General features: G+C 44.6%; 4 protein-coding genes across 11 annotated transcripts; 1 reads left to right on the forward strand and 3 right to left on the reverse strand.

Annotated features, from left to right (window-relative positions):
* Positions 1-401: 401 nt before the first annotated feature.
* On the reverse strand, positions 402-69997 carry KIF5B (kinesin family member 5B). The gene is made up of 26 exons (XM_069729659.1): positions 69653-69997; positions 31804-31891; positions 30547-30620; positions 30362-30466; positions 29902-29950; positions 26855-26910; positions 26679-26766; positions 25471-25595; positions 21670-21774; positions 19848-19993; positions 18104-18252; positions 17784-17965; positions 15330-15398; positions 14922-15128; positions 13434-13577; positions 11866-12054; positions 11364-11481; positions 10297-10358; positions 7541-7650; positions 6084-6185; positions 5350-5410; positions 5193-5264; positions 5014-5118; positions 4699-4915; positions 4279-4411; positions 402-3657 (listed from the first exon to the last, which is right to left on the reverse strand). Exons 1-26 carry the CDS (start codon positions 69776-69778, stop codon positions 3651-3653), a joined length of 2889 nt encoding a protein of 962 aa, XP_069585760.1. The 5' UTR covers positions 69779-69997; the 3' UTR covers positions 402-3650.
* A 48563-nt stretch (positions 69998-118560) lies between these two features.
* Positions 118561-337279, reverse strand: EPC1 (enhancer of polycomb homolog 1). Of its 6 annotated transcripts, none has more exons than XM_069729661.1 (15): positions 337227-337279; positions 243903-244117; positions 158450-158609; positions 158072-158217; positions 157773-157979; positions 156744-156892; positions 155385-155529; positions 154929-155099; positions 154073-154162; positions 153801-153949; positions 153270-153622; positions 125494-125609; positions 124305-124446; positions 123849-124221; positions 118561-120219 (listed from the first exon to the last, which is right to left on the reverse strand). In XM_069729661.1, exons 3-15 carry the CDS (start codon positions 158547-158549, stop codon positions 120147-120149), a joined length of 2214 nt encoding a protein of 737 aa, XP_069585762.1. In that variant the 5' UTR covers positions 158550-158609; positions 243903-244117; positions 337227-337279; the 3' UTR covers positions 118561-120146. The 6 variants fall into 6 exon arrangements, with proteins under 6 accessions (XP_069585762.1, XP_069585764.1, XP_069585765.1 ...); XM_069729663.1 differs by lacking the exon at positions 337227-337279 and adding an exon at positions 244718-244734; XM_069729664.1 differs by lacking the exon at positions 337227-337279 and adding an exon at positions 244703-244718.
* Positions 322302-375828, forward strand: CCDC7 (coiled-coil domain containing 7). 2 transcript variants are annotated; one of them, XM_069729666.1, is made up of 24 exons: positions 322302-322925; positions 326529-326597; positions 328184-328264; positions 328984-329004; positions 329128-329160; positions 330644-330765; positions 337046-337095; positions 337447-337512; positions 339020-339095; positions 341889-341919; positions 344567-344656; positions 345906-346000; positions 346532-346601; positions 353570-353688; positions 355330-355387; positions 356171-356707; positions 358044-358106; positions 360746-360808; positions 361965-362018; positions 364534-364600; positions 366900-366971; positions 368368-368532; positions 369690-369724; positions 375579-375828. In XM_069729666.1, exons 1-24 carry the CDS (start codon positions 322770-322772, stop codon positions 375672-375674), a joined length of 2289 nt encoding a protein of 762 aa, XP_069585767.1. In that variant the 5' UTR covers positions 322302-322769; the 3' UTR covers positions 375675-375828. The 2 variants fall into 2 exon arrangements, with proteins under 2 accessions (XP_069585767.1, XP_069585769.1); XM_069729668.1 differs by lacking the exon at positions 337447-337512 and having other exon boundaries at positions 322356-322925; positions 375579-375808.
* Positions 375829-388098: 12270 nt separating this feature from the next.
* On the reverse strand, positions 388099-428588 carry ITGB1 (integrin subunit beta 1). 2 transcript variants are annotated; one of them, XM_069729669.1, is made up of 17 exons: positions 428344-428588; positions 413119-413185; positions 411325-411410; positions 404644-404860; positions 404392-404562; positions 402452-402690; positions 401268-401423; positions 400001-400096; positions 399828-399917; positions 399588-399728; positions 399278-399480; positions 398291-398529; positions 397980-398202; positions 395862-396094; positions 395599-395765; positions 392092-392172; positions 388099-389378 (listed from the first exon to the last, which is right to left on the reverse strand). In XM_069729669.1, exons 2-16 carry the CDS (start codon positions 413183-413185, stop codon positions 392098-392100), a joined length of 2403 nt encoding a protein of 800 aa, XP_069585770.1. In that variant the 5' UTR covers positions 428344-428588; the 3' UTR covers positions 388099-389378; positions 392092-392097. The 2 variants fall into 2 exon arrangements, with proteins under 2 accessions (XP_069585770.1, XP_069585771.1); XM_069729670.1 differs by lacking the exon at positions 392092-392172.
* Positions 428589-518351: the final 89763 nt, after the last annotated feature.

Below are 518351 nucleotides of genomic sequence, written 5' to 3' on the forward strand. Positions count from 1 at the left end.
TCGGGTTTCGCGAAACCCGACTATCTCTAAAGTTGAGTCGAGTGAAATCGGCCGATTATGGCGAAAAATCGGGGATCGACCGAAACACGAAACCCAATGCAAAGTCAATGGGAATTTTTTATTTTTTTTCCTTAGGATAAAAGCCAAATCAGTATCTCAATCTGCCTGTGAATTGAGATACTGATTTGGCTTTTATCCCAAGTCATATTGCAAGACTCGCTAAAGGGTTGATTGTGACTTGTAGGATCGCTACTTCCAATAGGTGGCGCTATAGAGTTCAAGTCCTCTTTTTCCTGATGAGTCCATTTGCATAGCACCAGAAAGTCAGATGTGTCATGGTACCAGCCGCGCAGGTCCCGTTGTGCAGTGTATAAAAAAAAAATAAAACATGCAGGACAGTATTTTATTTCAAGTTTTTCTTTTTTTTTTATTTTAAACACAAATACATTTACAGCATGCAGAAAGACTGATGGAAATGGCAATTTACCCGTCCCAATATCAATGTGTATTATGTGCGGACCTCTTACTGGCCTGTCTTCTGTCACCAACGCTCATGTAAGTGTCACGGTATTAAATAATTAAAATAATTTAGCCGATCGCCATTAATAAATAGGTACACACTGTGCTCGCATCGCTGTACTATTCCCAATATATGCATGTGCCAGGAAGAGAACATGAAAACGAAAGACGAACCGAAAAGACTCAACAACAGGCCGTCTACTATAATCTAGAATCGTTTACCACAAACCATTATAATGGAAGCCTGAAGTAGGGGAAAGCGAGGAAACAAACTATTCATAGTGAAAACTTTCAGATAAGCTTTATTTTTTTTACCAGTTTGACAGAGCAAAAAAAACAAATCCTGATATCATAAAAAGGTAAAACATAGCAAAAAAAAAAGTAAAAAAAAAAAAAATTCAGACGACAGCGACGGAGGCACAAAAAGGAAAATATTCTGCTTCCCGTTTAGTGTGATGTGCACAGGTCTCCCCTAACATAATATACCTGCGGCTTCTGCACGATGGGTGCTGTCATTCTCCTGCATCATATTTCTCAAAGATGCGCTTGGATTAGACTGAAGAAGCCTGGGTGACATGTTGTAATCAAAGCCTTCATTCAGATGGCTGCAAGTCACAGCCTGAATGTGGGATTTATTACCCAAACTAATGGTATCATCAAGCTCGTTCACAAGGGTCAGTAGACTAGCACACTAACGTAGATGCTAAACTACGCCCGCATTACGGCTGTCTGAATGAGGCCTTACATATGTTGCACAAGTCCAGCTTTGTTGGTTTAAAGCCACAGGTACATATTAAACTCGGCAGACTGTGTGTGCACCATCCGAGGCCATGAGAAATCAGGAAAGGGACTAGTGTTAATCGATCAAGCGTTATATAAAACGTCAGTGTCAAGACCCCCTACAACTCAGGAGTGTATGTTATATAGCGGCACTTAATATAATTCAAAGCTGGCGGCTTCCAGTAGGGAATGATGCTCCTAAACTGATATGATCTGGGTCTAGCCTTACCAGTCTCCCCCAGTATATACTAGCCCACACGATTATGGCAAGTAACCGGACGGCTAGGACACAGGCTCCTCTAGTATTCCATCAGTAGTGTATACTGAAGCTACCATGTAAGAAAGGCTCCGCCGTCAGTAGAGCGGTTCTCAGAAGGTAAATCCTAGTGAGGAGAACTGGTTATAGCTATAGTTATCAGAAGCTTCGCTTTGGCGTCCAGAGGAACAAAAAAAAAAAAAAAGTCAAAAACTGAATGAATACAAAATAATCTACTGCATGAGAATAAACGTCAATTAAGGAGGTAGAGTGCAAAATCAATGACATCCTAAACAAAGAAAAATCCATCAAGTACAAGTCATTTTACACTCAAAAATCTTAATAATGTCCTACCTACAAATTTCCATCTTTCAAACAGCGGCGGTCCTATACTTGTACTTCCCATAAAGAGTATGCACTGTGACGATCCTCTATAAAAGGGGTTATCAGGGACTTGGCCCCATAGGAAAAAATAGGCAAAGAACTTTCTGGAGGGTAGTTAACTGCCTGCCTGCAACGATCTCTCCCGGCTCGGAGCGGTCACGGACTGCTCCTTCAGGCGAGTCTACAGCTTCCAACGACGCAACCTCGACAGAGAAGAATCTTCTTTTCGACTATGCTGAAGGGTGTCAATGCCGAATCCATGCCGACTGACAGCCGGATTCCTGCTGACTAGCTGAGGTGAGTCAGTCAGCATGATGGCAGCCATGACACGCCATTGACAGAGCAGACGGAAAGAAAAAAACTGCTCTGTCAACGTGACATCTCTGGAAGCAGGAGAATCGCCGGCTGAGTCTGAACAGATTGTCGCAGTACAGAACAGGCAGGTAGTTAGCAGCTACCAACTAGCAAGTTATCAGCCCCATACGAAAAAAAAATGATTAAAGTTTCAGATAACCCAGTATGCACTGGAAACTTGGCATTACCTTCATCAATTGATCAATTGTGTACGCACACAGTAAAACCCAGTTGCCATTTATTCATGCATTTCCAGTGGAAGTTACAGAGGAGCGGCACAATGCAGAATTCTATTAAAAGATGGGTCAGAATAAGGGAATACAAGCATTTACTCAGGGGGAGCCGATAGGTCCCCTAAACTTAACCCGCTCTTCTAAACCACATATTAGATACCGGGAATGGGACACCCAGTTACCTACAGAAACACTCGATGAGGGTACGCGACAGTCCTTTCTAAACATCGCTTTCTCCAGTGCATGTAAATACGTCCCCATTCCAAGAAAGCACCACTGCAAGGAATGTATGCAGACTAGAGACTACAATGGATAATCGAAAGTGGTATAAGGAGGAAATTAAATATACATTTCATAAAATCCCGTCCTACAGTAACGGGCCTCGATGATCCCATACACATTTATTAACAGGGTAAAGCAGAATGTTTTCACACATAACGCTAAGGAACAGCACAGTCTGGTATAGATACGTTTTCCTCCTGCCTCGTGTTACGACCACACGGCAGCAGGTTTTCCCACCACAGAACAGTAGAGCAGCCTCGAGTGTCCTGAAATCTGGAGATTATTTGGTAGTGAGGATTTCAGCCCAGCGGCAGGTATAATAAAGCACGCTTTAGTAGCTAGACACTGTACAATCTACAGTATTTTATTGTAGCACTGATGTTAGAGTCACTTCATCAGTCGCCGCCGGCCCCGATATAACGCAGCGGACTTTTACACGTATTGGAGAAGGTTAACCTGGAAGTGTATTAAACCGTTATAGTTTGTTCCATGTCCCTATGACGAAAGATATACAGAGACGTGACTAGGCTCTACTCGACCAGTGACGTACATTCAGACTTGGCACAGTGCAGACTAGATTAAGACATGGAGAACAAACTATGCAATAGATGGAGCTATTAAATTACATTTCATATGCAAATACATCGGAATTGCACTAAGTTTTCGTTGCAAATAAAAAAAGAATTTTTTTTTTTTTGCAAAAGAAAAAAAAAATTGGGAGAAAGGAAGAGCTGTACAGGCCGGATATAAATTACAATTTCAAAAACAATCCTACAATCCCCAAAAGTGAAGTGAACCCCAGTAATGATCACCACTTGACTGTCCTCGATGCGGTCGGTCCTTCAGCAGCTGAAATAAAAAAAAAATAAAAGTGAACTTCATAGCAGCAATTTGACTCCTCAGTGATTGACGATGCATGTAACGGAAGCCCCACAGATGACCACATCGAGATTGCTTCTATTTTAATGAATAGAGCAGCAAATAAGATTATAAATATTGTATAAGAATAGAGATGAGAGAATTGGTTCAAGGAAAATTGAATTCCCTTGAATTTAACACCAAAATTGTTTGTGATTCACTTTGTAAAATGCCGACCAGCCAACTGCTTCTTTGCAGATTTGTAAAATGGGGAGTGATTTAAGACAATTCTTTTCATTTATTTAAAAAAAAAAAAGCCGTTTGGGAAATAAATGGAGCGACCAAACTGCCTGGAATGGGCAACGACTCGTTTTGCTTTGCATAAGTCTGGGTACATCCCTCCTATTGACTCCTACTGGGTAACTGGTATTCTACAGGTCATATCGTTGTACAGTCTATCGAATGGGAAACACTATGGCGAATGCAATAGCTAATTTGTTAAGGTTTCAAGAAATCCCACCTTTATCTGATACCGAAACACATGAAAGTATAAACTCTCCCACCTATCCCAAAAAGAATACAAAAAAATAAATAAATGTATATACAACTTACATTTTGTCAGGCTTAGCAATTCCTCCACGGATAGAAACCGGCTGACTATTCTGAGGGAAAACAGCGCCGCCACGAATTGCATTTGGGTGTGTTGGTGAGGCAGCTGGGTGCTGACCGGGACGGATAGGTTTAGCTGAAACAAAAATTATATTTTGGTAGATTAATTGAACAGCCTAACAAAGGTTGCCTCATCAGGGACCTATGTACAGAATATGCTAGAACTGTATACATCTCCAGAAATGTGCTCAGCTCCTTTCAATGCTCCCACACAAATGAATGGAGAGAATTACACGTGCATGTCCAACTCTCCAACCTATGCGAGCACCACCAACGCGGCTACTGAACAGAGAATTCGGCCACTCAAAATGAAACCAATTTGTTTTAGGATGTAAATGTGCGCATAGAAGGCAGACTAGTTACCGATCTGTGCAGAGTGTCCCCTTCTTGCCATATTCTTGGATCTTACGGCCTCTTTAATGCGATCGACTTCCTGTTGATACCGTTTCCTATCGCGAGATGCATTTTCTTTGGCTTCTTTTAGAGCGGACTCCAAGGCTTTAACTCGTTCAGCTGTAGCTCTAAGTCGTTTTTCCAACTTTGGAAGCTCGCAACGCAGATCTGCATTATCACGTACCAGCTACATAATACAGAACAAAAAGTGTCAGATTATTTTTTTTTTTTGTTTTTTCACCTTACACAAAATGCACAAAACTGTTAAGGGGACTCAATACATACCTGTTTATGGACCTTGGTGAGCTGCTCAAGGTTATTTTCCAGAAAGGAGATCTTCTGCTTCTGTGCTGCGCTCCCTCCAGTATCATCAGAGTCCATTTCTGCACTCTGTATAGAGAGAAAACACGTTAATAGGAGAACCAGGCTGCACCAAAATAAATGAGGACCTGGAAATCAATTACCTTTTTCACTCTAGTTGTCAAATCCTGAACAAAAAGCTTCCTGAGATTATGCAGGGTCTGGAGTTCCTTAGCCTAGAATGCAGAAACTTAAGATCAATTCAAGGAGGATTACATGGCCAAACAATGGACGGTTACATATCCGTCACATTCTGCTTACCACCGTCTCTTCGAGTCCCTTCAGATCCTGCCGTGCTTGCTCTCTTCTGTCTTGTATAACCCTGAAGGAATATTGCAAAATGTTAACAAATCTGACAATGATAGCAATAAAGGTCTGAATACATATGAAAACAAATGTGTCCAGCATTAACCAAATGTGTACATTAACTAGGAGCCTTAGAGGGGCTGTACAGGATTGCAAAAACATGGCTGCTTTCTTCTAAAAACAGCACTGCATCTTTTCACAAGTGCCATAAGGTCTGGCAGCTCTGCCCATTCACTTTAATAAAACCAAGTTGCAGTCTAAAGCACAAAGCTTATGTAGCTGTTTTTAGAATAAAGCCAGTTTGGTTTTTTTTGGATAACAGACAACCCTCTCTGTCGAATTCCATACAGCAGAAGTTCTCCATGTAGTCTTTGTATACATTCCGCATTATCTTCAGGGGAACATTTAACTTTTTTTTTTTTTTTTGACTGAAACTGAAATGACAGTAGGTTTGTCTTCAATGGGGAAAGTTCCTTCTGAATGCAAATATTCCCTCCATGAAATACATGGAGGGTCCGGGCCTGTCAGAGCAGCTCTGCCCCATCTCATAAGGATAAGTGGGAGTTTCCCTGATGTCCATAAGGCCTAATACAGTATTTGAATGAGGTTCAGATTTATCAATTCTTTTTAAAGTCATAAGATTACATGCTCCCCAGCAAAACAATGATTACCGATCATTATGCACTTACGTGAGGTCATGCAACTTCTTGCTTTTCTCCTGATCTGCACCTTTCAATTTTTCATGCTCCACCCGCAGACGTTCTTGCTCGAGCATCATCTTCTGGTTTTGGCTGCAAAAATAAATTGTACCATTATATAAAACAAAAAGTAATATGACCACAGTGCCGGCTTTGTACCTAGGACTGCTTATTTAATCACGGCTTAATATCACAGACAGGGGTTGACAAGTTGTGACAACTTTAACCCCTTCACAACATTACTTATATTTATGTTTGTCGTGTCCCTGAGCTCGACACGGGCTCAGACGCTGAGCCTGCATCTTACCCCACATCTTACTCCACCCAAGGCTGCTGACCAGTTAAATTCCACTGTCAATCTGACAGCAGGATTAACACACTCTAGCTGGAAGTGCGTCATTCTGGTCCTCCATCAACGTCCGCCTAGTAATAACGGGGCAGTGATTGTCATGACAGCGGGCTCGTGGCCAACATTCATAGAAGATTTTGATTTCTGCTATACATAGCAGTGCTGAATCCCTGCTATGTATAGCACAGGCGACCAATCGCAGAGTCAAGTCTTTTAAGGAAACTATTGAGGGGGAAAAAAAAAAAAGTTTTAAAAAAGTAAAGTAAAACAAGTTTAAAACTATCTTTTGCCCCACTGAAAAGAAAAAAAAAAAAAAAAAAAACAATTGGTATATCAGCGATGTCCAATCAAAATATAAAATTAAACATATCACTAAACAACGCAACGAGAGAAAAAAATAAATCAAAATGCCAGTACTAAGTTTTTTGGCTGCCACAACGTTCAATAAAATGCGGTCAAAAGTATGCATCTATCTAAAAATGTCAGCTCAGGGCACAAAAAAATAAGCCATCACACCAGCTGCAGAGCCCAAAAATGGAAATTGCAAAAGTCTTGGAAAATGGCAACAGGTGCAAAAACTTTTTTTCACTAATTTTAGAATTGTTTTTTTTCACCTCAAAATATATAAAAAAAGAAAAAAAAATCTCTGCGTACTTGTACTGACCTGAGGAATCATACTGCCAGGTCAGGTTTACCATAGTGAACATTGTAAATTAAAATAAACAAAAAACAATTGTGGAATTTCACAGCATTTGGAATTTTTTCTCCATTTTCCAGAAGACTGTGGTAAAATTAATGGTGTCATTCAAAAGTACAACTCATACCACAAAAAACAAGCCCTGATACGGCTATATTGGCTATTGGCGAAAATATTAAGAAATAAAAAAGTTATGGCTCTTGAAAGGGGAGGAAAAAATATAAACATGGAAAATGGCCATGACATGAAGGGGTTATGAGCAGAGCTCCTTAAAAATGAACCTGAAATGGCCGATCAGCTCCATTTCCTATGGATAAATCTAGTTTTTATCTCAGTGTGACATTTGGATTAAAGCGTAGCAGTCTTGCTACATTATATTGTCAGGGACAATGAACGACTTACTCTTGGAGCTCGGTGATGATCTTCTCCTTCGTATCGATCTCGTCCCTCAGACTGCTCAGCTGTTTCTGATGAGTCTCCCGATGACTCTGAATCTGTTGTTCCACGGCGTGCTGAAAAACAAGATTACAATTTAGGTTCAGATCTGGAAAATTTTTACTATTAATACCAAAGAGGAATTTTTTTTATTCCACAGTTTAAAGGGGGGATAATTTACCAATTGCTGGCTGTCTGACTGCTGGGACGCCATCGATCCTGAGAACCAGGGCACTACAGAACCCCATGGGTACGGAGTAATGAGAGATCATGCACACTCTGCTGCTCCATTCAGGTTTTAAAACGGGACCGCTAAAGATGGCCGGGCCCATAAGAATTAATGGAGAGAGTAGGTGTGCATAATCAGTCAAACGAGCCTTCCACGCGGCTCTTTCAGCCCCCCAAAAATTGGTGGGAGTCCTAGCAATCAGGTCATTCTCCTCCATCTTTTGGATAGAAGAGGACTTCCTAACTTAAGAATACCTTTCTAAAAAGGTAATAGGGACCCTAAAATGTGGTTTAAAGGAAACCTGTCACTAGGCTTTCCCCAATATAAACTACGGCTAGCATCTTTAATGCCTCTTTTACAGCAAGCTATATACAAGCTATCTCCAAAACTATTTTATAATCCCCCATACGGTGCAGTCTGGTCAGATGGGTCTTGTCTTGCTTTGTTGCCTCCTCTCTCGCAGTAATCAAAGTCCTCATTCCCTGCTTCATGTGCGCGATGCGGCCAAGGTCTTCCACAGCGCGCCCCCAATCTCTTGCGCATGCGTATTTCACTCTAATGTACATGCTCCAGCTTTACCTCTGGGTTATCTGCACTCTCTGGCCTCTCCCGATGCATGTACATATAAGTATGCCGGCACATGAGAGAGTTTGGGGCTCTGTGTGGATGACATAGGACACGTCATCCACATGAAGCAAGGCAGGAGCATGGCGACTGCAGGGAAAGAGACAACAAAGCAAGACCAGCGGTGCCTATCTGACATGACCGCACCATATGGGTCACTATGAAATGTATTTTTAGGATCTGCAGAAGGAGTTAGGGACTTGTGCACGCAGGTTGCTAGATTGCTGTAAAAGTCATTAAAGGTGGGGCAGTAGTTTACAATGGGAAAACCTAGTGACAGCAATTGTCTAACCGTTCCCAATAGTTCTCCAAGGCTGTAGACAGGGAGCAAAGCACATGAGCCTTCATGAGCTGTTAAAGGAACAAACACTCCAGAAACTGAGCTTTTCTGATACAAAAGAGCTGGTGAAGACATCGAATCCTGGAAACAAAAGGTTTCACACGCAGTATGTGTTAATTGGAGGGAAACCATCACAATAGAAATGTTAGAAACAATATCCAACCCTGTTCCTGATACGTAAATTATGGAACAGATTGAGGCAGATTCGGGGGGTTACAGGGTTAACCAAATTTACACCAATATGGTCTAACAGTAATTTAAAGGAATTTGCGGCTCTGGGAGGTCTGATGGAGTGGCAGACTAAAGGAATTTGCTTTGTACACCAAATAGTCCAACAACGAGCGTTGAAGTCCTTTTCCCAATTGCAAGCAGAGTTTGGTCTGAGGCCCGCAGGAGAATATCAGTATGCACAGATGAGACATGCTTTTGGAGCTCAAAAAAAGAGTACTGACATTGGGATTCAGGAGGATATAGTATTGGAGTATGTATGTGGTGACGGGACTACAAAGGGAGTTATTTCCACCCTATATAAGGACCTTATGCACACGTATCTGTTAGATTTCCCCATAAAGGCAAGAGCTAAGTGGGAGAGGGACTTGGGCCCGGTGGAGAAGGAAACATGGGAATCGGTGCTGGAGTGGGTTCCGCGATTGTCATTGAGTGAGCCGTATAGGTTGTTGCAGCTCTATATTATACACAGTATATAAATCTCCGGAAGTGCTACATAAAGCGGGGTTGCGTGCTGATTCTGAGTGTCCGAGGTGTGGGTGTGAGAATGCAGGAATTTATCATATGATGTGGACGTGTCCTAGATTGGCCGCTTTTTGGGTGGTAGTTTTGAGTCGGGTGGAAGGAGCGTATAAATGTAGAGTCCTGAGAGATCCGATAATATGCTTGTTGGGATACGTGGATGAAATAGGAGTGGACAACACCTGGAAGATTGCAATCGCTAGGTTACTGTATATGGCTCGGAAAGTGATAGCACGGAACTGGATAAAGGCAGAACCACCTGCGAGGAGGGAATTTCTTTAATATGTACAACACGGTCTAAAGCTGGAAAAAGGGGTTTACAAGAGACGGGGGAAAATAGAGATGTTTAATAAAATGTGGTCTCCATGGCTTGAGTTGGGATGAGGAGTAATAGAAGTTGGGTACTATAGGCTTCAGATAGGTGAGAACTACTTGAGGCACTGGTGGCCTCAGGGGAGTTTAGACTTGGGATGAGCTGTCCTGTGGGGGGGTTGTTGTGGGTATGTTGGGGATTCTTAAATTAAGAAAAAATGTATGTAACATATTGAAATGTGGATGAGAGAATGATGTTTTCTCTTTTTCTGTTTATTGTTAATAAAAATCTATTTAAATAAAAAAAAAGAAATGTTAGAAACAAGGAGGGTCTAAAAAAACTTAAATGGAGACTAAAGACTGGAATTTAGTAAAATCGTACTAACTAAAGGAGTCCGGTAGAAAATGCAATAATCATTCCAGGCCTTTTATATTGCACAATAACAGATATTTCTAATAAGCACATACCTTAACTTCATTGGCAGTCTGCACTTTATTTAGGTGCTCCTTCTCCATTTCATGAACTTTTTCTACAATACAATAGATGACAAGGTATAAAACACAATTTTCAGCAAAACATCATGAAGGAATTGGTACTCATTTACAGAAAAGGGAGATCATCATTGAATTTGGACTGCCGTGCCAGTAGGAGCAGACACACGCCGAGGCTATTCCATCATAAGAGTAAGAACAGTGGTACAAATATACAGGCATCAAAGGAATAATTATTCGGACATCACATCGGACATTGTCGTTGGACTTGCTGAAGTTCACAAATCTTATGATAACTTTCTGGTATTTGTAAAATGAAGACTTATTAGAGCTTTTTATTAGAGCTACAATGTATAGTTTTGATTTTAAGGGGGTTGAAGGCACAACAGATGACCGGGTTACCATGTAAAGGACTACAAATCATGATTCTTTTCCCATCTCACAGGTGATTAACTATTGACAGGCTGCACATACAAAACAGAATGCTGCTGCACACATTGCTGTGCTGCTCCCCTATGCAAGACACTGCATGGTCAGCTGCCCAGCATGTGAAACACAATCCTACCCAAGATAGAGCCTGAGCATTGGAGAGGAGATACGTGCCGTGCAATATCCCATATACTCCAATAAAGGAGATAATCATGTGTTCAGCGTCCCTTACATCAGGAAAGCGGCAGGTAATAACCCGCAGCATGGTTGCTTGGCTGGGTCACAGACGTATTAGAACAATCTTCCTCTATAAAGCTTAAACTGTGGACTACATTATAAATATACACAATACAGAATTTAAAAAAAAAAAAAATTTTTTAGAAGGGCGTTTATTTCTTTCAGTAAATCATGGTACTGAACAAGGAAAAATATAATTATAAAGAATAGTGACGTCAGTACTAATCAAAGATTTCTCTCTATTTTGACTCTCCACTGCGGTCACTCCTCCCATTTTTCACAAAATACTTAGTAGGCTTTCTAGAATATCAGGTTTGTGTAGTCTGTAATAACTTTCAGAGAAGGAGTATAAAGCCCAAGACAGAAAGACGCCCCACCCTGTGCCCGCAGCTTGACAAGCTCCTCGTTCAGAGAATCCACAGACTCCTCCATCTGCCTCCTCTTCTGCTCCAGGTTCTGGACGTACTCGGTCAGTGACTTGATCTTTGCTTCATGCTTTAAAGAGAAACATAAAGGGATGATTGAGTGAACCCTCTTCTTAGGCAGACTGCCTTATCATCAGCTGATGGCTGGGGGTCCAGCTGTGGATTTTATTTTTACAGGGGCAAGTTTCAGCATGCACAGTGCCCTGAGTGACCATTTAAAGCATTAGTGCAGTAATGCCCCTCTCCCTCAAATCTATGAGATTATTAAAGGGCATATGGATAGAATGTATAATGATGGGACAAGTTTTTACAGTAAAAAAAAAAAAATTAAAATAACCTAAGCATTACAGTTCTGCCCTAATGCCTACTGTGGTACCTCCACTATATATTACGACAAGCTTTAGGGTTTCACATTGCACAGGTTTCCAGCTGTCACACATCCCGCAGCATCTACCTGAGAGATACGGAGCTGGCAGGCAGCAAGTTCCTTCTCGTTCTCCTCCATTTTCTTGTTGCTCTCGCTCTGAGTGCCCTCCAGCTGTTTGCAGCGTTTCACCATGGTCTTCACCTCAGACTTCATCTTGCTGATGTACAGCCGGGCCACGGTGAACTCCTCATCGATCATGCCGCTCACCTCTGGTTGCTATTGGGAAAGAGATCAATTGTTTTTATCGCGCCAAATGTGCAACTTCTGAAAGAATGGATTCATCATTCCAAGTTCTTGTGATTTGCATCTTCCCAACAAACACGATTAGGATCATCGAAAGCGGGGGAGGGGGGCAGGGAAGCTTCTCAACATTTAAGGGGGGAAGAGAAAAAAAAAAAAAAAAAAAGAGTTAAGCCCATACATCAGCCCACCATAGATGCCACAGCGCATTTGGCATTTTTTTTTAATGGACAGACATTATTAATTTTACAGATAAAAAGAAAACTTTCAGCTGTAACTAAGTATTCATGATACAGTACATTAGCCTCAATAGGGTGGTCGCTTCAACTCTCTCCAGGCAGGCAAGACTGACTTTTCGGGCCAGTGGCATGGGTGCAGTGCTGGTCAGGACTGTGCTCGGCCATGCTGCTGATATATGCAGCTAGGCCTTTGCAGCGTAGGAGAAGTGCAGGCTACAGTCCGCCTACTTCAGGGCAGCACCTGCAAGCTCTAAATCAGAGTATGCCAGCACCTCCACGTCTGGAGAGTTGGCCGGAGACCTGGGCAACAAACAAATTATAGAATTACGAATTCTTCAGGGAAAAAAAATTATTTTAAATTGCAAAGTTTCTCATTTTTACAAGCACTTTGCAAGTATACCTATTTATCAAGAGGAAACATTTCGTCACACTTTTCTTTTAAAACCAAAAAAGCACCACTCCAGAGTTTGTTTGTTTTTTAAATTTACCGCTGGAGTGGTGTCGCTAATCCACGTTCACCGACAGAGAAGTTAGATTGCTTGCACCTATTCAAGGCTGAAATAAAAAAAAAAAAATAAAAAAAAACCTCTGCCGGAGTAGCGCTTCAAAAAGGCTCGTCCAGGCTCTCTAGCTCAATCTGACATGGAGTATGGAACATACCGGCACGATGTGCTGAAGCAACCACCTGACAGCCAGATGGTATTGTGAACGGGTCCTACACTGACTAATGGGGCTGGAGAATGGCAAGCACAGGGCAGCAGGTGGCTGCCTACGGAGCTGTACAGTCCTTTGGCCACTGGCCTCTACATACCCCATGTCAGACTGACTGGGAGACAATGCCCAGATAACAAGCATGTCGTCATTTCATAAGAAAGAACTGTAAACAGAGAGGCCAAATAGCACCCCTAGGTGACACCCCCAGCCCCCCAATGGGAATGATCAAAGCTCAATCAGTCACAACGGCTGCAGACAGTCAGGGTAAGTAGATCACAGACATTTCCAGTACTGGCGCATTAGTTAAGAGTGGATGCATTACCACAATGTGCACAGAGGAACCAAGGCTGCATTATTAATGGCAAATATACTGATAAAGAACAAGCTATGTTGATGAATCACCTTGGAGTCATTGTTTCCTACTGCTATGCCAATCTCAGCAAGATCCTTCAGCAAGGAGGTCATCATCTCCGTAGCCCGCTTCTTCTGATGGTTCGTCATCTCTTTCAGTTTCTGGAGTTCAGAGTCTAAACTGGACAAAATTACCTAAAAACAAAAAAAGAAGAAAGGAATAGCATCACAAAACACAATGAAATTCTGGTCTCAAAATTCACAAGAATCGGAGTCCTTAACGGTAACACAACTAAGCCTTTCACTGCCAAATATATATTCTATTATGACTTTAAATATTTCACATGGCAAGTATAAAAAGGCCAAAGTTTAGATCTTGGCATCATAGTAAAGGCCAAAATCATAACAGACTTATTCAGGGCTACAGTTCTTGTGTTCGGGAAGCAGCACAATGTTTTTGTTTTTTACAGAGCCTCAAAACCAAATAAAACGAACAACTTAAAGAGAACCTATCAGCAAGATTTAGCATTATGTGAGGCCATGGCCATAAAGGCATTGTGATGCCAATTAATCTGATACATGTTGTAAAGGAATCCACTCAGTGGTTGTGGAGTCATCCTCTAAAGTTTTGAACTAATGTTTTCTGTGCATCGAGGCGGTCGAGGGTGCAGGCTCTTCTGCTTCTCTGCCCCTCTACCTGCTTCCTCGGTTTCTTTTATAGGTCACTGAATTTACTGACCTGACTGCCTGTTTTTGACATCATTGAAGTCTTTGATAAAATGTCACCGGTGGCGCAGCATCTGCAAATTGAGATTTCAGCTTAAATGAGGTCATTGAGCTGAAATCTTGATCTACGAATGCATAACCGCCATTTTACTGAACACCAGACGTAGAACCATGCTGCGTGCGCACACACCACCCTCCCCAATGATGGTGGCGACGGCACAGAATTTCAAAAAGGAGATGGGTCACTAAATAATCAGTAACCTGTCTAAGACAGAGTCCTACCACTATAAAAACTTGATACAGAACCAAGTCATGGCGGTCCGCATATGGATATTACTGTGGATTTGGCATTTTGCATTGCAAAAGGTGAAATTTACTGCATCCATTAAAACATCCGTACAATTTCTATACAGCGCGTTACATATCCACTGTACACTGTCGTGCATTTCAGCTGGAAAATTGGGACAGTTTTGCCACCTACACATAGGCTGGCAGTCAGAGCGCGTGACCGTTGGCTCCATGATCTAAGATCCCTGAGAGAGACTATTTTCCCTTTGATAAGGACTCTCGGAGAGAATACATTGTGGATTGGGTGGTGTATTTTCACTGTGGAAAATAGTGACTTCATACCGGACAGGCATTCTTTCCTTTGCATATTACATTTTGCTAGTGTTACTTGACAATAAGCGAACGACAAAGTACTTTGTTTATCCACCAAATCAACATAAAATGAGTTTTCTAATCTAGACACACTTTTTAAAGAACCACAGGACATTTCTAAGACTTATGGTACAGCCACCCTCCATGCCTCACCGATTTCTGGCTCAGCTCATCGCTCAGAATCTCGTACTCCTTAGCTTTGTCCTCCACTTCCTGCGACTTCTGATCATAATTGACAGCCAGTTCCTCCAAAGCTTGGAGCACTTCTTTCACTTCTTCTTTGGAGGCGTCATTTTCAGCCTGCAGACGGTTTAACTCCGCTTGCATATTGTCCTGGTCCCGTCTTGTGGAAGCCAAAAGCTGAAAGTTGTGGAAAAATATTATAGCAACTGCAGAAAGCCAAAAGCCATCAAGTGATTCCCCAAAAACTAGAACTGCGGATTAACAATTCCGTTATTAACTACCCACAAACTGAAGAGACATACATGAAGCATTGCAGCACTAAAGCCATGGAAATGAGCAATCAGGAATATCCACATCTGTAGTCTATGTGTAACTTACTTCTTCTTGATCCAACATTTGCTGCTTTAGTTTCTCCACCAGCTGACTCTGCTGATTGATCTCTTCATCCTGATAAAACAACAATAAATCTGTATTATACAGTATCTGTATAAAATATGAAAAGTGTGAGCAGTCTCCCCATCACTCCTGATAGGAACCATTAATTATCAAAACTGTTTGATAGTTAATGACCAAGTAATTATTTATCCTTGCCTTCAAAAAGCCGTAATTCTTATTCTCCCATCGTTACTGGTGTATGTGGATTAGTATTCTTTTGGGAGACGAGTTGCATTTATTACCATCACCATACAATTTGTGGATTAGCTTTTATTAATTTTGGCAGAAGAAATGTTAAAAAAAATAAATAAAAAAATTACCGTATATACTCAAGTATAAGCCGAGAATGTCAGCCCATTTTTTTAAGGCTGAAATTGCCCCTCTCGGCTTATACTCGAGTCATTCCCAGGGGTCGGCAGGGGAGGGGGAGCGGCAGCTGTCTAATAATACTCATCTGCTCCTGGTGCGGTGTCCCTGGTTCTCCAGCGCCGGCAGCTTCTTCCTGTAGTGAGCGGTCACATGGTACCGCTCATTACAGTAATGAATATGGACCAGACTCCACTCCCATAGGGGTGGAGCCACATATTCATTACTGTAATGAGCGGTACCATGTGACCGCTTAATAAAGGAAGAAGCTGTCGGCGCCCAGAGAACCAGGGACACCGCGCCAGGAGCAGGTGAGTATAACAAGGGCGTTGCGCTATATTCACCTTTCCGCATTCCACCGCCGGCGCCGCTGTGTCTTCCTCTGCAGTGACGCTCAGGTCAGAGGGTGCGATGAAGTGGTGGAACGAGGAAAGGTGACTATAGCAAGTGTCGGGGGCCTGAGCGAAGAGAGGCATGATTTTTTTTTTTCTTAATCGCAGCTACAGCATATGGGGCATAATAGTCTATGGAGCATCTTAAGGGGCCATAATCAGCATTTGTGCAGCATTATATGTTGGCATATTTTAATATGGAGCATCTTATGGGGCCACAATGAACTGTATGGAGCATTATATGGGGCTCCTGATTCAATATGTATATTCAAAAACACTTAACCTACTGATGTCTCAATTAATTTTACTTTTATTGGTACCTATTTTTATTTTTTACATTACCAGTAGCTGCTGCATTTTCCACCCTAGGCTAATACGAGTCATTAAGTTTTCCTAGATTTTTGGGCAAAAACAGGGGTCTCGGCTTATACTCTGGCCGACTTATACTCGAGTATATACGGCATTTGCCTTTTTCCGTTCATTAAAAATATCCAGGAAACATTATTCTAAGGGCTGCTATGAATGCAGCAGCACATAAACACTCTTTTATTCTCTTCATTTTTATATAATTAGTACAAGTTTTACAGGCAAGCTATTAGACCACCCCTCTAGTATGGTATAGCAGGCAGAACAATGGCAGACCTGGGAGCCATTGGAGGAGTCTGACTTCCATGGGAACCCATCGGCACGTCACAATCACATCGCAGGAAGGCAACGGGTAGATGGAAAGTGTCTCCTTTGTCACACACCTTAGATGTTATGGTTGATAATGTCCACAGCATTCAAGGAGTTAAACTGCTGTCAAATAGCATCCATTTACGTTGGATACATCAATCATAATTCACTGAGGGTGTGTGTCCACGTTCAGGATTGCATCAGGATTTGGTCAGGATTTTACGCAGGTAAAATCTGCACCCGAGGTCACTGGCAGGTCACCTGCGCTTTTCATGCATTGTTTGACGCGTCGCCGCATTGTAAGGACATGCTGCGTTCTGAAAAGACGCGATGCATGTCCGTTTACGCGGGTCTGCCACATGAGTCTTAACGCACAGTGGAGACAGGATTTCATTAAATCCCCTCCACTATGCTATAACATCTGGACGCTGCGTGTTTGACGCTGCAGCTCTACGCAGCGTCAAACACGCAGCATTTCCTGAACGTGGAAACAAACCCTGAGGGGTTAAACATGAGCAACCCGAGCCATAAATGCCATTTGTGACTACTCTGGATCTGCTCCCATGCACCTTTAATATGCTCTATTAATATGCTCCTATACACCTTTAATAAGTGCAGTCATCACCATCAAACAGGAGTCACAGACAATTTGGCCTTTTGAGAATTACACCTGAAAATTTCATTTAAAAAAAAGGGACATTGCCTTGTCTATGGAACTCAATCATCTGACACTTTTTATAAGTGAAACGTTTATATTTACAGGTTTCACAAATGCAACATAAATATACCCCAAGATCAAAAATCACAAAACCAATGGGGATGAAAAAAAGTGAGCAAAGTACTACCGGCATATTGTAGACCAGACTCGCAAGGACATAAGATTATGTGAAGAAAGGTAAATTGTTGTTAAAAGCAGCAAAGCTGCTACTAACCCTGAAGATCCCAAACAGACACACCATTTTACCTTATCATCCAGTTGTTTGTATAACTTAGTAACCTCATCTTCACATTTCCTCCTTTCGGCATCCGTAAAATTAGCGGAAAGAGTGACAGCAGGCTTGTCGTTGGCTACAACGTTATCCACTACAAATGCATCCAAGTTGGCCTTTTCCTTATCAAACTGCTCCTCAACTGGCACAGTTTCTCCTGCAATACACAGATGTAACATCTGCTGAGCTACTCTTAGTACCCCAATAACCAGAGGATGTAGCCACAATCTGGTCAATATAAAATACGCAACACAACTAAAAAGTGAGACTCAATGTCAAACGGTGATAAACGCACCTTTACGCCAACGAGCGAGCTCATTCTCAAGCCACTGCACGGTATTCCGCAAAGTCTTTGTTTTCTCCTTTTCTTTTTCATATTTCTTCTTCCATTGCTCAGCAGTAAGCTCTACATTAACACACACTGTATTCTTAATGGTCTTCGCTCTGACAAAAGAAAAAAAAAAAAAAAGGAATTAGAAACTAGAGCTGGCGTTGCCTGGTCCTGCAGCTCAGTACCCGCCGATAGGGCAATATGTAAACCGATCCGGTACCCCTTTAAGTGGCAAGCATGACTTCCAAAGAATATGACTCTATATATTGTGTACACAAGAGAAATTTGAGATGAGAAAAGGGACGGCAGGTGATCATGCATTAACTCTGAGGGACCAGACATCTTTTCTTTAGCGCCTGTTTTTTTTCCCTCTCCTTCCTCCAAGAACCACCACTAGATTGATTATACATATTTCCACCCACATAGCTGTACGAGGTCTTGTTTTTGTGCAAGAAGAGTCAAGACACCATTAATTTTACCATGTAATGTAAAGGAAACCGGGAAGGTGGGGGGGGGGGGGGGGATTACAAAACCCAGGTTAGATGGAAGGAAAAAAAAAAAAAAAAAAAAGGCAAAGTAACCAGTACCGTTTGCATTTTTGCAGTTAATTAAGCCGTGTGACGGATTGTTTTTAGCATGGCAACCTGATTTTTGCATCGATCGTATTTATGGGGCTGATGTGAAATTTTGATCTTATTGCATTTTTTGAGGCATTGTGGTAACCAAAAAAAACCCGCAACTCTGGAGTTTCAAGTTTTTTCTCTTGGCAGCGTTTACTGATCAGGTCAATTAATTAAATATTTTCATCAAACTTCTATGCACGCAGCAAGACCTTATGTGTATTATTATTTTTTTTTAACATTTTTATTTTAAATTGGGAACAGAGGGTTACCATAATTTGAATTACCCCCCTCAAATTTTTACTGCACGTGTTAGTCCCCTTGGGTGAGGTGAACTAGTGATCATCCGATAGCTTGTACTAAATACAATAATACCACAGTATTGCTGTATATAATACAAGTCACGGTCTCCTATGAATGCCGGCCAGAAGTTGGTGCTCACAGAACAATCATAGCAAGCACGGGGGTCTTCAGCAGATGGAGGTCTTCTCGGCTGTCATTGCAACCCACTGGCGTCTCGCTATAGCGTAACAAGGCTGCCGATGAGAGGTTAGAACAGCGCGCCCCCGGGACCGGCGTTGTAGTTGCAGTCATCACCAGCATTTACCAGGTTTACAGCGTTTGGTCATGATCCACTACAGGGCTGCTAGAGGTAGATGATAGCGGAATCACAAAGCCATCATCTGCAAGGACAGAGACAGACCCTTTCTCCATTTATCTTTGGCTTGGCCAGCGCCTTACATGTACGGTGCTGGTCTTTAAGGCAGAGGTGTCAAACTGCATTCCTCGAGGGCTGCAAACAGGTCATGTTTTCAGGATTTCCTTAGTAAGTATTGCACAGGTGATGGAATCATTCTGTGCAGGTGATTATATTATCACCTGTGCAACACAAGGAAATCCTGAAAACATGACCTGTTTGCAGCCCTCGAGGAATGCAGTTTGACACCCCTGCTTTAAGGGGTTCAAGGGATTCAAAACGGTTTTCCATATGATCCAAAAATAGCAGTAAAACGAGTAGATCCCAGTACGAGGATCTCGCTGTAGCACACCTGGCCGGTCACCAAGTATCTGAAACCGCCATTACTGACCTTTGTCCAAACAAAAGCGTAGATTTTGTCTCAGCTTCATTATAAGATGATGGGGAACAGCAAATGACAATAGTGGTTCTGCAATTTCCTCCTAGGGAATCTTGGAGGATTCTGGTCATTTTACTATCACGATATGGAATATAGACCTGTATGGGGGGAGAAAGTAACAATCCATTACATTATGAAACAGCTCTGCTCACCTAAACTTAGAAACTCTTGTTCTTCTCAAGCTCCAATTGAGAAAATGTAGAAATTGGCTTTTACCACAAAGCAACACGATTTTCATTATGATTCTTAGGTTTGTGCTTTTATTTTTGCTGGTAAAAAGCAGCTTTAATGGCAAACAGGGTGTGGACATTATAGAGACGGGAGCCGACGTACGCTCGGTGGTTGTGAGTTTCCAGGCAGCGCTGCGGTCATTGCTTGTGTCTGTGCCAGAATTCATACAGAATTCATGTTATACATAATCCCACATTACCCCTATAAAGAGAAGGGTCCTGCGTAAGAGTCACTTTTCCACTATTTGTCCAAGGGTATGGTCCTTGATTTACATGGGCACCATATAAAGTGGCTTTCCCATTAACAACAAATATACACATATCCTGTTAGGTGACGTATGGTCGCTGGGGCTCTGACTGTCAGGAGCACCAAGTATAGCAAGAACGGGGGCCCCTAAAGCATTGGCGAGCACGTAAGACCGCCACTCCATGACCGATCTACAGGAGTTAGTAACTTGGAGCATGTGCCACCACTGATTCATAAACTAGAGCTTCAGTCACACAGGGAACATAGAGGCCTCAATGCTTTCAAGAATGTCAATCTTAGTAGCTGGACCCCAAAGAGCATGCACTATTCATTTACCATGTGTATATGTGATTTATGGGACCAACTCTTCACTGTAGGTGGGATTCTCCCAAACATCACACCTCATCACTGGGAGTCCTAGCACCAAGGCTCCATGTGGAGCTGCGCCATTTGTCCAATTAATTTAGTTGAACCAATCAAATTAATGTTTCAGTGGTGCCGAATTCTAATTTTTTTTATTAGTCATGAAAACTTTTTTAGCTTTGCCCCTATAGGTGTGGCAAATATTGAGGCAAGAACTAAGTGGCGACAGTAGGGTCAGCGGAGGTGGCCGAGGAGAAGACTCGGTCACACACTTTGTTTGACCTTCAGATGCCATGAAAACCATCAACACCTGCAATAGAGGCATTAGGGTGCCAATAAAGTTAAAGGGGTGAGTACCCTCCCTCTCGCCTATCTGGACGCAGCAGTCACACTTGACATCACCTAGTGCAGTGTTCCCCAACTTCGGTCCTCAAGAGCCAACAGGTCATGCTTTCAGGATTTCCATATTATTGCAGAGGTGATAACTGCATCACCTGGAAAGGCAAGCATTCAATCACCTGTGCAATACTAAGGAAATCCTGAAAACATGACCTGTTGGTGGCTCTTGAGGACTGGAGTTGGGGGAACACTGACCTAGAGGGTTGACTGCCGGAATTGATCCTGTCTGTTGCTGCAGGAGTTTTGTGGTCAGTTAACCAAGCTCATATTGTGATCGGGCCTGTGCCCGCACGATCACCACGACATACTGGTATGTTTAATAATTGGGTTAATATCAAAGATTTTCGGGCTGTTCCCCTTCCAGGTCCTTGTCAAAGTAATGTTTTCATTCTCGCACACAGGCCAAAAAAACAACATTAATGTGGGTGAAAGAAAGGTTTAAATTTTAGGAGAAAATGTATTTAACAATGGCACATAAACTAGAGTCCAGGTATAATTGCACATAATGCCAGGAGCGTCACACTGCGGTACTCACATTGCCTTCTGCTAGGGCTGAGATGACATTGCCAAGAGATGACAAGGACTTATTAATGTTTTTAGCTTCATCCAGAACCGCACCTTCAGCTCCAGTTTTGCTAACCTAAGAAATAACGTGAAAAGAAAAATGAATTAAGCCGATTTAGTAATAGAAACAGGAAGAAGAATATTACTACTGATAGTGTGTGTCCTTCATATAAATGAATAAACATGGCCTAAAGTCAGCAATGAAGAAACTGAAGGGTCATACTGGGCGGCAAAGCTGCAGATGCAAAACGCAAGATGCCCAGACTGTCCAACTCATATGTCCTAGTCCAACAGGACCATGCACTCACCTTAGAAAATAGACCCCATGGCAGCGCTCCATGATCGAGGTCAGATCATAACCATATTACCATAAAACAAACTTTTACACTGAAAAGCAAACAAAGGGTTTGTAGCGACATGAGACATCACTGAGCATTTGTATAGATAGGTCATCTCCGGAGCTCCACTCTGCAGAGCCCCATATGTTGGGATTTGGGAGGGTCCCAGTGGTTGGATCAATGACAATTTGGGAGTGATCCCCTATCAAAACGTCAGACATTAAATCAGTCCATAACATTAGATTGAGGCTATAGATGTAAGTGGGACTGGCTGACAATCTAATGTGCACAGGGCAGCCCGGTAGTTACCAAATGGTACAAGCTACGGCAAATAAATATCAGGTTTCTTAGAAATGACACTACCGTTAGAAATTTCTGCCAGAGGTGACACTTGAGAAATAATCAAAGGGTAATGTTTCTCCTTATGGGGAGTGACATGCATGCCAGTGGGAGGAGGCTTATAGACTGTGCAATGCTCCCCTGGGAAATTATATGTAAATAGCCTCTTCAGGAAGTAAGAGGACCTCAACTCTAGCGCCACCCACTGGAAATAGCAATCCTTAAGTCAAGATCTACCCTTTAAACGAGCCTTGCCATATGACTTGGGATAAAAGTAAAACCAGAATTGTAACTTGCAGACACGTGTTTCGGGGGTGTTGTCCGGCCTCGTTGCAAAACACAAGATCTGATTTGACTGTATGAGAGGCCACTCATTGCATATTTAATTTACAAGAGGGGCACTCCGTAGCCAAAAAGCCTCCTTACCCTGGCATGTCACTCTCCATACGGAGAAACATTACTTTGCACTGAGGAGGCGCAACACCCCAAAACAAATGTGTGCATATTAAGATACTGGTTTGGATTTTATCCCAAGTTTTTCGGTAAGGCTTGTAAAAGGGTCGATATTGAGTTAGGACTGCTACTTCCAATAGGTGGTGCTAGAGCTCAAATCTTCTTCCTCTATGAAGAGGCAATTTTTATATTTTCTACATAAAACATGTCTCCGAGCAGAGGGTACATGTTTGTGGGGGCACTTGACCCAACACCTCACAGTGCAAAGGCCACCAAATTGCAATAAGTATCTGCATTACAAACCTCCATGATAGCACGTGTGGTGCGACATTCTTATACCTAGCAGTGCACACTATGCGACTTCCTTGCTGCACAGCTACTATCACGGGTCAAATTCAAAGTGTCTTGCTGCAGTTTTTTGTTAAGGGAAATCAATGGAAATCCATTGAGTAATATATTAAAGGGGTTGTCCACTACTCAGGACAACTCCTTTGTAATCCAATGTTTTCCCACCAGTAAAATAAGACTGATTCTCACCTTCGGTGCCGGTCCAACAGTCTCCCGAGGATCACTTGACATTATGTCACGTGATCTCTGCTGCCAATCAGCACTGGCTTCACTCTCCTTCGGGCAATTCAACACATCTGGAGGAAGTGTGAGCAGCGGCTGCCCTCATTTCCTCTGGATGTCAATTATTTCCTGAAGCCAGTGCTGATCGGCCTCAGGGATCACGTGACATAATGTCAAGTATTCCCAGGGAGAGCTGGTGCCGACACGGCAGGAACAGTGCTGTCATCGGACGGGAGTATAAGAGTTATTTTACTGGGGGAAACATGGGACAACGCCTTAAAAAGGTGGAGAAAATTGTGAAAGCCGAACCATTACCATAACGTATCTACAGCACAATGTGAATGCGTCCATAAGTGGACAACTACATTCCAACTCTTGGATCTTGGGAGTCCAGTTAGTGAATGCAGCTGTGCCCAGTAATAGAGAAATTTGGATTTAAAATTAAAAAAAAAAAAAAAACACCCAGGTGTGAAGAGGCTTATCCTTCAGGCAAAAGGCTTTGTTGTACAGAATAGCTGTAGAGGCGTCAGATAGAATTACAAAAGAAAAATGGTGTAAGGTTTCTGAGCCATTCAACTGCCTAGAAAAGTAACCCAAGAAGTAAATTACACCTTTTATGAGCCTTCACATTTCATCACACAGCACAAAACCTCAAAATAATACAGAAGTGAGCAACAATGCTGACTGTGGAATCCCCAAAAATGGTGTTATCCCCAAAAGCTCATACACCAAAGGGACATTCATAAACATGAGCTTTAGTAGTTAAAAAGGTCATCAAAGTTTGATCGGTAGGGGCCCGAACACAGCAATTTGTGCCCACTTCATCCCTTTTATGTAACACAATTAAAGGGAAGTGGTGGGAATATTAAAAAAAAAAAAAAGCAAAAAGTGGCTAATATTGACCTGACCTTTCTAAAGGGGTCATCCAGGATTCAGCAATATGAGATTGCTGGGGGTCTAACATTTGGCACCCCCACAGATCAGCGGATATCCGCTTCAGATGTGAGCAATGTGCAGAACACCCTGGAAGAGACCTGTTATTCGGGCAGGGAGCAGCTGCTGGGGACATAACAGACTAGTCACCGGCTCACATTTTAAAGTGTTTTCTCTGAAATGCTGCAGTCATCGACAGTGAAACATACAAGGCTGCGATGACAGTCTCTGATTCATTCTGTACATGGCTCAGGAAGCATGAATCAGCTGACATGTTCCCTTTAAGACAAATAAACCTATTAAGAAAAAAAAAAGTTCACACGTTGCGTCGGGTCCCTGCGGGTTTTCCCGCAGCGGATTTGATAAATCTGCAGGGCAAACCCGCTGCGGTTATCCCTGCAGATTTATCACATTTTGTCCTGCGGGTTCCGCTGCGGGATTTTACTCCTACTATTGATGCTGCATATGCAGCATCAATAGTAATGTTAAAAATAAAAAATAATGGTATACTCACCCTCTGACGTCCCGATCTCCTCGGCGCTGCAGGCGGCGGTCCGGTTCCAAAGATGCTGTGCGAGAAGGACCTTCGTGACGTCACGGTCATGTGACCACGACATCACCGCAGGTCCTGGTCGCATAGCAAACCTGAGACCGGACGACCGCGTGCAGCGCTGAGAGGTGAGTATAGCATTATTTTTTATTTTAATTCTTTTTTTAACCACAAATATGGTTCCCGGGGCCTGGAGGAGAGTCTCCTCTCCTCCACCCCGGATATAACCGCACATTATCCGCTTACTTCCCGCATGGTGGGCACAGCCCCATGCGGGAAGTAAGCGGATCAATGCATTTCTATGGGTGCAGAATCGCTGCGATTCTGCACAAAGAAGTGACATGCTGCGGGTTATAAACTGCTGCGTTTCTGCGCGTTTTTTCCCGCAGCATGTGCACAGCGGTTTGCGGTTTCCATAGGGTTTACAGGTTACTGTAAACACAATGGAAACTGCTGCGGACCCGCAGCATCAAAATCGCTGCGGTTCCGCGGTAAAAACCGCAACGTGTGCACATAGCCTTAAGGTTCCTGAAGCTCAATTTATAGAAAACCATGGAAAATCCTATCCGACACGTATAACACTGCTCACCTTTTCACTACCTGCCAAGTCCACCAGGTAAAGTTTACCGCTCAGCTTTTGCTCCGTTTGTGTATTTTCTTGCTTGACGTTTATTAAGAAAATGCTGTGACTTCTAGAACTGTGCTCATTCATGTCTGCGAGACAAAATAATACAATGAAGCCTCATTTAATTACTACAAACGAGATCTTACCGGGAAGCTGCATGTTGTATGCGGTCACTAATTTGTGGGATGCACGTTATACAGCAGAACCTGAGCAGACTGATTTTTAACATTTGTTGTCAACCTCTGAGGAAAATTTTTTTCTAACTTAAATGCAAATATTTGAGCCTAAAAATAATTTGGTTTTGCTAAAATGTTTGTAGACTTTGGCTTTTCCAGGCGCTTTGTTTCCCTGCACATTCAGCTTTAACCTGGTCTGTGGTCACAGACTCCCCCGCTAGATGATCAGAGTCGGCTCACCGACGGATTCTCAGTTAAAGGGAACCCGATTCTTACTTTCCACACCGAGGGCAGCACAAAACCTGAGCCTGGCTGCACTATTGCAACCAGGTATATATTTCCCCAAAAGCCATTATAGAGAGGGTGTACTTTAAAGATCCGGCTGGAGACCATAGCCTAGACTAGTCTAGCTTTGACCAAAGCCGGCTGTTCCCAGTGACGGACTAGGTGATTGACAGGTATCTCCCAAAACTTTACCATCCACCCAGTAAACAATGGCCATAACGTACACGCTGCAGAAGGCTACAACAATAGTGGGTTGGGAGAGTAATGTGTCCCTACTGAAAAAAAATTATGTCCTCTACCTCAAAGTAAAAAGGAAGAACAGTAAAACGGGAGTTGCCCATCAGCGCGGTAAACTATACTATATAATAACTTATGAGGCTAAACCAGCATGCACAATGGGTTAGTTTTTACATCTACAGGGAAAATGCAGTGACCGGCTAATTCTTGGCACCATTTTGAACATTTGCTGCAGAGGTGGTGAATGACACCGTGCCAGAGGCCCATTAATGCAGTTCTTATAGTGCAATCTGCAAATTGATTCCAATATATGACTTCCTGATGAGAATACAAGCAATTTACACAAAAGCTGCGAGGACACGATCCCAAGAATGGGAATGCCACCAGCTGAAGGGGAGCGTAGACAGTCACCCATCATATGCCAGGAATATCCAAGGTGGGATAATCACTACAAACTCCCAGACATAAACTTACTTGTCACAGCTACGTGTCTGTTGGACTTTCCTTCATCTATAGTATCCATAACTTCTTCTGGGCTACATACAAACCGTTCAGTACAACCCTTCGTATGGGAAAAAAAAAAAAAAAAAAAACACTTAGATGGACGAAGACAGAGCAGAAATAGTGAATCTACGGTAATCTGCACCCACCTTTACATACGGCACTCTATTTTTGTCTTCATGGACAGAAAGATTTATTTTTGACACTGAAATACATAAGGGGAGGATGTACTTATTATTCTCGGTAGTATGGCAGCAGCTCTCAGAAGACAGTTTTCGAGCAACGAGGAGAACGTGTACCACACAGACCATTACACTTCAGGAAAAGGCATGCATTGGATTAATAAAAGAACTAAAGAAAATCGCTGACATCCTGCTGGGTTATCCCTGGCACCAGGAATATGGATTTTAACCTTATGTTCTCTTTGCTAAGGCTAGGGTCACATTACGTTTTAGTGTGAGCGCTAACAGACAGCTTTGCACGGCGAAATTAACGCCATTCAACGCGCCCGTTAGCGCTCCCATAGCCCGCAATGTAACCAGCGCATTGCTAGCGCGTGTCCTTTTCGGCACGGGCTAGCGATGTGCCGGTCTTTTGCAGCGCGCCTCGGACACTGCTTGCAGCGTCCGCGGCGCGCCCGAGGTCCGTTCCCCGCTCTCGCAGATCGGGGATCTGCGAGAGCGGGGACGTTAACGCGACCCCCAAAATGCGGCCCCTTAAAAACATTGCGTTAGCGCAATCTGCTAGCGCTAGCGCTAAACGGATTGCCCTAACGCAATGTGACCCTAGCCTAATACTGGAGACGACATTTGCAGTTTTCACGCAGTCACACAGATGGGCATTTTTTAGTTCATGATTTATTTTTTTGCCTTGTCTGATTATCTGGAAAATTCTTAAGAGTAATAAGTACCGTAATCAGCAAATGAACTATTGGTTAAAAGGAACCTGTTCGATCCCCCATGCCCTCCAAGCCAGCAGCATATTGTTAATGAGGGATTTGACTAATCAATAGGGCGTTAGTTGCCCAAGACTAGTCAGCCCTCTTTCCATGTTATTACCCCCCTGTGGGTGTGATACAATTTGCACGAGCGGCGTCATGGAAATCAATCAATACCTTGCTTTCTCTCAATCATTGGGCAGGGCTGGTTGGCAGTGAATTTGGTGGTGCATAGGTGAATGGCCGCTAGGTTTCAGGGCATGGGGGAGCAGACAGGTTCCCTTGAAGTCAAGTATGAATGTTTTCAGTTTTCCCACATGAGGCCTCAGGTGCATCACCGTCCCGTTCCAGCTCAGCCAAACTGGAGTGAAAACAACCAAAACTGAGCTGCACAACAATTTGGCGACATTTCAAAGCCTTTTATGCTAAAAGTCTGGAGTAAAAGCTCTGATGAATCAAGACTATTTCCTGTTAAGTACACACTGAGGTTTTTCAGCAGCCTCATTGTCATCACAGACAGAACAATGAATGATAAATTCTACATACAGTAGAGAACACAGGATCCACCATTCACATTAGATGTTTGGAAAAGTTTACCTCCTCCTTTCACAGAGACCTTTGCCCAGATCAAAGAACGACTAGAAAATACTTCCATACAAGTCAATTGGGGTCAGAGCCAATTTATGGTACTCGTCCTCTCCACCAGTCTCTGTATTGTCTGTAACTGACCTCACATCAATGAGCTCAGCAGCAAAGGTGGGTCAACATCAGCAGGACCTCGGAGCCCAGGGGATCGGGAGGAGGCAAACTCTGTCTGTCCTTGATATTTTACATTGCAGTAATCTTTGGGGTCCGATTTCTAAAAGTGGAAACCCCTCTAAATGACCTTTGCTTGAGTATCATTACTATGAATGGCAGGGACAAGAAGAGCCACCATAGCCCAGACACAGCCATTACAAAAGCCATGTGCTGGGCAGCAATGCCATGTCCAAATGATCATATATTTTACCAACAAGATCACAGAAGGTAAATGATAACCATTTATCCGTCTTTTCCACACTGGCCAATTCACTGTTACCAAGGTTTTGCCCCTCGGACAATTTTGAGTGTTCCTGATAGATTTTTTGTCATGTTGATTTCAGAAATGACTTCAGATTTTTCCCATCACGTAAGGTTTTTGAGAAATGATACGAAACATTATAATTCTAAAAACTGTCCATCTATGTACAAGAATATAACTACTATAATACAGCCCCTATGTACAAGAATATAACTTATAATACTTCCCCTATGTACAAGAACTATAATATTATTTATATAGCGCCAACATATTTCGCAATGCTTTACATTATAGAGGGGACTTGTACAGACAATAGACATTACAGCATAACAATAAACACAGGTCAAAACAGATACCAGGAGGAATGAGGTCTACTATAATACTGCCCCTTATGTTCAAGAATATAACTACTATAATAATGATCCCACGTACAAGAATATAACTACTATAATACTGCTATAATGTTCAAAAATATAACTACAATAATACTGCCCCCAATATACAAGAATATAACTACGAAAATATTGCCTCTATGTGCAGGAATATAACTATTATAACACTGCGACTATGTACATGAATATAGCTACTATAATTCTGCTCCTATGTTCAACAATATAACTACTACAATACTAAATAACATTGTATGATTTTTACATCATTAATTTACACTTTATTTCATGAAATAAGTGATATAATAGAAAAACAGAACTTAATATTTAGTACAGGAACCTTTGCTTACAATTACAGAGGTCAGACATTTCCTGTAGTTCTTGACCTACTCCTCCATACAGAGCTTCTCCAGATCTCTCAGGTTTTGGGGCTTGAAATGCTTCTTACGGAGCCACTCCGAATAATGGATCCCATGTGGCGCTCCATACAGAATAATGGATGCATATAACGCTCATAGTGTAGACTATAAACTGTTGTCTCTTAAAAACCTTATGTGATACAGACTTTTGGAGCACATACTCGGGTTCAGCATATCAAAATCTCTTAAGACAAGAACTTCCCTGAAATTTGTTGCGCAGTTTTATCAATGTAATAGCTCAGCAATAATAACTGGGTAAATCGCCTGGAGATGCTAGTTAAAAATTTAGGAGGCTCAGTTTGGATGACACTGCATCTAGTAAGACCACAAAGCTGACAGGTAATGTAACATCTTGACCATTTTTGCTTATTTTGCAAAAGTTGTCACTTACCATCCAGTAAATCTCTTATTTTGTCCAAATAGATTTCAAAATACGACACCTAAATGCAATTAAAATAAAACTTCAGATTCTATAAAAGAACCAAACATAAATAAGTAAAAAAAAAAAAAAAAACAGATGTGAACAGCCCCAAAATGGGTATGTGCTCTATCCGTGAAAAACACAAGTACGTGAAAAATGTACACGTTCATTACATTTTCTGAGCTACAATACTGATCCCCAGAAGTGTATATTGACAAGTATGAACACTATGTCCCAAACTTAATATATAATTGGGTGTAATGCACACTAGAAACAGATTTCCAAAGTCTTCACAGTAAAGTCTGTTATTAGAATTATTATGGAACAGTATGGGCTGCTTACAGACTGGCGACATTAAGACCCATTATATAATAGGATGTAAAATAAACACGTATAACATGTACTTTATAGATGGTCACTCATGTAATACCTTTATATGAAATTCCAGGTTCTCATCCATGGAGTAAATGTAGTTAAATATATCCTGAACTATTCTGGGAATAATTCCCATTCCATCGGGATCATGCAGCTTCCCCTAAGGAGACAACGAGCAAGAATATTAGCATCGTCACCCATAACTATGGTCATTGTGGCAGTAAAAAGCGACAGACTTACCTCCATAGTGTGCGTCTTTCCCGAAGATGTCTGCCCATAAGCAAATATTGTACCGTTATAGCCTTCAAGTACATCTGGAGAAAAAAAAAAAAAAAATGATGTGTAAAATTAGTGAATGATGTATACTCCAAATTTCGGAGTATTTATTCCAGCCTGTTCTAGCGATAGTAAAAAGGATGCGACATGCAGAACATACATTAATAATTGAAGCTCAGAGAACTAATAACATATATTATACCACAAAAAAAGAATATGTGAGCGGGCACCACTGAAATAACGTCTATGATAGATGCCAGGTGCTACGTATGCGCCAATAAATACTTGTACAAAAAAAAGAGAGAAAAGAAGCGCAATAAATGTGCACACTCAGCTGTTATTTAGAAAATGTGAACAATGCTTTATTGAGGCCTCAATAAAGCATTGTTCACATTTTCTAAATAACAGCTGAGTGTGCACATTTATTGCGCTTCTTTTCTCTCTTTTTTTGTACATATATTATACCACCCCAATACTTCTGTAAGTGAATGTACCCCAAGACTGTATCCATGTTATAATCACAAGGTATTGCAATTTTTACAAAAGGATCAGTAAGCCAAAAATGGACATGCCAGATTTTTATCCACTTCAACATCATCTGTACACAGACTGCAGCTGAACCGGTTAACAGCGGGTTCCACCGAAATTAGTCTAAAGGTACCGTCACACATAACGATTTCTTTAACGATATCGTTGCTTTTTGTGATGTAGCAACGATATCGTTAACAAAATCGTTATGTGTGACAGCGACCAACGATCAGGCCCCTGCTGTGAGATCATTGGTCGCTGGGAGAGATCAGAACCTTTTTTTTGGTCGCTGATCACCCGCTGTCATCACTGAATCGGCGTGTGTGACGCCAATCCAGCGATGTGTTCACTGGTAACCAGGGTAAACATCGGGTTACTAAGCACAGGGCTGCGCTTAGTAACCCGATGTTTACCCTGGTTACCCGGGGACCTCGGCATCGTTGGTCGCTGGAGAGAGCTGTCTGTGTGACAGCTCTCCAGCGACCACATAACGACTTACCAACGATCACGGCCAGGTCGTATCGCTGGTCGTGATCGTTGGTAAATCGTTTAGTGTAATGGTACCTTTAAGTGTATGGGGGGCCTTAACAATAGCATCTGCGCAATCTCACAAGAGAGTCCACAGCTCATTGACAAAGATACTGCATGTAGCCCCGGTCACACACCACTAGTATAGGAATCGATCGTCTTTACCTTTAACAATAGCCTTTGCACACGCATTGTAAACTTGTTCTTGGGATGTGTTTGACTGGAACACACGGTCAAAGACATAAGGTTTGGACTGTGGGGAGAAACAGAAAAAAAAAAAAAACATTAATGGGTTTCTACAATGCACCTACAAGCTTACAAGATCTTATCACTATACAGAGCATTGAGAAAGTATTCGGCTCCCTGGAACTTTTCAACCTTTTCCCACATATCATGCTTCAAACAAAGATACCAAATGTAAATTTTTGGTGAAGAATCAACAAGTGGAATACAATTGTTAAGTTAAATGAAATTTATTGGTTATTTTAAATTTTTGTGGAAATTCAAAAACTGAAAAGTGGAGCGTACAATATTATTCGGCCCCTTTAACTTAATACTTTGTTGCGCCCCCTTTTGCTGCGACTACAGCTGCTAGTTGCTTGGGGTATGTCTATCAGCTTTGTACATCGTGAGACTTCGGCACTAACTTCAATGGAGCATGGTGACTCGCTCTACTGCGCATACGCCAGATTCCCAGCCCCGCAGTGTGAATACGTCATAACACTGCAGGGCGGCATCTGGGGCCACCGCTACACGAAGGCGCCAGTGACATCACGACAGAGGATCCCGGTGGGATGATGGACGGCTGCGAGGGGAGAAAACATACTTGCCTGACTCAAGAAAGGTATGGGAAATGCATAAGAGCCACCTTCACAGAATGCAGCCTCAGTGCTGCTGAAGGTAGCTCTTACTTTAATAGGCCCTGGGGGGGGGGGAATGACAGGTTCTCTTTAAAAAACATCGGGGGAAAATACAAAAATAAATAAATACAGAAAGTCATGTAGCGAGTTTTTCCTAGCAACAGGACTATAAATGGAACCAACTCATTTTCACCATAGACAAATGGTAAACTATAATTACACGTTCTCATTATAAAAAGCCCTGGCATGTGACAGATGCGACTCGGTCACGAGGAGCGATACTGCATCACACAAGATCCTCTGCACGATAATGGGATATTAACATATAATGTATTTTTAATAAAACGAGATACTTCAATTGCCTTTTTCAAACATGCTTATAATTGCACAATTTTTTTTCTCCATTATTATGGGGCGGTCATACTACCTGAGCGCTTTTTTTTTTTTACAGCATTTGGTGCACATTAATCGTGAACACTACTGTGGGATTTCACCTATATCCTTTAAAAATGGAATTCATATGAAAACCCCAACAAAGCCATTGAGTATAATGGTCCAAACCAAGTCACTTTCCGTTCAGGTGGTGTCAATCTTTTTAATCAGACAACGCAATTACCACTATTGTGTTTGCCCAAGAAAGTTTCTGTGCGGCGCGCGGCTGTGATAGAGTCTTGCAGGGACCTTGCCGTTATGTGATATTATACAGCACATGCGCATGGAGTTTTTACATCTTCTCAATAGGACCTGGCATTCCGTGACGCAGCTCATGTTTGTTTCGGCTTTACTTTCGGTCACTATAGTAATTCTGGCGCATGTGCACTCACACATCAACCTTTTCGGGAATTATTTCTGGTGTAATAGCGGTGCTGCTGATCAAGAACGCTTACTCCATGCGGTAAGCTCAACAGCTGTTGGATTTAATTATCTTTGTATATATAAGGATATTGGATTTACAAAACCTACTAGATCTCTTTCCACCCCTAATGAAGTCACAATAGTGACGATACACGTCGGGTACAGGAGGCGTCACCCTGGTCCACACCTGTGGATTGCACCATGTCCAGGTTGTTCTGTGAGCATGTCTAGCGGGCCCATAATTTTAAAGGGCAAAGTATTTTACAGGCTGGTTGGGTCCATCTGGATAAGTCTTATTTAATTTGGGTACACACTATTGTTACTAGAGGGCCTGATGTATTTGTCTAGGGCGTTTCTGGGCATGTTTTATACATATCAGTATAGCAATTATTGATGGTGATGTAATTGCATTTTTCTTTCCTGTATCTTCATGAACCTTCCATGTTGTATTTGGTGCCAACCCTGATTATTCCTAACAGAATAAGATATGCGATTTGCTCTTTGCAGAAATATGCACTTTCATACTCCCATTTCTGGGGTATTCTATTTTCATTAAGTGCTAAATCTTAGAATTTGAGAACCCCATATATTCTGTACTGGTGTTACCAGTTGTGATGCAGCCACTGTGTGTCTGGCTACTTGTTCTTTGTAACCATTCATGTATTTTAAATGCTTTTAAATAATTTTCCCCCTTTCCTGGTTTTGTATATATAATAATAATAATAATAATAATAATAATAATAATAATAATAATAATAATAAAGTTTGACTATTTAAATGGTGATCCCTGCTTTTTTTGCATGTTTTCTGGTTCTTGCTTGTTAGTGGTTTAAATTGGACATACTGCAGGAGGATCCCATTTATATTTACTTCTATGAGATGGTGCCCTCCGTTTTGTGTAATTTGCCCAAGAAAGGAAACCACCATCGGACAGGAACCCGAAGTGACATCTTTATTATTATTATTATTATTATACATTTTTATAGCGCCATATATTCCATGGCGCTTTACATGTGAATACGGGGCAAATATAGACAAATACATTAAACATCTGCCCTGTTATCCCGAATAGCTGTGCCTGCATTCCGCCTTTTGGGGCTTTAAGTAGTAACCCAAATTCAGTGCTCAGCAAAGAACGTTGTATAGATGTGAATGTGGTCTAAGGGTATGTGCACACGATGCAGATTTAGTGCAGAATTGGTGCAGAACTGCAGCAGATTTTTCTGCTGCAGAAACGCAGCAGAACTGCACTGTGATTTACAGTACAATGTAAATCAATGTGAAAAGAAAAAAGCTGTGCACATGGTGCAGAAAAATCTGCGCAGAAACGCTGCAGATTTCAAAGAAGTGCACGTCGCTTCTTTTGTGCAGTTCTGCAGCGTTTCTGCAGCAGATTTTTCTTCACCATGTGCACAGCTTTTTTCTTTTCACATTGATTTACATTGTACTGCACAGAAAGGTTATGTGCACACGTTGCAGATTTCCTGCAGAACTGCAGCTTTTTTTTCCGCCCAGAAACGCTGCAGATCTGCAAGTGATTTACAGTACAATGCAAATCAATGGCAAAAAAGAAATGCTGTGCTAATGGTGCGGAAAAATCTGCACGGAAAACGCAGCAGATTAAAAAAAGCAGCATGTCACTTCTTTTGTGCAGATCTGCTGCGTTTCTGCACCCATTCCATAATCGAAATCTGCAGGGGTAAAAAAAGGAAGAAATCTGCACAAAAATCCGCAACGTGTGCACATACCAAAAAAATTGCAGATTCTGACTTGTGTTTTCTGCCAAGAAATGCAGAATCTACACAGAAAATTCCACAGTCAAATCTGCAACGTGTGCACGTAGCCCAACTGCACAGAAACTGCACAGAAACTGCACAGAAACTGCACAGAAACTGCACAGAAACTGCACAGAAACTGCACAGAAACTGCACAGAAACTGCACAGAAACTGCACAGAAACTGCACAGAAACTGCACAGAAACTGCACCAAATCTGCAGATGCAGATTTAGTGCAGAAAATTCTGCACCACATTTCCTACGTGTGCACATAGCCTAAGGGTATGTGCACATGATGCAGATTTAGTGCAGAATTGGTGCAGAACTGCAGCAGATTTTTCTGCTGCAGAAACGCTGCAGAGCTGCACTGTGATTTACAGTACAATGTAAATCAATGTGAAAAGAAAAAAGCTGTGCACATGGTGCAGAAAAATCTGCGCAGAAACGCTGCAGATTTCAAAGAAGTGCACGTCACTTCTTTTGTGCAGTTCTGCAGCGTTTCTGCAGCAGATTTTTCTTCACCATGTGCACAGCTTTTTTCTTTTCACATTGATTTACATTGTACTGCACAGAAACTGCACAGAAACTGCACAGAAACTGCACAGAAACTGCACAGAAACTGCATCAAATCTGCAGATGCAGATTTAGTGCAGAAAATTCTGCACCACATTTCCTACGTGTGCACATAGCCTTAGAGATCTGCTTTACAGCAGCCCCATGAACCATACACAGGACAGCCTGACTTGACTCTGACCGCTATGGGAAAGTTGTATACCCTATAATCTGGCAAAGATCTATGTGAAGGGAGAGGAAGAGCTGTGATGTGACCCATTATGAATCAGGGACCCTGTATAAAAGGCGTTATCTGTCATTGTAATCATGTCTGTGATAATGAAACTTTCGAAAAGTCTGTTTACACTTGTACGGTAGTTTCTGCTTATTGAAAAGTAGCCATGACGCTTGGCTGGATTCATTGCTGGGTGGACTACACTTACTTACAAGGGGCATGTCATGTTCCACCATGGCTCAAGTCATTTTAATAGATCTCGTCAGAGCACCCGTTAAGATTTGACAGCAGTGTGAGCATAGCCCGACAGCAGAAAGATAACAAAAACTGTTCTATAAGCAAAGAGAAAAAGTGCTGCAGAACCAAAACTACAATAGAGGCCAATGCTGAGCAAAGTGGATCCTATAAAGCTAAATCAACTGGCAACTGCTCAGACTCGGTGAGGTAATTCAATATATATAGGGCAGCCTTTGTGCGGCAGATGAGAAAAGAATGCCTTCCAGGTGACCCCATGTTCTGCAGTAAGACGCCCTCCCAGCACCCAGGAGACGCAGCCTCGCAGAGCGAAGTTTCAAAGCTGAGCCTCATTCAGCAATTAACGTGTATGGGACAACCCTTCTGGATTATGTGCTTTACAGCTGGTCTGATAAGTGACACTGCAAGAAATATCAAGTACCCTACAGACGTGTATATCACACAGTAGAAAATGTGATGGACATGCAAGGCGGTTACCCCACCAGTGCTAGGGTGCCCAAAGACAACCAAAGCGAGAGCGATTAGCACTCCCAAACCCTGTACACCGAGTGGGGGAAGTAGCACTCATTACCGGGCAGCCGCTTATCTCTACAGAAAACAAGAGGTTTCAACAGGTAAAATCCAGCTGGGACTCTGCCCTCCTGCCCCCAGATATCACTGCTGAAATAGATTCATGGCGACTTCTGCGGAGGAGTATGGAGTAGAGTAATTCTACATGCATTTTAAGAGAATACTTCAGCCAGCGAGGAGCAGATCATTTGTAACAACAGTATTCAAACTGCATGTCCAAACTCTTGCCACCTCAAACTCAAAAATATTTCCAGAATCCGTCCCTTCCTCAGCTCTCAATCTAAAACTCTTGTGCATGCCCTCATCATCTCCCGCCTCGATTACTGCAACATCCTCCTCTGTGGCCTCCCCGCTACCTCTCTTGCACCACTCCAGTCTGTTCTCAACTGGCTAATCCACCTCTCCCCTCTGCAAATCCCTCCACTGGCTTCCAATTCCCCAAGGAATCCAGTTCAAACTACTAACACTGACATACAAAGCCATCCACAACCTGTCCCCTCCCTATATCTCTGAACTCATCTACCAATATCTTCCCTCACGTAATCTTCGATCCTCCCAAGACCTCCTAGTCTCCTCCACACTTAGGCTAAGTGCACACGTTGCAGAATTGCCGCAGCAATTCTGCAACTCCTGCCGCGGGTATAACGTGACCGCGACGTCATCCCAGGTCCTTCGCACAAAGCATCCCTGGGTACGGAAACCGCCACGTGCATCGCTGAGAGGCGGGAGGAGGTGAGTATATCACTATTTTATATTTTAATTTTTTTTAAAAAATTTTTTTAACCCCTTCCCAACCCATGACGCCACGTAGGCGTCATGAAAGTCGGTGCCAATCCGACCCATGACGCCTATGTGGCGTCATGGAAAGATCGCGTCCCTGCAGATCGGGTGAAAGGGTTAACTCCCATTTCACCCGATCTGCAGGGACAGGGGGAGTGGTAGTTTAGCCCAGGGGGGGTGGCTTCACCCCCCCCCCCCCCCGTGGCTACGATCGCCCTGATTGGCTGTTGAAAGTGAAACTGCCAATCAGAGCGATTTGTAATATTTCACCTATTAAAACTGGTGAAATATTACAATCCAGCCATGGCCGATGCTGCAATATCATCGGCCATGGCTCGAAACACTAATGTGCCCCCACCCCACCGATCGCCCCCACCAGCCCCCCGATCTGTCCGGTACACTGCTCCGGCTCCCCTCCGTCCTGTGCTCCGCTCCCCCCGTGCTCTTGTCCGCTCCCCCCGTGCTCCAATCACCCCCCCCCCCTGCACTCCGATCCACCCCCCCCGTGCTCCGTTCCAACCCCCCGTGCTCCGTTCCAACCCCCCGTGCTCCGTTCCAACCCCCCGTGCTCCGTTCCAACCCCCCGTGCTCCGTTCCAACCCCCCGTGCTCCGTTCCAACCCCCCGTGCTCCGTTCCACCCACCCCATCATACTTACCGATCCTGCCGGGGTCCGTCCGTCTTCTCCCTGGGCGCCGCCATCTTCCAAAATGGCGGGCGCATGCGCAGTGCGGCCGCCGAATCTGCCGGCCGGCAGATTCGTTCCAAAGTGCATTTTGATCACTGAGATATAATCTATCACAGTGATCAAAATAAAAAAAATAATAAATTACCCCCCCCCTTTGTCACCCCCATAGGTAGGGACAATAAAAAAAATAAAGAATTTTTTTTTCCACTAATGTTAGAATAGGGTTAGGGCTAGGGTTAGGGCTAGGGTTAGGGCTAGGGTTAGGGCTAGGGCTTCGGTATGTGCACATTCTGGTCCTCTGCGGATTTTTCCGCTGCGGATTTGATAAATCCGCAGTGCTAAACCGCTGTGGATTTATGGCGGATTTACCGCGTTTTCTCTGCGCATTTCACTGCGGTTTTACAACTGCGATTTTCTATTGGAGCAGTTGTAAAACCGCTGCGGAATCCGCAGAAAGAAGCGACATGCTGTGGAATGAAAACCGCTGCGTTTCCGTGCAGTTTTTCTGCAGCATGTGTACAGAGATTTTTGTTTCCCATAGGTTTACATTGAACTGTAAACTCATGGGAAACTCCTGCGGATCCGCAGCGTGTGCACATACCTTTAGAATTAGGCTATGTGCACAAGGTGCGGATTTGGCTGCGGATCCGCAGCGGATTGGCCGCTGCGGATTCGCAGCAGTGTTCCATCAGGTTTACAGTTCCATGTAAACATATGGAAAACCAAATCCGCTGTGCCCATGGTGCGGAAAATACCGCGCGGAAACGCTGCGTTGTATTTTCCGCAGCATGTCAATTCTTTGTGCGGATTCCGCAGCGTTTTACACCTGTTCCTCAATAGGAATCCGCAGGTGAAATCCGCACAAAAAACACTGGAAATCCGCGGAAAATCCACAGGTAAAACGCAGTGCCTTTTACCCGCGGATTTTTCAAAAATGATGCTGAAAAATCTCACACGAATCCGCAACGTGGGCACATAGCCTTAGGGTTAGGGTTGGAATTAGGGTTGTGGCTACAGTTTGGATTAGGGTTAGGGGTGTGGGGGGGTTGGTGTTGGAGGTAGAATTGAGGGGTTTCCACTGTTTAGGCACATCAGGGGTCTCCAAACGCAACATGGCGCCACCATTGATTCCAGCCAATCTTCTATTCAAAAAGTCAAATCGTGCTCCCTCAATTCCGAGCCCCGACGTGTGCCCAAACAGTGGTTTACCCCCACATATGGGGTATCAGTGTACTCAGGATAAACTGCGCAACAATTACTGGGGTCCAATTTCTCCTGTTACCCTTGAGAAAATAAAAAATTGCTTGCTAAAACATCATTTTTGAGGAAAGAAAAATGATTTTTTATTTTCACGGCTCTGCGTTGTAAACGTCTGTGAAGCACTTGGGGGTTCAAAGTGCTCACCACACATCTAGATAAGTTCCTTTCGGGATCTAGTTTCCAAAATGGGGTCACTTGTGGGGGGTTTCTACTGTTTAGCCACATCAGGGGCTCTGCAAACACAACGTGACGCCCACAGAGCATTCCATCAAAGTCTGCATTTCAAAACGTCACTACTTCACTTCCGAGCCAAACAGTGGTTTACCCCCACATATGGGGTATCAGCGTACTCAGGAGAAACTGGACAACAACTTTTGGGGTCAAATTTCTCCTGTTACCCTTGGGAAAATAAAAAATTGCAGGCTAAAAGATCATTTTTGAGAAAATAATTTTTTTTTTTTATTTTCATGGCTCTGCGTTATAAACTTCTGTGAAGCACTTGGGGGTTCAAAGTCCTCACCACACATCTAGATTAGTTCCTTTGGGGGTCTAGTTTCCAAAATGGGGTCATTTGTGGGGGATCTCCAATGTTTAGGCACACAGGGGCTCTCCAAACGTGACATGGTGTCCGCTAATGATTGGAGCTAATTTTCCATTTAAAAAGCCAAATGGCGTGCCTTCCCTTCCGAGCCCTGCCGTGCGCCCAAACAGTGGTTTACCCCCACATATGGGGTATCAGCTTACTCAGGACAAACTGGACAACAACAGTTGGGGTCCAATTTCTCCTATTACCCTTGGCAAAATAGGAAATTCCAGGCTAAAAAAATCATTTTTGAGGAAAGAAAAATTATTTTTTATTTTCATGGCTCTGCGTTATAAACTTCTGTGAAGCACCTGGGGGTTTAAAGTGCTCAATATGCATCTAGATAAGTTCCTTGGGGCGTCTAGTTTTCAAAATGGGGTCACTTGTGGGGGAGCTCCAATTTTTAGGCACGCGGGGGCTCTCCAAACGTGACATGGTGTCCGCTAAAGAGTGGAGCCAATTTTTCATTCAAAAAGTCAAATGGCGCTCCTTCCCTTCCAAGCCCTGCCGTGCGCCCAAACAGTGGTTTACCCCCACATATGAAGTATCAGCGTACTCAGGACAAATTGGACAACAACTTTTGTGGTTCAGTTTCTCCTTTTACCATTGGGAAAATAAAAAAATTGTTGCTAAAAGATAATTTTTGTGACTAAAAAGTTAAATGTTCATTTTTTCCTTCCATGTTGCTTCTGCTGCTGTGAAGTACCTGAAGGGTTAATAAACTTCTTGAATGTGGTTTTGAGTACCTTGAGGGGTGCATTTTTTAGAATGGTGTCACTTTTGGGTATTTTCAGCCATATAGACCCCTCAAACTGACTTCAAATGTGAGGTGGTCCCTAAAAAAAATGGTTTTGTAAATTTCGTTGTAAGAATGAGAAATCGCTGGTCAAATTTTAACCCTTATAACTTCCTAGCAAAAAAAAATTTTGTTTCCAAAATTGTGCTGATGTAAAGTATACATGTGGGAAATTTCCGTTTTTATCACAAATAAACGCAGAATTTATTGACCTAAATTTACCACTAACATGAAGCCCAATATGTCACGAAAAAACAATCTCAGAACCGCTAGGATCCGTTGAAGCGTTCCTGAGTTATTACCTCATAAAGGGACACTGGTCAGAATTGCAAAAAACGGCAAGGTCTTTAAGGTCAAAATAGGCTGGGTCATGAAGGGGTTAAACAATTGTGGTTCCCAGGGCCTGGAGGAGTGTCTCCTCTCCTCCACCCTGGGTACCAACCGTACATGATCCGCTTACTTCCCGCATGGTGGGCATAGCCCTATGCGGGAAGTAAGCGGATCAATGCATTCCTATGTGTGCGGAATCCCCGCAATTCTGCAAATTAATGAACATGCAGCTTTTTTTTTTTCCGGAATGCGTTTCCACTCCGGAAAAAAACGCAGCGCATGCATACAAAATGCAGATTGCATCTTATTAATAGGATGCTTAATGTGAGCGGTTTTTTTTTTCCCGCGGATTTATCGCGTTTTTTATAGTGAAAAAACACAAAATCCAGAATGTGTGCACACAGCCTTATTCGTTCCTCTCACAACCGCCTCCAAAATTTCTTCCGAATATCCCCCATCCTCTGGAATTCCACTCCTCAACACGTCCGATTATCCACCACCCTCGGATCCTTCAGACGGAACCTGAAAACCCATCTCTTCAGGAAAGACTACAGCCTGCAATAACCATTCTGCCGTTGTAAATTTGTGTACTGTAAACGATATCTATAACCCCTTCTCATGTACAGCACCATGGAATTATAATTATTAGATAAATAGTGGAGGAAAGTCTAGATACTTTCGAACATTGGCTTCTGGGCATTATGTGGGGAAATTACTAAAATCTTTGCAACCTTTCTATAAAAAAAAAAAAAAAGTAGAAATGTAAACATTGGCACATATCACGTCTGCTAATATCAACACCTTTCTGCTTCTCTAACCACTTTTGGGAAGTGTGTGTGTGTGTGTGTGTGTGGGGGGGGGGGGGGGTGGAAGCCTTAAGATTTGAAAAAAAATGTAAGCAGAAAATTGATGTAAACCAGACATGACAATAAACCCGATATCCGAGTCCGATGCCTATGCAAGATATTTTACACTTAAAATAAATAGGTCACATGACACTTTTGGGGTGCATTAAAAGAGGTCTGGATACACATGATGAGAGCATTATACTGCCTCTGTACAAATCCCTAGTTAGACCGCACATGGAGTACTGTGTCCAGTTTTGGGCACCGGTGCTCAGGAAGGATATAATGGAACTAGAGAGAGTACAAAGGAGGGCAACAAAATTAATAAAGGGGATGGGAGAACTACAATACCCAGATAGATTAGCGAAAGCATTAAGCTACTTACTGGTAGCGGCATTTTTCGGAGGCCCATGACAGCACTACGAGAGAGGGGATCCGCCCTTCAGGAACAGGAAACCTACAGATACAAAAGGGCGGTACCTCTCCCCATGCATCAGTTGTATATTAGAGCCTGAGAGGACTACCGCGGTTAGTAGCACACAAATATACATTATATACAGTTACTGTACAAAAATAACCAATCATAATGAACTATATACCACACGAGAGACGTGTCTATCTCATTATATACATTATAGGAAGTGCAACCCCCACGTGAATAGGGAGGGAACTAAGGGTGCTGTCATGGGCCTCCGAAAAATGCCGCTACCAGTAAGTAGCTTAATGCTTTATTCGGACTCCCATGACAGCACTACGAGAGAATTACAGAGATGTAAACTACCTTAGGGAGGGACTATAGCCTGTAGCACCCTTAACCCGAAGGTGAGATCAGAAGAGAACCCCAAGTCCAACCTATAGTGCTTGAAAAAGGTGGAAGGGGATGACCACGTAGCCGCCTTACATATCTGGTCGATGGAAACTCCAGATCTCTCAGCCCAGGATGCAGCCATGGCCCGAGTGGAATGTGCCCTCAGATTCTGCGGAACAGGACCTCCACCTGCAGTATAAGCCAGAGAGATAGCCTCCCTAATCCACTTCGCTAACGTGCACTTTGACACTCTAAGGGTACCGTCACACTATAACATTTCGATCGCTACGACGGTACGATTCGTGACGTTCCAGCGATATCGTTACGATATCGCTGTGTCTGACACGCAGCAGCGATCAGGGATCCTGCTGAGAATCGTACGTCGTAGCAGATCGTATGGAACTTTCTTTCATCGCTGGATCTCCCGCTGTCATCGCTAGATCGGTGTGTGTGACACCGATCTAGCGATGCGATCCAGCGATGCGTTCGCTTGTAACCAGGGTAAACATCGGGTAACTAAGCGCAGGACCGCGCTTAGTTACCCGATGTTTACCCTGGTTACAAGCGTTAAACTAAAAAAAAAACAAACAGCACATACTTACATTCTGGTGTCCGTCAGGTCCCTTGCAGTCTCTGCTTCCCGCACTGTGACTGCCGGCCGTAAAGTGAAAGCAGAGCACAGCGGCTGTGCTTTCACTTTCACTTTACGGCCGGCAGTCACTGAGTGCGGGAAGCAGACTGCAAGGGACCTGATGGACACCAGAATGTAAGTATGTGCGGTTTGTTTTTTTTAGTTTAACGCTTGTAACCAGGGTAAACATTGGGTAACTAAGCGCGGTCCTGCGCTTAGTTACCCGATGTTTACCCAGGTTACCCAGGGACCTCGGCATCGTTGGTCGCTGGAGAGCTGTCTGTGTGACAGCTCCCCAGCGACCACACTACGATTTACCTACGATCACGGCCAGGTCATATCGCTGGTCGTGATCGTAGGTAAATCGTATAGTGTGACGGTACCCTAAGACCTTTCCTGGGACATTGGAAGGATAGAAACAACGCCTCCTCTCTCTTCCAAGCATCAGTGACTGATATATATTATAAGAGACATCTCCTAACATCTAACGTATGGAGTAACTCCTCTTTGGAATTAGAAGGATTAGGGAGAAATGATGGTAGAACTATCTCCTGAGATCTATGAAAATCTGAGGCCACTTTAGGTAAATAAGCTGGATCTGGTCTGAGGACTACTCTGTCCTGTAGAAACTCTGTATAGGGGGAGAGCCTAGAAAGAGCCTGTATGTCTCCTACCCTACGAGCAGACGTAATTGCCACCAAAAATGCTGTTTTGAGGGATAGTAATTTAAGTGAGGCTGAATGTAAAGGCTCAAACGGTTCTTTAGTCAAGGCTGAGAGGACTAGGTTGAGATCCCAAGGCATTGACCTATTCCTGTGTATAGGTCTGGATCTACTAGCTGCTTTGATGAACCTTGATACCCAATAATTACCAGCAATGTTACAAGAAAATAGGGCCCCTAGGGCTGAGACTTGTACTTTTAGCGTACTCGTGGATAGATTTAGCTCTAGCCCCCTCTGCAGGAATTCTAGAATCTGGTTAATTGGTAAACCCTCTTCGATATTAAAATTTGAAGAGGCCAGAAACTTCCTCCAAGTTCTAGAGTAGATCTTAGTTGTTATGAGTTTTCTACTCTTCATAAGGGTATCAATGAGATTTGGAGAAAATCCTCTGTTTTTTAACAGTGAGCTCTCAAAGACCATGCCGTCAAATGGAGACCCTTCACTTGTGGATGGTTGATCGGACCTTGATGAAGTAGGTCCGGGATGTCCGGCAGTACCCAGGGGTCTTCCACTGACATGGTCCTGAGCCAGGAGAACCAAGCCCTTCGGGGCCAGAACGGAGCGATCAGTATGATTCTCGCTTGATCCTCCCTTATCTTTCTGACCACCAGAGGCAACAGGTTTAGCGGGGGAAACGCATAAGCCAACCGGAAATCCCATCTGATCAGGAAGGCATCCACTGCCAGCGGATATTCCCTGGGATTCAAGGAACAGAATTTTTTCGCTTTTCTGTTGTCCTTGTTGGCAAATAAGTCCACCTCTGGATGACCCCACCTGCGAACAATCTGGTTGAAGATTTTTGTGTTCAGAGACCATTCTCCTTGTCTTAAGGTGTTTCGACTTAGAAAGTCCGCCCTTAAATTTTCCTTCCCTTTTATATGTACTGCTGTTAAAGATAGAAAATGGTTTTCCGCTATCTGGAGCAGGCGGTCCGCTATTTCCATCAGGGACTCGGAGCGTGTTCCACCTTGGTGATTCACGTAGGCCACTGCCACCTGATTGTCGGAGAGGATTTTGACATGGTGACCCTGTAGATACACGAGGAGTTCCTTAATTGAGGATTCAATTGCCATCAACTCCTTCTGATTGGAAGAGGCTGATGTTTGGGGGTCCCATAGACCCTGGACTACAACGTCACCCATGTGTGCCCCCCACCCCGTGGGGCTGGCGTCTGTTGTGATTACCCGAGTCACCTGTGTCACCCAGGGAACTCCAGCTGACAGATTGTCTTCCTCTAGCCACCATCTAAGAGATGCAAGAACCCCTGAACTCAGTGTCATCTGACCCTGCAAGGAACCCTGTAAGACTCTATCATAATGTAGTACGTCAAACTGTAAAGGCCTGGAGTGGAATTGGGCCCAACGGACGGCGGGGATACAGGAAGTTAGGGAACCTAACAAAGACATAGCCTGTCTAAGGGTCATGGATGGTTTATTAATTGCTTTTAACACCTGTTGTTGGATATGAAGTAATTTATCAGGCGGAAGACAGCATTGTTGGGACTCGGAATTTAACAGCAGCCCTAGGAACCTCTGGGTCTTTAGGGGTTGCAAACGGGATTTATCGTAATTTATGATCCAGCCCAGATTTTCCAGTTTAAATATAGCGGTTTTAACCTGAGCTAGGCAATGGTCTACTGAGTTCCCCACTATTAGGAAATCATCCAGATACGGGACAATGAGGATATCGGATTCACGTAAGTGCGCCATAACCTCCGCAACTACTTTAGTAAATACCCGGGGAGACGCTGAGAGGCCGAAGGGAAGGGCTCTAAATTGAAAATGGCGAACAAAACCTCCCATAGACACCGCCACACGTAGAAACCTCTGGAAGTTTTCGTGGATAGGAACATGATAGTATGCATCCTTTAAGTCCACAACTACCATGAAGCAGTGTTTAAACAACATCTTTATTGCAGAACTGATTGACTCCATTTTAAACGTGGTATTAACCAGGTATTCATTAAGGGATTTAAGATTGATAACAGTCCTGAACGACTTGTCTGGTTTTTGAATCAGAAAAAGAGGAGAGTAGAATCCTCTTCCTCTCTCTGACTCCGGAACCTCAATCAGTACATTTTTACGGCATAAAGTCATGACCTCTGACTCTAGGGCCGTCTGCTCAATAGTGGAGGAACGCAAGGGGGTTAGCATAAACTTATCCCGAGGCCAGTGAACAAATTCCAATTTTAGACCTTCTGATATAATACCTCGGACCCAGTCACTATTCGTGATGTTAGTCCATGCGGAAGAGAAGGTTGACAATCGCCCTCCCACAGGGATCGCTAGTCATTGGTCTGGTTTCTTACGTTCTTTTGAGGAACGGCGAAACATGTAACCCGTACCTCTCCTGCGTCTATCCTCCCATCTAAAATTTTCTCTAGAGGGTGAGGACGCGCGCTTCCTTCCACGACCAAATCTCCTCCTGTTGAATGGACGCCGGTAAGAAGCTGATGACAAATTAGGGAATTTTTTCTTATCATCCCCAGCCTTTTCGAGCAGCTCATCCAAAGTTGGCCCAAAGAGATATTCCCCTTTACATGGGATAGCTCATAACTTGGATCTTGACTGGATATTCCCCGACCAACACTTCAACCATAAGGCTCTACGAGCCGCGTTGGAGAGTCCTGCTGCTCTGGCTGCCATTCTGACCGAGTCCACCGACGCATCCGACAGGAAAGCCGCAGCATCCTGAATCACTGGAAGCGCACCTAGAATAGAATTCCTGGAAGCGCCTTCTTTAAGCTGGGATTCCAACTGTTCCAGCCAGACCATTAGGGATCTGGCTGTACAAGTCGCAGCCACTGCTGGCCTCAAGGATCCGGCTGCCATCTCCCAGGTACCTTTAAGGAAGGTATCCGCCTTCCTGTCAAGGGGGTCTTTAAGGGAACCCATGTCCTCGAAAGGTAATGCTGCTTTCTTAGATGCCTTCGCCACCGCAGCATCTAATTTAGGGGCCTTGTCCCAGGTATCCACAGCCGCATCTTCAAAGGGATACCTGCGCTTTAAAGCCGGTGGCAAAGAACCTTTCTTCTCCGTTTTTTTCCATTCCCGGAGAATCAGGTCTTGAATTTTATCATTCACCGGGAAGGATCTGCGTTTCTTGTGTTCCAAGCCGCTGAACATTAGCTCCTGACGGGAAGGCTGAGTCTTAGGCTCTTCTAGGCCCATCGTACCTCTGACCGACTTGACTAGTTTATCCACCCGGTCTAGAGGCAGACAGAATCGGCCAGAGTCCTCTTCTGATGACGAGGAAGAGAGAATTGAGCCATAAGAACCCTCCTCTTTATCTTCCTCCGAAGAATCTGAGATCACCGAAGCTCTTTGTTTTGAACTTCCCGCCTGGGACAAAGACCGCAGGGATTCCTTAACTTCCATACGGATCATCTCCTTTAGACTAGCCGTAGAAGCAGATTCTTCCGCTACCTAGGGGAGGACAATAAGGGAGATACCATCTATCTAGCCTGATGTCACTCAACCCCTCCACTCCTGTAGACCTCACCGTCTGTTGTATACAGGAGGCACACAATTTTTTAGGGTAGGAATCTGGTAAAGGGACTTCACATAGGGCACACTCCTTATGTTTCGACTTTGTCATTCTAGGGGAAGAGAAGTGCAAAGTATAAGGGGCCCGCGTCACTGAGTGAACATTCACGTAGATCACTTACCAGTGTACGCCAAAGAAAAAGGTACCGGAACACGAGGGGGCTCCTTGCCAGTCGAAGCTCTAGATCCTTGCCTGGACGAGCTTTTACGGCTGGACTGGTCACTTCTGATATGCTCCTTTCCCACGGCTTCCTGCCGCACTTTATCCAGAAGCTGAGGCTGCTGCTCACCATCATCTGCCATGATGAGACTGTGGCCAAAAGCAGGGTTCTATCGCCAACACCTGCTTATATCCCCTGTATTCCGGTCAGCAGGCCACCTGGCGTGTTCCCCATTGGTTCCTGATGATCAGGCTGCAGCTGGGATGTTAGCGGTGGTAATACAGAAGAACCGGCGACCGGACCATGGGCGCCGCCATTTTGGAAAAGACCGCGCATGCGCAGCCCACCCGCAAACCGGAAGCGCCTGCCGGCTCCACCCCCCGGCGCCCCAGCGTTCCGGAAACGCTCAGTGAGCGATGCAGGACGCCGGGAATGCCCAGCAGTGCTCCGGACGGCGCTCCACTCCCGACGCCGCAACCGCACCTCACCGCCGCCGCCTGACCCAGGGGGGGGAAATGAAACATACCAACGCCGGCTTCCGGAGACAAGGAATCCTCCGGACCCTGCTCCCTGCTGCCAACGCCACTGACGTGCAGTCCAGCCTGGACCACCGTGGCGTCTCCAGGACTTTCCGCACCGGTCGAGGTAGGAGACCCCCCCCCGCTACCAGATTCGACCGGCCGGCCTGGGCTCCTTACGAGATGAAATCTGTAGGATCCTATCCCCTCCAGGAACAGGAAACCAACTGATGCATGGGGAGAGGTACCGCCCTTTTGTATCTGTAGGTTTCCTGTTCCTGAAGGGCGGATCCCCTCTCTCGTAGTGCTGTCATGGGAGTCCGAATAAATTAGGATTATTTAGTCTAGAAAAAAGACGACTGAGGGGCGATCTAATAACCATGTATAAGTATGTAAGGGGACAATACAAATATCTCGCTGAGGATCTGTTTATACCAAGGAAGGTGACGGGCACAAGGGGGCATTCTTTGCGTCTGGAGGAGAGAAGGTTTTTCCACCAACAAAGAAGAGGATTCTTTACTGTTAGGGCAGTGAGAATCTGGAATTGCTTGCCTGAGGAGGTGGTGATGGCGAACTCAGTCGAGGGGTTTAAGAGAGGCCTGGATGTCTTCCTGGAGCAGAACAATATTGTATCATACAATTATTAGGTTCTGTAGAAGGACGTAGATCTGGGGATTTATTATGATGGAATATAGGCTGAACTGGATGGACAAATGTCTTTTTTCGGCCTTACTATGTTACTATGTTACTTTTCAACCCACACGCTGGTGCTTAAATCAGGCGGCCAGTGCCCAGTAGAAGCGCTCATCACAAGAGGAACTGTCCTCTGCTGCTTCAGAACACCATGAAGGATGCATTTACACTCCGCGGGGCACAGCATCAAACAACCGCTGCCCATATTTGCCAGAGGGCAGTGGTGTAATGGCCAGTTTACACAGGCAGATAGACCGTGCTTCAGATGCACACTGAATGATCAGCAATAGAGCAGTGCACACAGACCACCATTTTTCTTGACAGCATAGATATTTGTTCTCGGCAGCACATCAGTCTCTGTAACATGACCTTTTAGGCAAATCAAAAAGTTTAACCGACAAACGATTTGCTCATTCATTGAGTGAATTGGCAGCCTGTTTAGACTGCACAATTGTCGGGACTGAGTCACAGCAATCATGCACTGTAGAAGGACCTTCACCCTCTGCACTCACACAGGCAGCCTAGACTGCATGAGAGGGCATAAAAAAAAAACACTGGAGCGTGCAGACAGAACAGCAGGTGCAGACAGAACAGCAGAGCCGAGCCAGTCTAGGGTACAGTCTATGCACCAAAACAGTTTATTTGCAGTCCTATGTAAAGCCACAAATGTGAAACCACCATGATAGCACAGTTCACCACCATCTGAGTTTACACAGGACTGCAGGTAACCTACTGCTACACCGAGATCTGCATGTCAAATGTATGTGAATCTACATATACTGTAAATTTAAAGTGTGCACAGACGTAGCAATGTTGAGTGTGTCAGTCCAGCTACAATATTTCTGGCTTTACCTAATACTGAAGGACAAGCTCAACTCTGCTACATCTGTGCACTGAGTTTACAATATTATCTGCGCTTTTGCATAGGACTGAGGCACAAACTATACTCTATATAAAACCACAGTTAATATTGTGAAGTCAAGAGTGCTCAGATGTAGCAGAGATGGATTTGTACTAGTTGAAACCACAAAAATCGTAAGCGTGTCAAGTTTGTCAACTGTTTACTATACTATGTGTTACGTTAGGATAAGGGAGTGGGGAATCCCTGCACACAGACACTCCTCCTTGGCTAAAAAGAATCCTCAAAAAAAGTTAAGAGCAATATTTTTACCCTGCTGAAAAATATGTAGTGCAAACTCAGCCATAGGCCGGGATCACACACAGCGAGAGACGGCCGAGTCTCGCAGGTTAAAACCAAGCTCTGGCACTGGCACTCTGGAGTGGAGCGTGCGGCCACATAGCAATACATGGAGCTGCACGCTCTGCTCCGGAGTGCTGGTGCCAGACCTTGGTTTTAACCTCCGAGACTCAGCCGTATCTCGCTGTAGTGTGACTCCTGCCTTACAGTGCAAGTCTTCACTAGTGATGAGCGAATATACTCGTTGCTCAAGATTTCCCGAGCACGCTCCGGGGTCCTCCGAGTATTTTTTAGTTCTCGGAGATTTAGTTTTTCTTGCTGCAGCTGAATGATTTACATCTGTTGGCCAGCATAAGTACATGTGGGGTTTGCCTGGTTGCTAGGGAATCTCCACATGTACTTATGCTGGCCAACAGATGTAAATCATTCAGCTGAGGCGATGAACACTAAGTCTCCGAGCACTAAAAAATACTCGGAGGACCCCGGAGCATGCTCGGGAAATATTGAGTAACGAGTATATTCGCTCATCACTAGTCTCCACCTATTCACGATCATGAGAAGCTTTCCATTTCCAGTTCAAATACAACCCAAAGATGGGCCACATTTATTACCAGAATCAACTCCATTATTTGGGGTCAGACTGTCAGAAGAAATGGCAGTCTTCGCAAAGCCCCCGTCTGCTAATTAACGGTGTAGTACACATGATTATATATTTATCAAAACAATCAACTGTGACTAATGAAAGGAAAAAGTACTGAAGAGATCCATTAAAATGAATTTTTATTGAAATATCAAGAATAAATAAAAACACTTAAAAAGCAGAATGTTCGACAGGGGGTGCCGAAAACACGCATCAGGGTGAGGAGACACGAGTGATGACCATCTAAATCTCAGGGCTTCCATCTGTGCCATCACATACAGGGATCTGACATTGGATTGTGTTCTGGGGAGATTACAGCAAGCTGATTGGGCTGTAATTTCTTATGTGCCCATTTACAGTATTTTACTTTATTTGACCAGTCTAAACGTTGGTCTAATACCGATTTGGGCTTATCCATATGTAAGTGCCACATAGGAATTACTAAACCCTTTGCTATTTGTAGTGGTATTATTGTTCTACTGCCCATACACCTGACACCTCGTCTCTATACATATGGGACTTTTCGATCAGGGATGTTCAAGTTTACATGTAGGATACCTGATGTGTGAGCCCTAACAAGGAAGGGTGCCTACAGTACCTGAAATGTTCTAATACCCCTTCCATTTATTTATATATATTTCCCGGTATTTGGATTACCGTATACATATTGAGTTGGTCACACCAGTGTCCCCCTGTTGGACATTCTGCTTTTTGAAGGTTTTTTAATTTATTCTTGATATTTCAATAAAAATTTGTTTTAATGTATCTGTTCGGTACTTGGCCTTTCATTAGTCCGAGTTGTTTGTTTTGAATCATATACAAAGTGCCATTTATAATTATATGTTGATATTCGTGAATAATTAGGATTATATATTTAGGCTGAAAGTCAGGGGACAATGTTCACATGTCAAGGAACGGCACAATGTCTGCATGCCAGGCCAAGTTCATGGCGTCAATTCATGAAAAGAGGGGAAAAAAAAACCCTTTGTTTATAGCAATCACAGCTTCATTGTTCAAGTGTTCTATAAGAAATCAAAGCAGCTCTATCATTGGTTGTGGTCAGACCATTTTATGAGCCTGACACCATATTTATGAAGTTGCAGGCTCATTTACTGGCATCTTACAGCACTATTTTAGGCCTAAATTACTTTAACCACAGACAAAATGTATCAGGCACTGGCTGCATGATTTCAGCTTAGTACTTTTAAAGGGAATCTGCAAGTGTGCGCTAACCTAGAGCCTAAAAGGGAACCTGTCAGTAAGATAAATGCGTCTTAAGCTACCGTCACACAACGATCCGTGACGTTGCAGCGTCCTGGATAGTGATATCGTTCAGTTTGACACGCAGCAGCGATCTGGATCCTGCTGTGACATCGTTGGTCGGCGCAGAAAGTCCAGAACTTTATTTAGACGTTGGACTCCCCTGCTGACATCGCTGAATCGGCGTGTGTAACGCCGATTCAGCAATGTCTTCACTGGTAACCAGGGTAAATATCGGGTTACTAAGCGCTTAGTAACCCGATGTTTACCCTGGTTACCAGCGTAAACGTAAAAAAAAACCCAAAACACTACATACTTACATTCCGGTGTCTGTCCTCTCCAGCGCTCTGCTTCTCTGCACTGTGTAAGCGCCGGCCGGAAAGCACAGCGGTGACGTCACCGCTGTGCTCTGCTTTCCGGCCGGTGCTTAGTGCAGGAAGCAGAGCGCCGGAGAGGACAGACACCGGAATATATGTAGTGTTTTTTGTTTTTTTTTTTACGTTTACGCTGGTAACCAGGGTAAACATCGGGTTACTAAGCGCGGTCCTGCGCTTAGTAACCCGATGTTTACCCTGGTTACCAGGGGACTTCGGCATCGTTGGTCGCTGGAGAGCTGTCTGTGTGACAGCTCTCCAGCAACCACACAGCGACGCTGCAGCGATCGGGATCGTTGTCTAGATCGCTGCAGCGTCGCTTAATGTGACGGTACCTTAACCCATTTATGTGGCCATAGGAGGTGGAATGAATTGATAAACTATCAAATTGCAGATATCAAGTTAATTAATGCTTTTTCATATGCAAATGATCTGTTAATGATCTGTGGGCCTGACATAGATCTCCCTGAGAATCTGCCTCCAGAGATTATTGTGAAAGGGGACATTACCAGTGTGTGACATGTAGATCAGGAGACCATACTGTCAGTCATTACATGTCTCACACTGATAACGCCCGCTTTCATTAAAAATAATTTCTGGAGGCAGATTCTCGGGGAGATGTATATCCAGCCCGAAGATCAACATTTTACAAATTATGAACAACATTGATTTCTCTGGAATATGACATCAGATCGCAGATACGATATTTTCTTCAGCTTTCAATAACCTATATGCCCATATAGACGGCATCGAACAGTTGATCCTACTGACAGATTCCCTTTAACACTATGCTGTGTTTCAGAGAAGAACACACTAACGTCTTCTGGGAATGAAGCCCCAACAGACTAGTTGGACAGGTAGATCCCTGCGACTTCACCCCGTCCCCTACCAATAACTGACAGGTCTCTCCTATACAAGTATGCAGGGCAAGACCTGTCACTCAAAAGAGCAGGCAAAGAAGCCGCCGGGGAGCTGCCCATCCAACTAATCCTGTGTGCGGCTCATTCCCTGTCAGCTATTAAACTCTTCTTCTCTGAAACGTTGCAGCGTTTGCGTGTTAAACATACATGTCAGAAATCATGCAGTGCTGTCAGGTTCCCTTTAACGGCTCATTTGGGGACACAACTTACAGCATATCTTGCACTAATTTTTTTTAGGTGTAGATAAAACAGGAACAAACGGCAAGTGTCACTTATTTGGGGGGGGGGGGGGGGAGGTTTACATTTTCACAGTTCTAATCCCGATCATAGGGGGAAAGGTCCCAACAGTCAGACCCCCTCCAGTTGATAAAGGCTTCAGGCTGAAATATCTATTAGTACTGATATTTTTTTTCCTTTTATTCAGGAAAAGTGTAAACTAAGAAAAGAGACACCCAGTGCAATTTTCAGACTATTAAAAGCGACAAAAAAAAAACAAACAAACAAAAAAAAAAAACAGACTGACCCCATTAAAGTCAATAGGGACCATCTGTTTTCAGTCTTGTGACGGTTCCATTACAGCAGTGTGTGGATCAGGCCTTACACAGTGGGAAGCTGCCGCAGCAGAGCTGTGACTGTGCCATGAAATAATCCATCGCTCTCCGCGTCCAACACTGTCACACTCAGACTTGCTTAGTCAGGATTTAGCTGACAATTGTAGGACACTCCCTGAAGAGAAATGCTATGACTAAAAAGGGGTAAAGTGACAACCTTGTACATTGGAAGGGAAAATAAACTGCCCACGAAAAAAAAAAAAATTCTAAAAGCAAAAGCCGATAAATATCTAATGGAGGAAGTAAACAGAGACATAGTGGCGGCAAACAGAGGACGAGCTATTCATGGAAATAGGCGGAGCGCTCTGGACTGGAGACGTAGCCCTCATAATACAGGTGAAAGGTTAAGGGGGCTGAGAAAGTCCAGGACAACACGGGACCTTTTGGAGAACTTGGTGGAGCGAGCACTTGTGAGTGAAGTGCAAAGTAGGTTTATACGTGTCATAGACAGCCATAAAACAGCCACCGATCAGCTGCATGCAAATATCATCTACCGCCGATTAATGGCCTGTGTACACCGGCCACACTTTCATCCACACAGAGCAAGTAGCTAATAGTTCTGTGCGCACATGACCCGTTTCCACAGCACAATGTTCTGCAGAGAACAATAATTTTTAATCTAGCTAAAAAATAAAAGAAAAGTCAAACCACCCTACTAATGACTGAATTGTTCAATCGCAAAGTGATTGCAGGCATGATGGGGAACAAGTGTTCCCCAGTTATCAGCCCATCTAAAAAGCAAAAATGATCATGGATCAACTAGAATATTGTCCATAGTAAATTTGTAAAGCATAAAGAAAAAATAAAATAAAATTAGTTGAGCAGAAATATAACAGCTTATTAGTTGTAACACTGCAAGGTCTGTGAACATGGGGTCCAACAAACTCAAAACAGCCTGCAGGTCCCATTCACTGCAGATTGACAGCCTCGTATGCAGACTCAGCACAAGCATGGAAGGTCCACAGGTCTCCAGACACGAATGATGGCCTCATCTATGCCCATGAGGCGGCCGAGCATGGGTCATGAGGCCCAAGGACAGTCCATACATTGCAGTCCGTCCTCAGCCTCGTATGCAGACTCAGCCCAAGCATGGAAGGTCCACAGGTCTCCAGACACGAATGATGGACTCATCTATGCCCATGAGGCGGCCGAGCATGGGTCATGAGGCCCAAGGACAGTCCATACATTGCAGTCCGTCCTCAGACGTCCGGGTCATGTACGGCTTCTGTGGTGTTCATATATCTAGTTCATTCCGGGGAGGACACTGTATTCAGGCAAGGTATTCTCATCCAAGTACAGGGAAATTGTGAACCGATCCTCACAGGATGCAACCTATCAATCAGCCGTTAATATACCTCACTGTGATTTTGCTCATTAGACCCTACGGGTTCTAAGTGTCACAATATTACCCATTCATTCAGAATCTTTATTTAGCATTCAGAAGAAAAATGCTTGGACGGCATCATTTCATGTAGTACAAGACAGTCAAGTTCTCAGAAAAGCCATCTACCAAAACATGTAAAGATCAGGCAGATCACACTTCTGAGAGATCAGTGAAGATCACCGCAGTTATTCGCTGACCTTCTTCTATCTACAGAGCTTTTTTGGTCAAGAAGGGACAGGACATTGTGGTCAAACTACTGCACAATAAAAGCTACATGTCCTCTGCCTAAAATACTGCAGCAGTTGGTAGCCGACCCGTCAGCATGGATGTGTCCTCTATTCCAGCTTGATAGATAGAGATATAGATATACATCTTTCCTAGATACAGAATAACTAATCTGTAATCCTGGGATTCAGGAGAAGGCCAGGTATTCACAGAACAATATGCTCTTTAACAAGTGACTGGCCAACGAGAAAAAACTAAAATTAATAACTTTCTGGTTGACAGGGAGAGGGGGCACATTCAACATTGTTGTTTTTCTCTAATATGTCCTATATTTCTAAACTGTAATATTCTCTTCACTGCACCAACAAGCAAGGCATCAGATTGTCCACGAGTTACATTGTTACACGTTCTATCACTTTTTTTTTTATATAGGTCACTGACCATTCAACAAACTTCAGAGAAACACTTGTCACATACAGTGGGGCAAAAAAGTATTTAGTCAGTCAGCAATAGTGCAAGTTCCACCACTTAAAAAGATGAGAGGCGTCTGTAATTTACATCATAGGTAGACCTCAACTATGGGAGACAAACTGAGAAAAAAAAATCCAGAAAATCACATTGTCTGTTTTTTTATCATTTTTTTGCATATTATGGTGGAAAATAAGTATTTGGTCAGAAACAAACAATCAAGATTTCTGGCTCTCACAGACCTGTAACTTCTTCTTTAAGAGTCTCCTCTTTCCTCCACTCATTACCTGTAGTAATGGCACCTGTTTAAACTTGTTATCAGTATAAAAAGACACCTGTGCACACCCTCAAACAGTCTGACTCCAAACTCCACTATGGTGAAGACCAAAGAGCTGTCAAAGGACACCAGAAACAAAATTGTAGCCCTGCACCAGGCTGGGAAGACTGAATCTGCAATAGCCAACCAGCTTGGAGTGAAGAAATCAACAGTGGAAGCAATAATTAGAAAATGGAAGACATACAAGACCACTGATAATCTCCCTCGATCTGGGGCTCCACGCAAAATCCCACCCCGTGGGGTCAGAATGATCACAAGAACGGTGAGCAAAAATCCCAGAACCACGCGGGGGGACCTAGTGAATGAACTGCAGAGAGCTGGGACCAATGTAACAAGGCCTACCATAAGTAACACACTACGCCACCATGGACTCAGATCCTGCAGTGCCAGACGGGTCCCACTGCTTAAGCCAGTACATGTCCGGGCCCGTCTGAAGTTTGCTAGAGAGCATTTGGATGATCCAGAGGAGTTTTGGGAGAATGTCCTATGGTCTGATGAAACCAAACTGGAACTGTTTGGTAGAAACACAACTTGTCGTGTTTGGAGGAAAAAGAATGCCGAGTTGCATCCATCAAACACCATACCTACTGTAAAGCATGGTGGTGGAAACATCATGCTTTGGGGCTGTTTCTCTGCAAAGGGGCCAGGACGACTGATCCGGGTACATGAAAGAATGAATGGGGCCATGTATCGTGAGATTTTGAGTGCAAACCTTCCATCAGCAAGGGCATTGAAGATGAAACGTGGCTGGGTCTTTCAACATGACAATGATCCAAAGCACACCGCCAGGGCAACGAAGGAGTGGCTTTGTAAGAAGCATTTCAAGGTCCTGGAGTGGCCTAGCCAGTCTCCAGATCTCAACCCTATAGAAAACCTTTGGAGGGAGTTGAAAGTCCGTGTTGCCAAGCGAAAAGCCAAAAACATCACTGCTCTAGAGGAGATCTGCATGTAGGAATGGGCCAACATACCAACAACAGTGTGTGGCAACCTTGTGAAGACTTACAGAAAACGTTTGACCTCTGTCATTGCCAACAAAGGATATATTACAAAGTATTGAGATGAAATTTTGTTTCTGACCAAATACTTATTTTCCACTATAATATGCAAATGAAATGTTAAAAAAACAGACAATGTGATTTTCTGGATGTTTTTTTCTCAGTTTGTCTCCCATAGGTGAGGTCTACCTATGATGTAAATTACAGACGCCTCTCATCTTTTTAAGTGGTGGAACTTGCACTATTGCTGACTGACTAAATACTTTTTTGCCCCACTTTATCTAAGAGGAAAGTGTCCCCGTCTCCTTTTATGAGCCACTTCTCCCCCGTTCCTCCTGAACTCATCTATCTCTAAATAAAACAGCTAAAATCAAACTTGCTCAGAACAAGACAGACTTCCACTAAACTAAGGGAGCAACTTAGGGTATGTGCACACGTCAGGATTTCTTGCAGAAATTTTCCTGACAAAAAAAAACAAAAACGGACATTTCTGCCAGAAATCCGCATGTGTTTTTTTCGCGTTTTTTTCATGCGTTTTTGGTGCGTTTTTTTCCAAATGCATAGAAGAGCGGAAAAAACGCAGAAAATCCGCAAAATTAATGAACATGCTGCTTTTTTTTTACCACGATGCGTTTTTTTCGAGGAAAAAAAAACGCATCATGTGCAAAAAACATGCAGAATGAATTCTAAATGATACGATGCATAATGTATGCATTTTTAATGAGTTTTTATAGCGTTTTTATCGCGAAAAAACAAAAAACACGAATAAACCTGAACGTGTGCACATAAGCCTTAAGGTACCGTCACACTCAGCGACGCTGCACCGATACCGACAACGATGTCGATCGCTGCAGCGTCGCTGCAGCGATCGGCATCGTTGTCGGTATCACTGCAGCGTCGCTGAGTGTGACGGTACCTTTACAGTTGTCTATTGAAGTCTATAGAATGGGCAGGAATGAGTTGCAAAAAGGAGCATAGTGACAGAGGGGGGGGGGGGCAAGGATGCAAATTATAATAGCGAGAAAGTGTCTTTTTAGCTACACTCACATTGCGAAAAGTCACCTGATATTACAGGTTGACACAGGGAAGATATACAGTATATCTTTGTACCGTGTTAGCCAGCAGATAGAAAATTATTTAGACGTGAGCGTCCTCAGTGGTTGATAGCCATTAAAAAGGTATCAACCACTGAGGACTCTGACATTAAATAATTTTCTGAAATTACAGGCACACTTTTAGAAGTTATAAAAGACACACCTAAATATTAAAACAGTATGATAAAATAAACCTGAAGGAGATCACAAGTACTTAGTAGAGACGTGTATAATCACAGCTGTTTAACAATCCAGCCCAGTTATATAATGATGTACAAGAGTTAAACTATCAGTGTAGTAAAAGAATGCATATAAAAAAAAAATGTTTTTGTTAAGGCTATTTTCACACTAGAGTTGTAGGACGCAATGCGTCGTGGCGACGTACCGACGCATGCTGTGACAGCGCAGCACAACGGGGGAGTGTATGCAGTTTTACAACGCATCCGCTGCCCCATTGTGAGCTCCGGGGAGGAGAGAACGGAGTTCCGGCCGCGCAAACGGTCGTAAATGGCGGACAACGCACCAAAAAACGTTACATGCAACTTTTTTTGGTGCCGACGGACCGTCACAACACAACCGTCGCACTACGGTTGCGACGTGTGGCAATGCGTCGCTAATACAAGCCTATGGAGAAAAAAACGCATCCTGCAAACAACTTTGCGACGTGCGTCGTACGACGCTAGTGTGAAAGTAGCCTAAAGGTGGAAATATTTTAAATAAAAATGGTCATCAAGTGAAAAGTATCAGCTTTCGCTCTTTTATTCCGGAAGCTCCCATGAGTATTCAGTTTGTTTGTTTTTTGTTTGTTTTTTAAATCTGCCATACATTTCCAGAGATATTTACCGTAGCTCTAATTTTCACGTGGTAACTCACAGCAGCCTAAAGACACCACAATAAAATCCCGTGAGCAGTGTACCCTTGGTAAAGACAAGGAAAATTGGTACTGAACAAAAAAGGTGTGCTGTGCTGCGCCAGCTTTCTGGAATGCACTTCCCCATCAGACGATCAGACTGATACCTAGCCCCAACCTATTCAAGCGCGCTTTAAATACCCATCTCTTCAAACAAGCCTGCACATCAGCTACTCAGTAAACTAACTTTGTCCTGTTCCCTCCTTCCAAATATTATCTGCATGTGAATCTGCACCCTACTATTCATCTGTCTCCACACCCTCCATGCACACGATAACTGCACTTGATACTTGACTATTGCACTTAAACACACGGGCTGATGACCGGATCATGCAGCTTTATATGAAAATCCCTATTTATTATAATTGCCAGACCTGAAATAAGCTCTTTTCACGTATTGTGTCCCCCCATTTCCTTGTAGATTGTAAGCTTGCGAGCAGGGACCTCACCCCTAATGTCACTGTGTAAAGTGTCTTAACTTGTACTGAATTTATTGTCTGTACATGTCCCCGCTTAATTGTAAAGTGCTGCGGAATTTGTTTGCACTAAATAATAATAATAATAATTTTTATTTATAATTATTATAAAGGTCCCCATGTGCAACCATATGGCAGATTAAAAAGAAAAAAAAAAACAAAACAAAACAAAAAAAAAAAAACACTCAGGGGGGCAGAAGGACCGCCACAAGAGTCCTCTTTAAATTTTGTAAAGAAAAAAAAGCTTAAATTCTGGGACGGATTCAGCATGTGAAAATCCTGCCAAACAGACCAATTCTAAAAAATATATCTCAGAGAATGAAGCCCGTTGCATACGTTTTACATATGTGTAGGGAGCTTTTCCCAAAGTATAAACCAAAGATAGTGCCCAGAGACTGACGGAAACCCATCACGGGGAGTTCAAAAGCTGCATGCTGATGTAAATTCAAATGCAAAAAAAAAAATATATATTACTCATGCAGCAGATTCTAGGGGAAATAAACCCACCTATTTACCAGTTTAAAATGGCATTTTGAAAAGTCTCATTAAATTGAAAGGGAAGTATCTTTTTATATGGAAAATCCACACCCTTTCCACAAGTAGGAGAATAATAAAGGAAGGCACACAATGCCAGACTTCTAAAGTGAGTGTAGAGTAGTTGGGTTGCTATAAAAAAAACAAACAAAAAAAAAACAATCAAGTTGCGTCTTGGCAGATCATTCTTCCATCTGGGATATTTCTCTATTCTCGTCACTCGTTACAGATGGATTTATACTTGTCAGTTTTGTTTTTTTAAACGATGAATAATAAATGCGCAAATCTCAAAAACAATTTTTCAAGAGGAAAACTACCTTGAAGATGATGGAAGGGTGAGTAAAGATTTATGTTTTATAAAACTTTGCTCAGAATTTGGTCAGAAGATAAAACCTTGCACTGCACTGCAGGGAAGGTGCATCCAGAGTACAAGTTTGTTTCGGCTGCTGGCCCAGCCATGATTACTGCAGGCGGTGATTAAATCCAGCCAGAGACAGGACACATCACTGCGAATGTCTATTGAGGAGCAATAGCTGTGACCAGACAGGAGGTTACTGCCGGGTAAACACCACCAGCACCAAAACAAGGCATGGGGCGAGAATTGTGACCGAGCCTATAGGTGGCACAGCACTTCCCTTCGCAAAACTTCTCATTAATCTTAAAGGGACTCTGTCACCTGAATTTGGAGGGAACAACCTTCAGCCATAGAGGCGGGGTTTTCGGGTTTTTGATTCACCCTTTCTTTACCCGCTGGCTGCATGCTGGCTGCAATATTGGATTGAAGTTCATTCTCTGTCCTCCGTAGTACATGCCTGCACAAGGCAAGATTGCATTGCGCAGGCGTGTACTACGGAGGCCATCGATACCGGAGAATCCCAATGACATGCGGGGTGCGTGCTGTGAGGATTCAGCGGTTTGAAGTCACATATAACGATTGCAGTGTTTTAGTAAAAGACCGGACAACCCCTTTAAAAGGGAATCTGTCATCTCATTTTTCACATATAAGCTGCGGCCACCGGCATCAGGGGCTTCTCTACAGAATTCTGTAATGCTGTAGATAAGCCCCCCAACCCCTCCACCGATGTTACCTGAAAGATAAGAAAAACAAGTTTGATTATACTCACCCAGGGGCGTCCGGGACCTCCCATCTTTATACGACGACGTCCTCTTCCTTGCTTCCTGCCACAGATCCGGCGCAGGCGTATTGATTTGCCCCGCTGAGGGCAGAGTAAAGTACTGCAGTGTGCTGGTGCCGGGCCTCTCTGACCTTTCCCGGCGCCTGCGCACTGCAGTACTTTGCTCTGCCCTCAACGGGGCAAATCAGTACACCTGCGCAGGAGACGCGGCAGGAAGCAAAGAGGACGACATTGTATAAAGATGGGAGGCGCCGAACCTGCGATGCCCATCGGACCGCGCAGGACCGCCCCTGGGCGAGTTTAATCTAACTTGTTTTTCTTATCTTTCAGGTTACATGGGGCTTATCTATAGCATTACAGAATGCTGTAGTTAGGCCATGTGCACACGTTCAGGTTTTTTCGCGTTTTTTTCACGTTAAAAACGCTATAAAAACTCATTAAAAACGCATACATTATGCATTCTACCATTCAAAATGCATTCTGCATGTTTTGTGCACATGGATGCGTTTTTTTCCGCGAAAAAAACGCATCGCGGTAAAAAAAATGAGCATGTTCATTATTTTTGCGGATTTTCTGCGTTTTTCCTGCAATTCTATGCATTTGGGAAAAAACGCACAAAAAAGCGTCAAAATCGCGGTAAAATCGCAGTAAAAACGCATGCGGATTTCTGGCAGAAATGTCCGGTTTTTGTCAGGAAAATTTCTGCAAGAAATCCTGACGTGTGCACATACCCTTAAAGGTACCGTTACACTAAACGATTTACCAACGATCACTACCAGCGATACGACCTGGCCGTGATCGTTGGTAAGTCGTTGTGTGGTCGCTGGAGAGCTGTCACACAGACAGCTCTCTCCAGCGACCAACGATCCGGGGAAAGACTTCGGCATCGTTGAAACTGTCTTCAACAATGCCGAAGTCCCCGGGTAACAAGGGTAAACATCGGGTTACTAAGTGCAGGGCCGCGCTTATTAACCCGATATTTACCCTGGTTACCATTGTAAAAGTGTAAAAAAAAAAAACCACTACATACTCACATTCTGGTCACGTCCTCCAGCGTCCGCTTCCCTGCACTGTGTAAGCGCCGGCCGTAAAGCAGAGCGGTGACGTCACCGCTGTGCTCTGCTTTACGGCCGGCCGGCGCTGACACAGTGCAGGGAAGCTGACGCCGAGGGACGTGACAGACATCGGAATGTAAGTATGTAGTGTTTTTTGTTTTTTTTTTTACTTTTACAATGGTAACCAGGGTAAATATTGGGTTACTAAGCGCGGCCCTGCACTTAGTAACCTGATGTTTACCCTGGTTACAGGTGAACACATCGCTGGATCAGCGTCACACACACCGATCTAGCGATGACAGCGGGGTGATCAGCGACCAAAAAAAAAGGTCCTGACCATTCCCCACGACCAACGATCTCCCAGCAGGGGCCTGATCGTTGGTCGCTGTCACACATAAAGATATCGTTAGCGGGATCGTTGCTACGTCACAAAAAAGCGTGACGTTGCAACGATATCGTTAACGATTAGTTATGTGTGAAGGTACCTTTAGTCCCTAAAGGCGGTAGCCGCAGCTTATAGGCGAATAATGGGGTGACAGATTCCCTGTAAGTGAGTATACATTAACATCTACATAACAGGACTCGTTCTCCAAGCAAACGCTGCCTCCAACGGCTGGTCCTATATTACATCTTCGTGCCACTTTCAAACCATGTATGTGATGCCTACTAGTGATGAGCGAATATACTCGCTACTCCAGATTTCCCGAGCACGCTCTGGTGTCCTCCGAATATTTTTTAGTGCTCGGAAATTTAGTTTTTATTGCCGCAGCTGAGTGATTTACATCTGTTAGCCAGCATAAGTACATGTGGGGGTTGCCTGGATGCTAGGGAATCCCCACATGTACTTATGCTAACAGATGTAAATCATTCAGCTGCGGCAATAAAAACTAAATTTCCGAGCACTAAAAAAAAAATACTCAGAAGACACCTGAGCGTGCTCGAGAAATCTCGTGTAACGTGTATATTCGCTCATCACTAATGCCTACACATTGAGCAATCCACATGATTCACTGGCCTGTGAAATGCAGCTACATTTGTAATGTTCAGGTGGCCACTGTATTCATTTACATAGTGGGCAGGGGTGAGCATTGGCACTGTGACCACTATTTGGCTATATGGTCCAAGTTTTGCTCCAAAGTTGCAAAGCTTGATAAATCCTTGACAAGTACTTCAGGGATTGTCTGGTACAGCTGACTACCACAGCATCAGAGAGGAACTGTGCTAATGCAACAGCGTCTACACCTCTGCCAGGACGTGTGCCCAATCATCAGCTAAGTGTCGATGTGTCTTCAGTGCCAATCACCTCCTGATGCCAGAAGTAATTATGGTAAGTTGTATTTAGCCGACTGATTCATAGTTTCATAATTTTTACGGTTGAAGGTAGACATAAATCCATCAACATTTTGATACAGAGGAAGGCAAAAAAAACCATGAGGCAGATGCTAATTAACCCATAATAAGGGAAAAAGTCCTTCCCAACAGCACATAAATAGGGCAGACTAGTTCCCTGGATCAATGTCCCAGCACAGAATCTAGTGCTCATAACGTTATATTTTTCAAGAAAGGCATCCAGGACTATTTAAACTTTTGCCGTGAATCAACCATTACAACATCATATAGCAGCGAGTTCCGTAATATGAAGAATCTGCCTCTGTGATTATGATTGAACCTTCCTTCCTGTAGATGTAGAGGATGCCCCCTTCTTATCATTACAGGCCTAGGTGTAAAATTATCATTATACGGGTCCCAGTACTGTCCCCTCTGTACATTGTAATAAGATCGACACTAATCCGTCGTTTCTCCAAACTGAATAACCCCAAGTCTGGTCACCTGTCTTGATATTGTAGTTCACCGATTCCCTTATTAACCTCGGTCGCTCTTCTCCGCTCCAGTTCAGCTATGTCCTTCTTATACACTGGAGCCCCAAACTGTGCCCAGTATCCAAGTGTGGCCGCACTGGTGACTTGTATAGAGGCAAAGCTATATTCTCGCCAGGAGCATTTATAACCCTATTTATGCGTCCCATGACTTTATTGTCCTTGGCAGCTGCTGCCTGGCACTGGTCACTTAAGTCTAGTTTTCCACCTACCCATATACCCATGTCTTGTTCAGTGACAATTTCACCATTTAGCACATAATGATGACTGTCTGGACTCTATACAACTGCAGCTGTGAGAAGCATTAGCCCTGCATTGTTTACACACAGAGGATGCTAACTTTCTATTCACAGACAGCAAAGATCACCAGACAGCAAGTAAGCTGCATTTATACAAGCCTGGTAAAGCCGTCTGCGCTGGCAGATCGCAGTATGTCATCCTTTAGGAGCAGTGACTCCACAATAATGATGAGATGAGAGAGATGACTAACGAGGACGAGCACACCCAGGTATTACAGCTTAGATATCTGCTTTCACAACTCCGCAGCAAAACAGGAGGGATCAAAAAAATCCCACAGGTGACCTCAGCTATTCACCACCGCCACTAACAATGCAGTGATACCTGGCAGGAGGCGTCATGTCTACCATCTGAGAAGGCATAGCACCAGGATGGCATAGAATGAAAGAAGCCTTCGATGTTGTAGCTGCATTTCACAGGCCAGACACAGGGCCGCAGCGTCGGATCATCAGTAACGAGAATGCACAGAGCCATAAGGCCTCTTTCACACTTCAGTTATTTGGCGTCAGTCTAAAACCGCCATTTTCCTCAAATAACGGATCCGTCATTTTTTTTGACGGATCCGTTATTTTCCCATAGACTTGCATTAGTGACGGATTGTGACGGATGGTCGTCCGTTCCATCCGCCATGCGACGGATCCGTCGACATTTGGCGGACGTTTTCTGAAAATAGATGGACATTGGAACGTTTTTTGTCAACGCCGAAATGGCGGATCGCGACGGATCCGTCGCGTCCGCCATTCCATAGAATGGGCGCCTATGGGCGACGGATCCGTCGCCCCAATCCGTTTTTTCAATTGCGCATGCTCCAAAAAGTAGATACTTCTCCCAGACAACCCCCAAGTAACGGATCCGTCAAAAAAACGGATCCGTCAAAAAAACGGATCCATTAGAACTGTTTTCGCAACAATTGTGACGGATCCGTCAATCCGTCACTATGTCGGTAGTGACTGACGCCAAAAGACTGAAGTGTGAAAGAGGGAACATCTGGGCTCGGCCGCCCGCTCTTTGCCAGATCAAGCACAATCTGTTCCTTAAGAGCAGACAATCTCCTTTGTGGCAAAAACCAGAAGATAAAGAATTTATCCAAATCTGCACGGCGTCTGCTGCCCGCAGAGTGACACTGACAAGACGAATACACCACCACTATAACACACGCATGGCACTGCCCACTAATTTATATAGCTTCCTGTACCGACCTTCTGTCTACATGGATAGCTATGACAAATGCAATGCTCCAACATTGGACAGCAGCTTCTAACTTTCCCTTCTAGACAGCTTGAATTGGCTCTCGAAATCTGCTACCCATGTGTTCACCCCCAGTATGTGCACTTTCTATAGAGGGAGACTGCAAGAAATCAGGATTTACCCTGAAACCAATAAATAGAATTTAAAATGAATCTGTAACTAGATTTTTTCTACAGGGCAGCACAGTGTAGGGGCAAAGTCCCGGATTCCAGCGATATGTCACTTACTGGCCTGCATGCTGCAGTTTTGATGAACATAAATGCAGATCTAGCAGGTCTGTAAATGCTAAGCTCTGTATATTCCCACCCCCACCACAGATTGGCAGCTTTCTGCCTATGCACAGTGTACACACAAAGCTGCCAATCAGCAATGGCAGCGGAGCTATACAGAGTTCATGGCAGTAGGGTTACTAGTCATCTAGGGATAATCTCCCGCTGATGACATCAGGGTCTCAGTCTCTACATTACACTACTCTCAGATTAGGTAGCAAAAACCTGCTGACAGATTCTCTTTAAAAGGACATTATAATTTTGATGGGTGATATGACCCCACCCATCTTGAGAATGAAAGGGCAGAGATACTTCTTGCCATTTTTTTCTGCACATCAGAACAGAACAAGTGAATAGTGATGAGGAGTTGTAGTATGGGTTGTCTGGGACTTGAAAACCTGCCAAAGGACATGAAATGTGGAATGGTTATTTTAATACACCCATTCAACCCCCTTTCCAGTGTCCTCTGGTCATACAGCAATGATGTCAGGACCATGTTTCATGACCACTGCTGTCGATCACTGTTCTCAGTTCTGATGCCAGCATGTACGGCACATGAAATGGAGCATGGGACGTCATCACTGCATGGAATAGATGCCCTTAGCAAGTCTTTGGAAATATCCCAGAAATCCCCTTTAAGAAACCACTAAATCAAATTTAAGGAAGTAACACTAATCGTAGTCGCATGTGAATGCAACATTGTACTAAAGGCAGATGTGCAAGATAAAAATCAGTGACTCCAGTAAGTGGAGGATCTCTGGTGATGTCACAAGTCACAACACAAGCAGCAAGACTAAAGTATGTAATCTGGGAAAATATTCTTTAGTAAATGACTAGAAATTTCTTCAGACAAGACTGGCAGCGGACTCTGTTGGTGCTCAGCATTCCTGAGTGATGGCAGCATAGAAGCAACAGGGAAAAAACCTCTGTCATGCTTGTCTGGCAGTGAGGGAATTTAGGGACCTGCCCAATAGTCACCCACCCATAATGACAGCGACACAAGTCACTGTCAGGACCACCCCAATCAGTGAGGGGCGGTGGTAACTAACACCACCAAGCGCAAGCACCCGCATGCCAATCTGAAGTGGCACAATACAAGAACTATGTACAACACATGAACATTAGTCTGTAGACTAGAAGGCGGGCACCGCATGGATGCCACCCATACAAGCTGCAAGGTTACCTGGAGGTAAGGGAACGTAGTGACAGGATGAACGGCTGCCAGTCAGGAGCACTGTGATGCCAGCCTGGAGGATGGGCACAGCCCACAGTAACAGCAGGAGACATCACAACAATGCCACAGAGATATTAGGCAGTGGGCACTACACGGATGTTACCCACATATAACCCCACCATAGGAACCAGGGGCAGGACTTCACCCCAGTCTGAGGGTGGCATCTACAGCGCCATCAGTGACAAGACAGCCAGCATATCGGAGGGGCCCTGGTCACGGCCCCTAACAACAGCCTCAGATCCCAGGACCATAGCCTCGGGGGGCACGGTCCCTGACAACAGCCTCACGTCCCCCGGACCACAGCCTCGGGGGGCAAAGCCCCCGACAACAGCGTCACGTCCCCCGGACCACAGCCTCGGGGGCACGGTCCCCGACGCCAACCTCAGGTCCCCGGACCACAGCCTCGGGGGGCACGGTCCCCGACGCCAGCCTCAGGTCCCCGGACCACAGCTTCGGGGGGCACGGTCCCCGACGCCAGCCTCAGGTCCCCGGACCACAGCCTCGGGGGGCACGGTCCCTGACGCCAGCCTCAGGTCCCCGGATCACAGCCTCGGGGGGCACGGTCCCTGACGCCAGCCTCAGGTCCCCGGACCACAGCCTCGGGGGGCACGGTCCCTGACGCCAGCCTCAGGTCCCCGGACCACAGCCTCGGGGGGCACGGTCCCTGACGCCAGCCTCAGGTCCCCGGACCACAGCCTCGGGGGGCACAGTCCCTGACGCCAGCCTCAGGTCCCCGGACCACAGCCTCGGGGGGCACGGTCCCTGACGCCAGCCTCAGGTCCCCGGACCACAGCCTCGGGGGGCACGGTCCCTGACGCCAGCCTCAGGTCCCCGGACCACAGCCTCGGGGGGCACGGTCCCTGACGCCAGCCTCAGGTCCCCGGACCACAGCCTCGGGGGGCACGGTCCCTGACGCCAGCCTCAGGTCCCCGGACCACAGCCTCGGGGGGCACGATCCCTGACGCCAGCCTCAGGTCCCCGGACCACAGCCTCGGGGGGCACGGTCCCTGACGCCAGCCTCAGGTCCCCGGACCACAGCCTCGGGGGGCACGGTCCCTGACGCCAGCCTCAGGTCCCCGGACCACAGCCTCGGGGGGCACGGTCCCTGACGCCAGCCTCAGGTCCCCGGACCACAGCCTCGGGGGGCACGGTCCCTGACGCCAGCCTCAGGTCCCCGGACCACAGCCTCGGTGGGCACGGTCCCTGACGCCAGCCTCAGGTCCCCGGACCACAGCCTCGGGGGCACGGTCCCTGACGCCAGCCTCAGGTCCCCGGACCACAGCCTCGGGGGGCACGGTCCCTGACGCCAGCCTCAGGTCCCCGGACCACAGCATCGGGGGGCACGGTCCCTGATGACAGCCTCAGGTCCCCGAACCACAGCATCGGGGGGCACGGTCCCTGATGACAGCCTCACGTCCCTGGACCACAGCCTCAGGGGGCACAGTCCCTGATGACAGCCTCAGGTCCCCGGACCACAGCCTCGGGGGGCACGGTCCCTGACGCCAGCCTCAGGTCCCCGGACCACAGCATCGGGGGGCACGGTCCCTGATGACAGCCTCAGGTCCCCGAACCACAGCATCGGGGGGCACGGTCCCTGATGACAGCCTCACGTCCCTGGACCACAGCCTCAGGGGGCACTGTCCCTGATGACAGCCTCAGGTCCCCGAACCACAGCCTCGGAGGGCACGGTCCCTGACGCCAGCCTCAGGTCCCCGGACCACAGCATCGGGGGGCACGGTCCCTGATGACAGCCTCAGGTCCCCGAACCACAGCCTCGGGGGGCACGGTCCCTGACGCCAGCCTCAGGTCCCCGGACCACAGCATCGGGGGGCACGGTCCCTGATGACAGCCTCAGGTCCCCGAACCACAGCATCGGGGGGCACGGTCCCTGATGACAGCCTCACGTCCCTGGACCACAGCCTCAGGGGGCACTGTCCCTGATGACAGCCTCAGGTCCCCGGACCACAGCCTCGGGCGGCATAGTGTTGTGTAAGGCGGCACTGCCACTCACCGCGATCACCACCGTGTCCTCTGTCTGGAACTTGGCCACGTACTTGTCGCCTCTCACCACCTCGGAGTCGTTCAGAGGCCTGAAGCGGCACATCACTTTGATGCTGCACTCTGCCGGGTCGGCCATCTTGTCCGCTGTCTCCTCCGCCTCACGCCCGGGGCGTGTGTCCGGCAACAAAAAATAGTCGGGCGTGGACCGGGTGATTCGTGCAAAACGACGAACAGGCTACAAGCACCGCAGCCTCTCCCCAGGCCCGGTCCGTGCGCCACCAAGCTCAGTGGGCGGAGGAATGAAGCTCCTCACTTCCCATCCAATATGGCAGCCATGGCGGAGGCCGGCGGTGACGCTCCCTGCTCCTCCTCTCCTGCCGGCGGTAACTGGGGATGACGTCATGTTCGCCCACACAGGGTTCGCCCTAAAGATTACTGCGCATGCGTTAAAGGAGTTTCCTGAGCGCTTAGACAGGGAGTGCGAGAATAGAGTCTGCGGGCGCTAGAGGCAGAGCCGAGGCTGTGGAAATGTCCCCGTCACACTCCGCATTGAGAGCGCGGCGGTCGCCATTTTCCTGTAGTGCAGTGTCGCTAATATTAATCGGAGACTATAATAATGTGTCTCTTGTGATGGAGACAAAAAAGGATAGAAATCTAATCGGTGAGAGACAGGAAGGACTGTTTTTTGACTCCCTATTCGGTGTATTGTTGTTTCTCTAGGTAGCGTGTGTCATATTTGTTTTGTTTTAACCTGTTATTGACCAGGCACATTTTTGTATGTGGTTTTAAGAACACTAAAAACTCTTCTCTTTCGGATAGTCAAATATTTTTCTCTCTTTTTTGGTGATATGTGGGGCCTAATTTTCATATCTCCTTTATGTTAGGATTTTTTTTTATAATATTGGTGGAAAATGTAAAAAAAAGTCATATGTTTTTGTTTATTATTGTTGCTTTTTATTTTTGTTTTATTTTCACAAAAGACGTTTTTAATTGTGTTCCCCTCTCCATGACAATAACTTTTATAAATTGACCACGTGTTGTATTTTTCAAGTCTCTTATTCATTTATTTATGACTTTATTGTCCATATTATTTCCTATAAGACCAATAGTGACCTCATGGAGGAGGTGTAAGTGTAGGTGTAACTCCCATAGAATGTAAGTCCGCAAGGACAGGGTCCTCTCCCCTCTGTACCAGTCTGTCATTGTAAACCTGTTTACTGTAATCGATATCTATAACCCTGTATGTAACCCCTTCTCATGTACAGCACCATGGAATTAATGGTGCTATATAAATAATAATAATAATAATAAAGGTGTATGTGGGAAGCGCCACCTTCATTGTAAAGCTACCCGATCCCCTGCTGGTGGGCACTTCCTGCGGCCGTGAGGACATCCTGACCCAGGTACATGTGACTGCTGCAGCCGATCACAGTCTCAGACCACACTTAGCGGTTGTTTAATTGTATTAAATGGGGCAAACTGCTTGTAAAAACAAGTAACTTTGCAATTTACCTCTTATTAAAAATCCTCTGCATCCTTAAGAACAGAGGGTTTCTTAATTCTGTAGTGTAATACTCATTGCCAGGGTTTCTGGCTGCCTTAGAGGTGGCCGGTCTCCAAGCCAAGGAGCTTGTCCTTGCGTGCTGTTTGTGCTGGCTCACAGGACCAGTAGCTCAACCATGCCGCATCCCCAAACTTTCAATCTTCAAGAATGCACAAGTCCCCTGGCAAGCAGGAAGATGGCAGGCAGACCATTCCACCCTTCAGTGTGACTGGGATGCAGTTACTGACAGCTCGGCCGTTCGATCTGGTACTCAAGCTGTCAGTACTTTGATTGACAGGTCAGTTTCCAGTCTGGAGCAGGGGTGTGCTGAGCTGTTAGTGTATTGATTGATAGCTCAGCAGTCCAATCTGAGACTGAGAAGTGCTGGGCTGTCTTCAGGTGTTCCTTGTCCCAGGTGATTGCACAGCTACTTAGCTGGGCTGTCAGTCCCAGATTTCTCCAAGATGCAGATTTCGCTCTGTTTCTCTGTGCCTTGTTTGTGGATCTTCTTGCTGCCTGACATTGGACCTCGCTCTGACAGTCCGTTTTGCCTATCCCCTTTGCTCTGATCCGTTATCCTCCTGGTATTCTGACCTCAGACCGTTACCTGACTAAGCCTTTGTCACCTCCCTATATTTATAATGTACCCTCCTGGCTCTTGAAATTGAACTCCTTGACTACCCAGCCTCATGCTTTGTCATCGAGAAGTGACTGAGCCTCACAGCAGGGAAGCGATGCGCTCCAGGAGATATAATCCTTAGACAACCCCTTTAATATATTCATGAGGAACCTGTCTGTTTTTATGGAAAGTGTTAGGATCCAAGGTAATGAGAATTGATTCCCATCTGTCAGATATTCAGGGCTCTATGGATATGTCATTGCACCTTTTAAAAAAAAAATAAATATTACCAATAATCAAATTTATTGTATATAGAAAAATGGCATTTGTAAACTTATCTTAATGTGACATTGATCTGAAATAACAGAATCATCTTCATCACAACAGAAGTGCTGATTATCGTACTGCTGCACGCAGCTTTGTCCTTAAAGGGGTTGACAGTAAGTGTTAGAATGTTCGAAAATAACAAAAGAAGCCATACTCCGCTGATCTCTACTGATAGCGGGGTCTGACAGTCAGCACCCACCAGACAGCTGTCATCACCTTTGAGACAGATGGATGTAAACAGTAAACTGATCTGATATTGATGACCTATCCTTATGACCCCATAAGACTAAACTAACGTCGGGTGAACCTGCCGATAAATAGACGGGTTCAAGCGATGGTCTGATGAGTATGGGGGCTTCAGCCAACTCATGGTCTGGAAAGATGTTGATCACGCAAGTCTGATTTTAGACTGTCGATCGCACTGTTCTCCCTGAGATAAGCCGCAGGCCGACGTATCAGTCGGTGGCTTCCTCATAGGGAACAGAGGAATATTCGGCCGAACGAGCTCCCGTGTATGGGAGGGTGGGCTGAGATGGTGTTAAGTCCTTCTCAGTCCCTGGCTTACTAGAGGTAGGGATCCTGAGTAAATGACACGCAAACAAGGTATTGTGTGATCATATACAGGGGAAGCCCAGGAGCACATCTCTCTCTCTGGGCTTTGCCCTTCCTTTATATAGAAAAGAATTATTCTTTTACAGACATGCGCACAAGCGCTCATATTTCACTATCTCTTACATAAACAATCTATACCAGTCTTTATCAGTAGAAAGTTACATCATCTGGAAGGTGAATGAAAGGCTGCTATTGAAAGAAGGAATGCACACATGATTACTTCCATAAAAGGAAATGTCAAGTCAGCAGAAATGTATCTTGTTGTAAGCGAGATTTCTCAGGAAGAAGACAAGATGGATTCCTTTAGTTCAGTCTGATCTCCACAATTCCCCCCTTTGACATTTTCTTTTATTTATTTTATTACCACAGGGCCAAAGACAAAGCCTTTATTTGGTATTACACATGTACATGCTTGTATTCAATAAGAGAATCAAATCTAGTATTAATTCTTCCGTTTAACTCTCGCAACCTTTTCTTTGTTTTGCAATAAGTACAGATATTACAAAGGGATAGCAAAATAAGCGCAATAATCAGTATTAGCAAAGGATAACATAAGAGAAGAAGGAAAAAAAACTTTATACTCTTGCATCTATTACACAAAGTTTATCTGTGCATACTGAGATACTCTTGAGCACAATCTGGAATAGTACGTATATGACTACAATAATCATAACTATATGTATTATGCTCTGCATAATCCCAGCAACCCACCCACCGATTCCTCTGAACCAGTTGGCTGGGTTAAGAAAAGAAAAGGTATCTGACCACCAGCTATCCTTATTCTGGTCATTGTCTTTGTCATACTGATCCCTGAGTCGTTGTACGTCCTTTAATTTAAATGTCATACTCATAGTACTATTCGGGTCTATATAATGACAGCAGGTGGGTCCGATGATTTGACACATACCCCCTTGTGAGGCAGTTAGGTAATCCAATACCAGGGTATGTTGGTTAGTGACTATTATAAGCTGATTCTGTACAGCTATACTAGTGTTTAGTATATCCAATATATCCCAGATCTGATCATCTAGATAATCCGTGGCTCTAACTAATTTATCCCACATCTGTGTTAACATAGGATAAATAAAAATGGTACTAGCAATTTTGTTAGGAATTCCCATTTGTACTATATGTGGCCTCCCCGAGGGACGTGGTGAGTTATCTGCAGCTCTTTTATACAGTGTGTGCTTGGGCACGGCTTGCATATTCACTTGTTTATTTGAAATTATGAATGTAGCCGGGGTTAGGCGTCCTAATGTACAAGTACCCTTTATACCTACGGGAAGCCATTTATATGCTCCTTCTCCGCATATCCAAAATGTACCTTCAGGCAGATCCCATAGAGCTGAGTGCTGCAATACCAATCTGTGAGCCAAGTCCACAAATCTAGATACATTCTGAAGCATACACCAAGAGGGTTTTTGTCCCAAGGGGCTACAGTACCCGGCTGCGGGATTCCCACATACAGGCATTCCTTTGATATACTCATCGGATTTATTACAAACCAGGTTCCCCGGCTTACTTGTACAACTGTTTGCATCACCTTGGGGGAACAATTTAGAATGTTTCCATTTTCTATTATGTATGTATCTTTCCAATACTACAGGTTTGAAAGCATCAGAGGGGGGGACGGTTGTACTGAAACTAAGCTGTAGATTTTCTGTGGGAACCTGTCCTAAATTAGTTAATCCAGTCTTATTTCTAGGTACCCATTTTCCTCCCCTAAATGCTAAATATTGTAGATGTGTGTTACTCCCTGAGAGATTACCCTGCCACCAAGGAAATTCTACCCATCCCACAATTGGTATGGCGATTGTAGTATTCCACAGCCTAGCATTACCAATTTGGTTGTTGGCCAGGTTGTCTGAACAATTAGGCCAAGCGAATATTTCTTCTGCTAATACGGGAACTGCTAGAAAAGGTATACTTGTGGCTGATACCAGCGAATGGGTACAGATCCAACAATCTGTCAGGGTTTGTGTATTGTTTAACAAGTCATGCACTAATTTTCTATGATGTTGTACGAATCTATTGTTCAAAGGGGCTAGAGAATTCAGTCTATCCCACGCCTCCGTTGAGGTTATCATTATTAACATCAATATCATGAGTTTATACTGCTTTTCTTGCAATGGCTTGCATGTATCCATGATGCCTTTCCTTCAAGCTTGACTGATGTAGGTGTTGTCAACAGGACTTGGAAGGGTCCTTGGTTCTAGAGCCTTTCTGGTGTGTCTTTTTACATAGACTTGATCACCTGGTTCCAACTTGTGACTTCCTTCTGTGTTGTCAGGATCTGGAAGGGAAGCAAAAACTTGTGCATGCACCTTAGTTAATTGTTTCTGAAGATTTTGCACATAAGAAGTCAATGACTCAATATTTAACACAAGTTGCTGTGGAAAATAACATCCTAAATTGGCAGTCCTGCCAAACAAAATTTCATATGGAGACAGTTTAGTCTTACCCCTTGGGGTATTGCGTATTGAGTAAAGGGCCAGTGGAAGGCATTCTGTCCAAGGCTTTCCTGTTTCAGCCATGGCTTTCTGTATTTTTAATTTTAAAGTTCCATTCATGCGTTCCACCTTACCAGAACTTTGAGGATGGTACGGAGTGTGTAACTGACTTTCAACACCCAACATTTTCAGTACATTTTGAAATATTTCTCCAGTGAAATGAGTACCCCTATCTGACTCGATCACTTCAGGGAGACCGTAACGGGGTATCAGTTCGGCAACTAGCTTTACAGCAGTGTTTTTAGCTGAAGCCTTCCGAACTGGATAGGCCTCTGGCCACCCCGAGAACATGTCCACACATACCAACACATACTCATACCCATTACTTTTTGGCAGCTGGATAAAGTCTATTTGTAATCGCTGAAACGGGTAGAGAGGTCGGACGTGGTGCTTCATAGGGGTCTTTGTTGTCTGTCCGGGATTATGTGCCAGGCATATAGCGCATGCAGCACAATAGTCTCTTGCATAGTTGCCAAAACCTGGAGCCAACCAGACTTGCTTTGCCAGTAGTGTCATTGCATTTGCAGACACATGAGTAGGGTGGTGCAGTCCACCAACTACAATCGGATACCAGGCTCTAGGTAGACATATTAGTCCATCTTTCTTCCAAATTCCCGCTTGTTCTTCTGCCCCTTCCTTTTTCCACCTGTCCCTCTCCTCTTCTCCTGCATCTTCCTGTGCTTGTCTCAGTCTATCTTCAGTATTTTCTGTGGGGTTTACAGTATGGACCTGTTGTAAGGGTTTGACTGCTGCTGCTTTGGCTGCTTTATCAGCCCTATCATTTCCCCTAGATTCCCTAGTGTCGAGTCTCACATGTGCAGCTACCTTGATTACTGCTACTTCTTTTGTTTCTTGTGCAGCCTCTAAGATCTGTTTGATCAGAGAAGCATGTTTTACAGGTTGTCCTGACGCTGTCATGTAACCTCTAGCTCTCCAGATTACTCCAAAATCAAACACAATACCATGTGCATACCTAGAATCAGTGTATATATTAGCTGTCTGGTTCTCAGCTATTTTAAGAGCTTCAATCAATGCTGTTAGTTCTGCTTCTTGTGCAGACTGTTTCGGTGGAAGTGGTTCTGCTTTGAGAGTTTCAGATTCTGACACAACTGCATACCCTGTATGGAAGTTACCTGTGTCATCTGCAAACCTACTACCATCTATAAACAGCTCTAAATCTGGATTTTGAAGTGGTGTTTCGGATACATTGGGTAAGCCTACCGTTTCTTGTAAAATGAGCTCTGTACAATCATGTGTGTCTGTAGGGAAAAAATTTGCGTGTGGATCAGTGTCCTTATTCCCCCCTTCAGACTCGAGAGGTAGCAGTGTAGCTATATTGAGAGTCTGAAGCCTAGCAAATGTGATAGTAGAGGGGAGCAACAAAGAACACTGTAGCCGCAAATGTCTGGCCATGGAAATGTGTTTTGGTTGGACCTGGTTTAATATCCCATAAACATCATGTGTAGTTTGAACTGTGAGTGGATGCTCTAGGACAATTTCTGATGCTTTGTCCAACAATAGTGAGACAGCAACAACTACACGTACACAGGTTGGCGCTGCTCTAGCTACGGGATCTAACCTTGCTGAAAGATATGCAATTGGTCTTTGTTTCCCTGCATGCTTCTGGGTAAGAACTCCTGTAGCATGGGAATCAACTTCTGCAGCCATAAGCTGAAATGGTTTGGTGTAGTCTGGTAGCCCTAACGCTGGAGCTGAAACAAGGGCATCTTTTAATTGTTGGAACGAAATCTGACCTTCTTTTGTCAACAAATAAGGTTCACTTTTTACACAGTCATACAGTGGTTGCATTAGTTGACTGGCATGTATAATCCATTGTCTACAATGAGACACTATTCCTAAAAATGCTCGTAGCTGTTTATGATTTCTAGGCTCATTCATCTGTCTTATTGCTTCAGTTCTTTGAGGTGTAAGATGCTTTTTACCTTGAGAAATGCAATGACCTAGAAAGACCACTTTGGTCTGACAAACTTGTAGCTTTTGTCTATTCACTTTACACCCTTCTTTTTCTAAAAAACATAGTAAACTCACAGTGGACCTTTCTGCAGTTTCTAGATCTGGGCAGCAAAGTAGTAGGTCATCCACATACTGCAAAATTACTACCTGTGGTTCGGGTTCAAACCTCTGAAGGACTGTTTGTAGGGCATTTGAATAAAGAGTAGGGGAGTGTATCATTCCCTGTGGAAGGCGTGTCCACGCCAACTGTTTGCCCTTAAATGTAAATGCAAACAAATGCCAACTATCTTGGTGTAAAGGAACCGAGAAAAATGCATTTGAAAGATCTATTACAGTAAATACTTGAGAACTGGCTGGTATCTGTGATAGTAACGTATGAGGATTGGGTACAACTGGGGTGATTGGATCTAGAACTTTGTTTATTTCTCTTAGATCATGTACCATACGATATTTGGGCATAGAACTCTTATCAAGAGTTCTCTTCTTGACTGGATACAGAGGAGTGTTAGCAGGTGATTGTATCTCTACCAAAACCCCTTTCTCTCTATATCCCTCTATCTGTTTTGTAATCGCTAGTTCCTGCTGGGCACTCACAGGGTATTGTCTGAGCTGTGGGAGAACAGTTCCTGGTTGCACAGATAGTTTTACAGGAGAGATATGCAATAGTCCCACATCAGTGTCACCCTGTGCCCACAGTGTTTCTGGGACCATTGAGAGGTCTAGATCTGTGGTGTACTCTTTTTCTTCAGCATAATCCTCAAAAGCCTGAATTCTAACATATTGTTCTAATGTTTCTGCATCATCAGGGATAGTCAGTATAACTGTGCCATCTTCCCTAAAATTGATGTTAGCTTCTAATTTCTTTAGGACATCAGTTCCTAACAAACATGTTGGGGCACCTCTGGCATACAAAAATCTGGATGCAAAACATTTAGGTCCTAATGAGACCTCTAGGGGCACAGTATATGGCAGTGTTCGAATTACCCCATCATAACCCTCAGCAAAAGTTGTTTGTTCTGAAATATCTTCCGGATTCGGAAGAAAATCTTGATTCAAAATTGAGGAAGTTGCACCTGTATCTATCAAAAATGGAATCTCTCTCCCCCCCACATTCACCTGTATCATAGGTCTTCTAGCTGGTAGGGAAGTTTGTAACACATCGAGTCAATCTGAATCTGGTATGGGACCATCTATGATGGTAGATTTCTGCTGGTTGTCCGTTTGGGGAGGGTTATTTCTGGGAACAAATTTGCCTGACTTTATATCTGCCAACTTCTTCCTGCACTCTCTTTGGAAATGACCTGGCTTTTTACAGTAGTGGCAAGGAAAGTTGTGTCTCACTCTTCCTCCTGTATTAGCTTGTGCTATTCTAACAGGCTTACGATTCTCTCTCATATCCATGACTATTCCTAAACATCGTTGTTTCACAATATTTGGTTGTTCAATTGTTCTCCAATCTGGAGTAGAGGATTTAAATTTTTCTCTGATTTTCGGATCTAGCCCCTCTATTAATTGTTTTGTAAAAAGTCTCCTTACTGAAGCATCAGTCAAATCCAATCCTTCATCCCTAAAGCTATTTTCTAATTCTTGACTATATTCTTCAATACTTTGCCCAAATTTCTGCATAATCACACCCGTAGATCCCCTTTCCCTCTGTTTTTCTCTCATGAAAATTATTAATGCCTCTGTGAACTGGGTACCTGATGCTTCTGTCTGTAAGGCACCCCCTTCTGCCACTGGTCTATTGGGCTGTAGGTGTGTCAATAATTCCTGAAAAAGTCCGGGGGACATTTTCATTCTACATAATTCTTCCCCGTCCGCCCAGACCCCAGCATGAGTCTGCATGATTTGTTGTATGTATTGTGCAAATCGGATGGGATATTGAGTGGGATCAGGCGCATTATGCAGGAGGGACATACCTTCAGCAGGGGACCAAGGAAAATACTGTCGGGTCTGGTGATATCTAGTTCCCATTACCCCGTCAGCACCAGGTTCCCTAAAGGGTCTTGGTACTACCCTAACAGGGGCAAGTACAGCGCCATGTCTAGGTGTACCACAGACTAGGCAATCATTTCTCCAATCTGGATTTTGTTGTCCACAGTGTGAACATACCCATCCTCCTACCCCACCAAGATTGGGATACAAGGCTGGAAATTGTTTTCCTCCTTCTGCTCCTCCAGATGGTACAAATGATTGGGCTTTTGGATCTAGGTAAGGTGGTGGGATTATGTCACAACTTTTTCCCTTCCCCATAATCCATTTGGAAGTGTCTGGATCATACTTCCAATTCTCCTCTTTAGCTGTTTTTGAGACCTCTATCATACAGTGTATGATTTCTTCCCACCCATTGTCTTTGATAATTCCACCTCGTTCTTTACTCAGTTTTTCCCATTCTGTACTGAACATAAGTGCTTCTGAAATTCCCAATTTTTCTCTTACCCTTCTAATCTGACTTCTGACTGTCTTCCCACATCTTTCCTGTATGATATCTGCTGCTTCCACTTGTCCTAAGACGGTTTTTGTCTGTTTATTTCCCATTTTTCTTTTTTTTTTTTTTCTTTTTTTTCAATATTAGCTATTTCTATCCCAGGTGACGTTTGGACAATCACTTATCCTAGGTGATGTCTCGTTGCCTTCTCTCCTAGGGAGCTAAAATATTGAAGGGCTGATCTGCTCCATTCTTTCTAATGTGCAGAATGTACTTAAGTGCTATTATGCACGCAAACAGACCCAGCAACACCATACAGATCACAAAACTTTCTGTGTCAGTTAGCATACTTGTCCCAGGCTCATGGACCCGCGTCCTGGGCTCATTCTATCAAACCTTATCCAGAAATGAAGGAGGTTAAGCACTTAAATGAGAGTCAAGCATGGGCGGAGGTCTCCCCGAAAGGACGCAACCACATGACCCAGTTAGGCTGACTTCCGTGTATAAGGCTTATACCCCAACTATTTCGGCTTATTTTTCTACGCACTTTTGCTCTTCTTTCACAACATACCACAACCTTCACACTGTTCACACACTGCCAGGGACAGGACTCATAAATCTATACAATATAGTAACCCGAGTTTTATAGGTATCTACTCACTACTAGACTAACCCAGCGTGACACGGCTCATAGAGATCTTTCGGATAATACAAGGCAGATAAAAGAGAACTAATAATGTCTCTTACCTGGCCAGGTTTTTCAGTTCATTTGCCGTCCATTATCCCAGATCTCCATTGTCCGTATCTGCAGGTGAATCTCGAGCAAATACTCTCATCTCGGGTCCCTGTTCGGTGCGCCAAAGAAATGTTAAGTCCTTCTCAGTCCCTGGCTTACTAGAGGTAGGGATCCTGAGTAAATGACACGCAAACAAGGTATTGTGTGATCATATACAGGGGAAGCCCAGGAGCACATCTCTCTCTCTGGGCTTTGCCCTTCCTTTATATAGAAAAGAATTATTCTTTTACAGACATGCGCACAAGCGCTCATATTTCACTATCTCTTACATAAACAATCTATACCAGTCTTTATCAGTAGAAAGTTACATCATCTGGAAGGTGAATGAAAGGCTGCTATTGAAAGAAGGAATGCACACATGATTACTTCCATAAAAGGAAATGTCAAGTCAGCAGAAATGTATCTTGTTGTAAGCGAGATTTCTCAGGAAGAAGACAAGATGGATTCCTTTAGTTCAGTCTGATCTCCACAATGGCTATAAAACGATCTGCCGAAGCATCGCTCAGCCAACAGCCATCTAATGTGTATGGCCAGATCAAGTCATCGATATAAATGTAGTGAACACCTTTCTAACGTAACACAAGATTTTGGCCATTTTCTTCAGTATCTTACAATGTGTCATCTAAACTAATTGAGATGGGAAACGTCTGATCTCCGTTGACTTTTCTTATTAGTTATATTTGGACAAGAATGCCATTCATCCCGGGCGTCCTTATGGTTGACCACACATGCCCATCTTGTCACTCAGCCCCGAACATCTGCTGCTCTGTGATATTGAGCGACATTCATGGTTATATTGCCTGCTTCCTGATTGTAGGTGGAAGTTTGTAATACAAAAAAAAAAACAAAGTGTGCACAAAAGATAGGAATCACCTATCTATCATTTGATTTAAATACTTTAAAAAAAAAAAAAAAGTAAAAAAAAAAAAAAAAACATTTAAAAAGCCCAAAGGCTAATAATGTGCTGGCCCTCCAGCCCACAATAAGGCTGTATGCTACCCTACCTGTCCACTACAGGAAAACAATCAATATGGTGCACGTGCTGTAACGTATTAATGGAAATAGGCAAAAGGTAAAGTGGCACACGTAAGTCAATATGCAATCACAAACCTAAATATAATACTAGATAATATGGTCTATGATAAAAAAAAATCAACATAGCACAGGCATATAACAATAAGTAAATAAATACCGTAGATTGATTATTACCAGCACAACCCAAGAGCTAGTCTCAAAAATAGGAATAATATGGTCCAAGGCATAGTCAGAGAAAACCTGTGTATGCGGTTATGTAAAAAGTAGGGAAGAGGCTTTTTTTTTCTGTTTTCCACCATGTTCTTTTGGTGTTACGGTTCCACCACTCAGGGTGTCTGGGATACAGTTAGTGACAGCTCAGCCGTCCAATCTGGTACAGGGGCATTCTGAAGCTGTCAGTACTTTGATTGACAGCTCTGTCATCCAGTCTGGTGCAGGGGCATGCTGAGCTGTCAGTGTATATTGATTGACAGCTCAGGCGTCCAATCTGAGGCTGGGAGGCACTCGCTGTCTCCAGGTGTTCATTATCCCAGGTGATTGCCAGGCTACTTAACTGAGCTGTTAGTCTCAGACTTCTGCCAGACGTACATTCAGCTAAGTGTGGTTTGTCTCCCTGGGTCTTGTGTTCTGTTTGTAGATCTTGCCTGACCTTGGATCTCATTATGACCATCCGTCTTTGGCTCTGATCAACTATACTTCTGTTATTCTGACCTTGGAATGTTACCTCACTATGATTTTGTCTCTTCATTTTGTTTGCTTCACTGTTTTTTGACCTTGGACATCTTTACCGTTCTGCTACACGGCTAGTTTATGAGTAGTGACTAGCGTCACATTTCGACACCGTATTACCAAGCAATTCTCTGCTAAAAACATCACCAGTTAGGGCTCATTCAGTCTTTGACGGTTGTGAGTGCTATCCGTGTTTTTCACAAATAGATCATGTACCCATTATAGATTATGGGGCTGTTGATATATTGCCCTCCTACGGCCCTCTCCACGTCTCCTGGTGTACTGGCCTGTGTCCTGGTATCTGCTCCATGCTCTGGACAGACACAGCTACCATTCCTGCCACAGCTCCCCTTGATGTGCCATCCTGGATGAGCTGCACTACTTGAGCAACTTCTGTGGGTTGTAGACACTGCCTCGTGCTACTGTACAGTACCTCTATGGGTAAGAGCAATGACAACTTTAAAAGTGACCAAAACAACAGCTGAAAAGGATGAGAACAGATAAATGGTCTGTGGTCACCCCCTATCAGTATGTCTTTTGATTGTGGGAGGAAACCGGAGAACCCGGAGGAAACCCACGCAAATACAGGGAGAACATACAAACTCCTTGCAGATGTCCTTGGTGGGATTTGATCCCAGGACCCCAGGGGTGCAAGTCTGTAGTGTTAACCACTGAGTCACTATGCTGTCCATCTCTATATGGTTGATGAAAGATTATCAAAATATAGGTGCCACTACAAGTAATCATTGTTATGATCGGGAATTTTCTATGAATTCTCCTTTTTAATAGGAATGAATAAAGTAGATTTTTTTAATTGGATGAAGACTTGTTGATGTTAGACAAAGGTTAAGAAACCTCCATCTTTTTGTTTTTCATCTCAGAAAAAAACGTTGAAACTCTGAAAATCTCTCATGAAACTGAAGCCGAGATGCAAACTCGGCTTTGGGAAAATGGCCGCCACGATGTCCATCTGCGCACGCGCGGCATCCCGCGGCCATTTTCCTGAAGCCCCGTGCAGCAGAGCACTCCATCTGCGCACGCGCGGCCCCAGGAAGATGGCCGCCCCCACCGATGACAGGGGTAATAGCGCAGATCGCGCGCTGTTTCTTAACGTGCGCGCAGTGGATTCGGAACTTGGACATGCGCACACCACTACGCCACCAACGGAAAGCTGGGGAAGAAAAGAGCGATGTCACCACGCCCACCTGACCTGACCAGCCTGATTGACAGGCGAAAACGGCGACTTTGGTAATGTATTTCGCAGCATAGGTGGGGAATCAGGGTACACTACATACACTATTGTAACACACAGCGCAGGCCCTATTTAACAGTATTTTTATCTCAATCTGAAAAAACGGGGTGACAGGTTCCCTTTAAGATACAATGCTGTGTCTTCACACCAACTTTAAAGAACTACCTGACCCCAGAATAGGTGATAACTTGTAGATCGGGTGGAGGGGATGTCCTATTATTGAGCAGATATTCAAATACCAAATTATGAATCAATGTAGTTAGGACCTATAGAAATAGTGAAATTCACCCATAAGAGTAAGATGAAAAACATATGGGGGAGGGGATGGAGTAGTCATATGACATGCAAACAAAGCGAAAAATTGAGTAACCATAATCCACCAATTAAAATAAAAGCCATATTTTTTTATTGAAATATATATATATATATATATATTTAGAACAAAAATCACAACAAATCTAGCAAAGTAACCAGACTGAGAGGGGCAAAGGCCCTGCTCTCTCCGTACGTACATGGATGAAACCAAAATAATCATAGGTGTACTACTCCTAAAGCATGTAACAAACTAGAGAACATGGAGTACAAAAAGCACCAACTGATTGTAAAAGTAAAACAATCATTTTATTAATACATTAAAAACATACAAAAGCAGCCCAATCTGAGGGCAAAATACCATAAAGAGGAAAAATAATATACATATGTATAGGGAACCTACTAATACAGCAGACTCAATGGACCAATACTACAATATATGTACGGGTGGGTACAGTTAATCCTGAGTATAGTGAGAAGGGGGGAGAGATACACTCTATATAGGTCTAACATCCAGACTCCATGTGTAACTAACATCCAGACAGGACCATGTGTAGGTCCTCCTGCTGACCCCTTAAGGGGTCAGCAGGAGGACCTAGGACACTTGTTATTATGGGTGAGTGATGGCATCCGATTTAGAGGTGTGGTGAATATGGGGACTTTGTAATTAAGGTAGCATCCGTATATAGTTACACATGGAGTCTGGATGTTAGACCTATATAGAGTGTATCTCTCCCCCCTTCTCACTATACTCAGGATTAACTGTACCCACCCGTACATATATTGTAGTATTGGTCCATTGAGTCTGCTGTATTAGTAGGTTCCCTATACATATGTATATTATTTTTCCTCTTTATGGTATTTTGCCCTCAGATTGGGCTGCTTTTGTATGTTTTTAATGTATTAATAAAATGATTGTTTTACTTTTACAATCAGTTGGTGCTTTTTGTACTCCATGTTCTCTAGTTTGTTATATATATATATATATATATATATATATAATTACATGACAATTACAAGTGAAATCTCTTACAGGAGGAACAAGAAAGGGGTGATCCATCCATATGTAATGTCACCCATGGGAACATAAGTAGTAGGGCACCATATGTCAAACAACATACACTGCGTGCAGAATTATTAGGCAAGTTGTATTTTAGAGGATTATTTTTATTATTCATCAACAACTATGTTCTCTGTTATGATCTGGTGGCCTAGGAGCAGCATGAGACGTACTCTGGAGAAGATGGTCCCTGTACTGACCGCAAACCCTGAACTTAGCAGCGCAACTAGAAGTAGCCGTGGGGGGTACCTAACACTCCCTAGACCCCTCGACACAGCCTAAGAACTAACTTCCCCTAAAGACAGAAACAGGAAACCTATCTTGCCTCAGAGAAAATCCCCAAAGGATAGACAGCCCCCCACAAATATTGACTGTGAGAGGAGAGGGAAATAACATATGCAGACATGAAATCAGGATTTAGCATAGGAGGCCATACTAGCTAAAAAGAAAGAATAGGACAGAGTACTATGCGGTCAGTATTAAAACACTAGAAAATATCCACCACAGAAAATACAAATCACCACATCTGACTAAAGACATGGAGGGTATATCTGCATCTCCAGAGACACAGCTAAGCTGCAAAAAATCCTTCACAGACAAAGCTGGACTAGACCAAACATGAAAATGCACAGAACTATAAGGTCCACAGCAGGTGGACAGCAAAAACAAAGCCAGAACTTATCTTTGTTGAAATGAACAGAACAGAAGAGACCAGGTATGGATGTGAATCCTCCAAAAACAATGGACAACTGGCACTGACTAAAGGCTAAAGCAGGACTAAATAGCCCAGCCCAAATTGCAAAAAATAGAAACACCTGATAAATGCTGCGATCCAACTACCGCAGCACTACCACTCTTAACCACCGGAGGGAGCCCAAGAGCAGAATTCACAACAGTTCTCAATCAACCCAAAAGACTCATGAGTCATGAATATTAAAGCTTAATATTTTTGGAAGTTGGAGTGTTTTTTTTTAGATTTGGCTGTCTTAGGAGGATATCTGTTTGTGCAGGTAACTATTACTGTGCAGAATTATTAGGCAACTTAATAAAAAAACAATATTCCAATCTCACTTGTTTATTTTCACCAGGTAAACCAATATCACTGCACAAAATTTAGAAATAAACATTTCTGATATGCAAAAACAAAACCCAAAATAATTAGTGACCAATATAGCCACCTTTCTTTATGAAGACACTCAACAGCCTTCCATCCATAGATTCTGTCGGTTGCTTGATCTGTTTGCGATCAACATTGCATGCAGCAGCCACCACAGCCTCCCAGACACTGTTCCGAGAGGTGGACTGTTTTCCCTCCCTGTAGATCTCACATTTTATGAGGGACCACAGGTTCTCTATGGGGTTCAGATCAGGTGAACAAGGGGGCCGTGTCATTATTTTTTCTTCTTTGAGACCTTTACTGGCCAGCCACGCTGTGGAGTAGTTGGAGGCATGTGATGGAGCATTGTCCTGCATGAAAATCATGTTTTTCTTGAACGATACCGACTTCTTCCTGTACCACTGCTTGAAGAAGTTGTCTTCCAGAAACTGGCAGTAGGTCTGGGAGTTGACCTTCACTCCATCCTCAGCCCGAAAAGGTCCCACAAGTTCATCTTTGATGATACCAGCCCATACCAGTACCCCACCTCCACCTTGCTGGCGTCGGAGTGGAGCTCTCTGACCTTTACTGATCCAGCCTCTGGCCCATCCATCTGGCCCATCAAGAGTTACTCTCATTTCATCAGTCCATGAAACCTTTGAAAAGTCAGTCTTAAGATATTTATTGGCCGAGTCTTGATGTTTTATCTTCTATTTCTTGTTCAAAGGTGGACGTTTTTCAGCCTTCCTTACCTTGGCCATGTCCCTGAGTATCGCACACCTTCTGCTTTTTGTTACTCCAGTAACGTTGCAGCTCTGAAATATGGCAAAACTGGTGGCAAATGGCATCTTGGCAGTTTCACGCTTGATTTTCCTCAATTCATGGGCAGTTATTTTGCGCCTTTTTTGCCCAACACGCTTCTTGCGACCCTGTTGGCTATTTGCCATGAACCACTTGATTGTTCGGTGATCACACTTCAAAAGTTTGGCAATTTCAAGACTGCTGCATCCCTCTGCAAGACATCTCACAATTTTGGATTTTTCAGAGCCCGTCAAATCTCTCTTCTGACCCATTTTTCCAAAGGAAAGGAAGTTGCCTAATAATTAAGCACACCTTACACTATATAGGGTTTTGATGTAATTAGACAACACCCCTCCTAATTACAGAGCTGCACATCACCTGATTTACTGAATTGGTAGTTGGCTCTCAAGCCTGAACAGCTTGGAGTAGGACAACATGTATAAAAAGTATCATGTGATCAAAATACAACTTGCCTAATAATTCTGCACGCAGTGTACATGGTATAATCAACAAATGCAATATAATAAATAGCAACAGTTTAGATGAATATGTGTCACCTCGATATCATAAATGATGCAAAATGAAGCAATTCAAGGATAGAGGAACACGTAGATATCACAAACAGTATCCATAATAATAATAATCCATGAATGGACCCATGCAGGTAAAAGTTAGGTGAAAGTTAAAACGCAATGCTGAACTTACCTATGATGTGTGTGATGGGAATGCCCCACTCTGCCCCGATGCGCGTTTCGGTTTCCTATGCAGAGGCGCCAACACTCCAATCATTCTCTAAGGGCCTGCTGAAGATACTTGAGTTCAGAGCTACGCTATCTCCGGCAGTCCCATACAAAGTGAATGGAGAGGTGTGATGCACATGTACAGTCACAGTTTGATTCCAAAAAGCCGCTTCAGAGCCCCCATTCTAGGGAGTAGTGGGATCCCAGCAATCACCTCCCCACAGATCCACTAGTTATCGCTTATACTTTTGATAAGTGAAAACTTTAAAAGTTGGTTATAACCTTTTAAGTTATTTCCAAGTATTTTTTTTTTGCATTTTTTTTCTATTATACTGTACATCAAGTACGGCAGGGGTGAAGTAGCTTCTACATATTTTTAGATAAGTTCTAGTCCCCTTATAAAACTATTGATCTGATACTAAAGCCAAACTATAAAGTAATCTCTGAAGCATCATATTTTCTGAAAGTGAGCTGCATGAATAATGAAAGAATGGCAGACAAATTCTATTCTAATGTGGTATATCATTTTGTTGTTGGCTAGATGCTAGATCTAATGTAGAGAGCAATAAGATACAATTTGGAGGATAGCCAGTGGTTTTCTAAAGACCTTTTTAAAAAGTATTATTTTAGGGCATAGCGGTTCCTCGTCTTCTTTCCCCTCAGGGTGCCAGTATGGCCGCCCTTTACCTTTTCTAGTGCTGAGGAGCTGAAACTCCCGCCTAGGACAATCTATTAATCTCATGTACTCAGTCCTGTGACCTTCAAGAGATATAAACTCTGGGCCTTTCTGCTAGGCGCCCTCTTCCAGGACCCTTCTCCGATTGATCAGTCTCTTAGTCACTTCTGCTGCGGCTCTCGCTATCTCTTCCTTCAGTCTCCTCTCATTTAGGGACACCCCATAATCCGGCTCTGCTTCCAATAGGCCTTAGGTCCTTTCTCTGTGCACTCTAGGTCCTAGCTGACTCCCTAACAGTAAATTGCCACTTTCCCTTCATTTCAGCCCCTCTCATTCTGGGCTAGTCCCAAACATTAACTCTTACTAGCCCAACTATCAAACTACAGACACTGTCAACATTATTAACATCTTTCACGCACATCACAATTCACATTACATATCATAACTCACATTGTCTATCACAGTTCACATGACATCGTATAACATTAAACTTGTTTCTTCAAGAGCGAAAAGTGGGCAATATGTCTATGTCCTTACAGGATCACACTGGGATCAAACTCTGATCAGAGTGCAATAGGCATAATCAGCCCTATTCTCCTGGATGAGGCAAAATACGGTCGTGTGACCCTTCTGAATAGCATTCCTGAAGTTATAAAGCCATTTTGATGCCATCACGTCTGCTATTAGCTAATGGTGCTGGTGTATGAAGTCTTGGAGCAGAAGCAGTGTATGGAGCAGGCTGTCTGCAAGCATTTGTCCCTGCAGCTGCACATATGAATGGTTGGGTGCGGGTTTACATCACAATGGAAGCTATGATTCATGGTAATAAATTCCGGTGGCTAAAACAGATGTAAGCCGGACTGTAAATAGCTCTGCCGACTCCAGTGGGCAATTACCGGGCCTTATACTGAGGGTGGAGATAATCAGAATGTAGCCTTATATAAGTATAACGTAGCTGGAAGCACATTGTGTAAGGGGTAATGTTATAATAATAATAATAATTTTTATTTATATAGCGCCAACATATTCCGCAGCGCTTTACAAATTATAGAGGGGACTTGTACATACAATAGACATTACAGCATAACAGGAATACAGTTCAAAACAGATACCAGGAGGAGTGAGGGCCCTGCTCGCAAGCTTACAGACTATGAGGAAAAGGGGAGACACGAGAGGTGGATGGTAACAATTGCTATAGTTATTCGGACCAACCATAGTGTAAGGCTTGGGTGTTCATGTAAAGCTGCATGAACCAGTTAATTAATTTTTTTTTTTTTTTTTTAATATAGGCCACACAGGGATCGTTAGGTTAATGCATTGAGGCGGTAGGCCAGTCTGAACAAATGAGTTTTTAGGGCACGCTTAAAACTGTGGGGATTGGGGATTAATCGTATTATCCTAGGTAGTGCATTCCAAAGAATCGGCGCAGCACGTGTAAAGTCTTGGAGACGGGAGTGGGAGGTTCTGATTATTGAGGATGCTAACCTGAGGTCATTAGCGGAGCGGAGGGCACGGGTAGGGTGGTAGACTGATACCAGGGAGGAGATGTAGGGTGGTGCTGAGCCATGGAGTGCTTTGTGGATGAGGGTAGTAGTTTTGTACTGGATTCTTGAGTGGATGGGTAACCAGTGTAATGACTGGCATAATGTTTTATTATAACACTACGTAGAACAGGGTCTCAAAAGGGATGTGTCATCAGAAATAAGTGCCCTATTTTTACGGACTGTCGCGGAATTTCTGGCTGGTTAGTAACCCGGATGGGAGATCTAATAGGGAATTATTCCAGTGGGAAGTTGGGATTTCTACTTACAGCTTTACAGATTGGTGTCCAAGGTACTAATATCTAGAAAAACACTGGACGCTGTGGGTCCGACCTCTGGGACCCCCAGTGATACAAAGAACAGGGCATACGCCCCTCTGCTCCATTTATGACATGAGTGTATATTTTCTCCTCTGAGAGAACGGTGCTGATGAGGCTAGTGATGCTCTGATCAGACGTGGATCCGAGTGTCAGCTTAGTAACATAACATTTTTCTCAGAAGAAAGAATCGGAGCGCACTGTGAGGAAAAGATGGAGAACACAATTTCTCCATCTTCTCCATTCTGTGAGTCCACGGAAAAGAGACTGCACTCAAAAAAAGCTTCACATAGCAATCATCCGATGTGAGCGAGCCCCAGGACTGTGCTCTTCCCGAGACCTGTTTTCAGGATCACTGGGGGTCTGAATACTGGGACTATAGATAAGGGGATAACTTGCTATTTTGGAAATAAATGTTTAAAATCCCAGTAACCACCTTAATGTTTTTTTTATTTTAAAACTGACGTCATCCCATATTTTCATATATTTTCTCTTTTCATGAAAATCTCTTTGATTACTAGATCCATACACCAATAATAAAAAATCAAGAGACTCAGTCTGTGAGCTGGGAGACATCTTATTATTACGTTTTGCTCAGCTGACAGCAAATTCGTGTAAGCTAATTCTTCAGTGACTCTGTCACAGGTCATTTTCTTCTCCTCCACCCTACTTCCCTACATTAGTTTAAAGGCTATGTTCATCTTTAAACAACATTTTTTTTATACACTTTCTAACTAGTCTGCATTAAAAAATGGTGTACCAATTTGCTGCTACAGAGTGACCATAAGTCTTTTTTTCTAGCTAAATGTTTTGCAAGAGTTGAAAATCCACGAGAGCTACTGTTCAGTTCAGATAGCTCTCTGTGGTCCCCCTTCCCTTTTCTCAGTGTTAGAGATAGCAGCAGAAAGGAGGAGGGTACTGCACACAGATCACAGCAAGGAGAGGGGAGAAAGTATCTACAGTCTCAGGGAGCACAGAGAAAACAGGATGTAGATAAGGAGGAAAAGAAAGGAAGAATAAATAAGTGGAAGATAGAAGCACTGCTGATATATAGCCAAAGAAGACAGCAGTACACTGCATACACATTCAGCCTATATACAGTGAGGAAAATAATTATTTGATACACTGCAAGTTTTTGCAAGTTTTCTCACCTATAAAGAATGGTGAGGCCTGTATTTTTTAATCATAGGTACAATTCAAAAGTGAAAAACAGAATCGAAACAAATATATAGATAATCACATTGTATGATTTTTACATAATTAATTTGCATTTCATTGCATGGAATAAGTATTTGATATTTTGTTGCCCTGACCCCTTTGAAGCACCTCTAAAGTATGTTTCCCCCCACCATGCCTCACGGTTGGGACTGTGTTTTTAGGGTTGTACTTATCCTACTTCTTCCAAACACGGCGAGTGAAGTTGATATCAAAAAGTTTTATTTTAGTTTCACCTGACCGCATGACCGTCTCCCATGCCTCCTCTGGATAATGTAGATGGTCATTGGTGAACTTCAAATGGGCCTGGACATGTGCTGGCAGAGCAGGGGAACCTTGCGTTCCCTACAGGATTTTTATCTATTATGTCATAGTGTGTTACTAACAGTAATGTTTGAGATTTTGGTCCCAGCTCTCTTCAGGTCACTGACCAGGTCCTCCCATGTAGTTCTGGGCTGTTTCCTGACCTTTCTCAGAATCATCCTTACCCCACGAGGTGAGATCTTGCATGGAGCCCCAGACCGAGGAAGATTGACAATCATTTTGTGTTTCTTCTATTTTCTAATAATTGTACCAATAGTTGTTCTCTTCTCACCAAGCTGCTTGCCTATTGTCCTCTAGCCCATCCCAACCTTGTGCAGGTCTACAATTTTGTCCTTGGTGTCCTTAGACAGCTCTTTCATCTTGGCCATGGTGGAGAGGTTGGAGTGTGATTGATTGATTGATTGAGTGTGTGAACAGGTGTTTTTCATACAGGTAATGAGTTCAAACAGGTGCAATTAATACAGCTAATGAGTGCGGAGTAGGAGGGCTTATTAAAGAAAAGCGAGCAGATCTGTGAAAGCCAGAAGTCTTGCTGGTTGGTAGGTGATCAAATACAAATTTCACGCCATAAAATGCAATTTAATTATGTAAAAATCATACAACGTGATTTTCTGTTGTTTTTTTTTTCATTTTAGATTCTGTCTCTCACAGTTGAAGTGTATCTATGATATTGATAACAATTACAGGTCTCTTCATTCTTTGTAGATGGGAAAACTATCAAATACTTATTTTCTCCACTGTAACTGGGAGAAACACTCCCACAAGAGAAAAAAATGAACCTTGGATCAGGCTGCAAACTGCATATCAGGGGGATCTGAAAATCAATGAATGAATGAAGATGGCAGACTGAAACTTAGTGCAATTTTATTAACTAAAAGTAAGCCACTAATATACAACACTTTACACATGTTTTAGGCAGGTGTTGAGAAATGCTGTAAAGTAAGAATGCTTTAAAAAAAATAAAAGTGTCAACAGTTTATTTTTATTAATGAACAAAATACTAAATATGTGAACAAAAGTGAAATCTAAACTAAATCAAACATTGGTGTGATTGATCACCCTTTGCCTTCATCATTTGTACTTGAAAACGGTTTTTGCAGGAACTCAGCATGGAAGTTTTTTGCCAAACATCTTGGAGAACTAACCACAAATCTTCTGTGGAGATCTCACTTGCGCAAATCCTTCTGTCTCTTCATGTAATCCGACACAGACTGGATGATGTTGAGATCAGGGCTCTGCGGGGCCGTATCATCACTTCTGGGACTCCTTGTTCTTCTTTACACTGAATATAGTCCTTAATTACATTGGCTGGATGTTATACAGGGCTCATGAATTTGGAGGAATACATGGCAGCAGAGTTGTCAACTTGTCTTTTTATTTTTTTGGATGGCTTATAAAAAAAAATCACAGACAGACAATATTTTTCTACATAATCATTAGGAAACCATAATAAATCATTATGATTATAAGAGATCCATGTCTACAGCACATAATTCTGATTTGAAGAGATCAGTTAAAGTCACAGTAAACTGTAAAATGATGAGAATTACAGTCAAAATAATCTGAAGAAGTTTCTTTAGTTTTTTTTTTTTAAATCACGGATGACTCACATTTTCTTTTAATTGATTGGTATCAAGTGCATTTTAGTTTCCTCTACAGTGAAGTGACTTGCCAGTGGTGAAAGGGTTAATACTTGGGCCCTGCATCAGTAATAGGCCCCTGTAGTAACCATGACAACTGTTATGAGGTTGCAAACACATGTCATAAAGAAGATTCCATAAAGGCCGCGCTGCCACGATCAGCACCATTACTGATGCGCCTGAGGATGTTGAGCTTGACCACCCCAGGTAATGTGCCGACCTTGGGGTAATTTGGAGGTTCTAACAGGGAAAGGGGTTGTTTGCTTTAGACACCCTCAGGGTATATGAAGGTGATAGAGAGGGGTCTCCGGTAGAGGATCCCTTTCTGTTACCCAGAGCAGAGAGACCCTCTACATAGAGCTGCTCTCTTTTGGGTGAACATGGACAGACCTATGACTTTCCTGGGTGCTGTGTTGGGAGGGCAAGGATGGGGGAGGGGGTATTTATCTTATTAGGGATCATCCATAATGAACAACCCCTGTACCGAGTGTCTAACTTCCTGAAACTTGGATGTGGATCTGTGAGAGAAGGTAGATCCACCTGGGAATCAGATCAACCAAATTGGGTCAATGTGGTGACAGATATTGCAGCCAGATCTCCCCCACATCCGGTTTATCACATTTATAGTCTATATTTGTTATGTCATTCTCTGTAAATCTGGTAAAATGTACAAATTGTAAAATTCTGCCATTCAATCTGTTATATTGGCACTAACTCTCTAAGCCCAAGGGAAGGATGATCCTCCAGCCATGGTTCCCTAGAGGTTTCCTCCACAGGGTTTTTTTCCTCTCCTGAATGCTGGGGGGGTGAATCTTCATGAGTTGGGGGTTGTGCTATTTTCGGTGTCATGTAAATTTAAATAAAGTTGAGAATGTTTGACACCTAATTGCAGTGCTCCGTGTATTCATTTTGTGTGCTTTAGTCTGATTCATTTTGTTTGGGAGTCGGGGTCCATCACATGTCACTGTGTCATACAGCTGGATATCTGCCGGACGCACAGGACCCTCTCCTATTGAGTAAGTACTGGAGGGGTTGCCCCTTGCTCTGGTGGTGATGATGGAGAAGAGGAGACGAGCATTACGGCACAACTCCTAGACGTGTGCTCTCATCATTGGAATCGAAAGGTTTATTATAAACAGGTTGTCCAGCTATTTCTGTGCCTTCTGTTGACTTCAAAGGAAAAGGCTGCATGCAAGATGGTAGGTGGGAACAGCGGTTACACAAAATTTTTCTCCCAATAGGTGAGGGCAGGTCATCTCCCATCCTAAGTGGCAGACTTAAAATCATTTTTACCTAAAGGGAATCTATCAGGTGATTTTTGTGTTCACTACTAATAGTATCCTGAAATAGGGCCTGGGCAAGCCTTTCAGGATATGTAACTTTTGTAGCTACAGATGGCCCCGCTGTGTTGCTGTAAGCCCCTGGAAAAATGCATTCTGTCTCTCTGGCAAGTGAGATGTGTGTTAATGCCAAATGAATATTCACCCTTTCCCCCACCCATAATCCTGTCCACCCCTCAGTGCCGGTGTCACTGATTCTGTCAGATTGGTAATCCTCGGACTGGCCGTCTGCTCTCCTGACCTGACAGTGACAGCTACATAGAAATACATGCTATCACTCTCAGGTCAGGAGAGCAGACGGCCAGTCCGAGGATTGCAATGCAATCATTGGGTAAGTAACATCAATCTGACTGAACCCAATCATGATGCCAGTGGAGAGGAGTAGGCGGGATTATGAGTGGGGAAAGGGGTGAATATTCATTTTGCATTTACATCCGCTCTGGCTAGCTGTTGTGAATTCTGTGGCAGAGCTCCCTCCTGTGGTCACAAGTGGTACTTCGGCTGATTCTCTCTGTGAGCTTCCGTTGGTGGAGGAAAGTGGTACTGCGGCTTCTGAGTTTCCTTCCTCAGGTGATGTGGTGAAGTCGTTAGGTGCTGCTCTATTTAACTCCACCTAGTGCTTTGATCCTGGCCTCCAGTCAATGTTCTAGTATTGGACCTGTTTCCTCCTGGATCGTTCCTGTGGCCTGCTGCTCTGCATAGCTAAGTTCCGCTTTGCTATTTTGTTTGCTGTTTTTTCTGTCCAGCTTGTCTATTTGTTTTTTTCCTGCTTGCTGGAAGCTCTGGGACGCAGAGGGTGTACCTCCGTGCCGTTAGTTCGGTACGGAGGGTCTTTTTGCCCCCTTTGCGTGGTTTTTGTAGGGTTTTGTGTTGACCGCAAAGTTACCTTTCCTATCCTCGCTCTGTTCAGAAAGTCGGGCCTCACTTTGCTAAATCTATTTCATCTCTACGTTTGTCTTTTCATCTTAACTCACAGTCATTATATGTGGGGGCTGCCTTTTCCTTTGGGGTATTTCTCTGAGGCAAGGTAGGCTTATTTTCTATCTTCAGGTTAGCTAGTTTCTCAGGCTGTGCCGAGTTGCATAGGGAGCGTTAGGTGCAATCCACGGCTGCCTCTAGTGTGGTTGGAGAGGATTAGGGATTGCGGTCAGCAGAGTTCCCACGTCTCAGAACTCGTTCTATGTTTTTGGGTTATTGTCAGGTCACTGTATCTGTTCTGACCTCTATGTCCATTGTGGTACTGAATTACCTTATCATAACAGTACTGGAGGCCCAAAGTACTAATGATTCTCAATAGAGGGAAAAAAGAAGTTCTGAGACCATTTTTTTTTCTCTGCACTGTGTTTTGCCTTTTTTTCCCCCTAGACATTTGGGTGGTTCAGGACACAGGTGTAGCGATGGACATTAAAGGTCTGTCTTCATGTGTGGATCAGCTCATGGCAAGAGTACAAAATATTCAAGACTTTGTGGTTCAGAATTCTATGTTAGAACCGAGAATTCCTATTCCTGATTTGTTTTTTGGAGATAGAACTAAATTTCTGAGTTTCAAAAATAATTGTAAACTATTTCTGGCTTTGAAACCTCGCTCCTCTGGTGACCCAGTTCAACAAGTTAGGATCATTATTTCTTTTTTACGTGGCGACCCTCAGGACTGGGCATTTTCTCTTGCATCAGGAGATCCTGCATTAAGTAATATCGATGCGTTTTTCCTGGCGCTCGGATTGCTGTACGATGAACCTAATTCATTGGATCAGGCAGAGAAAAATTTGCTGGCTCTGTGTCAGGGTCAGGATGAGATAGAGGTATATTGTCAGAAATTTAGGAAGTGGTCCGTACTCACTCAATGGAATGAAGGTGCGCTCGCAGCTATTTTCAGAAAAGGTCTCTCTGAAGCCCTTAAGGATGTCATGGTGGGATTTCCTATGCCTGCTGGTCTGAATGAGTCTATGTCTTTAGCCATTCAGATCGGTCGACGCTTGCGTGAGCGTAAATCTGGGCACCATTTGGCGGTATTACCTGAGCTTAAACCTGAGCCTATGCAGTGCGATAGGACTTTAACCAGAGTTGAACGGCAAGAACACAGACGTCTGAATGGGCTGTGTTTCTACTGTGGTGATTCCACTCATGCTATCTCTGATTGTCCTAAGCGCACTAAGCGGTTCGCTAGGTCTGCCACCATTGGTACGGTACAGTCAAAATTTCTTCTGTCCGTTACCTTGATCTGCTCTTTGTCATCGTATTCTGTCATGGCATTTGTGGATTCAGGCGCTGCCCTGAATTTGATGGACTTGGAGTATGCTAGGCGTTGTGGGTTTTTCTTGGAGCCCTTGCAGTGTCCTATTCCATTGAGAGGAATTGATGCTACGCCTTTGGCCAAGAATAAGCCTCAGTACTGGACCCAGCTGACCATGTGCATGGCTCCTGCACATCAGGAGGTTATTCGCTTTCTGGTGTTGCATAATCTGCATGATGTGGTCGTGTTGGGGTTGCCATGGCTACAAGTCCATAATCCAGTATTAGATTGGAAATCCATGTCTGTGTCCAGCTGGGGTTGTCAGGGGGTACATGGTGATGTCCCATTTCTGACTATTTCGTCATCCACCCCTTCTGAGGTTCCAGAGTTCTTGTCTGATTACCGGGATGTATTTGATGAGCCCAAGTCCGATACCCTACCTCTGCATAGGGATTGTGATTGTGCTATCGATTTGATTCCTGGTAGTAAATTCCCAAAAGGTCGACTGTTTAATTCATCTGTGCCTGAGCACGCCGCTATGCGGAGTTATGTGAAGGAGTCCTTGGAGAAGGGGCATATTCGCCCGTCATCGTCGCCATTAGGAGCAGGGTTCTTTTTTGTAGCCAAGAAGGATGGTTCACTGAGACTTTGTATAGATTACCGCCTTCTAAATAAGATCACGGTTAAATTTCAGTACCCCTTGCCGTTGTTATCTGATTTGTTTGCTCGGATTAAGGGGGCTAGTTGGTTCACCAAGATAGATCTTCGTGGTGCGTATAATCTTGTGCGTATTAAGCAAGGCGATGAATGGAAAACTGCATTTAATACGCCCGAGGGCCATTTTGAGTATCTAGTAATGCCATTCGGACTTGCCAATGCTCCATCAGTGTTTCAGTCCTGTATGCATGACATCTTCCGAGAGTACCTGGATAAATTCCTGATTGTGTACTTGGATGACATTTTGATCTTCTCGGATGATTGGGAGTCTCATGTGAAGCAGGTCAGAACGGTGTTTCAGGTCCTGCGTGCTCATTCTTTGTTTGTGAAGGGATCAAAGTGTCTCTTTGGTGTTCAGAAGGTTTCATTTTTGGGGTTCATCTTTTCCCCTTCTACTATCGAGATGGACCCTGTTAAGGTCCACGCCATCCATGATTGGACTCAGCCGACATCTCTGAAAAGTCTGCAAAAGTTCCTGGGCTTTGCTAATTTTTATCGTCGCTTCATCTGCAATTTTTCTAGTATTGCTAAACCATTGACCGATTTGGCCAAGAAGGGTGCTGATGTGGTCAATTGGTCTTCTGCTGCTGTGGAAGCTTTTCAAGAGTTGAAGCATCATTTTTCTTCTGCCCCTGTGTTGTGTCAACCAGATGTTTTGCTTCCGTTCCAGGTCGAGGTTGATGCTTCTGCGATTGGAGCAGGGGCTGTTTTGTCGCAGAGACGTTCTGATTGCTCGGTGATGAAACCATGCGCCTTCTTTTCCAGGAAGTTTTCGCCTGCTGAGCGAAATTATTATGTGGGCAATCGAGAGTTGCTGGCCATGAAGTGGGCATTCGAGGAGTGGCGTCATTGGCTTGAAGGAGCTAAGCATCGCGTGGTGGTCTTGACTGATCATAAGAACTTGACTTATCTCGAGTCTGCCAAGCGGTTGAATCCTAGACAGGCTCGTTGGTCGCTGTTTTTTGCCCATTTTGACTTTGTGATTTCGTACCTTCCGGGCTCTAAAAATGTGAAGGCGGATGCTCTGTCTAGGAGTTTTGTGCCCGACTCTCCGGGTTTATCTGAGCCGGCGGGTATCCTCAAAGAGGGAGTAATTGTGTCTGCCATCTCCCCTGATTTGCGGCGGGTGCTGCAAAAATTTCAGGCTAATAAACCTGATCGTTGCCCAGCGGAGAAACTGTTTGTCCCTGATAGGTGGACGAATAAAGTTATCTCTGAGGTTCATTGTTCGGTGTTGGCTGGTCATCCTGGAATCTTTGGTACCAGAGAGTTAGTGGCTAGATCCTTTTGGTGGCCATCTCTGTCGCGGGATGTGCGTACTTTTGTGCAGTCCTGTGGGATTTGTGCTCGGGCTAAGCCCTGCTGTTCTCGTGCCAGTGGGTTGCTTTTGCCCTTGCCGGTCCCGAAGAGGCCTTGGACACATATCTCTATGGATTTTATTTCAGATCTTCCCGTCTCTCAAAAGATGTCAGTCATTTGGGTGGTCTGTGATCGCTTCTCTAAGATGGTCCATTTGGTACCCTTGTCTAAATTACCTTCCTCCTCTGATTTGGTGCCATTGTTCTTCCAGCATGTGGTTCGTTTACATGGCATTCCAGAGAATATCGTTTCTGACAGAGGTTCCCAGTTTGTTTCGAGGTTTTGGCGAGCCTTTTGTGGTAGGATGGGCATTGACTTGTCTTTTTCCTCGGCTTTCCATCCTCAGACTAATGGCCAGACCGAACGAACCAATCAGACCTTGGAAACATATCTGAGATGCTTTGTTTCTGCTGATCAGGATGACTGGGTGTCCTTTTTGCCTTTGGCTGAGTTCGCCCTTAATAATCGGGCCAGCTCGGCTACCTTGGTTTCGCCGTTTTTCTGCAACTCTGGGTTCCATCCTCGTTTCTCTTCAGGGCAGGTTGAGTCTTCGGACTGTCCTGGTGTGGATACTGTGGTGGACAGGTTGCAGCAGATTTGGACTCATGTAGTGGACAATTTGACCTTGTCCCAGGAGAAGGCTCAACGTTTCGCTAATCGCAGACGCTGTGTGGGTCCCCGACTTCGTGTTGGGGATTTGGTTTGGTTATCTTCTCGTCATATTACTATGAAGGTTTCCTCTCCTAAGTTTAAACCTCGTTTCATTGGTCCGTATAGGATTTCTGAGGTTCTTAATCCTGTGTCTTTTCGTCTGACCCTTCCAGATTCTTTTTCCATACATAACGTATTCCATAGGTCATTGTTGCAGAGATACGTGGCACCTATGGTTCCATCTGTTGATCCTCCTGCCCCGGTTTTGGTGGAGGGGGAGTTGGAGTATATTGTGGAGAAGATTTTGGATTCTCGTGTTTCAAGACGGAAACTCCAGTATTTGGTTAAGTGGAAGGGTTATGCTCAGGAAGATAATTCCTGGGTCTTTGCCTCTGATGTCCATGCTTCCGATCTTGTTCGTGCCTTTCATATGGCTCATCCTGGTCATCCTGGGGGCTCTGGTGAGAGTTCGGTGACCCCTCCTCAAGGGGGGGGGGTACTGTTGTGAATTCTGTGGCAGAGCTCCCTCCTGTGGTCACAAGTGGTACTTCGGCTGATTCTCTCTGTGAGCTTCCGTTGGTGGAGGAAAGTGGTACTGCAGCTTCTGAGTTTCCTTCCTCAGGTGATGTGGTGAAGTCGTTAGGTGCTGCTCTATTTAACTCCACCTAGTGCTTTGATCCTGGCCTCCAGTCAATGTTCTAGTATTGGACCTGTTTCCTCCTGGATCGTTCCTGTGGCCTGCTGCTCTGCATAGCTAAGTTCCGCTTTGCTATTTTGTTTGCTGTTTTTTCTGTCCAGCTTGTCTATTTGTTTTTTCCTGCTTGCTGGAAGCTCTGGGACGCAGAGGGTGTACCTCCGTGCCGTTAGTTCGGTACGGAGGGTCTTTTTGCCCCCTTTGCGTGGTTTTTGTAGGGTTTTGTGTTGACCGCAAAGTTACCTTTCCTATCCTCGCTCTGTTCAGAAAGTCGGGCCTCACTTTGCTAAATCTATTTCATCTCTACGTTTGTCTTTTCATCTTAACTCACAGTCATTATATGTGGGGGCTGCCTTTTCCTTTGGGGTATTTCTCTGAGGCAAGGTAGGCTTATTTTCTATCTTCAGGTTAGCTAGTTTCTCAGGCTGTGCCGAGTTGCATAGGGAGCGTTAGGCGCAATCCAAGGCTGCCTCTAGTGTGGTTGGAGAGGATTAGGGATTGCGGTCAGCAGAGTTCCCACGTCTCAGAGCTCGTTCTATGTTTTTGGGTTATTGTCAGGTCACTGTATGTGTTCTGACCTCTATGTCCATTGTGGTACTGAATTACCTTTCACAACAGCTAGCTAAGCATATAAGCATATGTAAATGTGAAATTAATATTCACCCATTCCCACGCCCATAATCCCGCCCACCCTCTGCAACGGCGGCGTCACCAATTGGGTACAGTCAGATGGTCATATTACTCACCCAAGAATCCCATTGCATCAACTGGGTGCAGCAAGCTAATATCTTTTAAATTCTATGCTGGCTGCTCGGAGGAGGGCTTACTCCATAATGATTGCTATTTTGGCTCCATCCTCCAAGCAGCTACTGAGCTAAAATAATTTTAACTTAGTTCAGGTGTTCTGCGAGTATTTTGTAGTGCTCGGAGATTTAGTTTTCATTGCCTCAGCTGAATGATTTACAGCTTTTAGCCAGCTTGAGTACATGTGGGGGTTGCCTGGTTGCTAGGGAATCCACACATGTAATCAAGCTGGCTAGTAGCTGTAAATCATTCAGCTGCAGCGAAAAAAACTATATATCCGAGCACTAAAAAATACTCGGAGGACCCCCGAGCGTGCTCAGGAAATCTCGAGTAACGAGTATATTCGCTCATCACTAGTTGGCACTCTTGACTTCTGTTTGGTGCTCAAATATAGTAAATAAATCTGTGAAGACTATGAAATATAGAGACTCAGGCCACGAAGAAGGTGAAGGTGAATTTCTTCTCTTTAGCTGACCAAAGATTAATAAAATAATTTAAATTGCAATCTCCTGCTGTGGTCTTCTATCTGGGTGTAAGAGTATGACCAGTACGGTCATGTGCTTCTCACTTAATAAGGGGTATGGTAAGAAAACGGTTATAACTTGTGTATAGGAAAATGTGTTTCAATAAGCATAGAATCTTATAAGCACCGAGGTGCACGGTTAATATGTTGCAATGTAATAAGTGTAAAACCAGAACACATGAGCTGCGCGCACAGTGAACAAGCCCGTAGAGACATGTTCACACCACCAAGAGACTTGAAAACACAAAAAAGCACAGTAAAACCAAAAACACTCTGTTGCAAAAAAATCACAGTGGACAGCAAGTGCTAGTAAAAAGATGGAAAAAACAGGGTATTTGGTTGATACGTTTTTTGCAAAAAATGTATATTAAGCCGCTCTACCAAACGTCAAGGTATACCCGTATCAGAGCAGTCCTAGCTAATGTATGTAATCCCTATCTGATGTATTTAAAACCTGGTCATATGTACAATACCTGTATGAGCAGGATTCAGAAAAGGAATGTCCATGTGGACACGCTGGACAGAACGGCTCCTGTGCGCACAGCTCAAAAAAAGAGGGGTGGAGGCCTCCCCAGTCTTGTGGACACAAGAAAACAATAATGTAAAACCAGAACACATGAGCTGCGCGCACAGTGAACAAGCCCGTAGAGACATGTTCACACCACCAAGAGACTTGAAAACACAAAAAAGCACAGTAAAACCAAAAACACTCTGTTGCAAAAAAATCACAGTGGACAGCAAGTGCTAGTAAAAAGATGGAAAAAACAGGGTATTTGGTTGATACGTTTTTTGCAAAAAATGTATATTAAGCCGCTCTACCAAACGTCAAGGTATACCCGTATCAGAGTTTTATTGTTTTCTTGTGTCCACAAGACTGGGGAGGCCTCCACCCCTCTTTTTTTGAGCTGTGCGCACAGGAGCCGTTCTGTCCAGCGTGTCCACATGGACATTCCTTTTCTGAATCCTGCTCATACAGGTATTGTACATATGACCAGGTTTTAAATACATCAGATAGGGATTACATACATTAGCTAGGACTGCTCTGATACGGGTATACCTTGACGTTTGGTAGAGCGGCTTAATATACATTTTTTGCAAAAAACGTATCAACCAAATACCCTGTTTTTTCCATCTTTTTACTAGCACTTGCTGTCCACTGTGATTTTTTTGCAACAGAGTGTTTTTGGTTTTACTGTGCTTTTTTGTGTTTTCAATGTAATAAGTGTAGTATGTGTAATTCAGTAGAGTTTTATAAATATTGCGTCATGTAGAAGACTCAAATTTGTTTTGATGAAGATATAATGCACTTTTGTATTAGAAATATGGAAAGGATAAGGATTACGTATAGGGCATAGAAAAAGGGTTTAGTTTTAGATATAACATAGTTCTGGAAACAGTGCAGTAGTGGGCACAATATATTCAGGAAGCAGATAGGTATATTGTAGGAACAGTTAAAGTGTTTGGGAACAGCCCCAATTTGGGAGGGGCCGAGGTAGTTAAAAATAGGAACACTTCCTGCTCTAGAGTAGATGAGGAATTTAGATAAAAGTGTAGAGAGCAGAAGTTCAAGGCCAGAGGGCTGGAAAGCACAATAGATTATGAAAGGTGAGGGCAGCATGAGAATGGCCTCAATAAATTTCAGTGGGACGTCTGAGTCCTACACCCGAACTAGGCATGGAGGAGCTTGCCTTATTCTCTTCCCAGAACGGGAAGCCTGATAGGAAACCACTTATAAAAGTCAGGACGGAATTTTTGAGAGCTGCATAGCCGGGTGGAGTATCCCAGGAGCCAGAGATGTCAGCGAGGAGAGGGATAGCTCAGGCTGAAAGTACCATAACGATGACAATGTATTGTGCTGTAACAATTGAACTCGGACTTCTCATTAAAGTTAAACTGTTTGAAAAGGACAAAGTGTCTCCTGTGGACTGTGCAGCTGTTCCAGGAACCAGGATCATGGAGACAGCGAAGGCCTCCTGCTAAAATGTGATTCGCACAAAGCACAAGTGAAACGGGACACTATTTACTTGTGGGTGTTATGACCTGGTGGTCAGGACAATAATGGACATGGTGGTTAAGAGCACACGGAATGACCTGATAGTTACTGATAATAAAGGACGAGCTCTGGGACGTGGGAACTCTGCTGACCGCAATCCCTAATCCTATCAACCACACTAGAAATAGCCGTGGATTGCTCCTAACGCTCCCTATGCAACTCGGCACAGCCTAAGGAACTAGCTAGCCCTAAAGATAGAAAAATAAAGCCTACCTTGCCTCAGAGAAATTCCCCAAAGGAAAAGGCAGACCCCCACATATAATGACTGTGAGTAAAGATGAAAATACAAACACAGAGATGAAATAGATTTAGCAAAGTGAGGCCCGACTTACTGAACAGACTGAGGATAGGAAAGGTAGCTTTGCGGTCAGCACAAAAACCTACAAAAAGACCACGCAGAGGGCGCAAAAAGACCCTCCGCACCGACTCACGGTGCGGAGGCGCCCCTCTGCGTCCCAGAGCTTCCAGCAAGCAAGACAACAATCAAAATAGCAAGCTGGACAGAAAAATAGCAAACCAGAGAAAAACAAGCAGTCACTTAGCTTCTGCTGGGAAGACAGGTCACAAGAACGATCCAGGAGTGAACTAGACCAATACTGGAACATTGACAGGTGGCATGGAGCAAATATCTAAGTGGAGTTAAATAGAGCAGCCAGCTAACGAATTAACCTCGTCACCTGAGGAAGGAAACTCAGAAACACCCACAGCCACCAGAGAAAGTCCATGGACAGAACCAGCCGAAGTACCATTCATGACCACAGGAGGGAGCCCAACAACAGAATTCACAACATGTGGGTATGCCAAGGTGTGGGAATACAGCAGCCCATCGCCGATGACTACCACCCTGTGCACCATACATCTTGGTGTACTTCAGCATCCTCACCATAAAATTCAGCAACAGAAGTATGCAAAAAGAACCTCTAAACAAGCCTGAGGCATTTTGGAAACAAGTCCTGTGGACCGATGAGATTAAACTATCACTTTTTGGCCACAATTATCAAATGTATGTGTGGAGATAAAAGGGCACAGAATTTCAGGAAAAGAACAACTCGCTAACCATTAAGCATGGGGATGCATAATCATGCTTTTGGGTTGAGTTGTTACTAGGTACTAATCATGCAGGGTGCCCAAACTTTTGCATTGGAACATTTTCCTTTTTGTAATTTTCAAAATGTAAAAAATGACTTTTTTTTGCGGGGAGGAAGGCTAAGATAAAAAGAAAATGTGTAATTTTTAACTTTAGGCCTAAACTTTAGGCCATTTCATTTTCAACTTGATTAACTGTTCACAATAAGTCATTTTGACCAGGGGTTCCCAAACTTTTACATGACACTGTGGCATTTCAGGAGTATAAAGATCTCAATAAGAAATGTAAAAAATAAATCAAGCTAGCAAATTTATCTACTGAAACATAAATCTCCACATTTTTTATAAATACATCAATTCCAAAAAGAAAAAAATGGATGGTATCGACCCCTTAAAAGATGATAACAACAAGATAATTATAGGGGACAAACAGCAGGCTGAGATATTAAACAGGCACATTTCATCCGTGTTCACCAATGAAGTGAGGAAAAACAAAGGGGTTCCAGCATCTGCTTAATTATGTAGAATTAAAATGTGACTTTTAATTATGAAAAATGTTAGTTATAAGAGCAAAAACATGCCAAAAAGGTGGTAGAGAAGGGGAGGTAGACATAGGGAGGGGGGGGGAGGGGATATAAGAACACGGATCTATGCATTTCAAGCTGTAAAGCTCTTAGTCCTGAGAGGTCCAGATTTAATTTATTCTAATTAAAAGTTATGCTTTAGCTCTAATACGTCGGCACTTCAGCTCACTAAGCCGCTGCCGATTGCCGACATATTACGGTGGAGGAAAGAGGAGGAGGGAGATGGGGACGGGCGCAGAGATCCTCACTGCACAGACGCCAGATTCCCAGCCCCGCAGTGTGAATACATCATAACACTGGGGCTACCGCTACACGCAGGCGCGATATCATTACATCATCACCTGATGTAAGTTCATGGGCAGCGCGCACGGCACATGCCCGAGAAATGTTTGCAGAGCGCAGGCGCCAGTCACGTAATGAGGAAAAAAGGAGGCGGCGCACAGAGGCAAGTTGGGGATGATGGATGGCTGCGAGGCTGTTGACACGGGGAGAAAACAGACCTCCATGACGCAATAGAGGCATGGCGTGAAATTTATAAAAGTCTTTATTTCAGCGTTCCTAGGAATAATAAAGATAAGAGCCACCTTCACAGAATGCAGCCTCAGTGCTGCTGAAGGTGGCTCTTTTACTTAAAAAGGCCCTGGGGGTGGTGACAGGTTCCCTTTAACACAAGAAGTGTGCCTGTGTCTGAGCAAATTAAACATTGACAAATTCCCTGGCCCAGATGGCATTCATCCATGGATACTGAGGGAATTTAGCTCAATAATTGACAGACTGATGTATCTCATATTCTTAGGCTACTTTCACATATCAGGTTTTCGCCGTCAGGCACATTCTGGTGAATTTTGAAATAAACGGATTCGGCAAAATTTGACGCCGGATCAGTTTTTTCTCATAGACTTGTATTAGTGCCAGATTGCGACGGATGGCCTAACATTTCATCCGTTTTTTGCTGGATCCGTAGAAAATTAGTTTTCCGGCGGCCGAAGAAAACGTACAGAGGAACGTTTTTCCTGTCCAGCGAAAAAGTGCACGACGGATCCAGCAAAAAACGCATGAAACTTGAGGTGAAATGAGTGAATCCAGCTACCGATTCCTGTTTTTTGCATTGAGCATACCCCGTAGGTGCATTTTCCGTTCTGGAGAGTGTCTGTCTCTCTCTCTCTCTATACAAACCCTATCCCCAAGTTATTAAAAAAAAAAGCAAAAAAAAAAAAAAAAATGGATCCCGTAAAAAAACGGATTTGTCATATCAGTTTTTCACAACTTGCGCCTGATCCGTTTTTTTTTTAAATTCGCTGGATTCTGCCTGACGGCAAAAAACTAATGTGTGAAAGTAGCCTTATACTCTCTTGTACAGGGGTGGTGCCACAGGATTGGAGGGTGGCTGATGTGGTAGCGATATTTAGGAAAGACAAGAAAGTGGATCCAGGTAACTAGCGTCCGGTAAGTCTGACATCAGTAGTGGGCAACGTCTTTCAGGGCATTTTAAGAGAAAGAGATGACCCGCAGAGATATAATTGTCTAAGGGTCACTTCCGTCTGTTTGTCTGTCTGTCTGTCACGAAAATCCCAAGTCACTGATTGGTCGCGGCAAAACGGCCACTACCAATCAGCGACGGGCACAGTCCGGCGGCAAAATGGCCGCTCCCTACTCCCCTGCCGTCAGTGCCCGGCGCCCGCTCCATACTCCCCTCCAGTCAGCGCTCACACAGGGTTAATGGCAGAGTTAACGCTGCTTTTAACCCTGTGTGACCAAACTTTTTACTATTGATGCTGCCTATGCAGTATCAATAGTAAAAAGATCTAATGTGAAAAATAAGGAAAAAAAAAATCATTATATACTCACCTTCCGGCGCCTTTCCTGCTTATCGCGACGCTCCGGGCCTTGCATTGCGGTCTCGCGAGATGATGACATAGTGGTCTCGCGAGACCGCTAAGTCATCTGGGTAATTTCCAATGCATCGCTGGGAACGGAAGCTGGCGGCCGCATCGCGCGCATAGGGACAGCTTAGCTGGACACCGGAGGGTGGGTATATAACAATTTTTTATTTCATTTTTTTTTTTAACAGGGATATGGTGCACACAGTGCTATATAGTACTTGGGCTGTGTTATATACTGCGAGGCTGCTATATACTACGTGGGCAGTGTTATATACTGTGTGGCCTGTGTTATATACTGCGTGGGCAGTGTTATATACTACGTGGGCAATTTTATATACTACATGGGCAATGTTAAATACTACGTGGGCTGTGTTATATACTATGTGGCCTGTGTTATATACTACGTGGGCTGTGTTATATACTACGTGGGCTGTGTTATATACTGCGTGGGCTGTGTTATATACTGCGTGGGCTGTGTTATATACTACGTGGCTGTGTTATATACTACGTGGCTCCTATATACTACATGGCTGTGCTAGATACTATGTGGCTGTCTGTGTTACATGGCCTCTGCTAAATGCTATGTGGCTGCTATATATATATACATACATACATACATATTCTAGAACACCCGATGCGTTAGAATCGGGCCACCATCTAGTAATATGATAACTGACAACCAGCGCGGATTCATGAAAGATAATTTGTGTCTAGCTAACATGTTGGGCTTCAATGAGGAGGTGAGTGCAAATCTGGAAGTTGCAAAACGATCTGGATAACATGACTGGATGGGCAAACACTTAGCAAAAAAACAGCGTTTTAGGCTATGTGCACACGTTCAGGTTTTTTCGCGTTATCTTCACGTTTTTTCACGGTATAAACGCTATAAAAACTCATTAAAAATGCATACATTATGCATCCTATCATTTAGAATGCATTCTGCATGTTTTGTGCACATGATGCGTTTTTTTTCCGCGAAAAAAACGCATCGCGGTAAAAAAACAGCATGTTCATTAATTTTGCAGATTTTCTGCGTTTTTCCCGCTATTCTATGCATGTTGGAAAAAACGCACCAAAACCGCATGAAAAAACGCGAAAAAAACGCATGCGGATTTCTGGCAGAAATGTCCGGTTTTTGTCAGGAAAATTTCTGCAAGAAATCCTGACGTGTGCACATACCCTGTGGGCCCCTAGTCACATAATCCCAGACATCTAGGACAGCCGGCTGCAAAGTTCACTGGCTGCAGATAAATGCACCTGGAGGCAGCCGACATCATAAAGAACTGAGGAAGTGCTGATAAGGGTTAATGGCCGATTATAATGGCACTAATGTTATATAGGCAGACGGTAATAGCCAGGCACTGACCCCATGGCCTGCACCAGAAGGGTTCACTGACCACACTGACCCGCAGTGCATAGATGGTCGGTCTAAAGCCCTCCATACACACTAGATTTATTTCAATTGTTGGCGAATATGTTGATTCTATATAAATAAAATTCATATTAAAATTATTTTATCTGAACTAACTGATATCAGTGGGTTTGGGCGACAGTGTAAGTCTAAGTTCACATGTCCGGTAATGATCTGTTAGAACCGGATCCAGCAGAAATCCACTAGCAAAAAAAGTTGTGCAGATACAACTTTTTTTGTCTGGCTAAGAAACCGATTTTTAACTGGCTCTGGTTTTTTTTAGACATTGAAGTCTATGGATAAATTGCCATCCGTATTTCTTCCATTTGAAAAGGATCCATTTTTTTTGCTTACTGGATCCGTATCTAACAGATGATTGCTGTACGTGTGAACTGAGCCTAATGTGTGTGAGGGGAGCTAAGGATCCGGCAGGTGTGATTGTGGATTGTCGATCCTTTAAGGATCCGGCAGGTGTGATTGTGGATTGTCGATCCTTTAAGGATCCGGCAGGTGTGATTGTGGATTGTCGATCCTTTGTTCTCTAGAGATAAGCCTCTGGCAGAGATGTCTGGCTGCGGCTTTCTCGTAGAGAACACCGGCGCGCTCAGCCGAGTGACGACTCCTGTGTATGGGAGAGACGGGCAAAGATCGCTGCCGGCTGAACGACTGGCCAAACTACCGTTTTATGGGGAGGTTAAGGAGTTCACGATTTGACCTTGTTGACTACTATGTTGGGTCCATAGAGTAGTCATTGACTAGAGAAGCAATCTTAGAGATAACTAAACAAGCTGGGGACAATACCAAATATACTAGTAATCAGCGCAAACAAGTGCGCCAGATAGTATAGGGAATACAGGAGAGCCGGCGTAGGGAAAGGCAAAGGGGGGGCTTTACGTAGGACGCAGAGGCTTATGATGGGCTGCCGAGATCATCTTATGATTATTCTGGTGAACGACTACTTAGATTTGCCAGCACTGCCGTCAATCATGTTTTTTGGGCAGCGCAGAACACTATGAAGCCACCATCCAGCACCCGTGCCAGTAGCATTAAAAAGACTACAGCAGAAAATCAGCAGTGGAATGCAGTGAGGTGAGTTTTTGAAAAAGATTCCCAAAAGTCAGAAACTAAATGTCCTCGAAAAATGGTTACTACTGCGATTTGTTTCCTGTAGAGAGCCGTCATAGGGTTCCACACTCCACCACATTGGGTTGTAGCTCCTACAGTTTACAATATTACCGCCATCCCTGCCGTTATATTTTGTAGTGATCAGTTGTTAGGCTGACCTGGTGAGGTGGATCCTCTGAGGCTTAGGTCCAGGTGGGCACACGGGCCTCGATGCAGTAAGCAGGGAGGCACGTGGGCAGCGAGGAGTTGGCACACACAGGAATCTCCGGAGCAGCAGGATGGATGAAGTGGACCCGAGCAGTCATAAACGCTCACACAGAAAGCACAGATGGTGGAACACACCAAACATAGGACTAGAGTCTCAATCCCAAGTGTGTGCATTAATGGGCCTTAAATGGGTCTAGGGAGATGATGTCATTGATCCTCGGCACTCGCAGGCAACTTGTAAAACCCGACATGGAGCACAACAGAGGGCAGCGGACCCAGGGGAAGGAAACGGAGCTCGGGATACTCGGGACAAGTGTGTAACACCAGTTTTGCTTCCATGGCTACAGCAGGATAATCACTTCTCCAAGGACCGTTAACAGACTACAGGCTGTTTATCACTATCTAGCAGTGCTCAAAACAACCAGCAGTGACCCCCGCTTTATATATATTTCTCATCTGTCCCGGCTCCAGCACTGGGCTTTCTGTCTTCCTCCGTGGCTGCCAGCATGCATCTCCAAAGTCAAGCATTTGGGCTTTATAGGATGAAAAAAGCATAGTACAAGGCCAGCTATTATGTAGCTATAGTATTATGCCGTGGGCCCAGACACATACAGTATAATAATAATCTTTATTTGTATAGCGCCAACATATTCTGCAGCGTTTTAGTTTAACAGTTTGAAACGCAAATCGTAAGTATACAAACAGCACCGACACATAATGACCGTCCATTCCCCAGCTCCCGAGAGGCCTATATGGGTACATTCGTAGGTGCATCAATAGTGTTAGGCCCTATCCAATAAAGTTACACTGTTTCTGGTGGATGGCTTATATGTTTTCTCAAGCTTTTTTACATGTGTAGTAATGTCAGAATTAATTCATTTATTAACTGCAGCGTGTTGCATAGTGTTTGTACATAGGCAGGCTCAGGTGGTAGCACACCGCCTGAGTATTCAGGTAGTTGGTGTGCTCGCCGCTACTAGCACGCTACTGGACTCTGCTTCATTACTAAGTGACCTGGCCTACCCGGACCTGCTGAACTATAGGGGTCTGCTACATCTTTACTTCTGTAAGTTTCCCGACATACCCTCATAACTCTACTGTACCAATCTACTCTTCTGCAGCAACTTTCTGCCAGTGCCCGGAGTCCACAGCTGTCTCAACTCTGCTTCATCAGTTTCCCCGAGTCACCGACTTCCTACCAGTTTACTACCCTCTACCTTCCAAGTTGTCCTCCAGTCTGTACAACCTTCATGTTTCTACTGGCTCGTCCTGCTACACCAACATAAAAAGCAACAACAGGACTCCAATAGGGACTTGGAAATTCATTTTATCATAACTAAAGCCTTTCTAATAAAAAAAGTTAATAGTAATAATGCAATTCTATTTTTATTTTCCTTCTTTTTTATGTCTGCAGCACCTATGCAGAACTATGTGTCTCCATGTTAACAGACCACAACTGAAACCTATGTAGTCCTATCCAACATACTCTTTTTAATTTTTTAACTAGGTGGTCAACGTCAGCAGGTTGGAAAAAAAGCAGATTTCTTAATGCATCATGACAGTTTTATTAAATAGCTTCCCTGAAAATATTACCGTAAGTCTTGGCAGGAACTTACATTTCCCCCAAAGCATGATTTTTCCAGGACGTAACATTTTTCCTACATTATGCAATGAGAGTGACCTGCAAGTAAAGTTTTCCAACCTTGTGTTGTTTAGTACCGTAGGCATCAATAGTTTTTATTCTGCTTGGTTGATGAAGCAATTTACAAAAAAAAAAAAAAAATTGTCTTCACCTGTCGCGTTTTTGCAGTGGAATAAAAAAAGCAGCTTTTTATAACATCAGCAAAGTGATTTCTGCTTATTTTTAACCCCTTCATGACCGGGGGATTTTTCGTTTTTCCGTGTTCGTTTTTCGCTCCCCTCCTTCCCAGAGCCATAACTTTTGTATTTTTCTGTCAATACGGCCATGTGAGGGCTTATTTTTTGCGGGACGAGTTGTACTTTTGAACGTCATCATTGGTTTTAGCATGTCGTGTACTAGAAAACGGGAAAAAAATTCCAAGTGCGGTGAAATTGCAAAAAAAGTGCAATCCCACATTGGTTTTTTTTGTTTGGCTTTTTTGCTAGGTTCACTAAATGCTAAAACTGACCTGCCATTATCATGCTCTAGGTCATTACGAGTTCATAGACACCAAACATGACTAGGTTCTTTTTTATCTAAGTGGTGAAAAAAAATTCCAAACTTTGCTAAAAAAAAAAAAAAAAAATTGCGCCATTTTCCGATACTCGTAGCGTCTCCATTTTTCATCATCTGGGGTCGGTTGAGGGCTTATTTTTTGCGTGCCGAGATGACGTTTTTAATGATAGCATTTCGGTGCAGATACGTTCTTTTGATCGCCCGTTATTGCATTTTAATGCAATGTCGCGGCGACCAAAAAAACGAATTTTTTTCCCGCTACGCTGTTTAGCGATCAGGTTAATATTTTTTTAATTGATAGATCAGGCGATTCTGAGCGCGGCGATACCAAATATGCGTAGATTTGATATTTTTTTTATTGATTTATTTTGATTGGGGCGAAAGGGGGGTGATTTAAACTTTTATGTTTTTTTTTATTTTTTTCACATTTTTTTAAACTTTTTTTTAAACTTTTGCCATGCTTCAATAGCCTCCATGAGAGGCTAGAAGCAGGCACAGCACGATCGGCTCTGCTACATAGCAGCGATCTGCTGATCGCTGCTATGTAGCAGAATTGCACGTGTGCTGTGAGCGCCGACCACAGGGTGGCGCTCACAGCGACGGGCAATCAGTAACCATAGAGGTCTCAAGGACCTCTATGGTTACCATTCACAAGCATCGCCGACCCCCGATCATGTGACGGGGGTCGGCGATGACGTCATTTCCGGCCGCCCGGCCGGAAGCGGTAGTTAAATGCCGCTGTCTGCGTTTGACAGCGGCATTTAACTAGTTAATAGGTGCGGGCAGATCGCGATTCTGCCCGCGCCTATTACGGGCACATGTCAGCTGTTCAAAACAGCTGACATGTCCCGGCTTTGGTGCGGGCTCACCGCGGAGCCCTGCATCAAAGCAGGGGAGCCGGCATCGGACGGTATAGTACGTCCGATGCCGGTAAGGGGTTAAAGCACCACCCCAGCATTATTTTATTGCATTACTTGAGTGGAGTGGTGCTTTAAATCTAAGTCCCCTGCCCCCTGTGTGATACTCGCCTTCCAGCATTTTCATCCGTTTTTTTGCCGCTGCTTCCATCGGTCTCCAGCAAAAAGTGACCTGCCGACAGCTCCAGTGTTTTCATGTAGCGGCTCTGAGGTCACTTTCCAATACATTTCTAGGAGATGCTCGTTCTGGCTCATATTGAGAGCTTGTGATGGAGCTCCTGACTTCCGGCTAATCAGAAGCTGCGCTCACAAGATGGGACCAATGCAGCACTGAAAAAACAGTGAAGACGCTGGAGGGTCTGGTTTTTTTTTTTCAGTAGCTACAGATTATTCCGGATCAATACGGGGATCTTCCACATGGTGGCGCTGTTTACCATACACACTATATAATAAATGTATATACATATTCTCTCCGCTAAGGTCACATACAGCTCTGGCAAAAATTAAGAGACCACTGCAAAATGTTCAGTTTGTCTGATTTTTCTCTTTATAGGTATATTTTTGAGTAAAATGTAAATTGTTCTTCTATAAACTTCTGACAACATGTCTCCGAATTTCCAAGTAATAACTTTTGTTTTGTTTTTTTTTCTGATAAGGAAAAATGGTCAAAATTAAAAACAAAAACAAACCCCAATGCTTTCAGACCTCAAATAATGCAAAGAGAACAAGTTTATAATCATTTAGAAACAACAATACTAATGTTGTAACTCAGGAAGAGTTCAGAAATCAATATTTTGTGGAATAACCATGATTGTTAATCACAGCTTTCATGCGTCTTGGCATGCTTTCCACCAGTCTTTCACACGGCTTCTGGCGCAAAAATGTAAGCAGTTCTTCTTTGTTTGATGGCTTGTGACCTTCCATCATCCTCTTGATTACATTCCAGAGGTTTTCAATGGGGTTCAGGTCTGGAGATTGGGCAGCCCATTACAGGGTTTTGATGTGGTGGTCTCTTAATTTTTGCCAGAGCTGTACATGTAGTGAGATCTCTTGCAATAGAATAAGGTAAATGGTCTACTGCTAAAATCACAGCTGCAGCCAAACATTCAACTCACCGGCTCATGCCGACTACATTGGCTGAGCTCAGTGATTGGCTGCAGCGGTGATGTGAGCTGTAAATGCTGCAGCCATAACCCCAAGACTGGAGCAGCGGCCAAGAGCTTTCCCGAGTTCCCCAGAGGTTTGAGTGTTCGTGGATTCTAGTTTACGTTTCGGACCCCCTTCAAGTTAATATGTTGCGTATTTGCATGCAGAAAATGTGTAACATAATCCAGTACCATATAAGCAGAAGGCATATCATCAGATCAAATATTCACATTGCAGATATTTCTGTGCATAAAATGACGTGTGGGTGCAGATTTTTAAACCAACAGCGTGTCAGGTTTTTGTGTGGATTAACTGGAAATTTTCATTATGTGCAATTGAAAGGGTGAAATATGTATGAAATCTGCACAAAGTATGCAACGAGTGAACTTAGCCTAAGACATTTGGTTCTTATGTTGGGTCATTTTGATTTGCGTTCAATGCATCACTATAGTTACCAAGTGTTAAGCGAATGTGGTCGCATAAGATGTTATCTGAGCATGCTCGGGTGCTAACCATGTCTCACTGCTGTTCGACAGCCACAACATATGCAGGGATTGGCGGTTTGTTAGGCTATCCTTGCATGTGTTGTGTCAAAGAGCTTTGAGACATGAAGCTGGAGGGACACAAACATGTTATTCGAGAACTCCAAAATCATTGTTAGCACATGAGCATGCTCAGATAACACTTGATCCCAGCACAGGAAAGAAATATATCTTGGTACCGTGTTAGCCAGTAGATAGAAAAATATTTAGAATTGAGAGTCCTCAGTGGTTGATACCTTTTAATGGCTAACTGAAAAGATGGTAACAAATTGCAAGCTTCCGAGACTACATACGTCTCTTCATCAGGCAAAGACTAAAACAAATTCTGAAGAATCACATATTTATGCACAACATAGCATAGAAAAAAAAAAGAGGGGAAAACCATGGATAAGCCAGGTGGCATGAAGCAGAATTACCATGCGTGATAAACAGTTACGTCCATAAATATTGGTCCAGTTCTTAGATAAGGATTGTTTTATTGTCCTGTGATTAGGGTCTCTGTTGTGATGACCCCTCATAGTCTGAGGGGCAAGTTCCTTAGTTGATGTAAAAAGACACAAATCCGTGCGACACATTCATTTCTGCAGTGAGAGTGTCAAAGGTCGTCATCAGTTTATATTCCCAGACTCTCCTGTCTTTCTGCGATTTGAAGTTACCTTTTAGTACAAGTAATTTCATGTCCATAATGTTATGATTTGGGAGACAGAAATGTATTGCCACAGGTAGATCCATTCTTTTTTCTCTTATTGTATGGCAATGAGAATTCATCCTTGTTCTCAGCTTCTGCCCTGTCTCCCCCACATACAGACCCCCAGCTGGACATTTAGTACAAATAATTAGGTACACCACATTAGAAGTGACGCAGCTGAAAGTACCTGGGATCTTGTAGACCTGATGTGAATTGGGGATCTTTATCTTGTCCGTGGTCATTATAAATGGACAGGTTTTACATTTTTTCTGGTTGCAAGGAAAGGTTCCTGCAGCTGTTGGAGAGGACAGGGAGCTCTTGACAATGATGCTTCTTAGATTTGGGGGCTGCCTAAAACACAGTAGTGGGGGGTCTGGAAAAATGGATTGTAATCGGGCATCTTTTTGCAGTTAAGGTTGTAATTTCCGTGCAGCTCCCCTTAGCACCTCCAGATTTGGATTGTAGGTAACTACTAGAGGTACCCGGTTATTTTCTTCTTTAGTTTTGTAATGTAGCAGGTGATTCCTTGATATTCTGGTGGCTAATCACAGGACAATAAAACATTCCTTATCTAAGAATTGGCCCAATATTTATGGACGTAACTGTTTATGACCCATGGTAATTCTGCTTCATGCCACCTGGCTTATCCATGGTTTTTTCCCCCTTTTTTTTTCTATACTATGTTGTGCATAAATATGTGATTCTTCAGAATTTGTTTTAGTCTTTGCCTGATGAAGAGACGTATGTAGCCTCGAAAGCTTACACTTTGTTACTATCTTTTCAGTTAGCCATTAAAAGGTATCAACCACTGAGGACTCTCAATTCTAAATATTTTTCGATCCCAGCACATTCGCTCATCACTAGTTACCAACAAATTTGGCAGAAGGTTGTAATAAAAAAAAAAAAAAAGGGACAAATCCACTTAAGGTACCTTCTCACTTGCCTGGCCAGCCCAGTTTCAGGAGGCAGCCCACTACTGGTTCATTTGGTTGGTTTTGGGTCTTACCATGGCACAATGCGTTGGTAATGCAAACCTAAGAGCCTTGCTTCTACATTTTAAAATGAAGAGGGGTTGTAAAAGCACATGACCCCTTTAAAGAAGTAACCGCCATAAAAGATTTTTTTGAGGAATACACATTAGGTCATCAATGAGCGATTAAGTGGGATCAGACTCCAGATAATCAGTGAACTAAATGGGGCTTAGCTACACTGCCGCAGACACCGATGCACCACCAGATTCCAAGCTGCACTTACAAGCTGATAGGCAAGGAGAGCAGCACTTACAAGCTGATGAGCAAGGAGAGCAGCACTTACAAGCTGATGGGCAAGGAGAGCAGCACTTACAAGCACCTATCAGCTTGTAAGCGCTGCTCTCCTTGCCCAAGAGACCAGCCACTGATTACTGTAGCGTGAAGACACAAAAGAGAATGGTAAAACCAAAAACACACAGTTTGAAAAAATGTTTGCAGTAATCCGCAAGTGCTAGTAAAAGATGTAAATAACAGGGTATTTGGTTGATACGTTTTTTGCAAAAAATGTATACTAAGCTGCTCTACCAATCTTCACGGTATACCCATATCAGAGCAGTCCTAACTAATGTATGCAATCCCTATCTGATGTATTTAAAAACCTGATCATCTGTATATTACCTGTGTGAACAGGGTTCAGAGAGGAAAAATCCATGTGTGCATACAGGGCAGAACAGCTTTTGTGCAGCTAGCCCAAGAGGAGTGGTGGAACTCCCCAGTCTTGTAGACACAAGAGAACAATCATGGAAACAGGAACACATGGGCTACTTGCACAGTGAACAAGTCTGTAAGAACATGTTCACACACCACCAAGAAACCTGAAGACACAAAAGAGAATGGTAAAACCAAAAACACTCAGTTTGAAAAAATGTTTGCAGTAATCCGCAAGTGCTAGTAAAAGATGTAAATAACAGGGTATTTGGTTGATACGTTTTTTGCAAAAAATGTATACTAAGCTGCTCTACCAATCTTCACGGTATACCCATATCAGAGCAGTCCTAACTAATGTATGCAATCCCTATCTGATGTATTTAAAAACCTGATCATCTGTATATTACCTGTGTGAACAGGGTTCAGAGAGGAAAAATCCATGTGTGCATACAGGGCAGAACAGCTTTTGTGCAGCTAGCCCAAGAGGAGTGGTGGAACTCCCCAGTCTTGTAGACACAAGAGAACAATCATGGAAACAGGAACACATGGGCTACTTGCACAGTGAACAAGTCTGTAAGAACATGTTCACACACCACCAAGAAACCTGAAGACACAAAAGAGAATGGTAAAACCAAAAACACTCAGTTTGAAAAAATGTTTGCAGTAATCCGCAAGTGCTAGTAAAAGATGTAAATAACAGGGTATTTGGTTGATACGTTTTTTGCAAAAAATGTATACTAAGCTGCTCTACCAATCTTCACGGTATACCCTTATCAGAGCAGTCCTAACTAATGTATGCAATCCCTATCTGATGTATTTAAAAACCTGATCATCTGTATATTACCTGTGTGAACAGGGTTCAGAGAGGAAAAATCCATGTGTGCATACAGGGCAGAACAGCTTTTGTGCAGCTAGCCCAGCTAGCTTACTGCAGGTAACCTAGCAGTAAGAGAAAAAAAAAGCCCTGCATTCTGGACAATGCAGAATATTTATAACAAGTCAATTGGAAAATTGTTTAAATTTGAAAAGTGCTTGTGAAATCACATTTAATATAATGAAAAATAGCCGTCAATGGCCCCTTCTCAGACTAGGGTCACACGACAGATTATCTCATCTGAGAAAATAGGGCCGATTATGCTACACACCTGCTGATCAGTTTTTATCAAATTTTTTCAGATGTGGAGAATAAAGAATAATTCTCCATTTTGTCAGTCTTTGAAAATTGGTCTGTGGTCTGTTATCATCCGAATGAAGTCAGATTCTTTCTTTTTCGGACCCATAGACATGAATGGCTGAGAGCAAGGAGAAAAAAAAAAAAAGTGCGTGGCACCATAGAATAACATGGGGACGATTTTTACAGTCGTGTGCACGATGAATGTGACCAATATGGGTTCATTTTCACCCCTCCCATAAATCATATACCCGAGTGGAAACACTCACACGCAGCTTCATGTAGCACGGGAAGGCGAAATCCGTTCAATGTCCGAATACAAGAAAACCAACGCTGGAATCTAGAACCACGAGGAGCCAGATAATAGTTCATGTATTTTAATATTTCCTTAATTTAGTGGGAGCTTTTCTTTCCTTCCATTTAAGAAACAAGTGCAGAACATTGAATTGAAATTGACAATGTACTTTAGAGCGGAAATTAACACAGAAAAGAAAAAGAAGAAACATCACCACACATTTTCGTTTGTCAACATGTAATGCCCTGGGTTTATTTATTTAGTTTTTTTTTTTTTGTGAGGATTCATTCACAATGTATTTCCAGGTGGGATTTAAAAAAACCTCAAGGATAATGTTATGCCACCGGACTGGGCATTCAGACTTGGGTACTGACAAAGCGTTAGTAGTCTGTAAAGTACCATGCTCTTCACAGAAGAGAGCGCATATTTCCAAAGGAAGGCACCCGATAGTTGTGGTTCTGGCCCTGCAGCCTTCTGGAGAAAATATCCGAAAAATAAAAAGCTGGCTGTTCTAGAAACTGGAATGATGATACACGTACAGCAATTACTGCATTCTTCTCCCTTATGTCCTTGTGTTTTCTTAAGAACAAGTAAAGAATGAAGTCTTTTACAATTACACAATAAAAAAATACAATTTTTTAAAGTGTTTTTTTTTTCTATTTTTTTTTCTTAAAAAAAAAAAAAAAAAAAAGGGCAGACAACATAAAAAAAAAAAAAAACTCCAGTTGAATGGACTCCATTTGCATACTTGATTTAACACTTTTTTTTGGTGTAGGAGGAGGAAGAAATTGGGCAGGAGGGTCCGGAAAAGGGGGAGGTGGGGTTGTTTGTAAAGCAGCAACAAAACCTTAGTGCTTGAAGTACCAGAAACCACCTTACGTGACGCCGTACAGGTGAATGGGGAAGGGAAGATACAAGAGACTTCGTTATTATCTTGTCACTTCTGATTTTAGAACAGGAAGAGCTCCCATTAGTACATTCCCCGTTATTTAAAAAAATAATAATAATAATAAAAAAAAAAATATTATGCCTTTTTCTTAAGATTCTGTATGTATGTCACCATTTCTTCACATGATACAGAGAACTCAGGGACCCGGTGGGGAACCAAGTTATGTTATACCATTTACAAAATACCAAGGAGTCCACAGCTACCTAACACATTTACTACAGCACAGGAACCAATGAAGGTACAGTGTACAAAAAACTGTAAACACGGCACAATAAATAGATAAAACAGCAGGTTCCGCACCATGCACATGATGTGATGACACTTCCCATCTCTATACAATCTCACACTCTTACTTTGTTGCAGTATTTGTTTTTCCCGTTTTGTTTTTTTCCCCCCCCCCCCAGTGCAAAGCATCACAAATGAACAGTTCTGTATTCAAGTAACATATATACAAGGGTATTACAAATATGCAGTACTGTACAGATAATTGCTGTATTCATAATTTACAGATGTTTATTCTTTCCTATTAACAGTACGAAAAAAGAAAAGAAATCAAAGCATGAGAGATGTGCGTTGCTGTTGAGTCCCCACAGCTGCGGTGGAAATGCAGTGTGCTGCTTCCCATCATCCCGTGCATTCATAATGCTACTGATGCATAGCACCTAAACCAGTCCCCAAGGCTGCAGTCCCAGTCCTGCCAAAGCTACGTCACTTCCATCGCTACTGTGTTGTCTGCTATACTGTTCAATGCTGGCTTTTCTGTTTCATGGTTTTCCCTGTAAAAGAAAATAAAAGGCGTTAATGAAACGTAAAATAAGAAAGCTAAATAATACACGTAATAATAAAACCAGGCGCAATTATCTCCGCTTCTTCCTGTGGCATCACCCCTGCAGTACTACAAAAGGACTGCAAATGGCTCCAACATTACAAAATGTAAGTTCATTGTACGACCATAACTGGTACCATGCGCCAGTCACTGCCGACCCACTATACAAACATTTCTCACCCACAGTTCTGCACCTCCTGGCATCTCCTACCCAATCTCAATCTAGAACTACCCTTGCTCCATGTCTGAGACTGAAGGCGTTGTGATAGGTGATGACTTGTTGATTATTGGGGGGGTCCAACAGTTCAGAAGAAACCTTGTTTCTCCCTGTAGAATCAAGCAGAGGTGTCTCTGTGACCTGCACTCCCGTCATTCCCTATAGGGCTGCTGTGCTCTTTTCAGCAGCTCAGCGGGCAGGTGTCCGACCTCCTGTGTCTTTTGTAATATGGCTAAAAATATCCTATCTCTAGATAGGTGCTGGCTGCCAGAGGCGACGCATGCGCAATTGAGATCTAGGGAGATGAAATCTCACTGCAGAGGTCTCAATTTGCACATGCGCCACCTCCGGCAGCCATTTACCCCAGAGTCAACTGCATCAAAGAGTATAGAAACTGCGGGGCTCCTAGCTTTCACAAAATGTTGGCGGAGCCCTAGCACCCACAAACACCTCATTGTACCAGCCTAGGGCTCACAGCTATCACCGGACTCCTGCCTCTGCCAGAAGCTTCCTGCAGCAGCGACCCTGGGACCCCGCTCCACTGCAGTTGCAATTCAGATTATAAGACACAACCACCATTTCTCCAAGAATTTTTTGGGAAAAAAGTGTGACATATTCTGAAAAATACGGTAATACACAATTTACAGATTTATTTTTACAGTAGCTTGCAAAAGTATTCCCCCTTCCCTTTCAAACCACAATTTTTCGGATTTTGGTTTCCTCTGGTGAACAGCAATCTTCATCTCTGACCTCAGATTCTCAATTGGATTAAAGGGAACCTGTCACCTAAGTTTGGCAGGACCGGTTTGCGGTCATATGGGCAGGGTTTTCGGGTGTTTGATTCACCCTTTCCTTACCCGCTGGCTGCATGCTGGCCGCAATATTGGGTTGAAGTTCATGCTGTGTCCTCCGAAGTACATGCCTGCGCAACGCAATCTTGCGCCTTGCGCAGGTGTGTACATCGAAGAACACAGCATGAACTTCAACCCAATATTGCGGCCAGCATGCAGCCAGCGGGTAAGGAAAGGGTGAATCAAACACCCGAAAACCCTGCCCACATGACCGCAAACCGGTCCTGCCAAATTCAGGTGACAGGTTCCCTTTAAGGTCTGAGCTATCACTAGGCCACACCACAACATTTACACGTTTCCCCTTAAACCACTCGAGTGTTGCTTTAGCAGAATACTTTGGGTCATTGTCTTGTTGGAAGGTGAACCTGCGTCCCAGTCTCAAACCACTGACAAACAGGTTTTGCTCAAGTATCCCTGTATTTCTCACCATCTATCTTCCCCTCGACCATTTTCTCTGCCCCTGTTGCCGAAAAACATCCCCACAGCATGATGCTGCTACCACCATGTTTCACTGTGGGAATGTTGTTCTTGGGGTGATGAGCAGTGTTGGTTTGGCCCAAACATAGCATTTACCTTTATGGCCAAAAAGTAGAATTTTGGTCTCATCTGCCCACAGCACCATCCGCCATACATTTGGGGAGTCTCCCACGTCTTTGGGCAAACTCAAAATGAGCCTCAAAAGTTTTGTATTAGTAAAGGCTTTTATTTGCCCACTCTACCATAAAGGCCACCTCAATGGAGTGTACGGCTTATTGTGGTCGTATGGACAGATAATTCAGTATCTACTTGGGAACTCTGCAGCTCCTTCAGGGTTACCTCTGGTTTCTGTGCTACATCTCTGAATAATGCCCCCTTGCCCAGGCTGAAAGAGAGTTTTGGTGGGCGGTCCTCCGGGTATCATCAGAGATTGTGATATTTTAATGTTTTGTTGTTTTTTTTTAATAACCCAACCCTCACTTGTACTTCACAACCACTTTGTCCCTGACTTGTCTGGAGATGTCCTTGGTCTTCATGGTGTTTGGTTAGTGGTGCCTCTTGTTAATGGTGTTGCAGCCTCTGAGGCCTTTCAGGAAAGGTAAAGTGCATATACTGACCGACCATGGTGCACTTAGATTGCACACAGGTGGACGTCCTGACACTAAGCATAGGACTTATGAAGGTAATTGCTTGCACCAGAAATGTTGAAAGCTTTCATTGCAGAAAGAGGTGAATGTTAATACATATGCACAATACAATTTTTAATTATTTGTAGTGATGAGCGAGTATACTCGTTACTCGAGATTTCCAGAGCACGCTCGGGTCCTCCGAGTATTTTTTAGTGCTCGGAGATTTAGTTTTCATCGCCTCAGCTGAATGATTTACAGCTATTAGCCAGGCTGAGTACATGTGGGGGTTGCCTGGTTGCTAGGGAATCCCCACATGTACTTATGCTGGCCAGTAGCTGTAAATCATTCAGCTGAGGTGATGAAAACTAAATCTCCGAGCACTAAAAATAAATACTCGGAGGATACCTGAGCGTGCTCTGGAAATCTCAAGTAACGAGTATATTCGCTATTCGCTCATCACTAGTTATTTGATCCCATAAATTAAATTTATGCCTATATTTTTCTCACTTCACTTAGACTATTTAGTGCTGATGCATCACACACAAATTGGATTACAAAAATTAACACAGCTTGTAATGTAACTAAATGGGTAAAAAGCCAAGGGGGTAAAAACTTTTGCAAGCCACAGCAACTTATTAATTTCTGTTAGAATGAACGCCCTTACAAGCAGGGCCCTCACTAGTATTTTTTTTTTTACCTGCCAATTATTTTGTTGCTCTGTAAATTCTAGTTACTTAAGTATCCTACAAGTGTGAAACGAAACAGAATATGTTTGCGCCTTATAAAATTAATAATCACAAACATAAGCCAGAGGTCAGCAGACAAATAGATAAAATGATTGATAAGAGAAAGCAGTTAGGCGTTTGTATACATTTCTCAACGCGGCACCTAGAATTCACGGATTTCACGTCAGTGTCTGTGCTTACGATGGCTCACAGTCATATTACCAAAGCATCCCACTTCTTCATTGTGAAGAGATTGGAATACGTATCCTACAGGAACCATCTAAAGCGTGAACAAAAAAAAAAGCAAAAACAAAAAAACACCACAACAGGTGCTAGAATATGTCTGCCCCCTCCCTCCTCCTACAAGGTCATTTTTAAAGTCCTCGTAGCACCCATATGGGATTTTATATAGCAGGCTGCATTCTGAAGGAGGGGATGGCTTTAATGAGATTTGATCAAACATATTTATAAATCACATATTTAAAGTTCAAAATAGCGGTGTTACCGAGTGTAAGAGCACGAAAGAGAGCGGGAAAGAGCGAACTCGTGGAGGCAGCAAATAACTACTAGAAGGTCTACACACAGCATGAACCCATTGCCTTCTCCTCAAAAGCTCTTGGGATATGTAACATACAACACCACTGCTAATCATTTCCTGCGAGGTGTCAGTGGGGTCTTACCTTGGTACTCCATCCACAGAAGATGCTGCTGGAATCTTGGGTACCTGACAATTAGCTGCCGCTGCTGCAGCGAGCTTTAAGGCAGATGGGGGAACAGCACTTAAAGTCCTGGGTAAATGGCGTGCATTGAGGGGTAGAGAGTTTACAGTGGCAACGGACGAGGGTACAGTTAATCGGATGTTATTCCCAATCAGGACCTGAGTTGTTGCAGAATTGGCAGCAGTTACTTGGTGACTCAGAGCGCTGTGGGAACTCGCAGTCTGTGTTATATTGGAAGGCTGTAGCAAGGCTGAACCAGTTGATGTCGATGATGAACTTGTGTGTACGAGTGCTGCAGGCGTATTACTACTGAGGTGTAAGCCCTTGTATACTCCTGTAAAAAGAGACAAACCACATCAGCAGTGGGTCATTTAGGAAGCCATTCAACACATTCAGTCTTCGGGCATCATGGCATACCTGAGGCTTGAAGAATGCCATTCACTCCAATGCCAAGAACAACATCATCCTTCATCTTGATGGCCATCAGCTGTTCAGACGTTACCAAAGCTGTAACAGCAAACTGAGCACTGGCAGAGTCTAACGTCTTTGAAACAAAACCCTAAAGAAAAAAAAAAATATATAGATTAGGATCTGAATGGCTGAACATTTCCAGAAAGAGAAAACTGATCAATAAACCATAACTGGGCAGACATGCCGGGAATTACAGGAGCCTTTGTATTGTGCTTAGTGCTGTCGAAACATTACGATCTAACACTGCTGATGGCTCTTGGAAAGTCAGAAAATTGTCCGTGCAGGCAGCAGCTCACTTATTTGCGATTTTACCACACAAGGTCAAATTTTAGTGCCCACCTTTTTGCATTCATCTTTATTAGTGATGAGCGAATATACTCGTTACTCGAGCACGCTCAGGGGGACTATTTTTTAGTGCTCGGAGATTTAGTTTTTCTTGCTGCAGCTGAATGATTTACATCTGTTAGCCGGCATAAGTACATGTGGGGGTTGCCTGGTTGTTAGGGAATCCCCACATGTACTTATGCTGGCTAACAGATGTAAATCATTCAGCTGCAGCAATAAAAAGTAAAACTCCGAGCACTAAAAAAATACTCGGAGGACACCTGAGCGTGCTCGGGAAATCTCGAGTAAAGAGTATATTCGCTCATCACTAATTTTTATGCAGGAGATTTGGATCAAGAATTCTAGAAAGGGTTAACAATAACACATTAACATGTGGAGCTTAATGAATATGGTTATCACGATCCCGTTAATGATGGGTTATCTGCAGATATTTTACATTTTTCTGCACTGGAAAAAGAAAAATGTTGAACACTATAAAGATTCAGTAAGAAAGTAAATCGGCACCATTTGTGTCCCCCCCAATATAGGTGCCACACCACAACTTTGCATGGAGTGATAGATGAGGCAAAGCAATGGAACAGAAGCTTTGTGTACGGGTGAAGGGTAAGGATGGGATGATCTAGGCGTCCAGGGGATTGGTAAATCTGATGGAGGAGTGGCGTGTGCCCATGTAGAGGGTCAGCAATTCTGCGTTAGATTGGAGTACTTGTGTCAGTGATTGGAAACATCACATCACGCAGATTTTACAGGCTAGCAAACACATTCAGCATACTGAGAGCGCCATTATTACCTGTGAAGTGTTGGCGGATGAGTTATTTGCTTGCTGTTGATGGATTTGAGCAATTTGCTGTTTCTGCATTAGTGCCAGTTGTTGTTGATGTTGCTGGTATTGTTCGGCTGTAAATGCTGAAAATAAAAGTGGTATACATTATAAATGTGTTGACCACAAGAGGAAATGACGGCGCTCCGACCGGAGCCAGAAGTGCTGTCCTAACGACCTTGTCCCACAATACTGTGAGCTCAGCATGACCATGCTACAATTCCTGACAGACACCACTCGATTATCCTACCTGTGCAGTGAACCAATGGCTCTATGGCAGCATCTTCCATTAGGATGACAGTAATTAGTGCTCCGGCTTCTTTAAGGTTTCAAAGTTTTAACCCATGCAGAGGTGAGCAAAAAATCCTGTGGGGGCCACACAAATACCCCCTTCTATTTTTCTGACAGAGGTTATAAGGGCTTGTTTTTGATGGGTTGAGTTGTAGTTCTGAATGTCATCATTTATTTTACCATAGAATGTAATGAAACATGGATATGGCAGGACAATCCAAAGTGCGATAAAATTGTGAGGAGGTGGGTGCATATGCCGCCATTGTTTTTTTGGGGAGTTTGTGAACACAGTCTCTGCAAATTGAGATTTTGGCTTTTATCCGAAGTCATGTGACAAGGCTCGTTAGGGAGTCGATATTGACTTTTAGGATTGCTACTTCCTATAGGTGGCACTAAAGTTCTAGTCCTCTTCCTCTCCGAAGAGAATTTGCATATTTCCCAGAGGAGCATTGCGGCTTAAAAGTCTCCTCACTCTGGCGTGTCCGCAAGGAGAAATGTTACCCCCTTGGATTACTGAAGTCATTGAAACCTGGTTTCACATTCAGTGCTGTGTAGTGGGAGTTGTGGAGTCGGAATAAATTGGACAGACTCCTAGAATATATAATAAATTGGGTACAGTAGTACAATGCAGGACGTGCTGAATATTTTTTCTTTAGAATTTGGGAAAGTAATGAAATGTCCTATAAATGTCTGTTCTGTTCCTGATCTGAGGATCTCGGCTTTTAGTGGAGATGAATCTGTGCTGCACTTTATGTACATGCTCAGTAGTGAAGCTCCTCCTCTACAGATCAGAAGAAAAAGGCACTGGGAAGGAATGCCTGCACTCATCTCAGAACTGTTGTATTCCAATAAATATATGTTATGTTCTCTCTAAATAGCTTGATTATTGTATCATAATGGAGATTAAAAGCATAGTGTTACCATTTTACTACAGTAAATGTATCACTTTCATAAGGCATGTATGAGTGAGTCAGAGCCAGTGAATTTAAAGGGAACCTGTCACCAGGTTTGGCCGATAAGAGATACGGCCATCACCTTTCAGGGCTTATATACAGGGGGGCAGTGACATCTATGCAGAAGATATATTATCATTAGTTTGGTGCTACTCTGATTCAACAAATGAACAGTGCTTTTTTTCATAAGGAAGATAAGTAGCTACTCAAACGGATCATCAACAAGGAGTTGCACTGCTGTCACTCACCCTGCTTCTATCAACACCCACTAATGATGTCTCGTTTCACAGTAAGCAGCAGCAGGTGGGATATCAGTAGAGTGAAGGCCAATTGGTCACTCTGCTTCCATCAGCACCATGGAATCAGGAGATCCTCAGAGGGTGGGGATGAAAACCAGTTGTTAGTGAATGCAGCACTACCACCTGATGACGTCCTGTTCCAGGAGGGGAGATAAATGCTGCAAAGAAGTGAGTGCAGCCCCAGCCTGCTGTGGCAGCTCATTGGGGTATGTTTCCACGTGGCGTATTTGCTGTGGATTGGACGCTGCATACAGCCGCAGCATCCAGATGTTACAGCATAGTGGACGGGATTTTATGAAATCCCATATCCACTATGCGTACAAAGACGCAGGTGGCAAACCTGCGTATACGCACATATGGCGCGTCTTTATAGACCGCAGCATGTCCATTTATCTTGTGGAGACGCTCAGTCTCCAGCAAGATAAATAGCACCGTTCTATGTATAGGATGCGGTGATACCACATAATGCGGAATCACTGTGCGTACAAAAGCCGGCAGCGCTTTGAGCGGGGAGGGTGTCCGCTGTGTCCAAAGCGCTCGGAATACGCCACGTGGAAATATACCCTCAGACTCCTCTCAAACAAATCATCATAGGAAGTAAAGTGAAAAAAACAAAACAAAACACACACACATTTAGGAATTGACTTTATAGGAAGAAATGTAGAGAATTTTATAAAGAAGAAAACTACAAAACCTGTTAAGGTGTAAAAATAAATATTTATAAAAGGCCATTTTAGGTATCGGACTTCCTGTTTGAATTAAATGAAAATAATATGGTTACATTGCTAAAACTAAAGTAACTTCTAATGTAAATGTATTTTAGGCTTTCACTAAAATGGTTTAATGGAGAATAAAAAGACTATTATAATACACTAGATTGTGGCCCGATTCTAACGCATCGGGTATTCTAGAATATGCATGTCCCCGTAGTATATGGACAATGATGATTGCAGAATTCGCGACAGACTGTGCCCGTCGCTGATTGGTCGAGGCAACCTTTATGACATCATCGTCGCCATGGCAACCATTATGACATCTACGTCGATACTGTGCCCGTCGCTGATTCAATCAGACGCGGGATGTCTACGTCCTTTATGACATCATCGTCGCTGTGCCCGTCGCTGATTGATTGGTCGAGGCCGCCAGGCCTCGACCAGAGACGCGGGATTTCTACGTCGATACTATGCCCGCCGCTGATTGGTCGAGGCAACCTTTATGACATCATCATCGCCATGCTGTGCCCGTCTCTGATTGGTCGAGGCCTGGTGGCCTCGACCAATCAGAGACGCGGGATTTCCAGGACAGACAGACGGAAAAACCATTAGGCAATTTATATATATATATATATATATATATATATATATATATATATATATATATATATATATATATATAGAGATAGATAGATAGATAGATAGATCGATAGATAGATAGACTAGATGGTGGCCCGATTCTAACGCATCGGGTATTCTAGAATATGCATGTCCATGTAGTATATTGCACAGCCCATGTAGTATATTGCACAGCCCACGTAACAAAAGACTATCTATAATATAACGCTGGGAGCGTTACTCTGTCCGAAGCCTTTATAGACTGCACAAGCGCCGGCGCAGTCTGGACCCCACAGAGTGAAGCAGCCCAGGAGATCGCGGTATGCGTAAACACTGAACGCACACCGCGATCTCCAACGGAGAGGCAGGGACCGCCAGGAGGGTAAGTATCGGCTATATTCACCTGGCCCCGTTCCAGCGCTGCGTGCGGCTCCGTCTCCCGGTCCTCTGCCTGTGACGTTCAGTTCAGAGATCGTGATGACGCGCTTAATGCGTACCGCCCTCTGACTGACCAGTCACAGCCAGAGGAGCCGGAAGATGGCGGCGCGCAGCGGTGGAACGGGGCCAGGTGAATATAGCAAGTGTCGGGGGCCTGAGCTAGCGGCGATACCGGCACCTGACCCCCACAGCGCGCCGGTGTCCCCGCTTGCTCAGGCCCCCCCAGCACTCGGCGCCCAGCGACGATAGGCGAGTATGGTTTTTTTTATATATATATTGCAGCAGCATACGGGGCATATACTATGGAGCATCTTATTGGGCCATAAACCATAATGGAGCAGTGTACGGGGGCATATACCATGGAGCATCTTATGGGGGCCATAAACCATAATGGAGCAGTGTACGGGGGCATATACCATGGAGCATCTTATGGGGGCCATAAACCATAATGGAGCAGTGTACGAGGGCATATACCATGGAGCATCTTATGGGGGCCATAAACCATAATGGAGCAGTGTACGGGGGGCATATACCATGGAGCATCTTATGGGGGCCATAAACCTTTATGGAGCAGTGTACGGGGGCATATACCATGGAGCATCTTATGGGGGCCATAAACCATAATGGAGCAGTGTACGGGAGCATATACCATGGAGCATCTTATGGGGGCCATAAACCATAATGGAGCAGTGTACGGGGGCATATACCATGGAGCATCTTATGGGGGCCATAAACCATAATGGAGCAGTGTACGGGGGCATATACCATGGAGCATCTTATGGGGGCCATAAACCATAATGGAGCAGTGTACGGGGGCATATACCATGGAGCATCTTATGGGGGCCATAAACCATAATGGAGCAGTGTACGGAGGCATATACCGTGGAGCATCTTATGGGGGCCATAAACCTTTATGGAACAGCGTACGGGGCATACACTATGGAGCATCTTATGGGGCCATCAACCATAATGGAGCAGTGTACGAGGGCATATACTATGGAGCATCTTATGGGGGCCATAAACCTTTATGGAGCAGTGTACGGGGCATATACTATGGAGCATCTTATGGGGGCCATCAACCTTTATGGAGCAGCGTATGGGGCATATGGATGGGAGCAGCAAATTAAAGAATGGTGGCGCAGGATGGGAGCAGCACATGACAGAACGGGGGTGCAGGATGGTAGCAGCACATGACAGAACGGGGGCGCAGGATGGGAGCAGCACATGACAGAACGGGGGCGCAGGATGGGAGCAGCACATGTCAGAATGGAGGCGCAGGATGGGTGTAGCACATGTCAGAATGGAGGCGCAGGATGGGTGCAGCAAATGTCAGAATGGAGGCGCAGGATGGGTGCAGCACATGTCAGAATGGAGGCGCAGGATGGGTGTAGCACATGTCAGAATGGAGGCGCAGGATGGGTGCAGCAAATGTCAGAATGGAGGCGTAGGATGGGTGCAGCAAATGTCAGAATGGGGCGCAGGATGGGAGCAGCACATGACAGGATGGGGGCGCAGGATGGGTGCAGCACATGTCAGAATGGAGGCGCAGGATGGGTGTAGCACATGTCAGAATGGAGGCGCAGGATGGGTGCAGCACATGTCAGAATGGGGCGCAGGATGGGAGCAGCACATGACAGGATGGGGGCGCAGGATGGAGCAGCACATGACAGGATGGAGACCATCTATATATATATATATATAATCGTCTAAGGGTTTTTCCGTCTGTGTCTGTCTGTCTTTCTGTCTGTCTGTCCTGGAAATCCCGCGTCCCCGATTGGTCGAGGCCGCCAGGCCTCGACTAATCAGCGACGGGCACAGTATCGACGTAGAAATCCCGCGTCTGATTGGTCGAGGCCGGCATGCCTCGACCAATCAGCGACGGGCACAGCGACGATGATGTCGTAAAGGACGTAGACATCCCGCGTCTCTGATTGGTCGAGGCCGCCAGGCCTCGACCAATCAGCAACGGGCACAGCGACGATGATGTCATAATGGTTGCCATGGCGACGATGATGTCATAAAGGGTGCCTCGACCAATCAGCGACGGACACAGTCTGCCGCGAATTCTGGAATCATCATTGTCCATATACTACGGGGATATGCATATTCTAGAATACCCGATGCGTTAGAATCGGGCCACAATCTAGTACCAATATAAATGCTCGCCACCCGGGCGTAGAACGGGTTCAATAGCTAGTTATAATATATTGTTGTATAAGAATCATTTTCTGTTGGCTGCAGTTACACAGGAATCCCTACTAAGAATCTCCTCTGCTCATGTGATTATAAACAATTGTACGGCTAGTAAGGGTAAGTTCACACAGGGCGTTTTTGCTGTTTTTTTTTTCTGTAGCAAAACCTGATCTTCTTGGCAGGAAAGCTGCTTCAAAAACGCAGGTTTAGGTGTGCTTTTTGGTGCGGTTTTGATACTTTTTTTCTTTTTGTACATGCTAATGTCCTTGGATTTTCAGCAGCAAAAACGCAGCAAATAATTATACCTGAGTTTTTGCGGCGTTTTTTTTCTCCAACACCCATTCAAGTCAATGGGTAAAAAAAAAGCAGCAAAAACGCTGAAAGTAGTGAATGCTCTATGTCCAAAAAACACAGCAAGGCACATATACTGATCAAACAAAAAACTAATGTGTGTGCATGAGATTTCTGAAATCTCATAGGCTTTGCTGGTATTGTAAAAAGCAGCTGAAAATTAGCATAAAAAAGGCAGCAAAAACGCCCTGTGTGAACTTACCCTTACAGTATGTGGATCACACCGCTCATCTCAAAATCAACACACCTATGAAATTCGTCTAAACACAAGAATGACTAGCCAAAAATACTGAATCCAAGTTTCACTATTAGGCTACGTTCACATGTTGCGTTGTTGCAGCTTTTTTATGCACATTTTCAGCAATGCTTCACAACTTTGTTTTTGCCGAATGCAGCATGTCACTTCTTTTAGCGTTTCTGCAGCGTTTTAAATCCATTGGAAGCAATGGATAGTGCAAAAAAAATGCAGGTATATCAGATTTGCTGCGTTTTGGGGGCCAGAACCTGATGAAGTTAAATCATATTTTTGTTTAATGCACTAAACTTTATCAGCATGCATAAGAAACAAATGTACTCTGATAAAAACACAGTAAACAAAAAAAAAAAAATGCTGAAAAACTAAGCAAAACCCGCTTTTTGTAAGCAGCTTTAAACACCGCTTTAAATTAGCAGAAAAAAAATGCTGCAAAAACGCAAATTGTGAATACAGCCTTACACTGAATCTGATGACAATCAAAATGCCTAAGTTCAGCTTTATATGGAATACATCATCAGAGAAACCTATTGTTTTTATAATTGGATACATTACACATATTGAAGAATTTTGGGAGCTTTTAAATAAAAATATATCCCAATACTGAGCCTCATAATAGATCACGGGGATTATTACAATGCAAGGCGTTATCTATATATCGATATAGGTGACGCAGGATCCACTACTCACAATAGGTGCTGGTCAGAGCTCACCCCCTTCACTGCACGGAGCATGCCCATAACATTTTCCTATAGAAGTCAATGAACATCTCTAGTCTTGGTTCCTATTGTCTAAATTGCTGCGTTAACGCTAATAGCAGTGGAGGCTAAATGATTATCTTCATAATAAAAAGAATGGAATATGTAAAAAAAAAAAAAAACACGCTGTAGACCATAAAACTTAATGCAGATGTGAACAGAGCTTACACGACACTGCAGAACAAATCGTGACAAAATAAGTGGCGACATCTCCGGTGACAAAGTTTAAAGGGGTTAATTCACACATTGGCCATCTTTAGACCGTAAATTTAAATAGTAATAATATAAAACCAAGTCAAGCATTTTTTCTATTTCCCATTCTATCAAGTTACATTCTATGACCCTTTTTTTGACACTGAATAGTTGCAGTTCTGCAAAATAACCATCTTACAGTATCTCATGTTTGGAATGCAGCCATCAAAACATCATACATGACAAGGACACACTTGGCACATCATGGAATAGAGGCTGCAAAGTTAAGGAAAACAGATTTTTTTCTTTAAATTCTCTTTTCTGTTGAAGATATTGGCCTGTAAAGTTTAGGTTGCCATCTATAATTCTACAGGGTGTTAGCAGAGATTTGTCTTTGGGGCATGTACTTATTCCCTTGTATAAGGTTGAGCAATCATAAGCAGGAGGTGGCATACAGGGACGAAAAGAACACCCCAGACTCGGCTCGGAGTTCTCTCCCCTCTATACACATTGTTGTCATTTCTCTCAGCATTTTTCACCCATTGACTTAAATGAGTGGTGAAATAAAAGCACCAAAAACGCAGGTATCATGTTTTGCTGCGTTTTTTGTGTGTGCCAAAACCTGATTCTACGGTATAGGAATTTTTTTTTCCCCAAACACTACACTTTATCAGCATACACAACAGAAATCGAGCATGCCAAAACAGCTGCAAAAAAGGCATAAAAAACCCCAAGAATAACATGTTTTTTTTTCTGCAGCTTCTTTCCTGCCAAGAGATCAGGTTTTGCTGCAGAAAAAACACCTAGTGTGCACTAACCCTGAATCTCCACTCATAGTTGTAGCTGTGCTCTGTAATAAAACGTTGTCCTATTCAAGTGAATATATATTAAAATCTCAGAAAACCCCTTCAACACTTGGCTACTCTAAGAATTGGCATCATAGGAGATGATGAGGTCTACAACCATGTCAAAAACAACAGCAGCAATCTAGCACAAGGAAAGAAATATTTACATTTTGCATTTAAGAAGCGAAAGGAAAAAAAAAAGGCAGCACTTAGTGTAGATAGCTTCAAAATGAACATGGGGCCTTTATTTTTCATTTAGATATGAAAAAATCAATTTGTAATTTAGACTATTTTATGGTATTTGTTCAGAACCTTAATGATTTACAGTTTGCAAAATGTTAAATGGAACCTGTCACCCCGAAAATCGCGGGTGAGGTAAGCCCACCGGCATCAGGGGCTTATCTACAGCATTCTGTAATGCTGTAGATAAGCCCCCGATGTTACCTGAAAGAGGAGAAAAAAAGACGTTATATTATACTCACCCAGGGGCGGTCCCGCTGCTGGTCCGGTCGGATGGGTGTCTCTGGTCTGCTGCGGCGCCTCCCATCTTCATTCCAAGACGTCCTCTTCTGATCTTCAGCCACGGCTCCGGCGCAGGCATACTTTGTCTGCCCTATTGAGGGCAGAGCAAAGTACTGCAGTGCGCAGGCGCCGTGCCTCTCTGACCTTTCCGGCGCCTGCGCACTGCAGTACTTTGTTCTGCCCTCAACAGGGCAGACAAAGTACGCCTGCGCCGGAGCCGTGGCTGAAGATCAGAAGAGGACGTCTTGGAATGAAGATGGGAGGCGCCGCAGCGGACAAGAGACACCCATCCGACCTGACCAGCAGCGGACCGCCCCTGGGTGAGTATAATCTAACGTCTCTTTCTCCTCTTTCAGGTAACATCGGGGGCTTACCTCACCCGCGATTTTCGAGGTGACAGGTTCCCTTTAAGAGAAAAATGTATCAACGCAAAAAAAAAAAAACCTTCAAATTTTTGTACTATATAGCAACATGGGTTCTTAGGACCATGAGAGTGTCATTTTTATATTCAGCTGGAGCTCTGTTTTGTGAGTTTTGTTTGCATTACCATTAAGGTAAATGATAATTCTAGCTGCCATCAGCTGCCCTTTGGGTGGGGCTTAGGCGATGTGCACACGTAGGAAGAGGTGCAGAATTTTCTGCACAAAATCCGCATCTCCTGGCAGAATCCGCAGCTGACGATTTGCCGCAGTTTTTATGCGGATTTTGTGTGGAATTGATGTGGATTTTGTGCGGTTTTTGCCACTGCGGATTTTTATCATGGAGGGGTGCAGAAACACTGCAGATCCGCACAAAAGAAGTGACATGCACTTCTTTGAAATCCGCAGAAATTCCGCACTGATTTTTCCGCACAGCTTTGCTTTTATCCCATTGATTTACATTGTACTGTACATCACAGTGCGGATCTGCAGCGTTCTGCGCAGAAAAATCCGATGCGGATCCGCAGCAAATCCGCATCATGTGCACATAGCCTTACTCATCATTGAATTCCATGTACAACACAATACAGCCCATTAACACATTCACCCCCGAGGCCCTTTTCCATTTTTTGATCCCCTTTTGAACAACACCATTGGTTTTACCATATAGTGTACTCGAAAACGGGAAAAACAGGAAAAAAATTCCAAGTGCGGTGAAATTTAAAAAAAAAAAAAGTGCAATTCCTCAACTGTTTTTTGGATTTTTTTTTTTTACCATGTTCACCAAATGCTAAAACTGTCCTACCATTATGATTTTCCAGGTCATTACGAGTTTGTAGATACCAAACATGTATAGCTTGTTTTTTTTTTTATTTAAGAAATTTCAGAGTAAAAAAAGAAAAAAAAAATTGCTTCATTTTCCGAGACCAGTAGCATCTCCATTTTTTGCATGCTGAGCGGACATTTTTTAATACCATTTTGGTATGGATACGATCTTTTGATCGCCCTTTATTGCATTTTAATGCAATGTTGCAGCGACAAAAAAAACAAAACGCTTTTCTGGCTTTTTTTTTCTTGCTACGCTGATTAATTCTTGTTATAGCTTGTGCGATTCTGAACGCAGCGATGCAAAAATTTTTTTTATTGTTTTATTTTGATTGGAGCGAATGGGGGGGGGGGTGACTTGAACTTTTATTTTTTGTAATATTTTTAAAAACTTTTTTTTTTTAAACTTTCTGCACGCTTCAATAGTCTCCATGGGAGACTAGAAGCTGCAGTTGTCCGATTGCCTCTATTACACACAGGCGATCAGATTGCGTGTGTGTAGCAGAAATGCTCACTTGCTATAAGGGCCGACCGCTGGGCAACGCTCATAGCAATCTGCCAATGACAAACCACAGGGGTCTCTCCTGCAGACCCCGGGTTGTCATGCCGACCCGCGGTCATGTTACACGGGTGCCAATGGGCGTGATTAGTGACGCGTTTCTGGCGGAAATGCCGCTGTCAGAAATTGATAGCGGTAATTAACGAGTTAACAGTTGCGGGGTGGGTCACGATTCCACCGACAGCTGTTAGGGGCGCATGTCAGCTGTTCAAAACAGACGACATGTGCCGGGAAAGATGTGGGCTCAGTGCTGGAGCCCACATCAAAGGGAGGGACATGGCTAGCCCAGTACAAGTACTGCGCATATCGTGAAGGGGTTAATAGAGACCGAATTTAACTTTTTGGTGCCTAATGTTCAAGGTATTTGAATCTTTGCAACAATCACTATAAAAACAAAATGTACAACAGGCAGGTGAGGAAAAAAAGATGCAATTTAAAAATGCCTTCAAATGTAAAAGTGTTAATTGATAAAAAAATATAAACCATTAACAACATACAAACCCTGACTGTCTGGATCTGTAAGGGAGATCAGGGTACTGCGGGAGACAGATTTCCAGGATTCCTATTTTTTTGTGCTGAAAATAGGTTCTTAATAACATTAGCTGTAAGTTTGGGGTCATCGTCCTGCTACAGAATAAATTTAGAGTCAGACACCTCCCAGGTGCTATTTGATGATATGCAACATAAATTTCACAGTGTTGAGGACCGTAATTGCAGTGGTTGGCCAAGGAAAATTAGTGCAGTAGATGAAAAACATCATGCTTACTTCCCTTGAAAATCGGAAGATATCCAGCAGTGGCATCATCTCAGAACTGGCAGCAGCCCGTGGGACAGCTACATCCATCTGAGGAGTGCGGCAACCAAAAACCCATACTTTCAAGATGGATACAAGGCAAAGTGACTCAACTATTCAAAACACCAAAGGAACTGGGGTGCAAAACAATGGCCGCAGATGCGCTCTGGACAGAGGAGTCAAAATGAAATATCTGTCTGGAACAGAAGGCAGTTTGTGCATCGAAAGGTTGGAGAGTGGCACAATATTGGTGTGTGCAGGCAATGGAGGGTCCTTACAAGCTTGGGCTGTATTTCAGCAAATGAGTTGGGGATTTAGTAAAAAAAAAAAAAAAAAGGAATAGTGTCCTAAATGCCGAGAAACACAGGTAGATAATGATCATACAATAACAATAGGGAGACATCAAGCCAACATCCGCAGATCTGTGGTTAGTTCTCCAAGATATTTGGAACAACCTCTCTGCCAAGGTACGGTACTTCAAAAACTATGCAAGTGTATCTAGGAGAATTGATGTTCTATCTATCCCCTTCACAACCTTGGGTTTTTCACTTTTTGAGTTTTAGTTTTTTTGCTCCCCTTCTTCCCAGAGCCATAACTTTTTTATTTTTCTGCCAATATGGCCACGTGAGGGCTTATTTTTTGTGGGGCGAGTTGTAGTTTTGAACAAACACCAATGGTTTTGCCATATAGTGTACTGGAAAACGGGAAAAAAAATTCAAAGTGCTGTGAAATTGCAAAAAAAAAAAGTACAATTCCACAATTATTTATTTTTTTACCATGTTCATCAAATGCTAAAACTGACCTGCCACTGATTCTCCAGGTTATTACCAGTTCATAGATACCAAACATGTTTAAAGGTTCTTTTTTTATTTAAAGTGGTGAAAAAAAAACAACAAAAGTTTCTCAAAACAAACAAACAAAAAAAGGTGCCATTTTCCGAGACCTGTAGCATCTCCATTTTTCGGGATCTGGGCATGGGCTCATTTTTTGCGCACCGAGCTGACATTTTTATTGATAACATTTTGGTGTACATACGATCTTTTGATCGCCCATTGCATTTTAATTTTTTTTCTCAGTACGCCGTCTACCGATCGGATTAATTCTTTTATACATTGATAGGTAGGGTGATTCTGAACGCGTCGATACCAAATATGTGTATTTTTTATTATTCTTTTATTTTGAATGGGGCGAATAGGTAGGGTGGGGGAGATTTGAAATTTTTTTATTTTTAAATATTTAAAAATATATATTTTTCTTTACACTTATTTAAATAGTCTGCATGGGAGACTAGAAGCTATGATCATCCTATCGTCTGTGCTACACAGAACAGGGATTCAGCCAGTTATGTGTAGCAGAAATGCTTACTTGCTGTGAGTGCCGACTGCTGGGCGGCACTCATAGGTATCCGGCAATGACAACCACAGGGGTCTCCTGCAGACCACGCGTTGTCATTCCAAATCATCGACAACCCGCGGTCATGTGACACGAGCGCTGATGGGTGGGATTAGTTGCGCGCTTCGGGAGCGAGCATGTTAAATGCCTGCTGTCAGAGATTGACAGAGGCATCTAACATGTTAACAGCAGCGGGTGGATCGCGATTCCACCCGCGGCTGTTTGGGGCACGTCAGCTGAAATCAGCTGACGTGCTGGAAAAGTTGAGGGCTCATTGCTGGAGCCAGCAGTAAACAGGAGGAGCCAACCTTAGACATAACTATACGTGTAAGGTTGGAAAGGGGTTAATGGCATTATCAAAAAGATGGAAAAGTTTCAGTAAAACATTTTATTTATTGAAATTCCAGTGGGCGGTCCTATTCAGTGATTGACAGTCTTCTATGTATGACTGTGCCAGTAGATAGCTGCAAATCACTATGGGATTTCAATAAAATAGAAGTTATACTGAATCTTTTCTAACAAACTGATATTCTGCTCAGCTTCTCCATACCATCCTACCCTACAGATTGGATTCAACTTGACAAGATTCCGTTCAGACAACTAACAAAACTGTGTTTAAGGCCAAGATCACATTAGGCATTTTTTACGTAAATTTTTAGCCATTTTACAGTACCAGCAAAGTCTATAAGAGTTCAGAAATCTCATGCACACAGCTTTTTTTTTTTTCCCCCATACGGATTTTGTACTTTGCATGTTTTTTTGCACAATGGAGCATGTCACTTCTTTCAGAGTTTTTTCACCCATTAAAATGAATGCTTGGTGAAAAACTGCTTTAAAAAAAACGAAACTATCAGGTTTCCTGCTTTTTCTGTGCCAAAACCTGTTTCTATAGGACTTTTTTCAACACTAAATTTTATCTAGCTTGCCAAAACCGCCGCAGAAAAAAAACAACATGCTTTTTTCTAAAGTTTTTTTCCTGCCAAGAGATCAGTTTTAGTAGCAGAAAAAAAAATGCTGAAAAAAACCTAATGAAAACCTAATGTGAACTTACCCAAAGGATGGTGATTTATTGCCAATTAGCGTGAAGTGAATGTAGCAAAATCTAAAAACTGAAGTGTGTCTTTCAGGCATGTTGTAATTAATCAACTGAAATCTATGCTTTGTATTTAGAGCATTTGATACACAACAATCTAATCTTCTAATCGTGTCAAAGTCATACAAACACCGATGTGGCCGCTTTGCTGTTGCCCACTTTGATATAAACAGAACACTAATGTGCAGAAATATGACCATTTGTAAGGTAGGACATGACAGATCTATTGCACACCTTTCAAAGGAGACTCACGCCTGTACCAATACAACTTTTAGTGAAGTCGTGCAAGTGAACATTTCATCACATATTTCCTGGATAGATCTTTACAGAGCGCTGCACTCTGCTTTCTCCGGCAGTCCCATAGCTGATGAATGAAGCAGAGGTGCATGTGTAGCTACGCTCCATTCAAAATGGGGCTCTGCAGAGCTGCACTCCACTGGTGGTGCCAGCAGTTGAACCCCTAGTGATTCATAACATATCGCCTATCCAATGAATGGGGGAAAAATTACTATTGTGGGAATAAAACTAGTTGGGGAGCTCAAAGCTCAAACATTCCTGTTGCCAATGTAGAGAATGAACCAACAAAAAACAAAGTGATCACATGTCCTGCTGTAACTAAATAAGTAATAAAACAAAAGTGCATTTAAAGCGAACCTGTCGGCAGGATTTTGCCAAGTAAACTACAGCCATTGTCAGGTTGGCGCAGTTATACTGATTAAAATGATACCCGATTTGAAGAAATCCATCTTGTGGTTCTAGTGCAATCAGTGTTAGAAGTTTTCAGTTAGTGAGATACTCGTGCTCCAGGGCAGGACTGTAGGGAGAGTCTTACCTTCCTGCTCCAAGCCAGAAAAACCAAGGCAAGACCTGTCCACAGGCCGCCCCGAACCACAGTCTGTCTCTATGATGAGGAACATCTCTGTGCTTCGGGACGGACTGTGGGCAGGCATTTCCTTTGTCTCTTCTTGGTTTCTCTAACAAAAGACTCTGCCTACAGTCCCGCCACGAAGTATGGGCATCTCATTAAATGAAAACTTCTAAGGCTGCCGTCACACTAGCAGTATTTGGTCAGTATTTTACATTAGTATCTGTAAGCCAAAATCAGGAGAGGGTGATAAATGCAGAAGTGGTGAATATGTTTCTATTATACTTTTCCTCTAATTGTTCCACTCCTGGTTTTGGCTTACAAATACTGATGTAAAATACTGACCAACTACTGCTAGTGTGACCGCAGCCTAACACTGATTACACAAGATGGATTTCTTCACCTCCGGTATCATTATAATCAGTATAACAGCGGCAAATGACAATGCCTGTAGTTTACTTAGCAAAATTCTGCTGATAGGGTATACGTTTTTTTTTTTTATAAAAAAAAAAGCATAAAAGCCATCCCACCTTGGTAAGGGCAGACAAAGGACTGTAGGTTTGTTATTAGACAGTGTAGGACCATCCTGAACAGAGTCATCTTGCCGATGGTGGGATGGCATTTTATGCTTATTTTAAATCTAAAATATTGTTTACTAAGCGCCCAATGTTATTTAAATGCACTTTAGCTTTTTTTTTTTTTTTTTTTTAACTTACTGCATATACTCTAGTATAAGCCGAGAATTTCAGCCCATTTTTTTAGGCTGAACTTGCCCCCCTCGGCTTATACTCGAGTCATACCCAGGGGTCGGCAGGGGAGGGGGAGTGGCAGCTGTGTAATAATACTCACCTGCTCCTGGCGCGGTCCCTGGTTCTCCGGGTGCCGGCAGCTTCTTCCTGTAGTGAGCGGTCACATGGTACCGCTCATTACAGTAATGAATATGGACCCCACTCCACTTCCATAGGGGTGGAGCCGCATATTCATTACTGTAATGAGCGGTACCATGTGACCGCTCAACGCCGCAAGAAGGTGCCGGCGCTGGAGAACCAGGGACACCGCGCCAGGATACGGTGAGCATAACGCAGTGCGCAATATTCACCTGTTCCGTATTCCACCGACGGCCGCCGCTGTGTCTTCCCCCTCCTCTGCAGTGACGCTCAGGGCAGAGGCGCGGTGACGCGATTACTGTGCGCGCCGCCCTCTGCCTGAACGTCAGTGCAGAGGACGGGGAAGACACAGCGGCGCCAACGGTGGATTGCGGAGCAGGTGAATATAGCAAGTGCCGGGGGCCTGAGAGGTGAGTATTTTTTTTTTTTTTTTTTAAATCGCAGCAACAGCATACGGGGCAAATGTCTGTATGGACCATCTTATGGGGCGATGTGCAGCATTATATGGGGCAAATATCTGTATGAAGCCATGTGCAACAGTATATGGGGCAAATATCTGTATGGGGCCATGTGCAGCATTATATTGGGCAAATATCTCTATGGGCCATGTGCAGCATTATATGGGGCAAATATCTGTTTTGGGCCACGTACAGCATTATAATGGGGCAAATATCTGTATGGGGCCATGTGCAGCATTATATGGGGCAAATATCTCTATGAAGCATCTTATCTATACATATATATAATTGTCTAAGGGGTACTTCCGTCTTTCTGTCTGCAACTTCCGTAACGGAAATCCCGCGTCGCTGATTGGTCTCGCCAGCTGCCTGTCATGGCTGCCGCGACCAATCAGCGACGGGCACAGTCCGATTAGTCCCTCCCTACTCCCCTGCAGTCAGGTGCCCGCATACTCCCCTCCCAGTCACCGCTCACACAGGGTTAATGCCAGCGGTCACGGACCGCGTTATGCCGCGGGTAACGCACTCCGTTACCGCTGCTATTAACCCTGTGTGTCCCCAACTTTTTACTATTGTTGCTGCCTATGCAGCATCAAAAGTAAAAAGATGTAATGTTAAAAATAATAAAACAAAAAACCTGCTATACTCACCCTCCGTAGTCCGCCGAGCCGCGCGCGGCCTCCGCCATCTTCCATTCCCAGAGATGCATTGCGAAATTACCCAGAAGACTTCGCGGTCTCGCAAGACCGCTAAGTCATCTGAGTAATTTCACAATGCATCCTGGGAACGGAAGATGGCGGCAGCCGCGCGCTCATCGCCTGCGCTTTGCTGGATTGGATCCCGGCAGGTGAGTATAACACTATTTTTTATTTTAATTATTTATTTATTTTTTAACAGGGAAATGGTGCCCACACTGCTATATACTACATGGGCTGTGTAATATCCCTTGTGGCTGCTATATACTACCTGGCCAGTGTTAGATGCTATGTGGGCTGTGTTATGTACTGCGTGGGCTGTGCTATATATTACGTGGCCAGTGTTATATACTACGTGGGCTGTGTAATATACCGCGTGGCTACTATATACTACCTGGCCAGTGTTCTATACTGCGTGTGCTGTGCTATATATTACGTGGCCTGTGTTATATACTGTTTGGGCTGTGTTATATACTGTTTGGGCTGTGTTATATACTGCGTGGCTACTGTTATATATTGCGTGGCCTGTATTAACGCATCGGGTATTCTACAATATGTATGTACGTTTGTATATAGCAGCCACACAGTATATAGCACAGGCCACATCGTATTTGTCTGCTATATACTACATTGCTCCTATATACTACGTGGCCTGTGCTATATACTATGTGGCTGCTATACACATACATACATACATACATACATACATATTCTAGAATACCCGATGCGTTAGAATCGGGCCACCATCTAGTGGGGCCATAATCAGCATTTGTGGAGCATTATAAGGGGCAAATGTGTCTATGGAGCATCTTATGGGGCCATAATCAGCATTTGTGCAGCACTATATGGGGCAAATGTGTCTATGGAGCATCTTATGAGGCCATAATCAACATTTGTGCAGCATTATATGGGGCATATTTTAATCTGGAGCATCTTATGGGGCCCATCATAAACTGTATGGAGCATTATATGGGGCTCCCGATTCAATATGGATATTCAAAAATAGATACCAATAAAAGTAAAATTAATTATTTTTTAAAATTTACCAGTAGCTGCTGAATTTTCCACCCTAGGCTTATACTCAAGTCATTAAGGTTTCCCAGTTTTTTGTGACAAAATTAAGGGGGTCGGCTTATACTCGAGTATATACGGTAACTACAGCAGCGTTTATGATCATTTTGTTTCTTGTGGGTTTTGTCTGTTTAACAGCCAATGTGAACATGTGTTTATGTTGCTGCAGGTATTCCAATGTAGAGAATGGTTGAAGAAGATAACAGAAGAGAGTGAGTGTTAGGACTGATCTTGTGATGCTTTTTAGAAGTAGCAAGACGAGTAGTGTTATGACCGGCACTCCAGCTGTTATGACTGCTTCATTAGTTTCTGTTATGTCAAACTTCCAAACAAGTAGCTTCTGATGCTTTTCCTTGTGGCCGATCACAGCCACATGAAACTGGTACTGTAAAGGTACCTTCACACATAACGATATTGTTAACGATATCGTTGCTATTTGTGACGTAGCAACGATATCGTTAATGAAATCGTTATGTGTGACAGCGACCAACGATCAGGCCCCTGCTGGGAGATCGTTGGTCGCTGAATAAAGTCCAGAACTTTATTTCGTCGCTGGACTCCCTGAAGACATCGCTGGATCGGCGTGTGTGACACCGATCCAGCGATGTCTTCACTGGTAACCAGGGTAAACATCGGGTAACTAAGCGCAGGGCCGCGCTTAGTAACCCGATGTTTACCCTGGTTACCATGCTAAAAGTAAAAAAAAAAAAAACAAACACTAGATACTTACCTACAGCCGTCTGTCCTCCAGCGCTGTGCTCTGCACTCCTCCTGTACTGGCTGTGAGCCGGAAAGCAGAGCGGTGACGTCACCGCTCTGCTTTCCGGCTCACAGCCAGTACAGGAGGAGTGCAGAGAAGCAGAGCGCAGCGCTGGAGGACAGACGGCTGTAGGTAAGTATCTAGTGTTTGTTTTTTATTACTTTTAGCATGGTAACCAGGGTAAACATCGGGTTACTAAGCGCGGCCCTGCGCTTAGTTACCCGATGTTTACCCTGGTTACCGGCATTGTTGGTCGCTGGAGAGCGGTCTGTGTGACAGCTCTCCAGCGACCAAACAGCGACGCTGCAGCGATCCGGATCGTTGTCGGTATCGCTGCAGCGTCGCTAAGTGTGAAGGGGCCTTAACTAGAGCCAATGCAAACCCCTCTTTGTTTGAGCAGCCAGAAATCTACTACCAATCTCAGTACGTTTACCAGCCAAGACAGTGGCACGTGGTAATGTGTGCTGAAATCTATTCAATGGGCCCAGCAACAATCTCCAGAAAATGTATCTACACACAAAGCAGTAGTATGCTAGCAGTCACATCTTTAGGATCATAAGGTGGTTTATTGGAAAATAAACAACAATCCAATTGTGAACTAAGGCTTGTTTAATGACTAAGGCAACGGCTTCACTTACGGGTCTGTATCTATGGCACATGCAGCAGATTATGATACACAACACTCGACATCTACAGTCTGGCAAATCCTTCCTATAAAGTAAAACTATATTGGAGAGTTCACTGGTAAAGACTTTTTTTTCCTTCATAAAGACTCCAGCTAGCATTACAGCCGACACCAGTGACTGGCTGCAGAGACCAGTATGATGTATAAAATGACAATGCAGCAGCAAAGTAGAGAAAAATCAGGGGCCAGAAAATCACTGGTTCTGAGGGGTGGGAAGCAGGGATTTAACAAAAATTATGGCTAAATCCCAGGCAACCTTTTAGTTGACACCTTTCGAGCACTATTGCAGAATTTCACCCTGATGTCCCCCTCCCCCAGGTATTTTGGTAACTTATGTTCTTCAGGCTTATCAGACAAACTCCCAATGCAAAGCCAGCTTTTGCACACCAACATAATACAAATCAGGCAATTCCAAAAATGCAGTCTGAAACTTTAACGCACATATGGCAGTATCAAAGTTGCCATTTTTTATCATTTACTGGAAGTGCAATCATGAGCAGAAGCTTTGTAATGCAGCCAACAGAACAGAGCTGCTGCTTTATAAGACTGTATTCTGCCAATGCCACGGGTAACAATGTGTTCACTGCCACTTCCATGATGAGACCATTAATGACACTTTCTTATCCACAGCCCATTACTTTCATATCACAGCAATCCATTTTCCCTTGCCGATCACCTGCACAGTCATTGGGCTTTTTTTTTTTGTTTACATGCTGTAGAGTAATGGACATTTATTTTTATTCACCCACGTGAATCACGGCGATTTTGATGCTCCTCCAGGCCCTGGGAACCATATTTGTGGTAAAAAAAAAAGAAAGCATTAAAATAAAAAATAATGATATACTCACCTCTTCGCGCTGCACGCGGCCGTCCGGTCTCAGGGTTGCTATGCGAGCAGGGCCTGCGATGACGTCGCGGTCACATGACCGTGACGTCACGAAGGTCCTTCTCGCATAGCATCTTTGGAACCAGACCGCCGCGTGCAGCGCCGAGGAGATCAGGACGTCAGAGGGTGAGTATAACCATTTTTTTTTTTTTTTAAACATTACTATTGATGCTGCATATGCAGCATCAATAGTAAAACAAGTGCAGGAGTAAAACCCGCAGCGGAAACATCAAGACAAACCGTGATAAATCTGCAGGGATAACCACAGCGGTTTTGCCCTGCAGATTTATCAAATCCGCTGCAGGAGAACCCGCAGAGGACCGGCCTACGTGTGCACATGGCCTTATACTACAATCTGGGGTCAGGAATGATTGGCACTTTATGTGGCTGTTGTATGTATATTTATATTTTTTAGGTCTTAACTATAAGCTCTTGTGCATAGTATGAGCATATATCAATGACTGGGCTTTATTTGTACTTGGTTGCTTATACCTAGAACTTTTGAAGGTTGGTTTACTACTTAATTACTATATAATTAGCCTTTTTTTTTTAATTATACTTTTTATAGTCTTCCTTTTTACTCGAATTGTCTGATGTTCTTATTAATTGTCTAAATAAAGATTTTTTTTTCATAAGAATTTGGGAAAATTATGAAATTTCCTATAAATGTCTGTTTCTGATGTAAGGATCTGGACTTTTAGTACAGATGAATCTGTGCTGCACTGTATGTACATGCTCAGTAGTAAAATAGATGCCAACAGATGTATGCCTCTTCCTTTTGGAGGAGACACTAGTTTGGCCAACATACTGAGACATGCTTCAGAGCGCTAATCGGGTAGATGTCTCTTACAGGGGGCACTGGAGACAGATTTCATCCTTCTGGAATAGAACTAGTAGCGATATCTTTTAATCCCACCCCCACGAAAAACTGCTTGTAACACTTGAATTAACCCCTTGATGACTTTGGGATTTTCCATTTTTCAGTGTTCGTTTTTCGCTCCCCTCCTTCCCAGAGCCATAACTTTTTTATTTTTCTGTCAATATGGCCACGTGAGGGTTTATTTTTTGCGGAACGAGTTGTACTTTTGAACGAAACCATTGGTTTTTCCATGTTTTGTACTAGAAAATGGGGGGAACATTCCAAGTGCAGTGAAATTGCAAAAAAAAAAAAAGTGCAATCTCATGCGTGTTTTTTGTTTGTCTTTTTTGCTAGGTTCACTAAGGCTATGTGCACACGTTCAGGATTTCTTGCAGAAATTTCCTGAGCAAAACCGGACATTTTTTGCAAGAAATCCGCATGCGTTTTTGGCCCTTTTTTTTTCGCGTTTTTTTTCCAGAGCTTCCCAATGCATTAAATATGGGAAACACACGAAACATCCACAGAACTAATGAACATGATTTATTTGGCGCAGTGGTTAGCACAGCAGCCTTGCAGCGCTGGGGTCCTGGGTTCTAATCCCACCCTGGACAACATCTGCAAAGAGTTTGTATGTTCTCTCCGTGTTTTCGTGGGTTTCCTCCGGGTTCTCTGGTTTCCTCCCACATTCCAAAGACATACTGATAGGGATTCTAGATTGTGAGCCCCATCGGGGACAGTGATGATAATGTGTGCAAAACTGTAAAGCGCTGCGGAATATGTTTGCGCTATATAAAAATAAAGATTATTATTTTTTACCGCAATGCGGTTTTTTCTGCAGAAAAAAACGCATCATGTACACCAAAAATTGCGGAATGCATTCTAAATGATGGGATGCATAATGTACGGGTTTTGATGGCGTTTTTATAGCGAAAAAACGCGAAAAATCCACAACGTGTGCACAAAGCCTAAATCCTAAAACTGACCTGCCATTATGATTCTCCAGGTCATTACGAGTTCATATACAAAAAAGGGTTGCACTCTATCGTGCCAAAGCATGTCTAATATGAAATACATAAAATATGAATAGCAAAATGGCTTTTGAACATTAGGAAAAATATTTGAGAGACGCTTTGCACAGAATTTGGCCAAATAGTGTGAGCCCATCAACCATCATCAAGGTGGTTAATCCTTTTTTTAATTGATAGATCGGGCAATTCTGAACTCGGTGATACCAAATATATGTATATTTGATTTTATTTGTATTGTCTTGTTTTGAATGGAGCGAAAGGGGGGTGATTTAAACTTATATATATATATATATATATATATATATATATATATATATATATATATATATATATATATATATATATATATATATATATATATTTTTTTTTTTTTGTTGTTCATATTTTTTTTTTTTTTTACTTTTGCCATGCTTCATGGGAGGCTAGAAGCTGGCATAGCCTGATCGGCTCTGGTATATAGCAGCGATCTGATGATCGCTCCTATGTAGCTGAATTACAGGCTTGCTATGAACGCCGACCACAGGGTGGCGCTCACAGCAAGCCGGCGTCAGCAATCAGAGGTCTCAAGGAGACCTCTGGTTACTATGCCGACGCACTGCTGACCCCCGATCATGTGACGGGGTTGGCTATGCACTTATCACCGGCCGCGCGGCCGGAAGCGGTAGTTAAATGCCGCCGTCAGCGTTTGACAGCGGCTTTTAACTAGTTAATAGCAGCGTGTGGATCGCGATTCCACTCACAGCTATTGCGTGCACATGTCAGCTGTTCAAAACAGCTGACATGTCGCGGCTTTGATGTGGGCTCACCGCCGGAGCATACATCAAGTCAGGGGATCTGACCACGGACGTACTATCCCGTCCGAGGTAAGAAAGGGGTTAAACAACAACACCCCTCCACTAGGGTAAATGCCAAAAACTATAACCTCCAGAATTGTATTGGAAAATGTGATTATCTAGTACTATACAACACACCAACAGAAAGTCTTAGGCTATGTGCACACGCAGGAAATGTGGTGCAGAATTTTCTGCACTAAATCTGCATCTGCAGATTTGATGCAGTTTCTGTGCAGTTTCTGTGCAGTTCAATGTAAATCAATGTGAAAAGAAAAAAGCTGTGCACATGGTGCAGAAAAATCTGCGCAGAAACGCTGCAGAACTGCACAAAAGAAGCGACGTGCACTTCTTTGAAATCTGCAGCGTTTCTGCGCAGATTTTTCTGCACCATGTGCACAGCTTTTTTCTTTTCACATTGATTTACATTGTACTGTAAATCACAGTGCAGTTCTGCTGCGTTTCTGCAGCAGAAAAATCTGCTGCAGTTCTGCACTAAGGCTATGTTCACACCTTGCGTCGGGTCCCTGCGGGTTCTCCCGCAGCGGATTTGATAAATCTGCAGGGCAAAACAACTGCGGTTCTCCCTGCAGATTTATCGCGGTTTGTTCCGCTGCGGGTTTCCGCCTATACTATTGATGCTGCATATGCAGCAATATGCAGCATCAATAGTAATGTTAAAAATAATAAAAATTGGTTATACTCACCCTCTGATGTCCGGATCTCCTGGGCGCTGCACCCGGCGGTCCGGTTCCTAAGATGCTGTGGGAGAAGGACCCTTCGTGACGTCACGGTCATGTGACCGCGACGTCACCGCAGGTCCTGGTCGCACAGCAACTCTGACCGGACGGCCGCGTGCAGCGCCCAGGAGCTCCGGACATCAGAGGGTGAGTATAACCAGATTTTTTATTTTTTAACCCTAAATATGGTTCCCAGGGCCTGGAGGAGAGTCTCCTCTCCTCCACCCCGGGTACCACCCGCACATTATCCGCTTACTTCCCGCAATGTGGGCACAGCCCCATGCGGGAAGTAAGCGGTTCAATGTATTCCTATGGGTGCAGAATCGCAGCGATTCTGCACAAAGAATTGACATGCTGCGGGTTGTAAACCGCTGCGTTCCCGCGCGGTTTTTCCCGCAGCATGTGCACAGCGGTTTGCGGTTTCCATAGGGTTTACATGTTACTGTAAACGCTATGGAAACTGCTGCGGACCCGCAGCATCAAAATCGCGGCGGTTCCGCGGTAAAAACCGCTAAGTGTGAATATAGCCTAAATCTGCATCGTGTGCACATACCCTTAGGGTATGTTCACACGTTCCTGATTTCCATCCTTTTTTTTTCAGGACTGAAACCGCAGCTCTTTGCAGAAAACTCAGGTCTTTTTTTTGGTGCTTTTTTGGTGCGTTTTTTGATGCAGTTTTCTATGCAGAGTCTGTGTGTTTTCTAGGAAGTTTTTTAGGGTTAAAATGGCTGAAAATACCCTAACCCTACCCCTACCCCTATTCTAACCTTAGTGGGAAAAAAAAAAAAAAAAAATTCTTAATTTTTTTCATTGTCCCTACCTATGGGGGTGACAAAGGGGGGGGTGTCATTTACTATTTTTTTTTTATTTTGATCACTGAGATATAACCTATCTCAGTGATCAAAATGCACTTTGGAACGAATCTGCCGGCCGATTCGGCGGGCGCACTGCGCATGCGCACGCCATTTTGCAAGATGGCGGCGCCCAGGGAGAAGACGGCCGGACGGACACCGGGAGGCCGGGTAAATATAAGGGGGGGAGATTAGGGGGGGGGGGGGGGCATCGGAGCACGGAGGGGGGGGCATCGGAGCACGGGGGGGGGGGGGGGGGGCATCGGAGCACGGGGGGGGGGGGCATCGGAGCATGGGGGGGGGGCATCGGGGCAGCCACACTCCGCCCACGCACTTCCGCCCGCTTCCCCGCACTTCCTGCTGCAGCGGTTCGGCACCACAAACCGCAATAAAACCCGCAGATATATTTTTGATCTGCGGGTTTTACTGCGGGTTTGACCTCACAATGGAGGTCTATAGGTGCAGAACCGCTGCGGCTCCGAAAAAAGAAGTGACATGGTACTTCTTTTTTACCGCGGCTATTCAGCGCGGCTTTTTTTCCCGATTCCCGCATCATGTGCACAGCGGTTCCTGTTTTCCATAGGGTACATTGTACTGTACCCTGCATGGAAAACAGCTGCGGAACCGCAGCGGCAAAAACGCTGCGGTTCCGCAGAAAAAAACGCACTGTGCGAACATGGCCTTAGAATTATCATTATAAATATATATATTACATATATACACGTACATATATACATATACACACACACAACTTGCACTATTTGCAAAACGGACTTCACATCTTCTAGATATGAACAGTTCAATGTACAATCACATTTACTTTCTATCCCCCCACACACAAGTGGAAAAGGCTCAGCTATGCCAAGTCTCAAACAAAACAGAAAAAAAAAAAGTCAGGACACCTTCCTCCACTGTAGAAAACAGTCTTTTAATACTCTCACACTATGGCCCCGATTCGTCAAAGTTTTCACGACAAAATTCTGGCGTAAAAGCTTCAAAAAGTCTTAAAATTTAGGGACAACTCTGAGGAGTCAAAAATTAACAACTTTTGGCATTCTCACACCAGTTTCTCCAAGCTCCAACACAATGGATGGAACTGGGATGAGTTGTGGGGTCACCTACACCAGAAATCTCACTACAGTCCCCTTCTATAAAATGATATAATTATACTGTATACATAAACTTGTGCCAGAGCTGAGCAATCAATGGTTGTCTCCGCACAACACTACATAGGCGGGTGCTCAGGCCTCCTCAGCGGTATGCCCAAGTCCATAAAAGGAGAAAAAGGGCTTTTTTCAATATATTACACACACACACACAGGTGCTTCTCACAAAATTAGAATATCATCAAAAAGTTCATTTATTTCAGTTCTTCAATACAAAAAGTGAAACTCGCATATTATATAGAGTCATTACAAGCAGAGTGATTATTTCAAGTGTTTATTTCTGTTAATGTTGATGATTGTGGCTTACAGCTAATGAAAACCCAAAAGTCATTATCAAAGTAAATTAGAATACTTTATAACAGCTTGAAAAATGATTTTAAAATCCGAAATGTTGGCCTACTGAAATGTAAGATCAGTAAATGCACCCATTACGTGGTCGGGGCTCCTTTTGCATCAATTACTGCATAAATGCAGCGTGGCATGGAGGCGATCAGCCTGTGGCACTGCTGAGGTGTTATGGAAGCCCAGGTTGCTTTGATAGCAGCCTTCAGCTCGTCTGCATTGTTGGGTCTGGTGTCTCCTCTTCCTCTTGACTATAATCCATAGATTCTTTATGGGGTTAAGGTCAGACGAGTTTGCTGCCAATCAAGCACAGTGATACTGTTGCTTGTAAACCAGGTATTGGTACTTTTGGCCGTGTGGACAGGTGCAAAGTCCTGCTGGAGCATGAACTTTCCATCTCCAAAAATCTTGTCGGCAGAGGGAAGCATGAAGTGCTCTAAAATTTCCAGGTAGACGGTTGCGCTGACTTTGGTCTTGATAAAACACAGTGGAGCTACACCAGCAGATGACATGGCTCCCAAAACCATCACTGATTGTGGAAACTTCACACTAGACCTCCAGCAGCTTGGATTGTGGCCTCTCCACTCTTCCTCCAGACTGTGGGACCTTGATTTCCAAATGAAATGCAAAATTTACTTTCATCTGAAAACACCACCTTGGACCACTGAGTAACAGTCCAGTGCTTTTTCTCCTTGGCCCAGGTAAGACACTTCTGACGTTGTCTAGTGGTCAAGAGTGGCCTGACACAAGGAATGTGACACTTGTAGCCCATGTCCTGGATACATCTGTGTGTGGTGGCTCTTGAAGCAATGACTCCAGCAGCAGTCCACTCCTTGTAAATCTCCCCCAAATTTCTGTATGGCCTTTTCTTAACAATCATTTCAAGGCTGCGGTTATCCTGGTTGCTTGTGCATCTTTTTCTACCACACTTTTTCCTTCCACCCAACTTTCCATTAATATGCTTGGATACAGCACTCTTAACAGCCAGCTTTTTTAGCAATAGCTTTTTGTGGTTTATCCTCCTTGTGGAGTGTGTCAATGACTGACTTCTTGGCATCCATCAAGTCTGCAGTCTTCCCCATGATGGAGCCGAGTGAAACAGACTAAGGGACCTTTTTAAACACTTAGGAAGCCTTTACAGGTGTTTTTTGTTAATTATTCTATTTTACTGGAGATAATGACTTTTGGGTTTTCATTGGCTGTAAGTCATAATCAACATTAACGGAAATAAACACTTGAAATAGATACATACATACAAACACACACACGTACACTTTACAGTGGAACTATTGCTTTATAAAACTTCTGAGCACTGTAATTTCTCTAGCAAATTGGTCATTAGAGTATATCAGCGTTCGATCACTTTAGATTTCCCTTAGCAGATCCTGAGTGCTGGAGAGAGTTTTCTCTTTGTGTATTATGTTGCAGTGCAGGTTTCAATTGCTGGGACTGGGCAAAGTCAACGCAGGAAATAGCTCTCTGTCGATCACTTATGCCAAGTCAATTTAGTAGTTGGTGGGGTCTCAGAAATCAGATCTTCACTAATTGAAACTTATGACATGTCAAAAGTGTATAAAACAATAGGTGCCTTTTTAGGTTTAATAAATAAAACAAATCCAAATGGAGATCACAAAAGTTCTGACCATTAATAATATATCCATGAAATGACACATAGGCTAAAAATCTTAATCAAGAAATATCTTCAATGTATTGTGACCTTTAGGCTCTGATCCCATTTGCGTTTTTCAAAATTGCTGCAAAAAACTGCTTTTCTATTGCAATTGTAGCAGAAAACCACAAAGGGTGAACGCAGTCATAGAGGTTCCTATTCGACCCGCTTCCAAACCATCTTAAGCTCACTACACAAGATTACATCAACTATACTTTTAACAACCCAATTTAGCTAGACAATGACAGATCACTTAAAAGAGAATTGTTACTTCTTTAACTTCATGTGATTACTGTACACCATGCAATGCAGCATGAACAGAAACAGGTTTTGCAAATGGCCTAATATGAGTTTTATACAAACACCTACAATACACATGTTGCCATTCATTCCTGGAGAGGTATTCCCATGTAATCAAGAGAATAAACAAGGCAATGGACCACGTACCAAAGTGTGCTGAACCACTGCTACTTTTACTTGATGTCGAGGTACTGCAAGTCTGGGTCCCAGGTTGTGCTGTGCCTGTTCGTGTTATACCCTTGTGAAACGTTCTACAGGAAATGTCAACAATGTCACTGTCATGTAGGGATGTTGTCCGAGGCCTAAAATGGCGCCACCTACGTGATTTTATATTGACTAATATCTGGCTGAGGTCTTTAGAGAAACATTTATCCGAGGTATTCGTTTCTGAGGTATTGGCAAATAAGTTGATTGAAGTGTGTTCTGGAGAGGAAAGCATGTCAACATCCAATTGACGAAAAGCACTATTGTAGTCAGAATGCGCTCTGTCAAGAAGTACCCTGAAAAAGATGACGAGAAAAAAAATCCATTTAGAAAAGCAAAATAGAGCCAAATACAGAAACACACTTGAGTTAAAGCAGCTTCCAAGTTTTTGAATTTAAACTAACAGATACCAAAAGTGTCCGTAAGTAATTGCATTTAAAAAAAAAAAAAAAAATCTGAAACACAGCAACTCACCTTCCTCCACGCCCAACCCGTCTTCGTGCAAATCCAATGCACTTGCGCGGAACCGTGAGGGTAGTGAGGCAGTATCTATAGCGAATGTCTCCTAATCCTCCTTGCTCTGGACTACACCATGGCCAGTTGCCAGTTTGGTCCAAATGTGGCTAAAAATGACGAAAAGGAAAAAAAAATACATATATTTAGGACAAAGTAAAACATTTTTTTTTTTTTTATTAAAGCAAAAGACATTCATATATAAATAAACAAAGCTTAATCTTTTTACTTACAGCATAGTACTGACAGCCAGCTTTCCTACGGAAAGCAAAGGAACCATCTGGATCATTCTCTTCCTCGGCTTCTGATGAACCAGACATGACCTTACAAGACAGAAGGGCAGAAACATTAAAACTATGTTCAATTGGAAAACAAATGTAAATTCAGCCCTTGGCTTTCATACCTATACACCCATAATATGCTGTACCTTCATTTATAAACACATGTATTTTACATGATGACGAAACTGCATATCAGATTTAGGCTATGTGCACATGTTCAGGTTTTTTCGCGGTAAAAACGCTATAAAAACTCATTAAAAACGCATACATTATCCTGACGTGTGCACATACCCTTACAGTTACAAGAAGGATTTGGCACCTAAAGGGTATGTGCACACGTTGCGGTTTTTGTTTGACGCTGCGGATCCGCAGCAGTTTTCCATGCGGTGTACAGTACAATGTTACCCTATTGAAAACAATAACCGCAGTGCACATGCTGCAGAAAATTCCACGCGGAAACGCTTAGGGAAAAAAAGAAGTAGCATGTCACTTCTTTCTGCGGATTCCGCAGCGGTTTTCAACCTGCACCAATAGGAAAGTGCAGTTGAAAACCCGCAGAGGAATCCGCAGAAGAAACCGCGTGAAAATCCGCAGTGAAAACCGCAGTGATTTTGCACTGCCGATTTTCCAAATCCGCTGCGGAAAAATCCGCAGCAAAATCCGCAACGTGTGCACATACCCTTACTAGTAAAACACATGTATGAACCATTAACTTTGAACTATATGAAATACAGGGGTTCACTGTTACTAGCAGCCTGAATGACGTACAGCCGTTAACTAAACAAGTTTTCCAGTGATTCTAAGATACCTGTGAGAGGGGCTCATCATCAGAGCTTGGAAAGTCATACTGATTCAGATCTTTAGCATTGAACACTGGCAGTGCAGCAGGGCTTGTCTGTTGAGCAGCAGGAGATGAGGGTAAGACTTTGGGCTTCTTCTCATATTTACGCTTCGGTCGTACAACATCAGATTTCTCTGGCTAGAAGTCATTAAAGATGGGAAAAAAAACAAACTGATAGGTAAATCGTGAAAAACTGGAAACTATATGAACAACAGAAAAAAAAAGCAATAACAATTTAAATGAGGATACCCAAGACCCTGGTTAATAACTTTATCAGAAATAAAAAAGTTATCTGAATGCAACATGCAAGGTTACCATTGGAGGCTTTTCCTCCAGTTTGCTATAGCTGCATCCATCTACATGATGTTAAGATTTTTGCAGGACAAATAGGATGAGCAATATAACATAACGGATTGGTCTTACCTTGTTAATCTTAATTTCTATTGTATCCTGATGTTTAAACGGACTAGAAATAGGGATGATAGGGATGGCGTAGGTGGGTTTCAATGGCGGACGTTGTGCCATTACCTCTGACACGATTTCTCCATTATAATCACCTAGGTTATACCTGAAAATAAAACAATGAATGCAATAAATTATATTACAACATCAAAAAGGAGCAAGCACATCATTCATAAAATGAAAAACTTAAGAGCCTTCACATGCAGCAGCCTACGCAAAGCGAATGCTGGCCTAAGGAACATTGTCATCTGGAAGCCTTCTAAATACCCATTAATTAATGGGGCACTCCAGGGAGATGACATCTCCAGGGAGACTATATCCATATAATGGATATAGCTTTACACACTTTATGAAGACGACATCCATAGTGCTGTATCTAGTCATGACAGTACCGACTATTGAATTTGACGGTGGCTCATCTTCTCAGAGCTATTGCTCCCTTCTAACACACTATGTCACAGCTCAGGGGATGTGGCCACCCCATGCCAAGCTTCAGTCATCCTAACTGTGCCCTGTCTGCCCTCCTCCTCCCTTATGGATCCATGCCAGCTAGTTTAACAGTTTCTTTATTACAGTCAAAGCTCGTTCCATGCTCCTGGACATCTTACAAAGAAGCTGAAAATACAGGCTGTGATGTACTCCAGCACAAGCCATGAGAGTGCATGCATAATGTGACAATGTGTACTATCAAGTGTCAGGCAGGGAGTAGAGGCAGAGAGCCAATCAACACGTCAGTAAACATTCCTTTTTACCAGTTAATTACTTGGAGTTGCTAATGGTTACCTTTACAAACAGTGGGTTTTTAACTTTTTGATGAATTTACCTAGCTTTTAACTATCAAGCACTTAAAGGGACTCTGTCACCTGAATTTGGCGGGACTGGTTTTGGGTCATATGGGTGGAGTTTTCAGGTGTTTGATTCACCCTTTCCTTACCCGCTGGCTGCATGCTGTCTGCAATATTGGATTGAAGTTCATTCTCTGTCCTCCATAGTAAACGCCTGCGCAAAGCAATCTTGCCTTGTGCAGACGTGTACTATGGAGGACAGAGAATGAACTTCAATCCAATATTGCAGCCAGCATGCAGCCAGCGGGTAAGGAAAGGGTGAATCAAACACCCGAAAACTCCGCCCATATGACCCAAAACCAGTCCCGCCAAATTCAGGTGACAGGTTCCCTTTAATGGATTTGATGCTTCTAAATTAGAAGTCAGTGGAAAATCTCCAGGTGCACTACTGGCCACCTGCCTCCTGGCATTAGTCAAGCGGTGAACAAATATCCATAGCATCACTACTGTACCAAAACAAAAAAAAAATACAGACCTCTTCTCCATTATTTCCAGTGTTAGATGCAGTAATTCACGTTTGCTTTTTTCCCGCCGTTTTATCATTTCTAGTATCGTTACAGCTCGGCTAAGGTCACGACGTAGCTTCAGCATTTTCTCATAAGAAGATTCATCATTCTTTCGATTCTGTGTAAAATAAAGTTGAAATATTATTTTAAAAAAACATTTGGAAGAAATGCAGAACAAACTTATGCACAGAGTAGCACGGAGCTGAGAATGTATAAATATATTCTCCTAAATGTAAATTCAGGTTGAAAAATGCAATGATCAACGTTTTATAGAGGTATAATTGATCAACAATGTACTACCTAATACCAAAACATATTTTATATCACTTGTCTTTCACAAAAACCTTACAAATTCAGTATGTTGTTCAAATGGCATCATTTTTATTTTTAACCCCTTAACGACCTATTATCAATATGGCTAAAGTCGAGGTGGTGGTGGGAGTTACGAGTCTAGGTTGGAGGAAAAGAACAAAATAGCGCACAAAAAAAAAAAAAAGTCATTAAAGGGTTAATTCGTTGGGCTAGTTTTTATATCAATAATTTAATGTTTTTTTTTTATTTGGAGATTTACATTAAAATAATGACTCATTCAGATGTCTATTATGCAAAAAAATTGAATCAGATCAGGTCAGGGTGTCTCCCCGATTGCTGAGCTTTCATAAACCGGTGTCTCCGTGATAGTTTTGTTTTTGGCGTAGCTTGGTCAAATGAACAGCCCGATAGACTATAATAAGTGCATGTTATATCCATGAAAAACATGAACATTAAAAAAAAGCAAAAAACAAAAACAGTCATCTGAATGAGACCTAACTGTGTTCTCAATTGTGCTTCAGTCACCTACTTTTATAACATATTGATCACACAAGACTATAATTGGCTGCATTGACAGTTTTCTATAGGCAGTGCATTTGTGAGATAAAAAAATAATCTATACAATTTACTAGGAACTGAAAAAATATATATATTTCTTTTTTTCCTTTTTAAAACGTTTTTCTTACTTTCCGTGTCTGCATCTTCTCCGTACGTCTTCTGAAAGCAACGTAAGGATCACTGGTACTGGAGCCATCCCGCTTCTCCTGTTTCACTGCTGGTATAAGAGAGGAGCCGCGAGAGTTTTTCCTTTTCTTGATCCAATAGTCGTAAACCTCCGTGATCAAGTCATCGTCTTCCTTCAGCAACAGTTTGGCCTCTTGGAGATTAACTGGCTAAAGAAAAAAAAAACTCTCTTTACTTTTTAGGCGTTTATACAAAATCAAATCTTTTATCCCTGGAGAATGAAATCCATCAGATAACTTACCTGTTGACCACTGCCTTTCTCTAATCGATCAATCATCTCTTCAAACTGAAGAGGAGAAATCTCAATTTTCTTATTAAGTTTGTTTACAAAAATCTCATCTTCAGAATCCATGTCATAATCCGGCTGCTCGGCATCCAAACTAAAAGCTGAAAAAGAGTATACACACCAATGTAAGATAATCATTTTTCTGGATGATTAAAACATCTTATGCTTTTGTGATCACAAGCAATTCAGATAAAAATGAAAATTAGTCTAATAAAACAAGTGCTCTAAATATTAAACATTGAAATATCTTATAGTACAACGAATGAATAAATTTACAGCCAACTTATACACAACAGTAAGAAAGTCATTAGACGAAGAAAGCGGAGTACTTACGCTGTATGTGAATGAGCTGCTTTGGCATCTTAAATTCCCCTGGGTACACAGATTCATAATAAGCGATGTTACTTTCTGCCTCCGGTACTGGAATAACCATGTTATCCCGCTTCTCTCCATATACCTGCAGTGCTGAAATGGCTCGCTGGAGATGATGTTCCTAGGGACAGAACAGAGAATATTACATTCTAATTTGCCTTCTAGTACAATTTACAACAAGGAACAGGATTACAAATTAGTATATATGAAGCCATTTATACACTCACTGGGGCTCAGATAAAGAAAGTAAGAAGTTACAGTGCTTTAATAATTAAGCAGGGAATCGCTTTAGTAAAGCTTTGGAAATAAGAAGGGTATCACTATCATCAGTCAGAAGTCACTGCCACACTTCTTACTGCTGGGTGACAGATGCACAATCACATTGTGGAGATATAAAATTGTCGATTTAGAGATCCAGAAACACCAGCAGCAAAACAAGTACGGTTTTCAATTCATTCTGCTGACTCATGGGGAACCGAGAGGCAAGACACTACTAACCCCCACTTCAAAGCTAAACGTACACAGACCCTTGATGTAGTTGCATATAGGCCACCATCACTGATTTATCAAGCAGAAAAGGTGCCAAATTAAAGAGGGGTACACCTCTTAATTTGACCCATCTTACTTCAGCGTTCAATTCATGAAAGTTTTGGGCGCAAAATACCAGTCTTGTGTCGCAAGCACGTGCGCAGTGGGAGCCGGCATCCCGAGTGCAGGACTGAAATAAAATGGCGCACATGTAGATGGAGATTTTGGCTCAGTTCAGAGCCGAAATATTGGTCTGTGCATGCGCCACCTCCGGCGCCATTTTATTTAAGTCCTGTACACAGGACGCCAGCTCCCACTGCGCATGACCGCCCACAAGATGATGGCGTGGAATTTTAAGAAGGAGGCAGATCACTGAATAATCATTGACCTGCACAAGAAACAGAGGAGGTTGTGGAGGGGAACGAAAAGAAGATCCTGTCCCCACGCAGACAAGACATCATTTTCTGAAAACTTCATAAAGTGAGCATTCAGCAGCCATTGAGCGGATCCCTTCACATCAGGTGACATATTAATCAGCATTACAGTCACATTATAGTCATGCCTTTAGCGTACAGGGCTAAATCCTGCTGACAGGCTCTCTTTAAAGAAGCATTCCTCCTCCCATCAAAATTTTATCCTCTTAATATATATTGCAATCATATTATATAACACTGTACTTACAATTGCTCATTTTGCCTTTCTACCCAAATAATTTGCCTCTTTTCTCTGTTCTATGTAGAAACAGGAAGTCTCTTGTCCCAGCATTTATCATTCCCATGGGGTGCAACGTTAGTCCGCCTCCACATGGTGCACCCTGGGTAACGCTAAAGGACTAACAATCTTGATGACCAAACAATCAAATTACATCTAGATCTCTTGGTCAATATATTTTACATCATTTCGTCTCTGATTTATGTTCCTTTGTCCCCTTTCAATCACTGTTTATTGTTCTTTATTCATTCTTATCTGACGTTAAAATATATGTTCATACGATTAAATTTAAAATATTCACATATTCAACCCATGACCTATCTGCTACCCTCCTCTGCCAGGGACTTTTGCAGTGACTTGACTCATACAGGGCAAATATATCTCCTGATTCTACTTAGAGCTTAGAAGGTTTCAGCTAGTCAGTTTTTAATCACATGATGTCATAGACCAATTGGAAAAGAGAATTATCTTGGTAGAAAGACAAAATGAGCAATTGTAAACGCACAGTGCTATATATTAAAGAGGACATTTTTTTTTTTATGCGAAGAGTGCTTTAGCTTACGATGACCTATAGTTCAGCAGACTTTAAAGGGGTCTCCCAGGACGTTTTACTGATAGCTCTATCTTTAGACTTCAGTGGTCACATGCCAAACATGGAATCATCATCATGGATACCATCAACAGTAAAATGCTTGCAGAGCAAGTCATCTCTGTAAGTGAAGTTATTAAAGATTGCTGGAAATCTTAGAGATGAGTTATGGGAAATGTTATCAACTTTTTTTTTGCTGCTAAACGGAAACTACTTTAAGTCATAAAAATATTAGAACTCCACTGTCATAGAAGTGACACAAATGAACGTGTTTCTAAGATTACACATCAACAAAGTAACTAGTCTAAAAGTTGCAAGAACTCACAAGAGTTAGCACAGATGGCTGTAGCCCCAGCAGCAGCAGATGCTCTTGTAACAAATGCTAATCCTCACACTCTCAATAAACTGGGTGCAAATAGTAAAACAGCTTTGTTTTTTTGAGTAACTTGGGTCTTTATTGCATTTGCCCAGACACTAGCTGTAAACTCTCTAGAAGAAACTTCCCATTTTTACAGACTTTCTGAATTTACAGATGGAGGACAGCCTTTGAACCACATTATTTGATTTCGGTCTCACCACTGCCTGATATTGTAACTGGTACAGAACCTCAACTGTGAAGCAGGCAAGAGCCCTGTCCCAAAAATGTAAAATTAAATAGATTTAATCTGGAGAACTGTGAAAACACTGTCTCTAGCTCCAGTTTACTGAAATTAAATGCATGACTCAGGGGTGATCTTCTTGAAGCTAAAGTATTTGAGTATTTGGGAGCTTTGGATGTTGCAGATCTTCTGCATCTATTAGGTCACTTGTTTTACATACATTTTTGTGGCGTTTTTTGGTCTCTTTTTGGAAAATCATATTTTAACAAACAACTTTGCTTTTGCATGTGAATTCTTCCGCATCTACTGCAATTATATGGGTAAATCTGCAAGAGAAATTGACAAGTTGTAAATTTCAAAAAAGAACCGCAGGTCAGTTTACGTACTTAATGTGCAGAATGTTTAGGGCAGCCTATCACATTCACTAATGGAAGTCCTTTTAATATACAGCCCATTCACCATTTCTCTGAACATAATGCTCCATCAAACTCCAATGCACCCAGAAGCCCTACAAATGCTGGCTAGTGACTAGCTCATGCAGCCTTTATCTATCCCCCATTCCCTCAAGATGGCTGGACCATCATTGCAAATAAGCCCCTGTACTTAGTCTCCCCCACCTCATTGTAGATTGTAAGCTCTTACGAGCAGGGTCGCCATTATTTTCGCTTTACTGTATAATCTTTAACTATGTTATGACTTGCATATGAACCACTGCAGCATATGTTGGTGCTATATAAACATTATTATAGAACAAGATCTGATGTTTGCCTACTTATACCAAGGAGGATCCAATCCAGTTATTAGCCACACATGTGTGCAGTCTGAGTAAACTAGCCTCAGCTAACAATGGCTGCATTCAGAAGCTTTGTCAATATTAGCATCTCACAAAGATGGATCTCATAACTGATAGAATGCTTATCCAATATATGCAGCCACCCAGCCCAAGTCCTTTCTAGATTTTCGCCTTGGAGTAGCGGAGTAACATTTACGGTATACTGCAATTCATTTTTTGAGCCTTAGGACGGGGTCACACTTGAGCGTGCAATGCGAGTCTCTCCCATCAATACCCGGCACTGCCTCGGGCGATTCGGACCGGAGCGTTCAGCTGCATAGGAATACATGCAGCCGCATGTATCCCGAGTGCCGGGTATTGATGCACAAGTTTCTCGCATTGCACACACAAGTGGTAACACCGGCCTTAAAGGGAACCTGTCAGCAGGATTGTGCATAGTAAGCTACAGTGTCAGGTTGGCTCCGTTATACTGAATAAAATGATACCTGGTGATGAAATTCGTCTTGTGGTTGATTTTTAAGTTTTATTTTCAGTTTGTAGTTAATGAGGTTCTCGTGCCCTAAGGCGGGGTTGGTGTATGTGGTGCTCCGATTATATATTCATAATACAGACTGCTGACAGGTCACTGATCCCTCACTCGGTAAAGTAGATGAAAAGCACAGCCTGAGGGTGGAGGTGCCAAAGAAGTAGGTGCCCAGACCTTGAAGTGTAGTATAGGATATACTTGGCACACTCGTAAGGGTCTGATGCAAAAAGTGTTCATTATACATACAGTATTACACGATTCAAACGTTTCGGTCTACCAAGGACCTTCATCAGTGTGCTCTATAGAGAGCTGGAAAGGGTATACAGCATAGACCCGTAGGAGTAATATTACATCTATAGAGAGCTGGAAAGGCGGCCACCATTCAGCTCCTGTGACCTGCGGTGGATACTGCGTCCGTCTCCTCTCTCCAGAGCTTCCTTCAAGGCTCGATCGGCTGGTCTAAAGCCCTCTATCCTATTATTTTGATGAAATATTACTTTTAAGGGTCTATGCTTTATACCCTTTCCAGCTCTCTATAGATGTAATAACATTCCTAAGGGTCTATGCTGTATACCCTTTCCAGCTCTCTATAGAGCACACTGATGAAGGTCCTTGGTAGGCCGAAACGTTTGAATCATGTAATACTGTATGTATAATAAACACTTTTTGCATCAGACCCCTACGAGTGTGCCAAGTATATCCTATACTACTGATCCCTCACTGACCCGCCCCCTAGTTAGCATAAGGAACACCTAACATACTTAGGGTAAGTTCACACAGGGCGTTTTTGCTGCTTTTTTTTTTCTACAGCAAAACCTGATCTTCTTGGCAGGAAAGAAGCCGCGTCAAAAACGCAAATTTAGGTGCGTTTTTTGTTGCGTATTTGGTGGGGTGTTTTTTTTCCTCATTGTCCATGCTAATGTCGTTGGGATTTTCAGCAGCAAAAACGCAGCGAATAATGATACCTGCGTTTTTGCTGCATTTTTTTCGACACCCATTCAAGTCAATGGGCGAAAAACGCTGAAAAAAACGCAGCAAAAACGCTGAAAGTGACATGCTCTATATCCAAATAACGCAGCAAAGCACAAAATACTGATCATACAAAAAACCAATGTGTGTGCATGAGATTTCTGAAATCTCATAGGCTTTGCCGGTACTGTAAAAAGCAGCTGAAAATTAGCATAAAAAGGCAGCAAAAACGCCCTGTGTGAACTTAGGGTACCGTCACACAGTGCAATTTTGATCGCTACGAAGGAACGATTCGTGACGTTCGAGCGATATACTTACGATCTCGCTGTGTCTGACACGCTCCTGCGATCAGGGACCCCGCTGAGAATCGTACGTCGTAGCAGATCGTTTGAAACTTTCTTTCGTCGTCTAGTGTCCCGCTGTGGCGGCATGATCGCATGGTGTAACATATATCGTATACGATGTGCGCATAGTAACCAACGGCTTCTACATCGTACATATGTCATGAAATTATCGCTCCAGCGTCGTAGATTGCAAAGTGTGATAGCAGTCTACGACGCTGGAGCGATATTGTTACGATGCTGGAGCGTCACGGATCGTACCGTTGTAGCGATGAAAATTGCACTGTGTGACGGTACCCTTACTCTTAGTACGGTTTCTACACACAGTGAATTCTAGATAAGAGCAGCAAGAAATCTCAGTGAAGTGCTGACTGAGAAGCACATTGCTAAGGAGAGTAAAACTAATCCCAAACTGTTCTTCAACTATATCAATAGTAAAAGAATAAAAACTGAAAATGTAGGCCCCTTAAAAAATAGTGAGGAAAGAATGGTTGTAGATGACGAGGAAAAAGCTAACATATTAAACACCTTCTTCTCCACGGTATTCACGGTGGAAAATGAAATGCTAGGTGAAATCCCAAGAAACAATGAAAACCCTATATTAAGAGTCACCAATCTAACCCAAGAAGAGGTGCGAAACCGGCTAAATAAGATTAAAATAGATAAATCTCCGGGTCCGGATGGCATACACCCACGAGTACTAAGAGAACTAAGTAATGTAATAGATAAACCATTATTTCTTATTTTTAGTGACTCTATAGCGACAGGGTCTGTTCCGCAGGACTGGCGCATAGCAAATGTGGTGCCAATATTCAAAAAGGGCTCTAAAAGTGAACCTGGAAATTATAGGCCAGTAAGTCTAACCTCTATTGTTGGTAAAATATTTGAAGGGTTTCTGAGGGATGTTATTCTGGATTATCTCAATGAGAATAACTGTTTAACTCCATATCAGCATGGGTTTATGAGAAATCGCTCCTGTCAAACCAATCTAATCAGTTTTTATGAAGAGGTAAGCTATAGACTGGACCACGGTGAGTCATTGGACGTGGTATATCTCGATTTTTCCAAAGCGTTTGATACCGTGCCGCACAAGAGGTTGGTACACAAAATGAGAATGCTTGGTCTGGGGGAAAATGTGTGTAAATGGGTTAGTAACTGGCTTAGTGATAGAAAGCAGAGGGTGGTTATAAATGGTATAGTCTCTAACTGGGTCGCTGTGACCAGTGGGGTACCGCAGGGGTCAGTATTGGGACCTGTTCTCTTCAACATATTCATTAATGATCTGGTAGAAGGTTTACACAGTAAAATATCGATATTTGCAGATGATACAAAACTATGTAAAGCAGTTAATACAAGAGAAGATAGTATTCTGCTACAGATGGATCTGGATAAGTTGGAAACTTGGGCTGAAAGGTGGCAGATGAGGTTTAACAATGATAAATGTAAGGTTATACACATGGGAAGAGGGAATCAATATCACCATTACACACTGAACGGGAAACCACTGGGTAAATCTGACAGGGAGAAGGACTTGGGGATCCTAGTTAATGATAAACTTACCTGGAGCAGCCAGTGCCAGGCAGCAGCTGCCAAGGCAAACAGGATCATGGGGTGCATTAAAAGAGGTCTGGATACACATGATGAGAGCATTATACTGCCTCTGTACAAATCCCTAGTTAGACCGCACATGGAGTACTGTGTCTAGTTTTGGGCACCGGTGCTCAGGAAGGATATAATGGAACTAGAGAGAGTACAAAGGAGGGCAACAAAATTAATAAAGGGGATGGGAGAACTACAATACCCAGATAGATTAGCGAAATTAGGATTATTTAGTCTAGAAAAAAGACGACTGAGGGGCGATCTAATAACCATGTATAAGTATATAAGGGGACAATACAAATATCTCGCTGAGGATCTGTTTATACCAAGGAAGGTGACGGGCACAAGGGGGCATTCTTTGCGTCTGGAGGAGAGAAGGTTTTTCCACCAACATAGAAGAGGATTCTTTACTGTTAGGGCAGTGAGAATCTGGAATTGCTTGCCTGAGGAGGTGGTGATGGCGAACTCAGTCGAGGGGTTCAAGAGAGGCCTGGATGTCTTCCTGGAGCAGAACAATATTGTATCATACAATTATTAGGTTCTGTAGAAGGACGTAGATCTGGGGATTTATTATGATGGAATATAGGCTGAACTGGATGGACAAATGTCTTTTTTCGGCCTTACTAACTATGTTACTATGTTACTATGATAGATTCACACAATAAAAAAATTAAAAAACAAAACTTAATACTGAAATGTTGAGCAACAATTTTATTGTAGAACGTCTTTACAGAAGATAAACGAAGAAATAGAAAACTAATAGGAGACAACCTGTAAGGACAGGATTGTCCTTTAGCATTGTTAACATCACATTTTAGAAGTCTACATATATTATTTACAAGGAGACATGCACATTGACTCCTCATAGTGATACACAGCTGCTTGTACAGACAGGGATCTAATGGAGGTGGGGGGTTGCCGTAGTCAGTAAATCTGGTTACACAGGAAGGTTTTCCACAGTGAACCAAGAAAAACGTAGGAGTAATGTCAAGTTACAAGATGCATATTAGACGTAGTAAAGGGGGCCCTTTTGGGGGGGAAAGGTGGTATGGGAGCTGGAGTGTGTAAGCATTTACTGTCTTCTCAAGCTGGACAAGTGGCTCGGCTATTCGTGATGTAATGCAAGATTTGTGCACTGACTAATCCGAGGCTGTCCGCCTCCCTCTCACTGTTATGGTATATTCACACAAATTCAGCTCTAAACACCACATCAAAAACAGCTTTAAATGCTCAAAGATTTCAATTGGAAAACAAAATTTCTGTTTCTACATTGAGTATTAAAAAGAACAACCAGTAGGGTAAAAAAAAAAAAAACCCAATAAATATACAGTAAATAATGGAGCTTTCACGTGATATCTGTCCCAGACTTGACACTAAAGTTACTTCACAAAAAACATGCTTTAAGGCCTCACTTACACAATATTTTTATTTGTGACGGATGAGTGGGGACATTTCTGAACACCTATAAAAGGCCTTGCAGGCAAATAAAGGTGAACAACTGACTGCAGGTACTAGAGAAAGAAGCCACTTTTCCCTAACAACATCTTATTTTCAGGAGCAAAAAAAAAAAAAGCGATCACAATAGGTAAAAGTGGTGGCAGAAAATGATCACGTCATGATGGAAAGGCACAGAAATGGTGTAATTTGGATGGGTAATCCTTGTTTTGTTAGTAATGCAACAGTTGTCTTAGTAGTGTTGCCATTACATAACTGAATTGAGAGCACGGTCTTCTCTTTAGTCCAATTTTTTTTCCAGTTATGTGCGGTTATCTAAAAGGTAAGAATTGTTTACATGGCAAACAATGTAGCCTAAAGGTACCGTCACACTAAGCGACGCTGCAGCGATACCGACAACGATGTCGATCGCTGCAGCGTCGCTGTTTGGTTGCTGGAGAGCTGTCACACAGACAGCTCTCCAGCGACCAACGATCCTGAAGTCCCCGGGTAACCAGGGTAAACATCGGGTTACTAAGCGCAGGGCCGCGCTTAGTAACCCGATGTTTACCCTGGTTACCATTGTAAATGTAAAAAAACAAACACTACATACTTACATTCCCGGGGTCTGGTCAGGTCCCTCGCCTTCAGCTTCCAGCACTGACTGAGCGCCGGCCGTAAAGTACAGCGGTGACGTCACCGCTGTGCTGTGCTTTACGGCTGGCCGGCGCTCACAGTCAGTGCGGGAAGCTGAAGGCGGGGGACATGACCAGACACCGGGAATGTAAGTATGTAGTGTTTGTTTTTTTACATTTACAATGGTAACCAGGGTAAACATCGGGTTACTAAGCGCGGCCCTGCGCTTAGTAACCCGATGTTTACCCTGGTTACCAGTGACGAGATCGCTGAATCGGCGTCACACGCCGATTCAGCGATGTCAGCGGGAGATCCAGCGACAAAATAAAGTGCTGGACTTTCCCCAGCGACCAACGATCTCCCAGCAGGGGCCTGATCGTTGGTCGCTGTCACACAGAACGATTTAGTTAACAACATCGTTGCTACGTCACAAAAAGCAACGATATCGTTAACGATATCGTTCAGTATGACGGTACCTTAAGGCCCAGATTCACCATTGCCTTTGTACCTCTTTTCTCTCTTTTGTTCCTTTCTTTTATTGCTTGCACCAAATTCATTATTCTATTTGGGCCTTGTTTTAAGTCTATTGAATATGTGTTCACCCGATTTATTTTTCTTTTATGCTTTGTTGACGGAGTTTAGTAATTCCAGCTGTTTTCACCTTATCAATTGTGACTTTTTTTTTAAAAAAAAAGGTCACAAAATTCAGTGCAATTTTACTCCACCACCCCCTAGTGCATTTGCAATTAAGGCCAAAATTTGGTGACATTTTTGTCATCAAAATGTCTCAATTTTCATCCAGAAAAGAAAAACTCACAATTTTCATCTGTATGGCATCCGTTTTAATACATCAGCAATCATTAAAATTAACAAGACCACATGCAGTTTCCTATGTTATAGAATCACAATGTATTAATAAAAATTGGCTACTGTGTGGTTGATCCGTATGGAATCGAATTTATAGCACCCAGATTTTAACGGGCGAATCTCATTTGATATACGGAACAAACTAGTGCTTGCTGCAATTTTCAAGCAGGTAATTGGTCCATTGAAAAAAAAACAAAAACCCAGTAATCTGAACAGTCCCATTGATTAACATTGGTCCGAAAATGTGTGAAATAAGCCCGAGTGTGTGTAGGGAAAGACCCATCATTCTGGGGGAGCAGGGAAGGAAGAAGTCACTGGGAACCAGCCTCTTACGCTACTTTCACACTGGCGTTTTTTGCCAGACGTCGCAATGCGTCGTTTATGGCAAAAAACGCATCCTGCAAAGTTGTTTGCAGGATGCGTTTTTGCCCCATAGATTAACATTAGCGACGCATTGCGACGCTTTGCCACACGTCGCAACCGTCATGCGACGGTTGCGCCATGTTGTGGCGGACCGCCGGGAGCAAAAAACGTTACATGTAATGTTTTTTGCTCCTGACGGAACGCTTTTTCCGATCGCGCATGCGCGGCCGGAACTCCGCCCCCACCTCCCCGCACCTTACAATGGGGCAGCGGATGCGCCGGAGAAATGCATCCGCTGCACCCGTTGTGCAGTGCGTCAAACGCTAGCGTCGGAATCTCTGCCCGACGCATTGCGACGGGGAGATTCCGACGCTAGTGTGAAAGTAGCCTTACATTAGTCATCTGAGATGCATAATCCCTGGCCGACTTAAAACAACCTAGTTTCTGGAATACAACATTGTGTCAAAAGAAAATATAAAAGGCTTCAAAACTGCAGTCAGTCTGTGGGTCACGCTGCTTATAGCATGAATTTCCTGTCAGATTCACTTTAAAACACTGATCTAAAGGAGATGAATCAGTTTAAAATACACTGTATAGAGCGATGGAGTGCTACAAATTTAATTATTAATAAAGAGCTATAAGTTCACAAAATAAAAGTAGTACAAAGTTCCTAATAATAATGCACACATCATCAACACATTTATAGCTACATCTCTGTATGGCTAAAAAGCTGCAGGACTGTTCAAGATCTACAACCCCTGGCAAAATTATGGAATCACCGGCCTTGGAGGATGTTCATTCAGTTGTTTATTTATTTTCAAAAAAAGCAGATCACAGACATGGCACAAAACTTAAGTCATTTCAAATGACAACTTTCTGGCTTTAACCTCTTCCCGACCCATGACGCCACGTAGGCGTCATGAAAGTCGGTGCCAATCCGACCCATGACGCCTATGTGGCGTCATGGAAAGATCGCGTCCCTGCAGATCGGGCGAAAGGGTTAACTCCAATTTCCGATCTGCAGAGACAGGGGGAGTGGTACTTTAGCCCAGGGGGGGGTGGCTTTGCCCCCACGTGGCTACGATCGCTCTGATTGGCTGTTGAAAGCGAAACTGCCAATCAGAGCGATTTGTAATATTTCACCTAAAAAAACTGGTGAAATATTCCAATCCAGCCATGGCCGATGCTGCAATAACATCGGCCATGGCTGGAAACACTGATGTGCCCCCGCCCCCCCCGATCTGTGGTCCGCTCCCCTCCGTCCTGTGGTCCGCTTCCCCGTCCTCCTGTCCGCTCCCACCGTGCTCCTCTGCCCCCCCCCCCCGTGCTCCTCTGCCCCCCCCCCCCCCCCCCAATACTTACTGAGGCTCCCGGTGTCCGTCCGTCTTCTCCATGGGAGCCGCCATTTTCCAAAATGGCGGGCGCATGCGCAGTGCGCCCGCCGAATCTGCCAGCCGGCAGATTCGTTCCATGTACATTTTGACCACTGTGATAAAACCTATCACAGTGATCAAAATAAATAAATAAATAAAAAAAAAAAAGTAAATGACCCCCCCCCCCCTCATAGGTAGGAACAATAATAAAATAAAGAATTTTTTTTTTCCACTACAGTTAGAACTAGGGTTAGGGTATGTGCACACATATTCTGGTCCACTGCGGATTTTTCCGCAGCGGTTTTTATAAATCCGCAGTGCAAAACCGCTGTGGATTTATCGCGGTTTTTCTGCGGATTTCACTGCGGTTTTCTATTGGAGCAGTTGTAAAACTGCTGCGGAATCCGCAGAAAGAAGTGAAATGTGCGGAATGTAAACCGCTGCGTTTCCGCGCAGTTTTTTCTGCAGCATGTGCGCAGCGTTTTTTGTAAACTCATGGGAAACTGCTGCGGACCTGCAGCTGCGGAAACGCTGTGGATCCGCAGTGTTTTCACATACCCTTAGAATCAGGCTATGTGCACACGGTGCGGATTTGGCTGCGGATCCGCAGCGGATTTGGCTGCGGATCCGCAGCGGATTCGTAGCAGTTTTCCATCAGCTTTACAGTTCCATGTAAACCTATGGAAAACCAAATCCGCTGTGCCCATGGTGCGGAAAATACCGCGCGGGAACGCTGTGTTGTATTTTCCGCAGCATGTCAATTTTTGTGTGGATTCTGCAGCGTTTTACACCTGTATCTCAATAGGAATCCGCAGGTGAAATCTGCACAAAAAACGCTGGAAATCCACGGTAAATCCGCAGGTAAAACGCAGTGCCTTTTACCCGCGGATTTTTCAAAAATGGTGCGGAAAAATCTCGAATCCGCAACGTGGGCACATAGCCTTAGGGTTAGGGTTGGAATTAGGGCTAGGGTTGGAAATAGGGTTAAGATTAGGCTTGTGGTTAGGGTTGTGGTTAGGGTTTGGATTAGGGTTAGGGCTGTGTTGGGGTTAGGATTAGGGTTAGGGGTGTGTTGGGGTTAGGACTGTGGTTAGGGGTGTGTTGGGGTTAGTGTTGCGATTAGGGTTAGGGGTGTGTTGGGGTTAGTGTTGGGAGTTAGAATTGAGGGGTTTCCACTGTTTAGGCACATCAGGGGGTCTCCAAATGCAACGTGGCGCCACCATTGATTCCAGCCAATCTTGCGGTTTACAGTGGTTTACCCCCACATATGGGGTACCAGCATACTCGGGACAAACTGGGCAACAACTATTGGGGTCCAATTTCTCCTGCTATCCTTGTGAAAATAAAAAAAACTGCTTGCTAAAACATCATTTTTGAGGAAAGAAAAATTATTTTTTTATTTTCACGGCTCTGCGTTATAAACTTCTGTGAAGCACTTGGGGGTTCAAAGTGCTCACCACATATCTAGATAAGTTCCTTGGGGGGTCTAGTTTCCAAAATAGGGTTACTTGTGTGTGTGTGTGTGTGCGCAGAAGAGATCGCGGCGGCCATTTTCCCAAAGCCGAGAGAAAATGGCCGCCGCGATCTCTTCTGCGCACGCGCGGCATCCCGCGGCCATTTTCCTGAAGCCCCGTGCAGCAGAGCACTCCATCTGCGCACGCGCGGCCCCAGGAAGATGGCCGCCGCCACCGATGACAGGGGGTAATAGCGCAGATCGCGCACTGCTTCTTCACGTGCGCGCAGTGGAATCGTCACTTCGACAAGCGCACACCACTACGCCACCAACATAAAGCTGAGGAAGAAACAGCGCTGTGCCCACGCCCACCCGACCAGCCTGATTGACAGGCGAAAACGGCGACTTTGGTAAGTTATTTCGCAGCATAGGTGGGGAATCAGGGTACACTACATACACTATTGTAACGCACAGCGCAGGCCCTATTTAACAGTATTTTTATCTCAATCTGAAAAAACGGGGTGACAGGTTCCCTTTAACAAATAAACACAAAAATTATTGACTTAAATTTACCACTAACATGAAGCCCAATATGTCACGAAAAAACAATCTCAGAACCGCCAGGATTCGTTGAAGCGTTCCTGAGTTATTACCTCATAAAGGGACACTGGTCAGAATTGCAAAAAACGGCCAGGTCATTAAGGTCAAAATAGGCTGGGTCATGAAGGGGTTAAGAAACACTAAAAGAAATCAAGAACAAAAAATGTGGTAGTCAGTAATGGTTACGTTTTTAACCAAGCATAGGGGAAAAATGATGGGCTCACTCAATTCTGAGGAAAAAATTATGGAATCATGAAAAACGAAAACAAACAAAAAAAAACAAACAAAAAACACTCCAACACATCACTAATATTTTGTTGCACCACCTCTGGCTTTTATAACAGCTTGCAGTCTGAGGCCTGGACTTAATGAGTGTCACACAGGACTCGTCATCAATCTGGCTCCAACTTTCTCTGATTGCTGTTGCCAGATCAGCTTTGCAGGTTGGATTCTGGTCATGAAACATTTTCTTCAACTTCCACCAAAGATTTTCACTTGGATTGAGATCCGGACAATTTGCAGGCCAGGACATTGACCTTATGTGTCTTTTTCCAAGGAATGCTTTCACAGTTTTTGCTCTATGGCAGGATGCATTATCATCTTGAAAAATTATTTCATCATCCCAAACATCCTTGCAATTGATGGGATAAGAAAAGAGTCCAAAATATCAACATAAACCTGTGCATTTATTGAAGATGTAATGACAGCCATCTCCCCAGTGCCTTTACCTGACATGCAGCCCCATATCATCAATGACTGTGGAAATTTGCATGTTCTGTTCAGGCAGTCATCTTTATAAATCTCATTGGAACGGAACCAAACAAAAGATCCAGCATCATCACCTTGCCCAATGCAGATTCGTGATTCATCACTGAATATGACTTTCATCCAGTCATCCACAGTCCACGATTGCTTTTCCTTAGCCCATTGTAACCTTGTTTTTTCTGTTTAGGTGTTAATGATGGCTTTCGTTTAGCTTTTCTGTATGTAAATCCCATTTCCTTTAGGCGGTTTCTTACAGTTCGGTCACAGATGTTGACTCCAGTTTCCTCCCATTCGTTCCTCATTTGTTTTCTTGTGCATTTCCTGTTTTGGAGACACATTGCTTTAAGTTTCCGGTCTTAACTCTTTGATGTCTTCCTTGGTCTACCAGTATGTTTGCCTTTAACAACCTTCCCATATTTGTCTTTGGTCCAGATTTTAGACACAGCTGACTGAACAACCAACCATCTTTTGGAACATTACGTGATGATTTACCCTCTTTTAAGCGTTTGATAATACTCTCCTTCGTTTCAATTGACATCTCTCGTGTTGGAGCCATGATTCATGTCAGTCCACTTGGTGCAACAGCTCTCCAAGGTGTGATCACTCCTTTTTAGGCCGGAGTCACACTACAGCGAGATACGGCCGAGTCTCGCAATTTCAAAAGAAGCTCTGGCACCGGCACTCCGCAGCGGAGCGTGCGGCTCCATGTATTGCTATGCGGCCGCACGCTCCGCTCTGGAGTGCCGGTGCCAGAGCTTGGTTTTAACCTGCGAGACTCGGCCATATCTCTCTGTGTGTGATCCCGGCCTTAGATGCAGACTAACTAGCAGATCTAATTTGATGCAGGTGTTATTTTTGGGTATGAAAATTTACAGGGTGATTCTGTCACGATTCCCCTGACCGCTGTCACCACTGGGTCAGGATTCACACCGTGACCGTCACCCCTACGTCACGGATCAGGGTGACTTTAGGCCAACAGACGGCTATCACATGTGCAGGGGGGCTTATCTTAGTTATCCCTCCACTGCTAACAATGTGATGAAAAACCACACACAAGGCTATTGACCTCTTAGTTTACAGCAGGGGCTTATTCTAGGTATCCCACTGCTTTTCTATATACCACGAACTGCAGGGATTTATGTATATCCCGCTTACAGTTCCACTTAACACTTGCAGCTCTCTGGCGCCCCCTTACTCTCAGGTCAGATTAGGTACTGCACCCTGGGTAATTAGTCGCCAGAAAGGCTGCCTGCTATGTACTGGCTAGTGGGCACGCTGCAGCGACGCGATAACTACTCCCACACAGGCAGGAACAATAATTATCAAACCCGCAGTTGCTTCAGCATAATCCAACCGTCAGCACACTTTCGCTGCCACCAGCTTCGATTAAACGGGTCCGAAGCTAACCCAACACAACAGTAACAGTAGCGTATTTTCCCTTCAAGAGACTTAGGGTACGGTTTAGAACAGGAGAACGAACTAATATATAATAGTATATCCCATTCAAAATAACTAGGCAGTGCGTTATTAAAAATAGTTTATAAAGGTGTTATACATGAGACAATTGCAAATATGTACAAGGGTAATTATAACATAAAGGGAATAAATGAGAAAAGATAACACTCACATATTAAAAGCATTGCAGGCATCCAGGCTAGTGCAGTTTCCATACATCCCAGTCCATGGGATGTACCAGCTCTTCCAGGACAATAGGACAAAGCAGTCCAGAGGGAGAAATCAGCAAAAAGTGACTCCTCAGAGCCTGCCAGACACTTAAAACCTTAAGGCTGTGACATCACAGAAAGGCTGGCTTATCCAGACCCTCCTCTCTCTACATTCTGAGGAAACTTTAAACTATTTCCTCTGATTTCTATAACTTCACTACAAAACATGTCAGCGTCCTAACATACTTATAATTCATCTCGGATTAACGTGAGCATTCTAATGAGATCAAATATGTCCTATCTGGGATACATATTTACAGAGAAAACCCTACTTCTTTACCAGATGGAGTTAGAAACCCGAGTGTCATGAGATGTGTAGCTACACCGAGTGGGACTACGAATATATATTTTCATATTTCTAGCTTAAATCGTTTGCCTAATATCTAACAAAAACTAAACAAAGAATCTTTCATGGATTTTTGGAGCCATTTTTCCTGTTCTAGCTGGACAAGAGCTTACACAGGAAATGCCAGTCGTAAATTCCGTTCGGCCATAAAACTTCTAACCCCCACACTCTCTGAGAAGGAAAGCCAGGAATTTGCAGCTACAACTGTTACTCCAAGAAGGGGGGGCTTAGCCCACTCAGGCTAGCAAAAGAACTACTTATGATATTTCATACCATATCGTGACACCTCCCCCTTTTGGTGTGCGCTAGGGAGGCAGGACCTGATGGTTCTCCTCCATGCGCACCTCAGCAGGTTCACCCTGGTGGGCCAACCCATCACCATTGCCATGATCTGGCTCCATGGTGCCTTCGCCTACCCGGTTTCCCAGGTAGTGAACCTCCCTCATGCCCATCTGACACTTTCCCGGCTTGATAGTCAGTCCTGCTTGGTGAATTCGCCTGAGCACCTCCTCGAGATGCTGCAGGTGTTCCTTCCAGGAGGGACTGAAGATGGCAATGTCATCCAAGTACGCCACGGCGTACGTCTCCAGTCCCTGAAGCAGGAGGTTGACCATCCGCTGGAAAGTGGCAGGGGCATTCTTCATGCCGAAGGGCATGACCGTGGACTCGTACAGTCCAAAGGGTGTGATAAAGGCGGACTTTTCCTGCGCCTCGGGGCTCAGGGGAATCTGCCAGTATCCTCGACTCAGATCCATTATTGTTAGGTAATCGGCGCCAGCTAACTTCTCAAGCAGCTCCTCCATGCGCGGCATTGGGTGCGCATCCGAGGCTGTGATGGCGTTGAGCCCCCTGTAGTCCACGCAGAACCGGGTGGTCCGGTCCTTCTTTGGCACGAGAACTACAGGTGATGCCCACGCGCTCTTTGACCGCCGAATCACCCCCAGCTGTAACATCTCATCGATCTCTTGGCGCATAGTCTGCTGCACCTGGTCAGAGATTCGATAGGGTGTTCGCCGTAGTGGGGCGTGATTCCCGGTGTCCACCTCGTGGACGGCTAACTCAGTCCTCCCAGGTCGGTTGGAGAATACGACCCGGAAGGGTTCCAGTGTGGTTTGCAACTGCACCCGCTGGGGTTCAGTTAACGAGGCGCTTACCTCCACATCCTCGATGGACCCATTGGCCTTGGCTTGGGCCAGCAAGTCCAGGAGGGTGTCTTCCTCACCGTCTTCGGGCAAGCTGCAGACCGGTAGGACGAAAGGTTCACGTTCGTGATGAGCCTTCATCATGTTGACGTGAAAGGCCTTTTGCCTACCCCGAGCGTGGTCAAGCGTGACCACGTAAGTGACCGGGTTGAGCTGTTGGTGGACGACGTACGGGCCCTCCCAGGCTGCCTGAAGCTTATCCGTTGGTACGGGGACCAGCACCCACACCTTTTGACCCACGTGGTAGGTCCGCTCCCGGGCGTTCTGGTCGTACCAGTGCTTCTGATCAGCCTGAGCCTGCGTCATGTTGTCATGCACCAACTGCGTCAAGGTCTGCATCTTGTCACGGAAGTGCATGACATACTCCACTATGGACACTTCAGAAGGGTTCGGCTCCTCTTCCCAGGATTCTCTTACCAACCCAAGGGGTCCCCGAACTCGCCTGCCGTACAGGAGCTCGAAGGGGGAGAACCCCGTCGAGGCCTGCGGAACCTCTCGGTAAGCGAACAGCAGGTGTGGGAGGTACCGCTCCCAGTCGCGCCCTTGAGTCTCAACCAGCATGCGTAGCATCTGTTTGAGGGTACCATTGAAGCGTTCACACAAGCCATTGGTCTGTGGGTGATACGCACTCGATACCAGGTGCTTCACCTGCATTTTCTTACAGAGAGCCTCCATTAGGCGAGACATAAATTGGGTCCCTTGATCAGTAAGCATTTCCCTGGGAAATCCTACACGTGAAAAGATGGCCAACAGGGCATCCGCCACCTTATCTGCCCTAGTTGACGACAGAGCTACTGCCTCTGGGTACCGGGTAGCATAGTCTACCACAGTAAGGATGTATTGCTTTCCAGAGCTGCTGGGGACGGCCAGCGGGCCCACAATGTCCACCGCGATCCTCTGGAAAGGCTCTTCTATCACTGGCAAAGGGATCAGGGGAGCCTTAAGAGCAGGCCCCGCCTTCCCCACTCTTTGACAAGTGATACAGGAGCGGCAGTAGTTTGACACATCTGTCCCCATCTTAGGCCAATAGAAGTGTTGAGACAGCCGGGCCTTAGTTTTGCTGATCCCCAAGTGTCCAGCTAGCGGGATCTCATGGGCAATCCGCAACAACTCACCCCGGAATTGCTGTGGGACGACCAGCTGTCTTTCCCTCAACCACTCCTTTTGTGATTCTCCGGGTACTGTCTCCCGGTACAACCTACCTTGTTCCCAGAACACCTTTTCCTTATCAGTCTCGGAGATGGGCGTCTCGGCAAGTTGTCTCAAACTCTCTAGGCTCGCATCTGTGTGCAGAGCGGCCTGAAACTCCTGGCTAGGGGAAGCCAAAAGCGACGTCAGGGTCCCTTCCCCACGGGAACCCTCTTGGACCTGCTCTGGGTCCACCTCTGGTTCAGTCACAGTAGTGACTGAGGAGGGTCCGGAAGGCAGACAGTTATCTGCGTTCCGGGCACTCTGACTGCGGGTGACAGCAGCTACGTAGGCTGTCTCCCCGGGGATTTCTACAGGCCCATCAGCCGGCGCTGCTATGGGCTCTACCTCCCCATCCACCCCCAACACTCCAGGGGCTGGGCTACTTATGGGCCAGTTACCTTCCTCGGTGGCACTGGTCACTTTCATGGCGTCACCTTCCTCACGGTTCCCATGCATCTCCCCATTTCCTGTAGCACCGACACTTGCCCCTGTTAGGGGTTCCTCAGCCGTCTCACTCCGCAGAGCGACGTGGCTGGGCACACCTGTACCTATGGACACATTAACCTTCACAGAAAAATCATTATCAGGTTCAGCTGGCACAGGTACAACATTTTCACCATCAATCCTAGGGAAAAAATCATTAGTAGATGCATCAATACAAGATAAAGCATGGTCAGGTAACACATGCGATTTCCCATCATCATCATCATCAGGGTTAACTTTACCCTCATTAGTAGATTGGGGAGGGGTGTCAGGGACGTAGTATGCATACATCCTCCCCAAATCAGTCCCCAACAAAACATCAGTGGGCAAATTATCAGACAGCCCCACTTCCTTCACCCCGCTCCCAGCACCCCAATCAATAAAAACCCGGGCCATTGGTAAGGGACAGCTGATGCCCCCAATCCCAGTGACAGTTAGGGTTTTCCCCGGAATGATTTCTTCAGGGGCCGCCAGTTCGGGTCGGATGAGGGTTCGTTCAGCCCCGGTGTCCTTGAGGCCTGTAGCAACATGGCCTCCCACAGTGACGGGCTGTACGTTGTCACACACCCTCCCAACCACACCACCCACCAAAAGAACTGCTGCATTAGGCCCTGGGGCCTTGGCTGGGGGGTTCTTCGGCCTGTCTGGACAGAAGGTACTGATATGCCCAGGCCGCTTGCAGGTGTAACACGCGCGAGGTTCGGTGGTAGGTCTGGTGCTGTTGGCCACAGGGACAGGACCTCTGGTGTGTTGGCTGGCAGGGGTACTGGCGTTGGTTGCAGGCTTACCCCCTCTCCAGCTGGTGGTGACTGGCTTCCGCGCTTCCGATCTACGGTTGGCCTCATAGGCATCGGCAATCTGCGCTGCTTTCGTCACGTCTTTGGGTTCTCTGTCCATCACGAACTGTCGCACCTCAGCTGGGCAAAGATGAAAAAACTGGTCTTTGATCATCAGGTCTCGCAGCTGTGCAAAGGTGGTCACTGACAGTCCTTGGGTCCACTGGTCAAAGTGGGTCCCCAGTCCATGCACCACATCACTGTAACTGTCGTGTGGGCCACGTTGGAGGGTCCGGAACTTTCTACGGTACACCTCGGGTGTAAGCTGGTACTTGGCTATCAGAGCCTGCTTGATGGCCTCATAGTCTCCATCTTGTTCTTGAGGGAGGGCAGCAAACGCCTCCAGAGCTTTACCTTTCAGCCCTGGTGTCAGGTATCGGGCCCATTCATCTGTAGGCAGCCGGTACTGTCTGCAGGCTTTCTCAAAGGCCCGCAGAAAAGTGTCCAAGTCTCCGTCCTTCTCCATAACAGGGAAGTGATCGGGCCGGGGCTTAGGTATCTGAGCGCTGCTGGGCTCACGGTTGGTCTGAGACAACCCCTGCATTTGCAGTCGGGCTAACTGCAGCTGGTACTCCCGCTCAGCTTGCCGCTCGGCTCGCTGGGCCTGTGCCTCTCTCTCAGCTCGGGCCTCTCTCTCAGCTCGGGCCTCTCTCTCAGCTCGCTGGGCCTCCTGCCGGTATTGCTGAATCAGCTGCCGACGTCCCTCATGGTCGTCAATGGGGAATTCTTTCAAGGCCGCCTGCAGGTGGGGGTCCAATTCGCCCGGATTGCTAACAGGGCCAGCATTCAGTGGTTGGACCTCTGCTGCAGCACCATGTTCGCTTGTGCTGGCTTCTGCGGCCTCTGAGCTCTGAGATTGGTCTCGAGCGGCTTCCCATTGCACCAGATCTGCGACCAGTTGGGCTTTGTTTTTGCTTGCAGAGTCAATGTGCTGTGACTTGCATAAGGCGACAAGGGTGTCTCTGGTCTGCTGCTCATAGAAGGTTTCTCCCAGCACAACCATGGTTGCCAAATAAAAGATAGGATAGAAAAACGAAGAGAAAGGGAGGGGATAATTACCAGTACGCAATTGTCTCACAACTAAAAAGCACCGAGTTCGTTCTCCAAACTTATTTGCGCAGAGTCCTCGCAAGAACTTTCTGCAAGTTTTTAGTGAGAGGAATGATTACTCAAACCAAATCACTAATGCTCTAAGATATCCCACCGCCTTGCCACCAATTGTCACGATTCCCCTGACCGCTGTCACCACTGGGTCAGGATTCACACCGTGACCGTCACCCCTACGTCACGGATCAGGGTGACTTTAGGCCAACAGACGGCTATCACATGTGCAGGGGGGCTTATCTTAGTTATCCCTCCACTGCTAACAATGTGATGAAAAACCACACACAAGGCTATTGACCTCTTAGTTTACAGCAGGGGCTTATTCTAGGTATCCCACTGCTTTTCTATATACCACGAACTGCAGGGATTTATGTATATCCCGCTTACAGTTCCACTTAACACTTGCAGCTCTCTGGCGCCCCCTTACTCTCAGGTCAGATTAGGTACTGCACCCTGGGTAATTAGTCGCCAGAAAGGCTGCCTGCTATGTACTGGCTAGTGGGCACGCTGCAGCGACGCGATAACTACTCCCACACAGGCAGGAACAATAATTATCAAACCCGTAGTTGCTTCAGCATAATCCAACCGTCAGCACACTTTCGCTGCCACCAGCTTCGATTAAACGGGTCCGAAGCTAACCCAACACAACAGTAACAGTAGCGTATTTTCCCTTCAAGAGACTTAGGGTACGGTTTAGAACAGGAGAACGAACTAATATATAATAGTATATCCCATTCAAAATAACTAGGCAGTGCGTTATTAAAAATAGTTTATAAAGGTGTTATACATGAGACAATTGCAAATATGTACAAGGGTAATTATAACATAAAGGGAATAAATGAGAAAAGATAACACTCACATATTAAAAGCATTGCAGGCATCCAGGCTAGTGCAGTTTCCATACATCCCAGTCCATGGGATGTACCAGCTCTTCCAGGACAATAGGACAAAGCAGTCCAGAGGGAGAAATCAGCAAAAAGTGACTCCTCAGAGCCTGCCAGACACTTAAAACCTTAAGGCTGTGACATCACAGAAAGGCTGGCTTATCCAGACCCTCCTCTCTCTACATTCTGAGGAAACTTTAAACTATTTCCTCTGATTTCTATAACTTCACTACAAAACATGTCAGCGTCCTAACATACTTATAATTCATCTCGGATTAACGTGAGCATTCTAATGAGATCAAATATGTCCTATCTGGGATACATATTTACAGAGAAAACCCTACTTCTTTACCAGATGGAGTTAGAAACCCGAGTGTCATGAGATGTGTAGCTACACCGAGTGGGACTACGAATATATATTTTCATATTTCTAGCTTAAATCGTTTGCCTAATATCTAACAAAAACTAAACAAAGAATCTTTCATGGATTTTTGGGGCCATTTTTCCTGTTCTAGCTGGACAAGAGCTTACACAGGAAATGCCAGTCGTAAATTCCGTTCGGCCATAAAACTTCTAACCCCCACACTCTCTGAGAAGGAAAGCCAGGAATTTGCAGCTACAACTGTTACTCCAAGAAGGGGGGGCTTAGCCCACTCAGGCTAGCAAAAGAACTACTTATGATATTTCATACCATATCGTGACAGATTCCACAATTTTTTCCTCAGAATTGAGTGAATCCATAATTTTTCCACTGTGCTTGGTTAAAAAAAGTAACCATTACAGACTATCAAATTTTTTGTTCTTGATTTTTTTTTTAGTGTTTCTTAAAGCCAGAAAATTGTCATTTGAAATTACTTAGTTTTCTGCCATGTCTGTGATCTGCTTTTTTTTCTACAAAATTAAACAACTGAATGAACATCCTCCAAGGCCGGTGATTCCACAATTTTTCTTAAAGGGAATGTCCATGAATGCTACAACCCTTCTTAAATACTCTATTCTGTAGTGTAAAATAAAAACGACAGACACTCGCCTCCTGCACTGGCGACATTACAGTGAAGTTGGAGCTGGGTCTCCTGAAGCTCTCATGACATTGTCTGGCTGCAGCGCTCACGTGGAATAACAAAGGTCAAGAAAAAGGTAGGATAACCGGTACCAACATCACTGCAACTGTGCCGGATTGGGAGGGGGGGGGGGTAAATTAGCATATTAGCATACCTATTACCCTAATCTTCTGACTCAACTAATTAACTCTAAACACATGCAAAAGATACCTGAGGCTTTTATAAACTCCCTGCCTGGTTCCTTACTCAAAACCCCCATCATGGGTAAGACTAGCGACCTGACAGATGTCAAGAAGGCCATCATTGACACCCTCAAGCAAGAGGGTAAGACGCAGAAAGAAATTTCTCAACAAATAGGCTGTTCCCAGAGTGCTGTATCAAGGCACCTCAATGGTAAGTCTGTTGGAAGGAAACAATGTGGCAGAAAACGCTGTACAACGAGAAGAGGAGACCGGACCCTGAGGAAGATTGTGGAGAAGGACAGATTCCAGACCTTGGGGAACCTGAGGAAGCAGTGGACTGAGTCTGGTGTGGAAACATCCAGAGCCACCGTGCACAGGCGTGTGCAGGAAATGGGCTACAGGTGCCGCATTCCCCAGGTAAAGCCACTTTTGAACCATAAACAGCGGCAGAGGCGCCTGACCTGGGCTACAGAGAAGCAGCACTGGACTGTTGCTAAGTGGTCCCAAGTACTTTTTTCTGATGAAAGCAAATTTTGCATGTCATTCGGAAATCAAGGTGCCAGAGTCTGGAGGAAGACTGGGGAGAAGGAAATGCCAAAATGCCTGAAGTCCAGTGTCAAGTACCCACAGTCAGTGATGGTGTGGGGTGCCATGTCAGCTGCTGGTGTTGGTCCACTGTGTTTCATCAAGGGCAGGGTCAATGCAGCTAGCTATCAGGAGATTTTGGAGCACTTCATGCTTCCATCGGCTGAAATGCTTTATGGAGATGAAGATTTCATTTTTCAGCACGACCTGGCACCTGCTCACAGTGCCAAAACCACTGGTAAATGGTTTACTGACCATGGTATTACTGTGCTCAATTGGCCTGCCAACTCTCCTGACCTGAACCCCATAGAGAATCTGTGGGATATTGTGAAGAGAAAGTTGAGAGACGCAAGACCCAACACTCTGGATGAGCTTAAGACCGCTATTGAAGCATCCTGGGCCTCCATAACATCTCAGCAGTGTCACAGGCTGATTGCCTCCATGACACGCCGCATTGAAGCAGTCATTTCTGCCAAAGGATTCCCGACCAAGTATTGAGTGCATAACTGAACATTATTATTTGTTGGTTTTTTTGTTTGTTATTAAAAAACACTTTTATTTGATTGGATGGGTGAAATATGCTAATTTATTGAGACAGGTTTTTTGGGTTATCAGGAGTTGTATGCCAAAATCATCAGTATTAAAACAATAAAAGACCTGACAAATTTCAGTTGGTGGATAATGAATCTATAATATATGAAAGTTTAATTGTAATCATTACATTATGGTAAATAATGAAATTTAACACTATATGCTAATTTTTTGAGAAGGACCTGTATATGTTTCATACTTCTGCATCTCTACAGTGAAACTGGTCGAAATGTATGTACCGTATATACTCGAGTATAAGCCGAGATTTTCAGCCCAAATTTTTGGGCTGAAAGTGTCCCTCTCGGCTTATACTCGAGTCACGGTAGCGGTGGGGTCGGCGGGTGAGGGCGCTGAGGCATACTTACCTAGTCCCAGCGATCCTGACGCTCCCCCTGCCGTCCCACGGTCTTCTGTGCTGCAGCTTCTTCCCCTCTTCAGCGGTCACGTGGGACCGCTCATTAGAGAAATGAATAGGCGGCTCCACCTCCCATAGGGGTGGAGCCGCCTATTCATTTCTCTAATCAGCGGTGCCGGTGACCGCTGATAGAGGAAGAGGCTGCAGCACAGAAGATCGTGGGACGGCAGGGGGAGCGTCAGGATCGCTGAGTCTAGGTAAGTATGTCATATTTACCTGTCCCCGTTCCAGCCGCCGGGCGCCGCTCCATCTTCCCGGCGTCTATCTGCGCTCTGACTGTGCAGGTCAGAGGGCGCGATGACGCATATAGTGTGCGCGGCGCCCTCTGCCTGATCAGTCAGAGCGGAGAGACGCCGGGACCGGACGCCGGAACAAGACGCTGGGAGCTGCAATCAAGAGGCGAGTATGGCTTTTTTTTTTTTTTTTTAATTGCAGCAGCGGCACAGATTTATGTGGAGCATCTATAGGGAAATATGAACGGTGCAGAGCACTATATGGGGCACAGCTATGGGACAAAAATGAACGGTGCAGAGCATATATGGGGCACAGATATGGGGCAATATGAACGGTGCAGAGCATATATGGCACAGCTATGGGGCAATATGAACGGTGCAGAGCACTATATGGCAGAGCTATGGGGCAATATGAACGGTGCAGAGCATATATGGGGCACAGATATGGGGAAATATGAACGGTGCAGAGCACTATATGGCACAGCTATGGGGCAATATGAACGGTGCAGAGCACTATATGGGGCACAGATATGGGGCAATATGAACGGTGCAGAGCACTATATGGCAGAGCTATGGGGAAATATGAACGGTGCAGAGCACTACATGGGGCACAGATATGGAGCAATATGAACGGTGCAGAGCACTATATGGCAGAGCTATGGGGAAATATGAACGGTGCAGAGCACTATATGGGGCACAGATATGGGGCAATATGAACGGTGCAGAGCACTATATGGGGCACAGATATGGGGAAATATGAACGGTGCAGAGCACTATATGGCACAGCTATGGGGCAATATGAACGGTGCAGAGCACTATATGGGGCACAGATATGGGGCAATATGAACGGTGCAGAGCACTATATGGCACAGCTATGGGGCAATATGAACGGTGCAGAGCACTATATGGCACAGCTATGGGGCAATATGAACGGTGCAGAGCACTATATGGGGCACAGATATGGGGCAATATGAACGGTGCAGAGCACTATATGGCACAGCTATGGGGCAATATGAACGGTGCAGAGCACTATATGGCACAGCTATGGGGAAATATGAACGGTGCAGAGCACTATATGGGGCACAGATATGGGGAAATAATGAACGGTGCAGAGCACTATATGGCACAGCTATGGGGCAATATGAACGGTGCAGAGCACTATATGGCAGAGCTATGGGGAAATATGAACGGTGCAGAGCACTATATGGGGCACAGCTATGGGGAAATATGAACGTGCAGAGCACTATATGGCAGAGCTATGGGGAAATATGAACGGTGCAGAGCACTATATGGGGCACAGCTATGGGGAAATATGAACGGTGCAGAGCACTATATGGCAGAGCTATGGGGAAATATGAACGGTGCAGAGCACTATATGGGGCACAGATATGGGGCAATATGAACGGTGCAGAGCACTATATGGCAGAGCTATGGGGAAATATGAACGGTGCAGAGCACTATATGGGGCACAGATATGGAGCAATATGAACGGTGCAGAGCACTATATGGCAGAGCTATGGGGAAATATGAATGGTGCAGAGCACTATATGGGGCACAGATATGGGGCAATATGAACGGTGCAGAGCACTATATGGGGCACAGCTATGGGGAAATAAGAACGGTGCAGAGCACTATATGGCAGAGCTATGGGGAAATATGAACGGTGCAGAGCACTATATGGCAGAGCTATGGGGCAATATGAACGGTGCAGAGCACTATATGGCACAGCTATGGGGAAATAATGGTCTATTTTTATTTTTGAAATTCACCGGTAAATGCTGCATTTCCACCCTAGGCTTATACTCGAGTTAATAAGTTTTCCCAGTTTTTTTGTGGCAAAATTAGGGGGGGGTCGGCTTATACTCGAGTATATACGGTATTTGTAATCTCTCATTTTTGAATGTCCCAAGTGTATAAATTGTTATGGTATGCGCATTTTTGATAATTTTTTTTACAGCATAACCATACCTACACCACTACAGTGTGTAGAATGGTGAACAGGTTTCTAAGTTCATTAACTTCCAATGCAAGTTCACACAGACTTAAATTTTACTTTTTAAGATTTATTATTTTTTATTTAATTCAGAGTGTTGAGCAGAAGGCAGCATTTTCTTATTAAGGATGTTTATGTATTTTTTTGCATTAACCATACCCTCCACAATATGAAGCCTTCTAACACCATTGGCTGCCATACAGCCCCAGACCATTACTTTCATTGGATGTTTCACAGAGAAGCTTTGGCTTGTACTCTTCATGTGGGAACCTTCTCACACAAGACTTGCCATCATTTCCTAAAATGCAAAAAGTGCTTTCATCAGTAAATAGCACTTTTTCACACTCCTCCTTCCTCCATTTTAAATATTTCAATGCCCACAGTTTTCGCCTTTGTCTTTATATGGCATCAATGGCATCTTTCGGACCCTGCACCCCCTCAATCCTGCTTCCAAACATCTCTTCCCAACAGTTGAGGTTGCTACCTCAATATTGCACTTTTCTTGCCATTCTCGCAGAAGCTGAGGTGAGCTTTCGATTGGCAAGGGATGTTCTTATCAGTACTCTATCCTCCCTTTTAGTTGACTTTCTGGGCTGACCAGATCTGGGCCTGTCCTGGATAATTCCAAGCTGCTTATGTTTCTGCAAAATTCTTGCAACTGTACTCGGATTACAGCCGACCTTCCTTGCGATCTGGGGGCCAGTATAACCCTCTTCATGTAGCACCACAATTCTCACACAATCCTCCACTGACAAAAATCTGAAGGCTCCCATCATAAAACTGTACAGTATGATTCACTAGATAGACCAACAGATAAAACAAACAAACAAAGCAGCAGATGTGATGCAACGTAATGCAATGTGATTGGCTGCCATATCCCGGTTATGATTGATCACAAGAACCTCATCTGTGATTGGCTAATTTTGGATCTGAAGCTGTACAATATTTAGTTCTGCTTTCAATTCCCATATTGTTGCAATAATTTCAGGCAAAAACTGCTTCAAAAGCTAAAAATATTACAGGGAGAGAATGCAAAATTGTATTCTGAACAAAACCATATGTGTTATATTAACATCGAAGATATTCGACAGAAAACGTTTAAAACTTGAAAAAAATCAATTTATCCTATGCAGGACTTTTGAACACCACTGTAATTGAAGTCACCGCTGTGCTCTGCTTTACGGCCGGCGCTGACACAGTCAGTGCGGGAAGCTGACGTCGGGGGACGTGACAGACATCGGAATGTGAGTATGTACGTTTTTTTTTTTTTTACTTTTACAATGGTAACCAGGATAAATATCAGGTTACTACGCGCGGCCCTGCACTTAGTAACCCGATGTTTACCCTGGTTACCCGGGGACTTCGGCATCGTTGAAGACAGTTTCAACGATGCCGAAGTCGTTCCCCTGATCGTTGGTCGCTGGAGAGAGCTGTCTGTGTGACAGCTCCCCAGCGACCACACAATGACTTACCAACGATCACGGCCAGGTCGTATCGCTGGTCGTGATCGTTGTTAAGTCGTTTAGTGTAACGGTACCTTTACACTAGTTATACCATAAAGTTTTGGCAGCTGAGGGTCCTACCTATCAGGACGACCCTGATCTGTTCAATGAGCCTAGGTAGCCAGTGACAGCACATATAGGCAGATTTCAAAGATAGGCAAGCTCTCTACTGAAGTCTATGGGAGTTACAGAAATAGTCTATCCCTCACTCGCATACACTTTTGGACAACTATGACCTCAAAGATTTTTTGGAGGCTATGTTAATAATTCTGTATGTATCTGTTCAGATCGGTTTAAGGAGAGGGAAACACACATATGATAGTATTCGTATAATATTCAAGATTTCCATAAATATGTCAAAAGATACAGACCAAGACAAGAAGGGTCTTCATTTAATGTAGTACCTATTAAAAAATGATTGTCCCTTTAGCAGCAAGATTTTTGGGGGCTAGAACAGCCTGGCTAGACCTGTGGGGAAACCAAGTTGAATGTACCAGAAAGTCTTAGGCTGCCGTCACACTAGCAGTATTTGGTCAGTATTTTACATCAGTATTTGTAAGCCAAAACCATGAGTGGGTGATAAATGCAGAAGTGGTGCATATATTTGTATTATACTTTTCCTCTAATTGTTCCACTCCTGGTTTTGGCTTACAAATACTGATGTAAAATACTGACCAAATACTGCTAGTGTGGCGGCAGCCTTACACATTATCCCTGGAAAGGTTACGCAAGTTTATGTAATCAGCCGCTGAGCGCACATGGAAGGTAAAACTATGCCACTGTTTACAGACAAGGTATAACCAACAAGAAGAAAGTGAAACAAAATGGCATTGCTGCAGACATAAGGACAGGAGAGAGAAGTCCTCCTACATGTACATCACACTATACAGGTCCTTCTCAAAAAATTAGCATATAGTGTTAAATTTCATTATTTACCATAATGTAATGATTACAATTAAACTTTCATATATTATAGATTCATTATCCACCAACTGAAATTTGTCAGGTCTTTTATTGTTTTAATACTGATGATTTTGGCATACAACTCCTGATAACCCAAAAAACCTGTCTCAATAAATTAGCATATCAAGAAAAGGTTCTCTAAACGACCTATTACCCTAATCTTCTGAATCAACTAATTAACTCTAAACACATGCAAAAGATACCTGAGGCTTTTATAAACTCCCTGCCTGGTTCATTACTCAAAACCCCCATCATGGGTAAGACTAGCGACCTGACAGATGTCAAGAAGGCCATCATTGACACCCTCAAGCAAGAGGGTAAGACCCAGAAAGAAATTTCTCAACAAATAGGCTGTTCCCAGAGTCCTGTATCAAGGCACCTCAATGGTAAGTCTGTTGGAAGGAAACAATGTGGCAGAAAACGCTGTACAACGAGAAGAGGAGACCGGACCCTGAGGAAGATTGTGGAGAAGTGGAAACATCCAGAGCCACCGTGCACAAGCGTGTGCAGGAAATGGGCTACAGGTGCCGCATTCCCCAGGTAAAGCCACTTTTGAACCATAAACAGCGGCAGAGGCGCCTGACCTGGGCTACAGAGAAGCAGCACTGGACTGTTGCTAAGTGGTCCCAAGTACTTTTTTCTGATGAAAGCAAATTTTGCATGTCATTCGGAAATCAAGGTGCCAGAGTCTGGAGGAAGACTGGGGAGAAGGAAATGCCAAAATGCCTGAAGTCCAGTGTCAAGTACCCACAGTCAGTGATGGTGTGGGGTGCCATGTCAGCTGCTGGTGTTGGTCCACTGTGTTTCATCAAGGGCAGGGTCAATGCAGCTAGCTATCAGGAGATTTTGGAGCACTTCATGCTTCCATCGGCTGAAATGCTTTATGGAGATGAAGATTTCATTTTTCAGCGCGACCTGGCACCTGCTCACAGTGCCAAAACCACTGGTAAATGGTTTACTGACCATGGTATTACTGTGCTCAATTGGCCTGCCAACTCTCCTGACCTGAACCCCATAGAGAATCTGTGGGATATTGTGAAGAGAAAGTTGAGAGACGCAAGACCCAACGCTCTGGATGAGCTTAAGGCCGCTATTGAAGCATCCTGGGCCTCCATAACATCTCAGCAGTGTCACAGGCTGATTGCCTCCATGCCACGCCGCATTGAAGCAGTCATTTCTGCCAAAGGATTCCCGACCAAGTATTGAGTGCATAACTGAACATTATTATTTGTTGGTTTTTTTGTTTGTTATTAAAAAACACTTTTATTTGATTGGATGGGTGAAATATGCTAATTTATTGAGACAGGTTTTTTGGGTTATCAGGAGTTGTATGCCAAAATCATCAGTATTAAAACAATAAAAGACCTGACAAATTTCAGTTGGTGGATAATGAATCTATAATATATGAAAGTTTAATTGTAATCATTACATTATGGTAAATAATGAAATTTAACACTATATGCTAATTTTTTGAGAAGGACCTGTACACCACCATCACACCATACACATCAGGTGAAAGTCAACAGACCGGGATCATTTAAATGGGCGTTTGCTCCCCCCCAAAGGATCAGTTTGTTAGATTTTATAAAAAAAAAGTGTTTCCGCAGAAAACAGTAAGACTACTTTGCAGAAATTTCCTGAACAAAACCAGACTTTTTCCGCATATAATTTTTGTGCAGATTTTTCACCTTTTTTTCTGGAGCTTCCCAATGCATTAAATAGCGGGAAATCCGCAAAATGAACACGCTGCGTGTTTTTACCGTGATGCAGTTGTTTTTTTTTGCGGAAAAAAATGCAACATGTGCACAAAAATTGTGGATTGCATTCTATTAATAGGATGCGCTTTTTTCGCAAATTTTATAGCGAAAAAACACGAAAAAAACGTGAAAAACCCAGAACGTGTGCACATAGCCTAAAACCCACGTTTCTCCTGCATCGTGTTGTAATACAAATAAAATCAACTTTTATAACAACTACATAAAGTCTATATAACAACTATATAAAGACGTTGAGTGGGTCACTTTGCAAGCAGACAAGTAGTGATGAGCGAATATACTCGTTATTCGAGAATTCCCGAGCATGCTCAGTTGACCTCCAAGTATTTTTTAGTGCGCGAAGATTTAGTTTTTATTGCCGCAGCTGGATGATTTACATCTGTTAGCCAGCATAAGTACATGTGGGGGTTGCCTGGTTGTTAGGGAATCCCCACATGTACTTATGCTGGCTAACAGATGTAAATCATTCAGCTGCGGCAAGAAAAACTAAATCTCCGAGCACTAAAAATACTCGGAGGACCCCCAAGCGTGCTCGGGAAATCTCAAGTAATGAGTATATTCGCTCATCACTACAGACAACCCATTCATGTAGGTTCCTGATCATGAGTTGATCATGAGATGCCACAACGCTCCGACAGATCAATGTGAATAACACCAGGACTGGAGGTAGATGGAGTTTGTTAGTAGAAAGGCACAGACTAATCCATCAAAGTGAGAAGTATTATCAAAGGGGTTGTAAGGAAACAAAACAAATAGCAAAAGCCCTGGGAGTATATGAGAATCCTTCACCTGCACAGGTGGCTTTGGTGGACTGTTTCAGGAAAGGAAGCTATGGTGTCACATGAACACTCAGGTCTGTGATTAGTTGTAGTGGTCAGGTGACAAACAGCTCTGTTCCAGTCATCCGACTGCTGCAGCCCATCACAGGCATCAACAGGCAGATGACAGAATGGTAAAGTCATGGCTTCCGTTCTCTGAGACCATCAGACCTGTGCTGGATGTATGGGGGTGACAGCAGGTGAGGAAGATTCATTTAGCTACTTTTCTCCCAGCCATGCAGCTGGTTAGTTTGTATAGACTCCTGATGACCCCTTCAATGTCATAATTACTTTATTAGATGCATAGCTTGTCACTTTAGGAATGTTTGGAAATGTTAAGCACGTAAATACATACAATGTTCTAGAAATACAAGCCCCCAGTACTATAATAAACTAGTTATTACAAAATATACATGAGCCACTATGGAGTAAGCACTTATGGACCTACTGACTTATAACTGGGTCTTCTGCGTCTCACCAAGTGTGTAACAGGCTCCCTCCACCAACCTCTTATGTACATCCCATACTGGGCAGTGAGTAAATGACCTATAGTGAACATTGTTATGGATAATTGTTGCCATCGTGATTGTAAGGTTGAAAAGTCAGTTTTACATATACATGACACAGTGGAGATCCCACCAAGGTTACCACTGGGATAAGAAGGATCAGAATCGGCACATCCCCCCAACTGACCCTGTGGCCACTCATTACATGGACAGTGGTGACCACCGGTTACCACTTATTTAGCTTATTCACATAAATGTAAATCAAAGACATATATTGCCATCCGTCACGTCAGTCTGTGCCTGCAGAACGATGGGCGTATTGCATCAATTAAGAGGTCTATCAAAGGGGCAAAACTGGCAAACAAAAATTACAACTAATCAGTTACAAGGTCTCTAAAAATGGGCAGTACATGGAAGAAGCGGTCTGACTGCTTTCACTTAACTCCAAGGCCCAACAAGAAAAACACACACTTCATACTCAACTCCAAGACAGGTGCCACTCCTCCGATGTAGACACTGCGTCCCCCAGCAGTCATGTGGCATTACCGCTGCAGCCGTCAGTCTTCTGTCAAAGTAGAAGTTCGCTCATGGAATATTGATGATTGGAAGGGATCAGCAGTTGCCAATTGGCTGCAGCGGTCACATGACAGTGCCAACATCAGAGGAGGTATGAAATGTTTTTTATTTTATGTTGGGCAGTGCAGCAGTAATCTATGAGTAGAAGTGTTATAAATCAAAATGGTACATAGATGTTAAAAGGGAATCTGTCAGTAGGTTTTTGTACCTCATGTGAGAGTAGTGTAAGGTAGGCAAGGCTAAGCTGAATCCAGCGATATGTCACTTAGATTACTGGGTGCAGCAGTTCTCACACAATAAGAGCTTTTAGATTTAGCATTAAGTAGAGCTAAGGAAGGTAACCCATGCACAAAGTCCATAGACAGTGAGGTGCTTATCTCAGGAGGGGGCTTGCTGGACTAGTGTAGTTAATCTCTTAAGGTACCTTCACACTGAACGATATTGCTAGCGATCCGTGACGTTGCAGCGTCCTGGCTAGCGATATTGTTGAGTTTGACACGCAGCAGCGATCAGGATCCTGCTGTGATGTCGTTGGTCGCTGCAGAAAGAAGTCCAGAACTTTATTTCGTCGCTGGACTCCCTGCAGACATTGCTGAATCAGCGTGTGTGACGCCGATTCAGCGATGTTTTCACTGGTAACCAGGGTAAACATCGGGTTACTAAGCGCAGGGCCGCGCTTAGTAACCCGATGTTTACCCTGGTTACCAGCATAATAGTAAAAAAAAACAAACACTAAATACTTACCCTCCGCTGTCAGTCCCCGGCGCTCTGCTTCCCTGCACTGGCTGTGAGCGCCGGCCAGCCGGAAAGCAGAGCACAGCGGTGGCGTCACCGCTCTGCTTTCCGGCCGCTGTGCTCACAGTCAGTGCAGGAAAGCACAACGCCGGGGACAGACAGCGGAAGGTAAGTATGTAGTGTTTGTTTCTTTTACTTTTACGATGGTAACCAGGGTAAACATCGGGTTACTAAGCGCGGCCCTGCGCTTAGTAACCCGATGTTTACCCTGGTTACCGGCATCGTTGGTCGCTGGAGAGCTGTCTATGTGACAGCTCTCCAGCGACCAAACAGCGACGCTGCAGCGATCGACATCGTTGTCGGTATCGCTGCAGCGTCGCTGAGTGTGAAGGTACCTTTAGGCTAGGTTCACATTGCGTTAGCCTATGCGCTAAACGGATTGCCCTAACGGACTGCGCTAACGCAATGTCCCAAAAGGGATCGCGTTTGCCGATCCCGCTAGCGCAGATGCCCGATCTGCGCTAGCGAGGAACGGACCTCGAGGTCCGTCACTCAAATGACGGCACATCGGTAGCGCACGCCCATTCTGGGCGTGCACTAGCGATGCGTTCGCCATTGCAAGCAATGCCGGCGTTAACAGACTACGTTACACCACGATATGCCACGGTGTAACGTAGTCCGTTTAACGGGTTCACACAACGCAGTGTGAATCTAGCCTTAGTGATAAATCCCTCACAATTAGTATACAACAGCAGGTACTTTGACAAGTAACACATCCTTGAATTCTGTGTTATAACCCCTACCTCATGATGTCTTCAAATTACATAGCAAAAACCTGCTAACAAACACCCTTTAAATCTCCGACCAGCACGGAGGCCTGTGACTTGCTACAGAGGACACATGAATTATGTAGGGGGGTTCGGCAGGGATTACAGTTCCAGCTCTTAGTGCACATTTTCAGAATGTGGCCTAACTAATTTAAGGTAGGTTTCACACTTCGTAGGATCGCAATCTGACTACGGACCGAAATGTCTGGAACGGTCGCCGGCCTCCTGACCGGAGCTCACACTGAGAAGTTTCACATGGGGCTGGTGGGTTCAGGTCAGGAGGCCGCGGCTGGGCCACACATCGCAGTCGTACATGAGAGATCGACCTAATGGTTTTACCTCTGTAAGTATTCTTATCACCATATATTTATGGGACATCCTATGCCAGGGGTTTCCAAACTACATTCCTCAAGGGCCTCAAACCGTTCGTGTTTTCAAGATTTCCTTAGCATTGCACAAGGTACTGGAATCATTATCTGCAGGTGATTAAATTATCACCTGTGCAAGGAAATCCTGAAAACATGACCTGTTTTCAGCCCTCGAGGAATGCAGTTTGAGACCTCTGTCCTATGCCAAGGCAATAAATATAGATCCGTGTGGTCCTGAGCTCACCTGTCAGTGATGACACCAGGCTGGTCCATACAATACAACTTAACCACCTGATCACAGAAAAGCGGCTAATGCTAGAGTGAGGTGCCCTCGTATTACTCACTGCCTTTTCAAATCAATTGTATCTGATCAGTTTTTTGCCAGATATTAAACTTGTGCTCGAATGCATTGAGTGTCCATCAAAAACTCTGCATAAAACATTTATATTATGCTCCCAGTACTGGTGCGATTCTGGGAACAATGGATTAAAGGGGGTTGTTTGGAGAAAACAAGTCTTCGCCTATCTCCATTATGTGATAAGTGACTTACCATGGGAGTCTGACGCTGCGACCATCGGTTTTCTCCCCATTATAATGGAGCTGATGCCCGACCACAGCTTCATTCAATCGCATGGGGCTGGTGGAAATAGTTAAAAGCAGAACTTGGTAACCCCATAGGTGATAAATGGAGCTGTGGTCGGGCATATGACTGCCACGCTGTCAAGTTTTCTCAAGGGTGCGGGTCAGACCCCTACTGGTCAGTAAGATGTCACCTATCCTGTGGTTAAATGATTACCGTACTTGTTTTCACTGAACATCCCTTTAAGATCCAGCATCAGAAAACACACAACAGCTGATCAGATAAATGGCAATGAGAACGCCATGCACATACCAGGGTCCGGCTGACATTTAATGTATCTGGTGGAAGCATCAACCAGTCAGAGCCAGCCCATATAGTCTACGAGCCAGCCCATATAGTCTACACACCAGCCCATTGCCAGAGCTGCAGAGCAGCAGGAGGAAGCAGAGCTGTCAGCCTGAACAGCACAGGGAAGTATACACAGCTTCTATACAGGAGTGATCAGCAGGAGGCGGCTGAGCGGTCAGCAGCCTGTAGGTAGAGGGAACTGTACTCACAGATCCGATACAGCAGGAGGAGGAACAGCTGTCAGCCTGTACCGTACAGGGTAGAGTACCCCCAGCTCCCCATCCCGGGCCGGAAGCAGGAGGAGGCCGAGCTGTCAGCCTGTACAGCACAGGGCAGTGTATACACACAGCTCCCCATCCCCGGGCCGGCAGGAGGCCGAGCCGTCAGCCTATACGGTACAGGGCAGTGTACACACATCCCCGGGCTGGCAGGAGGAGGAGGCCGAGCTGTCAGCCTGTACAGCACAGGGCAGTGTATACACACAGCTCCCCATCCCCGGGCCGGCAGGAGGCCGAGCTGTCAGTCTGTACGGTACAGTGCATACACATCCCCGGGCCGGCAGGCGGAGGAGGCCGAGCTGTCAGCCTGTACAACACAGGACAGTGTACACACATCCCCGGGCCGGCAGGAGGAGGCCGTGCTGTCAGCCTGTATGGTAGTGTATACACACCCCAGGGCCGGCAGAAGGCCGAGCGGTCAGCCTGTACGGTACAGGGCAGTGTATACACACATCCCCGGGCCGGCAGTAGGAGGAGGCCGAGCTGTCAGCCTGTACGGTACAGTGTATACACACCCCCGGGCCGGCAGGAGGCCGAGCTGTCAGCCTGCACGGTGCAGTGTACACACACCCCCGGGCCGGCAGGAAGCCGAGCTGTCAGCCTGTACGGTACAGTGTATACACATCCCCAGGCCGGCAGGAGGAGGAGGCCGAGCTGTCAGCCTGTACGGTACAGGGCAGTGTACACACATCCCGGGCCGGCAGGAGGAGGCCGAGCTGTCAGCCTGTACGGTACAGGGCAGTGTATACACATCCCGGGCTGGCAGGAGGAGGCCGAGCTGTCCGCCTGTACGGTACAGGGCAGTGTATACACATCCCGGGCCGGCAGGAGGAGGAGGCCGAGCTGTCAGCCTGTACGGTACAGGGCAGTGTATACACATCCCCGGGCCGGCAGGAGGAGGAGGCTGAGCTGTCAGCCTGTACGGTACAGGGCAGTGTATACACATCCCGGGCCGGCAGTAGGAGGAGGCCGAGCTGTCAGCCTGTACGGTACAGTGTATACACATCCCCAGGCCGGCAGTAGGAGGCCGAGCTGTCAGCCTGTACGGTACAGGGCGGTGTATACACATCCCCGCGCCGGCAGGAGGCCGAGCTGTCAGCCTGTACGGTACAGGGCAGTGTATACACATCCCGGGCCGGCAGGAGGCCGAGCTGTCAGCCTGTATGGTACAGGGCAGAGTATACACATCCCCGGGCTGGCAGGAGGCCGAGCTGTCAGCCTGTACGGTACAGTGTATACACATCCCCGTGCCGGCAGGAGGAGGACGAGGCCGAGCTGTCAGCCTGTACGGTACAGTGTATACACACCCCCGGGCCGGCAGGAGGCCGAGTTGTCAGCCTGTACGGTACAGTGTATACACATCCCCGGGCCGGCAGGAGGAGGCAGAGTTGTCAGCCTGTACGGTACAGTGTATACACATCCCCGGGTCGGCAGGAGGAGGCCGAGTTGTCAGCCTGTACGGTACAGTGTATACACATCCCCGGGCCGGCAGGAGGAGGAGGAGGCAGAGTTGTCAGCCTGTACGGTACAGTGTATACACATCCCCGGGCCGGCAGGAGGAGGAGGAGGCCGAGCTGTCAGCCTGTACGGTACAGTGTATACACATCCCCGGGCCGGCAGGAGGAGGAGGAGGCCGAGCTGTCAGCCTGTACGGTACAGTGTATACACATCCCCGGGCCGGCAGGAGGAGGAGGAGGCCGAGCTGTCAGCCTGTACGGTACAGTGTATACACATCCCCGGGCCGGCAGGAGGAGGAGGAGGCCGAGCGGTCAGCCTGTACGGTACAGTGTATACACACCCCCGGGCCGGCAGGAGGCCGAGCTGTCAGCCTGTACGGTACAGTGTATACAAATCCCCGGGCCGGCAGGAGGCCGAGCTGTCAGCCTGTACGGTACAGTGTATACACCCCCCGGGCCGGCAGGAGGAGGCCGACAGTATGTACGGTACAGTGTATACACACCCCCGGGCCGGCAGGAGGAGGCCGAGCTGTCAGCCTGTACGGTACAGTGTATACACATCCCCGGGCCGGCAGGAGGAGGAGGAGGCCGAGTTGTCAGCCTGTACGGTACAGTGTATACACATCCCCGGGCCGGCAGGAGGAGGCCGAGTTGTCAGCCTGTACGGTACAGTGTATACACATCCCCGGGCCGGCAGGAGGAGGAGGAGGCCGAGCTGTCAGCCTGTACGGTACAGTGTATACACATCCCCGGGCCGGCAGGAGGAGGAGGAGGCCGAGCTGTCAGCCTGTACGGTACAGTGTATACACATCCCCGGGCCGGCAGGAGGAGGAGGAGGCCGAGCTGTCAGCCTGTACGGTACAGTGTATACACATCCCCGGGCCGGCAGGAGGAGGAGGAGGCCGAGCTGTCAGCCTGTACGGTACAGTGTATACACATCCCCGGGCCGGCAGGAGGAGGCCGAGCGGTCAGCCTGTACGGTACAGTGTATACACATGGCCGGCAGGAGGAGGCCGAGCTGTCAGCCTGTACGGTACAGTGTATACACACCCCCGGGCCGGCAGGAGGCCGAGCTGTCAGCCTGTACGGTACAGTGCATACACATCCCCGGGCCGGCAGGCGGAGGAGGCAGAGCTGTCAGCCTGTACAACACAGGACAGTGTACACACATCCCCGGGCCGGCAGGAGGAGGCCGTGCTGTCAGCCTGTATGGTAGTGTATACACACCCCGAGCGGTCAGCCTGTACGGTACAGGGCAGTGTATACACACATCCCCGGGCCGGCAGTAGGAGGAGGCCGAGCTGTCAGCCTGTACGGTACAGTGTATACACATCCCCGGCCCGGCAGGAGGCCGAGCTGTCAGCCTGTACGGTACAGTGTATACACCCCCCCGGGCCGGCTGGAGGAGGCCAACAGTATGTACGGTACAGTGTATACACACCCCCGGGCCGGCAGGAGGAGGCCGAGCTGTCAGCCTGTACGGTACAGTGTATACACCCCCCCGGGCCGGCAGGAGGAGGCCGGCAGTATGTACGGTACAGTGTATACACATCCCGGTGCCGGAAGGAGGAGGAGGCCGAGCTGTCAGCCTGTACGGTACAGTGTATACACCCCCCCGGGCCGGCAGGAGGAGGCCGGCAGTATGTACTGTACAGTGTATACACCCCCCCCCCGGGCCGGCAGGAGGCCGGCAGTATGTACGGTACAGTGTATACACCCCCCCCCCCCCGGGCCGGCAGTATGTACGGTACAGTGTATACACCCCCCCCGGGCCGGCAGGAGGAGGAGGCCGAGCTGTCAGCCTGTACGGTACAGTGTATACACCCCCCCGGGCCGGCAGTATGTACGGTACAGTGTATACACCCCCCCGGGCCGGCAGTATGTACGGTACAGTGTATACACCCCCCCGGGCCGGCAGGAGGAGGCCGGCAGTATGTACGGTACAGTGTATACACCCCCCCCCCCCGGGCCGGCAGGAGGAGGAGGCCGGCAGTATGTACGGTACAGTGTATACACCCCCCCCCCCCCCCGGGCCGGCAGTATGTACGGTACAGTGTATACACCCCCCCGGGCCGGCAGGAGGAGGCCGGCAGTATGTACGGTACAGTGTATACACCCCCCCCCCCGGGCCGGCAGGAGGAGGAGGCCGGCAGTATGTACGGTACAGTGTATACACCCCCCCCCCCCCCGGGCCGGCAGTATGTACGGTACAGTGTATACACACCCCCCCCCCCCCCCGGGCCGGCAGTATGTACGGTACAGTGTATACACCCCCCCCGGGCCGGCAGGAGGAGGCCGGCAGTATGTACGGTACAGTGTATACACCCCCCCGGGCCGGCAGTATGTACGGTACAGTGTATACACCCCCCCGGGCCGGCAGGAGGAGGCCGGCAGTATGTACGGTACAGTGTATACACCCCCCCCCCCCCCCCGGGCCGGCAGTATGTACGGTACAGTGTACACACCCCCCCGGGCCGGCAGGAGGAGGCCGGCAGTATGTACGGTACAGTGTATACACCCCCCCCCCCCCGGGCCGGCAGGAGGAGGAGGCCGGCAGTATGTACGGTACAGTGTATACACCCCCCCCCCCCCCCCGGGCCGGCAGTATGTACGGTACAGTGTATACACCCCCCGGGCCGGCAGGAGGAGGCCGGCAGTATGTACGGTACAGTGTATACACCCCCCCCGGGCCGGCAGGAGGAGGAGGCCGGCAGTATGTACGGTACAGTGTATACACCCCCCCCCCGGGCCGGCAGTATGTACGGTACAGTGTATACACCCCCCCGGGCCGGCAGGAGGAGGCCGGCAGTATGTACGGTACAGTGTATACACCCCCCCCCCCCCCCCCGGGCCGGCAGGAGGAGGAGGCCGGCAGTATGTACGGTACAGTGTATACACCCCCCCCCCCCCCCCGGGCCGGCAGGAGGAGGAGGCCGGCAGTATGTACGGTACAGTGTATACACCCCCCCCCCCCGGGCCGGCAGGAGGAGGAGGCCGGCAGTATGTACGGTACAGTGTATACACCCCCCCCCCCCCCGGGCCGGCAGTATGTACGGTACAGTGTATACACCCCCCCCCCCCCCCGGGCCGGCAGTATGTACGGTACAGTGTATACACCCCCCCCCGGGCCGGCAGGAGGAGGCCGGCAGTATGTACGGTACAGTGTATACACCCCCCCGGGCCGGCAGTATGTACGGTACAGTGTATACACCCCCCCGGGCCGGCAGGAGGAGGCCGGCAGTATGTACGGTACAGTGTATACACCCCCCCCCCCCGGGCCGGCAGTATGTACGGTACAGTGTATACACCCCCCCGGGCCGGCAGGAGGAGGCCGGCAGTATGTACGGTACAGTGTATACACCCCCCCCCCCCGGGCCGGCAGGAGGAGGAGGCCGGCAGTATGTACGGTACAGTGTATACACCCCCCCCCCCGGGCCGGCAGTATGTACGGTACAGTGTATACACCCCCCCGGGCCTGCAGGAGGAGGCCGGCAGTATGTACGGTACAGTGTATACACACCCCCCCGGCCGGCAGGAGGAGGAGGCCGGCAGTATGTACGGTACAGTGTATACACCCCCCCCCCGGGCCGGCAGTATGTACGGTACAGTGTATACACCCCCCCGGGCCGGCAGGAGGAGGCCGGCAGTATGTACGGTACAGTGTATACACCCCCCCCCCGGGCCGGCAGGAGGAGGAGGCCGGCAGTATGTACGGTACAGTGTATACACCCCCCCCCCCGGGCCGGCAGTATGTACGGTACAGTGTATACACCCCCCGGGCCGGCAGGAGGAGGCCGGCAGTATGTACGGTACAGTGTATACACCCCCCCCCCCCCGGGCCGGCAGGAGGAGGAGGCCGGCAGTATGTACGGTACAGTGTATACACCCCCCCCCCGGGCCGGCAGTATGTACGGTACAGTGTATACCCCCCCCCCCCGGGCCGGCAGTATGTACGGTACAGTGTATACACCCCCCCCGGGCCGGCAGGAGGAGGCCGGCAGTATGTACGGTACAGTGTATACACCCCCCCCGGGCCGGCAGTATGTACGGTACAGTGTATACACCCCCCCGGGCCGGCAGGAGGAGGCCGGCAGTATGTACGGTACAGTGTATACACCCCCCCCCGGGCCGGCAGTATGTACGGTACAGTGTATACACCCCCCCCGGGCCGGCAGGAGGAGGCCGGCAGTATGTACGGTACAGTGTATACACCCCCCCCCGGGCCGGCAGGAGGAGGAGGCCGGCAGTATGTACGGTACAGTGTATACACCCCCCCCCCCCGGGCCGGCAGTATGTACGGTACAGTGTACACACCCCCCCGGGCCGGCAGGAGGAGGAGGCCGGCAGTATGTACGGTACAGTGTATACACCCCCCCCCCCCCCGGGCCGGCAGTATGTACGGTACAGTGTATACACCCCCCCGGGCCGGCAGGAGGAGGCCGGCAGTATGTACGGTACAGTGTATACACCCCCCCCCCCCCCCCCGGGCCGGCAGGAGGAGGAGGCCGGCAGTATGTACGGTACAGTGTATACACCCCCCCCCGGGCCGGCAGTATGTACGGTACAGTGTACACCCCCCCCCGGGCCGGCAGGAGGAGGCCGGCAGTATGTACGGTACAGTGTATACACCCCCCCCCCCCCGGGCCGGCAGTATGTACGGTACAGTGTATACACCCCCCCCCCCCCCCCCCCCGGGCCGGCAGTATGTACGGTACAGTGTATACACCCCCCCCGGGCCGGCAGGAGGAGGCCGGCAGTATGTACGGTACAGTGTATACACCCCCCCCGGGTCGGCAGTATGTACGGTACAGTGTATACACCCCCCCCCCCCCCCCCCCCGGGCCGGCAGGAGGAGGAGGCCGGCAGTATGTACGGTACAGTGTATACACCCCCCCCCCGGGCCGGCAGTATGTACGGTACAGTGTACACACCCCCCCGGGCCGGCAGGAGGAGGCCGGCAGTATGTACGGTACAGTGTATACACCCCCCCCCCCCCCCCCCGGGCCGGCAGGAGGAGGAGGCCGGCAGTATGTACGGTACAGTGTATACACCCCCCCCCGGGCCGGCAGGAGGAGGAGGCCGGCAGTATGTACGGTACAGTGTATACACCCCCCCCCCCCCCCGGGCCGGCAGTATGTACGGTACAGTGTATACACCCCCCCCCCCCCCGGGCCGGCAGTATGTACGGTACAGTGTATACACCCCCCCCGGGCCGGCAGGAGGAGGCCGGCAGTATGTACGGTACAGCGTATACACCCCCCCGGGCCGGCAGTATGTACGGTACAGTGTATACACCCCCCCGGGCCGGCAGGAGGAGGCCGGCAGTATGTACGGTACAGTGTATACACCCCCCCCCCCCCGGGTCGGCAGTATGTACGGTACAGTGTATACACCCCCCCGGGCCGGCAGGAGGAGGCCGGCAGTATGTACGGTACAGTGTATACACCCCCCCCCCCCCCCCGGGCCGGCAGGAGGAGGAGGCCGGCAGTATGTACGGTACAGTGTATACACCCCCCCCCCCCCCCGGGCCGGCAGTATGTACGGTACAGTGTATACACCCCCCCGGGCCTGCAGGAGGAGGCCGGCAGTATGTACGGTACAGTGTATACACACCCCCCGGCCGGCAGGAGGAGGAGGCCGGCAGTATGTACGGTACAGTGTATACACCCCCCCCCCCCGGGCCGGCAGTATGTACGGTACAGTGTATACACCCCCCCGGGCCGGCAGGAGGAGGCCGGCAGTATGTACGGTACAGTGTATACACCCCCCCCCCCGGGCCGGCAGGAGGAGGAGGCCGGCAGTATGTACGGTACAGTGTATACACCCCCCCCCCCGGGCCGGCAGTATGTACGGTACAGTGTATACACCCCCCGGGCCGGCAGGAGGAGGCCGGCAGTATGTACGGTACAGTGTATACACCCCCCCCCCCCCCCCGGGCCGGCAGGAGGAGGAGGCCGGCAGTATGTACGGTACAGTGTATACACCCCCCCCCCCGGGCCGGCAGTATGTACGGTACAGTGTATACCCCCCCCCCCGGGCCGGCAGTGTGTACGGTACAGTGTATACACCCCCCCCCCGGGCCGGCAGGAGGAGGCCGGCAGTATGTACGGTACAGTGTATACACCCCCCCCGGGCCGGCAGTATGTACGGTACAGTGTATACACCCCCCCGGGCCGGCAGGAGGAGGCCGGCAGTATGTACGGTACAGTGTATACACCCCCCCCCGGGCCGGCAGGAGGAGGAGGCCGGCAGTATGTACGGTACAGTGTATACACCCCCCCCCCCGGGCCGGCAGTATGTACGGTACAGTGTATACACCCCCCCCGGGCCGGCAGGAGGAGGCCGGCAGTATGTACGGTACAGTGTATACACCCCCCCGGGCCGGCAGTATGTACGGTACAGTGTATACACCCCCCCCCCCCGGGCCGGCAGGAGGAGGCCGGCAGTATGTACGGTACAGTGTATACACCCCCCCCCCCCCCCGGGCCGGCAGTATGTACGGTACAGTGTATACACCCCCCCGGCCGGCAGGAGGAGGAGGCCGGCAGCATGTACGGTACAGTGTATACACCCCCCCCCCCCCCCCGGGCCGGCAGTATGTACGGTACAGTGTATACACCCCCCCCCCCCCCGGGCCGGCAGTATGTACGGTACAGTGTATACACCCCCCCGGGCCGGCAGGAGGAGGAGGCCGGCAGTATGTACGGTACAGTGTATACACCCCCCCGGGCCGGCAGGAGGAGGCCGGCAGTATGTACGGTACAGTGTATACACCCCCCCCCCCCGGGCCGGCAGTATGTACGGTACAGTGTATACACCCCCCCGGGCCGGCAGGAGGAGGCCGGCAGTATGTACGGTACAGTGTATACACCCCCCCCCCCGGGCCGGCAGCATGTACGGTACAGTGTATACACCCCCCCCCCCCCCCGGGCCGGCAGTATGTACGGTACAGTGTATACACCCCCCCCCCCCGGGCCGGCAGTATGTACGGTACAGTGTATACACCCCCCCGGGCCGGCAGGAGGAGGAGGCCGGCAGTATGTACGGTACAGTGTATACACCCCCCCCCCCCCCCCGGGCCGGCAGTATGTACGGTACAGTGTATACACCCCCCCGGGCCGGCAGGAGGAGGAGGCCGGCAGTATGTACGGTACAGTGTATACACCCCCCCCCCGGGCCGGCAGGAGGAGGAGGCCGGCAGTATGTACGGTACAGTGTATACACCCCCCCCCCCGGGCCGGCAGTATGTACGGTACAGTGTATACACCCCCCCCCCCGGGCCGGCAGTATGTACGGTACAGTGTATACACCCCCCCGGGCCGGCAGGAGGAGGCCGGCAGTATGTACGGTACAGTGTATACACCCCCCCGGGCCGGCAGGAGGAGGCCGGCAGTATGTACGGTACAGTGTATACACCCCCCGGGCCGGCAGGAGGAGGAGGCCGGCAGTATGTACGGTACAGTGTATACACCCCCCCCCCCCGGGCCGGCAGTATGTACGGTACAGTGTATACACCCCCCCCCGGGCCGGCAGTATGTACGGTACAGTGTATACACCCCCCCCCCGGGGCCGGCAGTATGTACGGTACAGTGTATACACCCCCCCGGGCCGGCAGGAGGAGGCCGGCAGTATGTACGGTACAGTGTATACACCCCCCCCGGGCCGGCAGGAGGAGGCCGGCAGTATGTACGGTACATTGTATACACCCCCCCGGGCCGGCAGGAGGAGGCCGGCAGTATGTACGGTACAGTGTATACACCCCCCCCCCCGGGCCGGCAGTATGTACGGTACAGTGTATACACCCCCCCGGGCCGGCAGGAGGAGGCCGGCAGTATGTACGGTACAGTGTATACACCCCCCCCCCCCCCCCCCGGGCCGGCAGGAGGAGGAGGCCGGCAGTATGTACGGTACAGTGTATACACCCCCCCCCCCCCCGGGCCGGCAGTATGTACGGTACAGTGTATACACCCCCCCGGGCCTGCAGGAGGAGGCCGGCAGTATGTACGGTACAGTGTATACACACCCCCCGGCCGGCAGGAGGAGGAGGCCGGCAGTATGTACGGTACAGTGTATACACCCCCCCCCCCCGGGCCGGCAGTATGTACGGTACAGTGTATACACCCCCCCGGGCCGGCAGGAGGAGGCCGGCAGTATGTACGGTACAGTGTATACACCCCCCCCCCCGGGCCGGCAGGAGGAGGAGGCCGGCAGTATGTACGGTACAGTGTATACACCCCCCCCCCGGGCCGGCAGTATGTACGGTACAGTGTATACACCCCCCGGGCCGGCAGGAGGAGGCCGGCAGTATGTACGGTACAGTGTATACACCCCCCCCCCCCCCCCCGGGCCGGCAGGAGGAGGAGGCCGGCAGTATGTACGGTACAGTGTATACACCCCCCCCCCCGGGCCGGCAGTATGTACGGTACAGTGTATACCCCCCCCCCGGGCCGGCAGTGTGTACGGTACAGTGTATACACCCCCCCCCCGGGCCGGCAGGAGGAGGCCGGCAGTATGTACGGTACAGTGTATACACCCCCCCGGGCCGGCAGTATGTACGGTACAGTGTATACACCCCCCCGGGCCGGCAGGAGGAGGCCGGCAGTATGTACGGTACAGTGTATACACCCCCCCCCGGGCCGGCAGGAGGAGGAGGCCGGCAGTATGTACGGTACAGTGTATACACCCCCCCCCCGGGCCGGCAGTATGTACGGTACAGTGTATACACCCCCCCCGGGCCGGCAGGAGGAGGCCGGCAGTATGTACGGTACAGTGTATACACCCCCCCGGGCCGGCAGTATGTACGGTACAGTGTATACACCCCCCCCCCCCCGGGCCGGCAGGAGGAGGCCGGCAGTATGTACGGTACAGTGTATACACCCCCCCCCCCCCCCGGGCCGGCAGTATGTACGGTACAGTGTATACACCCCCCGGCCGGCAGGAGGAGGAGGCCGGCAGCATGTACGGTACAGTGTATACACCCCCCCCCCCCCCCGGGCCGGCAGTATGTACGGTACAGTGTATACACCCCCCCCCCCCCCGGGCCGGCAGTATGTACGGTACAGTGTATACACCCCCCCCGGGCCGGCAGGAGGAGGAGGCCGGCAGTATGTACGGTACAGTGTATACACCCCCCCGGGCCGGCAGGAGGAGGCCGGCAGTATGTACGGTACAGTGTATACACCCCCCCCCCCCGGGCCGGCAGTATGTACGGTACAGTGTATACACCCCCCCGGGCCGGCAGGAGGAGGCCGGCAGTATGTACGGTACAGTGTATACACCCCCCCCCCCGGGCCGGCAGCATGTACGGTACAGTGTATACACCCCCCCCCCCCCCGGGCCGGCAGTATGTACGGTACAGTGTATACACCCCCCCCCCCGGGCCGGCAGTATGTACGGTACAGTGTATACACCCCCCGGGCCGGCAGGAGGAGGAGGCCGGCAGTATGTACGGTACAGTGTATACACCCCCCCCCCCCCCGGGCCGGCAGTATGTACGGTACAGTGTATACACCCCCCCGGGCCGGCAGGAGGAGGAGGCCGGCAGTATGTACGGTACAGTGTATACACCCCCCCCCCGGGCCGGCAGGAGGAGGAGGCCGGCAGTATGTACGGTACAGTGTATACACCCCCCCCCGGGCCGGCAGTATGTACGGTACAGTGTATACACCCCCCCCCCCGGGCCGGCAGTATGTACGGTACAGTGTATACACCCCCCCGGGCCGGCAGGAGGAGGCCGGCAGTATGTACGGTACAGTGTATACACCCCCCCGGGCCGGCAGGAGGAGGCCGGCAGTATGTACGGTACAGTGTATACACCCCCCGGGCCGGCAGGAGGAGGAGGCCGGCAGTATGTACGGTACAGTGTATACACCCCCCCCCCCCGGGCCGGCAGTATGTACGGTACAGTGTATACACCCCCCCCCCGGGCCGGCAGTATGTACGGTACAGTGTATACACCCCCCCCCCCGGGCCGGCAGTATGTACGGTACAGTGTATACACCCCCCCGGGCCGGCAGGAGGAGGCCGGCAGTATGTACGGTACAGTGTATACACCCCCCCGGGCCGGCAGGAGGAGGCCGGCAGTATGTACGGTACATTGTATACACCCCCCCGGGCCGGCAGGAGGAGGCCGGCAGTATGTACGGTACAGTGTATACACCCCCCCCCCCGGGCCGGCAGTATGTACGGTACAGTGTATACACCCCCCCGGGCCGGCAGGAGGAGGCCGGCAGTATGTACGGTACAGTGTATACACCCCCCCGGGCCGGCAGGAGGAGGCCGGCAGTATGTACGGTACAGTGTATACACCCCCCCGGGCCGGCAGGAGGAGGCCGGCAGTATGTACGGTACAGTGTATACACCCCCCCCCCCCGGGCCGGCAGTATGTACGGTACAGTGTATACACCCCCCCCGGGCCGGCAGTATGTACGGTACAGTGTATACACACCCCCCCCCGGGCCGGCAGTATGTACGGTACAGTGTATACACCCCCCCCCGGGCCGGCAGTATGTATGGTACAGTGTATACACCCCCCCCCCCCCGGGCCGGCAGTATGTACGGTACAGTGTATACACCCCCCCCCCCCCGGGCCGGCAGTATGTACGGTACAGTGTATACACCCCCCCCCCCCCGGGCCGGCAGCATGTACGGTACAGTGTATACCCCCCCCCCCCCCCCCCCGGGCCGGCAGTATGTACGGTACAGTGTATACACCCCCCCCGGGCCGGCAGTATGTACGGTACAGTGTATACACCCCCCCCCGGGCCGGCAGTATGTACGGTACAGTGTATACACCCCCCCCCCCCGGGCCGGCAGTATGTACGGTACAGTGTATACACCCCCCCCCCCCCCGGGCCGGCAGTATGTACGGTACAGTGTATACACCCCCCCCCCCGGGCCGGCAGTATGTACGGTACAGTGTATACACCCCCACCCCCCCGGGCCGGCAGTATGTACGGTACAGTGTATACACCCCCCCGGGCCGGCAGGAGGAGGCCGGCAGTATGTACGGTACAGTGTATACACCCCCCCGGGCCGGCAGGAGGAGGAGGCCGGCAGTATGTACGGTACAGTGTATACACCCCCCCCCCCCGGGCCGGCAGTATGTACGGTACAGTGGATACACCCCCCCCCCCCCCCCCGGGCCGGCAGTATGTACGGTACAGTGGATACACACCCCCCCCCCCCCCCCCGGGCCGGCAGTATGTACGGTACAGTGTATACACCCCCCGGGCCGGCAGGAGGAGGAGGCCGAGCTGTCAGCCTGAATGTACACAAACAATCCCACAAGGTGAGCGCAGCGCACAGCCTGTTCTCGGGCTCCCCCCGGTGGACAGTCGCTGCTACTGCAGGCGCAGGCCCAGCCCAAAAGACAGGATCCCCACACAACAAGATGGCGGACCGCGGCCCCGTCACGTGACCCCTTTGTGCCTTTCGCCTCTAAATTCCCCCCGATAACCCGCCCGTTCCCCACATACAAGGCAGGTACGTGGAGTAGAGGGGTCCGGCGAGCCCTCCCCGGGGTCAGCGGGGTGGGACACCCCCGGAGAGCGGCCCGACCCCCCCTCGGCGGCCGTGAGGAGAACATGGCGGCCATTTTGTGCAGGCTCGCGCAGGCAGCAAACAAAACCACAATCATTACCGACTCCTCTTCCTTCTCCATGCCCGTGGGCATCTGCGGCACGGCCCGGTTGATGGAGGCATACTCGTGCAGGTCCGGGAGGTCCTCGCAGCGGAAGACGGGTAACGGTTTGGACGCGTCCAGCGCCCGAGCCCGGAACGATAATTTGCTCATTTTCTGTCTACCACAACAAAGCCATGCGACCGACGAGCGGGGAAATCCTCCCGTGCCGCGCGGCTCTCATGGGGTCTCCGTGCTCTGCCGCCGCTCTCCCACCAGCCGCCGGGATCAAAATGGCGCCTTTCCCGGTGTTCCGGGCGGTCCGTAGCTCGATTCGGGCTGTTATTTTGTGGGTTCTGTGCGCTCCGGTGTCTCTCTTTCGCCTTCCCTCTTCAATACGCCATTGCCAACATGGCGGACATTAAAACTCCGCTGTCTGCTCCCCCAGCCAACCCGAGCTGCGCAGCCATTCCCAGAGTGCATAGCGCGCCTGCGCGTCCGCCGGGCCCGGGCCAGCCGCAGCGAGGGAGCGCGCACAGGAGGGCGGGAGCGCGCACGGGAGGAGAGCGGGGCCGCGCCTCACACAGGAGGGTGTTACCATGGTGACAGATGGCGGCAGTCAGGGCAGCCGAGCACTGCGTCATTCTCCTCACACAGCGCTCCGCCACTGCCGGCGACACTCTGCTCTCACCTTTCCCACCTTCACGTAGAACGTTTTTGCCCAAACTTTTTTTTTGTGCAGTTCGAGCTGTAGTTTTCTCAACATTTTTGCCTTTTTAATCACATTTTTAAACTTAAATAACTGTATAAAAAAAAAAAACACACAGACCCTCTCCCACTTCTATCATGTTGCAGCGGTCCAGACCATATTTTATTAGTGCTGATGGTGACGCACGCAGAGGCCAAATGTGGAATTTTTATTATTTTGTGGGGGGTAAAAAAGTTGTGGCATGTGCAATACAGTTCAATATTAAATATCACCGTGGGCTTCATAGGTGTACAAACATGGCCGAACACAGTTGTCATGACGACACGCAATCATGGTGCAGTGAGAGTTGGACCAGACAGGCGCTCCCGTTAGGCTACTTTCACACTAGCGTCGTTTGCTGTACGTCACAATGCGTCATTTTGGGGGAAAAACGCATCCTGCAAAGTTGCCCACAGGATGTTTTTTTCTCCATACTAGACTTGCATTAGCGACGTATGGCCACACGTCGCATCCATCATGCGACAGATACGTCGTGTTTTGGCGGACCGTCGGCACAAAAAACGTTACATGCAACTTTTTTTTGTGTATCGCGTCCGCCCCCTCCTCCCCGGACATTACAATGGGGAGCGGCTGCGTTGAAAAACTGCAATCCGCTGACCCCGTTGTTCATTTATTTCATAACGTGCGTCAGCCCGAAACATAGCAACGGGCCCATACCGACGCAAGTGTGAAAGTAGCCTTACTTGGTGACATTAAGTGGTTAACCTTCTGTGAGAAAATTATATATATAAATATTTTTTATTTTTTTTTGTGATGGGGGTGCAATTGCAGGGTTGCCCCACTAATTACACTAGTGTGCTTTGTGAATGGGGAATTATAACTGTTAGCGCTTCATTTACACCAGGGATTTTGTCCCCTTTCCCCTCGCAGTGGGGTTTCAGAGATCGAACACCTGGCGTGTGTAAAATATATAATTGTATTTTTTTTCACACTACACCAGGGACATTACAGAGAAGGGTGATGCCTAAGGGTATGTTTCCACGATCAGGATGGCCGGCGGTTTTGTCGCTCTGCGGTAGGCTCCGCCCCCTTTCTGGGACGCGATGATGCCGGATGTGTTCATAGCACACATCCGGGATCATCGCGCCCCACCATAGGGCCCTGTGCTATACCTTGCGGCGACGCAGCGTCGCCGCAAGGTATACGGACATGATGCAATCTTAAAAGACGCGCCGCATGTCCGGTGTCGCAGGGCCGCCGCGTGCGTGTTACCACGCATAGTGGAGACGGGATTTCATTCAATCCCCTCCACTATGCTGTAACATCTGGACGCTGCGTGTCTGACGCCATGGCTCTATGCAGCGTCAAACACGCAGCGTTTCCTGCTCGTGGAAACATACCCTTATGGTCTGAGATGGTCCCCAGTGACTTTACAAAAGTTTACATTGAAACACAATAACACAGCCACAGTGCGGTTCATGGAGCCGGTGTTTCGGGCAGCAAAGATTTGGTGTCCGGTTCCCTGTTAACACATGGTGTAGTTGCTGCCACCCCTGGTCTGCCGTATGCTTCCAACAGATTTATCCACTACTAGCAAAGCTTCTAGTGCAAAAACTTCTCATATCACATCCTATGGAAAATACAATTTAATTTTTGTAGATTCGCTATTAAAGAATACAATAAAATCAGATAATAGATTATATGGACATTGCAGAGTGGCATACCACTCTATAATAGATTATGAAAAATAAGGGATATCTGAGGCCTAAACACAAAAAAGTCACCGTTTCATGAGTGTTTCAGCTGTTACCATGAGTGATATTTGCATATAAAAAAAAATTGCAAAGTTTCTTCTATCCATTAGGCCGGTTTCACACGTCAGTGGCTCCGGTACAAGGATCTTTTTTTTAAACACCAAAAAAAAAAAAATTTCATATCTTCTCTCCAGCGAACGCTGCTGGAGAGAAGAAATGAATGGTGGCTTCAGCACCAGATGCAGGGGACAGCGCTTAACTGTAGCGCTGTCTCCTGCACGGTGCGTGTGGTACCCAGTCGGCACACGGATGCCGCACCTGTGCCACACTGATGTGCCACGTGAGGACACGGATAATTCCGGTACCGATTTTTCTGGTACCGCAATTATCTGGAAGTGTGGGACAGGCCTCAGGCCGAGTTACACGAGCGTTGATTCTTTAATGAAAATTAATTGGCTCAATTATGCTAATGGCACTCTGATCAGAGGGTCAGCTTACTGTGATCTGATTCTCTCAGATAATTTAAAGCACAGGTGAGAAGACTGAGAACATAATTTCCCCATCCTCTCCATTGTCTTGAGTCCAGGGATGTCAGACTGCACTCAGATTATATCAGAGTGCAGTCAAATACTTTACATGCCACCATAGACTTTAATCCAATTTGCAAAGCAACTCACAGCATGCTGCAACATGCTGCAATTTTTTTCTTATCCCAATTTGGCGTGAGAAAAAACACTGACCAGCACTACCCCATAGCATAAAATTGGTCCGAGCGCCATCAGATAAAACATCGGATAGCACTTGGCAGAGTTGTACGCTAATATGGACGAGCCCTTAAGCATGGACAGCACACAGATTACACAATGAGGTCATCCATGTACGCTACAATTTGCAAGCACCCATAGATTTGTATGAGTAATTTTGATCTGTGACTCCAATTAAAAAAAATAGACTCTAAAGGTATGTTTCCACGTTCAGGATTGCATCAGGATTTGGTCAGGATTTTATGCAGGTAAAATCCTGACCAAATCTGCACCTGAGGTCACTGGCAGGTCACCTGCGCTGTCCTTGCGTTTTTTCTGCAATGTAAGGACATGCTGCGTTCTTAAAAGACGCTCCGCATGTGCGTTTTCGCGGGTCTGCCGCATGCGTCTTTTACTGCATAGTGGAGACGGGATTTCATGAAATCCCCTCCACTATGCTGTAACATCTGGATGCTGCGTTTTTGACGCTGCGGCTCAACGCTGCGTCAAAAACGCAGCATTTCCTGAACGAGGAAACATACCCTTAGTTATTTTTTATTTTTTGCGAATACTGTCCACAAAAAAAGCCATGAAAACAGCCCTATAGACTGTATTGGATAAATGTTCCATCGGGGGAAAAACAGGGTTAGAACACTAAAATCTGATGGCACTTAGATACAGGCATGGCAGAAAGTGCTGGCACGCTTGAAACTGTTCCAGAAAAGGAAGCATTTCTCCCACAAAAATTATTGCAATTACTTATATTTTGTTATAGACGTTTTTCATTTGTGTGTATAACAAAAAAAAAAAGGGGAAAAATGCAAATTGGACATAATTTCACACAAATCCCCAAAAATGGGCAGGACAAAATTGTTGGCACTGTTCCAAAAATGTGGTTAAAGGGAACCTGTCACCCCAAAAATCGCGGGTGAGGTAAGCCCACCGGCATCAGGGGCTTATCTGCAGCATTCTGTAATGCTGTAGATAAGCCCCCGATGTTACCTGAAAGAGGAGAAAAAGACGTTAGATTATACTCACCCAGGGGCGGTCCCGCTGCTGGTCCGGTCGGATGGGCGTCTCTGGTCCGCTGCGGCGCCTCCCATCTTCATTCCAAGACGTCCTCTTCTGATCTTCATCCACGGCTCCGGCGCAGGCGTACTTTGTCTGCCCTGTTGAGGTCAGAACAAAGTACTGCAGTGCGCAGGCGCCGGAAAGGTCAGAGAGGCCCGGCGCCTGCGCACTGCAGTACTTTGCTCTGCCCTCAACAGGGCAGACAAAGTACGCCTGCGCCAGAGCCACGGGGTGAAGATCAGAAGAGGACGTCTTGTAATGAAGATGGGAGGCGACGGAGCGGACCAAAGACACCCATCCGACCGGACCAGCAGTGGGACCGCCCCTGGGTGAGTATAATCTAACGTCTTTTTCTCCTCTTTCAGGTAACATCGGGGGCTTATCTACAGCATTACAGAATGCTGTAGATAAGCCCCTGATGCCGGTGGGCTTACCTCACCCGCGATTTTCGGGGTGACAGGTTACCTTTAAGCAACTTTGTTTCAAGCATGTGACGCTCGTTCAAACTCACCTTTGGCAAGCAACAATATGAAAATCACACCTGAAACCAGACAAAAAGTAGAGAAGTTAACTCAATGTTTGCATTGTATGTCTGTGTGCCATGGTAACCATGGAGAACAGAAAGAGAAGAGAACTGTTTGAGGACTTTACAACCAAATTTGTTAAACAATATCAACAATCTCAAGGCCCATCTCCAGAGATCTTTTTTGTTCCTTTGTCTACGGTACACAGCATAAATTAAGAAGTTTACAACCCATTGCACCCTATGTAATCTCCCTGGTTGTAGACAGCAGAGAAAAAGTGAATGGTTGCAACGCAGGATAGTCCAGATGGAGGATAAGCAGCCCCAATCAAGCTCCTTAGAAATTGAAGCTGCCCTGCAGGCTCAGGATGAATCAGTGTCAGAGCAAGCTATCCATCAACATTTGAATGAAATTAACCCTCCGTCAGGGGCAACTGATCTGACAGGCGCAGCTCACTTAGTTTCATTTCTCTATTTTCAGTGGTTTGTCTGGGAAACACCATACTTTTCTGGTTATTAAACATTTTTTTTTACACCTGATTATGTGTATTCTCATTTATTACATTCCTATTAAGGTAACTGATCACTTTTAGAGCATTGAAATTTTTAAAAAAGGAAAATATAGCCAATTTTCTAGCCCGTGCCGGACATGCGCAATGTCCCTAAACTCGTTATGAAACATATTGCCCCTGACGGAGGGTTAAACGCTATAGCAGGAGACCCAGGAGGATCACACTGCAAACACAGACAAAGATAGTTGATTGCAGTTTACCAAATTGTACGTGAGGAAGCCAAATCCTTCTGGGAAAGAGTCTTGTGTACAGATGAAATTAAGATAGAGCTTTTTGGTAAAGCACATCATTCTAGTGTTTATCGAAAACGGAATGAGGCCTACAAAAAAATAGAACACAGTACCTACAGTCAAATATCTTGGAGGTTCAAAGAGGTTTTGCTGCCTCTGGTACTGAGTACATTGACTGTGTGCAAGGCATCACGAAATCTAAAGATTTGCACATGATTTTGGGTCGCAATGTAGTGCCCAGTGTCAGAAAGCTGGGTTTGTGTCCTGTGTCATGGGTCCTCCAGCAGGGCAATAACCCCAAACATACTTCAAGAAGCACCAAAAATGGATGGAAACTAAATCCCATCGAACACCTGTGGAGAGCTGCTATTGGGAGAAGGTACCCTTCAAATATGAAAGACCTGGAGCAGTTTGCAACAGAGGAGTGGTGCTTGTTGATGGTTATAGGAAGCGATTGCTGTTATTCCAAAGGGTGTGCAACCAATTATTAATTTGAGGGTGCCAAAAATTTTGTCTGGCCCATTATTGGGTTGTGTGTTAAATGTCCAATTTGCCCTTATTTCTCATTTTTTGTGTTGGTCTCATACATGCGAAAGAAATAAACAAGTGCAATTGCAATATTCTAATAGAAATACTTCATTTTCTGAAACAATTTCAAGGGTGCCAACATCTTATACCCCTCTCTCCATTGTAACTACATACACGCTCAACTCATATGAACTCTTTTCCACACCGATTTTCCACATGTGGGAAATCACAGCAGACACTAGTCTTACCTAATTTTCGGTTGAGGCTCGCATATATATCTCAATGTGTGTGCAAAAAATAAAAAAAAATGGATGCTATACTGACATCATCCCTGTGTCATCTTAATGCAGCCACTGCAATTATTAACATAGGCCAAATGCAGTTTTCAATTAGAATGTTTTAATTACCGGTATTGTATAAAAGCAGAGGCCATGCAGATGTAAAAAATGGACATACAGGGGGATATAAAAAGTCTACACATCCCTATTAAAATGCCAAATATGATGTAAGAAAATCGTACCAAGCAGAATAATTTCAGAACTTTTTCCACCTTTAATGTCTTCCATAATCTGTACAAATCCATTGAGAAACAAATCACTTTGTGGGGGGGGAATAAACAATAAAACTAAAAATAATGTGATTGCATAAGTGCGAATACCCTCTTATAATTGGGGATGTTGTCTATTCAGAATTAGCCAATCATATTTACTTTCATGTAACATAGTAGTTAGAGCACAGCTGCCATCATTTACACAGATTCTGAATAACCCAATAGAAAGTGGAGTTGTTCTAGTAGGATTTTCCTGACATTTTCTTAGTTGCATTTTACAGCAAAAGCCATGGTCTGTAAACAGCTTACAACACAGCAAAGGGATCTCATTGTTGAAAGTTATCAGTCAGGAGAAGGATACAAAATAAAAATTTTCAAAGACATTAAATATCCCAATTCTCCAACTTGCCCAGTTCAAACTACTAACACTGACCTACAAAAAGCCGTCCATAATCTGTCTCCTCCGTATATCTCCAAACTAATCTTTTGTTATCTTTTTACATGTAATCTCTGGTCCTTCCAAGATCTTCTCTCCTCCACACTCTTAAGGGTACTTCACACTGAGCGAGGTCGCTAGCGAGATCGCTGCTGAGTCACAAGTTTTGTGACGCAACAGCGACCTCAGTAGCGATCTCGCTATGTTTGACACGTAGCAGCGACCAGGCCCCTGCTGTGAGATCACTGGTCGTGTCGGAATGGCCTGGACCTTTTTTTGATCGTTGAGGTCCCGCTGGGTAGCACACATCGCTGTGTTTGACACCTTACCAACGACCTCGTTGACGACTCAGACACATAGGTGTGCATTTGCGTTGCCTTTTCCGCACCCCTCTGCTCCGATTGGTGGTCGCTACTGCATTCTCATTGGCGGTCATGCCTTCGACAGAAGGCGACATAGTAGCGCTTCCATCCTTTGTTCCTGACCATGTGGTGGTTTGCAGTTCGTTGTAGAGTTCTCCGGCCTGCGACTCCTCTTCGATTTATCTATTCTTCAACGGTTCTTCTGACACCTATATTTTGTGCACGGTAGGTATCGTTTGGGGTCTCAAATGCGTTTTCATTTTCCCTTAATTTATTTGGCAAGGCCGCCACCAATCAGAACGCAGTAGCGACCACCAATCGGAACTGAATGGGTGCGGAAAAGGCAACGCAAATGCACGCCTGTGTGACTACAACGTCACACAGGACGTCCCTCATCGAGGTCTGAATCGTCATAATAGCTGCCATGTGACAGGGTCACAACAACCAACGACATCGTTCTACAGGTCGCTACATCGCTGCTGCGTCGTTGGGAAGCTCTCACTGTTTGACATCTCACCAGTGACCACATAGCGACGCAGCAACGATCCCTGACAGGTCGTATCGTTGTCGGGATCGCTTTAGCGCCGCTAAGTGTGACGGGGCCTTATATATATATATATACATACATACATACAGTCATGGTCAAAAGTATTGACACCCCTGCAATTCTGTCAAATAATACTCATTTTCTTCCTGTAAATGATTGCAAACACAAATTATTTGATATTATTATCTTCATTTAATTTGTCTTAAATGAAAAAACACAAAAGAGAATGAAGCAAAAAGTAAAACATTGATCATTTCACACAAAACTCCAAAAATGGGCCAGACAAAAGTATTGGCACCCTCAGCCTAATACTTGGTTGCACAACCTTTAGCCAAAATAACTGCGACCAACCGCTTCCGGTAACCATCAATGAGTTTCTTACAATGCTCTGCTGGAATTTTAGACCATTCTTCTTTGGCAAACTGCTCCAGGTCCCGGATATTTGAAGGGTGCCTTCTCCAAACTGCCATTTTTAGATCTCTCCACAGGTGTTCTATGGGATTCAGGTCTGGACTCATTGCTGGCCACCTTAGAAGTCTCCAGTGCTTTCTCTCAAACCATTTTCTAGTGCTTTTTGAAGTGTGTTTTGGGTCATTGTCCTGCTGGAAGACCCATGACCTCTGAGGGAGACCCAGCTTTCTCTCACTGGGCCCTAAATTATGCTGCAAAATTTGTTGGTAGTCTTCAGACTTCATACTGCCATGCACACGGTCAAGCAGTCCAGTGCCAGAGGCAGCAAAGCAACCCCAAAACATCAAGGAACCTCCGCCATGTTTGACTGTAGGGACCGTGTTCTTTTCTTTGAATGCCTCTTTTTTTCTCCTGTAAACTCTATGTTGATGCCTTTGCCCAAAAAGCTCTACTTTTGTCTCATCTGACCAGAGAACATTCTTCCAAAACGTTTTAGGCTTTTTTAGGTAAGTTTTGGCAAACTCCAGCCATGCTTTTTTATGTCTCAGGGTAAGAAGTGGGGTCTTCCTGGGTCTCCTACCATACAGTCCCTTTTCATTCAGATGCCGATGGATAGTACGGGTTGACACTGTTGTACCCTCGGACTGCAGGGCAGCTTGAACTTGTTTGGATGTTAGTCGAGGTTCTTTATCCAACATCCGCACAATCTTGCGTTGAAATCTCTTGTCAATTTTTCTTTTTCGTGCACATCTAGGGAGGTTAGCCACAGTGCCATGGGCTTTAAACTTCTTGATGACACTGCGCACGGTAGACACAGGAACATTCAGGTCTTTGGAGATGGACTTGTAGCCTTGAGATTGCTCATGCATCCTCACAATTTGGTTTCTCAAGTCCTCAGACAGTTCTTTGGTCTTCTTTCTTTTCTCCATGCTCAATGTGGTACACACAAGGACACAGGACAGAGGTTGAGTCAACTGTAATCCATGTCAACTGGCTGCAAGTGTGATTTAGTTATTGCCAACACCTGTTAGGTGCCACAGGTAAGTTACAGGTGCTGTTAATTACACAAATTAGAGAAGCATCACATGATTTTTCGAACAGTGCCAATAATTTTGTCCACCCCCTTTTTTATGTTTGGTGTGGAACTATTTCCAATTTGGCTTTAGGACAATTCTTTTTGTGTTTTTTCATTTAAGACAAATTAAATGAAGATAATAATACCAAATAATTTGTGTTTGCAATCATTTTCAGGAAGAAAATGAGTGTTATCTGACAGAATTGCAGGGGTGTCAATACTTTTGGCCATGACTGTATGTATATATATATATATATATATACATATATATATATATATATATATATATATATATATATATATATATATACACACACACATCTATATCAAGGAGAAAATGGTTTCAGGAGGCTGCTAAGAAGCCTATTGCAACATTAAAGGAGCTGCATGAATTTTTGGCAAGTACTGGTTGTGTACTGCATGTAACAATAATCTTCCATATTCTTCATATGTCTGACCCGCGGGGTAGGGTGTCAAGATGGAAACCTTAAAACATCCAAGCCCTGCAATGCTTAGCTAAAACAGACATAACATCTACCAGAAGCATGTAGGGAAATGTGTTATGATCTGAGAAGAACAAAATTGAACTTTTTAGTCATAGTTCCAAAATGTTATTTTTGGTGCAAAACAAACACTGCGCATCATTAAAAGAACAACATACCCACAGTGAAGTATGGTGGAGGCAGCATTATGCTGTTGCCCTGTTTTGGCAGCTGAAACTACAGCTTTAGTCAAGGTGAAGAGAATTACGAACAGTTGGGGAAAAAATCAGTCAAATTTATATCAAAGCCAACAATACCTTTACTAAGAGGAAGAATTTCACCTTTCTGTACGACAATGACCTTAAGCAGACCTCCAAATTTGGCTTCACCAGAGACAGATCAAAGATATGTAACCGTTGACCCAAATCTAATAAGAAAACTGGGCAGACCTGAAGAAGGCGCTGTACATAGGAGACTCCTCACAATCCTGATTTTTTTCTGCACTCATGTTAAAGTCTCATTCATACGTCAGTTCTTCCCAGATGAGCTTTTTTTTGTTTTTTTAAATGTCTGTCTGCCCCTCTGACCTGCCGTCATGACACTAATATCTTATTGGAGGAGAGCAAGTTGGGACAGCATTGTGGAGCCATGAGTGTGTGCGCTATGAGCAATGGGCACTATACGCATACCGAGCGTGAAATGGTCAGGGCAGGAACGGCTGACGGGATGGGGTCACCAGCTGGGGGCTAGAGGCAGCTGCAGCACCATATAGCTCCTCTATCATACTATGGCTAAAAAATAAAAAAAAAGGTTCAGTTGTCTGCCAGACCTGGCGCTAATGCAGTTGGGAGACAGCCATGAACCACCCAACGGGGTCTTGCAAGTCACTAATTTGGCATCTCTGACCTACAGTATTAGTTGAACCTTTCTATTCATGTTGAGACCTAGTTTACCATCAGCGCTTGCTGTGTCAAGACCTTAGCTTAACCCCTTCATGACCCAGCCTATTTTGACCTTAAAGACCTTGCCGTTTTTTGCAATTCTGACCAGTGTCCCTTTATGAGGTAATAACTCAGGAACGCTTCAACGGATCCTAGCGGTTCTGAGATTGTTTTTTCGTGACATATTGGGCTTCATGTTAGTGGTAAATTTAGGTCAATAAATTCTGCGTTTATTTGTGATAAAAACGGAAATTTGGCGAAAATTTTGAAAATTTCGCAATTTTCACATTTTGAATTTTTATTCTGTTAAACCAGAGAGATATGTGACACAAAATAGTTAATAAATAACATTTCCCACATGTTTACTTTACATCAGCACAATTTTGGAAACAAAATTTTTTTTTGTTAGGAAGTTATAAGGGTTAAAATTTGACCAGCGATTTCTCATTTTTACAACGAAATTTACAAAACCATTTTTTTTAGGGACCACCTCACATTTGAAGTCAGTTTGAGGGGTCTATATGGCTGAAAATACCCAAAAGTGACACCATTCTAAAAACTGCACCCCTCAAGGTACTCAAAACCACATTCAAGAAGTTTATTAACCCTTCAGGTGCTTCACAGCAGCAGAAGCAACATGGAAGGAAAAAATGAACATTTAACTTTTTAGTCACAAAAATTATCTTTTAGCAACAATTTTTTTATTTTCCCAATGGTAAAAGGAGAAACTGAACCACGAAAGTTGTTGTCCAATTTGTCCTGAGTACGCTGATACCTCATATGTGGGGGTAAACCACTGTTTGGGCGCACGGCAGGGCTTGGAAGGGAAGGAGCGCCATTTGACTTTTTGAATCAAAAATTGGCTCCACTCTTTAGCGGACACCATGTCACGTTTGGAGAGCCCCTGTGTGCCTAAAAATTGGAGCTCCCCCACAAGTGACCCCATTTTGGAAACTAGACGCCCCAAGGAACTTATCTAGATGCATAGTGAGCACTTTGAACCCCCAGGTGCTTCACAAATTGATCCGTAAAAATGAAAAAGTACTTTTTTTTCACAAAAAAATTCTTTTAGCCTCAATTTTTTCATTTTCACATGGGCAACAGGATAAAATGGATCCTAAAATGTGTTGGGCAATTTCTCCTGAGTACACCAATACCTCACATGTGGGGGTAAACCACTGTTTGGGCACATGGTAAGGCTCGGGAGGGAAGGAGCGCCATTTGACTTTTTGAATGAAAAATTATTTCCATCGTTAGCGGACACCATGTCGCGTTTGGATAGCTCCTGTGTGCCTAAACATTGGCGCTCCCCCACAAGTGACCCCATTTTGGAAACTAGACCCCCCAAGGAACTTATTTAGATGCCTAGTGAGCACTTTAAACCCTCAGGTGCTTCACAAATTGATCTGTAAAAATGAAAAAGTACTTTTTTTTCACAAAAAAATTCTTTTCGCCTCAATTTTTTCATTTTCACATGGGCAGTAGGATAAAATGGATCATAAAATTTGTTGGGCAATTTCTCCCGAGTACGCCGATACCTCATATGTGGGGGTAAACCACTGTTTGGGCACTCGGCAGGGCTCGGAAGGGAAGGCGCGCCATTTGACTTTTTGAATGGAAAATTAGCTCCAATTGTTAGCGTACACCATATCGCGTTTGGAGAGCCCCTGTGTGCCTAAACATTGGAGCTCCCCCACAAGTGACCCCATTTTGGAAACTAGACCCCCCCAAGGAACTTATCTAGATGCATATTGAGCACTTTAAACCCCCAGGTGCTTCACAGAAGTTTATAACGCAGAGCCATGAAAATAAAAAATAATTTTTCTTTCCTCAAAAATGATTTTTTAGCCTGGAATTTCCTATTTTGCCAAGGATAATAGGAGAAATTGGACCCCAAATATTGTTGTCCAGTTTGTCCTGAGTACGCTGATACCCCATATGTGGGGGTAAACCACTGTTTGGGCGCACGGCAGGGCTCGGAAGGGATGGCACGCCATTTGGCTTTTTAAATGGAAAATTAGCTCCAATCATTAGCGGACACCATGTCACGTTTGGAGAGCCCCTGTGTGCCTAAACATTGGCGATCCCCCAGAAATGACCCCATTTTGGAAACTAGACCCCCAAAGGAACTAATCTAGATGTGTGGTGAGGACTTTGAACCCCCAAGTGCTTCACAGAAGTTTATAACGCAGAGCCATGAAAATAAAAAAAATATTTTCTCAAAAATGATCTTTTAGCCTGCAATTTTTTATTTTCCCAAGGGTAACAGGAGAAATTTGACCCCAAAAGTTGTTGTCCAGTTTCTCCTGAGTACGCTGATACCCCATATGTGGGGGTAAATCACTGTTTGGGCACATGCCGGGGCTCGGAAGTGAAGTAGTGACGTTTTGAAATGCAGACTTTGATGGAATGCTCTGTGGGCGTCACGTTGCGTTTGCAGAGCCCCTGATGTGGCTTAACAGTAGAAACCCCCCACAAGTGACCCCATTTTGGAAACTAGACCCCCAAAGGAACTTATCTAGATGTGTGGTGAGCACTTTGAACCCCCAAGTGCTTCATAGAAGTTTATAATGCAGAGCCGTGAAAATAATAAATACGTTTTCTTTCCTCAAAAATATTTAGCCCAGAATTTTTTATTTTTCCAAGGGTTACAGGAGAAATTGGACCCCAATAGTTGTTGTCCAGTTTCTCCTGAGTACGCTGATACCCCATGTGTGGGGGTAAACCACTGTTTGGGCACACGTCGGGGCTCAGAAGGGAAGTAGTGACTTTTGAAATGCAGACTTTGATGGAATGGTCTGCGGGCGTCACATTGCGTTTGCAGAGCCCCTGGTGTGCCTAAACAGTAGAAACCCCCCACAAGTGACCACATTTTAGAAACTAGACCCCCCAAGGAACTTATCTAGATATGTGGTGAGCACTTTGAACCCCCAAATGCTTCACAGACGTTTACAACGCAGAGCCGTGAAAATAAAAAATCATTTTTCTTTCCTCAAAAATGATGTTTTAGCAAGCATTTTTTTAGATTCACAAGGGTAACAGGAGAAATTGGACCCCAGTAATTGTTGCGCAGTTTATCCTGAGTACACTGATACCCCATATGTGGGGGTAAACCACTGTTTGGGCACACGTCGGGGCTCGGAAGTGAGGGAGCACCATTTGACTTTTTGAATACAAGATTGGCTGGAATCAATGGTTGCGCCATGTTGCGTTTGGAGACCCCTGATGTGCCTAAACAGTGGTAACCCCTCAATTCTACACTAACCCCAACACACCCCTAACCCTAATCCCAACTGTAGCCATAACCCTAATCACAACCCTAACCACAACCCTAATTCCAACCCTAAGGCTATGTGCCCACGTTGCGGATTCGTGTGAGATATTTCCGCACCATTTTTGAAAAATCCGCGGGTAAAAGGCACTGCGTTTTACCTGCGGATTTTCCGCGGATTTCCAGTGTTTTTTGTCCGGATTTCACCTGCGGATTCCTATTGAGGAACAGGTGTAAAACGCCGCGGAATCCGCACAAAGAATTGAAATGCTGCGGAAAATACAACGCAGCGTTTCCGCGCGGTATTTTCTGCACCATGGGCACAGCGGATTTGGTTTTCCATATGTTTACATGGTACTGTAAACCTGATGGAATACTGCTGCGAATCCGCAGCCAAATCCGCACCGTGTGCACATAGCCTAATTCTAAAGGTATGTGCACACTGCGGAAAACGCTGCAGATCCGCAGCAGTTTCCCATGAGTTTACAGTTCAATGTAGACCTATGGGAAACAAAAATCGCTGTACACATGCTGTGGAAAAACTGCACGGAAACGCAGCGGTTTACATTCCGCAGCATGTCACTTCTTTGTGCGGATTCCGCAGCGGTTTTACAACTGCTCAAATAGAAAATCGCAATTGTAAAACCGCAGTGAAATGCGCAGAAAAAAACACGGTAAATCCGCCATAAATCCGCAGCGGTTTAGCACTGCGGATTTATCAAATCCGCAGAGGACCAGAATACGTGTGCACATACGAAACCCTAACCCTACCCCTAACCCTACCCCTACCCCTATTCTAACATTAGTGGAAAAAAAAAATTTCTTTATTTTTTTTATTGTCCCTACCTATGGGGGTGACAAAGGGGGGGGGTCATTTATTATTTTTTTTATTTTGATCACTGAGATATAATCTATCTCAGTGATCAAAATGCACTTTGGAACGAATCTGCCGGCCGGCAGATTCGGCGGGCGCACTGCGCATGCGCCCGCCATTTTGGAAGATGGCGGCGCCCAGGAGGAAGACGGACGGGACCCCGGCAGGATCGGTAAGTATGATGGAGTGGGGGGGGACCACGGGGGGGGGGGGGGAAATCGGAGCACGGGGGGGGGAATCGGAGCACGGCGGGCGTGGAACGGAGCACGGGGGGCGTGGAACGGAGCAAGGGGGGGCTGGAACGGAGCACGGGGGGGTGGATCGGAATGCAGGGGGGGTGATTGGAGCACGGGGGGTGATTGGAGCACGGGGGGAGCGGACAAGAGCACGGGGGGAGCGGACAAGAGCACTGGATGGAGGGGAGCCGGAGCAGTGTACCGGCCAGATCGGGGGGCTGGGGGGGCGATCGGTGGGGTGGGGTGGGGGGCACATTAGTATTTCCAGCCATGGCCGATGATATTGCAGCATCGGCCATGGCTGGATTGTAATATTTCACCCGTTATAATAGGTGAAATATTACAAATCGCTCTGATTGGCAGTTTCACTTTCAACAGCCAATCAGAGCGATCGTAGCCACGAGGGGGTGAAGCCACCCCCCCTGGGCTAAACTACCACTCCCCCTGTCCCTGCAGATCGGGTGAAATGGGAGTTAACCCTTTCACCGGATCTGCAGGGACGCGATCTTTCCATGACGCCACATAGGCGTCATGGGTCGGATTGGCACCGACTTTCATGACGCCTACGTGGCGTCAAAGGTCGGGAAGGGGTTAAAAGGGGTAATTAGTTTCACTCACTTTTGCATTGGGCCATCAAAAGAATAAACCCATTTTAAGGCCGGGGTCACACTTGCAACTGCAATGCGAGAAATTTGCACGAGTCTCTCGTCCCAATACCCGGCACTGCCGACTGCGGTTCGGACCGGAGCGTTCAGCTGCATAAAAATACATGCAGCCGCTCACTCCGGTCCTGAGCGCCGCCGGCAGTGCCGGGTATTGAGACGAGACACTCATGGGAGTTTCTCGCATTGCAGTTGCAAGTGTGACCCCGGCCTTAGACTGAGGAAAATTTTGAAAAATTGTTCCTCTCTGCCCCATCTTCAGTATTAGCCCACAATCACACCTTCAGAATTTGCAAGCCAAAATCAGAAGTGGAACAAAATCAGAGGAAAAGTACATGATAAAATACTGAACGTGTGAATGTAGCCTGAAACTTCCAATGCTGTGCCACAGCTACAATGGCCTCTAGGCTACCAGTCACTACTGAAGAATCGGGATTGGACCATCCAGCAATATCCAAGCTTTCCTACACTGGGGATCATTTTTTATGTTTCGCCAAGAATTAGATTCGGATTCTTTATTCTGCGTGAGAGGGGCAGAATGCTGTGATAATTCCTCATGAGAGGAAAGGTTTTCCTGTTTGCATAGGACTTCATCTTTGCTGAAAGAAGTACGATGTATCCATTCTAATAAAAGAAACAAGTTCTAATACACAGATACACATACTATTCAGTGATTCCTCTGAATGAGACCACCCTCCCTGTCTTCTGTAAACCTCTTCATATACAATGTTCCTTGATACAAAATTAAATTAAATAAAAAAGTGTTCCCAAGCTTACAGGTTGCGGGGAAGTTATACAAAACTTTTAGGCTATGTACAAGCGTTGCAGATTTGGTGCGTTTTTGTCGCTTTTTTTTCCTGCATGGATTTGTGCCATAACCTGATGCAAAGTCGGATGCCAGCGAAGAGAATGAGGCTATGTGCACACGTTGCGGATTCTGTCTCTCCTGGCAGAAAACACACCTGCGGATTTGTCGCGTTTTTTGTGCGGTTCTGCAGCGTGTTTTGTGCGTTGTTGTTGCAGTTTTCTTGCGGATTTGCTGCGTTTTTTACCCCTGTGATTTTCTATAATGAAATGGGTACAAAAACGCTGCAGATTCACAAAAAATTAGTGACATGATACTTCTTTAAACCGCAGCATTTCCGCAGCAGATTTTCCGCAAAGTGTGCACAGCATTTTTTTTTCTCATTGATTTACATTGTACTGTAAATCAATTGCGGATCTGCAGCGTTTCTGCACCTCAAAAAACGCTGCGGATCCGCAGAGAATCTGCAACGTGTGCACATACTGAGAAACCTGAAGTGTCGTGCACACGTTGAGTATTTTTGACTTGCAGATTTGGTGCAGAAAATAATCTGCAGCATGTCAATTCTGTGCGGTTTCTTTCCCTGCATTTTTCACCATTGACATCATTCAAATCAATAAAAAAAATGCAGCAAAAACGTGCGCCAAGAGATGCAGAATGGTGCAGACATTTTGCTCAACGTGGGCGCATATCCAATTTGCAACATGCACTGGCTGGCTCCTTTTTTTGTAGACCAGACTACTGCACGTAACATAAGGTGGCTCCTGTACCCATCCACAACGGGTACAGGCCCACAGGAGCTGCAGACGTGACTGGCCTGGACTTTATTACCGTAGGTCCATCTGGACCCGGCCTTACACTGTATGGTTCCAATATGTAGAACAGGTTGTTGCCATATTTTGCATTAATGTTTTAAGGCCAAGGCTCCACAGTGATAAATTGCACTTATGTGGTCACTTTAGATTAGAGTGTGATATCTCGTCTAATGTGCCCTTATAGGGTCTCAGAAAAGTGCGGCAGAGTTATATGTGTAGGATATGGCATTTTGAAAAAAAAAAATAAAATTATTCCCCGAGATTGAATTATAAAACAAACATAGTTTATGATAAGTAGTAGCACAACCACAGCCTTAGGCTTCATGCACACAACACACAACAGGCCCGTGGAGAAGGACAGATGAAGAAGCAGAAATCAAATTCTGTGGACATGCTGTGTGTGAGTGTGTGGGCTCTATGGCACAGTTTGCACATTACCTTTGTAGAGATGGAGGTCGGGCGCACACAGTACATGGCACATTGTGCGTGCCCGATTGCGGAGATGCTCCATCTCATCAGTGTGGTTGCCCGATCGCTGACACCTGCATCGTTGCTGCAGCACACCAAGAACATTAACCCACATTGCTTGAGCAGTAGATATAAAATGCCACCCAAACAGGGATCTTAAAAAGGGACTGTCAGCACAGAATGTTCAAACCAAGTCTAAGTGATCAGTGCACCATGGTGTGGCCAAACATTTGAGTGCACCTTCCCGCCTGCTTGCTTTCTATCGCTGTTCTCCTATAAAGCCAGAGCCATCAATCAAAGAAGAGGAAAGGGTCAAGATAGAGGAAAACCAGGTACGTGGGAAGGTGCACTGGCCACACCATGGTGCACTGAGCACCTGAATTTGGTTTGCACAGTACTATGCTGTCAGACTCTCGTTAAGCACATTGGGCAAGGTAAAAAAGGTTTTTGGGCCATTTGAAATGTGCTTCTGGAACAGAATGACCTGCATGTTTGCAGCTAGGCATGTGTTTCGGAGAAACCCTTGAGCATTTCAGAGAAATCATAGTTTAGAGATTTGGCCAGGGACTGAAATGAAAAACTAGCGCTGCCCCAGGCTGGCTTATACTTGCATCGCTCCAAGTGACTGACAAATCCCTCCTGATATATACCGTACATAGGGGATAGACCTGTCAATCAACTAGAGCAGTGCAGGGAAATGTCAGGAGAAGGCGGACCTGGACTAGTGTGCCCTGCCTCACTCACTGAAACCTTTGTGTGGGTCCGGCTGACATTAGTCCAATATATATGGGGAGCGTTTACATATAATTGGCCTATCAGGGCAGGACTGGCCATCTGGCAAACGCCAGAAGGGCCTGTCTGGTTATGGGCTGCCTTCTCTGTTACGTTGTTAACAGAATTGGTGTTCTGAAGACACCCATACTTTTAAAGAGCTGTGATGGAGCACAAAGTTGCAGACTCTGTCACTTACCCCAGTAGGCCACCGGTATCATTAGACATATTTGTCTTGTAAAAAGTCTCCATCCAGGGTAATACTAGTAATACATCCCATCTGGTTCGTGGGGACGGGGACAACATGGGCCTGTGTGATTTCAAATGCCAGGGCTGAATTTCATCCCCAGTCCGTACCTGTGGCCTATCCATAGGATAAGTCATTTATATGAGATTGTGGAGGTCCAGTGCTCTGCTATATACAGAGAATGGGCCAGAACAGCTCCATACACTGTAGTGATCATTGCTGACTACTGTAGTTTGTCTCCTATACATCAGCAAACTATGACTACATCTGCAGGGCACACATTGGGATAATACAGATTATGCATGAGTAATCTTAAAACCATGCACAGAAGCATGAGGAGCATGGTACAAAGTTTGATTGAAACCTCTCCTCTCTGCCACTGCACTGTCATCATGGTCAATCCAACAGCAAGGGAAACGCAGGAGTCATGGTTCAGACTTTCCATAGCGCTACCCAGGCCTACAGTATGCAGAGGCCAATTTTGAGAAGAAGAAAAAGTGGCACCAATCCCAGAGACGAGGAAGCAACAATAGAAGGCAGCACATTAGAAACAGTCACATGAAGGCTATGTGCACACGTTGCGGATTTTGATGCGGATCTGCAGCATTTTTGGACACACGGAATTGCATCAAATCCACAGTGTAGCACACAAGCAATGTTAGTCTATGTGAAATTGACATTTGGTGTGCACATGCTGCAGAAAAAAAACGCATGTAATCGCAGCATTTTTTTTCCCTGCAGCATGTCAATTCTTTGTGTGGATCTGCAGCGTTTCTGCACCCATTAACTTCCATTGTGTCAGGCCAATCTGCAGCAAAACCGCAGGTTTAAAAAAGATCTGTGGATTTGCCACGGATGTGCCTGCGAGAAATGCTGCAGATCGGGAGGAGTGTGTTTGTGTGTGTGTGTGTGTGTTCGCACATAGGCAGGCATCGTCTGATGGGACTACTAGTCCCATCCGGCTATGCCTGCTACAGTGACAGCTAGCCGGATGATGGGACAGCAGTAATCCCATCATCCGACTACTATGTGCAAGTGTAAAAAAACAACAACAAAAAAAAAAACAGACATACAGTACATACTCACTATACACCTAGTCCCCGAAGCCCATCGATCACCTGTAAAAAAAAAAAGTAAAATAATAAACCAACAGTATACTCCCTGTTCCGATGTAATCCATTTAATAACGAGTGTCCCACGCCGATCTCCGGTGTAAAGCTGTCACATCGGCCGATGTGACCGCACTCCAGGGGCTCCGGGATATAATGACGGAAGGTATTCTTCCGCACTGTATCCCTCCACCGCTGTGAGTACAGTATAGTTCATACTGTCACTTGCGGCACTGCTGCGTGGGAAAATTCTCACGCAGCAGTGCTGTAAAGGGAGAGGCCATTGAACCTTCACTGATAACACTGCAGGAGCCAGTCTCCTGTCAGTGTGTCACTGGAGACCTATAGAGCTGTCACATCTCCTGATGTATAGTAAGAGACCTAGCACTCAACTTTAGGTAAGATGCAGCACGACAAATTTATTGTAGTAAATACAAGAAAATGTTTCGGTCAATTGTGACCTTCATCAGTTAATATATCAAAATTAGTTCAGCGTGGTTGTTGTAGGCAAACCTGCTATGAGCAAATAGGAAGATTCCTTGAGCTGCAGTGCTCTCCGACGCGGCATCCACCGCTTGTCTCAATAAATTTTTCCTGCTGCATCTTACCTAAAGTTGAGTGCTAGGTCTCTTACTATTAATCTATATGGTTTGGGAACCTGTCCTTAGCAGCCCTTCTCTAGTAGTGCGCACGGTTAAATTTTCCACTTCTCCTGATGTGACAGCTCTATAGGGGAGATCATCGTGAGACACTCGATATTAAATGGACTGCGTCGGATAAGGGAGTATTTGCGTTGGTTTATTATTTTTTCCTTTTTCCCCAGGAGATCAAGGGCGTCGCATGGATTGGCAGAAAAAAATAAAGATGACTAAGTGCCAGAATTGGGGGGGGGGGGGGGGGGGGGAAGCAATATCCAGGGTCCCTCTCTAGGCTATGAATATCAGCCCGCAGCTGTCTGCATAGCCTTTTCTGGCTATTAATTATAGGGGGACCCCACGTCATTTTTTGGGAGGGTCCCCCTATTTTCATAGCCAGTAAATGCTAAATATACAGCTGCGGGCTGATATTCATAGCATGGGAAGATCCATGGGTATTAGCCCCTTCCCAGGCTATAAACATCGGCCCCTACTTGCTGGCTTTCCCTCTCTGGCGCAGAAAATTGAGTGGGAGCCCACGCCATTTTCTTTTTCAATTTTTGTTTTACAAATGTAACAGATATTGTGTTGTGTTGTGCCGGGGTCACAATTGGGAGAAATTCACACGAGTCTCTCGCATCAATACCTGGCACTATCACTGGCACTCGAGACCGGAGCATGCGGCTGCATGTATTTCAATGCAGCTGAACTCTCAATTCTTTTTTTTTGTTCAATAATAGATCTTTATTTAGCTTTCAAAAACGCATACAAATCAGCATGAAAAAAATTCATGAAAATCTGCATCAAAAACGCAATTTTTACCTGCATTTTCTGCCAAGAAATGCAGAATCTGCACAGAAAATTCCACAGGTAAATCTGCAATGCGTGCACACACCCTAAATATTGGAGTGGTGTAGGATCAATCTAACAAAAAAACCATACAAATATATGGCTGGTGTATTGTTACATATCAATATTAAAAATTAGAACATAGCCAGCAAAGTCTTTCTTCTTCCTTCTCCCGGACTGTAAGGAAATACTGACCAGAGAAACGCTCACGATAAGTACTGTAAGAGAACTGGATTATCATCAAGGCTGTCCTAATATCCACAACCACATTTCCTGCCAAAATGTGCAGCCAACAGAGGGAGATGAAACTCCAAAGCATTCTAGTTGCTGACATGTATCTGCCTATATACAGAGCAGCCGTCAATCTACAGCATGGATGAACAACTTCGCTCCTCAAGGGCCACCAACAACTCGTGTTTTTAGGATTTTTGTACAATAACAAATTATATTGCGGTACCGTATTAGCCAGAAAAATCGATGTGCATACTTTTCTGCCCAATAATGGCAAAAGTATTCTCAGAGTGATACCTTTATTGGCTAACCAGAAAATAATGTTTGCAAGCTTTCAGAGCACAGAGGCTCCTTCTTCAGGCATAATTACAAATCGAATCACATTACACTCACACTCATCAGCGTAAAGAAAGGAAAAAAGAACATCGGTCCGTTGTTGCTCCTGAAAAGTAGGACGAGTGTCATGCGAGTACAATGTGATATTTCTCACCTAGTATCCGCATGCAATGCATTTTTAACATCAGCTGTTACATACAGGAATTCTTTGTCATTTCAAGCTAGTTTAGTAACTGATAAAGCTATCTTAGATACAAATATAGATGAGATATATATATATATATATATATATATATATATATATATCAGTGCTTACTGTACATGTATTTAGCTCGTAATTAAATAAATGGCATGGGGTCCCTTTAATTTTTAACAACTAGTTGATGGAAAGCGAACAGCTGGAGGCAGGTGTTTATGGCCTGGGAACAGGGTAATAAACATTGAGATTCCCAGGCTATTAATATCAGCTCACAGCTGTCTCTTTAGCCTTTACTGTGTATTAAAATGGGGGACCACCCCCCAAAAGATGACTTGGGGTCCCTCCTATAAATTAATAACCAGCAAAGGCTAGGCAGAAAGTTGTGGGCTATTATTAATAGGCTAAGGGGCCATGGATACTGGCCCCCTCCCAGACTAAAAACATCAGCTGCCCCAGAGATGGCACATCCTTTAGATGCACCAATTCTGGAGTTCAGCCTCTGCTATTCCCACTTGCCCTGATGCGTTGGCAAGTGCAGTAGTAGTATTTGGGTTGATGTCAGCTTTGTATTGTCAGCTGATATCAAGCCCAGGGGTTAGTAATGAAGAGGAGTCTATGAGATACCCCCCATTAATATGCCCATAGTAAAATATAATAAAGACACACAGAGTATAAAGTCCTTTATTTGAAATAAATACTACCTGACTTTCCCCCCATTTATTACCGTAAAAATAATAACCTACCATATTCCTCACCTGTCCGACAATAATCCTTATGTGATGCTGTCCCACGAAGAACTCCAGCTCTGCTACATCAGGGTGGTTTCAGCCTCCAGATGTTGTTGGAATGTCCAAGGATCTCCATTTGTCCGCCTACTGCCCATGCTGTCCCTAGCAGCCCACTCCACCTGAACTTGGCACTTCACTGTCTGACACTAAACTCCCTCTAACCAAGAAGTGACCCCCTTCTTATCAGCACTAATGACCACCCACTGAGCTAGTCCTGGCCATAACCATTTCCTATCTACATGCTAACCTGTCCTATATTCTATGCTGTCCTAAACTTATCCTTATGCTAAATTCACATTATGCATTAACACCGTATACTGTATATTAGCAGAATACATTACATACGTTACTTTCACAAATAAAACCGCAGGACGGTATTCACATAGTGCATCTGTTGTCTTCAGGGGAAGAAACGGTAAGACCGTCCACATCCCTACATGAATACAGCCTTTTTGCTGAGTTTTTGGAACGGAAACAGAACAGAAACTTCAAGTTGTTAATTAGCTTTGTGTTTTTGTGGAGGATTTAGCGTTTTTGCTGAAACTGAAGGTAGGAAAGCCTTACACGCAGCATTACATAGCTGCCTTGCTTTACTTTCTACATTTGACCTAGTAACAGCCCAGGACGGACAGCATCTACATACAGCATGAAATACTGAAGTCAATATCAGACATTAAAAAAGCAGGAGATTTGATGAATAAAAGATTATCATTATTGACCATATTGAAAAGTGTAATGAAACATGAATATGTATGTATTTATGTTCAAAATACACATTTCCTCTTCCTGCCATGTCATTAGGGCACAAATGTACTATATGTAGATGATAGATGCTTATCCCCATGATCAATATTCTTAGGCACGTATGAAAAGACCAATACCAGTAAAGACTTGGGTTTGTTGTGGGTCCGGATGGAGATTTTGCATTGGGGCCCATAAGCTTCAAGCTATACCACTAACCAGAGGGTATTTCTGCAGGTCACACACCATAGGATCATATATACAGTTAGGGCCAGAAATATATTTGGACAGTGACACAAGTTTTGTTATTTTAGCTGTTTACAAAAACATGTTCATAAATACAATTATATATATAATATGGGCTGAAAGTGCACACTCCCAGCTGCAATATGATAGTTTCCACATCCAAATCGGAGAAAGGGTTTAGGAATCATAGCTCTGTAATGCATAGCGTCCTCTTTTTCAAGGGACCAAAAGTAATTGGACAATGGACTCTAAGGGCTGCAATTAACTCTGAAGGCGTCTCCCTCGTTAACCTGTAATCAATGAAGTAGTTAAAAGGTCAGGGGTGGATTCCAGGTGTGTGGTTTTGCATTTGGAAGCTGTTGCTGTGAGCAGACCACATGCGGTCACAGGAACTCTCAATTGAGGTGAAGCAGAACATCCTGAGGCTGAAAAAAAAGAAAAAATCCATCAGAGAGATAGCAGACATGCTTGGAGTAGCAAAATCAACAGTTGGGTACATTCTGAGAAAAAAGGAATTGACTGGTGAGCTTGGGAACTCAAAGAGGCCTGGGCGTCCACGGATGACAACAGTGGTGGATGATCGCCGCATACTTAATTTGGTGAAGAAGAACCCGTTCACAACATCAACTGAAGTCCAGAACACTCTCAGTGAAGTAGGTGTATCTGTCTCTAAGTCAACAGTAAAGAGAAGACTCCATGACAGTAAATACAAAGGGTTCACATCTAGATGCAAACCATTCATCAATACCAAAAATAGACAGGCCAGAGTTAAATTTGCAGAAAAACACCTCAAGAAGCCAGCTCAGTTCTGGAAAAGTATTCTATGGACAGATGAGACAAAGATCAACCTGTACCAGAATGGTGGGAAGAAAAAAGTTTGGAGAAGAAAGGGAACGGCACATGATCCAAGGCACACCACATCCTCTGTAAAACATGGTGGAGGCAACGTGATGGCATGGGCATGCATGGCTTTCAATGGCACTGGGTCACTTGTGTTTATTGATGACATAAGAGCAGACAAGAGTAGCCGGATGAATTCTGAAGTGTACCGGGATATACTTTCAGCCCAGATTCAGCCAAATGCTGCAAAGTTGATTGGACGGCGCTTCATAGTACAGATGGACAATGACCCCAAGCATACAGCCAAAGCTACCCAGGAGTTCATGAGTGCCAAAAAGTGGAACATTCTGCAATGGCCAAGTCAATCTCCAGATCTAAACCCAATTGAGCATGCATTTCACTTGCTCAAATCCAGACTTAAGACGGAAAGACCCACAAACAAGCAAGACCTGAAGGCTGCGGCTGTAAAGGCCTGGCAAAGCATTAAGAAGGAGGAAACCCAGCATTTGGTGATGTCCATGGGTTCCAGACTTAAGGCAGTGATTGCCTCCAAAGGATTTGCAACAAAATATTGAAAATAAAAATATTTTGTTTGGGTTATGTTTATTTGTCCAATTACATTTGACCTCCTAAAATGTGGAGTGTTTGTAAAGAAATGTGTACAATTCCTACATTTTCTATCAGATATTTTTGTTCAACCCTTCAAATTAAACGTTACAATCTGCACTTGAATTCTGTTGTAGAGGTTTCATTTCAAATCCAATGTGGTGGCATGCAGAGCCCAACTCGCGAAAATTGTGTCACTGTCCAAATATTTCTGGCCCTAACTGTAGCTGTGGGATTCTTTACCCTCTCACCCACCAGCTTGTGCAACCATTATACCGATGACCTATCAGGAGGATAGGTCTTCGTTATGTGATTGGCGGGGGGTGCCGGACCCCAACGATCAGCGGTTATAAAGGCTGATGGCAGATGAATGCAGTACAGCTCCATCAACTTACTGGTGGATACCGTTTTGTATCACAGATCCACTCTCATTAGGTCAAAATGGCGGGTGTAGTCATCAGACCCCTACCAATCTGATACTGATGACCTATCCTCAAGGTAAGCTATGAATACAAAAGTAGTGGAGCAACTCTTTAAGGGCATATTGTCAATTGTGCCAATTTGTTCACCAAATAAGGTTACAAACATTTCAAAGCGTAAAAAAAGTAAAAAAAAAAACCTGCAAATCCACCAGAGTTACGTATGCGTTGTACAGAGTGTAATGCACTGCAAAAAATGGACATGCCGCAGATCTAAAATCCATACCACAGGTCAATTTCCATACAGATCTGTGAAAATCTTCACTTCTTTGCTGGTGCTGTATTACACTGCAGATTTATCCAAACGTACAAGGGATCACAAAATTAAAATTGTAAAAAGATGTTAAAAGGAGTTTCATCATCGATAACCCCTATTACTTTCAGAGCCACCATGACCCCAGGGTTCGACTCTTGACCCCTGAGTTGCAGACCATTTTAATGATGGGAGTATTACATTGGCCATACAGTAGTACGAAAGGTCATCCCATGCGTTCCACAGATGTGCCCGGACTGCCGGAGCAAGTGAAGCGGCTAGTGAGCAGAGTGATAACTAGTGATGAGCGAGTGTACTCGTTGCTCGGGTTTTCCTCCGAGTATTTATGACTGCTCGGAGATTTAGTTTTCATCGTGGCAGCTGAATGATTTACAGCTGCTAGCCATGCTGAGTACATGTGGGGGTTGCCTGGATGCTAGGGAATCCCCACATGTACTCAGCCTGGCTAGTAGCTGTAAATCATTCAGCTGCCACGATGAAAACTAAATCTCCGAGCAGTCATAAATACTCGGAGGTCACCCCTGAGCGTGCTCGGGAAAACCCGAGCAACGAGTACACTCGCCCATCACTAGTGATAACACTCACCCGATGTAAATGAGCATAATCAATGGTAAAAACTTCCCAACAATCCACAATTATAATTTATAGACTTTAGTCACGAGGTGCACACAGAAGTGTTAATAAAAAGGTAACCAAACAATCCAAAACGGATATAGGTCTTAGGCCTCCCATACATTTTAGATACTAGACACCAAGATCCAAATGTTTCCGACTGGGGAGAGTCAGGGCCCCATACACATTAGATTGTCGTCTCAACCTGTTGGTATGGGGAAATTGCAAATTGATTGTAAAAAGTAGCAACTTTGCAATTGTAAAAATCCTCACTTTCAAGAATGGAGAAATTTGTAAATTCCGTAGTTTACAGCTCATCACCTGGGTTACCAGCTACCTCTGAGGTGATCGATTTTCTAGACAAGGACACTGGATCCGGCAAGCTTCAGTGCTCCCTGTGCTACTCCAATGTCGCAGAGGGAAAAGCCATTCCTTCGTCCTGAATTGTCAATCTTTAAGAGTGCACCAGTTGTTGGCAAGCAAGAAGTGGGGGAATGGTGTGCGCCTGAAGATAACACCTTAGGCAACCCTATAAAAAATAAACACACAACAACAAAAAACCTCCCCAGCAATTTGACAATACTGTGCAAATAAACCCATGGGGGATAAAATGTTTAAGTGTGAGTCAAGATTTGGGCCAACAGAAAATGCTATGTCTGTGGACACCATTACTCCAGGAGAGATCCTTGCATACAAAAGTGATTTTTCGGACACGTGAATAAGCTTGGGTATGAGGCATCTCTGACAACCACGAGTGCTCTGTACATATACATATTAGCTAGTGGTCATGCAAGAGCGGCCTCTCAGCTGATCCAGGAGTCCAGAAAGACCGCCTTCACCCTCCATAAGCCAACCATCCCATGCGTGACTTGTATATGCTGTATACACAGAGGCTTTTCTATTTTAATTGGAATCTCGCTTGACACCTGTTGTTAATATTGCCATATTCTGTGTTGATTGCTCATTTGAACTATAGATACTTTTTAAACAGTTCTGTTTTTTTTTTTTGTTTTGTTTTTTGTTTATCTCACTATTAATAAAGCTTTTTCACATTTGTTACTATTGGCATATTTCTTTGACTCACTGTCCTCCTGTTTATATTACAGAGGCTTTTCTGTTGCACGTTACAGTAGCAGAATTGTGGTGGAGAGTTAACATAAAACTATGTGAATTGACTTGTGAGATGGATTTTAAGTCCACGGCTTGATGGCATTTCATGCTGCACATCTCCCATAGTGGAGAAGCCCTGTGTGTGCACATATACTTAACTGATGCAAAACAAGAAAAAAATAAAATAATAATATTGTCCCTCAACAGTACTAGGGGCAACTTTGGCACAGCAAGGGGAGCACATTACTGGAGGCCTGGTACCCACTTCACAACTAAATACATAATGTTTTAAGCACTCAGGGTAGCATCTGCTAGCTCTATCTGCTCTATCTACGCTAGCGCCCTGCCAATACGGCACTTGCGTTAATAGCAGCCCGTTAACGTAAGTGTTGAACGGGCTGCTATTAACGCAGTGTGAACCCGGCCTTTGGACTGAGGGGATGTATCTTAGCGGACAAAAGACCGTGACCTCATCCCCCACACCTGGGGCTGGACTCACCTCTTATAGTTGGTCACATATAAGGGACAAGACCAGGTGGTCCTCGCTCTCTCTTACCTTGCTGGATTCCTGGGACAAGGATGGACTTACACACATGGCTGAGTATACGAGGCCTCAGGGATAGCTGAGACATAGGCGGGAGGGCTGATATTGTATGTGTGATTTGGGTGATGTAGACAGGTAATTCAGGGTGGGTTTTTACTGTGTGATATTGTTATATTATTGTATACTGTAGTGAGATTACTGTATTAAAGTTGTAATTTCCATATATTGTGTGTGTATATATATTTATTTATATATTATAGTTGCCAGCTTGGGTATAAATATATATATATGTATGTTATAGACTGCAGACGTGTGTGTGTGTGTATGTGTATGTGTGTGTGTGATAAATCCCCTTTATTGATACACGGTTTTGTCCTAGTTAGTATATAGTATAAGGAAAAGATAACAGTTAGTGTGTAGTATAAGGTAAAGATAACGTTATGGTATTAAGTGGATATTAATTATTAGTAGTCAAGTTTGGCGATAATAGTTAATATCGGACCTCATTAGAGGTGCAAAGAGAGTTCCCCCTTTGATACCATAAGTTTAGTAATTTGTGGAGGAAACTTTGTCCTTTAACAGTTGATAATTGGAAATAGTTTCTAGTAATGCTCGTTTCCCTGATAGTTGGGCAGTGCAAACAGGCCGCCAATCATCCAATGATCGAGGAAAATGCTCATTCATCAAGTAACATGATTTTTAAAGGGAACCTGTCACTCCCAAAATGGAAGATGAGCTAAGCCCACCAGCATCAGGGGCTTATCTACAGCATTCTGTAATGCTGTAGATAAGCCCCCGATATATCCTGAAAGATGAGAAAAAGAGGTTAGATCATACTCACCTGGGCGGGCGGGCCATCCGATCTGATAGGCGTCGCGATCCAGTTCGGCACCTCCCATCTTCATATGATGACGTCCTCTTCTTTGCTTCCTGCTGCGGCTCCGGCGCAGGCGTACTTTATCTGCACTGTTGAGGGCAGAGCCAAGTACTGCAGTGCGCAGGCGCTGGGCCTCTCTGACCTTTCCTGGCGCCTGCGCACTGCAATAATTTGCTCTGCCCTCAGACAAACTACGCCTGCGTCGGAGCGTGAAGACAAGAAGAAGACGCCATCGTAAGAAGATGGGAGGCCCCGGACCAGACTGCAGTGGGACCGCCTCTGGGTGAGTATAATCTAACCTCTTTTTCTCATCTTTTAGGATACATCTGGGGGCTTATCTACAACATTCCAGAATGCTGTAGATAAGCCCCTGATGCCGGTGGGCTTAGCTCATCTTCAATTTTGGGGGTGACAGGTTCCCTTTAACAGGATGTACTGCTGAGAACAATGACAATGCCTACATACAGAACAATCATATTACCGATCGTTCTGTGCGCATGGGAAGTGCAGGCTACATGTCTAAACACCTTATCTGAGCACATGCGCTCATCACTAACAGTGTAAATGCACCCTAAGGCTATGTGCACACGTTGCGGATTGGGGTGCAGAATTTTCCGCACAAAATCCGCATCTCCTGGCAGAAAACGCAGGTGCGGATTTGCCGCATTTTTGATGCAGATTTTCTGCATTTTTTACCCCTGCGGATTTCTATTATGGAAGGGGTCAGAAATGTTGCAGTTACGCACAAAAGAAGCAGCATGCTACTTCTTTTGTTCCGCAGTGGTTTTCAGGCGGATTTTTCCACACCATTAGCACAGCTTTTTTTTTTCTATTGATTTAAGGTACCTTCACACATAACGATATCGTTAACGATATCGTTGCTATTTGTGACGTAGCAACGATATCGTTAATGAAATCGTTATGTGTGACAGCGACCAACAATCAGGCCCCTGCTGGGAGATCGTTGGTCGCTGAATAAAGTCCAGAACTTTATTTCGTCGCTGGACTCCCTGGAGACATCGCTGGATCGGCGTGTGTGACACCGATCCAGCGATGTCTTCACTGGTAACCAGGGTAAACATCGGGTAACTAAGCGCAGGGCTGCGCTTAGTAACCCGATGTTTACCCTGGATACCATGCTAAAAGTTAAAAAAAACAAACACTAGATACTTACCTACAGCTGTCTGTCCTCCAGCGCTGTGCTCTGCACTCCTCCTGTACTGGCTGTGAGCCGGAAAGCAGAGCGGTGACGTCACCGCTCTGCTTTCCGGCTCACAGACAGTACAGGAGGAGAGCAGAAAAGCAGAGCGCAGCGCTGGAGGACAGACAGCGGAAGGTAAGTATCTAGTGTTTGTTTCTTTTTACTTTTAGCATGGTAACCAGGGTAAACATCGGGTTACTAAGCGCGGCCCTGCGCTTAGTTACCCGATGTTTACCCTGGTTACCGGCATCGTTGGTCGCTGGAGAGCTGTCTGTGTGACAGCTCTCCAGCGACCAAACAGCGACGCTGCAGCGATCCGGATCGTTGTCGGTATCGCTGCAGCGTCGCTTAATGTGAAGGTACCTTTACATTGTACTGTAAATCACAGTGCGGATCTGCAGCATTTCTGCGCGGAATAATCCGCTCTAATTCCGCATCGTGTGCACACAGCCTTAGACTACATACTCACAATGAGCTTTTGTTGAGTTGTTGATATTGTGGAATTTCTGCATCTTATTTAAAATTAGGTTATTTGCGTTTTTTCCATTGCATTTTTTTTTCTTCTTCAACATGTATTAAGCGCACCTCGGAAGCACAGCGGGCAGGAGATTTCTGGAAATCCCATCCATTTTGCTGGAATTGTAAGACACTGCATGTTTTCCTTGGATCAAAAGCGAATCATGAGACTGTAATTCACGTTCTTATTTAGACACCAGGTTTTTTGGGGTAAGGGAAAAATAAATAAAAAAAATAAATAAAAAAATCGGATTGATTATTCTGATCAAAGTTTGATCAGAGCGTGGTACGAGTGCCATCAGATTTTCTCATACGTGGAGAAATTAATAATTTCTCCTTTCTGACTGTCCATGAAAATCGGACTGCACACAGATGTAATCTGGGTGCAGTCAGATTTTTTCATGGACTCGGACTTGCATCGCTGATTCTGATCTGACCCCCATATAATAGTCCGACAAATCTCCATTATTTTCCATCAACCACTCAGTCTGAGGAAAAAAAATTGGAAATGTGAATAACCCCATAGAATATCATAGGTTTGAGTGCCATCTGCGAAAAATCACAGATATCACTCGTATTAAAAAAACCAAAACAAAGACATCTGTATGAGGCCGCAGGGTATGTGCACACAATGACTTCTTCAGGCGGATTCCATCAGAAAAAGTGTCAAGAAAAAATTCAAAAAGGAATTAATACATTTATAGTAATGTCAGAACAATTTGTATATGTTCTGGAGTGAAGCATCTAAAATTAGTGACCGGTCCAAGCTCCTGGCGGCTTCCGCTTGGAATTATCCACCCTTTTAGGAGTTGTAAGCCACAATGACCATAACCCTTAGAACAGTTTTTCTCTTGCAAAAAAATAGTTGTCTGAATGAGGCCTTGGAGAACATAGTACTCTAATGTTAGTTCTTACAATTTGACCAACGTTGGGACCCCAACCAAATCACAAGAATGAAGGCGCTGCTGTGTTTGGTGAAGAGCCACCGCATCTTCTGGCTTCCACTATAGTCGCACATGAATGATTGTGTCGCTGTATTTAGTAAAGTAAAAAGAGCCCATTCTTGTAATCAGTCATACCCCAAAACCTCAGAAACAGATGGCACGTCCAACAAGGCATCTTGTGGCTCTTCACCATGTCCTTTTGAGAAATTTTGCAAGAGATTTTACCCAATGGAAATGGTGAAGTCAATGGACCACTCCACAACAAAAAATAGGCGCTCTTGTATCCGCATTCCATGGCTTATCAACAGACCGTAATAACCGGTCCAACCATGGGTCTCCTGACCCAAACAAACAGCTTCATGTAAGAATATGAGGTTGTTTGTTTGGGTCAGGAGACCTGCAGTCTGTCCGGGGATTGCAATCTCTGCACTGACATGTGAATGCAGACTTGCCTGTTTTATTGCCATGAACTTTCAGGCTATTTTCACAGCTTGGGTATGCGCTTAATCTAACATCCAACTTGAATTTTTTGTTCCTGAGTAACTAAATTGAATCTGACCATATAACCTCAAAATGGATAAGGCTGTGTCTTGTCTGCTTGAGCCCCAACTTTGGTGTATTCATTGGGAAAGGGGCTTCCTTTAAAAAGGGGCAAATGTATTTATAGGGTTCCATTCAACCATCGGAGGCCAACAAAGTGTTCTTTTGGCTCATATACACATGTATGCACAGATCGTACCCCAAGGCTAGGGTCACATGACCTTATGTTCTCCATCCCAAAAAAAAACGGTCAGATTATGCTAATCAGACTTTGATCATAACATGAACATGATTGGATGTCATGTGAGTGCGGTCAATGTTGTTGACGAATCCATAGACTTGAATGGCCAAGTGCGATCCGATTATTGGAGGCTGATCATGCATGCTGCAATTTTTTCTCCTGGAACCACTTGGTCAGAGAGAAAACAAGCAAACAAAAACAAATCGCATATGTGCACGGTGACATTGGACTGAGTACGATTCAATGATTTGGTCGTATGGACGCACCCTTTCTTTTTTTTTTTTTTTTTTGGAACAAGAAAAACTAAGACTAAGTTAAACCATAAGAACGGACACCACTCAGATGACATCAGAGCGCTGACTGTTTCTTTCATGGATCTATTTATATGAATGGGCGGTTGACAATTTAGATCAAAAACTGACAAGTATTCTTTTTTTTTTACAGACTGGAAGTCTGAGAAATACGAACATATAAGAAGGCCCACTGACTATTAGGGGCAACGTGATCTTTCTATGAAATACTCCGACTTAACATGTATGTGAAACACAGAAGTCTGAGTAAGGCCTTAAAAAAGGAAGGAGGGGTGCGGACGTCACCAGAAACCTCTAGCACAGGCTTATCGGCTATAAGAACAAAGGATAGGGCAGGATGAAATCCACCGCGCTCAATTCCTGCTGTCAAGGGAGAGGTGGGAGACCCCCGTACATATTACAAAGGTGGATGATGCAGCCAAACACGGAAACGGAAGGGTTCTGCCAACATTTCGTCTAACGTGTATAGTTGTCAAGTTTCGAATGGCCCATTTAGGGAACAAGAGTTGGTAGGAACGCTCGGTCCCGACTATTGGCCCATCTAAACAGGCCAGCAAAAAAACAGGCCAGGCCAGGTGTAACAAACAAAAATCCAGGAATGAGGGGCTTCCACCAGAGGTGATAGTAATAACAAAAAAAAGGACCCGTGGGGAAACGAGAATGTTTATTTAAAACAAAAAAAACATATGTATGGTGTTTAAAACAACAGACTTCCTCAGGTGCCTGTTCGTCAGGTGTGAAGATTTTTAAGCCGCCTTCAAAATCATTATTGGATGCACATCTCCAGTCGTGATATTCTACGCAGGCAGAACAATTATTTTATTGATCGTCCTGTACATACAGAGATAGGTCAATAAATGACTGTCGTTCAATGGATTGGCCCTTGTGAATGGGGCATAAACAGTCTATTCTCTGTCCCAAATCAAGTGCAATAAGAAAAATATATATATATATATGAGGGCAATATCGATTTTATATATACACAGCATATATTTTACCCTTGTACATTGTATTTGCGATCACTTCCTAGTCTGTTTCAATTAGTGAGTGCTTACTGGAAAAAAAAAAAAAGCAAAAACAAGCAATCTAATTTACCAAAAGCTACAAAATACTAACGTTTTCCAGCTTTCCACATCGTCTTAAATTAATCTGAGGATTACACCGAGTCAAGAACTCTCACATAGAGGATTCCAATTAAAGGAACAGCCATTTTGTCAGCAGATAAGGGAGGGAGAGGGGGGTAGAAAAAAAAAAAAAAAAACTGCTGAATTCTTTTGTGCAGTTTCATAGAACACATTGTCCTTCAGTATGTCCCAGTAATGGGGACTTACAACATGTACATGTGAGGTGATTTCATATAAAACTAAACAGGGAATTGGGCAGCAAAAATTAGGAACTTATAAAACTTAAAAATAAATTAAAAACCCTCCCTAAGAAAATAGCCTGCCTGTTGAGTGGGGGGGGAGGGGTCAGACATGTATCTTTTCAAAAAAAGCCAAAAAAAAACAAAAAACCCAAAAACACTTTTTTGCTACAGTTTTCTCATCGACAGACACTTAAAACCCCAAACACAAAGTGATAACTTTTTTTTTCGGTTGATTTCTAAAAGAACTCTATATAGATTTATAATAAAGTATTAGAATATTATTCCTTTTATTCAAACATAGTACAACAACAGGAAAAAAGGGGAAATTATATACAGTATTAACGCTGGCGAGCCTCTTACAAAATGGTTCAGACTCTTCTTGTTGTTCCAGCATTGTCTGGGCAGAAATGCTGATTAGACCGGGTTCTGTATAAGAAACCGCAGATAAAATGATTAAAAAAAAATAAAAAAAATAAAAAAACATTTGGTTCTACGCTGCAGTTATTACTCAGACACAATGACATCTTTAGCACATAATGTACACCGATCAGATCAAGCCTTGCCCCACCTCTCTACCCTTTCTCTTAGTGTAACTGACATATAAAATTGGTTAAGAGCACCACAGCGCCACCAACACAGATCAATGTATTAAAAAAAAAAAAAAACTCCCACCGTGTGCAAAAAAAAAAAAAAAAAAGACAAAAAAAAAAAAAAGGGACATTAAAATCCTACAATTTATTTTTAATGGTCTCCAGCTTAATAACAATCAGGCCAAGAGGGGAGTATATATCCATATATCATCTTCCTCCGGTGTCATTCTACACCGTCATCGCCATAGAGGGAGTTGATCTTCACGAATAAGAACAGCCACCATTTAGTACCAGCCATAACTTAGAATATAATAAACCTCTTGTGTCACCGTCTCCTCCTTCCTTCTACTTTCCTTTAAACAAACGATTCAGATCATTTAACGCCATGTACATACACCAGATGTGCCGAGCAGAGAAATAATTAATCTGTTGATACATTCATTTCATTATAAAAGAAAAAAATATATATATAAATTTTATATTATGTATATTAGTTTTTTTTATTATTAGTACTGTATTATGGTGGAAGCTACAAAACGCAGAGCAGGATACTCGAAATATTAAGAGATATTTATGGACAGTCAAGTAATATTTAAAAAATAATAAAAGCATAACAATAATATAAAAGATAGGGAGTGTAATAGTGTTCTAAATACAATGTAACAATCCGCATTGGGAGTTCCAAAAAAAAAAAAAAGTATAGTGTAAAAGAAAAACAAATAAACATTATTATATATTTTCCTACCAGATCCACCCACTTTTTTTTTTTTGCCCCCACTTTGGAAAGAACTTGAATTAAAATTAATAACGCACTCACCTCTCCGCCAGGCGATGGGAAGCCATAGAGAGGAACGATTTCAAACAATATCTAAAGGAGATGACGACCTGGGTTTTGTCAAACAATTTCCAAGAAGAAGGAGAAGAAGCAGATGGGTTTGCAAACCTCTCGAAATGGCTGGGAAGGCAAGAAGTCCTACTTAGTAGTTCCATGATGTCTGATGACACAGAAGGTTTTCTTCCTCAATCTTCAAGCTTTGTAAGAAGAAGAAGAAGAAGAACAAAAAAAAAAAAAAAAGCCAAAGAAGATTATAGAAGCAGAGGCATAACCACAAGACTCTGGGGTTAACAACTTTGCAATGGCAAATAGGCGGATTGTGATTGGATGGGAGGGCAGTGTCCCTCCAGTCTGCACTATCCTCCCCCCCACCCCCTTCTGCAGCCTGGAAAAAAAGGCAGTGTGCCATTTTAAAACTCCTATCATACAAAACACAAACCTGATTATTATTATTATTTTTTTATATATATGTGAAAGCCAAACTACAGCACCTACTGTGCTCACAACCTTTGTGCAGGATACAATCAGACCCAGCAGATTGATCTGTTTACATAAAGCCTGAATCAATCACACCTCCACCATTTAATCAGATTGCAGTGATGTCATGGAGGAGGAGGGGGACAAGTTGCTACAATGTAACAATATCTGATGCAGGCATTGTTTATCATCTGATACAAGGGAATTCTCACTTCCTTTACCCCTGATCTGTAATCACTAACCTGCTCCTGGGGGGTGATAAGCAATAAGGCTATGGTGCACCAGGGCTTTAGTTTATTACTTACTGGCAAGATTCTTACCATGCTGCCCACAAATAAAATGGCCCTAGCAGTGAGTGAGTTCTAAAAAAAAAAAAAACCCTCCCCCTGCCCCTCCCTTTCTCTCCCAGGGAAGTGGTAAAGATTAACAATGTGGATCAGCCCCCTTTCAGAAAAAAAAAAAAAAGTAAAAAAAAAAAAAAAAAAGGTTTCTGTCCTTGATTCTTATGACCAGAGCTGAAACTTTTTTTTTTTTTTTTTTTTTTTTTTCCAGAGACAGCATTGTTCTAGGAATGTGATCAGCTGTCAATCATGGAGGATTTACATGAATCTGCTAACTGTGGACAAAAAATAAAATAAAATTTAAAAAAAAAACCAAAACTTCCTGCTTTGCATATGTATGAGGTCTTTCACCTACCTTGGCAGTGGGCTGGTGTAATGTGATGCCTGTGTGTGTTTTCAGTGCAGAGCTGACTCACAGGGTTGTGTGCTGTTGTAAATGGGAGGGAGCAGGACTCACTGTCTGAGCTGCTGGTTATTAACCTTCAGCTCCTTACATTGCAGATTGAATTTTACAAAAAATAAATGCATATATATTCATGTAGCAATTTTTTTTTTTTTGGGGGGGGGGGGTGGGGGGGATATTAATTTATATTTTTTCATCCATCACTTTCAAATATCAGCTGTCATTAAATCTTGCTTTCCCAAAGTCAAATCTCATACAGGTTAACATGATAACATGATAAATCTATGTTTGTTTGTTTACAGATAGAACATGTAACAATGAAACGGCTTTGTTTTTTGATACTTCCTGGTATTTGGCGTTAGTGATACACTCATGTGCGGATTACATGCGTTTTTAGTTGTTTTCTGCAGCAAAAATGCACTAAAAGCACATCTGCGCTTCTTACCTTACCCACTTCTAATGCAAGTGTATGAGAAAAATGTGCATATAAAACTCAGCGTACCCGCAAAAGAAATTGACATGTTGCAGATTCACGCTGAGTAAAAAGGTGCAAATGAGTCGCCTGTCAGGACCGTGGGGTACCGGGTCCGGTCCTTAACCCCTTCCAAGACCTTGCCCTTTTCCATTTTTGCGTTCTCGTTTTTCGCTCCCCTCCTTCCCAGAGCCATAACTTTTTTATTTTTCCGGCAATATGGCCGTGTGAGGGCTTATTTTTTGCAGGACAAGTTCTACTTTTGAACTACATCATTGGTTTTAGCATGTACTAGAAAACTAGAAAAAAATTCCAAGTGCGGTGAAATTGCAAAAAAAGTGCAACCCCACACTTATTTTTCAAATGGCTTTTTTGCTAGGTTCACTAAATGCTAAAACTGACCTGCCATTTTGATTCTCCAGGTCATTACGAGTTCATAGACACCAAACATGTGTAGGTTACGTTTTATCTAAGTGGTAAAAAGAAATTCCAAACTTTGCTAAAAAAAAAATTTTTTTTAAATTGCGCAATTTTCCAATACCCGTAACGTCTCCATTTTTTGGGATCTCAGGTCTGGTGAGGGCTTATTTTTGCGTGCCGAGCTGACGTTTTTAATTATACCATTTTGGTGTGGATACGTTCTTTTGATCGCCCGTTATTGCATTTTAATGCAATGTCGCGGCGACCCAAAAAACGAAATTCTGGCATTTTGAATTTTTGTCTCGCTACGCTGTTTAGCGATTAGGTTAATCCTTTTTTTTATTGATAGATCGGGCGATTCTGAATGCAGCGATACCAAATATGTGTAGGTTTGATTTTTTTTATTGTTTTATTTTGAATGGTGCGAAAGGGGGGTGATTTAAACTTTTATATTTTTTTTCTTTTTTTTTTTTTAAACTTTTTTTTTTTTTACTTTTGCCATGCTTCAATAGCCTCCATGGGAGGCTAGAAGCTGGCACAACTCGATCAGCTCTGCTGCATAGGAGCGATGCTCAGATCGCTCCTATGTAGCTGAATTGCAGGCTTGCTATGAGCGCCGAACACACGGTGGCGCTCATAGCAAGCCGGCATCAACAACCATAGAGGTCTCATGGAAACCTCTGGTTGTTATGCTGAGGCATCGCTGACCCCCGATCATTTGATGGGGTCGGCGATGCGCTCATTTCCAGCCCGATGGCCGGAAGCGGTAGTTAAATGCCGCTGTCAGCGTTTGACAGTGGCATTTAACTAGTTAATAGTGGCGGTTGAATCGCGATTTCACCCGTCGCTATTGCGGGCACATGTCAGCTGTTTAAAACCCCTTTTTACAGGGTCTCTATCATGACCCCGGCTCTATGTGTCACTGTGTCTCCTAGGTGTTAGGGCGAACAGGTGATGTATAATCCAGCTTTCTTGCCGGTTTCTGCTATGTGTCTTAGAGTCCCACAAAAGCCTTGGTCTTCTGGCTACTGGTGTCTGCGCTCAATCATGGATGTAGCCCAGTCCCAGCTATTCTCCCCTGTTGTCACACTCCTGAGCTTCGCTCTCCGGCACGTTAGGGTGTAGAGCTCCCCCTTCTGGCCTGGAGTCAGAACAGTGTTGTATGTGCTGATTACCTGTCAAAAGGAATCCTCCATCGCTTCCAAGCATGACATCACTCTCCCCGTGAGCAAAGCAATGCAACTGTGACAACCAGGACCCTGGGGCGTCACACAGAAAATCTGCAACATCAAAAGCTCATCATGGGAGCATAGCTTGAAGCTTTGTGTCCATGATGATTTTATGACCCTGTGTATTTTCGCTGCATCAAAAACTGAGCATCTTCCAGATCCAGGGTAGTGGATGGGATTTTATAATTTATAATAATAATAATTTTATTTATATAGTGCCAACATATTCCGTAGCACTTTACATTTGGGATTTATAGAAATCTCACGCCCTCTGTGCTTTTTTTTTTTTTACATAGTGTAAATTGACCTGCGGTGTGTGTTCTGCAAAATATGAATCTCTTTTGCGGGTACGCTGCTGAGTTTTAGGCTACGTTCCCACGATGAGCTTCTGATAAGTTTTTGTTCTTGCAGAATTTCTACACTTACTATGTAAATTAGGTTACTTGCGTTTTTCAGTGCATTTTTTTTACATGCATTTTTATCACGTTTTTTGATTCTCCGTTTTTTTCATCTCTTTTCGATATGTCATGTTTGAAGTAAAGCTGCTTTGTTCTGGATATTTCCTGCTATTTGACTTTGACAAAACGTTATTGATAGTCATGTGTGGATTACATGCGTTTTTTATTGTGTTTCTGGAGCGCCCCATCAGGGCAATGGGGTATTTGGTACCGGGTCCAGTACTTTACAGGAGGATGTCACGGTGGCTGACCCAGTCCGTGGCCCTGGGACGTCCATATAAAAGGGAAAGGTCTTTAAAGGGATAGAGTTTATGTTCGTGACGCCACCTGTGGTATTCGGTCAGGGTGACCGACACTGCTTTTAGGGGTCCGCTGGGGTGATGTTATGGCAGCTAGATGGTATAACTTACCACAGGTGAAGTATATCCCCAGGGCTCCCGGTGTGTAGATGGCAGATGGTGAGAGGCGCAGAGAAGAACGAGGACACAAGGTTGCAGTCTCTTTACCTTTACTGAAGACTTCAGCATCCACAATCCAGAGCACCGGACCACAGGGTAGGCAGAGTCCGGCTGGTCCAGAGGCAAGTCCAGAGTCCTCTTGTCCAGGTGGAAATCAATAGCCTTCCCTTGCGCTGTAATGGTGTAGTCTCTTACTGCATAAGCTTCGAATAAGGTCCTCACAGATGTGGTGTTTCTCTCTCTGTCCCCCGTAGTCGGATAGGACAAAATCCGTATGACTGGTGACTTGAGCCTCTTTATAGGGTCTCTTAGATAACCCGGCTCTGTGGGGTGTCACCGTGCCTCCTGGGTGTAGGTGCGGACAGGTAACGTAAAGTTCAGCTGTCCTGCCGGTCTCTGAAGTAAGGCATAGAGGTCCTTACTACCTCGGTGTCCCGGCTACCGGTGTTCTGTGCCTCAGAAGGAAGCAGCCTGTTCGGGGCTGGTCCCCTTCTGGTATCCTCTCCTTTGCTTTGACTACCTTCATGCTCGCAGCAATACAATTCTACCTTCAAAATGTCTCTTTCTGGGAGCTGCAGCTCTGAGGGCATGCACAGCTCCGTGGACCCTCTGTCCTCCTCAGACTCATGTCTGGCACCAACTAACTTTCCCTACAGACTACCAGTTATATATATATATATATATATGGGGAGTCACCTAATAAATAGGAGCAGAAGCTCCCCCTGGTGGCCTGGAGTGTGAATGTGTGGCATGTTTGTGGTACCTGGATGCAATTATCCTTCCTTGCCTCTGAACGTAGCATCACTCTCCCTTGGAGGAAAGCAATACCACTGTGATGACCAGGACCCTGGGGCGCCACATTTCCACCTTGAAAACATGCTACAAACGCATGTGCCTTTTTACCTGTGGATTTGCCGCATCTAATGCAAGTCTATGAGGAAAATCCATACATAAAAGTCAGCGAACCCGCAAGAGAAATTGACATGATGCGGATTTAAAACTCAGTTTATGTTGAGTAAGAAGAAAAAAGCACAGAAGGCATGAGATTTCCATGAATCCCATCAACTTTGCTGAAACTGGAAGACGCTGTTCCAGCAAAGACGCTGCGTTTTTGACGCAGCAAAAATACGCACCGTCCAAAGCTCACCGTGCGCACACACCCTTAAGGTTCAAAATAAGCAGCAGGCGCATAAGATTTCAGAAATCAAATTCATTGTGTTGATACTGTAACATGGAAAAAAACGCACACAAAAAAACAACACATGAGCCAGCCCTTAGGCCTCATTAAGATGCTGTTTTTCACATACTGTGTTCTATGAAGTTCCCAGCCAGCACACATATGTCATCCGTGTGCAGTCTATGTGCTGTATGTTTTTAACATTGCAGTCGGTAAGAGAAGCTTTGCAACACAGTCGGTGAAGGCAAAAACGGACACTCTGACCAGTGATGAAAATAAGGTCCAGCACACGGATAATAATACGTACGTACATGGGAAATACAACAGATAGCTGAATGAGGCCTAAAGGTATGTTCACATATGCAATAAGGCTCCATGTAATATCAGCACTGTGCTTTTTCCGCCAAATTCCGCCAGGACTGTTTCAAGGTATTTTGGACAAATTGCAAAATTGATTATTTCTGCAGTTACAGCACCAAGAACTAAAAGAGCCACCTTGTCAGAATGCAGCATTAGTGCTGCACAAGATGGCTCTTTTAGTTACAAACACCTGGGGGGGGGGGGGTGACAGGTTCCCTTTAATGTGCTTCTGAACCAAATCTTATTTAATGAAGGAAAGTATACAAAAAAAACCCTGCTGTGGTGTTCACAATCCTCTTGCAATAGGACAAGCTGGATGGCAAAACAAGTGCTAGTAATATCCCAAAAGTAAAAGGAATGAAAAATAACTTTTAACCATGCCAAAGGAGTTGAAAAGAAAAGGCTTTAGTGAGGAAAAGAAGGGCTCAATTCTGGCTTTACTAGCAGAGGGATACAGTGAGTGTCATGTTGCCTCCATCCTTAAAATTTCTAAGATGGCAGTCCATTACAGCAGACATTGGGGACAACAAAGCTACAGACCGGCAGAGGGCGAAAACCACTCTCCACTGACCGGGATGACCATCATCTTATTTGAATGTCACTCAGCAACCGCAGGATGACATCAAGTGACCTACAAAAGGAATGGCCAATAGCAGCTGGGGTGACGTGCACGGTAAGAACAGTTCGTAACAGGCTCCTAAAGGCAGGACTCAAGTCATGTAAAGCTAGAAAAAAGCCTTTCATCAATGAGAAGCAAAGGAGAGCCAGGCTGAAGTTTGCCAAAGACCATAAGGATTGGACCATAGAGGACTGGAATAAGGTAATCTTCTCTGATAAGTAAAATTTTCAGTTTTGCCCAACACCTGGTCATCTAATGGTTAGACGGAGCCCTGGAGAGGCGTACAAGCCACAGTGTTTTGCACCCACTGTGAAATTTAGTGGAGGATCGGTGATGATCTGGGGATGCTTCAGCAAGGCTGGAATTAGGCAGGTTAATCTTTGCGAAGGACGCATGAATCAAGCCGCATACAAGGTTATCATGGAAAAAACAGTTGTTTCCTTCTGCTCAGGGAATGTTCCACAACTCAGAACTGGTTTTTCCAGCAGGACAATGCGCCATGCCACACAGCTAGGTCAATCAATGTGTGGATGAAGGCCCACCACATAATAATCTTTATTTTTATATAGCGCTAACATATTCCACAGTGCTTTACATTTTGCACACATTATCATCACTGTCCCCGATGGGGCTCACAATCTAAATTCCCTATCAGTATGTCTTTGGAATGTGGGAGGAAACCGGAGTGCCTGGAGGAAACCCACGCAAGCACAGAGAGAGCATACAAACTCGTTGCAGATGTCGTCCTTGGTGGGGTTTGAACCCAGGACTCCAGCGCTGCAAGGCTGCAGTGCTAACCACTGTGCCACCGTGCCGCCCACTCAAATCCCTGTCATGGGCAGCCCAATCTCTAGACCTGAACCCCATTGAAAACCTCTGGAATGTAATCAAGAGGATGATGGTTAGTCACAAGCCATCAAACAAAGAAGAACTGCTTACATTTTTATACCAGGAGTGGCATAAGGTCATTCAAAAGCAGTGTGAAAGACTGGTGGAAAGCATGCCAAGACGCATGAAAGCTGTGATTAAAAATCATGGTTATTCCACAAAATATTGATTTCTGAACTCTTCCTGAGTTAAAACATTAGTATTGTTGTTTCTAAATGATTATGAACTTGTTTTCTTTGCATTATTTGAGGTCTGAAAGCAATGCATTATTTTTAATTTTGACCATTTCAACTTTTCAGAAAAAAAATACAAAATTTATTGCTTGGAAATTTGGAGACATGTTGTCAGAAGTTTAAAGAATAAAAGAACAATTTACATTTTACTCAAAAATATACCTATAAAGAGAAAAATCAGACAAACTGAAAATTTGGCAGTGGTCTCCTAATTTTTGCGAGAGCTGTGTATCCCCCATCCCAGGCTCCATCCTGTTATATACAGTCATCGCCAAAAGTGTTGGCACCCTAGAAATTGTTCCAGAACATGAGGTATTTCTCCCAGAAAATTATTGCAATTACACATGTTTTGTCATACACATGTTTATTTTCTTAGTGTGTTGGAACAACATTAAGAAAAAAGAGAAAAAAAATTAAGTTGGACATAATTTCACACAAATCACCAAAAATGAGGTGGAAAACATTTTTGGCACCCTCAACTTAATATTTGGTTGCACACTCATTGGAATAAATAACTCCAATCAATCACTTCCTACAACTATCCGCAAGCTTCTTACACCTCTCAACTGGCATTATGGACCACTCTTCTTTTGCAAACTGCTCCAGGTCTCTCATATTTCGTCTTCTCCCAACAGCAATCTTAAGGTCTCTCCACAGTTATTCAATGGGATTTAGATCCGGACCCATTGCTGGCCACTTCAGAACTCTTAAGCTCTTTGTTTCCATCCATTTTTGGGTGGTTCGGGAAGTATGTTTGGGGTCACTGTCCTGCTGGGAGACCCATGACTTAGGACGCAAACCTAGCTTTCTGACACTGGGCACTACTTTGCGACCCAAAATCCATTTGTTATCTTCAGATTTCATGATGCTTTGAACACTGTCAAGGCACCCAGAGGCAGCAAAGCAACACCATAACATTTTTTGAGCTTCCACCATCCTTGACTGTAGGTAGGGTGTTCTTTTCTTTGTAGGACTAATTATGTTTTAGTAAACAGTAGAATGAAGCGCTTTACCAAAAGCTCTATTTTGGTCTCATCTGTCCATAAGACACTTTCCCTGAAGGATTTTAGCTTGCTCACATATATTTTGGCAAACTGCAGTCTAGGTTTTCTCTGTCTCTGTGTCAGCAGTGGGCCTCCTGGGTATTCTGCCATAGCATTTCATTTAATTCAAATGACGACGTATCGTTCACGCTGACACTGATGCACCCTGAGTCTGCAGGACACCTTGAATTTCTTTGGAACCTAATTGGGACTGCTTATCCACCATCCGGACTATCCTGAGTTGCAACCTTTCGGTAATTTTTCTCTGCCTTCCAAGTTCAGGGAGATTAGCTACAGTGCCATGGGTTGTAAATTTCTGGTCTATGTTGCACATCATCGACAAAGAAACATCAAGGTCTCTGAAGATTGTTGATATTTTTCAACAATTTTGATTCTCAAGGCCTCAGACAGTTGTCTTCTCTTTCTGCTTTCCATGCTTAGGGCTCATACTCACTTGCCTGAGACTCGAATGAGTCTCGCACGGCAATACCCAGCACTGCACCTGGCACAGAGGAGCGGAGCATGCGGCTGCATGTATTCCTATGCGGCCGCACGCTCCGATCTGAGTGCCGGCAGCAGCGCCGGGTATTGCCGTGCGAGACTCATCCGAGTCTCGCTCAAGTGAGTATGAGCCCTTAGTGTGGTACACACAATGCAAAGATTAAGCCAACTTCTCCCCTTTTTATCTGGTTTCAGGTGTCATTTTTATATTGCCCACACATTTTCCTTGCCACAGGTGAGTTTGAATAAGCATCACATGCTTGTAACAAAGTTATTGGAAAGGTGCCAACAGTTTTGTCAAGCCCATTTTGGGGTTTTGTCTGAAATTATGTCCTACTTACCTTTTTTTCTGATTTTTTTTGTGTTGTTCCAATACACATAAAGTAAATAAGCATGTGTATAACAAAACCTGAAAATTATATACTGGGAGAAATACTTAATTTTCTAGAATAATTTCAAGTGTGCCAACACTTTTGTTGATGACTGTATATCCCCATCCTGGTATGTTCCCAATTCTGCTATATACAAGTCCCCCATTCTGACTCTGTTCTTTAATGCATAGAAAAAAAAAAGGAATGATTCTACTCACATCCCATCCACTCCCTGCCGCACAGAGTCCTCTTCTGAAGCCGGCAGCTAACTTCAGTATGCAAGTAACAGGAGCGCATGATGTCACTGCCAATGTGCCCCCCAATCAAATGCATGCCAACGCCAGCTGCTAGCCTCTGATTGGCCGGCAGGGTGTATTGCAGTATTCTTCATCTGAATGTGCGTCCGAGAGCGCACATCCAGTTGAAATTTGTGATGGCGGGTCCCTCACCCGCACTGGCCCAGTCACAACCTCTTTGACTGCGGTCATTACGCCCCTGCATAGTAGTATATACCGGTGTGGCTATCATTGTGCAAAGGCGTCATTCTGATGTCCATCTTTCATGCACATGTTCTATCCGAATCACAAATCAGATTTGCACTTTCAAGTCTATGGGTCCATGAAAAACTCAGACAGCACATGGATGCCATACGTGCTGCATCCTAGTGCTGTCCCTTTCTTACTATTTGGCCATGTGACTCTGTGAATGTTCAGGATTTGGTCAGCATTTTACATCAGTATTTTTAAGCCAAAATCAGAAGTGGGTGATAAATACAGTAGTGACGTGCTTCTATTATTCTTTTCCCCTGATTGTTCCACTCCTGATTTTGGCTTAAAACTACTGATGTAAAATACTGAACGTGTGAACGTGACCTTTAAGGCTTTATTTACATGTCCATGTTTTACATACTTTTGCTGTGTTTTTTATATATATAGCACATATACTCTTTATAGTCTATAGTGTTCCCATGTCTGTGTTTTTTGGCCCATTGAGTGTCCACATTATGTCAGGGGTGAACCTAGCCACACTGCTGCCTGAGGCGAACTTCTAAACGGTGTCCACCCCCCCAAACACATATACAGTACAGCCCCCATATAGGGCTCCCATCTCATATACAGTCCCCCCATACATTACATGAGTGATAACTATTGTACATTCTACAATAGGTCATAAATCAGACAGTATAGTCCTCCATACAGTATTCTGGGCACCACATTGCTCCTTACAGAACAATGAGCCCCATATATTGCTCTATACAGTATAATGAGCCTCATATATTGCTCCATACAGTATAATGAGCCCCATATATTGCTCCATACAGTATAATGAGCCCCATATATTGCTCCATACAGTATAATGAGCCCCATATATTGCTCCATACAGTATTATGAGCCCCACATGATGCTCCATACTGTATAATGGCCACACATGATGCTCCATACTGTATAATGGCCACACAGTGCTCCATACTGTATAATGGCCATACAGTGCTCCATACTGTATAATGGCCACACATGATGCTCCATACTGTATAATGGCCACACAGTGCTCCATACTGTATAATGGCCACACATGATGCTCCATACTGTATAATGGCCACACATGGTGCTCCATACTGTATAATGGCCACACATGATGCTCCATACTGTATAATGGCCAAACAGTGCTCCATACTGTATAATGGGCACACATAATGCTCCATACTGTATAATGGCCACACATGATGCACCATACTGTATAATGGCCACACATAGTGCTCCATCTACTATATAATTGTCTAAGGGTCACTTCCGTCTTTCTGTCTGTCCTTCTGTCTGTCTGTCATGGAAATCCAAGTTGCTGATTGGTCGTGGCAAAATGCCCACGACCATTGCCACGACCAATCAGCGACGGGTACAGTCCGCCAGCAAAATGGCCGCTCCTTCCTCCCCGCAGTCAGTGCCCGCTCCATACTCCCCTCCAGTCAGCCCTCACATAGGGTTAATGCCAGCGTTAATGGAACGCGGTGTAACGCACTCCATTAACGCAGCTATTAACCCTGTGTGACCAACGTTTTACTATTGATGCTGCGTATGCAGCATCAATAGTAAAAATATCTAATGTTACAAATAATAATAACAAAAAAAAACCGTTATTCTCACCCTCCGAGGTCGCGCCCTGTCCTCGGCAGTGCAAGCGGCAGGTTCCGGTGCCAAGGATGCTATCCGAGAAGGACCTGCCATGATGTCACGGTCATGTGACCGCGACGTCATCACAGGTCCTGAGCTCATACCAACCCTGGGACTTGAAGCTGCCGCGTGCACCGCACACAGGCGCTAGGACTACAAGGGGCCCTCGGAAGGTGAGTATATGTTTATTTTTTACTTTAAGTCATTTTTAACCTGTTACATACGTGGCTGGGCAATATACTACGTGGCTGGGCAATATACTACGTGACTGGCCAATATACTACGTGACTGGCCAATATACTACGTGTCTGTGCTGTATACTACGTGGCTCTGTGCTGTATACTACGTTGCTGTGCAATATACTACATGGCTGGGCAATATACTACGTGACTGGGCAATATACTATGTGACTGGGCAATATACTACGTGACTGGGCCATATACTTTGTGGCTGGGCAATATACTACATCACTGGGCAATATAGTACGTGACTGGACAATATACTACGTAGCTGGGCAATATACTACGTGGCTGGGCAATATACTACGTGACTGGGCAATATACTACGTGACTGGGCAATATACTACGTGACTGGGCAATATACTACGTGGCTGGGCAATATACTATGTGGCTGGGAAATATACTGCATCACTGGGCAATATACTACGTGGCTGGGCAATATACCTGACTGGGCAATATACTACGTGACTGGGCACTATACTATGTGGCTGGGCAATATACTACATCACTGGGCAATATACTACGTAGCTGGGCAATATAGTACATGACTGGACAATATACTAGGTAGCTGGGCAATATACTACGTGGCTGGGCAATATACTACGTGGCTGGGCAATATACTACGTGACTGGGCAATATACTACGTGGCTGGGCAATATAGTACGTGACTGGGCAATATACTACGTAGCTGGGCAATATTCTATGTGGGCTGTGCAATATACTACGTGATGCGTTAGAATCGGGCCACCATCTAGTACTGTATAATGGCCACACATGATGCTCCATACTGTATAATGGTCACACAGTGCTCCATACTGTTTAATGGCCACACATGATGCTCCATGCTGTATAATGGCCACACAGTGCTCCATACTGTATAAGGCTAGGGTCACATTGCGTTATGTGACTGCGTTTAACGGACTACGTTACACCGCGGCATAACGCGGTGTAACGTAGTCCATTAACGCCGCCATTGCCTGTAATGGCGAACGCATCACTAGCACACGCCCACATTGGGCGTGCGCTATCGATTTGCCGTCATTTGAGTGACGGACCGCGAACGCTGCTTGCAGCGTTCGTGGTCCGTTCCTCGCTAGCGCAGATCGGGGATCTGCGCTAGCGGGATCAGCTAACGCGATCCCTTTTGGGACATTGCGTTAGCGCAGTCCGTAGCACTATGCGCTAAACGGACTGCCCTAACGCAATGTGACCCTAGCCTAATGGCCACACAGTGCTCCATACTGTATAATGGCCACACATGATGCTCCATACTGTATAATGGCCACACAGTGCTCCATACTGTATAATAGCCACACAGTGCTCCATACTGTATAATAGCCACACAGTGCTCCATACTGTATAATGGGCACACATAATGTTCCATACTGTATAATGGTCACACATGATGCTCCATACTGTATAATGGCCACACAGTGCTCCATACTGTATAATAGCCACACAGTGCTCCATACTGTATAATGGGCACACATAATGTTCCATACTGTATAATGGCCACACATGATGCTCCATACTGTATAATGGCCACACATAATGTTCCATACTGTATAATGGTCACACATGATGCTCCATACTGTATAATGGCCACACAGTGCTCCATACTGTATAATAGCCACACAGTGCTCCATACTGTATAATGGGCACACATAATGTTCCATACTGTATAATGGCCACACATGATGCTCCATACTGTATAATGGCCACACAGTGCTCCATACTGTATAATAGCCACACAGTGCTTCATACTGTATAATGGGCACACATAATGTTCCATACTGTATAATGGCCACACATGATGCTCCATACTGTATAATGGCCACACAGTGCTCCATACTGTATAATAGCCACACAGTGCTCCATACTGTATAATGGGCACACATAATGTTCCATACTGTATAATGGTCACAAATGATGCTCCATACTGTATAATAGCCACACATTATGCTCAATACTGTATAATGGCCACACATGATGCTCCATACTTCATAATGGCCACACAGTGCTCCATACTGTATAATGGCCACACAGTGCTCCATACTGTATAATGGGCACACATACTGTTCCATACTGTATAATGGTCACAAATTATGCTCCATACTGTATAATAGCCACACATTATTCTCAATACTGTATAATGGCCACACAGTGCTCCATACTGTATAATGGCCACACATGATGCTCCATACTGTATAATGGCCACACAGTGCTCCATACTGTATAATAGCCACACAGTGCTCCATACTGTATAATGGGCACACATAATGTTCCATACTGTATAATGGCCACACATGATGCTCCATACTGTATAATGGCCACACAGTGCTCCATACTGTATAATAGCCACACAGTGCTCCATACTGTATAATGGGCACACATAATGTTCCATACTGTATAATGGTCACAAATGATGCTCCATACTGTATAATAGCCACACATTATGCTCAATACTGTATAATGGCCACACATGATGCTCCATACTTCATAATGGCCACACAGTGCTCCATACTGTATAATGGCCACACAGTGCTCCATACTGTATAATGGGCACACATACTGTTCCATACTGTATAATGGTCACAAATTATGCTCCATACTGTATAATAGCCACACATTATTCTCAATACTGTATAATGGCCACACAGTGCTCCATATTGTATAATGGCCACACATAGTGCTCCATACTGTATAATGGCCACACATGATGCTCCATACTGTATAATGGCCACACATGATGCTCCATACTGTATAATGGCCACACATGATGCTCCATACTGTATAATGGCCACACATAATGCTCCATACTGTATAATGGTCACACATGTTGCTCCATACTGTATAATGGCCTCCTGACATGATGCTCCATACTGTATAATGGCCACACATAGTTACTCCTACACACGCGGCTGCGCTCAGTACACCTTGCACACATGGCTCCACTCCGTACTCACGCGGCTCCGCTCCATACACCTCACACACACCCGGCTCTGCTCCATACACCTCATACACACCTGGCTCCGCTCCATACACCTCATACACACCCGGCTCTGCTCCGTACACCTCATACACATGCAGCTCCGCTCCATACATCTCATGCACACCCGGCTCCGCTCCGTACACCTCATACACACCCGGCTCAGCTCCGTACAGCTCATACACACAAGGCTCCGCTCCGTACACCTCATACAATAACCAAAACAAGAGAAAAGGAGGCATGCATAAAACGGGGATCACCACACAATAGATTTTTCAAAAACATCATTACGTTTTATTAGAACAAGACACAAAACACTGCAAAAAGGTTAAAAACATTTAAAAGTGCAAATAGCAAATACATTGACCCACAATAGGGTCATGCCCTAGTCAAACCCCACACCACAAAATAACCTTGTATAACGCTAGAGCTCAATCACAGAAAAAACAATGTTGCCCTAAAATTATGATGAGATAGATATTAATATTAAAATTTGTCCCAGGTCAATAAGTTCCAGAGCATAAAAAATGCAAGCTCCAAACCTGTACGGGCAAATGCATGTCCTTAAAAAAGATACAGGTGGATCTTTTTAAGGACATGCATTTGCCTGTACAGGTTTGGAGCTTGCATTTTTTATGCTCTGGAACTTATTAGCCTGGGACGAATTTTAATATTAATATCTATCTCATCATAATTTTAGGGCGACATTGTTTTTTCTGTGATTGAGCTCTAGCGTTATACAAAGTTATTTTGTGGTGTGGGGTTTGACTAGGGCATGACCCTATTATGGGTCAATTTATTTGCTGTTTGCACTTTTAAATGTTTTTAACCTTTTTGCAGTGTTTTGTGTCTTGTTCTAATAAAAATTAATGATGTTTTTGAAAAATCTATTGTGTGGTGATCCCCGTTTTATGCATGCCTCCTTTTCTCTTGTGTTGGTTATTGTATCTTTCTATGGCATGTGATGGGAGACCCCAGTAGTGGTGCCCGCCTACATTTGTTGTATAAGTACACCTCATACACACACGGCTCTGCTCCGTACACCTCATACACACACGGCTCTGCTCCGTACACATGTAGCTCCGCTCCATACACCTCATACACACACGGCTCCGCTCCATACACCTCATACACACACGGCTCCACTCCATACACCTCATACACATTCAGCTCCGCTCCATACACCTCATACACACACGGCTCCGCTCCATACACCTCGTACACATTCAGCTTCGCTCCATACACCTCGTACACATTCAGCTCTGCTCCATACACCTCGTACACATTCAGCTCTGCTCCATACACCTCATACACACACGGCTCCGCTCCATACACCTCATACACACACGGCTCCGCTCCGTTCCCCTCATACACACCCGGCTCTGCTCCGTACACCTCATACACACACGGCTCTGCTCCATACACCTCGTACACATTCAGCTCCGCTCCATACACCTCATACACACAGGGCTCCACTCCATACACCTCATACACACACGGCTCCGCTCCATACACTTCGTACACATTCAGCTCCACTTCATACACCTCATACACACACAGCTCCGCTCCATACACCTCATACACACACTGCTCCGCTCCATACACCTCATACACTTACCATGGCAACCAGCACAGCAGAGTCCTGCAATCCATGGAGGCCCGATCATGTGACCCCTGACTCCTCCCCTCCTGTGACCTCATCACAGGTCCTGTTTGCACACAGCAGCCAATATGTGGTTAGCTGCTCTGCGGGTGCAGGGATGACCAGCTGATATTGCACACCGTGGGTTGTGAGCAGGGGTGCACTCACCGCACTAGTGACAGCTGATGTCAGGGATTATGGAGAGTCGGCACCAGGTGCTCTGACCGCCGCTCTGCTGCCCCCTGTCTTTCAGTGACGACTGCCGCCTGAAGCAAAGGGCTCAACTTGCCCCATGATAGCGGCGCCACTGCATTATGTGACACATATTCTTTTTTTATTTATCACAAATCATAAGTCACATATCAACCTCGCCCATTCAAATCAATGGGTTCGCAAAAGAAAAATATGGCACGCCATCCATGTGTCAGCCGAGTGATGGCTGATTTTTACTTTTTTAAAGATTAGTATAGACAAGCTTATTTTATGTACCTCCGTTAAAACCGGATATCACTCAGGCAGTTTTTTTCATCCGTATTGCATCCGATTTTCATGGATACATGGCAAATATTGTTAAGTAAATAAGGTAGCACACTGCAGCGCTAAAACATGTAAACTTGAAAACACGAAATTTGAACTGCATTACTGCACTAGAAATATGAAAAATGAGAGCTTTTAGCGCATAAAAATGGCAAATTTTATGTATACCTGGTAGCCCCTTTACGGCATCTCTCTTATACCAGGTCCTAAAACTTGCCTTACCTCGCTGAGAATAAACGTCTCCATCTGAATGGGTACATGTGAAAACCTCTTCCTAGACTAAAATTCTCTCTCTCTGTGGAGGGGTATTGGACCTGCTGTAATTAAAACACCTGAAGCTAGGAGGAGGAGTGCACGATCAGAAGGCTAAAGAATACATGTTTTCAAGTTTACATGTTTTAGCACTGCAGTGTGCTGCCTTATTTACTTAACTATATACGAGTTGGCGACTCTAGGTTCAGCACCTGTTCACACTTAGTCTATGTTTGGATGTGCCGGTCAGGTTTTTGAAATGTATTCTTTAGCCTTCTGATCGTGCACTCCGCCTCCTAGCTTCAGGTGTTTTAATTACAGCAGGTCCAATACCCCTCCACAGAGAGAGAGAATTTTAGTCTAGGAAGAGGTTTTCACATGTACCCATTCAGATGGAGACGTTTATTCTCAGCGAGGTAAGGCAAGTTTTAGGACCTGGTATAAGAGAGATGCCGTAAAGGGGCTACCAGGTAAACATAAAATTGGCCATTTTTATGCGCTAAAAGCTCTCATTTTTCATATTTCTAGTGCAGTAATGCAGTTCAAATTTCATGTTTTCAAGTTTACATGTTTTAGCGCTGCAGTGTGCTGCCTTATTTACTTAACTATATACGAGTTGGCGACTCTAGGTTCAGCACCTGTTCACACTTAGTCTATGTTTGGATGTGCCGGTCAGGTTTTTGAAATGTATTCTTTAGCCTTCTGATCGTGCACTCCGCCTCCTAGCTTCAGGTGTTTTAATTACAGCAGGTCCAATACCCCTCCACAGAGAGAGAGAATTTTAGTCTAGGAAGAGGTTGTCACATGTACCCATTCAGATGGAGACGTTTATTCTCAGCGAGGTAAGGCAAGTTTTAGGACCTGGTATAAGAGAGATGCCGTAAAGGGGCTACTAGGTACACATAAAATTGGCCATTTTTATGCGCTAAAAGCTCTCATTTTTCATATTTCTAGTGCAGTAATGCAGTTCAAATTTCGTGTTTTCAAGTTTACATGTTTTAGCGCTGCAGTGTGCTGCCTTATTTACTTAACTATATACGAGTTGGCGACTCTAGGTTCAGCACCTGTTCACACTTAGTCTATGTTTGGATGTGCCGGTCAGGTTTTTGAAATGTATTCTTTAGCCTTCTGATCGTGCACTCCGCCTCCTAGCTTCAGGTGTTTTAATTACAGCAGGTCCAATACCCCTCCACAGAGAGAGAGAATTTTAGTCTAGGAAGAGGTTTTCACATGTACCCATTCAGATGGAGACGTTTATTCTCAGCGAGGTAAGGCAAGTTTTAGGACCTGGTATAAGAGAGATGCCGTAAAGGGGCTACCAGGTAAACATAAAATTGGCCATTTTTATGCGCTAAAAGCTCTCATTTTTCATATTTCTAGTGCAGTAATGCAGTTCAAATTTCATGTTTTCAAGTTTACATGTTTTAGCGCTGCAGTGTGCTGCCTTATTTACTTAACTATATACGAGTTGGCGACTCTAGGTTCAGCACCTGTTCACACTTAGTCTATGTTTGGATGTGCCGGTCAGGTTTTTGAAATGTATTCTTTAGCCTTCTGATCGTGCACTCCGCCTCCTAGCTTCAGGTGTTTTAATTACAGCAGGTCCAATACCCCTCCACAGAGAGAGAGAATTTTAGTCTAGGAAGAGGTTTTCACATGTACCCATTCAGATGGAGACGTTTATTCTCAGCGAGGTAAGGCAAGTTTTAGGACCTGGTATAAGAGAGATGCCGTAAAGGGGCTACCAGGTAAACATAAAATTGGCCATTTTTATGCGCTAAAAGCTCTCATTTTTCATATTTCTAGTGCAGTAATGCAGTTCAAATTTCATGTTTTCAAGTTTACATGTTTTAGCGCTGCAGTGTGCTGCCTTATTTACTTAACTATATACGAGTTGGCGACTCTAGGTTCAGCACCTGTTCACACTTAGTCTATGTTTGGATGTGCCGGTCAGGTTTTTGAAATGTATTCTTTAGCCTTCTGATCGTGCACTCCGCCTCCTAGCTTCAGGTGTTTTTTTTTTTTTTTTTCAACAATAAGTTTTTATTGAAACATTTTCAAGTTTACAAATGATGCAATAACTCAAGTATCATTACAAACTGTAAATCAACGTGTGCATAAAAAGCGTGTAAGCTAATAACACGTAGTTCTTTAATCAAACAACTACAAGGGGTAGGGGGGAGATGGAGTAAGACACAAATGGGGGAAAAGAAAAAGGGGGAGGGGGGGGCGGGGAAGCCCGAGGGTGGGATTGCGTTGTGTACAGTAATTATAAAGAGTTATTCTGAATCAGACAGTTCAGGGTTGGTTAGATAAAGTACAGGTACCGCAAAAGGAGTGTGGTTGGTATATTCCGCCCAGGGAAGCCATACTCTTTCAAATTTACCGACTTTGTCCATGAGAATAGCCGACAGTTTCTCATTGATCATATACCAAGAGAGGCGAGACTTAACTGTGGAAAAATCTATAGTTGTTTTTTTCCAGGCTAAAGCTATTGTTTGCTTGGTTGCTAGAAATATAAATGATATAAGAGCCTGGGTGTGTTTGGGAATATTGGGGATGCGCTTGTTGAGCAGGGCCTCCCAAGAGTTTTTTCTGAGGTTTACATTTGTGACCGAGAAAACTAAGTGATAAACTCTGATCCACAGTCTCCTGACAGTCGGGCATAGCCACCAGATATGGAACATGTCTCCAGTAGAGTTGCATCCTCTGAAGCAGTTTGAGGGGTAGTTGGCCACTGCCTTAGCTACTCTCGCTGGGGTCAGGTACCAACGGGTTAATACTTTATAGTTAGTTTCTAACATAAATAAGGGTATTTAGGATTCCTCCAGTTGAGGAGGACCAAATTTGGGACCATTCGGAATCAGTCAGGGTAGATCCAATATCGGACTCCCATCGAGATGTATATTTTAAACAATTTCTATGTGAGGGGGAATTGATTTGCGAATAGAGGAGAGATATAGTACCTGAGGCGTGGGGGTTTTTGGCGGCATCTTTGTTCAAATGGAGTGAAAGAGTATGGGGGCTCAGAATTCTTCAGTAAAGAGCTGATAAAGTTCTTAAGTTGCAAGTATCGAAATACCTCTCCGGGGGGGAAACCATATTTTTCTCTAAGGGTTGGGAATGGGATAATCCCGTCTACATTAAAAAGGTGGTGGACTTTAGTTATCCCCGCTTCAACCCACTTGTAGAAGTATCTTAGGGGACCCATACCTGGGGGAAATAGAACATTGCCCCAAATTGGGGCGAGAGGCAAAAAGGGTGAGATTTGTTGTGAAGAGTACTTGTGGGAGTCCCAGATTGCAAGGGAATGCTTTATTATGGGGTTTGAAATATGTTTACGTTGCGTTGGGAGAATCCATAGTATTGTGTCTAGAGTGTCGGGTTGTAGTTCTGCGGCTTCTAGAGAAAGCCATAATGGGGGTTCGGTGTAGGCATGATACAGGGTCAGTTGGCCTAATTGAGCTGCTCGGTAGTATTTGGAAAGGTTGGGAACTCCCAAACCTCCTTTTAAGCGATGTCGGTAGAGAGTAGCTTTGTTAACCCTGGGGAGGCCTCCCCTCCAAACAAAGGCATCTATTGCTCTTTGGGCCATTTTAAGAAAGTGCGATGGGATAGGGATTGGTAGGACTCGAAATAAGTAAAGTAGCTTGGGAAGGATAGACATTTTGAGGGCTCGCACACGGCCTAGCCATGAAAGATGCAATTTCTCCCAAGACTGTAGCAAAAGGCGAAGTTTTCGAAACATGGGGGGATAGTTGGCGGTGTAGAGAGAGTCTAGGTTAGCCGTCAGTTTCACTCCCAAATAGTCCAAGTGTTTAGTAACCCACTGGAAAGGAAAGTCGTTTTGGAGATTTGTTATGGTTGATTGTGGGAGGGATATATTCATGGCGTAGGATTTGGTGGTGTTTATTTGTAGGCCGGATAGTGCTCCGAAGTTTTGTAAGGCTTGGAGAAGGGCCGGTATAGACTTCTGGGGGGATGATAAAAGGAGCAGGATGTCGTCTGCAAACATGAGTAGCTTGTGTGGGACCGCCGCTGCCTCCACCCCTTGTATGTTGGAGTTGAGGCGTAATTGGATGGCTAGTGGTTCGAGCGCCAGGAGAAACAGTAGGGGTGAGAGTGGGCAACCCTGTCGGGTGCCTCTGCTGATTGGAAAAAGAGTAGAGGAAAAGCCACTATAGCGCACATAGGCGGAAGGGGAACTGTAGAGTGCGTGAATCCAGGAGAGAAAATGGTCGGGAAACTTCCATCTCTGCAGTACCGCAAACAGATAGGGCCACGATACAGAATCGAAGGCTTTTTTAATGTCTAGTGACAGTAGCATACTTGATATATTACGGTGTCTGCAGAGATGTAGTAGGTGAGAAACCCTCCGTATGTTGTCAGAGGCCTGTCGACGTGGAACAAAGCCTACTTGGTCTTTATGGATTAATGCTCCTAAGCCTGAGTTCAACCTTTGGGACAGGATTTTCGCCAATATTTTAAGGTCAATGTTAACTAGAGATATCGGCCTATAATTGGACCAGAGTAAGTGATCTGTGTTGGGCTTAGGTATCATAGAGATTGCAGCCATTAATGAGGCCGCACCTGGTTTGTTTCCGTCTCTCAGGGAATTAAAGTAATTGATGAGGTGGGGGATCACTAACGGGGCGTATTTCTTATAATAAAGGGCCGTGAACCCGTCGGGGCCTGGTTTTTTGTTAGTTTTCAAATTTTTAATGGCTATCTCAATTTCGCTAGGAGTTATAGCTTGATCAAGGAGTTCGATCATGTCGGGGCTAAGGGCTGGAAGGGGAACCGAGTCTAAGAAGTTCTTCAGGGTGTCTGTGGCAGTTGGGGCACTGTATAACTGTCTAAGTTTCTGTTGAAATAAACAGACAATTTGCTGTGGGTTGGTTGTGACACCTGTGGAGGTGCGGAGGCGTATGGGGGGTCTAGGTAAAGGTTGGCATTTCAAACGACGAGCGAGGTTAGAATTGTTTTTATTGTTAAGGGCATAGAAGTGTTGTTGTGACCAACGTATAGCTCGGCCAGCCTTCTCAGAGAGGTGTAGATCTAGTTCCGTCCGTGCATGGAGAAGATCCCGATATGTAGCAGGTAGGGGTGCAGTTTTCATATGGGACTCCAAGGTTGACACCCTGCTCTCCAAATCCGCTATCTTCGCGTTTCTATCTTTTTTCTTACGAGAGGCCTCTTGAATACAGAAGCCTCTGAGTACTGCTTTGTGTGCCTCCCATAGGGAAACTGGCGAAGAAGCTGATTGCTTGTTCAGAGAGAAATATTCGCCAATGTGATTTTTCAGTTTTTGGGCGATGTCAGGATAGGAGAGCAGTGAGTCGTTTAGGGTCCAGTTGAACGATCGGGGCCGCGGGTGGAGTGTTGAGCATGTGACCAGGTATGGGGAATGGTCTGACCAGGGGGTAGATTGGATTGAGATGCTTGATATGTTGGGAATAAAGGAAGGATGGACTAAGACATGATCAATTCTGGTATATACTAGGTGGCGTGCGGAGAAAAAGGTATAATCTCTTTCGGTAGGGTGAAGTTCCCTCCATAGGTCTATCCAGTTATATTGGGAGAGAAGTTTGATGAGGACAGTCGAGTCAGCCGAAGGGTATGGGGGCGGAGGAGTAGGAGAATGGGGACTTGAGGATTTGTCTAGGTTAGCTTTAAGTATGCAATTGGAGTCTCCACATAGAATTGTGGTGCCCTGTGCGTGTTCTGAAATTAGTTCTAATAGTTGAGCGAAAAAGGCAGCCTGTTGAGAATTAGGAGCATAGTATGAGACAAAGGTCACCAATTCATCCGTTATAGTGCCCATCACCATAATATAGCGGCCTTCCTTATCAACTACTGAAGACTTAAAAACAAACGGGACAGATTTCTTGAAGCAGATAGCCACACCTTTGGTTTTGTTTGGGGCATTAGCGGAGTAAAAGAGCGGGTAAGAGGCGGATAAGAATCTAGGACAGGATTTAGTTGAAAAATGCGTCTCCTGGAGACATACTACATCTGCCTGTTGGGTTCTGTAATAGGTGCGTTTATGTGGGGAGTTGAGTCCCCTCACGTTGTGCGATAAGATTGTGAGTGGCATTATGGGAGGTTAGGAGGTAGGCTTGTGGTAATTATTATTTGCGGTATATCAATGGGGGTGGAGAACGTCTTACAGAATGGACTTGATGAGTAGTGTAAGCTCGGGCGGGTAGTTGGGATAGGGGATGGGATAGATTGGAAAGTGCCTACGGTGTAGGTGGGGTAAAAAGCCTTGTTAAGGGAAAAGGAGGAACTGTAATGTTGGCTAAGCACTATGTGCTGAGCGGCAGTGTGTGAGGACACTGTGGGGTCGTTAGTGTCTGCTAGGGGCAGCGCGTGAGAAAAAATTGTATGTGTCGTAACGGGGTACTGGAGTAAATGGGTAATAACGGCGAACTGGGGGTCTGATTCTGCTATCCTGGGGATATTCAACAGTGGTTTATCTTGTCTACTTGTTATAGCTGCTAGTAAACGGGAGGCATAAATCTGATAACAATGCATAACAACTATGCCTAAGGATATAGCTATCTAAAGCCAGGGTGTAACTTTAATACAGTTTAAACATTACAACAAGGTGGAATATGTGTAACCTATCGCTAGAGCGTAACTGTTAACAGATTAAAAAAAAAAAAAAAAAAAAAGAAGAAACAACACTGTATTAGCTAGTGGATTGAGCATATTCACTTGTCTGTGGTGAAGAACAGGTCCGGCGACGAGTTCAATCCAGTCCAATGTCCCAGTCGGGGTGAAGGGACCAGTAGTTTCCGGCAGGGGAGTGTTGAAGTTGCGCGATTCAGGAGCGTCTATAGAGATAAACTAAGAAAACACATATAACCAAATTATCCTAGAACTGTGGAGTATCTGACAGGATAGCCAATAGGGCATCAGGGGCCCAAAGTAGGGCCAGCGGATGTTAAGCTTGTCACGGGGGGTCAGGTGGAGCTCGCGGACGGGACTGGCGGCTCTCAGGCCGAGACCGAGAGGGGGCAATCGGAGAATATGAAGCGGAATCCATGAGCTGTAATTTGGCCAAGCAACGGCTCGCTCCTTCAGGGGAGAGAACTGTGTGGATCATATCGTGATGAGAGAATATCAATTTGAAGGGGAATCCCCAGCGATATTTGATATTGTTGGAACGCAGTACCTCCAAGTACGGCTTCATGGCTCGACGTTTGGCGATAGTAGCGGGGGCCAAATCTGAGAACAGTTCGTACGAGTGGCCCTGGAATGTTAGCGGTGCAGATTTTCTAGCCGCCTGCAGGAGCTGCTCTTTAGTTTTGTAAAAGTGCATTTTAAGAATGATGTCTCTTGGTGGACCATCTGGCTTGCGCCTACTCAGGGCTCTATGGATGCGGTCCATTTCTAGGCGCTCAATGGAAATTCCCGGTAGGAGTTCTTGGAACAGGGCAGTTGCGGTGGATTGTAGATCAGTGACCGTTTCTGGTATACCTCTGATCCTAATATTACTTCTACGGTCTCGGTTTTCAAAGTCCTCTAGCTTGCTATTGAGGGTGTGGATCTCGTCATGTAGCATCTCGATGTCTTTTTCGTGGGTTGCTAGGTTTGCAATGGCCGAGTCCATTTTGTCTTCAAGGTCAGAGGTACGGGAGCCGAGTTCTCTGATTTCTTTGGTTAGGTCCTTAGTCAGTTTGTCTGACATCTTGAGCAGTTCAGATTGTAAAATAGATTGGAACTGCGACAGTAGAGCCGATTGATCCGGGGTAGGGGTGTTAGGGGTCTTAGTTGTAGAGGCCGGGATCATCTCGGATTCTGCTCCGTCGGGTATGGAAGAGTTAGAGGACTCTGACTGTGAGAGCGGGCTGGGAGACATGTCAGCCTCCAAGTCTGTTAATACGGCAAACCTGTTGCTGGGTTGTTTTGAAGTGGTTTTGCGCGCTTTAGGCATGAGGGCAATTAGAGTATGGATGGAAGTAAAACCCCGTGATATCTTTCCCCCGTATAAAGAAAGCTAAGGTCTAGGACAAGACATATTGCGCAGTGACCCCTAGCAGATGCGCGAGGGTATGGTTAAGGCATTACAGCAATCATTATGCCATTCCGTATATTAAGTCTGGTTAAGTTGTGCCAATGGAGATTATCTCGAGTTAATAAGCAGTGGATCTGTAGGCCGGCAGAGCCAGAAGCTGTCCACAGGGGCCGAGAGGGGAACCACGATGGTGACAGCCCGTCACGGGCTGTATGTATCTAGCCGGAGAGGACAGTACCCCCCCTGTGTTCTAGGCAAGGACCCCTCACTGATGACCCAGGTGGGGAAATATAACATGGGGTGACCTCTCACCTCTTCAGTCCGGCGTCGGGAGACTTTCTCTCCACCAGAGGGCTTCGAGTTCCCCACAGCAGGCCCGTGGAGTGATTGTGTACGGGCGTGCAGCTTCAGGAGGTCAGAGTATCTATGGGGCTGCAATTAATGGCGGCGCGTCCCTCACTTGTCTTTCAGCAGTCGGCCAACAGCGTGGGTCGCGCGCCACCTAGCGGCCACAATCTCCGCCGCGGGGCCCAGACATCGGGAGAAGCCCAGGGGATCAGCAGGCGGCACAACACGGCGGCAGTCCTGGGGAAGCCGGTGCGCAGGTGAGTACCGCCGGTTTGTCTCTTGCCGGAACGCACGCCGCCACCCTTATGGCCCAGGGGGAGGCAGGAAAACACGTGGGCTCGCGGCGTCCGCCGCAACTCACCGCCCGGCGGCCTCCGTTCTCCCTCAGCGACGTCCCAACCTCGGCAGCAGGGATCCTCCGGTTCCAAGATGATGGGAGTGGACGGACTTCTCTGCCCGCTGACGTCTTGGTCGTCCCGCTGATACAGGGAGGTGCCGGGAGCTCGCCGGCCGCGCTGGCGTCTCAAAGGCCTCAGGCCCAACTGTAGGCCTCAGACTGGCGCCGTTATTCCAGACCGCTTTTCTTCCACCTCTGCGGCCAGATAATGCGTCCGTGGCCCAGGGGCTATATGTTGCTGCCCTTGTTCTTTCTGGATGGGTGATCAGATTATATTAAAGCGGGTGGATTACTCTAGCAGCTCAGGGAGCTCAGGGAAGCACGTCTTGCTTCTTTGGCAGCTGGCCACGCCCCCTGCTTCAGGTGTTTTAATTACAGCAGGTCCAATACCCCTCCACAGAGAGAGAGAATTTTAGTCTAGGAAGAGGTTTTCACATGTACCCATTCAGATGGAGACGTTTATTCTCAGCGAGGTAAGGCAAGTTTTAGGACTTGGTATAAGAGAGATGCCGTAAAGGGGCTACCAGGTACACATAAAATTGGTCATTTTTATGCGCTAAAAGCTCTCATTTTTCATATTTCTAGTGCAGTAATGCAGTTCAAATTTCGTGTTTTCAAGTTTACATGTTTTAGCGCTGCAGTGTGCTGCCTTATTTACTTAACTATATACGAGTTGGCGACTCTAGGTTCAGCACCTGTTCACACTTAGTCTATGTTTGGATGTGCCGGTCAGGTTTTTGAAATGTACATGGCAAATATTAACATAGGAAACTGTGTTTGATCATGTCTATTTTTCAAATTGTGGATGTATAAAGACAGATGCAAAATGGATGTGTTATGGATGTAAGAACAGATATACGGATGACACTTATGGATTAAAATTGGGGTTTTTTTCATGAAAATTTGACGATTTTTCATATACTCATCCGAATGCAGCCTACTGGGTAGAAAAATGTTGCTGCTATCATTTTCTAAATTAGTTAATTTTTTCAAATGAAATGGAAAAATATCCAATCCAACGTTCACTTACTGCTTACTGATCCGTGTTCTATGTTCTGTTGTGATTAAAATACGGTTATAAAGATTTCCATATCATTGCATTTTTGCTTTCTATATATTTTATACAGCATCCAAATTTTTGGGGAATTGGGATAGTATATAATTTCACGGAAAATGTACAATTCTATACAAACTCACTCAGTGGTTGCGCTTCCTATCACTATGGACATCCTTGATCAACTCGGGCCCCCCACTAGTTCCATGCTCTCAGTCCACTTTAGCTCCATTAAGTTCAGCACTAGCAAGATCTTGGGTTTCTCGTGACTTGACGTCTTATCCAATAATGCCTTCTGGAAGGTCTCTCAGTCTCGTCAATAACTCTCTCTCGGATCTCACTGTTGTGAATTCTGTGGTCAAGCTCCCTCCTGTGGTCATGAGCGGTACTTCGGCTGGTTCTGTCTATGAGCTTCCTCTGGTGGATGTGAGTGGGGCTGCGGCTTCTGAGTTTCCTTCCTCAGGTGACGAGGTTAAGTCGTTAGGTGCTGCTCTATTTAACTCCACCTAGTTCTTTGTTCCTGGCCTCCAGTCAATGTTCCAGTATTGGTTTTGCTCTCTCCTGGATCGTTCTATTGGCCTGTCTGCCCTGCATAAGCTAAGTTCTGCTTGTGTTACTTTTGTTTGCTATTTTTTCTGTCCAGCTTGCTATATTGGTTTGTCTTGCTTGCTGGAAGCTCTGGGACGCAGAGGAAGCACCTCCGTACCGTTAGTCAGTGCGGAGGGTCTTTTTGCGCCCTCTGCGTGGTTGTTTGTAGGTTTTTGTGCTGACCGCAAAGCTATCTTTCCTATCCTCGGTCTATTTAGTAAGTCGGGCCTCACTTTGCTAAAATCTATTTCATCTCTGTGTTTGTGTTTTCATCTTTGCTCACAGTCATTATATGTGGGGGGCTGCCTTTTCCTTTGGGGAATTTCTCTGAGGCAAGGTAGGCTTATTTTTCTATCTTCAGGGCTAGCTAGTTTCTCAGGCTGTGCCGAGTTGCATAGGGAGCGTTAGGAGCAATCCACGGCTACCTCTAGTGTGGTGTGATAGGATTAGGGATTGCGGTCAGCAGAGTTCCCACGTCTCAGAGCTCGTCCTATGTGATTAGCAACTATCAGGTCATTTTCTGTGCTCGTAACCACCAGGTCCATTGGGGTTCTGAATCACCTGTTCATAACATCTCACTATACCTCGCTTCAGTCTCTTCTAGCTGTGGATCACCCCTTGACAGCACTGCACACTTGTCACCAAACACTAACTCGTATCTGACTAACTATCAGAAAGGTAGTCTGTATTCCCTGGCTGCAACCCTCAGCTGTCAGCGTTAGCGAAAGTGGTTATCAAGAAGAGAGGGGTCCCTACTCTGTTTTTTTAAATTATTTAAATAAATAATTTTGTAAAACTGGCATGGGGTCCCCTCTTTTTTTGACAACCAGCCTTGCTAACACAGACAGCTGGGGGCTGGTATTCTCAGTCTGGTAAGGGGCAATGGATATTGACCCCCAAGCATAAAAATAGCAGCCCAATGATGTCCAAAAAAGGCGCATCTATTAGATTCTGGTGCTTTGCCTGGCTCTTACCACTTGCCCTGTTGTGGTGGAAGTGGGGTTCATATTTGTTTAGCCATCGTTACAGGGCATGTAAGAAGAACCTGGTAAAGCACCAGAATTTGCACATCTAATAGATGTGCCTTTTCTGGATGGCTGCGGGCTGCTATTTTTAGGCTGGGGGGTCAATATCCATGGCCCCCTACCAGCCTGAGAATACCAGCCCCCAGCTGTCTTCTTTAGCAAGGCTGGTTGTCAAAAAAGGGGGAGACCCCACACCAGTTTTTTTTTTTTTTTTTTTATTTAAATAATTAAAAAAAAACAGTGGGGGGCCCCTCTATTCTTGATAACCAGCCTTGCTAATGCTGACAGCTGAGGGCTGCAGCTTCCAGCTGTGAGTTTTGCCTGGCTGGTTATCAAAAATACAGGGGAACCCACGCAGGATTTTTTATTTATAGCGCAGGCGCTGGCTGATGAATACTCCCATCAGCTGCCGCCTGCTCTCACTGTTATTAGCGGCAGCAGGTGTAGGCTGATGGGAGCAGTAGTCCCATCAACCACTGCCTGCTCTCGCTGTTATCAGTTGAATATAACTCTCAACATTCTCCTATGCTTGCGTTGATCGCCGGCAGAGCAGGGGAGAATGATGTGAGCAGTCTTCAGCACCCGGTAACGGGAAACAGCGCTAACTGTACCGCTGCTTCCCAGGTGTCGGTATGTGTGGCACTGATGACAAACGGATGTGTGAACATGTGCGGGACGTTTTGCGGCCTGTGCTGCTGGTAAAAAATGGACATGTTAGCGTATTTTGCCCTCGGACTCACTAACATGCACAAACCCATTCACTTGAGTGGGTCTACGTGTAAGTGTTTCCGATACGTGTGAATACCAGAGACATGGATGTCTGAAAGAGGCCTTAGTCAGCCTTGAGATATGTGCCCATGATAAGTTTTTAGTGAGCTTTTGATGCTGCATATTTATGCTGCATCAAAAATGCAGTGTCTTAGGTTTCGTTCCCACGATGAGCTTTTGGTGACTTTTTTATATTTCATATTTTCTGCACCTATTAAGTAAATTAGGTTATGTGTGTTTTTTTGTCATTGAGTTTTTGAGTGCATTTTTTTACATACCTTTTTATTGAGTTTTTGATGCTACGTTTTTTGTCTCTTGTTAGTATGTCATGTTTTAAATAAAACTGCTTTGTTTTTGATACTTCCTGATATGTTGCTTTGACAAAACTTTGCAGATACAGTCATGTGTAGATTACATGCACTTTTGTTGCATTTATGCTATGGAAATGCACTAAAAATGGGGTTTTTTTACTTGCAAATTTTCTACATCTAATTCAAGTCTATGGGAAAAATCTGCATGTAAAATTCAGCGTACCCGCAAGAGATATTGGGGATTTGAAACACGCATTGCAAAGTCAAAAACAAAGTGGGCATGAGGTTTCTATAAATCAAATTCACTTTGCTGGATCACAACGTCAAAAACTCAGCAAAAACCTCATTATGGGTACACAGCCTTACAGTTCCAGCAAAGTGGATGGGATTTATAAAAATCTCATGCTCACTGTGCGCTTTTTAACTCAGTGAAAACTGACCTGCGATGCGTGTTTCAAAATGTCTTTGTGTACTCTGCAGTCCAAATAAAAAAAGGATGCAGCTGTTCGTAAAGGGTTAATCTGAAAGAAGAGGGCATAGCTGCTTGTAATGGTTTAAATGGGCACACATTTCAGCAAACAATAATAAATAAAATAGTACAGGAAAATAAGAAACTTTGTAATATCTTATCAAAGAAATTTGCTTTCTTCTGCACTTATGAGCCACTTTCTTCTCTACAACCTGAATTCATCCTCCACTCTAAAAAAAACCCCTCTAAACTGTCTTACCCAAACAAAAGAGGTACTGCCAGCTCACTAGGATGTCACATTGCCTACTATTATACTCTCAAGAGAGGAGTGGTGATGAGCAGAGTAAAAAACAACAGGCCAAGGGAGACACAGAAAGAATGTGATGAGTTTTCTAACATCTTTTATTTCATCCTAGAGCTAAATTCACATTTATACTGTTCAGAACTGCTGTTTAATTTCCTGCAATGGTGCTGCTGTTTCTCTCTGTGTACTATCTAATGAATAAAAAGCAAAAATGGCTCTCTGTTTGCAGTGCATTGTATGGGAGACTTTATACAGTTGTGGTCAAAAGTATTGACACCCCTGCAATTTTGTCAGATAATACTCAGTTTCTTCCTGAAAATCATTGCAAACACAAATTCTTTGTTATTATTATCTTCATTTAATTTGTCTTAAATGAAAAAACACAAAAAGAATTGTCCTAAAGCCAAATTGGATATAATTCCACACCAAACATAAAAAAGGGGTGGACAAAAGTATTGGCACTATTCGAAAAATCATGTGATGCTTCTCTAATTTGTGTAATTAACAGCACCTGTAACTTACCTGTGGCACCTAACAGGTGTTGGCAATAACTAAATCACACTTGCAGCCAGTTGACATGGATTAAAGTTGACTCAACCTCTGTCCTGTGTCCTTGTGTGCACCACATTGAGCATGGAGAAAAGAAAGAAGACCAAAGAACTGTCTGAGGACTTGAGAAACCAAATTGTGAGGAAGCATGAGCAATCTCAAGGCTACAAGTCCATTTCCAAAGACCTGAATGTTCCTGTGTCTACCGTGCACAGTGTCATCAAGAAGTTTAAAGTCCATGGCACTGTGGCTAACCTCCCTAGATGTGGACAGAAAAGAAAAATTGACAAGAGATTTCAACGCAAGATTGTGCGGATGTTGGATAAAGATCCTCGACTAACATCCAAACAAGTTCAAGCTGCCCTGCAGTCCGAGGGTACAACAGTGTCAACCCGTACTCTCCGTCAGCATCTGAATGAAAAGGGACTGTATGGTAGGAGACCCAGGAAGACCCCACTTCTTCCCCCGAGACATAAAAAAGCCAGGCTGGAGTTTGCCAAAACGTACCTGAAAAAGCCTAAAACGTTTTGGAAGAATGTTCTCTGGTCAGATGAAACAAAAGTAGAGTTTTTTGGGCAAAGGCATCAACATAGAGTTTACAGGAGAAAAAAGAGGCATTTAAAGAAAAGAACACGGTCCCTACAGTCAAACATGGCGGAGGTTCCCTGATGTTATGGGGTTGCTTTGCTGCTTCTGGCACTGGACTGCTTGACCGTGTGCATGGCATTATGAAGTCTGAAGACTACCAACAAATTTTGCAGCATAATGTAGGGCCCAGTGTGAGAAAGCTGGGTCTCCCTCAGAGGTCATGGGTCTTCCAGCAGGGCAATGACCCAAAAAACACTTCATAAAGCACTAGAAAATGGTTTGAGAGAAAGCAATGGAGACTTCTAAGGTGGCCAGCAATGAGTCCAGACCTGAATCCCATAGAACACCTGTGGGGAGATCTAAAAATGGCAGTTTGGAGAAGGCACCCTTCAAATATCAGGGACCTGGAGCAGTTTGCCAAAGAAGAATGGTCTAAAATTCCAGCAGAGCATTGTAAGAAACTCATTGATGGTTACCGGAAGCGGTTGGTCGCAGTTATTTTGGCTAAAGGTTGTACAACCAAGTATTAGGCTGAGGGTGCCAATACTTTTGTCTGGACCATTTGTGGAGTTTTGTGTGAAATGATCAATGTTTTTTTTGCTTTTTGCTTCCTTCTCTTTTGTGTTTTTTTCATTTAAGACAAATTAAATGAAGATAATAAAACCAAAGAATTTGTGATTGCAATCATTTTCAGGAAGAAACTGAGTATTATCTGACAGAATTGCAGGGGTGTCAATACTTTTGGCCACAACTGTAGCAGCTTGTCTCCTCCCACTAGCTCAGAGTCAATTGCAAATTAAAAAATAGTCTGCAGAGGGGAATCTAGTGAAAAATGCTGGATATAAATCATATAGTGGCCAGAAATAGTGTTATTTCTCATCTATGCACAGGACAGTTTATTCAGAAAAGTTACTTGAAAGTACAGTTAACCTCCTAGTAGAAGAGGCTATACGCTGCTTGTAAAGGGTTAATCTAGTATGGAATAGCATAGCAAATTCTTAAATTGATATATTTATATTTCAGTCTCTCACTACATATACACATATCCCATAACAGAATCACTGAGGAGAACCTGTCACTAGTTGTTTCTTCTAGATTACTGCCCATACTGCTATATAATACACAGAAAACCATCTTGCAGTGCTTCATATAACACTATTTTCAGCAGGAAAAGCAGCACAGATCTCCTCTGTGTTTACATGCTGCACACAGACTCCCCTCCCCCATACACACAGTGGTATCTCCCAGCTCAGAGCTAGGAAGTCTCACAGAGATGTCAAAATGGTGAGACATGGTTGATCCCAACTTTAACCTCCTTCATTTAAAGGCCATGAAACTTCTCAGTATGTGATAGATCCTCTTTGCATCCTATAGCATGCACCCTCACCCCCAAGGAAGTGGCACTGCTTTAATTATCCTGTAATTGAAGAAGACTCTGCAAAAAGTAGAATGCTTGAGATCCATTGGTGAGAGATTACCCTTTAGCGTGGAGGAGGACTTGAATACCAAGGAATTAGCACCAGCCTTGGAGGAGAACCACACACCACAAACCAGCTGTTTGATCAATAAAACCGGTGACTCTGCATATTGTCAGATGTAACCGTGAAGCTTTTATTACGCTACAGAGTAAATATGACTTTGATTTATACTGTTCTGCTGTTCTCCTGAAGTCTTATTGACATCTGTGGTACACCACATAACACTAAGAGGAACAGAACATCCGGTGTAACCTCCCATCTTTTTCACTGTTTGCCAGTAGTGATGAGCGAGTATACATGTTGCTCGGGTTTTTCTGAGCACACTCGGGTGACCTCCGAGTATTTGTTAGTGCTCGGAGATTTAGTTTTCATCGCGGCAGCTGAATGATTTACAGCTACTAGCCAGGCTGAGTACATGTGGGAGTTGCCTGGTTGCTAGGGAATCCCCACATGTAATCAAGCATGTAATCAATCAGCTGCCAGGATGAAAACTAAATCTCTGAGCAGTCATAAATACTCAGAGTTCACCCGAGCAACGAGTACACTCAATCATCACTATTTGTCGGTAGTATGGAGAGCAGGTTCGTTCACCATCATCTTGGAGGCAGCTTTCTGCATGGTAATATGCCCATAGTTTCCAACCCAAATGTCACACATACGTCAAACTAATCTTTTGTCCTTGATTTACCAGAGGGAAGTCAAATGAGCGACCTTTTGGCTTCTGTCAAACCAGGATATATAATGCATATATAAGGATTTATTTTCTGACTATAAGAAATTAGGGTATGTGCAATGTCTTTTTCAGATGGGTACGCTCTATAGCCCTCCTGAAAAATGCTCAGTATTTTGAGCTTCTTTTAATCCAGGTAAGCAGCCACCACCCTTTCTTATCTAGAGAGCCACATTCAGTTCTGAGAGAGGGCCGTGAGTCACATCCTGGCCATCCCACTCATAGTGGTGACATCCAGCTCCCGCTGTTCTCAAAGTTCCAACAACCAAAGCCTTCATTAGTGGTATAATAACAGCCAAAACTTTCCCACAAAAATCACAATGAAGTAGTATACTTACATGTAGGGGTTCCCACCTTACCTCAATTCGAGACTCTCACATCAAGCACCTCCTCCAACTGGCAGTATCATCCTATCTCACATTAATATACTTCACAACCCCCAAAAGATCAGATCTGCTCTTCTGGGAGCAGTCAGATGGCCTTATGACATGGACGACAATTGCATTGCAATGCTCGGACTGGCCGGCGGCTCTCCTGACCCGAATGTGACAGCGTGTATTACTATGCAGCTGTCATGCTTGGGTCAGGAGAGCCGATGGCCAGTCCGAGCATAGCGATGCGATCGTCGTCTGTATGGCCGTCTGACTGAGCCCTCTGTGTGGGGCTACTCACTAAAGTCACCATCTGGAGACCTACACTTCATAGCCATTTGCTAGACCTGGTGCTAATGTGCTAAGCTGGCAGATAGCCAAGAACCACACATTGTAGGCCCACGAACCACGTGTCACTCCTAAGCCAGAGGACGTGGACCCCCTGTTTTCACCAGTCTAGACATTGAAAACAGTAAATTGGCTAAAAGAAGTGGTCTGACCGCCCGTCAGGCAGCTTCCTCTTGTATACATAATGTAAGAAACAAAATTTGCTAGCAGCAGAGATGCTGCCAAAAGAGAAGCTTCAGGAAAATCACACCTACATTTTCCTGAACCATCTTCCTCTTGCCAAAACTCGGCAGCTAAAAGACGTTGTGTGAACATACCATAGGCCACATTCAGTATTTGGTCAGTATTGCTCGTCAGTATTTGTAAGACAAAACCAGGAGTGGGTGAAAAATGGAGAAGTGGTGATGTGTTGCTATGATACTTTTCCTATTATGCCAGGATCACACATGTGAGAAACACGGCCGAGTCTCGCATGTTAATACCGGACACAGCCGCCGGCACTCAGGAGCGGAGCGTGTGGCCGCATAGCAATACATGGAGCCGCATGCTCCGCTCCCGAGTGCCGGGTGCAGTGCAGGGTATTAACATGTGAGACTCGGTCGTGAAATTCAGCCCTGGCATTTGAAATCACACAGGCCCATGTTGGCCCCGTCCCCAAGCACCAGATGGGGATATATTACTAATATTTCCATGGATGGAGTAAAGTAAGATTTTCTAAAGACCAATATTTCGAATGATACCCGTGACCCGCTGGGGTAAGTGATGGAGTAAGCGACTTTGTGCTTCATCACAATTCTTAACAGTATGGGTGTCTTGAAAACACTGATTCTTTTAACAACACTGCAGACAAGGCAGCCCATGGCCAGACAGGCCCTTCTGGCATTTGCCAGAATTGCCAAATGGCCAGTCCGGCCCTGGTGTGATCCCAGCCTTATTATTCCAGTCTTGATTTTAGTTTACAAATACTGATGTAAAATACTGACTGAATACTGAATGTGTGAATGTGGTCTAATGGTGCAAGAAGTCGGCTAGTGGAGCTGTAGCTCAATGATGTTCACCTTGCCTACAAGTCTGCTTGTTCGCAATACATTTCCCATTCCTTCCCCTTCGCTCCCCCTCTTAATAGTATAATCCTACACACTGCTGCGCTGAGGCTGCAGTAATTACATGACTTTATTATCTCTAGTCATATCTACACTAAATCCCAAGACTTATTAGCCTTTCTGAAAGTGCTACTTAGAGAATATTTTGGATCATGTTACATTAGCTGTGCATGAAATCTTTGCCACTGAGAAAAATCTTTTTGCTAAATATTTGTAAATGGCATAAAATTTCCATGAAACCAGACCAAGTACGGATGCGCACCCCTTTTTCTTCACTTGCTGAGGAGTTGATCAGTTTTACTTGCACACCTTACCATGTGTCACTGTACGTGTACACATACTTTACAGGATTCTGTACTTTTTTTCAGGTTTACATTTTTCATATTTTGTTCACTGTGTGACTACTACCCATCACTACAACATTTGCCACTTATGTCTAAACTAGATTGTCTTCTCTCTCATGTGCCATGTTTTTCTCTTAGGGGTTGCTAACTTTAATTCACAGATGTAAGCCACCAAACACCACTTTAAACCACAAGTCTAAATCCTTTAAATCCTGCAACCATCTGCTTTCACTCTCAGCAAGTGAAGGATACCTTTCGAGCAATCCCTTTCTCCTAGTTGCTTTTTGCACTCAATCAATCCCGTAACCTCATCCAAATGTACAATACGTTTACTTCCGCTGCTGTTCTATCACATGTTGCTGATGTCAATAAAAAAAACATATTGCATGCTTGTATTGGGATCAAATGAAGAACTAAGGTGATAAAAATCTGGTGAATAAACCGGTAACACTGGAGCTGGAAGCCTCAAATGATTACGGTAACCTGTCTAGTGACCCATGCAGTCTTGATTCTACTATTAGTGTATCCATTCTTACCATGTTTGTTGCCAATATTGCAAAAGAACCCACTATGTAGGTAGACAGATAAATAAGATGTGGAAACTTTGTATGATAATGACACTAGAATTGTCTTAAAAATTATACAAATGTGTTAACAACCACTGACAACCCTTATCACTCTATTTATTGTCTGTACTGGGCCTTCTCAGTCAGTCCTAAGAACTAAATATTGTTCTTTGGCCAACCCCCCTTAGGATGTAGGTATGATTTAATGTTTTGTCACATCATATGAGCACCTTTTAAGGGTCCTCCAGAATTCTCGGAAACCATATTATCATTAGAAACTTGATTTAAACAATATAACTCTTTAAAGCGATTATAATATTACTAGATGGAAGCCCGATGCTATCGCATAGGGAGGGTGGTGACGTCCCAATGGGGGCAGGCTTTGCAGCACTCAGAATCTCGGCCGCCTGGATCCCAGCGGTGGGGAGGGGTCCTTGCGGCATAGGGTTCTTGCGGCGGGGGAGTCCCAGCAGCGGGGGGTCTGGCGATGACCCGCTGGTGGTACTGCGCACGGTCCTGGTACCACCAGCAGGTGCCATATTGGAATACCGATCAATTGGGTATTCCAATATGGCGGTCGGCGTACTTCCGGTGTGGCGCGGTGGTTTGTGGGATTCGAAGACGGCCAGATGGAAGTGGATGACAGACAATTTAAGGTAATTATATAAATAGATCATATTTAAGAGAAGAATTGACGTCTGGTGCTGGAGGAGGATGCTATCAATACCATGGATGGCAACAAAACAAATACGGTAAATCCATTTTGGAACAAATCAAGCCACAAATTTCAAAGCAAAGATCACCAAGCTATGACTTGCCTACTTTGGACACATCATATGAAGAGAGCAATCACTGGAAAAGGACATCATGGTCACAAGAATAGAATGAACAAGGTGAAGAGCAAGACCATCAATATGATGGCTTGATACTGGTGTAAGAAGGAGGACCGGGCTGTGGGTATCTGCTCTGCTCAGGGTCCGGAACTGTCGGGGCTGTCACCTCTGTTGTCCGGGGGAAAGCTTAGGGGACAGGACCTAGACTTGCATCCGGGAGCAGGGGGTGTGGCTAAGCTAAAAAAGCCACAGCACGCACGGAAGCCATCAGACTTGGCGGGAACAGATAGCGCGCAGCAGGGAGAAGTGATTGCTCTGTCCCTTGAGCATGGCCACAACGCAGGCTCATGTCCGAGCATCACCGCTGCCTCCACAGAGACTGTGCACAGAGACGTGCAGTGTGCCCGCTGACCCTGACAGAGCAAAGCACCGAACACTTTGGGCCTGTGAGTACTTCGCGTGGCCCGCCTGAGAGACACCGGGTGTGTGAACGTTATCTGTGCCCTGACCCCCTGGGGTATATTTGCCAAGCCACATTAGTTTCAAATACTGCTGTGGCCCGTACCCTCTCTACCGCATCAGTATATGGACTAGGAGCTCAGCGCAGGGTAGCAGAAACTAACCTTATCATGAAAGGGAAGAGAAAAGAAAGGGGACGGCACTACCCTGCACGTTGAGACCTTCGACTTCTGTGCACATTAAGTGCTTTCATTCAGAACAGCAGTCCCAATTCCACCTCAAGCTACCGGGTGCTCCTCCGGAAAACCACATGGAAATCAACTTGTTGCAAAAGAAAAAGAAAGGAGGGCACTCACCGGTCAGAAGCTTGACTTGACTTTATTAGAAATCCATTAAAATGTCATGGCCGGGAGAGTGAACAAGGAGCTCATGTGAGAAGTGTAACGACCGACCGTTACACTGCTCACATGAGCTCCTTGTTCACTCTCCCGGCCATGACATTTTAATGGATTTCTAATAAAGTCAAGTCAAGCTTCTGACCGGTGAGTGCCCTCCTTTCTTTTTCTTTTGCAGCAGAAACTAACTGCTGCTGCCAGAAGATGGATCATCGTTATCTCCAGGACTTCACCTGACCAACCCCGCGCCAGCCGTTGTTGACACCACCACTTGCCTTGAAACCCCCAGTCTGAAAACCGACTGACTGGATAAGTTAACCCCTTCCCGACCATTGACGCCACGTAGGCGTCATGAAAGTCGGTGCCAATCCGACCCATGACGCCTATGTGGCGTCATGGAAAGATCGCGTCCCTGCAGAGCGGGTGAAAGGGTTAACTCCCATTTCACCCGATCTGCAGGGACAGGGGGAGTGGTAGTACAGCCCAGGGGGGGTGGCTTCACCCCCCCCCCCCCCCCGTGGCTACGATCGCTCTGATTGGCTGTTGAAAGTGAAACTGCCAATCAGAGCGATTTGTAATATTTCACCTATTATAACTGGTGAAATATTACAATCCAGCCATGGCCGAAGCTGCAATATCATCGGCCATGGCTGGAAACACTAATGTGCCCCCACCCCACCCCACCGATCGCCCCCCCCTGCTCTCCGATCTGTCCGGTACACTGCTCCGGCTCCCCTCCGTCCTGTGCTCCGCTCCCCCGTGCTCTTGTCCGCTCCCCCCGTTCTCCAATCACCCTCCCCGTGCTCCAATCACCCCCCCTGCACTCCGATCCACCCCCCTCCATGCTCCGTTAAACCCCCCGTGCTCCGTTCCACCCCTCCCACGCTCCGATTCACCCCCCCACGCTCCGATCCCCCCCCGTGCTCCCCCCCACCCCATCATACTTACCGATCCTGCCGGGGTCCGTCCGTCTTCTCCCCGGGCGCCGCCATCTTCCAAAATGGCGGGCGCATGCGCAGTGCGCCCACCGAATCTGCCGGCCGGCAGATTCGTTCCAAAGTGCATTTTGATCACTGAGATAGATTATATCTCAGTGATCAAAATAAAAAAAATAATAAATGACCACCCCCCCCCTTTGTCACCCCCATAGGTAGGGACAATAAAAAAATAAAGAATTTTTTTTTCCCACTAATGTTATAATAGGGTTAGGGTTAGGGCTAGGGCTAGGGGTAGGGGTAGGGTTAGGGGTAGGGTTAGGGCTAGGGGTAGGGTTAGGGTTAGGGTTAGGGATAGGGTTAGGGGTAGGGTTAGGGGTAGGGTTTCGGTATGGCTATGTTCAGATTAGCGTTTCCCGACGCTGCGTCGGGAAACGCAGCGGCGACGCACGCGTCATGCGCCCCTATGTTTTACATGGGGGACGCATGCGTTTTTCTTGTTGCGTTTTCCGACACGTGCGTCGTTTTTGACGCTAGCGTCGGACGCAAGAAAACGCAACATAGTAACATAGTTAGTAAGGCCGAAAAAAGACATTTGTCCATCCAGTTCAGCCTATATTCCATCATAATAAATCCCCAGATCTACGTCCTTCTACAGAACCTAATTGTATGATACAATATTGTTCTGCTCCAGGAAGACATCCAGGCCTCTCTTGAACCCCTCGACTGAGTTCGCCATCACCACCTCCTCAGGCAAGCAATTCCAGATTCTCACTGCCCTAACAGTAAAGAATCCTCTTCTATGTTGGTGGAAAAACCTTCTCTCCTCCAGACGCAAAGAATGCCCCCTTGTGCCCGTCACCTTCCTTGGTATAAACAGATCCTCAGCGAGATATTTGTATTGTCCCCTTATATACTTATACATGGTTATTAGATCGCCCCTCAGTCGTCTTTTTTCTAGACTAAATAATCCTAATTTCGCTAATCTATCTGGGTATTGTAGTTCTCCCATCCCCTTTATTAATTTTGTTGCCCTCCTTTGTACTCTCTCTAGTTCCATTATATCCTTCCTGAGCACCGGTGCCCAAAACTGGACACAGTACTCCATGTGCGGTCTAACTAGGGATTTGTACAGAGGCAGTATAATGCTCTCATCATGTGTATCCAGACCTCTTTTAATGCACCCCATGATCCTGTTTGCCTTGGCAACTGCTGCCTGGCACTGGCTGCTCCAGGTAAGTTTATCATTAACTAGGATCCCCAAGTCCTTCTCCCTGTCAGATTTACCCAGTGGTTTCCCATTCAGTGTGTAATGGTGACATTGATTCCTTCTTCCCATGTGTATAACCTTACATTTATCATTGTTAAACCTCATCTGCCACCTTTCAGCCCAAGTTTCCAACTTATCCAGATCCATCTGTAGCAGAATACTATTTTCTCTTGTATTAACTGCTTTACATAGTTTTGTATGATCTGCAAATATCGATATTTTACTGTGTAAACCTTCTACCAGATCATTAATGAATATGTTGAAGAGAACAGGTCCCAATACTGACCCCTGCGGTACCCCACTGGTCACAGCGACCCAGTTAGAGACTAAACCATTTATAACCACCCTCTGCTTTCTATCACTAAGCCAGTTACTAACCCATTTACACACAATTTCCCCCAGACCAAGCATTCTCATTTTGTGTACCAACCTCTTGTGCGGCACGGTATCAAACGCTTTGGAAAAATCGAGATATACCACGTCCAATGACTCACCGTGGTCCAGCCTATAGCTTACCTCTTCATAAAAACTGATTAGATTGGTTTGACAAGTTGCATTTTTCTTGCGTCTGATTTCGTCAAAAAAACGACGCACGCGTCGCAAAACGCAGCGTTTTTGCGTGTTTGCACGCGTTTTTTCGTGCATCGTGCGTTGCGTCGCCGACGCAGCGGCGCGCAACGCTAATCTGAACGTAGCCTATGTGCACACGTATTCTGGTCCTCTGCAGATTTTTCCGCTGCGAATTTGATAAATCCGCAGTGCTAACGGATTTATGGCGGATTTACCGTGTTTTTTCTGCGCATTTCACTGCGGTTTTACAACTGCGATTTTCTATTTGAGCAGTTGTAAAACCGCTGCGGAATCCGCACAAAGAAGTGACATGCTGCGGAATGTAAACCGCTGCGTTTCCGTGCAGCGATTTTTGTTTCCCATATGTTTACATTGAAATGTAAACTCATGGGAAACTGCTGCGGATCCGCAGCGTTTTCCGCAGCGTGTGCACATACCTTTAGAATTAGGCCATGTGCACACGGTGCGGATTGGCCGCTGCAGATCCGCAGCAGTGTTCCATCAGGTTTACAGTACCATGTAAACATATGGAAACCAAATCCGCTGTGCCCATGGTGCGGAAAATACCGCGCGGAAACGCTGCGTTGTATTTTCCGCAGCATGTCAATTCTTTGTGCGGATTCCGCAGCGTTTTACACCTGTTCCTCAATAGGAATCCGCAGGTGAAATCCGCACAAAAAACACTGGAAATCCGCGGAAAATCCGCAGGTAAAACGCAGTGCCTTTTACCCGCGGATTTTCAAAAATGATGCTGAAAAATCTCACACGATTCCGCAACGTGGGCACATAGCCTTAGGGTTAGGGTTGGAATTAGGGTTGTGGTTAGGGTTAGGGGTGTGTTGGGGTTTGGGTTGTGATTAGGGTTATGGCTACAGTTGGGATTAGAGTTAGGGGTGTGTTGGGGTTAGTGTTGGAGGTAGAATTGAGGGGTTACCACTGTTTAGGCACATCAGGGGTCTCCAAACGCAACATGGCGCCACCATTGATTCCAGCCAATCTCGTATTCAAAAAGTCAAATGGTGCTCCCTCAATTCCGAGCCCTGACGTGTGCCCAAACAGTGGTTTACCCCCACATATGGGGTACCAGCATACTCAGGATAAACTGCGCAACAATTACTGGGGTCCAATTTCTCCTGTTACCCTTGTGAAAATAAAAAAAATGCTTGCTAAAACATCATTTTTGAGGAAAGAAAAATGATTTTTTATTTTCACGGCTCTGCGTTGTAAACGTCTGTGAAGCACTTCGGGGTTCAAAGTGCTCACCACATATCTAGATAAGTTCCTTGGGGGGTCTAGTTTCTAAAATGGGGTCACTTGTGGGGGGTTTCTACTGTTTAGACACATCAGGGGCTCTGCAAACGCAACGTGACGCACGCAGACCATTCCATCAAAGTCTGCATTTCAAAAGTCACTACTTCCCTTCTGAGCCCCGACGTGTGCCCAAACAGTGGTTTACCTCCACACATGGGGTATCAGCGTACTCAGGAGAAACTGAACAACAACTTTTGGGGTCCAATTTCTCCTGTAACCCTTGGGAAAATAAAAAATTCTGGGCTAAATAATTATTTTTGAGGAAAGAAAACGTATTTATTATTTTCACGGCTCTGCATTATAAACTTCTGTGAAGCACTTGGGGGTTCAAAGTGCTCACCACACATCTAGATAAGTTCCTTTCGGGGTCTAGTTTCCAAAATGGGGTCACTTGTGGGGGGTTTCTACTGTTAAGCCACATCACGGGCTCTGCAAACGCAACATGACGCCCACAGAGCATTCCATCAAAGTCTGCATTTCAAAACGTCACTACTTCACTTCCGAGCCCCGGCATGTGCCCAAACAGTGGTTTACCCCCACATATGGGGTATCAGTGTACTCAGGAGAAACTGGACAACAACTTTTGGGGTCAAATTTCTCCTGATATCCTTGGGAAAATAAAAAATTTATTTTATTTTCATGGCTCTGCGTTATAAACTTCTGTGAAGCACTTGGGGGTTCAAAGTCCTCACCACACATCTAGATTAGTTCCTTTGGTGGACTAGTTTCCAAAATGGGGTCATTTCTGGGGGATCTCCAATGTTTAGGCACACAGGGGCTCTCCAAACGTGACATGGTGTCCGCTAATGATTGGAGCTCATTTTCCATTTAAAAAGCCAAATGGCGTGCCTTCCCTTCCGAGCCCTGCCGTGCGCCCAAACAGTGGTTTACCCCCACATATGGGGTATCAGCGTACTCAGGACAAACTGGACAACAACATTTGCGGTCCAATTTCTCCTATTACCCTTGGCAAAATAGGAAATTCCAGGTTAAAAAATCATTTTTGAGGAAAGAAAAATTATTTTTTATTTTCATGGCTCTGCGTTATAAACTTCTGTGAAGCACCTGGGGGTTTAAAGTGCTCAATATGCATCTAGATAAGTTCCTTGGGGGGTCTAGTTTCCAAAATGGGGTCACTTGTGGGGGAGCTCCAATGTTTAGGCACACAGGGGCTCTCCAAACGCGACATGGTGTCCGCTAACAATTGGAGCTAATTTTCCATTCAAAAAGTCAAATGGCACGCCTTCCCTTCCGAGCCCTGCCGAGTGCCCAAACAGTGGTTTACCCCCACATATGAGGTATCGGCGTACTCGGGAGAAATTGCCCAACAAATTTTATGATCCATTTTATCCTATTGCCCATGTGAAAATGAAAAAATTGAGGCGAAAATAATTTTTTTGTGAAAAAAAAGTACTTTTTCATTTTTACAGATCAGTTTGTGAAGCACCTGAGGGTTTAAAGTGCTCACTAGGCATCTAAATAAGTTCCTTGGGGGGTCTAGTTTCCAAAATGGGGTCATTTGTGGGGGAGCGCCAATGTTTAGGCACACAGGAGCTTTCCAAACGCGACATGGTGTCCGCTAACGATGGAGATAATTTTTCATTCAAAAAGTCAAATGGCGCTCCTTCCCTTCCGAGCCTTACCATGTTCCCAAACAGTGGTTTACCCCCACATATGAGGTATCAGTGTACTCAGGAGAAATTGCCCAACACATTTTAGGATCCATTTTATCCTGTTGCCCATGTGAAAATGAAAAAATTGAGGCTAAAATAATTTTTTTGTGAAAAAAAAGTACTTTTTCATTTTTTCGGATCAATTTGTGAAGCACCTGGGGGTTCAAAGTGCTCACTATGCATCTAGATAAGTTCCTTGGGGTGTCTAGTTTCCAAAATGGGGTCACTTGTGGGGGAGCTCCAATTTTTAGGCACACGGGGGCTCTCCAAACCTGAGATGGTGTCCGCTATAGAGTGGAGCCAATTTTTCATTCAAAAAGTCAAATGGCGCTCTTTCCCTTCCAAGCCCTGCCGTGCGCCCAAACAGTGGTTTACCCCCACATATGAGGTATCAGCGTACTCAGGACAAATTGGACAACAACTTTCGTGGTTCAGTTTCTCCTTTTACCATTGGAAAAATAAAAAAATTGTTGCTAAAAGATAATTTTTGTGACTAAAAAGTTAAATGTTCATTTTTTCCTTCCATGTTGCTTCTGCTGCTGTGAAGCACCTGAAGGGTTAATAAACTTCTTGAATGTGGTTTTGAGTACCTTGAGGGGTGCAGTTTTTAGAATGGTGTCACTTTTGGGTATTTTCAGCCATATAGACCCCTCAAACTGACTTCAAATGTGAGGTGGTCCCTAAAAAAAATGGTTTTGTAAATTTCGTTGTAATAATGAGAAATCGCTGGTCAAATTTTAACCCTTATAACTTCCAAGCAAAAAAAAATGTTGTTTCCAAAATTGTGCTGATGTAAAGTAAACATGTGGGAAATGTTATTTATTAACTATCTTGTGTCACATAACTCTCTGGTTTAACAGAATAAAAATTCAAAATGTGAAAATTGCGAAATTTTAAAAATTTTCGCCAAATTTCCGTTTTTATCACAAATAAACGCATAATTTATTGACCTAAATTTACCACTAACATGAAGCCCAATATGTCACGAAAAAACAATCTCAGAACCGCTAGGATCCGTTGAAGCGTTCCTGAGTTATTACCTCATAAAGGGACACTGGTCAGAATTGCAAAAAACGGCAAGGTCTTTAAGGTCAAAATAGGCTGGGTCATGAAGGGGTTAACCCTATCAGAACTAATACTCCTACTATATCCGTTGTTCCTTCAACCAGTATATCCTTTTACATCTGAACTGCTTAATTTTTCCCCATTGAACTGTTTATCTCCCTGCTTGGAGTATCCCTGTGTTCAGTAAAATTGTTAACCCTTGTTCTGTCTCTTGTCCGTCACTGCATCCCGCAACCTGCTCACAGTATCAAGATAAGAGAAGACCCTGGTGGACTTATCTAGGCTTGCACAAAGTCAATCTTCCCACAAAACGCTCATCCACCAAGTCTCAATGGCTCAAGATCCAGCCTAAAGCAATAAAAGTATATGTATAATGTATACTGACAGCCACCTATGGAGGGCCTTATGGTCCTCTTACTTGAGAAGATAAATTGACTATAACAAGTGCCATTTGATGGTATAGCAAGTGATTCTGCACTTGTCTAAATGTTATTATCATCTTCATTATTTTCAGTTGATCGTCTGTTTCCCCCTTCCAATAAACTCAAGGAAAAGGTGAAAACCTAAGCGACAGTGACCAGCCAAGGAGGTCACGTCAGAAGAACGTTGGTGAGGGACCACCAGGAAAATGTGAGAGTGTGACCTGGACGGTAGAAGCACAAAGCAATGGTAGCGTGCCTGCCTCTGCAGTAGTGTGAAAGAAGAAGCAAGTGACGTCCAAAAGTTGCTTCCAATGAGTAAAAAAAAATCAGCTGTTGAACTGACTTGTGTAGAATTGGTCCTTCTGCACTGCTCCTGATTGGGAATCCATCCACCCTCAATGCTCCATATGTCGCGCTCATCCTAAAGACCGACTCCAATTAATAATATTAGGTTTTCAAGTCTTAATTTATGAAAACAAGCAGAAACAGATATCGGAGCTGTTACTTTAGATATTGGAGCTGCCCTTTTATGGTGCATCTAAAAAAAAAAAAAAAAAAGAAGCGATGATCTGACACCACCAGCAAATATTTGAACTAGTTTTTAAAGATTTGGCCCAAAGATATAATCAATGAACCCTGAAAAGTATTTGGATCAATGGAGGGTGCTGAGGCCTTGTGTTTGACATGTGAGACTGTATGAATGACAGTTGTTTGTCTTCTGTATCACCCTGCACAGGTGCATCCTGCTGTATTCTTGTATTACTCATCACAATTACATTTATGTGTGTTTTCCTTCTACTTGTTTTCAAATTTTACAGCTCAGTGTTGGTTCACAGGAGACAATCACTGCTCACCACTCCAGAAGTGGACTTAGAAGGAATGGGAAATAAAATGAAGGATTTTTAAACCTCCTGATAGATCTAATTCTGGATCTGGCTGTAAAAAGCAGTGGCTTTTATTTTGTTTGTTAAATGCCTCCCTAGGGATGGGTTTTGAACTCTGTGTTTATTGCAGTTACCTTATCTTTTTCAGCCATAAGGTCATGTTCAAACCTAGAGTAAATGCTGCGTTTTTTTTTCTGCTGATTTATATCTGAATGTTTTCCGCACCAAAATACGACATAACATTCTTCTCTGATTATTGCATTTTGGCTGCGTTTTTTTGCTGCATTTTCCCCTTTATTTGACTTTTTTGGTGCAGATTTGAAGCAGCATTTTTTTATTGTATTTTTAGTACAGAAAAGTTTTGATGCACTTATAATGCAACAGCATTTTTTACGTTCATTTTTTTTTCAGCCTCTCAATAGTAAAGCCTATAGAGAAAAAAATGCACCAACAGCCACACAGTTTAAGGCCACGTGCACACGTTGCAGAAAGCGGTGCGGATTTTTCCAGACTGATTTTGGTAAATCCGCAGGTAAACCGCACTGCAATTTTTTTTGCGGATTTTGTGCGGATTCCACCTGCGGTTTTACACCTGACGATTCCTATTATGGAGCAGGTGCAAACTGCTGCGGAATCCGCACCAAGAATTGACATGCTGCGGAATAAACAGCACAGCATTTCCGTGCGGTATTTTCCACAGCATGGGCACTGCGGATTTTGTTTTCCATAGGCTTACATGGTACTGTAAACTCAGGGAAAACTGCTGCGAATCCACAGCGGCCAGTCCGATGCGGATCCGCAGCAAAATCCGCAACGTGTGCACATAGCCTAATAGAGTCTTTAGACACACAATGGGCAGGAGTTTTCATGAAATCGCGTACAAATTACTTAGACAGTTAATCTCTGCTCAAAAAAATGAGCAGGGAAACAAATCAGTATTTACACTACCTGTGAACATGGATGTGACTATGGCCTGATTCATCATTGCCTTTGCGCCTGTTTTTTTTGTCTAGTTTTGTACCTTTTTTTTTGTTTGCTCTCAATTTGTAATTCTATTTGCACCTCTTTAGAAGTCCATTTTATGTGTGCTTGGATATTTTTGTTTCTTTTTCCGCTTTGTATGTGAAGTTTAGTGATTCCAGAAGTTTTTGCCTGATTCAGCAATTTCAAAATTGTAAAAGTCCAGTTTATTTTTGAGTCCGCCAGTTTCTTCATGCCACTTCTGCACCATTATGTATATTGTGCCCCCTTTTGTCACCAAAAAGTCTCCTAAACAAGACAAGATACAAATACTTTTTTGACTTTGTGCCAAATTCAAGAATCGCGTGTGCCATTTTGAAGAATTTGGCGTAAAAATGGCCACTAATACCACAAGAAAAAAAGGAAAGTGACTTAAAAAATGATGATGAAATTGGGGTTTATCAAATGATTCATCGGGGCCTATATGTTTATAGAAATATATGAAATGCACTACAAACATTGCATTTGCGTGGTGGGCTTTACATGTCTTTTTGGGGTACCTGGCGCCTTTTTGTTCTCAAACGCAGCTTGTTCTAATTATGATATTTGTTTAAAAAAAAAGCTCCAAAAATGCTTGTAAAAAACACATAAGAATTCATAGTGTTTCCAGAATCGGACACAAGTTGAAATGACTCTGTGCCAATTTCATTTTAGCATATCTGCCTGCCAAACAGCACATTTTGGAATAAGAACATAAAATATGAATAGACACCACTATGAATACTATTCATCACTATGAATACACTGGGCATTGGACGCCTCCCGTCTGTGCATTTCTGCCTTCCAGCCTCAGTATCTCTCCCCATAAAGAGAAAGAAACACTCATTGTCTGTCTGGGCGAACATTAATTCTGGTCTTGGATTAGTTTATAATACCCAAATACTTGTTCATGTCATAGCTAGTTTTCTCACCAGTTCAGAACTTGTGACTGTACAAGTAAAACAGGACTTAAGGACTGGGGTAAGGTGCCTACCATCCAAAACTCCTTCTTTCCCCCTTGCCTTCTCTTCTCCAAATATAAAGCAAAGCCTGTTACTGTTGAGGGTTAAGTTTAATGCTGGTTTCTGTCCTGCATCGCTTTAGTCTGGACTGAGACTACCACCCGAAAAGACACACTCACCTGCAGAAAGATAGGTGCTGGGGGGCATAGTATGGGGACATTTATTTTATACAATATTTGGATTTTACAATATCTGAACCATTTAAAATGTCAGTTTTCTAGATACTATATGACTTTACTTATCTGGACCCTGAATTACCTCATTTATATTGACTTTGTATGACAAATCTAATGGTCACTGCTCCCTGCTAATTCTCTTGGATCCCTCTGCAGTATTCGACACTGTGGATCATCAGCTCCTCCTCACTATGCTCCGCTGCATCGGCCTCAAGGACACCGTTCTCTCCTGGTTCTCCTCCTATCTCTCTGACCGATCCTTCACTGTATCTTTTGCTGGTTCCTCCTCTCCTCTTCCCCTTACTGTTGGGGATCAGTCCTAGGCCCTCTCCTCTTCTCTTTGTATACTGCCGCTATTGGTCAAACAATCAGTAGATTTGGTTTCCAGTACCATCTCTATGCTGATGACACCTGTTGTGAATTTTGTTGTCGAACTCCCTCCTGTGGTCGTGAATGGTACTTCGGCGAGTTCTGTCCATGGACTCCCTCTGGTGGCTGTGAGTGAAGCTGCTGCTTCTGAGGTTCCTTACACAGGTGATGTGGTTTATCCTTTGGATGGCTGCTCTAGTTAACTCCACTCAGATCGTTACTCCATGCCAGCTGTCAATGTTCCTGTGCTGGTTCAGTTCGCTCTTGGATCTTTCTGGAGACCTGTCTCTTCCTGCAAGAAGCTAAGTCCCCGATTGTTATTTTCTGTTCATGGTTTTCTAGTCCAGCTTGCTTTCATGATTTTGTCTTGCTAGCTGGAAGCTCTGGGATGCAGGGTGGCGCCTCCGCACCGTGAGTCGGTGCGGGGGTCTTTTTGCACACTCTGCGTGGTCTTTTGTAGTTTTTGTGCTGACCGCAAAGATACCTTTCCTATCCTCTGTCTATTTAGTTAGTCTGGCCTCCCTTTGCTAAAACCTGTTTCATTTCTGTGTTTGTGACTTTCATCTTTACTCACAGTTAATATTTGTGGGGGGCTGCCTTTTCCTTTGGGGAAATTTCTCTGAGGCAAGGTAGGCTTTATTTTCTATCTCTAGGGCTAGGTAGTTCTTTGGCTGTGAAGAGGCGTCTAGGGAGAGTCAGGAACGCTCCACGGCTATTTCTAGTTGTTGTGATAGGATTAGGGCCTGCGGTCAGCAGAGCTCCCACATCCCAGAGCTTGTCCTGTGTGAGTTTAACTATCAGGTCGTGCCGGGTGCTCCTAACCACCAGGTCATAACAGACACCCAATTATACACCTCTTCTCCTGATATCACGCCTGTCTTTTTAGAAAACACCAGTGATTTTCTTACCGCTGCCTCCAACATCATGCCCTCCCTCTATCTGAAACTGAACCTGTCAAAAACTGAACTCCTTGTGTTTCCTCCATCTACTAACCTACCTATGCCCGACATTGCCATTTCCGTGTGTGGTTCCACCATTACTCCGAAGCAACATGCCCGCTGCCTTGGGGTCATACTTGATTCCGAGCTTTCATTCATCCCTCCACATCCGAGCACTGGCTCGCTCTTGTTATCTGCACCTCAAAAACATTTCTAGAATTCGACCTTTTCTTACTTTCGACTCTGCAAAAACTCTTAGGCTATGTGCACATTGATCGCCCCCACGTAAGGGCAATGGGGTACTCGGTACCGGGTCCTTCAGTTCCCTCAGCGAGGATGTCACGGTGGCCCGACCCGGACCGTGGCCCTATGAGGGGCGCCCAATAAAAGGCAGAGTTCGTAGATAACGGTAGTGTTCGTGACGCCACCTGTGGTATTCGGTCAGAGTGACCGACGCTGCTCAGGGGTCTGCTGGGGTGATGTTAAGGCAGCTAGATGGTGTACCTTCCCACAGGTGAAGTATTTCCCCAGGGCTTCCCAGAAGTGTAGATGATGATGGTGGATGATGTAAGGCGCAGCGAATAACGAGGACACAATGGGTGCAGTCTCTTTACCTTTACTGAAGGCTTCAGCATCCACAGTCCAGAGTGCCGGATGACAGGGTAGGCAGGGTCTGGCCGATCTGATGGCAATTCCAGAGTCCCCTTATCCAGGTGGAAATCAGTAGCCTTCCCCTTGAGCACAGTAACGTAGTAGGTCCCTACTTGCATTAGCTACCATAAGGTCCTCACTGTTGTTACTTCTCTCTCTCTGTCCCCCAGATGGATCGGACAAACCCGTATTACGGTGGTAGCCTGAGGCTATTTTATAGGGACCCTAGAGACGCCCCTCCTCCACAATTGCCACCGTGTCTGCGTAGGTGTTTAGGTCGGACAGCCAACTTGGAATTGGCTGCCCTGCCCGTCTCTGAAGTAAAGCATAGAGTCTATTACTCCCTCGGTGTTCCGGCCACCGGATCTGCGCCTCAGATGGAGGCAGCCTGTTTCTAGCTGGTCTCCCTCTGATGTTTCACTCCTGTTGCTATGACTTCTTTTCTCACTCACTACAGAACAATTCCTTTCATGTCCTTTCTTAGGATGCTGCCGCATGGGTTGCAGGCGCAGCTCCGTGTCCTTCTTTCCTTCCTCCTCAGACTTCAGTCTGGATCTGACCAGGGATCACCCCAGCCAGCTCGACCTGGAGACCTTTCCTCGTCAACCTCCAGCCAGGAACTCTCCTCTCCTCAGACTCCCTTGAACTGACTAACTTCCTAACCATGTTTAGGTCTGACAGCCAACTTGGAATTGACTGCCCTGCCGGTCTCTGAAGTAAAGCATAGAGTCTATTACTCCCTCGGTGTTCCGGCCACCGGATCTGCGCTTCAGATTGAGGCAGCCTGCTTCTAGCTGGTCTCCCTCTGATGTTTCACTCCTGTTGCTATGACTTCTTTTCTCACTCACTACAGCACATTCCTTTCGTGTCCTTTCTTATGATGCTGCCACATGGGTTGCAGGCGCAGCTCCGTGTCCTTCTTTCCTTCCTCCTCAGACTTCAGTCTGGATCTGACCAGAGATCATCCCCAGCTAGCTCGACCTGGAGACCTTTCCTCGTTGGCCTCCAGCCAGGAACTCTCCTCTCCTCCGACTCCCTTGAACTAACTAACTTCCTAACCAACCCACCAGTTTTACCCTATGTGAGGAGTGGCCTAGTAGATAGAACCCTTAGCTCCCCCTGGTGGACTGGAGTGCGAAGTGTGTGTGTGGCTGTGATACCTGGCAAGGTGAACTCATTTGGTGCCATCAGACGTAACATCACTCCCCTTGGTGGAAGAGCGACATTACTGCAACGACCAGGACTCTGGGGTGCTGCACACACATCTGGAATTGCCGCGGAAATTTCGCAACTCCCTGCCGCAGGTATAACACGTGCGGAATTGGCATGCGTATTCCCGCTAAACACTAGTGTTTTGCAAGCATAATTAGCTTGCAGAATGCTGACGTTTTCCAAGCGATCTGTAGCATTGCTTGGAAAACTAATTGACAGATTGGTCACACTTTCAAACATAGTGTTTGACAAGTGTGACCAACTTTTTACTATTGATGCTGCCTATGCAGCATCAATAGTATAAGATCTAATGTTAAAAAAAATAAAAAATTGTGATATTCTCACCTTCCGGCGTCCCCCGCATCCTTCCCGCTCCTCGCGATGCTCCCGTTCCCAGTAATGCCTTGTGGCAAAAACCCCAGATGACGCGAGACCGCTATGTCATCACAGGTTATTGTCGAGAGGCATTACTGGGAACAGGAGCATTGCGAGGAGCGGGAAGGCTGTGGGGGACGCCGGAAGGTGAGAATATCACGATTTTTTATTTTAATTCTTTTTTTTTACAGGTATATGGTTCCCAGGGCATGGAGGAGAGTCTCCTCTCCTCTACCCTGGGTACCAACCGCACATGATCCGCTTACTTCCCGCATGGTGGGCATAGCCCCATGCGGGAAGTAAGCGGATCAATGCATTCCTATGTGTGCGGAATCGCTGCAATTCCGCACAAAGAATGAGCATGCTGCATATTTTTCCGGAATGCGATTCCGCCGCAGAAAAAAATGCAGCATGTGCACAAAAAATGCGGAATGCATTAAAAATGATGGGATGCTTATGTAAGCGGTTTTTAGCGCTTTTCAGCAGAAAACGGCCGGAAAAAAATCCTCCTGAACGTGTGCACGTAGCCTTACTGTTTCTCTTATTCATTCTCGTCTGGACTATTGTAATTCTCTACTAATCGATTTCCCTCTTACCAAACTCTCCCCGCTCCAATCTGTCCTGAATGCTGCAGCCAGGATCATATTACTCACCAATCATTATACCGATGCCTCTACCTTGTGCCAGTCATTACACTGGTTACCCATCCACTTCAGAATCCAGTACAAACTTATTACCCTCACCCACAAAGCACTCCATGGCTCAGCACCACCCTACATCTCCTCCCTCGTCTCAATCTACCACCCTACTTGTACCCTCCGTTTTGCTTATGACCTGAGGTTAACATCCTCAATAATCAGAACCTCCCACTCCCGTCATCAACACTTTTCACATGCTGCGCCAATTCTTTGGAATGCACTACCCAGGTTAATACGATTAATCCTCAATCCCCACAGTTTTAAGTGTGCCCTAAAACCGCATTTGTTCAGACTTGTCTACTGCCTCAATACATTAACCGAACTATCCCTTTGTTGCACATTCAAAATTTTTACGATAACCAGGTTCCTCGCATCATGTTCTCACATGCTTTATGCATTTAATAGCCCTCTGTGTCTGTACTGTTACATACTTAGGCTGATAACCGGTTCATGCAGCTTTACATGAACACCAGGTTCATACACTATGGCTGGTCCAAACAGCGAAAGCAATTGTTACCATCTCCCATTTTTCCTCATAGATTGTGCAAGACATATGAAAGCCCACATAGAGTTTGCTAAAAAGCACATGAAGGACTCCCAAACTATGAGAAATAAGATTCGCTGGTCTGAGGTGAAGATAGACCTTTTTGGTGATAATTCTAAGTGGTATGTCTGGAGAAAACCAGGCACTGCTCATCATCTGCCCAATACAATCCCAACAGTGAAACATGGTGGTGGCAGCATCATGCTATGGGGGTGTTTTTCAGCTGCAGGGACAGGATAACTGGTTGTCATTGAAAGAAACACAAATGCGGCCAAGTACAGAGATACCCTGGATGAAAACCTCTGCCAGAGTGCTCTGGACCTCAGACTTATAATAATAATAATAATAATTTTTATTTATATAGCGCCAACATATTCCGCAGCGCTTTACAAATTATAGAGGGGACTTGTACATACAATAGACATTACAGCATAACAGAAATACAGTTCAAAACAGATATCAAGAGGAGTGAGGGCCCTGCTCGTAAGCTTACAAACTATGAGGAAAAGGGGAGACACGAGAGGTGGATGGTAACAATTGCTATAGTTATTCGGACCAGCCATAGTGTAAGGCTTGGGTGTTCATGTAAAGCTGCATGAACCAGTTAATTTTTTTTTTTTTTTAATATAGGCCACACAGGGCTCGTTAGGTTAATGCATTGAGGCGGTAGGCCAGTCTGAACAAATGAGTTTTTAGGGCACGCTTAAAACTGTGGGGATTGGGGATTAATCGTATTATCCTAGGTAGTGCATTCCAAAGAATCGGCGCAGCACGTGTAAAGTCTTGGAGACGGGAGTGGGAGGTTCTGATTATTGAGGATGCTAACCTGAGGTCATCAGCGGAGCGGAGGGCACGGGTAGGGTGGTAGACTGAGACCAGAGAGGAGATGTAGGGTGGTGCTGAGCCATGGAGTGCTTTGTGGATGAGGGTAGTAGTTTTGTACTGGATTCTTGAGTGGATGGGTAACCAGTGTAATGACTGGCACAAGGTAGAGGCATCGGTGTAACGGTTGGTGAGGAATATGATCCTGGCAGCAGCATTCAGGACAGATTGGAGCGGGGAGAGTTTGGTAAGAGGGAGGCCAATTAGTAGAGAGTTACAATAGTCCAGACGAGAATGAATAAGTGAAACAGTAAGAGTTTTTGCAGAGTCGAAAGTAAGAAAAGGGCGAATTCTAGAAATGTTTTTGAGATGCAGGTAAGAAGAGCGAGCCAGTGATCGGATGTGGGGGGTGAATGAAAGGTCAGAATCAAGGATGACCCCAAGGCAGCGGGCATGTTGCTTTGGAGTAATGGTGGAACCGCAAACGGAGATGGCAATGTCAGGCAAAGGTAGGTTAGTAGAGGGAGAGAACACGAGGAGTTCAGTTTTTGACAGGTTTAGTTTCAGATAGAGGGAGGACATGATGCTAGAGACAGCGGTAAGACAATCACTGGTGTTTTCTAATAAGGCAGGCGTGAGATCAGGAGAAGAAGTGTATAGTTGGGTGTCGTCAGCATAGAGATGGTACTGGAAGCCAAATCTACTGATTGTTTGTCCAATAGGGGCAGTATACAAAGAGAAGAGGAGGGGGCCTAGGACTGATCCTTGAGGAACCCCAGACTTGGCCGATGGTTCACCTTCCAACAAGACAATGACCCAGCCAGAGCCCTGACCTACACCCAATTAATTGAGCATCTCTGGAGAGACCTGAAAATGTCTGTCCACCAGACAGAACGGAACTGGAGAGGATCTGCAAGGGAGAATGGCAGAGGATCCCCAAATCCAGATGTGAAGAACTTGTTGCATCATTCCCAAGAAGACTCATGGCTGTACTAGCTCAAAAACGTACTTCTACTCATTACTGAGCAAAGGGTGTGAATACTTATGACCATGTGATATTTTAGTTTTTCTTTTTTAATAAATTTGCAAAATTACTACATTTCTTTTTTTTTTTCAGTCACGATGTGGTGCAGAGTGTACATTAATGTGAAAAAAATTAAGTTTTTTGAATTTACCAAATGGCTGCAATGAAACAAAGAGTGAAAAATGTAAAGGGGTCTGAATACTTTCCATACCCACTGTATCTACATCCTATTTGACCTCATTTATCTGGACACTCTGACCTCATTTTTCTAGACACTGTTTCATTTTTTATCTGGACACTGCATGACATAATTTATCTGGATGCTATAACACCATTTATCTGGACCCTGTATGACATACAGTCATGGCCAAAACTGTTGGCACCCTAGAAATTGTTCCAGAAAATGAAGTATTTCTCCCATAAAATTATTGTAATTACACATGTTTTGTTATACACATGTATATTTCCTTTGTGTGTATTGGAACAAAACAAAAAAAAAGAGGAAAAACAGGCAAATTAGACAAAATTTCACACAAAATCCCCAAAATGGGCCTGACACAATTGTTGACCTCCTAAACTTAATATTTGGTTGCCCACCCTTTGGAATAAATAACTGCAATCAATCGCCTCCTATAACCATCAACAAGCTTCTTACACCTCTCAACTGGAATTTTTGACCACTCTTCTTTTGAAAACTGCTACAGGTCATTTAGGCTTTCCATCTAACCCTTCCTTATTTATTCAGACTTCATTCTTTAGGACCGGAGTCACACTAAACATGAAACATTGGTCCGAATCCATGTGTAATGCTTTTGCAATGCGATGATGTGATTTTCTCCCACCATTTATCCGTATGCCATCCGTGTGACATCCATATGACATGTGAATGGCTTTACATCTCTCTGACTTTCCTCATTGAATTAAATGGCTCAATGGCCTGAAATGATTAAAAACCTAATCAAGGAGCCTATATATTGGCTCCACAACAGGTTTCCTCCTCCAATTTTTCAAATAGAGGCCATGCTGGTGAGTTGCCCGCCAGGGCTGTGGGTACTCGTTACCAGGTCTGGTCGCATTTAACCTCTTCCCGCCACGGCCCTCTTTCGTTTTTGTGTTTTCGTTTTTCGCCCCCCTCCTTCCCAGAGCCATAACTTTTTTATTTTTCCGTCAATATGGCCATGTGAGGGCTAATATTTTGCGGGACGAGTTGTACTTTTGAACGATACCATTGGTTTTACCATGTCTTGTACTAGAAAACGGGAAAAAAAATTCCAAGTGCGGTGAAATTGCAAAAAAAAAGTGCAATCCCACACTTGTTTTTTTGTTTGGCTTTTTTGCTAGCTTCACTAACTGCTAAAACTGACCTGCCATTTTTTTTTTCTCCAGGTCATTATGAGTTCATAGACACCTAACATGTCTGGGTTATTTTTTATCTAAGTGGTGAAAAAAAATTCTAAACTTTGCTAAAAAAAAATAAAAAAATGCGCCATTTTCCGATACCCATAGCATCTCCATTTTTCGTGATCTGGGGTCGAGTGAGGGCTTATTTTTTGCGTGCCGAGATGACGTTTTTAATGATACCACTTTTGTGCAGATATGTTCTTTTGATCGCGGCGACCAAAAAAACCTTAATTCTGGTGTTTCGAATTTTTTTTCTCGCTACGCCGTTCAGCGATCAGGTTAATGCTTTTTTTATTGATAGATCAGGCGATTCTGAACGTGGCAATACCAAATATGTGTAGGTTTTATTTTTTTGTTATTGTTTTATTTTGGATGGGGCGAAAGGGGGGTGATTTAAACTTTTATATATTTTTTATTTTTTTCATATTTTTAAAAACTTTTTTTTAACTTTTGCCCTGCTTCAATAACCTCCATGGGAGGCTAGAAGCTGGCACCACTGGATCGGCTCTGCTACATAGCAGCGATCATGAGATCGCTGCTATGTAGCTGAATTGCAGGCTTGCTATGAGCGCCGACCACAGGGTGGCGCTCACAGCAAGCCGGCATCAGTAACCATAGAGGTCTCAAAGCAAGATAAGAACAAGGTAAAGATAAGAACATGCTGGATATTCCAAAGAACATCACGTAGCATAATATTATCTTATTTTTATTTTGGGCTTTTTACTTAATTACTATTGTTAAGTTTCTACTTTACTTACTAATTTCCTGCTGGACCTCACGTGTACTTTCCTCATAATTAGGGAACATATGGCAGCATATGCGTCTCCGAGCTGCATCCTTTCTATTGCTGTCCGCATACTTGGCGTCGCATTGGTCCCATATTTCAGGCCTCTCCTGCACCAGAACAATCAGCATTTCCACATTTATGTCTAGCCGTGTTGATGGCATCCGTGGAGGATTGTTCCTGGCTTTTTTATAGGTTCCCAGGAAAATATGCATGCTAAGCTTCCTGTTCTTGGCTGATGCAATTTCTTATCATTAGGAAAATGTGTGCGTTTTTGTCGCAAGCTACAGGGATGGACTATGTGGCTTCCGAGTTTTTCTCGCACCCATAGGCTTGCATAGGCGACTCTCGGACGATATACACATACAATGGCAGCATGTTGTGATTTTATACACACGCCAAATGCGCCTGATAGAAAAATGGTGATGTGAGCTGCCCCATAGATTAACCCCTTAACGACCACCAATAAACCTTTTAACGGCAGCAGTTAAGGGTACTTATTCCTCAGCGCTGCTTTTTAACAACGCTGAGAAATAAGGTTATAGCAACCCCCAGCATCGGAAATAGTAAATTAAACCCCCCTTATCATCCCCTTAGGTAAAAAAAAAGAAAATAAAAAAAGTTATTTATTTCCATTTTTCCATTAGGGTTAGGGTTGGGATAGGGCTAGGGTTGGGATAGGGTTAGGGTTGGGGCTAGCATTAGGGCTAGAGCTAGGGTTGGACTAGGGTTAGGGTTGAGCTAGGGTTAGGGTTGGGGTTAGGGTTGAGGCTAGGGTTAGGGTTGGGCTAGGGTTAGGGTTGGGGCTTGAATTAGGGGTGGGCTAGGGTTAGGGTTGGGCTAGGGTTAGGGTTGGGGCTAGAGCTAGGGTTTGGTTTGGGCTAGGGTAAGGGTTGGGCTAGGGTTGGGGTAGGGTTGGAGCAGGGTTGGAGCTAGGGTTGGGGTCAGGGTTGTGTTGGGGTTAGGGTTGTGGTTAGGGTTATAATAGGGATTAGGGTTAGGGTTGTGGTTAGGGTAATGGTTGGGATTAGGGTTAGGGGTGTGTGTTTGGGTTAGGGTTGTGGTTAGGGATAGTATTAGGGATGTGTTGGGGTTAGGGTTGGAGTTAGAATTGGGGGGGGGTTCCACTCTTTAGGTAGTCTCCAAACAAGACATGGCACCAACCATTGATTCCAGCCAATTTTGCCTTCAAAATGTCAAACGGTGCTCCCTTCCTTCTGAGCTCTGCCATGCGCCCAAACAGTGGCTTTTCCCCACATATGGGGTATCGGCGTACTCAGGAGAAATTGCACAACAAATTTTGTGGTCCATTTTCATCTGATACTCTTGTTGTGAAAATAAAAAAAATTGGTTCCAAAGTAAATTTTTTGTGAAAAAAGTAAAATGTTCATTTTTTCCTTCCACATTGCTTTAGTTCTCGTGAAGCACCTGAAGGGTTAATAAACTTCTTGAATGTGGTTTTGCGCACCTTGAGGGGTGCAGTTTTTAGAATGGTGTCACTTTGGGGTATTTTCTGTTATATTGACCCCCCCCCCCAAACTCACTTCAAATGTGAGGTGGTCCCTAAAAAGAATGGTTTTGTAAATTTTGTTGGAAAAATGAGAAATCGCTTGTCAGCTTTTAACCCTTATAACGTCCTAACAAAAAAAATCATTTTTCCAAAATTTTGCTGATTTAAACTAGACATGTGGGAAATGTTATTTATTATCTATTTTGTCTGACACCACTCTCTGATTTAAGGGTACAAAAATTAAAATAACACTGCACTGCATTTTCTGTTATTTTCTGCTAATTTATATATGGCTTTGTGTATTTCAATGTATTAACTTACCTGTTGATTGAACAGGAATGAATAATCTTTTTTTAAAATTTATTTTTGTTTTTAAAATAAAGTTGCCGGTAATGTGTCCCCTCCCACCCCCTGTGCGCCCCCCCTCCCCCCCGCTGGCATTAAAATACTTACCCAGCTCCCTCGGCGCTTACATCTTTTCAGCGTCGCTGCTTGTCCTGTATGAGCGGTCACGTGGTGCCGCACATTACAGTGATGAATATGCGGCTCCACCTCCCATAGGGGTGGAGCCGCATATTCATTACTGTAATAAGCAGCACCACGTGACCGCTCATACAGGACAAGCAGCGATGCTGAGAGGATGTAAGCGCCGAGGGAGCTGGGTAAGTATTTTAATGCCAGCGGGGGGGGGAGGGAGGGCGCACAGGGGGTGGGAGGGGGCACATTACCGGCAACTTTATTTTAAAAACAAAAATAAATTTTAAAAAAAGATTATTCATTCCTTCTTTCCAGCAAACGCTGCTGGAGAAGAAATGAATGGGGCTTCAGCACCACACGCAGGGGAGGACAGCGCTTACAGTAGCGCTGTCTCCTGCACGGCACATGGACTGCACACGGACCCATTGACTTTAATGGGTCCGTGTGATCCGTGCACTCCCACGAACACTGACATGTCTCCGTGTTTTCCAAACGGACACACAGTCCGTGAAAACACGCTGACATGTGCAGAGACGCATTGATTTTAATGTGTCTATGTGAGTCAGTGTCTCCGGTACGTGAGGAAACTGTCACCTCACGTACCGGAGCCACTGACGTGTGAAACCGGCCTTACAGATTTCACATACACCATTAGTCATTAATCTAGTTATACTGAACAACTAGAAAAAAGAGTGGAATATGCCACCACCATGGAGAATAATCCTTAAAAAAAATATTTTTATTAAATATACCACTTAAAATAAATATAAATAATAAAGGGCTGCTGAACCCCAAAATGCAGGGGCACAGGCTTACCAATAAAGTGCAAAGTGCACATGAATGTTCAATCAACAGGTAAGTTAATACATTGAAATACACAAAGCCATATATAAATTAGCAGAAAATAACAGAAAATGCAGTGCAGTGTTATTTTAATTTTTGTACCCTTAAATCAGAGAGTGGTGTCAGACAAAATAGATAATAAATAACATTTCCCACATGTCTAGTTTAAATCAGCAAAATTTTGGAAAAATGATTTTTTTTGTTAGGACGTTATAAGGGTTAAAAGCTGACCAGCGATTTCTCATTTTTCCAACAAAATTTACAAAACCATTCTTTTTAGGGACCACCTCACATTTGAAGTGAGTTTGGGGGGGGGTGTCAATATAACAGAAAATACCCCAAAGTGACACCATTCTAAAAACTGCACCCCTCAAGGTGCGCAAAACCACATTCAAGAAGTTTATTAACCCTTCAGGTGCTTCACGAGAACTAAAGCAATGTGGAAGGAAAAAATGAACATTTTACTTTTTTCACAAAAAATTTACTTTGGAACCAATTTTTTTTATTTTCACAACAAAATAAAAGCACTGTCTCCTGCACGGTCCGTGTGGTCCTCAGTCGGCACACGGGCGGCACACGGCTGCCGCACGTGTGCCACACTGATGTTCAATGTAAGCACACGGACACGGATAATTCCGGTACCAATTTTTCCGGTACCGGAATTATCTGGACGTGTGAGACTGGCCTAACATGGTCTCACTACGGGGCGGAGAGAGTGAAGCCAGCACTGATTGGGCACAGGGATCACATGACATAACAAGAGTCTCAGAATAGCGAGTGCTGACACCGGAGGTTACTGTAAATGTTGTTATTTTTACTGGGGGCAAACATAAATGGGAGTGGTGGACAACCCCTATAATACCCCAGCTCAGGGTGATCTCAGTCCACCTCTTCTCTTTTTGCATGTGCAAAATAAAAGTTTGAGAGAAAAGGTTGGAACAGATTATGTGTAATAGTAAAATTTAGGGCACGGGTTGCACAATGCTCCGGAAGAAGAGAGAAACACGGGTAATGAACACAGTAAATGTAACACTTCACGACTCAGCCTTCAACAACAGGAAACTGATAAAAGCTGAATAACAACTGGACACTAGAACCTTTTTAGGTCTGGGAACCACGCACCAAGAATAGCAATAAAATATAAAGGCTTATTATTGTCTTGTCTGCAACATTTATTCCTTATAGAAAGTCTCCAGCATAAACGTATGACAAATATATGACAAGTGGCGCTTCTAGTTTAAAAAAAAAATGTAAACATTGGACACGTGTGTTCTGATTCCATTTGATAATTAAATTGTTCAAGTGAATGAGTCAGTGGAAAACATAAATGCCTTGTGTATGTAATAGTGTCGTCCTATTCTTACTGTTTAATGCTTCCAACATGCTGGGAAAAGTTATTTTTCACACTGACTGTTAACACGGACCAAAGGTGGATGAAAATTGGATCCAGCAGATTATGGAAAACGGTCTGTTTTTTTCATGTACGCAAAAAAAGAAAAAATGAGGGCTAAGTTCAAGACCAGAAGATTGGGGGCTGTAGAGAATGGTTTTACTGGCCTCGTGTGTCGTTTTCTTTGCAGGTTGTGTACCGCTGCACTACAGGGGCCTTAGTGGACATTTATAAAGCTGGTGAGAATTTTCTGTGGGTTTCACATATAAACAGAAGTGCAACTTAACCCCTTAGTGACAGAGCCAATTTGGTACTTAATGACCAGGCCAATTTTTGCAATTCTGACCACTGTCACTTTATGAGGTTATAACTCTGGAACGCTTCAACGGATCCCGCTGATTCTGAGATTGTTTTTTCGTGACATATTGTACTTCATGTTAGTGGTAACATTTCTTCGATATTACTTGCGATTATTTATGAAAAAAACGGAAATATGGCGAAAATTTTTAAAATTTTGCAATTTTCAAACTGTATTTTTATGCCCTTAAATCAGAGAGATATGTCACGAAAAATAGTTAATAAATAACATTTCCCACATGTCTACTTTACATCAGCACAATTTTGGAAACAAAATTTTTTTTTTGTTAGGGAGTTTTAAGGGTTAAAAGTTGACCAGCAATTTCTCATTTTTACAACACCATTTTTTTTTAGGGACCACATCACATTTGAAGTCATTTTGAGGGGTCTATATGATAGAAAATAATGAAGTGTGACACCATTCTAAAATCTACACCCCTCAAGGTTCTCAAAACCACATTCAAGAAGTTTATTAACCCTTTACGTGCTTCACAGGAACTGAAACAATGTGGAAGGAAAAAATTAACATTTAACTTTTTTTTGCAAACATCTTAATTCAGAACCATTTTTTTTATTTCCACAAGTGTAAAAACAGAAATGTAACCATAAATTTTGTTATGCAATTTCTCCTGAATACACCAATACCCCATATGTGGGGGTAAACCACTGTTAGGGCGCACCGCAGAACTTAGAAGTGAAGGAGCGCCGTTTGACTTTTTCAATGTAGAATTGGCTGGAATTGAGATTGGACGCCATGTCGCGTTTGGAGAGCCCCTGATGTGCCTAAACAGTGGAAACTCCCCACAAGTGACACCATTTTGGAAACTAGACCCCTTAAGGAACTTATCTAGATGTGTGGCGAGCACTTTGAACCCCCATGTGCTTCACAGAAGTTTATAACGTAGAGCCGTGAAAAAAAAAATTGCATTTTTTCTACAAAAATGATCTTTTTGCCCACAAATTTTTATTTTCACAAGGGTAACAGGAGAAATTGGACGGCAATAGTTGTTGTCCAATTTATCCCGAGTACGCTGATGCGCCATATGTGGGGGTAAACCACTGTTTGGGCGCACGGCAGAGCTCGGAAGGGAAGGAGCGCCTTTTTGGAATGCAGACTGATATACCTAAACTGTAGTAACCCCCCACAAGTGACCCCATTTTGGAAACTAGACCCCCCAAGGAACTTATCTAGATGTGTGGTGAGAACTTTGAATGCCCAAGTGCTTCACAGAAGTTTAGAATGCAGAGTCGTGAAAATAAAAAATATTTTTTTTTTTCACAAAAAAGATTTTGTAGCCCCCAAGTTTTTATTTTCACAAGGGTAACAAGAGAAATTGGACCCCAGAAGTTGTTGTCCAATCCCGAGTACGCTGATGCCCCATATGTGGGGGTAACCCACTGTTTGGGCGCACGGCAGAGCTCAGAAGGAGGGAGCACCATTTGACTTTTTGAGCGCAAAATTGGCTGTCGTGTTTGGAGACCCCCTGATGTACCTAAACAGTGGAAACCCCCCAATTCTAGCTCCAACCCTAACCCCAACACACCCCTAACCCTAATCCCAACCTGATCCATAATCCTAATCACTAACCCTAACCATAATCACAACCCTTACCCCAAAACAACCCTAATGTCAACCCTAACCATAACCCTAATCAAAACCCTAAATCCAACACACCCCTAATCCTAATCTCAACCCTAACCTCAAACCTAACCCTAATCCCAATACACCCCTAATCACAACCCTAACCTTAACCCTAATCCCAAACCTAACCCTAATCCCAAGCGTAACCCTAATGCCAACCCTAACCCTAATACCAACCCTAATCCAAACCCTAACCCTAATCCCAGCTCTAACCCTAACTTTAGCCCCAACCCTAGCCCTAACTTTAGCCCCAACCCTAACCCTAGCCCTAAGGCTACTTTCACACTTGCGTCGTTTGGCATTCCGTCGCAATCCATCGTTTTGGACAAGAAACGGATCCTGCAAATGTGCCCGCAGGATGCGTTTTTTGCCCATAGACTTGTATTGCCGACGGATCGTGACGGATGGCCACACGTCGCGTCCGTCGTGCACTGGATCAGTTGTGTTTTGGCGGAGCGTCGGCACAAAAAAACGTTCAATGAAACTTTTTTTGTACGTCGCATCCGCCATTTCTGACCGCGCATGCGTGGCCGTAACTCCGCCCCCTCCTCCCCAGGACATAGATTGGGCAGCGGATGCGTTGAAAAACTACAGCTGCTGCCCACGTTGTGCACAATTTTCACAACGTGCGTCGGTATGTCAGGCCGACGCATTGCGACGGCCCCGTACCGACGTAAGTGTGAAAGAAGCCTAACCCTAAATTTAGCCCCAACCCTAACCCTAAATTTAGCCCCAACCCTAACCCTAAATTTAGCCCCAACCCTAGCCCTAACCCTAGCCCTAACCCTAGCCCTAACCCTACCCCTAACCCTAACCCTAACCCTACCCCTAACCCTACTCCTAACCCTACCCCTAACCCTACTCCTACCCCTAACCCTACCCCTACCCCTACCCCTACCCCTAACCCTACCCCTAACCCTAACCCTACCCCTAACCCTACCCCTAACCCTACTCCTAACCCTACCCCTAACCCTACCCCTACCCCTAACCCTACCCCTAACCGTACCCCTAACCCTACCCCTAACCCTACCCTTAACCCTACCCCTACCCCTAACCCTACCCCTAACCCTAATTTTAGCCCCAACTGCTGTTCTCCTGCCGGCCGGCAGATCGAGACAGATGGCGGGCGCACTGGGCATGCATCCGCCATGTTCTTCTGCCGGCGGCCAGGAGGAGCAGCAAGAGGATCCAGGGACCTAGGTGAGTATTGTAGGGTCCCCGAATCCCCCTATTTCTCTGTCCTCTGATGTGCGATCACATCAGAGGACAGAGAATTACACTTTACTTTTTTTTTTTTTTGCGGTCGCCGGTAAACAGTTAATTACCGGCGATCGCAAAACAGGGGTCGGTAATACCGACCCCGATCATGCTCTTTGGGGTCTCGGCTACCCCCGGCAGCCGAGACCCCAAAGATTCTCCCGGTGCCGGCCGGCGGGCGCACTGCGCATGCGCCCGCCATTTTGAAGATGGCGGCGCCCACCGGGAGACACGAGGAGCATCGGGGGAGCTAGATGAGTATTGGGGGGCCACCTGGGACCCCTTTTCTCTGTCCTCCGATGTGCGATCACATCGGAGGACAGAGAAATTAAAAAGAGATCGCTTTTTTTTTTTTTTTTGCGATCGCCGGTAAACGGTTAATTACCGGCGATCGTAAATGCGGGGTGGGTTAAAAACCCCCCGAATCATGTTCTCTGGGGTCTCGGCTACCCTCGGCAGCCGAGACCCCGGAGAAAATCGGCCTCTGGGGGGTGCTATTGACTTTTTCCACAGCGCCGTTAATTAACGGCGCTGTGGTTTAAGTACCCTTAGCGGCCGCCGTTAAAAGGCGTATCGGCGGTCGCTAAGGGGTTAAAGGTCTTGGACTCCTATAAAATGTTTGTTTCAGAGTCCCCAACTTGCCATAATTTATACTACTAGTTTCCTCTTGTATGGCGAGAAAACCTTATGAGGTGCTTAGGAACTAATGCGTAGGGGCAACAGCATCAGCTGCACTTATTGTATTATGGGCTCCTCTGGTGAAGTGGATTCTCTCTGCTGTAGTTCAGGGAGAGCATCATGGTCTAGAGGTGATGTGTTGCAACACGGGTCTTGACAGTTGGCACGTGGATCAGTAAAAGCAGGAGGTAAACAGACAATTGAGGCAGGAAACATCAGATGAGGCAGAGCCAAGTATACGGGTACACACAAACAGGAGAAGTATAGAGATTACAAGACTTGCAGCAGGCAGATGATTAATAGCAGAGGTATAGTATATGCAATTAGGGTCTTACAGCAGGCAAATGGTTAATAGCAGAGGTACAGCATATGCAATTAGGGACTTGCAACAGACAGATGGTTAATTGCAGAGATGTTTTGCAAACATTGGTATGAACAGCACCAGTATTAGCTGAGATGAGTCAGGTCACAGGTACCTCTAGCTGAATGAAATGCATGATGAGGTAGACCCCTGTAAGGCCGGTTTCACACGTCCGTGGCTCCGGTACGTGAGGTGACAGTTTCCTCATGTACCGGAGACACTGACTCATGTAGACACATTAAAATCAATGTGTCTCTGCACATGTCAGCGTGTTTTCACGGACCGTGTGCCCGTTTGGAAAACACGGAGACATGTCAGTGTTCGTGGGAGCGCACTGATCACACGGACCCATTAAAGTCAATGGGTCCGTGTAAAACACGTACCGCACACGGATGTTGTCCGTGTGCAGTCCGTGTGCCGCGCAGGAGACAGCGCTACTGTAAGCGCTGTCCCACCCGCGTGTGGTGCTGAAGCCCCATTCATTTCTTCTCCAGCAGCGTTTGCTAGATTGAAGGAATGAATAATCTATTTTTCTTATTTATTTTTGTTTTTAAAATAAAGTTGCCGGTAATCTGCCCCCTCCCACCCCCAGTGCGCCCCCCCGCTGGCATTAAAATACTTACCCAGCTCCCTCGGCGCTTACATCCTTTCAGCGTCGCTGCTTGTCCTGTATGAGCGGTCACATGGTGCCGCACATTACAGTGATTAATATGCGGCTCTACCTCCCATAGGGGTGGAGCCGCATATTCATTACTGTAATGAGCGGCACCACGTGACCGCTCATACAGGACAAGCAGCGACGCTGAGAGGATGTAAGCGCCGAGGGAGCTGGGTAAGTATTTTAATGCCAGCGGGGGGGGGGGGGGGGGGGCGCACAGGGGGTGGGAGGGGGCAGATTACCGGCAACTGTATTTTAAAAACAAAAATAAATTTAAAAAAAAAAGATTATTCATTCCTTCTTTCCAGCGAATGCTGCTGGGAAGAAGGGATGAATACCGGCTTCAGCACCGCACGCAGGGGACAGCGCTTAACTCTAGCGCTGTCTCCTGCACGGTCCGTGTGGTCCTCTGTCATGATCCCAATGGCAGGGGATCACTAAAGGACAAGCACAGATACAAACAAGCTCTAGGGCGATGGAACCTGAGCTGACCGCGACCCTGAACCTAACACACAAATAAAAGTAGCCGGGGAACGTGCCTACGATGATCCTAGACGTCTCGCTCCAGCCGAAGATCTAACTTCCCCTATTAGAGGAAACACAGACCTCTCTTGCCTCCAGAGAAATACCCCACAGAAATAGCAGCCCCCCACATATAATGACGGTGAAATGAGAGGAAAGCACATACGCAGTATGAAAACAGTTTCAGCAAAATGAGGCCCGCTAAAGCTAGATAGCAGAGGATACAAAAGTGAACTGCGCGGTCAGCGAAAAACCCTTCAAAAAACCATCCTGAAATTACTTGAACTCATGTGCCAACTCATGGTACATGAGGAGCAATTTCAGCCCACTAGAGCAACCAGCAGCAAAGAATCACATATCTGCAGGCTGGACTAAAAACCAAATAAAGCAAAACACCAAAACAGGAAAATCCAAACTTAGCTTGACCAGAAGGTTCTAGGAGCAGGGAGCAGAGGTAACAAGACACACTGGATACATTGATAACCGGCGAGGAAATGCCAGCAAAGCCAGGTTAAATAGGAAACTCCCATATCCTGATGGAACAGGTGAAACCCAGAGACCCAGGAAAGACAAGTCACCCAGTACCATCAGTAACCACCAGAGGGAGCCCAAAAACAGAACTCACAACAGTCCTCAGTCGGCACACGGCTGCCGCACGTGTGCCACACTGATGTTCAACGTAAGCACACGGACACACGGGCACGGATAATTCCGGTACCGATTTTTCCAGTACCGGAATTATCTGGATGTGTGAGACTGGCCTAATACACAAAGTAGCTGAAAGCTTGGCTTCCTGAATACTCAACAGCACATGGATACCTGAGCTGACCTTAAAAAGCTTTTGGTGATTTTGACAGAGGTGTTTGCCAAACAAAAGGGAGTCAGTCATAGGGAAAAGAAACAAATTCTGGCATCTGAGGTGGGACAGTTGAGCAATATATTGTAGTTTCACTCCTACTTTAAGAAAATGCACTACATTTTTGCAGTTTTGTACACATGTAGTCTATAAGATTGATGTGAGGGTGGTAAAGTGTCATTTTAAATAATTAAACAGAGGCACATATAATGCTGCTATACCTCCCAACTTCAAAACACAGGAAAGCGGCACACTGGCTGTGGTGCACATGGCGTTTCTATTTTATGTTAAGCCACATCCCTGACTTTGCCTAGTTCTTTAGGTGCCCACAAAAAAATATTGCATCTACTGAAGCCCATTGGTGTTTTAAAACAGTAAAGTGCCACTTTCATGGCCTCCCACACAGTATGATGACCCCATAGCCCCTCATACATGGTATGATGTACCTACTGAATCATTCAGCACATGGTCTGATTCCTCCATATATTGAATTTCTGCACACACAGTATGATGCTCTCACAGTAAGAATTATAAAATATACATAGAACACTATGAATACAATACATGGTACATATGCAAACATTTGTATCAGTAATTTACCGGAGCCAGTGTGTGTTTGTAGCAAACAAGTCATGCCAGACTAATCTAATTTCCTTCTATGATGGAATCATGACTGGGTGGATCAGGGAAATGCGGTAGATATAGTATATCTCGACTTCAACAAAGCATTTGCTCAACAGGGCAGAGAAGTACGCCTGTGCAGGTGCTGGAAAAGGTTAAAGACAGCCTTCTGTCCGTGAAAAAAACAGAACACGTGTGGAGTGAAATCGCAACATGCTGCCACGGTCCCAGTGCTTTGTCAGAACATCAGATGATTTTTACATTATACTCATTGCTGGTCCTTAAATGAGTTTCCTTATCTTGGACATTTAAGCCATATATGTCTGATAGATGCCCCTCTGAGACATGCACCTTTCTGGAGAATGAGCCCTGATGGAGATGTGGCTGCACATTGCGGCTCACTCCACTTATATCGAAGTTCCGAAAACTTTTCAGTGGAGAGTTACCGGAGAGATAGAAATGCTACCTCTTCGTCTTCACCGGGGAAAGATGGCGTCATCCCAGGAATAGGTGAGAGTTTTTGGGGTGCAATCTTCATCTATCAGATCTTTATGGCAAAGTCTATGTATTAGTGATAAATCTCCAAGATAGGAATACTCCTTTATTCTTAGTGTTATTTATTGACCTCCCTCGTGTCTTCTCTGACCTAATGCCATCTTGATTATTGCCTATTGGATCTTATCTATTGGAGACTTCCCTAAAGTGTTCAACCAGGGAAAACCCTCCAAACTGCTGTAATGGGTCTGGGGGAAAGATCAGGGTTTACTTATAGTCTGCTCAGCAGGATAGTGGCAATTACCTGTCAATCTGCCACTTGTTGGCTCATGACCATCCACCACCTGCACATTTGCCACCTGCCAGTTAACTGTCAGTCTGCCGCCTGCTGGTTCCTGTCTGTTTTTTTTTTCTGATTTTTGGCACCGATCTGCCAATCCATATTGGCTTCCCCAAACCTGCGATATTGTGCAACAAATTGTAACTTCGGACACTCAGCTTTCTCGGTGAGTGATAAATCCCCCTATGGGAGAATTTCTGATGTAGGTGTTTTAACTCATTAATTATAATGTCACACACTACAATATTAATTTGGCACTGACATTGATACTAATGGTACGATATAGCGGGATGGAGAAGCGCTGTGTTTATTAATATTTCTGTGCTGAAAAAACTGCTAAGCTTTTCATAGTGTACACAATGATAAATATTCATTCATTGTGTCATTTTATGGTCTGTAACAATAGATATCATAATGAATGGAGGCAGCACATGTATTCGCCCTCTGCTGGTGGACGTGGAGAACTGCACACATCAGCAATCTGGCCTTACATTAATTCTTACGCTTATTAGAGCCATCATACTCCACAGATGACATTATCATCACAATCTATAATATATTATATATGTGTATATAAATAAATTATATGTTTAAATGAGGGCAAGATGTAACAAAATAATAATAATAATTAAGTGCACAATCCACATCTGAGTATATATTTAGCCATAGGGTTACCTACGATTTTTTTTAATTACCTGTATTAAGCTATAGAACAAATCATTGCTTTCATATTTTTTGGGGCTTCAGTAACTTACTTTCTATATACCTATTTGCCCAGATTTTTTTTATTGGTTACTTACTTCCTAAATGCAAATCTTTGTAAATGTTGTTCATTAAAACTATTTTTCCGCATCAGTGACTGTAATTCCTTTAACTAGCTTAGTTATTTGCAAAATAAAAAATACAAATCCTTCAGCTCCTACTGATGACCGCTCTTCTTCCTTCTCTTAGTGTTAGGCCTCATTCACACGTCAGGTTTTTTTACGCACAAGTTCTGTCCGTTTTCTTCGTTCTTGCGACACGTACTTGTGCAAGTTCCCATGTCCAATTTTTTTTTTTGAACTGAGTGTTCCTTGCATAAGAAACCCATCCGCTATTGACCCGAGTGCCAGATCAAACGCGTCAATGACAGTCTATGGGTCCGTGTAATGTCCGTTTTTCACTGACCGATAGATATTAAAAGGTGGAGAAGCTTTTTGCATCTTATTTTTGTGGATACATTGCAATTATTAGCGCAGGATTTTTTCTTGCGAATTTTATACCGTTGATGTATAAATTTAGACTTCACACCAATGTAAAAAAAACAAACACGGATGACAATGTTAATGAAAGTCGTCCATGTTTTTTTTTGGATGGGGAGATAAGTCTAATTGTAGAGCTGTGCGTAAGGCAAGTGAAGACAGAGGCCCATTGGCTACTGAGAGCTCTCACGTCCAGCCTATATTACAGATAGGGACACTCACACAAAGAAAATCTCAAACTTGGATCAAGCTGCAAACTGATTATCTGGCGGTCTGAAAATGAATGAAATAATGAACATAGCAGGCTGAAACTAAGCGCCAGCTTATTAAATAAAGGTAACTACTAACACATGTCAAATTATTTGTTGCCAGGTCCATAGCCAAATGTCCAATGTATGTCGCCGTCAGACACTGTAAAATGCAGCATAAAAACCCCCTCAGAATCCCCGGGTTCTGTAAGAATTTTTGCAGTACAAGAAATTGAACCATTTAGGCTACTTTCACACTTCCGTCTTCCAAATCTGCACAGGATCCGTCAAGACGTTGAAATGACGGATCCTGTGCAGATTGTGGAAAACGTGTGCACTGGGCCCGTCTGTCTGACGGACCCGTCGAGGCTATGTGCACCTGTTGTGTATGCGTCTTCGCAGCGGTTTTCTGCTGGGAAAACGCATACACAACACAAACAAGGTTAAAAAAAAATAAAAAATTGCAGTATTCTCACCTACCGGCGTTCCGCGCACCGATGCTACCGGCTGCTAGCGTTCCTAGTAATACATTGCGAAATCTCGCGAGAAGTCACGGTCTCGCGAGACCGCGACTTCTCACGAGATTTCGCAATGTATTAGGTAGTAACGCTAGCTGCCGGGAGCATCACTGCGCAGGAACGCCGGTAGGTGAGAATACTGCGATTTTTTAAATTTTTTTTATTATTTTTCACATTCTATCTTGTTACCATTGATGCTACATAGGCAGCATCAATAGTAAAAAGAGAAAGCGAGCGAGAGAGAATTTCCCTAACGGGACATTCTTCCACGCATGCTCTTTGAAAAGACGGGACCCGTCAATGGATTCCTGCTTTTCACAGGCAGTGACGCATCCTGCAACCATAGGCTTCCATTGTAGCCAGTGACGGGCAGCGCAGGATGCGTCGCTGACCGATTTTCCGACGTGCAGAAAAAACGTTCCTCTGAACGTTTTCTCTGCCCGACGGACCATTTTTTTTATGCAGGATCCAGTAAAAGACGAATGAAACGGATAACCGTCCGTCACAATCCGTCGCTAATACAAGTCTATGAGAAAATGCAGGATCCGGCATTCTCAAAAATCGAGGGATTGTGACGGGAGCTGAAAGACGGAAGTGTGAAAGAGGCCTTAGAAATGTTGAGAAAATACGAAGTGCAGCATCGCCATCTGCAGTGTAATAGGGGTACTACATGCATATGCTGCCTTCTAGTGTCATTTTCTTTTTCATATATGCACACATTTTCTCTTAGAAGAAGAAAGAAAATGGTAAAACCAAACAAAGAAAAGATAGTCTCGGTGCGCACACCAACAGAGCTCACCACTGAGTGCTGCGTCCGGGTTTCCATCGTAATCCCCGAAAAATACCAAAGAGTCACCTTGTCGCTATTTTTGATCAAAAAACAGTATTACTAAGAACTCTGTGTTATTTAAATGCACTTTTGCTTTTTACTTATTTAGTTACAGCAGGGTTTTGCCCATTTTGTTTCTTGTAGGTTTTGTGTGCTTTATGGCCAATATGAACATGTGTTTATGTGCTGTATGTATACCAACTCAATCCAAGCTCAATTTTTGTGTGTTTTTTCTTTGTATTTTTGCATTCTGTGCAAGCCGAGGTGTGGCCTCCTTTTCCTGAGCTGGAAATCACATTTAAAGGCTTCCCCAGACTGGTGTCCACTGGTCGGGACTTGGTCCTTTTGTCTGCCCTTATTCACACACTGAGGTCAACTTTGACGCATGATAAGGTTTTTAATATTAGACAGGGTAGGACCCGTCCCGATCAGAGTTACCTTGTCGTGGTGGGATGGCTTTTATGCTATTTTTGATCAAAAACAGTATTACTAAGAATCATGTGTTATTTAGATGCACTTTTTGCTTTTTACTTATTTAGTTACAGCAGAGTTTTTGCTCATTTTATTTCTTGTAGGTTTTGATAGGGAATCTAGATTATGAGCCCCAATGGGGATAGCAGTGATAATGTCTGTACAGCGCTGCGGAATATGATGGCGCTATATACCGTAAGTGAGTAAAACAGAAATATGTCCAGGGTGTCAGCTATATATTACAAATGATTTACACCTGCTGAGGATGGTACTGGCTCGTCTCCAACACCCACTTCTTCATCGTGCTATTCATTTTTGGCACTGGACATTAGGGTCTAGCAAAAGGCACCGTAAATGAGCAGTGAATTGTTGTTGAGGAGATAAAATGGTTCATGAGATTGGAAAAGAAGTTCTACTTTTTTTTTCTTTACAACAGTGCCCCTCCTGTCCACAGACTGTATCTGGTACTGCAGGTCAGCCCCATTCCCTTGCAAATAACAGAAAACAAACCCATTAATGAAGTATGGTCGGCGTCAGTCATTGTGAATATACACCACAGCCAGGACTATTGGTGCAGCTCATTGTATCTCAGTGTGCGCTTTCCTTCAGCTGCTCGTCCTTTAATGGGGTCGTGTAGTTACTTGTTTCATCAGATCTGCAGTGGTTTTGAGGTCGGCTATGGGTTGAAATATAACATTAGACAAGAAAAGACCTGAGGTCTGTAAAAATGGTCTGTAATTATTCTGGGACGAATTCTAAATGTGTTGCATTGAGTCACTATAACTACAGACACCGGACTTTCAGGCCCAGTGCTCCTCCTATTAGGCAACATGTTCCCAACCTTAGAACTGGGTTCACTACAGGCATGATTAAAAATCATTTTTTTGCAATTTGCTTTCATTAAAAATTTTGCATCGTTTGTCTTCTACAGCCTCTCTGTTGTACTTTACTTTCTATTGCTGGCTGCAGAAGGAGTTAACTGAGAATCCGTCAGTGAGCCCGTTCTGACAGTCTTATAGGAGAGTTGGTAGATCTTTCATCTCTCATTTTATAGGCACCTGTTAAACTGATTTATGACCTCAGACCACATTAAAGGTGATTATGCATCTCATAGCCTCTGCGCGGCGGGCGCCGCCTCCTCTTCTTCATTAGTGTCCCCGGCACCTGTGCTGTAAGTTCGGAGTGCAGCGCAACTGCGCATGCCCCCCCAAAAAAAACAACAGCGCAAGCGCCGGGGACGCTACTGAAGAAAGAGGAGGCGGCGCCCGCTGCGCAGAGGCCCTGAGTGACGGCTGCGAGGCGTCTGGATTAGGGGGGAAAGACATGCCCTGGGACAATTTCACAGGTATAAGGGACAAACTTCAAAAGCGATTATTGCAGCAGTGCCAGGGACCCGAACTGAAAGAGCCACCTTGTCAGAATGCAGCATTACTGCTGGGGGGAGTGACAAGTTCACTTTAAGAATTTGTTAAAATTTAATTGAATCCATTCTTTCCGCTACCTGTGAAATGTTCCTCGTTCCATTGGCTTCAACACAACCCTAAAGCATGATTGATCCATCCCCATGCTTAATGGTTGGAGAGATGTTCTTTTTCTGAAATTCTGTGCAATTTTTCTCCATACATACCTTTGATCATTGTGGCCAAAGAGTTCTATTTTAACCTTATCGGTCCATAGGATTTGTTTCTAAGATGCATTAGGCTTGTTTAGATGTTCTTTTGCATACTTCTGACACTGAGTTTTATGGTGAGGACGCAGGAGAGGTTTTCTTCTGATGACTCTTCCATGAAGGTCATATTTGTGCAGGTGTCTCTGAACAGTAGAACAATGTACCAGAACTCCAGAGTCTGTTAAATCTTTCTGAAAGTCTATTGCAGTCAATTGGGGGTTCTAATTTGCCTCTCTAGCAATCCTACGAGCAGCTCTCATTGAAATTTTGCTTGGTTTTCCAGACCTTATCTTGACCTCCACTGTTCCTGTTAACTGCCATTTCTTAATTTAATTTCAAACTGCGTAAGGGGCAACTTGAAAACACTTTGCTATCTTCTTATAGCCTTCTGCTTTGTGGGCCTCCACCATTTCCACAGTGCTAGGTAGCTGCTTTGAAGAATCTATGGCTGTTGTTATTTGGCACAAGGATAGAGGGGGCAGGGATTTTATAAAGCTGAGAAATTTGCAACAACTGACCTTTCCTAACGATGATAGTGAACAAGTCATAACTCTAACAGGCTAATTAAGGTCTGAAACCTTGGTCAAATTTACCTGAGCACACAAATCTCAAAGGGAGTCCAATCCTTTGCATGGTCCCATTTTTCTTTGTGTAATTTTTAAAATGTAAAAAAATAGCAATATTTTTTTCCCTAAAATACAAAGGAAATGTGTTATTTTTAACTTTAGGCCTTTTAGAGATCATTTCATCTTCAGCTTGCTTAAATGTTCACAATATCAGTTAATTCGAACAGGGGTGTCCAAACTTTTACATGTCATTGCATATAGGTGCCTGCCCGTTCTGTCTCTGCCTCTGTCGCCATTTGGCGCTGCTCTCTTGTTGCAGGCGACATCTCTAGTTCTGTGAGACTTGTAGTTGCGTCCATTTTCTGAGATCAAGAATTAACTTTTGCAAGTGTTTGCTTCCTACTGTTTGGCGCTGGGTGGTGCTGCAAATGATTTAAGCTCCTAAAAGCCTGCTGTCCACTGCCAGTTATAATTTTACTAGCTCCAGTGAACATCTCAGTATCCTGCTTTGCGTGTGTGCAGACATTAATGATTTTGACTTCGGCCTGTTTCTTTGACTACTCTCCTGCCTTAGGATTTTGCCCCTGCACTGACCTTATGGTTCTGACCCGGACACCAGACCATTCTTGTTGCCAGCTTGCACCACTGAACAGCAGCTAACTCCATGACCCCAGACTAAGGGGTCCCAGTCAAGTCCAGATACCTGTGTAGGGTGTAAAGGGTGAAGGCCGGGCAACCCCTGGGATCTGTAAAACAGAGTTGCTAGTGCCAAGCCTGTTTGTGGTAGCCATCTTTAGCGCTGCCAGGAGACCACGAGAAGTGACTCTGTTACAGCGTAAGTGTAACCTAGAACTGGAAGCAGGGGGGTAGGAGATTAAATAGTGAGCAGTCCAGCCCAAGGCTCAAGCAGGGCTCTAACAAGACAGAGTTGAGGTGCTGTGCCGTCTAGTGACAGGAGCAGAAGTGCAAGGGAGTGAGTACAGACATGGATGGTACTGTTTTCTAGAGGGTTCTCCTCTGCTTTACCATCTCTCAAGACTTTTTTATTGAGTTAATAAGATTTTTGTTTCCTCACCTACAGCCATGGCTACAACTGCAACCATCAAATTCCTGAACAACTCAAGACCAAAACCATCATTTACTCCAAAGAAGACTGCACATCTCAATCCCATAAAGAGAAACATGTTGAAAACTGCAGCTGAGGAATTTCTCCCCATGGTTCTGCAACCTCCTCCGGAGGCTGATTCTATCCAGCAACATGCCATGTCTCTGACTGGGTCTGGAAGGATGGGTGACTCCGATGACAGTGTGAATGAAATGCGGCAGAGCTGCATAAACCTCGATAAGGTGAGGGCACTTGTGCTATAATGGCTGGGATGGTATAAAGCTGACTATACATGGAAAGTCTTCCTACAATGAGTGGTCAGATATGATATGCATGTTGAGTTGGCCCTATGGGAAGATTTGTCCCTAATTTACAATTTTTCACCATCGGGAGACATTGGATTTTAAAAACAGCATATGTAGAGCTAAGTATGAAATAAAAGGAATTATTTTGTATGTGGACTAATAAAGTAGTCCACATTTTTTTAAGAATGAGAATGTCTCTGTCCAAAATGAGCCAACTTTTGGCAACCTCGGACACCACAGAAGGACCTTGTGTTTGTTTCTGTCTTCATGCCCTTGCATAACTTTGGGGGCATTTCCTCAAATCTAACATCTGAAGACCCTTCTGATCCCAGGAATGAAGAGACAGAGATGCCTTCAACTTTTCTTCTGCGGCACACCATTTAATGGGAATCTGTCAGCAGGATTTCCCCCCCAAAACTATATGTATTTGTAGCTCTTTCAAAGACTAGTCCAGCAGTGTGTTTACATGGCCAGTTTGTCCCTCCATTGATGAGAAGTAAGTGCTTATATTGAGAAGGCTGAAGAGCGATGGTAGATTATTCCCCGCCCAGCGTTGCTGCCTCCTCCTGCTTGACCGACAGCCTTTATGCTTTGTGATATCAGGTAAGGGAGCCGTTAGTCAAGTAGGAGGAGGCAGCAAAGGGCGGTGAATAGAGCAGGAGTGACAGAGGCTTCAGATCTACTATAGCTCTTAAGACTTATTTTCATAACAATTCAAAAGCTGATTTCTCAACAGAAGAATGGACTGGCCATGTAGTTATGTATTGCTGGACTTGTTTTTGAAAAAGCTACACATATATAAATAGTTTGGGGTGAAACATCGCTGACAGATTCCCTTTAAGAGTTTGTATGCACTGATGTGTAAGCTAGCCACCGGCTGTAGTCGTGTGAGTGGGCTGCACTTTCCACGTCGGGGCCAGTTAGAGAGGATTGAGTGTTGTGGGTGTGCAAGTGCAACATTATTCCTTGAACTGTTATGTCCATCGTCGTTTCCATTGCACTTGGTGCAGTCCCGCCACCGGTAACCATTTCAGTCAATAATCCAGACCAGTCTTTACAAACATTGTCCATTTTTTGCACGGCCAAACTGGTGAACAGAGGATTTCAGGTTATACATTCTCCCCCTCCATTTTCCATACAATACACTGGCTCCATTTGCAGACTAACAGTTTGCATTTTGTTCCCGGCAGAAAGAACCACAGGGGCCTCAAGGGCATGGGAAGAAGTTGATATTTTCTGCATTTTCTGAGGGGTAGGGTCATACATTGAGAAGAAGCCCCCTGTTGTAGTACCTACAGCAGGGAGCTACTTTTTCCTAAGCTCCCCTTCTTACTGGAGAATACGTTTCCGGAACTTACAAGCTTTCCTTTTTGCAGGGATCTCCACTTGCCTGTGATGTCTTACCGCCGCTGTCACAAGTTCCTTTCCATGCTGAGCCTTGAAGTTCCACAACCAATAAACCTGTCTCCCTTTTTTCACCTCCTTCCCAACACTGACTACTTACTTCCTATATCCCTAAGACCTCCCCACTGGTTCCCCCATAAGGCAGCCTCCCCCACTCCCTGGGGCAAACCTTGCAGTTAACCCTGCAGGAGCCTGAAACACACACCAGCCATAGGGATAGAATACTTTTTATAATATCCACAGATATAACCACACAAAATAACTTTCAGCACACTACCTTGACATCTTCATGACCTTGACTTCTTCATGATGGGGATTGGACTCCTTGTCCACTTGCAGCACCCCAGAGTCCTGGTCATTGCAGTAATGTCGTTCTTCCACCAGGGGGAGCGATGTTACGTCTGATGGCACCGAAGGAGTTCACCCTGCCAGGTATCACAGCCACACACACACTTCACACGTTGGTCCACCAGGGGGAGCTAAGGGTTCTATGTACTAGGCCACTCCTCACAAAGGGTAAAACTGGTGGGTTGGTTAGGAAGTCAGACAGTTGGAGCCAGGAGGAGGAGAGGGAGAGAAGCAGACTAGGCTCGGCCCAGGGAATTCCTGTCAGGCAGACAGAGGAACAAGAAGGAACATCAGCGGCTCAGCAGGAAGGACACGGAGCTGCGCCTGCAACCCATGCGGCAGCCTCCTAAGAAAGGACAAGAAAGGAAGTGTGCCGTATTGAGTGAGCACAGAAGTCATAGCAACAGGAGTGAAACAACAGTGGGAGACCAGCTAGAAGCAGGCTGCCTCCATCTGAGCGCAGATCCGGTGGCCGGCAGGGCAGTCGATTCCAAGTTGGCTGTCCGACCTAAACACCTAAGCAGACAAGGTGGCAACGCGGAGGAGGGGCGTCTCTAGGGTCCCTATGAAATAGCCTCAGGCCACCACTGTCATACAGGTTATGTCCTATCCATCTGGGGGACAGAGAGAGAGAAGTAACAAGAGTGAGGACCTTATGGTAGCTAATGCAACTAGGGACCTACTACGTTACTGTGCGCAAGGGGAAGGCTACTGATTTCCACCTGGATAAGGGGACTCTGGAATTGCCATCAGACCGGCCGGACTCTGCCTACCCTGTCATCCGGCACTCTGGACTGTGGATGCTGAAGCCTTCAGTAAAGGTAAAGAGACTGCACCCATTGTGTCCTCGTTATTTACTGCACCTTGCACCATCCACCATCAACATCTACACTTCTGGGAAGCCCTGGGGAAATACTTCACCTGTGGGAAGGTATACCATCTAGCTGCCATTCCATCACCCCAGCGGACCCCTAAGCAGCGTCGGTCACCCTGACCGAATATCACAGGTGGCGTCACGAACACTACCGTTATCTACGAACTTTGCCTTTTATTGGGCGCACCTCATAGGGCCACGGTCTGGGTCGGGCCACCGTGACATCCCAGCTGAGGGAACTGAAGGACCTGGTACCGAGTACCCCATTGCCCCTACGTGGGGGCGATCCACACTCTCTTACAGATGTACGAGGAAAGAGTGTTTAGTTTCCCCAGTTCTGCTAGGACAACCCCTTCTTGATCAAAATGTTTGGCTCACAATATGTCGTAATTTTTTATGGTGAAAAAACCCTTTAAAAATTTATTCCATCTTATATCTCTGGGATCATCATAACTTTATAGTTTGTGGCACTCCGAACTCTGAGATTCTGCAGTCTTCAGATAAAGAGGCTGTGGCGCTAGTAACTTTCTTCCTTCACCTCTGTGCCCTGGTCCCCACTGTGCAGGGAACGGTCACACGGCTTCATGCTATAGATGGGGTTGGCTGCAGATCCCTGTACAGCCAGTGATCGCCACTGTGCACAAAAAACTTAGTATGCATGCAGCCCTAAATATAGCCCCCTTTATCCTAATGGTGGAGATCTTAGAGGTTGAATCCCCCCCACAATTATAAAGTTATCACAATAAGATGGAAATACACTGTGTGCAGAATTATTAGGCAAGTTGTATTTTGATCACATGATACTTTTTATACATGTTGTCCTACTCCAAGCTGTCCAGGCTTGAGAGCCAACTACCAATTAAGTAACTCAGGTGATGTGCATCTCTGCAATGAGGAGGGGTGTTGTCTTATGACATCAAAACCCTATATAAGGTGTGCTTAATTATTAGGCAACTTCCTTTCCTTTTGCAAAATGGGTCAGAAGAGAGATTTGACGGGCTCTGAAAAGTCCAAAATTGTGAGATGTCTTGCAGAGGGATGAAGCAGTCTTGAAATTGCCAAACTTTTGAAGCGTGATCACCGAACAGTCAAGCGTTTCATGGCAAATAGCCAACAGGGTCGCGCGTTTTGGGCAAAAAAAGAACAAAATAACTGCCCATGAATTGAGGAAAATCAAGCGTGAAGCTGCCAAGATGCCATTTGCCACCAGTTTTGCCATATTTCAGAGCTGCAACGTTACTGGAGTAACAAAAAGCACAAGGTGTGCGATACTCAGGGACATGACCAAGGTAAGGAAGGCTGAAAAACGACCACCTTTGAACAAGAAACATAAGATAAAACATCAAGACTGGGCCAAGAAGTATCTTAAGACTGACTTTTCAAAGGTTTTATGGACTGATGAAATGTGAGTGACTCTTGATGGGTCAGATGGATGGGCCAGAGGCTGGATCAGTAAAGGGCAGAGAGCTCCACTCCGACTCAGACGCCAGCAAGGTGCAGGTGGGGTACTGGTATGGGCTGGTATCATCAAAGATGAACTTGTGGAACCTCTTCGGTTGAGGATGGAGGGAAGCTCAACTCCCAGACCTACTGCCAGTTTCTGGAAGACAACTTCTTCAAGCAGTGGTACAGGAAGAAGTCTGTATCGTTCAAGAAAAACATGATTTTCATGCAGGACAATGCTCCATGACATGCCTCCAACTACTCCACAGCGTGGCTGGCCAGTAAAGGTCTCAAAGAAGAAAAAATAAAAACATGGCCCCCTTGTTCACCTGATCTGAACCCCATAGAGAACCTGTGGTCCCTCATAAAATGTGAGAACTTCAAAAAATATTAAGCTTTGATATTTATGAGTCTTTTGGGTTGATTGAGAACATAGTTGTTGATTAATAACAAAAATAATCCTCTAAAATACAACTTACCTAATAATTCTGTAACCTTTTACTAGACAAACGTTCGTCAGCGTACTTGGAATATTCCAATGCTAGAAATGATTAATTTTTGTTTTGCCATGTAAGGACCCTTTACCCTCCTCTAGTCTTCAGATTGGGAACTCTTAGGTCATCTGCATATGGAGTTTTTTTTTAAGAATTTTTTAGAGCAGGTTTATCTTGAAAGACTCTTTCAATTTTTTCTATTGAAAAATGTCTTATTCATATGTTCATTCTATTTTGTATTTTTCTTCCACTTCAGGTTTAGAAAAACTCCTAACAGGGGAAAAGAAAGTGCATGATACTTTTTTAAAGCGTAATTCTCCAAACTATTCAATCAAAAAGCTGAAAAAACTCTACAAAAAACTCCTCAAATAAGGAGCATTTTCTATTAAAAAAAAAAACAAACTCCTCAAAGAAGGAGCATTTCCTGAAGCGGATTCTACAAGAAAAATTGCTGTTTTTGGCCATCTAAAAAAAACTGTCTACATGTACCCTTAGGTTATGTGCACACAGCCCGTCCCTTGGACGCCGTCCCAATTGCAGACTTTTCCCAAGCAAAACTAGTTTAGGAAAGCACCGGTGTTTTTCCTGAGACAGCTTTGCCGTGGCAGCCGCCGTCTCTTAGGCTATGTGAACACGTAGGAAAAGAGGTGCAGAATTTTCTGCACAAAATCTGCATCTCCTGGCAGAATCCACAGTCGCGGATTTGCTGCAGTTTTTATGCAGTTTTTCTGCGTTTTTTTTCCACTGCGGATTTTTATCATGGTGGGGTGCAGAAACGCTGCAGATCTGCACAAAAGAAGTGATATGCACTTCTTTCAAATCCGCAGCAATTCCGCACTGATTTTTCCGCACCATCTGCACAGCTTTTTTTTGGGCCCATTGATTTACATTGTACTGTACATCACAGTGCGGATCTGCAGCGTTTGTGCGCGGAAAAATCCACTGCTGATCCGCAGCAAATCCGCATCATGTGCACATAGCCTTACGCTATACTGTTAAGTTTAGAGAGCTGGTGACTGAAGTGGTTAAAATAAGTGAACATGTGCACAGCAATGGCGTTTCCACATTGCTGCGCATTATGTTAATTTTATAGGGCGCTTTTAAAAAAATATTTTTTTTTTAATGTTTTTTTGTGCATCTTACAATTAACCTATTAGAATTCTGTACACTTTTCATTCATTAGTCGGTGTGTAAATCACTGGACTATAAATTTTATGTGATTTGTTACTACAAGAAAACAAGACTTTGGTATTATGCTAGCCAGTTGAAAAAAGAATGCTCTCCGTGGGAAAAAAATACGACAATCTTGTAGCTATGATACATTTTAATGGATAACAAAAATAAAATAAATGATGTTACAAAGCAAGCTTTCCAGACTTCTTATGTCTCTTCCTCAGTCACGGTATATAAGAAGTCTCGAAAGTTTGCTTTGTAACATCATTTATTTTATTTTTATTATCCAGTACAAGGTTTCATAACTACAAGATTACCGTATCATGTTTTTTCCCACTGAGAGCATTCTTTTGTTATTATGGCACAACATCATTTCTTCATTTCCCCCAATGTAGTAGAGTCGGGATATTTCTGACATGTTTTCTTGTCTTTCTTGCTAGTACACTAAAGATTTGGAAAACGTGTATGAAAAAAACAATGAAAAAGGGACTGCACAAACTTCACCAATGGTAAGAACTCTATGTGTGTCTGGGAAATGCTTCTTTCCGTTATGGAAAAATAATGTATACATGGAGGCAAAATGTAAAATTGTCTCTAGGAACGAGATTCAAATAATAAATCTGCCAGATTCATTCCACCATTGTACGTCCCGTAAATCCCTTCTTATATTGGGGAAGTAAAGTGGAACTCCTGATAAGGACCCAAAATTCACATTTACATCTGGACCTAGGATAAAAAAGCTATGCACTTACAGAGAAGCTCTGGTCTAATTTAACAGTACATCCTTTTTTGGAATACATAAAGTATCGGACCAATTTTCATCAGTATTTGGTTAGTGTAGCCTAGGAAGGAGAAAAATGGTAATTGGCTCATCTTCTCTGAGGACAATTCAGTGTGAAAACCACATGTAGTCACAGTCACATAGGAACCCTGGCAGACCTTGCTTGGACAGGGTGCTCTGCAGGGAGCGTAGAAACACGCCAGACTGGTATCCAGGTCAGAAATGGGAGACAAGGTCCATGAGGACTGGGCTCCGGCACCAATGGAAAAATGTTAAAACATAACTTTTACTGTGAAATTAAAAAAAAAAAAGCGAGAAAAGGAAAAAAGATTAAGGATTCATAAGCTTACGCGTTTTGGGTTAGCCTCACCTATTCGCAGCTGTCAATAAGTGTAGCTAACCCGAAACGCGTAAGCTTATGGATCCTTAATATTTTTGCTTTTTCTCACTTTTTTTTTTATTTTCCCATCGGTGTTGGAGCCCAGTCTTCACGGATCTTCTCTTCCATTTGGTCAGTGTTTCAGTATTTACCACGAGAGTTTCACCAGTTTTTTTTTTTGTCTGCTTTAAAAACAAAAAAAACAATGACGGTTTCTCAACATTTTTTTAAAATATCAGTCATAAACGGACAGCAAAAATATATAACCAGGAGGTCATCAGTGCGTTGTTTAAGTCTTTCGTGGACTCATAAATTTGACTTGGATCAAAATCAAACACGTCTCCATAGACTATGATTGATTATAGACTCATAATTCATCAAATCATGATACAGCACTATGAGAAAATGGACATTATGACGTTATAATTCTTATCATCCTAGGACATCTCTCCTAACAACTCTATTCCTCCTAAAAATGTGTAAATAAATTGAGATCTGGGTGTTACTAATTTTGGGGGGTGTCCCCACACTGTCCAATCAGTGGTGACAATGGCAGACTGTGTAAGATCTTGTCTGCGTGACAAACTTAATGGTTACAACCCAGTTGTCAATTTATTCACAACTATCTAGGGAGAGTAACAATACAAATAACCACTGATTTTACTGATACCTCATTCTGAATCTTCTTTGTTCTGTCGCATGGTCTAAATTTTGCAATGAAGCCGTATCTTAAAAATGCTTATTAGCCAAAAATACATGTATTTAAAAAAGCAAACAAACAAACAAAACAAAGTACAGCTAAAAGAATAGAATGTCTCCTTAAGTCAATGGATAGAAAAGGAGTGTTTCTCTTTGAACAAGTCTATTTATACGGAAATCTTGGCGTAAAAACGTACTTGATAAAATTGTGCTAAAGTTTTGCTTTTCGCTATTAGGAGCAACAATTTTTCTCTTTGCTGTCCACCTGTGATTCTGTCACCAGGGAGCTGGACGCTACAATCAATGAAGAACATGAAGTAAGAGAAGTATCACTTTTGGGACTGATTGTTTTGAATAGTATTTCACTGTAATTTTTATATTTATACACAAACATATACCGTATTAATCAGACATTTTATAATTCAAAAATTCTGATAGTCGGACATTTGTTTCCTACGGGGAGCAGATGAATGATCTATTATCCCCTATTATTGCCTGAAGCCCCCATTAGACTATTGTTGTCTGAACTCACCAATATTGACGAGTTGCGCTGACGGCTCAATGTGTATGGGGGCGCCAGCCGATTGATGGTTGGGAAAAATGTTGATCACCCATGTCTGATTTTGGACTGCCGATCGCATTGTTCTCCCGAAGATAAGCCGCCGGCTGAAGTGCCAGTCCTTGACTTTCTCATAGAGACCACACAGGAGCACCGCTCGACCGCTCTCATCGTTCAACCCACTGGCGGACACAGACAGTAGCCGGCCCCTGTGAAAAAACAATATATGGGCCCTTTTGCTCCTAGAAATGCAAAAGTGCACCTGCTTTGGAGGTAGAAATGGGCCCCTTTACCTTTTTGGGCCCTTGTGTGGCCGCACAGGTTGCACCAATGATACTTCCACCCCTCGTTCATCCAACAGCCACCTAATGCCTCTGGCCAGCCTTTGTTTAACCTCAGACTTTTTGTTTCCAATGGTTTAGTAATTTATATCATATGTCTGTGGATTGATAAGTATTTTTATTATTTCTTATTCAGATTTTGGAGTCCTTGTATCAGGTATGTCCATTAATATGCCTGGCATACAATTACTATAACTGCTTTGTATCGGACAAGTCATTGTGTGTGTACATTCACGTGTTGGTGTAGATGCTCTACAATATCTTCCATGATCTGTTGCAGGATTACCAGCAAGAGGCGCAGCTTTTAGAGGAGGTGATTGTTTTTCATTATTAAGATCTTCTTTTAGTTGCACTCAGAAACTGTTCTTACCTCCATTTGATGAACTGTAATTATAAAAGCACCTCAAACATTATTAATGGGGTCGTCCACCTAAATTAAATGATTTTTATAACTGATAACTTATTTATTGGTGGGCGTCTGACCGCGCAGACCTGCACTGACTGGCAGATAGGGGAACTTGTATCTCCTTTAGAATGGATCTGCAGGACACATGCTCGACTCCCACTCCATTCATTCAGTACGAGACTTTGCTTTGCTTTATTGGCAGCCCCATAGAGAATGAATGGAGCGGTTGTCGATTTTCAGATTGATGGCGCTATGTAAGCAAAGCATAATAATGTCAAAGTAGTGGACAACCCGCTTAAAGAGATTTTCTCCCCAAATAATAAAAAAACAAAAACAAAAAAAAAGTCTCAGACTGCTGTCTAATAATAAAATAATTAACCATCACTTTAACCAGTTGCTCCACTGCTCCTGTTGTGACACTTTCGGGGTACCCTTCTGGTCACTGTACTTTCTGCTCCGTCTAAACAAACACATGATGGCAGGAAACCAAACCACAACGGTGATGGGTGTGCAGTGGTTTTATGTCTGTCTTGGCCAGACAAGAAGCACACAGCTGGCCTGTGTACTTCCTGCTCAATCCTGATTGCATGTGACCACTGCAGCCAATCAACCAGCCACAGCAGTGACCAACATGTCACATAAGGGAAGTGTCGGAACAGGGTTGAAAGGCGATTGGTGTGGTAGGCATGACTTTTGTTAAGAAATTAACAGCTCATCCACTTTAAGGCCTATGATATGGTTGGTTTTGAATGGAGCTGTAGAAAAACTAGAAAAAAAATGAAAGCGCAATAGGGTCTTATCTGGGTAGAAAAGGAGGATAACACTGCACAACTGTGCTCACCTGGTATGGTTCTGCGCACACAACCACTGATGAGGCTTAGGCCGCTGCAGACTCACAAGGAGAAATCAGGAGAAAAACAGGAAAGGAATGGGTTAACCTACGCTGCCGTCAATAATGATGAGAAGACCGGATTCCAACGATATGCAAATTTAATAGTCAACGCGTTTCAAGGTATACTACTTTTCTGGAAATCCTGCAAGAAAAATTTAGTTTCATAATTTCTCTAACTTTATGCCACATCTTGGTTATTTTTTACACCAAAATATCAGCACAATTTGGTGTAATTTAGGCCACTCCCCATTCACTTGAAGCCACACCCATTTTTCTAAGCCACACTCCCATTATCTAGTGAGGCACAAAAAAGTGGTGTCTGAAACACATAATAAATTTGCTGCCATTTTTTTCAGTCAAACTTGAGACAGAATTCAGGCTAAGCAAATCTTTGAGGATGTGAACAGCAATATGGCTGCCATTATTGATGATTGTCAATGATTACCATTAATGCTCATCTGACGCATCTCCCTCTTCCTTGCGTTTCCCACATTGCAGCTAGGTGAAGAAGATATTACAGCAGAAAGGGATATACTGGCATCGTATGACAAAGTGACCGCGCTCATTTGTAAATTGATGGAAATCCTCTACAAACATTCAATTAAAAATGTTCCCAAAATGTAAGTGCAAGATATATAGTGCTTTTTTCACACTGTTTTCCTGTATTTTAATTAGTTTGCTATGCAATATTTTCCAGTCATTAAGGGGTTTTTGCATCTTTTTCCGAACTGTGCATTCTGCTATGTGGCAAGCAGAGGCAGCTTCGGAGGCGTGCAATGACACTAAGCTGGCCAGATCCAGCAATCACAGCGGCACTTGCAGGGGTGGGGAACAGGCGACCTTTTATTCCTCTCTCAGGCAGATTCCCAGGAACCGTAGTGCTCGGGCCAGCAGCTACATTTTGACGGCTGTTTGTTGTTTAATTTCTTTTTTGCTGTGAGAGCAGGATCACGCGGGTGCATGCAATGAAAGATTATGTACTGGTGATGTACATCTGGTGATGTGTGCGAGCGTAAGGACGTACTTTGTGGGCAGAGTTATTGCACAATGGTTCCCATCCCACAGAAGAAAACAGCACCGGCCACCCCATGTCTCCTGTGATGTCTATACTGCAGCCCATGTGTCTCCTGTGATGTATATACAGCAGCCTCATGTCTCCTTTGATGTATATCCCGCAGCCTCTGTGTCTCCTGTGATGTCTATACCGCAGCCCCATGTCTGCTGTGATGTCTATACAGCAGCCCCATGTTTCCTATGATGTCTATACCGTAGCCTTTGTCTCTCCTGTGATGTCTAAATAGCAGCCTCTGTCTCCTGTGATGTCTATACAGCAGCCTCTGTGTCTCCTGTGATGTCTATACCACAGCCCCATGTCTGCTGTGATGTCTATACAGCAGCTCCATGTATCCTATGATGTCTATACCGTAGCCTCTGTGTCTCCCGTGATGTCTTAACAGCAGCCTCTGTCTCCTGTGATGTCTATACAGCAGCCTCTGTGTCTCCTGTGATATCTATACCACAGCCCCATGTCTGATGTGATGTCTATATGTGGCGCCCCAGGGTCCTGGTCGTCACAGTAGCATTGCTTTCCTCACGGGGAGAGTGATGTTATGTTTGGAAGCGATGAAGGATAACTCTCATCAGGTAATCACAATGCACACAACATGTTCACACTCCAGGCCACAAGAGGGAGCTTTTGATCCTATTACTAGGTGACTCCCCTATATATATATTGTGGTTTGGAGGGGAAGGGAGTTCAGTTTCAGTCAGACTGTGAGAGACAGAGAAGGGAGCAGACTGACCTAGAGGGTCAGAAGGTCTGAAGGGGCCGTGTAGTCTGAAGCACTACAGCTTCTGGAAAGAGACATACAGAAAGCCGAACATTGTTCAGTGATCGGGCAGGAGAACAAAGCACAGGAGAGTAACATCAGGGGAGACCAGCTAAGAGCAGGCTGCCTCCTTCTGAGGTGCAGATAACCGGTAGCCAGACCACCGAGGTTGTAAGGACTCTACGACTTACATCAGACACCAGCAGGACAGCTGAACTGCAAGTTACCTGTCCGCCCTAATACCCAAGAGGCACGGTGACACATATAGAGCCTGGGGCATGCTAGAATCCCTGTAAAAAGGCTCAAGTCACCAGTCATACGGGTTATGTCCTTTATGGGGGACAGAGAGAAGAACTGTGAGGACCTTATGTGAAGCCATAGGCAGTAAGGGACTACAACACCACCGCACTAGAGGAAGGCTTTTAACTCCACCTGGTAAAGGGGGCTCTGGATTCGCTTCCAAGCAGGCTGGACCCTGCCTGCCCTGTGATCTGGTACCCTGGACTGTGGCTGCCCGAAGTCTTCAGTAAACCAGGTAAAGAGACTGCAAACCTGTGTCCTCGTTCTTTACTGCGCCATTCACCATCTTCCATCTACACACTGGGAGCCCTGGGGATACACTTCACCTGTGGGAAGTTATACCATCTAGCTGCCATAACATCACCACAGAGGACCCCTTAAAGCAGCGTTGGTCCCCACTGACCGAATACCATAGGTGGCGTCATGAACATAAACTCTATTCACCAAACCCCTTTTAAACACTTTCCCCTTTTACATGGGCGCACAGGGCCACGGACCGGGTCGCCACCGTGACATCCCCCTGTAAACACCGGACCCGGTGCCGGGTACCCTACGGCCCTGGCAGGGCGACGCAAATACAGCAGCACCATGTTTCCTATGATGTCTATAGTGCAGCCTCTGTGTCTCCTGTGATGTATATCCCACAGTCCCATGTCTCCTGTGATATTTATGCCTCAGCCCCATGTCTCTTGTGATGTCTGTTTCACAACCGCATGTCTCCTGTGATGTCTATACCGCAGACTCTCTGTCTCCAGTGATGTCTATACAGCAGTGGCATGTCTCCTGTGATGTTTATACCTCAGTCCCATGTCTCTTGTAATGTCTTTTCCACAACCCCATGTCTCCTGAGATGTCTATGCCAGAGACCCATGTCTCTTGTAATGTAGATTCCACAGCCCCATGTCTCCTGTCATGTCTATGCCACAGCCCCATCTCTCTTGTGATGTTTATTCCACAGCCCTATGCCTGCTGTGATGTCTATGCCACAGCCTCATGTGTTCTGTGATGTCTATGCAGCAGCCCCATGTGTCCTGTGATGGCTGTGTCACAACCCCATGTCTCCTGTGATTTCTATGTCGCAGCCCCATGTCTCCTCCAGTGATGTAGATACCGCAACCTGATGTCTCCTATGATTTGCATACCACAGCACCATGTTTCCTGGCATGTATATGCCACAGCTCCATGTCTCCTTGGATGTATATGCTGCAGCCTCATTTCTCATGGGATGTATATACTGCATCCACCATGTCTCCTGTGATGTATATTTGGCATTCCCCATGTTTCCTCTGATGTATTTACTCCAGTCCTAGTGTATTGTATGTGATGTATATACTTCAGCCCGGTGTCTCCTATGTATGGTATATACAGCAGTCTCAGTGTGTGTATACTATGTGATGTATATACAGCAGTCTAGGGGTCTCCTATTTGATGCATACACAGCAGTCTCAGTGTCTCCTATATGATGTATATACAGAAGTCTTGGTGTATCCTATGTAATGTATACAGCTTTCTCTGTATCTTCTATGTGATGTATATACATCAGTCTCAGTGTCTCCTATATGATGTATATACAGCAGACTTGGTGTATCCTGTGTAATGTATACAGCTTTCTCTGTATCTTCTATGTGATGTATATACATCAGTCTCAGTGTCTCCTATATGATGTATATACAGCAGACTTGGTGTATCCTGTGTAATGTATACAGCTTTCTCTGTATCTTCTATGTGATGTATATACAGCAGTCTCAGTGTCCCCTATGTGATGTATATACAGCAGTCTCAGTGTCTCCTATATGATGTATATACAGCAGACTTGGTGTATCCTGTGTAATGTATACAACTTTCCCTGTATCTTCTATGTGATGTATATTCAGCAGTCTCAGTGTCCCCTATGTGATGTATAACAGCAGTCTGTGTCCCCTATGTGATGTATATACAGCAGTCTTGATGTATACTTTGTAATGTATACAGCTTTCTCTGTATCTTCTATGTGATGTATATACAGCAGTCTCAGTGTCCCCTATGTGATGTATAACAGCAGTCTCAGTGTCCCTTATGTGATGCATATACAGCAGCCTCATTACATAGTATACCCCAAGACTGCTGTATATACATCACATAGCAAACACAGAGATTGCTGTATATACATCACATAGAAGATACAGAGAAAGCTGTATACATTACACAGGATACACCAAGTCTGCTGTATATACATCATATAGGGGACACTGAGACTGCTGTATATACATCACATAGAAGATACAGAGAAAGCTGTATACATTACATAGTATACACCAAGACTGCTGTATATATATCACATAGTAAACACAGAGATTGCTGTATATACATCACATAGAAGATACAGAGAAAGCTGTATACATTACACAGGATACACCAAGTCTGCTGTATATACATCATATAGGGGACAGCTTTCTCTGTATCTTCTATGTGATGTATATACAGCAGTCTCGGTGTTTGCTATGTGATGTATATACAGCAGTCTCGGTGTTCACTATGTGATGTATACTACAGAACTCCCACTGCTTGAGTTCTATAAATGTATTGAGGACAGTGGTGAATTTCCCACTGTGTTTGGTACGATTTACTGCTGCAAATTCATTGCAAAACTTATCGTAAAGAGTCGCTTGTGCTCCAGACTGGCACAAACCTGGAAAAGAGGTTACGAGTAGCAACATCATTCATACCGCCTAAATCACAGCTGCCCCAAAGAGAAGCAGCTCCAGCCGTCACATTAGGGGTGAGCTAACTAAATGTTTGACCAAATATAGCAGAGTAATTTCCAAGTTGATACTTTTGTACGGCCCACGAAGGATGGTATGAATAAGTAAATGGACCTTAGCAGAAAAAAAGGTTCCCCCTGCTCTAAATCATGGAGCTAGCAAGCACACACTTCTTGCTAAGTAAATCAATCAATCACACTAATAGAAGTTGCTGATAGGCAATGAGTTGTAAGGTACAGCATTAAAAAACTCTCCTTTCTTGACAACAGAGAGGATTTTTAATAAGGGATAAAATGTAGTTTATTGTCTTTACAAGCACTGTGCAATTTATCCCATTTAACAATTTGCGACAACCCCTATGAAAAGAGCTTTTGGGTGGTACAATAGGTAAATACAGTAGGTAATATGGTGTTTTACAGACAATGCTTCAAACAAGTAAGCAGATTAGTTTTCTTCCAGAAGGAAAACAATATTTAGAATTGAGAGTCCTCAGTGGTTGATACCTTTTAATGGCTAACTGAAAAGATGGCAACAAATTGCAAGCTTTCGAGACAATTCCGGTCTCTTCATCAGGCATAGACTAAAAGAAATTCTGAAGAATCACATATTTATGCACAACACAGAACAGAAAAATGCCATAGATAAACAGGTGACATGAAGCAGAATTACCATTATGTGAGTGATAAACAGTTATGTCCATAAATATTGGACCAGTTCATAGATAAGGAGTGTGAATGTTTTATTGCCCTCTGATTGGGGTCTGGTTCTGTTATGATGACCCCACGTGGTCTGAGGGGTAAATTCCTTAGTTAATGTAAAAAGACATAAATCGATGCGACACGTTCATTCTTGCACTGAGAGTGTCAAAGAAAGGAAGTAATCTATGTCTTGCTGGAAGTAGCTTCTTACAGGGAAGCTAGCACAATAGGTGGTACTTAGAGAGTAAAGGCTTGCTTTCACGAACTGACTGGAGGTGTTAAACAACCACCAAACAGTAAATATTTAGTAGCCTGTTTATAGAGGCACACCCAACAATCTGTAATAAAACATTCTGGACGCATATGCTGCAATTGTTCTCGGCAGTGCAGGTCTTATTTACACAGGGCGATTTGCTGCCGAGAGCGATGATCTTTTGTGCAGCACACCTGAAGCATGATCGTTTTGTTTGTTCGTTAGATGATCGGAAAGTGAAGATCACCATAACCAGGGGGCGTCCTTACTTTTTCACTTTCTATTTCTTAACTGACTACAGAAACTGAAGCTAACCCAGATTCCTATTGCTCCTCCTCAACCCGGGGCTGGCCCTACAGTTAACCCTTGTCACACCTGACTTGGGGGGACTGCAGCCTATAAGGAGTATGACAATAAAACACTGTACATTTTCGCACATATAAAATGTCAGGAAATATCATTGAGGTGTAGCGCCATCCTCTACACCCTCTCATGCAGCCTCCTGCTAATTAAAAATGCCTGTGCCAAATAGGAGGAGTGCTGGTCCTTAGTGAAGAAAAATATTTCTAGACTTAGGCCTCTTTCACACTTGCATCGTTTGGCCTCCGTCGCAATGCGTCGTTTTGGGAAAAAAATGCATCCTGAAAATGTGCCCGCAGGATTCGTTTTTTCCCCATAGACTTGTATTGCCGACGGATCGTGTTTTGGCAGACCGTTTTTTCGTACGTCGCGTCCGCCATTTCCTACCGCGCATGCGCGGCCGGAACTCCGCCCCCTCCTCCCCGGGACTTTAGAATGGGCAGTGGATGCGTTGAAAAACTGCATCCGCTGCCCACTTTGTGTCGAATTTTCACAACGTACGTCGGTACGTCGCGCCGACGCTTAGCGACGGCCGCGTACCGACGCAAGTGTGAAAGAAGCCTTATTTCTACTTGTTTTGCTTCAAATTATTTCAGAAGGCGAGCTGGTGCTTTATATTTCATATGTGTAGAGATCATAAATAATAATTCTGATTAGATCGGTACAAATTGTCTGCTTTAAAACATGGATTTATATTTTTTACTCTTATGTTTTGTCAGAGGGAAGACAAGAGGTGGAGCGCAGATCCAAGGACCAGACCTAAAGTTTGGTATGTTTTCGCAAAAAGAAATTATGCATCCTGCTTGGATACTGAGTTAAAAGTGTTGCACTGTTTCATAGTAAATTGAACCAAAGGTATAACCTGCATGAGTCATGAGTGTAAGAATCAGCATAGCTTACCTATGGCTGGTCTAGGACCACTTTTCCCCCTCTCGACTTTGTTGACATGCTTGCAGTACACCGGTGACGTTTCCTCTACAGCAGCCAGTTACTGGGTTGACGTAGAGAGCACAAGATCTCAAAGTCCAATGATTGTATAACTAGATGTACTGTCGATGTACACTAAAGGAGGAGGATCTCTTTACTTAGTAATTAGATTTCATTACTTGTGTTATTTTAGATCACAGTCAACAAATAGAAAGTCTGATCAGATCTCTGCGAGAACTTCTGGCCAATACAGATATTCGTAAGTTTTATTCTTCCGTTAGTCTAGTGGGACAAGGAGAGCATTTGGTAGATCAATGATGGAATGAATCATTATATTTCTTTGCCGGATTGAAATAGTCATTTGTCTCCTTTTAGAGTAGAACTACCACGTAAATTCACATGATCGCGTTTCCAAGCAGGCCCATGTACATGACCCGATAATCTACAAACAAGTGTTCATTATAACGCTCAGTCCTGGCTATCAGCCCTTGTAAACGTGATCATCCGGCAAATTAGCAAAATGCTCGTTCATCAGGTGATTGGATCCTGTACATTAAATTGAGCGTTACCGGCATATACAGTGGGGCAAAAAAGTATTTAGTCAGTCAGCAATAGTGCAAGTTCCACCACTTAAAAAGATGAGAGGCGTCTGTAATTTACATCATAGGTAGACCTCAACTATGGGAGACAAACTGAGAAAAAAAAATCCTGAAAATCACATTGTCTGTTTTTTTATCATTTTATTTAGAAAAAGTGGAACGATTTTCTTCTCACTTGTCATCCATATACAATCCATTTTTTTACAGCTGCGTCTATTAGTCATTTACACGACCATTTACGGTTTCCTTTGTTAATGAATTGCAATGTATCTGTTAAAATCAGATGCTATTCTGTGGCTCCACATGGCATCCGATTTTTTTTGTCTCACACCCATAGACTTGAATGGGTCTTATCCAATTTTCGGAGGAAAAACGAACATGCTGAGTTATTTTTTTCCAACATGCAGATTGTCAGTGAAAAAATCGTTCACCTGCACTGCCCAATTGAATAACTTTGTTCCAAGTGTGATACATTTTTTTAATGGATAACACTCAGACCGAGAATATGTCGTATGAACGAGCCCTCAGTCAGTGCTATTATCCATCTAAGCTGCTGCTAATGCTGTAGATACTGGGGAATATTTAGCACTTCATCACCAGTGTAAGCAAAGGACATTGAATTTAGGATGGTCCATCATACAGAACATGATATACACAGGGTTTTGGGCGCATTGTGAAATTTTGCCTTAGGCACTAACAGAAACATCAAGACTCTAGGGTTTAGGATGAATTCAGATATCTGTATAACGTGTTCCTCGTACGTCTCCGTGATTTCTGGACTGAACATGGGTCTCCAAACCCAAACTCAACAATAAGTCTGTGCGGTCCAATGGTTTCTCTTTATGACAGATCCCTCGCAGATTCATGGCTTGTATTATAAAGAGAAGTCACATCAGACCAAGTGTGGTCAAGAGAAAATCTGCTTCCATTGTTTGAGAACTAAAATTATTTTACTTTTTTGTACTTTAATATTTTTCATATTTATCCACTGAATTCACCGTAAAGTGTAGGTCATATAAAAAAAGCAATTCGGGACAATTACTCCTTCTCCCTGTTCTGCCGCTGCGCTCCAGCAGAATTTATTATATCTTATTTTTGCATAACTGCGTGTAAGAATATTGCTGTACTTTGCTAGGTCGTAATAAAGATTCTGATTCTACACTTTAGATTCAAAGGAAGAAATCGAAAGTATAATTCATGATGTTGGTCAACTGTTTGCCACCCAAGCCATTGAACTAGACAAGTAGGTATAGAAGCAAACAATGTAGCTCTCATTTATATCTGAGATCTAAAGGGGGCTGTCCCCTAAATAATATACAGTGAAACTAGAAGTTTACATAAACTATATAAAAATACACATATACATGTTTTTCTCAATATCTGAAAGTCAAAAGTTTACATGCACTAAGATTACTAAGCCTTTAAACAATTCTGGAATGTGCATACGATGATGTCATGTGTTTGGAAGCTTCTGAAAGCTGAAAGGTTTTTGGCAACATATGAATTAATTAGAGACACACCTGTCGATGCATTTTAATGCACACCTGAAACACACTGCTTCTTTGTGTAGCATCATGGGAAAGTCTATAGAAATCAGCCAAGATTTCAGGAAGAGAATTGTAGACTTGTATAAGTCTGGCTCATCCTTGGGTATAATTTCAAGGTACCTGAAGGTGCCTCGTTCATCTGTATAAACAATTATATGCAAGTACAAATAAGATGGGAATGAATGTCCAGCCACCATACCACTCAGGAAGGTGACGGGTTCTATGTCCCAGACATGAACGTGCTTAAGTCCGACATTTGCATATTAACCCAAGGACAAAAACAAAAGACCTTATGAAGATGATGGCGGAAGTTGGTAAGATTGTGTCAATATCCACAGTGAAACGAGTACTGTATCAACATGGGCTGAATAGCCACTTTGCCAGTGAGAAGCTATTACTTCAAAACAAACATAAAAAAGCCAAATTAATGTTAGAAAATGCACACAGGAACAAAGATCTTCATTTTTGGAGACATATCCTGTGGTCTGATGAAACTAAAATTGAACTTTTTGGGCAAAATGACCATTGTTACATTTAGAGGAAAAAAGGGAGAAGATTGGAAGCCTAAAATCACCATCCCAACTGTGAAACACAGGGGTGGCTGCATCATGTTGTGGGGTTGTTTTGCTGCAAGAGGGACTGGTGCACTTCGTAAAATAGATGACATCATGAGAAGATCATGTGGCAATACTGAAGCAACATCTCAACACATCAGCTAGGAAGTTAAAGCTTGGGTGGAAATGGGTCTTCCAAATGGACGATGACCCGAAGTATACCTCAAAAATGGTAACAAAGTGGCTTAAGGATAACAAAGTCAATGTTTTGGAGCGGCCATCACAAAGACCTGATCTCAATCCTATTGAAAATGTATGGGTAAAGCTGAAAAGCCCGATGCGAGCAAGGCGACCTACAAACCTGGATCAGTTACACCAGTTTTGTCAGGAGGAATGGACCCAAATTGCGACCAACTATTGTGAGAAGCTTGTGGAAGGATATCCCAAACGTTTGACCCAAGTCATTCATGTTAAGGCTAATGGAACCAAATACTAATGAAATGTATGTAAACTTTTAACTTTGCAGTAAGTAATAAAAATGCTTTAAAACACCCTCTGGCTCTCATTTTTGTGGGATTTGGCAAATTTTAATAACTAGATGGCAGCCCGATTCTAAAGAATCGGGAGTCTAGAATCCATATATACTTTATTTATTCAAAGGTAAGAATAATACAATTAATAAATAATAGTAAGAAAGAACAAAAATAATAGGCAGTATATGGAGAAAACACCAAACAAAAGTTCAAAATTGGTGTGAAAATGTCACTGAACCACTTCACAACTAAATATATATAGTTTTGGTAAATGGTATTATCATTTTTTTGACGAAATTTGGCAGGAGCTTGAAGAGCAACGTCACTGGGCCCGCCTCCACGCAGTAGAAACTTGCTGTGAGGTAAAAATTCAAAAATCACACCAAAATGGCGGGCGGAGTGTGTCACAGTACGGCACGTTTCTGATTGGTCGCTCGCAGCAGGCGGCAACCAATCAGACACTGGACACTGTTGACGTCACTTATCTCCGGACATTAGCTCCGGACATTAGCTCCGGACATTAGCTCCGGACATTAGCTCCGGACAGGAAGTTGGCACAAATTGCAGGAAGTAGTATTCTAGGCAATTATATATTAGATTATGGTAATCCTAATTGACCTAAATCGGGAAAGGTTTATTCAGATTTCATGTCAGATATTGAGAAAAACATGGTGATGTGTCTTTTTATATAGTGTATGTAAACTTCTAGTTTCAACTGTATATCATCTATCTACAGGAAATGTAATAAATGTTTGATGGTTGGCAGTCTGACATTTGGAATAAGGGTCATTTCTCTGCGCAAATAAAGGATTAGTGAGAATGTGAGCCTACTGATCCTTTCACTGAAGACGCAACTTTTATGTCCAGCTAAAAAAAAAATTATTTCAACTAGATATGTTTTTTTTTAACGTTGAAGTCTATGGAAAACGGATCCGTTAATTTTCCATCTGTTGTTCTCCCATATGAAACGGATCAGTTTTTTGCTTACTGGAGGTGGAAAAATAAATATTTAATGTTTAACATATACTACTGGACGTAATCATCTACTTGAAACTGATCCAATAAGCAAAAAATTGATCCTTTCAGAAGGGAGAAAAATGGATGGCTAATTAATGGATCTGTATTCCATAGACTTCAATGTGTGTGCCCAACTTTTTTGCCAACAGATTGCTGCTGGATCCGTTCTGATTAATGTACATGTGAACATGGTCAGAGTGATGTTGTATCCTAGCAATAATTTGCTGACATTGGAATAACCGTTTATGTTTCGAGGGACGGTCACATTGTCACATCGGTGATATGGGTGTGCAGTATCTTTGCCCTTAAACAAAGCCCTAATTACAAAGAAGATAAACTCAATGTGGCACATTCACTACTTTTATGTTTTTCATTCTTGATCTAGGCTCGGAAAAGACCAGGAAGAAACCAAAAATGTAAGACTTAAATGTCATGTTGTATGTGTCATATGGTCAATTTTCCCATTTTTTATGGTCACGTGAGGACAACTGAGGTCAATAAAATACATGTCCTGTCAATGGAACATTTAGAGAAGCAGGAAGAGACGCCTCCTGGCACGTAACTACACGTAGGCAAATTGTTTATGAGCAGTCATGTGATGACTGCAAAATCCTCGCAGTGTGTATGTGACAATTTGGCAATAAGATTTTGTTGGCAGTCGAGATGAGCAATTTGACTTGAGCTGCCCTGGTCTGTCATGTAGTCCAGTCCTTCGAGGTAGTTGGTCTTCTTTTCTACACCCGTCACCCTCAGTCTAGCACTCTGGGCACCTTTAGGGCTCACTAGGCCTCATGATATTATACGGCCTAGTAAGCACCATAAGCGCCAAAGATGCCAGACCATAGAAGTGAGGACTGACCTGGTCTGGCTGGCACAGAGGACTGGACAGGATATTGTTGCAGGGCAGTATAAATTGAATTGCTCTTCATCACTAGTGCCATCGTTGTATGTTACCAACAATCTCAAAGGGCAGTTCCCAGAACATATCACTTTTTCAGAAAAAAAAAAAAGATGGCCTTCTCCAATCTCAAGAACATGGGTCCTTTGTACCCCATTTATATCGATGGAGCATGTTTTCTGCCTTTCCTTTCCTTTCCTTTCAAAGTCTATGACATTGACAGGTAGACAAGAAGAACACTCAGCTATCTGTGTCAAGACATTGATGGAGGGAAGCACGCATGTTCAATTGGTGTTCCATTATAATGTGAGACAATGGGACCCATGGAAAGTCATGGGAAGGTTCTAATGGAAGACTCTAGTGGTAGCACCCTAGAGATTAGACACTTGGCATCTATCCTGCGGATAGCTGGTAACTTTTGATTCTGGCAACACCCTTTTAATACAAGAGATTGGTTTGGGAAGAAAAGATTTTTTACTAACTCTGGAGTGTTCCATCAGTGATTCTTCTAATAAAATAATAATAATAGTTAATATATATATAACCAATATATTGAGGGCCCCGACCACAATTTTACGATCTACTAGTAAATCGTGTTGACACAAAAGGAAAAAGTGCTTGGAGGGTATGGTCCAGCCCTCATTATAATTTGGGTATTCATGTATAGCTGCATGAACCGGTCACCAGCCAGTAACTATGTATAGTACTGAGTGCATGTGTGGGGGAAACAGGGTAAAAGGGCCATGTTCTGAGGAAAAATGTAATAAGGGACAAATGAGAAGATAGATTAGTGATGTGATATGACAGCTTTGCCTTTGCCTACAAAGATGTATTTTTAGGACAGACTTAGAACTGTGGACACTGGGAATAAATCTGATTGATTGGAGTGGTGCGGTGCATTACTGAGAGCTTGTGGAGAAAAGACTTGGAGTCGGGAGTGCGAGGTTCAGATTGTGGCAGATGTTAGTTTTTGATCTATAGCAGAATAGAGAGCATGAATAGACAGATGAGGTAAGGCCAGTTTCACACGTCAGTGTCTCTGGTACGTGAGGTGACAGTTTCCTCACGTACCGGAGCCACTGACACACGTAGACACATAAAAATCACTGCATCTGTTCAGATGTCAGTGATTTTTTGCGGACCGTGTCTCCATGTGCCAAACACGAAGACATGTCAGTGTTCGTGGGAGCGCACGTATTAAATGGACCCATTAAGGTCAATGGGTCCGTGTAAAACACGTACCGCACACAGACGTTGTCCGTGTGCAGTCCGTGTGCCGTGCAGGAGACAGCGCTACATTAAGCGCTGTCCCCCACACTGGTGCTGAATCCGCGATTCATATCTTCTGTGCAGCAGCATTTGCTGCAGAGAAAATATGAATAATAGTGCTTAAAATAAAGATCTATGTGCCCATAGGGGTGGAGCCGCATATTCATTACTGTAATCGGCGGCCCCACGTGACCGCATACAGGAGAAGATGCAGCCAGACCAGGAAGCAGCAACAGCCAACGAGGGAGGCGGGTGAGTATTTTCAGAATAGCAGGGGGGCGCACAGGGGGTGGGAGGGCGGGGGACACATAGATCTTTATTTTAAACACTATTATTCATATTTTCTCTGCAGCAAACGCTGCTGCAGAGAAGATATGAATCGCGGATTCAGCACGATGCAGGGGACAGCGCTAAACTTTAGCGCTGTCTCCTGCACGGTGCGTGTGGTACCCAGTGGGCACACGGGCGGCACACGTGTGCCGCACGTGTGCCACAATGATGTGCCACGTGAGCACACGGACACGGATAACTCCAGTACCGATTTTATACGGTACTGGAATTATCTGGACGTGTGAAACCGGCCTAAGAGAGATAATGAAGTGCAGCTCTGCACAGAATTTGAGTGAGTATGGTAAGTTTATTATGTAATCTGTAATGGATGGGCAACCAGTGCAATGACTGGTACAGGGTGGAGGCATCGGTGTAGGAGCTGGACAAAAATATGAGCCTAACTGCAGGACAGATTGGAGAGACGAGAGTTTTGTGAGAGGAAGACTGATTAGTAGTGAGTTATAATTTCTTGTAGATTGTTTATTCTATGCGGATGACGTTCTGTTCATCATCATTGGTCACAATTATTAATATTATGTATAGATAATATTTGGTAATTCTCTTAGAAATACATCAAGGTAAAAACAAACTACCAAGTGCTCCTGCAGGAGAAAAGATTCTTAGAAACCGAGCTAAGGAAACTCCTCACTTGGAGGGTGAGTTTTTATGGATAATAATGCAGCAATATAAGTTGTTTTCTGCAACTTATCTATCCAAATATCAAGATCTAATGTCTATCAATTTCTACATTTCTGCAAAAACTTATATAGCCTTGTGCTATGGTACCGATTATGAACCTAATGTTTTACTTTATTTTTTGGAAACCCACAACTGGTGTTGTCACTACAGCATACGGCGGTGTTTTCTTAGTGGATAGCCTGGGTCAGCCTGAGCCGCCGGCACTCTGGATACCTCTGGCACCAAAATCTTGGAGCTTTTTAACTTATACAAATAGCGTGGTGTAAAATGCGGCTATAAATCTAATGAATTTGCGTCTCTGACTTAGTGGGATAAGAGCTACAGCAGCTCTTTAAACCTCCCTTACCTGGGGGCATTATACACAGAGGTGAGCTGAACATGCTCCTGGACATTATTGTGAACTAGTGATCATCAGTGATCACCTGCCACCACTGAATTCAAGAACTTTACTGCATAAAAATACATCTCATCTTCAAAGTGGAGCAGGATCCTTTTTTCCAGATATTTCTAGGTCAGTTTTTGTAATTTTTATATCTAGATTTATAATCAGTACCATAGCACAAGGCTATACAAGTTTTGCATATAGTATCAGAAGCACAGGGACAGATTGTGCCTTTAGATGGTGCAGCTTTGTTGTACCGACTAGAACCTTTTTTGTAGGGGAAGTGTTTTCATTTTATTTTAGCTATGTTTCTGTCATCTCAGATCTATCTATCTATCTATCTATCTATCTATCTATCTATCTATCTATCTATCTATCTATCTATCTATCTATCTATCTATCTATCTATCATAATAATATCTACCGGTATCTATCTATCTATCTTCTATCTATCATAATAATAATATCTATCTATCTATCTATCTATCTATCTATCTATCTATCTATCTATCTATCTATCTATCTATCTATCATCATCATAATATCTATCTATCTATCTATCTATCTATCTATCTATCTATCTATCTATCTATCTATCTATCATAATAATATCTACCGGTATCTATCTATCTATCTTCTATCTATCTATCTATCTATCTATCTATCATAATAATAATATCTATCTATCTATCTATCTATCTATCTATCTATCTATCTATCTATCTATCTATCTATCTATCTATCATCATCATCATCATAATATCTATCTATCTCTCATCATTCCACTATGATCATTATGTATTTTACCCTTTCCTATCATTTAGGCAGGTCAGAACTCTCCCTCTTTGCTAACACCAAGCTTGGAAGGGGATCGAGCTGATATTCTTTCTGCAGTGACAGACGGCGACATAACACATGAGTAAGTAAATCTATTATCGTTATCCATATGTGCTGCAGGCTAAATATAATAAACTGAGCATATCCAGCCCTCCTATCACTCAGCGGCTGCGCCCGTGTTTAAAAGGCGCCGTGTGCCCATAGCCTAAACGCTTTCTGGTAAATTCTGTGAACGCAGTCCTCCAGTCCAAATGGAAAATTTGACTATACGCATCCAATATATAGTTCAATATACCTGGCACCCTGCCTTTAAGGCCCTGTTCACATAGCATTTCAGTGTCATGCCCGGGGTTCTGTCCGAGTCCCTTTTTTTTTGAGATTCTTACAAAACCCCCAGATGTAATATGTGAACATCTGGCCCCAGGACCCTGCCTCTGTTCCTCCATCTTGGAGCTGCCACCATTGGTGTCATCTCTCTGGAGAACATTGTGAGGTGCTGAGATTGGACAAGTGCTGACGTCCTTGTATGTCCTAAATTTAGGACCTAAAACATGGAAATATTCAATGCTTGGCTTCTCTTCGCCGTCAGATCAGAATCATGTGTCATCTTTAGTTACAGATCAGATGAAGAACTTGAAAAAGTTCTAAAGCTATTCCGAAGCCAGGACAGAGCCACGCTGCAGGTACGGGGGTTTCTTGCACCATATTTAGGTGAGAAGGGCTCTCCTTTGTCATCTCCTTAATTATTAATTGCATCTGTCACCAGATTTCATAATATAATAAAAGGGATTTTAAACTTTGACAAAAGTGGAATCCAAATGATTTCATAGTTGTAAAACAGCAAACATTACCAGTACTCGCACCATTGGGGTCCAGCGCTGCGCTCCGCTCTCTGGCAGTGATATCACTTCTATAGGGAACATCAAAGCTGCAGCAAATTGCTGAATTTATTGGCTCGTGTCCCCTTCATCCAGAGAGCTCAATGATTGGCTGCAGCGGTTACCTGCATTGTAGTAGTGATGTCACTTCTGCAGCCAGAGACCGGAGCAGTGGAGCTGAGCTGTCACTGACACTGGAGAGGGTGCATACTATCTGTTTTCTGTTGTTTTATAACTAAGCAATTGTTTGGGCATTGATTTGGGAAATCCCTTTAAATAGATCTCTTAGACTTGATGAGGCTGGTGTGTTTACTTTGAAAATGATGTCAGAGTGGCTGTATAATTTGAAAAGTTTTCCCAGCCTGCAGTCAAATGAGCATTTTATGAGCCTAGATAGAGCTAAGATCAGGATTATATGGCCATTCTGACATGGAATTTCATCATCCTCATCAGGTCAAAGATACGTATTTAATAACCTATGCAGATTGTTTTTTGAATTCTAGTCACGCTTCCGCTTTAAAGTGTATGTGCAGATTATTTATACACTGGAAAGTGGTCTCACTGTATTCGCCGAACATACACCACAAATAAAGCCTACATGAAAGATGGAGCCGGTGTCTTTTCATGAATGAGAGGTTTTGGTTCATGGTTCTGTCAGAAAGCACAATTTGATTACTGCTTCATTAGGTGAGTGCATTATTTCATCCTTCTCATGCTCTACGGGCCTCACATTCACAGAGATCGCTCACTCCCACACAGCAGCGCAGAATGAATACTGTTCTTGTGGAATCAGGACTAATGGGAGAGTGCTGGGCGGTGGACCCCACTGTTAGCGGACCACACTGTTAGCTCTGCGATGGGATTAGGAGGCGTCTTTCTTGCTCTACAGACCTAACCACAGTACATCATCGTGATAGCGTTCCATAAATGCTTAATGACCATTTTGCTTAGCTAAATTGTGAGAAACTTAGAGGAATATTGGCAAAACAAGTTATCCCTTTTCCATCTGATAACTGCAACATCGGGGTGACACTGATGAGACCCCAGAGTTGGGTCCCCAGTTCCCCATTGAATGGATCAATAGTTGCAAATAATACCTAAGAAAGCTGATATCTGTACTCCAGACATGGGATCCCTGCTCCTAGCAGATCTCACAGGTCTAGCAATTTATTATAGGAATGCCTACTTTAAGGCAATGTGTACATGATGACTTTGAAGGAGACTCTGCAGCCGCAGAGCCTGTCAGCTGCCAGGATGCAGCAGAACCATAGGTAGGGTTAGCAGAAGCACAGGACACCGTGGGTTCATGTCTCGGGCCTAGATTCTCTTCCGAGCCGCCATCTTCGATATGCAAAGCCACTGCACCGCATAATAACCTCGGGGGCAATTCTCCTTATAAAAAGAGTCCCGGTCTCCTTCACGTAGGGGCCTCCCAAACTTTATGGACGTGACATTAATATACACTTTATCACTGGGCCATCCTCCTGTATGAATCCAAATCCCAGGTCAACATTGGTGTACGTTAGTTGACTGTAAGTGCGGCGCTCCACTAAAGCGCCCTCTCCATACTGCCGCAGCTGGGACCAGATTTCCTTTTCCTGCTGCTTTTTGCCCACAATGATGTCTGCGATCCAAGCGGACTACTCAGGTGTAGGAAAAGGGCCCTCCTCAGCGAGGAAGCAATGTGAAAGGCCCATCGCTATATCCGCATCGGACGGAGACCAGGCTTACCATCCACGATGGTCACAGGACAGGTCAAGAGGCTCTATTCCAGAAGCGGGGGACCAGGGAAGGACCTGGCTAGGTGGAGAAGCAGGTGCTGATGAGGAATAGTCTCTCAGGGTCACAGGTCGAGGAAAACTCACCGCTGTAGATTTTGGTGGTCCTGCTGCACCCATCCCGTGTCTGGTGTATCCCTCTGCGGATGCTGTGAGGCTCCCTGGCTCCTGATGACGCAGTTCCGGTCGGATCGTCTCTTCCAGTTCAGGCTCCGCTGGGGCTGGGGCTGAATCTGGTCCCCATCGACGCTGCAATGCTGGCTCCGGGTACATAAGTCGTTCCAGTTGTCATGAACGTCTCAGCTCCACGTCCAGCAGTTTCCGTCATTGGCGTTCCTGATTGGCTGGACATCGCAGCTCCGGTCTTCTCAAGTGGTGCTCTGGTCCCAGCAGCTGCCGGGATTCTTCTGCTCCAGGTACGGGGTGCGCATGTTCCGCATCATCACTCTGTCGCCTGGGTCAGGCCCGCTCCATCTCCTCCCACCACAAACAACCCGATGTGGCCTATTCCCCTGCAATGGAGTGCACAGGAGGGACGCATTGCGTGTCCCGTAATGGCGCCACACTGCTGCACTCAGTCTTCTTCGGGGCCCCACCCGTTACAGGGTGGGATCGCTTCCATCTGCTCTACCGATTTTCTTTCAAGTTGTTTCAGGAAGCGCGGTGCTACGTGTCTCCGATGTCCCCATCAGGGGCTGGATGAAGGGCACCGCCTGGCAGATTTTCGTGCCCTCTCCGCGTTGTTCCGCCCATGAAGGGTGAAGTCACTGTGGTTGTCTTCTCTTTTTGTGCCAATTTCCTCCATCTTCATGGCAGCCATCTTGCGTACAATCAAGTAGTCAGTCTCTTTCAGGGAATTTGACAAACCCGGTATATCAGTCACATCATCTTCTATCTTCCTGGTCACAGCAGTTACTTGTTCCAATCACATCAATCTCTTCACTCACAGCTTTCCCACACTGCACGATTTCGGCATCCTGCTGACTACGCCAAGTGTAGGGATCGGCCAGAGCAGTAGTCATGGCCGAGAGCAGTCCCTGTATCACGCCCTGGCCTCTCCTCACAATACAATAATGTATTTCCTTCTGTATACCTGTGTCCTGGGTCCTTACGCCTCCAGGGTCCCCCCTGAACTGTAGAATCTTCCTGTTGCTGGTTTCACACAAAGAGAGACACAGTCCAGCTCAACTTTAACAATGGACCCTACCTTTCGATCCCTCAGCGTCCTCTGCTGAGCTCTACTCAGTTTGGGGTCCCCCTCAGCCGTTTCGCCCCGGTACTGAGGGCGCCAGCCCATGCAATAAACTACCACATGAAGAGCGACCTGCCCGTACTACCGAGCCTTCTTCTACCAACTGCAGTCCCACTAATACTGCACCGTTAGCACTGTTGCTGTTGCTTCTCCTGATGAAGTCCAGAATCGGTATGCTATATGGCTGGGCCCTCTTCTCTTTTAATGTTAACATATACATGGCAGCAATAGATTATATATATATTTATATATATATATATATATATATATATATATATATATATATATATACACTGTAAACCGGGACATGCTTAGGGGGGTTAGGACGGCTAACCCGACCCCACTACAACATCTGTCGCATGACTTGCATTTAATTGTGCATATGCGCTGTGAATTGCAATGTATTAATACACAATGACATTGTGTAATTTACAGCACTGCTCTGTGGGGTTGCATGTTTGCATGCTAGTATGAGATTGCAGCACAGTTTGTGGTCTGGTGGCTCTAGATTTGCATCTGCTGCTTTGGTGTTACTGTTATGTGACTTAAGGTCGCCATACACATTGGACCAATGTTGGCTGAAGCCACCAATATTGACGAGTTTGGCAGACGGTCTAATGTATATGGCAGTGCTGGCCAGGAGAGATGTCGATTGGACAGGAATGATTTTTGGACTGCTTGTCGCATTGTCCTGCCATAGATAAGCCGTCGGCCGACGTGTCAGTTGGCGGGATTTTCATAAACACAGAAGCTCTCCACCAAACAAGCGACTCCCGTATATGGGGGAGTTGGCTGGGATGGCTGTGATGATTGACCAAAGCATCGTTTGGCCAACAGCCACCTAATGTGTATAGCCGGCGTAAAGCTGCATTTAGATGAGCTGACAATTGTCAAACACTTGTTCCTAATTATTGACCCTTGTAGACTTGTCGGCAATTACTCAACCAATGAGCAGGAAAAGTCATTATTATTAGCAGTGCATCATCCCGTGTAATCAGGCACAGGGTTACTGATAACATGATGCTGTATGGAGACTGTATGGGATAGAACAATTGCATTGTCCATCATGCTTTACCAGACTGTGCAGAAACCAGACGAAGGACTTGTATGTGATGCTCGCTAACGGGCCACACTCGGCCATCTAGACGCACTCATCAAAAGATGCATTTAGAAGGCCTCAGTATCAGTGAACAACACTCATTCATCCTGTGTAAACATGCTGACGATCATCCAACGAACAAGTAAAATGCTCATTTGCCAGTGATTGGATCGTTTATAGGAGCAAATGTAAAAGTCGATCGGAGATCGCTTACAAGCCAATGAGTACTGATTGGGACAGAACGATCATGTACACCATCACTCTGTCCCCATATAGTATTTTTTTTTTCAGTAAATATATTTATTGAAATTTTAAACAGGAAAAACAATAAAATGAATCATTACAATGTCCAGAACTATACATTACGCCTCTGAGCACACAGCACAAGTGTAGTTGAACAAGGACTCTGGCACATAAAGGGTACATGCTTCTCATCTTGAGAATCACCTCGGGACATGGATACAGGATACAAAACCTGTGAGAAAAGCAATTGTAGAGATAGGAGAAAAAGAAATAAAGAGAAGAAGAGAGAGAGAAAAAAAAAGGGGGGGGGGAAAGGGGAAGAAGGGGGGATTAAGGGAGACCCAGCAATGTATACGCCCACGTATTGAGAATTATGAGTATGTACGCAGCCAAGTCAGGAACCCTGTGCTTTCCTTGAAGGATTGCCAGAGGAACCAGGTGCGTCCCTGGACATATGCAGCATCACCATCACCCGCCACCAGCAACTCTAGACGATGTAATCTATCCATTTCAGCTATCCATTCCTCCGTGGAGGGGACCTCGTCCCCATATAGTATGATATTATCAGCAGCACAGCTCCTATTTACACCACCAATATCAATTATTCTTAACCTGGCATAAGGTGCATTCCATTTAGTCGGACGAGAAACCCGTGAACAAGCATTCATAAGAACACTCACTCCCGATGATTGGCCCGTGTAAACATGCCGCAGCTCACCCAGTTAAACACTAATAACCCAACTAACAATTAATATCTATAATATAACGCTGGGAGCGTCACTCTGTCCGAAGCCTTTATAGACTGCGCAAGCGCCGGTGCAGTCTGGACCCCACAGAGTGACGCTCCCAGGAGATCGCGGTATGCGTAAACACTGAACGCACACCGCGATCTCCACCGGAGAGGCAGGGACGCGCCAGGAGGGTAAGTATATTCACCTGCCCCCGTTCCAGCGCTGCGTGCGGCTCCGTCTCCCGGGTCCTCTGCCTGTGATGTTCACAGTTCAGAGGGCACGATGACGCTTAATGCGCGCCGCCCTCTGACTGAACAGTCACAGCCAGAGGAGCCGGAACAGCGGCTCGCAGTGCTGGATCAGGGCCAGGTGACTATAGCAAGTGTCGGGGGCCTGAGCGAGCGGCGACTCCGGCACCTGACCCCCACAGCGCGCCGGTGTCCCCGCCTGCTCAGGCCCCCCAACACTCGGCGCCCAGCGACGATAGGTGAGTATGGTATTTTTTTTTTATATATATATCGCAGCAGGATACGGGGCATATAATACCATGGAGCATCTTATGGGGCCATCAACCATAATGGAGCAGTGTGCGGGGGCATATAATACCATGGAGCATCTTATGGGGCCATCAACCATAATGGAGCAGTGTACGGGGGCATATAATACCATGGAGCATCTTATGGGGCCATCAACCATAATGGAGCAGTGTACGGGGGCATATAATACCATGGAGCATCTTATGGGGCCATCAACCATAATGGAGCAGTGTACGGGGCATATAATACTATGGAGCATGTTACGGGGGCCATAAACCTTTTTGGAGCAGTGAACGGGGCATATACTATGGAGCATCTTATGGGGGCCATAAACCTTTATGGAGCTGTGTACGGCGCATATACTATGGAACATCTTATGGGGGCCATAAACCTTTATGGAGCAGCGTATGGGGCATATGGATGGGAGCAGCACATGACAGAACGGGGGTGCAGGATGGCAGCAGCACATGACAGAACGGGGGCGCAGGATGGCAGCAGCACATGACAGAACGGGGGCGCAGGATGGGAGCAGCACATGACAGAACGGGGGCGCAGGATGGGAGCAGCACATGACAGGATGGGGGCGCAGGATGGGAGCAGCACATGTCAGAATGGAGGCGCAGGATGGGTGCAGCACATGTCACAATGGAGGCGCAGGATGGGAGCAGCACATGTCAGAATGGGGGCACAAGATGGGGGCGCAGGATGGAGCAGCACATGACAGGATGGGGACGCATGATGGAGCAGCACATGACAGGATGGAGACCATATACCAATATAAATGCTCGCCACCCGGGCGTAGAACGGGTTCAATAGCTAGTTCTTATATATTGGTTTACTAGATGGCTTATGCTCTAAAAAAATATTCAATCGGCAGCACGTTGCTCCACGTAAACAGGAGATGAATGAGGGGTGAGCGTTACACCGATGACTCACACCGAATTATCAGCGACTGTTCCAAGGTCACCGTGCAGCACATCCCTAAGGTCTCATTGCACTCACATGAATTTCTGGTAAAAATGTATGAAAAAGGATTGGGCCTTCTTGATGGTCCCAGGGCAGCAGAAATGGGAGGTGTCGAGATCCGGTTAGCTTTTTTATGTCTCGTTATCCTATTTGTATTTATTTACCTAGGGAGAGGGAGCGCCCCTCGCAGATTCTATTGTATCTTCTCTTCACAAAAAACCTAAAATACAAAAAGAAGGGGACCTAAGTTTTTCTGAGATTGAATACACATATGATCTAGATCAGGGGTAAGTAAAGAAAACAAAACTGTTTTAAAGGGGTTGTCCATCTTCGGTGACATTTTTTAAATATATTTTGGGATAAAAAATCATATTTGCAATTGGGTTTCAGTATAAATTTTGCACCATTTTCTTTCCTTAGCCTCATTGTTGAATTGTCTACTGCTGGCTATAGAACGAGTTACCTGAGAATCCATCAGTGAGCTCGCTATGATATCTGACAATGAGTTTGTTACTCATTTATTTGTCTTTTTCCAAGCTTCTCTCAGTTAATTTATGATCACAGATCATATTAAAGTAGAATGTGCAGAGAAAAAAAGGCCTGTAAAACCAAATAATACAACATTTTTTATAAAACCCAATTGCAAAAAAAACTATTTTTAGCTGCAAATACACACAGTAAAGTAAACAAAAACGTCCCCAAAGGTGGACAACCTCTGATTTTACACATGCTGAAATTGTTGCAAGTCGGGAAAAATTAAAACTGTTCTTAATGTTGGTATTCACATTCAATCACTTTTGCATTGCTCTGGAGGACACGTATCAGCTATCCACATATTTTAAAGCACCCTCTTTATGCTTGTTGCCTTTGAATGCCGCTCCAAATGCTCTTTATTTATTTTTACTGAGGCTGCATTATACTCTATGGGGGCTGCATCATTATACTCTATGGGGGCTGCATTATACTCTATGGGGCTGCATCATTATACTCCATGGGGGCTGCATTATACTCTATGGGGCTGCATCATTATACTCTATGGGGGCTGCATTATACTCTATGGGGCTGCATCATTATACTCCATGGGGGCTGCATTATACTCTATGGGGCTGCATCATTATACTCTATGGGGCTGCATTATACTCTATGGAGGCTGCATTACACTCTATGGGGACTGCGTTATACTTTATCAAGGACTATGGGGAGTGCATTATATCATGTTTACTATATGGGGTCTGCATTATGCTCTACTGAGGATTATTAGGAGTGCATTATACTATATGGGGCTGCATCATACTCTATGATGCTGCATTATGCTATGAAGCTGCATTACACTCTATGGGGGCTGCATTATACTCTATGGAGGCTGCATTATACTCTATTGAGGATTATTGGGAGTGCATTATACTATATGGGGCTGCATCATACTGCATGGAGGACTATGGGGAATTCAGTCTACTTTGTGGAGGACTATGGGGTGCATTATACTAAACGAGCATAGTGCCGCCTATTAATTGAGTGATTGGAATGTTTATGCGGAACCAAAATCATTGTTCTCGGCAGCACAACTCCAGATGTGCTGCTGATAACATGATACTGTATAGAGACAGATTGTTCTACTGTTGAGAGTCCTGTCCCCATCATTCTTCCTCAGCCGGTGTAGAGGCCGGGAAACAAGTGTCGAATGACTTCAATATTGTTGATCGCGATCTTTTAGGGGCCTGAACTCAGCACCTGTAAACACAACCGAAATGTTTCTGTGTGATGGTGCAATATGTGAGCATTTGGGGCCCCGCTCTAAACTTTTACGCAGGGCCCCACTTTTTTCTAAAACCGGCCCTGATTGCATAAAATGTTCAGTTTTACACATTACTGTCGGATTTTGATGTAATTGCTTGCCATTTCATCTGTATGTGACGTGTTGCTTGCAGGGATTTGGGTGCATCCACTACTACAGAACCAAGGGACGATTATATGGTAGACACCAAGGTAAGAAGTCAGTATAGAAACTGTGCAACACTCCTGGCTCTTACTGCTGCCAGTCTTCTTCATCCTAGCGCATGGGTGATTTGGTGCAGAGATGGACTCCTGAGTTATTTCATACAGACTTTCTGTAATTTGCCTAAAAGATGGATAAAAAAAAAACTGTGTAGAAAGATAGCAATTACCGTAAATGTTTTCATCTGTTTTAGCTAATAGAGGGGAGGTCCCAAAGATGAGCTCCTCTCTAGGATAGTCATATGTGGACAGGGCTCGCCCTTGTAAATGGACTACCCTATTAAAGAAAATTTCCATTTTTGGGGAAAAAAAAACCCTGTCACCCGCCAGCAGTTTAAAAAAAACAAACAAACAAACCAACAAACTGTGCTTTACTCACTCTCCCCGGGTCTAGCACTAAGTCTCTGCACTGCTGCGAGTGTCGACAGCACTGCAGGCAATCACTAAGCTCAGCAGCTCTAAGAAGCTCATGCTGGCAACTGGGACAAAACCGCCGAGCTCACTGATTGGCTACAGCGCTGTTGACGTGATATCAGCACTGCGGACTATTACAGACACCGAGATCCATGGCGGAGATTCAGCCCCGGATCTGGGGAGGTTGAGTAAAGAAAAGTTTGTTTTTTAAAATAAAGTGCAGCTAGGGAATAAGGGTTTTCCCGAAACCGAGAAAGCCCCTTTAACTTTAAAAAAAATAAAAAATTTGACAGCACTTAGCATCGATAGTATGATCGTGCCACTGTTATCAGCCTTGTCAGTTTCCTTTCTGTTGTTTAGATAAGTGGGGGACCAGAAAGTAAAGATCAGATTCTTTCACTAAATCCAAAGGAAGAGACAACGGGAAATGAAAAAAAAATAAACATTAACGAACAAGAATTAAAGTCTTGGAAGAGAAAAGGAAGAAGGCCCAATGCTGTCTCTAGTAATGAAAAAATGGCCGACCAAGAGGATAGCAAATCAAGCAAGACAACAATTAAGAGACCGGAAGATAAAGCAGAAAATAAAATAATGCAACAGGTTCCAAAAATAGTTTATAACCTAAAAAAGTCTGCAACAAAGCTACAAAGAACCCCGTCATCTTCAGGGAAAAGAAGAGCTAAACTCAATGAAGGAGATGATATGACGGCCATTGAGCCTAGCGCTCAGACTCAGAGGGATAAGGAGCAGGGGAGACCAAGTGGACCTGAGCCCTCAAAATCTGTAGGAACACAGCTGGGTAGACGACAAAGCCTTCGTTCCAAGTCAAGACACCGATCTGAAGAAAAGTTAGAAAGTGATAAACAGTCACAAAAAGATCCTCCTGTGAAGTTACAGGTCAGTGCACACTTGTCGCAATCGTTTTCTACTTTTTCAATAATAAAAATGGATGTTTTTGCACTGCTGAAGGGGCATCGGTGAGATTTTAGACCTTGCTATTGATCTTCAGGCCTCCTCCATGGATCCTATATGGCAGAATATGGAACTCTTATGCGTTTATATGTCAAACCTATATGTACCCACTGCTGTACAGTATGTCGCCTCCAAATCAAATTCTTTAAAAAAAAGGGCCTCTATTGGGGCTTGTTTTAGAGGTGACATACTCCAGGGGGTCCCAGGAGGAAAATATTAGAACAACCAATGTTAGTTAGCATTATGTGGTGTAATTGTTGGGAACTCTTTGGTAGTATTATGTGGGAGTATTATTTGGGTAATGCATATTATTTGGGCACTATGTGGTGGTATTATGTGAGTTCTACAGAAAGTGCAGGTGTTGCACTCGTACCCGGGTCCTGGAGCCTAAGGAGGCCCGAAAAGGTCCCTTTGACCAATATGAGAGAACCATTACTATTACATTTCTGTGACACTGTAGTTGTGAGTTCTGTGGGAGATTTTGCATTGCGGCCTAGGAGCTTCACACACTACTCAATACAATATCATCTTAGCACAATATAGCAGCATTATAATATTGTATCAGCTGAAGTTATGTTATAAATGTAATCTGTATTCATGTATGATTTTGTGTTCATTTGTACAGATAAAAGAAAATGGGGGGACACAATAGGTGAAAAGTGCTTGTTATTTCAGGTCTGGCAATTATAATAAATAGGGATTTTCATATAAAGCTGCATGATCCAGTCATCAGCCCGTGTGTTTAAGTGCAATAGTCAAGTATCAAGTGCAGTTATCGGGTGCATGGAGGGTGTGGAGACAGATGAGTAGTAGGGTACAGATTCACATGCAGATAATATTTGGAAGGAGGGAACAGGACAAAGTTAGTTTACTGAGTAGTTGATGTGGTAGGCTTGTTTGAAGAGATGGGTTTTTAAAGCGCGCTTGAATAGGTCGGGGCTAGGTATCAGTCTGATCGTCTGGGGAAGTGCATTCCAGAGAGCTGGCGCAGCACGAGAGAAGTCTTTGAGACGGAGGTGCGAGGTTCGGATTACAGGGGATGTTAGTCTTAGGTCATTTGTAGAATTAGTGGTCACAGTAATAAAATCTAGAAAAAAAAACACTAAATGTAGATTAAATTATTTCAATCTTAGTTTTTAGGCGCTGTATTCCTTTAACTGACTGGAGGAGTTCAGTATTTGCTTCTAAGCTGCTGGCTACTTTCCTCAGAGATACTTTTTCTTTTTCTTTTCTAACCGCATATTTCCTGTATAACTTTCAGATGCCAGATAAAGCAGACAAGGAAACAGCACAAAGTGGAAATCAGCTAGAACCAGCGATGATGGTGTGCACCATGATGAACAATGCATATTTGTATAAAAGGCTTCCTATCTCGGGGGGTTTTGTGCAACTCGTTTGTTTCAACTCTCAGGAACAAAAATAAAAGCTGTGAAAGAGGCGGCTATCGTCCATCGCATATGGGAACGCAGAACACATACTGTATGTAACAACACTGTAAAGAAATGTGGGTATTTACAGATGCCTGCTAAGGTTAAAGGGAACCTGTCACCATGAAAATACAGGCCAATTGCAATGTGGCGCGGGGCGGTAGCTGTGGGCGAGGTGCTTGTTTCTTTCACCCCGGAGGGTTACATGAAGGTGGAGATCCTGGCTAGGTGTGTGGACTTGTGCTACAGGGTCACTACGCCTCATGTTAGTGATGACTTTGGTTTGCCACCAGTAAAAAATAAACTTTTTACTCAAGGATAACTTGGGGGGGATTAGAGGTAGCGGGTACACAACTTTATGAACGTTTCTTTCTCAATACGGAGCATTTTTCCACTCGCCATTTCAATCCCTTCCTCTTTTCCTGCTAGTTCTATATTCACCATTCCTCTCTGCTTCACCACAACCCAACTCGGTACTACAGTCCAAATAGTAAGAGTCCTATTCTCAACCCGTGATTCCGCATCTTCCTTCCCCTCTAGAGAACTATATTGCCAGTAGGGCCGGTACTTATCTTCTCTGTCCCAGACGCCTTGGAACTCCCGCCCTGGGCACTCTCTTCGTCTCACGTACTCTGCCCCATCTTGGCCTGTTACCTCTGAGTTATAAACTCTGGGCTGTACTGCTAGGCATCCCGTCCTAGGACCCGTCTCTGATCGTTAATTCCAATTTTCGGTCACTTCTCTCCTTCCCACCACTAGGCTCTCGCTATCCTTAGTCACAGTCTCGTCTCATGTAAGGGACACCTATGTCATCGGGCACTGCTCACTAATCAGACCTTAGGTCCGCTTTCTATGCACACTGGGCTCTATCCAACATCCTGACAGGATACTGTCTCTGTCCCTTCAACTTATCCCCTCTCACTCTGGGCTAATCCCAAATATTAAACCTAACTCTTCCTACTGTCGGAGAAAATGCAATCTATCACAAATAACGTATGTGACAATACACAATATACTCCATAACAATATGTGTGTCTTCAAGGGGGACCATGGGCCACATATTCATCTCTTTACCCAATCTGCCGGCACAAAGTTATAGAGCAGTGTTCCCCAACTCCGGTCCTCAAGAGCTACCAACAGGTCATGTTTTCAGGATTTTCTTAGTATTGCCCAGGTAATAATTGCATCACCTTCACAGGCAATAATTCCATCACCTGTGCCATACTAAGGAAATCCTGAAAACATGACCTGCTGGTGGCTCTTGAGGACTGGAGTTGGGGAACACTGTTATAGAGTATGGGGAGCTGAGTAGACTGCGATATAGTTTTGTGAGAAAAGATTGAGCATAGTCTGTGCATTAATCATATAAACCTCTGTTCTTTCTGGGGTTTTCCATCCTATCAGTGACTGATGTTTCGGTCCTAAAATGGTTCTTCTTCAGTAACAAGGATTGCACAGAAGTGCCTCCCCTGCAGCTTCTGCTCCCTGACACTTGCGCTGCTTCTTCTGATTCCATTTTTGGACCGAATTGTCTGATGGTTTGGATTGCCTGCACAGATAAATATCTACCGTTTTCACATCCGAGTGCCAAGTTTACTTTACATGCTTAAAGGGATAGGATCCTACTGGGGCACCGAATATGGGAGTGCCATGCTCTATTTTTCTATCATTTGTCCTTGTATAAGCGTGCATGCATAGACAGCTGTCAATCATTGATAGGACCGCCAATCCTAGAAAGAGCAGAGGGTAGGCTCTGTACCTACAGCTCCCCTGCCTCTCTCCTTATGCCTCTCCCACTGCCTGCCTCCTGTCTCTGACTGACAGGTCCCTCTAGGATTTCTCTAAAACTGCAAAACGAATTTCTACAAGAAAGGTAAGGATTTACTCAGCATGAAAGCACTTTCACATACATGCCAATAATTTGGGGTGTAAAAACCTTGATGACAGATTCCCTTTAAATTGACAGCGGACTGGAACATGAGCACCAGAAGCAGTTGAGTTTTTGAAGCATAGGATGCTTCAGGAAAACACGGACGGTGAATGTTCGCACGACGTCTTCTTCAAGCTGCTTCAAAAAAGTGTCTCACTAGTTTATAAATACGGTTTAGAAGAAAAAAAAAGAAAAAAAAAAGGTGTCACCACAAAAATGATCAAAAAGACACAAAAAAAAAACACTTGTGGAAGAAAAAAAATTGCGCTTTCCTGGAGTGTTTTCTGCATCAAAAACTCAATGGTTACACCGGGGTCTAAAAGACGTCGTGTGCACATATCCTAACAGAGACAATTACTGCGTCTTTGAGACGATCACAACACGTCCTTTATTTAGCCATTAGCGATGCCCTATAACTGTGACCACTAACAGTGTCAGACTCCATGTCCACATAAAACACTACAAAATAGATGCACAATCTGGATCTCAGGTTTCCTTTTTTTTAAAAAAAAAAAAAAAACCGTATGTGAAGTACAATAATTTCTCCTCCATTTCCTATTGCTGTTGCACCTTACATTTATTCTTATTTCTTCTTTCATGAAACAGTTTGGTGACGACCCATGGATGCAGCACAGTGAATCTGCTTGGAAATATAGAGCCGCCGGTGTGGTAAAGTAGAAGAACACTAATCACTTTACTAAAACTATAGTTTTTGACATTTTGTACTTGACCTAATCTGCTAATGGTCTTATAAGTGCTTGCTGGCTGTTTTCTTCTTCTTTTTTTTATGTATGTGTTTTCCTCATTTTCTTCACACAATAGGAGGAAGGTGAAGTTCACTTCCACTGAGGTGCTAGATGAATATGTCAGATGTAAATCACAGGATACTAATCTGATAGTTCTTCCAGTGCCTCCAGCATCACTTTAATATGTGACATATGTTCTTCTTTATTGGAAATGTTTTTTTGTTTTGCCCATTTGATATATACTATTATGTTGTAGCGACTCTAGTATGACAGAATGTGAGCCTTCTAACATAGTCAGTGCATGCTCCTGAATCTCACAGCCAAATCCCTATTACAACCTTGGGGAAAGACTCTTACTTCCTGTCATTTCAGGAAGAGTTTTCAGCAGTCTCGTTATCATCAGAGGCAGGATTACAATATCCGATAACACCTCTATACACAGCTGATAACCGGAGATCCACCGTTCACAATAAGTGATGTCACGGATGACCCTTTCTCTTCACAATGATCTCTGCACACGCTCATTAGACGCTTCAGTGCAAGAGATAAGGGTCTGAGGTTGTCCATTGCAGCTAATGTACATGTGTTGTTTCCTAAAACAACAGGAAGTTTGAGTCTAAAAGAAAATTGCAAGATTTCTATCTTGTTTTTAATTTTTAATAAAGATTGTGTTATGGAAAAAAAGTATTGCCAAAATTTAAAATAAATAAATACATAAATAATAAGAGTAATTGCCTGATTTAAAGACTATGTCATTTTCCAATGACACGTTGCATTTAAATATAACTGAATATAATGACATCTGCGCTGAAATGATTCCACTTGAGAATAAGAGCTGATGACGACCATATTGTTACTGGAACACAATATGTGGGTGACACAATGACCCCGTATATATTTACACCATTTAGGAAACATGAGAGTGTTAGGAGAAGGTTCACGTTCAGCTATTACATCCGCATTGTCCCACATGGATAATTGCCGAATACTGATGCTATCTCTGTTTCTCTATTACCTTGTTGGAAAAGTTTCAATAAAGAGGAAATAAACACAAACGATAAATTCCTGTTGTTCTATAGGTGCTAAGCATTGGACCTCAGAAAGAGATATCGAAATTCCAGCAAGACCAAGTAGTAAGTGCCCTAAAAAGAAGAGTCCAATACTAAATAGTAGTCACACACCACCAAATAGCTACATCAGACGGTGTGCCACGGTACATTGACAGTAGGAGCTTTATATTGTGTTACTGCTATAGACTATGCGCCCAAATCACCATTGCCTTTATGCCTGTTTTTTTTGTCCTGCTGAGTGTGTTTTGCGCCTTTTTTTGTATGCACCCAATTCATTATTCTATTGACACTTTTTCTTTTTAAGTCTATTTTATATTTGCTCTCTTGTTTGTTTGTTTTTAATTGTTTTCTGCCTTGTGGATGGAGTTTCGAGATTCTAGATGTTTTCTCTTGATTCATCAATTGCAAATGTTTTTTTTTAAAGATGCAAAATTTGGCGCAATTTCACTATAGTCCTCCCTTGATGTATTTGTGAGTGTCCCAGACTTTTGCAACTTTTTTTGTTGAAAAGTCACAAGAGCAGTTTTAAGATCAGATAAAATAGTCAATTTTTGACTTTGCCCAGTTTGATGACAGCAAAAACTGCAATACCATAAGACAAAAAAAAAGTGACTTAAAAATTAAAAGATAAATCGTGGCCTAGATGTCTGAATTTGAGGCCGTTCACAACACAAATGGGCGTTTTTGTGATCGCCGCCTTGTTTACACGGGCTGATAATTGGGAATAATTGTTCTTATTTGCGGATTATTGGCTTGTCCAAATGTGCCTAGAGACTGGAGCTACACAGCGACTTTGGCCAGGAGACAAATATCCAAATGATTCCGTCTTTTTGCTACTTGCATGCCATGTTGCCTTGCAGGTAGCAATGTGTCCCCATTCATTTGCATTATACCGAGATGTATCAGCAAGAGATGGTGATCTGTGGCCAAGCGGCCAATGTTCTGGAAAAAGTCGCCATGTAGTTCCTGCCTATTATATGTAATCCTGTATAAATGGGAGATGACAAGTTTTTTTTAAACCTAGAACATTTATGGGTCATGGCATTGGCTAAAATTATAATTCGTAGGGTTCGCTCACATCTGCATACATAAACTTGTAGAGATTCTCAGCCAGAAAAGTTGGCGAGTGTCATGCGTTTTTTTTTCTCCTAGCATCCGTATGTCATGCGAGTGCACGTTTTTTCCTCACCTATCATCCATATGACATCCATATGCTATGTGTTTTTAACATCATATTTTACATACAGTAATTATCTGTCATTTTTCTAACTTATACAGCAATTATATATATATATTGCAATCAGATATAAATAGTAGATGTCAGTGATATATGTAATCAGTGCTTTGTGTATGTAGTTTTCTGTACTTGTTTCTAGTGTTTCCAGATAAATTAAAGAAAAAATGGCACGTGGTCCCCCTTATTTTTAGTAATCAGCTAAGGGAAAGCTGTGGGCTGGGAAAGGGCCAATATCCATGCATCTTCCCAGCCCATTAATATCACCTCACAGCTATCTGCTTAGCTTTTACTGGTTATTGAAAGGGGGTCCCCACATCATTTTTGGGGGGTCCCTCATTTTTTAATAACCAGTAAAGGCTAAGCAGACAGTTGGGAGATATTAATAGACTGGGAAGATGCATGGATAATAAGTCTTTTCCCAGCATAATAACACCAGTTCACAACTGTCTGTTTTCCCTCAGCTGGTTAGTAAAAATAAGGGGGACCCCATGCTATTTCTTTCATTTATTTATTAGCTAGATACAAATACAAAAAAAAATACACATAAGCAAAGTGCTGATTATATATCTCACTGACATGTTTCTATCTATCTAATAAATAATAATAATAATAAATCTATTCTGACGGTTCACGCTGTGAATTTACTGCACTTGGCTGATGAAATGTCGGGTTTCCTATGAGCTGTGCGCATAAAAATCAAACGGCACACGCATGGCCCGTGTGCCATGTGATTTTCTTCTCTCACCCATTGACTTGCACTGGTGACTTTTGGCCATTTTATGTGGCCATATGCAGCATGAAAAACTCGCAGATGAACACTGCCTCATTGAATAACATTAGTGCGAGTGCAATGTGATTTTTTACTGACGTTGCACTTGCGGATTTTATATGCAGATGTGAGCGAACCCTTTGAGCAACCCTCCAGCCTGGCACTGAAAAAGTGACTAAACACTTGTCATATAAAAATATAAAAGTGCCCTCACCCAGTGCCCCCATTTGCATTATACCATGACTTGCTTCCAAGCGGCATGGGGAGTACAGGGTTAAGTCTAAACCACACCGTGCCTGCCTTTTCTGTGCGGTGTAGGCGAGATTTCGACTTACCTCTGCTCCCCATGCCACTGCTTCAGGGATCTGGGATGCAGGAAGCCGGTATAAGCAGATGAGGCAGCGGGAGGGAAATGGGGCACCGCCCGGTAGTGTGACCAAACATGATATACAGTATATATATGGGCACTTTTCAGTGTCAGTGTGAAGGGTCGATTTAAGATGTGTTAATTTTTTTGGTTGGGCAACAGAATATACACTGTGAAGCCTATTTATTCCTTTTGTGCTTTTCAGTGGAAAGATCTGGATGATGAGTTCCATGAGTTTCCTCAAAGCTTTGAATCAGAACTATACATCCAAGGTAACAACAATCATGTTAAAGTGGTTCTCTAGCAATTTCATCAATATGGGCACTTCGTCATGTGATCTTCAGTCTGACTACTAGTCTGGCCCACACTTCCCGATGTAGACAGGATGCAGTGAACTCTAGGATGACTTCCTCTCCTACCAAATCTGCCCGGCGGCTCTCAGACTCTCAATCATCCCATGACGGATGAACGGTCTGTAGAGAGATTGATCTTGTGCAAGCCTAGATAAGTCCACCAGGGTCTCCTCCACCGTTATCTTGATAGTATCAAACCATCGGGCTCCTGGTCTTCCTCTTCGCCTTGTTCCTTCTATTCTTCTGACCATGATGTCCTTCTCCAGTGATTGCCCTCTTCGTACGATGTGTCCAAAGTAGGCAAGTCATAGCTCGGTGGTCCTTGCTTCGAGTGACCTTTGTGGCTTGAGTTGTTCCAAAATTGATCTATTTTTTTCATTACTATCTGTGGTATTGATAACATCCTTTTCCAGCAAACTTCCAGGGCTGTTTGGGGTGCTGCAGACCCCTAAATAGTGGACGCCTCCCCTTACCGTGCATACATTGACTGTAAAGAACAAAACGGTTACACGTTGCTCTGTTCTTTCCAGCACAGGCAGCACAATGTGATATATGAATCCTGATTTTGGCAAGGACGGACTGAAATGTTTAGTCTGCGGGAAGTCCTTGCTCCCTTGTTACAAAACGTGCAGTGCCATAAACAGCATTGCTGAATGGTGCGTCCCCAGATAACAGTATGTAAAATATACCGTATCCTTCATACTCCATTTTCTGAACTTTCTGTCTCCAGGGGATTATACATAGAATATTACTGATCTGCATAAACGGTTGTCAGCGCTTCCTTCATGTATTGTAATTATTAACAGTATAGTGGAATTCTTCCCACTGCCTGAAGGAGAGATCCAGATACCCCGGATAGGAGGAGAATAGTACATTCTTGTGGTTGCACTAAATACCATTTGCAATCCACAAACCGAAAACAGGTCACATATTACAATTTATTATAGTATAATCTATAACTTACTGCAGGGCTAACAATGAAGACGCTGCTAACTTAAAGGCGATCTGACACCAGATTTCACAATATATTATTACATAGATATCTTAGACCTAATGAAACTGATGTACTTACTTTGTGAGTCCTCAGTGGTTGATACCTTTTAATGGCTAACTGAAAAGATGGTAATAAATTGCAAGCTTTCGAGACTACATACGTCTCTTCATCAGGCAAAGACTAAAACAAATTCTGAAGAACGTATGACGTATGTAGTCTCGAAAGCTTGCAATTTATTACCATCTTTTCAGTTGGCCATTAAAAGGTATCAACCACTGAGGACTCTCAATTCTAAATATTTTTCTATCTACTGGCTAACACGGTACCAAGATATATTTCTTTCCTGTACTTACTTTGAAAATCCATCCTTTTCCTTTTATTAGTGTTAAACTTAATTCTCACCCACCTAACCCAATTTACAGCTGCTCAGTGTCCCTCCTTCCTGCTTAGATCTCACACTGCTTAGTACAGACTGCTGTCAGTCCGGCTGGGTGGACGGAGATCGAATACACTTGGACTTTTGCGTTTTCTCATTCTTTACCTGGACTCTTAAAATGTTCATTATGGTATCAGAATTATAGAGCCATTGTAATATCACTTTTCATAGTAAGTACAACAGCCTCGGCAGGTCTAAGAGATCTATATAATAGAGGGAAAATATGCTAGACTGTATCCATCTCTCTAATATTTATGAACAAGATCTGAGACCACCAGTACAACCTAATAGGGTAATTGTTCTGTGCAACACCATCTAAGGCCTTATACACACATGCTTTGGTTTATAAAACAGTGTGCAAAGCAGAAAATGCATTTTACACTCTATTGTGACCAATTAGTTCGCCATGAAATATACGGCATCGCTACAGTGTCTGCATGTGTGTACAACATGGTGGCATGCATTACCCCAAAGAAATTACACCAAATGTGGGATCCATGTGAAACAGACCCTGCATACATTTGTACACAGCTTATTCCCCTCTCCCCATTGATATACTGGCAAAATACCCGTCTTTTCTGACCGACAGCTATTGGATGAGTATTGCAAACTTTACAGTGAAGCAGACATGCAGTTGTCATCAGGCTCAATGCAGCTTCTCATTTCCCAGAAACTGCTGCAATATTCTTAGTAAAAAGGAATATACATTTTGACAGTTCTTTATGGATATTTATTTGAGAAGGTTCTTTGATTTTTATATCTTATAATTAGCATTTTTATTATTTTAGGCATTTCGTTGCAGCATTCTACCGAGAATTCATCCAGTTCACCTTCACAAAGTCACAACAAGCAGAGAGGAGGTGAGCACAAATGTCTATAGCACACTGCTACATAGTGAGCGTGTAAGAAAGGGGGACTCAAGCTTTGGGGTGTTGCGTAGCTCCCTGGGGAAGAATGGCATAAAAAAAAATCACATGCACTCTATCTAGCCGCAAAAAAAAGTAGCCTAAAGAGGTTGTCCACTACTTTAATACTGATGACCTTTCCTTGCAATGTCTGATCGGTGGGGGTGAGTCACCCGGCATGGCCGCCGATCAGCTGGTCTCGATGCCGGCAACTGCAAGAAGTTCTCAGTTATTGATTTGAATTACCGTAGTGACAGATATGCGATAACTGACCGCAGCTCCTAACTGTAGATGGAGCAGCTCCATATCTGAGCACTTCCGACCACCACCAGCACCTAAAACGGCTGCTCGTCGGGGGTGCCGGGTGTTGTACCCTGACCGATCAAACATTGAGTAGTAGACCAGGGGTGTCAAACTGCATTCCTCAAGGGCTGCAAACAGGTCATGTTTTCAGGATTTCCTTGTACTGCACAGGTGATAATTTAATCACCTACACACATAATGATTACAGCACCTTGTGCAAAGCTAAGGAAATCCTGAAAACACGCATGGTTTGCGGCCCTCGAGGAATGCAGTTTGACACCCCTGTAGTAGACAACCTCTTTAGTTTTTGGTGTTGTACACAGGCTCGGTGATTTCTGGTTAAACTCAATAATACACACTGAATAGCCATTAAACTATTTGTTTGAGGGTGGTGATAGAAGCTGGTGGGCGGCGCTGCTGTCACTCATCCTGCTTCTATCACCACCCGCTGATTACATCCCACTTCAAGGAAAGAGGCGGCAGTGGCGAAAGCAGGGACTGTAGTGGCAGCCATAAAAGATTTGGGCAGCGGGGATGGAAGTGTGGCAGCGGCTACTGAAGATACAATGGGCCACTGAATCTGCAATCTATTCTCCATCACCTCCTGAAAAAAAAGACATGATCAGGAGTGGGTAACGATAAAGCTTTGGTAAGTGACTGCAGCGCCGCCTCCCTGATGACGTCCTGTTTCAGGAGGAGTGATAGAATCAGCAGGGAAGTGAGTGCAGTCCCAGCCTCCTGTGACGCCTAATTTGAGACTCTCCTCAAACAAAACGTCAAGGGTTGAAAAGAAAAAAATGACAAATACAGGGGGAAGTGGATGGAATTTTATAATAAAGCAAATGACAACAGTGGTTAGAGTTTAAAGATATTAATAAAAGGCATCGTAGGTATCGGAAATTCCCTTTAAAAACAGAATTGAGTAGAAAAGAGAAGTATAATAGAATAGAAAAACTCTTGTGGGATAAATAGGTGTAAATAATAACCCAAGAAATCACTTCCATTTTTATTATGAAACTTTCATTTTTATCAAATGCTTTATTTACAGAAAGAAGGAAACCTCTCTACGTAAGGAGTGTAACGAGAAACGTTCCGTCAGAACAGTCCATTCTTTCCACTTTGACTGTGAAGGGCATCGGAATCGGTAAATTAGAAGAAAACAGCTCGATATGTCAGACGGGGACACCGCACCTTGTTACCAAGTTGATGGAGGGTATGGAACAGCCGTCATTGTACAGACAGGCCATGCTTCCAAATACTATTATAATGCTGTAACCTACAATACAATGGATTTACTACTCAATTGTGAATCGGGAGGGTCACATAGTAAGAGAAGAGTTTTCTGTTGCTGTGATACTTTGTACTAGATTTTTTTCCAGCTAGATAAATATAAATTAAGACAAAAACGAACTCCTGCGAGATGGATTGAGGCGTCCTGTATTTCCCTCATGTGCTTTTTTTAAATGATAGCTTTAAACATGGTTTCTGAGCGAATTGCATTCAACATTCATTCTTTTCACTCCTATATTTACATGTGGCAGGCTAGCAAAAAATGTCTGTGAATCAAAAGTAACACCGTACAGTATATGTGGATTCCTGCAAACCTATTAGGATGGATGAGAAAGTTATAGAAATTTAAGTACAAAATTTGACCTTGTGAGAATACACTAGAGCCCCTCAACGTCTTAACATCCTGGTTGTTACAGAGAGACGGTTAGCACAAAATGACCGTTCAAACTAAGCACAGTCACTTGATGCACTTTTAACACCATCCTCTTCTTTGATTGACAGCTCTGGATTTACAGGAGGCAGAGAGAGATGGAAAACAATTAGGTCGGAGGTGTACTAAACTATCTGGCCACCACAAGGGTGCACCGAGTGCCTCTGCTTGTTTGAATAGTCATTTTGTGCTCACGGACTGCAGTCATCAGCATCAGAAATGTCAGGATAACAGGTAGTTTTAGAAGAGCCTGAACATAGGGATCCAGGAAATCCAGAAAATGTTGTGGTATATGGCGGCTTGAATTCTTGTGGTGATGTTGGGGGCTGTGCAAATGCAGTGGCGTAATTAATAGATTGTGGACCCCAATGCAAAATTTCCATAAAGGTTCCCAACTATCATGAGTCTTAATAGCATTGGTTTTATTTGCGCCAAGAGGAACTTTTAGGCGCTCCGAGGCTCCAGAACTGCAGCCCCTGTTCACATTATGGTTACGCGACTGGGTAGATGAATTTCCCACAGACAGAAGAGCTGACTGTTGCCTCTTCTGTGTCGCCAATAGCACTTTATTAATGCAAATAATTCTACCGTTTGTGCTCATGAGACTAGAGTTAAGTTGACTTTATTATCTTGTTTCCCTCTTGATCTAGGTGCGACTTCTACACCCACTCCATCAGAAAAATTGGTAAGCACAAGACTCTTTATCTTCATTAACGGGCTTTAACCTAATGAAAACAATAGTACAATAATACTTTCTAGAGAGAAAAGATATTGAACAATTCTAGAATCAGATGACATTTTACATTTTCCAAAACAACTATTGAAGAAAAAATGAATTTGCATGTAATCCCATCTGATAGCATATAATCGCACAGACACACATAGGAACTGCAGCTGCCCCTCTCTATCCTCATTACCTGCAGTAGAAAACAAACACACACACAGACCTCGACGCGGACATGCACTTCTCGAAACAGACATTGCAACACCAAGAAGGAAAAAGGAAAATTAATGGAATTATAGAAATCACAGGATGGATGGACATATTAATAATCTGCAACTGATAAAAGATTGCAACTTTTTTTCTTCAAAACATTTTGATTTACCGTATTTTGCGGATTATAAGACGCACCACAAATTTTGAGGCCGAAAATAGGAAAAAAAGTTTTTTAATAATATGGTGTGTCTTATAATCCGCTTTTTACTGTAGCTTACCTGGAGGACAGCGGCGGTGGAGCAGGGTTCCATGTGGCAGGATCACTGCTGCAGGAAGCTGGCGGTGGGGGCAGTAGATGCTGCGTGCACATGGCTGGTAGGAGGTGGTGTTTGTTAGAGGTAGGAGTGGGGTGTTGCTGCGGGTTGCAGGCTGGTAGGAGGTGGTGTTCAGCGGAGGTAGGAGTGGGGCGATGCTGCGGGCCCAAGGCTGGTAGGAGGTGGTGTTCAGCGGAGGTAGGAGTGGGGCGATGCTGCGGGCCCAAGGCTGGTAGGAGGTGGTGTTCAGCGGAGGTAGGAGTGGGGCGATGCTGCGGGCTCCAGGCTGGTAGGAGGTAGTGTTCGGTGGAGGCAGGAGTGGGGTGATGTTGCGGGCCCCAGGCTGGTAGGAGGTGGTATTCGGTGGAGGTAGGAGTGGGGCGATGCTGTGGGCCCCAGGCTGGTAGGACGTGGTGTTCAGCGGAGGTAGGAGTCGGGTGATGCTGCGGGCCCCAGGCTGGTAGGAGGTGGTATTCGGTGGAGGTAGGAGTGGGGTGATGTTGCGGGCCCCAGGCTGGTAGGAGGTGATGTTTGGTGGAGATAGGAGTGGGGTGATGTTGCGGGCCCCAGGCTGGTAGGAGGTGGTGTTCGGCGGAGGTAGGAGTAGGGTGATGTTGCGGGCCCCAGGCTGGTAGGAGGTGGTGTTCGGTGGAGGTAGGAGTGGGGTGATGCTCCGGGCCCCAGGCTGGTAGGAGGTGGTGTTCGGCGGAGGTAGGAGTGGGGTGATGTTGTGGGCCCCAGGCTGGTAGGAGGTGGTGTTCGGCGGAGGTAGGAGTGGGGTGATGTTGCGGGCCCCAGGCTGGTAGGAGGTGGTGTTCGGTGGAGGTAGGAGTGGGGTGATGCTCCGGGCCCCAGGCTGGTAGGAGGTGGTGTTCGGCGGAGGTAGGAGTGGGGTGATGCTCCGGGCCCCAGGCTGGTAGGAGGTGGTGTTCGGTGGAGGTAGGAGTGGGGTGATGCTCCGGGCCCCAGGCTGGTAGGAGGTGGTGTTCGGTGGAGGTAGGAGTGGGGTGATGTTGCGGGCCCCAGGCTGGTAGGAGGTGGTGTTCGGCGGAGGTAGGAGTGGGGTGATGTGGCGGGCCTCAGGCTGGTAGGAAGTGGGCGTTCAGCGGTGCAAGGGCTACACCATGTTGTGACAGCCCGGAGCCCCCACACTTTCCATGCTTTCCAGTGCGATAGACTCTGGAAAATTGGGCGCTTGAGGTGGCTCATGTGCCATTGAGATCTGAACATTTTAGCATTTACCATTTCACTGTTGTAATTAGGTTGATATCTTTTTACATTTCATATGCAAATGAAGGGGCTTTGGTACAGCTTTAGGGTACCGTCACACAGTGGCATTTTGATCGCTACGACGGCACGATTTGTGACGTTCCAGCGATATATCCGTGACGTTCCAGCGATCTCGCTGTGTCTGACACGCTCGTGCGATCAGGGACCCAGCTGAGAATCGTACGTCGTAGCAGATCGTTTGAAACTTTCTTTCGTCGTCTAGTGTCCCGCTGTGGCGGCATGATCGCATGGTGTAACAAAGGTGTGCACGATATTGTATACGATGTGCGCATAGTAACCAACGGCTTCTACATCGCACATACGTCATGAAATTATCGCTCCAGCGTCGTACATTGCAAAGTGTGACAGCAGTCTACGACGCTGGAGCGATATTGTTACGATGCTGGAGCGTCACGGATCGTGCCGTCGTAGCGATCAAAATGCCACTGTGTGACGGTACCCTTATGCCTCCCTCAATTTGCATACTGAGCAGATCCTTGACTCCTTTCATCAATGCCTCCAGTCATGGCACCACCACTTCTACATCCAGAAGTATAGAGAGCGGCTTCAGAGGGGACAATAGATCAGTTTGTGCTCCTCCTGTCTTCAGTGCAGATTTATTATGTGAAGCATTTTACTGTGTAAAAGTTTTAGGCAGGTGTGGAAGAAATGCTACTATTTAAAAATGCTTGAAAAAATAGAAGTGTTTAAAATAAACTATCAACTAACATTATGCAAAGTGAACGAACAAAAAGGAAATCTAAATCAAATCTATATTTGGTGTGATCGCCCTTTGCCTTCAAAACTGCATGAATTCTTCTCGGTACACTTCCACAGTTTCTGAAGGACCTCAGTGAAAAGATTGTTCCAAACATCTTGGAGAACTAACGACAGATCTTCTGTGGATATAGACTTGGGCAAATTTTCGGTATGTTTGTGTAATCACACACAGACTGGATGATGCCGAGATCAGGGCTCTGTGGGGGCCGTATCATCACTTCCAGGACTCGTTTTTTTATGCTGCAGATTGTTGTTAATGACCTTTTGGCCGTTGTTCTGCTGTAGAATAAATTGCAGCCAGGCGCCCCACTGATAGTATGACATGATGGATAGGTATCTGCCTGTACTTCTCAGCAATAAGGACATCAAGAAACAGGCAACATGACCATATAGCTCCAGTGGTCGGCCAAGGAAACTTATTGCAGAAGACAATAGACACAATATGCCTATTTTCCTTCTACATTGGAAGATGTCCAGTGGTACCATGAGCTCAGAACTGGCAGCAACCAGTTGGACCAAGCTACATCTATCTGTTCAGAGAAGTGGTCCTCATGGAAGAAATGCTGCCAAAAAAAAAACATACCCTTGAGAGGGAAACAAGTCCAAGTGACTTAACTATGGTGAAAACATAGGAACTGTCTGGGGTGCAGGAAAATGACCGGTGCTCTGGACTGACGAGTGAAAATGTGAAATATTTGACTGTACAATAATGAGTGGCTACAGGCAACAGTGCAGCATGGTGGAGGGTGTTTGAGAGTTTGTGGCTGTCTCAGCAAATGAAATTGTGGATTTAAGATTAATGGTGTCCTCAGTGCTTACAAATACAGGCAAATAATTATCCATGATGTAACAACCATCAGGAAGAAATCTGATTGGCCCTCAAATGTATCCAGCAGCAGGACAATAATCCCAAACATCCAGCCAATGTCGTTAATAACTATCTTCTGCATCAAGAAGTACAAGGAGTCCTGGAAGTGATGATATGGTCCCCACAGAGCCCTGATCTCAACATCAATCACATATGTCTGCAATGACAAGGAGACAGAAGGATTAGCAAAAGTGACATCCACAGATCTGTGGTTAGTTCTCCAGGATGTTTGAAACAATCTCCTGCCGCATGCCTTTAAAAACTGTGTACAAGTGTACCGCGAAGAATCAATGCTGTTTCGAGTAAATAAACACACGTGAAACTTTAGAGTAAAAGGTGGCAACTTTGAGGACTCTGCTGACAGCTTTACACACTTTTGGCATTCTCACAAGTGGCTTCATCAGGTCAACACATGTAATGGCTTCCTGTGAACAGATATGCCTTGTCAAGAGCCTTGCAGGGCTGAGCCCTATTCCACAATTGTTCTAAGCCAGAATATGGAAAGAATCACTCAACTAAATAAAGAGGAATGACGCTGCATGATTACTTGAATATCAATCTATCTGGAAAATTGCTAGAACCTTGTAGGTATCCTAAAGTACAGTCATGAAGGCATCAATCACTATGATGAAACTGGTTCTCATGAGGCCGGTCACAGGAAAGGAAGACCAAGAATTACCTCTACTGCAGAGGATAAGTTCATCAGAGTTACCAGCCTCAGAACCTGCAAATTGACAGCACATCAGATAACAGCCATCATACACAATGCACAGACATCAAGTAATAAACCTCTCAACAACTGTCCAAAAGGGACTGTGAGAAACAGGCCATTATGGTCGAAAAGCTGAAAAGAAGCCAGTACTAAAAACTGCAAACAAGAAGAGTAGACTTGTTTGAGTGACACAATTACTGGACATTAGATCAGTGGATTCTGTACTGTGGTCTGATATGTCAAAATGTGAGATTTTTGGTATCACCTACCATGTATTTGTGAGATGCTAAAAAGGTTCCCTTTAACACATTCTGGTTTGTTTCACTCATGTTTCTTGACTTGTTTCCATGTTTACTCTCTTGGTTTTGCTGCCTTAAGTCTGAATCTATAATGTGCACACTCCAACAATACAAAAGAAAACCACTGCATGAAAAGGTGTGCCCAAACTTGTTACATTATTTTTAGTTAGTAGTAAAGTTATACTCATGAGCTATAGTCTAGATTTAGTAAGTAGAGACTTAATGCAACAGCAATGACATTTTTCAGACATTAGCTTTTTAAAAATTCCTCCATATTAACCTCAATATGTAGATTGAATTCCAGCAGAAAAATGAAGTTAGCCTTTTCAACATCCAATGCAAAATGTTACACAGAACTCAGGAATTGACAAAAAAAAAGTGTAGCCAACACAGTGAGCAGAGGAAGGTGGGGCTAGGCGGGAAGTAGAGGATTGGGAAGTGCTTTAGCACACCTAGAGCACTTAAAGGGGTTGTCCAGTCTTAGATGAAAAGGCTGCAGTCACTATGTGACTGCGCACTGGCAAATAGTGAGAGTGTGTAATGTGCATGCTGTCACAATTCCCTGTGTGGGCAGTCATGCTATTTGAGGCCATGTGCTGACTAAACTCCTGCACTTCTCTTCTATTGAGAGAAGCCAGAAAAGAAAGTGTCAATACACGACTGACTGTCCACCCACATGGGGAATAGAAAGAAATTGCACCAGGTTACACATTGCACACTGTCACGATTTTCCAGTCTGCAGTAATAGAGAGCGAGGGACTGGAGACCATTTCTTCTGAGATTGAACGACTCCTTTACGCCTCATTGCGTATCAATTAAAAAAAGCAATTTTTTTTCAGTCAGGGAGCAACAGCTGACTTCAGTAATAATGTAGCTGACCATATATACATTTTGGGGGGGTTTGAGAGGTTCTCCTTCTGTCCCTTGAATTTTGACCTTCATATCAGTTTCTGAAAAAGCGGGGTGACAATAAGATCACCTCCGCAGCCCGAGGCTCTTATACATAAAGATCTTGTGGAAACTTCAGGGATATAAATTTAGATGGGGAGGAATATATATATATTAAAAAAAATTGATCCATGTTAAAATTTTCAATATTTACAAGTGGATTTGCCGCAGATTTCCCATTCAGTGAATATTGACAAGCTGTGGATGTAATATCTTCACTCCTCTCTTTGTGCAGATTTCACCCGGATTTTTAATGCATTGTGTGATGGGAAGTCAAACTCTCATCTGCTTAATACAATGTAGACTTTCCACCTTGAACATCCAGACGTTTCTTCTGTCTGTACACCGATTATGTGCATTAAGCTCTAAACCCAAAGTCATGTAAAGAGACGAGTAACTCTTTGTCTTCTAGAATTCCACCACGTTGAAAGGAGAAGAACCTCAGAAAAATCCAGACCAAACAGCAAAACCGATGGGGGACGCTGAAGCTCCAGATTTCTCCAAATAGCATGTCATCTGAGCGGGGGCCAATGTTTCCAGCCAAATGTCAACAGAATAAACCAGGCGCAGATATAGAACAGCCGTCTCTGTTGTGGCTAAACGTAGTGTAACCAAATATTGTATCACAGTCCTGATCAAAGGAATAAAAAAACTCAATACAGACAAAAAAAAATTCTACTCAAATAGATGGCAATTAGTGATGAGCGAGTATGCTTGTTACTAGAGTTTCTCCGAGCATGCTAGGTGGTCTATGAGTATTTAGTTGTGCTCAGAAATTTAGTTTATATTGACACAGCTTGACAGGATGAATACATGTGGGGATTTCCTAACAGGCATTCCCCACATGTATTCAGGCTGTCTAGCAGCTGCAAATCATGCAGCTGCATCAACAAAAATTAAATCTCCGAGCACGCTGAAATACTCGGAGACAACCCGAGTAATGAGCATACTCGCTTCATCACTAATGGCCATCCATCTGGTACATGGGTGGGCAATTAATTTTCCTAAGGGACCATTTTAGAGATTGACTGTTGTGGAGAGTCAAACCAACAGGCTGAAATTAATTCTGCTCAATATTAATTTTAATTTCCATTGCGTCCCTCAGGACAGCACCATGGAGGACGTCCTTCCTTGACCTATAGCAGGACAGGATCATAGAGAGGTTAAAAGGACCCTCCCACCTCCACCCTCCAGTGTTTTTCCTGTCCCTACAGGGACGATCGTATGAGAGGTTGCTCCTAGAGCAAAGATAGCCTGTGGATTCTCTTTCCCTTGTCAAGTGGTCTGTGGTCGACATCTCACTGGGTAGAGGTCCCTCAGCTATCAGTGCTGTACCAGATGGACTCAGAGTTTGGGGGTCTCAGCCTTCCCTTTCCCCGGTCAGATGGACTGTGGCTGACTCCTCTTTGAGAGGTTCCTCAGCCAACAGTCAGCCTGTGCAATGGGCTTAGGGGGATCGTGCGGCAGGTCCAATCCGTCAAGTAGCCCAGGGTGGAAACTCCCCGGTGGGGAGTCCCTCAGCCCAGAGACCAGTCGAGCGGAAGGGCTCCTGGGTAGAGCCGCTTCTTCCCGGTGGGGGGCTCTTGGCTCAGACGCCGACCGGCAAAACACCGCTACTTCCAAAAGTCGTGTGGTGGAGAAGGCCGTTGCGCTTCCGGTGACGTCAGAGCGGGGCGCCGGCACATAGGATCGGCATGCGTTCCACAATGGAATACGGAAGGGGGCACAGGAGAGGAAATCATTGACAGTAATGCAGCATTCGTGACGGGACGCCGCTTCCTTCCACGTTAGGCTCTCGGCGTTACCAGCTCCCCATGTCTTCTAGCAGGTATGGAGCCAGCACAGGTGAGTACATGGTTTAATGTTGCATTGATGGCCTGGGCCTCTGGGCTGACTCTAGTCTCAGGCCTTTGTGCCAAAGCTGTACCTGGAACCCATTTGCAGCTAGGCCTTGGACCTCTAGGCTATGGTGGGGCCATATTTCCAGGCTACATTTCACGACTGGACTTCAGTTAGTTGCAGGTCTTGTCTGCACAGAGCCTTATGATTGGGCTTCAGAGTGACTTTTTGGAAGCATGCTTTCCATTATCTGGTTCAATAAACAAGCGTTTCACTTTTTGCAACTTAACTACTCCATCCATAGGAGGACACAAGGTGTTAATTCAGCACATTGTCTCCATGAAGACTGCCCTCCAGCTGCGGCTCATTAATTAGCTCCTTCAGGTGGAGTCAGTCTGACAAATGAGATGTACCGTTCAGAGTGGAGATTTATCTGGCACTCTGATAGATTCCTCTTTTGCTGAAAAGTGTAAGTCTGGTCTCTTGTTTGGCACCTTCAAGCATGGCCTAGTCATACTGCTTCTATGCATCATATTGAGTGCCTCTGTGCATAATACTGCATCATAGCAGCTCTATGCATCATATTGAGTGGCTCCATGCATAATACTGCATCATAGTGCCTCTATGCATTATATTGAGTGCCTCCATGAATAATACTGCATCATAGTGCCTCTATGCATTATATTGAGTGCCTCCGTGCATAATACTGCATCATAGTGCTTCTATGCATCATATTGAGTGCCTCCGTGCATCATACTGCATCATAGTGCCTCTATGCATCATATTGAGTGCCTCCGTGCATCATAGTGCCTCTATGCATCATATGGAGTGCCTCCATGCATAATACTGCATCATAGTGCCTCTATGCATCATATTGAGTGCCTCCGTACATAATACTGCATCATAGTACCTCTATGCATCATATTGAGTGCCTCTGCATGATACTGCATCATAGTGCCTCTATGCATCATACTGAGTGCCTCTGTGCATCATACTGCAACTTAGTGCCTCTATGGCATCATATTGTTTCATAGGGACTTTTTGCATCATATTGCATCATAGTTCCTATATGCATCATAGCGCTTCATAGTGACTTTGTAACATAGTAACATAGTAACATAGTTAGTAAGGCCGAAAAAAGACATTTGTCCATCCAGTTCAGCCTATATTCCATCATAATAAATACCCAGATCTACGTCCTTCTACAGAACCTAATAATTGTATGATACAATATTGTTCTGCTCCAGGAAGACATCCAGGCCTCTCTTGAACCCCTCGACTGAGTTCGCCATCACCACCTCCTCAGGCAAGCAATTCCAGATTCTCACTGCCCTAACAGTAAAGAATCCTCTTCTATGTTGGTGGAAAAACCTTCTCTCCTCCAGACGCAAAGAATGCCCCCTTGTGCCCGTCACCTTCCTTGGTATAAACAGATCCTCAGCGAGATATTTGTATTGTCCCCTTATATACTTATACATGGTTATTAGATCGCCCCTCAGTCGTCTTTTTTCTAGACTAAATAATCCTAATTTCGCTAATCTATCTGGGTATTGTAGTTCTCCCATCCCCTTTATTAATTTTGTTGCCCTCCTTTGTACTCTCTCTAGTTCCATTATATCCTTCCTGAGCACCGGTGCCCAAAACTGGACACAGTACTCCATGTGCGGTCTAACTAGGGATTTGTACAGAGGCAGTATAATGCTCTCATCATGTGTATCCAGACCTCTTTTAATGCACCCCATGATCCTGTTTGCCTTGGCAGCTGCTGCCTGGCACTGGCTGCTCCAGGTAAGTTTATCATTAACTAGGATCCCCAAGTCCTTCTCCCTGTCAGATTTACCCAGTGGTTTCCCGTTCAGTGTGTAATGGTGATATTGATTCCTTCTTCCCATGTGTATAACCTTACATTTATCATTGTTAAACCTCATCTGCCACCTTTCAGCCCAAGTTTCCAACTTATCCAGATCCATCTGTAGCAGAATACTATCTTCTCTTGTATTAACTGCTTTACATAGTTTTGTATCATCTGCAAATATCGATATTTTACTGTGTAAACCTTCTACCAGATCATTAATGAATATGTTGAAGAGAACAGGTCCCAATACTGACCCCTGCGGTACCCCACTGGTCACAGCGACCCAGTTAGAGACTAAACCATTTATAACCACCCTCTGCTTTCTATCACTAAGCCAGTTACTAACCCATTTACACACATTTTCCCCCAGACCAAGCATTCTCATTTTGTGTACCAACCTCTTGTGCGGCACGGTATCAAACGCTTTGGAAAAATCGAGATATACCACGTCCAATGACTCACCGTGGTCCAGTCTATAGCTTACCTCTTCATAAAAACTCATTAGATTGGTTTGACAGGAGCGATTTCTCATAAACCCATGCTGATATGGAGTTAAACAGTTATTCTCATTGAGATAATCCAGAATAACATCCCTCAGAAACCCTTCAAATATTTTACCAACAATAGAGGTTAGACTTACTGGCCTATAATTTCCAGGTTCACTTTTAGAGCCCTTTTTGAATATTGGCACCACATTTGCTATGCGCCAGTCCTGCGGAACAGACCCTGTCGCTATAGAGTCACTAAAAATAAGAAATAATGGTTTATCTATTACATTACTTAGTTCTCTTAGTACTCGTGGGTGTATGCCATCCGGACCCGGAGATTTATCTATTTTAATCTTATTTAGCCGGTTTCGCACCTCTTCTTGGGTTAGATTGGTGACCCTTAATATAGGGTTTTCATTGTTTCTTGGGATTTCACCTAGCATTTCATTTTCCACCGTGAATACCGTGGAGAAGAAGGTGTTTAATATGTTAGCTTTTTCCTCGTCATCTACAACCATTCTTTCCTCACTATTTTTTAAGGGGCCTACATTTTCAGTTTTTATTCTTTTACTATTGATATAGTTGAAGAACAGTTTGGGATTAGTTTTACTCTCCTTAGCAATGTGCTTCTCTGTTTCCTTTTTGGCAGCTTTAATTAGTTTTTTAGATAAAGTATTTTTCTCCCTATAGTTTTTTAGAGCTTCAATGGTGCCATCCTGCTTTAGTAGTGCAAATGCTTTCTTTTTACTGTTAATTGCCTGTCTTACTTCTTTGTTTAGCCACATTGGGTTTTTCCTATTTCTAGTCCTTTTATTCCCACAAGGTATAAACCGCTTACACTGCCTATTTAGGATGTTCTTAAACATTTCCCATTTATTATCTGTATTCTCATTTCTGAGGATATTGTCCCAGTCTACCAGATTAAGGGCATCTCTAAGCTGTTCAAACTTTGCCTTCCTAAAGTTCAATGTTTTTGTGACTCCCTGACAAGTCCCCCTAGTGAAAGACAGGTGAAACTGCACAATATTGTGGTCGCTATTTCCTAAATGCCCAACCACCTGCAGATTTGTTATTCTGTCAGGTCTATTAGATAGTATTAGGTCTAAAAGTGCTGCTCCTCTGGTTGGATTCTGCACCAATTGTGAAAGATAATTTTTCTTGGTTATTAGCAGAAACCTGTTGCCTTTATGGGTTTCACAGGTTTCTGTTTCCCAGTTAATATCCGGGTAGTTAAAGTCCCCCATAACCAGGACCTCATTATGGGTTGCAGCTTCATCTATCTGCTTTAGAAGTAGACTTTCCATGCTTTCTGTTATATTTGGGGGTTTGTAACAGACCCCAATGAGAATTTTGTTACCATTTTTCCCTCCATGAATTTCAACCCATATGCATCATATTGCTTCATGGTTCCTAGCGCTTCATAGTGACTTTGTGCATTATATTGCATAATAGTGCTTCATTGTTCCTATATGCATCATAGTGCTTCATATTGCCTTTCTGCATCATATTGCTTCATGGTTCCTATATGCATCATAGCGCTTCATAGTGACTTTGTGCATCATATTGCATCACTGTTCCTATATGCATCATAGTGCTCATATTGCCTTTGTGCATTATATTGCTTCATATTGCCTTTGTGCATTATATTACATCATAGTGCTTTATTGTTCCTATATGCACCATAGCACTTCATAGTTACTTCATGCATCATATTGCTTCATACAGTAGTTTCTATATGCATCGTATTTCTTCATTGCTCCTATATGCATCATAGCGCTTCATAGTTACTTCATGCATCATACTGCTTCATTATTCCTACATGTATCATACTGCTTTATTGTTCCTATATGTATCATAGTGCTTCAGATTGCCTTTGTGCATATTTCTTCATAGTTGCTATATGCATCATAGCGCTTCATAGTGACTTTTTGCATCATATTGCATCGTATTGAATCAGATTACTTAATAGTGCCTTTGGACATCATATTGCATTATATTGCTTCCTAGTTCCTATATGCATCATAGGGTTTCGGTGCCCCTTGCCTCAGGGGGTATCATTAGTGTGTCGGGCTTGGTGCCTTTTTCACCTCTGGCTGTGAGCCACTGGGTTAGACATTCTGTCTGGTGCCTTGTGCGGCCGCACATTGTATAATTGGCCTACCACTTCACATTTTGTCTTGGGCCTCAACTCTGGATATAGAGTCCTTGTGTTTTTGGACCCAGATCCAGCTTCTGTTACTTCATTCTTTACAACAGGACTTAGTCAAGCAAACAGATGTGCTTGAATTGGCTTAGTAAAACTTGCATTTCTTCTGTTTGGAACAGATCTCTCAGGTAGGTTCTACCTTGAGTGCTAATGGCAAGTCTGTTACATAATTAGCTTTAAAAGATAACATACGTCATTTTGGTACATCCTACAAAAGGACATACTACTGTCCTGGGAGCAGAAAATCCCACGAGTTGAAAGGAAGGATTCCTTCCACCTCGGAATGCTTTGGCCTAAAGGTACCGTTACACTAAACAATTTACCAACGATCACAACCAGCGATACGACCTGGCCGTGATCGTTGGTAAGTCGTTGTGTGGTCGCTGGGGAGCTGTCACACAGACAACTCTCCAGTGACCAACGATGCTGAAGTCCCCGAGTAACCAGGGTAAACATCGGGTTACTAAGCGCAGGGCCGTGCTTAGTAACCCGATATTTACCCTGGTTACCATTGTAAATGTAAAAAAAAAAAAAAAACACAGTACATACTCACATTCCGATGTCTGTCACGTCCCCCGGCGTCAGCTTCCCTGCACTGTGTATGCGCCGGCCGTAAAGCACAGCGGTGACGTCACCGCTGTGCTCTGCTTTACGGCCGGCCAACGCTGACAGTCAGTGCGGGAAGCTGACGCCGGGGGACGTGACAGACATCGGAATGTATGTACTGTTTTTTTTTTTTTTTTAACTTTTACAATGGTAACCAGGGTAAATATCGGGTTACTAAGCGCAGCCCTGCGCTTAGTAACCCGATATTTACCCTGGTTACCAGTGAACACATCGCTGGATCGGCGTCACACACGCCGATTCAGTGATGACAGCGGGTGATCAGCGAGCAAAAAAAGGTCCTGGTCGCTGTCACGCATAACGATTTCGTTAACAATATCGTTGCTACGTCACAAAAAGCAACAATATAGTTAACGAAATCGTTATGTGTGAAGGTACCTTAAGATATTAGGACCATCTACAACTTGCATAGTTTTAGGTGCACTCGCAAAACACATTTGTTCAGAGCGGCCTGTTACGTTTCCTAATCAGTCATGTTATGTTTGTGTGTGTAGCCCATTCAGTATCTCCATCTATCCCCCATCCCCTGAAGATGGCTGGACCATCATTGTAAATACAAAGCACAGGTGTGTAACAACAATGTTGTATCTCCCCCAACTCATTGTAGATTGTAAGCTTTCACAAGCAGGGTCATTTTATTTTGTGTTATTATATGGTTGTTACGTATGACTGTTGTGTTTGAAACTGTCAAACTGTAAAGCGCTGCAGAATATGTTGACGCTATATAAAGTTTTATTTATTATTGTTGTTATTATTATTCCTTCCCAAACTCCACATTCGGCAATCAGATAGTCAGATTCTTGTCCCATAAGTCCGTTGCGTTATGCTTACCAGAGACATCAGCACTGCCTTCTGTACCTTGTGAAGCAGCAGCACTGTGTCGTGTGGCAGAGGATTCCATACTCGCGGCTCTTACAGCAGTCGCGGCTCCTAAGATAAATGAAACTGTGTCCAGGGCTCTTACTGTTAGGACCCCATAGTCTCACTGCCTCACAGTAGATAATCTCCCTCTGTGATGAGGAAGAAACCTACTTTTCTCTAGCCATGGACTATGGTTACTCCCACAATGGCAGTCTGAGTGTATAAAGATCCCTGAGAAGATTGCCTCTTGGGATATGTATGTGCGTATATGTGTATATATGCATATGTGGACAAATAAGTTGACATACTTATAATGTCTAGACTAATGACTCGTATAAATGCAGTTTCGAATAATTTCAAGTGTTGGAAGATTTTTACTAGTCACGACCACCTTCATCGAGTCCAGACTCCGTGTGTCTAACATCAGTAAAACAGGAGTGATGATCCACATTTCTCTTTCAGAGCTTCTAATGAGAAGCCCGACGTTGGTAATGGCAGGAGATATTACCTGCCGGATGGTGTATTCCTTAAGGTACCGTCACACTAAGCGACGCTGCAGCGATACCGACAACGATCCGGATCGCTGCAGCGTCGCTGTTTGGTCGCTGGAGAGCTGTCACACAGACACCTCTCCAGCGACCAACGATGCCGGTAACCAGGGTAAACATCGGGTAACTAAGCGCAGGGCCGCGCTTAGTAACCCGATGTTTACCCTGGTTACCATCGTTAAAGTTAAAAAAACAACCGCTACATACTTACCTACCGCTGTCTGTCCCCGGCGCTGTGCTTCTCTGGTCTGGCTGTGAGCACAGCGGCCGGAAAGCAGAGCGGTGACGTCACCGCTCTGCTTTCCGGCTGCCCGGCGCTCACAGCCAGACCAGAGAAGCACAGCGCCGGGGACAGACAGCGGTAGGTAAGTATGTAGCGGTTGTTTTTTTTAACTTTAACGATGGTAACCAGGGTAAACATCGGGTTACTAAGCGCAGCCCTGCGCTTAGTAACCCGATGTTTACCCTGGTTACCAGCGAAGACATCGCTGAATCGGTGTCACACACGCCGATTCAGCGATGTCAGTGGGAGATCCAGCGACCAAATAAAGTTCTGGACAATCTTCCCCGACCAGCGATATCACAGCAGGATCCTGATCGCTGCTGCCTGTCACACTGGACGATATCGCTAGCCAGGACGCTGCAACGTCACGGATCGCTAGTGATATCGTCTAGTGTGACGGTACCTTTAGTTTCAATAATATATAACCCTTATTTGGGGTTTAGACATCTAAGGATTTGGAATAGACGTGATCTCCTGGATGAGTAATGTGTGTACATCCCAATGCTCAGCCATTATCCATGTACTAACTGTTATTGGTTTGATCTTCCCGCAGTCCAGGACCTCGGTCCTGCAGGTCTCCTTGTAGTACGGTAAGCTGGTCTGTAACCAAGGCTTAACCTGAGCCCAGAAGGACCCATGAAGGAACAGTCCTGTGTTATAAGCACATGCAGCTTATTATTGGTCGGTACAGTCCTCATTGTGTGGTGGTTGTGACTTTCACCATATTTTGCTGGGCAATAAGGTTCTCTAACCCTATTCTGGGGCTGTGATGTCTATAAGTATCACAATAAATAACTTGCTGTAGTTCATTATTGGTATTGGAGTACAATGGGTGTATTACACTCTCTGCTCCTGATGCTTATTTCGTTTACCACATTCATACTGAAATTGGCCATTATAGATGTATATCAGACACTACGGTGATTTTCTTTGCGGATATCTTTAGATATCTATGGTTTTTCTGATCTTTCAGATCATTTATATATTTAGTCTGGTTTTTTGCCTGGGACTTTGATTCCTGGGCTTCTGTACCCACCCTGGGAGAGTTGCTTTGGTATTCTCCATGGTGCTGTCCTGAGGGACGTAATGGAAAAAGGGAATTACACCTACCGGTAATCCGGTTTCCAGGTAGTCCCTCAGGACAGCACCCTTAGTTCGCTCCCTTATGTTTCTCTTTTTAGGCTTGCACGGGATTAATCTACCGGTAGATCGTTCCTCCTTTTGGTCCCCATGGCTCGAAATTAAGATGAAGCCGTTAAATGGTTTATTACACACGTCCGTGTTACTAAGGGCACGTTTAGACCATTTATTTCCATCCTTCTGTGGTACTTTGAAAAAAAACACTGGAGGGTGGAGGTGGGAGGGTCCTTTTAACCTCTCTATGATCCTGTCCTGCTATAGGTCAAGGAAGGCCGTCCTCCATGGTGCTGTCCTGAGGGACTACCTAGAAACCGAACTACCAGTAGGTATAATTCCCTTTTTTATTATAATTGTATCACTCAATATTAAGCAGAAGTATGCCGACACCACCCTATATATTGTGTGAGCCCACACAGTCCTCTATATACCCTGTGAGCCCCTACACAGCCCTCTATATACAGTATGATCACTCACACATTTGAAAAAGAAAATCAGATTCTCCTCTCCGGCCTCGGGTGCACTCTCCACAGCGGACGCACTGTAGTGAAGTCACCGTGCCCGCTGCCTCAGTCTCATACAATGATTAATGGAAGAAGGAGCTACCAGCTCCATCCTCCACCATTATCTACATGCGGGCATAGTGCAGCCCATGGACACTGTTTTTAGCTCTTCGGGTGTCTTGGTGCACAAGCTGGACTGGAACTGCCAGAGGGCCAGTTGTGGCCCTCGGGCGGCACTTTGTGACCATGTATAAGGCAAGACCCGTACAAAGTGTCCTCAACAATGGACACAATTCACTGTGCCAAACAGGTCTCAAATACATGGGTGGTCTTAATTAGAGATGAGTGAATTTGCTCGGGTTCCCTCTTATTCAGCTAGCTATAGCGCTTGCCGAATAAGCTGCAGAGGGAACCCGGCTTCCTGGATCCTGCCGGCCGATCAGCGCCGCAGCTGCATGTGTCACAGTCACACTACATGAATGGAGAACCTGTTGTGACTGTTACTTCCTACACTGGAAAGGGGAAGGCGTTTAAGGACGTCTGCCTTCTGACATTTTCATTTTGGTAGATATTTGTATTTCCTATAAAATAATTCTGGAGCATCTTCTCATACAATTCCATGTATAATCCCTCAGTTAGGAGTTAGCCGACAACTGGGCGACGACCTATTGACAGGGAAAATACTATCCGTACACAGTGTCAGACTGAGAGGAGTAGAAATAGTCCTTTTATTTTGAAACTTTCAGGAGGAGCAATGAATTCTAAGAAAAGAGACTAGGCAGGTACATAAACTGTTCAAAGATTATACTGCCATTCAGACATGTTTTTTCAAAGTAAGTACACCAATCTAATTACGTCAGAGATTATGTCATATGTATGTGAAGTCTGGTGACAGGTTCGCTGTAAACCCTAAGCACAAATAGACATAACCGCCTTACAATAAATAATGTGAGAAGGGAAAAAAAACAAAAACCCAGAAACATTATATTGGTTTTTCGGTCAGCACTCCTACCCCCAAAAAAATATTACCCAGCCCCCCCCCCCCCCCCCCAAAAAAAAAAATACAGTAAAAATCAAAAATATATGTACCCCAAAGTAGTATCAATGTAGAAGTCAGCTCGTCAGGCAAAAAAACAAGCCTTCATACAGCTCCATAGACTGAAAAATAGAACGTTTTACAATAAAACAAAACATGCATGCCAGTTTGGGTATTACCATAACCATACCGACAGGTGCAGGTAAAAACATAACCGAAAACAAAGGCAGATTTGCATTTTTTTTCCCCCACCATTTCCTCTTATTTTGGAAATTTGCAGCCTTCAGAAATACATGGATCTATAATAAGAGGTCTTGTGAGACAGCCCACCTAACGCGATCCCGCAGCCCATTTCCTAAAGACTTATTTGGCTCCGCTCACAATTACCTGCCGTCCATCCTTTTTGTAGTCTGTGCTTTATAATTATTCTGCCCTTATTATGCTATAAATCGGGGGAGCCTGCGCCGACCCCTCCATGGGGAACCTGCGCCGACCCCTCCAGGAGGGAGCCTGCGCCGACCCTCCGGGGGGAGCCTGCGCCGAGCTGGGGTTTATACACAGCAACTAATCTTAGGAGGCGGAGCTGCAAGGGAGGAAGAGAAGCAGCTCTGACCAATAATGAGGCGGGGGCGTGTCTTCGACTACCTCAGACTCCTGTAAGCGCTGCAGTTACAGATCTGCTCTAAATCAAGCAGAGAGCAATACAGCAAGGCAAAATAAATGGGGCAAGTAGGCCACACCTTTTGACTTGCATATCATTATGAAGCACTAAAGACTTAAAGGGGTATTCCAATCGCCAAGATCCTATCCCAGTATGTAATGGGTGTAATAATATAAGCAAATACCTGCAATTAGTGATTCAGAAGAACTATACTACATTTCTATGTCACTTACCTCATGTAAGGCATTACAGTAGCTTAGGTATCCATTGTTATGAACACTGATACAGTGACAGCTCTTAGTGGTCGTAACTATGGATACCTAAACTACTGCAATACCCTGCACATGAGGAAAGAGGAATAGCTAATCAGAAGAACTATTCTACATTTCTAAATGGAAGGATTATTACATCTAATACATATTGGGATATGATATTGGAGATGGGAATACCCCTTTAAGAATTTAACAGTGAATAAACAGAAAAGTTACCAATTATGTTCCACTACATTGGGCTACTGTGCTTCCCTACAGAATTGGTTATATGGCTGTTAAGCTGCAGTGGGCTGAACAGAGTCCTAAAAACAAACAAACAAACAGATAATTGATGTGACCCGATATAACCAACAGGTGGTGTAAAGTCAGACACGTGTCAGCGGACCCTTCAGTTCCATCATCCAGCACGAGCCTCTGTGATAAATTAGGCGTAGATGGTCTAGTCTATGTTTACACAGTCTGTACCAGAGACGATTAAAAAAAACAACAAAAAAAAAAGGTAAATTGAGACTTTGGAGGGAGGGTTAGAAATGTCAGACCTACAATTGTGGGAATATTTGCCGCACTGAGAAGACACCCAAGAGATGACAGTCCATAAGAAAGACAAAAAAAAAACAACTAAAATTTTAGGTCATTTTATTTAATAAATAAAGTTCAGTTAACAGTACTGTAAAAAGTGAACAACTGCTAAAATAAAAAGGCACTTTAAAACAAGAAATGTGACAAACCTGAAACAGAGGTAAAGCGCATGGTCCAGGGGCAACATACAATGAATCTGAATGGCACAAATCATAATGTAACAAGAGGCAGTATATAATGAGATGGTCAGTGTGTCTGTAACCAAGCGTTACACATTCGGGTAAAATCCTGATGTTGGATGAAGAAGAAAAAAAAAAAAAAATTAGAAGTGAATAAGAAAGGTAGGGAAGCACCAGATTTAGGAAAAAATAAAATTAAAAGGGTTGTCTAGTAAATTTGGAAAAAAAAAAAAAAGGTCTGCCCCTTACAGAAACCGCATATCTGTCTATAGGCTGTATCTGGTATTGCAGCCCAGCGCTGGCTACCGGAACAGACATGAGCTGCAGTACCAGAGACAACCAGACAAGGGGGAGGTGCTGTTTCCCCAGAAATTAAAAAGTAGCCTTTTTTTTTTTTTATTTCTTTATGGACAACCCCTTTAAGTTGAAAAACAAGCGTCCGCTTCAGACACGATTTAAGGCCTTTAAACAAATAATGCACTGTGATTTTTGGCTAGGCAAAGTTAGGCAGCAATGGGCGCAGAGCTGGAATCTACCGAGGATGCTCCAGGACCATTATTACATCCGCTTGCTTTTCTGCTCACTTTCTCTTGCATTCAGCCATAATATACATTACAGAGCGCTCGCTGCACCTTCCGAACCTGCCGAAGTCTGAGGTACGCACCGTTAACATTGGCCTGTCGGTAGATTCCAGCCCCAAGTTCCCTATAATCATTATACGATGATTGGAAAAGCCTTCAGTGATTTACCCTCCGTCCCCAAAGAAATATCTGCCTGCACAAAGGTCAGAAAGGCACGGCGTGACCTTCAGTGACTCATGGGTTGAGCATTCAACGTGGTTTCGACAGTCCAATGGCACCGATTGCGTTTTCTTGCAAAACAGATTTTTGCACAAAAAGAAAAAAAAAAAATTTATTTTTACATAAACTGTACAAGTGAAAATCTGAACATCAAACACTGTTACACGTCAGTAAATCATTGCAGTACGGCCCATCTGACGCCAGCGGGTGGGGATGGACAACAAAAATGGCTACTTTGCATAAACAGTGCAGTAAAATGTACGCAAAATTACTGTTCATTTTCCCTCATATTTCGGATTCACCACCGTTGTCACCGCACTTTTGTAGATGGGATTTTCACCCTAAAAAACAAGATTAGATGAAAAAAAAAAAATTAATACAAAAAAAAGTGGAACGAAATGTAGAATAATCACAGCACAAAAGCAAATAGTGCGTGAAATAAAGCATTCCTGCTGAATACACACATGGACAACAGCACACAGTGCAGTCAGGCCACGGCGAGGCGCACCCGGGGGCCACAATTTAACACAACCCGTGGATAAAGGTGAAGCCGTGTATCTAACCAATGGCTCGAGCTGATCTCCAGACACTAGCAAATTAATAAAGGACTGGATTGCACATTAATGGTCAGTAAGCAGAATAAACATAAGGTGGGGGGACAAACACAAAAACAGTCACCCACATTATCATGGTTGTTGCCTTATGTGAGTGTTTCTAAGGGTACCGTCACACAGTGGCATTTTGATCGCTATGACGGCACGATCCGTGACGCTCCAGCATCGTAACAATATCGCTCCAGCATCGTAGACTGCTGTCACACTTTGCAATGTACGACGCTGGAGCGATAATTTCATGACGTATGTGCGATGTAGAAGCCGTTGGTTACTATGCGCACATCGTATACAATATCGTGCACACCTTTGTTACACCATGCGATCATGCCGCCACAGCGGGACACTAGACGACGAAAGAAAGTTTCAAACGATCTGCTACGACGTACGATTCTCAGCGGGGTCCCTGATCGCAGGAGCGTGTCAGACACTGCGAGATCGTAACTATATCGCTGGAACGTCACGAATCGTGCCGTCGTAGCGATCAAAATGCCACTGTGTGACAGTACCCTAACCTGAGAGCCACCAGCTGTTAGAAAACTACAAATTCCAGCATTTCCTGCAACGGCTCCAGGAGGAAAGAATAGATTTTTTTTTTTTTAGAGTTCTGCAGCAACTTTTCAGCCTTTAATAAGCGGTTGTCCGATAGTGGACAACCCCCAAGCGCTTTTCCTGAAGGTCACTATCAAGAACAACAACTATGTCCTACAGGATTCAGTCTGTGCTATTGGGTGATGCGGGAAATATCGTCGTCCTAAAGGGATTGGCAGCACAAAATGAATGTTCAAGACAAGTCCAGGCGCTCTGTGCACCATGGCGGGGCCAAATCATTCAACGACACCCTTACAACTAATTGGTTTCCATCTATCGCCACTGTTCTCTGCCCTAGCTGTCAATCATAGGAGGGTGGAGATAGGGGGACAACAAGCAGGTGTGAAGGTGTAGCTAAATGAGCTAAAGGTTTGGCCCCGCTGCTCCTCGGCCGGACTTGGTTTGATCAGTGATCCTGTGCTGACAGAATCCATTTAAACAGACACACCTAGAATAAAAGTCAATAGAACAAAAAAAATGTCTGCACACCAATTAGCTGCATTAATTGTAGATGTACTAAGGTCAGCCACAAAAACATAAAAAATGATGAATCTATAAAAACCGTTAAAGCCTTCAGTGTCATGAATGTCTGTTTTGGTAGCGGTAAACTGCTGGAACCCCAAATCATTTCAAAAGAGGGGTCAAGTAGCCCCAATGTTCGTCCACAGGGCAGTCCTTTAATAGACAGAATGGAAACATGAAAGTATTGGCCGGTTTCTGTAGATTCATGTAATATGTGGACTATATCCAGGCACTGCGTGTACTAACTAGGGGAGGAAGTCATTACTCTATTATGGAAAAAACTAACCACTGTCCCAAATGGGCAGAAGCCAAAGTTCAGGCAGTGAAGTCAGAGAAAATACATGAGTAATCCTGGGAAGCCTCCCATGAAGGACAGAGGTTTCCAAGGGGACATCAATGTGAAAAACAAATGGAACCAGGATTTGAGTTGAGCTTCATGAAAATGTAATCAGATATTGGAATAGTATCTTCTGAAGTCGGAGGGAAAAGCAAACTAGATCTGGACACTGAGCTTGTGACGTCAGGGCGAGGAGAGTATAGGAATGCTATACTTGATGGCATCAGACTACTAAAGTGAAGGAATCAAAGTACCCATTTAAAAGGTAACCTAAGTTTTTGAAAACTTTTTTTTATGGTCTAGCTACTGTTAAGTAGTTATGATGGGTGCTTGGATCTGGTTCCAAAGACACCCACTGATTGCTTAAACAAAAGGGCAAAAAAGTTCCGCTAATCCTAATGTCTCGTTCACACGTCTGTGTATCATGGTATGAGTACAGACCACAATGCAAAGACTGGCTTAGAGTGTAAGCAAAGGTGTACAAACCCAAAGAAAGTCTATGCTCCACACACCGGCCTACTCGTGCTCCGAGGATTAGCTGGGCGCTTCCGTATTACCAATGTTTGGGTGGGATACGTGCATGCACCGATGGCAGTAACAGACAATGGCAAAGGGTTCAAAAAATGGGAACAATCTAGATTAGATCATTTTAGCTGCAAACCAACATGGGGACGTCACACGGAACAAGCTATAGTGCTCGAAAGGCTAGCAAGTATATGGCGAACCCCACAAGGGACTTTGTGGAATTGCCTTCGAGGAAACGTCCGAGACTTTGTACCTGGTAGGGCTACAGGATGCAGAATTATATTTTAACTACTAGGTTGCAAAAAAGGACCCGTTAACACTCAAGCCACTTGCAAACAAGCTTTGTAAAAAGCCACCACCCATCACCAGTAAACACTCACTGGCACACACGGTGTTAATATAAGAGACAGTGCAAGAAACATGCAAGAAAAAGGCACAGAAAAAAAAAAGAAGAGAGAAGATACAAACTGAGATTTAGAGAGCGGCTTTACGTCCATAATTTGGATTCTTGAAATTATTTATAGGACTCTTGTAAATAGGATTCTCTTGCTGGAGAAAGGAATCCACAAAGAAAGAGGATCACATTGACAGAAGAAATCAGACAACGCAAGGACAGTAAAATCAGACGAGGAGCTGACAGCCCACCCACTGGGGGGTTTCGGGTGGACACGACAATACTTCTCTGTATGCCTGACTGCATGTAATAATTACAGGACATGCTGGAAAAAGGCCTATTCCCCCAGTAATGTGCTAGTATAGTATGCACGGAGACCAGCGGAATAAACTGGGGCTTCAGGGCCTCAATGCAGACTGGAAAAAGTGGGACATGGCCTAAAATTCTGGTGTCTTGTGACAGAAGGACCCAGGTGCAAAGGCAACCTTTGCACCCCCTATAGCTACCCCTCTAAACCCCATTACATGTCTTACACATAGTAAAACGGACTGGTTACTTTCTAAAAACTTTGTGCTTTAACCCCTTCATGACCTTGGGATTTTTCGTTTTTCCGTGTTCGTTTTTCACTCCTCTCCTTCCCAGAGCCATAACTTTATTATTTTTCCGTCAATTTGGCCATGTGAGGGCTTATTTTTTGCGGGACGAGTTGTACTTTTGAACGACATCATTGGTTTTAGCATGTCGTGTACTAGAAAACGGGAAAAAAATTCCAAGTGCGGTGAAATTGCAAAAAAAGTGCAATCCCACACTTGTTTTTTGTTTGGCTTTTTTGCTAGGTTCACTAAATGATAAAACTGACCTGACATTATGATTCTCCAGGTCATTACGAGTTCATAGACACCTAACATGACTGGGTTATATTTTATTTAAGTGGTGAAAAAAAATTCCAAACTTTGCAAAAAAAAAAAAAAAAATTGCGTCATTTTCCAATACTCGTAGCGTCTCCATTTTTCGTGATCTGGGGTCGGTTGAGGGCTTATTTTTTGCGTGCCGAGATGACGTTTTTAATGATAGCATTTTGGTGCAGATACGTTCTTTTGATCGCCCGTTATTGCATTTTAATGCAATGTCGCGGCGACCAAAAAAACGTAATTCTGGTGTTTCGCATTTTTTTCTCGCTACGCCGTTTAGTGATCAGGTTAATGCTTTTTTTTAATTGATAGATTGGGCCATTCTGAGCGCGGCGATACCAAATATGTGTAGATTTGATATTTTTTTTATTGATTTATTTTGATTGGGGCGAAAAGGGGGGTGATTTAAACTTTTATATTTTTTTTATTTTTTTTTTTACTTTTGCCATGCTTCAATAGCCTCCATGGGAGGCTAGAAGCAGGCATAGCACGATCGCCTCTGCTACATAGCAGCGATCATCAGATCGCTGCTATGTAGCAGAATTGCAGGTGTGCTGTGAGCGCCGACCACAGGGGGGCGCTCACAGCTGCCGAGGATCAGTAACCATAGAGGTCTCAAGGACCTCTATGGTTACTATTCTGAAGCATCGCCGACCCCCGATCATGTGACGGGGGTCGGCGATGACGTCATTTCCGGCCGCCCCGCCCGGAAATGGTACTTAAATGCCGCTGTCTGCGTTTGACAGCGGCATTTAACTAGTTAATAGGTGCGGGCAGATCGCGATTCTGCCCGCGCCTATTACGGGCACATGTCAGCTGTTCAAAACAGCTGACATGTCCCGGCTTTGATGCGGGCTCACCGCGGAGCCCTGCATCAAAGCAGGGGATCTGACCTCGGACGTACTATCCCGTCCGAGGTCAGAAAGGGGTTAAAGGGAATTGAATGATGAAAGGGAAATTATTTGTCTACCAAACTATATGTGCATGTAGCCCTACCTAAAACAAGTCAAGCAAAATGGTTACATGGCCGGTCCGCTCCTCCGTTAGGGAGAAATCAGCATTTGAATTGATATGCAAATGAGACTGAAGGACTATGGTAGATCTGAAGCTTCTGTCACTCCAGCTCTATTCACTGCCCAGCACCACCTCCTCCTGCTGCTTGACTGATGACTCCTCCCTGAAGTCACAGCACAGAGGCGGTCAGTCAGGCAGAAGGAGGTATGACTGGGCGGGGAATAGAGCTGGAGTGACAGATGCTTCAGATCGACAGTCCTTCTGCCTCATTTGGATATCAATTCAAACGCCGATTTCTCAGTAACGGAGGAACAGACTGGCCATGTAAAGGTATGGCTGGCCTTGTCTTTGAAAGAGCTACATGCTCATAGAAATAGTTTGATTTATGTGATGGGAGTCCATGTACACAATAGCACCAATGGTCTCTGTTCTCATAACCAATCCTTTGTTCTCTTCCATGGGTTTTTTCATCTTCTAGAACAGGAGTGTAACGCTCCCCTGCATTTCAGCTTCCTGCTTTGGGGGCCGATGCATTCTTGGTTGTCAGTTGGGACCAGCGGTGTGGTTGTGCCATTGGCCCAAACTGTGCTCTCGCCAATAACGCAAGCAGAGGCAGCATAGGAGGGCGCAGGGGGCCTGACGCTGGGCAGTGATCAGACTAGCTTTAGAGAGCCGTTACAAGCTGAAATGGGGAGAGTGAGCACACGCTGCGCTCCTTGTATAGGACACCGGCCACTGAGCAGAAAGTGGAAGCAATAAAGCCATTCTCATGGCCTGAAGAGGTGACTGGTAACCTAAGCAATGAGCGCGAAACAAAATGAAAAATCCTGCCGTTCTTGAGAACATTTCTGATAGCAAATCAATTGCAAAGTTGCTAGTTTTTACAAGCAATTTACAGATTTACCATATAACACGATGAGACGACCCCATTCCACACAATGCTAAACTAATCTGGGCACAATTTTTTTTTTAGGGATATAATAATCATTGGCTATAAACTGTTCCAATTACTACTGTGTGGGGGGGAGGAAAGGACAAAAGCTCCAAGGAGGTCTTCATGCTAAGCAACGTTCCCCTGTTCAGCCTACTGCAATACATTGACAGGCCAAACAAATTAGAAAGGGGGAAACTTAGGTCACCAGTGACTCGATCCCAGAAATGCTAATAACTGAACGTGCTTGTTTTATAGTTAATAATTTGTGCTCCCAGATCTTTGCACATACTTTTTCCTATGTGGCTGTATTCCTATATTCCCAATGACTATAGATTTAGCCATGGATGATTTTATAGATCAGATTTTACTATGTGACCCAGACGTGCATAGAAGTGTATGGAAGTATGGCCACTTTAATCTTATTTTAAAACACCTATGGTATAGTAGTCACAGGTAAGATAGCAAAAAGAAATGGAGAAAGAACAAGAAAGCAGACTGGAGAAAAAGGTTATGAGAACTGGTGTAAGACTCACTACGAAAAATAAAGAGTAATTAGTGACCGTGTCCCTCACCTATGTTATAAAGTGTGGTCCGGCTGTATTCGAGACTCCCATAGGGGTCACACATTTATGGCTTCCTCTCCTTTCTACAGAAAGCCCGTTACACCTTTACAGAAAATGCAATCTTGCTCTCAGATAACATGTAGCCCGCAGGATACTTACAGCGTCCCATTTGGCATTCATCTTTTCTTTCTCGAATTTAGCAAACTCTCTCCGGTCATGGATGATCATAAGAAGCTTCCATATGAGCAGCAGCGCCAGCCCGATGAGAACGATCCCGGCCACCACGCCAGCAACGATTGGGATTATGTCAGGGCCGCTGGGACATTCTGAAAGGAAGAGAGATAAACGCAATGAAGGAATGAAGACGCCATGCTCGATATAACTGGGTGCAGCCATAACCCGGGAAGCAAACCAAGCATTACCTGGATCCTTCACCACATGCACGTGAACTTCGGAGTTGGCATTGACAGAGTAGGTGAAGTAGAACCAGCAGTCATCGGCGTCCTTCTCTTTGCAGTGAGTGAGGGCGTCTGCCTGTCCTGGCTGAGGTAGCTTGTCACGGCTATCCACCATGGTATAGTTGAAATGCAAGCACTGACTATTGCAGACTGCTTGTTTTTCTCCTTTTTGGAAGGCTCTACACTGAACACATTCCCTAAACAAAACAAAAAAAAAATGAAAAAAAAAAAAAAAAAATTGAATGCAAGAAGTAATCTTTCCAATGAGTGCATAGAAGGTACAAGGATAAAAGAATAAAATACAGTGCGGGACATAAGATTTACTTACTGGAAAGTTTCCAGTAATCTTTAAAAGGTTATTTCCATTCTTCATAAATGGGTAAGGCAACTAAGTTGTAACTTGCATTTACATGAACTTAAAATTTTCAGCCATTCTTGAGATACCAACTTTTGTTTACAGCGAGTTGTCTTGGAGACCGACCACCGCTGCTAGCCAGCAGAACATGCACAGTGCTTACAAGCTCTTTTCTATTAAGGATGTAAGCAATGCTCTGAAGGCGCCATTACATCCTAATCTATATCTTTATTTTTTATATATGTAGCGCTAACATATTCCGCAGCGCTTTACAGTATGCACACATTAGCATCGTTGTCCCCGATGGGCTCACAATCTAGATTCCCCATCACTGTCTTTGGAATGCAGTGCTAACCACTGAGCCACCAAGCTGACCAGCTTCAATGCTTACAAGCTATACCGCAGCAGTGGTCGGCCTCCTAGGCAACATGCTGTGAACGAAAGTAAAGTGTTAATATCTCAAGAACAGCTGCAAATTTGACTAAGCAGTAAATTGTAAGGCTATGTGCACACGTTGCGGATTTACTGCGGATCCATAGTGTTTTTTGCTGTGCAGAAACGCTGCAGATCTGCAAGTGATTTACAGTACAATGTACAATGTAAATCAATGCAAAAAAAAAAAATGCTGTGCTAAAGGAGTGGAAAATTCCGAGCGGAAACGCTGTGGATTAAAAGTAGCAGCATGTCACTTCTTTTGCACGGATCTGCAGCGTTTTTGTACCCATTCTATTATAGAAATGTGCAGGGGTAAAAACGCAGCGAATCTGCAGCAAATCCGCACAAAATCCACATGAAATCCGCACCTGCGTTTTCTGCCAAGAGATGCAGTATCCGCATAAAAAAATTCCAGACGCAATTCTGCAACGTGTGCACATAGCCTAAAAGTGCTGGATTTCACAAGCCCTCTCTGACAATATCCATCTATGATAAAGGGAGAAACAGTACAGAGGTGGAGTCACACGTAGCATTTTTCCATCATGGATTTGAACGCAATGAATTGGCTGCAAAATCTGAATGCAACACATGTGGCTTTTAATGTAAATTTGCAATATAAAAAAATCTGCCACATTACATCAAACTATGTTACACATTTTTGCTGCACATTTGCTGTAACCAAATCAATAGAAAAATAATCCTGTGTGAATCCATCCTTAAAGCACCACTCTAGCAATTTTTTATAAAACATTATTTCAGCACTGGAGTGGTGCCACTCACCCAAGTTCCCTGATCCTAGTATTATGCTCACCAGGCGTCATCTTCAGCTCTTCCCGATGCTGTTCCGGTCCCCTTCTACCATCTTGCGACCAGAAGTCACAGGTAATGGTCACAAGCTCCCAATGTAAGTCCAGGAGAGGCTTGTTCTGGCCTCATTCTCTCAGACTTACATTGAGCAAACACTTGAGCGATCCGGCAGGTAAAACAGCCTGCAGAAGACTGACCGGAGCGGCGGCGATAACAGAAGAAGATGGCAGCTGGTAAGTATATTACTATGTGCAGGAAACTTCGATTAGTGACATCACTCTAGCACTACATACACACATACATCTCTATCTACCTACATCATATCTATCTATCTATCTTTATTTATTTTTTTTATTTATACACATACATAAGATTTGCCTACTGCTATGATGTTGACTCGAAAAAAGAGGCACCGTTAAAGTATATAATATATATGTAAAGCAAGGTAGAAATATTTAGGGTGTGACTACTCCCCTAATACTTACTTGTGCTCAGTGCAAACACCAGCACAGGTCTGACACATCTCGCAGGTTTGTCCTTGGAATTTAGGATCTGTACATTTACACCTTCCACATTCACATACGCCTCTTCCGTTGCATAGTTGGCCATTCGATGCTATACATGTTGTCTTGTCTTCGGAGCAATCGCATGCACTTCCAGAGAAGTTCGGGAAACACTCGCATACTCTACATTTACAAACTCCATTACCTGGCAGAGAAGACGACAAGTTAAAGTCAGATTCTGGTGAGAAAGAGCAGTTCACACAAGTGGGATGTGTGCTTGTGCTCATACTTACCTCCACAGATCTGTCCATTAGACCGGTCACAGTTGAAATTGTCACAGTCGCAGTATTTTCCAGAATACACTTCATTGGGGTTGTCCCTCTTCTTACACACACATTGTCCACAGATACAATCACCGTTGTTGCTGCAAATCTCAGAGCTGTTCTCCTTTCTGCACTGAGCATCCATATCTTCATTGCTGACCTGCTCGGTACTGCACTCACAATGTTTCCCGATACGGCCATCATTACACCTGGATAGAAAGGAAGATCCAACGTGAGGCGAGAATGCACAGCCACAATATAGCTCCCGCAACTATATGAACCAGCCAGCCACAAGGTGCACCAACCAGCCAGCCAGCCACAAGGTGCACCAACCAGCCAGCCAGCCACAAGGTGCACCAACCAGCCAGCCAGCCACAAGGTGCACCAACCAGCCAGCCAGCCACAAGGTGCACCAACCAACCAGCCACAAGGTGCACCAACCAACCAGCCACAAGGTGCACCAACCAACCAGCCAGCCAGCCACAAGGTGCACCAACCAGCCACAAGGTGCACCGGCCAGCCACAAGGTGCACCAACCAGCCACAAGGTGCACCGGCCAGCCACAAGGTGCACCAACCAGCCAGCCAGCCACAAGGTGCACCAACCAGCCAGCCAGCCACAAGGTGCACCAACCAGCCAGCCAGCCACAAGGTGCACCAGCCAGCCACCCACAAGGTGCACCAGCCAGGTCCAGTTGTAAAGCTCATATGCCCATTGTAGGGACTTTTCAGTAGATGAGGATCAAAATGAGCTCTCTGACTGGCGAGTAGACCAGCCATTTTGGAGATACTCTGATCCAATCATCTAATAATTACATTATGTTTAAATACATCTTAACTCCTGACAGATCCCCTTATAAAATAAAAATATTCCATTATCCACTTGTCCTCTCAGCTGTTTCAAAACTATGGCGGATTAATGTATACGTTTTGAATGACAACAATGACGTGAGTATACCTGCAGGCTCCACATTCAAATGTGCCATTTCCATAGTGGCATTCTGGGCTATCAGGGGTTCCAGACTGTTGGCAATCACACTCGCAGATATATTTCAGAACGATTTCTACTTCTTCCGTAAAACCTAAAGGCTTGATTTTAATACTGTCAGTTTGATCGTTCTTAGGACACTTATGAGCTGTTACACTAATCTCAAACTGAACCTAAAATAAAAAAATAAATAAATCACAGATTAGAAAGAAACAGATCTCCGCATATAATGCAGGACAATTTCATGTAATGAGAAGCGTTCTCGGGGGTTAACACGGACCTGATCTCCCAGAGAGATGTTGGAGCATTTCCTTCCATTCTCTCCTGTACCGATAACCCCGTTCTTACAGAATGACTTATAGTTAATAGTTACGCCTTCTGGTAATTTGCTGTTTTCCAAAATCAGTTCTGAAGACAATGACTGAAAAGAAAAAAAAACGAAAAAAAAAAAACCTGGTTTACGAATCCCCCACTCACGGGACCCCAGAGGTTTTTAATCTATAAAAGTAAATGCACTCACATTGTAGGAGTCAATGATCAACTGAATGACGTTACTTGAGTTTGAGGAAAGCGTTCCTACGGCGGACTTTGGTATCAGGTTCTTTAATTCCTATTACAATGACAGCAGATCAGACTTTACATTACCTGCTCAGATTATAGATTTATCTACTGAATATTAGGCAGACCATGTACCTTGTAAACTGGCTGGAAATCCTCAGTGACAGCAAAGATAGTCTGGATGTTATTTTCACTAAGTTTCTGTACTATATGAGCAATTGACGGGTAGTCCTGTGAGGAAAAGAAAAAATATGGATTAATCATGACAAACTTTTACAATGGGTGACCTCGAAATCAAAACATGTCAGCAATGCAGTGACAAATGTCCATGGTTTAACCCCTTTGCAATATATGATGTACAGTTACGCCATAAGTAGCGTTCCAACCTCTGCTGTGGGCTCTCAAGCAAAACCCATATCTTTCCCGCCACATGATGGCAGAATTATTCAGCCATCATTTGCCTTTAAAGGGACTCTGTCACCTGAATTTGGAGGGAACAATCTTCAGCCATAGGGGCGGGGTTTTCGGGTGTTTGATTCACCCTTTCCTTACAAGGCAAGATTGCAAGATGTACTACGGAGGACAGAGAATGAACTTCAATCCAATATTGCAGCCAGCATGCAGCCAGCGGGTAACAGCAATGGGTGGAGGGCTGACTGTGGCTGTTAACCTGTCAATGCTGCTGTCAATCTCTGACACAAACATGCAGCAATCGTCAGCAGGGGGTGCATCATTCCATGCAGCCATCGCCGCACCGGTGATGTGATCGGGGTGTGCCATGACGGGGGGGACATGCTAAAGAACCCAATGCTTGTCACTGCGATACTCTGTATAGCTGGCGTTCACTGGAGATCTTGATTTTCTCTCTACAGTGCAGTGCTATGTATTGCACAAGAGATCTGATGATGGCAACTAAGGGGACTAACAGGTACAGAAAAAAAAAAAAGGGGGGAAAAAGTTTAAAAAAATATGAGAACAAAAACTTAAATCACCCCCATTTTGCCCCATTAAAAATAAAAATACATATTTAGTATAGCTGGGTTCAGAAAAGTCTAATATCAAAATACAAAATAAAATTATACTGACTGAATAGGCAAGATGTGATCCCAGAATCTTACCATAATTGTCTAATGAGAAGTAGTATGGGCATCTCATCAGCACTCATGACGGGTAAGACTTTGCTGGTCAGAACCCAGTGCCACTTTTTATCACCAGTTGGAGGAATTTTGCAGAAAACCCCAACATGGCAAAAGGCGAGCACTTAGGAGCAGGATCTGCAGGGAACTGGACGAGACCTACCATAAGTTATGTGGTGCCATCCTGTTCTCTGCAGATATCACACAATATGACCTTAACCTGAAGTCATTAGACAGTCATTTAAAGGCTGTAAGTATAGACTTACATAATAATGGCTCATTGTGTACATATTATCATGCATGTGACATTTCCCATCGTTCGGCAGCACGATTCCTCCCAATTTTCCATCTCCAGCAAAATGGAAGCCGGCATCAGTGGAGAAGACCAACAAGCGCGTCACATTCCTCCAACCAATTTGCTCCTGAAATAAATGGATGGAGCGTGAAGAACACAAGTATGACAGGCACAAGACTGATCTGTTTAGTTACTGGTGTAACAGCGATTACGTGTCTACTCATGTCCGAGTAATATGCCGGAATGCATTATACACATTACACACATTCACATCATTTATGTCACATTGACTAATAATTTAGAAACTCACTTAAAAATCCCTACAATGTCCCTAATGTGGTGCTTCCCATGTTGGCACATGTCCGTGACAGTGAGTGAAGGGGGACAGCTAAAGCTGGCTTCCTTTTATGCCTACATATAAAAAGGGGGCTGGCTTAGCTACTGAAATTAGCAGTCCCTCTTAACTCACTGCAGTCTATTAGGCTGGCATAACTCATTGCAGCCACGCGACCTTACTTGGTAGAACAAACTAGATGCCAAGGTTCATATTACCAAACCTTTAATCCCGGCCAACATACAGGGAGCCAGAGTGGCGCCTGCAGCGATCATGTAGGCAAAACGTCTACATCCATGCCATCACTATGATGTCCATATTCTCCAGTAAAGGAAACAAGTGTTGTCACCATGGACAACCCCTTTCAGGATGGATAAATATCTCTTGCTAGAAACTTAAAAGGGGTTATCCACTACTAGGACAACCCCTTCTCAATCTAAATGTTTAGCCCCGATAACATATAAAAAGCTTATACTCCCCTCCCGTGTCGTTCCAGCACTCACTGTCCCGGGGCTCCCGTGGGGTTATTATGACACTTGACGCCGGCACCCAATCAACACTGGGGTCAATATCTCCGCCATCGAATTGAACATGAAGAGCAAGTCCGGGTTGCAGCTGATATCTCACTTATTGATGTTCAATTTGTCTGAAGACGTGGCCAGTGACGCAAGTGCTGATTGGGCACCGGGCATCACCACTGCACCAGAGCAGAGTCCACGAGTGCCGACACTCAGAAATATTGCGACATTTGAAGGTATCTTAACCTAAAATGATGGCGAAAAAAAACACTCAAGTGTCAGTAATTTCTAGATACTACTTACCCCACACACGGCAACCTGCATAATTGCATCAAAACCACCTTCCGGGGAATCCAGGTTACCAGAGATTTGCTGTTTGCCTACGAGATCATTGAAGAGCCTGCCATCACTGGTCAAATTAAGGACGTTCTTAAAGCTAAACGGACTGGTGCAGTTCTGGTCGGTGGTGCAGGGATTGAGGAGCTTAGCTGGAGTGGTGCTAATATATGGCATAACCGTTTTCTCCACAAAAGATCCAAAACCTAGAATAAAACAAAAAGACCACAGATAAGTAACAGAGGCAAAACGTATAACACCAAATACATATGTGAAAAACATTTAGGAGGGATGCTCACTTTGGCCAGACCATCACATATCAGTGTTAACCAAAAACCCACTGGGTTAAAATACAACAAATTAAGAGGCATACCTGTTGAGAAAAGATAATTACACAAGCCACAGGCATACATAGAATTGTGCTGTAGTAAGATTATCGGGCCGGTAGAGGCCGTGCCCCGGCTACCAAGCCTAGTCAACGTTTTCTAGAAATAAAGAAGTAGTGGCATCTGTGCAAAGCATAAAATGTCGCCAATTTCTGTACAAAACAGGAAATCTAAAACACATCCTCTAAGTCTCTACAATAGGCTCCCACCTCCCAACAATCAATATTTCAGAATCTGTAGAGCATGATTATTACACAAGCAGAGGAGAATTCAGCCCATTCAGTCGTACGGGTGAATTTCACACCAGTGAATAAATGGTGCACATATCATTAGGTTTACAGAGTGTCCCATGTCAATCATGTTTCATTCCACTCGAACTGATGGCCAGAGAGAACGCGCACAAGACAGCCAGAGACCGGCAGAGAGCATGCGCACAAGTTAGCCAGAGACCGGCAGAGAGCATGCGCACAAGTTAGCCAGAGACCGGCAGAGAGCATGCGCACAAGTTAGCCAGAGACCGGCAGAGAGCATGCGCACAAGTTAGCCAGAGACCGGCAGAAACCATGTGCATAAGATAGCCAGAGAGAACGCACACAACACAGCCAGACAGGCAGAGAGAACGCGCACAAGATAGCCAGAGACCGGCAGAAAGCATGTGCATAAGATAGCCAGAGACTGGCAGAGAGACTGCGCATAAGATAGCCAGAGACTGGCAGAGAGAAAGCGCATAAGTCAGCCAGAGACCGGCAGAGAGCATGCGCACAAGATAGCCAGAGACCGGCAGAGAGAGCGCGTAAAAGAACACCAGGGGGCGGCAGAGAGTACACGCAAAAGAACACCAGAGACTGGCAGAGAGAACACACATAAGAAAACCAGGGACCGGCAGATTGCAAGATATCTGCAGGTATATAAACGGATCTGGAGATAGATAATTTAAATCTTTAGTTGAAACTGAAGAAAACACAAAGTTAAAAGTTGCATAATAAAGAAACTGCTGAAACCTCAGACAGATCTATACACATGAACAGAAAGATGTACAGATACGCCGCCCACAATATGAGCAAAGAGCTCCGTCCTAACTTCTGTCTGCCCATCCAAATTACAAGGCACAAACACAAGATGCGAATCCTGAATATATTTCTGGATGTCCATGAAAACAACAGCATTTCCCAGAGCGTTGTTCAAATTGTTCTCACATTTGTCCATGCAACCAGTAGGAGGCCAATATAATGCTCCATCGCACACACACTAGGCCTACTATCAAAGGAGGCCATGGAAATGCTAAGAATGTTATGGGAATGTGGGGAAAAAATGAAGCATCTGGAGAAAACGCAGGCAAACAAACTCCACTGTCCATCTTGTCCTTAGAACGAGTCCCAGAAGCCATCGCTGCAGGGTAACCGTGCTAACCACTGCACCATACAATATCCCACCCCATACCTAGATACGTAGCACTGATCCGGTCTCCAGTTCCATAGGACATTACTCCGACCTCTGCCCTCGTGTCAGCTTTAGCCTTACCTATCCTAAAATCTGATGTAATTTGCTCCATTTCCCTCATGAGCGCGGTGCCGAGGCTTTTGACATTCTCCAAATCGTCCTTCATGGAGTAGGACAGGTCCATAAGATAGTACAGATCTATAGGATAATCTTCTGCTCGTCTGAAGGTTAAGTTAAACGTCTGGGGTTCACCTACACAAGAGAATAGATAAAATGAGGATGATAACTTCACCCAGCCTAGAAACGTCACAAGAAGCCACCCCGGCTACGTACCGGATCTCAGCTCAAATCGCAGCTGCTGGGGCCGGATCTGGGTGATGTTCGCGGGGTCCATACGTTCGCCTTTGGCCTTATTGGTTATGGCATTGTCTTTTAGCTTTTCCTTGCTGCCTCTGGGATTTTGGATACTTTCCTCAGGGCATCCTTTAGTTTTTAATGCAGCCAAGTCGTCACAACGAGCAGATGTTGGTTCTCCTTCTTGCAAAAAGTCCTACAACAACAAGAAACATTAGCATTTGTTACTTTTTCAGGTTTTTAAAGAAGATCTTTGGTTTTTCTTTAAAGGAAACGCCCCTCTAGCCAGATCAAGCAAAAGCTCATATCGTTATTGCCTACCTTGGAAAATAGAATTATTCTTACCGTTAATTCGGTTTCTAGGAGCCTTCCACGACAGCCACCAGGAGGTTGTCTCCATTCCCTAATGGGGGACAGGAAGCACAAGAGGTTAAAAACCCCTCCCACCTCCCATTAACCAGTGACTTACAACAGAACCCATAGCACCGGTTACCTTTAGGTTCTCAGAAAAATATCCAAGAACATCGGGAGGGAATTAATGCTGTCGTGGAAGGCTCCTAGAAACCGAATTAACGGTAAGAATAATTCTATTTTCTCTAGTAGCCTTCCACGACAGCCACCAGGAGGAATGCCAACCAATTCTGTATTTAGGGAGGGACCACAGCTTGAAGAACCTTTCGGCCAAAAGCAAGATCCCGATTGGACCAGAAGTCCAATCTATAATGCTTAGTAAAAGTGTGTAGGGAAGACCATGTTGCTGCCCTGCAAATCTGCTCCGATGAAGCGCCAGCCCTTTCAGCCCAAGAGACAGAAGTAGATCTGGTGGAATGGGCTTTTAGGCCCGCAGGAACAGCAATATTCTGAGTTGAGTATGCTTCAGAAATGGCCTTTTTTATCCAGTTGGCAATGGTACTCTTCGCTACCTTCTTGCCTTTGTTTCTGCCAGAAAGATGAACGAAGAGATTTTTGTCAATTCTAAATGATTTAGTATGTTCTAAGTAATATAACACTATACGTCGTACATCCAAAGTATGGAATCTGTGTTCTTCCGGATTTGAAGGATTGTGACAGAACGATGGGAGGACTATATCCTGTGATCGATGAAATTCTGACACTACTTTCGGTAGGAAACAAGGATCTGGACGGAACACAATGGAATCATCTCTTATGGTAAGATAAGGCTCTCTTATTGAAAGGGCTTGTATTTCCCCTACTCTTCTTGCGGTAGAAATTGCAACCAAGAAGGCCGTCTTGTAGGACAGAAGTTGCGAGGAACAAGATGATAATGGCTCAAATGGAGGAGCCGTAAGACCTTTTAGGACTATGTTTAAGTCCCACGATGGCACGAAAATTTGTCTTCTTGGACAATGTCTTGATGCTGCGACCATAAACCTCTTTATCCAACGATGACCCGCAAGGTCCCGATCAAAGACGGAACTTAAGGCTGACACTTGAACTTTCAAGGTACTTGGCTTCAGCCCCAACTCTAATCCTTTTTGTAAAAAATCTAATATTTGTGAAATATTAGGATGAAAAGGGTCAGGTTTATGAGGATGACACCACGAGGAGAATCTATTCCAGATTTTGCCATATATGGCATTGGTAATAGGTTTTCTAGATTTCTGTAGAGTAGATATTACCGACTCTGAAAGGCCCCTAGCTCTTAGTACCTGGGCTTCAATAGCCAGGCTGCCAGTTTGAACTTCTGTGGTTCTGGATGATAAAAGGGGCCCTGGCAGAGGAGATCTTCTGATACTTGAAGAAAGACTGGACCGTCCACCTTCAGTTCTTCGATGAGGTGGTACCAGCTCCTCTTCGGCCATGCTGGAGCTACTAAGATAGTCTGGACCTGATCGTCCCGGATCTTCCGGAGGGTCTTCGCAAGTAACGGTATTGGAGGGAATCCGTATGCTAGATGGAACCTCCAAGTATGAGCAAAGGCGTCTACTCCTTGAGACCTGTCCTTGGGGTTTAGGGAGAAGTAGTTCTCGACTTGTGCATTCTGGCTGGACGCTAGAAGGTCTATATCGGGAAGACCCCACCTGTCTGTCAACATTTTGAAAACGTCCGCCTTCAGGCTCCACTCTCCTGGATGCAAGACGTGACGACTTAGGCGATCTGCCTGAACGTTCACCGACCCCTTGAGGTGTATTGCTGAAAGTGAGAGGAGATGTTTCTCTGCCCAGCAAAATATTCTGTTTGATATTGCTCTTAGTTGGTTGAACTTTGGACTCCCCTGGTGTTTTAGATGCGCAACAGTCGTCATATTGTCCGAGTACACTCTGACATGTTGACCTATAACGAGACTGCTGGCTGCCAGAAGGGCCCTCTCCACTGCCAACAGTTCTCTGGAGTTGGAGGAACCGGAGCTTTCCTTCTGATTCCAGAGACCCTGGAATGGAATTTGCGAGACCACTGCTCCCCAACCTTTTTGACTGGCGTCCGTTGTTACTGTAATTAGCGGATCTTGCACCCAGTCGACCCTCTTCAGTAGGTTTGATTGGGTCGCCCACCAGGTTAACGAGGCTTTTACCTTCCCTGGAGTGTAAACTCTTCTGTTTAGGGAATTTGGATTCCCGTTCCAGTTCCCTAAGATGTGCGCCTGCAAAACTCTGGAGTGGCTCTGAGCCCACTGGACTGATTGTATACAGGCCGTCATCGAACCCAGAAGAGACATCGCAACCCGTAAGGTCGGAGAACGTTGTTTCCTGAAGTGTGAGACCTTGGAAATTAGATTCATCCGATGTTCCTCTGGTAGGAAGGATTTTTGACCTTCTGAATCCAAGAGGACTCCGAGGAATTTCCTCACCTTTGATGGTGATAGCTGAGACTTTTTTAGATTTGGAATCCAACCCAAAAGCTGTAAGATGTTCAGAGTTTTGGAAATTCTCTGATTGAGAACTTCGGCGGAAGGACCAATTATTAACAGGTCGTCCAAGTATGGTACTATAGCGATGTCTTGGCTCCTGATATGGGCAACTGCTTCCGCCATGACTCTGGAAAACACCCTTGGGGCTGAGGAGATCCCGAAGGGAAGAACATTGTACTGGAAATGTAAGATTTTTTGGTTGAATTGGACCGCAAATCTCAGGTATTTCCTGTGCCGAGGATGTATTGGAATATGGAAATAGGCATCCTTGAGGTCTATTGTTGCCATATATGAATGAGGAGCTATTAGAGGGATGGCTGTTTTTACTGATTCCATCTTGAACTTGCGGTAGGTTATGTATTTGTTGAGAGCTTTCATATTTATTATAATACGAGATTGCCCGGAAGGCTTTTTTATCATGAAGATACGGGAATAGTGTCCTTCCCCTTGCTCGTTCACCGGGACTATGGATATAGCTCTTGAGTCTAGCAAGTCCTGTATTCCAGCCATCATCAACTTTTGAGTCTCCCGAGATGACGGGGAGGTGACTCTTAAGATCCTGGGAGGAGGCGCATCGAACTCTATCAGTAGACCCTGTTGGATTACACTCACCACCCAGGGGCTGTTGGAGATATTCTGCCAACTGTGAACGAAGTTCGAAAGCCTCCCCCCCCACCGGATCGGAGTCATTGCTTTTCTTGTTGTGTTTGTTGGGGAATAAGGATGTTCTTAGGCTTCCCTTTAGCATAACTCCACCTCCCGGTCTTTCCTTTCCCTTTACCCTGGGAGGGCTGGGGCTGGGAGGGTCGAAAAAAAACGCTTCCTGGGAGGTCTCTGTTCAGGAAGGGTTTTCTTTCTGTCTGTGGCTTTCTCTAAGATGTCATCTAAGGAGGGCCCAAACACGTAGTCACCCTTAAAGGGAATAGAACACAGTTTTATTTTTGACGTAACGTCTCCGCTCCACATCTTTAACCAGAGAGCTCTTCTGGCTGAATTTGTCTGGACCAAGGATCTGGCGGCCACCCGGATAGATTCCAGTGAGGCATCTGCAAGGAAACCTGTTGCCCTGTGTAAGATAGGCAAAGAGTCCAGTACCTCCTCTCTTGGGGTACCCTGAGAGATGTGGCTTTCTAACTCTTGTATCCAACGGAAGAGAGAGCGGGCCACGCAGGTGGATGCTATATTGTATCTGAGGGCTGAGGTAGACGTTTCCCAGGATTTTTTGAGAAGGCTCTCAATCTTCCTATCCAAGGGGTCTTTTAATTGGGAGGAATCCTCGAACGGCAGAGCCGTCTTTTTAGCCACTCTAGCCACCTGGACATCAATTTTTGGAATGTCCCATTTTATTAGGTCCTCCTCAAGAGGGAACCGATGCTTAAAGTCTGGAGGCGTTGTTAGCCGTTTCTCAGGCAATTCCCATTCATTATTAATCATATCAATTATGCTTTTATGGACGGGGAACCCGGGTTGTTTTTCAGTATGTATGCCGAACAGTTCGTCTTGTATAGACTGAGGAACTGATTCCTCTTTTAGCCCCATAGTGTTCCTCACTGCAGATACCAATTCCTCAATATATTCAGAGGAAAAAAGGTATTTCCTAATTTCCGCAGATTTACGGGGTAACGCATCTTCCCATTTGACAGAGGAAGACGTATAAGACCCCTCAGACTCTGACTCAGAGTACTCCTGGATTTTCCTCTTTTTAGGGAGTGATGGACCAGGTGAGGATGGTGGTGGCGGTGGAGGTGGGGCGAGTGTGGCCAAAGAGTTTTCAACCTCCTGCCTAACCAAGGAGCGAATTTCATCAATCAAAGAAGGGTGTTCCGCTCTGACGATTTTATCCGTGCAAGGTTGGCATAACTTTTTCTCTCAATCTGGTGGCATTTTTACATTACAGGTGGCACATTTGCGCTTGGTAATGTTTTTAGGGCCAGGCTTGACTCCCTGTAATGAGAGAGGAAGCCGTGTAAGAAAAGGTATATTAAAAAATGTGTTTTTAAATGGGACCCCCTCTGCTGTACTTACTAGGGCTTGGGGAGCGCTGGGCTCTGCAGCTGCAGGGCAAGACGCATCCATGCTTACAGCAGCTTACCTGAGACGTCTTCGCAGCTTATGTAGAAAATAAGCCTGCACCAGCGCGTGGCAATTAGCCGCCCCTCCCCCTCCGGAGTCCCAGGCAGGCATGCGAGGATGCAGCGTGCCTCGCACGCCGTTCGGTAATCCATCTCTCTTGCCTGTATCGCTCCTGCACAGGAGCGCCGACCCGGAAGTGGAGCGTCACCTGACTTCCGGGTCGCCGAACAGCGCGCGCTGGAGGGGGAAACGCCGGAGAGCTCAGGGAGGCCTCCGGCGGGCACCCCGACCAGCTTTATCCCCGCAAGAGGACGCAGGAGGCCGGGGAATGCGGTCCCAGAATCCCGAGGAGACGGGAGGCACAGCGCAGGAGGAAGCCGCGACCTTAAGTGCCCGGCAAGAAAATTAATACAGGTACTCTGCTTAGAGCCGCCGCAGCAGCGCACCAGGAACCTCTCCATGCCCCATGGGGGACAGGAAAGACACTGGTTAATGGGAGGTGGGAGGGGTTTTTAACCTCTTGTGCTTCCTGTCCCCCATTAGGGAATGGAGACAACCTCCTGGTGGCTGTCATGGAAGGCTACTAGAGAAAACTAATTTTATCTTAAATGGGTCCAAAAAAACCTGCTCATTACATAATATATATTTTTGTAGCAGTCTTCAACTCCATATTCTGATACAGAATTCCAAATCTAGACCTAAAAGAATGATAGAATTATGTCCTCATGCAGCCACCACTAGAGGGAGCTAGCCCTCCACAAATTGTATACAGTAAGCTCCCTCTAGTGGTGGCTGCAGGCAAGAAAAATGTTACCATTTATTTCTATAACTAAGAGGACTTTGACCACAGTATCAAAAAAGGAAGTCTGGTTGCTAGAAAAATATATTTGGAAATTAAATCGGTACAAATTGTAAACACGGCAGCAGACTTAAGATCTTACATTTAGATTTAGTAGAGTTACAATAGATGCACCACATTTAATATTATACTTGCTCATGTTGGATGGTGCATTTTGCACCACCTCTTGGTCGGCTTACTATATATATATATATATATATATATATTTTTTTTTTTTTACACACGAAAACATGAAGCATCGCTAGCGACAGCCCTTGTCGGATGAGGAACAAAAAAAAAGTGTCAAACACTCCATGTGGAGCACGGCATACATGCCAATGTATTAGCTAATAAATGTGATGCATGAAGTTAAAAAATAGATCTTCACTTTAAGCATGCTGATAGTTTATCTCATGTAAAAAAAAAGTGGCGCACGATTCTTTTTTCCCCCTTTGATGTTTTACAGCTAAAATGGTGGAGGGCTGAGACTTCAACAACTTGTGCTAGAACAGAGCAGCACCATCAGGGTCTCCTAAAACTGGGATTCATTCAATCACTATGTTGGAGAAACTGCTGCAGATCCTGCATGTAAACCCAGACCAGGGAGACACGACCCAAGCATTGCAGTCTCATCTCTTACAATGTCAAATTAATTGATAATCCTATAGCCATGTGTACATAACTTAGGGAGCAGAACCGTAAGAAATCCTACAGAACTGGAAAAAAACATAGCACAATAAGAGCCTTTTTTTACTGATCAGCGATATTACTAGTTGGCCAAGGTCTGAATGGCTCCATCACATAGGGAGAAATGCTCGTCAGGTCCCCATATTGCTCGTTATTAATGCCACCTAGCACCGCTTGTCTCACCCCTACTTACCACTTTGGTGCACCATCCACAGTTTGGTCCGGCTTGTATACAATCTCCACAGGATTTGGCATTTGCTTTTAAACATTCAGTTCCACCTACAAATACAGAGAAGCCAGAACTAATTACAGAAACTATCACTATAAAATCATCTTGTAGTTGAGACCACCACCAAACAGATCAAGTAGACCCGCAGAAGAAGTCTGCTTATACTGGACATAAATCACTGGTTTCCAAGTAATGGGAAAGATTATTGGTTGCTGTAGTCTCTCCCATTGGAGCTGGAAGTAAAGATTGCTCCTCGCCCAGCAGAGATGAATTTTCTTGTATGCCAGAAGATATGACGGTCCTGATGGGCGAGGATCATTGCACGTCAAACCACCAATTGTAGGTTGGTCCAATCTGACATTTCAGAACTTCATAAAAGCATTTTTATTCTGCAGCTTGTCATATGTAAATGATCCAGGACTAGCTCAGCAGGACGCAGCTTCCCCCAGACTAGCCCGGCTTGTATCCTTATATCACAACTCTTTAGCATGGTCGGCCACTTTCACTTCTGCAAATTGGCAAATCCTGAATGAATTGTGCATAAGCCAACAGAACAAGCACCATCAAACCAGCGATTGTCTGGAAGATGACTTCTGAGTGTTTAAAGGGAAGCGGTCACCAGGTTTTCCCCATATAAAAGTTGGACCAGCACCTGTCCGCCCTCATATACAGCCGATTCTAACGCATCGGGTATTCTAGAATATGCATGTCCCCGTAGTATATGGACAATGATGATTCCAGAATTCGCGGCAGACTGTGCCCGTCGCTGATTGGTCGAGGCAACCTTTATGACATCATCGTCACCATGGCAACCATTATGACATCTACGTCGATACTGTGCCCGTCGCTGAATCAGAAACGTGAGATGTCTACGTCCTTTATGACATCATCGTCGCTGTGCCCGTTGCTGATTTGGTCGAGGCCGCCAGGCCTCGACCAATCAGACGCAGGATTTCTACGTCGATGCTGTGCCGGTCTCTGATTGGTTGAGGCCTGGCGGCCTCAACCAATGAGAGGCGGGATTTCCAGGACAGACAGACAGACAGACAGACGGAAAAACCCTTAGACAATTATATATATAGATATATCTTGTAGTACACTCACCTATGGGGAGGTCCAGCTCAATGGGCACCTCTGGTTTTGATCCAGTGCCTCCTCCCCTAGTGATCGCCGTCTCCCTTGCTCCGTGTGGTGATGCATCCTACATCATCCACAGTGTCCCCCATTGCGTTCCTGTGCAGACGTACTTCTCGCTGCCCTGCCGTGAGCAGAGCAAAGTATTGTCGTGTGCATGCGACGGCACCTACGGCCTTTTTCCGCACATGCGCACTGCGGTGCTTTTCTCTGTCCTCATCAGGGACGTTCGCCTGCCTAGGAACACAATGGAGGACACTGTGTGGATGACAGAGCACATCATTCACATGAAGCAAGGAGGATGGCGATCGCTAGGAAAGTAGAACAAGAGGGAAAGTGCCAGAACAAGACCAGAGACGTCCATAGGACCAACCCACAGGCAGTAATAAAAAGGCATGTTTTCTTTGGTCTTGCAGAGCGGATTGGGGACATATACACAACCTTCTAGAATGCTGTATCTAAGAGGGTACAGGTGCTGGCCTTCTTTTATATGGAGAAAAGCAGGTGACAGGTTCCTTTTAAATTTACCATTATAACACAGTGACCTTCGGAATACACAGACAGCCTGAAGGTGCAGCCCAGGAGCAGTTTATGTAGCTTTTCCAATGTAAACAGCAGACTTACCCTGTTGTGCACTGATGTAGGACAACGAATACACGCACAGCCCCACAATGATCAGGATACGGGCCATCTACAAAACAAAGTATACAGATTTACTCCCAATTCAAAGCACATGTTCCTTACTTTTCTATCACAATCTTACATCCCACAATATGGTGGTGTTGCTAGCACCGCGCCCCGGGTGGATGTGCGCTGTATATTCCGCCTGGTGCCATGCACTGCCCTACAATATCCAATTACCCCGTACAAGCATATTTCTGTACTGCGCTTTTGCTACAGCCTTAAAGTGCCCAGAAATCCTCAGAGTCTACTGGCAGCACAATACCGGTAATCTGGTGCTCATCACGTCAGATGATCGGAATGTATAGTTATATTCTTAACGCTCACAGATTAACTCACATTTATATAATGTGCCCGGACAGCCATTCACAATCCAGCTTTAGGCTGCGGCTCCAGGACCGGTGGTTAAAGTTTTCTGTATCCCAAGGCTGCACCCCAGCAAGACGGCGCTGACTGCAAAACATCCGGCAGGTCTGGCTTTCTGGTGATTTGCATGTCGTGGACGCAGCAACAAGTGGGTCACATTATGGTGTGAAGCAGCATCGCGATCCTGTTATCTTTGGCCTCCGAGCATGCCGTTACTCACCGGGTAGCCCCAACTTACCATGTTACAGAACACCCAACAGCTCATTTAAAGGGGTGGTCCGGAGGCAATGCATTCTTCTCCTAACTCCCTCTATTTAGTCCCATAATTCTAAGCTCTTTTCTAGTATACTGCTTTAAAAATTCCCTACCTACACTATTTACCAGCTTTTGTGTTTTATTTTTCCTATTTCCAGTCTGATGACAATTTGAGTATAACCAGTGCATGCTGGGATACTCATCAGGGGGGCAGAGTCACTATCACAGCCTCTGCCCCCTCCCTGAAACGAAGCATGAGTGATGCTTGCATTTATATATTTCATCAGTCATGCCGGTTAAAATAAATAAAAAGGGATATATCTATTCCTTTTGCAAACAAGTCCCGCAAAGAAACACAAACAAGTGAACAGTGCCATGGACTATAATGGGTAAGTGCTCTACGTGTGAAAAGCATGCATAGAACAAGTACTAGACTTACAGATGTCTGAACGAGGCTCAACCGAGCTATTCTTTTGTTGCAGCATTGCATCAACATGCAACACACGGACTATGGCCCCATGGTAGTGAGCCGCAGGAACTCTATATGGCAGTATGGAGGGACACAAAGCTCCCAAATAAATGTGCTTATGCCTATTCATGAATTTGAAGAGTTAATAACCAGCTGCTTGAGTAAGATTTGTGGCGTAGGAAACAATGCCAAATGGATTTGACAAGTGGCCGTCACCGCACCACCGTCCACTTCGTTTGGTATAAGAACACCAAGTATCGCTCAATGTTATAGCCACAGTATAGCACAGAATACTGCTGGTAAAGCTCTGATGTATCGGGCCCAGAGGCTTTATTGTAAACCTTTTTTTTTTCCAAAGTGGAGTTTGCCTTTATGTGCACGAGAAAAGCGTCAGTAAAGAAAAAAATAACAGCAGAAACAAGAATATCTCCGGTTTCTGCAGTCTGCACACCACAGTAGTGGAGAGAAACCACAAGCTCCTTCCTATAGCTGCGAACCCAGTGTTTGTTAGCAGGTCCCCATTTTTGGTATTCTTAAAAGCAGATGTTAGGCAGACTCCTGCCAGGCAGCTCCCCGAGCCACACAAGCATCAGAAGAGATTCCTGCCCCACAATGTTCCCATATAAGGGCCGGCAGCAAACACTCCAGGGGCCGGCTTCATAGTCCGCGCTACACCACCAGTGTGAAAAGTCACCTGATAAGTGTTACACGTGCATTATACTACAGGGACTATTCTTGCACTGCTGCATGTGCCGACTGGGCAGCACGGACAGTCACCATATAGAACGCTTACCACAAAGCTCAGAAGTCATGGCCCTCCAGCAGGAGGTGCGCAGCCCCCCAGCAGATGCACTAGGCACAGTGGGCAGTGCTGACAGGGCAGAACATGCTGGGCAGGCACTATGGGCACCTTATTTCCATATACCGTAAATCTATGGAGAAGGATTAGTGTGACCTGCACTACGCATTGCATATTCAGGGGGATCTCAGAGAGGAATCATATGGTGGACGACAGGGTCAAGGACATGCATTACACCATTAGGATCTGCTTTTACAACAGACTTCTCGGTTTGACTATACTTTTGGTGAAAGTGCCAGGAAACCCCTCAGCAGACACTAAACATGTCCATAGGCTCCCATGTACCCAGCTTATGCCCAAACCGTGTCCTTTTGGCAAAGGCCAGAATCACTAGAACATACAAAAAACAACAGTATCACACAGACAATGGTGACATGTTCCACTATAGAGAGTGCTATATGTTGGAGATACTCAGCAGGGAATACTCCGCACATACAGTATATTTCGGCTCTCATGAAAAGCCAGATCCCTGCGCACACAAATTTATATTCTACAAACCTGCCATGGGATTGCTCTAGAATATTGTCATGAATTCATGTCAAAATCTGTGCGCATCATCACTTAGATGCCGGCGTACCCGCCAAAGTTTTCTACAGGAAGACTCCAACAGTATTTTTCCTGAAGTGTCTTTTTCGTTGCCAGATTTTTCTTTTGGCCCCATTCACAAGATCAGTATTTGACATCAGTATTTGACATCAGTATTTGACATCAGTATTTGACATCAGTATTTGACATCAGTATTTGACATCAGTATTTATAAGAAAACCGGGAGTGGAACAATCAGAGGAAAAGTATAATAGAAACCTATGCACCACTTCTGCATTTATCACCCACTTCTGGTTTTGGCTGAAAAATACTGATGTAAAATACTGACCATGTCCTTTATGCATGCAAATTATTGAGACGGGCTTCCAGGATTGCTGAGCGGAGATGGAAGCGATCCCACTCTGCCGACCACTTCACTGCATACAAGCAGTCCCTCGCCAGCTTCAAGTCTGCGCTCACTGCCGCAAAACAAACTTACTTCTCATCCCTCATATCCTCCCTGTCTCACAACCCTAAACAGCTTTTCAACACTTTCAATTCTCTACTCCGTCCCCCCGCACCTCCTCCCTCCCCCCTCATTTCTGCTGATGACTTCGCCTCTTTCTTTAAACAGAAGATCAATACGATCAGAGAAAGCTTTGGCCCACAGCGCCCACTGCCCCTCTTAGCTGCTCAACCCTGCTCCTCCAAAACCAGCTTCTCCACCATGACAGAAGATCAGCTCTCCACCCTCCTGTCAAGATCACACCTCACCACCTGCACGCTTGACCCGCTCCCATCCCACCTCATCCCTAACCTTTCCACGGTCTTCATCCCAACCCTAACGCACCTCTTCAACCTCTCACTCACAACAGGTGTCTTTCCCTCATCCTTCAAGCATGCCAAGATCACACCCATCCTCAAAAAGCCCTCCCTCGACCCATCCTCTGTGTCTAGCTATCGCCCAATATCTCTTCTCCCTTATGCCTCCAAATTGCTGGAGCAACACGTCCATCTTGAACTGTCCTCCCACTTCTCCTCCTGCTCCCTCTTTGATCGGTTACAATCAGGCTTCCGTTCCCATCACTCAACTGAAACTGCCCTAACTAAAGTCACCAATGACCTACTAACTGCCAGGAGCAAGCGACACTACTCTGTCCTCCTTCTCCTGGACTTGTCTTCTGCCTTTGACACTGTAGACCACTCCCTTTTGCTACAAATCCTCTCATCCCTTGGCATCACAGACTTGGCCCTTTCCTGGATCTCGTCATATCTGACAGACCGAACATTCAGTGTCTCCCTCCCCCACACCACCTCCTCACTTCGCCCCTTGTCAGTCGGTGTTCCTCAAGGCTCTGTTCTAGGACCCCTACTCTTCTCCATCTACACTTTCGGCCTGGGACAGCTCATAGAATCCCACGGTATGCAGTACCATCTCTACGCCGACGACACGCAGATCTACCTCTCCGGACCTGACCTCTCCTCCTTGCTTACCAAAATCCCGCACTGTCTGTCTGCCATTTCAGCCTTCTTTTCTGCTCGCTTTCTACAACTGAACATGGACAAAACAGAATTCATCATCTTTCCCCCATCTCACTCTACCCCTCCACCAGACCTATCCATCAATGTCAATGGCTGCTCACTATCCCCAGTCCCACACGCCCGGTGCCTCGGGGTGATCCTTGACTCTGCCCTCTCTTTCAAGCCACATATCCAAGCCCTTGCCTCCTCCTGTCGTCTCAAACTCAAAAATATTTCCCGGATCCGTGCTTTCCTTGACCGCAACACTGCAAAAACGCTAGTGCATGCCCTTATCATCTCCCGCCTCGACTACTGCAACCTCCTACTCTCTGGACTCCCCTCTAGCACTCTGGCACCACTCCAATCCATCCTACACTCTGCTGCCCGACTAATCCACCTGTCCCCCCGCTATTCCCCAGCCTCTCCCCTGTGTCAAGCCCTTCACTGGCTTCCTATTGCCCAGAGACTCCAGTTCACAACCCTCACACTGACATACAAAGCCATCCACAACCTGTCTCCTCCATACATCTGTGACATGGTCTCCCGGTACCTACCTACACGCGACCTCCGATCCTCCTTCTCTACTCCCCTCTCATCTCTTCTTCCCATAACCGCATCCAAGACTTCTCCCGTGCTTCCCCCATACTCTGGAACTCTCTACCCCAACACATCAGACTTGCGCCTACCATAGAAACTTTCAAAAAGAACCTGAAGACTCATCTCTTCCGACAAGCCTACAGCCTGCAGTGATCCTCAACCTACTGAACAGCCGCACAGCCAGCTCTTCCCTCTCCTAGTGTATCCTCACCCACCCCCTGCAGACTGTGAGCCCTCGCGGGCAGGGTCCTCCCTCCTTATGTACTCGTGTGCCTTGTTATCTGCTCATGTTTAATGTAATTGTCTATATTTGCCCCGTATTCACATGTAAAGCGCCATGGAATAAATGGCGCTATAAAAATGTATAATAATAATAATAAAAATGCATGTGTCAACTAGCGAGTGGCTTCCATCCAGAAACGGCCTGAAGAATGAACTGGTCACTTATTTTAAACGCTTTACAAAAGACTGAAAGAATTAAACATACCGGTAATTGACATTCTGTGGATCTGAAAATAAACATCATTTATCGATGTGAAAGCAGAAAGTGAGTTCTGCTAAAAAGTAACTAAACATTCTGAACATATTTTTTTGCGTGTCCCTTTAGTTGTCTTCAAATCACTGGGGTCTTTTTTACTTTAAAATGACCACCGATTCATTAAAAGACCCTCAAAAAGTGAGCAGCCCAGAAACACACAGTGCAGAGCACGGATTCAATATAAAGTCTATAAAGTGGTCACACACATTTACATCGGTGTCTGGTGTGGTTCATCAGCTGGAAAATCAGCGCAGCAAATCCACAACTAATCCAGGAGTGCATTCAGCCTGAAGAGTGGAAACATTACACAAGTTCCTCGGACAGCATTACGCTCTGCTCTGGTGCTAGATGCAATGAATGACGACAGAAACAAAACCCCAATGGGTTTTGCACCACCAAAAAAAAAAATGGAAAACAGATAATCCTCCAGGTAAAAATACGCATGTGGCGCCCCCCACGGTCTGTGCTTATAGGTCCGATCATTGGGATATGCTCACAAAAGTAAGATATGCCGAGAATCTTCTGTCTAGACTTTCCAGCGCGGCTTATTACACTACCAGCATTGCAGATGACATTTTAGAACATCTAATCCACATTTCCTGGTGGTGCGGATTTTATGTAAATTTACAAAGCTAATTTTCTGTGTAATGGAAGGAAGAGATTTCTAAGTGGATGTAGACGTGTAATAATGCTTTAGGCAGCCACTAAAGAGATGAATATGACCATTAGTAGTGTGTTTCTACACACACAAAAACACTGCTGCATGAACGCACAGAACAAGCACACTCAACTCTGCTGCACACAGAGCTTTGCTACATGCACACACAATCTGCTACATCCAATCACACCTCTGCTGCAGCTACACACTGTATATATACTAACATTTTAATTTTCTTCCAGGCATATGACTGATCGCAACCACACAAGCTTTAGTGATGTGCACATCCTGGTAGCTTCTTCCTGCCCTGCACCGATCACCCTGATAAGTGTGGGGCAGGAAGAGAAAGAGCAAATCTCTCAGTGATTGGGAAGGACGCAGGTGTCCAGAGCTGTTTAGTCGGTAAGCCAAACCTCAGACTCCACAGCGCTGGTCACTACTGAGCATGTACATAAAGTGCAGCACAGATTCATCTCAACTACGACTCCACAGGACTGGTCACTACTGAGCATGTACATAAAGTGCAGCACAGATTCATCTCCAATACGACTCCACAGCACTGGTCACTACTGAGCATGTACATAAAGTGCAGCACAGATTCATCTCCAATACGACTCCACAGGACTGGTCACTACTGAGCATGTACATAAAGTGCAGCACAGATTCATCTCAACTACGACTCCACAGGACTGGTCACTACTGAGCATGTACATAAAGTGCAGCACAGATTCATCTCCAATACGACTCCACAGGACTGGTCACTACTGAGCATGTACATAAAGTGCAGCACAGATTCATCTCCACTAAAAGCAGAGATCCTTAAATCAGGGACAGAACAGACATGTATTGGACATTTCATAACTTTCCCAAATTACGAAACATAATGTACCCAAAATTTATTGCATAATTTAGGAGTGGTAGTTGGTCCCTTTTATACTGACTCCACAGCCCTGCTGGTGTCAGTGTTCTCCTTGATAACAGGAAACTGCCTCTGGACTAGAAAACGCAAATTTCTTTAAAGCAAGATTTTTTTCTTGATAAAAGTGCGTCTCATTGTCCCAAAAATACAATAATGCTCGTACATCAGCCAGTAACCACTCAACAGCAGAAAGAAAAAAATCACCACTAATGTTCTCTGCAATTTTTTTAAAATTATTTCTATAATTAGCCTACCTTTGGGATAATAACCTTTATTTATATAGCACTAACATATTTCGCAGCAGGATACATTAACTCATGGAATTAAAATCCAGAACATATTTCTGCGAAAAAAATCTGTATGTGTGTGGCCGATTTGCAGAAGGATTAAAGGGGTGGTCCATTACTCAGCGATGTCGGCGCCTGCTGTCCTGGAGAGAGAGCCCAGTCTTCGCTCGAACAGTGTCTGCAGTGGAGGGGAGTATAGCTATTATTTTACATGGGGTAAATATAGTGATGGTGAAAGGGTTATCAGAGTAGCGGATAACTCCTTTAACCTCAGTCATTTGCAACTGGAATAACTGACATGTTACGAACACAACATATTTTGTCAAAAACACAACTGGAAATCCACAAAGACATTTTCAAATGCACGTGAACAGAGTCGTGGAAACCCAAGTCACATGATGTGACATGGGGTCATGTGCATTATCTGCATAAAAAAGGAAGGTCTTACATTGAACATACAGCCAAGTGGGTGGTCCTGATTAGTAGTACCGCCCACTTAAAGCCAAAAATAACCAGACATTTAAATGAATATCAAGTTAGGCTGGTTTCACACGTCAGTGCCTCTGGTACCTGTGGTGACCGTTTTCTCACGTACCGGAGACATGACCGTTTTTACCCGGACACACGGGCCGCAAACCATGCCACACACGTGCACACTGTCCTCCTTGTGCACGGAAGGCCGCCGGGGAAGTAGCGTTACTGTAAGCGCTGTTCCCTTGCGTGTGCTGCTGAACACAGCTTTCATCCATTCTCCTCTGCTCTGCTGGCGAGCAGGGGAGAATGAATGAATGAAAAATCTGACAAGGGGTCCCCCCTATGTTTTTAAACCAACCCGGCAAAACTCACAGGTGCGGGCCCCAGCCTAAAAACAGCAGCCCAGAAAAGGCGCATCTATTAGATGTGCCAATTCTGGAGCTTTGCCCGGTTCTTCCCACTTGCCCTGTAGCGGTGGCAAGTGGGATAATCCAAACGACGCCCATGATCTCTAGTAAAAAAAAAAAAAAAAAAAAAACAAACAAACAAACCAACAATATACCCATACCTGTCCGGTGTACAGTCAGTCCCACACTGTAATCCATATCTAGGGGAATGTACAAGGTACAACCGGAGAAGTGCTAAAGCGACCGACCCGGCTGTGAACTACTGGGGAGTGAATGATATGCAGTGGGCGCAGACTCAGTAACTAGCGGGGACGTCACCGAGTCGGTGCTCGGTCGCTGGCATGAACTCCTGTGACCTCAGGACCGTGGGAGAATGCAAGTGATGAGGTCACGGCAGTTCAAGCTCTGTCACAGTGACATCATCACTTGCATTCTCCCACGGTCCTGAGGTCACAGGAGTTCATGCCGGCAGCAAGAACAGACTGAGTGACGTCAGCGCTAGTTACTGAGCCTGCGCCCGCTGCGTATCATTCATTCATTCTCCACTGCTCGCCGGCCGAGCAGGGGAGAAGGGATGACAGCGGGCTTCAGCACCACATGCAGGGGAAAAGCGCTTACAGTGGCGCTACTTCCCCGGTGGCCGTCTGTGTGGTACTGATGCGGCACACGGTTGCCACACATGTGCTGCACATAGTACACACATGGACACTGATATCTCCGGTACCGGAATTATCAGGATGTGTGAAACCAGCCTTACACTGAATCTTTTCCCGCAAAACTATGTATCAATCTGCTCAGCTCCTCCGACTGTATAACATTCTGCCTGCAGGTCGGACTGTACTTTAATGTAACAGGTCTCCTGTGACCTCTATAGCAAGTACTAAATGGTCTCCATATGCAGCATTTTGGGGTTTGGGGTTTTTGAGGTCACTAGCTTTTCTTTTTTTCAACATATACATCATGGTGTATTTTATTCTGGCATTTTAGCAATAGGATTCTAGGACTCCAAAGAAGCAGCATTACGAAATGCCAAGGATAAAAAAAAAAAGAAATAAGCAAATAGCATTTACTTACTACTGGGTAAAAATAACATGGCATACTTCCACTAGTGTCAGCTAAGCCACCTTTTTATTTCCATGTACTATTCATTTACTTACTGCTCATTGGTTTTATCCTAGATTCTGTTAGTGCGGCCACAGTGTGAATGTGCACCTACACATTGCACTTACACCCATGTGTGCTCCGGGTCATTTTGTTAATTAATATTAAAAAAGCCACTTGAAGCACTTTCCGGCATGGTCTAATTTAATGGGGTTGCCTGGTCAAATACAACTTATGGCCAATCCTTTCAATAGGTCATCAATATCGGATCGGTGGAGGTCTATCAGCCGGCCCCCATGGCAATTGACTTCTTTTCACCAAAAGCGTCAGTCAGATGTAAGCACTGAACGGTGAGGCTGCCATGCCCTGGGCTGCCACGCAGAACAGCTCAGTTTGTTAGATAGGTTTATATCTAAAGATATTAGGGCCCAGGAGATTCAAGATAAAACCTTGGTCTGACATAAAATCCACTTTCAAGCTCAGAGACTCAGCCTTAATGTCCCCCATGCTTTACACTGTATCTGTGCATGCCCCCATTGACTCATCAGGGTCCTGGTGCATGCAGCTAAAGCCCGTGGCTTCCTATTTAATTACAGTATATGCTCGAGTATAAGCCGAGATTTTCAGCCCCCAAAAAATGGGCTGAAAGTGCCCATCTCGGCTTATACTCGAGTCATGGAAGGCGTGGGGGGGGGGGGGCGCGGCAGCTTCTCCCCCTGTTCAACGGTCACTAAGAATCAAAACTTTGATTCTTAGTCTGGTCATACCCGTGAATGGGAGCAGAGACATCTTTCCTTACTACCCCATACACGTGCGCTCAGCTTGGCCGAACGCTCCTTGGCGTGATAAGACAGTCACTGCCGAACTCCACCAGCGGCTTATATTCCTAGTAAACAAGAATCGGCCATTGAGGTTCCAGCTGTCAGACTCCTCTGGGCCGCTGGGAAGTCAAAAAGAGTCAGGAGGCCCCGTACATAACAGATGGTCACCCCGGTCCCACTGAAATTAGCGAGTTCTTCTTACTCCCAATGATAATCTGCTTATTTTGCAAGCATGCGTGTACTTAAATATAAAATGCTTTCTTCATAGTCTTCTGAAAAACTGCAAAGTAATGTACCATACGTGGCTACTCCATAATGACCGACATATTGTGATGATGGCATGGACGGATTTGAAAACAGCATCTACAGTGGACCTGGCAGGTTTTTATATGCAAGTTCCTCTTTATCTGATCGCTAGCGCACTCAGTTTGTTGCACTGTTTGGTCACATACGATTATGTTTTCGTTTGGTTTAACTGTTATAGGTTATGTTCACACGTTGCGTTTTTGTTGCATTTTTTTTTACCGCAGGCAAAACCTCTTCTCTTGGCAGTAAAGCAGCGGCTTACAAAAAGCACGTTTTGCTGCTTTTTTGTTGTCTCTTGTGCACGCTGTCAAAGTTTAGTGCGGAATATGATAGCACTATATAAAAATAAAGATTATTATTATTTACTAGATGGTGGCCCGATTCTAACGCATCAGGTATTCTAGAATATGCATGTCCCCGTAGTACACGGCACAGAGCCGCGTAGTACACGGCACAGAGCCGCGTAGTACACGGCACAGAGCCGCGTAGTACACGGCACAGAGCCGCGTAGTACACGGCACAGAGCCGCGTAGTATACGGCACAGAGCCGCGTAGTATACGGCACAGAGCCGCGTAGTATACAACATTGGCCACGTAATATATAACAGTGGCCACGTAATATCTAGCACAGCCCACGGAGTATATAACACTGCCTATGTAGTATATAGCAGTCACGCGGTATCTAACACAGCCCACGCAGTATTTAGCAGTGTGGGAACCATATGCCCGTTAAAAAAAAAAATAAATAATTAAAATAAAAAAAATAGTTATATGCTCACCCCTGGGATCCACAGAAGCTCCGCCGAACCGCTTGTGCCTGCCGCCATCTTCCATTCCCAGGATGCATTGCAAAATTACCCAGATGACTTAGCGGATTTTCTGTGCAGATTCTGCATTTCTTGGCAAAAAAAGTAGGTCAGAATCTGCACCTTATTTTGATAAGTGCACACGTTGCAGATTTTTGTGCAGATTTCTTCCTTTTTTTACCCCTACAGATTTCTATTATGGAATGGGTGCAGAAACGCAGATCTGCACAAAAGTAGCGACATGCTCCTTTTTTTAATCTGCTGCGTTTCCGTGCAGATTTTTCCACACCATTAGCACAGCATTTTTTTTTACCATTGATTTACATTGTACTATAAATCACTTGCAGATCTGCGTTTCTGCGCGGAAAAAAAAGCTGCAGTTCTGCAGAAAATCTGCAACGTGTGCACATACCCAAAGTTGGTTTCAGCATGGAGTTTGTTTTTTCAGTGTGGTGAGTGCTTATCAGTGTGTGTTAACCTGTAACAAGCTGATGATCAGTCCTGGTGCATCAGCTTTGAAAGTAGCCACAAAATACATGTTTATCTGTATTGGAGGGGAAAAAAAAGTGTTAGGGTAGGTTCACACTAAGCGTTTGCTGCACTTTTTAATGCTAATTTTCCGCTGCTTTTCACAATACCAGCAAAGCCAATGAGATTTCTGGAATCTCATGCACACACACTGTTTTTTTGGCATCAGTATTTTGTGCTTTGCATGTTTTTTTGAACATGGAGCTAGTCACTTATGTCAGCGCTTTCATCCATTGATTGAATGGGAGGTGAAAAAAACAAAAACACACCAAAAACACAGGTGTCCAGTTTTGCAGTGCTTTCTTTTGTGCCAAAACCTCATTCTTTGAAATAGGACTTTTTTTCCAATACTAACCATTAAAAACATGCACAAGAGACAGATCTAAGTATGCCAAAATCGCCACAAAAAAATGCACAAAAACTGCCACGAAAAACAGAAGGGAAAAAAAAAAAACATGCTTCTTACCTGCCAAGAGATCAGGATTTGCTGCAGAAAAAAAAAACGGCTGAAAAAACGCCTAGTGTGAACTTACCCTTATAGGGCACTCAAGGGCAAAGAGATTCTGTGGAAGAAGCGCCTGAGGTTCCAAAACAGATGATCAATAAAGCTCAGGCCTTGAAATATTTAGACGCAGGAGACATTTCTCCACCATTGATGTGATGAGAATTTCAGCCTTTACATTGCAAGTTGGTCACATTACAGAAAGTAAAAAAGGCCTCTTGTACACTCTAAAAGTTGCACACTAATTACGGATTTTCTGCCCACAAATGTTTGCATTTTTACCCTAATGGTCAAGTTGTGCCATCCGAGTGTGATGTTAACAGAAATATAATTTACAGATTTGACAATTGCTATGTATCTAATAACTTGTATTCTAAAGCTATAACATGGCAACATTACTGAATTGCACTTTTGATCTATTTGCAAAGTTTACACTTGTGTTCTCATATATACTGAAGCTTATAATATTTAAAAGAGAAAATTACACGTCTTGCAACACTACAAGTTGGTAAGTTACTGTAGCACTATAACCAGTGATTTAGACTTGGCCACATTTGTCTTTGCACAAACTTTGAAGACAAAGGAAACCAGAAAAAAAATGTACCTTCAGGGGAAGAAAAAAAAAAAAAAGAAAAAAAAGAAGGCCAGACAAGTGCTGACACATCAGCTCCTGAGGCCACTGATCTGCACAGTAACAACCAGGAGGAGCACAGAAAACCAGGAAGTCTACATGGAATTACAACAACCGCACATCAAGTTGGCAATTTTTCACAAAAGCAGGAAATAATATAGACAAAATGTAGCTCTCCGGCTGGAGGGAAACTACAACCCTCAGCATGCCCTGAAAAGGCACATGTTATGCTAAGACTTCTAGGTTCACACCAATAGTAAAGCCAGAGCTTGAAAACTGTAATAACCTCAATACAAAAGGATTTTCAGACATGAAAAACTACAAATATACAAATATATACAAAAGGGGTAAATATTTATACATCTGGTCTATGCTGTTACATTGTGTCTGCGCAGACTCCTCCACATCCAGAGCCAGGCTCATCCATGTGGAATACGCTCCGGCAAAGAAGGGGGCACAGGGACAACGCCAGGGACGGTATTTCTGTCTTAGGCCATGTGTGTATTTGTGGTGGTCTTGTGTTATAAATAAACACTGTACAGAGGGAAGGTCTAATCCCCCCCCTGCAAACTACCACTCCCAGGATGTCCTGTGCCTCCCTCCCACTGCACATTCCTACAGGGAAACTCCCTGCTGCCTCTGGGGGCGGAAAGCACGGTCAGATTATAGGGTGTCTGCACATGGACACAATGCCCCCTGTATCACAGCCAAGTGTGGGGGGACAGGAGAGCTGATCGCAGCAATACAGAGGATGTATCACTGCTGGTACCCTCTATGGGCAGACACGGTGTAAAGGGCAAGAACAAATAACCCCTTCACTGCCAGTCTATAGTATGTACACAAGCCTACAAAAGTATCACCCCAACCTGATCCTAACAGTCAAAATTTACACTGTGCGTGCGTGCGTATGTATGTATGTATGTATGTATGTATGTATGTATGTCTGTGTGTGTGTGTGTGTGTGTGTGTGTGTGTGTGTGTGTGTGTGTGTGTGTGTGTGTGTGTGTGTGTGTGTGTGTGTGTATATACACACACACGATAATGTATAAAGCTTGCAGTCACTGCAGGGATCTATATACACACACTAACATACAGAATCAGATACACATCCATAGATAGCTATATCCATTATATATAGAGGTATACATACATGTAAGTACTGACATACAAACCCTAAATGTGTAGCAATAGCAATGTATACACCAGAATGTGACAGCTGTATACACCCTACAGCAGGAGACAGATATACATGTACCGTATATCCTACAGGTGTCAGCTGCATCTACTGTAGGGTGTATACAGCGGTCACAGCTTATCTATAGTGTATACAGCGGTCACAGCTTATCTATAGTGTATACAGCGGTCACAGCTTATCTATAGTGTATACAGCGGTCACAGCTTATCTATAGTGTATACAGCGGTCACAGCTTATCTATAGTGTATACAGCGGTCACAGCTTACCTATGGAGTATACAGCAGGGGTGTCAAACTGCATTCCTCGAGGGCTGCAAACAGGTCATGTTTTCAGGATTTCCTTGTACTGCACAGGTGATAATTTAATCACCTACACAAATAATGAGTTGGCGATTAAATTATCACCTGTGCAGTACTAGGAAATCCTGAAAACATGACCTGTTTGCAGCCCTCGAGGAATGCAGTTTGACACCCCTGGTATACAGCACTTCTACTGTAGGGTGTATACAGCGGTCACAGCTTATCTATAGTGTATACAGCGGTCACAGCTTATCTATAGTGTATACAGCACTTCTACTGTAGGGTGTATACAGCGGTCACAGCTTATCTATAGTGTATACAGCGGTCACAGCTTATCTATAGTGTATACAGCACTTCTACTGTAGGGTGTATACAGTGGTCACAGCTTATCTATAGTGTATACAGCACTTCTACTGTAGGGTGTATACAGCGGTCACAGCTTATCTATAGTGTATACAGCACTTCTACTGTAGGGTGTATACAGCGGTCACAGCTTACCTATAGTGTATACAGCACTTCTACTGTAGGGTGTATACAGCGGTCACAGCTTACCTATAGTGTATACAGCGGTCACAGCTTATCTATAGTGTATACAGCGGTCACAGCTTACCTATAGTGTATACAGCACTTCTACTGTAGGGTGTATACAGCGGTCACAGCTTACCTATAGTGTATACAGCGGTCACAGCTTATCTATAGTGTATACAGCGGTCACAGCTTACCTATAGTGTATACAGCACTTCTACTGTAGGGTGTATACAGCGGTCACAGCTTACCTATAGTGTATACAGCACTTCTACTGTAGGGTGTATACAGCGGTCACAGCTTACCTATGGAGTATACACAGCCCTGCACATGATCACACATCTATATCCACTGGACACAGCACTATACACCCTACACTCCTGCAGGGTCCGTGCTGCACCTGCATTATAGCTATAGCCCCCTATATAAGAGCATTACTAGCGTTATATCCACCGGACACTGCACTGTACACACAAGTATCATACAGAGGTATATACCGCTCCCCACACACTGCACACATCTGTACACTCCATACAGGGCCCTCATTAGTTATGCACCGTAACGTCCGGTGTGTCTCACCTCGGTGGCGGCGGGGTCCCGGTCTGGTGGGTTTAGGTGCGGACGGGGCTGTGCTCTCGGCCCCGGTGTGTGGGGAGATGCAGGTTGCTGCGGCCGCTCCCCCTGGCGCTGCTCTCGGTGACTGGCCTCGTCTCGGCCGCCGCTAACGGTTCCCGACTTCTACGCGGTGACGTCCCGCACCCTGCCCAGTCCGCGCGCCGCCGCCACAGGAAACGCATTCCAAGCTGGTGACGTCGGCACGGGGCGGGGACTCTGCAGGACACGTGGGTGCGGAGAGGAGCGGGGGGGTGGAGGGGCTGTCTGGAGAGGGCAGGGCGGTGACGTCACGTGTGTCCTGCGCACAACGCCCCCCAGTCCTGGCCAGTGCCCGGCGACCGCAATGGTTCCCGATCTCCGGTGCTGTCTGGGGTCGGGACTGTTCTGCTGCTCCAGAAGGAAAGCGTTCTGCCATTTGGTTGGAAAACAAAGCAATGTTGAACTTTATTCCCTCACAGTTTTCCACATCTCTGGTTGCTGTCAGTGAGGAGAAACATTTGTTTCCATGAAAATCCAGCAGCTCAGTACACTGTGTTCCAAATTATTATGCAGATGACATTTTTCTCGGATTTTCCTAAATGGTCGGTGCAGATGACAGTCAGTCTAATAAGTCATCACCCGTTAGATTATACATCGAATGTTATTGAAGAAACCTCCCAATGATAACCGTATAATCTCCAAAATAAATAAAAACTCAAAATGCACTGTTCCAAATTATTAGGGACAGTAGAATTTCTATACATTTGATATGTTTTATAGAACTGAAAATGCTCATTTGTGGAATTTGCAGCATTAGGAGGTCACATTCACTGAACAAAAAAGCTATTTAACTCCAAACCCTCCTAACAGGCCAAGTTACATGTAACATAGGACCCCTTCTTTGATATCACCTTCACAATTCTCGCATCCATTGAACTCCTGAGTTTTTGGAGAGTTTCTGCTTGTATTTCTTCCCTCCCAGCGCTGCTGTTTTGATGTGCACTGCCTCCCACCCTCATACATCTTTTGCTTGATGATACTCGTTCTCTATAGGGTTGAGGTCAGGGGAAGATGGTGGCCGCACCATGAGTTTATCTCCTTTTATGCCCATAGCAGCCAATGACTCAGGTATTCTTAGCAGCATGAGATGGGGCATTGTCAGCATGAAGATGATTTTGCTTCTGAAGACACGTTTCTGCTTTTTAGACCATGGAAGAAAGTTGTCAGTCAGAAACTCTATATACTTTACAGAGGTCATTTTCACACCTTCAGGAACCTTAAAGCGTCCTACCAGCTGTTTCCCCATGATTCCGGCCCAAAACATGACTCCTCCACCTCCTTGCTGACATCACAGCCTTGTTGGGACATGGTGGCCATCCACTACTCCATCCATCTGGACCATCCAGGGTTACTCAACACTCATTAGTAAACAAGACTGTTTGGAAATTAGTCTTCATGTATGTCTGGGCCCACTGCAACCGTTTCTGCTTTTGAACACTGTTTAGGGGTGGCCGAATAGTAGGTTTATGCACCACAGCAAGCCTTTGAAGGATCCTACACCTTGAAGTTCGAGGGACTCCAGAGGCACCAGCAGCTTCAAATATCTGTTTGCTGCTTTGTAATGGTATTTTGGCAACTGCTCTCTTAATCCAATGAATTTGTCTGGCAGAAACCTTCCTCATTATGCCTTTATCTGCATGAACTCTGTCTGTGCTCTGTTTCAGTCACAAATCTCTTCACAGTATGAAATATCTAATGTTTTCATACCTTGTCCAAGGCATTGCACTATTTAACACTTTTCAGCAGCAGAGAGATCCTTTTTAGCTCCCATGTTGTTGCTTGAAACTTGTGGCCTGCTTAATAATTTGGAACATCATTTTTAAGTAATTTTCCTTTAATTAGAATCACCTGGACGATTGCTCAATATTTGACGCCTCAAAAAATGCAACGTGTTGAGTTTGCCGAACCCCGCCGTCGCACACCTCCTCCGCAAGCGAACGCATGCAAAAACTTGTCCCTGCGTACACAATGTTAAAGATATATACGCATGACGCATGCGGATCGTACGCTGCGCACACAGATGCAAATGTGAACCCTGCCTTACCGCCTGTGAAATTAACATGTTGCGGACTTAAAAATTACACCGCAGATCAGTTTACGCAGCATTAAAGAAAGCACATTGGGCATGAGATATTTATAAATCCTGTACGTTTTATGGAACTGTAAGACGCTGTTTATACACAAAAATATGCAGTGGAAAAACTTATTGTGGGAACTAATGTTTATGGGGGCTCCTCTGCTCCCGACAGATGCTGTCTGAGAAATGAAAGATCAGGCATACTGAATCGCAGTGCCCAATCTTCTCTAAAGGAGCCTAAGGCCATGTTCACACGTTCAGTATTTGGTCAGTATTTGTAAGACAAAACTAGGAGTGGAACAATCAGAGGAAAAGTATAATAGAAACATATGCACCACTTCTGCATTTATCACCCACTCCTGGTTTTGGCTTACAAATACTGATGTAAAATACTGACCAAATACTGAATTGTGTGAACGTGGCCAACAGCTGCTTACTCTGCTCTCCCAGTGGAAAACGCATGAACACTTGCCCAAAACAGAGACAGCTAAATAAGATGTGTGGGCACCTAAGATATCCATGATTACTAGATACATCTGCCAGCAGTCAGGTACCGTCAGTTTACTCAATGACTAGCTGGCGATATTTGCTTAGTAAACAACCCTAGATCACATTCATTTGCAGTTCTGCATGGTGCCGACCAGTGACTGGCACATCCGGTACAGCTGCATGTGTTAGGGCACCTACTTCTTGTTCCTGTGTCTTATACAGTGGGGCAAAAAAGTATTTAGTCAGTCAGCAATAGTGCAAGTTCCACCACTTAAAAAGATGAGAGGCGTCTGTAATTTACATCATAGGTAGACCTCAACTATGGGAGACAAACTGAGAAAAAAAATACAGAAAATCACATTGTCTGTTTTTTTTTATCATTTTTTTTGCAAATTATGGTGGAAAATAAGTATTTGGTCAGAAACAAACAATCAAGATTTCTGGCTCTCACAGACCTGTAACTTCTTCTTTAAGAGTCTCCTCTTTCCTCCACTCATTACCTGTAGTAATGGCACCTGTTTAAACTTGTTATCAGTATAAAAAGACACCTGTGCACACCCTCAAACAGTCTGACTCCAAACTCCACTATGGTGAAGACCAAAGAGCTGTCAAAGGACACCAGAAACAAAATTGTAGCCCTGCACCAGGCTGGGAAGACTGAATCTGCAATAGCCAACCAGCTTGGAGTGAAGAAATCAAAAGTGGGAGCAATAATTAGAAAATGGAAGACATACAAGACCACTGATAATCTCCCTCGATCTGGGGCTCCACGCAAAATCCCACCCCGTGGGGTCAGAATGATCACAAGAACGGTGAGCAAAAATACCAGAACCACGCGGGGGGACCTAGTGAACGAACTGCAGAGAGCTGGGACCAATGTAACAAGGCCTACCATAAGTAACACACTACGCCACCATGGACTCAGATCCTGCAGTGCCAGATGTGTCCCACTGCTTAAGCCAGTACATGTCCGGGCCCGTCTGAAGTTTGCTAGAGAGCATTTGGATGATCCAGAAGAGTTTTGGGAGAATGTCCTATGGTCTGATGAAACCAAACTGTAACTGTTTGGTAGAAACACAACTTGTCGTGTTTGGAGGAAAAAGAATACTGAGTTGCATCCATCAAACACCATACCTACTGTAAAGCATGGTGGTGGAAACATCATGCTTTGGGGCTGTTTCTCTGCAAAGGGGCCAGGACGACTGATCCGAGTACATGAAAAAATGAATGGGGCCATGTATCGTGAGATTTTGAGTGCAAACCTCCTTCCATCAGCAAGGGCATTGAAGATGAAATGTGGCTGGGTCTTTCAACATGACAATGATCCAAAGCACACCGCCAGGGCAACGAAGGAGTGGCTTCGTAAGAAGCATTTCAAGGTCCTGGAGTCAGAGGCGTAGCTAGAGCTTTTGCCGCCCGGGGCTGCTCCCGAGTTTGGCGCCCCCCCCCCCTCCCCCCCCTGCTCAATACACACAAAGGTACCAAAAATAGTTTTCCTGTTTTGTAGAACTTAAACTGGGCCTAATGGTGTCACCCCCACATGCCAAACCTGTGACTTTTAAATAATTAAAATCAGAGAGAACAAATGACCGCCATACACAACAGAATCCACTATACCAAGACCAATAATATCACATACAGGAAGAAACACCACCACACCATGACCAGACCACATAGGGACCAAATAATACTATATACAAGGGACAAATACCGCCTCACCATGACCAGATCACATATTACCACCACTTGGTGACCAAATAGTACATACAAGGGACAAATACCACAACACCATTTCCAGACCACATATTACCACCACATAGTGACTGAATACTACAATACTGATCAGTAATAAAAAAAAAGCACCATACTATCACCATAAGTGCCATTATACACAGGAGATCTGTACTTAGTATGCAGTGTCTGTGTAGAGGTAATACTGAGATCACTGGTGATATTATACACAGGAGCTCTGCATATAATGTATAGGTACAGTGATCACTGGTGACATTGTACACAGGACCTTTGTATATAGTATACAGTATATAGTGTCAGTGTATAGGTAACACTGACTCACCAGTGACGTCTCTAGATGAAGTCCTTCATCTTTCATCCAGCACAGACCGCCATCATTTCTTCTAGCCAGGACTCGTTTCTGCAGGAAATAACACAGTTATCTCGAGCTCCGCTTGTAGAACACATTACTTAATTTTTAACAACTTCTACATTACACCACGAAGAAAAAAAGGCGATATAGTGTCACTCTGCACAGTAACAGGACCGCCCCCCATTTAAAACAGTATACTCAAAAAATAAAATAAATACATCACTGCAGTAATAATATCCCTTAATTAGCCCCTATGGTAATATCCCCCATCCTGGCCCCGTTTATCTCATTCCTGGCTCCAGCCATATGTTCTCCCATCCTGCCCTCATGAGTATCCATTCTACCCCATATGATCTCCCCATCCTGCCCCATCAGTCTCCATCGTATCCATCCTGCCCCATGTCTTTCATTCTGCCCCGTGTCTCCAATCATGCCCCGTATCTACATTCTGCCCATGCCTCAAGTCCTGCCCCCAGTGTGTCCAGCAATCTGCCCCAGTGTGTCCAGCAATCTGCCCCAGTGTGTCCAGCAATCTGCCCCAGTGTGTCCAGCATTGTCCCAGTGTGTCCAGCATTGCCGCCAGTGTGTCCAGCAATCTGCCCCAGTGTCCAGCATTGCCCCAGCGTGTCCAGCAAATTGCCCCAGTGTCCAGCATTGCCCCAGTGTCCAGAAATCTGTCCCAGGGTCTCCAGCATTGCCCAGTGTGTCCAGAAATCTGCCCCAGTGTGTCCAGCAATCTGCCCCAGTGTCCAGCATTGCCCCAGTGTCCAGAAATCTGTCCCAGGGTCTCCAGCATTGCCCAATGTGTCCAGAAATCTGCCCCAGGGTCTCCAGCATTGCCCAGTGTGTCCAGCACTCTGCCCCCAGTGTGCCCAGCAATCTGCCCCAGGGTCTCCAGCATTGCCCAGTGTGTCCAGCACTCTGCCCCCAGTGTGCCCAGCAATCTGCCCCAGGGTCTCCAGCATTGCCCCAGTGTGTCCAGCATTGCCCCAGTGTGTCCAGCATTGCCGCCAGTGTGTCCAGCAATCTGCCCCAGTGTCCAGCATTGCCGCCAGTGTGTCCAGCAATCTGCCCCAGTGTCCAGCATTGCCGCCAGTGTGTCCAGCAATCTGCCCCAGTGTCCAGCATTGCCCCAGCGTGTCCAGCAATCTGCCCCAGTGTCCAGCATTGCCCCAGCGTGTCCAGCAATCTGCCCCAGCGTGTCCAGAAATCTGCCCCAGTGTCCAGCATTGCCCCAGTGTCCAGAAATCTGCCCCAGTGTCCAGCATTGCCCAGTGTGTCCAGAAATCTGCCCCAGTCTGTCCAGAAATCTGCCCCAGTCTGTCCAGAAATCTGCCCCAGTGTCCAGCATTGCCCAGTGTGTCCATAAATCTGCCCCAGTCTGTCCAGAAATCTGCCCCAGTGTCCAGCATTGCCCAGTGTGTCCATAAATCTGCCCCAGTCTGTCCAGAAATCTGCCCCAGTGTCCAGCATTGCCCAGTGTGTCCAGAAATCTGCCCCAGTCTGTCCAGAAATCTGCCCCAGTGTCCAGCATTGCCCAGTGTGTCCAGAAATCTGCCCCAGGGTCTCCAGCATTGCCCCCAGACAGACATAAAGAAAAAAAAAAAAAAGTAAAATCCTCACCTCTCCCGTTCCCAGTGCAGGTCCGGTGCAGTCAGCGTCTCTCCGGCTCTGCGACGATCAGGACAGAGAGGCTGAGCGCGCAGTGATGATGTCATCGCACCCTCTGCCCTGAGACGTCGCAGAGTCAGAGGGCGCTGAAGACGCTGGCTGCAGCTACCGCGCAGCCGCAGGAACCAGGAGAGGTGAGTATTATTAGCGCTGGCACCGGGGGAAGGGGGCGGGCGCCCGAAGACTTAAAGGGCCCACGTTTTTTTTTTTTTCTCCTCCTTCTGCAGCGCCGGCCGACCCGCCCCCCGCAGTGTGCCGCCCGGGGCGGCCCGCCCCCCCCGCACCCCCCTTCCTACGCCACTGCCTGGAGTGGCCTAGCCAGTCTCCAGATCTCAACCCTATAGAAAACCTTTGGAGGGAGTTGAAAGTCCGTGTTGCCAAGCGAAAAGCCAAAAACATCACTGCTCTAGAGGAGATCTGCATGGAGGAATGGGCCAACATACCAACAACAGTGTGTGGCAACCTTGTGAAGACTTACAGAAAACGTTTGACCTCTGTCATTGCCAACAAAGGATATATTACAAAGTATTGAGATGAAATTTTGTTTCTGACCAAATACTTATTTTCCACCATAATATGCAAATAAAATGTTAAAAAAACAGACAATGTGATTTTCTGTTTTTTTTTTCTCAGTTTGTCTCCCATAGTTGAGGTCTACCTATGATGTAAATTACAGACGCCTCTCATCTTTTTAAGTGGTGGAACTTGCACTATTGCTGACTGACTAAATACTTTTTTGCCCCACTGTACCTTTATGATGAAGATTACTTCTCATATAAAAAAAGATCCACGCATTATTTCATTGTGCTCGTCAAGATCTCTGCTTGCAGTCATTTAATAGGTACTAATATTTTAAATTCCTAAGGATACAGATCTCCACCAGTCGTAAATGCATTGGAAACAGCTATGTGTGTCCATGACATGGACAATATAGATTTTTAGCCACAGAGAATAAAAGAAGAAAATCATTACTGAATGGCTACAAGTACAGGACTTGAAGGCAATGAAGAATACAGAATAATAGTGAAGAATTATGCAAAGAAAATGATCCAAAAGCAAGTGTTGTGAAAAAATAACCTTTACTCTCCTGCATATTTCCAGTACTCCCTACCCATCTTTTTTTACACACAAGACCGCTGCAGCCAATCATTGACCTCAGTAGTTTGATGCCGAACACCACTGAGGTCAGTGATTGGTTGCAGAGGTCACGTGTGTAGACTATATATCATCACCACAGTCACATATATAAAGACTATCAAGGAGAGCTAGAGGGGCAACATTGGAGCGGCGTGGGCATAACAGATACACATAAGTTCCTTAGGCATTTTATGACATTAACCTATCTTTGGCCACAATTGTTGCATTTCAGAAGTCCGTTTTTTTATCAGGACAAATTTGGAGAAGTGTACTTAAACTTAGGACAAATCTGGAGAGCTGTACTTATATATATCTCATAAACCCCATCGCTTGTCTCGTTTATGAGTGAGCATGGACCTTGGTTAATAGGGTCAGTGGTTAGTATTGTTGCCCTGCAGTGCTTGGATCTTGGGTTTGAATCCAAGTGAGGGCAATATCTCATGCTTAAAAAAAATATTCTCATTATTACATTTGAATTTTACATTCCAAGCCCCTCAGGGGACTGATCAGGGCCGGCGCACCCGGGCAAGTGCCGGGGCCCTGGTGAGACGGGAGGCCCATCACTACATCCCCTGTAACACTACAACTCCCAGGAGCACATCCCCGGAAGCAGACGGCACAGAGTTCTGGGAGTTTCGCAGTTGCTGGAGAGTCACATGACGCCATTGATTAGAATACTCAGTCTCCTGTCCTGAAAAATGGCTTCTATCTGCAGCCTACAGCTGAACATGAACTTTACATCATGGATACGAAGAGTCACTCCTCCGGTCTGTATGTGCCGTCACTTCCGGGTGAGAGTGAGGACGAGCTCGTCATCCTTAAAGCTCAGAGGTCCTGGGATCGTCCAGCACTGTGGGGTCTCCTTCCCTCCAGTGCCCAGAGAATGAGCCGTGCCAAGCGGAAAGACGAGCACCCTGTGTCCAACGGGGGTGTGAAAGTGAAGCAGTCTCCCTGGAGCAAAGCATTGCGTAGGGATGCAGCCTGGGAGGACAAGGTACGGGCCACGGAGACAGGCGGGAGTGGATCTGATGATACTCTCTGTATAGCACTAACATAGGGCCCGGGACAGGCCAAGTGTTACACCCCCTAATCTAATAATATTGCCCTTTGAGTATCCCTTTAAAAGCAATATTGTTCTCTCAGTTAGAAAGTATTTATGCTCCTTTAGTACCTCCCTCAAAAGTAAGAATGCAACCTTTGTGCTACCTCCTGCCAAAACATAAAGATGAAACCCACCTAATTCAATGGTTGAGTCCTACTCTCCCCTGCAAAATACACCCTGCAATTGGAACTTCTCCGCTGATTCTGGATCAGGTTTTCTTTCCCTTTTATACCCCTCGGTTCCAAACTTTTGCCTACCGGAAATTAAGGAACAAATTTTCCCTTCAACCAACTGGGCGTGTATCACAGAACTTCTCTGTGGGTGTTTGCCTTTTCTCCTTTGATGCTGGCCAATCAAAACACTGCCACGCCCACAGACAAGTTTGGTGGGATACACCCAGTTGCTTAAAGGGAAAATGTACTTCTTTATCTTCAGGGGGGCATAACCTTGGAATGGAGGGGCACAGGAAAAAAGGAAAACTGTTCTAGGATCAGTGGAACACTGGCAGTTGGAAGAGTCAATCAGATAAAATAAAAAAAATTCAGTGAAAGGTCCCCTTTAAGTCTCTAGTACTGTTTAGCAAACCTATGGCTGCACCACTCACTGTGGTTTCCTCTGACTGAATGTCACCCTTTGCGGATGACCTCAACACAGTTTTGGTTTCAGATGCTTTAACTGTGATAGTGTTTTAGATTCCTAAACATTTATATGGTGCAGGTAAAGTACAGAACACGCCAGTAAACCATTATCATTCAGTATTTGATACTGATTAGTATAAAGTGAGACTTTTACAATGTAGGGTACCGCAATTATTGTATTCACCCACTGAGCCAGTGGAGCTCAACTCTAATCGCAAGTCTAGGAAAATCGTTGTGATCAACATTATAGGAAACGTCTTATCATTCCCGTATATCTATGGACTGTGAAGGATTCTAGAAGCCCATGGAAACAATCAGGAGGTGTCCTTGTTATGCCATGTTGAAGTTCACACCCGTGCTCGGACATGCCAATTGTCTGTGCTGTTTTTAGGACAGACTAAGAGAATCAGTGTGTAAAATTTTCAGATTCATTGCAAAATATTTAGAATTGAGAGTCCTCAGTGGTTGATACCTTTTAATGGCTAACTGAAAAGATGGTAACAAATTGCAAGCTTTCGAGACTACACAGGTCTCTTCATCAGGCAAAGACTAAAACAAATTTTGAAGAATCACATATTTATGCACAACACAGCACAGAAAAAAAGAAAAGGGGGAAAACTATGGATAAGACAGGTGACATGAAGCAGAATTACCATGAGTGATAAACAGTTATGTTCCTAAATATTGGTCCAGTTCTTAGATAAGGAATGTTTTATTGTCCTCTGATTAGGGTCTCTGTTGTGATGACCCCTCATAGTCTGAGGGGCAAGTTCCTTAGTTGATGTAAAAAGACATAAATCCGTGCGACACATTCATTCCTGCATTAAGACTGTCAAAGGTCGTCATCAGTTTATATTCCCAGACTCTTCTGTCTCTCTGAGATTTGAAGCTACCTTTTAACACAAGTAAATTCATGTCCATAATGTTATGATTTGGGAGACAAAAATGTATTGCCACAGGTAGATCCATTCTTTTTTCTCTTATTGTATGGCGATGAGAGTTCATTCTTGTTCTCAGTTTCTGCCCTGTCTCCCCCACATACAGACCCCCAGTTGGACATTTAGTACAAATAATTAGGTACACCACACCACTATTTTTCTATCTACTGGCTAACACAGTACCAAGATATATATCTTTCCTGTATCAGATTCATTAACTGATGCAAATGGAAGCAGAGGTGACTCATGGACAATCATAGGGTCCATCTGGGTCCTTTTAAGAATAGAAAATAAAGGACTTTTTTGTTTCCTCGGAATTTGGACAAAAAATACAAAATGCACAACTCTCCACTAAATAGTAAAATGCTGCCACTGAAAAAGACTCCCTTTAGAAGGACTCTGGTCCCGTGCCGCCTCAATATAACGTAGCTGCTGGATAGGAGCCATGAGAACCACCTCCGACCTCCTGGGATCCTTCTCATTTATAGGCGCGGCACAACATCATCATTGCAGCGAGCGCCACATGTGTTACGTCACTCCGGGTCTATTAATCGGAAGAGGCATTGGGATGAGGGCAGGCAGGAGGCGGTTCACAGGGCTCCCGTCTGGTCGCCTTAAATTACTGCTAGATTGGGGTCCTACAAATCAATTCACTCATCTATAACTTGTGGGTTTTTACCATTTCAGTGCAGAGATAGTGACCTGAGATGTCACTAACGGGACACTGGAATTCAGTTTGCAAATACGTCTGTCAACACAACCTGAGAAAAACCAATATAAATGTGCCCAGTCCGGACTTTTATGACATGACAAAAATGGAAATCTTGTTTTTGCAACCAGGAGTGAGTCGGAGAAGTTGCAGCTGTCCACATATGCTTTATCCTCACCCTCCAGCTGTTGATGTGTGTGTCAATTTACTGCTCCACAAATGTCTTCCTCTTACACGGAACCTGTTAGAATGCTTACTGCAGAAAGTTGTGTTATTGCTGTACAGACCAGCAAAGAAATAAATCTTATTTATTATGCTTTGCTTATATAGCGCTATCATATTCCATGGCGCTTTACAGTCATCATCATCGCTGTGCCCATTGGCGCTCACAATCTACATTCTCTATCAGTATGTCTTTGGAGCGTGGGAGAAAACCAGCGATCCAGAGGAAATCCACACAAACACGGGGAGAATATACAATCTCCTTGCAGATTTTGTCTGGAAGTTTTTACATGGTATGGTTGAGAAGGCCAATGTCCCCCAATAAAAACAATATCTGTTTTGTCGACATCCGATATGCCAGTTATGAGAAATCAAGCATAGAAGCCATATTCAAATCAATTTGAAATGCATTGGGGGGTGTCAATTCATGTACGTCATCTTCCGAGTACATTGACACACCCCAGTGCACTTTCAGCCTAATTTGCGCATGGCTTTTACACTAGATTTCTCATGACTGGCACATCAGATTTCAACAAAAAAGGTATTGTTTTTACTGATGGACAAGAGCCTACACAGCCATGCCATTACTTGCATATGTAAAAACGTGTGAAAGTTCCCCTTTAAGCTGTCATATTCTCACAAGGTCGATTTACACATCCGAGCTTCACGGTCCATGGATAGATCCCAATGCCCTGACTGACCGTGGGTCTCCTGAGTTTACACATATGGACCGAGACCATTAAACGACTGACGATCTGTAACTTGTTTTTCTATGTTACCCCTTCTCTTTTCATAGTTTGGAACATCTGAAACCGTATCTGTCGAGATGGTTTTTAATACAATAGTTTTTCATTTGGGTCGCAATTGTAGTAAGTTTCCCCCTCCAGATATTCCAGACAGAAAATGCGCTGCATATCAAAGTGGAAGCATTCGGGATGAAATTTCACAAAATCCATAAATTGCAGCTGGAAAAGGATTAAAGGAAGATCGTTAAAATGATCGGTGAAAACATCTCTCCGAACAGTAATCTAATTTCCCGTAGTCAGTGAACGCTGACTCCAGTTACACCGACATGTCTCTGCGCTGAGACAATGTACGCTGACTTATGTTACAGCCTTGAAATAGCCGGATTCTACTAAGCGGATCTTGCAGCCAACAAAGTCCTCTATCCCCTCCCAGAACTCCATAGAGGCCGGTCCGGGTATATGGAGAGGCTGTAGGACATCGGTCTGGAATGAGTCTGTCTTTTACAGTCACTGATCAAGCTGAAACATTGCAGGTAGTGATTCACGGGACATGACTCAGGCGGACTGTCAGTCCTGAAAGCCATTTGACTCAGAGGGGGATGATTCAGTTATCTTAATAGTGAAGTAGGCATTGTGCATTTCCTATCAAGGAAAAGATAACGTTCCTTCGTTAATGTTAACATTCCCCATATGCTCACAATAGAGACACAGTAGTCATTAGTAAAAAACATAGATCGCTTTCTACAACTGAATGTGGACAAAACAGAATTAATCATCTTTCCCCCATCTCACTCTACCCCTCCACCAGACCTATCCATCAATGTCAATGGCTGCTCACTTTCCCCAGTCCCACACGCCCGGTGCCTCGGGGTGATCCTCGACTCTGCCCTCTCTTTCAAGCCACATATCCAAGCCCTTGCCTCCTCCTGCCGTCTCAAACTCAAAAATATTTCCCGGATCCATGCTTTCTTTGACCGCAACACCGCAAAAATGCTAGTGCATGCCCTTATCATCTCCCGCCTTGACTACTGCAACCTCCTACTCTCTGGACTCCCCTCTAGCACTCTGGCACCACTCCAATCCATCCTACACTCTGCTGCCCGACTAATCTACCTGTCTCCCCGCTATTCCCCAGCCTCTCCACTATGTCAAGCCCTTCACTGGCTTCCTATCGCCCAGAGACTCCAGTTCAAAACCCTCACAATTACATACAAAGCCATCTACAACCTGTCTCCTCCATACATCTGTGACATGGTCTCCCGGTACCTACCTACACGCAACCTCCGATCCTCTCAAGACCTCCTTCTCTACTCCCCTCATCTCTTCTTCCCACAACCGCATCCAAGACTTCTCCCGTGCTTCCCCCATACTCTGGAACTCTCTACCCCAACACATCAGACTCTTGCCTACCATAGAAACCTTCAAAAGAACCTGAAGACTCACCTCTTCCGACAAGCCTACAGCCTGCAGTGATCCTGAAGTTACTGAACTGCCGCACAACCTGCCCTACCCTCTCCTAGTGTTTCATCACCCATCCCCTGCAGACGGTGAGCCCTCGCGGGCAGGGTCCTCCCTCCTTATGTACTCGTGTGCCTTAATTGCTCATGTTTAATGTATTTGTCTATATTTGCCCCGTATTCACATGTAAAGTGCCATGGAATAAATGGCGCTATAAAAATGTATAATAATAATAATAATAATAGATGTTTGTGAAACTAAAGCTCACCATACATTATACGTGGCCATTCACCACACTATGGTTCTGTCGATCGTTCGGTCCGTCTGTCCAATAGTCAGGAGTGCTTGTTTGACTGATTGCTTCTGTCTTCTCTATGAGAGTGCTGCTGTCAGACAAATCTGGAAGTGGCTTATCTCTGGCAGAACAAAATGATTGGCAGGGTGAAATCGGACACGCTCATTCGAGAATGTAATAGAAATGGCTCCTGTCCAACATACAGTATTTAAAACTGCAACTGTCACGAGCGTGTCACGTAACCCTGGAGGACCTGGAGTTAGATCAGGGGTCTCAAACTGCATTCCTCGAGGGCCTCAAACCATGTGTGTTTTCAAGATTTCCTTAGCATTGCACAAGGTGCTGGAATCATTCTGTGCAAGTGATTAAATTATCACCTGTGCAATACAAGGAAATCCTGAAAACATGACCTGTTTTCAGCCCTCGAGGAAAGCGGTTTGAGACCTCTGAGTTAGATGGTCATGTCGGGTAATAAATCACAGGTCTTCTTTAGAGATGGTGTGATTTGTCAGAAACATTCAGCTCCATTTCCGCTGCTTCTGATATGGTAATTACCTCTTCCTACAAAAACTGTTCAGACCTTCTTGTCCCTGCCAGTGAAAGATTCGTCTTCCTGTGCAGCATGCTAAAGCTAAGTGGTAGGAGTAGATTTGTTGTAGTAGTCTTCTGTTGTTTGCAATAGTGCGTGTGTGTTTATCTCCAGGTCCCTGTTCCCATTTAGCTTATTCCTCCCTGTCCCTATCCCCTTCCCTATTGTTGGTTAGTGCTTTTGTATGATAGAGGTTTTCTGTTATCCCTATTTTGTTTTTGTGTTTTGTTTACTTTTTATTTCTGTCCAATACCTCATGGGGTACAGGAGGAGACAGATCAGGGTTTAGCAGGAGCATAGTAAGGTCGGAGTCTGGGGCCTCTTCACCTTTAAAAGTACCCCCGGGACAAGGATAGCTAGGGTCCCAGTTTCAGGGACAATTTGAGGCCTCCCTTCCTTACCTAAGGCTGCCACATCATGACAGCAACCCGTTCTAGTCACATATAAAACCCTGCTCATACAGGTACTATACAGATGATCAGGTTTTTAAATACATCATATAGGGATTATATACATTAGATAGGACTGCTCTATTATGGGTATACCTTGGCGATTGGTGGAGCAGCTTAACATACTTTTTTTTTGCAAAAAAAGTGTTAACTAAATACCCTGTATTTTTTCATTTTTTGACTAGCACTTGCTTATTTACTGTGACTTTTTTACAACAGAGTATTTTTTACCTCTCTGTGCGCTTTTGTGTCTTCCGTTCTAGTCACATGTCTGAGACTGAAGAAACACAGCTGGAGTCATCTCTCAATTTATATGAAGCAGAGCTGTAATATTACTGCCACGGCACTCAGAGATCCAAGTAATATGCGTATTTATTAATGCTGCATGCGTCTGTACGGAAGAGGGACAATATTTTGGTCAACAGACCTTTTTGACAGCCAATGAATGATATCGCACAGGTGATACACTACCCTAACTAACCTATCTGATATCATTCACTGGCCATGAAAAAGGTTTATTGACCAAAATATTGTCCCTCTTCCGTACAGACGCATGCAGCATTAATAAATACGCATATAACTTGGATCTCTGAGTGCATTAATATTACAATCTCCACTGCCACTGAGTACCAAACATTTAGCGCAGAGTGCCTGCCATATCTTCCGCATGAAGCACAGCTGTGACATGAGAAGAGATAAATCTCCTTGTTGATTGAGCACAATGGGGCTTTCTGGGTGGGAATAAACACAGTATTTGGCCCAATATTTGCCATTTTGGAAGTTTGTTTCCCCTTTAAACAGCTCCTCTCTTGTCGGTAGGCTGCGTCAGGTATTGCAGCTCATCTAATACCAGACACAGCCTGTGAATTAGATTAGTTTGGTGTCTGAAAAAAAAAAAGCGAGCTCCTCAGACATCCCATTTACGGTAATTAAATGCCAGGGATGATGGATTAGTGAAGTCATATATTTGGAAAGCTTTATCTAACCGTATTATCTCCAGCAGATCATTTAGTAGGCGCACAGCAAAAATTTTGTCAGAAACTCACTGTACTAAATGAATAGTCATTATGCTCCAAGTTTTCAATTCCCTTGACAGGAAAATCCTCAATATCATCCTGACCACTTGCCAAAATGAAGCCGCTGCTGCAATAAATATGTCACTGCCGGCAGTGCAGAGATGCAGTTATTTTCCCTATGAAAATTAATTTATTCTACTTTATATTTGCTGCTATTAATGAGTAATTACTGTACTGATTTGAATAGCTGGATTATTTCTTTCCTTTCAATGTTTCTTATTAATCTAGTCCAATATGTCAGAAGATATAGCAATTCTTTTCACCAGTTGCAAAAAAGTCCATATTTATGTCTGTCATGTGGATTTTTTTTACGTGTATTCTCAAACTCACCAAAATTTAAAGAAGCACTCCTCCTCCCATCAACATGTTTTCCTCTTATTATATTGCGGTCATCATATTATATAGCACTGTGCACTTACAATTGCTCATTTTGTGTTTCTACCCAGATAATTGTGCTCTTTTCCATTATCGCTATGACATCACGTGATTAAAAACTGACTAAGCTCTATGTAAAAATAGGAGTTAAATTTTTCCTGTGAGTCATGAATCACTGCAAAAGTCCCTAGCATGGGAAGGACAGAGCAGCTGGGTCAGGAGGTAAAGAGGGGAATGATAAATATTGGGACAAGAGACTTCCTGTTTCGACTAGGAAGTAGAGAAAAGAGAAGAATTATCTGGGTGGAAAGGCAAAATGAGCAATTGTAAGTACAAAGTGCTGTGTAATATGATGAGTGCAATATAGTAAGAAGATTAAAAACTTTAATGATAGGAGGAAAGCTTCTTTATAGGATTATTAAATAAAGCCACCACCTATCCGTACACCCTGTTAGTGCATACATGGATACCTCCCAACTTTTACAGTAAAGAGGGAGAAGCTATACTGCGCGCATATATCGTCATGGTTGTTTTTGGCCACAACCCTAGCTATATCCCCTAAACACACCCATTTACCATTTCTTTCTACCCTGGAAAGAGAAGATATCAAAGGGGCATAGTGGCAGGGAGGGACATTCAGCAAACCGCCCGGGGCAGCAGGGTATAGACTCAAGTCCAGGACTGTCTTGCAGTTTTTTTGGGGGATTTATTCTTTGCTCATTCCTTTATAGACATAGCAGCCATAACTTTCTCATCAGCTTTCTCGTCAGCTTCATTATATGAGGTCTTGCTTTTTAGCGATATGAGCTGCAATTTATTTTATGTTCCACTTCGTCAAACCCTTGTGTTAGGACTGATTCAGACGTCTGATTTTTGCATAGAGGACTATCCGTGTTTTTCAAGAATAGCACTTGTATCTATAATGGTGCATGAGGCCGTTCACATGTTTGTGAGTTTTGCGTGATCCTCCAAAGATCACAGAGACTTGACCGATATTGATCCCATTCTTGGATCAAAATTAGCAGTGCAAGTCTATGAGTATGTGAGTAAAATGAGAGCTCAGTCAGAGGCCATCTGTGTGTGTGCTGCCTGTTTTTCACAGACTGCTAGATAGGAGAAGATAGAGAAAGAGTTTTTTTCTATTTTCTCATCCCAGAAAAACTGATGAAATTCAGACTAAACTCTGAGGGTAAAAACTGACCAAACTCTGATGAAACTGATAAAAAAAAAATCACTGATAAAACACTAACATCTGAATGAGCCCTAATTGTATGGGCTTAGGTGCTTGGGTGCCCCTGGCGTTAGGGACAGGGAAGGAGCCCCTGGTCCCGGGACACCCGACAACAGAGTCGTGACAGACGCCTTAGGCCTCATTCACACATCTGTGTTTCATGAACATGTTCTATCTGTTTTTTTCATGGATAGTACATTACCCATAATAATCTATGCTGCTATTCACATGTTTGTGTTTGTCATAGATTGCCAATACAAGTCTATGGGTCCATGAAAAACACGTACAGCACACGGATGGCGTCAGTACAGTCCTTGTGTTGACCGTAATTAACATTGCAAAGTTTAGGAGAAGCTTTTCCATTTACCGTATTTATTTAGCTACCCATGAAAAACACTGATGACACTGATAGTACAAACGGACGCAAACACTGATGACACTGATGGTACAAAGAGTCACACGGACCACACACTGATGGCACTGATCCAAAACACTGATGGCACTGATCCAAAACACTGATGGCACTGATCCAAAACACTGATGGCACTGATCCAAAACACTGAAGACACTGATCCAAAACACTGATGGCACTGATCCAAAACACTGATGGCACTGATCCAAAACACTGATGGCACTGATCCAAAACACTGATGGCACTGATCCAGTGCACTGTTGACACCGGCACCATTTTTTCACATATGTGAATGAGGCCTAAATGTAAGTCTTTGAGCGTCTCGTTCTGAAACTCATAGACTTACATTGAAAAGTAAAGTCCGTCCAGTCCAATCTTCGGTGACGTGGTGCAGAATAGAAGTGGCACTGGGATCCACAACAGACGGTGATATGTATTTTACAAACCACATGGATCATATAACACTGATACCTATCCCAGAGTGATACTTAATTTCAAACTTCTTGTTCAGTACAAAGGTAACTGAAAATGTACAAGTTTTAGGAAACAAAAATTGTGCAACACACGAAGGGAAAATGCAGCAGATAAATCTTTGTGTGGCTACATAGACAGGAATGGTGGTCCTCCAGACTTGAAATGAACTGGTCACTACCTAGAAGTTGACGACCTGAAGAGCCGACGCAGCCTGCAGAAGAATACCAGAGCAGCAAGAAGAGAAATAAATTCTGCAAGTACATTAGGATAAAACTTTAAGCCAATATTCAAATTCATTTTTGTCTTATTTCTTATCAGACAAATTATTATAAGATATGAATGAGGATCTGTTGTAAAACGTCCTGTTTTTATGATTATTTCCCACACATGACTATGAGAAGTATCTAAGTTCACAGCAGGCTCCTTCCCTAAGATGACGGAGGGACAGCTGCTTCCTGTTGTTTCTGCCACATACTGGCTTATGGGAGCACAGTGTATCTAAAAAGATTTCTCATCAAAATAGATTGGCTGTTATGGATTCCTTCTAGGCGTCATAGCTTTGCTGCTAGAGACGGCCAAGGGGTGGACACACGAAGTGTTTGTGGACCCCACTTCAATGCCCACACATCACACTGGACAAGTGCCACGTGAAGTTGTGCTGCCGAGAACAATGATTTTGGTTCCAGCTTAAACAATCTAATCACTCAGTTAATAGGCAGCACTATGCTCGTTTAGTATAATGCACCCCATAGTCCTCCACATAGTGTAATGCATCCCCCATAGTCCTCCATGCAGTACGATGCAGCCCCATATAGGATAATGCACTCCCAATAGTCCTCAATAGAGAATAATGCTGCCCCCATATAGTACAGATAGTATAATGCACTCCCTATAGTCTTTGATAGAGTATAACGCAGTCCCCATAGAGTATAATGCAGCCTCCATAGAGTATAATGCAGTCTCATATAGTATAACCCAGCCCCCATAGAGTATAATGCAGCCCCCATAGAGTATAATGCAGTCTCATATAGTATTACCCAGCCCCCATAGAGTATAATGCAGCCCCCATAGAGTATAATGCAGCCTCACAGTATAATGCAGCATCATAGAGTATGATGCAGCCCCTAGAGCAGTGCTCCCCAACTCCGGTCCTCAAGAGCCACCAACACGTCATGTATTCAGGATTTCCTTAGTATTGCACAGGTGATGGAATTCTTGCCTTTCCAGGTGATGCAATTATCTCCTGGGCAATACTAAGGAAATCCTGAAAACATGACCTGTTGGTGACTCTTGAGGACCGTAGTTGGGGAACACTGCCCTAGAGTATAATGTAGCTCCCAGAGAGTATAATGCAGCCTCATATAGTATAACGCAGCCCCCATATAGTAAAATGCATACCCCATATCCCTCCAGTGTTATGGTTGTCGGGGTCGTCACGACAATATCCTTCCTTCACCAGTCATTCCAAATCAGAATAAAAGCATTGGTACCAGATAAGAATGAGTCAGACAAAATGCTGGTTCAATCTCATTGCATGCTCGTGTGTCTACATAGTGTAGCAACGTCACAGCAACTGACTTTATTTTCTAATACACAACATTATATGATCTATTGGGGGAAGGTGTGCAGAGGGCGGGAATAGGCAGGGTTTAAGCAATGTATCTAGTATTCAGTCTTTCTGGTTGGCTCTGACATCATCTGATGAATCTTCCTTTCTCCACGTCGCTTTAAGTATCATTTCAAGAGAAATGATACTTGTCCTTCTGGAATGTGTAACTTGCTTCTTCAGCAGAGCAAATCTAGGGCAAAGGTGAATACTGGCAGCCATCTTAAATACAATTACATTTGCATTAGCAAGCATAAAGGGGAAAAACTCATTGTTTCACAGCATAAGAATATAAAAGTACAAAAGAGTATAAAGAAAATATATTTTTACCTTGACATGGTCACCACGTACTCACCTCTCCTTGTTCCCCTACTGCTCCGGTCTATGCAGAGTGTCTACTCAGCAGCTCCACTGCCGACATAGCTTAGGACACAGTGAAGTGACGTCATCGTGCCCGCTGCTACAGAAGCAGAGGAGGAATGATGGGAGAGGGAGCGTCACCGGCATCTATGATGCTGATAGAGTTGAATGTGCGATGCTGGGGAGGTATGGCGGAGCGGGTGCTGGCACCGAGCCCCTCTGACACCTGGGCCCCATAGCGGCAGCGTATTGTGCCAATATTAGCGGCACGCCACTGGCTGGGGCCCCTGGGGGAGTGGGGGCCATAGGCAAATGCCTAGATTGCCAGCCCCTAACACCGGCCCTACCTGGTAGAGACCCTGGATGGGACATAGCCATGTGTTTAGTAACACTAAGCCAGGCTTCACTAAAGGGCTATTTCCTTACATAAAATAGTCACAAACTTCTTGATCTTCTAGAAAAAAAATGTTGTCCACCATCCACGAAAAAAGCGGATTTTGAACCTCATCATTCCAAGGCTCATCATTTTAGACCTTGAATCCTTTCTCTAAAGATAGCTATCCTGATGTGCAGCAGATTGTCACAGGTCAACAGGTTTTAAGAGTTATCCCAAAAATAATATTTTCTCCTATATCGCTATGTAGAAAATGGGACTTTGTAACCAGGAAGGTGTGCATGCTCAACTATCGATCCGTTTATAGTCTATGGCACTGCTGGAAATAATGGATTACAGCACATGACAATTATCTGGCAATGGCATAGACAATGAATGGAGTGGAGGCAGTGGAGTAGCTAGAATCCAATGGACCCTGGGGCAAAAGTTGACCCCCCCCCACCTTCTGTATGTTGCTCAGATATATGGGCACTTGTAGTATTCTAAATCCTGTAAGGACATACATGTTCCCTTGCCGCAATTATGTACTAATGACCACCATCCTGTACTAATGTCCCCTATTCTGGGACCTCTTCCTGGTATATATGTCCTCTATTCTCAGCCTCATATGTCCCCCATCATGGACCCCTTCCTGGTATATATGTCCCAAATCCTGGTATATATGTCCCCATCCTGGGTTCTTTCCTGGTATATATGCCCCTGACCTGGTATATATATCCCCCATTGTGGTATATATGCCACCATCCTGGGCCCCTTCCTCGTATATATATATGTCCCTCATTCTGGTATCTATGCCCCCATCCTGGGCCGCTTCCTGGTATATATGTCCCCCATTCTGGTATCTATGCCCCCATCCTAGGCCCCTTCCTGGTGTATATTTGCCACCTATCCTGGTATATCTGTCCCCTGTTCTGCCGCTGTTCTCTAATTCATAAAAACAAAAATATTCTACTCATCTTTGCCCGCACGGGTCCAGTCGCTGTCGCACCCTCTGCAACGCCCCTGAGTTGAGGTCAAACTTATGCAAGTAAACGCTAACAAATTCCGATGATGAAGGATATCTGACCAGATATATTGAGACATTTATATATTTGTGCAATTTTTATTAATTTAATCTTCCAGTTGTTTTTATGGCACCAACATATTCCACAGGATTGTGCTCACATCAGTCCCTCTCCACAGTGAGGGTCCACAGTCTAATTACCCAACCATATACACAAGTATAATTTCTAGCAATTATTTATCAGTATATTTTTGGGAGGGGGATCAAGAACCTGGAGGAAATCTACACAAATACTGGGATATATTGAGATTGTCTTGTGGACATACCTCTGCACTACCTCTCCATTTATATGTGATTAGGGAAGCCCCATCCTCAACATCAATGGGGGTCCCAGCAGTCGAACTTCTACCGATCATACATTTATCACCTATGCCATGTATTATATAGTCAACTTTTGATTTGAATATCTACATGTAATGCTACATTTGCCTTTGCAGCAGTAGCCAGATTAAAGGCTTATTCCCAAAAAGTTATCCTCTATTCATGGCATATGAGATAATTTGCTGATCGTGGGGTGTTCGACTGCTGGGACCCCCACCATCCTGAACTCGGGAGTCTTGATCCCAGGAACTAGGACTTGCAGATCCCCATCTTGAACTGAGTGGAGATGCAGTAATTGACTTCTAAAGCTTATATTCAGAGAATAAGCAGCGATCAAGACTTCTAGCAGAAAAGACATATAATGGGATCATTGTTTTTAACTTTGGCGGCCAAGATCTCATGTGACGTGGAAAATGAGCACTGAACAAATAAGTATTATAGGAAGAGACCCAGCTACTGTCTGTGAATGTCCTGTGATCTGCATCAGGCTGGTAAAGGAGAAAGTATGAGGCGGAGAAGAATCCATACACCTGATCTATAGGGCGTGTCCATTATCCTATAAAGAGTGTGCCACAACTGCTCGCGGCAAAGGCAAAGTCCATGCAAAGTAAACAGTAAAACTACAGGAGGCTTTCCGGCACAGTAGGCGATAACTGCAGAAAAGGATATAAGGATTGGTCTATAAGACTCGGTTCCTTTTAGCTTATGCACCATACAGGTCTAGGAGCATACACATAGGCCCCCATTTCCTCCAATGGAGGCTGACATAGTGTCCTTCCAGCTGTCCAGGGACATAATTATAGTGGGTGCACGGCTTGAAGTTGCACTCTGAGACATAGAACAGCCCTAAACTTTATAGAGGAAAGCCCAGAGCTCGGCTGTGTAGGGGATAAGCCGCAGGGACGTTGGTGCATTTGGGTCACAGAGGTCAGAATCAGTAATGTAAGTTGAGGCTCCCAGGCCCCATTGTAAATCTGTAACAGCGCCCCCTACAGTTACACCCATGGTCAGACCTCCAGTGATCATAATGGTGTTGCAGTTACCTTTTTTCCTACAATCGGTTCACATGTACGCCACATGTCTGGCACAAGTTTATAGCATGAGATTAGGAGTTGTCAAGAAAAGCCAATGACTGTGACCCCTGAGATTTAGGGGCTGTTGTAACGGAGTTGCAATGTGCTGAATTTGTCTGATATTCTATTTTATTCGGTGAGGCTAATATTGTGTATTGGACTGTATACTATAAATCATCGTCTTATTCCACATTTACCAAGCAGAGCTTCTGATTGCAGAGTAAAATGAGATCATTTCCTTCAACATTAATTGAACTGTGATTACACTGTGATCTACACAGAGATTCTGGAATTACTGGGCTGAATGAATCCGATGGAGTCGCTGTGGACACTGCCTGGCCTCCGTCATCTCAGTATTTGTCTTTTTTAGACATGCAAAAAAACATGGTCTGCCATGAAATTCCGCAAAGATGGAGGCCAGACTATGTCCACAGTGACTACGTTGGGTTTATTCAAGCCAAGGTTTCCATTGGAATACTGTTTTTCGGGAATTCCTGCAGAAAACCCAACATAGTCCTCTGTGTAGATCAGAGTAATAAAGGGGTTGTCCAGGTTTGGCACAAAAGTCTGCAGTCATTCTGTGTTACTGCAGACTTGTGACTCTTCACAATCTTTTGCTCTGTCAGGATTCACTAGCGCCGAAGTGGGCAGTCATTTGACCACAAGTATGCGATTTCAAGTAGAAATGTGCAATCTTGTGAAATACAAGTAAATTGAGTGAGGCCAGACACATCTAGTCAGAATGTGTTCAAAAGTATGCAAATCGCATTGTTGACATCAAATGCCCGCCCGCTCCCAGCATCGGGGACTCCTGACAGTGTGCACAGTGCGCGATGCTGGGATTCTCAAGTCTGCAGTCACATAGAGTGACTGCAGACGTGTGTGCCAAACCTGGACAACCCCTTTAATGTAGACCTATCCTAATACCCCTGATTCTAGCTTAGCGTCCTGCATATGCCAAGTGTGTACAGTAGTGTATGATAGTATTGCTGTGTATCATTCATATAAATCTAAACTAGACCTGTGACTGATGTTTTAAAAATGTGGAATCTTCTAAAGTCCCCTGGGTTAGGACATAGCAATTTACTTTTTTTTTTCTTTTTAAAAGAAAGTATAATTAATGAGGAATTTCAGCTTGGACTTACTTCTCCAATCCGTCACAATGACAGCAATGTTCAATTTACAACCTAGGATTGTGAAATCTTCCGTACAAGTATTTATACCATTTGTTTCTGGAACTTCTTTCATCACTTTTCCATTTCTACCCCAGAGAATGAAAAGAAGATGATACAAAATATTTTTCCCATCACAACAGGAACATAATCCAGTATTGAGATCGTTTTGTTCCTTACCTACATACAGAATAAGATGGAATAAGGCTGATCACGTTTGTGTCAAGGACCTATTCAACCTTGTCATTTCCCGGAATCTAACAAACCTTATTATAAGTCAACGGGATTTATTGGACATTGCTGTGGTCTGTCCTGCAACTGATTCAGCGGAACATTGTGGCTTCAGTCATAAATGTAGGTGTGAATGGAGCTTAAAAACAAAAACTTTATTCTTCCTTTCAGGTCAGAACCACATGCCGGGTCTGGTGGATCCATAAATAAAGCCCATTCATGAAATAAATGCAACGATTCAGATGGTAAGTGGTGATCAGGCTAATGTGGGAGCCTTTTTAGGAGTCTTACATCTGGACCCCCAGCCAGGATCGGTTTTAGACAAAGTGGGGCTCTGGCCAAAAGTAGGGCCCTAAATGCTCATATGTTGCACCATCACACACAAATATTTCTGTTGCACTTACATGAGAAATGAGAAAGATAAAGCTGTTTAACAGATGAAAAACCAAAGCATTAAAAGATTTTACCCTTTGATGCTCTCAGGAATGTTAGATTTTGAAGGTCATGGATTTTCAATCATGTGGGGTCTGATCTAAGGAACAGCTGCAGTCAGAGCAGACGACATCTACTGTAATATGTGGAGTGGTGGCAATGATTATGGGGAATGATGGCAATGATTACGTTCAGTCTGCTCAGATTAGATGCATTTTGTTTGCATATTAGGGAAATATATTTACTGCAGTTCTCAAATATAACCATATTATCCAAATTGTGCCATTCATCAAGGAGGAGGCAAACACAGTAAAACATCAGGTTCCCTAAGCGTATTCAATAGACTACTGGATACGTGTCTGTTGTGGCACAGTATGGAGAAGTGAAGCTTGGTTTCTCTGCATCTGGGGCAAAAATTCAGTTTAGCGTTCCCTCCTATAGACAGCTAAAGCCGCTTAATTAGACGTCATGTGACCGCTCATGTGTGATTTGCATATGTACAGTCACATGCTGAATAGCTACTCTTTCTAATTCTTTTAATCTTAAGGCGAACCTTTAGGCCAATGTGAAGCAAGGCCGCCACCTTTCGGGGCTGATATACAGCATTCTATAATGCTGTATATCTGCCCCCAACCCGACTTGCAAGACAAGAAAAACCCTTTTATTATACTCACCTGTGGGGCGTCATCCACATGAAGCAAGCAGGAGGACAGTGATCATAAGAAGATGAGAGGCGCCGGACCAGGACCTCCGACACCCCTTGGACCAGACCGCCCCACAGGTGAGTATAATAAAAGTTATTTTTCTTCTCTTACAGGTCGGGTTGGGAACAGACATACAGCATTATAGAATGCTGCATATTAGCCCTGAAAGGTGGTGGCCTTACTTTATATCGTCCCAAATTGGTGACAGGTTCACTTTAAGTGAAAAACTAAAGTCCTTGGTACACTGAGAGAAGCAGGAAGAAAAGCCAGTCAGCAAGTAAATATGTTAATCGCATAAGTGGTCATGTGAAGACTGCAGGCAGAGTCAAATCCTGACAGTAAGTGTAGTACGCGCTGTTAGGGTTTGGCATGCTGCAGTGGTTAATATTCTAATTAATGCTACCAACATAAATACTGATGTAGTAGTCCTTAACTTGTCAGGCGGCAACATAGCCATGTATCACGTTATCTGACAAGTTATGGATTGTTATATCTGTATTTATGTTAGGGGCATTATATAATTATATTATAAATTGAAAAGATAAGCACTGCAGCACTCCCTTCACACTGTCCTTTCCTATAAAATATTGACTACGCACCATCCTCTTTCTGAACTATAACTGTCACACTGTCTGCCTTTATTAGCTAAAACTTCCCCACTGTCCGCTCTTATTAGCTTTAATCACAACACTGTCTGCCCTTATTAATTGTCTTTTTTCAGCCTTGTTAACTATGTTACTATCAGTTATTAGGTTCTTTAGAATGATGTAGATCTGGGGATTTATTCTGACAGAATATAGGCTGAACTGGATGGACAAATGTCTTTTTTCGGCCTTGCTAACTATGTTACTATGTTAGTTATAACCTCCACACTGTCTGCCCTTATTAGATATAACCATCGCACTGTACACCCTAATTAACTGAAACTGCAATACTATCTGCCTTGATTAGCTCTAAATTTCGCAGTGATATTATACACAGGAGCTCTGTATTTACCGTAGTGTGAAGGTAATACAGTGGTCACTGGTGACATTATACACAGAAGCTCTGTATGTAGTGTATAATGTATAGGTAATACAGTGATCACCAGTGACATTATATACAGGAGCTCTGTATTTACTGTACATGTGTGTTTATCTCCTGGTCCCTGTTTCCATTTAGTTTATTCCTCCCTGTCCCTATCCTCCTCCCTATTGTTGGTTAGTGCTTTTGCATGATAGAGGGTTTCTGTTTTCCCTGTTTTGTCTTTGTGTCTTGTTTACCTTACAGTTCTGCCCCAGGGGTGAGGGAGGGGACAGATCAGGGTTTAACAGGAGCATAGTAAGGTCGGATACTTGGGTCTCGCTACCTTCTTGAGTATCCCGGGACAGAGATAGCTAGGGTCACAGGGACAGTTTGAGGCCCCCCTTGCTTAGTTGTTTTGCAGACATTTCTGCAACTGTTCCTTCTATCTGAATGAAGCTTTCGAAAATCCATATACACATGGAAATAAATGGAAGACATTTTCATTTGCACCAGTTGTTTGGATGCACTGACTGCTGCTTTTCCCTCTTTCCATGCACCTGAAGGTTTCCCCCCATGCAGGGTTGAATAGCATGTGGAGGGCAAGCAGAATATACTGTAGTCAGATTGTCACAGCTTTATTACCAGACCGGAAATGTCTGCAGTGTCTGTTGCAGGGCACAAAACATTCTTCAGCACTTTCAGAATAATTTTACTCTTCTAACCACAAGTGTACCGGGCCACACCTTTCCAAACCGCAGTGCAGATGGCACAGTATCATTTTCCTTTTTTCCTTTTTTTACTTTCTAGATATTTTTTTTGCAGTAAAATATCTATAGGTATTTGTACATAATGCAGTGACACCAGGATCCTGGAGATTGGGAACTGGGGCATTGTGACAGGTGGTGCAGAGGTATGATGGCATGAATTATGCTATGTGGCGTCTTTTCACAAGATGGCACTTGGTGGGCTGAGGACTGGCACAGGTTTTGCACAAAGCTTCAAGTGACATTTTTCTCAAACTGACGCGGTAAAGTTGTTTTCCAGTCTTATTTCTAAACTGGGCGAGAATGAGCAAGTTGTTCAAGTTTGGGCATCTCAGGCAGAGCTGGCATCTCGACGTGTTTCTCTGGCATCTGCCTGCCCGCGTTCAGATTCTTCTGCTTAGAGTAATTTATTGTGTAAAACCACTGGAGATGCTGACTCATATCATGCAAAACTTTACATCTATATGCCTACATTAATAGCCACGAATATCTTGCTGGAAGGAAGTAAAACTGTTCATGATCTTTACATAATATTCTCTGCAATATGCAGCCAGCAATGAAGGAGTCCGCTGTGAGGGCAAGAGTCCAGTATCCAGAGTTCAGGAATTGGCAGTGCTTTGGACGGAGCGCATGTCTGCTGTGCCCAAAGTGCTGCCGGCTATTGAACGGAGGTGATTCCGCAAGTGTTCATTGAACTGAGCGAAATCACGGCGTCCAATACACCAATACATTATATGGGTGAAATTTATCTTGCGTAGACACCAAAGATGTCTGGAAAGATGCGCCGCATGTCCATCTCTGTGATCCGCGGGCCTCTGGGAACGCAGAATGTGCATGCGATTTCTTGAAATCCCATCCACTACGCAGTCAAATCTGGACGCTGCACAAGTATGCAGTACTTTGGACTCCTTTTATTTGCTTTTGAATTCTATTTTATTACTCTGGACTCTCAGCTGGACACTCACTGCAGAGACCAAAGTGGACTTTTCCTAACATTGCTGCATAAAAACAAACAAGTATTAGTGAAGTCAGCGTGTCTGTCACTACTACTATAGAAGAAGGCATTGTAAAGGAGCTGATAAGTTTGCTTTAAAGGGAATTTCTGGCTTATAAAATCAGGGAATTCTACGTTAGGCCGGAGACACACTAGGGTATCACATCCGATGCAATGCAATATGTTAATAACACGTGGCAACTGCTTTGCTGCGAGCGTGATCCGAGTGTTAGTGCTCTGTGATACAATCCTCTCGCATGGGAGAGTTGGAGTCCAGGCACACAGGAGATGGAGAAAGTAATTTCTCCATCTCCTCTCTTGCCGGCGTCCATGGAAATCGCACTTCACTCAGATATCACCCGAGACTTGTATGGATGGATGTGATCCAAATTCAGCATGCTGTATTTTTTCCCTGTCTGATCGCAATCCGATCGGAGCAAGAAAAAAAACGCCACTCGGAACACAAGCATAGGACTAAATTGGTACGAAAGCAATCCGATTTTTAACCGAATTTGCATTCGTCCGATTTAATCACAAGTGGAAGCGAACCATTAGAGTGGAAACCTCCATTAACCCCTTAATCCCATATGACGTACTATCCCGTCGAGGTGACCTGGGACTTAATACCCAGGGACGGGATAGTACGTCATATGCGATCGGCCGCGCTCACAGGGGGAGCGCGGCCGGGTGTCAGCTGACTATTGCAGCTGACATCCGGCACTATGTGCCAGGAGTGGTCATGGACCGCCCTTGGCACATTAACCCCCGACACATTGTGATCAAACATGATCACAGTGTTCTGGCGGCATAGGGAAGCATCGCTCAGGGAGGGGGCTCCCTGCGTGCTTCCCTGAGACCCTCGGAGCAACGTGATGTGATCGCGTTGCTCCAAAGGTCTCCTACCTTCTTTTCCCTGCAGGCCCCGGATCCAAAATGGCCACGGGGCTGCATCCGGGTCCTGCAGGGAGGAGGCTTACCAGTGCCTGCTTAGAGCAAGCGCTGGTAAGCCTGCAGCCCTGCATGTCAGATCGCCGATCTGACACATTGCTCTGCAAAGTGTCAGATCAGCGATCTGACCAAATAACATGATGCCCCCCCCCGGGGCAATGTTGTAAAGTAAAAAAAATATTCACATGTTAAAAAAAGCCAAAATCAAAACATACCTAAATAAAGAAGAAAAAATATTGTTCCCATAAATACATTTATCTAAATAATAAAAAAACAATAAAAGTACACATATTTAGCATTGCTGCGTCCGTAACGACCCCACCTATAAAATTGTCCTGCTAGTTAACCCCTTCAGTGAACGCGGTAAAAAAAAAAAAAAAGAGGCAAAAAACAACGCTTTATTATCATACCGCCGAACAAAAAGTGGAGTAACACGCGATAAAAAAGACGGATATAAATAATCATGGTACCGCTGAAAACGTCATCTTGTCCTGCAAAAAACGAGCCACCATACAGCATCATCAGTAAAAAAATAAAAAAGTTATAGTCCTCAGAATAAAGCGAAGCAAAAATAATTATTTTTTCTATAAAATAGTTTTTTCGTATAAAAGCGCCAAAACATAAAAAAATGATATAAATGAGGTGTCGCTGTAATCGTACTGACCCGAAGAATAAAACTGTTTTATCAATTTTACCAATCGTGGAATGGTGTAAACGCCCTCCCAAAAGAACTTCATGAATAGCTGTTTTTTGGTCATTCTGCCTCACAAAAATTAGAATAAAAAGCGATCAAAAAATGTCACATGCCCGAAAATGTTACCAATAAAAACGTCAACTCATCCCGCAAAAAACAAGCCCTCACATAACTCTGTGGATTCAAATATGGAAAAATTATAGCTCTCAAAATGTGGAGACGCAAAAACTATTTTTTGCACTAAAAAGCGTCTTTTAGTCTGTGACGACTGTCAATCATAAAAATCCGCTAAAAAAATGCTATAAAAGTAAATCAAACCCCCCTTCATCACTCCCTTAGTTAGGGAAAAATAATAAAATTTAAAAAATGTATTTATTTCCATTTTCCCATTAGGGCTAGGGTTAGGGCTAGGGTTAGGGCTAGGGTTAGGGCTAGGGTTGTGAATAGGGTTGGGGCTAGGGTTAGGGGTAGGGTTAGAGCTAGGGCTAGGGTTTCAGTTTCTACTTGGGGGTTTCTAGTTTGGGGGTTTCTACTGTTTAGGCACATCAGGGGCTCTCCAAACGCAATATGGCGTCCGATCTCAATTCCAGCCAATTCTGCGTTGAAACAGTGCTCCTTCTCTTCCGAGCTCTTCCGTGCGCCCAAACAGGGGTTTACTCCAACATATGGGGTATCAGCGTACTCAGGACAAATTGGACAACAACTTTTGGGGTCCAATTTCTCCTGGTACCCTTGGGAAAATACAAAACTGGGGGCTAAAAAATTATTTTTGTGGAAAAAAATGATTTTGTATTTTCACGGCTCTGCGTTATAAACTGTAGTGAAACACTTGGGGGTTCAAAGTTCTCACAACACATCTAGATAAGTTCCTTGGGGGGGTCCAGTTTCCAATATGGGTCACTTGTGGGGGGTTTCTACTGTTTAGGTACATTAGGGGCTCTGCAAACGCAATGTGACACCTGCAGACCATTCTATCTAAGTCTGCATTCCAAATGGCGCTCCTTCGAGCTCTGCCATGCGCCCAAATGGTGGTTCCCCCCACATATGGGGTATCAGCGTACTCAGGACAAATTGGACAACAACTTATTGGGGTCCAACTTATCCTGTTTCTCTTGGAAAAATACAAAACTGGTGGCTAAAAAATAATTTATGTGGGAAAAAAATAATTTTTATTTTCACGGCTCTGCGTTCTAAACTGTAGTGAAACACTTGGGGGTTCAAAGCTCTCACAACACATCTAGATAAGTTCCTTAGGGGGTCTACTTTCCAAAATGGTGTCACTTTTGGGGAGTTTCAATGTTTAGGCACATCAGTGGCTCTCCAAACGCAACATGGCGTCCCATCTCAATTCCAGTCAATTTTGCATTGGCACTCCTTCCCTTCTGCGCTCTGCCATGTGCCCAAACAGTGGTTTACCCCCACATATGGGGTATCAGCGTACTCTGGACCCCAAAAGTTGTTGTGCAATTTGTCCTATTTCTTCTCTTACGCTTGGGAAAATAAAAAATTGGGGGCGAAAAATCATTTTTGTGAAAAAATATGATTTTTTATTTTTACGGCTCTGCATTATAAACTTATGTGAAGCACTTGGTGGGTCAAAGTGCTCACCACACATCTAGATAAGTTCCTTACGGGGTCTACTTTCCAAAATGGTGTCACTTGTGGGGGGTTTCAATGTTTAGGCACATCAGTGGCTCTCCAAACGCAACATGGCGTCCCATCTCAATTACTGTCAATTTTGCATTGAAAATTCAAACGGCGCTCCTTCCCTTCCGAGCTCTGCCTTGCACCCAAACAGTGGTTTACCCCCACATATGGGGTATCAGCGTACTCAGGACAAGTTGCACAACAACTTTTGGGGTCCAGTTTCTTCTCTTACCCTTGTGAAAATAAAAAAATGAGGGCGAAAAGATCATTTTTGTGAGAAAATATGATTTTTTATTTTTACGGCTCTGCATTATAAACTTCTGTGAAGCACTTGGTGGGTCAAAGTGCTCACCACACATCTAGATAAGTTCCTTAGGGGGTCTACTTTCAAAATGGTGTCATTTGTGGGGGGTTTCAATGTTTAGGCACATCAGGGGCTCTCCAAACGCAACATGGCGTCCCATCTCAATTCCAGTCAATTTTGCATTGAAAATTCAAACGGCGCTCCTTCCCTTCCGAGCTCTGCCATGTGCACAAAGTAGTTTACCCCCACATATGGGGCATCAGCGTACTCAGGAAAAATTGTACAACAATTTTTGGGGTCCATTTTCTCCTGTTACCCTTGGTAAAATAAATCAAATTGGAGCTGAATTAAATTTTGTGTGAAAAAAGTTAAATGTTAATTTTTATTTAAACATTCCAAAAATTCCTGTGAAACACCTGAAGGGTTAATAAACTTCTTGAATGTAGTTTTGGGCACCTTGAGGGGTGGAGTTTTTAGAATGGTGTCACACTTGGTTATTTTCTATCATATAGACCCCTCAAAATGACTTCAAATGAGATGTGGTCCCTAAAAAAATGGTGTTGTAAAAATGAGAAATTTCTGGTCAACTTTTAACCCTTATAACTCCCTATAAAAAAAAAATTTGGTTCCAAAATTGTGCTGATGTAAAGTAGACATGTGGGAAATGTTACTTATTAAGTATTTTGTGTGGCATATCTCTGTGATTTAAGGGCATAAAAATTCAAAGTTGGAAAATTGCGAAATTTTCAAAATTTTCGCCAAATTTCCATTTTTTTCACAAATAAACGCAAGTCTTATAGAAGAAATTTTACCACTATCATGAAGTACAATACGTCTCGAGAAAACATTGTCAGAATCACCAGGATCCGTTGAAGATTCCAGAGTTATAACCTCATAAAGGGACTGTGGTCAGAATTGTAAAAATTGGCCCGGTCATTAACGTGCAAACCACCCTTGGGGCTTAAGGGGTTAAAAACCCTCATGTATTGATGGATGGTGTTGTTCATTCATTTTTTTTTTTTTTATTTAAAATGGCCCTAGAGTGTTCTGAAAATAATAATAAAAAAATATCACCTACTGGACCTTTATCATTCTTCAGTACTAATGCATAGCCCCTAACCATCCCAGACCCAGCAGTACAGTCCCAGATTTGGATCTATGTCCTGTTGTCCTGTGCTATGAGCAGTGACTGGAGCCACATCGGCACACCTGTATGACTGAAAGCCGGAGGCTCCTGGGAGGAACAAACTTAATTTTCTCCCGAGTGCTGCAGTTTCTGTACTGCAGCAAGGCACCTTCACAATGTTACTAACCTACAGATTAACCATTTATCCGCAGGTTATTAGTATCATCCGACCTGACAGTTTCAATTTAAATAACAAAAATTATATATTAATTTGCATCCACATGATCATAATAACCTGAAGGTATCCCTGTTAGGAGTCTCCTCTCTGGCCTTAGTCCAGGGAACATTGTGACAAAGTTCTGATGTGCCTTGGTCTGAGATGAACTATGAGGAGGCTGAGGAGACATCCCAGTGGAAGAGAGGAATGCCAGGGACAAATCTGGCTCAGCTGTTTTCCATTGTTTTGCTCCTATAATAGAATGGACAGCAAAAAGGTTTAGCAGTAGTGTGAACACAGCCTTCAACGGGTTGTCCATCACTTTCTGAACTTTTCTTAATATGGTCAGATGAGAACATAATGGTAAGTGCATGTGCTACACGCACCACAAATTCTGTCCTTCTTTCTCTTCAAAGGTTGGGAGGTATGCTAATGTTTGTGTACTCTGCCAATAAATAACTTTTACCACCGGGACTGGGACCATTAACCCATTTACCACCTGTGACCCCCATCATGGAAATTACAAAAGTTTTAACAAATAACAACTATGACAAGTTTCAGGAAACTAATGATAATAAGCAGTCATGTGTGTATATGAAGAATGACACTATTTATGTCCATTATATGATGTGCAGCTTACATTTTTCACCAGGTTTCCCCTTTGCCAGCTCTAATTTTCAGTTCTATCTGCAATGATGCCTCCTATAAACAGTGCAGAGAAACTGACGGACTCCTGGTCTTCTTTCTCTGCTTAGCACATATTCAGATGTATTGGCAGCAGCATAGAACACATCATACAGCAGTACTGAGCAGTGTAGCAGTGAATCCAGCTCTATGATCAGCCAAATGACTCAGTGCATAGTCTGCCTGCTTGTTTTCTCACTCTGCTCCTCTCTCTTTATCCCTGTACTGTCTCCATAGAGTATAGTAGGTGATGTAACCTGGCACGTCGCTGTCATAGCTGTCTTACTTTGACCAAACTACAGTATATTTGAGCTTTTCAGACGGTCTAGTGAGAACAGGAGCTAGAGGGAAAGGGAAGTAGTGACTCAAGAATGAAGATTTCTTTGGTAACATACTTTTCAAAGTTTCTTGCTTTTGTCTGCACTATTGATTAATGCAAAGTTTGTTAAAAAGATAGTGACCAATAACCTGCTGCACCATTTAATCACCTCCTCAAAGTGCTCTTGGTCCCCTGTATCTATGATCTATGCTTATGTTGTAGTCAGTAGGGTCCTACTAAACCTCTGTATGATTTTGATTTCAGTTTATTTTCTGTTAAAGTGATTGTCCAGCCTTATACTATAAGTCTGAAGTTGGAGGAGTATGTCAGGGACAAGCATGCTCTTCATCCCTTCCTATAAAAAGGGTAAACCATGTCGTAACAATGTGAATAATGGTGTAGAATTCTTATATAGTCTGATAACGGTTTATTGTGGAGGATTCATGTTTAATTCTCAAATGTGTGCAATGTGAGGATTGCTAAGCCTGTTGTCACATAGCGTAACTGTAGACTTGTAACTTAAGGCCAGACAACCCCTTTAAAAGTCTATATTGGGGGCTATTATCTCGATATAGTGCTATAAGCAGGCACCATACCCTGGGACATGTACTACGGAGCCACAGGGATATAATCACCATACACAGCTGTAACATTAGAATAAGGCTGTATACCAGACTCCGATATTCTGTATACCATACTCCAACATTAAACTTTTGAGTCAACCATAGAAAAGAGGGGAACAGTGTAACGTATTTCAGTGTTTTAAAAACAGCGTAGATTTGGGAGTTGAAATTTTCCCTTTTCTGTGTTAAAATCCATATGAAAATTTCTTACAAACCAATTGCAGACTCTGCAGTTTAACCTGCAAATTTATCAATTATTCTGAAACTGATTTTTCTGATGTGCATTTTATTCAGTGTATCGAGAACCCACACAAAGTTTAGCCCAGAATATATTTCTTAAATTGGCTTCAAAGATGAAATATTCCTTTAAAACTAACTTTATATGATTTTTTTTTTGTCAGCAACTTTCTTGTGTTTATACCTCCTAATAAATCCAAGTATGAATGTGCAGATTAGTTTGAGTTTTGGCTCCTTGTAACCCAGCATAACATGACCATTAATAGTAACAGAGGATACTGAGGGGGAAATGGAACTAACGTCCAGAAAATGTGTCAAGTCTAATTATAACAATTGTAGCTTTCTCTTGTCTTATTTCACTCTGTTACTAAAAATTCTGTTTGGATATTTCTTAGATTTATCATTTTTAGAAAAAGCTATAAGTCAACGCGTTCCCAGACTAATGTTGTCCCTGCTTACCTGGAGCCATGAACCCCAATCTGCTTCATTGAGATATACATTATTCCTAGATAGAACAAGGGACGAAGCATTTCCAAGCGAATCGTGCGTTGGGTGTGGTGGGTCTCCCCGCTGTCATTCTCTTAGCTAATTATACCATGTGTATATATATATACAGTGGGGCAAAAAAGTATTTAGTCAGTCAGCAATAGTGCAAGTTCCACCACTTAAAAAGATGAGAGGCGTCTGTAATTTACATCATAGGTAGACCTCAACTATGGGAGACAAACTGAGAAAAAAAAATCCAGAAAATCACATTGTCTGTTTTTTTATCATTTTTTTTGCATATTATGGTGGAAAATAAGTATTTGGTCAGAAACAAACAATCAAGATTTCTGGCTCTCACAGACCTGTAACTTCTTCTTTAAGAGTCTCCTCTTCCCTCCACTCATTACCTGTAGTAATGGCACCTGTTTAAACTTGTTATCAGTATAAAAAGACACCTGTGCACACCCTCAAACAGTCTGACTCCAAACTCCACTATGGTGAAGACCAAAGAGCTGTCAAAGGACACCAGAAACAAAATTGTAGCCCTGCACCAGGCTGGGAAGACTGAATCTGCAATAGCCAACCAGCTTGGAGTGAAGAAATCAACAGTGGGATCAATAATTAGAAAATGGAAGACATACAAGACCACTGATAATCTCCCTCGATCTGGGGCTCCACGCAAAATCCCTCCCCGTGGGGTCAGAATGATCACAAGAACGGTGAGCAAAAATCGCAGAACCACGCGGGGGGACCTAGTGAATGAACTGCAGAGAGCTGGGACCAATTTAACAAGGCCTACCATAAGTAACACACTACGCCACCATGGACTCAGATCCTGCAGTGCCAGACGTGTCCTACTGCTTAAGCCAGTACATGTCTGGGCCCATCTGAAGTTTGCTAGAGAGCATTTGGATGATCCAGAGGAGTTTTGGGAGAATGTCCTATGGTCTGATGAAACCAAACTGTAACTGTTTGGTAGAAACACAACTTGTCGTGTTTGGAGGAAAAAGAATACTGAGTTGCATCCATCAAACACCATACCTACTGTAAAGCATGGTGGTGGAAACATCATGCTTTGGGGCTGTTTCTCTGCAAAGGGGCCAGGACGACTGATCCGGGTACATGAAAGAATGAATGGGGCCATGTATCGTGAGATTTTGAGTACAAACCTCCTTCCATCAGCAAGGGCATTGAAGATCAAACGTGGCTGGGTCTTTCAACATGACAATGATCCAAAGCACACCACCAGGGCAACGAAGGAGTGGCTTCGTAAGAAGCATTTCAAGGTCCTGGAGTGGCCTAGCCAGTCTCCAGATCTCAACCCTATAGAAAACCTTTGGAGGGAGTTGAAAGTCCGTGTTGCCAAGTGAAAAGCCAAAAACATCACTGCTCTAGAGGAGATCTGCATGGAGGAATGGGCCAACATACCAACAACAGTGTGTGGCAACCTTGTGAAGACTTACAGAAAACGTTTGACCTCTGTCATTGCCAACAAAGGATATATTACAAAGTATTGAGATGATATTTTGTTTCTGACCAAATACTTATTTTCCACCATAATATGCAAATAAAATGTTAAAAAAAACAGACAATGTGATTTTCTGGATTTTTTTTTCTCAGTTTGTCTCCCATAGTTGAGGTCTACCTATGATGTAAATTACAGGCGCCTCTCATCTTTTTAAGTGGTGGAACTTGCACTATTGCTGACTGACTAAATACTTTTTTGCCCCACTGTATATATATATATATATATATATATATATATATATAATGATTATATGACACATCCTTAATTTGCACGAACTACTGATTGATTTGCTTATTCAATAGTTATGTTTCTTTACCTGGAACAGTGGAGCACATATTTACATATGTTCCCTTTAAAAATATATGCAACATTGCTTTTATGTAATAGGAGGTTTATTTCATATTTGTGTGCCTTGATTATGATCTTACTGTGCTTGCTAAATAGTATGTGACTATCCTTATAGCAATATATGTGCATAATGGAATAAAGGATTGACATTCATATAAGGTTCATCAAACCACTTTGGCTGGTGACGATCACTATTTTATATATATTTCCGGGCATACCCACCTTTTTTCTTGTATCTGTGGTCACTGTCTCACTGACTTTTTTAAATTAAGTTTTTATTTGTTATTTAATCAAATTTACTATTTTTATACTTGGCCATTTGTAAAGTGTTCCGGGTGTTAGATAGACAGACAGATAGTGGTAATGGTCTCGTATATCCTGGCCCTCATTATACAACTTTCCTATTAAACCTAAAACCGTGAAAATCCGTGTGGATCTGTATGTTACGAGACGGGACAGATATGAGCTCTTGATGCAATCTTTTGATTGTAAAATCTCTTCTTTAATGCACAGTTATATTAGACACCAGGGTGTAGTCAAAGGAAGTGTCAACCGCTCCCTTACTGATTTCATAACTCTCCAAACAAACTGGGTCATCACTTTCTAACAACCAAACTTGTTGGATACTTTAGATATCTTTTAGGAATAAACACAATTTGAGAAAACCTATAGAGCAGAGACCTCGGCCTTTTGTAGGTGGTGAACCAACCTCAATCACTAATGGTGCTGTTAACATCTCTGAATATTAAGGCAATAAAACCTTTTAAAATATCTGGCCCAATGATATAATGATATAATGTTTACACTGTTGCTACTACCAAATACATTGTTCTTCTTTTATTATGGTAATACATGGTACCTACACTGGGTGCAGAGGTAGCAGCTGCACCTGGAAAAACCTGAAAGAAACTAGAACCCTAAGGCTGTGTGCACACATTCTGGATTTTTCATGTTTTTCCGCTATAAAAGCGCGATAAAACTGCGAAAAAAAAAAACGCTCACAATAAGCATCCTATTGAAAGAATGCAATCCGCATTTTGTATGCACATGCTGCATTTTTTTCCTGAGCGGAAAAGCATTCCGGAAAAAAACGCAGCATGTTCATTAATTTGCAGAATCGTGGGGATTCCGCACACATAGGAGTGCATTGATCCGCTTACTTCCCGCATAAGGCTGTGCCCACCATGCGGGAAGTAAGCGGATCATGTGCGGATGGTACCCAGGGTGGAGGAGAGGAGACTCTTCTCCACGGACTGGGCACCATATAATTGTTAAAAAAAAAAAATTAAAATAAAAAATAGTCATATACTCACCTTCTGATGGCCCCGGAGTCCTCCCGCCTCTCAACGGTGCATGCGGCGGCTGGAAAGCTGTGTGTGAAGGACCTGCGATGACGTCGCGATCACATGACCGTGACATCATCCCAGGTCCTTCGCACACAGCATCCCAGCCACCGCGTGCACCGCTTAACTTTTTTAATTATTTTTAACTTTAGATCTTTTTACTATTGATGCTGCATAGCCTCAACCAGGGCTGGATGCAGACAGAAGAAAGTACACATTCAATAGTTCACTTGTGTTATCCATTAGCTCTTACTGCACCCGTTTCTATCTTTCTAGCAATTTCTCGAACCTTGAGACCTATATACGTTAGTTATTTAAAGCAGAGGTCCCCAACTCCAGTCCTCAAGGCCCACCAACATGTCATGTTTTCAGGATTTCCTTAGTTTTGCCCAGGTAATAATTGCATCACCTGTGCAATGCAAAGGAAATCCTGAAAACATGACCTGTTGGTGGGCCTTGAGGACTGGAGTTGGGGACCTCTGATTTAAAGGGTATAAAGGCACAGATGATTGGCCTCGGGGAGACCAAAACATCCAACACCGCGGAGACACCATCACGTGTTTCTCAACGCAGTGATTCCAGAACACTGCCCCCATCCCTTATGGGAAATATGCAGATGCATGTAAAGAAGCTGCGGAGACACCATCATGTGTTTCTCGATGCAAGCAGTGAATAGCCAGGCCTTTCCCCGGGAAGGAACAACCACGGGAAGGGCAGCATCCTGTGAAGGAAAGCCACCTATGCCAAGCATGGTATCCATCCACAGACAGCTGTTTCGGTGTGTTTGCCCCTCATCAGTGTGGAGTAGGAATCTGGCTATTAGGAGCAGTGCCTAGTAAAAAGGCTATAAAGGCACAGATGATTGGCCTCGGGGAGACCAAAACATCCAACACCGCGGAGACACCATCACGTGTTTCTCAACGCAGTGATTCCAGAACACTGCCCCATCCCTTATGGGAAATATGCAGATGCATGTAAAGAAGCTGAGGAGACACCATCACGTGTTTCTCGACGCAAGCAGTGAATAGCCAGGCCTTTCCCCGGGAAGGAACAACCACGGGAAGGGCAGCATCCTATGAAGGAAAGCCACCTATGCCAAGCATGGTATCCATCCACAGACAGCTGTTTCGGGGTTTTTGCCCCTCATCAGTGTGGAGTAGGAATCTGGCTATTAGGAGCAGTGCCTAGTAAAAAGGCTATAAAGGCACAGATGATTGGCCTCGGGGAGACCAAAACATCCAACACCGCGGAGACACCATCACGTGTTTCTCAACGCAGTGATTCCAGAACACTGCCCCCATCCCTTATGGGAAATATGCAGATGCATGTAAAGAAGCTGCGGAGACACCATCATGTGTTTCTCGATGCAAGCAGTGAATAGCCAGGCCTTTCCCCGGGAAGGAACAACCACGGGAAGGGCAGCATCCTGTGAAGGAAAGCCACCTATGCCAAGCATGGTATCCATCCACAGACAGCTGTTTCGGTGTGTTTGCCCCTCATCAGTGTGGAGTAGGAATCTGGCTATTAGGAGCAGTGCCTAGTAAAAAGGCTATAAAGGCACAGATGATTGGCCTCGGGGAGACCAAAACATCCAACACCGCGGAGACACCATCACGTGTTTCTCAACGCAGTGATTCCAGAACACTGCCCCATCCCTTATGGGAAATATGCAGATGCATGTAAAGAAGCTGAGGAGACACCATCACGTGTTTCTCGACGCAAGCAGTGAATAGCCAGGCCTTTCCCCGGGAAGGAACAACCACGGGAAGGGCAGCATCCTATGAAGGAAAGCCACCTATGCCAAGCATGGTATCCATCCACAGACAGCTGTTTCGGGGTTTTTGCTCCTCATCAGTGTGGAGTAGGAATCTGGCTATTAGGAGCAGTGCCTAGTAAAAAGGCTATAAAGGCACAGATGATTGGCCTCGGGGAGACCAAAACATCCAACACCGCGGAGACACCATCACGTGTTTCTCAACGCAGTGATTCCAGAACACTGCCCCCATCCCTTATGGGAAATATGCAGATGCATGTAAAGAAGCTGCGGAGACACCATCACGTGTTTCTCGACGCAAGCAGTGAATAGCCAGGCCTTTCCCCGGGAAGGAACAACCACGGGAAGGGCAGCATCCCGTGGTTGTTCCTTCCCGGGGAAAGGCCTGGCTATTCACTGCTTGCGTCAAGAAACACGTGATGGTGTCTCCGCAGCTTCTTTACAGTTATTTAAAGGGAACCTATCACCAGTTTGTCATATATCAACTAAAACTATCACTTATTAAGCGCCGGTGCTGCATTCCATAAATGGTTATATAACCCCCTAGCCTGCGCTGTATGGCAATCCTCTCAGTCTGGTCCGATGAGTGTGGCTTCTGGCCTCTTCATCCCTCCTCCCGGCTGCTGCTCGCCATCCTCCTTCTTTGACTGACGTGGAAGACTCCTCCTGCGTCATCCACATTGCCGGGTGAAATCTTGCGCCTGTGCAGAGAAATCGCTGCTCTTGCCTGCGCACTATTTTTTGACCTACTGCGGGCAGAGCCGAAAATATAAGTGCACATGTGCCGGCACACGTCATGGTTCATGTGCCAGAAAGATGTGTGCCCATGCTTGCCCACTTGTGCTTTTGGCTCTGCCCGCAGTAGGGCAAAGCATAGTGCGCAGGAGCAAACCGTGATTTTTCTGCGCAGGTGCAAGATTTCGCCCGACAATGTGGATGACGCAGAAGGCATCATCCAAGTAAATCAAAGAAGGAGGATGGCGAGCAGCAGCTGGGGGGTAGGGGGCGGGATGGAGAGGCCAGAAGCCATGCCCATCGGACCACATAAGCCACACCCTTCAGACCACAGAAGCCACACCCATCAGACCACAGAAGCCACACCCATTGGACCACAGAAGCCACGCCCATCGGACCACATAAGCCACGCCCTTCAGACCACAGAAGCCGCTCCTATCGGACTGGACCGAGAGGATTACCATACAGCGAGTGAGAACTTCAAAAGGTTTTGGGAGTACACAAGGGGAGTCAGGGGGTTTTATAAGCATTTATGGAATGCAGCACGGGCGCTGAATAAGGTGATAGTTTTAGTGGATATTTGACAAAACTGGTGACAAGTTCCCGTTAACTCAGGACATTACAAGCAATCTAATATACATATGAAATATCTGCATTTGGTCGCCCTGCTTCCCCTACTCCAGCTACAGAAGCTGCACCATTGTTCTATCCTCCCCTGGCTGTCACCACCTTGAGGGCCAGGGCGTTCCTTCTTGCACAGATAAAATGTATCTATCCAATTATACAATGCATTGTAACATTTCAGCTTTGCTTACATTCCACAGGATAAAACAATCCTAAGTGAGGATACGTTATCTGGTTTTATTTAATTTGTAAAATGTACATTATTGATTTGTGAACATCTAATGCGGTAAGAAAACCCGGATTATTTACACAAACAGTTCCACTATTTCCAGCCATGGAATGTAACCAGAATAAAAATGTATACATGTATATCCATCCTAAAAGAAATGAGGTCCCTGCCAGGAATAGAAGAATCTATTATTATGTCAGATGTAGAAATATTGACTTTTGTTGCTGAGAAGAATCATCATTTGGTGAGATATTCTGCATTAATGACGCTGCGCCTCCCCCGCGTCAGATATATATTATAAGATAAATAAGTGGTTGTTTAACAATCTTATTTTTTAATAATATTATATATTTAGAAAAAAAAAACAGAAATAAGGGTACAAAAAACATGAGAAGCATCACATCATCATCACTGAAGCGTCTATGCCAAAACATAAGTTACATCTCAAGTAAACCGATAATAACTACACTTGCAGATGACCGAGTGCCATATCTCCGAGCACAAATCTTGTATGGTAAAAGAAAAACACAAAAAGGAAAAGGCAAAGAGAAGAGAAACAGGATGAAAGAAAAGACATAAAAGAAAATATACAGGAGCGAGGAAAGCATTGATATCCTAGAAAGGAATGAAGAAACTTTGTAATGTATCTTAGGCTACTTTCACACTAGCGTTTTCTGCAATCCGTCACAATGCGTCGTTTTGCAGAAAAAACGCATCCTGCAAAAGTGCTTGCAGGATGCGTTTTTTTCCCCATAGACCTGTATTGACGACGCATTGCGACGGATTGCCACACGTCGCATCCGTCGTGCGACGGATGCGTCGTGCTTTGGCGGACCGTCGGGAGCAAAAAACGCTACATGTAACGTTTTTTGCTCCTGACGGACCGCTTTTTCCGACCGCGCATGTGCGGCCGGAACTCCGCCCCCACCTCCCCGCACCTCACAATGGGGCAGCGGATGCGCCGGAGAAATGCATCCGCTGCCTCCGTTGTGCAGTCCGTTAAACGCTAGCGTCGGAATCTCTGCCCGACACATTGCGACAGGGAGATTCCGACGCTAGTGTGAAAGAAGCCTAATCTGACAAAACTACTTATTGCATCACTTATGAGCCACTTCTTCCCCTCCACCCTTCTCCCTTCTCCTGAACGTATCCACTCTGAAAAAACACTAAAATCCATCTTGGTCAAAGCAAACTGGACTACTATCATAGTGAGGTGTCAGTCCTCTTATACTCTATGACATTGGTCCTTTCCTACCTCGAGAGCCACATTAAGAAAGGGTTGCCTGACAGATCCAGCTCTTGCCTCCCTCCCCCCATATATTGACATCCAGAGATCCCATTACTAGTATATTTACATCCAGGGGGCCCACCTTACCCCCATTTGGATGGAATAATAGTCCCTGTTAAACATCCAGATCTGCTCTTCTGTCCAAGGCTACTCACAATCACAAGTCAACGTTTGAAGATCTGCTCTTCATAGATGTTTGCTAGATCTAGGGCTAATGTACACAGCTGGCATACAAGATTGAACCACATATCACAAGTCCGTGAGCCCCATGTGGCTCCCGAGCCACAGGTTGGGGACTCCTGCTCTATGGAGATAGGAATGGAGAGGAGGAATGAGAAGCACACTGCAAGACCAGGCAGACACATGCAGAGGCAGCTGCAGCTTCAAGCAACTGTTTTGCTTCATTGCATTGCTGGATTCACAGCCACACAGCTCAGTAGTGCTGTACATTATCTTCCATGCTAATGTTGCTTTCTTCTTTTGTGCTGCAGAGAAAGAAGAGCAGGAATCCATCATATCTATGTGTGCTGTGGATGAAGGACATCGTAGCAGTTAATCTCCACCGCTAGGTTAGAGAGAACTGAACAGGAACTGAGCTGCAGTACACAGGAATGACCACTAAACAGTGTATAGCGCCGTGCTGATCTGGCCTCACACATTGCTAACCAGTGTCGGACTGAGGTGACAAGAGCCCACCAGTCACATTGACTTTTGGGGGGGGGGGGGGCACTTTTCTCCTGCATACAAATATTACACTACCCTCATTACAAATTTACTTCTATCTCTATATAATAATAAACTGGGCAGCGTGGTTAATGAATGAGGAGATGCTGCTTTTTTTCTGTACAAGTGAATTATGCCAAACACTGCCCATATAGTGAGGTTGGGGGCCCAGGTCTGCACAGGGGCCCACCGGGGGATTCCCCTGTTACCCTGAGGGCCAGTCCGAGCCTGTTGCTAACATCCTGACGCTGATAACAGCTGATCAATGAGCGGGTGGGTAAGCCGGACCCCACCGCTATGATTCTGATGACACATCCTAAAGCTATGTATTTATTAGCAAAGTAATGGACAACCCCTTTAAACGATGTCATTTCTGAATATAAACGTATGAGTAACAGCATTGCTTTAAAGCAAACATAATGGGGCAGATTTTGAAACCTTCCCTGTAGCCCATTATAAGGTGATTACAATGCTGCACTACATATCCAACATTTACTTTCATGTTTGTAGTAAAACCAGTAAACTGCAGCCCCTCCCCTCATTAGAAAATCTACCAAGTTACCAAGTTATTACTATTCTCTTTGTAGAAAAAACACCTTTGTCCTTTACTACATTTTACACTGCAAAATTAAAAATAAAAATGAATTTAAACCTGGCATGTCCCCAAATGCTATTAAACTGCATTCGTGAAAGTCTTGCTGCCAGGAGGAAATATATATATATTCCTCCTGGCAATCTCTGGCTTTCAATCATAGAGGCACGCCCAACGCAGCTTCAGTCACCGCTCAGTACATAGTGAGTGGAAGCCGTTAACCATGGCCCAGCACTGACTGACAGCAGGGTCAGCACAGATGCACTGCTGAGCTGGCTGTCAGTCAGTGCTGGAGCATGGTTACAGTTGCTCACTATGTATTGAGAAATGACTGAAGCTGCGCCAGCCGAGCCTTTATAACTGAAAGCCGGAGGCTGCCTGGAAGAATAACATTAAATTCTTCTCAGTAGCTGTGCTTTCATTGCAGTGGTCACACAGCTTTAGAATGCTATTTACCTGCAGATTAACCCCATATCTGCAGGTTAATAGCATGTGGGGACATGACAGGCTCTCTTTAAATACCTGTATCTTGCAGTCATAACAGTTAAGCGCGGCTTCAGTCACTTCTCAGTAAACAGTGAGTGGCGGCTGTAACCACGATCCCGGCACTGACTGACAGCCGACTCGGCACTGACTGACAGCTGACTCGGCACTGACTGACAGCGGGCTCGGCACTGATTGGACAGTATCAGACTACTTAGGAATCTCTATGTCAATTTATTCCTACATGATCAGGAGGAGTAACAGCGTAATGGCATAATGCAGAGTGCTAAGTAAAGATGCTCAAGAATTGTTAGTTTTGGGGAATCCAATTGTTTACTAACAAGTATCGAGGCCTTTACAATTTACATTCGAGACCTGTACATGAATTAACTCATACCATCAAATGTTACTATTTGGTTGGAGATTGCCCAATGCTTATCCCCTATTTTATTACCCTTAATATGCGGGAGAAACACTGATAGAAATGTTCATTAGTGGAGCAGGCAGACATCAGTGCCAGAATCTCTCATGGTGTGAATAGAGCTGAGTGTATTTTTTTTCCTTATTTAGCCAGTGGACGTATTCTGAGAATGGAAGAAGGACACCATACTGTGAATGTGATGGGAGACTGGGTGCATCTTAATGTGTGGGAACACTATGGGGCATCCTAATGTGAGGCGGCATTCTAGGGGCATTGTAGGGGCATCTTACTGTGTGTGAACTTCATACTGTAGAGGTGGCACTGTAGGGGCATCTAACTGTGTGTGGACTTCATACTGTAGAGGTGGCACTGTAGGGGCATCTTACTGTGTGTGAACTTCATACTGTAGAAGTGGCATTGTGGGGGCATCTAACTGTGTGGACTTCATACTGTAGAGTTGGCACTGTGGGGGCATCTTACTGTGTGTGTGGACTTCATATTGTAGAGGTGGCACTGTGGGGGGATCTTACTGTGTGTGGACTTCATATTGTAGAGGTGGCACTGTGGGGGCATCTTACTGTGTGTGGACTTCATACTGTAGAGGTGGCACTGTGGGGGCATCTTACTGTGTGTGGACTTCATATTGTACAGGTGGCACTGTGGGGGCATCTTACTGTGTGTGGACTTCATACTGTAGAGGTGGCACTGTGGGGACATCTTACTGTGTGTGGACTTCATACTGTAGAGGTGGCACTGTGGGGGCATCTTACTGTGTGGTTTCCTGTATGTACAATAATCTGCTTTGCAAAAGGGAATTATTACGTGCAAGCACACAAAAAGAACTGTATGGGGTTAGGTGTGTGTTTTAGCAATAGAAAAGTTTGTAGTGTTGCTGGTTGGAAGGGGGACAATTTTGATTTTTGCTATGGTGATTTCAGTGTATGTTCCTGAATGCATTGAATATTAGGTGATAATGGAGGGACAGTCATCTGACAGCTGCAGAACCTCTGTTATCAGCTCAAGACTTCTGTAGATTAGAGGGTGCAATGGTAAGAGAATGGAGGCATTGTCATCCTATCTCGCTGCTACTTTCCCTTTTATCTTCAAGTCCAGCTGATGTCAGATAGCTTTTTCCTTATAAAAACGGAGAGTATCGCACTGAATGAGAGAGATTATTCCTGCATAGGCAAACAATTTTTAATAACTGCTTATTATTTTCTTTACTCACAGTTCTTTTTCTAGAAAGATATCTAAAATATTGCAAAGCAACTTCGCTTTTAAAGATGTGTTATATAATACTTGGTCAGCGTAATATTTTCCAGAAGCTGCCGTGGTGGAAAATAATGTTCATATTTGGCACATACATTGCATGTGATGATCACCAAATGTTTCCTGCCTGCATTTATAACCGCAAATGCTTCACATGCAAACCTGTGATGCCACCTAGTGGTCATTTTAGATTTGTGCAATCTGGATTTGTGATGGAAAATCGACACTAACCAGTAATGATCAAACTAACAAATTATGTAAATGTAGATTTATCTTTTTTTTTTACTTATGTCACATGATGCATAATAACATACAACCAGTGCACTAACGTATAAGTGAACATTGAACATACAGTACCTTGTCATATTCAGAATGAGGAAGGACTGCAGAGATGTCCCAGCAAAGGCATGATGAAGAGCGCATCATAACATATGGGATAATATGCTCCCTCCTGTAAATTATGAGAATATTAGAATTTACCATGGGGCAAATAAAGATATAAAAAAAGAACAAGGCCACAGGTTGAGTATATTTTATTTGTGCGAGTCATAAAATTTAATGCTGAAATGTAATATTTTTTATAATTTGCAGCAGAGAGTATAATATTGCTTGTAATATACCCATGTTCCTGCTCTAGGAGGAACTTATTTTCCACAATGAAATTATCATTATGTATAAACCCAAAAAAGTTGGGAGACTGTGTAAAATGTAAAGGAAATAGTGGCGGCAGGTCATGCTGCCGCTGTTGGGTTAATGAGCTGGGGGTCCTGGTGCCAGCACTGGTACCGACCCCCCTGCTATCGCACATTCAACTGTATTGACATTTTGGATACTGATACAGTTAAGAGCCATGATGAAAAAGGAAACGTCAGCTGACACTTCCCTCCCCCATCATTTTTCCTCGGCGTCTGAAATTTGACGTCTCAGTTCCGCAGGCGTGATGATGTTACTTCTTTGCGCCTGCTGTGCCGATCAGTGAAGACAATGCTTCAGATCACTTGCTGCAGAGACTGGAGCAGCAGGGGAACAAGGAGAATTGAGTATTGTATTTTTTTGAATCATTGAGTACATTGTGGTGGCCATAATTCTGTATGGAGGACTATTGGGAGTGCATTATACTGTATGGAGGACTATGGGGAGTGTATTATATTATATGAAGGAGTATGGGGAGTACATTATACTATATGGATGACTATGGGGTACATTATACTATATAGATAACTATGGGGTCCATTATACTATATGGAGGACTATGGGGAGTGCATTATACTGTATGGAGGACTATGGGGAGTGCATTATTCTATATAGAGGATTATGAGGATTGCATTATACTATATGAAGGCGTATGGGGAGTACATTATACTATATGGATGACTATGGGGGTCCATTATACTGTATGAGGGTTCATTATACTATATGGAGGACTATGGGGAGTACATTATACTATATGTTTGATTATGGGGAGTGCATTATACTATATGGAGGACTATGGTGAGAGATCTGTTATGATCTGGTGGCCTTGGAGCAGCATGAGACGTACTCTGGAGAAGGTGGCCCCTGTACTTACCGCAAACCCTGAACTAGCAGCGCAACTAGAAGTAGCCGTGGGGGGTACCTAACTCTCCCTAGACCCCTCGACACAGCCTAAGAAACTAACTACCCCTAAAAAAAGAAACAGGAAACCTATCTTGCCTCAGAGAAAATCCCCAAAGGACAGACAGCCCCCCACAAATATTAACTGTGAGAGGAGAGGGAAAAAACACACGCAGACATGAAATCAGGATTTAGCATAGGAGGCCATACTAGCTAAATAGAAAGAATAGAACAGAGTACTATGCGGTCAGTGTTAAAACACTAGAAAATATCCACCACAGAAAATACAAAACACCACATCTGACTAAAGACATGGAGGGTATATCTGCATCTCCAGAGACACAGCAAGGCTGCAAAAAATACTTCACAGACAAAGCTGGACAAGACAAAACATGAAAATGCACAGAACTATAAGGTCCACAGCAGGAGAACAGCAAAAACAAAGCCAGGACTTATCTTTGAAGAAAAGCACAGCGAACAGGAGAGACCAGAAGGGATGTGAATCCTCCAAAAACAATGGACAACTGGCAGGGACTAAAGAGTCCTGCAAAGCTATATACCCCAGTCAGTTTTGCAATTAGTAGATACACCTGTCCAATCCTGTAATCCAGGCACAACTGCATTACCCTCTACAACCACCGGAGGGAGCCCAAAAGCTGAATTCACAACAGAGATCAGCCTAAAATTACTTGGGGGGAACTTGTCAATGATCTCAATGTTAAAATTTGTTTTGTTTTGACCATATCCCATCTTGTTGTGGTTTTCTGGCTGCTGGTCTTTTTCCTGGTGCAGGTTTGCCTTGGTCTGGTGATTGTATCACCCTTTATTACCTAGCACGTGCCTCCCATTCCTTGCTGGACAGCAGTGTTAATCCGCTAGAGTTCTGGCTTGGTGCTTAGACAGCTTTCTGTGTTTGATATTTTGCAGTTCTGGGATCTCTGGTTCTGCTATCTTTTGTTTCTGTTTTCAGTTTGTTTCTGCAGCCTTCTCTGTGCTTCCTATTAGGAGGTGACCTGTTTTCTTGTACCCAGTCCTTAGATCTTTTAGGGACCTCCTTCCCCTTATCTACAGGTCTTCGCTGAGTTTAGACTAGGATCGTCGGTAGGTCTATTCGCAAGGAATGGGTCGCCCACTCCATCATAGGGTCTCAGCCTGGTCTTAGTGCAGGGTCAGCTTTCCCCCATCTCTCCAGGAATTTGCTCAACGCTTGCAAGGGTTAACTTTGGAAGTAACCAACCTTCAACAGCACATGAGTAATTGCTCTGGAGCACGCCCTGAAGAACCTAAGGTTGGATTAATTGAATGACCCAGCTCTCAAGAGTCAGTTTTTAGCAGGTTTGAGTGAAAGAGTTAATAATAATAATCTTTTATTTTTATATAGCGCTAACATTCCGCAGCGCTTTACAGTTTTGCACACATTATCATCACTGTCCCCGATGGGGCTCACAATCTAGAATCCCTATCAGTATGTCTTTGGAATGTGGGAGGAAACCGGAGAGTTCGGAGGAAACCCACGCAAACACGGAGAGAACATACAAACTCTTTGCATGTCCTGGGTGGGATTAGAACCCAGGACTCCAGTGCTGCGGTGCTAACCACTGCGCCACCGTGCTGCCCAGAGATAAAGATTTGCTCATTGCATATCCTGCACCTGATACTTGGAAAACGCTATGCAGTTAGCTATCCTTGTGGATAGAAGATTAAGAGACAGGCGGAGTGAAGAGAGGACTCTTATAATGCTGGACCCAGTCTCAGGATAGCCCCGTCGACATCGGGGAACTGATGCAACTTGGGGCGATGTCCTCTCATTCCCAAGAGAGGGAGAAAAGGTTCGCTGAAGGGCTATGCTTGTATTGGTTTCCACAACCTTTTTGTATCTTAGGCTAAGTTCACATTGCGTTAGCAGCAGCCCGTTCAGCACATACGCTAACGGGCTGCTGCTAGCGCAAGTGCCAGCGCTACATCGCGCTAGCAGTGACGGACCCGGAAACGCTGCAGCCTGCGTCTTGGGTCCATCACTCAAATGACGGCACATCGCTAGCGCACGCCCATTGTGGGCGTGCGCTAGTGATGCGTCCGACATAGCATTCAATGGCGGCGTTAACGGACTACGTTACACCACGTTATGCCGTCGTGCAACGTAGTCCGTTTAACGTAGTCACTGAACGCAGTGTGAACTTAGCCTTAGGATTTCTGGAGGGTATTTTCGGAGGTCGAGTTGCTAGCACTACCACCCCAAAGAGATTACAACTGCACTATTGAGTTCCTTCCAGGCGCCACACTTCCTAAGAGTTGTTTATTTAATCTGACGAATCCCGAGAAGAATACCTACAGACTAGTTTAGCTGTAGGTCATATAAGACCCTCTAAATCCCCTGTGGCTGTAGGATTTTTTTTGTCAAAAAGAAGGATGGGGGCCTAAGGCTGTGTCTGGATTTTCGGGAGCTTAATAAGATCACTGTGCGCAATCGTTACCCGTTGCCACTGATTCCGGATTTGTTTAACCAGCTAACCGGAGCGAAGTAGTTCTCTAAGATTGACCTTCGTGGGGCATATAATTTGCTGCGGGTGAAGGAGGGCGATGAATGGAAGACAGCCTTTAATACCCCAGAAGGTCATTTTGAGTGTCTGGTGATGCCTTTTGGCCTTACTAATGTGCCTGGGTTTTTTCAAAATTTCATTAATGACATTCTGAGGTCGTTGATCAGTAGGAGTGTTATTGTTTATTTGGAACGATATTTTGATATATTCACCTGATCTGGAGTCGCATTGGCAGAGAGTCCGCAAAGCTCTACAGATTTTGAGTGAAAACTCACTCTTTGCTAAAATGGAGAAGTGCGATTTTGCGGTACGGAAAATGGTTTTTTTGGGGTACATTGTCTCCAGTGATGGGTTTGAGATGGACCCGTAGAAGGTTCAGGCAGTGCTGGAGTGGCCTAGGCCTGAATGTTTGAAGTCGGTTCAGAGATTTTTGGGGTTTGCCAATTATTACAGAAAATTCATAAAGAATTTTTCTGTGATCGCTAAACCTATAACTGATCTCACCAAGAAGGGTTCTAATACTGTCCAATGGTCCTCTGAGGCTGTTAAGGCTTTTGAGCATCTCAAGGAGAGGTTTAGCTCTGCTCCTGTTTTGATCCAGACGGATGAGACCAAGCCATTTCTGGTAGAGGTTGATCCCTCTTCAGCAGGGGTGGGGGCAGTTCTGTCCCAGGAGGGAGAGGATGTGTGCCCCTGACGAAGCCGACGCAAAACGCGCGTTGGGGCTACGGTGTGGATCCTCCTTGATGCCATGTTATGGGTAAGAACTCGGGGTGGGAATGATTGGTTTACTTTAGTATTTTGAGCGTTTGTATAGGGCCAAGTGATTTTTCATACGGACTAATATATCCCGTGTTTTTGTCTGCCCATATATGCGCTATGTATTTTATTGTTATTTGGTTACGGCATCAAGAGTGACTCACACTGTTTTTGGTCTGTGCTACCTTAGTTTCCCTTGCTGAATTAGCTCGTTACCTTCTGTTTTGTATTATTTCAATTTGTATATATTAATGTTTTGTGAACTATGATACAATAAAATTTATAACTTGTTTGAATATGGACATATACTCCAGTGTCTTTTTGTGATACATGAGGGGGAGCTTCCCTGTATATATATATTCTTGTCTGGGGGAGGAGTTAATCACTCTGTCAGAGGAACAGAATGGAGAGGAAGCAGTTGGTGAGTCTGAGAGAGAAGGAGGGGCCGTGTAGCCACGAGAGGTGCTGCAGCTCCTAGAAAGTACGAGAACAGAACAGTTTGTAGAGACAGTGAAGGGAAAGTGGAGCACAGGAGAGTGAAGAGCTGGAGAGTGAAGCTGCGACTGGGCTTCCTCCATGCTGAGCACAGATACCGGTAGCCGGAAGATCGAGGTTGTGAAGTACTCTACGTCTCACCACAGAAACCTGTAGAGAATCTGGAAAGCTAGCACTCAATCAATATAGTTCACGGTGCCAGTGAACGGGACACTAAATCCCACAAGTCATAAAGTCAAAGTAATCACTGCACTCGTATACTTTCAAGTTGCATATATCAAAAGTTTATTTAGCTTGGGTCAGTAGATAAATGCTTGGCGAAAATTCGCCAAGCATTTATCTACTGACCCAAGCCAAATAAACTTTTGATATATGCAACTTGAAACTATACGAGTGCAGTGATTACTTTGACTTTATCACCACAGAAACCGGCGGGACAGCTGTCATGATCCCAATGGCAGGGGATCACAAAAGGACAAGCACAAAAAACAAAACAAGCTCTAGGGTGATGGAAACTGAGCTGACCGCGATCCTGAACCTCAACACACAACTAGCTGTAGCCGGGGAACGTGCCTACGATGATTCTAGACGTCTCGCGCCAGCCGAAGAACTAACTTTCCCTATTAGAACACAGACCTCTCTTGCCTCCAGAGAAACACCCCACAGAAATAGCAGCCCCCCACATGTAATGACGGTGAAATGAGAGGAAAGCACATACGTAGTTATGAAAACAGATTCAGCAAAATGAGGCCCGCTAAAGCTAGATAGCAGAGGATACAAAAGTGAACTGCGCGGTCAGCGAAAAACCCTACAAAAACCATCCTGAAATTACTTGAACTCATGTTCCAACTCATGGAACATGAGGAGTAATATCAGCCCACTAGAGCAACCAACAAAAAGGAATCAAATATCTGCAAGCTGGACTAAGACAAAAATTAAGCAAAACGTGGAACAGGAAAATCAAAAACTTAGCTTGTCCTGAAGAATACAGAAGCGGGAAGCAGAGGTAACAAGACACACTGATTACATTGATAGCCGGCGAGGAAATGACAAGAAAGCCAGGTTAAATAGGAAACTCCCATATCCTGATAGAACAGGTGGACACCAGAGACCGCAGAGAACACAAGTCACCCAGTACCATCTGTAACCACCAGAGGGAGCCCAAAAACAGAATCCACAACAGTACCCCCCCCTTGAGGAGGGGTCACCGAACCCTCACGAGAACCACCAGGGCGACCAGGATGAGCCCTATGAAATGCACGGACCAAATCAGCAGCATGAACATCAGAGGCAACCACCCAAGAATTATCCTCCTGACCATAACCCTTCCACTTGACCAAATACTGGAGTTTCCGTCTGGAAACACGAGAATCCAAGATCTTCTCCACAACATACTCCAATTCTCCCTCCACCAGCACCGGAGCAGGAGGCTCAAGCGAAGGAACAACAGGTACCTCATACTTCCGCAACAACGACCGATGGAACACATTATGAATAGCAAACGATGCCGGGAGATCCAAACGAAACGACACAGGGTTAAGAATTTCCAAGATCCTATAGGGACCGATGAACCGAGGCTTGAACTTAGGAGAAGAGACCTTCATAGGAACAAAACGAGAAGACAACCACACCAAGTCCCCAACACGAAGTCGAGGACCCACGCGGCGACGGCGATTAGCAAACTGCTGAGCCCTCTCCTGGGACAACTTCAAATTGTCCACCACATGACTCCAAATCTGATGCAACCTATCCACCACCATGTCAACTCCAGGACAATCAGAAGGCTCCACCTGACCAGAGGAAAAACGAGGATGAAACCCCGAATTACAAAAGAAAGGAGAAACCAAGGTAGCAGAACTAGCCCGATTATTAAGGGCAAATTCGGCAAGCGGCAAAAAGGTAACCCAGTCATCTTGATCAGCAGAAATAAAACACCTCAAATAAGTTTCCAAGGTCTGATTAGTTCGTTCCGTCTGGCCATTCGTCTGAGGATGGAATGCAGACGAAAAGGACAAATCAATGCCCATCTTAGCACAGAACGTCCGCCAAAATCTAGACACAAACTGGGATCCCCTGTCAGAAACGATGTTCTCCGGAATCCCATGCAAACGAACCACGTTCTGAAAAAACAGAGGGACCAACTCAGAGGAGGAAGGCAACTTAGGCAAGGGTACCAGATGAACCATCTTAGAAAAGCGGTCACACACAACCCAGATGACGGACATTTTTTGAGAGACAGGGAGATTCGAAATAAAGTCCATGGAAATGTGCGTCCAAGGCCTCTTCGGAATAGGCAAAGGTGACAACAATCCACTGGCCCGAGAACAGCAAGGCTTAGCCCGAGCGCAAACTTCACAAGACTGCACAAAAGAACGCACATCCCTCGACAAGGAAGGCCACCAAAAAGACCTGGCCACCAAGTCTCTAGTACCAAATATTCCAGGATGACCTGCCAACGCAGAAGAATGGACCTCGGAGATGACTCTACTGGTCCAATTATCCGGAACAAACAGTCTTTCAGGCGGACAACGATCAGGTTTATCCGCCTGAAACTCCTGCAAAGCACGTCGCAAGTCTGGGGAGACAGCCGACAAAATCACCCCATCCCTAAGGATACCAGTGGGCTCAGAATTTCCAGGGGAGTCAGGCACAAAACTCCTAGAAAGAGCATCCGCCTTCACATTCTTTGAACCTGGCAGGTATGAAACCACAAAATCGTAACAGGAGAAAAACAGTGACCAACGAGCCTGTCTAGGATTCAGACGCTTGGCAGACTCAAGGTAAATCAGATTTTTGTGATCAGTCAAGACCACCACACGATGTCTAGCACCCTCAAGCCAATGACGCCACTCCTCAAATGCCCACTTCATAGCCAAAAGCTCCCGATTACCAACATCATAATTCCGCTCAGTGGGCGAAAACTTTCTAGAAAAGAACGCACATGGCTTCATCACTGAGCAATCGGAGCTTCTCTGTGACAAAACCGCCCCCGCTCCAATCTCGGAAGCATCAACCTCAACCTGAAAAGGAAGCGAAACATCTGGCTGACGCAACACAGGAGCAGAAGAAAACCGGCGCTTAAGTTCCTGAAAGGCCTCCACAGCCGCAGGAGACCATTCAGCAACATCAGCACCCTTCTTAGTCAAATCCGTCAAAGGCTTAACAACACTAGAAAAATTAGTTATGAAACGACGATAAAAATTAGCAAAGCCCAAGAACTTCTGTAGACTCTTAAGAGATGTAGGCTGCGTCCAGTCACAAATAGCCTGAACCTTGACGGGATCCATCTCAATAGTAGAAGGGGAAAAAATATACCCCAAAAAAGAAATCTTCTGGACTCCAAAGAGACACTTTGAACCTTTTACAAACAAAGAATTGGCCCGCAGGACCTGAAACACCTTCCTGACCTGCTGAACATGGGACTCCCAGTCATCCGAAAAAACCAAAACATCATCCAAATACACAATCATAAATTTATCCAGATATTCACGGAAAATATCGTGCATAAAGGACTGGAAGACAGAAGGAGCATTAGAAAGTCCAAAAGGCATCACCAAATACTCAAAATGGCCCTCAGGCATATTAAATGCGGTTTTCCACTCATCACCCTGCTTTATCCGCACACGATTATACGCACCCCGAAGATCAATCCTAGTGAACCATTTAGCCCCCTTAATGCGAGCGAACAAATCAGTCAACAATGGCAAAGGATACTGATATTTAACTGTAATCTTATTCAAAAGACGGTAATCTATACAAGGCCTCAAGGAACCATCTTTTTTGGCCACAAAAAAAAAAACCTGCTCCCAAAGGGGACGAAGATGGACGGATATGTCCCTTTTCCAAGGACTCCTTAACATAATCCCGCATAGCAGTATGCTCTGGCACTGACAGATTGAACAAACGACCTTTAGGAAATTTACTGCCAGGAATCAAATCTATAGCACAATCGCAATCCCTGTGAGGAGGAAGCGAATTGAGCTTAGGCTCCTCAAAAACATCTCGATAATCAGACAAAAATACCGGAACCTCAGAAGGAGTAGATGAAGCGATAGAAATCGGAGGTGCATCATCATGAACCCCCTGACATCCCCAGCTTAACACAGACATCGTTTTCCAGTCCAAGACTGGGTTATGAGTTTGTAACCATGGCAGACCAAGCACTAAGACATCATGTAAATTATACAGTACCAGGAAGCGAATCACCTCCTGATGAACGGGAGTCATACGCATGGTCACTTGTGTCCAGTACTGAGGTTTATTCATAGCCAAAGGTGTAGAGTCAATTCCTTTCAAAGGAATAGGGACTTCCAGAGGCTCCAGACTAAACCCACAGCGGTTGGCAAATGACCAATCCATAAGACTCAGGGCAGCGCCTGAATCCACATAGGCATCGACGGAAATGGATGATAATGAACAAATCAGAGTCACAGACAGAATGAACTTAGACTGTAAAGTACTAATGGCAACAGACTTATCAACCTTTTTTGTGCGTTTAGAGCATGCTGATATAACATGAGCTGAATCACCACAATAAAAACACAACCCATTTTTCCGCCTATAGTTTTGCCGTTCACTTCTGGACTGAATTCTATCACATTGCATTGTCTCAGGTGCCTGTTCAGAAGACACCGCCAAATGGTGCACAGGTTTGCGCTCCCGTAAACGCCGATCAATCTGAATAGCCATAGTCATAGACTCATTCAGACCTGTAGGCGCAGGGAACCCCACCATGACATCTTTAATGGCCTCAGAAAGGCCATCTCTGAATCTTGCAGCCAGGGCGCACTCATTCCACTGAGTAAGCACCGACCATTTCCGAAATTTCTGACAATATATTTCTGCTTCATCTTGCCCCTGAGAGAGAGCCAATAAAGCTTTTTCAGCCTGAATCTCTAGGTTAGGTTCCTCATAGAGCAAACCCAATGCCAGAAAAAACGCATCCACATTGAGCAACGCAGGATCCCCTGGTGCCAATGCAAATGCCCAATTCTGAGGGTCACCCCGCAGGAAAGATATAACAATCTTGACTTGCTGAGCAGGGTCTCCCGAAGAGCGAGATTTCAAAGAAAGAAACAACTTGCAATTGTTCCTAAAATTCAGAAAACTAGATCTATCTCCAGAAAAAACCTCTGGGATAGGAATTCTAGGTTCAGACATAGGAGCATGCACAACAAAATCTTGTATATTTTGAACCTTAGCAGCAAGATTATTCAGGCTGGAAGCCAAACTCTGGACGTCCATGATAAACAGCTGAGGTCAGAGCCATTCAAGGATTAAGAGGAGGTAAGACGCAGCCAGGCTGCAATTAAGGCTATGCAGCAAACTCTGAGGGGAAAAAAAAAAAAAAAAAAACTTCCTCAGACTACTTTTCCTCCTACTTCAGCCAAAACGATGACCAATTTTTTAGGGCCGGCTATACTGTCATGATCCCAATGGCAGGGGATCACAAAAGGACAAGCACAAAAAACAAAACAAGCTCTAGGGTGATGGAAACTGAGCTGACCGCGATCCTGAACCTCAACACACAACTAGCTGTAGCCGGGGAACGTGCCTACGATGATTCTAGACGTCTCGCGCCAGCCGAAGAACTAACTTTCCCTATTAGAAGAAACACAGACCTCTCTTGCCTCCAGAGAAACACCCCACAGAAATAGCAGCCCCCCACATGTAATGACGGTGAAATGAGAGGAAAGCACATACGTAGTTATGAAAACAGATTCAGCAAAATGAGGCCCGCTAAAGCTAGATAGCAGAGGATACAAAAGTGAACTGCGCGGTCAGCGAAAAACCCTACAAAAACCATCCTGAAATTACTTGAACTCATGTTCCAACTCATGGAACATGAGGAGTAATATCAGCCCACTAGAGCAACCAGCAAAAAGGAATCAAATATCTGCAAGCTGGACTAAGACAAAAATTAAGCAAAACGTGGAACAGGAAAATCAAAAACTTAGCTTGTCCTGAAGAATACAGAAGCGGGAAGCAGAGGTAACAAGACACACTGATTACATTGATAGCCAGCGAGGAAATGACAAGAAAGCCAGGTTAAATAGGAAACTCCCATATCCTGATAGAACAGGTGGACACCAGAGACCGCAGAGAACACAAGTCACCCAGTACCATCTGTAACCACCAGAGGGAGCCCAAAAACAGAATCCACAACAGACAGCTGGATTGCAAGTCACCTGTCCATCATTGACACCTGAGGACACAGTAGCAAATAGAGCCTGTGTTGTGACAGAGATCCTGTAAAAAGGCTCGAGCTACCAGTCGTATGGGTAATGTCCTACCTAAAGGGGGACAGAGAGAAAATGTGAGGACCTTGTGTGAGGCCTAAGGCAGCAAGGGACTACACCACACGGCTAGAGGGAAGGCTTCCAACCCTACCTGGTAAGGGGGATTCTAGATTCGTTTCCTAGCTGGCCACACCATACCAGCACCTGTGATCCGGTACCCTGGACTGAGGATGCCTGAACTCTTCAGTAAAGAAGTAAAAAGACTGCAACCCTGTGTCCTCCGTTTCTTTCTACATCACCTATCACCTGTCCCTACTACACCGGGTGCCCTGTGGACCCAGCTTCACCTGTGGGAAGCTATACCATCCCTGTTGCCACAACATCACTCCAGAATACCCCTTTAAGCAGCTTAGGTCATCCCTGACCAAATACCATAGGTGCGTCACGAACAAAAATTTTGTTTCCCATTTCAAATCCCCTTTTTACTTGGGCGCCCAGGGCCACGGACTGGGTCGCCGCCACCGTGATGCATCCCTTTAAGTACGGGACCCAGTACTGAGTACCCCACGGCCCTGGCGGGCGTTCCAGTATCTCATTCACAGGGGTAAGGTATCCCCATACATGGTGGTATAGTGCCCCATACACAGGAGTAAGGTGTCCCCATACATGGTGGTTTAGTGCTTCATACACAGGGGTAAGGCATCCCCATACATCAGGGGTGGGGAACCTCTGGCTTTTCATGCTGCCCGCAGGCAGGTCCCCGAAGTCCCCAATGCTCTGGACTCAGCAGCAGCTCCTCATCCAGGGGTACAGGAGGACGGGAGAGTATTGGGCGCTAACCTCGCCCACCGGGGCGCTAACCCCGCCCACCCAGACGACATCATCATTCATTTGCAGGGCAGGCAGCGTTCTATTATGAACACTCTGTGCCATGCACTTGGGGGTTAAAGGCCCGGCACCCGGCAGGATAAGGCATCCTGCCGGGTGCCGGGCCTTTAACCCCCAAGTGCATGGCACAGAGTGTTCATTATAGAACGCTGCCTGCCCTGCAAATGAATGATGATGTCGTCTGGGTGGGCGGGGTTAGCGCCGCGGTAGGCGAGGTTAGCGCCCAATACTCTCCCGTCCTCCTGTACCCCTGGATGAGGAGCTGCTGCTGAGTCCAGAGCGATCTTTGTGCTGGCAGCTTTGTTCCTCCCCTGGGATCTCTGTGCCGGCATCTCTGTGCTTTTCTACTGGTGATATGTGCCGCCCTGTGATCTCTGTGCCCCCCAACTATATGCCACCATGTGATCTTTGTGCCTCCCAGCTATGTGCGCCATGTGATCTCTGTGTCCCATAGCTATATGTCCCCCTGTGATCCCTTTTCCCCCAGCTATGTGCTCCCTGTGATTTCTGTGCCTCCAGCTATGTAGTTGGAGCGCCCCCAGACACAGGGCCACAGGTACTCGGTACTGGTCCTCTCTGTCTCGGTGCTGGGGTTGTCACGGTGGCTGGACCCGGTCCGTGACCCTGCTAAGGGGCGTCCAATGAAAGGGGTGAGGATAGTCTGGCAAGGGTTCGTGACGCCACCTGTGGTATTCGGTCAGGGTGACCGACGCTGCTTAGGGGTCCGCTGGGGTGATGAAATGGCAGCTAGATAGTATACCTTCCCACAGGTGAAGTATATCCCCAGGGCTTCCCAGTAGTGTAGGTGGCGATGGTGTGAGGCGCAGTTAAATAATGAGGACACAGGGTTGCAGTCTCTTTACCTTTTACTGAAGACTTCGGGATCCTCAATCGAGAGCACTGCGGTCCGAAGGCACATCCAGAGTTCCCTTTGCAGGTGGAAATCAGTGCCTACCACTAGCGCCTGTGTGTTGTAGTTCTTCCCTGCTGAGCATTCGGGATAGTCCTCACAACTCTCGTGTTCGTTCTTTCTCTCTCTCTCTCTCTCCGTCCCCCAAGTTTATCTGGATAGGACGCACCCGTTTGACGGGAAGGCTCGGAGCTATTCTGGGACCCTAGAGACGCCTCTCTCCACGCTTGCCCCCTATGTCTTCTTAGGTGATGTATGGTAGACAGCCAACCTATAATCAACTGTCCTGCGGTATTTGAAGTAATGCTTGAAGTCAGTTACTCCCTCTGTGTTCCGGTCACCGGCTACGCGCCTCAGTAGGATGTTGCCGTTCTCGGGGCACAACTCCTACTGGCTCTCCTTTGTGCTTTGATCTCGTTTCTCACTTTCCCACAATATCCTTCTCTTCATGTCCTTCCTTGGGATACCGCCGCAAGGTAGTGCAGGCGCGGTTCCGTCACTCTCTATCCTTTCTGCTAGGCCCCTGTCAGGAACCCACCCCTGACAGGTCCTCCCTGGAGCTCTCCCAGGCTGTGTTCTGTTCTAACTTCCTATCTGACCCCCAGTTTTACCAGTGTGAGGAGTGGCCTAATACATAGTGCCTTTTGCTCCCCCTGGTGGCCGGAGTGTCAAGTGTAATGTGTGCTTGTGATACCTGGTCAGGTGAACTCCTTTAGTGCAATCAGACATAACATCACTCCCCTTAGTGGCAGAGTGACATTACTGCAGCGACCAGGACTCTGGGGCGCTGCATAATAATCATAATAATCTTTATTTATATAGCACCAACATATTCAGCAGCGCTTTACAATTTAACAGTTTCAAACACAACAGTCATAAGTAACAACGTTAACAATACAATAATTAAAGCAAAATAAGACGACCCTGCTCGTGAGAGCTTACAATCTACAATCTACAATGAGGTGGGGGAGATACAAAGTACAGGTGTGTATTTACAATGATGTATTTACAATGATGGTCCAGCCATCTTCAGGGCTTGGGGAGTAGATGGAGATAGTGAATGGGCCACACACACATACACACACAAACAAAATTACTTTGATTACTGAATGTGATAGGCCGCTCTGAACAAATGTGTTTTGAGGGAGCGCCTAAAACTATGCAAATTGTGGATGGTCGTAATATCTTGGGGTATTAGCATTCCAGGGGATTGGCGCAGCACGCAGGAGAAGTCTTGGAGTCGGGAGTGGGAGGTACGGATCAGTGCAGAGGTTAGTTGAAGTCATTTGCAGAGCGCAGCGGTCGGTTAGGCCGATAGACAGAAATGAGGGAGGAGATGTAAGGGGGTGCCGCACTGTGGAGAGCTTTGTCGGTGAGAGCAAGTACTTTGAATTGTATCCTGTAATGAATGAGCAGTAACGACTAGTCGTAATGTAACGACTGGCGAAGAGCGGACGCGTCCGAGTAACGATTGGCCAGATGGACGACCCTGGCTGCTGCATTAAGGATAGACTGGAGAGGAGAAAGTCGAGTAAGGAGGAGGCCAATTAATAGATCATTGCAGTAGTCCAGGTGGGAGTGGACCAGGGCGACAGTGAGGGTTTTTGTTGTTTTCATGGTGAGAAAAGGGCGGGTTCTAGAGATGTTCTTTAAGTGTAAGCGTCACGAGCGGGCAAGAGATTGTATATGGGAGGTGAAGTAGAGATCGGAGTCAAACATAACACCCAGACAGCGCGCCTGCTGCCGTGGTGTTATTATGGTGCCACCCACGGAGAGGGAAATGTCAGATTTAGGGAGGTTGGTAGATGGCGGGGACAGAAGAAGTTCAGTTTTGGAGAGGTTGAGTTTCAGATTTTTGAGATTCAGATTTTTGAGTTTCAGATTTGAGAGTGGACATGATGTTGGAAACTGCAGACAGACAGTCAGTGGCGTTCTGTAGTACAGCGGAGGTAAGGTCAGGGGTTGACATATATAGTTGTGTGTCATCAGCATAAAGAAGGGAACGGAAAGCCAAATCTCCTGATGGTCTGTCCAATTGTTGGGGGAGAAGAGAAGGGGGCCAAGGACTGAGCCCTGAGGTACCCCAACAGTGAGAGAAAGAGGAGATGAAGTGGAGCCAGAGAACAGAACACTGAAGAAGCGGTCAGAAAGATAGGAGGAGAACCAGGAGAGAGCAATGTCCTTAATGCCTAGTGACTAGAGCCTAGAGAGTAGGAGAGGGTGGTCAACAGTGTCGAAAGCTGCAGAAAGGTTGAGAAGAATGAGCAGAGAGTGGTCACCTTTACATTTTGCTGTCAGAAGGTCATTGGTCACTTTGAGTGAAGTTTCTGTCGAATGTAGGGTTCGGAAGCCGGACTGTGAAGGGTCTAGGAGGGAGTGAGTGGAGAGGTAACAGGTAAGGCGGGAGTAGATCAGGTGCTCCAAGAGTTTAGAGATGAAGGGGAGATTGGAGACCGGTCTGTAGTTGTTTGTGCAGGATGGGTCGAGGGTGGGTTTCTTTAGTAATGGAGTAATGATAGAGTGTTTGAAGCAGGAGGGGAAAATGCCAGAGGAGAGGGAGAGATTAAAGATTGTAGTTAGGTGAGTTGTGACAAGTATGTGCCCTCCTGTGGTCTTTGCCCCCTCAGCTATGTGTCCCCCTGTGATCTGTGCCCCTCAGCTATATGCCCCCCTGTAATCTCTGTGCCCCCCATCTATGTGCACCCCTGTGATATCTGTGGCTCCCAGCTTTGTGCCCCCTGTGATCCATGTGCCCCCTGTTATCTCTGTGCCCCCCTGCTATGTACCCCCTGTGATATTTGTGCTTCCATGGGATCTCTGTCCCCTCCAGCTATGTGCCCCTCGGTGATATATGAGCCTACCTGTTGTGAATTCTGTGGCTGAGTTCACTTCTGTGGTCACAAGTGGTATTGCAGTCTCTGGGCTTCCTCCCTCAGGTGTTTTGGTGAGCTCGTTGGCTGCCTTGCTATTTAGCTCCACCTGAGTCTGTCTTCCTTGCTCCTTGTCAATGTTCCAGTGTTGGATCTGAGCTACTGCATCTTTCCTTGGGCCTGCTGCTCTGCTAGATAAGTGCTTCTAGTTTGTTTTCTGTTTTTTCTGTCCAGCTTGCTATTAACTTTTGCTGGAAGCTCTGAGAAGCAAAGGGATGCACCGCCGTGCTGTTAGTTCGGCACGGTGGGTCTTTTTGCCCCTTTGCGTGGTTTTCGTTTTAGGGTTTTTGGTAGACTGCATAGTTCTCTTTGCTATCCTCGCTCTGTCTAGAATATCGGGCCTCACTTTGCTGAATCTATTTCATTCCTACGTTTGTCTTTTCATCTTGCTAACAGTCATTATATGTGGGGGCTGCCTATTCCTTTGGGGTATTTCTCTGAGGTAAGTCAGGCTTGTATTTCTATCTTCAGGCTAGTCAGCTCCTCAGGCAGTGTCGAGTTGCATAGGTAGTGGATAGGCGCAATCCACTGCTGCTTCCAGTTGTGTGAGGATAGATCAGGTACTGCAGTCTACAGAGATTCCACGTCTCTGAGCTCGTCCTATTGTTTTGGGTTATTGCCAGATCTCTGTATGTGCGCTGATTACTGCACGCTGTGTTGCCTGATTGCCAGCCATAACAGTCTGCTCTGCTAGATAAGTGCTTCTAGTTTGTTTTCTGTTTTTTCTGTCCAGCTTGCTATTAACTTTTGCTGGAAGCTCTGAGAAGCAAAGGGATGCACCGCCGTGCTGTTAGTTCGGCACGGTGGGTCTTTTTGCCCCTTTGCGTGGTTTTCGTTTTAGGGTTTTTGGTAGACTGCATAGTTCTCTTTGCTATCCTCGCTCTGTCTAGAATATCGGGCCTCACTTTGCTGAATCTATTTCATTCCTACGTTTGTCTTTTCATCTTGCTAACAGTCATTATATGTGGGGGCTGCCTATTCCTTTGGGGTATTTCTCTGAGGTAAGTCAGGCTTGTATTTCTATCTTCAGGCTAGTCAGCTCCTCAGGCAGTGTCGAGTTGCATAGGTAGTGGATAGGCGCAATCCACTGCTGCTTCCAGTTGTGTGAGGATAGATCAGGTACTGCAGTCTACAGAGATTCCACGTCTCTGAGCTCGTCCTATTGTTTTGGGTTATTGCCAGATCTCTGTATGTGCGCTGATTACTGCACGCTGTGTTGCCTGATTGCCAGCCATAACAGTACAAGGAGCCATTCAATGATTTCCAATAGAGGGAAAAAAGAAATCCTGACATCATTTTTTTTTCTTAGCTCTGTCTTCAGTCTTTTTTTTCCCCTAGACATTAGAGTGCTTCAGGACACAGCTGTGGACATGGATATTCAGGCTCTGTGCTCCTCAATGGATAATCTCGTTGTAAATGTACAAAAGATTCAAGATACTATTGATCAGAAATCGATGCTAGAACCAAGAATTCCGATTCCTGATTTGTTTTTTGGTGACAGATCTAAGTTCCTGAGCTTCAGAAATAATTGTAAGCTATTTTTGGCCTTGAAACCTCATTCTTCTGGTAATCCTATTCAACAGGTTTTGATTATTATTTCTTTTTTGCGCGGCGACCCACAGGACTGGGCGTTTTCTCTTGCACCAGGAGATTCTGCATTGAGTAATGTTGATGCATTTTTCCAGGCGCTGGGATTGCTTTACGATGAGCCTAATTCAGTGGATCAAGCTGAGAAAAATCTGCTGGCTTTATGCCAGGGTCAGGATGATGTAGAAGTATATTGTCAGAAATTTAGAAAATGGTCAGTACTCACTCTGTGGAATGAATCTGCACTAGCGGCTTTGTTCAGAAAGGGTCTCTCTGAAGCTCTTAAGGATGTAATGGTGGGATTTCCTATGCCTGCTGGTTTGAATGAGTCTATGTCCTTGGCCATTCAGATCGGTCGTCGCTTGCGCGAGCGTAAATCTGTGCACCATCTGGCGGTATTGTCTGAGAGTAAACCTGAGCCTATGCAGTGCGACAGGACTATGACTAAAGTAGAACGGCAAGAACACAGACGTCTGAACAGACTGTGTTTCTATTGTGGTGATTCTACTCATGCTATTTCTAATTGTCCTAAACGCACTAGGCGGTTCGATAGCTCTGCCGTTATTGGTACTGTACAGTCCAAATTCCTTTTGTCCATTACCTTAATGTGCTCTTTGTCATCATATTCTGTCATGGCGTTTGTGGATTCAGGCGCTGCCCTGAATCTGATGGATTTGGATTATGCTAAACGTTGTGGATTTTTCTTGGAGCCTTTGCGGTGTCCTATTCCGTTGAGAGGAATTGATGCTACACCTCTGGCCAAGAATAAGCCTCAGTACTGGGCCGAGCTGACCATGTGCATGGCTCCTGCACATCAGGAAGTTATTCGCTTTTTGGTACTGCATAATTTGCATGATGTGGTCGTGTTGGGGTTGCCATGGCTACAAACCCATAATCCAGTATTGGATTGGAACTCTATGTCGGTAACCAGCTGGGGTTGTCAGGGAGTACATGGTGATGTTCCATTTTTGTCTATTTCGTCATCCATTCCTTCTGACATCCCAGAGTTCTTGTCGGACTTTCAGGATGTATTTGAAGAGTCCAAGTCTGATGCCCTTCCTCCGCATAGGAATTGTGATTGTGCTATCGATTTGATTCCTGGTAGTAAATTCCCTAAGGGTCGTTTATTTAATTTGTCCGTACCTGAGCACACCGCTATGCGCAGTTATGTGAAGGAGTCCCTGGAGAAGGGACATATTCGCCCATCGTCGTCACCATTGGGAGCAGGGTTCTTTTTTGTAGCCAAGAAGGATGGTTCGCTAAGACCGTGTATTGATTACCGCCTTCTTAATAAGATCACTGTTAAGTTTCAGTATCCCTTGCCATTGATTTCTGACTTGTTTGCTCGGATTAAGGGGGCTAGTTGGTTTACTAAGATTGATCTTCGTGGTGCGTATAATCTGGTGAGAATCAGGCAGGGAGATGAATGGAAAACGGCATTTAATACGCCCGAGGGTCATTTTGAGTATCTGGTGATGCCGTTCGGACTTGCCAATGCTCCATCTGTTTTTCAGTCTTTTATGCATGACATTTTCCGTGAGTATCTGGATAAATTCTTGATTGTTTACTTGGATGACATTTTGATCTTCTCAGATGATTGGGAGTCTCATGTGAAGCAAGTCAGAATGGTTTTCCAGGTACTGCGTGCTAATTCCTTGTTCGTGAAGGGATCAAAGTGTCTCTTCGGTGTGCAGAAAGTTTCATTTTTGGGGTTCATCTTTTCCCCTTCTACTATCGAGATGGATCCGGTTAAGGTTCAGGCCATCCAGGATTGGACTCAGCCGACATCTCTAAAAAGTTTGCAGAAATTCCTGGGCTTTGCTAATTTTTATCGTCGCTTCATCTGTAATTTTTCTAGCATTGCCAGACCATTGACCGATTTGACCAAGAAGGGTGCTGATTTGGTTAATTGGTCTTCTGCTGCCGTGGAAGCTTTTCAGGAGTTGAAGCGTCGTTTTTGCTGTGCCCCTGTGTTGTGTCAACCTGATGTTTCTCTTCCGTTCCAGGTCGAGGTTGATGCTTCTGAGATTGGTGCAGGGGCGGTTTTGTCACAGAGAGGTTCTGGTTGCTCAGTGTTCAAACCATGTGCTTTCTTTTCCAGGAAATTTTCTGCTGCTGAGCGTAATTATGATGTGGGCAACCGAGAGTTGCTGGCCATGAAGTGGGCATTCGAGGAGTGGCGTCATTGGCTTGAGGGTGCTAAGCATCGCGTGGTGGTTTTGACTGATCATAAAAACCTTACTTATCTTGAGTCTGCCAAGCGCTTGAATCCTAGACAGGCCCGTTGGTCGTTGTTTTTTGCTCGTTTTGATTTTGTGATTTCATACCTTCCGGGCTCTAAAAATGTGAAGGCGGATGCTCTGTCTAGGAGTTTTGTGCCCGACTCTCCGGGGTTATCTGAGCCGGCGAGTATCCTCAAGGAAGGAGTCATTGTGTCTGCCATCTCCCCTGATTTGCGGAGAGTGTTGCAGAAATTTCAGGCTAATAAACCTGATCGTTGTCCGGCCGAGAAACTGTTCGTCCCTGATAGGTGGACTAGTAAAGTTATCTCTGAACTTCATTGTTCGGTGCTGGCCGGTCATCCAGGAATCTTTGGTACCAGGGAGTTGGTTGCTAGATCCTTCTGGTGGCCATCTCTGTCACGGGATGTGCGTGCTTTTGTGCAGTCCTGTGGAATTTGTGCTAGGGCTAAGCCCTGCTGTTCACGTGCCAGTGGGTTGCTTTTGCCCTTGCCGGTCCCGAAGAGGCCTTGGACACATATTTCGATGGATTTCATTTCTGACCTTCCCGTTTCTCAAAAGATGTCTGTCATTTGGGTGGTCTGTGATCGCTTTTCTAAAATGGTCCATCTGGTGCCCTTGGTTAAATTGCCTTCCTCCTCTGATTTGGTGCCTTTGTTCTTCCAGCATGTGGTTCGTTTACATGGCATTCCTGAGAATATTGTTTCTGACAGAGGTTCCCAGTTTGTCTCGAGGTTCTGGCGAGCCTTTTGTGGTAGGATGGGCATTGACCTATCTTTTTCCTCGGCCTTCCATCCTCAGACTAATGGCCAGACCGAACGAACCAATCAGACCTTGGAAACATATCTGAGATGTTTTGTTTCCGCTGACCAGGATGATTGGGTGTCATTTTTGCCGTTGGCTGAGTTCGCCCTTAATAATCGGGCCAGCTCGGCTACCTTGGTCTCTCCATTTTTCTGCAATTCTGGGTTCCATCCTCGTTTCTCTTCAGGACAGGTTGAGTCTTCGGACTGTCCTGGTGTGGATAATGTGGTGGACAGGTTGCAGCAGATCTGGACTCAGGTAGTGGACAATTTGACCTTGTCCCAGGAGAAGGCTCAGCTTTTCGCTAATCGCAGACGCCGTGTGGGACCCCGACTTCGTGTTGGGGATCTGGTTTGGTTATCTTCTCGTCATATACCTATGAAGGTTTCCTCTCCTAAATTTAAACCTCGTTTTATTGGTCCGTATAGGATTTCTGAGATTCTCAATCCGGTGTCTTTTCGTCTGACCCTCCCAGACTCCTTTTCCATACATAATGTATTCCATAGGTCGTTGTTGAGGAGATACGTGGCACCTATGGTTCCATCTGTGGAGCCTCCTGCCCCTGTTTTGGTGGAGGGGGAATTGGAGTATATTGTGGAGAAGATTTTGGATTCTCGTGTCTCTAGACGGAAACTCCAGTATCTGGTCAAATGGAAGGGTTATGCTCAGGAAGATAATTCCTGGGTTTTTGCCTCTGATGTCCATGCCCCAGATCTTGTTCGTGCTTTTCATGTGGCTCATCCTGGTCGGCCTGGGGGTTCTGGTGAGGGTTCGGTGACCCCTCCTCAAGGGGGGGGTACTGTTGTGAATTCTGTGGCTGAGTTCACTTCTGTGGTCACAAGTGGTATTGCAGTCTCTGGGCTTCCTCCCTCAGGTGTTTTGGTGAGCTCGTTGGCTGCCTTGCTATTTAGCTCCACCTGAGTCTGTCTTCCTTGCTCCTTGTCAATGTTCCAGTGTTGGATCTGAGCTACTGCATCTTTCCTTGGGCCTGCTGCTCTGCTAGATAAGTGCTTCTAGTTTGTTTTCTGTTTTTTCTGTCCAGCTTGCTATTAACTTTTGCTGGAAGCTCTGAGAAGCAAAGGGATGCACCGCCGTGCTGTTAGTTCGGCACGGTGGGTCTTTTTGCCCCTTTGCGTGGTTTTCGTTTTAGGGTTTTTGGTAGACTGCATAGTTCTCTTTGCTATCCTCGCTCTGTCTAGAATATCGGGCCTCACTTTGCTGAATCTATTTCATTCCTACGTTTGTCTTTTCATCTTGCTAACAGTCATTATATGTGGGGGCTGCCTATTCCTTTGGGGTATTTCTCTGAGGTAAGTCAGGCTTGTATTTCTATCTTCAGGCTAGTCAGCTCCTCAGGCAGTGTCGAGTTGCATAGGTAGTGGATAGGCGCAATCCACTGCTGCTTCCAGTTGTGTGAGGATAGATCAGGTACTGCAGTCTACAGAGATTCCACGTCTCTGAGCTCGTCCTATTGTTTTGGGTTATTGCCAGATCTCTGTATGTGCGCTGATTACTGCACGCTGTGTTGCCTGATTGCCAGCCATAACAGTCTGCTCTGCTAGATAAGTGCTTCTAGTTTGTTTTCTGTTTTTTCTGTCCAGCTTGCTATTAACTTTTGCTGGAAGCTCTGAGAAGCAAAGGGATGCACCGCCGTGCTGTTAGTTCGGCACGGTGGGTCTTTTTGCCCCTTTGCGTGGTTTTCGTTTTAGGGTTTTTGGTAGACTGCATAGTTCTCTTTGCTATCCTCGCTCTGTCTAGAATATCGGGCCTCACTTTGCTGAATCTATTTCATTCCTACGTTTGTCTTTTCATCTTGCTAACAGTCATTATATGTGGGGGCTGCCTATTCCTTTGGGGTATTTCTCTGAGGTAAGTCAGGCTTGTATTTCTATCTTCAGGCTAGTCAGCTCCTCAGGCAGTGTCGAGTTGCATAGGTAGTGGATAGGCGCAATCCACTGCTGCTTCCAGTTGTGTGAGGATAGATCAGGTACTGCAGTCTACAGAGATTCCACGTCTCTGAGCTCGTCCTATTGTTTTGGGTTATTGCCAGATCTCTGTATGTGCGCTGATTACTGCACGCTGTGTTGCCTGATTGCCAGCCATAACACCTACCTGGCGATGCCTGTCCTCCCGTGCTGCATATCCCCCCCCCCCCCACGACTGTATGTGCCCTCAGGTGATGTGTATATTCCACAGTGCTGCATTTACCCCAAAAGTGCTGTATATCCCCCGAGTACTGTATATCCCCACTTGTGATATATATAGCACCCAGTGATGTATGTTCCCCCAGGGACATATATACCCCCAGTGCTGTCTGTGCTTCCTAGTGATGTATATAGCCCCTCAGTGATGCCTATTCCCCCAGCCTCTCAGGTGATAATTATGTCCCGGCATCTCCTGTAATGTCTATGCCCCCCAAACCCCTCTTGTAATTTATATGACCCCATAGTCTGCTTTGATGCATATATAGCAGTCTCAATGTTTCCTATGTTATGTATGTACGTCCCCCAGCACCTCCTCCCTCCCCATTCATCTCAGCTGAAGACTTCGCCTCATTTTTCAAGCAGAAAATTGAGAACATCAGAGACAATTTTAGTAAACAACCCCCAGAACCCTTCCTCCCAACTACCCAGCCCTCCACCTCCAAAACCAACTTCTCCACCATTACAGAAGACGGACTCTCCACTCTACTCTCAAGATCGCATCTCACCACCTGTGCACTTGACCCACTCCCATCCCACTTCATCCCAAACCTCACCACAGTCTTCATCCCAACTCTAACCCATCTCTTTAACCTATCACTAACAACTGGCATTTTCCCCTCAAGCTTTAAACATGCCACAATCACACCTATCCTCAAAAAGCCCTCTCTTGACCCATCCTCTGTATCTAGCTATCGCCCTATATCACTTCTCCCCTTTGCCTCAAAACTACTGGAACAACATGTCCATATTGAACTGTCCTCCCATCTATCTTCCTGCTCCTTCTTCGACCGCTTTCAATCAGGCTTCCGGTCACACCACTCCACTGAAACTGCCCTAACTAAGGTCACCAATGACCTATTAACCGCCAAGAGCAAGCGACACTACTCTGTCCTCCTCCTCCTGGACCTGTCCTCTGCCTTTGACACAGTGGACCATTCCCTGCTGCTGCAGACCCTCTCATCCCTTGGCATCACAGAATTGGCCCTATCCTGGATCTCATCATACCTAACTGACCGTACATTCAGCGTCTCCCACTCACACACCACCTCCTCACCTCGCCCCCTATCTGTCGGAGTCCCGCAAGGTTCAGTTCTAGGACCCCTGCTCTTCTCCATCTACACCTTTGGCCTGGGACAGCTCATAGAATCTCACGGCTTTCAGTATCATCTCTATGCTGACGACACACAGATCTACATCTCTGGACCAGATATCACCTCCCTACTAACCAGAATCCCTCAATGTCTGTCTGCTATTTCATCCTTCTACTCCACTAGATTTCTAAAACTTAACATGGACAAAACAGAATTCATCATCTTTCCCCCATCTCACGCGATCTCCCCAACGAACCTATCCATTACAGTAAACGGCTGCCCACTCTCCCCAGTCCCACAAGCCCACTGTCTTGGGGTAATCCTTGACACTGATCTCTCCTTTAAACCACATATCTAAACCCTTTGCACTTCCTGCCGCCTCCAACTCAAAAATATTTCACGGATCCGCACATTCCTAAACCAAGAATCTGCAAAAACCCTAGTCCATGCCCTCATCATCTCCCGCCTTGACTACTGTAACCTCCTGCTCTGTGGCCTCCCCTCTAACACTCTTGCACCCCTCCAATCTATTCTAAACTCTGCTGCCCGACTAATCCAACTGTCCCCCCGCTATTCCCCGGCCTCTCCCCTCTGTCAATCCCTGCACTGGCTCCCCATCACCCAGAGACTCCAGTACAAAAGCCTAACCATGACATATAAAGCCATCCACAACCTGTCTCCTCCATACATCTGTGACCTCGTCTCCCGGTACTTTCCTGCACGCAACCTCCGATCCTCACAAGATCTCCTTCTCTACTCCCCTATTATCTCCTCTTCCCACAATCGCATACAAGATTTCTCTCGTGCATCCCCCCTACTCTGGAATGCTCTACCACAACATATCAGACTCTCGCCTACCATCGAAACCTTCAAAAAGAACCTGAAGACCCACCTCTTCCGACAAGCCTACAACCTGCAGTAACCACCGATTGACCAAACCGCTGCACGGCCAGCTCTACCCTCACCTACTGTATCCTCACCCATCCCTTGTAGATTGTGAGCCCTCGCGGGCAGGGTCCTCTCTCCTCCTGTACCAGTTGTGACTTGTATTTTATTGTACTTGTTTTATTATGTATACCCCTCCTCACATGTAAAGCGCCATGGAATAAATGGCGCTATAATAATAAATAATAATAATAATAATGTACAGCAGTCCCAGCTTCTCCTGTGTGATGTATATACAGCAATCCCAGTGTCTCCTGTGTGATTTATATACAGCAGTCCCAGCATCTCCTGTGTGATGTATATACAGTAGTCCCAGTGGTATAATACCTTATACACAGAGGTAAGTTGTCCCCATACATTGTGGTATAGTGCCCCATACACAGGGGTAAGGTGTCCCCATACATGGTGGTGTAGTGCCTCATACACAGAGGTAAGTTGTCCCCATACATGGTGGTATAGTGCCTCATACACAGGGGTAAGGTGTTCCCATACATGGTGGTATAGTGCCTCATACACAGTAGTAAGGTGTCCCCATACATGGTGGTATAGTGCCCCATACACAGGGTTAAGGTGTCCCCATACATGGTGGTATAGTGCCTCATATACAGGAGTAAGGTGTCCCCATACATGGTGGTATAGTGCCTCATACACAGTAGTAAGGTGTCCCCATACATGGTGGTATAGTGCCTCATACACAGTAGTAAGGTGTCCCCATACATGGTGGTATAGTGCCCCATACACAGGGGTAAGGTGTTCCCATACATGGTGGTATAGTGCCTCATACACAGTAGTAAGGTGTCCCCATACATGGTGGTATAGTGCCTCATACACAGTAGTAAGGTGTCCCCATACATGGTGGTATAGTGCCTCATACACAGGGGTAAGGTGTCCCCATTCATGGTGGTATATTGCCCCATACACAGGGGTAAGGTGTCCCCATACATGGTGGTATAGTGCCTCATACACAGTAGTAAGGTGTCCCCATATATGGTGGTATAGTGCCTCATACACAGTAGTAAGGTGTTCCCATACATGGTGGTATAGTGCCTCATACACAGTAGTAAGGTGTCCCCATACATGGTGGTATAGTGCCTCATACACAGGGGTAAGGTGTCCCCATACATGGTGGTATAGTGCCTCATACACAGGGGTAAGGTGTCCCCATACATGGTGGTATATTGCCCCATACACAGGGGTAAGGTGTCCCCATACATGGTGTTATAGTGCCTCATACACAGGGGTAAGGTGTCCCCATACATGGTGATATAGTGTCTCATACACAGGGGTAAGGTGTCCCCATACATGGTGATATAGTGCCTCATACACAGTAGTAAGGTGTTCCCATACATGGTGGTATAGTGCCTCATACACAGTAGTAAGGTGTCCCCATACATGGTGGTATAGTGCCTCATACACAGGGGTAAGGTGTCCCCATACATGGTGGTATAATACCTCATACACAGGGGTAAGGTGTTCCCATACATGGTGGTATAGTGCCTCATACACAGTAGTAAGGTGTCCCCATACATGGTGGTATAGTGCCTCATACACAGTAGTAAGGTGTCCCCATACATGGTGGTATAGTGCCTCATACACAGGGGTAAGGTGTCCCCATACATGGTGGTATATTGCCCCATACACAGGGGTAAGGTGTCCCCATACATGGTGGTATAGTGCCCCATACACAGGGGTAAGGTGTCCCCATACATGGTGGTGTAGTGCCTCATACACAGGGGTAAGGTGTCCCATACATGGTGGTATAGTGCCCCATACACAGGGGCAAGATGTCCCCATACATGGTGGTATAGTGCCTCACATGCAGGAGTAAGGTGTCCCCGTACATGGTGGTATAGTGCCTCATACACTGGAAAGTTGTCCCCATACATGGTGGTATAGTGCCTCACACGCAGGAGTAAGGTGTCCCCATACATGGTGGTATAGTGCCTCATATACAGGAGTAAGGTGTCCCCATACATGGTGGTATAGCGCCTCACACGCAGGAATAAGGTGTCCCCATACATGGTGGTATAGTGCCTCATACACAGGGGTAAGGTGTCCCCATACATGGTGGTATAGTGACTCATATACAGGAGTAAGGTGTCCCCATACATGGTGGTATAGTGCCTCATATACAGGAGTAAGGTGTCCCCATACATGGTGGTATAGTACCTCATACACAGGGGTAAGGTATCCCCATAAAAGGTGGTATAGTGCCTCATACACAGGGGCAAGATGTCCCCATACATGGTGGTATAGTGCCTCACACACAGGAGTAAGGTGTCCCCATACATGGTGGTATAGTGCCTCATATACAGGAGTAAGGTGTCCCCATACATAGTGGTATAGTGCCCCATACACAGGGGTAAGGTGTCCCCATACATGGTGGTATAGTGCCTCATACACGGGTAAGGTGTCCCCATATATGGTGGTATAGTGCCTCATATACAGTAGTAAGGTGTCCCCATACATGTTGGTATAGTGCCTCATACACAGGGGTAAGGTGTCCCCATACATGGTGGTATAGTGCCTCATACACAGGGGCAAGATGTCCCCATATATGGTGGTATAGTGCCTCATATACAGGAGTAAGGTGTCCCCATATATGGTGGTATAGTGCCTCATATACAGTAGTAAGGTGTCCCCATACATGGTGGTATAGTGCCTCATATACAGGAGTAAGGTGTCCCCATATATGGTGGTATAGTGCCTCATATACAGGAGTAAGGTGTTCCCATACATGGTGGTATAGTGCCTTATACACAGGGATAAGGTGTCCCCATACATGGTGGTATAGTGCTTCATACACAGTAGTAAGGTGTCCCCATACATGGTGGTATAGTGCCTCATATACAGGAGTAAGGTGTCCCCATACATGGTGGTATAGTGCCTCATACACAGGAGTAAGGTGTCCCCATACATGGTGGTATAGTGCCTCATATACAGGAGTAAGGTGTCCCCATACATGGTGGTATAGTGCCTCCTACACAAGGATGAGGTGTCCCCATACATGGTGGTATAGTGCCTCATACACAGGGGTAAGGTGTCCCCATACATGGTGGTATAGTGCCTCCTACACAAGGATGAGGTGTCCCCATACATGGTGGTATAGTGCCTCATACACAGTAGTAAGGTGTCCCATACATGGTGGTATAGTGCCTCATACACAGGGGTAAGGTGTCCCATACATGGTGGTATAGTGCCTCATACACAGAGGTGAGGTGTCCCCATACATGGTGGTATAGTGCCTCATACACAGGGGTAAGGTGTCCCCATACATGGTGGTATAGTGCCTCATACACAGTAGTAAGGTGTCCCATACATGGTGGTATAGTGCCTCATACACAGGGGTAAGGTGTCCCATACATGGTGGTATAGTGCCTCATACACAGAGGTGAGGTGTCCACATACATGGTGGTATAGTGCCTCCTACACAAGGATGAGGTGTCCCCATACATGGTGGTATAGTGCCTCATACACAGGGGTAAGGTGTCCCCATACATGGTGGTATAGTGCCTCATACACAGTAGTAAGGTGTCCCATACATTGTGGTATAGTGTCTCATACACAGGGGTAAGGTGTCCCCATACATGGTGGTATAGTGCCTCATACACAGAGGTGAGGTGTCCCCATACATGGTGGTATAGTGCCTCATACACAGAGGTGAGGTGTCCCCATACATGGTGGTATAGTGCCTCATACACAGTAGTAAGGTGTCCCCATACATGGTGGTATAGTGCCCCATACACAGGGGTAAGGTGTCCCCATACATGGTGGTATATTGCCCCATACACAGGGGTAAGGTGTCCCCATACATGGTGGTATAGTGCCCCATACACAGGGGTAAGGTGTCCCCATACATGGTGGTATAGTGCCTCATACACAGGGGTAAGGTGTCCCCATACATGGTGGTATAGTGCCTCATACACAGGGGTAAGGTGTCCCCATACATGGTGGTATAGTGCCTCATACACAGGGGTAAGGTGTCCCCATACATGGTGGTATATTGCCCCATACACAGGGGTAAGGTGTCCCCATACATGGTGTTATAGTGCCTCATACACAGGGGTAAGGTGTCCCCATACATGGTGATATAGTGCCTCATACACAGGGGTAAGGTGTCCCCATACATGGTGATATAGTGCCTCATACACAGCAGTAAGGTGTCCCCATACATGGTGGTATAGTGCCTCATACACAGTAGTAAGGTGTCCCCATACATGGTGGTATAGTGCCTCATACACAGGGGTAAGGTGTCCCCATACATGGTGGTATAATACCTCATACACAGGGGTAAGGTGTTCCCATACATGGTGGTATAGTGCCTCATACACAGTAGTAAGGTGTCCCCATACATGGTGGTATAGTGCCTCATACACAGTAGTAAGGTGTCCCCATACATGGTGGTATAGTGCCTCATACACAGGGGTAAGGTGTCCCCATACATGGTGGTATATTGCCCCATACACAGGGGTAAGGTGTCCCCATACATGGTGGTATAGTGCCCCATACACAGGGGTAAGGTGTCCCCATACATGGTGGTGTAGTGCCTCATACACAGGGGTAAGGTTTCCCATACATGGTGGTATAGTGCCCCATACACAGGGGCAAGATGTCCCCATACATGGTGGTATAGTGCCTCACATGCAGGAGTAAGGTGTCCCCGTACATGGTGGTATAGTGCCTCATACACTGGAAAGTTGTCCCCATACATGGTGGTATAGTGCCTCACACGCAGGAGTAAGGTGTCCCCATACATGGTGGTATAGTGCCTCATATACAGGAGTAAGGTGTCCCCATACATGGTGGTATAGCGCCTCATATACAGGAGTAAGGTGTCCCCATACATGGTGGTATAGTGCCTCACACGCAGGAATAAGGTGTCCCCATACATGGTGGTATAGTGCCTCATACACAGGGGTAAGGTGTCCCCATACATGGTGGTATAGTGACTCATATACAGGAGTAAGGTGTCCCCATACATGGTGGTATAGTGCCTCATATACAGGAGTAAGGTGTCCCCATACATGGTGGTATAGTACCTCATACACAGGGGTAAGGTATCCCCATAAAAGGTGGTATAGTGCCTCATACACAGGGGCAAGATGTCCCCATACATGGTGGTATAGTGCCTCACACACAGGAGTAAGGTGTCCCCATACATGGTGGTATAGTGCCTCATATACAGGAGTAAGGTGTCCCCATACATAGTGGTATAGTGCCCCATACACAGGGGTAAGGTGTCCCCATACATGGTGGTATAGTGCCTCATACACGGGTAAGGTGTTCCCATATATGGTGGTATAGTGCCTCATATACAGTAGTAAGGTGTCCCCATACATGTTGGTATAGTGCCTCATACACAGGGGTAAGGTGTCCCCATACATGGTGGTATAGTGCCTCATACACAGGGGCAAGATGTCCCCATATATGGTGGTATAGTGCCTCATATACAGGAGTAAGGTGTCCCCATATATGGTGGTATAGTGCCTCATATACAGTAGTAAGGTGTCCCCATACATGGTGGTATAGTGCCTCATATACAGGAGTAAGGTGTCCCCATATATGGTGGTATAGTGCCTCATATACAGGAGTAAGGTGTTCCCATACATGGTGGTATAGTGCCTTATACACAGGGATAAGGTGTCCCCATACATGGTGGTATAGTGCTTCATACACAGTAGTAAGGTGTCCCCATACATGGTGGTATAGTGCCTCATATACAGGAGTAAGGTGTCCCCATACATGGTGGTATAGTGCCCCATACACAGGAGTAAGGTGTCCCCATACATGGTGGTATAGTGCCTCATATACAGGAGTAAGGTGTCCCCATACATGGTGGTATAGTGCCTCCTACACAAGGATGAGGTGTCCCCATACATGGTGGTATAGTGCCTCATACACAGGGGTAAGGTGTCCCCATACATAGTGGTATAGTGCCCCATACACAGGGGTAAGGTGTCCCCATACATGGTGGTATAGTGCCTCATACACGGGTAAGGTGTCCCCATATATGGTGGTATAGTGCCTCATATACAGTAGTAAGGTGTCCCCATACATGTTGGTATAGTGCCTCATACACAGGGGTAAGGTGTCCCCATACATGGTGGTATAGTGCCTCATACACAGGGGCAAGATGTCCCCATATATGGTGGTATAGTGCCTCATATACAGGAGTAAGGTGTCCCCATATATGGTGGTATAGTGCCTCATATACAGTAGTAAGGTGTCCCCATACATGGTGGTATAGTGCCTCATATACAGGAGTAAGGTGTCCCCATATATGGTGGTATAGTGCCTCATATACAGGAGTAAGGTGTTCCCATACATGGTGGTATAGTGCCTTATACACAGGGATAAGGTGTCCCCATACATGGTGGTATAGTGCTTCATACACAGTAGTAAGGTGTCCCCATACATGGTGGTATAGTGCCTCATATACAGGAGTAAGGTGTCCCCATACATGGTGGTATAGTGCCTCATACACAGGAGTAAGGTGTCCCCATACATGGTGGTATAGTGCCTCATATACAGGAGTAAGGTGTCCCCATACATGGTGGTATAGTGCCTCCTACACAAGGATGAGGTGTCCCCATACATGGTGGTATAGTGCCTCATACACAGGGGTAAGGTGTCCCCATACATGGTGGTATAGTGCCTCCTACACAAGGATGAGGTGTCCCCATACATGGTGGTATAGTGCCTCATACACAGTAGTAAGGTGTCCCATACATGGTGGTATAGTGCCTCATACACAGGGGTAAGGTGTCCCATACATGGTGGTATAGTGCCTCATACACAGAGGTGAGGTGTCCCCATACATGGTGGTATAGTGCCTCATACACAGGGGTAAGGTGTCCCCATACATGGTGGTATAGTGCCTCATACACAGTAGTAAGGTGTCCCATACATGGTGGTATAGTGCCTCATACACAGGGGTAAGGTGTCCCATACATGGTGGTATAGTGCCTCATACACAGAGGTGAGGTGTCCACATACATGGTGGTATAGTGCCTCCTACACAAGGATGAGGTGTCCCCATACATGGTGGTATAGTGCCTCATACACAGGGGTAAGGTGTCCCCATACATGGTGGTATAGTGCCTCATACACAGTAGTAAGGTGTCCCATACATTGTGGTATAGTGTCTCATACACAGGGGTAAGGTGTCCCCATACATGGTGGTATAGTGCCTCATACACAGAGGTGAGGTGTCCCCATACATGGTGGTATAGTGCCTCATACACAGAGGTGAGGTGTCCCCATACATGGTGGTATAGTGCCTCATACACAGAGGTGAGGTGTCCCATACATGGTGGTATAGTGTCTCATACACAGGGGTAAGGTGTCCCCATACATGGTGGTATAGTGCCTCATACACAGGGGTAAGGTGTCCCCATACATGCTGGTATAGTGCCTCATACACAGTAGTAAGGTGTCCCATACATGGTGGTATAGTGCCTCATACACAGTAGTAAGGTGTCCCATACATGGTGGTATAGTGTCTCATACACAGGGGTAAGGTGTCCCCATACATGGTGGTATAGTGCCTCATACACAGGGGTAAGGTGTCCCCATACATGCTGGTATAGTGCCTCATACACAGTAGTAAGGTGTCCCATACATGGTGGTATAGTGCCTCATACACAGTAGTAAGGTGTCCCCATACATGGTGGTATAGTGCCTCATACACAGGGGTAAGGTGTCCCCATACATGGTGGTATAATACCTCATACACAGGGGTAAGGTGTTCCCATACATGGTGGTATAGTGCCTCATACACAGTAGTAAGGTGTCCCCATACATGGTGGTATAGTGCCTCATACACAGTAGTAAGGTGTTCCCATACATGGTGGTATAGTGCCTCATACACAGTAGTAAGGTGTCCCCATACATGGTGGTATAGTGACTCATACACAGGGGTAAGGTGTCCCCATACATGGTGGTATAGTGCCTCATACACAGGGGTAAGGTGTCCCCATACATGGTGGTATATTGCCCCATACACAGGGGTAAGGTGTCCCCATACATGGTGGTATAGTGCCCCATACACAGGGGTAAGGTGTCCCCATACATGGTGGTGTAGTGCCTCATACACAGGGGTAAGGTGTCCCATACATGGTGGTATAGTGCCCCATACACAGGGGCAAGATGTCCCCATACATGGTGGTATAGTGCCTCACATGCAGGAGTAAGGTGTCCCCGTACATGGTGGTATAGTGCCTCATACACTGGAAAGTTGTCCCCATACATGGTGGTATAGTGCCTCACACGCAGGAGTAAGGTGTCCCCATACATGGTGGTATAGTGCCTCATATACAGGAGTAAGGTGTCCCCATACATGGTGGTATAGTGCCTCATATACAGGAGTAAGGTGTCCCCATACATGGTGGTATAGTGCCTCACACGCAGGAGTAAGGTGTCCCCATACATGGTGGTATAGTGCCTCATACACAGGGGTAAGGTGTCCCCATACATGGTGGTATAGTGACTCATATACAGGAGTAAGGTGTCCCCATACATGGTGGTATAGTGCCTCATATACAGGAGTAAGGTGTCCCCATACATGGTGGTATAGTACCTCATACACAGGGGTAAGGTATCCCCATAAAAGGTGGTATAGTGCCTCATACACAGGGGCAAGATGTCCCCATACATGGTGGTATAGTGCCTCATATACAGGAGTAAGGTGTCCCCATACATAGTGGTATAGTGCCCCATACACAGGGGTAAGGTGTCCCCATACATGGTGGTATAGTGCCTCACACACGGGTAAGGTGTCCCCATATATGGTGGTATAGTGCCTCATATACAGTAGTAAGGTGTCCCCATACATGTTGGTATAGTGCCTCATACACAGGGGTAAGGTGTCCCCATACATGGTGGTATAGTGCCTCATACACAGGGGCAAGATGTCCCCATATATGGTGGTATAGTGCCTCATATACAGGAGTAAGGTGTCCCCATATATGGTGGTATAGTGCCTCATATACAGTAGTAAGGTGTCCCCATACATGGTGGTATAGTGCCTCATATACAGGAGTAAGGTGTCCCCATATATGGTGGTATAGTGCCTCATATACAGGAGTAAGGTGTTCCCATACATGGTGGTATAGTGCCTTATACACAGGGATAAGGTGTCCCCATACATGGTGGTATAGTGCTTCATACACAGTAGTAAGGTGTCCCCATACATGGTGGTATAGTGCCTCATATACAGGAGTAAGGTGTCCCCATACATGGTGGTATAGTGCCTCATACACAGGAGTAAGGTGTCCCCATACATGGTGGTATAGTGCCTCATATACAGGAGTAAGGTGTCCCCATACATGGTAGTATAGTGCCTCCTACACAAGGATGAGGTGTCCCCATACATGGTGGTATAGTGCCTCATACACAGGGGTAAGGTGTCCCCATACATGGTGGTATAGTGCCTCCTACACAAGGATGAGGTGTCCCCATACATGGTGGTATAGTGCCTCATACACAGTAGTAAGGTGTCCCATACATGGTGGTATAGTGCCTCATACACAGGGGTAAGGTGTCCCATACATGGTGGTATAGTGCCTCATACACAGAGGTGAGGTGTCCCCATACATGGTGGTATAGTGCCTCATACACAGGGGTAAGGTGTCCCCATACATGGTGGTATAGTGCCTCATACACAGTAGTAAGGTGTCCCATACATGGTGGTATAGTGCCTCATACACAGGGGTAAGGTGTCCCATACATGGTGGTATAGTGCCTCATACACAGAGGTGAGGTGTCCACATACATGGTGGTATAGTGCCTCCTACACAAGGATGAGGTGTCCCCATACATGGTGGTATAGTGCCTCATACACAGGGGTAAGGTGTCCCCATACATGGTGGTATAGTGCCTCATACACAGTAGTAAGGTGTCCCATACATTGTGGTATAGTGTCTCATACACAGGGGTAAGGTGTCCCCATACATGGTGGTATAGTGCCTCATACACAGAGGTGAGGTGTCCCCATACATGGTGGTATAGTGCCTCATACACAGAGGTGAGGTGTCCCCATACATGGTGGTATAGTGCCTCATACACAGAGGTGAGGTGTCCCATACATGGTGGTATAGTGTCTCATACACAGGGGTAAGGTGTCCCCATACATGGTGGTATAGTGCCTCATACACAGGGGTAAGGTGTCCCCATACATGCTGGTATAGTGCTTCATACACAGTAGTAAGGTGTCCCACACATGGTGGTATAGTGCCTCATACACAGAGGTGAGGTGTCCCCATACATGGTGGTATAGTGCCTCATACACAGGGGTAAGGTGTCCCCATACATGGTGGTATAGTGCCTCATACACAGAGGTGAGGTGTCCCCATACATGGTGGTATAGTGCCTCATACACAGGGGTAAGGTGTCCCCATACATGGTGGTATAGTGCCTCATACACAGAGTTGAGGTGTCCCCATACATGGTGGTATAGTGCCTCATACACAGAGGTGAGGTGTCCCCATACATGGTGGTATAGTGCCTCATACACAGAGGTGAGGTGTCCCCATAGATGGTGGTATAGTGCCCCATACACAGAGGTGAGGTGTCCCCATACATGGTGGTATAGTGCCTCATACACAGGGGTAAGGTGTCCCCATACATGGTGGTATAGTGCCTCATACACAGAGGTGAGGTGTCCCCATACATGGTGGTATAGTGCCTCATACACAGAGGTGAGGTGTCCCCATACATGGTGGTATAGTGCCCCATACACAGAGGTGAGGTGTCCCCATACATGGTGGTATAGTGCCCCATACACAGAGGTGAGGTGTCCCCATACATGGTGGTATAGTGCCTCATACACAGAGGTGAGGTGTCCCCATACATGGTGGTATAGTGCCTCATACACAGAGGTGAGGTGTCCCCATACATGGTGGTATAGTGCCCCATACACAGAGGTGAGGTGTCCCCATACATGGTGGTATAGTGCCTCATACACAGAGGTGAGGTGTCCCCATACATGGTGGTATAGTGCCCCATACACAGTAGTAAGGTGTCCCCATACATGGTGGTATAGTGCCTCATACACAGAGGTGAGGTGTCCCTATACAATATGGTACAGTGCCCCGTACAGAGATGTATAGTGACCCCATACATGGTGGTATAGTGCCTCATACACAGGGGTAAGGTGTCCCCATACATGGTGGTATAGTGCCTCATACACAGAGGTGAGGTGTCCCTATACAATATGGTACAGTGCCCCGTACAGAGATGTATAGTGACCCCATACATGGTTCTAAAGTGCCCCTACAGCCCTTCCAGAGGGTGTCCCCATAAATACTGTATCAGTTTGTGAAGCTAAAAAATGCCCTTGTCTGCCCAGTTCTGCCTATTCTCATGCAATGTTGATCCACGGATTGGAAAAACTTCATGAAACAAAAGTGAACTCTCTTCATCTTAGAGTAAAAATTCCTCCTGACTCCAAATAAATCCTTGGATCAACATCCCATAATGAGATAAAGTGAAAAAATATCAGCACTTATGTGTTTTCTATTAGCCGCTTCTTTATTGCATTAAGTGATTAAGTGATGAAATGAAGAAAAATCTGACAAAACTTCCCGCGAGTGTTGAGGACACTTTACCACATGTAATATGGGCAGGAGCATTGAGCAGCTCATACAGCGGAGCGCTGTTCATCCGCACTCACATATGATGCAATAACGTACAGAATAGGCCATAGGAAGCCTTTGATATATTTATATATACCGAAGTTTACATTTTCTCAATTGCCTTTCTTTGTAGACTAAGGGTAAGTTCACACTGGGCGTTTTTGATGCGTTTTCTTATGCTAATTCTCAGCTGCTTTTTACAGTACCAGCAAAGCCTATGAGATTTCAGAAATCTCATGCACACACATTAGGTTTTTGTGTGATCAGTATTTTGTGCTATGCAGCATTTTTTTTACATAAGGCATGTCACTTCTTTCAGTGTTTTTTCAGCGTTTTCCACCCATTGACTTTAATAAAAAAGTGAAAAAAGTGAAGTGAAAAATCGAAGTGAAAAAAACGCTGCAAATACGCAAGGTTGACTTAACTTGCAGCGTATTTGCTGCAGTAAAGTCAAGGAAAGCCGGATGTGATGTGACACTCGGCTCTGCTACATCTAGATGGCAGGCTACATGATGCGTCCATACAGCCTGTCATCCAGCAGAGCGGACCCCCCATTCACTTTAATGGGGGGTCCGACAATACAGTGTTTGACACGTCGTCATGTGCATGACAGGGCAGCAAACACCGCTTCTGATCGGTGGGGAAATCATAGGTAAACTACACTTCCGATCACTGGTGTCAGCTGATGGGACTACGGCTCCCATCATCTGACACCTACAGCCGCTAATTACAGTGAGAGCGCAGGAGCGGCAGATGAAAACTCCCATCCGCCGCTCCTGCACTATAAATAATTAAAAAAAACAAACGGCGTGGGTTTCCCCCTAATTTTGATAACCAGCCAGACAAAACTCACAGGGGGGGCTGCAACCCCCAGCTGTCAGCTTCAGCAAGGCTAGTTATCAGGAATAGAGGGGCCCTCACGCTTTAAAAAAAAATTATTTAAATAATTTTTTTAAAAACGGCGTGGGGTCCCCCCCATTTTTGACAACCAGCTTTGCTAAAGCAGACAGCTGGGGGCAGGTATTCTCAGGCTGGTAAGGGGCCATTGATATAGGACCCCCCAGCATAAAAATAGCAGCCTGCAGCTGCCCAGAAAAGGCACATCTATTAGATGCACCAATTTTGGCTCTTCCCACTTGATCTGTGGCAGTGGCAAGCGGGGTAAGGAGAGGTTAATGTCACCTTGCTATTGTAAGGTGACATTAAGCCTTCTTAGTAATGGAGAGGCGTCAATAAGACACCTATCCATTACTAATCCTATATTAATTAAAGAGTTAAATAAACACACCACACATGCAGAAAAAAAGTCTTTTAATGAAATAAAACAATACACACAGTTTTACCATTTTATTGTTCTGCCATTCCAAAGCGAAGCCCTCGATCTTCTGTAATAAAAATAAAATAAAAAAAGCAAAAGTGTACTTCCTGATCCGTCATAGTCCAATATAACGAGTGTCCCACGCAGTATCTGGGGGGAGATAAAGCTTACAACCGGGAGCGATGCTAATGCGTCCGCTCCCAGCTGTAAGCAACTGGGGAATGAAGGAGACGGAGCTGGCGCAGGCTCAGTAACTAGTGGTGACGTCACCGAGCCTGTGCCCGCTCACAGCCTGACCGGAGGTAACCTCTGCACCGTGGGAAAATGCCGGGGAAGAGGTTGCTGCAGGTAATGTATCTATTCTATCAATCTATCTATTCATTCTATCTATCTATCTATCTATCTATCTATCTATCTATCTATCTATCTATCTATCTATCTATCTATCTATTCATTCTATCAATCTATCTATTCATTCTATCTATCTACAGGAAGTTGCTTTTTTTTTCTCTATGTGCACTCAACTTTTTTGGCATGCACAAAGAGAAAACAAAACGCATGAAAAAAACGCACCAAAAATGCACCTAAACCTGCGTTTTTGGTGCAGCTTCTTTCCTGCCTAGATGATCAGGTTTTGCTGCAGAAAACAAGCGCAGCAAAAATGCCCTGTGTGAAGTTACCCTAATACTAACTTTGATGATTTTTCTGGGGTCTGTACCTATCCTATTTATAACTTTATCTGCCCTCCTTTGACCCACTGATGCTCTCCTGTGTCTTTATTGTGTTAATGCTCAAATCTGAGCACAATGCTCCATGTACGATCTAGTGACATATCAGGTGGGGAAAATATGTGCCCATCTTGAACACTTTTTTTAGGTTTCAAAGTGCAAAATGTCTAATGAGCGCATACAAATGTCATTGTGAAGGGAGGAGGGGGCAAGGTCAGCCATATCATCGCCTGTAGTGATTGGTGGCTCCTGTATTATCTTTTACCTGTCATTGTAATTCTGACTCTGATGATTAGAAAACTGCTGTAAACTCTACCCGAAAGTACCTGAAGGCTTCACCTTACCAAAGTGTTTACACCAGAAATCTAGCATAAAGTAAGTTCAAAAGCTGCTAAATTTTTGCAACTTTTTGTGAGTTCGCACCCGTTTCGGCTAGCTAATCCGAAATGGATGGAACTGGTTGGGATGGGGCAGAATGGGGCATGGCGAAGCCTCCTCATCTACAGTAATTCACGCTGAGCTGTAGAATGCCATAAGACACAAAACGTACCCCAGTGTGTGTGCATGGAGGCGCACATCACTCTTAGGGCAAGTGCAGGCAACTGTTTTTTTTCTCTATCCTAAAAAATTGTTCCGATTATGGTAATCAGACTCTGATCAGACTTTGATTGATCAGACTGTCATCCAATTTTCTCGAAGGACAGAAAAAAAAAGTTTCACCACCTTATTTTTTTTTTTATTTGTTTTGTAAAGGTAAAAAAAAATACCTCTAAGGCAAAACCTGATTTACTAACTGGGTTGATTCATTAAGGTGCTAGAAATCTGAAATAAACACCTTAATTAGTTGCAATATTTTTTCGCAAGTTTGAATGTTCTTGTTGTTAACAGGCCAGGACATGGTCAGGATGACTGGCTTACATTTCTGGTCGCAGCGCTCGTTGGGTAACAGACTTGCCTTATTGGTTAAGCAGAACACGCTATGCCAGTCTTAGGGCAGTCCCACACGTCCAGATAATTCCAGTACCGGAAAAAAAGTTTAGCGCTGTCCCCTGCATCGTGCTGAAACCGCGATTCATATCTTCTGTGCAGCAGCGTTTGCTGCAGAGAAGATATGAATAATCCTTTTTTTTTAAGTTTATCGTGTATAAATCGTGTATGAGCGGTCACGTGGGGCCGCCGATTACAGTCATGAATATGCGGCTCCACCTCCCATAGGGGTGGAGCCGCATATTCATGACTATAAATGAGCGGCCCCACGTGACCGCATACAGTAGAAGGTGCGGCCAGTACAGGAAGCAGCGACAGCCAACGAGGGAGCCGGGTGAGTATTTTCAGAACAGCAGGGGGGGCGCACAGGGGGTGGAGATATGGACCTTTATTTTATACACGATAAACTTAAAAAAAAAGGATTATTCATATTTTCTCTGCAGCAAACGCTGCTGCACAGAAGATATGAATCGCGGTTTCAACACCAGTGGGGGGGACAGCGCTTACTGTAGCGCTGTCTCCTGCACGGCAGACAGACTGCACACGGACGTTGTCTGTGTGCGGTACGTGTTTTACACGAACCCATTGACTTTAATGGGTCCGTGTAATCCGTGCGCTCCCACGAACACTGACCACAAAAAATCAATGACATCTGCACAGATGCATTGATTTTAATGTGTCTACGTGTGTCAGTGGCTCCGGTACGTGAGGAAACTGTCACCTCACGTACCGGAGACACTGACGTGTGAAACCGGCCTTAAAGGGAGGCAGGATTTTGCTATTTAATCTTGAGGACAGAATAATTTAGAGGCATGAAACTTGCTGTAGTTTCAAGACAATCAGTGTTTTATCAGCAAGAGATTATCACTGTAGGACTAGGTGCAGCATGCCAAGCAGTCCAGCTAATTTGTGTAACCCCGCTCCCCAACATGGATTGACATCCTACTGACAATGTAGAGTGTACACAGGAATCTGTCAATCAGTGGTGTGGGGGGGATTATACACAGCTCAGTACTCATAGCACTGCTACATCTAAAGCAGAGAACACAGGGATTTTATCAATACTGCACTAAGGCACCCATTAAGTGATACATCACTGGAATTAGACTCTATGCCCCTACATTATGATGCTTTCAGATTCCATAGCAAAAACATGCCGACACATTCCCTCTAATGATTTTCTCCCATAATACACTAATAGTGATTGCAAGTAGAATACAGAACTAAAATAATTTTTAGCCAACCATGTTTACATCATGTAGAAAATTAATTTTTCGATATTGATAATATATACGGTATAATAATAAATATATATGTATATAGGTAGAAGAAAGTCATGCAAAAGTGGAAATATTTTATGAAAATGTTTATTTCAACTGTATCTTTGGAATGTAGTAGTCATCGTTTGGGAATTAAGTTACAGTTCTATTTTATGTGATATTATGTAATTCAATGTCCAAGAATACAAATGTCGTTCAAAGTTAAGGCTTTGCAGTTCATTCCAAAACAACAGTTTACAAGTGTCATATTGTCATACAAAATAAAAATTTCTGTAAAAAAATTTGCACAAAATTTCATGATGATACAAAACATGAAGCAATAATACATACCAGTAAAATGAAATCATTTTACTACAGAAAAGTTTTTTGTGTTTTTTTTTTTTTAATAGTTTTCGATAAAGAAAAAAATATGTTATTTTACATTTTAAAAATTATGAAAACAATCTAAAACAAATATAAATGAACAATTATTATTTTTTTTTTTTTTAACACTGCCTTTACAAACAAAACCCTTCTGTCCAAGCGGAAGGGGGCGGCAACAAACTACCGCGCAAATGTTTGGTTGGCCGCCCTTTCTGCCTGGTAAAGGGTTAATAATGTTATCAACATATAATTTTAAATATAGTTTTCAGTGCAAGATTTCTTTCTCTCGGGTTCTAAAGATTCAGTATCATTTTTCCCAGAATCATCTCTAATGTGATGCAGATATCATAACAACTCAAACTTGACTTTAGAAATTTTTGAGTTGTTGTTAACATTTCCAAAAAAAAGAGTAAATAAAAAAAAAAATAAAAGTAATACATACACACAATATACAGAAAATATCAAAATGCCCCAAAAATTAAAGACAAATTACTCCAGCCGTAAGTGGGTGCTTCTTACAAGGTGCTAGAAGAGTTGTCAAACACAACCTTCTCTAATGTAATAACGTTATATATATATGTATATATATATATATTTTATTCATTAGCAAGATTATTATAGTATGACTCTGTTCACACAACCATCACGACTTCCATTCTTCATGGAGCCATCACAAGCATGAAAGCTCCTTCTCTCAATGAATCCTAACGAATCATTACAGATAGCTACGTTGGGGTCCCTTTATTTCAAAGCAACCAATCAGATTCAAGATAATATTTTTACAATTTAGAGATCTAGGGCCCGATTCATTAAGACTGTCTTTTTGTACACTAGTCTTACTGAAGGCATCGCTGGAGTAAGATGCACCTAATTTATTAAGTGGTGCACACCTCGTAAGGCAGGGGTGTCAAACTGCATTCCTCGAGGGCTGCAAACAGGTCATGTTTTCAGGATTTCCTTGTACTGCACAGGTGATAATTTAATCACCAACTCATTATTTGTGTAGGTGATTAAATTATCACCTGTGCAGTACAAGGAAATCCTGAAAACATGACCTGTTTGCAGCCCTCGAGGAATGCAGTTTGACACCCCTGTCGTAAGGAATTAGGCACATCTTACAACTGTCGTGTTCCCCCACCAGAAATGTTACTCTAGTCAGGGACTGGAGTATATTTCTGTAGTAATTTACGCCATTAAAGTCCAGAAAATTTTGCCTCGGCGTGCCCAGTACTGTCCAAACACTTTGGCAGAGCTTACAGGGACTGGTGAAAAAAAACACCAAAAGTCATAAAAATTTTTCGCAACTTCGAGTTGCGCAAAAACATAGCAACATTTCAAGGTATTTTACACCAGAAAGCTAGCAAACACCTTAGAAAGGACTAATTTTCACCAATTTTCATTTCGCCTTGCTGTTGCAGATATATTATAACGGGATACAGTGATTTT

Source organism: Ranitomeya imitator, chromosome 6 (genome assembly GCF_032444005.1).
Source record: "Ranitomeya imitator isolate aRanImi1 chromosome 6, aRanImi1.pri, whole genome shotgun sequence".
Taxonomy (NCBI): Eukaryota; Metazoa; Chordata; class Amphibia; order Anura; family Dendrobatidae; genus Ranitomeya; species Ranitomeya imitator.

Coding starts and splice junctions, on each gene's coding strand:
- CCDC7 (XM_069729666.1), top strand. CDS start 322,770: ATGCAACTAGGGACCTACTACGTTACTGTGCGCAAGGGGAAGGCTACT. Junction 337,513..339,019: donor TCTGGCCAATACAGATATTC/GTAAGTTTTATT, acceptor TCTACACTTTAG/ATTCAAAGGAAGAAATCGAA. Junction 346,602..353,569: donor AGGACAGAGCCACGCTGCAG/GTACGGGGGTTT, acceptor TTATTTACCTAG/GGAGAGGGAGCGCCCCTCGC.
- KIF5B (XM_069729659.1), bottom strand. CDS start 69,778: ATGGCCGACCCGGCAGAGTGCAGCATCAAAGTGATGTGCCGCTTCAGG. Junction 26,767..26,854: donor ATAGAGTGCCGTATGTAAAG/GTGGGTGCAGAT, acceptor TCCCATACGAAG/GGTTGTACTGAACGGTTTGT. Junction 15,129..15,329: donor AAATGTTGGATCAAGAAGAA/GTAAGTTACACA, acceptor CACAACTTTCAG/CTTTTGGCTTCCACAAGACG.
- ITGB1 (XM_069729669.1), bottom strand. CDS start 413,185: ATGGCCCGTATCCTGATCATTGTGGGGCTGTGCGTGTATTCGTTGTCC. Junction 398,530..399,277: donor TTTGAATGTGGAGCCTGCAG/GTATACTCACGT, acceptor CTTTCTATCCAG/GTGTAATGATGGCCGTATCG. Junction 398,203..398,290: donor TAATGGACAGATCTGTGGAG/GTAAGTATGAGC, acceptor CTTCTCTGCCAG/GTAATGGAGTTTGTAAATGT.
- EPC1 (XM_069729660.1), bottom strand. CDS start 207,991: ATGAGCAAATTATCGTTCCGGGCTCGGGCGCTGGACGCGTCCAAACCG. Junction 155,100..155,384: donor TAGAAATTAAGATTAACAAG/GTAAGACCAATC, acceptor AATGACTTCTAG/CCAGAGAAATCTGATGTTGT. Junction 154,163..154,928: donor ATGATGAGCCCCTCTCACAG/GTATCTTAGAAT, acceptor CTGTCTTGTAAG/GTCATGTCTGGTTCATCAGA.